We start from the raw sequence: 455,420 nt of genomic DNA on the forward strand, positions 1-455,420 counted from the left end.
TTCAGACTAAGTGTCAATCACTGCTTTGCACTTGCCATCCGTTCCAAGCCTCATATCCAGTGAGGTCTCATCTTTATTCCCAGACCTCTGGCTCCCTATTGCTAGTCTACTGGGTATTTCAGTAGATTGAATTGAAATCCTTCAACAAGTCTTTCTTGGCAATCTTCTTCAGCAATTCCAGGAGCCAGGAAATCACCACACAACCAGTCTTAGACTCAGATCTCACTGTTGATCCATTTAGGATAAAGGAATTCCATGCCAAAATTTACCCAGTCCTGTCAGTGACTTTCCCATTTAAGGAACTACATACATACTATTTTTAGAACCAGTTTTAGAATTAGGTTTTTTTTGTGCAAATTGCCAGTCATTCTGCATAGGAATCTTTAAAAGAACCTAATGTAATGTATGTTTCTTAGTTATTTTCCAAAAGGAAAGCAACAACAAAATCATCATATTTTAATCAGAATAAATATCTATGTTGATTTTAGTGTTGCTAGGAAAATATTTTTGGGTCAACAAAGACAGTTATTGACCAATTCTTCTGGGGAAAACACACCCCAGTTGTTTATATTCTAGGTTTGTTGGCTTGTCCAAGCTCTAAAAGAAAATCAGTGAAGTTAAGTGGACACAGCCATTAAGCCTTCAGCTAAAAGCTGCCACTAACCATCCATCAGAAACCGTTCCTCCCCTATTTTCTTTTAAGTACATCTACTCTGCTTAATGGGATACCAGGAGGCTTAGCTTTTTCTTTACTTAATTTAAGGCATGTATCTGTATTGTCTTTTTGCTGAAAACTGAGCACAGGCTTAAGGTTCTTGTTGAGTAACAACCTGAGAATTTCCTTACAAAATTATAAAGAATCCATTTCGATTTATACAATGAGGCATTCATTTTCTACAACAAATATTATATATACATTTGTATCATCTCAACGTAGTTCTCAAATTTATTCCAGTGTTAATATGAAAGAAATAATAACTTCTATAACTTCTTTCAAGCCAAGTTTCAGTAATATGACCATGGTATGGATTTTCAGATATTCTTTATATCCATATCATCTATTGTTTTAAAGCTCTTGTATTTTTTAATCTTAATTATTAAAAAATCTTGAGAGATTCCATTTGAAATAGAAAACTGCTCCAGATAAAATAGTTTATTTTTTGCAGAATATGGCCCATGTATTTCACTTGTTCCATTTGGAAACAAAGTAAGTATGATCTACAGAAAGACTCCTACAGATCTGACCAATCTCAGGCTGCACTAATATTAAAAAAAATGGAAGCAGACAAGGAAAAAGCCTGCTGTCATAATTAATTGAGGTGTTGTCCTTTCTACTGCATAGCTATAGTACTAGCGCTCAAACATAATACCACACTGATTTTTTTTATATACTGTCTTTAGCATCATAAAATATTTACAGTAACAAATTAGACACAGCAGTAATTCTGGACCCGATAAGAGCTCAAGCCTAGCCTGAACCTTGGAATCACTTTATTTTGAAGGAGGTGGCCAGCAAGGCCACTTGGATAAAACAGGGACTCCAGTACCTATTCCATCTAATAGTCGAACAAACGATACCCAGACATTATATCAGTCTAAGTTAGACGTTGTAAAAGTTGACTGCAGCTACAGTATGTATTTGCCATACAAACAGGATCATTCAAATTATCATCATCATCAAGTTCTGATATAACAGATAAGGTTTGAGTTAAAATATAGGCTTTACCTACATCAGAACCATATTGATTTCATTTTCAAGCGTTTTAAAAGCCAAACTGAGTTAGATCAAAGGAAAATCCCGTGAGGATTCCAAATGTAAATAGCTTTGCACAGAGCTTATATTAATTTGGGGAAATTTTGTGTTAGTCTATCATCATTAATAAGCCATGATTGGGTAAAACATATGTGCAGTCAGTTAAACTTCCTTGAAATAAGCCTTATTTCAAATCAATAAAGTCATCTATGTTGAGGGATTGATTAAAGATTACACCTTTACTATTAGTGCTGCAGTTCTGAGCGCTGGAGTAGTAATGCTGCTCTTAGGCTGAGCAAAACTATCTGAAAATAGCTAAGAACCAAAAACCTCAGAGTGACCAGAAAGTGGCTGAGGCAACCCATATCTTACTGACAAGTATGATGGGATCAGACAGGGCAGAGGCTCAGCTAGGGAAGCAAGCAGTAGAAGCCCAGTGCTGAGAGTGGTCACAGCCGTGCCAACAAGGAGCTGAGCCTCTCCTCGTTGAGCCTAGGTGGGGAAAAAATGGGCTTTTTAGTCAAGTCTCAGGCATAAAACCAGGCTCTGCCACTGAATGAGCTCCTACCAGCAAGGCTGCATATGCCAAGAGGGCATCTGAAAGCCATTTGGGTTGGTTTCCCCTTCCCTGTCTGCTGGAGATGGAGGGAGCTCTTCCTGCACCCAGCAAGGAGGCCAGCATGAGCTGGGAAAGCCTCACACCTGCACCCCCCCACACCCCCGGTGGGCTGCCTGGCTTGCTCACACCCCAGGTGCCTCCTATTTAGCCACGATCCCAAAGCTATGCTGGCTCAGTGACATCCTGAGTGCTTTCACAGTGCTACGGTGCTCCCCAGCTCCTAGGGAGACAGGAGCTGTTCCTCTGACTCTATGCCCAGCCCTGCTTTCCCCTGCTCTGCTTGTATGGCTTCCCCATTCACCTTGCACCAGCTCTGATATTCATCCTGCATTTTCATTACCTGATCTACCTCACTGAACCTATTTTTTTCTGTTATGTCAGTTTTCTGCAGTTTTAGAGTGTTAAGTTGACTCACGGAGTGAACTGGAATAATGAGAAGGGATGGCCAGGAGCAGCAAGAGGTAAGGAGGGCCTCTTCCTTTGGTAGTGTTACATTGGAACAGTCTGTTTTGCGGAGTTGTGCCCCACATCTGGGTTGTCACATCCTCTTCCAGAATGAGCGCACATGGGGCTATGTAATGAGGAGCAAAAAATGAGCCTAGTAGGGGGGAAAAAAAACCCGATGAGCTGCATGGAGCTGTGCCCTTGCTTTGCTGGTTTAGCTTGGTTAACGTTAAGGTGGAGCTGGTGTGTGCTGGGGGAGCCCTTGGTGCTGCCCTAGCAGAAGGAACGGAGGGCAGGGGAGAGAGTAGGGCCCCCCCTTTCCCTGGGGGGCTCAAGCCTTCGGAGAAGTGCAGCCTTTTTTCACCTGTTGCTGGCAGAGATAAGGTGTGAATGATTCCCTAAAAAAGGGCAACATCACAGGGTTAGGACTGTGCTCCAGAACTGTAAGTACATAGCGCTCTGTTAGCCTCAGGGAGTGCCTCTTGGCTGTGCCTCCCTGCTGGGCTAACAAACCCCAGACATTGCAAGGGAAGAACAACATCGCAGACCTCCTCGGGCTTAAGGAAAACATCGCTGCACTGAAGACATTTCATGCAAATCGAGGAGTCTGTTGTATTTAAAGGCTTGCAAATAGTTGTAGCTGGCACTTTCCTTGTTCTCCACAGATGCTGAACGGTTTGGGTTGGGGTTTTGCTTTGCTCGCCCTCACTCCGGCGTGCTGCAGGCTGTGGCCCCGTGGGCATGGCACGGGCCATAAGAAGAGGCTAAGGGGGAGGTTTGTGGGTCCTTTTCTTCATAACAGCTTGAAATATCTGAGGCTTTTGTTTGGGAAATGACATGATGCCTGAGACAGGCCCCTATGAATCCCCCCTTCAAACGCTCTGTCTTTTCACTCCCCCCCTTCCCTGGTCTAAGCACGGTGCTAAGCACAGTTCCCTTGCTCCTCTCCTGTCTGCCAGTCGTTTCTGTGGAAACTAGAAACTCTGTGAAGGTATCCTTCCTCGTGCAGGTCTTTCATTTCTTGACCTATGAAGCACTCGTGGGGTATGGCCTCCCAACAACACATTAGGCGAAAACGCAGTGAAGAATGACAGAGTAATTATTAGGTTTATAATAGCAGCGGGAAGGCTGGTGGTGGGGGGGGGACCTCCCTTAGTATTATTTTTCCGGTACGATGTCACGTGCCACATGCCGAGGGGCAGGTGCGGGTGTGCTGGGGTCGGTGGCCCTGCTGCGGTCCTGGAGGGCTGGGCTGGGGCTCCTGTGACCTGACAGCCGTAAACCGGGGGGCCGAGGAGGGGGCCCGGCATGTGGCGCGGGAAGGGTGGGGGCATGGGCCGGTGCTGTCTGGCTGTGATTAGCCCTTTCCACTGTTGGAGCCAGCTTGTTTCGAGTGCAGAAGGAGCTCTAGGCGGCGGGGAAGGAAGGCAGGTGAGGGGCCAGGGCCGGGACCGCCGCTGTCGGGAAGCAATGGGGCCCCGCCGAGAGCCTGCCTGAAGCTGCGACGGGCCTGCGGTAACTGGAGTCTTTAGGGACGGTGCTGTTAATTAGCAAGGAATTGACTAAGCAGCATGTAATGTGGTGGCAAAATCTGGAAGAGCAGAAAAACAGATTTTCCTTTTCTTAGCGCTGCGGTACTAATCGTCGAGCGTTAGGAGCGTTAGCTGACCTACCTAAGGATGCGCTAACCTGGGGTGTGGTGGTGCAGGGACTGGTAAATGCTCCCTGGGGCACCTCCTGTGACACGTCCGTCCTCCTTTACCTAGTCTCCCTGAAGACAAGAAGTGATAAGGATTCAAGAGTAGCGGCCTCAGCAGCCTGGGTCCGTAAGGCAGCCCGGCGGTGGGCTGCTTTGCTCCCGCGCCGTCTCCTCTTTCCAGCTGGGACGTTGCACTGTTACTTTCCAAGCAGCCAGTGCACGATGAATCCAGGGCAAACGTTATTTTTCCACAGTGAAGACATTTTTTCCCCATGTTTATTCCATGTGTTGTTAGGATTGAACTGCATATAGCAGACACATACAAAAATAAGCCTCAAGGTGCTTTTATGAAGAACGGCCCTTGTTGCGGGGGGAGGACTTTGGGAGGCTGTGTTAGAGGTGTTGAGCCACCGCCGGGTGGTGGTTGGTAATGAAACACAACAGGAACCAGCTGAGCCTCTTTCCTGGGATAGGAAAGATCCTTAGGGAGGCAAAAGCTGAACTAAATAACAAATGTGGGTGCATCTGGCTTTTCTTATCTCCCTGTTGCTGGTATGTTAACACGTGGGAGAGGTTGCCCTTGCACCAGGACTCGGCGCAGCAGGCAGCGAAGGGCAGCTCTGAGGCTCGCAGCATTGGTGGCTCATACTGTGCAGAGGGTGGACGGCAGGGAGGGTGCCCCACTTCAGCAGTGCGCTCCCCCCTCCATCCCGACTGCAGTCACCACGCTCACCTCCGCCACTGCTTGCGCAGCCCTCATGCAGCACGGCCAAAGGCGTGGGGAGCTGTGCTCGGGGCTGGGACCAGCTGATGGCAGCGAGGGTGCAAGCAGCGCTTGCTCAGGACAGCACAGCTGCGAAAGCCAGAGCCTGCTGGGGTGGTGCTCTGGTTCAGCGCTCTTCCAGAAACATCGTGTTCCTGGAATGAAGAGTTTTCAGGCAAATCTCAGTCTTCACGTTTCAAACAGGCCAATTTTTTAAACTGAGCACAAAATAAACGCAGCCTAAAGATGCAGGAGCAAACCAGAATGTGTAATTTAAAAAATTCTCCTAGGTCTGAGCCAGTCATTTGGTTTGGGGGCAGGGGGGAAGGATTTCTCTTGCCCCTTTCTTTTTTTTGTTTCATTTTGTTTTTTGAGTCTGGCTTTTACTGTTTTAATGTTTGGCCCTGCAGTGACCCAGATGTACTTTCCACCTTGCCCACTACCTTTTCCCTCCCTCCTCTCCTGGGTGAGAGAGAGAAGGAAGCCCACAGCTCCTTGAAATGACTCTTCTCACAGGATCCAGCTATGCGGAAATGTTTTGTTCAGCATGCAACTTACTTGTTTGTTCTTAAGGCATCATGAGAGGAAATTCATCTTTTCAGAGGAACACATGCAAAAGCAACCCATATGTATCACCTCAGATATTCATGCCTCCTTCAGAGAAATACTTACAAAATGCACATTATCTTCAGATTACTTAGTCCTAGGGGAGGTTTAATCCTCTGTGAAGAAACTGTTCCTCTCCCTTTTGCCTGCTCCATACTGTTGGTTTCTGAGTTTTCACTTCCTTCTGGTAACTCTTGAGCTGTTGACTGTCAGCAGACTCTAGGGCTGGGGCTGAACTCAAGCTGTGTGCTGTAGAGCAGCCACACAGCGATCTGGCGTGGTACCTGGAGCCACTGCTGGGGGTGGACACCAGCACGTTGGAGCCTGTGCTGCTCCTCGAGAGAGGACTTCATGGCCCCACACTGAAAGTAAACCCTACAGTATTGAGCAGGGGTCAGGGTTTCTGATGATTTGTGTTTTGGTATTTCAGATCTAGAGACTAATTTTCAGGTTTCCTATTTCACTAGACCAAAAAAGAGGCTTTGCCAGACAGGTAACTTCCCACTCCTTTTCATCCGAGGACACTAGCTAGTGTCCCTTGGAGAGGGCTGACCCGCAGAAGAAACATTCCCTGCTGGGGCCCTGCCGTTGGGTAACAGGGGAGGGCTGTGAAGTTCAGGGTGCCGCTGAGCTGAGCTGACTGCTCACTGCTGCTTCCCCTCGGCCCTCTGCTTCTCGCTGTAGTGCTCTCTGTCCTCTCCCAGCTCTGGCATCTGCTTTGCTCTGAGTGGGTTCAGCTCGCAAGATTAACAGAAAACTAACCTGAGTCCAAACCAAAGAATGGAATCAATTATTGGGAGGTGCAGGTAATGCTTTGCCCTGAGAAGAAGGGTCTGAGGAGGGGAGCAAGGACTCTGCCTTCTATTAGCAGTGGTCCGTGAGCACTGTTGGATTAATTAAAGCAGTTTCACGGGACTTCCCTTGTGCATACAGCACAACTGAGTGGTGGTGCAGGCCAGGCAGTCCTGTTGGTCCTCCCTGTGCCTCCTGCCACTTCCCTGGGGCTGCCCCCAGCATTGCTCTGCCGAGGGGAGCAAAGTGGCTGTCTCCCAAGTGGGCTCATGGCTGTCACAGCACAGCGGGAATGTGCAGCTGGGAGTCAAGGAAGAAAGGTTATGGCCTGAACTGCTGCTCCGTCTGGGAAGCTGCTTGTGAAATGCAACTTAGGACACCTCAGATGAAAGAGGCTTGGAAAGCAAAAGAGATTATCTGAGCAGCCATTGCCAAGGAAAGGACACCTGCCCTTTAGGTCAGCAGCTTCTTTGGAACAGATGGATCATGTTCTTCCACCTCGCAAATATTCTTGCACAGAGAACAGAAAATTCCGTGCATTCTACTTACTGGGCTGGGAGGAAATATTCCTGCTGCAACTTGCCCTACAAAATCCACCATTAAAACCAACTGTGTCTTTGGAAAATGCAAGACAGTTTAGAAATACCTTCTGGGAAACTACTTTATAAATAGCAAGATCATCCCAGTAGTATTTTACGTTCAGCTTTATTTTATAAAATGTATTTGAAATGATTTGCAGGTTACAAACAGTTACTGTAGTTCACTAAAATAATGCAAACGTTTTGACTTGTAAAAGTAAGATTTAAAAAATCTTTATTTATTCATAAAGAATCTCCCTTCAATGCCTAAATATGAGGCTTAGAGGAACTTCATATGAGTTTTCATATGGAGATGAAACAGCTGTGGAATTGACTGTGGAAACCAGGACGACCCATCTGATAGCACGTAAGAGAAGTTCCTCCTGTCCAGCTACCAAGACAGAGACCTCTGTATTATAGTGTGTGTTTACTGCATCCTGGAGCAAGGCAGCCAGATTTGGGTGCTTTATAGCAGGAGAATTCTCTCTGATACAGTAATAAGGAACCATTTTGCAGCATGCCCCTGTCTTAGCTGATACAGGCGAAAAAACAGAAAACCATCAATACCTCAGCTTCTGCCATTTTTGGTTTTCCATACAGTATGGATATTGCAGACTTTTGGAGCATCTGTAATATTTGATATGGAGGGGTAAAAGAGCCTATCATCAGTAAGATGGGGTCTATTTGTAGTATTTAGCCTTTGAAGAGTACCTCATCAGCACCACAAGTATCTTTTGCCAGCAAAAGCTGGCAGAGATGAAGGGAAGGGGGTATTAAGAAATCTTCTTCTGGAATAAAGGCTCATATTCTCAAATGAGTCTTACCTGCCGGGTTCACACTCCGATCTGGATCCAAGTCCCACAAGTATTTGGCTTGCACGGTCCAGGCCATGCCCCGGTCACAGCTTTACTGATGCCTGTCTGAAAGCAAATGCAGGACTCCAGGGCAATCGACCAGCTATCGTTGTATATTGAGGATGAAATCTGAGGAATGCCAGTGGTGCTTGGTGGAACAGCTTGTGTCCTACAGATTTTACTTTTAGCCTTCAAGATGAAATCACTGCTTTGTGTCATTCCCCATTTAGACTGGACACTTCTGTTTATTAGTACTGCTTTGATAAGGCTGAGAATTATGGTTACTTTTATAGTGTTAGCTGACAACCTCCTGACCTCTAAGTAGCTGATGAAGCTTAACTTTGTGTTAATAAGGATTATTATTATTGGAGGGGGAGGGGCACTGCTGTCTGCGATGTTAACGGAAAGCTGTCCAAACCAGCTTTCAGGAAACAAATTTTTATCTGAAGGCTTTGTAATAATAAAATAATCAAAACGTTCTGTACCAGCGTTGAAGTTGCATTTCCCCGTCATGTTTGAATGGCCGTAGAAAACGTAATGGGTGGTTTCGAGATTTAGAGACTCATAAGGCTACTTTAAGTGGGTCCTATTGATCCTAGCACTCTGTAGAATATTTGATGACATCAAGTAAATATCCAAATAGCCAATACAGGCTGTTAGCTCCAAGAATGTGGAACCATGTGATAATCCCAGGCATGTCTGCATACAGGCTGCAATGAGCTCTCATACGTGTTTCTGACTTTTCCCCCTCAGGATAGTCTCTCACCCTATATTTCATTGAGATAATCTTGATCAGGGTATATCAGGAAGCCAGTAAATAAGCTGTCTGTCCAGTAAGGATCATAAAAGAGCCCATTTTGTTCTGAGTAAAAGATCTGCAGCCATACCTCATCCTCCTGCTTCAGAGAAAGAATAGTTGATCCCGAGGCAACGTCATGGTTACCAGTGTTAGCATCAAAAGTCTTGATCCGGTACTGCCCGTTGTGGACCAAGCCAATGGCCAGATGTTTGTTTGCCAAAGTGATATCATAAGTGAAGTAGTAAATTCCTGGAATGCTGCATATAAATTTCCCACTGGAAGCATTGTAATGTCCTCCCTCATTCATCAGGATCCTGTCAAATTTGATGGGCAGCCTTTCCCTTGGGTAACTTTTTGAGACAGCTACAGAGAAGGCGGATTTGGCTGCTTTGGCGTTGCAGGTGCAGGGTCCTGGCATCCCTGTCTCGCCCTTGTTCCCTTTGGGCCCTTTCTTTCCTGGTGCTCCATTTTTTCCAGGATTACCCTTTAAACCCTTTGGACCTCGTGGGCCTGCCTTGCCAATAGCTCCTGCTTTCCCCTTCTGTCCTGGCTTGCCTGGATTTCCTGTTCTGCCTTGTGGGCCTAGAAGGCAAAGGACACTGTAAGTTTTTTCAGACAAATATATGATACGGTGAGTGGAAAGTTGTATCATAGCAGTTTATTTCACATGGGAGGAAAACATCTCTGGCAAGAAGCCTAGGAAATACCACCCAGGGCTGGAAATATGATTTAATCTCCTGTCTAATTTTCACATTTAACATAATTATCTATTATCCTCTCTTACAATGGGTTATTCCAGGTGTGGTAAAAGGCCCTTCCCAGCTGGGAGATGTGTCAGACACGTACTGCGATGCATTTATTGCAGAGATGGCCTTGAGCTGGGAAGCAAGTTAGGTGCTGTCCCAGTGATGCTGAAACTACTGATTAGCATCAGTTGTGGTAGTCTGACACAAAAGACATTAATGAGGACTTATATCCTGCTTTTCAGCCTGATTTAGCAAGACCAGATTTAAATGCAGCTGTAGGTGGAAACCTGTTCTACAGATTCCCTTTTGGAGGACGAAAAAAGAAGATAGAAGATGCAGCATTTGCACGCTAGTATGCTGAATCAGGAGTGCACTCTAGTGTGGCAATGGGAAATCACTTTTTTTTTTTTCAACCGTAATTTATTCTGGTGCTTAGAATAAGCATTTATCTAAATGAGAGAGCCTCACTTCAGTATTAGAAAAGAGGGGCAGGAGTGTTGATTTATCTTTTGATTTAGGCTGAACGTGGTCAGTAAAATGTTTGTGACCCTGTTAGAGCACTCTAGGAAGTCGCTGCTTCCCTTATGCCAGCAGGACAGTGGCCGCAGCTCAGGCGTGCTCCTGTAGCATGTGTCCTTGCAAATGGGTCTGCTTGGCCGGGGGCACCTCCAGCTCGTATGCGAAGGGATGGGGTTGGTCACTGCCACTTCAGGGTGACCAGGAAGCTCCTGGCCAAGAGGCTCTCAGGCTCTGCAACAGGGCCGCAAGTGCCCACCAAAATGCCATTGCTGGTTTGGTAATATTGAATACTTAATTTTTTTCTTCTGACTTTATTTCTCTGGGAGTCTTGAATCAAAGACCAACGCTCTCTCTTCTAAGGGTATATGCCAAAATAGGGAAAATCTCACTCTAGGGGAAAAAGGACAATAACAAAATCAAGAGGACAAACTCTATTAAGACTCCATCTGCAAACAATATTTTTTAGCAGTTTTTGGCACAGTATTTGGAAATGTGTTTGAAATATTTTCCTTTCAGTTACTACTTTAAATTAATTAGACCTTCTAGCATTTGACTCTATGCAAACATAAAAGGTCTCATCATCCACTGCTCTGGCCAGCTGTGGCTGAGCTAAGTGGAGGTTCCCAGATGCAATGGGTGAGTCTGAAATCCATTGGCAGGAGCCGATGAGTGGGGGATGTTGGAAAGGGGAGAGCAGGAGACTTGTCTGTCCTGGGACTCAGATTTGGGATAACGGCTTGTATATAGGCTTGCTGTTAACTGGACTGTCACACTATTGCTTTTATATTTTACCCGTGTGTCCTTCCAAGAAGCGCTTTCCCCTTACCTTCGTCACCGTGCTCTCCCTTGTCCCCGTCCTTGCCATCTTTGCCATCTTTCCCAGGGAAGCCCATTCTGCCGACTGTCCCCGGAGAGCCGGAGGCTCCGGGGGGGCCAGGGGGACCAGGGGGCCCTGGCACGCTGCACGCCAGCTGCTGGGGGCCTTCCTGCAGCCCTCCCTTGACAAAGCCACTGAGGATGTGGTTTGCCACACAGGGCATAGTCCAGAGGAGAAGGACAGCAGATATCATGGTGCAGCCTGTAAAAATGAAATGGGGAGCTTTATTGATGTTTGCAGTAGCCAACATGCATGTGTGCAGCAGTATCCCCTCTGCTGTGGACTGAATGTTGCAGACTTTCATGAAAATGGCAATAATTAGGCTTTTTTTTCTTTTCTTCAGCAGGGTGGGGGAGCTCTTTTGGCTGACATGAATCAAGGAATTTAGCTCATGGAGTTTTCCAGGTCTGAGCGATATTTTTCCTTTACAAACTTGCTCTTCCTTAAACAAGTATCTGTGGCCATCCCTGCTTGCTTGTTTGTTTTTTCCCTCTTTCCCACAGATATGTACCTGGCAACTCCTCTTACCCAAAGTCAGTCTGTTTGTGGCTGTTGGGTCTTCCTACTGGCAATGAGAGATGAGGATGCAGGGAGAGACAAAAAGGGCTATTGTCTATCAGCCCCTTCTCCTCTTCTCCAGCCCCACATTCCCCCTGTGACTGCCTTCCCACCCTTACCACTGACGTCCTTGTCCTGACCTCTCCCTCACCTCCCTTTCTCCGTAAAAACGGAGCACCAATTATGGGTGACAGAGGAACAAGGAGGACAGCTGCTCCAGGCTAGCAGAGCCCCAGCCTGTGCTGCCATCGTCTTTAAAAACAACCTGATGTAAGCCAAGGAGAGAGAAGTCTGAAGCTCCCTGGGCAGGGCACCAGGTGAAGCAGCTCTGGGGACATCTGAGGCAGAACAACTGTGGGGGGAGAAAGGGTTCTGGTGCCTGTGCAGCTACCGAAAGACTGGGGTTTCTTGCAGAATCCACGTACAAAATCAGCAGGCTAACGCAGGGCTCAAATTAAGAAGCGGGCTTGGGGAGGCTTTGTGCCAAGTTCCCTGCCAACTCCTCCATACTGTGTTTTGCCTGAGTATGAATTCAGGCTCTTTGCTAGGTGACGATATCTGTCTGGCCTTCCCATTCCCTATCATGGCTCCGTTGCGGCTCGGCTGCATCCCACTCCACAGCCGAACCACCTGCAAAGTCTCTCTCGTGCTGCAGCTAGGCTGCGCAATCTCCTTGCATGGAGACCGCAACCATCCTTGGGTGCTTTCCTCCCCTCCCTTCTCTCCCCGCTTCCGGATCCTGCAGCCTGCCTTGTCTCCCCTGGCTCCTCCTTCACCGACGGTTTTCTGCCCTCTTGCTGTGCTGACCTGCCTTTCTGTCCTGTGGTGGTAGCTAAGCTTTCATGTTTTCTTATCAATGCTCACCCTGGAAATACAGACAACTGGTAAAAACCCTGCTCATCTTGTCTTCACCTTGGTAAAGTAAGCCATTGCTTCAAGTGTAACCAATGATGGCAAGCGGTGTTTACCAATGGTTTTCTAGGAGCATCCCAGACTCTGCCTCCCTTCCTAGTGCCCTGGTAGGATATAATTTCTGGTCTATGCCTATTCCCACATAACTGCTAATGAAACAGAGCAGCTACAGTGAAATCTCCCTCTGGATGTCTGCGCGTGGGGCTGTTTGTGAATAGTTACATTGCACATACAAGTGCTGAATAACTCCTCTTTGTAATATTTTGAAATAGTGCTCAGATGCATCAGCAGCTTAGAGAAGATGCTCAAACTTGGGTTGATTCACGGCTACCTCACAAGAAGTCCTCTCTGTGCACAACCCACCTGACTATCTGAATGTTAGAAGAGTTTAAAGAAGAATTTGGGTTCTACACATGGTAAGGGATATAGTAAAAAGAATTTCCCCTACACTGTTAGTTTTTGACTATCTATAAGCCTGCCATAACCATCCCCAGAACTGAAGGCCTCCGCATGTGTAAGCTCATGCCTAAACTGAAGATTTTCTTCTTCCCTTTACTGTTACGATCACAATCTCCCCAGTGGTGATGGCACTGGTCTCTGGAGCCAAACACCTTATTCTTTAAATAGAACCACACTCTCTTGTTCTGAGTACTAACCAGAAGCTGAGGGAAGATACTAATGGACTTGGACTATTGTCCAGTTGTATGACCACGGCAATGATCTGGTAAGGGGAGAATCCCTTGGCCTGGATTTTTTTTCTTTCAGCTTCTATATCTGCAGTGGCCTTGGAGAAATGGGATACAAAGCATAAAACTGCCCCATGCCACTTGAGGATGTTTCCTTGTTAGCTTGGTAGTTCATTGATTAGAAGAGATGAAGTTGAAGCCAAAGAAATTAAGAGTGTTTGTTTGTTTTTAAGGAATTAGCCGTATATCACTTTGATACAACTCCTGTCCACGTGGGTAAGAGGTGCTCACTCTTAAGTCATGGAAAAGACTAGTGTGAAATATTTTCCCCCCATATTGCTGTAGAGGGTTAAATATTTTGCAAGAGTCATCTGCTTGCTTGGGCTTTCTTATCATATCCTTAAATCCTGCAACTAAATACTCTAAATACAAAATGCAAGCAGAGATGAAAAAGTAAGCAAATTACTTTTCAGGTATTTCTTCTGATGCTAAAAGAAATTTGGAGTAGTTTAACACAGATGCAATAGAAGCGTGAGCTGCGATATCCCAGACCTTTTAATCTGTCGTAGGTCTTTCGTTTGGGCAAGGTCCTGTTTGATAGTAAGTCAAATAATGGGATATCCCCAGTAGTGTTATGCTTAGCTCTTGTACTGGAAAGGAGGCATTCAAAGTATTTTATAAATTCCACGTTGGACTTAGCTCTCTCATTCTGGTATCGGCTCCTGAAGGGGATGGAAATGCGTGTTACGTGCTCCAAATCCAGCAGAACAATATGCTACATATTACTGTGGAACTGGGAGCCCCCCAGTTCTGCAGTATGTATAATTAGGAACATGCAGAGGAGTGGGAAATGCAAAACAGATCTCTGGGCTGGATTTGGCTGCTAAGCCATTTTGCTCTTCTGGTCTTTTTTGTTTTTCTTACACTTAAGTTTATTTGCTGCTGGTGAAAGGCGTCAGTTTAATGGCCTTATGAGACTGAAACCGCAAACCAGTATTAGCTAGGACAGCTGAATAAAGACTGCTCAGTGCACAGAAAGGAAAACAAAACATTAGAATGCCTAAGGAATGGATAAAGAACAGTTATCAACTTCTCTTACGCCTCTCTTAGTAACCCATCTCCAAGGGGGCAGAAGAGAAGTGAAAGGTGTTTGGAGGAGGGTGACACTAATAAGCTGTGGCAAGAAAAAATTTCATTGACTTGAAAAGAAAAAACTTGAAAAAAAAACTTGAAAAGATGGGACCGCTTCATTTAGAGAAGAAATGAGCAAGGGGGAACAAAAGGCAGGGAAGGTGATTTCTTCTCTCAATGTTTCTCAGCTTAAGTACTTCTATTTACCTCCAAACAACAGAACCAGTTGACATGAAGGCACAAAAAGTGTCAAAAAAAATACCTTGATCTTGGGCAACTCATTACCACAGGAGGACCCTGAGGCTGTGGTCAGTAATAGTGGATACCTGAAGAGACAATAGCACCCCCCCCCCCCCCATCATGTTTTCAGATGAACAAGACTTTTGGAAGCGATAGTGCTCTTTGGGTTTCAGGATATGAGCCAGCCTCTATCCGAAGGAATCTGAGCAGTTTTCCCCGAAGGTAAATAACTCACTGCTGCCCTCGGGGTTTCTTGCACCTGCATCCGAACTGGTGTTGGCTCTCCTTGGTGAGAGAATACTAGATTACATGGAGCGCTCATCTGATGTGGTTCTCGAGTCGGTGTTAATCAGAAGGCTCCACGAGAACGTTTCATGCCACATCATAGTAATGCATGTGGGATGAGAAGCACAGTCACATTCATGAGAGAATCTATAAATAACCTTTTAAAGAAAGCTCTTTAAAAGAAAACAAACTTCATGCTGTTCCACCTTAAAAGGAAAATTGCTGCTCAATGTAGAACATATGATGAGCTCCAAAAAGCAAATTGGAAACAAATCAACATCTGCCCTCTCCCAAGTACAGTCAGTGGACCTGGCAGCAAAGGTCATACAGCAGGACTTCTTTTGAGTTCTTACATTTCTAATGACACTTCAATTAAAATGTCTTTTGTAACTGGGTTTTGGAGGCATTTTGTCCATGACAAATTCCTGCTCTGTGAGAATGTGCTCAGTGGGCTGTAAGGGGTAACAGATGATGGTAGACTGCCTGGGGAGGGGAAGAGTCCTCCTGTTCTCCTGACTGAGCACAGGACGACCCAGGTGACAGCTGTAATTTATATATGCTACTGAAGCACAAATGTTCACCTCCTCACCCAGTGTGATGTTATCAATGCACTAATTTTGACATGGGAAAACAAGGTAGACCAGCTTGACTTAAATAAGCTAGCTCATGTCTCAAAAGCCTTGTTGTGGCAGGTCAGGCTTCAGCCAGGGCTAGTCTGGTCAGCTATGCTGGTTTGTCCTGGCCACATCCCCAGAGGAGCCCGTGGCAGCACTGGTGCCAGCTATGCCGAGTGACTTGCTTGAGGTTCTCAAGTGTGCTGGTGTGAGAGCTTGGGCCAGAACAGAGGTACTCCTGCCCTTTGCGTGTGGAGTACATCTCCCTCAGCTACGGTACATCTGTGATGTGCAAGATCTCATTCATGCAGATGGTGCTTTCACTCCCCCCAAAAAACTAAAAATAACCCATCCATTCACTGATTCACTCTGAAACGATGTCTTCTGAAATATTTATAAGGAACAATCTTTTGTAGGTTGCTCAGTCAAAGAAAAAGGGAAGAGAAAATCTCCACAGGATTCCCAGTGACACAAGCCTGTTGTGCCTTCAGCACAGCCCTTAAGAGTCTCTTTACCCTCTGGCTCATGCAACTTGGTGCATCTCATGGCAGACAGATGATGGTCAAGGGCTACAGGATTAACTCTGGAGTACGAGTCTTTAAAGAAAGTCCCTTTTGGCTCCCAGATGCTTGTCAGAGCTTCAGTTTACAACCCTGTGCTCTCATCACAGCTGGGTCATACCTTTACCAGCCTCTGGCATCCAAGAGAGGGAGTGCTTTCCTTAGGGTCTAGAAATGGCAGAATGGGTGGACTGTCTCTCTCCCCCAAATGCCATAAAAAAACTGTTTTTAAGCAGTCACTCGTGGATTTATCAAGATTTGAACCTAGCTTCTCTGTGTTGAAACTTTAATATCCCATGAGCTTCCTTATTACGTGAAGCACCTACACGATGGGACTCTAGACCCATGCTCTCTTACAGCTTTTCCATACATGTCTCCTTGTCATCAGAGCTGCAGCACATCATTCTGGCACCAGCAACCACGATCCCTAGGAGCTGCACCCCCATGGGGCTCCTTGCAACCAGCACTCCTGATCAGCTGGTTGCTGCTGGCAGAGGCAGCTGGCAGGGCTTGAGATAGACTTGCCTCTGCCAGATGCCCTTCTCAGACAAGTCCTTGGGAGGATGCAGCTCTTGATATATTCTCCCTATAGCTTTGACTGCCACAAAATACCTGCTTTGAATAGCCCCCCTTGTGCTTGCCTCCTGAAAACTCCTGCGCTAGCCCCCTCTGTCCCAGCCCTGTTCCTGGTGACTTCCCCAACTAATTGTACGGTTAAAAGTTGGATCTATTTCTATAAATATATATCTGAAAAAGGGTTTATATAATAAAAGATTTGCCCATAGGAGTGATCTCCAGGCGTGCAGGATCAATTATTTTTCTTGTTGCTCACAGGGCAGCTGGGCTGTAATCAAGGCAGTGGGAAAATCCAAAAAAGGTTTGCCAAACATGATGGTGGTTTGGCAGTGCAAACCAAGGCTGGACAGTGATTTTCAGCCAGGGAAGCTACCCTGTGGAGCATGATGGTGGTGTGTGCCTGTGCAGGGAGGAAATGAGTAAGTGGGGGGAAAGGAGAGAAGGTGGGGAGGAACTTGCTGCACACGGGGGAAACAAGAGCAGAGAATGGTCTATATAACCCAAATACAGATGGCAAGATGTGACCCAGGCAGTGAACAAACTAGTATGGCTTTCTACTACTTTTCCTTTAAGTATTTGAGGCTTTATTAAACAAAACAGCCGTCTCCATGCTTTAGAATTTTACAGAGTAGCTCAAGGAGTCTTGGTTAGTCTTCAAAATAATGTGTTTCCCCATGAGCATAATTCTGAGCTCTGGTGATTATTTGCAGCGTCTCTGGGGTGGAAACAGCACAGCAGTCTTGGGCATGCAAACCTAAATAGTGATTTAGACAAAATAAGGTGCACTGCTGCCGTCAGCAGTGGCACAGTTAAAATGGATGCATTTAAATTCTGATACAACCCCGTGAAGTAGTTAGATATGAATTTGCTCTGTTATCTATTATTGCACAAAACAATGTCAAAAAAGATAAAGGAGAATGATATATCTTCTGTGCCTGATATTGCATCGCCTTCTCAGCTTTAAGCAGCCAGGGTTGCCTGTGGCAAACCTCTCCTGCATCGGTGAATAAAACCATGTTACAGAAGTTAGCAGTCAGTACCAGAATGAAGGGGAGAGGCTGCAATTTAAATGATACCAGCCGGCTGCTCCCAGCAAAAGTCTACGAGGAATATTTCCCTACTGGATTATTTCTTTTAGCTTGAGATTGTTGTCATTACGGATTCCTCTGCATGCATTGGAACCTGAGTGCTCAGTGATTTAGACCTTATTTGGTAAGCTTTTCAAAGTTAAGGTTAAGAGAGGAGAGAGAAAAAAAAAAGGAAAAGGGAATCTACTCACCAAGACAAATCTCTTCGGTGAGATCTTGACGTGCACTGGAAACCTACAAAATTTTAAGCAGATGTTTTCGCCGCAAATAGCTGGCATGCAGCGGAGTACGACCCCCACCCTGGTCCTGCTGCAACAGCTTTCTTCTCAGGGGGGCATGCAATTTTGACTTCTATCTCTTTTATTTGTTTTACTCCTTTCTGTGTGTGTTCCTAGCTTCCTGCAGCAACTCCAGGTTTTGGCTCAACTTTGCCAAAGGCATATTTTTATTATTGTGTAATGGGTCTGAGCCTCTTCCCCTGTCACGTGGCAGGCGAAGAAATTTTTACACACATATGGCTAGAAAGCTCTTGATGCTTGAGGAGCTTTTTCCTTTCTCTCTTCCTTTGTGGTCTAGTGTGAAACACTTGCTTTTCCTGAATCGTTTCTGACTGATTCAGGCTTTGTCTGATGTAGCTGCTGCTTGTACAAACAGAATTTGTACAGGGATGGGTAACACAGCTAAATCTAGGGAATAATATCAGCACTTGATCTGTAGAACATTAGCAAGGGAAGCACATCTTAACCTAAGGGTAGAAACTCAACTCTCACTTCCAAAACAGTTTTAGATAAACAGGTAAAAGAAGTCTGCCCCAAGACTTGAAGTAAAAGGAGATACTCCACTACTGTTGTAACTCACAGACATTGTCATAAAGCAGACAGCTTTGCAAATGGGAATTTCCAAAGGCGGCTGCTGTGCCTCACCATGGCTCACCATGCTCCGGTGGGTGAAGGCAAGGGGCAAAACACCGTGACTTTGACATAAAGACGATGGGGCAGAAATGCTTCTGCCTTTGGAAAAGGCTGGGGTCTTGCTTTGAAGCTTGCAAAGTAGTTACAAGGAACAGCGCATATAGCAGTTGTTTAAGATAGGGCAGCGATGCTAGAGGCAGTGGTTGAGTAGGAATCCAGCAGTCCTGGGATGAACAGGTAGCTGTATCGATACAGAAGTGGTGAATCACGGGAGATCCCTGCCCCTTCTCTTTTCTCCTCTGTGGCAAGTCACAGTGTTCGATTTCTCAGAAACGTTATGTCCTGGCTTATACCGATCCATTAAACCCAGAATTTGCAAATGCCTTTGCAAAACACTCAAAACGTGCAGCCCAAGGCAGCACGTGCTTGGTGCGCTTTCGGTCCCCGGGGGGCGCGGAGCGGCGCGGCGAGCGCGGGCTGGAGCGCGTCCCAGCTCCCCTAGCCGCGAGCCAGCCTGAACCTCCTTCAGGACGGATGCAAAGAGCCTTTGTGGGGTTGGGGGGTAGAGCTTTGGTCAAACCTATGGGGACTCTTAAGCAAACCACTTCCATATTTTGACTAATTGCTTAATTCTCTATTGACCAGAAGGCAAAAGGCATCTTCGAGCCCTTACGTAGAGGCTGGTTTTGCCGCCGCTGAGGCTGGCGGGAGCGTTGCCGCTGTAACGATTCACCCGCGTCGGTAAATCTCCTAGCGCGCCCATCTCCTGGCGCGCCCTGCCAGGGCGGCTCCCTAACGCAGACGGTGCTTTGGGGAGCGTTTCCCCGGCCTGGGCTGCTTCGTCCTCGGCAGCACAGCCCTCCGCCCGCGGCAGCCCGCTCCGTCCCCTGCGGGACGCTCTCGGGCGCGCTCCTATCCCACCTCTGAGGCCGGGCGGCCAAACGGGTGGCAGGAATAATCCTGCCAAAAGCAACCCCTCACAGGGTTGTTTTCCATTTGGATGAGATCTGCGGTCTGGGTGCCTGCCCAGGGCCCACGAACGCAGCTGCGTGGGAGAGGTGGAGGCGAGGGGGGCCGCGGTTCCCTGTGCCCACCACGGACATGGCTTCGCGGGCCTTCTAAGCCAGCCCGAGTCCGGGAGGTCTCCTCACCCCTTGGCCGGGCTGTAGTCCTGCCTCACGCATTGCTGCCCCCTCCCCTGTGTCCGCACCTCCCCGCCTGCACCCTGAGCACAACACACTTGAATTCGAGATCCTTTAAACGATGTCGGATGGGGAACTCGTGAATCCTGTGGCAAGGGAAAGGTGCATTATCTACTGCCTATGGAATAAAAAGTGTAATTTTAGCTCAGCTATCTCCTATGCACGTGCTTTGGGCAAGAAACATAGGTGCCTTGGTGTGAGCAAGTGCAGGTCTCCCTCCCCTGAGATAACAGGACAGGATTGCCTCTTGGCAAGGAAGGATTTTCCCTTGTTTACTGTCTAAGGGTTAATGCATTTCACTGGTATAGACACTGCCCTTGCAGAAATGACTTTGTAAGCAAATAAAAGAATTCAGCAAATGCAAAAATAGCTGCAGCTAACAAAGAGGCTGGAAACAGCTTAAAACGCAGACTTCAAGGCCAAGCTAGGAAACGGCAATGAAAGTGTACCTGTTTTCAAAGATGAGTGTAGATGCTTTGATTTCTTTTTTTTTTTTTCTGAAGATACTAATGGAAGGGGAAAAGCATTTTCTACCCAACAGGTCTGCATGGCTTAGTGAGGAATGGTGTTTTGAGTAATTTTTATTGCCCTAACTAAAAGCAGCTTGGAAGTCTCTGAGCAGTCTTTAGAGCATGATTGTCCCTCTCCAAAAGCCCCCATAAAATGAGTCTCTGTTTAAACTTAGAGGAAGCCCTTGAGACCATTAGCTCTGCTTAAGAACTGCAATCCTAATCTATTAAGACAAGAATAAATGAAGCTTATTTTGGGAAGAGGGAAGTGGGAGCCACCCCAAACACCAGAGAGCTACAGCAAACGGAGAATGAAGAAGATGTGTTAAGTCTGGTTTTGGTTTTTATTTCTTTTGTCTCATGTACCTTCTAATTCAAAGTGAAATTCAACAGTCTTTTGTACTTGCCAGTTGGCTCTTGCCTCCGTATCTAACAAATTTAGACAAGAGAAGACCCTTATGAAAATAAGTCTTGTATTCCCCAGCAAAACTTTTTAAAAGGCGTGGAAAATGATGGAGTTTTGGAAAGAACTACAGGAGTCAAAGCCTATAGAACAGGCCTTAAATGAGCGATAGTGAAATGTAACGATTGTAGTTTCTCCAGGAAAAGGTTAAATATAATTGGTTATCATCCAAAGCTACCTCAGAGAAGAGGGTGGATAGCAGATGACTTTTATTTAGTAGACTTGGACAAGAAACAATGCAGAAGAGCTGATCCAGAAGCCTTGCAAATTCTCCCTGACTCAAAGTCCCAGTGTCCTGAAAGCTGGTGGGTGCCAGACCTTGGATTAGCAAAAATGCCAGCAGAGTCAGCAACCCCAGCACGCAGTGCTGAGGACGGCATTTGCCCAGGCCAGGAAACACGGTGACTGATTGTCACTTCTTCGCATCATAGTACGGTGCCTCTGCCCTTCAGGGACAAGCAGCATCCCCCAGAGACGTGTGACGAATCACTTGCATTGCACACCAGCAGTGAGAGTCTGAACAGATAATAATAGCTACAAATGAAATCCCTTCTCCCTCTGCAGCTCTCCAACTAGTGTATTTTGCATTAGAGCTTTTTTTTTTTTCTCAGAGAATTGTTAATTTGCTAAAAATGGACTTTCAGCCATTCCTAAAATATTTAGAAAGTATTGGTATAACGTCAGCAGAATATACTGCGGGGCTGTGCCGTACCTGTGGCTCCCGATAGTTCATAGCACTCGGGGGATGTGGGAGGTCCAGGCACCTCCTCTCCTTTGCCTTCGTGGACTCAAGCCTGCAGCAAGGATAGCTGAATGTAATTCCTGCTTCAGGGAATGTTTGTTTATCCCTAACTGAAAATGCCAACAAAAGAGATGACTGGAAGTACCTGTTCCCTTCTCCTGCCCCCTGCTCCTCCTCACCCACAAAATGGGACCTGGGAGGTTTAAATACCCCGAAGCAGATATTGGAGGTGAAGCTAGGTTTTCACAGCCTGGATGAGACACGACAGTCTCTCTGGTGATAAGACCTGGCTGTTCAATTTGCTTTTGCGTATGCCAAACATGAGACCATTTAAAGCAAGAAGGGACAGCTGAGCAAAACCAGAGACCAATGGAAGACATCATTTTCCTTGCCCTAGTAAACCTCAGCTTTGGTCTTATGGTAACCGAGAGGCTGATAGCCTAATCCTTTCCAAACCAAGATATGGAGGAAACCAATATATGCAGAATCAGGTTAAATGCTAACACTTAGAAACTCTTTCTTCACCTGTAGCCTTCCTTCTAGCTGGGCCTGGGCCAAGGCATGCATTATAGTGGGCGACTTCAATCTTGGGCCTTGCCCTTCAGCATTCAATGGATGTTGATTGCTTCCCCAGTGCAATGTTAGCATACACTGTAGTAGCTTCTGATTAAAAAGCAGCGATCAATTAAAACTCTGATGTGAGCTGTTGTTGGAACCAAGTTTGTTAGCCAAGTTACTGCTTTATATTAAAAACTAGAACAAATGCATATAGGTACAAATGTGATATGGAAATAATTGAATCTGAAAAATGTTCCACTCTTTAGAGGTGTAGTGGGAGGTTACAGCGCAACAGGCCAAGGACTGTGCTTGGATTCAAATGCAGTGCAAATAGCTGGCTGGGTGGTGGCTATTTCTAAAATGCATTGGAATTACTGGAATATTCTTTTAAGACTGTTGCTAGGAAGGTTGGGTTTGTTAGTCTGTCCACAGAGCAAAAGCATCACCAGGCAAAGTCAAAGTTTTTTCCATTCCATTGAGGTCCGAAATGGACTTGTATTTCGCACAAGCAAGATTAACATCACTGCTTAATATCCCTGGTGGGCTTCTGGTTGGGTCACGTAAACAAATTCATTTTGTGTAAAAGTTTGAATGATATTTCTATTTCTTTATATTATATTCAGTTAAATTAATCCGAATGGAAGTGCTACTAGAACGCTGGGGAGTTGCCTGCTCGTAGTTCAGGCCACAACGTTTTGGCCTGAATGGAATAATTAAAATCATACCCAAAAGTGGTATGGAAAACTGCAGTTATTGAATTGCACTAGGCACAGTGTCCTTGTTTTAGTGGGCAGAGAAAATCCTGTCTCTTCAGCTGGATTTTCTTTCTCCTAAAGGACCAACTTCATTTCATCTTTAACTATTGCTAACATCCCTGCTCTTTTTGATCCTGCCACACATATGTAGAACAGTGCATCTCTTTCATTAACCCAGTCAAGGAAAGCCATAAAGATCCAATTACAAAGCGACATGGAGACAGTAAAAGCACTACCTTCTGGCATGCCTTGAAGGCTTTGAAAGATAACACAGAATGCTAAACTTTTTCCTCGTCTTCCAAAAAAATTTAACACGAACATTTTCACCTACAAAAATTAAAACATCTTTGAATCAGCTGGTTAGTTCACAGTATGCAGCTCAAGCGTGCTACAAATAACTAGAATTGAACAGGAAGAAAAATGAGGCAATGTTTGAGAAGGGAGTTGAGAAATTAAGTTTAGAGCTTTGCCAAGGATCAGATTTGGAGAAAAGATCTGTCGTGTATTACAGTTTGAGAATCTGACTAGTTTGTATCAACAGCCTACAGAATCTCCTACCTCACTTCTACTGTATTTATTCGAGCAAGAAACACAGTAATTCTCAATTTCTGCTGTCTCTGCTAGAGTAGGCTCATATTCATTTTACGTTCATTTTTATTCAAGCTAATTTGCAAACTTGTTTCAAATTCATTTTAGAAACAAAAAAATTCTTCTTGTGCAATAGGAAGCCGTCTTTGGATATGCACAATCATATTGCCTGCCAAATCCAAAGAGAAGCAGATGGAGAAAAATTAATCCCCATGCTCAGATCCACAATGTTCTTTAACATTTAACCCCTATGCTATAAATAGAACAACACATTTTAATCCTTCTTTTAGTTGTCCCTAACTGTTGAGACGGATCCAGAAGAAATCTATTCTGCATCACTCACAAGCTCAAAGCAGTGTCGAATAAAACATTACTAACCCCCTTCTCCCTGGAGCTGCCTTTCTGCTGTACCAGAGAGGAAACTGGCCCATCTTCCCTGTAGCCTCTCTTTCAGAAGGCAGGGCATGCCAAAAGTAAATTAGTCATATCCTGAAGTTTTGAAAAGAAAAGCATCCACGCAAGTGTGCTGTAAGATGGAATTCAGTATGTTTATTTGTAAAAAACGTATCTTCCTATAATGATTTTTTTGATCTGGCTTTTGAACTGACAGTTTAATAGCACAGAACATGCTCAATGGGCTTCTAAAATAAACATATCTTCAAATCTCCCAATTTTTCTCTTGCACAGAAGAAAAATAATCAACAGAGTTTAAATCTGAACTTACAGGCTGCCAAGATTGGAGTTATTTGTTCCTCATTCCAAATTGCTCTTTTCAGTGTAATTTCTGAATTGCCTCATTTACCCTAAAAAGAATTAAGCCTCTCGCTTCTTTTAGAAATGTATCCAAACAGCTCAAAGAACTGTTCAGATGGATTCCTTTGACATATCTTCTTCCCTCCAATTGAGCTTGTCACCAATTAACACAACAATTAGCATTTGCGTAGCTATAGGTACTGCTAGCTAGGACTTCAAATGTCACAGGCCTTAGAAGGGTAATAGTTCACAGTTAAAAATCAGCTAATTCAGAAAATCTTCTGAGGATAGTTTGCGTTCAGATCACAACAGAGGATTTCCAAAGTACTGTAAATAGTTAACCTAAAAACGTCCATCGTCACTGAGAATTTCACAGATAGTTTCAGACTAAAGCAAAATTTCTGTTGTCAGCATTTCTGTACACTAAATTAAATACACACTATCACAAGAAGGCAGCTTTAAAGTCATACATAAGACAAGTAAAGGTATGTTTCATGTATGTGATTACTTGTTGGAAAAGAGCAGCTTCCCCTTTGAAATTACCCGTAACCAAGAAAGGTCAAGAGATGAGCTGATGTGGAAACTTAAGAGTGAGACACTGGTAAAAGGGAAGGAAAATTGTGTTCCTAGTATTTCCCCCCCCTGATTCTCTAAATCCATGTTGTTTGTGAAAATATAAAAACAACATGTGCAAAAGCTGATTTTCACTATTTGAAGCTTTTTCCTTTCTGGCACTTAGTTATACTAACAATATCACTCCTAGATCTTTTATCACGCTAGTTGGTTATATTTTTGCAAGAGCTAAGAGGAGCTTAGCTAAGTTTTTAAATACACAAAGCATTACACTCAGATACACTTAGTATTTTTATAACAAAAATAATCACAGAAGACGCAGACCAGGAAAAAAATGTAATAAAAGGAAATTAGCTTTACAGATAGAAAGAGGTAAACATACTTTTTTTTTTTTTTTTGCTTCTGGTAACTTTAACTTCCTTCGCCATTTTCAAAATGGGAATTATAACCAGGTTACTCATTATAAGAAAGGATAGGATTACAGAATGGAGTTTTCTTTGTCCTATCGTTAATACAATTGCACTTAACATGGTTATAAGGCCATATTTAATAAAACACTTTAGGCTACAACAGAAGAAATTCTTAATTCTTCCACCTCTAAAGCCATGTCAATGGTGTCAAGTTTTTCATCCATTTCTTTAACTTTTAGTAGTTACAGTAGAAACTTCATAGTTTTAAAGGACTAGCATTGCCAAATATGTAGCAGATGCTGCATGACACTATCATAAGGTATTATAGCTTGACACTCAGCATTATACCACGTGACAGGATTTTGGAAGTTATAAGGGTAAGATGTATACTGTTAAACAGCAGAGAGAACACCAAAGAACTCAGACGTTTGCAGCTGAAATTTATATGTCAATATCTGCAGAAACACCACAGATAAGTGTAGCTTATCCAAAATGTCGGTGGTCTTATCATAGTGATGTCAGCACCACAGGAAGTGTGGAAGTATGGATGAAGAAACAGGTTTTTATTTCAACAGAAGTAGAATTTAAAAGCCTTGTAGAGTCAGCTTCTCCTAACCTCCTCATTCCAAAAACTGTATAGCATTTAAGGCCTTTATAATAATTTAACCAACACTGTACAAAGCAACATTTTACATTTCCAAAATAATTATTACAAAGTGATCAAGAAAAACTATTTTTCCTTTCAAAGCCATGTGACCGGCAAGTCTCTTTAGAAATAAAGGTTAGGCTTCAAAAGCTGTATCAAGTTTATTTTCAACAATTTTTGCTCTATATTAACAGTGACACCTGCTGACCATTTCTTTTGGTTAGTCAGTTCTACTGAACTTGTCATGTCTCCACGCAGATATTAGGTGGCCCATGGAATTTGGAACTCCAGCCACTATCAGATCCTTTCTCTTCCAGTAGAGAACTTACTGAGTGGGGGAATATATTATATGCATATACAAAAAAATATTTATTTGTATATATAGTGTGTGTGCATACACACACACACTCTCTAGAATTGCTGTACATATTGTACTGCTTATATCTGCTGTAAGAAGTTTTCACCAGCTTCTGTGGCACAAGAAAAGAAGCGCTCTCTGCCATTTCTGGCATCTATTACACACATGGAAGTTAAGCGAGCATCTAGAGACTTGTAAACAAGCATGAAAAAAGTCTTGTGTATTGGAATGATTTTCACCATGATTACTGCCCAAGAAAAGAGGCCATGGGATCATCAGGTCTCTGACGTTTCATTCTATAGGCTTCCATTTCCTCCTCTGTTGGCTCCCTGGTTTCATATACGCTGTTATATGGTCTCTTCCTCTCATCTAACTGCATGATTTCTTTAACATGGAGTAGACGAGCCTCTTCTGCATTTAATGCCTGAAGTGGAAGCAAAAAAACCCCCCAGACAATTAGTTTGTATTAGGTTCTAGTACAGAGAACAAGCAGAAAGCAGAATGGTGGGACTCAGCGATGCACATCTCTCGGGCCCATCTAACGGGCACGCTTCATCTAACGCTTATTTTTGAGCATTTAACTTAAAATGAGCTAAGGTGATATTTAGCAAACAAGATATTTTAATCCCCTTCCAGTTGCCAAAAATCAAGTAAGAAACTCCTAGGTTTCACCTAAAATGTAACTCTGTTCCAGAAAGTACAGAAGCAGACAAGCAAGCATGTGATTTTACTGTTTTTCAGTCAGGGTGCAATGTTAAAAAATGCTCTTTGAGCATACAAACTGTCCCATTTCTCAAACTACTTGCTATTCAAAAGAAGTCATATTTCTACTGTGTTTTGGTAGGAATAACGTTAGTTTAACACTCTGGATATCCAGAGGTAGGCTGCTGTGCTTGCGTAGGGTTCCATTCAGCAAGACGCTGTGGATGGATTTATTGCATCGACTGCGAGACTGAGCCCGAGTCTGGGATAGAAAGTGTTAAGTCAAGCTTTGCTCTCTCCATCTTTCCTCAATAGCCAAATCCCTGTGTTCTGCAATGCCTTTTATTATAGATCTACAGCTGTAACAGGGGCCTAGGAAGGATTCTAAATCGTCTGAACTTAAATCTTCTAAACTAAATACTTATTGCATGTTTGCCTGAGGTCAAAGCCTGCATCAACACAGTACATGCGAACCGAAATGGGGAATAACAGCTATGTACCCTAGAACATCTAACAGCATTTTTAATTTACTTCAACTCAAAAGTAGCAGAGAACATCCCACAGAATACAAGAACCATACTGCGGTTTTCATAAAACAGACATTGTTCGAAAATGCGTTTGAAGAGTATACTGCACCTTTTTAAGTTTTTCTTGTTTCTTTTTCTCTTCACCCTCACTATCGGAATTTGAGCTCTTCTTGTGTTTCTTCTTCTTCTTGTCTTTCTGTTTTTCTTGGTGGATCTGTAAAGTGGAAAACAGCTGCAGTTAAGACTCGATTAGCAAACATTAGTAACGCTTAAGGCATTAAACCCTAAGTGTTTATCAAAGCTATTTCAGAGCTTAGTTTTGAATAAAGAAGAGATGTTAATGATCTAATAATGCAGTCTGATAATTTTCAGATTCATTCATTCAAACTACACAATTTGGTAGTTACTTTTCTTCAGTATTTTAAGAGATGGAAACATATATGCATCTCCTCCCTTAGAAAGGGAAATGGCCTACCTCCATCAGAGTTTTGGGTTTTGTCAGGTGTTCTTCGTCCCTGGGTTGGTCTTCCGGTAAGCTTGCTTCAGTATTCTATACAACAGACAATAGGAAGGATACTCGTTTACAAAGCATATTTCAAAATGGAAGGACAAGTAAAATTTTAGCTTCATTTATAAAATTTTAGCTTCATTCATTACTATTTTTTAAGTAGTATATAGATAGATGCTTTATAGCTGTTCCCGAGTGACTAAATTAAGCAATACTTACAGCAATTTCTTTCCCAGCTTCTCCTGTACAGTAAGAGAACTTGACAAACGAGTGGCAGCACTTGTAACCCCACTTGCCTTCTTTCCAGTATGAACCCCAAATGCACTGCAAGAGGAAACACCATAGCAGTTACACCCATAAAGATACTCCCATGAAAGGCAAGCTGCAACTTATTGCTGAGGTTTTTTCCTGATAAGGAGTAACCTATTCAAACAATTCAGAAGGGGAAGTTATGCAATTTTACACTAGTCTCATGGGTACGGTTTCAAAAAGAGAAGAACAACAGCATAGGGACAACTCATATTCAAGGCAAGAGGAAACAGAGCAATGAATCCCATTCAGTTTCTTTAAAGATCTCCATTGTTAACTCCTCAAATTCACACTACACCTATGAGAAGTTAAAATTCCTGCTTAGTGGAAAAGCGAGCGTGCAACACTTCAAAAAGAAGTGATTTATTTACTGTTTTAATTATACTGCACTGTCCCTACACCTCAATACCTCTTAAAGGGAAGAAATTTAATTTTTTAAATTTAAATTAGGTGCTTACTGTGTGGTTGTTGATCTTTACATCCTCTTCATATTTAGAGCAAGCAATGGCTTTCTCTTGTCCTTTGATGACTGTTCCATGCCTAGAATACTCCACGTAATCTTCTGTTTGAGCTAACAATAATTCAGGGGGTGGGGCATCTAGATGTTCTTGTCCGCCATACTGTAATGCAAACAGAATGACATACACAGTTTTGCAGAGAAAAAAAAAAAATCTTATATGTAGTTAAGCATAAGTTTCAAAAACTTCACCTTGAGTGTCTTCTCTATCTAGGCTATATGACCTCCAGATCAAAACGCTACAGAAGAGAAGTGGGTGGAGACAGTTTAATCTCCAGCCAATAGCTAGGGACAGAAGCACATCTACTGCGGCCATAGATTTTTTTCTGTCTGAAGGATTGTAATAGTGCTATTCCTCACTGCAGAGATCTTTCAGACCAGGAAAAGTCTTCAGAGCAAAACCAAGATTGGTTTTCTGATTTTTGAATAACTGAGCAGTGCTTTCTTTATTTTTTTTTGGGGGGGGGGGGGGGGGGTCAACGTGAATGTTGAAAAGGTTAGAATCTGCATGGGTGATTTAGCTGTTATTCAGTTGTCCAAGAAACTGGTAACAAAATATAAAATAAATTTTTATTTAGAAGACTGCACCCAAAACCAGAGTCTGAAAATTCTGACTTTTGAAAGCTTTTCACACTTCTTAAGAGGAAAGAAATATTTAGAAATAGTTTTCAAAGACAGTCTTTAGAAAAGATGCTGCTTCTAAATAACATAAGTTTTTTTTAACCACTTTTATTATTTTTAAAATAAAATATCTAGATTCCCACTCCACCTACATACTGCTGTCAGATTTTTCAACAGAAAAATTCTGGCAGCTAAGAAAAGCCCTCCTGAGAATCCAGAGAAATCCTAGCAGATCTTCAAATACACTGTTCCTATATTACATAATTTACTGAATGCAATAGATTATAGACAGTTTATTATACATATGTACATACACATATATACATATATATCATAGAGCAGGTCAGAACAGCTGACATGTTTTGACATAGCATTACTAATGTCATTTGTTCCGTAAGACCAAAACTCAACAGAATCTTTCTTAAATAAAACCAAACGTCTATTACCTTCTCTAGAATGCTTTCTTTCTGCTGCGCCTTGAAATCTTCTTTTTTCACTTTGAAGGACTTATAAAGTAGCTCTAATTTTGTAGGGTCTGCTTGAAGATGAACTTCAGAGCCTTTGTCATAAGCCTCCCAAGCAAACACTGCGTACACAAGAGGTGTCACTCAATATTTACTCTAACTGACGTGTGTATTCAAATTATCACCTCTAGTTTTGTGATAATTTTTAAAAACCTGAATCTAAAATTACAAGGATTTTTTTCTCCTTTTCAAAAAAAAGCAGTATTGTTAACTTAAACATGTTTCATTCCCTTGGAAAAAAAAAACAAACTTACACTGAGTCTGTGCCATTGAAATAGTATCTCCAGTGTAACGGACAAAGTTGTCACCTGCATAACCAACTCTGCAGAAAAAAAACAATATGATATTTAGCATGCACGTAATGCATCATTTCCATACTTATGCCTTTTAAAACACACTCACAGAACACCAACAGGAAAGTAAAAACTCTCCTTTGTGCCCTGATAGTTAAGATGAAGGGAGAGGAAGCAGCATTCAACTCAGTATTTGAACTAAAAGTCTAAGCTCTCAAAGTCATAAAAGCATTAGATACCAACCCAGAACGCTTGATGCCTATGTTTATATGGATATGTTTTAAAATGCAGAATGGGAGCTCTGTCTGGGCATGGGATACCAAGCACCATGAAGCCAAGCTTCAACCTAATTGCACAATAAATACATATGAATGGCAAGTGATATTCTAGCACAGTGATTTTCAGGTTTTGGATTTGTAGATCCCTTCTCCCTCCCACCAGGTACTGTAGCGAGTTAAAGCCTGATAATAGCTTTGCTTTCTTCAGTTACCTTTTGCACATCCCTTTGAAATGACTCACAAAGAGTATATGAACCACAGGTTGAAAATCAAATACTGTTAACAGTCCAGTTTCCCCCTCTTTTCATCTCCACAAAAACCACTCTGAAAAATTCACGATCTGCAATGCTGTTGCAAAAACATGGATTCGACAAAGGTCAAATTATGACTCTAGAGAGAAGTGAAAGCTCCTGCATCCGAAATAAAATGGACTGACTGGCATTATTCTAGCTGGGGGCAAGGAGAGGTGGAAAGAGCCTTATTTGCCAGTATTTAACCACTGCCATTCTATTTTAGACAGCAAGCTAATCCAGTTACTGTACTCTGAATAAATGTTTCTAGTCACAGCTTGTCTACTCTGTATGTCTGCTGCACTACATGGGTCAAGGCTGGGTCACAGCTCAAGTGCTTGACTTGGGTTTTTAAGCAAGACAGTCTTGTGTGTAGCCAAAAGCCAGCTTAAGGCATTCTTTTTTAATCAAGTCGTCCATCTAAACAAAGCCAAAACTTTCAGATCTTTAGTACGCAGACCCCATTAATAGACGGGGAATGTTTGCTCCGGATTCAGGCATTTAGTTAGACACCACAGATACTCCACGCTAGGTATCCACTGCTGAATGCCTCTCAACAAGTAAGGGATGAAGTTTTAGATTCAGTTACTGAAATACTTTTCATAAACATCATTTTTGCTTATAGGTATCATCTCTAGATACAGTAGACTGTTCTTATCCTTGTTCCATACACACATCAGCACACCAAGTGGTGGTCCTCGTGTCCCTGAGGATCATTAAAATACTACTTTAAACACTAAAACAAAACAGAAAATGCTGGTAACAACAATTTTTTCATGTTTACCATACAGTATTACTGAAAGACTTTTCTATCCATAATGGACTAGGGATTCATTAATAAAGATACACAGCTATGCAAGGAAATACAAAATTACTAAAGTAATCTCATTTTTTAAATAGAGTTTTGTTGGATACTTGACCGTTTCTCTGTTTTAACTTACTCGTCTGGATTCTTGCCTGTATTGGCATATGGGTTCTCCCTCATTGCTCTTGTTTTGGGATCATAATAAGCAGAGTTTGGATCTAGATTCCTGAGGTACTAGGGGAAGAAAACAACATACAAGATATTTGATTAAAAATTTATGATTTTAATAGAACCAAAATTAGTACTGTAACCCCCAACTTAGACACTTTAAAATGGAAAAATCTGTGCAAGGGGATGACCTTTGAGAAATCATAACACGCGTAGCAGTAGAACTGAGAATACACCTTAATCTCTAAACACCAAATTCATTAATAATAGTGCAATTTTTGAAATATGTATATAAAAGATCAGTAATAGAACTCTATACTCACTTTTGCAATATCTTCACGAATACGTAAATTTCGAACTGTGATACGTCTTTTAGAGTCAAAGTTCTGTCCAGGCATATCAATGTCATCTGCATATTTATCTTCATCTTCATCTTCACTGTTATGATCTCTTTCCTGAGGAGAGAGAGAGGAAACTTCTAACTAAAACGAACATTCAGAGATAGGAAACTTCTACATAAAAATGAGCATTCACTCTAGAAACAAGAATCTGATTTTAGTGGTTTGATTAAAAATTCTGCAGACCCTGTAGTTAAAAGTTAGTATCATTTATTTGGGCTTAAGTATGCTAATCTATCATGCAGTTATATTCCACAGTTCAGAAATACCCTTGTTACTGTTATTTGCACTGTGGAAAGAGTTACAAAAACACAACTATGATGATGTTAAGACAACAGTTATATTGATCAAAATATACAACATGTTAAAAACTAGTTATTCTCTTGCACCTCTAAGGTTTGACAACACACAGGAGTTATTAGCTATGAAATCCAGCACCCTCTGCCCAAAAAAAAGGGCAGCATGAAGCCAGTATTGAAACTCTCCTGCCACCCCTGTTTCACTGCTTCACTAACTACAGATTTTTTTCTTCCCCCATGGTGTGATGCAGTGGATAATCATCTTACTGTCTGTGAATTTGGTTCCTCTTCTCCCCATTGGTGTCTCGGGGAGTTCTGCAGCAAACAAAAAGCACATCAGCAGAGAACACAAGATAATGGAGAGAAGGAAGAAGGCAGGGAGATAAAGAACAACCAAAGCAGAGCTTATTCCTATGGCCTAGACTTACTGGAAGCAAAAATACAGTAACTGGGTCACAAAACACACAAAGACCACTCCCATCTAAACGTTTTAAGACAGAGAGCTTGTAAGCGGATCTACTGCAGAAACATGTTGGAGACCTTTTTACTGTATTCCCAACTGAATTTCCAAGCCCTTGCAAGAGTGGTAAATTCCAGAACTATCACTACTATATAAAGTCTGTTATTCTAGTCTAAAACATTAATGTTCAAAAGCATAACTCATAGCACGTCAAAAAAATATGACTCAACTCTGAAACCCTCAAACCCCCCAAACTATACGTTAACAAATATATACGTGATATTTAATTAAGAATGATGGGAATACAGAGCATAAATCAGGAGCCATAACCTCATCTGGAGAAATATAGCCAAACTTTTCCTTTTTTTTTTGAATCTGTTTAGCCTCTAACGTGAGAATCCTTGGGGAAGTAAAGACTGAAACAAGAGTGCTGGTCTTCAAGGACTTCAGTTATGAGAAGAGGCACCAGTCTTGCTTCTCTGTTTATCAGAAATGGTTCTTTATGTTTCAAATATACTTTTCTTCTACCAGTTCTATTTTGTAAGGAATAAATATACGGAGGCTAAAAATCTTGCTCTATGGTGGCAAAAAGAATAAGAACCTTATCCACCTGGAAAGAAGTTCAGGCTTACTATGTATTTTGTGTTGGTTGGAGATTAAGTTTACTCTGCCATCTAGTGACAAAATGCAAGGTGACAACATATGGAAAATGGAGGCCCAATTGTACGTACTCTATTGGTTAGTGTGTTTTTTCTTACAGTATAATATTTTGATTAAGAAAACCCCTCAAAATACTTCTCACCAGTAATGATCTCTACTCCCCCTCGTTTTATAAACCTAGAAAATTATCACAAATACCTCTTAAATTAGAATTTTATATTAAAGATTATCAGAAGCCTTGACTAGATAATCCAAGAGGAGCTTGCAGAAGTTAGTGGAAGATGCAAACTCTGTGGAGTTGCAAGCAAGAAGCTTGCATATCCTCAGCCTTCAAATAACCAAAGACACTGCAAAGAGTGAATCAATAACTGAGGAAGATACAAGTTTGGTTCTAAGGAAAAGAAAATGCCTTCCTATTCCTATTTATATGAAGCATTAATCAAGCAACCCATAGTCACATAATGGTCATAACCACATTAGTCAGACATAACAATCTTTACATTAAAACTCTCATTTTAGTGCGTGAACAAAATTACTACATGGGAAATTATTTTTTTCTGACCCACAATTCCATATCATTCATTTTAGCAAGAAATACTAATTGCCAGAACTGAAGCAGGAAAGTCTTGCCTATGAGGGGAAAAACAAAGGCACTTTCATTTGAAAAAAGGTATTTTGCATTCACGTAAACAACACAGAGTATGGATGCATTACGAAGCACTGAAGCATTACTTCAATGCTTCAGGCAGGTCATGTTACTGAAGGGCACGGAAAGCAATAGGAAACTCAGTCTGCAGAGTAAGAGCATCAGAGAGCAAAAGCGACCTTTTTATCTTTATTCAGCCTAAACAAAAATGAATTAGGGTTTAGTTTCCTTACCACTTGCTCCAGCTTTCCTGATGCTAACTCCTCCTGAAGCTTCTGGGCTTTCAGCGTACGTTTGGCCTGCATATCATTAAAATGCACTTGTTTTAATACTTTCTTTCAATCCCAAGTGTGTAATAAGACTCATCACAAGCACCTCTTACGACCACTATCGTTTTAACAAGTATTAATTATTACAAAACGTGGGCTGCGAATTCTCTGGGTGCTTGTCAAAAAACAGCAGCCCAGCTTGCCTACCCTACTCTTACATTTACCATGTTATATTTTTTCAGATCAAGGAAAGGAAATGTGTATATACTAACCATTTTGCTGTTTCATATTATTCTGTTAAAGAGTTTATTAGAGACTACGCGGCTATACTATCCCTACGTACTTCCTAAAAATACTCCCTAACCATCAATTTTTAGATTAAGAAAAAGCTCAAAGCATTTCAATAGAGTTTAAGAACAAACATATTTTATTATTGTGTCCTTTTATGCTGAATCTAGTTAAGAACTTCAATGCTTGAGGTAGGTCATGATTTATACTGCAAGCATTTATGGTTCATCCAGGAAATACTGAAGTCTAAAGTGAGACTCTGAAGCAGCCACGTAGTGAAATTTTGTATGTTTGACATCACAGAACCATAGAATGGCTGAGACTGGAAAGGACCTCTGGAGATCCTCTAGTCCAACCACCCTGCTCAAAGCCGAGTCGGCTACAGCAGTTTGCTCAGGACCGTGTGCAGCTGGGTTTTGAATATCAACAAGGGTGGAGACTCCACAACCTCGCTGGGCAACTCATTCAAGTTCAATCACTCTTACAGTGAAAGCAAGCTTTTTCTTATGTTTAAATGGAATTTCTTGCCCTTCAGTTTCAACTCAGCGACTCCTGTCCTGTCCCTGGACGCCACTGAGAAGAGTCTGGCTCTGTCTTCTTAATATTCTCTCATCACACATTAATACACATATACAAAAATCACATCACTAACATCCAGAATACCTTCATCTAGCATTAGCTTTCCTGTGCACTATAGGGAAAAACTCAAATCCTCAGATCAGGCCCACAAAGGCACTTAGGTATCTAACTGCCTTTTGGAACAGGCCTACCATCCAGCCAAGGTGGTGAACTACTTTTTTAATATGAAGTTAACAGTATCCACATGGATTTGGTACATACAGCTAGAAAATTACTGCAACAGTTAGGTGCTGATCTGCACAGAGACATTTACAGTTAGTCCACTGCTCTATGATAGTAACAAAAGGGACTCACAAGTAACAAAAACACGAATGAAGTTTAAGAAATGAATATAGATGTTAGCTCTGATCATTATAGCCAGCCTATAAATTCCTTTCTGTAATTCAATCTTCATTTTGGGTAATGAATTCTAGGGCTGGCCTAGTAAAAGACAAACAATTTGAAGAGAGAACTCATTTATTGTGCAGACCCATTTTCAGTTGCCAGTTCTGATCTGAGTTCCCAGCTCAGTCTAAGTTGGTTATCAAACACAGACTCCATCTCTGTTTTTCATTATGAATACAGCACAAGATCTAGTATCAGAGCGCACAGAGCACACGTGCCTCCCCTTATCCCCAGCCAAACACAGAATTTTTCCCCAGTAAATTATAGCACCTACATACCAAGTCAACTTTGGAATATTCCTCTACAATCTTCATGTGCTCTTCTGGGTTATAACCATTCCAACGATCTCGTTTTCCATCATAATCAAACATCAGCTGAGGCTGCACATGTTCATCTGGTGCAATGTTCATGCCGGTGTATTTTGCTCCAACTTTCCTGGGTCTCTGAAAGAAAAAGAAATGGTTGGATCAGTTCATTAGACTGAAGTATATTATTCACTTTAAAAATATGGTATCAATTAAGCTGCTCTAAAGCTGATTTAATCCAGCACTAGAAACGAATCGTAAGTAAAAGTAAGTAGTTCATTTCTAGATTTTTATAGTAATGCAACTGTCTAAAACCTATCAATTTACTGCAGCCCCACATAACCCTATCTTCCACAGTTAAGAAAGGAATTAAATTACAATTCCTGGAAAGTGTTCTTAACTGACATGCAACCGAAAAGGTTAGCCTCAGCAGCACTTGAGTAAAAACGAATTAATGCAAAAAATTAAATGATAAACCTTTTCACCTATTATTGCAGCTCTTTTCATATACAGTTGATAGGCAACATCCTGAATGGTTTTTTTTTCCCCCCTACCTAAAGGTTACTTTAGAAATTTTCAAGCAACGCTTCAATATTTGAGAAACTAGTAACGTTCTTGTTATTTATAACCAGCTATTTTCCACTAGAGAAGAATTTGCATTGTTTTCAAAAACATTAAAACATCAAAGGTCAAATTTACCTCCATGCAGTCTTTCTTTTTGTGTGTCAATGCACCACAGTTCTCACAAGCTCCTTTACGATATTTCGTTGCTACAGCATGCTAAACAAAAACAACAAAAAACAGCATTGTACAAGCTTCCACCAAGATTCATAGACGCATTCCTAATAACTACCTCATTTTTTCAATGCAAGCAAAGTATTCATGCTCTCCACAAAGCCATAACACATCTCAGTTATCACTAAACACTGTGAAACGTCTGCTGAGGAAGAATTCCCGGCTCCTGTCGTCTTTAAAACATGTAACCAGAAAACACAGAAGATTATAGGAACCAACGTTTCTATTCTTCCTTTCTCACAGAATCAAATCTTATCTTTACAACCAAAATATTTTGCATACCTCTTGAACTCCTCGTTTGTACCAATCTCCAGAGGAGCTATACTGTTTCTGCTTCTCTGGCTGAGGTCTCTGGTGCTTTAGAGTGGGTCTTTTAGAAGGATCTATGTACCATGGCACTGAAGATATGTACTGAGGAATGTGAGGATTGATATCTCTGTAAAAGATATCACGTAATAAATACATGGCAGGGGAAAAGAATAGCAACTTAACCTAATGCATAACTCTCACCTTCAACTTCAGCGTTTTAGGGCTGATCGTAAAATAACCACCCAAGTTGTTACAATGCTTTCTAAGTTTGTATAATAAATAAAGACTTTTTTTGATGTTCTGTCTTTATAACAGAAGACTTATCTTATAACAAAAATAGTAATATCCCTTCTCATCACAGACAATAACAGGTGCAATAAGACGGTGAAGAGCCTTGCAGAAACCACAGAGAGAAGGAAAGAAATTGATAAGCTGCACAGTTAAGTTCCCCAGCACTACCTTTTGCTCTCTTTTAAAATACCACTTGTAAAGATCTGCACAGGGCAGGGCTTTTTAGCAGCATCCCAACAGATCAGACCAACGCTGAACATACGTTATTCTTTTGCAAAAACAAAAATCTATACATCTGAAGAAGGCTGGAACGTTAAAAGTAAATTCACGAAGTACAATAATTCAGTTCCGCGTTCACCTTTTGTGCTGTCCCTCACGATTTTGTAATCGCAATAAGCAAAATACCTAGTTTTAAACCCTATTACTTTAGAATGACCGTAGCTTTAATAAAACTTACTTTCCTTCTTCATCCACTTCCGCAGGCGCGTTTCCCAGTTTTCTCTGTTCTTCCAACTCCTTCTTTTTCCTCCAGTCTTCCCTTGTCATCTTCTTTGGTTCCTCCAGGCTAACATCACTTGATCCTCCCGAAGGAGTCGCGTTAATTACTGTCCCAGACGCCATTATATCTCTCTCTGTAACAAAAGATCAGTAAATGTGTTCATCCAGGCGCACCGAGCAGCACCTCGCCGGGGCCGGGCCGGGGCCCACCGCCCTGCGAGGGCCCGGGAACCTCCCCAGGCCCAAAGCGGCCGCCCGCAGAGAAAGGAGCCTGCCCAGCACGGTGACCCCTCCGCCCCCGACCTGCCACGGGGAGCTCGGTGCGGCAGCCCCGACTCGAGCAGCCCGAGCGGCCCTGACCGCCCCGCCAGCCTCCGCCTCCCTTGTTTACCGGCTCCGCTGCGCCACACCGCCACACCGCCGCGCCCCACAATGCCCCGCGCCCCGCCTCAGGCCCCGCCCCCAACGGAACTCGCGCCTGCTGGGGCGGGGCCAGGCAGTCACCACAGCAACGCCGCGCCGCCGCCGCCGCTGCGGCTGCCCGCGCCACGCCCTGCCCGCCCTGCCCGCCGCGCGCGCCCAGCGGCAGCCAATCGGCAGCCTGAGCGTTAGTCTAACGGGCCAATGGGAGGTGCGGCGGGGGTTTAAAAGTCGCCGGCAGGACGGACCCCTCTGTTGCGCCGCTCTTCAGAGGTGAGAGGGGTCGTGGTGGGCCGCCGCCGCCGCCGCGGTCGGCTTCCCCCCCCCCCTCCTCCTGAGGCCTTGCATGGCCTGAAACGCGCAACTTTCTCTCTGCTGTAGGTGCTGTTGTTCTGCTCCGTAGCACAGGTCTGTTGGCAGCGCTTGAGGGGGGCCTCTCCCTAGGTAAGTGCTGTTGGGCTGGGAAGGCAGGTTTTGCTTGGCTAAATCTGAGGCCTCTTCTTGGTGTGAGCAGGTGATGGCTCCTGGAGCCTGGCCAGAAGATGGCGTTGAGGTCTGTGGCTGTGAATTTTGCTTTGGCTTTGTGTTTAAGCTCTAAATTCCAAGTTTTACCTCAAGGCAGCTTTTTCTGGAGGCTTTTTTTCCTCCTTGAGTGGTGAATAGCCTGTCTGTCTAAGCAATGGAAGTGAGATCTGGTGAGCTTTTTCTTAGCTGTGCAGGGAGGTACTCTGGATTACCAGTGACACCTTGCTGCTTCCCTGAACTCATGCAAGTTGCACTGGGAATTTTGAGACTATCGTGTGCACTGATAAAGAAAATTATTCCCAAATGGAGAGAAGTATGTCTTGGCTGCTCCTCTAGGAAGCAGCCTGGGGCAACTGTAATGTAGCTTGTTAAAGTGTGCTATTGTAGCAGAGACAATAAAAACTGACTTCTTTCTACTCATGGGCTTCCCAGAGTGGTCTCATCAGCTTGAAGATGGCAACACTAATTTTCATTGATAAAGAGAATGGTGAAGTTGGTGCTACTAAGAATCAGTTAAGACGGCCTTCAGCATCTTGTGAGTATATGCTGCACTGAGTAAACTAATCAGAGGATGGAGTAAAGACCACAAAATTAAGGATTTGCTGTTTGCTGTTTTGGATGTTAGTACAGTTTTATTCTGCATACCTGTATCTAGCATATCAGTTAATATAAAAGTGAAAATAACTATGTGCTTTCATGGTAGAGAACACTTATGCTTTTAAGTTATAAGCAGAGAACAGTGCTTTTATGACACCTAGTTTTCCAACATATGCACATAGTGAAGCAAACTTTATGCTTGTTATAGAGCCAAAACTTACTTTTCCCCCCCCCCCAGCAAAAGTCTTATCTGAAAGAACACAAGTCCATACTCCACTTCCAAAAAAAAAGATCAGTACATCTCCAGCCACATCCCTCTCTGTCAGAAAGGCGCTTGGAAACGTGAACCGAACTCTAGCAGCAACAAGCAAGAAGGAGCAGTTGAAACAGAAGAATCAGCCTTGCACTGCAAAGAAGGTGAGTGCAGTACTTCTGCAGGAAAAATAACACAACTTATCTATGTAGGTACAGCTTGAGTAATATTCAAGGGCGGAGAAGTGACTCTGGAGAAGATATAGCCTGATTTCCTGTTTTGCTGACATCCTAAGTAGTAGGAGCTAATACTGGGAACCCAAATGTTCTAGTGTGGTGATCTGTTGCCCCTGTGTATAGTATATCATTACACTAACTCAGTTGAAGCATTTGCCCTTCTGCAGCTTATTTGCACTGAAGGTGTTAGAACTTAGGCATAACTGAGGACTATGTTGCAGGCATTCTGGTCTGTAGATCTATACATCACAGAAAAGCCCCTACTATAGGTCCTAAAAGGAGGAATTACAGTAGCTCAGATGAATAATGTGCCTCTTTCCTTAAGATTACTGAAAAGACTGCTGGATTAGAAAGCTGTGATGCAGTAGCTGAAGAAGCCTATCCAGAAATGGAAAATATGTTTCCCTATGATCCTCTAGGTAAGAAATTATTGATGGAGTTATCAGAATGAACAATCAGGCTCTTGTTTGAATCTTGATTTGTCTCAAGACTTTGGCCAAGCTATTGTGGCAACCAAACTGGCATTGCATTTCTGGCATCCTTCCTTAAACATAAGGATGCTCACTACTTAGGAGTACCCCCTCATTCTTGTTTGAATGTTTCTAACTGCAGTAGCTGCACTCAAGACACGTAGTCTTCTGAGGCCACTACTGTGGTGGCAGGAAGCTGGTTTCAAATACTAAGATATGGTCTCTTAACTTATTAAATGGCATCGAGAAGACAAGCGCTCAGAAGGTCTTAAGCAGTGCTGAAGTGTAGACTTTTCCTAAGTGTATACTTCAGATGGCAATATGTAACTGGAGAGACTCCTGCTGAAGTAGGAATCCTACTCCTGTAGTTGTATAGTAGAAATCTAAAATCTCTAAAGCTGTTCTTAGAATCTATGCAAACAACTTGCAGTGCTTTTTTAATCCTATATGCCCTCAAACCTCTAGTTTCTAGAAATAGTTTATGTGGAAGTATATAAAAGCTGTTATACTGGAGACTTCAGTGTTGTTGAAACATGTGTTGCTTGATGTAGTTGACTTGAACTGCTTTTCAGTCACCATACTAATGGCTCCTGGGTCATATTAGCAGTTTTGTTTTGCAGTCTACTTGTCTCTTGATTAAATATTAGTATATGGGCTTTTATGGACAGTTGATTGTAACTGCAAATAAGCACCCCATAAATGGACTATTAAATTGAGGTGCTTTGGACCTGGTCCTAATTAAACTTAGGAGGACTTGTTGCTTCCAAGGCTACTGTAAGTGTTGGTGTACACTGCTAGTAAACTACAGTGTTTTCTGTGAACAGACTTTGAGAGTTTTGATGTACCTGAAGAGCACCGACTAAGCCATCTGACACTGAGTGGTGTTCCCCTCATGATATTTGAAAGTACCTCTGACAGACTTGTAAACATGGCTCCTTCTCCTGTGAAGCTCCCCCAAATGTCATGGGAGCATGGTAAGTGGAGATGTGCATGAAGCTCAGTGTATGCAAGTGCTTATTAGTGGTTTGGGAGGGAAGCTATTGGGCTGTTGCAATAATGAAACTGTCATTGCTATCTAATACTACCAGAATAGGAGTCTGGTATCAAACAACTGTTGGCATGTAACTATGGTGATTTTTTTCCCTGCTGGCCAGCTCTCTTAGTACAGGTAGTCTGTCATGTTGTTGAGCAGTTAGTTGCAATGTATTGCTAACCAATCAGTTAAACTGGTTTATGCAATCCAACCATATCTGAGTCTTTCAAGAGACTTATGCAAATCTGTTAGGATCTAGTTTGTGTTCTAAAGTAAAATTCTGTTTCTTGAACTGACTTACTCTTTCTAACTCTTTCAGACTTGCTACAATCAACTGCTGATTTTCTTTCTACTCTGGATGAGATCATTGATATGCCACCTCTGAATGACCTTTAAAGCATGTTCTGAAACTTTTACTCAGTTAAAATTTCATGTAGTTTTGTATCTTTAATAAAGACTAGTTTAACTTGTATAATACTGGACTTGTCTATTTTCAGTAGACTCAACACACAGTCTGTAAGATGTGGTAGTAACAATGTTTTGAAAGGGAGCTTATTTTATAAGCTATTAAAGCAGAGCCTGGATCAGGTTTAAGCAGAACTATAGTTCATTGTTCTGAACTTCATCTGGGAGTCAGTGCCTGCTGATTAGACTGCATGGTTATGGTAGTTCAACAGGCCCTTCAGCCCTTCTAATGCTGTGCCTTCTATTGCTTCATCCTTTGTCCATCAAACATGCTAGGGTGTAAAACTAATATGTATGTTTTGTGGGAGGTGGGTGCCAGACATAATACTCTGGGCCTTTTACTTGAAGTTATGAACTGCTGAAGAAAATATGATCTAGGATGGTATATCTTAGATCCTCGTATGGCTTGATCAGACTAGAGGTCTGCAGCTGCATAATTGTCACTGCAATATGTGGCCCTCACTGCTTTTACTGTGTCCAGAACCAAGGCTAGCACAGAGTAATCCTGTCCATCAAGTTACAAGAGCAGCAGGTCTAAAAGTTGCTGTACAACACTGGATAAAAGTTGAGTTTAACTAACTTGGCTTTGCTTCATTGGGGTGGCAGATGATTCTGTCTTACCATGAGTTTTATGAAGCTTGTAAGTATGTGATACTTCTGAGCAACTGTTTAAACCAGTAGATATCAGAAGTTCTAGAAAGAAAGAAAAGCAGTATGACTACTTGCAGTGGTTGTATAAACTGATACATTGGAGACCAGGCTAAAAATTAATAGTAGATGAAGCTGCTTAATGCATATAGTTGAACTTCTGATCTCTTTTCACCCAATAAACCATTGGGTGCTTTTCTTTTAATTGGTAAGAAGTCTCAGAAGTAAAGTCCTTAGTGAAAGGAAGTCAGGAATCCTAGTTATTACTACCAATCAGCTGCAGTTACAGTTTTGTGGGAAAAAATTAAGTCAGCCTTTGCTGTGAGGTAAAAAGCTACTTTTCTATTTGCTAGGCAGTACTCTGATCTACTTGGATTACAGCTGTTTGAGCTGCATTCAGGTATGTGTTCATCTTTACCATGAATCTGAATTTACTGGGATGTGGTGTTTTCTGGGTATTCACTAAGATAAAGCCTTTATGCTCTTCCATAATGCAGCTGAGCTCTAGTAACCTATTTTACACTTAAGAGCAATTGCTTTGTCAATTTACCTTAATTTTGACTGGAAAATGAGGGATGAAATTCTTGATTTGCAGTTGTATTTCTGCTTGCATTTTATAATTAATGGTATGTAGTTTGGATTACTTGCTGCAAGGTTGAAGACCAAGGTAGGTTTTTAAGGAAGCAGTTTAAGGAAACCAGACTGGTGGCTTTAGAGACTATTATTGGCATCTTTCACTCTAGACCCCCTCTCCCCACTTCCTGTATGTAAACATTGGCTTGTTTCAAATAGGTGCTGCTCACTTCCACAGCAGTGCACAAATACTACAATGATTGCTGTAGTATGTGGGACCCTAGCAGTGATAGCCTTTGTGCTAATAATGTACAAACACCTCTTACCATTGAGCTGTATCCAAATAGCTTTCTACACAAAGCTGAATGAAAAGATGCACCATTATTCAGTGTTCGTGGCAATGGTTTCAGTGTCATCTACATGCTCTTAAGAGGTACGTGTAGGAGGAGGTGTGTCACAAATATCATGGATGCTAAGGTGGTTTTGTGTGGGTTTATAGGGTTATCTGAGAGCAGTCAAGGGAGAAAGGACAGGCATGTGTCTGAAAAATTACCAGAAACATCTGCTTTGGTCCATAGCTTTGACTTGACAAATGTTACTGGAAGCTGTCTTCCCCCCCTTCCTGCCCCATGGCTCTCCCTAATCTTCTGATGCATTTTAGTACAGTTTGCCTGGACTGGTATTCCTCAGTATCTCACTCAGTTTGGAAAATAATACAATTAAAAATATTAAACATCCTATTTGTGTTCTCAGCATTATAGCTGAAAGTACACTGGGCCAGTGTTTCCCATGTTTGTAATTAAATTGTTAGGCTCTGTATGCTACTCTTAATAGTATGTTGCTTTTTCATCTAGCTACCTTAAGGAATGGTATTGGTGCTCAACAGATGCAAAGATTTTGAGCAACCTCTGCCATTTTTTCTAACTTTAAATGGGTTGTCACAAGTGTGGATGAGATTATAGATTAATGTGCAGAATGTTATTACAGATGACAGCGTGTAGGGATGGATGGAAAGTGTTTTGACCTACAGATCCTATCAAAAGGAAATGAGGAAATAATGACACAAGAGCCCTTCAACAAACAGCTTTTAAAATCTGCTTCTTAAAAACAGACATCTGTCAGATTATCTATAGATGACTTTACTATGCTTTATTGAATCTTTGAAGTGGCCTTGGGAACCAACAGACTGCGGTACCTTTTCCAGAACTGTTAGGCAGCTTGTTTACAACTTAAGTGTAATGGTCTTGGGTTTTGTGAAGCAAGATAGTCTGGTCATGTTATAACATACTATGTAACTACAAGCAGTTGCAAGACTAGCTTTTTAGCTCACTTGTTGCTTTAAATGTATGATATGCTTTAATGATTGCAAGTTGATAAAAGATGAAAATATTCTACATAAGAACTGGGATTAATTTGGCATGGATCAATAGTGCATACCCTGTAGTCCTGCTCCTTGGAGGCATACTATGTCTCCATCCTTACTTCACATGAAGATGCAGTGTGGATGTGCAACCATCTTCCTTTCATGCTGTGGTTTCTAGGAAACCTAAAGATGGGGGCAGGCAGCAAGAGACCCTCCCTTTATTCAAGGGGCTGCCTGGTCTATGGGTGCTGATGGGAATGTTTGCCATGTTATACTGATATGGGTGATCAAAGCTGCTCTTCATCTTGAAAAGGGTAGCAGGCAGAGCTTAAACCTGTTTTCACTGTTCTGTGATTGTGGATGTTTCCTTAGGACACATTTAATCACAACATTATTTCTCAGGAGGTAGATGAGCCTTTTGGGAATAATTCTGTTGCAAAATCTGATCTTCATTCTAGTAGGGCTAGAAATTTGCTCTTGCTAGTATTTGTTTAGTTTTTTAGGTATCTGATTCAGACATTGTTTCTGAAACCTCTCAGGGTAGCAGCTAAAGTTTTGAATTGCAAAGAATTTTATAATAGCTGTTCATCTACTTTCTCTAGTTTCTTTTTTGCTAGAAATCTCAGGAATATCAAAAGCCAGAATTCAGAAAAATAGATATGGTTAAGGTGGTTCTATACAAAAATTTCATGTTTCTATTAATCCTTAATTGTATTTTAATAGCTCTTGGTACTGCATAACAGCTTGTCTCAGCTGAGATCTAAGTCTGGGCCTAAGTCTACCAGCTGCAAGAGCTGAACTATAGGCACTATAAAGGAAAGTAAGAAAGCAACAGAAATGACTTCCTTTGACTTTTTCTCTTTTACTAGCTCAAATGAGTTGGGGAGGAAAAAAGAATCCAAGCCCAATTTCAAAGAAAAATATCTAACTACAAGTCACTGAAATGGGTTAGAGTGCCATGAAGTGACCTCTTAGCAGTCATCCAGATAAAATGGTCATTGTTTCATAGGATGGGAAACACTAGACACTGATATGATATACCATAAGACTAGGACATTAAATCAACATAAATGTCCCATAATTAAAAATAAGGTGTAACTTTTTACATCTCTAAACAGACCTCTCTTCTAGAGATACCAGTGCTTTGTACATGTCAAGGAAGTTTGTCATGGTAACAAAACAATTTGTTTTAGGATCTAAAAATCTCATAATCAAGCACCTAGCTATTTTTGGCATTTCTAGAAATCAGCTTTCTGTGCTAGGTCTGTGTGTGCATATAGACACACATCAGACCATTTAATCATACTTGCTACTTGTAAGGTTCCATACTATCATGGTTGAACTTCTGTATAATCTTTAAGAATGATAACTAAATGATTCAGATAGGTCTCTTGCTGCCAATAGGCTTTGATCTTGAGGCCTGAAATTATTACCTGTGGGGACAGTGGAATAGGTATGCAGAAAGTGTAGTGTCAGAGGCTTAAGAATTTGGCTCTCCTGTATGAGAGAACATTGATGCAGTTTAGAGCAGAAGTTAATAACAGTAGAATAAATATTCACATAGTGTAGTCTTCTAAATTTAATTAAAGGGATTTAGTCATTTTTGGTAAGCCTATAGGAAAAAGAAACAGTCCATTCTCTACCTCTAACTTTCTAGATTTTTTTCCCTAAAATTTTAGAGGTATATTTAAGGTGCAGGGGAACTTGTTCTGTGTGATTCTTTTCCTAAGTAGTTCATCCAGTTTTCTGCACATGCTGTCTCCTATAGCTGTTGCCAAGCAACACAAGCCAGTCAAAGTAAAGTCTGAGTAAGAAGTGACCAAGGATTTTGAGGCTTTATCTGCAGATAACTGAGATCCGAAACATGTTACATGTAGCTGATTTTTAAGGCAAAACAGGAGTGTTGCTAAGAATCTCAGGTATGGGGTATAGACTTATGTTCAGCAACATGTAATACAAAAGTAAGACTTCATGTTACTACAGCTAATATTTAGTGCTTAAAAATTGATTAGCTTTTTAAAGTGTTGACCATGAGCTTTTGTTTAAAAGGGTTTTTAAAAGACCTGTTCAATTTCAGACACATCAATGGCTAAACCTTAAGTTAAGATAGCTGTTAGATGAATGATGAAGTTACCTTCAATATTGGTTAAGCATTAATAATTATCAGCACCAAATTCCAGGTAGCTGGGAATAGACTGCTGTAAGAAACATGAATATCTCCTCCAGGGCTTTTTGTTCTCATTGAGATTTCTCATAAATGCAGGTCAAAGCCTTTGTTTTTGCAAAGCTTTGTTTTCCAAACATTCACCTAAAAGCCAGCTAAAATAAATTAATCTTTTATTTGTCACATTTCATGTAGTTTTCAACTCGATTGGTTGAGGTTAAAGGGAGAAACTTGATTTGCAATAAAACAAAGCTGTGAGACTTGACCATTTTGTGGGTTGAGCTTCCCCTGTGCAGTGACTTGACATCATAGTCACTCTTATATTTAGAAAATGTAAACTTTTACCCTCAGAGGTGTAAAACTAACCTTACAGGGCTCATAAGTAGCTGGCTTCCTGAGTCTGCATGGGAGCCTTGCCTCAGATTAGCACTGCTCCATGACATGTCACTTGTTAACACTGACTCCTACTGGTGACTGAAATTCAACTTCCTTAACTGTTTTACAGTGTCTGTAAGCATGAACTGCTTATGTTATAAAGCCTCATTACTCTATTGGGTTGTTGTCAGAAATAAATGGAACTAGAGTATGACATGGTGTCAGTGTATTACCCTGCACAACCACAGTCCTACTTTAGTAGCTTTCTTTGATCAGGTTAATGCATTCAGTATGAAAATAATTCCACAACTCTAAAAGTCACAGCTTTGAGATCCTGAATTTTAAATGTACAGCTCTGAAACCTAATGCCTGTTGGAGTTTTTTGATGTGAGTGATCCTTAATAGGCCAGTGTAATTGTGTAATGTGATCAGGAAATCTGGATTGCAAAAAATGGTGCATAGGGGTATCAGCGTGTAAAGTGTTGTCTTTGACAGTATTCTAACAGTGAGAATCACTAAATCCTCACCAGGATTTCTGTGAGGAGAACTTGGTTAACTTGGAGATTCATATGAAAACAATATTTTAGCAGGTTGAGTAGAATTACTTCAGTGCACATCAGACAATTCATCCTATTAGTAATGTTCTGGCAGCAGGTAGCACCATGGTAACAGCATGTATTATGGCTTCTTGCTCCTGCAGCCTGACAGCTCTGGTGTGATGATGTTTGCCTTTGGTGCATCGTGCACAGTGCAGGCATCTGTAATGGGTTTCATTGCTTCATTAATGTGAAGTGGAAGGTAAGTGTCAGCCCTAAGGAATTCAGTGTGCCTTTATCCTCTGAGGCTGCGGGGAACTGTATATCAGCCAAGGGCATTCTCCTCTTTCATTGTTTAAACAGAACACAAATTAAGAGCCTGGAGGCAATTGGTCTCTCCAGGGTTAGCAAAGCAGTGAATTTTGTGGATTTTAGTTTCACTATAGTGTTATAGTGCTAACAAAGTACTATATTGAAATACGATAATGTCCCTATAACTAGCCCCAAAGTTGTACTCAGTTTTCCAAAAGATACAGGCACTGATTCAGATCAGCAACATGTCTGTAACTAAATGCTGTGTTATGTATTTAGCAACTGACTGTGCAAGCATGGTTTTTTATATGAATTTCTTTGTGCAACGCATATAAGATAAGCATGATTGATACATTTATATCTTAACTGCAATTTAGAAGTAAAAGCATGGTGGGCCCATTGTGCTTGAGTGATCTACAAAATTGATGGAAGTTATTAAATAGCCCCAATGTGTATTTTTCACCGTTAAATTATGAAGAATACAAAATTGAAAAAAGCAGTGTGCAAATAACTTACTGGGGTAGGGGTTTGTGGTCTTCTGACGGGGTGAATTAGCCTCTCCCAGTTAGCAGAGCTAGAGGGAGGTCCACAGGTGCAGTATACTTCTAGTTCTAGAAATTATGTTGAACTTCCTATACTAGTGAAATTCCCATATTTAGTATGGGAGGTAGAACCTTTAGAGGCCTTCCAATATAGCCTCTTCAGAGGCTCAGAGTGGCCCTCCTCTGAGCAGGAGAAAATATGTAGCCAATAGGTAAGTGTTTTACAAGCCCCTCTGTCCAAGTGAGTTGTTATACGCTCCAATTAGAGTAACTATTCATGCTTTAAGCACTGCAGGTCCTGTCCTTTCTCTTAGTTAAGGGACAAATGTGAAACTATTGTCCATAAGGAGAACTTCTAAAGACTAGAAGCAGGAGATAAGAGCTCAGTCTCGGATGTCTGTTTCAAAGATTGCTTTGTCAGTGTTTTTCTTGCAGATCTGAATTCTTCACTTGCAGGAATATGAGATGTCTCATGTCTGAAATGATCTGAATCAAAATCCTAGATATTAACTTTGGAAAGCTTAAACCAGGATCAAGACTAAACTTTAACAGTTTGACCTTATTACAACAAGTAATTATGATTATGTAGCACTGAAACAGATCTGAGATCCCTTCTGCAAGGATATTGCCAAGTAAAATGCTGAACGTCTCAAGATGTGCTGAAGACCTTTAAGATCAAATAAGATGGAGGTACCATCTTCTGGTGATGCAGATTGTAGTGGGTTTTTTCCCCACTGGTATTTATCAGGAACTTAAAGGATGCAACTCTAGTTCTGCTTTAAGATGACATAATGATGAGTTGTAGCTACACTCATCATTATTTTTGCTGGGGTTTTGAATGGGGGGGGGGGGGAAGCCTTTGTGTGGGACACTGAAGATTTCTAGAGTAGCTAGAGTGATGCAGAGCAGGAGAAAACGTGTATGGAGTTGTATCCTTCTTGGTGACAGTGTTTCCCTTCTATCTCCAACTCAGCTTCTTCTGTAAGCTTTATAGATTTTATATGGGCACATCCCATAAAATACTGATTTCTGACCTAACTGAGCACACTTAAACTTTATTACTTTGATCCATAACATTCAGAGAAGCATTCTGGCAGCAATGACCAGCTAAGATGACACTCACTTCAGTTCACAACTCTGCTATTTAGGGGTAAATTTTTTTTCCCCAGGAAACTGACTCCTGAAGAAATCCCTGACAAGGTTGCAACTATTTTTGAGCTATTCAAACATCTAGGGAAGTCTTTTGCATTTCTTTTCAAGTGTTTGGTTTGGCTTTAGGCACACACATTTAGCTTCAGTTAGTCACAAGCTCCTTCCTAAGAGGGTCTTGTGGAGCTGTACTGTCAAGCTGTGCTCTTCTTGTGGCAAGAGTATTCCCAATTTGAGATAAGGTCCTGCAGAAAATAGAGGTATGGTTGGGGCAGCTTTGAAGACAAATTTGATCTCATTTCCCCTGTCCAGCAGTCTGTAGGTAAGTCACTAGCATGATGAAAAATGTCTGTCTGGGCACATGCTGTAAATGTAGGCTTTTCCAGCACCTGGCAACCTCAGCAAGCCCTTCCACCTTCATTTTGGGTGTATTGTCAGTGCCTGAGAGGTGTGTTGTACTTGCATTAGATTCTGAAAGTGCACTGCTCCCAAGAGACAACAAGGCTTCCCAAAGCAGACCTTTGGCCTTGATATTTCACATGTAAAGCAGTGAAGCTGGCACATTTCAAGCCCAGGTCCTGGACAAAATCTTTTCAGATGAGTGTAGTTAGCAGTACTACTAGAAGCTATTTTCCTGCTGCCTTCCCCCATTATCTGCTGGGGTTGAAAACTAGTAGAAATCCTTCATTTTAATACTGCTTGTGCAGTGGGGAAGTTCATAGGAATATGTCAACTTCTCCATATTAGATTTCTCAACAGTGCAGGCAGCACTGAATTTTGCCACCCCAATGGTGAGGGCTCCTGCTAGGCCTGAGGGAGGCAGCCCTTCACCCTGCCTGCAAAGGAGCAGAGTTGGAGAGGAGAGACTAGGAGAACTGGGCTTTCTGTTACTCCAGGGGCTGGAAAATAGGTGCACATATTGCTGTTTGGAGAGGCAGACCCTCAGCCTTTCAGCATATGTGGTCCTCTGCCTTGGTGGTGGCTGTAACAAGGCTGCCTTTCCACAGGAAAGCCTCCTCCTGCCCTCTGAAAAAGCCAAGCCTTCTACTTCAATGCTGATAACATGCTCAGTCTAGTGTGAGATGACTCTTTGCCCATTAACAGAGAAGCGAATATGGATTTAAATATGGGCACGTTTGCATGCATTGATAGTGAGTATAATGCTCATCTATGTTGTGAATATGTGCATTGATATGTATCATGAGACAGGGCATTTGCTGCCTCTGGCAAGGGGTCGAGCTCACTGCATTGCCATTAAAATGAGTTCCCAGCAGCCTGCAGGGCAGGGGGGGCTGAGTAAGACAGGGAAGTCAGAGCAGAAATGTTGAAGGCTGAGGACAAAGGGCTAGCAAAACAATTTGGGTTACATGAGTAAAACCCATTTAACAAGTGGGAGAGGGCTCCAGCGTTGCGAATATGGTACAAATGCATAGGAAGGCTGCGAAAGGGTTTGCAGACCACAGCAACAGCATCTAAAGGACTGTTGGCACTGTGAGACAGGAGGAGAGAAGAGCATGTGGCTGGCAGGTCTTGGTGTGAGGAGGGGCCTGGAGACATCACCTGCGGCCCTGGGTAAAGGGAGCTGAAGGAGCCAGCGGTGCCAAGTGACAGTGATGTACTGAGTCCAGCGAGCAAGTGGGGTGGCAGGGAGGGAGGCTTTGCCTCTCAGGGTTTTCCTGGCCCTGTCAGACAGCTACTTCTGGCAAGCTAGGCCACGAGAGGGAGCTCTTGCTGCCAGAGAGCATCAGAAAAGGAACAATGTGCATGAGCTTTTCCCCTGCTTTGTTTTTTGTGGGAATGTCACTGAGGTCTCAACTCTTGGATGCAGCTGTTGTGCAGTGATCAGCCCTAAAAAAGAGCAGAAGAGGCTATCTTATGACTTCTGTATGTGTTATTGCTCAATGTGTTTTATCAGCTGGGCAGTGACAGATCTTAGCACAACTTCCTTGTGTTTCCTTGCTATTTCTGTGGCTGCAACAGTCTGCATGTGACATGGATCCCGATAAGGAAAAGTCTCCCTGACCCTGAATTGTAGACCCTCCTCTTCCCAGGGGCAGAGATTGACCCTTCCTTCAAAAAAAAAAAAAAAAAGAAAAAGCAGCCTTTTATTGGGAACTGTAACAGTGGCTGCTCGGCAGCTCAGAATGCCTTTTAATATTTCCGTATATGCTTCCTTCAGTGCTGTTGCTCAAACTTCTGATGTCCAGATGAGATATTGCTGTTAATCTTCAGTATCCCAACCAGCTATTTACAGGACATTAGTGAGCTTAAGCAAAAATCCCTGGAGCCATTCACATTCCCAGCAGTGGCTCTCTCTAACCCCGTGGTCTGAGCGCGTGCCCCAGGAGATGGGGAGAAAGAGTGGTGCTTCTCTGGGAGCATGGGAGAGGGGATCAGACCTCCGGCAACCTAAAGTGTGCATCATCCTGCTTATCCTCCTCTGGTAAACTCAGAGCTGCGCAGAGATGTGCAAACAGTGCATGCCTGTCCCCCAGCCAGGGATCTCCCTGGGAGTGTTGTGGGGGAACCCCAACTTGGGGGGGGGGGTGGTGGTGGTTGGCAGGCCCTTCCCGTTGCCTGGAGCAATGTGCAACTCCACCATGCAGGGCACACAGTGCAGCCAGCTTTTGCTTTGAAGCAGTTTAGGCAGAGCTTGCTTTAGGCAGGTGTGAAAAGTCCATGTGGTGAGCAGGTCCTCAGCCAGGGTGAGGAGCAGCACAGACCACCCTGGAAGGACAGTGGTGAGCTGCTCCATGTGCTGGAGAGTCATGTGGTTAGAGAGGGACAAGCTGTGGCATGAGGCAGACTTTAGCAGGCACAAACAGTTTCTCTGCTGGGATGCCCCCATGAGGGGATATCACTTTTCAGCTGAATTGTTTTTTCAACAGGAATATTTTTTTGGCTTCTGTTCCAGCTCAGGTTCTGTAAAGTCTCTGTGACTCAGTTCTGGAATGAGGAAAAAAATACTGCCTGAATCTTATTGTTTGACTTTAGTTTACTGTAAGCTAAGTAAGCAAAAACATTGCAACTTAAGGAATCAAAGTAACATTACAGCTAACCTATCATCTTGTTCCTTGATCAAATACCTAGTTGCTGCTGAAATTCAGCAATTCAGAGGGTTTCCTATTTCTTTCAGCAAGGTAGCAACCTCCTTTTAAAAATGATTAGTCAAAACTGGGGTTCTCCTTACGAGCTGCTTGTTGAAACTTCTGAGGGAGGGGGGAAATAGGTTGTGAGTTGAGTATCTTTGCGGTTCTTCTACTGGCATAAACATATCAAATAGTAAATGGTACAGGAGAGTTTCTTGGCTTTCAGTTTGTTTTCAGTTTGAAAACTATGCCCCTGCAGTGTTTTTTGTAGGGTTGTGTTGTCTAGACCCTTTCTGTCACCTTTTTGCTTTGTGAAGGTTTGTGTATTTTCAAGCGATCTCTACTCTCTGTAGGCAGGCTGGACCTGTATCAGGCCCCCAACAGTTTTCAGCTGTTGCATAATCCTTTGCTTGAGGTAGAGATTACTATGTTCCAGCTCCTGAATTTTGTGAAGGAGCTTAAATGTTCTTTTTAGGTATTCTAAATTATCAGTTAATGCTCTGTTCTGATGTAATCAAAACTTCTAGTTCCAAAGCTGACTTGTAAAAATCTTATTCTATAAAACATAGAAATGAAACTTCATCTTGAAAATAGAACATTCACTAGTTCCAGAAACACTTTAGCCTTTCTAAAATAATCAACATGAAAATGGAAACATTCCTGTGGGAAGTACTTGGTTCCAACAAGACAGCACTTCTAGGGATAATTATCCTGCTGGAAAATGTTCAAAAGCTGCAAGCTGCAACCAGATGCTGGATTCCATTTTTTACCTTCTACCTAGTCTTGCCTCAGCCTTTTCAGATAAGGAGTTGTCCACAATTGTTTTCAATGCTAGTATACCTTCCTCCAAGGTGGTGTTCTTCTATGCCCATCTTCCCACGCCTTATTCTGAGTTCCTTTTGAAAAGGGGTAAGGCTCTGGAAATTGTTCACACTGAAATCTAATTGCCCTGAGGAAGTTCAGACTCTAATTCTGCTGTATCCTTGTTCCCCAGTTGAGAGTACATGTCCATGCTTTGACTGAATCTTTTGCTGTAGTGGTTTTCTGCCATTTCAGGAGGAAGAAGCAGAAGGGGAAGAGTTTTTGCCAGCATTAGAACTCAGCCTGTTCTGTACATACATCTCCAGATCTTTTTTTCCAGGCAGAACTAACATCCTAGTTCTCTGATTGATACAGCAAAGCGGAGAAGTTTGTCCTCTTGACAGCTACAACAGTATACTTGAAGTAGGGACCAAGATGTTAGGAACCTGATGCATTACCTGTGGCAATAGCTAATTCTTTACCTATTTTTTCTATTTAAGAGCCTGTGAAAGTTGGTGAGAATTTATCAGTAATTTAGGATCTTGGTGTGACTGCCAAGCTTAAGGGCTAGGTGTCATTTAGTGGTACTGTAAGGAGAATGCAACAGCTTTGTGTGATGGGCAACACTTAAATATCTAATGTATAATTTTCAAAGTGTCGATGTGACTTCAGAATCTAGACTCTATTATAAAAATGAAATTGGCATGTCTGGAAGTACTTCTACCAAAGGACTTGGGCCTCTTTTTCACCTGTCCCCAAAATGCAGGTACTCAGAGCTCCTGCCTTAAAGCTGCTGAACGGTGGTAGCACTGACATCTTATGGCACTTCAGCTCACGCCAGGTGAGTTCTCTGAAAAACATTGGTTTCTAGGCAAGCAGCTAGATCTGGTTTATGCTGAAGCCCTGCTGAGATGTTTCTTGACCTCCTTATTCAGTGGAAGCTGAGGTGACAGTTTTTAGGACAAGTCTTCTAGTCTTGGACTCATAACTGGACAGTGCCCAAGAAGGAGGTGTTGCTGTTCCTGTTTCCAGCAGCATGGTACTCGCTCCTCTGCAGGTGTGAGGCCTCTGTTTGAGTTTGGCTAAGGGGACATGAAATACCAATCCCCAGTGTGTTATTCTGGAGGGCTTTTCTCAGTCTCTTCTCCTGAATGGTTGTGCTGCAGGCTTTAATGTAACCTGGCCAGAGGAGGATGACTTGGTGGCCCAGAAGTTCAGTTGCTCAGAGGGAGAAGGAAACTCTGTTTAGAAGACAATTCTCTGCTTGTAGAAAATTCTCTCTTCTTCAGGCTGTGGTGACTGAAGAGGAGGCCTTTTTCCTCTGCTTCTTCCCCACTGACTCTCTTTGATCTCAGGTGTGTGTAGTCCTCTTTAGATGTCCAGGTCCATGTCCCTTGCCTGGCTCTCCACAGCTGCGAGGGTTGCTGTTAGCTGCCCCTTTGGCTTCAGGCTGCTCCACTGACTCACTTCCTGCCTTCGTAACTCATTGAAACCTTCCTGTTTTCTTTAACTTCTGACTGCAAAGCATCTAGTGAAGCCACGTATGAAGGATGTTAGACTGTACTGTGCTGCTTGACACTACTTTGCACTGTTTCTTTTCACTCTAACTGGCTCACAGGACAGCTGTAGGTTTCTGTATTGAAATACTGCATTAATCTCCTTAGAGCCATTTGTCACAAACAGCATGCGCACAAGCTCAGTGCTTATTGTACATAGCAACTTTCAGGCAGGAGTGAAGCAGCACAGATGCTGCAGGCCAGAGCTGAGATGTGGTGGCAGATCTGTGGGTGCATGGATGCTACACAAGCTACTAACTGAGTTATCTCTGGTTCTCCTAGTCTAAGAATGATAAACCTGAGTAGAATAGCTCTGCCTGGCTTTAAGACAACAGGTCAAATAGTCTGTCTGCCCTTCTGTAGGATCCTGAAACTCCCTCTGGAAACACCCAAGCTCTTTGTGCAACTGCAGAGAACAATTCCTCCTTTAAGATAAGAAATATGTGCATGTACATGCACTCACATATGCACAAACTCTGGTGGAAGGTTAATGCTGCTTCTGTAAGAATCTCTGCAGGCATTTCCTACTGGGAACACTTCCCAGTGTAGAAAAACATTGTCAGAGGGTAGCTACATCTCTCCTGTCTTGGCATGTTCTCCTTGTTTGTGAACCCTGTCTGTGTGCAGTGCTTTGACCTCTGGAAACTACAGAAGTTACAAGCAGTATGCAGTGAGGCTATTTCTACTATCCTCACTCCACTACCCAAGCATGCCTGATGTAGCTCTTCTCTGCTTGCATAAGAGATCGGAGCATTGTGTCCGAATTTATACATCTGTCATAGTGCAAACTAAGAATTTGCTAATCAAATCTTATCTGGTTTGTGATATGACTGTAGTTTTTGTAAATGTGTGAGGTGAGTTATGAAAGGTGCATGAATTTTAAAGAATTTCCTTTATCAGCCAAATCTCCTTTGAAACAAACAATTGTACTGGATATTAAAGCAGTGATGCACAAATTGGTAGGAGAGCTCATAACGTTTGTAAGTCAGAAGGAATAAATTCATCTTAAAAGAAACCTGACTACTAGATACACAGAAGTTCTTAAAGAAGCACAAAAAGCAAAGAAAATCCTTATATGAAGCTCTGCATCACAGGGGGAAAAAAACACATAATTGATCTCATCTTGAGAGAAACCAAGAGAAAGTTTTCTTTTAACAGTATTGAGGGAGAAATTCCAATTGCTTTGAAAGTGATGTGAATTTTGCCACTGATTTCAATGGAACCAAACTCCAGCTCTTGAAATTCATAAGTCATAGTATTGTCTCATAATTTATCACAAATAGTATAGGCAGGAATAGACTTACGAAATTATGCAAGAACTGACTGTCTACTGTTTTCTGGAGACTGTTTTTTTGAAAAATAGTTTATGCACTGGACCTGATTTATCTCAGACTCCTGCATGTTTTAAACTGCTGTAAAGCTTTTGCTGAAGTAGCTTATGCATGAGATTTGCTCCCCTTGGAGGGGGCCTCTGTCTCCAGTGAAAGAAAAGCAGCCCTTTGTCTTTCTACAAAACACAATGTACAGCAATAAATAAAGTTGAAAAGCTGGAACCAGCTGTTAGTGGCATGGTAGTGGCACCTGGGCTGTGGTTTCATGCCTTTACAAGTACTGCATGACTGTACATTGTATTTTTGATAGTGTTGAACGCTGGGCTATGTTGTTACCTTGTTTGGCATAATAGCATGTTGCCTCAAAAAATTCCAGCCCCTGAACTAGGGTAAGATCTAGACTTCCTGTTAAAAAGTAAATTCTGTTAGTCAAAACTTTCCAGATGAGATGCCAAGATGATGATAACCATCCTGCCTGATATCAGCTATTGAGACCAATGTACAGCATATTATCTTTTTTCTTCTCAGTCACTGTGTGTGCACAATTATTTTTTCCCCATTAGTCTTTGCTTCTACCTCACAAAGCAACTTGGAGAACCTGTCCTATCGTCTTTAGTTGCTAAAAGCCTATGTAAATGTTTAGGCTTTACTGGTTGCCTTTCAGCTATTGCCTGGAAGGATGGGCTAAGGACAGGGGAAATCTGATTTTTTTTTTTTTTTTTTTAAGCTGCTCTCGCTGTGGCTCTCAGCTCCTGGTTAGCTGCTTGCTGCTTTAGGTTATCCAACTGACTGAATAAAACCTACCTTTGGAGAGCCAGGAAACTTGGATAATCTCTTCTTAAAGAACTAGCAAACATACACTGGTCTATAGAGAACAGATAAATTCAGTTCAGTATCTTCTGCAAACAAGTTTTTACATGTGAGACTGGGGCAGGGATGCGTGTTAGAAGCTGCGCAACTGGGCACTGCAGATGCACTTAAATTCCAGCCAAAAATATAGCTGTTAATCTTTTGTTGTGCAATGATTCGTGCAAGTTCATTTAAGCATCCTATTTATAGGCCCTCATCAGTACCTTTGTTTTACCTGTACTTCTCTATGCCCAAATGTGACCCAGCAGAAACCCTATGCTCTGCAGCAGCATCTGACAGGTCAAACCTGGTGTTGTATTAGCTAACATCAAGTCTATCATGCTGCTGAAAGACAAAATTCCAGCTCCAGATTGGAACATTTCCTTTCTGGATCTGGACTCAGGGTCTATGGATCCACCTTCCAGTATCATTACTGTTATTTTTCAATATGTACATTAACATTATGACTGATTTTGTGTCCAAGATCTCTACTCTGACTCTGTGAAATGTCATATCTTCTGTATGTATATTTGCCTAGTTGAAGATCTGTAAGCCAGACCTTGGATGGAAACAAAAGGCGGTACAAACTTTCTCTCTGAGTATGGACAACCTGAACCTTTGCACAGACTTAGAGGAATGCAGTTATTAAAAATACATATCCTCCTATTTTTCTTTCCTCCAAAGTATCTGGTCCACACATGAGCTTGTTTTTGTGGTAAACTTTAGGGTGAGTGCACTGGAAAAGAGCAGAGATCTTGTGAAAAGTTTTTGATATGTTTTATGACCTGGGAGCTGAAAGAAGTCTAAACCACTACTGCTTGGAGACCTGCAATAGTTCAGAAGGTGTTCCCAGTTGCTTCCAGACTCGTGGGCAGGGTGCGTTTCTCAAAGTTCCTCAAAACTTGTATATGAAAGAGTGCATCCTGGAATATATCCTAGAAAAGTTTCCTGGCATAACTGAGATAAGAGGACAAGTGGAGCGGGATTGATTTCCTGTGGCTGAACCCTGATTCAGTACCAATTCACATTAGGAAATGTCAGGGATTCAAACCGTGGTGGTCACGATTTAATCTTTCAGGTCTTAATCCACAGAGCAAAGGGAGTAGTGCCTGGTCCTCCTAGATTTGTGCTGTTGCCCTTTGATAACTGGGTGTGCAATGGGCTTGGAAGTATCAGTCTAATGCCCAGTAGAGGAGCATCTACATCAAACAAAGCAAGAATTACCACAGTTGCTAGCTTCACCAGTGAAGCCTGTGAGATGACTGTGCACCAGTTTCAAGCAATCCCTCTCTCTAAGAAACAATTTCTCTCAAGTGAATAATAAGCAGTGTCAGGATGAAGTAAGTGATCTATGCTTCTGCTTCTGTATTATTTATTTGTGGATAAAGGCATTTAATTAACAAGATATGTAACTCCATCACTTCTAATAAGTTTCAGTTGCACATGCTGAGCATCTTGATGCTTCTATGGAGAAGTAGGCTTGTTTATGCCAGCTCTGAAAAATGAGCGAATTATTTTGGATACTAGTGATGTTAGACTACAAATTTAATCTCTTCTCTGTTAGGGTCTTGCTTTTTTATTTAGATTTTAAAACTATATTCAAATGAGGTTCTTGACCGAAACTGAATCACTATGTACTTGAAAGCTAAAGAGCTTATCAGGCATCTGATAATGTTTTCAGGATTTCCCCAGATTAGACCGCGGAGTGTACAGACAGGAAGCTGAAGTATTGAGCGCCTGACCAGAGCTTCCTCCTGCGCAAAAGTGGGGGTTTCTCTAACTTCGAGCTTTAGCTTTAAATGTATGGCCTGAGCCTTGAAATCTAAATGATAAAAAGCACCCAAATCTCCCAGTTGGGTCCTCAGAGCAAGGAGAACAGAGCGCTTCATGTAAACTCCAGTGCAAGGTCAGCAAAACAGCCCTCACCTCTCCCCACTGTTGCGTTACCTTCCTGGCTCTTTATCAACTAGGGAGTCAAAAAGGGACTTTCCAGAGCTATAAACATGTGAGCTGAATAGATGGAATGAACCCTTATGCAAATGAGTTTTGATTCCCTCCCTTTATAAAGTTAAAATGTTTTTGAGAGAGAAACAGATTCTCCAGAACGTGGGTGTCTGAGATTGTTGCCTTGGACTGACTGTATCTCTCGCCTGTCTGTCTGTCTTTCTGCCTTTCTGTCTTTCCATTGTAGAGAACAAAGCGGATTGATGTAAAATAGAAAATGAGAAATGCAAACCTGTGGTGATTGAAGAGGAGGAAGGAAAATGAAAGAGAAAAAGCTGAAGAGTGGGAAAAAGATAAAATAAAATGACTTTTGGGGATTCCACTGTGAGTAAGAGCTGAAAAAATTGTAAGCTGATTTATTACATGCTTATCTTCTGCTTGAGAGCCAGTATATATTGTACATACGAAGGGTAAACTACACATTAAAAATTGAATCAAAAAGTCAAATTCTTCCTCGATTCCACTAACTTTAAAGTAATGTAATTCTGCCAGCTTCAATGGATTTACGTTCCGTAAACAGCAGCAGAATCAAGATCAAGTGTTTTAAGTCATCTTGAGTTAAATTTATACTAAAGCAATGACAAATTTAGAACAACTTTTAAATACTGTTGTGTCGGGGAAGCTGCATGTTTTCTAATGCTTCTGTTCAGCAGGCATGAATTTGTTGCTATTGTCACTACAGTGCTGTTATGACTTTGCTCTGACTACAATGGCAATTTCATGAGCAAGGGATAGTGATAGTATGCATTAATATTTACCTTGCATTATGATTTATGCGTACTCAATTTTACATTAAAACTATGTCTTTACCCACTTATCTGCTGTTTACACAGGCACAGGACACGAGGTAGTTGATAGATATATTTTGTTTTCTCTCTGTTAAATGCTACTGATTTTGCAAGCGCAATGTTTGATTGCAGCCAAGGGCTTTAACTGACTATACTTGGCTTTCTTTCACATTACTCCTTTTCTTTTTTGAGTATTGTTTAGCTGCTTGTTCCCCTATGTGCTCTGAGCTTGTCTAGGCATCTAAAAGTTTATTTTATGGCATGTAAAAAAATGGACAGAGGACATCTCACAGGTTTCCTTGATGGAATTGCCAACAAATTCCCTACTGGACTGGAAAGGTACAGAGACGGGCTCCTGGAGCCTGCAGAGTAAGGAAGCTCCTGTCCCCTCCTCTATTAGACTGATTAGGACAGTTACTCTTTTCTTTTTTTAGAATAATTTGCTTGCTGAAAATTACAATTTTGAATGAATTAAATTATTTACAAAGCAGAAAAGCCATTTTTCGTCATTAAAATAGACTTTGTGGAATGGTTTTGAGCCCGTTCCCTACTTTCACGAGCAAGGCTTCAGCTGCTCTCTGTCCTTTCGGCAGCTTTTTGGCTGTCCCTGCTCCAGCTCGGTTTGCTTCGGGGCCGGGGCTTCCCTGGTGCTTCAAACAGCCCCGCTGCGGGCGAGCGGAGCCTGGCGCTCCGGGGGAGCAGGAGCGGAGGGCCACCGCCGCCGAGGCTGCGGCCAGGCTCTTTGCGCGGGACGTGCGTTTCGACCGTGTCAGTGACCGCCTGCGACCTTAATGGGGAGATTCGCTAGGGACACGTGGGAAGAAGACGGAGCTGCTGAAAAGCCTTTCAAAGCTGCCTGTGGGGTTTGGAGTCTCCGCTCCTTTGGTGGGTAGCGGGTATCCAAATCCCGCTGGCAGCATTGGACATCGCAGCTTAAAAGTCTGCGTTGCGCGTCAGAGAATGTCGTGGTTTCACGTTGTACTCGTCAGTAGCAGTCAACCTACTTGACCCTCTATCCTACAGCTGACCATGCTGAATCCAAATAATACCTACAATTATTTTATTTCAAATCTAATCTGGTGCGCTCAAGGAGAATCGGTTTTAAAATTCTTAGCGTCAGGCCAGCGTATGCTGGAGGAAGGCAGCTTCAGGCTCCCCGAGGCTGTCTGCATCGGTGTTTCTCAGCCTTTTTTAAGGGAAGGCTCACCCAAGCTTTTTGGGGGGAAAAAAAAAAAAAAAAAAAATCCTGGACCGTTTCACACACACGAAAAGCAGCTGTCTACACCTGCAGGCGGCTGCTGGCAGCATCCAGAACGGGCTCCCGACTCTGTCTGCCAGCACCAGTGCACCTCTGCCAACAGTGTGGGAATGCGTGCGCGTTTTGAATAATCTTTTAAATGAGATTGTTCAGGGGCCAGGTTCTGGGTTTTGACAGAACAGCAGTGGTCCGCAGCCCACAGGCTCAGTAATACTGATCTAAACGGCGTGCGGTGGTTAGGGTGCCTTAACCGGGTCACAACTCATTACTCTCATACTGTTTTATTAACTGTCATTTATCTTTATCTAAATTGGCTATGGCTAGTTTCCACAGGACTTGGGCTGTTTCATTATTCTAAAATTATACTGGTTGATTTCAGTGAATTAATATTGAAACAAGCCATGTAGGAATGTGTGTGCTGAATATATGTTTGCTAAACATAAGCTAGTTTATTTTCAGTAACTACAGTATAGTTAAAGTATCTAATGTAAACACACTAATCATATATTTTAAGCATTTCTATATTGAACCCGTTTGAAGAAAAAAACACTCTGGCCTGTAATGGCTTGCTGACATTACAATTATTTATTTTAATGTGCTCTTTGAAATAAACTGCTTGCTGGGTTATGATCACATTCCTTTTTTAAATAATGGGAGGGCTACTAAAAGCTGATTGATTTTTGCCAGTTTGTTTTTAACTGCTTTTACAGAGCATAATCATTTTAGGTAGTGGTATATAGTGCAGTAATTATACAGTGACAAATAGTGTAAATATCTGTGTAATTTCAGCAATTGAAACACTGCCAGTTCTTCTGAATTATTAAAAACGTGGAATTTGGAAGGGAGCAAGAAACAGCTCTCTGCTCTTTCCCATTCACTTTTTTCCCTCCTCCTGTTTCTGTATGTTTAGATCATGTGTGATATATATGGATTAACCAGTCATTTCAGGCTCGCTCGGTTCCATTACATTTATCAGGAATTGAGTTCAGCTCAACAACTGTCTTACCATCCTGCCTGCCTTTTTACATACCGGGAGAGAGCACGTGTGGCACTTGTAGCATCTGCAATGTGTGTGGTGATCTGAGCAAGGGAGAAAGCATTGCTGGATCTGCAAACAGCTCCATGCTCTAGAGGTAGGCCTTTTTCTTTATCCTTGCTATTAGGGTCAGCTGATGTGAAACTTTTAGAGTCAAAATTTATTGCTGAAATTAAAAGGAATAAATAGAGCTGGAGTTTCACAGAGCAGCAAGGGCTTTGAACGTCTCAGTTTCCATTACCTTTAATAGCAATTCCCGAGTCCCTTATTAGCACTCTGAAAATTAGCTTTCCATCTATCCTTGCTGTTTTTTACAACATCTGGGCACTATTAATACAGCTGTTACTGCAGTCATGTCAATGTGCAAAATACGTGCTCTAGATTGTTTACATTCCTCTGTGCTGTGTTACATCCTGTCATCTGAGAATATATAGAAAATTTTGGAGCCTGGCGATATTTTTATATTTCAGTATGAAAAGCTTGCTGAAGTTGTGTTTCCAGTTCTGTGACATACTGTGGTTTACTCTGTCTATACTAAACTATACTATAATGATTACTAAGAATAATACTATTAGAAGCCTTTCTTATTATTCCTAATGGCTAGAATGCTTTAATAATGCAAGATTAAATATATAGAATAAGTTTTTCATTATGCAGTTTTTCATATTACTGTTTTAACCAGCTGCAATGTACGTACGTGTCTGCTTAGGCGTAAATATATGTTTTTCCTAGTAATTTATGCACGGTAGGCATTTTGTCATGTATCTTTTCTTTTAATTAGTGAAAACATCCAAACACCATCAGTAAGTTTTAAGTCAAAAAATGAAAAGGAATATGCAATCATTTTTATCTTTCATGAAGGAAAATGGTCTGTTGCACCAAAGTACTGTGTTGTTGGAAAATGTGATTAAAATGGAGACAACAGAATTGAACATCCAGATAAGCAGAGTGGAATAATTCTACAGGAGAGGAAATTGAATGTTTGCTACTCATGACTGACATTGGCAGCAGAAATAGAACTACCGCTTGAAATTAAAAATGTGTCCAGGAAATAACTGGGAGTTTTCTGAAGGTGTATTGGGAACAAATGCAGTTGCTTCTGCTAAGCTCAAAATATGTGCGTGGGCTGATACTTATTCTTCATGAAATCATGCAGTGTGGGTTTTTCTTTTTTTTCAAAAGACAAATTAACCATTCAATTTTTTTTAAGAGAGGGTTGGTGGAATAGGGGCACAGTGAAAGTGTCTGTGTCATTCCTGGGCTGACAATATTATGGACCTGACAAATTTGTCGTCTTAGATGGTTCAGGGCAAGAATCACCTGCGGGCTGTTCCTAATCTGGGACTGCTGATACCCTTCAGTGATGTGGTGAGAGCCCAGGGTGTAACCTTCTTGGAGCAGGGTGTGCGTAGCACCAGAGAACCTAGGTCTGGTGTGAACTTCTGGGTATTAGTAGAGCTTAGCTCAAGAGCACAGCTTGGCTGTACTTTTCCTTCTGTGCCTGCACTGAAGCCTTGCTTTGGATTTTTTCAGTAGCCAACATGATTTTTATAGAATAGGAAAAGATTAATAGCTTCTCTGCATGCGAGCGCTCTTTGCCTGTAACATGGATGTTAGCTTTACTTAAAAAGAAAAGCAAGACTTTGGGTGTGTTAAGATATAGGCAGCATTTGCCTTGTTTGCCTGAAGCAGCTGCATCAGGGCTCCCTTGCTGATGCTTCTTGATCTGAGCAGCTTCACTAGTGTGCGTGGTGGAAGGAGACATGGTTCATGTGGGACTTGATTTCAGTGCAGTGTCACGTAGTCTAGAGCGGGCACAAATAAAGGCCGGCTCCTTAAGGCCTAGCACTGGATATGCCTCCAACAGGACAGCGAGCTGGGGAGGAAACTAGCATTGCTAGAGAGCGCCAGGGGCCGCGTGGCCCTGGGCCGCTGGGAGCCGTTGGGCCGGTCCAGCAGCGAGCTGAGTGAGCGACAAGTTCAAGAAACGGGCCTGTGGGAATATGGAGAAGGCAGGAAGAGCCAGGCAGGGGCTTTGCAGCTGATGGGCAGAAGCTCTGGATTCAGCCCTGTGTAGAGGTTCTTCATGGACAAGGGCACTACAGCAGCTGCGCAGTCCCGTGTGATGGTGGTGTCCCTAGCTCCAACTGGCAGTGCCGTCACGTTAAATGAATGAGGGCTGCCCAGCAAGCAAAATACCCTATAATAATATCTGCTTGTGAAAGCTTGCAGCCCGGAACCCCCTTTCCTAAAGCCCTCAGGCAAGTCAGTGCTCAGCGCTCCCGCCGCACGGCACGGCACGGCACAGCGATATGGTTGCAGGCTTAAGCATATGGCTGCCTCTGGTGTCACGGTGGTCCTAGCTGGCTGCAAGTTTTCCTTTTTTTCAGTCTCAAGATCTCTTGAATGACTTCATCTTCCATTTTGCCCTGCTGCTTCCACTAGCCAGATGTTATTATAGCTGTGTGATATGTATTTTTGCACTTGCTATGGGGAAAATGTATTCAAGTAAATAAGGAAGTGAGGAAGATGCATTATGTTCCTAATGAAATGTGACCATATTCATATTTTATTTTGAGTTCCCCATCAGTGCTAATTAATTACCACCCATGAGCTCGTTTGAATAGTATCTGGATTTCATGTGAAGTTGCAGTAAATCATTGACTGGTTAAGAAGCATTAAAATCTCACTCTGCAGTGTATATTCAGGCAAACCTAGACTTTCTTTTAAACAGAAAGGTACTAATGGCAATATAGAGAATAAAAGTAGGGGATGGAAAGGAAAATGCAGAGGACTTGCACATTCCATTAACTTGATAGCTTGAGGATCATTATGTTTATTTCCTGTTAAAATATATTTAATTCAAAGGGAAACTTATGGAAGAATAGTCTTCAGGCACTTAACATTACTTAATCACTCTAAAAAGATTTGCCTATTGGTGTAGCAGTAAAACTTTATATGATGATAGTCTATTAAATACCTGTCCTATAGGGATAGTTATTTGTAGTGTAATAAGATCTCCAAGCTGGTGAGGTACTGAGTGACCCTGCTGCAATATGAAAAAATAATGTGTTTTCAAAAAGTAGATTTGTAGTTTTATGGCATGTTGAAAAGATTTACCTCCTTACTGCCTTTGCAAATGCAGAACAATTTTATTTTATGGACTTTCTTCATGTTTCCAAATGCATGAGTTTTAATTTTTTGAATAAATGAACTCTCAGAGGGAAGGGAACAGGCAAGAGAGAACTACACTAGTAATAGTGCACGTGAAGTTGACGATGGGTCAAAACATAATGTGGCTATAACTAACATCATGTATTTTTAAGATCAAAGGGAACTAACATACTGTGATGGTACTAAACTCAATAGGCAAACTGAGAGAGATGGTTTGACCTTTTCTTCTACTTAGTTAAAAAACTCCTGCAGTCAACTTACCTTGAAAATGACTGTGGAGCTATGGAGACAGACCAGACAATATCTGCCTTTTAGGCCTTTCCCTCAAACACTAGTTGTACTTGCTGAAAGCCCAGCTGTGCTGGCTGTCCCCGTGAGACCTTTGGGACAGGTCTGTCCCCAGAGCTTTGGGATGGGGCATAGCTGCCCAAAGCAGCAGCAGTGGAAGCTCCCTCAGTCTGAGATGATAATCTTAAAACACATATTCATCTGTGGCCCTGCCTTGGGGCTATCTATCCTCCATAAGCATGTCCCTAGGCACCAGCCACTCTCCCAGAAGTGCTCTTCTCTCAACAGAGCTGGACACCCCTCACAACCAGGACTGGATGGGGCTGGTCTCCACCTCTGTCCCTGAGGGACTTGATGCAGGAGGTGCTCTCAGGGCACATGTTGTCGCCTCACGGGGCTTTTGTCTTCCACAAAACGTGCAGAAGCAGCTGCTGCTCTTTCTTGATGCAGAGGAGGCAGCTGTACGGCACGCCACCGGCTGAGCACTCGCCCAGGAAGTGGGAGACCTGGTTTCTGCTGCCGCCCAGCGCAGCAGCAGGGAGGTCGGTGAGCACCCAGCCAGCACCTGGGGGTCAAGCAGCGCCTCTGGGACGCAGTGCTACAGGTCTGGATTTCCAGAAGCTGAGCTGGGATTTGCATTTTCCAAGCGAGGGCTTTAATTGCTTGGATGCCATTTAGTAGGCCCTGGCATGAGCTGGAGCCCTCCTCATTTCTACTCACAGAGCAGGCATGAAAGCTCTTATTTCTGCAGCTGTGGTTTGCAGCTGGATGCCTGGGTCCTCCTCCCCATCCCCCCTGCCCCGGGCTCATGACCCTGTGTGGGGAGCTGGATTGCAGTGGTGATCACAGCACTTAACGAATGGGCCCTTCTGGCGTGGGCTGGGGTTGCCATGGTCAGGCTGCTCCCAGAGGCACCTGAATTAGCTGGAGCTGCCTCAGGTGTATTCACTGTGTTCAGGGGAGGGGCAATTAATATTTTCCCTTATTGTTAGGTCTCATTGCTTAGTGCAAGGTTAATGAGTGCCAAAGCTGGGTGCCCTCCTGCTCTGTGTGCCGACCATGCTGGTGCTCATACAGTGTCTGCCTCTGCCCAGTACACTACAGAAATGCCATGCGCTCAACACAGGGCCTGGACTCTGTGCCAGGGGTCAGGCACTTTAACCCTTTATTCTTCTGGACCCTGTATTTATTTTACCATATCTTGCTTTTGTTGATGATCATTTGATTTTTTTTTTTTCCTTTGCTGCTTGAGACCAGAAAAATTATTACCTTAGAAGGACTGGGCACCTGGTATATATGTTGTTTGATGTAAACAGTGATCTTAGCAAGCAATACTGCAGCGATCAGTCAGAAAAATCAGAAAAGCAAAATGTAATGTTACTATTTCAAAGTTGCAGATAAATCTGCATATTATTTGCAGGCCTTAACGAGAAGTCACTTTTATTAATTTGTTTTTTCTTTCCTGCAATAGAAGTATCACAGAATTGGCAGTCAGATCAGTGGGACCGAGCTGTCTGTGGGTACAAGAAGACAGTTACTTTGCAAAAATGTTTGCTCAGAGGTTTCCTTCTCAGCAAGAGAAATAGTTAAAGAAGCATATTTTTAATTTCTGCTGTTTGGTTGACTGGTTCAATAGCCTAAGAAAACAATTACAACATAAAAACATGGGTACGCTGCTGGACGCCACAGTAGCTGAGCAGCTGGATGTGACGGCAAACAACGCGCTCTGCGCTCGGTGCCCTCCTGATTGGGCTGCGTGCGATGCTAATGTAGCCGAAAAAGTGACACTTGGTGATATTGCCAATTGGTTATTTTAATTTTCTCCGACATTTGTTGATGTGAGGTGCAGGTTTTAGAAATAAATTTTCAGAGCTGTTCCCAGTTAAGTTGAATGATTTAGAAAACCAGATAATTGCCCTAGGACAGACCGTACAAAAGGATATGTTTTTCATATCTGTGGAATAATTGCTGCACTGGTCGTTGAATGACATTTGTAGATACCACTGTTGTTGGCTTTACTAGTGGACTTTAGTAGTGGAGCTTTGAATTTCCGTCTGGGAATTGCTGAACAACTTTTTTTGGCTAGAATAAGTTGGGCTTTTTAATCTAAAGTTATTTTTTTAATGGTGCAATGGTGGAAATATTTTGTCACTCTATTTTTTTTCTCAGGGAAAAGCTAAAAACTCTTGATTTTAAATTAAAATTTTTTTTCAACATTTTTATTTCAAAGATAGACTTTTCAAGTATTTAGTTTGTTATAATTTAAGAAAAACAGCAATAAAACAAAAGACTTCTTATTTTTTGAACTATTATGTTCAGTACATTTACTTAAATTTAGCTTTTAAAAGTAACATAAAAGATGTAATCTGAACCTCCCTTGAACTCTAAATATTTTATTTCAGATCAAGTGTTCCTTTTCATTGAATCTGAAGGACTTTTTGTGATACCTCATCTCACTGGAACATATAAAAATATATTTAAAATGTTTCAAATAAATCCAAAGTGATTCTTTTGGTGATTAGAACCAGGATGTTTGTACTTGATGCTATGCAGATGTAACATCTACTTTTCAGATTTTGAAATGATGAACATGTCCAACATATTATCCAACTTACTTTTCCTCAAAAGTTCCAAGGTTTGGGGCATGAAGTTTAATGAAACTAGTGGCTTCTCCTAGGTTTGTAAATGATGAGTTGTTTCCTATTTGATACATTGACTTTGCTCTTCAGTGCTTTTGAACAGGATTTTATCTTTAGTCCAAAACTCCTGTCTTTGGATGAGACTGCCACTAGGCTGTCGCATCAGGCAAAGTCGTGTGACGGGCACAACCGTGCAGCTCGAACACTGATGGCTCCCGCTTGCCTTTTTACCATCTAGACCGACGACTCTGAAGGGCTGTGTCAGTGCCAGATTTCCTCCCTTTGAACTTCTGGATGGGTTATTTCTGTTAACAAAGATTGCTGGGTGCCTCTGGAAGATACTTTACCTCCCTGTGTCTTCCTATTTACAACCAAAAAAAAGGGGGGGCGGGGAGAGGAATGTATAGTCTACCTCTTTGAAATTCTCCAACAAAAGCTTCCAGAAAAGAACAAAATATTACAATGTTATGCTCCTTTGCTCTAAGTTTCCCTTTTATTACTAGGAACTCTGTTATGTGTTAGGGCACCTTCTGTCTCTGTATGTGGCCACCTCTGGTGCCAAAACAAAGTGTCAGATAGCCTATTCTTCAATATATATGTCCTCAAGCCGTTAGTCTGCCTCTGACCTACAATCTGGATAGAGTTACTTTGGCTGCCGTGAAGGTTTCATGCTTTTATTTTACAGCACCTGGAAGAGTGCCAGGCAGTGGAGAGCGAGAGCAGGAGTATGAGATACTACTGTGCGTCAGAACAGCCTTAAAATGAATGTCATGAATTCTCAGCTTTGAGAACTGAATTCCATGGGTTGTAATTGAATCCTCTGTCAGACCCATGGGGCTCAGTTCTTCAGCTTGGATATTTCTGTCTTCATATGCACAGGAGATCAAAGAAGCACTTGATCATTCACTGACTCTTCTGGATGGTGATAGCAGCAGATAGGAAAGAGAAAGAATAACTGATATGAATCATTTTGACAGGGAGGTCTCACTGCAAAGGCCAGGTTCTCTTATGTTAAATAGCTATATAGCGATTGAATCTTTCCTTAGCTGATAGGCTCTCTGTTGCTGTTCACTGTTTAATTCACTCTGCTGTTTCCTCTCAGTTTTATCAAGATTATGTACAGGTCTCTGAGATATTGTTGATTGAATTACTGTCCCCAAGTATAGCAAAGTGGTGCAGCTATGATGAGCTGCACTGTACTGGTGAAGCCCTGGCACTCCCCAGCCTGAAGGCCAAGTTTGACAACTGCTGCCTGGCCATGACCTCTGCTGTGCTGGTCTGCTTGCTGCCTGGAGACCCTTCCTGCTGGATGTGCATGCTGTTTGTTTTGTTTTGTCTTATGCGAAAGACCCATTTTCAGTGAAAAAGATCTCTGATGTGACTGAAGTATATACATTAGCACCAGACAGCAGGATCTGGCATAAACACAGACTTTCTTTCCTGAAGAGGGTAATATACTCCCAGAGTGTTCGGATTAGGGAGGTTCTGTTGTAAGCAGCAATGGCAATGAGTGTGCACTGTTTAAAGGCTTGGCAGCACAGGCATCCCCTTATAGGTGGAGTCATTCAAGCCACGGATTGATAAAGTTCACGTTATTTCCATGGAAGAACTATATTCACATTTTTCTTTCAGACATCAGGAAAATAAAATCTTGGTCCTCTCCAAGCTTAAAAAGAGTTAATCTTGCCAATGAACTTCCCACTTCTTTCCTGCAATAATAACACCTTCCCAAATTACTTTTTTTCTAATTCACAGTGAAGTGGATCAAACAGTGATCTTATCATTGTGATGCAATGCTCTTAAAGCATAGGAATATTCAAAGAAACAAAACCCTACAGGTGCACGTTCAGCTAAGTACCTTAAAACAGTAATGTGCCTTTTATTCTGAGAAAAGTATTTACCCTGAAGATAATTGTATATAATCACTATGCTTGTGGATACAGATGTACCTTCACACTGATGTGCTTATCATACAAATTTGTATTGTAGGGGTTGAAGAAATTCTTTGTGACTGCCTAAAAATGTATCATGATCACCAGTCTAAAGATTATAGTACTTGGAAGAGTTCACCGCTTCCACCAGTTCATGCAGTGGGAATATCCATTATCCATATCCATAAAGAGGGAGAAACACACAAAGGAAAGAATTTTGAAGTTTCGCTTCCTCTATCCTCCCTGTCAGGCAGACGAGCTGAAATTCGAGGTCAGTTGGTAAAACTGTTCCCCCTCTTTCTCTTCTTTCGCAAGTTTTAACTGAATGTCTAGCACAGGCAACACGGTGGATATTAGACAGCTGAAGGCACAAAGTGGGTCAGCTTCCTTGACTAAGAGCCCAAGCTCTAGGCAATGATGCAGTTGAGAAGATGACATATTGTATTTTGGTAACCACACAAGGCAACTGAGGAAATCAAGATGGTCTTTCATATGGGAGTCATTGCAGTCCTGTCTCTTCAAGGACAGTCCTCAAAGTGTAAGTCCTCAAAGTCCTAAGTAATGCTATTTTTGCTCAAGAGTCTACACTAGGCTGACCAAGTAGTGAACTAATGCTAGCACTATTGGTGCTATTGGCTCACAACTATGAGCTTGCTTGCTGGAAAGGAGAGGTAGATTCCCATGGCAGAGCCCTGCCTGTGTGCTGTTGCTAACTCACTGCAGAATCACACGTCAGCTTAACATGCCTTTAGGGTATTGAAAATGGGATATTGCTACCAAATATCATGCTTAGGTTATGGCAGTAGCTCTGTCTAGGCAGCTCTGAACCGCCCAGCTGCCATGAACTGCCTGCGTCTAGGTGTGAAAGTCTTGAAACTTCTGTCTTGAACTCCAGCCCTCCACGAACGCTGGGCCTGTGTGTAGGAAGAGTCCTGATGGCCTATGTGTGATAAAAACGTAGTCGGAATTTATGTCCTGAGCAGGAACATCGCCTGATCTTATTCACACGAAAAATGGCCAGGGAAAGAGCTTTTCCCAGAATTTATCATCTTCAAGCCTGTTTCTACCAGAAGTGTCTAGGTGTTTTCTCTGCTCTACGATCACTACTGGGTAAGTGAGCACAGATTAAAATGGTCAGGCACAGCGCTCTTTTGACAGCAGAAGTGGCTTTCCAGTTCCGGGTGACCGTTTGCAGGCTGCTCTATTTACTTCCCAGCTTTGCTTGTCCTGGGTGACAAAGCATCTTCTTTTCAGATATTCTTGGGATCTTTTAGCTTATGTTTGTTGGTAGCAATCTTACCTTAAACCATATAACTGAGATTTCAAGTTCCAAACCAGGGTGTATATATGTTATCCTACTCAGTCCTATGGCTTTGCAGCAGAATTAGAAGTATTTTTAACATGGGGCTTCAAACTAATATACTTTCTGTCAATTTATGCTGCCTAGTGGTGTACGTTTTTATCCTGCCTCACTGAAACCAAAGAAGTCGTCAGGATGGCCCAGCCTGCTGCACACCCCGGATCCGGTCTGCATGGGGATGCTGCCTTCGGTGTGCTGCAGTCCCGCAGGACGCATCGCAGCGCAGAGACAGTAGCATCACTCAGCGAAGCATTTCTCAGTGTTTTGTCAGGCATGCTGTGTTATGGATATCAACTGATAGAAGTCCTACTGTTTTCACCAGCTTTGGGCACAAACACTAGAAGCTAAGGCCTTATGGCTCTTCTGAAGAATTTTGTCATCTTCTCCTTTTTGCTGAATTAGGGAACTGATCTCTTTAATCCTCTAAATGTTTCATTTTGGAGTAAAATTTTTGGTTTTTTTTCTTTTCTTCCCTCCCTGCCCCAGCAGAATCATTCGGGTGAATCCAACCGTATTTGTTACTAGTGCTGTAGATTTGAAACTTCATTTTGGGGCAAGTAAAGCATTTGCTTTTTAAAAAAAAAAAAAAAAAACCCTGCTTCTCTGCTTCTCTCTATGTGTCTTTTGCAAGCTAATATATGCCAGCTTTTGATGCTTATGCGCAGAGTTAGCCTGTGCACTTATTTCTGAATAAAGCAATGGGCTGAGCCCTCTTGGCATAGCTGCGAGAAGAGGCCAGGCCAGCATGACGGACCAGCACGGTTCTTTGCAGACGGATAAACAGAAGGACGTGTGAGAGCCCGAAACCTTAAAGCGGAGCAGCAGCCCTGAAGTTTGTTGTGTGCTTGCTGCTCTTTGTGGCTTTCTGCTTGCTCTACCCAACAAGTAAACGAGGACAAACACCTACAGCCTGCGTCGTCTTCTGCGACGACGTCGCCGGGTCCCTCAGTGCTGGGGCTCCCGCTCCAGGGCTGAGGCTCTGCTCCTGCTCCCTGCCTCCCTCGGCGCGTCTCCCGTGTGGTTCCTCTCCGCTCCGTCTTGTGGGACCCTCTCTGTTTTTTTGCAGCTCATCTCCCGGGAGACTTTTCCCCCTGCCTCAAGACAGTGCTTGAATTGAGTGAGGCGGGGAAAAAAAAAACAAAACCCACAACGGAAAGCACCTCCGCGGGGCCTGGAGGGGCTCGCGCGCTACGTTGAAGGCAGCAGGGCGGCAAGCAGGAGCCGAAGCAGCCTGGACAGGGGAGCGGGTGGAGCCGGCCGGCCGAGAGCTACCGCAGCCGTGACGCAGGTCTGTAGGGGCGCGCGTGCTTTGCGCTGCAGGGAAGGGGAGAGAAACGGCCTCTGGCGTCTACGGTTGCTTGCTTGGCGCCTGCCACCCCGCTGCCTTCTCCTCGAGCCTCTGCCTTTCTGCTGGAGGTAGCGCGTGTGCGTCCAGCCGGCGCCGGCCCTGCAGGGAGGCGTTTACTCCGAGCGAATGATGTCGGGCCTTTCCGTGCGAGGGCCACGGCTGCCAGTTTGGTGCCCTGTGGTACCCCGAGACTGGATAGCCGTTGTCAGCTGCAGCTCATCTTTTTGGCTAGCCTCCCTCTTCTCTTCCAGGCAAACGATGAGTTTATGTCAGGGTCAGTAATCCCGATGTCGGCCCAGCTGAGAGAGGTAGCGCTTTAACGCGTGCGTGTGCATGTCTGGCAACCACAGCTTTAACAGACCTGCTCGTCTGCCTTCGAAAAGAAACAGTGGGGCTGAAAGGCTACGGGGTCACAATGTGCTGACTAAGGTCACGAGTTTTCGGTGACTCACAGTCTGTCTTTCTGGCAACCCAACCGTAAGGCAGGCTATGCTTTTTTGTATGCCTTTTTTTTTTTTTTTTTAACTCTTGAAAATAAGTCTACATCAGAAAAGTTAATGCTTACAGCTGTCCTGGAAGGTGTCTGCCTTTGGCAAGTCGCGTGTTCTCAAGGAAGAAACCCTCCCTCGCTCGGCTGTGCTAGCCTCTTTCTGCACTCGCAGAGAGACACCCTTTCAATTTACAGTAAGTTAAAGTTATTCTGAAAAACTGTTTGCTCGGTCATCAGTCTGGACACTGGGAGTTATCCGTATTTTCCATTTTCTTAATGCTCACTGCCCACCCTCAGGAGGGGAGCGCTAGGCAAAGCCGGCTGAAACAGGCTGTGTCATTATCTCACTTAGGCACTGGGATATTTTTGGCTGCCATTAAGTATCTAGTTTCTATAGTGAGGGATAGACTGTTCACAATTTTCCTTTTCTGTGCTGAAGATATGAATGATACTGCTGCAGCTATTAAGAATAATATCTGGAACTGGTCAAAGAAATGTCATTTAAGGGAATCTGAAAGGATAGGATTTTTTGACTTTTACTTTTCATAATTTTTTTCATTGACTCTCCTCACCTTTATTTTGCTCTCTTTTTCTTTTACCCCTCAAAATTTTATTTTCTGCTACTTATTCAAAAATTATAGATTTTGGAACGAATAAACATGTTATTGGAAACAAAGGCCGTTTCATTCTGAGATGTGAAGGATTTTTATAATAAGTTGTGATATTAAAAAAAAGCTGCTAAGAATATTTGTCTGTACAGGTTAATATCTGTGGCTTACCTGTAAACGCTCATCTCACGTCACCCTGCTGTGCGGGTGACAGGCAGACCGTCATGCACCACTGCCAGAGAAACAGATGGGCAGTTCACACGTCCCATGGAAGTACCTCTTAGAAGCAGGTCAGAGAAAAATGAACCAATTTGTATAAGAATAATCAGCACTAGAAGGATTCATTCAGACTCACAATAATGCATGTAATACTGATCATCAATTTGTTGTTTAGGAAAAAAAAAAACCAACGAAGCATTTTCAGCCTCTACAGAGAGTTTCCTACAGCATTTCAATTACCTTTGTGCTTGGGTTAAATCTCCTGGTACTGCTGTGAGAAATTTTATTTCTTATTTATTCTCATTTTATAGACTGGGAAGCAGGGACAAACTTGGCTGAGGACACAGAATGAATCTATTTGAAATTTTCTAGGAATTTTGCCATAGTTGATATCACTGGTTGAACGGCTTAAGCAAAAAGGAGGCCTTCAGTGCTTTATGTAGTTTAGCCTTCTTCTGAATAGATGCCCACAGTGGAAAAACGTCCGTTGTTTTGCTTGCACCGTTGCTCAGAAATTCGCTTCCACTGCTGCAGCCCATGGGAGATGTTACAGGAGAGATGTCACTTGTTTTCCACATTTCATCCTTTCTGTGTTTTCTTGTGCAAACTCAGACTAGGGAGAGATTTTCCCGGACGTGGATATCTGTGGTTCTTGTGGTATTTTTAGGCACACTGCTGCCAATCAGCTGATTTCCACAGAAAGCCCCAAAGAAGAGAGCTGAGGCCATAGAGCATTGTTGAGTGTTTGGGCGCTAGTACTACGGCAGGGGCTTAGCGGTGAAAATTTTTGTTTCCCAGCATGAAAACAAAGCTATTCTGTTGACTTAGATTTCATGCAGTGCTGACAGCGTTTGCTAGGGTGCTGCCAAAATACAAAGGGCAATACTGTTTTAAAAAAGCAGAAAGCATACTAAAAGTTTCTAAGCTGTGTTTCTCAAGGTTGCACAGTTGCTCGATTAGCAGCTTGGAGTTGGTCGGACCGCTTCCAGCTTCCCCACTTCACCCTCGTTTGTGCGTGATATTGCAGCTGTTCTGATGAAAAACAGTTATTTAAAAATTTGCTTGTAGCTATGGCAACCTGCATGCACTGTATTTCAATTGACACTCTCAAACAGCAGCAGAAGTTTCTTAATAGGATATTTATGAAGGTTCTAGTCTTTGTACATTTTTAAATGGAAATTTTCCATTTTTAAAGGGAGTTATCAAAATCTCATTAATTTTGGAACTGGATTTTTGTTGAGAGCTGCTGCTTAAGCTCTCTTTTTATGAGGCTTTTATTTTTTTGAGATTCCTCTGGATGCTTTAACTCTCTGAGAGCCTAAGATCTAGGGCACTTTCCAATGCCTTCTCCGCCTGGAGTCCAGACCCAGCCTCCTGTTCTCTCTGGTAGATGTCTTTTTATAATGGCACGGTGGAGTGGCAAGGAACCAGCTGCGTTTGGGTCAGACTAGCTGGCTTGCATTTTGACAGGGATCGCAAATTTTGCATTTGCACGGTGAATAAGCTGGGCAGTTTCTGTAGTCTTTTGCCCATGCAGTTGCCAGATATCTGCCTGCTCCGTGAGCAGTGGGCAGATGTGCTTGCAGCTGTGTTGTCCAGTCCCTCAATAATATTTCAACCTGTCTTCTCAAGGCAACAAACTTTCAGTGCGTACTCACAGCTTGGCTAAGTACAGCCACAATATTTTTAGCTGTACAGACAGCTCTGTGTGTTAGCTGCACCTTGGAAGGGTTAAATTTGTAAAGCTGCTGTTTTCTTTTCTTTCTGTCTTCTTCCTTTTCTCTGTACATGCACTTCTTCAAAACCAGGAGGATAAAATTAAGGAAGCCTGGCCTAGAGACATACACTCTGCTGCCCTAAACCACCCTGAGCTGTGATGACATGTACTGGTGCCTCCGTAGTGCGGGATTAGGTCTAATTTATACTGTTTCTTCACCAACGGTTTTGACATAAGCTTTTCAACAGGGATTTACCTAATTGCATCTGAAACAGTAAGGGCTTTTGGCTAGGAAGCTCCTAGAGCCCAGGCAGGGAAGTTTGCTCTTAGTGAGGGACAAGTTGTTGGCCTTCAGCCACTGTAGGTGTGTGACTGGTCACTCTTGCTTTTCTTCAGCAGGGCAAGGCTGAAGTTGCTGATTTGCGCTGGAAGACAGTAGTGTGGACAGGCATGTTCCTCAGTGAACAGAGGTTTGTTTAACTGCGAATTGGCTCCTTGTGTCCATAACAATGGTATTATTCTTGGCCCATATGATGAAATGTTCGTTTTTGGAAATGCCTTAAAAATAGAATATAATGAGCCAGTTGAGGAGGTGCTATCAAGGTATTCAAAGAGGATTGTTGTGTTTCTTTATTCTGTAGAAAAAGGTTTGAATTGATCACGTTTCTCACAGTACATCTAAGAGAAACCATGCAAGGCATGTTAAATGTTAAACAGCCTCTTGCCCTCCCTTTCTGCCTTTCAGGCTGACATTTTCTCCACCCTCACACTAGCACAATGAACATCAAGTGTCTCATCCGTATGCCACATCTATTTCTGTGATCAAACAAGGCAGGAACAGGACACGAAAAAAGAATATATTCCTATTAGATAGGCAGGGCTCTAGAAGGGGAATTGTACTACTGTGAAAGAGATTAAAATGAAATGATGAAACTTTGCAATCCATTTACTGTACTAAATCAACCACACTTTGTTCAGGGTTGTGAAGCTCTAACTGAGCCTGAAAAAGCTGCCAAGCAGACTGGAATTATGATATCTGTGTTGTGAATGGAAGTTTCTCATACTGTAAGAAATTAGAGGGATCAAAGAAAATAAGGCTGCATGGGAGCTTAAGGAATCATCTAGTCTAGACCATACGATGGTCCACAAAGCATTAAGAGACACCAAGAAGACTCAGGGCTTGCTTCAGAGGTGGGTCCAGGCTTTAGCAGTTTTGTGTTGTAAAAACTCCCTATCACAGTTCATCCACACAGTTAAGGATCTGCACAGCCCTGAGCCTCTGACGTGGAGGTAGAGTGCAGGACTGAGCAGAGCTGAAGCACGCCAGCCCTTCGAGGCATACAGGACTGTTATAAACCAGTGCAGCATGACTGAGGCCGGAGGTGCAGGGCTGCAGGGGAGACCCCAAGCGCATGTGTCTGTCTTCCTTTGCTGGGTTGCGTGCTGAGAACAACTTGGTCGACCCCAAAGACTGAAGCTCTTCGGCGTTTGCTGGCACTTGGAACGTGCAGCACAGCCGCACCGCTGCGCCCGTGCGGGCCCCCGCTGCGCTGCCGCCCGGGCGCTCCCACTATGGCACGGTTAACGCCAAACTGCACGTTAAAACAGCGTAAACACCAACTACTTCAGGATTTTGTAGTGAGGCAACCATACCACAAGCCAATCTTACTGTCTTAAAGAAACACTATTATCTTCAGTTGGCACGGGCAGTCAAGAAGCTGTGTTACAAGCTGTAGCCTTCCTTGCTATGTTATCCTGATTTGTTAGGTGGTTTTAAGGTCATACTGGCTTCTTGTACTGGTTGAAGAAAGCAAGCACAGCTAGAAGGCTAGCAATGGGGAAAATTTGCTTCAGCAGGATTTGTGTCTTGTTAAGTAACTTGCAAGTGGTGATTCACCTTTGCTTAGATTTTATTTTAAGGGGAATTTTCTCAGTCCCTTTTTATGACTAGAAGGTGTAGATGGGTTTAACTCATTTTAGCAATTCAGTGTCTTTTAGCTGCAAAACTACAATGGAATGAAAAAATGCAGTTTGGAAATGAACCACCAAGGTTTATTTTATTCTGTAGTTGCCCACTGAAAAAACAGGAGCTTTTTTCCCCCCTACTAAAAACATTGACACCAGCTCACCACTGGATGGAATTAACCGGGTAAATATGTGAGCTACCATCTGCAAAAGCTGTTTTCAGAAGGTGCTCAGAGGAGGCGCTGCATCGTGGCACCTCCGTGGCGCTGGCCGGGGTTGCCTGCAGCCGCCCGCCGGCTCGGGGCAGGCTACGCGGCTCGTGCCGGCTGCACCGACAGCTCAGTGACGCTGCTTGGACAAGCCCTGGCAGGATATTCTACATTTAAACAAACGTACAAATATTTATGGGGGCCTTTTAAAAATCTGTCGATCACCATCTGGCTTCCCTGTTTCAGACATAATGCAATGTTTCCAACATGTCTGGTCTTTTTTCTAATCAAATGGGCTGTGAATTTTAGGAGCCATTGCTCTCCATAATTTCATAGGAGCTCTCCAGCTAAGTCTGATGGATGGGTAACTTTGAAATTCCTCTCCGTGACTTTCTTAGCCTTTAAAGTCTCGTTACTCAATCCTGGCTGAACACGTGGAAAGTTCTGGCTCCATGTTTCTACTGTCTTTGTTTTACTTCAGAGGTTTTTCCCTTCCCCCTTAACCTTAAAGCTTGCATCCTCGGTGGAAAAAAATAGTCTCTAAACTTCTAGTTAAATAAAATCTGCTCAGATAAACCCCTTTCAAGGTCTAAGAAATCTTGTGATAAAGCCTGGTTCTGTGATGTGAACTCCTCAAAATTGGCAGAGATACGGAGAACGCGCATACTTATTTGAGCAGAACAAATATTTATAGGAGCCTATTAAGATATGTCTCTTGCCCTCTGAATCATCTGCTTCAGAAGAAATGAAATATTGCCAGCATGTTTGGCCCTTTTCTAAATATTGGAGTGGAAGTAGGGGGATATCCATGACTAGACTGAAAAGTATTAAGTGCATTTAATATTTAATAATTGAATGCATTCAATATGTAATTGAATGCATTTAATATTAAATGCGTTTAATATTTTGGGACTTTTCCTACCTTCCCTCAGAATAGCAAGAAGACGTGTGAAGCTCATTTTACCCGTTAGAGGGCAGAAGTGTACCAGCGAAGAGCCTGGGAAGCGTCGCTGCTGCCTGCCAGTGCGAATGTAAATCAGCGGCAGAGGTAATTACGGCTGGGCAGAGCACCATGACAGCAGCCTGCTCCAGCCAGATCAGACAAATCTGGGCGCTGAAAGCCAAAGGCTGTATACGCTGGATTTGGGTCCGTGTTGATGCTTTTTTATTTTTTTAAAGGGTTCTGACTGAGTTTTGAGGGGGGGGGGGCTGCGTATAAGTACGTGGGCATCTTGAAAAATATGATGCTAAATATCTGGCAAGCATTTTTAAGGGAACAAAATCAGAGAGCGAATGTTTGTCAGTTAATTCTACAGATAGAATGTGTGAAGGGGAAAAGTGGTTTGCTTTAAGAATATTAGTCTTAGTGGGGAATTTACAGGTGGCACTGGAACAAGGGAAGGGGCATAGACAGTACGGGCTGCTCTCAGAACCATCTCTTCCACTGACCAGCCCTGGGGATTTGTTCCGTGCCTTTTCTGGATGCTGCAGGAGCAGAAATTCGGCGGTGCTCGGCTTGTTTAATCAAAGCAGCTCTGCAGTTGTCTTTGCTCCAAGGGCTGCCTGTTTGCACAGAAGATTGCTCATCTGAACCCCCAAAATCTTTCCTCTGTCTCCTTCCCCCTTCCCCTAAAAGGCCTGGTGTGCAGCAGCATGCAGCTCGCTCTCGTTGAACTAACTGCAGAGCTACTTGGGAAGCCAAACGACTCGCCGGATTTATTAAAATGCATTGCTTGCTTTGCTTCAGCAGTGCTGATGTTGGTAAGAACAACAGGGCAAACACCTCAGCAGTCAAGCTGAGCACCTGTGCAGTGTTTATCTCACGCACACCCCGAGGCTGAATATGGCTCAGCTATTGCACGATGGGCAGTGGTGATATTAGCTTTGAATAGTATTTGGAAATCAGTGAAGCTAGGCCTGACCGGTTAGAAAAACTAGATGCCGAGATAGCTGGTGAGCTTAATGCCAAGCTGCATTCCCAGGCGCCGCTTGGGGCGAGGTGGGAGGTGGGGATTGGTGTTTGGGCAGAAGATTTTCCCCTGCTTGGCTGGAGACAGCGGCTGGGAGACCCTCTCGGCCATGGGGGTGTGGTGAGAGCACGGGGTGCATGTCCACTGCTGCCTGGCCACGTCTATGGAATAAAAAAGAAAGATGCAGCTCACCAAGTGCTTGGTGGTGGGAGTATATTGCGTAGAATTGGGGGAGGAAACAAGGGTATCTAAATGCTGTGGGTATGTGACAGGGAGCTAAAGAGCATCACTGAACAGCCCCACAAACAGGCTGAAGGATGGCATTGAATTGCCTAAATAAAAATGCACCAGTGGACTCAGACTGATCTCACCTGTGAGCACTGAAGTCCCTCTTGTCTGAATAACCAGTTGTGACCAGTCAGGGTTTGCATCCTATCTCTAAAGATAGAGGCGCTTGATTAAAACTCTTAACCTTTGTTAAGAGTTGCTTCAGCACTGACTCACAGAGGAGACTGCAGTGAATTGAATCACTGTTCACATTGTCTGCTATGTGGAGGCTTTCGTTGCGGAAAACAGGTGAGTGAAAAACCGGTAAGGTCTAAGGGGATCACCACCCAAACCGCTGTAATCATTTTAACTTGATAACTGCTGCAGTCTGGGCTCAGCCTCACTAGGATGGCATTTTCCACTGCAAGATTGTTCTCCTGCTTTTCTTTTGATTATGCTGGTATTGCCCTGTGTCCAAATATAGAATAACTCAATGTTTCCATTCAGTGCTTTTGTATGTAAAATGTGTTAATCTGTTCTAAGCAGCAGAGCATCTTCTATAAACTGATATTCTGGCACCGCCTTTGGCCTGTCGCTATTTCAACTTTTTGGAGCTGTTTAAAGGGGAAGCGTGTGCTCTGTGGCAGGGAGCACAGCTGCAGCATCCAGCCTCTCCAGGGCACCGAGGTGTCTCCAACCAGCGGGACTCTCCTCATCACAGGAGTCTGGGCCTACGTTGACACGCAGAAGTCATCACCAGGTGCAACGTTGCAGACTTAGCCTGTTTTGAAGGAAAGCCCTTTGCTCCTAGCAAAGGCTGAATCAGAGAAGGGGGGGTTTCTGAGTAGGTTGAAAAATCTTTGAGGATAGCAGCTATGTACAAAAAGGCTGTGCTTAAGGATGGTTAGTGTGAAGGATAAAATCTAACCCACGACACATATGAGTAGCCTCAGCAGAGGATTTCCAAGACAGAGGTGACTCCAGTAAGCCATACAGACAGTCCCACTCCGTTCTGCCCTGTTGAATGAGCCGGCTCTAAGCTGTCTGCTCGGCAGGAGTTACAGGCAGCGCAGCCGCCAGCAGTGGAACAAACAACCTCCAACACCTCTATTTATATCTAAGGAGAGCTGCTGCCTTGGAGGTTGCAAGGGAAAAAGAGAATCAGCAGCTGGCTGTATGTGCCATAAGCAACGTTTCCCTCGTACAACCCCCATCGCCAGCTTGTACCAACCCAAAGGTGTTGGAAGAACCCTGCTCACAAGGCAGAGCTGGCTTGTTATCACATTTCATAACATTTCCTTGCTCATAACTAACTGAATGTTGGACATCTGATCTTGATTCAAGGCAGGGAGGGCTTTGCAGCTCCAAAGTAACTAAGTGAAGGGAAGTGTCAGCCCGTTGGGGGGGAAGGGACCTCAATTTTCCACAGTGAATGAGTGACAAAACAATTACATCGTACCTGGCAACATAACTACTTTATGAAGATAAATTTCTCGAAGGCAAGACTAAGGCGAGCAGCGTTGTGCTCTGGCATGCCATTTGCTGCTCTGCCTCGTGTTGATTTCAGTAGTTTCTCTAGAGCAAGAGGCTATGCAGCAAAACTGATGTGGCGAAGTCAGACCCTCAGACGGGGTCAAGAATTTCATCACTGAGCTTTTCACATATTTGTAACATGATATTAATGTTAGGCGAGACCATTTATCAATTACTTAAGAATTTACTTCCCAGCCCACACCCCAAATATTTCACGCAGGGTTTCTTGCAGTACTCCCAGTCGCTATTGGAAGCCACTGGCCAGAAAGTAGAGAGAAAATGTACTTTGCCTGACATTTTTTAAAAAAAGACTCTTTCCTTTCTAACAGGGATTATCCGTGACCGCATAAGACTCCGCCAAAGACAGATAGAGTTAGACTACAAACCCAACAAGTCATACCCAGCAGCCTGTAATGGCTGTGCATATGCAGGCTCTTTGCTGTGCAGCCCAGGAGAGTGGCTTAACACTTATCTTAAAAAGCTAATGTTTATTTTGGGGTTCCTGTAAATTCATAGTGTTTCATTTGCTGCCAAATTGCAACAAAACCCACACAATGATTAAGAAGCCTTGCACGTAGATACAGAAAATGCAATTGCAAAATTGCTGAATAGAAATAGCTCTATCTTTAAATGATCGTGAGCTGTCAGCTGTTCCTTTGTTCAGATTATTATAGGCACATATAAAACATCTGATTGAATGTTCAAGTTTTCACCGTCTAGCATCCAGACGGATGTCTGATAAAGTAACAAACACACCCCACTCCACCCCTCCGCAAAAAGCCCCTTCCTGCAGCGGCTGGATTTCTCCTTGTATTAAAGCCAGTATTTCATGGACTAAATTGGACAAGTAAAGCAAATAATCTCCCTTGCATTGATTTCCAGATCAAATCATTGTTAATCGCACCAATATCCCCAGCCAATTTGACAGCCCCTGAGACCGGCTTTCCTTCTCAAAGAGGCTCCTCCGCGCAGATGCCACGGCGCGCTCCGCGTGTGCCGCTGAGCTTTGCTGGTGATTATTGCTGGCAACATTCAAGTCCAATTCTCTCATCCCTTCTTCTCCCCTCCCACCCTTCCCCCTTGCACAGGAAAGGGAAAAAAAAGTAATTTTTCACCTTACACCAGATTTCTGCCCGGTGCTAAAGTACTGATCTAGTGTGTCCCGGCTTGCCTGTAAACATCCAGAAAACTCCACCTCTGAGAAGCCGGGCAGACGTTTCGGTGGGGTGAGCCGTACATTTCTGGGGTGAAACTCTGCTGTTTTGTGGTACGACCCTGAGCGGCTCTCGCGAGGATGAGGGGTGGCGTGGAGGGGTGCTCGCGGCCGCTGGTGCCTGCCGCCTCCGCTCGTGCTGCCGGGGGGCCGGGAGACCAGCCCTGCACACGTTTGGCCAGGGGACTCGTTGCAAAGCCGTGTGCAGCTCCCTAAGGTCAGGGAGATGCTTTAAGCTGAGCGAGTGCCTGTCCTTTTGGGGACGGGACACCAGGACAGGGACAGCAGAGTCAGCTGAAAGGCAGCATGGCCTGAGACCGAATTAACGGTCCGGCCGCAGCGGGGAGGACGAGCGGTGCTCGGAGGCTGCAGCACCTTCTCCCAGCCGGACGCAGCTCTGTTTGCCGTGTAATAAAGTCATCTTGTCCATAAGCAAGACTTCAGGACTGTATCTATTTGGAACTGTAAATTAATTAAAAGTAGGCACTGATTAACCTCCCTCCACTTTGTTTCCTTGCCAGGGCAGCAAGGCTGCTCCCGGTGCAGCCCGCCTCTGCGTCCCAGCGAGCCCGGGGTTCGCTAAGGGCTCCCCTTCGCCTAACGAGCCCCTTGACAGGTTGGTGGTGTTTTTTGTCAAAGTGTTTCCCCCTCATGCTTTTCCTGAGACCGTACGCAGACTGGCTATAATCTGGCTTTAGGCTGTGCTCTCAGACATAGAGTAGATGTTGAGATTGGGACCGTTTTTCGGAGGCTCCCTGCCTTGGAAGTGGAGAGCTTGGTGGAGCCAAGAAGGCACTAGGAAGAGCCACATCATCCTAGTGAGACGCTCGAGCTGAATTTGGGGAGGGCTAGTGTGACATGCAGCCACCTGAACTGTCCCGAAGTGCTTTGCATAGGGTGTAAGGAAGCTTTAGCCAAAGGTGAGGACATTGGGGCTAAACTCATCTCTGCCACGGTTGTGCTGTTACAGGCTACCATTTGCTCTACAAGTGGCAGCGAGCATGCACAAGCCCCCAGACACGTCAGGAGATCCTGCCATGGCTACGCAATCAACCACATCAGCTCTGCAAGTGGCTTCACCCACCAAGAGCTATTCTTTATTCTCTTGCTGTCGCATTTTCCTGTCTGATCGCTTGTAAATCAAATTGCTGTGGTCTCTGAGAATAATGTTGCATGCCTCCGAAAGTTACTGTTTGCAGAGCGGCATCCTATTTTCCCCTCTGAATAATCATTTTTGTAATCTGAAACTAAACAAGAAAACCCCAACACCTAACATGGAAGAAAGGAAAATTATCGTGGAATAAATCTCCATTGACTCAGCTAAATTTCCCCATAAATATGTATTACTTCTGGAGCTTCCTGTGAAGGCAGCAATGAGGAGAATTACTCTGCTCAGTTTTTACCTACCGACCATAGCAAACATTTTCCTCAACATGCTATCGAAAGGTGTTGTAGAGCTGATGCATTCGCTGCTTTCTGTTTAATAGAGCAGATATTCAAATCAGGCAATGTCCCTTGTCACAAATATAATTTCATCCTTCTACAGCACTTGCCAGGCATCATTGCAGTGGCATCATTGTTAGATACTGTGCTTGGTTCATTACTTTAAAATATGTTAGCACTTTGTTCATAATAGGTTTGATGGCTTGGACAATATAGGTGCTGAATTTTTAATGGTAGCAATAAGGTATTTATTTTATTTGTATTTGAAAAAGCAGCAGAAACCACAAATGCCTTTTGAGAAAGCTTGTTTCTGTGAGACTAAGTCCAATTTTGCAGCCTTGTCTGATGATGCCAGTACCCTTTCTTTGAGGTGGTACTGAAAATAAGCCGCAATTACTGCAGGTGATTTGTAATTTGGGGGCAGTCTGCAAAGTACTTTTGGGGGCTCCAGCAGCAGGTTGTGAGTATTAACTGCATCGTCACAGCCCAGTGCAGAGCCTCTGGTCGGCACTGGAGGTCTCATCTGTACCCACAGGGAGAAAACCTTGTCGTTGCTTGGAACACCTTTAAATTGGTGTCAGAGATGGCACGCTGAGTCTTTAGAGGAGCTAAAAACCTGTTACTGATGGCGTTATGGGAGGAAACCCTTTTTGACAGAGTACCTTGCTGGCCGTCACCTGCTTTGTGTGCCGTAGTCTGTGTTTTTAGCTAATTGCAACGATGCACAAGCTACTCCTTTCCCCAGAAACATGCTAAAAGGTTGTACGAAGTTCATAGATGTGTGCGCAGCGGGCAGGTCCCTGTGCAGGTGTTTGCATGTGAGCAGGAGAAAGCACAAGGGAGTGGGGAGGGAGGCTCTTCCCAGCCAGGAACCCGTAACGACATGGGGGAAAAAAGGTGAAATGTTGAGGGAGGAGCATTTGAGAGCATCTCCTCTGCAAAGCATAGCACAGATCTTATTTTTAAAGTCACAGACACAAAAATTCAGCTCTCTATGAAACTGAAAATTGTCTCACAGCAAAATATGCTAATTTATGAGTCAGATTTCATTCATTGAGATGTGAACTAGAGTAATTTCTTCCTATTTTTGAATGCAAATTGCAATTCAGCCTTAACTATGGCAGTATGCCCATAAGGCAGGGCTGAAGAAAGTCTATCAAATTTATTTTATTCTTGTTTTAAACTTAACAAAATCTTTTTTCAATAAGCCTCATCTCATCCATCCCACAACAGGCTCTTCTACCGCATATTACATTTAGTTTTTGAATAGAGGGCTCAGCTCATGCAGTCAGTGTGACAATGTGCCGTAGGGCTGCAAGTCTCCCTCACCTGCCCTGTCTCAGACTGCGATGGCCAGGCTTGGCAGCAGCACTTCAGGCCTGGCTTTTAGAGCCTGATAAGGAACAGCCTCTGCAGCCTGCTAAAATACAGGCCTTGGCGGAGCAGATCCTTTCTGATCTATTGGGTAAGTCCCTATTGCTAGCAAAGGAGTTGGGGCAGGCATGCCTAATATAGCATTAACTTAACAACTAATTTCCCATGGACTAACTGGTCTGAATATCTGCCTGGCTCCTTGGGAGCATTTTGCAGCCCCTACGTTGCTGCAACCCGGAGGCTGGCGTTTCAGATGGTGAAAATGCTGTTTAGCTGGCTAAACCTTCCTTTTCTTTCCTGACGACCCACGCGCGAACGTGCCCGCGCGCCGTCCTTGGGTTCCTGCCTGCCGTGCCCCTCGCGGCCGCGCAGTCGGCAGGCACGCTGCCCCTGCAAAAGCTTCCCACTGGCAGCGGCAGCCACAGGCAGCCCGACAGCTAGTCAAGACCAGAAAGGTCATAGTGTGCCTTAATTCCCTTCTTACTTTGTTGCTGGTGGGAACTAGCTCTATCTAACTTGTAGCAGTCTAATACTCACAGAGCAGGGACGTGGTTAGGCATAGTCAATATCTGACATATTTTTACTTTGATGTAAATGCTGTATATGTAGGAGAATTTGCTTCTATTTTGATTTGCAAGTTGAAGTAATGATTTTTTCCTGAAAAAATGAACTACCCCAATGCAGCATAGCTTCATGCTGTGATAGCCTCTAGGCTTCTCTTTGACCTGCTTCTGAAAATGCTGCGTAACCACCACCAGACCTGAACTTGTACTGAGCACCATAGGCACTGAAAGAAAGAGAAGAATGGGGAGAAGGAGAGAGAAAAAGACAGAAAGGATTGAAGTTTGCTTCCTCTTGTATATTTAATTGATTTCTAAAAACTGTTTTGATAACTTTTATCTGCTCACAATAGCATTGCCTGTGTATTTGTGTCATATTCTCTCTGAATGAGTCTAATGACTGCCTGAAATCACTGACTGAAAGCAATTGCTTGGACATCCCTCCGTATACTTTAAAGGGTGATAAAAGTCTGAGGTTTTGGTTATTGTTCAGGTCACATCTGGAATCGACTCCAGCCCCGTGTCTGGCATGGCGAGTCGATAGCCTCACTCGATATTCCGCTGGCATCTTTTGCTTTCCTCGGCTTACTCCTTCTGACCCGACGTTGCTGGGTGGTTTTGTAACAGGAGGGATTGCGTGCAAGAGGCAAAGTGCACTGTTTTGCGGTAGATAGTCGGTGTGAGGAAAAAAACTCCTTAAAGCTCCTGTTGTGACAGAGGTGGCAACAAAAGCAGAAGACTTGCTGGCGCAGAGGGGGTGGCTGTCCCTGTGACAGCAGACGTTCGGACGCGATACCTGGCTGTCAAGCAATGGGCTTCACACTAATTTCCAAAGTGCTGTCAGCCTGCTTCAGGTCTTGAAGCTTCTCTGCCAAAGACGGCACGATGTTGTTGCTTGCCACTGCTGCTGCTGTCTGAGGTGATTTGTTCCCACCTACACTTTAGCATAATGGACACATAAACTACAGCATGGAGTAAATAAAGCTTTTTTAATGCCCTCCACTCCCATTTCAAAATTCTCTCTCTCTTTTTTTTTTTTTAATCATGCAGAAAGGGTGAAAATACTGCTGATTGCACTTAACAGGGAAACCGAAGCAGGTTTCCTCCTTGCAGAGGCCACCTGTGTTTTACAGTATGTCAGGCAGCAGGAGATTCGGAAATTTGTGTTAAACAATGTTATGTCCCCTGCCATAGAAAGTCATCGCTACAACCTCCCGTTGTGTTGTGGGAAACTCTCACAGCCTGCCTTAGAAGGACTGTTCCTGCATAGTCTGTAGATGCTTAGGGTAAGCAAACCTTACCAAGTTCATAAACTGAATTAAAGTCTGGTATTGGTAAATTATAAGAAAAACCCTCAACCTTAAAATCGCTTAGGGTAAAACACCCCAATTAGTAGCTATCACCATCTAACAGGACAAGCCACCGCATGAGCTTAAGAATAAACCCAATGTGCACTGGTATGACTGACTGCAAGAAGGAAGGGGAAGACTAGGACAAAATAGGAAGAAGCTGTATTTAAAAGAAAGGCATCTTAACACGCAGTCTCACTCTTCATGTTTCAGTGCTCAAGTCACAGTGCAGCTTCCTGCTATTATTAGAGCAATTAAAACGCAGTTACTTTTTCATCTTTATTTCAGTTCTTGAATAATTGAAGGCACTTTACATCAAGGGTGACCCATAAATGAAGGCATTTTGCATGTGAAAAGCTGCAAAGGGTGGAAGACACTGGGATATCGGCAGTGAGCAGAGTGCAACTGAGATTGTTAATGCTACAGTAAGCTCCCTCCTTTGCGCAGCTCTACAGGCTCGTGGAAAGAGGCCAAATGCTGCATTTCTGTACTTTATCTTGATTAAACGGCTGTTTCAATTTGGTATTCATTCCTTTCATATTTGTAATTACTTAAAGATTTTCATTTTATAGTATTCACTTATTTAACTGCTTGTTTCCTGCCAAGTCTAAAAAAAGAAAGGCTTTCCCCTCCCTTCTCCTTTTGGAGCTGTAATGAAGGCAAAAGAGTTTTAAACAAAATTACTTCTATATTTAAAGTCTCCTGATGTAAATCGCTGACTGCTTTAAATAGCCAGAGCTGGCAGATACTGCAAATAAGCATTAGAGTGAAAGATAACAAGCTGCTGAGAGAGACTGACAGCCGCTGCAAGCGTGGAGGCAAGCTGAGGTGGAAGGGAGGGGAGCAGTGGGCTGACCTGCAGGGATGCCTCCCCTGCCCAGGTCCTCCAGACGAATTTGGCTATTGCCACGATTCCTTTTCGGCTGTGGGCTGCCTGCCTGCTCATCAAGTGCGTGAGCGGCGCTGACGGGTTGGGAAAAGGCGAGCAGGGTCCCTTGGAGGTGCCGAGGCTAGGTCACTTCTCCGGAGACTTAGGAATAAGAAAGCTTACACCACTGGGCTGCAGTGATTGCCACACTGCCAGCAGTGGAAAAAAACTTCCTTTTGGTTCCCCATTGCCTTGACTGAATATCATTCACTTTGTATCTCAGCCAAGGTGATAGGAAGAGAATTACTTTCTAAATATGTTGGGAAGGAAGCATTTTAAGTTTTATTTTATGAGAAATCAACATATTCTCAGCACTAGTTATCTTGATGAGACTCATCTACCAATGTATTTATTTTGATGTTGAGTCACATAGTTTAAAAAAACTGAGCGTCTCAAAAGTTAGAAATCATTGGTGGGAGCTAGTTTGGTGAGGAGATCAAAAGTGCCTGATAAATGCCTGTGGTATTGCCTGTTAACAAATGATGATCACCACGTTTGTGCCCTTAGCAAAACTAGGGAAATGCTTTGGGCTCTTCAGCCATGGAGGCATTGTAGCCATTTGAAAAATCAGTATCAAAGGCTTAAGTAGCAGCTGCATGTGGCAAGCCTTCATACCAACCATCTTAGCCAAGGTAAACTCAAGAGTCACCACTAGAATTGACTCCCGCATGCACAAATGCCATCTCCCGGCTCACATAGGACATAGGTTTTGGATTACAGCCTAATAGCTGGGCCAAGAGCCATCTAGCTAGTCTTTCCCCTTCCAAGAATTGCTCCAAGCAGTAAACTGAGTTATTGTATTTTAGGGACAAGTGGGATTTGAGCAGCTGAAGGACTGTGTAACCAGGTTGTGAATCCAGTGCTAGACAAACCTGTTATGAAACACTTTTGCTTCTTTGCTCTCCAGTGTTAATTGGCTTTACCACATACCTTACAGAGGGCAAAGAGAAGGGCAAGAAGACTGGCCAAATACTGCACTTGCAGAAAATTAAATTGCTCCTAAAACTTGGCTGGCTGCAAAAACTTAGCAAAAGAAAAGGCAGCTGTGGCACAGCTCTGCTGTAGCCAAGCCACACATAGCGAAGGCTAAAGTCTCCTTTTGCTTGCGCTCATTTGCAGCACTGCAGAGAGGGCTTTGCTGGACAAATTCCTTGTATTTGTGGTTATGAGAGTCTAACAAGGTGTTGAGGAGATGACTAGCCAAAGGAAACTGATTTCTTGCTACATATGCTGTGTCAAAAATGAGAGGCATTAGTACAACAGAGAGTAAAGATGTGAGCCTGTGGGACATGTAAATTTAAAACTGCATCTGGCCAGGAGACTGGATGCCTCAAGAGACTGATGATAGATTGTCAGGAGTTGGTCAATCTTTGGGATAAATCTAGCATAGGTAATAGGACTGTGTAACTGCAGAGACTGTGTGTTCTAGATTATGCTGACTACTGGAAATCTCTTTTTCTCTTTCTCTAAATACATATACCCAGTAGTTGTTACAAAGGACAATGAGTGCAAGACTATAAGTTGTAAGGTTCCAGCTTCTTGCTTTTCTTAAGCGGTAGTGAAAACAATGACCAAATGAGGGAGAGCTACTAGGAGAGAAAAACTAAAATCCACAGTAAAAGCAGTTCTGCTAAAAAAATGTTGGAGTCTAAGAGGGTCTTTAAAATTCCTGGATTTTTCTCTTTCAAAAAGCAGTAGTGCGTTTATGGCCTTGATAGTCTGCCTCTGAGATCTGGACAAGCGTTCCTATCCTTTATATGAATTTTCTTTAGCCTTATAAATCTCAGTGATACGAATCAATCATTACCGAGCCTCTCTGCGAAAATCTCACGTCCTTTCCACAATGAGTTTCACCCATCATTCCTTTTCCTAATCAACAGAACAAAAACCAACTTCAATCTTCATTCGTAATTGGTATAAAAAACAAGTCTGAGGTTTGAAAAGAAAGTTCTGTTCAAGTTTCCTTACCTCCTTTCTTTTGTCTTCTTTTTCTTTTTTTAAGTATATCTCTTTCTGATTTCTGACTGGATTTGGTAATAAGAGGGCCAGGTTTGAAGGCACGAGGTCTCATGGTATTTCTCATGCATCTAGAAGCAGCAGCCTATTTGCCTTTTGTCATGACCCAAAACCTCCTGAGGACGTGTGTGATCAGAAAGCCTTTCGAGAGTTACCGAGTCAGAAGAATTGAACTATCAAGCCAAAGCTTGACCGTTCATCTGAACGAGCTCTTCAGTGGCATAGTCACGCGCTAGACCAGACTTAGTCTCTTTAGCACTCTGTTTCATGTTGCTCTGCTCACTTCCAGTTTTTCTCCAGTTGTATAGTGTGCCACGAAGCCTGCTCACATCAGACCCCAGGGAATACATAGTCTAAAGTTTATATGACAGCTCAGAAAGTTTCATGGATATCACTAGTGAGAAGATCAAAGTTTAAAGGTGCTGGATTTCAGAGGTATTTGGCCTTAGGGGATTGACCCGTAGGATTTTCATGGCCTTTCCTGGTATCATGAGAGGCATGAGCACTCGTACAGAGTATTTAAATGAGAGTGATTGCGAGGTCACTCGTAAGTATTAATGACTTTCCCAATCTTTCTGTAAAGTGCAGATTTGACTTTATTAACATTTTTGAGGAGGGGAGGAAAGTTAAAGAGTAGGGAAGGGAAAATACAGAGATTTGCATTTGCCTTAGCTACAGAGTGATCTGAGTCAAACTATCTCCAAGAAGAAAACGTCTCTTGTAACCATGCATGCTCAGAAAGAGAGACAATAGAAAAGGAGAAAGCATGAGGAAAGAGATACAGGAATGTTGGCCGACTTAGGTGAAAATTAGAGCAGAGACGTGGGGAGGGCTCATACTCTAAAGGTGAGATCTAGGAGCTCTGATTTTTTCTGCATATTAGAATTAGGGCTAGCTGACTCCTTTATTTCATTTTAATAAAACCACCGGCAAAGGCAAGGATGTGCAGAATAGCCATGCCCATTACCATCATCAGAGACAATACCTTACTTTATTCACTGCCCCTTTTTTCTCCTCTACTTGGTTTTATAGTGAGACACAAAGCTCTTCCACGTCGCAAAGCCAAGGGTGACGTTTCCTTTCAGGCTCAGATGCCCTGGCCTAGCTGCACTGCAACTCAAATAAGTAGCCCCAGAAGGAGGATGGAAAATTATCTGCTAAGTCATTTGAGTTTTGTACAAGTGGTCCCTTCCCAGTTCACTCCACTGCTGAAGTTTTCCCTGAACACATATTCCTGCAGCTTGTAGATGATTCAACTTGCTTTCCCTTCTGCAATTTCTCCTGTCCTTCGGTTTGATCAGAGCTGTAAGTGGCATGGTATTCAGAGCTCAGAAGATATCTTTCTCTGAGATATGCTCTGAAAAATTAAAAGATTTGTCTTCCTCATTTCTCTCCTTACCCTTCATCCCTGCCCCAGCACCTAAACATTAAGTAAGGCTTGGGCCTGATTTTGGGAGTTTCTGAATTTTTATTATCTTATGCAATTTTTTTCTAGAGAATGATTTCTGTGAAACACCTCAGGGTATCTGCTAACATAAACATTGCTCCAGTGGCACAGCCTGTTTGTTTACATCGATAGGAGGAAAAGAGCCCTTATTACGGAAATTTTGACTTTTTTTCCTCAAGCCTCTCCCTGGGAGCCAGCACGTAGGCAGTATTGATACCTGCTTCTTTAATTTAGGGCCAATTTTCTATATAGATGGATGTGACGATGCATAAATAATACACCGCTTAGCTGCATGGGTTGTTTATTCCTGAATTCATTGGCATGCAAAGCACACAAGCAAACTGAAAGCGTCTCTGGATGAGTATTGTCAGATAACTTGCCAGGTTGCTCCCTAGAGAAAATCATCAGGCATACAGAGCTGGAGTTTTTAAAGTCCTTTTATTTTATCCTTTCAGTGCACTCCATGCTGGTACAGCAAAGTTCAGGCTGAATCAGCACTCCCATTAAAATTCTTTATTTTTCAGGAATTTATAAGTTGTCTGTAAAAAGAATGAGAGCAGGACATGACTGTGCAAGATCTGAGCTCTAGAGGGGAAGCTGCACAATATAATAATTAAAAAACACACACACATACACAAAGGAATAACAAATGCTTTTTGAATAAAGCAAATAATTGTTCTCGGGGAGTGTCTGACTGCAGAATGTGGGCAGCTGAAAAATGGCACGGTTTGAACAGGAGCGTTGGTCCATCTGTGCAGAGCCGTCCGCCCGCCCGCCCGCCCCCTCGCAGTCCCCTGCCCCACGTACACCGCGTCAGCTGGAGCCCGCCCAGCGCGGGCCGAAGGAGCCCAGGGGAGGACGGGGTCCCCTGGCTTCTCACGGTTTTGGAGCTCCGAGGGGAAACAACTGCCTGGATATCTGCTTCGCTGTGGAGCTTGTCTTGGTGCATAGTACATTCTACTTAAATAGATTACGAAAGGCCCAATTCTCCCATTAATTGCAAAATTCTCAAGAACTTCATTATGAGCAGGCCTTAAATGTACACTTTAGAGCCTTAATCATCTGATGTGCCATATGCCATTCCCCAAATCTAATATTGTAAGCAAAATCCATGCCTAAGTGGCTTATGATGAACTCATTTCACAACTGATGCCAAATAATACTCAGTTCTTTCTTACTGCTGGGAAGTAACTTCTGCTTTTTTTTTCCTATGGAAATGCGTTATTAACTCTGCTGAAATGAGGAGTGAACGGAACTGGATTTCGAAACATGTGCTGTAGGTCTGGATACTAAGTCCTGACCAGCACTTACTTGGAGCTCAGTCTAAAGCTGGTTTGTAAAATTACCATATATTAAATTTACGATAGGTTTATAGCAGTGTCTCTCTGGCTGTTTAACGCTTGGAAGGACTCTTAGCATCCAGATGCTGTTCAGATACGTGTAAAGAACGGCCCATCCTTTTGAAAGCTAAACGTAAGTGTAAAGGATTTTCCTCGGCTGAAGGTATGGTATTCGGTGTTAGTTGTTTCAGATTAGCAAAAGCTCTCCTCTACTTCCACCATCTAGTAATGACAAGGCAACACACTGCTGACTGGATTAGGGTTTTTTAAAAAATATTTGTTATTAAATTTTGCAAAAATGCAAGCAGGGAAATATAAGCTTGAGAGGCTTAGCTGAAGCAAGCCTATTATCCAGAGACATTTATAGTGGTCTTGCATGTGTTAGTTGGAAAAAAAAGGAAAATAAAAGATATTTTGTTAAAGGAGACTTGTTTGGATTGTCTTCTGGAACTATATTTCTGGTTAGTAACTAACGGCAAGCCTAAGCTGTAATAATAACATAAGCATGATAGTAAGATAATGAGTGAGGATGGATAGTTGATGTAAATTTAAATGAGCAGTTTGGTTGGCCTGTAAGAATAAGGTATCCTAGTTAATTGTGCAGTACGTACACCAAGTATAGTTTAGGAAATGCTTGGAAAAATGAATATGTGAAATAGGAGATATAAGATATAAGAGGTGTAAGGTTAAAAAGACAATAATTTTTTGAATCTCCTTTCTTCTGCATGGTGGCTATCAACAACAAACAGTGCTGGTGCTCTCACCCTCAGAGTGGCAAGGAGGTTGTAATTTTGAAGATGAATAGTGGGTTTAAGCTGTTCAGTTCTGCGTCTTAATTTGAGGCAACTGAACTGATTAGTAGCAAAGATGTGCTAACATATGCGTCTTGTTTTCTGGTGAGTACTCATCTGGTGGGCTTGTAATATTTTTGGAGGAACTAGTCAATGGGAAGAATGGGAGTATCATCGGCTGCATTTTTTTTTTTTTTTTAAGCCTACAAATTCTATGTTTAAGTTAGACGACCAGGCTTTTAGGTTCCCTCCGTAGTCAGCAGAAAGAGATACGCTGCTTCTGTGTGTAATTCAGAGGATCCAAGCTAGCTTCTGCTGTGAATCAAGCTGTGGAGGAACTTCCTTTTAACCATTCATGAGACAGGGAGCCTAAGGACGCTAGGGGCAAGGGCAACCAAATTTAGGTGTCTAACATTAAGGGTGTGAATAATCCTCACAGTTAACAAATGTCTACTTGGCTCTACATATTACAGCTTGTGAAAAATGCTATTCTAGTTGCTCCTGCCTTTCCTCATCCTCCTTGTTTCGAAGCCCCTAATGAGATTAGTGGGAGGAAATTAAATAATTCCCCAGAACAGGCCAGGTTTTTCTACCCACCCCCAAGTCTCCCTGACAGGCAACTGTAGTCCTTTTGCTAATAGAGGGAGATGCTAGTTAGAGTTAACACATTCTCCATCAGACTCTGTACCTTCTGGCATACGCAGCTCCAAAAAAAAAAAAAAAAAAAAAAGAAAGGCAGCTTCTGATCTAGGATAGCTAACCTGCATGAGTTTGCTCCAGTCCATGGTAAAACACATTCACCTTCCTTGCTGTGCACTGAAGAGACCTGAAACGTCTCTACTTTCACTTTTTTAAGCAATTCCCCCCCTTCAAAAAAAAGAAAAAAAGGCTAACAGACATCTGGGTTGATATGGCAGGCACATCTAACCGTAAGTGTCAAAATACTGAAGTCTCAATTTTTTTAAATTTCTGTTAACCTTCAGGTAAAGAGTAATTCCTGGAGTAGCATTCACATGGCCAGGATGCCTGGGTCACAGTTGCTCTTATGCTGACAACGTTACGCAGACGAAAAGTTCCCCCAGGCTCCTGCAGGACGCACACAGCGCGCATACTCAGGAGACCTTGGTAAACAAAATTTGAAAGGCTGATGGTGGTAATGAATGCATTTTGGAGGTATAATAGGTGACTTCAGCTATTTTACCAGAAGATTTTACCAGTACGGCAGCAAGAAAGAGTGCCTAAATTACTGCTAATGGGACAGAATGGCTGGCCACACCTCAAGCTTTATAATAAACTGTCACTATTTAGCTACTAGGGACAATCTATCTTTTCCAGGCTGCCTTTGCTCAAGAGCACCGCTCACAATGAATGTATTTGTCTCCTTTTAACAGCTTGGAACCAAAAAAAAAGATTTCTGAATATCACCCAGCCTTAGCACGTGTCAACGAAACCCACTGGAAGAAGGTCCCACCTCCCGCTCACGGTGATGCGAGGGTCACAGCCCTGCGTTGGTTCAAGGGGTGAAGTTCTGTGTGGCAGTACGAACCACTCCAAGGAGCAAGGCGAATGTGCCTAAAGCACTACTTGCAAAATTATTTATTGTCTCATAATCTTTTAAAGTAGAAAAATCTAACCTTGGAGACAGAAAACACATTAGAAACATCATTAAACATCAATTGCAAAGCACTCAGACATTACAATACACCAGAATTAAAGCGTCTTGCACAACCTGGACTTGTTAGGTCAGTGCTTTCAGATTGCCGTCAACTATCTGCTCACACGCTGCTCTGCTGCAGTTTTCTCCGCTTTCTCTAAGATTAGCATGCCCATGGTGGCACCAGTCTGGCAAAGACCTAGGGCTGTTTAAGAAGGAAGCTGAGGTTCAGGCTGCCAGCTAGGCTGGCTTGCTGAGGAGGATGAAAGGTTTCTCTTTGGTTTCTCCCCGCGTTGAAGGCAACTGCCTGATAACACAAGCCGCAGAGGGGCGATCTGGTGGTTCACCTCTCACAGCACAGCTACCTCTGTGTCGGGCACGGTGCGGGGCACCCACGCAGACCTGCCGAGCTGCAGTGGTAGGTTTAGGCTGAGCCCCCGGCACGAGTGAAGAGCAAGAAACTTAGGAGATTATCCTCCAGGATGGCAATAGGCAAGATGCCTAGAGTAGGTAGCGGCTCTAAAAATTGCTTGAGATGTGCAGCCAGCCCTGGCACACCTCTTAACTGAGAACCATCTTTTTACTGGGATAATCTATCACACTTGAAAAATTCTGAAAGGCTGTATCTTTCCCCCAAACCATCTTTATCATTTTAATTTAAAAGCTTTTTAAAATTATCACCCAAATAAATGGTAAATAGAACAGGGCAAACTGCTCTGAGCTCTCCATTAGTGCAAACAATGCAAAGCGACTGTGTTCTATTTACAGAAAATTAATGAAGGTAAAAAAGATGAACTGCGTGTCATTCTAGTGATTATAAGTTGTTTTTCATGCAGTGAGGTTTGCAGCTTTATACATTAAATTCTGGGACAAAAGAACCATCTCTGCAATATTAATAGTTGTAATATATGATTGCATGTGAAGGGAATAGAAATAACATTTATTTTACTTAATGAAGACTAATGAAGTTATACTGATCTTTCCATTACAGCTTTAGCAAGTTTTTCTAATCAAGACAATTCTACTTTTTGAAAGCTAGTTTTCCAGGTTTTTCAGTTTAAGCATCAAAAAATAGCAGCCAAAAAAGAAAAAGCTCCTTAAGTAGGGAAATAATTTAAACCCATCTCATCTATTTCCCGGACAAATGACCTAGCAGCAGAACCATAAAGGAACGGAGAAAAATCGTCTCTTCCCTTTTATTGCCACCTGCAATTACAGTTTGGAAAAGCCTGTGGGAATGCCCAAGGAGTTCTCAGTTGCTGATGTGGATCTCTTTCTGTTTGGATCTGTCCCGTATCCCCTTGCAAACTGCTCGGTTTTATATCATGTTCTGCAATATGACTTCTGGAAGGAAAAATGTGGAGTAGTCGCCTAGAATTTTGTTATCTTAATTTTTGTCATATACATCTTATGCTGTGCTGCGTCTCCTACATAAATCTGCTGTCTAACACCATCTCATAGCACTAGTAGGGTTGTTGAGCCTTCAAGCATTTTTCACACCTGACAGCTCCTTAGAATGCATCAATTATATTCCTACCTGTGTTCACAGTTTTGCTGTCATTTGAAAAAAAAAAATTAAAAAAAGGATTGATTTTACTTTGCTTTAAATAGAAGAACTGGACAGTCCTTTATAGCCTTTATAAAAACGTGAGTGAGATAACTAACAAACCTGATAGTGCAATGTGCCTAAGAACTGCCATTTTCAGACTGGCAGGTGTGAAGGAAAGAAGCACGACAAGAAAGTCACACTGAAAATAATATGAAAAGAATCATTACCTGTTAGTACCATTTCTAGTTACATTTATGCACTGAAGCACATGTTTACACACATAGATACATTCAGAAAATATATCTATCCATCTGTCCTATAACATTTCATTGCTATATACTGGGTGAAATTTTCAGATTGCAGTTATCTTGGGCTGAGAAATGACTGGCTTGTCCCATTCCCCCTTTCATTCCCTAGCAGTTTGCTTTCATTTTCTAGAGCCAGGATGCCTTTCACGTTGCCACCTGCCTGGTGCCTCGGGTCCCATCTATCCTCAATAACCTCTTTGTTAGCAGGATGTCACCATTAGACACCAGCTGCCTTCTACACTAATCTCAAAGGGACACTGCTCAAGTAAGAGAAAAAAAACAAACCAGAAGTCAAAATTTGTGTAGGGAATGACTGAGGAGCCTCCATGAGAGGTTGAGAAATGCTTTCGGCAAGCAGCAGCCCTTGTGTGGCTGCTTTTCACTGGGCTCAAGGCTGCAAAGCCACTTGGAGACCTGGGGAAAGTTGCATGTTGGACTGCACCGAGGCCGGTGCCACTGCCTCTGCTAACCTAATGCTGTTTTCCCGTCTCCTTTATGACATGGGAATTGTATGAGTCTACCTTGTAAAATGCAGTGATATGCTTGCAGAGAAGATCCACCTGAAAAGTATCAATATTTATCTGTGATTCAAAAGGGCATCCTGTAGACTGGGAGAGGAAAGGCTGGTAGACTGCACACCTGGACCAGCCAACGTACCAGCTTGGTGGGGTGCGTGCCTGAGAGACGGCGCTTCAGAACAGGGTGTGCAGTATAAAAGGAAGAAAAACAAACAAACAAGCAAAAACCCCGACAGTGAAGCTTTCCAGGGGCTTGTCTGCAGGCTATTTCTCAAAGAATCCCAGAACAATCATAAAATAAAATACAATAAAGTTTTGTAAACTGAAGGAAGAAACTGCATTGCCCTCAAAAACTGCATTGGTATAGTGATGCTGCCACACTTATAGGTGCAAATAGGTGCTGTAGGTACAAATGTGTGCTTTTCTCACTGCTTCAGTAGAGGAGTGAGGGTGTCCTTCACTTCGGCCAGGCAAGCTTTGCAATTGCTGCTCCACTTTAATGCTGGAACTGAAGCCTGGGAAGTGACAGGCCAGTGATGACTTTGTGGCGCCGCTTTCGGTCTCTGTTACTTCTGTAAGGGCTTCATATAACATAATTACAAATAAGGTGGAGGGAAGCATTGTTGCCATAGTCAGAAGTCTTAATGTCTTGCTAGCTTTTTTTTTTTTTTTTAAAAAAAGGACAATAAAGCCTTTTTTTCTTTAAGTATTTTGTAGTTTCCCTCAGCGCTGTTACCCACACATCGACTTGACTTATTTCTTGGCCTTGCACACATGAAATAGGAAGCCAGCAATTTTAATAAATACAGACTTTTCTGGCCAGTTGAGATGAACATAGCTAAGGAGCTATGTTAGCATAGGAGCTGGACCTTGGTGACTTTCAAGAATTATTCATCTATCTGCTGGGTCAGGTTCTGATCAGTTATTTTAACACTTCTGTATGACACACCACATATCCTTGTGAGGCCAGGAAACAGGATGACCCAGAAAGCCGCACCTTTGGTTTGCCTGCCTGGGCAATTCTGGAAGTCTGTTGACCTTGCTTCCCTCTAGATAAAAAGACTGAATAAACTGCCTCCAGAAGAGGCAGAGATCATACTACTTTTGTAGTACTGCCAGCAACCACTAGCCTGGGTAAGTCACCTTTCCCTCACCCCTGCCATCCCCAGAAAAATAGCAGCATCCAGTGTGATTTTTGGAAAATCCACCCCACTGGCTGGGAAGGCGTTAGGAAAATCCACCTCTGTCTGTGAGTTTCTTTTTTCATGCTTTAGCTCCTCATGGATGATACCCACATGAAACCATTCTCATTGAAACTCACTCCTGGGCCTTGGGTGCCCCAGGCCAGGGCAAGAGGCATGGGCATGGGCTTATGGCATGCCCCTCTCGGCTTTGGAGGAGGAGGAGGTCTGTGACAGCTTTTCCCATCACGATTTAAAAAGAAGAGGGGGAGGGCATCCACTTCGCAGTGGAAGCAATTTGATACATGGCAGCAACCCACAGGGAGCAGGTTTGGGCTCTTGGGGAAGGGTGGGGGGTCATCTGCAGCCGTAAAGCAGCCTCACTGCCCCCGACACATCGGCAAGCGGGACGGGGGCTGCTGGACGCAGAACGGAAAGAAAAGGGAGTAGGGGGAAAAAATCCTGCGAAATTATTTACCTGACTTTGATTTCTGCACAAATCTTGCCCTGAGAAGGGCACAGCTGTCGCTCCCTTTGTCAACATCAGCAAGTAATTATGTAAAGAAAAACATCACTGTACTTTTGACTTTGTTGCTTGTCATGACGGTCGGGGACCGATAGATGGACCACTTGGATTACACAAGCTAGTCAGCCGGTGGGGTAATGCAGAGCTGGAAGGTCTCCTCTCTCTTCAGCTAGGCTTGTTATTTTTTTCTCCTAATAATAGAGTGAGAATTGAGAAAGAGAGAGAAAATTAGCAGTGGAAAAAGCAGCTCCTCTTGTTGAATAGACGGTTTAATTTATTCCTGAGCACAATGTACCTGAGGAGTGATAAGAAACAAGTTTGATATCATGCTAAATAAATAAAAAAGAGGTTACATAACCCAATTTTCCCTGAGTCTTACAGCAGTTTCTATTTTCTCATTTCATTTAACCAGAGCCAAATTAATAAGAGGAGAAAAGTAGGGCTACCTGGAATACTACAGGATTACTTGAAAAGAAAAGGAGGTCTTTAAGCTAATGATTTTGTTTCACAGCAGTTCACGACGGCTGAGCTCCAGCAGAAGCCGCCGGACGGAGCCTGAGGCTGTCGCAGGGTGGCCCTGGCCCCCGCCGGGGCAGCCGCCGCCGCCGACCCGGTGGCTCCTCTGCTGCCCGTGCCACCGCGCTGCCGGCATTTGGCCAAAAAAAAAAAAAAAAAAAAAAAAAAGTGTCCTTGGTAACACTTGCCAGAGCATGATTATGGCCTGTCAGGTGCCTAGAGGGAGAGGCAATAGCTTAGGGTGGTTGCTGTAGTGTCTATGTGTTGTTCCTACGGTAGAAGAGGTGCAATAAACTTTGATAAATGCCCAAGATTTCAAAGGCAGCTGATTAAAACAGATTAAAATGATTTAATTAGCGGGAGAGTGCAATGAGCCCATCAGCTGGTACTTTTCTCCCCACTCCCCCTTCTGGTTCCCTAAGAGCAGAACTAAGGAGCAAAGAAAGCAAAATATGGAGTAAAATTTGTATTTATTTATTTATTTCCAGATTTCAGTTCTGCTTATTTGTGAAATGAACCACTACTACAGCTGCAAGGAGAGGAGCTGATGACACCCACACACCACCCTTCGCCAGGATGTCTGAATTTCACGTGTAAGAACATAGAAACCACAGGTCTGTCACCAAGGGAAGGAGGCTTCAGGCACGGCTTTTGCATTTCATCTCTAGATATATTTTTAATAACAGCCTAGAAGGAACAGTGGATGCAAGGGTTTACATGTAAAATTTCCCATAAAAACAGTGGTAGGTGATTTTATTATTTTTTACCTCCTGTTCCACTGCAAAGGAGTAATATACATATAGAAAACACAAAAAAAATCCCTAAAAGCAAAAAAAAAAACCCTCAAAACTGTGAGGAGGCTTTCTTTGCACTAGTTTTACTTTGGTGAGCATAACAAACATTAAACCAAAGAGTATGAAACCGAAAAGTAGGGTGTCAGTATCTTTCTGATTGGCTGGAGGGTGAGGGCGAGCGGGAATTATGTTAGTGCAGGAACAGAGCTTGCAAAGCTGCTGTGTGTTGTACTACAACAGCTTCTCTTGGACTAGATTTTCCTGAGAGGCTTAAATTGTCACAGTAAAAGGGGAAGGTCCTACCCTCTTAGTCTGACGGGCCCACTCAGCTTTCACTTGCGCATTGTACTTTACTTTTCAGTCCTTGTCCCCAGGCTGAGCTCAAAGGCCACGGTTAATTAGAAGACCTGATGCATCGAGAGCCTTGGATCCGGCTCCCCCTCTGAATGCTAATGCCTGTCTGCCAGCCGCTAGTCCCAGGGCGTAAATAACTCTTGCGATGGTCTAGCGCGGAACTAAAGCTCTTATTTTACACGCATTGTAACCATGCTGCTGGAAGTGAACTTATACATGCAAAATGTGCATCAATAAACAGTGACAAATGTGACCTGATTCCTCTGGCGTTAGGCATTTCGACTGGTATCTTTTGTGTTTGGAAAGACCTGGAATGGGAAAACAAATTAATCAGTATTAGAGATTTTGTCACCACTTGGACTTATTCGTTTAAAAAAAGGAAGAACCTCTTTGCTTGTGCAGCATGTTGAGGGACATGAGCCTTTAAGAGGCAATAGGTGCTTTTGACTTGCTTCTTGCAGTGTTTACTGCTTTCACGCAGCTCAAATAATGATAAAGCTTGAGTGCCTTTGGTTCAGCAAGACAGCATGTAGTTCCCTGTTTGGACATCTGTGTGTCAACATATCTACTTGTCCCAAAGTACAGTGTAACACACAGGGTTACAGATAAATCTTTGTGATGCACTCCCTGCCATCAGGCCAAAGGCACTGACAGCATGAAACGTGTCTCAGAGGTCAAATGAAGCAGGCAGAGGGCACTGCACATGGTAGAGTTACGCTGTGATGTAACTATCGCAGCTGATTTACCTTGACTTTAACAACAGGCTTTCCACCATAAACAAAATAATACAGTAGCATAGCGTGCTGCAGATAGGTTTTGCACTGGATTGTAGGCTAGAAATGCATTGCAGATGGCATTTACTTAAAAGATAAGTAAACTTCTATTTTTGTTCCTGCTTAGGAATTTAATTAGGAATAAACCTAATTAAAAGCTAGGCAGAATGTTTTCCTCTTCACTTAAAAAATTAAGGCTAGTGACAACATCTGTGTTACATAATTTATTATCTGTTGTGTACAGTTTCCCAGCGTATAAACTGATATACAAAAAACCTGCAACCAAATAATTAAACAGCATTCAAACACTAATCTAATTTGGGATAGGATAGTTCAGTATAATTTCTTGTCTTCAAAGTATTGCTCTAATCCCATTCCAGAACGCCATCTGACCTGTGTTAGGCTGTGGATTACTAGGGGTAAGTTCACCATCCATATACCAGCTCTGTTGTTAAATATGAGCTGAAACTTCACCTGAACAGATATTGGGATGTCAGTGTTAGAGGAAGGTCCCACTGACGTCCAGAGAATCCAGGTGAAAGATGATTTTGGGGTTCATAGCCCTGGATCGCACAGGGGATGGACGTCATGTCTACACCTTATGGCGAATGGCAAGGATAGCAACTATAGCAGTAATACTGCTTCTGGCATGAAGTAGTATTTTCCTTCAGCTTTCCATCCCCAGGTGTTACTTAATGCAGAGCACCATGGGAATCCTGTGGCAAGGACAAAAAGGAATGACTGCTCAGTGGCATGTCACGGCCCACTTTAGTCAACTTTCTTTCATGTTACACTCTGTCTCTCTGTTCCTCTCCCCGTTATCTTCCACTGCAGCGAATTCTTTAGGCAGTTCCCCTCCTTCTTATCATCCTGTTTTTTAAGTCTTGGTGGTAGTAGCACTCTCCTGGGAGGCTCAGCACTTCCAGAGGAAGCTTAACCCCGTGCCTCCAGGCACGTGCTCTGGCCAGCTAAGCCAGAGAAACAGGAGAGCTGGAGTTAAACTCACTCTCTGGCAGCAGTGGCACTGGTGCGCGGCGCGAGCAGACATGCTCTGAGCGTGATTCACACCCTTAGGAAACTGGTTAAGCAGAAGAGTAGCTCTATAGGGGTTGTAAATAGCCTGAAGGAGCACCTAGGCCACTGCAGGGCAAAGTCAAAGGATGACTTTCATCTTCTTCATGGGCTTAAGTCAAGGTGTATGACTTTTCCCAGAAATGGATCAGACAGGAGAGCCTGTAAGAACAAGGACAGCTGAGAGGAAATTGCAGAAGTTCCTTCTCTTAGGTGTTTAGCTGGTGGCTCTCCACTGCCAACGTGCTAGCTGATGGCAACTCCAGCTGGGCATCAATAACTACAGATGGAAACATGATGTCAGTGTGTTAGCAGGCATGCTGTGGAAAACATTGTGTGTAAGATCCTTTGACCATGTATATTTAATCCTAGGGGGATGGATTTAGCTGGGGTTCTTCAAGGAAGCAGCCTTTTCTATCACTGCAGCCAAATTTATCAGGGACTGCCATTTAATCTGTGCCACTAGATGCCTACATTAAGGTCCTGAAATTAGCAAAGCAGAAGTGGAGATGTATCAATAGCAGGTCTCTTTGTGAAAGAACTGTTAACCTTACCACCCCTGTTTGCCTGGAGACACTCGGCAGAGATTTGTCTCTCTTGTCTGTGCTTTTAACCTTAGCTGGGAGCTCTGTCTTCAGCTTTGAGAACTGATTGTGCTCCCAATTCTACTTAAGCTGGCAGAATATCTTTGTACAGCCCATTACAGCTGCCAGTCATCTAAATTACGTAATTTACATTGATTTGATTAATGCAAAGAGTTTTTATCCATTTAGAATGGAAAATGATTTTGCTGTTGCCATTGCGAACACAACTCTTTGAGACAAAGTAATGTCAGGCTTTAATTTGCCTTCCAAACATCTCTCCACTCCCCTTGCATGTCTCATGTTTCAGTGCAATACATTAGATCACGGAAACGTAGATTACTATGCAATCATCTGGAGGCATGTCATTGTATTCTTGCATGTTTCCCATCCATTAGCAATTATTTAAATAAAGCTAGTTTTTCTCTTCACACTTGCTAATTTTCTTCTATAAATAAGATGAAGTACAAACATACAATACAGCACAACCACTGGAGAAAATATTAAAGTGAAGCTCACCACCTCATCAAGCCAGGGATTGCTAAGTATTTATAAAGCAAATCAAATATTCTTCCTCAAAAATGAAGTCATTTGTTTCCCACACGGAAATTCCACCTCGATTAAGACATCTAAACTTCTATTTGGGTTACAGCTTTGTTTCAATATCACTTTTCTCCAATGACTGTGGCGAAATGTTATGATTAAGAAAAGTAGAAAATTGTATTTTATTGTGTCAGTGAAGTGGGGAGTGAAGTAAGAAAATGAAAGCTTATTTAAAAAGAAAGGAGAGAGAGAGTTTCTATTGCAGTTGGAAGGCAAAACTGAAATATCTGAAAAGCCAGATCAAATGCCACACAGAGAGATTCCCTCAGTGATTAATTAGTTTTTCAGAAAAAAAAACAAATGAACTGTGTTTTTTACTGTTTCTTGTGCTGCATCCCATGTTACGCACTTAACAATTCCAGGGGAGGCCCCCCACTCTTTCTGCCTCAAAACACTTTGCTCTGTAGACCTCGGTTCTGTCCCAGGCTGCTTCCACCTACACAGAGTAATGAATCATAACAAAAAAAAAAAAACCTTGACATGCATGGGGAACAGCTATAATTATGGGAAGGCTATCGTGTTGGGAGTACCTTTTATAATGCTCTGTTTTGTGGCAGCAAGATTTTGCCATTCGGTTCTGCGCACTGCAGTCTGCATTGCTCAGTGACTTTGGGACAAAATGAGTTACTCATTCTCTCTCATTAAAAATATCTTGTATCTGGAAGGGAGCTGAGGATAGAAGGGGAGAGAGAAAGTATCATTATGGGCATGAATTGTCTTTCTGATCTAGTTTGATTTCATCCTCGCCTGTGGAATGTGAAATGTTCTGATTGACAGCAGAAATGCCATAATTAGATGACTTTTAATTACTGTTAGTTGTTATATAGGTTTGTCATGTAGCTGGTGCATGAGAAAAATTGCTCAGTAAAATTCTTATTTTACCACTACGGGAGCTTTGCAGCATTAAGAAGTGTATATACATTGCTGTCAAACCTCATGGTCGGCTCCAAAAACATATGTTCCTAAGGGAAAAAAAATCATATTTATCTACTATGGCAGTAACAGTGCTTTTATCTTGTACTAGAGACCCACTAGATCCTGACATAATTACCCTGCTTTGGCAGGCCTGACATTTAGTGGTGTACACACACCTGCGCACCACGCAAAACTGTAACTGCTGCTGAGCTGGGTATCCTAGCTCTGCTCATCACTCATGATAGAAAAATTGGACTAAGATAGAAATGAAAAAAAACAATATTTTTGATTATATTAATTTGAATGAAATTGGGAATAATATCTGCTATCCCTGTTAAAGTGAGAGTGGACCTACAGCTTTGATCTTGCAGCCCTTTTCTCTCTTGATGTTCACTGAAATGGCCATTCCTTGTGGGTCAGCAGGCTCCAGAGACCACCCACGTGCTGCCTGCGCGCCCTGGGCTGGGGCAGGCTGAATTCCACTCCCAGCCAGGATTTTCAGCCATTCAGCCTTGGCGTTTGGAGAAACCAGAGTCCTCCCAGAAGCAGAAGAAAGTCTGACCACATTATCTGTTGAACATCTCTCCAGACCCTTCACGGATGAACTTTCGGGGTATCTCAGCTGGCAACTTCGTGTAGGCTTCCAGTTTTCTTCCTCACTGAAAAAAGTGTGTAATTGGGACCTGTGTTTTACCAACACACCGAAAAGAAGTTGATCAGTGCCAAACTTGTCAGCAGACACCTCCCCACCCCCCCCACCCCCCTTAGATGTAGAGGTAAGATATCTACAAGGACCAAGGAATGATGCCTAACAGAAATAAAGCTCTCATGCTTGTCTGGCTTTGGACCTTTACAGACGTGTTGACATGCCGAGCCTGGCTAAATTTCTTTGTGGTGATTAATGCAGCACCGTGCCAGGAAATGAATATGTGAGAGTTGTTTGCCTCCTATATCAAACTGGGCACATGCTTGTTAAAAAAAAAAAAAAAAAAAAAGGTACCAAAGGTATCCTCTGCACCTACGCTGAGTACAACCGATTGGTCCCACTGACCTCCGTGGAGCTATGCTGCTCTCTAGCTGCCAAGTCTCCAGCCTATGGAGTCTTGGTTTTAAAGTAGGTTAAGCCCAAGGATTACAAGGGACAGGAAGGAAGGAGAAAGGGAAGGTTTGGGGGTAGATTCATTATTGAATTTCTGTAAAATATTTTTTTCCACTCCAGCTGCTATTAAAGTCTTTTTTTTTTTTTTCTTTAACACTCAAACTGATTCCTCTTTTCCAGACTTAGATTTGAATTAAACTGGTATTCAGCTTCTTAGGTCTGTTTTGGCTTAGCCTGCTCAGACATGCCTGCAGGCGGATCCCATTAGCACTGCTCATCCCCCCCCCTCCATCTCTGTCGAGCTTCTGCCTGTGACCTGGAGGGTAATTAATGGTGTAAATGGGAACAAGCAGAGGCAATGCCAGGTGCTGAGGCTGTGAACACGCATTCAGGGCTTGCAGAGGCCATGTAGCTAAAGACAAAATAATACAAGTAGCCAGACAACTATATGTAAATATGCACCCACTCTTCTCTTAGAACTGTTGCAACTTCCATTTCCGTTATTTTTAGCAAATGCACAGATGCATTACGCATCTGATAATTCTTAGGGAAGGTCCCTGTCTAGTTGCTAAAATTTGTGTGTTCTGTGAAGCTTTTAATAGTTCAAATCCAACCTAGAAAATCACTGCAAGTCATATTGTACCTTTTCAGCAGTGCAGTGGAGAGCCTAGATCTTGCCTCTGCTACTTCGAATACTCAGGACGCCTCCATATAAACCACTAGGCCTAATTCAGCTTTTGCTAGTTTTGACTTTTTGTAAGTTTAAGTCATAGATCAAATCGACTAGCCAGTTGACGTGATGATGATCACAGCCGAGGCAACAGCCAAAATCAGAGTAAATTTTGCTGAACATATCCGTTAACAGCCCTGGTTAAGCAATTCCATATACAGAGAATTATCTACTACACCTAAGTACCACTGGTTACAGTATTGCAACAGGAAGTTACTAGATTTCAATACTAGAGAAACATAACTGTTTGTAGGAAGATACATCCCACTGCCTTTATCTACAGCTGGAAAGGCAGACTGTGGTTAGCATTTGCAGAATTGATGGAGTTCCAGCATTGAAAAATGGCTGAATGAGAACGAAAGAGAAGCAGAATCCAGCTCCAACCTATCTGCATATAAACCTTGTGGTGAAACAACCTGATTAGAAGCATATATTTTAGCTATTCTGTGGCTGGCTAACTGGTAACACATCATACTGCTCTTGGGTGTGGATAGTACGGTCACAAGCCAGCGAGGCTACAGACCACCATGTCACTCCATATCTCGTCCTACAAATGGGCTGGCAAACTAAGGGAAGGTATGAACTTTCTGAAGAATAAGGAATTTTACATACTAGGAGGTATTAAATAGCATATTGAAAATTAAACCCGTGAGTCTTTCTTCCTTGATAACTTCCTGGAAAAATATAGAGGTAATCTAAAATAATATACTTAGATTAATATGTTTATGTATGCACATATGCATGTCTATATTGCAAAGCATGGATATTGGAAATGCATATTTCTGCTTCCAAGGTGTTACAGGATTTCACGATTACTCACTTTAAATCCTCCCACCACATAACTGCTTGAGTGAGAATTAGTTTTTGGTTCCTTTCCTTCTGTACAGTGTTAATTTCTTAATGTCAAATGGTGACATTGTTTTTGACACTCATAAAAAGTATTAATTTGTAAATTAATTTATTTATAGGCTTCCCTATAGACTTCAGCACTAGCAAGTCTGAATGCCCTTCAAAAGTTGATAGGTGACACTGTCATACCTCAGTCTATGACGAACAAACGAGGTCTTGTAATATTGATGCAGTGGGTTTAACCAAACATCCTGTTTTCCTTTGCTAGAAAGCCAATATGCCTTTTTTTTTGGCAAATCAATGCAAGTATGTTATTAACTGCAAACATAAGCTCAAATTATACTTTACAGCAGTTATGATTTAGTACATAACCAAACTAGTTCGTAAAGTCAATGCAAACCTTTCCATGTTGCTGTCATGGAAATCAGAGCAAATGTTTGCATAAGTAACAACATTCATAGCCTGATCCAGAAAGACCATTTCCCCAATATCTTACCTGAATTGCATTTACTGAAAATGTAGCTAATTCCTTGTTTTCCCACCTGCACTGGACACAGAGTACTGTTGACTCTAAAGAGTGAGTCCTCTTCGCAACACTGCTTCACATTCAGGAAGACTGTGACCATGGCTTTTCTCTTCTGGTCTAAACAAACCCTATTTTTTACACTTTCCTTATGGATAAGGTTATGCAAACTTCATTACAGAGACCAGCGAATACCATCTAATTTCTTCATATAATTTTTATTTTTCTATTTTTCTTTAAAAAAAATTGCGATACACAAAAGAGTATTTCTGGATTTCTTCCCTCCCTATTCGAAACAGTAAGAATGCTACATTGCCTCAAAGTATTTACAAGGTGTTTCTGCTTGGAATTAGTGAGAAATATGTTTCTAACGATCTCCCTGCAGGCAGAAACCTATGGAGCTGGGAAATGTCTCTTAGTGGGGCTTGTTTGCAGTGAAATGGCAAGTGCGAAAGGGGATCTAGACAGACCATCAAGGCTTTGGTCTGGCTCTCTCTAGCAACTTTTTCATGATCCGAATGGGCATTGATTCAAGATGTGTTCCTGTGGAGGGTAAACAAGATATGTTCCTGTGCAGGGTAAACAATAGCTCAAAGCAGCTGCTAATTAGCTTGGCTCTGTTCTGCTCTGCTTTTCATGTCTAGATACCTCCTTCAGAAATAAGAAGTACAAGGAAAACATCCAAGCAGAAGAATCAGAAGGCAAAGAAAAAGAAACAGATGGGGATTGCAAAAGAAAAACTAATAAGGAGAGACCTCATTTCACAAAGCTTGTATAAAGTCGGATTGCATCTGTGCAAGAAACAGTGACTCAGAAAGAGATATCTGCAAAACTTGGTAGCCTCTTTCTCTCTGAGCCACACCTACACTAACACACAAGGATCCCTTGTTTATGGCCACTGGAAACTTAGCTTTAAGCTTTCTACCTCTTTCCTCCCTTTTCTACAATGTACTGATTTGGGAAGCTGGGCTCTCCAGCTCACATCAAGAAGTTCATTGCTGAGTGCAAGTTCAGAGAAACTGCTTTGTGTTCCTGGAACAGCTTATGCCACACTTATTTTGAGATATCAGACGTGCTAATGTAGCTATTCTTTTATGTCTATTAATCATAGATACATATTAGTACCTAGTTTCTGGCCAAACGAGAGCCTTTCTAATATTGTTCCTATCCATCTGGCTGCACAGATGAAAATTCTTTTTTGGAACACTTGGATTTGTTCCCAGTGTAGGTAAGCAGGTAAATGTGTGTTTGTGGGTGTATAAGAGCACCAGAAATCTGCAAATCTGCAGAAGGAGTCACTCTTGCTTTAAAAAGAAAAAAAAAAAAAGGGATAGTGCTAAGAAGGATTGGGAATATTTCTCATTTTTCAAACCCTCAATTAGCAGGCATTTCTCTTCATAACTGATCCTAGAAGAAAAAGACCTTTCTTTCCTTGCACCACAGGGCTGAGAGTTCTCACTCCAAATTGCTTGCTATTTACCTGAAAAGTGGAACTCTTCAAAGTTTACCAGAAGGAGGAAGGAACATCTCCAACAGTGCCAACTCAGCACACTAATTTGAATAACACCCCTTGTTAGCTTGCTTGTTACCTTGAGTGGAGACTCCAGAGCATTATCTAAATGCAGATTTTTGTCTTCTGCTTTGAGAACATCTCAGGTAATACTGAGCAGCTAGCTCTCTGCTATTAGCAGGTCTGCAGGCATTAACACGACAGTCATCTCACCTGCTAATTTCTCCTGCCAGTCTTTGCCTTATAGTGCCTTATCTGCTAGCTTGTAACATAAGCATTTTCTTTGAGTAGCATCATCCGTTAGCAGTCAGTCTAATTTGATTGTTTCCAAATCCTAAAGGACAGCTGTCAGCCACCTCCCTTGAACAGATTCGAAGGCTATAATCAACAGATCTTCTTAAAAAGAAGTTATTCAAAGTATAGCTTATCACGATTTAAAAAACTGTTCAGACAATAAACTAGTCAATTTACTCTAATGGACAGCTGCAATCTGAGTATTTAGTGTCTCATTAATATTGACTGGCAAGATTTGAAAGAATTTGAATGTTATCGATGTCAGCTGCTAAACTGGCAGGACATGAAACATTCATGTTAAATATTTTTACTTGCACAGGAAGCTAATTCCAGTTTATTTTTTGAGGTGTTAACTGTTGAAATTTTGGTTAAAACATGCACTTTGTGAATCTGTTCAGATTTCCCTTTGAAATAATCAGTTATTTCTCATAAGGCTGTAAAATAGTGGGGATTTCTACTGATAAATTCCATCTGGGCTCTCTCTGCTTTTGGCATCAGCATGTCCTGCCTGGGAGAGCAGTGGATGTCTACCTGGACTTCAGCAAGGCTTTTGACACTATCTCCCATCACATCCTCATAGGCAAGCTCAGGGTGTGTAGGCTGGGTGAGTGGATGGTGAGGTGGATTGAGAACCTGCTGGATGGCAGAGCTCAGAGGGCTGTGATCAGTGGCACAGAGTCTTGTTGGAGGTCTGTAGCCAGCAGTCTCCCCTGGGGTCAATACTGGGTCCAGTATTGTTTAACTTATTCATCAGTGACCTGGATGAAGGGACAGAGTGCCTCCTCAGCAAGTTTGCTGATGACACAAAACTGGGAGGAGTGGCTGACACTCTAGGGGGCTGTGCTGCCATTCAGAGGGACCCAGACAGGCTGGAGAGATGGGCAGAGAGGAACCTCCTGAAATTCAATAAAGGCAAATGCAGGGTCCTGCATCTAGGGAGGAATAACCCCATGTACCAGGACAGGCTGGGGGCTGACCTGCTGGAAAGCAGCTCCGCGAAGAAGGACCTGGGAGTCCTGGGGAACAAAAAGTTGACCATGAGTCAGCAATGTGCCCTCGTGGCCAAGAAGGCCAATGGGATCCTGGGGTGCATTAGGCAGAGTGTTGCCAGCAGGTCGAGGGAGGTGATCCTTTCCCTGGTGAGGCCTCACCTGGAGTACTGTGTCCAATTCTGGGCTTCCCAATACAAGAGAGACATGGAGCTCCTGGAGTGAGTCCAGCGAAGGGCTACTAAAATGATGAAGGGACTGGAGCATCTCAGATGAGGAAAGGCTGCAAGAGCTGGGCCTGTTCAGCCTGGAGAAGAGAAGGCCCCCGGGGGATGGGAGGAGGGATCTGATCAATGTGTATAAGTATCTGAAGGGAGGGTATCAAGAGAATGGGGCCAGAGTCTTCTCACTGGTGCCCAGCGATAGGACGAGAGGCAATGAGCGCAAACTGAAACACAGGAAGGTCCATCTGAACGTGAGGAAAAACTTATTTACTGTGAGGCTGACTGCACACTGAAACAGGTAGCCCAGCGAGGTTGTGGAGTCTTCTTCTCTGGAGATATTCAAAAGCTGTCTGGACACAATCCTGGGTAATGTGGTCTAGGTGACCTTGCTTGAGCAAGGGGGTTGGACTAGATGATCTGCAGAGGTCCCTGCCAGCCTCAACCATTCTGTGATTCTGCCCTCTTCTGACTCCCCCACTTTTGCTAGCATCCAGGTGAATCACAACTGTAAGTATAGTCTCATATTTGTGCAAGGAATGGCAGAGGATTTTTATTTCTGCTTGAAAAACTGAGAATGGAAATGTAGAGAGACTGCTCCACAAAGCAGTCTCCTACATCCTCAAAGGTATTTTAGCTATTTTAGAGTTACTGAGCAGCACCTAAAACTGAGGAACCCCAAAGCAGCATGTTTATCTCCCTAAGCCGGTAAAACTCAATGCACGCGAGAGCCCAGGAACGCTGCCCAGGCCCAGACCATGGGGACTGCACTCCCTGCTGGTGACCCCAGAGCCAGCCTCTCCTTGGTTTTAAGACAGGTGTGTATTTTATCCTTATTTAAGAATGCTATTAATAACAGCACACAGCATAGCAGGCAACATGCCTCTGAGTTACCAGTGTCCTCCCAGGTGGCGAGAAAACCTGGGGCATGTTGTGTTTTATGCGGCCTCACGAGGCTCAGGAAGGGCTTGCTTGTTAATTCTTATGCATCCAGACAGGGAGAAACTATTACACAAACTAGCTGTTGGACAGTTAGACAGCTGTAGGAGAATTATACTTTTCCCAAAACCTAGTTTCTGTCTGTTTTAGGAGCCCGTTATCAGTTTTGACACTGGCACCTGCATTATTCTGGACCTATGGAAGTCTGCTCTAATGGCAGAGCTTCCCTTGAGGTTGGTTCAGGAAGCCCTCGGTCGCTACTGAGTGCCTTTTAACCACATGATAATAATCAAAAAATGCCCTTGAGTTAGCTCCTTGTCGGGTAACAAAGCAAAAGGCCCTGAAAGGCCTGGAGAGGGTGTTTAGCAAATAACAAGACCTGTAGACCTTACTGTCAATGACGGGTAGACAGACAGCTTCAATATATGAAGCCACAGACTTACTGGAACATATTTAAAGCTACTTACGTATAGTTTGTTTTTCAGAAATAGAGAGATATTGTTCTCTTTCCTCTTTCCAAATATTTACTTGTATAGCAGATTTGAACTATTACTGGCTTGACAAGGAAATAACTATACACAAGCTTATATTGGTAGTTTTACAATTAATTCTATATTTTACTTTTTGTGAGCTGGAAGAATCTTTTTGATGCTGACAGGCAATTGATTAGAGGTGGATAAATAGAATGTCTTGAATGAAGCATTTAGGGGATTCTGAATAATTTGCCATCCCTTATCAACCTTGAAAAGTTTTTAATTATTCACTGAAGAACATAGATTAAAAAAAAAAACAGCAAAACACAGGCAACAGGCACAAACTTAAACACAGCAAGATCTGTCTGAACAGTTGGAAAAGCTTCTTTACCGTCCTGCTGCCTGCGCCCTGGGACAGGTTGCCCAGACAGATAGTGAAGGCTCCACTCTCGGAGGCCATCAAAAGCTGTCTAGACACACTCCTGGGCAACGTGCTTTAGGTGATCCTGCCTGAGCAGCAGGGTTGTGTTACGTGATCTCCAGAGGTCCCTGCCAATCTCAGTCATTCTGTGATCACCCCCCCCGCCCCCCACACACACACTTATTATTTATATTGAACCCTATCAATAGGTCTTGAATTCGACAAGTACCCTTGCCACTTGATATTGAGAGCAATCCACATCAATACCATTTGATACCTACCACGGGCAAAAGCGGCCCGAGAGCCAAAGCCGTAGATGCTTGTTGAGAGTGAGACTTACCAACGCCTGGCAGGGTCACCTAGAGCCCCGCTGATGCTCCAGAGTAGAGGAGGAGGATCACCTCCCTCAACCTGCTGGCCATGCTCTTGCTAGTGCAGCCCAGGATACCACTGGCTGTCTTGGCCAGCAGGGCACGTTGCTGACTCACGATCCGCTTGTTGTCCCCCAGGACTTCCAGGTCCTTCTCAACAGAGCTGTTTTCCAGCAGGTCAGCCGCAGCCTGTACTGGGGCATGGCAAGAAGTTGTGGAGGGGGGGTCGTAATAAGTGGCAGGGGGGCATAATAAGTGGCCAGTGGGTGTAATAATTTGGGGGGGGGGGGAATAATAGTTTGTGAGGGGGCATGATAAGTGACAGAGGGCGTAATAATTTGGGTGGGGCTGTAATAAGCTTTGAGGGGGGGATGTTTTCAGTTGTGGGGCGGTGTAAGAATTTGTAGGGGGCATAATAAGTGGGGGGATGTCAGAATTTTTTGGAGGGTTGCAATAACTGGATGAGGGGGTGTAATAAGTTTTCAGAGGGGTGTAGTAATTGGTGGAGGAGGTGTAATAAGTGGCAGGAGGTATAATAATGTGTGGAAAGGTGTAATAATGTTGTGGGGGGAGTTGCATGAAGTGGCAGGGGGGGCATACTACATGGGAGGTGGTCGCAAGAAGGGGTGGGGTGGCATAATTATTGTCCAGTATGCCACAACTCTTATAAAGAGCAACAAATTGAATCTGAAGCTTTAGTGTACTGAAATATATTTTAATATAGTATCTTAGTATTTGACTAACTCGGCAAACCCCATTTTGCTTCAAAATATCTGCATCTGTTTGTACTAAAAGCAGGATATGAAAAGTTGATGTTCTGAAAACTTACCTAACTCCTTTTAATTTTGCTTCATGCTAAAAATGTTGCAAAAGGCTGAAATGGCTATATAAATTACACGAAATGAATGAGGAAATAACTTTTCCGTTTCTGTTGATTTAGAAAAAATTATTTTCTTTATAGTAGCAGTTATACAGAGATTGAGAAAATTTATATAGAACGTAGTGAAAGTATGAAGCCAATTTAAAAGAAAAAAATGTGAAAAACAGAGATTTTCCCACTTAGTGCATACAGGACCTCTTTCTGTGCCATTGAATGCAGTAGAAGTTTTGTCCTCCACCTCAGTGGACTTCATCCAGCAGAGTCCTCATTTACTAAGAGCAGCCCAAACCCAGATTTCCTAAGACAATTCTATTACTTCTTCCAGCCTATGGTTCATGTCTCATATGTGTTAATAAAATTGCTCTAAGAATGTTTACTGATCAGCAGAAACCAAAAATGGTGACTACAGTAACAAAACATCCTGTATTTTCAAATGCTCTGACAAAAAATCCAGTATCAGGAACATGTAATAAATATAAACTAGAGAAAGCTCTTTAAAAAAGATGAGACTTGGCTAACTGATTTCCCTGTACAGCTTGTCTTTTAGTTTCATCTGTTGCTAAGATACTGGCACTAGTATCTTTCTCCATGTCTTGCAACTGGAAGATTTACATTCCCTTACGCCCTGGAGAAGGCTCCTCCATGTGTTATATGCACGCTTTCACCTGCACCTTTGCTTTCAGAGAAACAGATGGAGACTGTAGGTGCGATTCTTGCCTGATGTAAGGCCGCATGCCTACAGTTACTACTACTTTACAACCACTTACAATATGGCCTGGTAAATGTAACAGCTTTATTTAGCAATTATGGTTTTGAGGCTGTATCACACTGGGCAATGTGGTTTCTTTTATAAATACAAATCACTTCAGTGTCCTTAAAGATATCAGAATTAGTTTATACGAGGGTTCTCATTTTCAACATTATCTTTCAAATTCAGTGCTGAAACAGCTGATTCCCTCAACCAATATAATTTTGATGTCTAAATGGTTTTGTATCTTAGTGCTCTATCCTTGAACCGTCATGAAGCCTCTAGGCTGGGAAAGCTGTCTTTGGGATCTTACAATTGATGTTGCCCATTTCCACGAGAACTGTAGATGGAGTCATTTGAAATAAATTAATTCTTTAAAGTTCATCACTTTCACTGCACATGTTTAAACACTAAATAATTTAACACTATTTGCTGATAGAAAATCAAAGCATTTGTCCCCAGCATGCTGACATTTACAACAGTGGGGAACATTTGCACATTTTATGCTTATGATAATAGATGAGGTATGAAATGGATTCTGATAATGCTTTGAATACCTTGGAAGTCTTGTCATTTATCATAGCATATGAGGTTGCTCCTGATCGCTATCATTACTCTGTAGCATTCCTATACAGCAGAAGTAAAAAGCAGGTCTATTTTGATAACTAATGGTGGATGAACCTTCAAAGGTCCAGTGAGCAGGTGCTCTTCAAACAACCCCATTGTAGCTTTTATCCCATTTCTTGTAAGTTTTTTTTTTTAATAGTTGAGTAGAAAAATGGCTGATATGGATTGTCTATAACCTCTTGTGCAAAGAGATAGATCAGATTCTATCTTGAAATGCTTTCCACTGCTACATTTCTGTGCAACTGTGAAATATCAGAAGCGACCATTAAAGTGGACTAGTTTCAATAAACTGCAAATCAGTTTAAATTTTAAATGAAGGCAAGGCAAATGTACGTGTGGTGCTAGAATAATTCTTTTAAAAAAGTTATCTTGCAAACTAGTAAGAGGATTTTAAACATTATTCGGTTTGTGCTTGAACTCCTTTATTGAAACGTTGCAAGTAAAGGCTGGAGAGTAAGATTTCTTTGGGTTCTGAATTTAAACTTTTTCAGCTTAAAGCTTCAGGTACAGTTCTGGCTCTTTGATGTCTCTGGGCTATATTCACTGCTTACTGTAAAACTGTAGGTTATGAAAAGGAGCACAGGATAGTCATCATTTATGTTTGTTCAAAATCTTTGAGAGGTCATATTTGAACTTTTCCAACATTGCCTCCCACCAAAATTAGATTAAAAGCAAAATAATTTTAGTCTACTACTAGTATGGGTCCATTCTTTGCAGTCCTCCACGCTTAACCAAGAACATAAATGGATGCATTCTTTGTTAATGATTATTTTAGTGAGAAAACAGAATAGGTGGACACTTCAAGACCTGAGCAACCTCTGAACAAGGCCTGAGAGTAGATTAAGGATTTTGTTTGGAAATCTCTAGAAGGCCCTGGGCGTGTTGGTGCTCCTCCACTGTTATTATGGTACAATCATGTTCCTGATACTTATTAGTCCATCTCCTCCTGCTCTCTCCCATGTACACAAGAACAGAATGTGGAATCTGCTGTCCTCTTCTAATGCTAATTTAGATCGTGACTTTACTGCCATAAGTTGCCTAATCATTGTGAAAGAGGAACCATTCAGAAGGAGCACATAGAGATGTTTGTTCCTCCTGGCAAAATTCCTCAAAGTATCAACAAAACAAGATGGGCTCTAAAAAGGTTTCAGCTGAATCTAGCTGATTTTAACAGAGCTCTACTGACATAGGCACAGGAGCTTCTGATTTGTTTGAGGTTAAACAGAATGATGTAAGAACAACAACTAGCATACAAAAGGAAGGCACCAGCTGTGTTTCTACTTGTCTTCCAATGTATTGTCTTCTTATTTTAAATATTTCTTTATGTTCTGGTATAATACGTGCTTTCCATTTGAGTTTCTTTGGATGCCCATAGTCCAGCGCAAAGATTTGTGCCCCATGAAGACTGAGATACATTTGCTGGTCCCCTGCAAAATCCCATGGAACTACAAGCATATTAGTCATTAAGCTGATGTATCAAAGTTTAAGAGCCCACTTTTACTTTCCGGTCACCTTCAAACTCTGAGAACTGCAGACAAAATTGAGAACAAGATCTGACCAGCCAAATGTACAGCCAAGAGCTCTCGTTCCAGTTTCCTGCCAGATTTATCTGAAGCAGCTGGATTATCTGTGGCTCCTGTTCCAGGCCTCACCATGGGGGCAATAAACAGCGGCAGAGAAAAAATACCTAGGGCCGGGAGCAATGGCATGTTAAACTGCTGCTCCTGAATCCAATAGAGATTACGACTCAGCTTTGTGAGGTTGAACCAATGGCAGCAACAGAAAAGGAGCTAACAGCTTGGTCTCTGTGATATCAAGAACAAACTTCAATTTTAGTGGAGCGGAAGTTTCACCTTGACCTTTTAGTTACAGTAACGATCGTTTATAGAGCTCTGCTAACCTGTGTGGTGTAAAAACATAATAATCACACAGGTTCTTTGGACACTAACATGGCAAGGAAACTGCAAAGCGTGCCTGAAGGTGGGAGTACACTTCAGTAGCTGCACTGGGAAAGACAGATAAATAACTTTTGCCTTCACTGCCTGGAGACAACAGACAATTGCCCCTCTAATATTTTTGGAAAAATAATGATTCAGGTTCTGTATTCAGTCTCAGATTTGTTGATGTAGCTGGGAATAATCAGGTGCTACTTTGTAAGAGCCAGGCAGCGAGTCCTATTCACAGTTGTCTCATGCACTGATAATTGCAGTAAATTCCAATCACCAGCAACGTCAAAAGTACTTTATAGATCTTCGGTGTTATTTGGTCAGCTCTCTAAATCCCACCCTCTGTGGTCATTATCTTCAAGAGTCTCTTATCTCTACATTTATGTTTTTATCCATCAGTGCTGCTCACAAGTACCTAATCATGCCTCATCCTGCCTGCAGTCACCTTACCCTGAAATAAATAGCTCAGTACTTGCATGCTACGTCAAGTTGTAATCAAACAAATGAATTAAGCATCGCAGCACGAGCCAACAAAGTGGCAAAATACATGCAATCTGTCCTTGGGCAAAGAGCCTTCTGTGCTGCAGCACAGTGCTCACCTATCTCTACCTAATCTAAAAGTCATTTTTATATTCCTGAGATACATGAGAAAAGAGAAAAAGTGGATCCCCTTCCCCTTATCCCACCTGATTCATTCTGGACTTCAGACTGAAGAGTTATAGCTGATATCAAGCAGATGCAAGGCCACATCTCCAACTTGCTGTGCTAAGACAGACATAAACAAAGAGTTTGAGATCTCTGTGCATCTCCTGCTCCTTGTATTTAAAAAAGAAAAAATCTTTCCTCTTTTGAGAGCGTGATGGATGGCTCTTCATTGACTACTGCAAACAGCCTGGGACTGCAACTGGTACTCAATAGATCGAGCTGGTAAGCCATCTCCTGTTCATATGTCTAAGAGATCTCACCTTCAGGTTGTCACATAGGTACAGCTCTGTACATCTCAAAGCACTGTTGGCTTGTGCAGTATTTCTATTATGATAATTCCAAAAGGCCAAAAGTATGCAGTAATTTCACAGCAATTCATTAATTTTAGTGTTTTATACTCCAAGTATATGAAATGGTGAATATCACTGTACATTAAAAAGAGACACACCTATTCTGAAGCATTCATGTTAGAACTAATGGAATATGTATGCTGACATGAGCATTACTTAAACATGTCTTGAAACAAAAATAAGTCATATAGAAAATCTAGTTAGAATTAAATAACCCATTTAGTAAATATCCCTTCTCCCCTACAAATAAATACATTGGAGAGCTTGATTTCTCACTGCCCGCTTGCTTGCATTCACTGCAAAAAAAACTGTGTTTTTTAATCTCTAGATTCTACTCCCCAGAGAAATCAATAGCCTCAGCTAATTTATCTCATGGTCAAAGTGAAGTGCCTGTTCTAATGTCTTTTTAACTCAAGATAGTTAATGAAGACTATTTACTCAAGAGCATGAGAAAAGATCCCGCTGTTTAGCAATGAATATGTGCCCTTGAATTAGGGCAGCATCCACTTCAGAAGAGGGCTGGTAGCATTCTCACCTAGGAGAAGGTGTATCAGGAGAAAGCTTTATACCCCCCAGGGGCACCAGCTGGGATGCCAAGGCCAGGGCTTGCCTGTTGGTTCAGTTTTCTTCCTTCCTCAGGGATGAGGGATGCTTTCCTCTTTTGGCTTGTCTGGGACTGAAGGCTATGTTGCAGATTCCCCAGGTGAAGGTATCTATTAGATCTTTTTGTTACCATCTACTACACAACAGGATTAACAGATCCTGTTGGAGATCAAGCTGTAGAACTATTTAAGGCAGCCGTGTGAATTTTGCTTCATTCATTGTTTTGACTGAAGTAACTATTTTTGGTTACAGTCTAGAAGCTACTTACGAGAAGCACTGTCTTCCACTCTGTTTATCACCTGACGTAGCATGGAGCCCATGACTCTGGAGCTTCTATGGGCTGTTTTGCTGTGGCTCCCAAGTAAGCCTTCCTTTCTTCCTTCCCCTTTCCTAAGAGGAACCCCCTCAGCTATACACTATTTCAGACCATAAGCCCAGCTGGCAGGGCAAAATCCATGGTAGAACAGTCTTGCAGAAGTTGTTGTGAGAAAATATGAAATGAATTCTTGGCTCGGAATTTAGGAACCTCTATTTGCTTAAATATAATCTTCCACTCCACAGTGCCTTCTAGTATTTGCTCAATCCCTTTGCATAGACATATTTGTCATCTAATTTTTATGATAAACACTCATATAGTGTGGCCTGATAGATACAGAAATGAACTCTGAAAATGTGGGTTTGCCACTCCATGAGTGACAACAGGAAAATGACTCATCTCTGCCTCTGTTTTTGTGGTAAATCTCACCCTCAGCAACACACCAAGTCATGACCGCATTACATTTTATTACTATGAAAACATTTCTTATTTTCTCATAAAATATATAATAAGAAATTGACATCTTCTTTAAGTTCAAAGGAAATTGACTATTTCATGTGAAAACATGGCTACGAGACATAAAGACTTGATCTTAAGTATTGGCATCCAATGTTCACTCCTAGCTAGCGAACAAACGTTTGAGAAATCTTACAGCCAGTTAAGAATAATCTCAGCTTTGTCTAATTACCTTCATTTGTACATCATGCAAAAAAATCTCTTTTTAAATTGCCTTACAGCTAAGAATTAACACTTTATCAATTACAGTTATATATGTGCTCTCACTCTGGCTACCAGAAATCCAAACGGAAGATATGCTACTTGGTCTTGCTTGAGTTGCTTTAAGGTAACATCTTTAAGATTCCAGTCACAGTAAGTATTGTAACACATAGAAGGTAAATTAGTATTTGATAAACAGAGTACTAAAGGGATTTCATACATTGTGATAAGTGGCAAATAATTACCTAAAATAATAATTATAGTACATACATAAAAGGCTAAAAATATATTTAAATCAGAGGCAGTGATAGATCCACAAAAGTCCAGATGGCTTGAGTTTAAAGCATGGTTAGGACTCCACCCCACATAGTGAAGAAAAATGTGGAAAAAGGTCTTACTAGTCAACATTTCTATAAGAAATATAAAAATCACCTTTCATTGCATTGCAATAGGTAGTGATGATGGTGACATTCTATGTTTTTCCTACATCTTGCTGCCCTCTGATAATGAAAAGGATGAATAGAAGTAATATACATGATTTAGAGCATGTTTTGCTCATTCTACACCATGTAGTTACTGCAATGTGATTAGTTACCTTCATGTATTGCTTGTGAAAATCTCCATCATTGAGATCTCCAAAAACTACTGAATGAAACTGTGGGAAAAATGTGGGAAAGAGCATGATCTATATTTGATTAACAACTTAAATACTTGATTGAATGCAGCAAAACGATACAATAATATAGGAAAGGGAAGGAAGAGACTGTATTTCCAGTTGAGATCTCCAAAAACTACTGAATGAAACTGTGGGAAAACTATGGGAAAGAGCATGATCTATACTTGATTGGCAACTGGATTGAATGCAGCAAAATGATACAATAATATAGGAAAGGGAAGGAAGAGACTGTATTTCCAAATGAGAAGCAGGGAGAATTCAGAATTCTAGAATATTGATACTTGAATTGGAATTGGACTAGTTATATCTGTCTATGTTTGTAGGTATGAAGAAGCAGACTTCACTTATCCTTGCGTTATCCTGCCAGTTTTTGTAGTTTGGTATTTCCATTCTTCTATTTCGTAAACTGTTTTCTACTTTTCTTAACAGTATCAGGTCAAACCTGCATAAATACATAGAGCTTACTGTGGAGGGAAAACAGACTCTATACTTGATACAGTTATATGTACAAAGTCTATATATTAAAAAGGGAAAATTTCTAGTCTCTTTCAGCTACTGTTATTCTGGAGCTACTTTTAGCATTAGGAGGCAACAACTTTTTTGGTGGAACTGTAATTTTTAAGTTGGTTAGGTCCTTTTAAGACTTTGATATTAAAAGTTAGAATAGGATATGTTGCTCCAAGACTTAGTTTAACGTAGAATGGGTTCCCTTACTATTACTTCTATACTGCTTATACAATAGCATTGCAACACCACTAATGCAATTATTCACCATTACTGTGATAGAAAAATGTTCCTTGATGAAAGAAAGTAATTTTGTGCAAAACTGTACATTTCTAAGCAATTGTGTGATGCTCGTATGACATTACACTACTGAAACAAGAAGACATCTAGTAACAAACCCAGACAATGTGTGTGCTTGGGAGAAGTTATATATTGGAGATCATATTGCAATACTCCAGCAGGTTCGTATCTCCAAATTTCTCTCTCTCCTTTTGTAAAGAGCACCATGGTTAAGTATAAATAGACATTCTGTTTTCCTTAAGGTACGTTTCTCCACGTGGCTTGCACAGCAGAGATACTGCGTCCAGTAAAGGAATCCCATTTCTGCGTATTTCTTCAAAGTGTCACTGCACTCACAGATCGTCGATGGCTTCCGTGGTTAAATTTTTTAGCATTATCTCTAGTTAGTTTGCTAGCATCCTGCCCAGGAGATGCTACCCTATTGGGAACAAGGGGGTAATGGCCAGAGAAAGGTCCTGCTGAGGAGTCTGTAGCAGTAGATTCTTCCTGTGCCCACCTATTAAAGAAATAATTGCCTTCTTCAGGTGTCCATTTCCTGAGAGGATTCATTTCAGAGGTGGAAGGTCCCTGGCTATCTGGGAACCCATGAGACACAGCTGCTGATGCTGGATGCAGAAATGGTGAAACACATAAGTGGTTGATGGTTCGGTCAAGGTCATCATTAGACGCTGGTGATGCTATGGGTTCATCAGAAGTAGTTTGTTTTCTTGACCTCCATTTCTGGATTTCAATATCTTGTTGCTCTTTAGGAAGTTTATCTAGTTGCTGAGCTTTCAGAATCAGAGATGCTCCAAAGGTTCCTCGTAGGGCAAAAATAAAGTACCTGATGAAAGAGGAAGAGAATGTATTGTCTTAGTGGGTTGCATCCATAATCTGCATCACTTAAAACGAAATCAGCTGCTTATTTTCCATTGCTCTGAAGAGCTCTGGTAGACACCTTAGACCTGGTAGATGTAAGCTGATTCCTGGATCTCAATGCAGAATGTAACTAGCCACTTACCTTGAACTATATAGAGTCAGCTACTTGTATACAACTACTAGATATACTATAATAATAGAACTGTTTGCTGAACAGTGCAAGAAAGGTACACAGAAGCTCAGATACTGCAGAGATGTAATATTTGCGGAGGTTAAGGTTATACTTACTTATATTCTTAAAAGAGGCTAAAAAAGGGACATTAATTTGGTAGATGACATAAAACTAGAAAATTAAAAACTTCACCTTCTAAATTCTTCAGCTAGACTAACTGCAGAAAGGGCTTTTAAGGTGATGGACTTTTCAGGCCTGTTTGCACAAGTGGGTGTGGATAAGTACACACTTGCTCTGCTCATGCTCAGGCTGGTCGATCACATAAAATTTGAGGTCCTGAAGCTCTCCAGTAGCTAGCAGTGGCTGGGCAACTTAGAACACAACTAGCGAAAGCTCAGGTCAAACTCTGCAGATCTGATGTGGACAATATTTTCTTGCCTTTTCCCTCAAGTTGTTCTCTCTGTCTTCTGTGCGTGTTGCAGTTGGAACAGGCAGGAGGACAGAAAGGGGCAGGAGAATTGTGCCTTCTGCCCTGTGAACTTCTCCCGCTTGCCTCTGCCCACTTCCCTCCAGGATGTGCTAGTCATTTACCTGATGGGCTTCTGCAGGGCTTTTGGGCAGATCACAATCTGCTTTCCACAAACAGTGAAATATATCTGGCTATTACACTGAAATCCTCCAAGAGGCACGGTGTTTTCCCTTTGCCAATGAAGGAACATGAAATTCAGCTCCCTTTTTTTCCTCAGACCTGAGGGTTTTAATAGCTAAAGGTGTGCAGGGCTTCCCAAAACATAGTTCAAAGGCGCTTTTCAGATGAAAATGCTCACAAGATGCACTGCAAAGTGCTGCCAGAGAGTGCTCCAGGAAAAGTCTGCACCCACGGCAGGGCACAGGCAAGTCCCCATGGGGTATGTGTAGCATCCCAGAACAAGTCAGCTAGCACAGAGGGCACTACTAAAAGGAAAGCCTGAGCAAGTATTTAACAAAATCTCTTAGAAAGAATTCAGAATCTCAAGGCTATAAACTCCAACAGGTTTCCGAGGGAGACAAGGAGCAAACAGTGTGGTAAGAAGAACCAACTGAAGTGCAGGACTCTATTTAACAAAGGGTGGTTTCAACACTGGTGTGATAAGCTGACACAGCTGTGTGGAAGTGAGGGGCTGGACTTTCCATGAATCAGGGGTTCTACAGAAAGTAATCTGGGGAACCTACAAGAAAGAATAGCAGCTCTCCAACCCTGAAATTACCAAGATACAAATCTTTAAGCTCATTATACTGAGGCAGCAACAATCTCAACGTTGCTGAATCCCCAAGATGGATATATGAATTCTTAACCATGTCTGACGTAGCTCCCAGGAGAAAGCTCAGCGTCAAAAATGACACTGTGAACGTGGAGTGATAGGAAGACAAAAATCACACGAGAACAGAATAGATTGCGAAAGGATGCTATACCTAAAAGATATGAGACCTCAATGAACCATGTGTTGCTTATCCTGACCTGAAGTTCGTATAATGCAACACAAAATCACAAGAGAATCTGAACTCAAATGAGGAAATAACTACTTGAGGAAAAATATCGTCTAGTCTCAAAAGGTTCCTTTTTCAGACAAAGTTAAGGCCAAAACTTCAATGCCTTAAAGTATTTACAAAATTAGATATTAAAAATATTTTCCTGGTTCTTGCAATAGCAGTGTGCTGGCAACTAGAATGAGCAGCAGACTAGCGAGAGTTTAACAAGGCCATCTCTTTCATTGTCCAAGCAAAAATAAAAAATCGAAGTAAGCAGTACAACTCAGAGGAAGCATACCTGCTTAAAGAATGATTAAAGTATTAAAAACTGAAGGCAGTAAGGTTAACATGCACATGGGAACAAAATTGTTATGTTTTTCAAATCAAATTTTCTCATGAACCTATTAAAATAATTACTATCCCTCCCCAAATATTTTTCAGACTCAGTTTTCAAAGCAATTTTTATCATACCTCATCTGTGGCACAGAGTAAAACTAAGATTCTGGATGTAGACAATTGTTTGATACAGAGACATACTCTTAAATTGGGCTTAATAACGCACTGTAATGTACTAAAGAAATAGAATACATTTTGCAGCTTTCAGTTTGTATAGGAATATCTCAGAGCTTTGCTCTCTAGTCCTGATCTGCTCAAAAACTCTCTGTGCTTATCATAGTGAGTATTTATGCAGAGGATTTGTGCTGGTAAATTTTGCAGCACCCCGGAAAGAAAGGTTTTCCTGAGCAGAAAACAAAGGCAATAGGTGCAGAGTGACTTGTCTTTGTTTATATAAATGAATAAATTTAAGGTTCATGAAATGGAATATAAAACCCAGGCTTCTGACTTTCAGACCTGTGACTGTCTGTGTGCCTGACATACCTCATATCTATAGACATCATTACCGTTATTTCACCCAGATGCCTACAAATCCCCAAAACGAAAATTGAGAAGAAACCAGTGCACTATTCAAACCTTGGTAAGAGTGCAATGACTGGGGTAATGAGGCACAATAAATAGAAGGTAGGGTCTGAAAGCTGCCTTTCCATAATCCAGTAGGGGGTGGTGGGAGGGTTGCAGACCACGCAGACAGCATTGTAGACCACTGAGAAGATGAAGTAAAGCACCACGCTCCCAATCATCGTGACCCAGTGAAACACCGTCTGTAAGCAGAAGTGCACAACATGACAGCAATGTATGTTAGATCTTAACTCTGTTTTTAAGACAGGAGGACATAAGGAATAATTAGAAAGAACGTATCATACAAGCCCATGCTACTCAAAAGTGCAGCAGGAGAAATACCTAGAAATTAAATAACCAAACAATGGCAGTGAATATGATTTTAAAAAAAAAAAGTCAAACTGTTTCCTCCTCATATACTAAAGTATGCAAAAATTGTGTACTGTTATGTTCAAAGGCACCGTAGAAGCAAATGCTCCTGCTCTGCTAGAGAAGCTATTATGCCAAGGCTAATAATCAACTTTGCCACATTGCACTTGGTGCATACGCTACTTACTTTTTGTGACCCAGAATTAAAGTAAATCACTCTGAAAGACAACGCCATGTCTACACAGCATGCTGTGTTCAGAAAAGTCACATGTATAGCACAGGTCAAATACATACCCATGTTTTCATTTCTAAAGCCTGGTGCAAGAGAATGGTGAGGAGGGAGATGGTATTGATGGGGGTCCCGAAGGTAAACACATCTATGTCAGAGCCCTTGTACGTCTAGAAAACAGGAAGAGAGACGGAGGGAAACCTCGATGATTCAGAAGTCAATCTCTATTTTTTCAATATTTTAAAGAGAACAAGAACGAGAATATAAGTGCTCCATGTACTTACCAAATAAGGGACAAAGAAGCAAACAAGGCTCTGATAGAAGGCGTCCAACATTGTAACAATAAAAGTTGACAGCTTGTATATCTGTAAGAGTTTGCGGTGAACAGTCATTATGACAGGACACACATCTCTGTTCTTATTACAGACGTACTTGCTTTTTGTATTTCTACCAATTAGTCTGCTGATTATAGCTAACTGGTCTCTGTTCATGATCAAACACCTCTTCAGATGCTGATTTGAACCAAAGGCTTATCCTTGAACAGGCATTCTCTCTGCGTTGACTACAGAGGGACCTTTGGAAGACTAGCCAGTCAACTAAAGGTTGCAAAGTCAGACGTCATGAATCTCTGCCCCATCCCTCTCCACAGGAGCCCATTCCTCAAGCTCTTTTTCACACAAAGCTCTTTCTGGGGCTACAAAACTAAGCAAATTTCTTTTCTTCTACTGCTCCATCCACTGAAGCATCTACTTTGAGCCATTATAGTATGACCACATGTCATATTTAAACTTATCTTCAGACCTATGGTGACAGAGTTGTGGTGGAGTAGGAAGCATCGGTGCAGTCAAAATGCCAAAGTAACAACAACTCTCTCTTCAAAACGATAGAGAACATATGTTTCATGTATATGTGAGGTCCAGCAGCTGCTAAGAAAGGGAATGGAAAGCCCTGCAACGAATCCTCAAAGTCTGTGCTCCTAGAACTAGATTTTTAAAACATCAGCAAAGACTACGAACTACTGATGTTCACCAGTGCTAAAAATTATAGTCCATGATTAGGAAAGTAGCTGTTCTGTAAAAAGAGGGTGAGAGAGAAGAATTCCTAAATATTGTGCAATTTTGTGACCTGAAACAAAGGACACATCAAAATTTGCCCATTAACATTTTCATCATTTCCTATTAAAAGTCTTAAGACAATCTGGGAACAAGCCTTTAGAATTTTACCAAAGTGTGATTATATGCAAAACCAGATATGCATGTCTATATATTTGTGATCCTCACATACCATAGAGATCAGACTAGTTCTGTAAACTTAACAGGCAGTTTAAGGAAATCTTAATATAATCTCTTATGTATATTTCTTGAGAGTTAATAATTCTAATATTCAAAGTAAAGTAAATAAATGAAACAGTTCATACCTAGAACAGCCTAGACACCAAAATGACAAAATCCTCTGTGCATTAAAATGTCTGTTCCTGAATATGAGAGCAGAAAAAAATGGCCTGCTGTTCACTGATCTAACGTTTTAAGTTTTTTTGTCACTTTCTGCTGCAATCTTTTTAACAAGCTTTTCGTCTAGCACTCCTCAGTAGGCTGAGACTGTTCAAAAAACCCAGATCTCAGCAGAGTTTAATCAGGGAGCAGCTAAACTCTTTTACCCTCAGTTGTTATATTTCTTATTCTTTCATTTATTTCTCCTTACACCCTCATTCGGATTTTTTTTCATGTATATAATCGGTGTATGTATATCTATATATCTATCTGCTCCATCATCTTTCTTCAGATCAGCAACACTGAATGTCCCTAAAATGAAAAACTCCCAAACCTCAGGGTTTCAATTCACAGGGCTGACTCACTAGTGCATCACTTCATTTACTATAATGCAGCCTGCTGGTACCAAACCAGATTATGCCATATACTTAACTGAAGAATAAACCTTATGAAAGCTACAATTATACCTTCTCTTAGTGGTCATTAGCAAACAAGAAACCAGGAATGGATAATTTGGTTCCAGGTGAGTTTGAAGCAGTTTTCTTCCTTCCCTCCCCAAAAAAACAAAAAAAAGTTGTCGTCCTTTGGCTTATCAAGCAGATACTTCATTCAGTAATCAAGACATACCTCTGAATTCTGCCCATTCTTGTATAATTCAGGCAAACCTAGAAGTGTTTCTGCAGAAATGTCTCTGTCGAGGATTCCAAAGAGAATAGGGGGCATCGAGGTGAAGAAGAGATTGAAAAAGATCATTTGCCAATAATCTATCATGGTAGCACCGGAGAACCCACAGAAGAACTGGTACCAGAAGAGCAAGTTGACGTAGCTCTGTGGAAGAGGCAAACACAAACTCAATGTCATGGTACAGGCTGAGCTGTGGCTCCCCACACATGCAGAAACGCATCCTTCCCACTAACATTTCATTTCTCTCCGAGTTTTGGGAGCCACAAAGTGGCACATTTCCTGTGGCCTCTCCTTTATGTCCTCTTCCCTCACATTGTCCTCTGCTTTTAAAGCTGGTGTGGACCCTTAAGTTGGCAATGCGTGGATCATCTATGCTCCCCATCAGTCCATCTATGAGGTCCATGTAGCACATTGGTTTTTAATGTGTTGTCCTAAGAATACATCATTTTATTTATAGGTACTTTCAGTAGACATCCCTGCACTTTATTTCTTAAAGTAGTATATCTTAAGTATTTCACATCAATCCAGTGTGATACAGTTTTTTAACATCAGTTAGGTTTCTTTAAGAAAATATCAGAGAATAATTAAACAAATTGTTCACAGCTCTAAGCACCAGATTTTTAAATCCTTTTACAAGCCAGTTGTCAATGTGGAATCAAAGGCCTCCTGCTCTCTAATAGTACCAGGAGATAATAGAACAGCAGCATCCCAATCTGGAGAGCTATTTCATATTGCAAATAAATATCCTTTGAACTTTGAAAGGATGCTCAGCCAGGAAAAGAAAAGTTTCCATTTCCATTATAAATTTTAACATTGATAATTTTGAATAAGGATTATGTTTTATTTAAAAGAAAATGCACACTTGGAATTCTAAGTAAATAGTTTTTTATGCTCAGAGTGTATTTCATGTCAAATCAACTTGTTTGCACAGGCTTGCAGAAACTATATTGCTATCAGGTTTATCCACTTTATATTACTCTTCAATGCACAGCTTATTTGCATATACATTAAATTTTTAATAAAAATGCCAGATATGACTGCATCAATGCTTGCAAGCGGTTCCTATCAAATGAAATGCAAAAATTCAGAGGTTTCGCAAACAACTGTTTCTCAATGCAGAGCTCTCTTTTGTGTTCTAGCACTAGTAATCCACTGTTCCTTATGCAAATTTTATTTTGAGGCTCATGGGTATGGCTAGAAAAGTTTCTTGAACTACCATATAAAAGTTACTAAACCTTGAGTCCTTTTTCCCTCTGGAATAATCCTATTTCAAAAGATATTTAGATCTCATATTTTCCTCAATGCTTTATGCAGCATACTACTAAGAATGGGGGAGCCTAGTGAAAACTTGCGAAATGAAGAAACAGTAATTGCATTTTAATAAAAAGTAAACACAGCCTACAAAAAATAAAAATAAAAAAATCTGGACTTAACCTCTTCTAGAATGAAGACTTCCAGAATCTTTATCAACTTACCACATTCTTGTAGAAAAAGTAAATCACCATTTTTGCCAGGCGAGCATAACACCAATGTCCATGGACGAGAAGTAGTTTTTTGAGATGCTTAAATCGGGATATTGCAAAGTCACTAGCCATCACAGCCTTCAGTGAAAAGAATGGAGATTATTTTACAATCTATTTTACCACTCAATATAATGATATTTGAACATGGACATTGAAACAATTTCCTGTTATTGCATGTAGTGGGAAAAAGATTTGAGAAAATAATTGGAACTTTCTATCTCCCTAGAACCTTCAAGCTTAGGAAAATGAGGAAGGGGGATATGTGAGAAAGAATTTGTAGCAGGAAAATACTGAATGAGAATCAACAGAACCTGGAAATGCTATAGCAGAGATGATTCACAAACTAGATGTTAACCTATCACTGGACAGACATCTGTTAATTTTCCAGGCTTATGAGCAAACACGTATTTGTCCATGCATGCTAATTGTTGGCTCAAAAAACTTTTTACTGGACCTGTAATTATGGACCGCATACTAGTCTATGACAGCAATGATGCCAACTTGCACCTTTAAGATGACACTCTGAGTATATGGCTGCTATAAAACTTATGAAGCATCAAGAAGCCACTTGACAAAAGAGGAAAAGAAATAAATGCAGGGATACCTGCATGCCTTCTTGGCCAGATATTCCGATTCCAACATCAGCTGCTTGAATCATACTGACATCATTTGCCCCGTCCCCTAGAACAGAAAGATAGGAGGGAACAACAAAGGAGTGAGAAAGGATGCTTAACATTACATGCCTATAGTAGAACAATTAAAAAAAATCCCAGCTGTACTGATAAACATAGACTATTCCATAGTAACATGAATCTTGATTAGGAAAGCTGATACTGGGGGTCAAGCACTCAAGAGCTCTAGGCTCTCGTCTTGGTTGGAAGATCGTTCGTCTTAGGAGACCTTGTTCCACCCATGCTAAGCCTGGCATTGAGGTTGGCTAGGTAGTGGCACAGACACCCTGACACCATCCACGTTTCCTCCGTTTTATACATTTCTGCTTGGTGATCTCCATGTACTCAGCAATATGCTTTGCAGCACCCTACTTCCTGAATTCTCCAAATTATATCACAAATTATAATGCTATTGACACTGTAACAAGCCATTTTCAGGAATTATTCTGCTCATTTAAACTTTCAGCAATATGTTAAAATACATAACCAAATTTCCATGGAAAGAACAACCCTGGTGGCCTGCAATGTGCAGATTGAATTAGGTTAGCTGGTAAAGCAGAATAAATGAAGTGGAAGACTGAAGGTTTATATTTTGAACTCTGAAGCAAAGCATGAAGTTTTGAAATATATCAGATTTCCTTTTCTGATGTGTCTTTTTTGGTCTTTTTTTTTTTTTAGTTTTAAGTTGTAAAATATCAATTCTGCAAGGATTTTAGTGGGATCACTTACGAACACTGCAGCAAGAAACTCAAAGCATTTCACATTATTTGGAGGTAAAAAAAAGCAAAGGATTCAGTGCTTAACGCTACTCTAGGGATAATAATGTTTTCAGTGGATGGGAAAATCTGGTAGGAAAAGGGCTTTATAAAAACACAAAGTGGTAACTACTATTGACAGCTTTCCTTCCCTCAACGCTAGGGCATTCTGAAGAATACGCACAGGCATTTGTGCTGATGTGCATGAAAGGGACAACTGGGAGATTTTGACTTTGGAGTACCTTCATCTTGTTTAAATGGGCACCAAATTTGCTCACTGAAAGCTGGAGAAGGGCTTTTATGTGATTGTTGATAAGGAAAGAATATCCAATACTATTTTTTCATCTTATCTAGCTGAAAGGAAGTTAGCATATACAAATATTAGTATATACAAATCATAGCATATACAATATGTTCCATACATTTTCATAACTCTTAATGAAAGAACTGCTTCCCTCTTTGTCCTGTAAGAGACTTCAAGAGCAAGGTACCTATTGACAGCGTCATCACTTTAAGCTGCCTCCGGACTAGCTTGACTACCATGCTCTTCTGGAGAGGCGTGGAGCGGCAGCAGAGGACCGAGCGGCAGTGCTTCGTCAGGGCCAGGAACGTCTTTTCCAGGCCCCCTTGGAAGATGACATTCAGCGTTCTTCCATCAATCACCAGTCCAAATTCAGGAGAGGGGGCCCCAGAGACTGATAAAGATGTTGGGATAATGCCAAAAAATTTCCTCCGTGGTTTTTCAACATCATAACTCTTCCTCACTTCTTCCAAGGTTAAATTCAAGAGAGATTCACAAGTTTCCTGTGAGAAAACATAAGTGGTTCTAGAAATAGCTATCTACCTGTCTCTTTAGAGCAGAATACCTTACAAAATATATGTATGTATGATCATGACAGTTTGTTTAAGCCTATCAGATAAACATTAGGGAAAACTGACTGAGAAACGCACTAATTCATCAGATTGGAGATTACTTCAATGACGTCATCAAATCCTTCACCAAAAACATTGTACATCTTATCACCTATTTAACTGCAATAAGAAATTATTTTAAAAGAAAAGCACATTTGTAGTGCTGAGAGTTCAGAGAAAAGAAAAGTACTGATTAAGTCTTTCTAAAGGAGATTTCTAAAGCTAGTTCTAACATGAATTATGTGAGCTATTGCAGTGTTTTTTCCCCCCCCTCAGAAATAAACTATGGTAGAGAAACAAGAGGTTCAGATTTTCAAAACTTTCCAGTGATTTTGACAGAGTGGCCTTTTCTATGTCAGAAATCAGGTCTGTGTCACCTGGGGTAGAGCGAGAAAAAAACCTTCACATTGCCCAGCACTGCTCCTCAGACACAACTAAGTCTTCCTCCCTTAGCAAATTTGCCTCATTTTGGACTAAAGTCTTTTTTCAGATGCGCACAACCCTGACTGACTAGGTATCAAACCGAAACAGATTTAAGGGGGACACTTCTACCTCTCCCATATGGATCTCCTAAACTGGCACACCACTATGAGACAAAACCCAGAATCATCTAAAAGTTATTTTGCTGCCTGGTTGTACTAATAGTCCTCTTTCTGTGGCATGGCATTGAATACCTGAGGAGCTTATCATTCCCTTTTTTACCTTTCCTGTCAGCTTATCGAGTGATGATTCAGTGCAAAGATGTTATTTTCACTTTATGTTGCATAAGGTACATGTGTAGGATGCTTGCAAGATTTAAATTACACTTAAGTGGGAGGTTCTGGAATCAGATGTACTCTGACATCTAATAGAAAGCTGCATCTAGCTTGCACACTAAAAATCTAAAAAATATCCAAGAAGCACCATCTTCTTGTGAACAGACCAAAAATTCCAGGTTTGTCTTGACTTGCATTTTAAAATTAATCCCCCTAAACTCCCTACTTGTGTTGCTTCTTATTGGAAGATATCTGATTTCCAGTGTTTTGATAAGCTGGTGTGTTCAGGGGTGGAAATAAAGGCCCTTCCCACTAAAGCCAGCTATTGTAGTTCCTTAATTGTTGCCCTTAACAGTTACCATCTCTTGATGTTGGCCCTCACTTCTTTCTTAGCACTGGAAGAAACTGAGCAGAAATTTCTGGGATGGAGGACAAAGATGGGGATTTCTTGATATAATGCTGAAAACGGAATTAGATAGCAAAAAGAACAAATAAAGACAGTGAAATATTTCAGCTGTTTGAAAAATAGAATTTTAGCAAAATCATGGTAGTTTGAAGTTAATTTCATTCCTTGTAGGAATGGGCAAGAGGTGAATTTGGTGTGGAAAACAGTGCATCATGAGGATCCTAAAAAATTCTCTTTAGTGCCCAAATATGCACATTTCTCTTTAAGGAACTGAAGGTCAAAACGGTTAATGCTGAGAGGCCAAATTAGTAATATATACATCCAAACATACACATATATATGTATTTGTAAATACATGTGCACACACAGACACACACACACAAAAATATATGCGATGTGGGTCGTCTCACTGTTGCAGCCATGTATGGCAAGCAGCCATAATGACAACTGTGGTATTTTAAGTGATTGCAAATGTGTTATTACTCCTATAGCTTTACAAGCAAAAATGCTTTTCAACTTGAGAGTGCTTTTCAGATTGTTAACCCTGAATCCCCTCGGGGTGGGGGGGGGGGATGCTCAGTGCTTGGTCACGAGCAAACACAACACCCAGTAGAAAGCAAGATTAACTGTAGATAAAAGGAAACGGTATCTCTCACCAGATCCACTTCATCCCCTAGAACCCTTTGTTAACCCTTTGTCAAAGGATTTTCCCTTTAATGGGTATTTAGTTTAAGGGTTAACTTTGTCAGAGTTAAGAGGTTATTGTCAAAGGGGTAACCCTTTGTGGGCATTAAACATTTTCCTCTGCTGCTGCCACTGGAAGACTCTTTCAGAATCAGTGTCAGACTTTGGATTGAAAGGGAGAGAGGTAAACGTTAATGTGGAGTAAACCCAATGCCCAGTGAACCACACATATTTCACACAAGCACAATGTACATGTGTACATTTCACGTACGAGTCTAGACCGACTGCAATAGGGTGCAATAGATTGGTGCATGTGCCTGTGTTTCCCGGAGCCGGGAAACAGCCTGTCTGTGGTGTCACTTCTCTGACACAAACCATCTTCTAATTTCCATCCTAAATATATTCATTCTGTCTTCCCTTAAAGCAGATATGCTTATCAAATGAAATTACACATTGAGGCACAGAATGCATTCCATGCCAAATTCCATATCATCTTCGCATGTTTCCCTATTTCCATGACATTAAAAAAGAGAGATGTTTGTATAGAATTTTATTCTTGTTTGGAGAGCTACTAACTGCAGAGAAAAGAAGCTAGAAAGCAGGCCATCTAATTGCTCTATGCGATTGCCTGTCAACATAAAAATATTCCGTACTCTAGCATTATTTAATCAATCCTCACTATATCCTTACAGAGAAAGGCCAGCATGTATCACTAACGCACCTTCAGAGGGCAGCGGGAAGGCCGAGATAAACGACTTTCTAGTCCGAGAAAGGACGTCTGTGCAGACCAGACTGCCCAGTTCTCTGCTCTACTGGAACCTAGCAAGCCGCCCTGCTGTCCTTCCTCACCCTCATACCCACCTAAGGAAAATCTCTTCTCACGGTAACTCCCATCCCCACTGAGTAGGGGCCACAAATGCATCTTGCATAAAAGGGAAAGACCAGCAGAGTGGAGCAGAGCGGAGCAGCACAGGGTGTCCCAGCAGGTACTGCAGGAGGAGGGCACAGCCCACCCCAGAGGACATGCGGCTTGTGCAGGCAATACAAGGGCACTAGCCACAAAGCACAAAATGAGGGCAGAGCAGCTGGTGTCCTGGGGCCTCCTTTTGGGCTTTGCACGTAGCCAGGCCTGACTTCTCCTTAGCAAATGGGTCTGGTTTAGCCCAAATGCCTGAACTCACTCGTTTTTATATCCATCTGAAAAGGTCATGTCCCCGTCAGGGTGCCCGGAGGAGCGCAAGGTGAGGCGACGCGCATGGCAGTTGCTATCCTGCTTTCAGAAAGGAAGGCATGGCTTCCTGACACCCTCCTCCTCACTGTTTCCCAATCTGCAAAAGCAGCGGTGGCTTTTCTAGAGCTTTTTACCTCCACCATCCTTAATAGCATTTACTCTCTACAAAAGTTTGGGCTCAGTTTTCTCTCTTCTGTTCTGAGGGTTTCAGAAATAGCTGTAATTGCTCCACGGATTGCTCACTGTATTTTGTATTTGTCTGAGTCACAGGAGCTGACAGAGATGCCCTTTAAGGGCTTATCTTCATTTTGGAGTATGCTTTCTTTACCGGCTGCCTGACTATCTTATTGCCCATAGAAATACAGGGAATATCTCCGTGCACCAACACTACGGGTACCAGTATGGAGTGTCAAGAAAACGACTGCATTTTTAGCAGGCCCACAAAGAGCTGCTTTTAGGATTCTGAGACGATAAAATGCTGCTTACACAAAAAGATGCTGGATTAAATTGTTCACTAGGACGTTTCTGATTAAACCTAATCCTATTAGGAAAGGTATGACTATAAATTCCGAATTTAATTAAATCTACGCCTGTATATTTTTTCCAGATTGACCCATATAGTATTTTCCAAACGTCTTCTTAGAGATATCACTTGGCGTTAAAATATCATTGCAACTCAAATTTCCACTACAAGGAGAAAAGCCAAATATCAATATTACTAAGGAATTAGGCACTTAAACTGTATATTACCCTGCTTTTGAAAGCATAATATTCAGGTCATTTTTTTAAAGACCTTTTTTTTTTTTTTTTAGAAGATTCATTATATTTTAATCTAATAAACCTCATCCCCTGCAAAGCAGCCATGGGTTCCAATGCATCCTGTTACCTGCACTCTAAAGAGTTTATGGCCTTTTCCAAAAGCTGCCATGCAGGGCTTTTGGTTAGTTGTGTTTTCTTGTGTTGAACACAACATAAAGCAAAACAGTGCCAAGCTGCAAGCCACACAAAAAAATGAAATATAGAATTCTATGAATTTCTATGTACTCACCTTATTTTCAGTGTTAATGGTAAAAACAGTGTCTCTTTGGTTCAGAAGTTTACAAGAATATGCAATGTTAACTGCTGTTTCCTGTTTGTCTCCTGTCAACACCCAGATTTGTATCCCAGCTTCTCGAAGAGCTGCAATAGTGTCAGGCACTCCCTCTTGCAGCCGATCTTCAATCCCTGTTGCTCCTAGACAAATGGGAAAAGAAGCAGTGAACTAGGTTTATTCTATTTGGTAATCACATTGCTCTCCTCCCCCTCCCCCCCACTTTTTTTTTTAACTAGATCTTTGACTTTAAATCATGATCCTGCACTTATCAAGAGCTGAGCCAAGGTATTGTCCAGGAACTAAAGACAGGCACAAAATCCACATTTGGCTTAACATGATCTCAACATGTCAGCTATCAATGATTTCTGGCTCTTCATTTTACTAGGTGGTAGAACGATGCATGTCGTTTCTTCTTAACAATCCACAGTGACACGGTACTAGCAGAGGAATCACGTCATATGCATTTTTAACGTACTGCATCAAGGCTCATCATAGCAACCAGATAAGACGAACCTTGACTATTTAAATGAATGCTATCCTCCTGCCAAGTCAGATGCTTCACTCATCAAAGGGAGAAGAAAAGGTACAGCAAGTTTTCTTTTTTTAAAAACACACAAACTTAGCAGCAGATGCCTACACTCATCCTGAAGGTAACCACCATCTCTGAATGTCACAATATTCCCCTTTTTATCTCTTCCACTAGAGGTCAGTTTGAAGAAGCTGTAACTGTGACACATTAAAGATAGGCACTGATTAAAGCTAAAAGAATACTTTTTGTGAAACTAAGTATGAAAGCATACACCGCCTCTAGAGGTGGCAAAGGTGACAGATTTCGACAAGAGCTACATTGCCTCTTCTGTGATTCTGCTTATGGCATTTACTGTTATTACTACAATTTTTTAAACCACTGCAGAGATTATAAGAAGCCATAATGCTAATAGCTTGCATTCATAGACATTCAGGATAACAAATTATGGGCACAGACTGTATACACAGAAAGATGAAAACGAGGAAACTCTGAAAATCAAAATCTTAAATAACAAAACATTTGGATATAAAATAGAAAAGGAAGCAATGAAGTGGTCCTTAATTTAACAGAAAAATGTTTGTAGATGGTGATGGTGATGCACAAGTACCCAGAGAGGTAACTTTTAGCAAAAAACATCGCACTTTTACAAAGCGGAGAAAGCAAACATGACCGAATGCAACGACAGTAGGAATTCGCCAGCAAGAACGCGTGTATGTGGACACTTTAGTTACTGTTTTTGTCATACAGTTTTACAATTACAAAAATTCCTTTGGAGATTGTGGTAAAAATTGAATTTTATACATATCTATTATGGACACAGACGTGATTGAACTATAGGCACTACGTTATCTGTCATGTCACCTGAGCCACAGGAAGTGTGAATATGCATGTTCTTAACTCATGACACAGGAAAGTTTCGATACACTTTTTCAAAATTACTGCTCCTCAAAACACACATGAACTTGTTCAGACACTGCAATTGGTTTGTGCATCCTAGCCCTGAGACTTCCAAACCTCAGAGGAAGACTTTTTGATATAAATTAGTATAAGCTGCTGTCTGTCTGATTGCCAAGAATATCACAGGAGAGCAAGTGATACTTCACACAATGACAATTCTTATTTGTAGCTACCTAGCAAGGTGAGTTTGGTCTCCAGGTGCTGCGCAGTCTCCATTAACAGCTCATCTCTGTTGTCAATCGCAGCTTCGGCCTCACGACGAAAATTGGCCCATTTTTGAAAGTCATCTTCGTTCAAGATCTGCATAACGGAATTGAAGCAGAGCTCATTTCAAGTTCAAGTAGGAAGAGAAGGATGCCAAAATTTTGAATGGCAGAGACTTAATCCAGGTTGGTAAAGCACTGTATTGGCTTTAAAAAGCACAAACTTTTCCAATAGACGTCTGCAGGAACTAGTGGCAATGAGTAAAATAGACTTGCCTTCCTGTTTGTGTAAACGGACTACAGCTAAGACTTAAAAATGCAGTTGAGAGAAACTATTGATCACACAGTCCTTAGCTGGGACTCTGAACTGGAACATGCAGTTTCTGAAGGTTGCACTACCTCTCTCCAAAGCTTGAATATGACCTATTTGTTGCACATAGACAACTTCTGTATGAAAGTATCAGTCTAAAATGTACTACGGCAGGCTGAGGGCAATGTTTTTGAAAGATGAATGCCAAACAAGAAAGAAAACAGGCTCTCTCCCCCGTGGACTTTTTCTTTCTTGCCTGGAATAACTCTAAATAAGGGCAGCTAGAGTTATTATAAGAGAAGCAGAAATGAATGTTTTGAGGCTGACCAAGTACCCATTATCCTCTCATCCTGGTTAGATACTGAGGAAGAAGATGGTAAAAAAGGCTACAGAACAATCAAACAGAGGGGCAGAAAAATGGGCTTTAACTTGCTTGCTCCCTGAAGCGGTAAGACTTACAGCTATTACAGTTTTTCTAATAAACCTGTTGGCACATACACAGCAGAGCTGTAAACAATTTTAGGCTAATGCCCTGTTACCTTCTTAGCTATGCACAGAGTTCGTAGGCCATCACGGGCATAGTAGTCCAGGTGCTTCTGTGTTTTATCTCTTATTCTTCTCATTCTTTTCTGTGTGTTAAGGTCAGCTGTGAAATACAAGCAAAAAGTTCCATATTTTAAGCACAGATCATTTCAGACCTAAAGACTAAAAGGGAGTGGACATTAGAGAAGACTGGATGCTAATGCAATAGCAATTCCTTTCACAGCCCATAAGTATTGGCCATGTAATCCATAAGCCTGAAGTAGTTTCTTGTTTCCTTTAAGATGATATTACTTGGGTTTTTTTGTTTGTTTTTCTTTTTTGTTTGTTTGTTTTAATGTTATAGCACCCTTGCTGACAAACTGAAATACAATGGTCAGGCCCTTATGACAGTATTATTGCAAAATACACAACTCACATGAGTTAAGGCTTTCACTGAATCTTAATTAGCTGATTCCATATTCCAAGCACTACTCAGGTTAAACAAACACCTCAGCTCTTGATCTGTACTACGCAGAGCTTATTCTTTTTAATAATCCTAACAGCTAGATATAATATTGGATATGGAAAAGAGTACTGTAAACTACTTGCGCCTGTTTATAGGCAGCGTAACAGAAATGGCTCACTGGCCGTACTCCATTACCTTTGACGGGGTCTTCCAGTAAGTCCATTACAACAGAGTCAGCTCCTTTTGTGTAGACGATGATCTCCTTGGTTATAGGGTGTCTCACCACTACTGACATCCTTTTCCTTACTGAATCAAATCCCAAGGTGTAGAGAATGTCGAAAGTCAGGAGGGTGCCTTGTGGCAACCGCACGGTCACCTGCTCTGGAGTCCGGGACACTAAGGTAAAACTATATGCCTGGGCAGCATAGACAAGAGCTGCCTCATCTGGGCTCTCAGCCTCATAACAAAATTCTGGTGGCAAAGAACTGTGAGAAACAGATTTAAAAACCTCATCCAAGGAAGCACTGCCAATATCCGTGCTGCCCTTCCCATTACCGCCGTAGCAGTCATCGTCGTTATCGCAGCAATCCAGCGCGGCAAGGCGCTCGTCGGGGCTCTTTGCACTAAAGCTAGCTCCAAGATCTGAACTAGACTGAGATGATGCAAAAGATTGACTGAGACTTGCTAATTTTAGCCGCTGGAATATCTGATGAATCCTCTCCAGGGTGATTCCTGAAGGTTTTATTTGTGGTGGGACTGTAACCTAGAGATATGAGAAAACATCAGGTACGCTGTGGTTAAAAATAAACAAATGTGAACTACAGGATACTTTACAATACCTCAATATTGTCTGCATCTAAATGACAATAATAACAAAAATATGATGCAATTTCTTTTTCAATTTAACTTCAGGTAGGTGACTTCAGTAGAGGAGACATAGCTGAGCTGGGATCCAAATTTGGTGGTGGTTTGTGTCTCTGGCTCTGAAGCAGAGATAGAATAAAGCCCCCTGTAATTCTGTTAACGGCCTGAGAGATCAGAGAAAACCCAGTACTTAAACGATTTCTTACAGTAAGCATAATCTAAAATTTAAAAGGAGAACTGCAGAAACTGCAGTGGCCGTAGCCATTTATCAAACAAAGAGTTGTGTTAGGCAGGGATGTATACAGGCAGTGAAACCGTAGACATTACACAAAAGGTACAAGAACTAGAGGAAAACTCCAAAACAAGGCATTTCTCACCATGTCAGGTTTCACTGAACACCGCTACGTTGTTAAATGGATCAAGCAAAATTAATTTTCCTCATAAACTTAAAGTTTGATTACCCTTTGTCTTGGCTCTGTAGCCGTGGAGACCACAACTGTATTACAGATGGCAAGGGCAAGAAAAAAGTCAGTAAGGGATGTGGCAGTCTTCATGTGTGTAAATGGAGACAGATTTTCAGTCTGGAGTGCAGCTTCTCTCACTCTCCTCAACAGCCTGCTATCAGGAGCCACATCCTTTTCCTGGAAGAGAAATCACTTAATGTGGATTATTCCCATTTATGACTGTCCTTACTGAAGATCAATCACCTTCATAGTTTCCTGTTGCCTCTCATTGAATTTATACCTAGAATTATGTAAGGTAAATGTCTTCTGTACCTAACATCTACAAGACAAAGATGGTGTTCTGAAGGCTGCATGACTAGATTATTAAAAGGACATGTATCTTAAAATAGAAGGCAGTTTCACACTTTTATTTCTTTTGCTATCTACTAGAATCAGAATAATCTACACTATATCCTCAAACTTTGAAACTGCTGACTACTGCATTACAGGGTGTTGCAAATGGAGGCGGATTGGGGATCTCCCATTTCAGTGGGGGAGTTGATTGTTACTTCAGATGAGACTACGTTTTGCGCATGACTTGGTTACAATAGCATCACTTTTCATTTCTAAAATCATTTTGCTTTGCACCCCAAAATAGAAGCCATCTCAAATTGTTCTTCTGTAGTTTTACAATGAATAAATACATATATACACATACTTCATTTGTTCCTGAAATGAGACTGTAATTTTACTATCACACTCTTCCTAATCAAACCTACATTTGCAAGCCAAACTACTTAACAATGTCACTTATCTACAATTTAATCTGATGTAGGGCTATGGGAGTACTACTCTTAATGGAAATTATATGTTAGCAGAGTCTAGTTTGGATTTAATTCAAGGCCGTATTTAACAAGAGCTTCCACATTTAAAATACAAACCTTCCTGTGAGCCAGCACTTTTGGATGCCCTCTTAAAGGAACTGGCAAAGTGATTTAGCTCCTTTCTAGTTCATCTCTCCTCCTTCAACCTGGCAAGGTTTTCCAAAGTTTCCCAAATATGCAACAGCAATCAATCAACGACCTTCATGGCTACCTTGTGCTGAGCTGCACTTGCTACATTGTAACTCCTGCTTGTTAATGTGAGCAGTGGTTCTTAAATCATCCTAATAATTGAAAATAAATCTATTGCTCATTTTGCAGCGCAGAGCTCAGTTGAGCTCCAAAGACAGAACAAGATTATGCACTAAAACTTCTCTGCTGTGAGAGGTTCTGGTTTCTCCGCATCAATGCTTTCGAGCTTTTTTGAGCTGCATATAGGGAAAATTTTTTAACAGAGAAGCAGTCTCCTCTCTAACAAACAGATACATATTGACACAATCCTGATTTTTTTGAGTTATCTTCCGAGGTCCCTTAAATGGTAGTGGAGGCTGAAAACCTCAAACGGTCACTCTTTAGGACCCTCTCATAGTGTTGTGCTGCAACACACAATGGGTAACTGTGTTTCTGCTGGCTGTATTGAACTTGCTATATATAGCAATTGCAAATATCTTAACTGGACACTTCCAGAGAAGAACATATATGGTCAGACGGAACTCTCAAAACAGTTACGTTGGGAATTATATTGTATTCGAAACACTTATCATTAAAAACATACTGTTTGTCCAGCTATCCATACCATTTCTTCATGCATTACCACAATTAGAATAAAGCTCAGGAACCACAAATTTTTACACATGGATCTCAGCCCCTCCTATCCAACTTCATTCTATCTGTTTTTTTTAAATCTATATCCTCAATATCTGCCTCTAAAAGTTCATGCTAAAAATGACAGCTCACTAGTGAGTATTCTACTTCAGCTGAAACTTTCTGAACTTAAAATTTTCCTCTTGAAAACCTGAAAAATTGTCAGACAAAGAAACACTGACAGGTCAGCTGTGGCCTCGAGATAGGTTTTAAAAACAAAATAAAACAAAATAAAAACTTGTCAGAGAAGTTTTTCTTTCTCCTTTGCTTTTTCACATCTAGTGAAAACAAGGCTGACCAGAATTTCCCTGTTTTGCTTCAGCCTTAAGGAACTTCAGGACATACAAAAATTCAGTTGAACAAGTCTGTTCATCGACTAGCCTGAGCAAATACAAAAACCAAGAAAAAGGAAAAAACGAAACAAAACACCTTTAATGAAGATTATTAAATTTATTGCCCTATCAATGTTAGTATATTAGCAAAAATGCTAACATGTTATTTATAAAATGGCTAGTGTTATTCAGTTTTTAAGAGTAATTAATTAACTTGATAGCTTTCCTTCTACTTAACGGCACTAAAGCCTAATGCCATAGGAGAACTGAATCTTCAAGAAATGTTTTTAATAGCAGGCCACTATTTATTGGAATTATTAAATCTAGAAGGAAATATGCTATCAAGATCTTAACTCATAACAGCATCGCACCATAGACAGAGTAGGTGGTAATGTTCTATCTTGTTCTAAATTTTCCTATTGTTTCATAATATTTCTCCTACTCTTCCAAAGTTCAGTTAAGTCTTTCTGCCAAGCATAGCGCTGTCGGTTTTACAGTACATTATTTTATTTTTCCTTCTGATAATTTGCAGCAGCCACAAGACATCACATTAAGAAAAACACTGGCATTCTCTCCTTTGAGACACACAAAGAAACCAGTAATGTGGCCAGTGCTACCTTCTAGGCTACAAATGAAACGATATCCTCTTGTTGAGCTGAAGGCTGTCTCTCCAGAAGGCTAGATAGACAGAACAAAAATTTCACTTTCAATGGAGGTGTGTAAGAACTGGTGTGTCTCTTCTTTTTCAAGTTACATTAGACACTTTAGATAGGGACTTGCCCTTTTCCCTCCAGACTTCTCATAAATTGATGAAGTTAATAAGTCAGTTACTGTATTTCTCTCTCTCAGACTCCCTGGGAGATTTATGAAATAAAGACTACACCTTTCTTCTTTCTTTTCCTATCCACGTAAAGCCTAAGACACATGCAGATGTTAAACATTTTCATGGTATCAGTATAAACACTATGGACATGACAGCAATTCTCAACTTTAAATCTTGGGAATAGCTTGAATTTGAGTTCAGATAGATCTGTCCAGGACAATCTCTAATTTTCCAAGGGTAACTGTTAATAGTTAGAGCTCTACCTTTCTGATGTGCTTCTAGAAAAAGTAAGAGAGATAATTACTGCCATTAAGTCAGAAATTTGCTATTCTGTTGTCAAAGACTTGGTCAAGCTACCTCTCACCAAGTAGATTTTGCCACTGAAATGCTGGGGGCTCTAGATGGACATAGGATTCATCGTGTCTTACGAATTGCATTTTTTTCCAGAGACTTTCCACATGGGTCATGAGGACTGTGGACAAAATTATCAGAAGGGGCAAAAACAGAGGGTAAGCCCTTGGAGTTAGACACTGCATCATACCTATGTTATTGTTACTCGAGAAAAGACAAACAATGCTATTTATTTATTCTTCTGGGATCTGCAGGCTCCAGTTTAATTAACTTTGTCAAACACCATGAAATACCCATCGTTCTCATGTCTATCTCAGAGACACACTGAGATGAACACATTAATTGATGAGAGCTTCTCAGATTTCAGCAAAACATCAAAACTTGTCAAGCAGAGAACACACATTCACAAGCAGGCAGGTTGAAATACTTTTTGTAGCTGCATAGCTTCCTAATTGCAAAACTGCTCCGGACACTGAGATGAAGCCTCAAACATGCTGATTTGAATCAATTACCACCGTAGAAATGCACTTAAATCAATATATGCAACCTTGCTTAACACTGATTCATGTAAGGCTGATTTAGAATAATAATTTTTTTGATCACAGCCTAGATAATTTTGCTTCAAAAATTATTCACATATAAATTTGATATTTGTAAATGATTGTCTTTTGTTTGGTACAGTTACTTTCCAATTAAACTCTTTATATTTTGTAGGATACTAGTATGTTAACAGCCGTCTTGGTTTAAATTGCTCTTGGCAACTGTTCTGAGTCGCAGGTGCTCAAAGCAGATGTTCTGCTAACCCTTACCCAAAACCACTGTGTTTTCTCAGCAGTGCAAAGTTCTTCAATTTTCCTTTTACCCAAGGCTACCAGTTTTCATGAGCAGTTTTCATGCAGCTGGCAAACCAACCCTTGGAAACTTGACATTTATTAAGAAAAAAACCTGAAAACAAGAAACTATACAGTCCCAGCTACTGGCCTTTAGACATTATGTTGTTTATTACAGAAAGTAGAGCTTTTTCCCTCTTACATTGTGCGGATCTGAGGAAGCTCAGTTTCACAGTTTCATAGTGAGAATTGTGCTTGACAATTGTTGACTGCCACTGAATACCTGAATAGGTTTTTTTTTTAAACAGTCATTCACCCAGAAAGACTCCGCAAGCCTCACATTAATCAAATTAAATAGCAACCTTTGTATCTTCACTTATATACTGTTCAAAGATTTTATTTTAAGTAGCTTTGACTGCTGAAATATATGATCAAGCCCACAGCACTATCTGTGTAACTGGAGTACTCAGGACGCTGCAGATGTTCTTAGCAATGCACAAAGACGTCAGACAAGACGTGCAAGTTCCAGAGAGTAGGAAATCCTTATCCACAATACATATAAAGAAATAGAGACATAGAAAGTCTCATTATCCCCGTTTCATTACCAGGGAATTGAGTTGGCTGGTGTAAGAAAGACACTGTTATGCATCATTTGAAAGATATCACTATATAGGATGGCCTTCGGGCAATATCTAAATTTTACTGCATCTTCATATTTGTCATAGAGGTTACATGATTTATCTAGATAAAGTGACACCTCTTAGCAGCTAGCACAGGTTATTTCCATGACAGCAGTTTATCTTCCTCAACAAAGCAAGTGTTTGATACCAGCTCCTCAGATATTGCTTTTACAGCGGGAAAAAATAGCACAGCAGTTAATTTTGAGAAGTATTAGAAACCTAAAAGGCCTGGCAGAAAAAAAGATAGTTGGGGAAATATCTCTGGCAAGGAATTTGTTTACCACACTTGACCTCTCATGACCTGTAAAGTAAATGGATGTGGAGAGGTTCTCAATATCATAGGTGGAGAACTAGGCTGGATGAGTACTAACCAGTATCTACTCCTACATGACAGGGAAACTGAATGAGGCAAGCAAGATCTTATCATAAACTTATTTAAAGTTTATGCTGTATGCTCCAAAAAAAGTCCTCCAGTCAAAAGCTTTGCCAAGAAGAATCATTGCAGAAAATAAAGTTCTGAGAACTCTGTTTTTATCACAATTTGTTAAAATAAATTCTCGGAAGGTTTTTCTTGGCATTTAATTGTAATTGGAATTCTGATTTTCAAAATGTTCAACCTTCTCCTAGACTCAATAAAAAGTCTTGTCTGAAACATTTGTTAAAAATTCAGTCTGTTTTTTTTCTTCTTGAAGATTTAATTAGGTTGTGTCAGATTTTGGCAAGTTTCAGGTCTACAATGCAGTCGAGTCTAAGATTTTATTAGTGCAGTGTGCACTTCAAAGTCAGTACTTTAAGTGAGACAGAGCCTGCAGACCTACTGAAGGGGGACGAAGTTATTTAGAACCTTGCAGGGTTTGAGAACTTATTGTGATATGCTCTTTAAGCTTCATTCATATTACCTGTGTAAAAAGTGCCATGTTTTTTGCCTTGAATGAAATGCAACAAATACCTTTTGACACACTAACAGACTCCCAGAATTGCTCTACAGAGTGCAGCTCGTGCATTTTCCATGCAGAATGCATGGGGTGGCTAAACTCTGTTTAGCTGAGATGATATGTTGCAGTGCTGGTAACAGCTTTCTGTGCTATGCTCAAATGCAGCTCTCAGTCCCATGTCATCTCCCTCATCATCACCTCCCAGGAGGACCCATACATCCCACTTCTGCAGAGCCAGGCCCCGGTCTCACATCCTGCTCCCCTCCCCAGCTCCTCTTTCTTGCTCCCAGACCAGAATCACCACCTCATCCCACTCCTTTGCCAGGCAGTTTTGGTGCACCAGAGCATTACAGTAACCTCATTCCCCTTTGTGCCAAGCATTGTGAATCCTTGATCCTTGAACCTCATATTCCAGCATCCTCCTCCTACTAAGCAGCTGCCATGAAAACTCAACTGTGTGCCCCATGCTTGTCCTGTGGCCTTTGATACAAGGACCCTGATTCCCAAACCCTCACCAACCCTGTTGCTAGCTGCAGCCCATGCGCTCTATGTGAGAAACCCAGTGCTGTATCCCACATCCCTCTCTCAGCTCCATCAAGGCTAGAATTTCCTCTCTCCAAGTCAGCTACTTCCCCCTTCGGCCTTCTTCATGGCTTGTGCTCTCCTGCATGCCTGCTGGCTTCCCAACACACAACGCAATACACAGGAGAAATCCTTAAAATGTATCGGCTCTGCCTGCTCATACTCACAATGGTACTGCTGAATGCCACTTGAGATTGGTTGCTGTCACGACGACCGAGTGACTTCTGCCTTGCATGGCCTTGAAAACGAGCCCTAGCACTCTGGCACCTCCTTAAAGGTCTTACGGTCCTCTGTTTATAAGTGGCTGGTTGCTCAATATTCATGGAAGGAAGAGTGAAGTGCTGAAGTTTTGCGAAGTCCTCATCATCTAAATCCAACTCCTTGTGAGTTTCCAGACGTCTGGCTGTAAAAAGAGAAAATGAAACCTTATCTATTATTTTGTTTTTCGCATTGCTCATGAGGAATTCCTTGGTTATTTAAAAAAAAAAAGAAACTAATTAACCCAAAGTGAAAACAACTCAAAAAACAACACCAGACTAATTTCAATATTGACTTCAGTTTCTGACAACTCCCACTCTGAAATGTTTATGATTGCAAGAAAATAAAAATAAGTTTTCAAAGCAATCAATCACTTTTATAGACTTCTCATAATGCTCAGTCTCTTTAGCTGCACTTTGCAGTCAACTGGAATAGGAGAGTGAAATATGGTAATTCACAACGTTGTTAATGTTTTCAGTCACAGAGCACAAACATCTATCTGGCAGCTGCTTGCCAGCTTAAGAAAATCCTTAGCACTATGTAGAGAAAGTAATAATCTAGAACGGGCCTGAGTCAAAACCACAGATTCAATGAGCCCTGAACACCGAGGCACATCAGATATTGACTGCAGCTGGGGTCTCCTCTAGAAAACGTGTAATTGTAATCTTTCTTAACACGCAGAAGACTCTATGGTAATTACTTTTGGACTCACTGAGTTTAATTACGAACCAATCTCAGTTTGTGAGTCTGTAAATGAAAGAGAAAATGTTCCCTTTGCAGTCTCAAATGGGCATTCAGTGCATCACAAGGCCTGAGATGTCGGCAGTGGGAACAGGAAGATCTTCACACCTGGTTTCAGAATCATTGAAAACTCTTTCACTTTGGTGGATCTGCATAACAGGAGTCCCTCACAAGATGGAGACATCAAAGCTCTTCAGTCAACCAGAAGAAGGCTCAGTAGTTCTAAATATTACTATTTAAATTAATAACATTTCATTGTTCAGAGAGAAAAGCAAGCATAAGAATGTGCATCTCACCATTTTCCTGATGTGAAAACTCATTTCCGTCAACAGTACAGCGTCGGAATACCATTTTGTTCTCTGTGAGTGTCCCAGTTTTGTCTGAGAAGATATACTGGATTTGTCCGAGATCTTCAGTGATATTTAAGGCTCGACACTGTATGGGCAAATCTGCTTCTTCATCATATAGGTCAATATCATTGTGAATTAAAAAGACTTGGCCCAACTTGACTAATTCAATGGACACATAGAGAGAAATGGGGATTAAAACCTGAAAGAGATTAAAATCTCATTGAGGGGTAAGACAAATCTTACTGCTTTCTCTCAGCAAAGTCCTATCACAGATGTACTAACACTGTTCAGAAAAAGCAGATAAACAGTTCTTCCCAGAGACATACTGTAGGACTGAATAAGCACAGTTTAGAAATTAAAAAAGTTCAGCGTGCAACAGCAATGGATAAACAGGGTCAATAAATGACAAATATATGACAAGATGCCTGGAGTTCCAAGCACAAAGATCTTGGATCTTTCAGAATATGCTCTTACAAAGCATATTTTCTAAACAGAGGTGTACAGCGCTCTTCTCCTGAAAAGGATGGACTAGCACAGACTGTAACTCTTAAAGTAAAAAACTTACACCAGCAATTCCTGTGCATGCAGAACTTCCTACAGCCTCCTCCTAATTTAGCTTCTTTCTCAAATCAGCACAACCATACCTAGTTATTACTCCCCATTAGCAAAAATGACAATAATTTTTGTTTCAGTGCTTTCCTGAGACACTAAGTGACAGTCTTATTTTTGGAACGAGGGATGCAGGTAGGAAAAGAAAAAGCTGACATTTGGATGTAAACATCCTCCTTAGTGTGTATGTTAGAAATTCTGGAGCTATTTAATAATATAATACATATCCTTCCTATCTATATCCTAGTGGTGTTCAACAGTAACAAAGAAAAATCTGCAGCTGAAAAATAGAAAAGACACTCTACTTCACGCTTGGATGTTTTGAAACTCTCCTAGCAATATCTTCAAGCAGGATTAAGAAGGTATCAAATAGCTATTAGTTGATATTAATTGCTTATTAGCAATCATATGTAATTTTAAATAACTTCTTCTTTGAAGATAACAGAGAATTTTTTGTTGATCTTTTACCTGCAGCAGGATTATCATAGTCAAGAACATGTAGCAACCAGCAACAACTGGAGACAGATAATTGCCATTCACATCTGGGACATCATAAGGTGGATGCTCTGAGAAGTTTCCACTCCAAATGCCATGGCCTGTATGAATGACACACAATATTGAAATAAACTGAACAGGAAGGTGACTGGGCAAAGATTCTGAAATTTGCAAATATGGACCGCTATGCTAATTAAAAGAAAAGAAGATTTCCAAAGCAGCAGCCCCCAAGCAATGCTGTAAAATCTACTGGGGAATGTGAAATATATGCAGAATTCTGTAGCACATGTACATGAGAGATGCACTATTAATGAATGAGTAGTTATGTTTTTTTTTTACTAATCCTCTTATCCACCTCTCCTTCAGCAGCTGTCCTCACAGGACTTTCTGCTTTTCACTCTGTGCCCCAACTCTGGAGGGCTCCATCTCTACCCACCTAGCTTTAAGAAACCTCAGTGCTAAGGGCTAAAATTCCTCTTTCTAAGAGAGAGAAGGCTTTTAGCTTTTATATAGCCAAACTTAAATCCTTCTAATCTTCCTGACCATCCTTGATTTCCTCCCTTCTCTGTTACAGTTGACATACTCCCTATAATTAGTCTTGGTAACTCTTTTTACATTCCCTCTATTTCCCTTCAATTAAGTTATACTCCAAGCTGATGTTGCTTCCTCCGTATCTTAAATATCTGCATGTTTCATCGCAGTACTACAGCAAAGCGTCTTGTTCAGGACTTACCAACATCCCATTACAATTACTTTACCATCCTGCATACTGTCCTTACTGAAATAAACTTTGCTCAAGGATGTTATTAAATTTACAGCTCCAGAAACTTCGCAGAAAACTAGGACAAATGATTCAGTTTCCCCACATTGCATTACTGTTCCAGATGCCTTTTACCTGCCAAAAAACTCTATTAGTCCACTTTGCATACCCAGGCCTGATAAAACTTCTATTAGTACCAACTAAAAAAGCAGTTGTTTTGCAGCATCTGCCCACTTAAACGCTGCCAAAGGAATTCAAATTATTTCAGGAATACGTTCTGGTTGCCAGAGACCTCTGTCATGTCTGAATAAGGACAACTTCTCTCCACAACTTACTTCATAACCCGCTTTTTCACTATATACAAGAAAAATACTGATAATTGATTCACAGGTAATATTTCTTTCTAGAATCTTACATTCACACAAGTTTACAAAGTACACGTATTAGAGCTATGGGGCATTTTGAATGGATGAAAGGTAATGGGACTTGTTACTATTTTAAATATTTCACTTAAGATATGAACATTTTATATTTTTCTTTTTTTTTTTTTTTTTTTTTTTTACCTGTGCGGATAAATTTGGTTTTAAATGATGATTTTTTTTCATCTGGGACTACTTTAAACCTTAAATTACAGGGCTTTATTACTCAAGGGCCCTTGCACATCAGTATGAGAAGGACAAGTCTCTAAATCTACATGACAGCAGCCAATGAACAATGAAAATAAAGTCTCTTTCTCTCCCTAGCACACAGCTCAGTTGTCAAACTGAAATCCCGTTTCTGTGCCAGAAAGGCCGACTGCAACATGAGGCAGCAAAACTGAAAAAGTGATCAAGTTGATTCTATTGTTCACCTTTTAGGATCACTTTTACTTCTACCAGTATTACACTGATGACTTGTGTGTGTGGGTGTCACTTCACAGGCCGACAGGGCAGATTCAGAAAAACTTGGCAGGGCCACACAATTAGACTTTGTATATACGAAAGTAAACCAGAGCTGTAGCACTAAGCAAATTATGGCTGAGATTAGATTGACTAAAGAGAAAAAAAGGAGCTTTGAACAGAAAACACTCACGGGGTCCTCTGATATCTCCTTATAGTAATCCATTCAAAACTCACCGGGATTAAAGTTTATCCCTTTCCTCAGAGTTCGGAGGACCTACTAATCCTGATGTGCCCAGGACAGATGCTAATTAGCGCTAGAAAGCATGCGTGTGCTTAGATGTAATGAAGGTGACAATTTGAGATTAGCAATCAAGTAAGATACAGTCAGATAGTCCCAGCCCACCCAGTTACCAGATTCAAGTATACTCGTATGACAAGGGAGGCCCTGCAAGACCTTCCCAGAAAACTGCAGGCTGCTCCTACCTAAACAACTAACCTATCTCTCCGCCTGCTGTAAACAGGCCTCTGAGAAAGAAGGTAGCTGTGGCAAGACTCCGAACTGGACGAATTATCCGTATACAGCCATACTTCTATACATCTCATAGAGTACAGATTGGGTACCTCTGGCTAACATCAGCCCATCACCCCTGAACTCATTAGAGGAAGACGTTACTGAAATGAAGGTTCATCATTATACGCTAGGAGCGAACATCCACTCATGCAGCACATCTCAGTTGATAAGTACCACTTCTTATAATGCACTAACCTATTTATTGTCTCTTGTTCTACGCCTATTTTACCATACCTGAGATGGCTCTTATCTGAAATATTCATAGCCATAGCTGACTGTCCTTCTGTCTGGATTGCTCTAATTTGCCATTTTAACTTGTCTATTTAGAAAGACCCCAAGAGCATGGGGCAGCTGGCTCTAGATTTGATCATATTCATGCCTATTAGAAGACCAGTTTCAATCACCATTCAGAAACAGCACCAAAACAGAAGAGGGTTTTTGTCCGTGCTTCATACCTACTGCTCCAACAAGACACATTGCAAGCAGAAGTCCCACACAGAAGAAAATATCCATATTCATCCGTCGTTCTATTTTGCTGCGTTTGTAACGAGGACCATTGTTATTTAGCATGGCCTTAGTTTCATGACCTTCAAAACACAAACAGACATACTTATGCTTGTATAGTATTTTCTAAGTTTTTTCTTTAAAATATTTCTCTCTCAAAATAGAAGCAGGATACACGTGACTAATGTTAATTTGATTCTGCTTTCTGCTTTGATCCAGTTTGACTGAATACCAGTATGTGAAAGTATATATGTGCATATGTATAAATAAAACGCATACATTAATGTACAAATCGCCACAGACATTCCAAAAAGTTTAATATGCACTTTTGGTGAAATTACACATCATGTTGGTCTCACTTTCCACATTAGAAGGAAATAAAGTCTGAGAATAAGCTCAGAGGGTTACAAAAGACCTCCAATCACATTACAGATTTCAGCTGTCATCTGCGTTTTACTGCCCCAAAGATAGCAGGTCCAGCAGGATTGCAAGACTTGTATCAACATTCAAATCTCTTGGGAATCATAAGCACTTACGTGCTTCTACATAAAAGCTAAATCTCTTCGAGATGAAAAGGAAGAATAACAATATTATATTTATACATTTTGTAAGGAAATTGATTAGGTTCTGCACTGATTCCTGAAACTTGCATTTGAACATTTTTCGTCGACTAGTTAGAAGCTGCTAGACACGTTTTATGTATCAACTTAAATAAAGCCCAACATGTCAGATCTGGCAGTGAAAGATACTAATATCATTTAGCTTTTCACTATGTGGATGTAAAGTACTAACAAAACAGTAGGACAAGAAATAAAATAACCCGAATACATAAAACTTATTGAATTAGAATTGAGCTGGTATATTTCAAATGGAAAAAGAGGAGCCCTGTAAGAAGCCAACAAGAAGAAATTGCTCTTTCTAGTCTATTAATATTATCAAAACTGTGTCCCCACAACTGTAATATCTGAATACCATCTGCTGCTATATTAAATGGTATCATTTATGTTTATTCTTACAGTCACTTTTCTGAAAATAGACTCTGCAGAGTTGTACTTATTTTCTGTTTATATGTGCATGATGTGTATCAGAGGGACTGTTTTCCAATCTATCTTTTGGCTTTCTCTAGGGAAGCGATTTGAACTAAAGTCTTCTATCACCAGACTTTAAGGTAGGTCTAATTCAATCACTCTTACTGGATTCACTCCAATTTTACATCAAAGATTATTAATTGAGGCAGAGAGCAGGAGAGAAAATTACTCTCCAGCCTTATGTTCAGGACGTTCACTCAAGAGCAGGGACTCTTGGCTTCCTGTTCCAATGAATATGTAATTATTTGCACAACCTGGAGCTTTGTCAGTGGGACCAGCTTATACCACTAATGCCCCTTTCCAGCTCATGTACGTTCACAGTTGTTCCACATAGCCAGGTATTCAGGGTACGACCTGCGAAGCAGGAGATGCGTGCTTCACTTCCATACTGGCAGAGCTGAGAACACAAACTGTGTCTTCCCTACGGTGAACAAATGCTCTAACCACTGAGCTGTGAAGGAGAGGAGAGTACTGCTGCCTGCTCTTCTGTTCCTCCAGCAGCTGTGGGAATGTTGTTCCACACTTTACTTTTATTTCAGGCTGAACGTACCATTTTATGTTGAAAACAAAACAAAAATACTCACTCCCCTCCCCCCACAAGGAAATGTTGATGGATTTATTTCAGCAAGAGAACGGGAAGGGGTTTCTTTCCAAATTTGAGCTCTATCATTCTTTTCCACTTCAGCTGACCACCAAGAAAAGGAGTTTTCCACACAGCTCTAATACATATATCACCTTGCAATTGGTGGAATATCAGAAATAAGAGGAATAAACTAACCTTTTTCCTTGGATCTTCACAGCTTCATATACTGTGTAACACAGCACCTCATTCACTACCCCAGTGGTATCTTATCTCTCCGTTTCTGGATGCTGATACACCCACTGAAACCTCATTTTTCTTCTCTCTTTCTCATTTTACTATCTGAAAGCCATGTATTTCTTGTAACCATCCCCATCAGTATGGGAAAAGTATGTTGGCTGTTGCTCCGTAACACGGTTTTTGTGCATTAGCAGTACCACTTTGTGTGGAATCATTTGGGTAGCCGTAAAAAAGTAAAATCATATTTGAGTTGGATGCGAACTGCACAGGCTAAACAATCACATTAAGTGAAGTCTCTGTGCTTCACAAAGGCTTCCATTAGAAAGTAAGTTTGAGGAGTAATAGAGTTATAAAAATGGAGAATGTGTCATTTTATAACGTGACTGATCTCGGTTGTTCAGAAAAGGTCACATATCATGATTAAAAGCCAGAGTATAATCAATGTCAAAGAACCCTAGAAATTAAGTTAGTACTGGCTCAGGTGAGTCTAATTTTAGAAGAAGAAAAGAACGAACTTTTATGCCGATGTTAACAATTAGATGTCAGTTGAAAAATCATAATGAAGGCATACTCAGATCACAGACACCACAGTTGGCGAAATACTCTAAAACTGTGGCCTTCACAGCTAGCAGTTTAAGCAACATTAGCAGTGATCCACATTACAATCTGTGCTGGTGGTCAGAGGAGCCTGACTTGACTAATGAGAATTAAAACTGGAATCCTAACAAGAGGAGGGAAGACAAACTACTCCAATTCCATAAAGAATGGTTCCCATAGAGATTTTTAGATAGTAGCTACTTGAAAAGACAGAGTGATGGGTTTGGAATACCTCTAGCTCCCGTCCACAGAAACAGTCAGTGCTGTCTGGTAGGCACCATCAGGACATGCGGTGCTCAAACAAGCAGGCAATGAAAGGCCCATGAATAAATGCCATGCTGGAAACCTATGGGAGCTGTAGCCATTTAGGGTCCGATTCCACAGTAGTGAGTCGATAGTAAAATAGAATAGCCATTTTGCAGGCTGTCAGGTAAAATAAGTCTCCGTAGTCTGGAGACTATGGATTATTAGGGTAATGTAAGGCGAACGACTCCTGCAAGCACCTTGATTTCTATTTTCTCTTAAGTGGCCCAGCCTTGAGCCCCCAAGCTGCTGGTTGGAACCTGAGCTCTGTAATAGGTGACATGACTCTACCAGAGAGATCAAAACTAACTAAGAATTGGATTTTTTTTTTTCTGTTTAAATTGAATTTTATTAAAACTACAAATAAAGAGGGAAAAAGAGGGTAGCTGATACAACTTTTCTGGAGCAAGAATAGGGTACATTTGACAAAGTCAACGCTAAACTGCTCACAGACTAAAAGCACTGGTAACACTCTGAAGCTCAAACGTCCTGAGAAAGCTGGGTGGAAGCTGCCATCCCTGCGCTTGATTTAGGCACTGACGCTATCTTATTCGATTCATCTTTCCGCTGCATGAAATTCATAGTTTCACGGACACGCTATATCAGCACAAACCTGAGCTGCTGCTGCTGCTGAAAGATTCAGTCTTGCCTCTTCTGTCATCTCCAGCTGCTTATTCTCACTGCCCTCCTTGCCCTTGTGCTAGCACTCTGGCTTTGTGATAAAAACGAGCCATTTTTTTGCTGGCTGGATGTTCAGCTGGATTAGTTTCTATCCTAAGACTGACAGAACTCCCCCTTATGGCAGCAGGACAGATTTTATGCCAGGTGAAATCAGCATTATAATCATAATTTTGGACCTGAGAGAGAGAACAAACTCACCTTATCAATTTCTGATATGTCTGGATGTTTTTGCCCAAGTGTAGTAAGACATTTAACATACATAAGGATACTGTCACTTGCCAGAGAACAACTCTTTGGCTTTGGAGGATAGATGACTAATACCTCGACTTTATCAAATTATTAATTTTTCCCGTTCACTACCAGTTCTTAAAACAAACTAGCAAACTATGGTGCAATGTTAGAGTGCACATATTTACTTAAAGATATTTAAAGAGAAATTCTGTGCTTAGCTAGATGGAGAGTACACCTTACCTGCATATACAACAATTCCTATTGCAACCTCGGTGTTTCTAATTGTACATCCACGAAGCAAAAGGCTTTCAATGCTAAAACCAATCCGTTCAAGATTTGGCTGTTCCCTAGAAGAAAGAAAGTAAAATAAAGCTATGTTCTTTTCTATTCTCACATAGTATTAAACAAAACTCTGTATGTGTGCGTGCTCGCTCAAGTTGAAATCAAGGAACTGAGGGCCTTTTTTTGATTGTACTTTGTGCTACTTATCTTCAATAAAGACTCCACTCAGAAGACATGCAGAAGTCTAGGTATCTCTTTTAAAGCCCATTTTCATGTTATGTGTATTGGGATATCAATATGAAGATATTTTGGCTTTCACTTGGTACCTTATCTGGCAGATTTAGTATCTAAAAAAAGAAGCCAATATACATTCTATGACTTAAGTAAGATGAAATTCTTCTAGAAAACTCAGCAGAGTTCACCAGCGGTTAGAGGTTCAGATTAATATACTAGCCTTCTGTGCAAGCCTCTGCCTCTCTGCTGGCCACCAAAGGGGCCCAAATCTTCATGAATTTGTAGACTGAGGGTTTCTTCACTCTCACGCTGCATTGAAAACTTGTTATTCCAGCTGAAGATCTCCACTCACACACCAAATCCTTCTGCTAGCAGAACGGACTAATGAAAAGTCAATGGAACTCATACAATCAACACTCTGTCAGGCAGGCAATTTGTTACTTGCCCCTGAAAATGAAAGCATACAACTATTTTTGCTCCCTGTCTTTCTTATACACTCTGATAGGCTCCTACTGAGATTTTTCACTTCAGTCAATGCATCTAGGTCTGTTACTTCAAATATTAGCATAAACCAAAACTTCTTCTAGAACATATATCTTTGGCTACTTTCTGTTGGCTATTCCACCTCACATTTACCAGTGAACTGCAGTGTAATTCAAATGTGAGGCATGATTAGCTGCTATCTCAGGCCTATGTACAGTCCTATGTCCATGTGCAGCTGCATACGAATACATGACATCAAACTAGAGGAATGAAAAGGTTTAGGTTCCAAATACCTACAGCTGATAGAATAATGACTTTGCTCAAAAACTCTAGAGAGAAATGTTGCAAGGCTGCTCTGACTTGCAGTGTTAAACCAGGAGCAGGTCATTGCAATGTGTTGGGATGGAGGTGTATGGTTTTCAAAGCAGCTACTAATTACAGATTCTCAGTTATGTTCACTTTGGACATCAGGTGGGTTAACAATACGTGTTTTGTGTACAGGAAGCCCAGGTTTTGGTGAATGAGATTTAAGTATCCTACAAGCGGGGTTGCACTAGTCAATAAATATTCATGAAAGTGTCTTTGTTAATAAATTGTAAAAACAATCCTAGAAACCTCTTTTTGCAGAAGTCTAGATTCAGCCTTGGTGAAACCATTTAGTAGAAGCTTTTCTGCATCCCCTTGGTCAGAAGTTACTGTGGTCAGGTGTGTTGATGGATGTGACTAAGTTCTTTGTTGTCATTTTAGCAGAGAGTTCTCCAGCACTGCTACGGTCTTATAGCAAGGCGTTAGAAGCTTAGTGATTTATTAAGGATTCTTGGAGAAAAATGTAACCTGAAGGCACTGTAGGGGTATGTAACTCTTGAAGTAGTCCGTGTAAGCTGGTCACACCTTTCTTTGTTGAGATTTCACTTTTTGTTTGAATACTGCTTCATGTGATTTGGGTTTACAAAATGGCTCAAACATCAGCAAACGAAAGGCAAAAACCTCTGCTAACTGTCGGTGAAAATTTTTCACTGGAAATTTCTTTCATCTATCACTGAATCAGGAAGAAAAGACAATTAATTCTGTATTCCATCAGGCAGGTGAGATAGTAGGTATATCCAGAAGATATTTCTGTTACAGAGTTTTAGCAGAGATTTGATGATTTTGAAGCCAATTCTGAATCCTAAGGATGTGTATTTTTAGGAGTTTGCTTGTGACATATAGCCTACATTTCCACTTTCTCATGTTTTTGTTTCATATTGTAGCAGGCTAATTGGAAGGATTGCTTCAATTTCGATTATACCCTCAAAAACAGTAACCAGCAGCTAGTGGTCAATATGAACTTGACCTGTTTTTCCCTTTTAAAGTGTCACATTAGAGAGGGAAACGGCATTGCTATTAAAGGCATCAGGCTTGCAGGGCGTAAATTCTCAAGATGAGATTAGAAATGGTCAGAACTAAGAGAACACAACCGGCTGGTTTCCTCATGTTAGAGGATCTGGCCATTTGCAGCTATTCCTGGTGCAACACACTTACTGCATCCCCACCGAGAGACAGTAACTACTAGCTTAGCTACTAGTAAACTAAACAGAGCCAGGACTTGGACGCGGATGCTAGCACATGAACGTTCATGTCGAGTTGTTGGCATAATCTGTGGCATGTTTTTGGTCTACAGTAGCTAGTGTTCCAGACAATTCCCTGGCACGGTGCAGGAACCAGCACGGACCAAGGGCACAGACCATTCTGAGGAGGCCCCTCAGAAGCAGCCAAGGAAAACAGAATTTTAGGACACGAGCTCTGCCATACAAGTTGACTCTATGGCCAGGAAATGGGCTTAAATCTGCTGAATTCGCTAGTATAGATGTATCCATTGCGCATGTCCCATAATTATTTAATGAAAGAAAGAACATAGGGAATAGACGATGCAGCTTTTTCCTCACATTCATAGGTTTACACTGAAAAAGTCCATTTTTTCATATTAGTTTAATCCATTGATCAAGTCAGATTTTTCTTCCTTGCTTGCTTGCTTTTCCCAGCTGTAAGAAGAAAGTCAGGTTTGTTAGCTAGATCCTGCATATCTTCTCCCTGTGGCCACAAATATGAAGAAACCAGAGCCATGCAACTGAACACCTTTAAGTATTAGGAAGGATTTAGATTTAAAATCTAGCGTAGCCTAACCCACAGCTCAAATGTAAATGGATTTATGTTTGAATTCTGGAAAGAGATGAAGTATTGTGAGAACAACGTATATGAAACAATTGCAAATGCAAAGTTAAGTCTTGGTCATGCCTTGGCTTAAAACATAGATTCAAGCTTACAGCTTGACAGTAGTGACATCCATCAGTCCTGTAAAATATATTGCTTCCATCCAGCTCCCCCAAGTGAAATACTAAAGCTCAGACAGAAAATGCATTTATTGATAGCACATACTTACATATACCCTTTGAATTTATTGAGATCGTTGTTAGGCGTTTCACAGATGAGGATGTTCTCAAAAAGCTCTGGTTCAAAAGGAGCATTCTGCGAGAGGAAATACACTGAGAATGACTGTCAAATTCAATGGTGAATACTTGAAATGAGTAACACTAAGAGCACCTAAATACAGCACCTATATACGTTCTGTGACAGCAGCAACAGATAAGTCTTACTCCTGGAAAAATAACACAATACCAGAGTGTAAAAAAAAACCACACACACACACACACAAAGTGGCTTGGTAAATCCGCCTCACCACCAAAAAATAAAGGTTCTTTAGAAAATGGATGTGATTCACAGCTTGCCTGCAAAGCTTTTTTTTTTCTGCTTCTCTGTAAGGTTAAGACTTGCCCTCAGATTCATACACTGCGCTCTTGGCCACTAGAGGGTGCCACCAAGGTTGAAAGCTGCCAATAGTTTTGATTGTTAATGCCTCAAATTGCACTCTTCCTTAAGTTTTAAAAACAAACATAAATCAATTCCAGCCTTTTTCTTATGTGGTAAACAAAAATTCATTTGACTGTAAACAATTTTAAAGTGGGTATTTCTACCCCTTTCCAGTAAAATAGACACAACATTCAGCTACTAACAGCTGCTAAGCTTCTGCAAGTGTGGCAAGTGATGGTGGCCTGGAGTAGATGACTTACCTTTACTATATCTTTCACAACTGTCATACAGTTAGACTCCTGTCTAAGTTAGAGGTACGGGACAAGCAATCTGAATTCTTCTATGTGCAGCTTCCGTTAACTAATTATCTGACTCCGACCAAGACATTAGTAATTAACTAGAAACCAGGTACTAGCAAGTCGGTTTTTGCGTATACAGGGGTATACTTTGTGTTCCATTCTGTATCAGTTGGACAAAACACCTTGAAATCCTTAAATGAAAACACATTTCTGCTGAGAAAGTCCCCTTGGTCTCTTCAGGGACCTCTTCACAGAATCACAGAATGGTTGAGGTTGGAAGGGACCTCTGGAGATCATCCAGTCCAAACTCCCTGCTCAGGCAGGGTCATTAGAGCACATTGCACACAATCGCATTCAGGCAGGTTTTGAATACCTCCAGGAAAGGAGACTCCACAAACTCTCTGGGCAACCTGTTCCAACTCTTCCTGATCTCTTTTTCTTAAGGCAAGTTCACTTGCTGCCTCCTTGTCATCTTCCTAAATTTTTAATACTGGAACCTTCCTCTTTTCAAGAGCTGCTATTCCTGAGTCTGCTGATGAATGTACATCAAGATGGAACTGAAGTGGCGTTCTCTATAGTAATTTACAATTAGTAAAATGACAAACTTGCTGTATGCCAACTGCACTACTTCACAGTCTGTAAACAAAGAGGAATACACACAGGCACGTTCTCAGAAACTTCAACGTTCTGACACTGGAGGATCTTCAACTTCAGCCACTCTCACCTGTCTTTACCTGAAGTTGGAATATTTGAGTTCAGAAGCATTTGACTTCATCAAATCTGCAAAAGTTATGCTTAGCTTCAGTCCAAATGAATAGACTACATCCAGCTTTGCTCACTCCCCCCCTAATACAAGAGAGGTATTAAAAAGCATAAGGTGTCATAAATTAGAGTCAGTTCAGTGGAGACCACCAGGACAGTTAGGGCTGGAGCATTTGCCCTATAAGGAGAGGCTGAGGGAGCTGGGCTTATTCAGCCTGGAGAAGAGAAGGCTTCCAGGGGACCGAATAGCAGCTTTCCAGCACCTACAAGGAGTTTATTTTGAAGATGGAGCCAGGCTCTTCACAGTGGTGCACGGTGGGAGGACAAGAGGCAATGGACATAAATTGAAACAGAGAAGTTCAGACTGGATATAAGAATAAGCTGTTTCCCCTGAGGACAGTCATGCAGTGGAACAAGTTGTCCAGAGAGGTTGTGCAGTCTTCACCCCCGGATGTTTTCAAGACTCAAATGCATAAAGCCCTGAGCAATCTAGTCTGACCTTAGAGCTGACCCTGCTTTGAGCAGTAGGTAGGACTAGAGCCCTCCTGAGGTGTCTTCCAACCTGAATTATCCTATGATCCTATGAAATGTTGGCAGGGAAGAGAGGTATCACATGTAATCCTTTATCAATGAAATATGCCAATTTCTGAAATGGGCCAATCTGACAGGAATCAGATCAGGAATAATATACATTCCTAAAGCATTATTTTTCTTCTCATCTTCTATTAAAATCTAATGTGGGAATCATATTCCCAGAAGGATAATATCATGCTATACCAGATTTGAGATTTTTCTCTGCTGGTTTAATAATTGGTTAAATTATTTGAAGAAAATGCTGTGTATTGGACAAGACATCACTGATGCTAATTAGTGAAAGCACCTGCCTTTGTTTAAGCTGGATGTAACAAAGAGTCAAACATCTTTATGAAACAACAACAGACTTCAAGCGAAGCAAGTTCAAATGCAAGACTTATCAAGATTTTGAAATGTGTGGGAAAAGGTGTTTTACTAGCCAGGAGTACACGATCATAAAAATGAGAGCCTGTGCGTTTGAATGTGTGCGTCACATTCAAGTAAGACTAAAAGGAAAAAACATACAATGAAAACAAAAATAGGGAAAGTGCTAGAAACAGTCAAAAGCATCGGAAGAGGCAAAGCAGGATAGCTTTTCAGGCTAAGTGCTCACTTAAAGGTGCTTGGAGCTGAACAACAACACACGCTTTTGTTTGATTCCTCATAAGTTCAAGGAAACAGGCTTGGTGCTTGGTGAAATCTGCATACAGAAGCAGGACTGCATCAAAGGTACTTGGACTGCAGTCACCTTCCCGCTCCCCCCCCCCCCCCCAAAACTGGAAGGACACGTAAGACCTTGAATTTAGATTAAGCAATGGTAATAAAAATGGGATGTGAGAAACATGAAAGAGATAATCAGTATTGCTTTGTAATAAAATGCTTAAGGAACTGAAATCCGCTTGAATCTAAACTCCTCCCATCAGGAAAGTTCAGAGCTGGAAATCAGGTCTGCTTCTGGGGCTCCTTATCTTATCCTTGAAGCAAAAGAGACTTTCAGAGATTGGACTCCTTCAGAAAACGGAAATCTTAAGAATCCTTCATTAGAATTTATAAAAATTCTATCAGACTGCAAGAGAAACTCCTCACCTTCCCAGTTCCCAAATATCAATTTTTCCTTTAGTATGCTCTAATTCTTGCACTACTTTTTCTCTCCTGGTTTTTTCCCATGCATTATATATATTTAAGTTTATATATATTGAATCTACTACAAGAGAGTAGAGAGTCTGATCTAAAAATGAATGTTGGAGGAAAAATAAAAGCTTGATGCATATAAATGCTTTTTATATACCTTCTACTCCTTCTATGTTAAATATTTTAAGAATCTCTTTTAAGAAATATTGTTAACCTCTGTTGAATTGTGTTCAGTTCAGTAAACTCAACAGGAAAATGAGTGCATATTTGGTTGTGCTGGAAATATTTGTACAATAGGAAAACAGTAATACATTAAAGGAAACTGAAGGGTGGCTTACTATTCATGGAGCAACGTAATAGGTTCCAAGCTAGAAAGGAGGTGGAGAAAGATGATTCTTCTCTCACAAAATGTTTTTCTTTTGATTATAAGAATTTTATATTTGAAAATTCAGGCCAGAAAATAGTATAAAAGGGGAAAAAAATGTCCTTCCTCTCAGCCTTTCCCAGTTAGGAGAACTGCAATATTCCTAAGCATATCCTGAAATAAACTCATTCATATATATTTCCTCCTTCCTTAAAGATTCACATTTTTATAGATACTATTAAGTCTGATTAAGTTTTACACAGCACATAAATCACTGGACTACACAAAGAACAAAGAATAAGGAAGAAGTTGCAGATAAGAACACTAAAATTTGTACATATGATATTTAGCACATAGTGATTGGTTTTTTTCAGTCAATATGCTGTTTACACTAATACTTTGAAATAACAGGGTGATACAGTTGACTATTTAAGCTCTGACCTTCCTGAATATTGGGTATCACCACAGCTGGGATTGCATTCCACTGGGCTTATGAAACATGAGTTGTAATAAGTATAAGCACTTCTGGGCATAGAGTTAAGCTACATAATGACTCAAAGACTAAAGATAATAACCATTAATAGGGAGTCCAAAGTGTAATTCAGCATACAGTAGCTTCTGACTTAAAGGAAGACTTCCTAATGTTATAAATCTACTGAGGCAAAAGTTTGCATTTTGCATAATATTAGAGCACTTGAAAAAAGAAAGGGAATAATGCAAAACCTAACATGTGAAGTATGGCCACATTACATAAATGCAGCAGTTTTTATTTTTTCTATTTAAGTAGGCAATTTAATGGTTTTTGCTAAATTTCTTCATAATAAATCTCTTGGGTTTTCTCAGGAAAAGAAGTCTCCATAATCATAGTTAGAAAGCACTGGAAAAGGTGTGCTTTACGGTACACCATCCACAACCTGGGAAAGCCCTTAAGTATCCCTGCAAGGTCATTTCCATTTGAAGAAAGAGTAAATAACACTGGATTAAATAGCACCTGACCTCAATTTGCCATGGAAATAGCCTACTTTTATTTAAGGAATCTGGTTGCTACTTTGCTGACACCCGTTCTCTCCCCACCTCGAACAAAACCAAAAGATTGGTCTAATGGCACTTAGTAATGGCTAAATAAATGCATGTAATCCCTAGAATTATCTGCAGGGTCTTTATATTTCCTGTCTGCTGCATCAATTCCAATGGAACAAACTATTCTGTGTTTTTTGAAAAACTGCCCTGGTGTGGTTGAAAAGATACTTGAAAATGTAAAGAATGCAACATTTTCTAAGTCATATTTTCTTGATAACTTCAGATTTAGCAAAGATGATTCAAGAGAATGTTCCAGTTAATTGCTTGCAAAAAAGAAATTATGCGACCTATGGAAAAAAAATGTAGATTTTAAGCATTCAAATCTAATCTCTGCCAACACCCAAACATATGCCAAACAGATCACACCTTCAATGTTAGTTAACTTTTCCTGTTTTAATTTATCCTAATTTCCTATTTAATTACTCGTTATGCTCCTAGAAAAGGTTTTCATTATTTCAAGTTACTGTGCCTTAGAACAGTTCTTGGTCAAATTTTCATAGACGTATCTGCCTATCACGGGAGCAGTTGTGTCAGATGCAATAGAGAAGTGAAACCTATAAAGCAGTGCACAGCCTTTTTGAAAGAGGTGCCATGAACTGTATGCTAATTTCCACGTAGAAATAATTTGCTCGTTTCTGGTGGCCTTGCTGTTGGCTGCGCCGCATGCTGTGACGGACAGCCTGTGCAGTGGGAAGGGTTGGGTCAGCCTCAGACAGGGGTATGCTGTGCTGTGCTTTCAGCACTCATCAACACCGGAAGGCACGCTACTACTGTCTGAGATTCCCCTTTTTCAGAGCCATGCCTGTCACAGCGTAACAAAAATCTTTTGGGACAGACTGCTGCTTTGGGTACAGGGTATTAGAGTCAACAGCACAATGCATTTCTGTAGCTGTGTCGGAGCAAGCAGCCAGTCAGAAGCCGTACAGGCTGCCTTTCACCCAGGAGCAGGCACAGAAGGGGACTCAGACCAAGCTTCATGTCTGCGAGCTGCACCGTCAGCAGACCTACCTGGCCGGAGAAGCCTGTTACAACTCGTCGTTGTTTGAGGTTGGTCTCCCCATCAAGGTTGGCAGTTTCCAAGTGACAAATCCCATTCTGGTCGGAGGAGTAGAGCAAGAGGATGTCAGCTGGGATGGTCTCGTTGCACCGCAGCTGCACAAAGTCCCCCACTTGGACATCTTTCCAGCGCTTCTCAATGTAGGCATGGTCTTCCCTGTGGCATTAAAAACGTCCTGGGTGAACATTCACACAACAGTCTTCCCAAAAAGAAAATGGGATGGTAGCACATTGTTGTGTTTTCTTAGAGGACACAGCACAGCAGTTAGAAATTAGTGATTTGGACAGTTTCATAGTATCACTTCACCCTACCTCACTTTCAAAATAAAGTCTCTACATGTTACTATGTCAAAAGTTATCTTTAATTCTATAATCTCCCCAGCAGGAATAGAAAGGCACTCAGACTCACAGAAGCAAGCATTTTAAAGTATCTTCCTCCAAAAATTCAGACATTTCACCAGAAGTACTTTGTTGCTTTAAACTGGGTAGCTGTGTCTCGGATACTTGCCAACATCAACACACAGATCCTGACCGCAGCAAAATGGTATCTCGGCCAGACTTGTTTCAGCTCTCCCCTAGTAACCCTTGAAAGTTAATTACAAGCCTCAAGCTTAGCCCATAAAAACAACTTCAATAGAAAGAACAGCAAAGAAGTTATCGTATAAAATTGAACAACCATAACGCAACTAGATTTTTTAATGGAAAACTTGAGATGAAAACCACATAGCTTCTAAATATAAAAAAAAGAAAGAAATACAAAATAAAAGAGGTTTAAGGAGCTTAAGGAAAAGAAGCCCCTATTTCGTCAATAAACTGTCGCTCAGTTCAGGTAATGACAAACTTTTTTGACATTATCTTTTCAATAACTGATCCATTAACAACTCTTAATCAGCTAAGCAAACAGAAGAACTGCACAATAAATTTTAAAATTAGTCAAAGGGAAAACTGCACAGGCAACAGTGGGCTGATTTTTCTAAACTTTTGAGAGGAAATAATTCTTTTAACACAAATAATTGGATTATCTTATGCCTTGATCTGCAACAGGGAAAATGCTCATAATACTTTAACAGACTCGCAGTAAAAGACTTCTTGTGATGACTCAAAGTCTCATTTTTGCTTAAATTTTTAATCATCCTCATTTACTGCCTGAAGAATACTGTTTTTCAGTTAATTAGGTGTTTGTATCATGAGAAGTGGTGCGGAAATGCAGTAGATAAAGTGTTTTGCTTTGATTCAAAGGCACACATCCAAGCATTGCTTCACAGCCAGGCCAAAGGCTGCTTCCTGCTAACCTCCTTTCCCCATCTACCGTAAAGGAGAGCCAGCCCTGATGCTGTGGGGCAATCTTCTGCAGACGGCCAACGTCCTTATCTATAAACCAACGTGAAATAGAAGCTTCCTGCAAAGGTTATGGTTCTAAAGGTTATTCAAATTCTCTGCATTCCCCCTGTGAAACATATGTTACACACACAGCTTTAAGTACTGCCCATTTACTAATTACAGAGGAGAAGATGGGTCAGAAAAGCCGAGTGACCTCTTTCAGATCACAGGAAAAGTCTTCCTGAGCGCTGGGATGAGCATTCACTATTCCCTAGCCCCAGACCGACATGCAGGTTAACAGAGTACCCCTCTCTGCTGCAGCACGCCGAAGCTGGTAAAGAAACACAATTTCTTTGCAGAGGAGCAATCTATTTCCTGGAAGAACTGTGAGATTAATAGTCCTCTACAGTACAAAGGCCTTCTACAAATTTTTTAGTGCTTAACCGACGGATAAAAGAAAGAAAAACACTTCACAAGCAACCTGTGGCACCCCACCACACCATTGGCCCAGCAGCCTTTCAAGATTGTTCAAATGAAGCAGTTTCCTTTTAGCAGTTGCCCCAACTGGGAACTCTGCCCATTTTCTGTTCACTGATTAAAGTTCATAGCACAAGCTCCTGTTGCTAAATAAACAGAAGCGCTTCATAAATCTAAGATGGTCTGACGAGAAACGTATAAAAAAGGCAAACACTTTCGTGCCATAAAATAAATAAGATGTGGTGATTTTCAATAGGCAGAGAGCTGGAAATCTGTTTCTTACAGCAGGCAACGTCAAGGCTGTGGCCCAGCAAGGATGTGATCCAAGGCAGAAGTTTCTCAGTGTCCTCTCTGCTTTACCAGCCAATTTATTAACAGCAATTAGCCCAAGCAGAGCCACAGATATGTCTCTTCTATCCTATGCTCCCTTGCTGTCTTGGGATAACGGGTAGCAAGATACTGCCCATCAGAATATAACGTAGATAAATAGAGGCAGTTAGCCTTGAGCACTCACAAAGTCTGCTAGAGATGAGTACTGGACTCATCATATCAGATCAGATGGTCTGCACCAAAGAGACTTTCTGGAGGCATTTCTGGGAAGAAAGGATCATAAAAAAATGCTAGCTGTGGTTGGAGACTGGAGAGGAACATTAATAAATTATTTACTTTGTGTAAACAATGTAATTGCATGTTCTTGAATTCAATAAAAATGAATTTGAAATAAAAATGGGTCAAGAGGGCCAGGATCAGGAGGAAAAATCTGTAATTCTGCTTCCCCAAGGAGATGCAATTAAAAAAAGTCATCTTTTGTATGCATGCCTATGACTGCTAGACTGTCTTAGAGGAAGATCTTCAGAAACTTTTACCAGTCAAAACTATCAAACCAAACAATTAGTTTAGTGACTCTTATTTCCTTGAATAACTAAAATCTCCATTTCAGGATCCTTTGCAATTTTAAGTAAAGCTGCTGTCTGCTTCCTTTAGCCCTCTAACTTGCCACTGGATTGTTATAACATCAGCCACTTAACAAATATTTGGGTTTATCTATATGTATGACAATTTTTTTTTTAAAATCAGATGTAAATTTTATAGAATGCTACATTTAAAAATGGCCCCCTCAGGTATCGCTTACCCTATCAAGAATATTATTGCTCTGAGATTCTCAGTGCTACTCAGTCAACAAGTAGAATCACACAACTATTTACAGTCTATTTTTGCAACAGAAATCCCAAATGTTTTCATACTGTCAATGATTACACCAGCTTTTATAAGAAAAACTTTAGAAAATGCTTCCAAAGACCACTTTATGGACATGACCCCCAAGGTAAGGAGATACTGCCATAAAACAGAAAAACTGGAAAAAATTAAGTGGTTTTATCACTTGAAGAAGGCGAGGAATGGAACAGACTCTGAAACGTGTCCATAGATAGAGCACAACACAAGTTGGCCCATAATATTCCTGAGCAGGAGATATATCTGAAGGGTAGAAGATATTGTGTTGTTCATGCTAATTCATTACTGGTGTTTACCATGTTACTATCACTTTCTGTAGCTGGGAAGGTTGTTTTTTGGTGTGGACATGAGCCCAGCAGGATCAAAGAATGACATTATTTAGCAGAGGTCAGTCCCGTAACAAGCCCTCACTAGCAAGCAATTGTATCCATTTCCCATAGTTGCAAACTTCCTCTCAGGATTTGAATAACACAATAGAATAGCAATGAGAGTGAAATTTTTCTAAAGTCTAACAAAATACATCTTTAATCACACTGTTTTGGCATTGCAAGTTCCTTAATGCTAACAAAGGATCCTAATTTTTTATGTGCTAAAAATGCCTGTAGCATCCCACCATGAAAGTTATTTTCTCAGTGATAAAAGGATTCTATATTCAATCATTCCAAGTTTGTATGGACTTAAAACAAGTACCAAAACTTTAGAAATATGTTACGTCCATGTGTTTTAGAGATAAAAATGCAAGTTAAAAAAATCCACCTGCCTCAATTTTATAATGAGCTGGACCAAATGAAGAAATAAAATCAAGTAGAAGTCAAGAGCGTTTTGAGAATACATTTGGTTAGACTTTAGTAGGTTCATTTTGTAAGTTATGGGTCAAATTATTGAGGAAAAATCTGAATTTTCTTTTGAATACTGCCCAGAGCAAAATGCTGTTGCTAGGATTCTGCCTTGCAGTAGATGGAATGAACAGATAACTCCAAGCTCAGTTATTTACTGACTGCTAATCCTTAGTATTAGTTTCCAAAGGCTCCTACTAACTCATCAAGTCCATGGGAGGCACAGAGACTAAAGCAGCTTTTTGCTAGTCACCTCCTTACACGACCACATACCATCTTGAGGTCACATGTAGGAGCCTGCTTCTCTCTAGATTTTAAATGTGCCATTTCAGACAGTTAGTATGACACTCAGTGTCACATTGTCACTATTCTGCAGGTCTCTAAGTTGGAAACTTAGTTTCTCATTTATTTATCTTTTGCAATTAGCTTCTGCTGCTGTTTGCTAAGCCACTGCACACTGCTTCTGTGAAGCAGCTTTAAATGCCTTGTCAGGTAATAGATCTTCAGGAAGGTGTTGATAAAACAATACACAAACAGGTGGTAGCATTAATAACATCATTGCAGGTTTTCTTCTAAAGAGGGCAAGGATCTTCACTGTAGTGAGGAACATTGACTGACAAGGAGAACTGCTAACTTGCTGCTCTTTGACTTTCCGGTGCTGCACCCCGGACCTGAGTGTTGAGAACCTGACATTTGTCTTTTGCATTTATCAGTTTAGCATGTTGAGTATTTCTTCAGCACACAGTCAGCATGCTCACCATTAGATGAATTCATGTTTTAATTATTTCTTCACAACTTTGACATTACTAGTTTCAAGCAGTTGCATGGCAACATACACCAAACCTTAGTGTACTCTTGGTTGAGGCCATTTCTGAACTCGCTAGAAGTTTGAAGAACGCCTCCAGTTAGCACAAATAGAAGGCACTGTTTCTGCCTTCAGTAATACCTATTGTTTACTGAGGTATCTGTTGTTATGTTAGGTACAAAAACTCCAGTGTACCTAAAGCGTACAGATTATTATCCTGCAGTCATTGTAAAGCTTACTTACATCACTACTTTTATATGAAGTAATTCATGCTCCAGCTGATCAAAGTTCATGCTTTGTGGTTATCATAAGAATATGCATATGCATCCATGCAAGATATTACACGGAGCTGGGGTATGAAACCAGGATACTCAGTCATACAAGCTCATACACCACTCAGAGAAGGCACTATTTAGATGTAGAAGATTTTCTTGGACATAGCAACATCAATTGCAATTTTGCCAAAGGGCATGCGATGGGACTTCAAGCTGGCCAGAGGCTTGAGACTATCTGTCCTCTCTTTTTTTGTTGTTTTTTTTTGTCATTTTTTGTTTTTTTAGCAGGAGATGAACTCAAACCTTATACTAAGCAGAGAAAAGGGTTACAATAAAGGCCATCCTGACTTTTTGTGACATTGATGTTGTCAGTGGATCATTTGGAGGAAGAGTATATCAATGCTTGTAGGACCTACTTGAAAACCCCAGAATCTAAAAGCATCACAGAGAAATTTCACTGAGAGCGTAGTCAGTCCACCTCACGTAGGAGGCCTGTAGACTTACTAGTTAACATGCAACTCCATAGGATGGTTCAAAGCACATAAAATAGACTTCTCTTCTGAATGACTTTCTCCGATATCTGAGTTTAGGTGCTTAAAATTAAGCAGCGTGAACAGCTCAAATACTTAAATTAAATACTCAAATACTTAAGTTAAATTTCCAGAGGTGTGAAATCAATGTAACTAATAAATCAATGTAAAACCCTGCCTGGATGCTATGGAGTGTTTGTAGATCATTAAAGCTTAATCCTGGAATATTTTTGAGGGAGGTTGCCAGATCCAAGCGATAGGTTAATTGTACACTGAGTATTTTCTCAATCACCATAGAACTTCAGGTTAATTAAATAATAGCTTTTAGTCAGTGTTGGGCTGGCATTCACTTACAGTTCCACAGTTGGCTTGTATACTACATTCAGTGCTGGCAGCTGTTGTTAGTAAGTTAAGGACAGACTGGAGAGAGTTCAGAGAAAAGTAACCAAAGTAGGTTTGGGGGGATGGACTTGTAAGAGAGATGAAGAGGGTGATAACAGAACCTGACTAAAAGGTCAATGGTGGCTAGGTGTATCAAAATGAATGTGATAACAACCACAACTATTCAAAGACTATAAATAAATATTATGGATGAAAACTAATAAATTAGGCTTGTATGAAATCAACTAACTTGAGGAATTTGTACGCAGTTAAGGAGCGCTAATGAAAGCAGACTATCATAGGAGATGCTTTGACAATCACATTTGGTAGACAGTGGAAGCCCTACTGCTTGAAAAATTTAGAAGCAGATAACGTATATTTTAAAGAATATCGGGAGAAAAGAGGCAATTGAACATAGGTCTGTCCCATCTATATTTGGATTTTCAGTCTTTTTTTTTCTGTTGTGTGACTTGTTGTGAAAGCATAACAGTTTATAAACAATTACTATGATTCTAAAACCCTTTAATTTAGAAACTAAAACGTCCACAATCAAACCCCAGGTCTAAGTCATTATATCCCCTCAAGACACTTTATTAATCGTCTCCCCTTTTTTCAATTAACTATTTAGCTACCAGTCTAGATTATAAATCCAGCTGATCTATGTGAAAACAAAATTAGAAGAAATGTGTTTATAGGACAGCCAATTTAAACTCAGTGTTCCTTACTCTGAGCAAGAAGGGCAAGCTACTGCACTTCCTCCAGTCTTCAAGAAAGTTTTGGAAAATATTCAGCGTTTGGAAAAGAGAACTCTGCCTTTGTGTTTCTCTTAGAACACAGAATCAGAGATTCTGTTATTGAAATCTGAAATAAAGAAAATATACTCTTCAAAATTAACCCTTTAAATCCAATTAATTGTCAGTCTTAGGGTGGAAGATCAGTTGCTCCATGAAAAAGAATTCTCTGCCGCCACAAAATTAGTAAGACTCACAGTGTCTAGAAAAAGCCTTTCACCTATGTTACAAAATTACCTACAGCAGATGATTCATAAGGAAGAAAATTAGAAGATACCACACTCTTCCATGACTTTGTAGCTAGCAAGAAGAACAAGAAATACCAGCTTCCAAAAGCTCTATAGAAGCCTGATTAAAATTATTCATGATATAATAAGCCGTAACTACAGATTTGATGGCAGTTGTAATTACCCACCATTTTTCCAGACAGGATGAACACTGTAGTCTGAAGCCCTCTCCATTTCCCTTTCCCTTACATCGCCTTTTTAGGCCATAAAACTTTGGTGAAAGACAACATTCTAGACAAGATTTATTCATAGATTATCAAAGCCCTATTTATGGGATGGAATGACCAGTTTTAATATGGTCCCATGTCAAGTTTCAGCATAAGAAAGCATTCACAGCTATGACTCTAATGTGGATCTACACGTACATTGCAATTCCATGAGGAATATTTTTCCCATATACAAAAATAAGTTTTATTGTATTTCACCACTTCTCACCTTCTCATAGTAAATGTCTTTTATATATAAATTACCATGGTAATTCTATCTAAAGGGGAAATAAAGGGGATTCCCCATGTAGTTCCATTCACTAGTATCTACTGCATCACCTACTATTCCCTTTGAGATTGGCCTTAAAAATAAGTAGGTCTCATTGCCTCATAGATTAATGTAACACTGAGAAGATTAAAAAAATCCAGCTAGACTCTAGCCTCAAACATAGGCAAAAGAAGTATTTTTGTAATTGACCCAAAGAGCTAGATTTATTGACATAAAAGTACTCTTAGATGAATAATATTTAGAAACTTATAAATGACTACTTTTTAAGTAGCCCCCAAACAAGTAAATTCAATTTCCCTGTTTAACCAGCAAGATATAAAAATAAAACCCAATGAACATGCACAAAAGAAACAAACAGCACTATATGACAAAAGCCAGAGTTTTGCAAGATTTTATGTCTGAGAACTCACACTATATAAAGCACTATTGATTAATACGAGGAATGACAAACAACTTTCAGGGAATGGTAAGTTTTGCTCTTCTAGCTCTCAGATGTGATATTTTAAAAGGAAAAAGCCACTTCCTACTGAGAGGGTAGTTGTCAAACTAATAAAATATAATTTTGAAACTCCTTAAAGTCCTAAAAGCAAGAAGATATGAAATATTTTGAAGACTTCAGCACAGACACTCCTAGTTGATTCATTCAGAGAAGATCAGAGGCATATATTACTATCTTATGGTTTTAAACTGTATTTTTACACAGTTTTATTTTGCATACAATTGAAGCCTCGCTTACAGTTTAAAGTATAAAATTCAGAAAAGTGCAAAGGGCTATAATTGATACAAATAGCTCCCATTCCTGATCTTGTTCTGTGCTACCTTATATTGATAGAATTAAGCCCTCTTGAAATTTCCTTAAAAACCCAGGTGCTTAGTAGTTATGTAAGCACCTGGCTTCCACTATCCTCCACATCTAAGAAAGATAGCCACTCCAATACTATGTAACTTGAACTTTCCCTCCCATTTTGAACATGAGGTTTAAGCAAAACAGAAATATCTTTCCCTGTATCAGAACAAATACCAGGCTTACCTAGCCATCATGATTTTTCACAGTTTTATCAAATCATTCTGATTTTCCAGCAAGACAATATATTAAATGTTTTTAAACAAAACATGTCAATACTGATGAAAGATCCCAAGTCAACTTTTTTCTTAATGAAAGCTGTACAAAACTCACCTGCTGTAAATGTAACAGCCCATATTATTGATTTCTTTGTCCAATTTGTACCGCCGAAAGTCCTCCCAAGCATCTTTAATGGCTGTAATAGCCATTATAACACAAATTGGGATCACGGAAACTTCTGGTTGGAAAGCATTAACCACTGGCACAAAATTCAGGAGAGCGATGGCCACAAAATAAATATTGGCGAAGCGGTGAAGCTGTTCAGAGATATTTTTAGGGAGGAAAGTCAAGAGGGTGTATTTTGTAGTCTTAATTTCATTACAGTCATAGTGTCTGTTTGGATTTTCCTTCCACTTCTTTCTTCCAAAGGGCAAATTGGAGATGATCACTCGTTTATTTTCATTTTTCCTCTTTCTTTTCTTTACTTTTCCTCTCCTCTCCATCTCTTCATTTTGAATTTCAGTGTCAGAAGAAGCACACTGGCAGCATGTGTTTTTGAAAAAAAGTTTTGTCCATATCTTCAAAGAGAAGCAGCCTCGAACGCTTTTCCGTGACATCTTGTTCTCCTGCCAGAACGTTGCTTCAAATTTGATAACAATGAAGGGAAAATAGTTCACTAATCCAGATAAATTTCAAAGCAGGGAGGAGAAGAGTCAAGCTGTCTGGAGTTCACAGCCGTCTCACTCGATCACAGCCTCCACCTGCCTGAAGACAGTAGCATCCCGGCTCACCTCAGCCGGTCCTACAGCCTGCCGGGGAGCACGTCACAACACGAAAGCATCCTGAAAGGGTTGTTATTCCTGTTAGGATACGCCTGGAGGCCCCATCCCCAGCATTTCCCTGGCTTGCGTATGTGCTCAGGTGAAGCGTCTCTGCTTTAGCACAGAACCGGGACAAACCTGAGAACGTGCGCAGTTTACACGGTTCCCTCGAAGCTTTTCTGAATCACTTGCTCTCCATGGGAGCTAACAGGAAGTTCAAAGGTAACGGGCAGAGCACTGCGCCTCCGAAGTCAACAGCAGTCTGCTATAAACCTCCTCAGAGACAGCACTTCTTTCCTCTATCTACTATTTATTGTCACACTCATTTCACAGACTATTCAAAACAACAAACAAACCAACCAAAAAAATCCTCACACAAACCAAGCAAACCTATGAGTCGGTAGCAGTGTGTAGTATAAGCACAAGTAGGCAATTCAAGGGCAGTTAACCTAGATTGCCCCTCAGCCAGGTCCTTCTCCTCCGGTAGTCCTCTAGCCTCTGGACACCCAAAGCGTCTCTCTCCCACCCAGTAATTTGTTCCTACCCCTCGTTTCTTTTTCCTCATTGGATCTCATGCCTCTGCATGTAGATATACGGCATATATGACAGTTAATTTCCAAGAGAACTACATGAATGCATACGAAACAGTAATCTCTTCTCTACAGACCTGGGCTTAAAGAGGAGCGAGATAAAAGAACAGATATAAATATTTTAACTCCTTCCAAAGCAAGATTCCTATTATGTTACACAGTGACAAGCTAAGTAGTGTTAAGTCAAGTTAGCACTTCAACAACAAACTCTGACGAAATCTAAATGTTGCAATAAGGATTACACGTAGAAATATTTCTTCCTTCTGAGTCACTACCGAGCAAACATTGCAGCTTACAGCACATGGGTGTTGTACTGTCTCCAAAATGAAACTGTGATGTATTGATCACTTGAACTTACTGGAAGTCCTACTGAATTTTTTCAGTTCCTGATTATGCTTTGCCTTAAATATAGTTCATTATTAATTTTTGTATTGATAGTTTTAGTGGAAAACTTTTGAAAAACATTGCTTCACGATTTTAAAGAGTCCCAGTGGTCCATTCCAGACTTGGCTACGTTTCAGGTGCTCTGCGCCACTTTTCCTCCAGGTTGTGCGTGCTGGCAAACTGGTTTAGAAACTTGGAATGAGAACTTGAACATCAGTACACACTGCTGTAGCCTGAGACAAAACCTGAGTGATATCAGGATGACTGTAAGTGACATAAATGAAACGCTTTATAGGCAGAAAAAAAAACACTTTATAAGAGCTTTTCCAAACTTACTGCGATCCAAAGGGACAGTGAGGGAATCATTGCGAAATCAGATGAGCAGTTTCCACCATATCAAATGCAAGAAAAAAATAATCAGTTTAGTCTACTTACTTGTCATATACCTTTGTTTTAGAGGAGTTTATAGTCTTATCAAATTGGTATTTTCTGTAGTCTTCAATAGCATCCTTCACTGTGATGGCAAGCAGCACCACAATCAAAGGCAGCACAGTAATTTCTCTGTGGAAGACTTCCACTTGTGGGAACCAGTTTAGAACCACCAGAAAGAGGAAATAAAGATTAGCCAGCCTGAAAGGGCATGAAAGAAATTAAACATAGTCAGAAATTAAAACATGTCTTTTTCTTGCTGAACATTCCTCATTTCATGTCACCTCTGTACCTCCTCTTCCTCTCCTAGAAAGGATTAATCAGTTACTTTACTATTATACTATAGCTACCTTAAGTTTTTGATGTATTACAAATGCTTTTATCAGGACTTAAAACTTCTTTAATGATGTCCCACTGCCTCAGACTTTAAAATAAGCACAAAATCAAGCAAAATCCTCAAAAACCAAACGAGTGTAACAGAATGGATATAAAAAAACACATGTTCAGAATTGTAGAACTGTCCCCAGCAGGAATCAATGAAGGCCTTCATGAGTTTAGCAAGTATATGGAAAATGGAAGATGAAATTACAGAGGTATAAATCTAATATACCGAACAGAAATTTCAAAGCTAGAGATGGATAGACAGCTTTCATTTATCTTTATCATAATGATATTTCCCCAGGCATCTTATTGACATGACTCCTTATGCTGGGGTACCTCACGCCACATCAAGCTTTGGAAAGAAACCTGACCTAGCACTAGCCATTTTTGATATACAATACGGTATAGATATATATGTATACTGTTTACAAGATGGTGATAAACTCAATTAAATTCCCTAAAAAATGTACTACAGTTATGTATAAGACTCTGAAAACTTCTCCAGAATTTAATAGATGTCTCAAACACATCCAATGAAAATGTCTCATGTTCTTAAAAATTAGAGGTTTATTCAACACAGAAAAAGAGGAGTTTTTAAATAAGTTATTTGAAATTTTTACATAGAGGACCGCTCCAGCACTCAAGGAAGCTGGCCTCAGGATCAAAAATAGCACGTTAGACCCAGCATAGGCTAGCGCACAGCATTTATTCACTTTAACCCTCCATTTCAGTGTGAATCAGCTAATAGCTGGGTATAGATAAACAATCAACTACATTTTAGTAATATAATAAGAACAAAAGCAGCCCTTCCCCAGCACCTTCAAATATTGTTCTTCAGAGAGAATTCTCAAATATCACATGTCCTTCAATGAGCTTTTACCTGTGAAACTGTTCAAAGAGATTTTTGGGCAAAAAAGTGAGCCAGGTGTATTTTGTGGTCTGTATCCTGTTTCCAGGATAAAATCTAGCAGCTTGGTCCCGGTCTTTCTGCTGCCTCCCATTGTTAGGGAACACAATCCTCCATTTGTTTAAGTTGAATTTAGGTTTGTCTCTGACAGAAGAGAGTAGTGGTGTTGATTCTGAGAGAGCCTGGGAGGGATGGTGAGCTCCCAGCCGCTGCCAGCGATACAAAGCTGAGTCCACAGACAAAGCCATTTACAGTGGGGATGTCACGCTGGAAGACAAAAGCATGACAAGAACTGAAAGCCAATTCCATTCCGGTAGAAAATTCACTTTGTGTCCTGCCAGTATAGGTTTAAAGCAGCAAACAACACTACTGTTCAGTACCTTACAGGTTCAATCTTCAAGCTCAGCACTTTCTGCAGAATAGCATAGAATAACAGGTACAACAGTCTTCAGCATGAAAAAATCTATTTCTATCTCTGTAGGGAAAAAAAAAACCCTCTATGTTCTATGTGCTATAACTGCAAACTAATGTAGATAAAAGCCAAGTTAACAGATGTGAACAATAGTTTTTCTACCACAAAGTCTGTATCATTTTTCTCAGTCATAAACTGCCACCAAATCTATTCAGGCATTCTTCTTCAAATGTCTCAGACTTTCTTACAATACCTTTTCTATTCACAATTACTTACAAAGGGACTGGCTCAGGTGTTGAATCTTAATGGCTCAGATAATAAAGAACTGCAACATCAGCTTAATCTTATTTATACTCACATAACAATTTTTCAAAGTCTGGAGAAAAATCTGATTTAAATGCAAAATGTCAGCCAGCAGTAAAACAATGGATGTTTTACTGGCTGGAGAGATAAAGGAGTTCAATCTACTAATACTAATCCTATTATCACAGGACACTTGTCTTCTGACTTGTTCACACATTCACAACTGCCATTGTAATCCAACGCCCTTGGTGCTGAGGCTCCAAAGTGCAGGTGTATATGCTGTTATGCTCAATCTAAACACAGTAAAATCTCAATCTACCAGCAGGAGTACAGAGACTGGAAGCTCTCACATACAGGCGAGGCAGTATAAGGTTAAAAAAAAAAAAAAAGGCTCTGGCTTTACGCAACATCAAAGTTTCGCGGAACTCAGTACCTGAACTGAACCTAGCTTGCTTAAACTGTGGGAAATACGGAGAAAGAAATTTGATTTAAACCTGAATAATGGTCACTTAGATTAATTCACTTATGAACTGGTTTAAACTTCATTTAATAGAAGTCATTTGAAGTGGATTAAAATATCCGCACCTGTTTGTACAAGTCTAAACAAACATATTTGAAACACGCTAAAACTTTAAATTGGCCAGTACCTTTATTACAGGTGGGTCCTTTATTCTCTCTGCTTTTCAGCTTCTTCTTCCAAAATGCCTTTCTTTTAATGTATGCAATATGTGATTTTCTTTGAAAAAAAACATAATTGTATTAAAAAGAGGTATGTTATTAAGTCATGGAAGGGGAAAAGTATACTGTCCTGAATTGCACTGGCACATCTGAAGCGTGTTATTTCATCAGCAAACTGCAAGGCATGTTTATACGTTATTACTCACTAACTATATATATATATATTTTAAAGAAGACTTTGTTCTCAGAACCTTTTGTTCGTAGGACACCAGATTTAAACTAGTAACATGACTGAGTGCACAAAGTACAACAAACTTTATGACAGCGTTCCTTGTGTCTGCATTTTAGCGCACCTGGTGCTTGTTTACAACGGAAAGGTAAGATTAATCATTTGAAGGTGTTATATTAACAAACCTACGTGCACACAGCCGAAAGCTGTGAATGGCCTTGTTCAAAAATGAAGAAATTTGCAGTTTATTCTGCAGATAGGACCTCCCGTAATCCTAACTACTGCTCTGCCCATGCCCAGATAAATGATGAGTGCTTCGACTGAAGTCAAAGTGATGTTCAACCTTAGCTACCTTAGAGCTAGGACTTTCTTACATTATAATTTTTATCTGTGGTGTTGAAATATTTTACAATGAAGATCCGATGATTAAATCCCTGGTAGCTACTAAGAAGCATATTGATCACTCAGTGGAAATGCTGCAGCAAAATGATGCAGCTCGTGGTTGCTATTGAGAGGCTGGACACATCTGCCGCTTTGTTCGCAGTAGTAAGCTGTCCATTTAATTTCAGCTACATCATAAATTAATATCTGACCAGTAGATGGAAGAGTAGTGGACTTCGGTGGCTCAAAGACTCGTGGCACAACACGCATCTCTAACAACATTATACATACACTAAGTGCTGGATGTATGAGTTGCATATAACCTTATTACCTGTCAGAGCCCCAAATTATTTCTGTACCTGTGATACACCAAGGCAGGATTAAATTGCTTTGAAATTACAAATTAAAAAATAATAATAATTTCAGGCATATTTCTATAAATAAAAGGAGAAAAGATTAATTAAGGTAGCTTTATCATTAAAAATTGCACATCTTCCACAGCTTTCACAGGAAACTTTTTCTACAGCTTCATAAATCATAATTAGGGAAGTTGCTTAACATTCAAGATAGGATCTTCTCCCCACCCCATCTTTAACTATTTCCTTAGGATACAAATCAATGAAAGAAAGACCTGGTTCTATTCAGTTTGGAAATCAGCTTTCTCTTCAGTGTTTTCTTTGCAAGGCAGCAGTCAAAAATAGTGCTGCATCCACAAAGAGAGAGGGCAACTGGTGCCAACAGACAATTAGCTGTGTCGCAGGAGACGTACAGACTCCATAATGTAAACCATGCAAAAATAAGCAACTGTTATACTGGAGGAAATTATGTAGCTGGATGCATAATCAAAGCAGCAAGCTAATGGCTTTTTTGACACAGGAATTACAGTGCAGGCAGTGAAAACACTAACAGAACCAAACCTAAAGCTTACCATTCCAGATTGCTAAGACTAAAAAGGAGCCTGAACTTGTCAATGTTAGCAGATGACCCAGCAGGAAAGAAGAAAGAACTCAAGAGATGCATTCTTCTGTAAAACCACAATTTTCTTACTTCAGCCAAGGGACAACAAGAATCTTCCAAGTGTGTTACAGGCACTTTGACATGTTATGCCAGTTACTTTGTACGTTAGGAAATCCATAAAAAATAGTACATTCTTCTGGTAATATTTTTAATGTCTCTGTCCTGGCTCTTTCTTAGAATTTTATAAAACCCTTTCTCTGTGATTCTAGAACATTTTACATGGGTACATCCATGTGATATATGTCCGTACAGAGAAATATCACCGAAAATCCATTGAAGTGTGCATTTTTTCAACATCTATTAACTACATTGACTGGTTTTCTTCCATCTCGCTAGCGAAACTCAGTACTATAACGCACAATGCAAGGTGATGCGGACATTTCAGATGCTATTATGCTTGGGATAGGCCAGCTATTCCGCTTCAGAATAAAGATTACAAGTGTTAATTCCAGTGCTGGCACACGAGAACTACTGCTGTTTCGCCTAAGGTCTCCATTGTTAGCCATTTCAGAAATACTTGCCTTCAAAAAGGATCTGCAAATTCCAGAGGCCTGCTTTATTTCTGACCAAGATTTTGTGATTTTCAGCCTGTGAGGTCAGAAATGCCAAGGAAGCACCAGCTGTGGCTGCGGCACCTTGCATAATGCGCAATTACCCTCTAGCTAATCAAGGCACCACTCTGATGAGAACTACAGGCAAAGGCATGTGGCTGTGCTCCAGCTGGGTTCAGACTAAGTGAGCAGGGCACAAAAGGAACCTCCCCATACCGTCAAACCTCCAAAACCTAACAAGTGGGAGGGAGTCTAGAGAAATTATTCAAGTAAGACATACAGAGGAAGAGCCATTAGGATTTACCTCCAGTGCATTACTGCCCTGGCAGGGTAAGCTTTTAGTGTCTCATTCTCCAGGCTTTTCTTAAGTTGCAGTCAATTAATGATATTACCGTCATTCCCTTGGAGTCCAATTCAACAGCTGAAAAAACCTTCAGTTACAAGAAATCGTTTTCCCTCTTCCTTTCCACTCTATTATTTATGGCTCTACCTATGGGCAGCCCTCACCTGGTCAGACATATATTTGTCACTGGTAATTCCCACACTGTTGCAAGGAACGCCAAGTAATCTAGCCTAGAACAAGCTCCTTCTCTCCTTTTGTAGATGCCCCCCAAGGTTCCCACAACAATAGACATATATTCATTACCTGAAGCCATAATGAATCGTTATCTATTTTATTCTTCCTTTTAAGAATGGCAGTCCTTCCTATTGTCCAAATTTTTGTCGCTTTTCTCTGACCTTCCACTGGGGCTCTTGTGATCTCAAGAGACGTGCAAAAAGCCGAAACATGTCCAGCAATTTCATTTCCTGAGCTTCTACATTTGGAAAAAACAAGACAGAAAATAACATGAAAGTGATTCAAGTAGAATCTATTTATAACAAAGGTAATTTAACCATACAGAAATGTGTCAACCAGACACCACGTTACATTAGTACGTGAACTGAGAATTGTGTAGCTGGTGTTAGTACAGGAGGTTAGACACAGCGGTCACTTTATTTCACAAGCCTGCATCAAATTTTCTGAAACATGCAGAGCAATAATAAAGGTGTGAAAACCTTTACACTTTCTTAAAATTATGGAAAAATGTACGTTCAAGAAAGTTTTCAAGAGCTCTGATATTTGATGAAAGAGTGAAGCGAACAATACACTAAATTAAAATGGTGTCATTCACATTGTCATCAGGAAGATGTCGAAAATCAGAATTTCTCTGCAGCAAAAGGAGGACTGACATCATGCTCTTTCTAAAGAGACTGGGGTGCAATTTGTTAACATTTATCATCAGGCAAATCAAAGGGATAGTGTCATTAAACAAATTTTTCCTTGTCATTTACCCATGGATTAAAGTATACAGCTCCTATTAATTTCAAAAGAGTGCTCCATGCTATTTTTGGAAGAGATCATTTTTTTGCCCAACTGTTTTGTAATGCTACTCTAAGAAAGATTGTGTCTGTGAAATGCTATTGACTACTCTGCCACAAAAAAGAGGATTTTGCATATGGTGTAAAAACAATAGTAACATACTTATTGCAATAAGCAGCTGTTATTTATATCTCATAAAGCTTAAGGCTGCCATTCCTAAACCTACTGTTTTGAAAAAGCTCATTTATTTTCTTCACACTGAATTTCATCAGCGGGGAGAACTGTCACCATGGTTAAGATTAGCGCTACGTGTCTGCTCTAAATGTTTTCTGCAAAGTCAACGTGTGCTCAGGTTTAGCCTACACTGGGTAAGCTTTCAGATTGCCTTCGCCTATATCGACAACATAAAAGTATTCAAGGGAACTGAACACATTTTGAAACGAGAGAGAAACAAAATAATTATTCCTCTTCTTGGGAGGAACAAAGAGCTGGAAGGTGTGTTGGGTAGGCAGAGGTGGAAGGAATGCTGCCGAGCCCTGTTTGAGTATGGAGCTCAACATATTTAATGGCCCAGTGTATCAGAGATTAACTACTATATATTCATCTGACTCAGGTAGGCCTACATTTATTTTTGTATTATTTTGTACTTCTCATACTATAGCAGGAATGTATGGTCAGTCTTTTACAAAAAACATGACCTTTCCTACTAAAAGGCATATCTTATATGAAAAAGAAACAGAGGGGAGATGGCACACTAAAATCCAGTATGCGGTTGGTAGAATTTGGCATATTTTTCCCCAGCTATTTCACGTCTATCTTCTATTTGTGAATATTGCAATTGCAAATCAGTACAAGTATTTGGGAAATATTTTTTCTTTCTCAGAAAAGGGATGCAACAGCTCACCGATGGTAAATGTTTTCCTCCTGCACTTTTTTGCTGAGAATGGAAGGGGCACCTCTTGATTCTTCAGAGATAGCCAATATAACTAGCAACCAGCCTGTAATTACTCAACATCCTCCAACCACTAAAGAAAAATTTCCTTTTATGTGACAGAAAAAGACTTCATTAGGGAGCTGTGCCAGTGCTCTTAACTAGGAGCAAGGACTAGTTGTGACACATACTTCACAAGCATTCTTTTAAAAAGCAATCTCTTATCTGAAGAGTCCATATGTTTAAAAGGTATCACTGTCTGTTAGAGAAAGCTCATCAGAAAGCTAGCAATAACAAAACAACTCTTTCTGCACACGTTCTCCTCCAAGGGTGCCTTCCTTCTGTCAAGTGACAAGCTCAGTAGCAGGTCTCTTGGAGCTGGAGAGAGGAGTCCTGCCTTTCCTGTACCTGTGCAGGAAGCTTTCATAGAATCATGCCTCATGTGCTGTTCATTAAAGGAGATGATAGATTCAGATAAAAAAAAAAAAAAAGCACACACACACACAAACCTCTTTCTCATGAGCATATGTAAAAACACCTTCAGATGCTAGCAATACAAAGAAGCAACTTTAAGACCTGTCAAAGCAAGACAAGGTCTGTCCTCCATCTTCAAAAGTTTTTTGGGTACTTCCAGAAACTTGACTTCCAGGCAAAATTTCAGATAAGGCGGAGCTTATACTTAAAATATCAGTACTGTGAGATAATGCAGTGACAAGACTTACACAAAGATGTGAATATTATTAAGAGCTACAGCTAAGTAATTGTCTCTCCAAATTTTCACCTGATATTTTCACTTTTACACTGCCTTATAAGGCAAGAAGGCACACTAACACAAGTCCTCTCTAATATTTAATGTAATTATTTTAAAACTTTTTATTACATTTCCTAATTGAAAGCAGCAGCATTTTTTCCTCTATCATCTATATGGAAGCTGTGGCATCCATTCAAGAGTCATTCTGGAGAAGGTTTAGTTGGGGAGATAAACATCACCAAGTGAGCTGAGTATTACAGAAATCTCAGCCACAAAGTTCTTTATCTGCTTTGCCTGCTAGGAAGTTCTTCAATTTTTTATGAAATTGTATAGAAATTCCTGCTCAGTCACATCAATTCAGAGAAAATATTTAATGTTAAAGCAAATGAAAAAGGGAAAGGGGACTGAGAAGAATGAGGAAAGCAATTGCACTGATTAGATGGATGCAGACCGCAGCCTAAAATTATGCTGTAACATTTTATATTACTGAAATAATTCTAGCAACTTTTTTTTATACTGCAGGCATTGGAAAAAAGAGTCCTAAAGTGCTTCATTCAAAAATGCTAGTCTCTGCAGACTGCTATCATTCAACTGTCAAGAGATATGTATTATGGATTAACAATTACATAATGTTTTTGTGTGAGAGTTTGTGTTTGGGATAAACAGAAAAGAGCTTTTCATAAACCTAATGCGTCATTAGACTGCTGGGCTTCAACATTCTATTATTATATTAGATTGACACATGTTTTTCATGTCTCGACTAGTTTCTCTTTCCCTGGAGAAGAAAAATAAAAATCTTGCAATAATAGGTTAATTATAAGACTCTTTCCTCAGGATAGAGAAGATTTAACTGCCTGGTGGAGAACTTTCCTCTAGCTTACGCTGTGCGGAGGCATGTTCAGACAGCACAGTCTTCTACAGGGCTGCAGCTGTTTTATTAAGACTGGTTTCAAAACAGACGTGCTCTTAGCATACGCTGACATATAGGTCAGGAAGACAAGGACGATTATCAGATGGTTGTTATTTGAGAAGGAAGTTGCTCACTTGAAAATAGTAATGCTGGATGCTCTATTTGGCTTCATTCTGTGAATAAGGGAGTTTGCTTTGATCTCCCGCATTACAGGCTCATTTAAATGAAGAGTTAGACTGAAATTATCTGGCTAACTTTGCAGTGAGGATCATTACTGCCAGCACAGCCAAGTACTACAGTGATCTACTCCTATTACCTGTACATGGACTGATAGACGTTTTACAAGCGTTGGCTGTGGTAGCTTCTGTGCTATAACCACATTACGGTGCCGAAACTATGTTTGGCCCCCTCACACCTTCGACTGAGGAGATGCTGGGAAGAGATAGTGGATAGAGCTTTTAAAAGTCCATAAAACGTCTCACTTGGAGATATCAGACGGGAAGGGCAGCCAGGGCTATGATTTTCATGAATTAGGATGAGATGTTCTTGTGGTTTCGCTGACAAATTAATGCCCAGGCATGGAAGTGATTCCACTATATATCCTAGAAATGTTTAATGTATCTTTTCAAACAAGTAAACACAGTTCCAGACATAAGACTATAGGCTTCAGCCCATATTCCCAGATGTGGAACTGGTCATTATAAGAAATAGAGTCACACATCTTGGTATGTATGTAGTTTTAAAAGCATGTATGAAGGTATTGTCCTAAATATAGACGTTTTCTGAAATCAGACCTTTACTCCTCTTATGCTGGAAAAATAAGAGCCAGAGTCTAAGAACTCTTAATCACACTTACAGTTCAAGTTAAATAATATTACAAAAATGATCCTATGTCACATAAACGCACACTGCCTAAGCAAAGCTATACACAACACAAAGTAAACATAGCTATATAAATGTACCACTACCTTTTGGAAATGGCCCTTGTGTAAGTTTCTACCTACAGGTAAACATTAAATTGGTTTTTGTTCATAAAAGAAAGGATAGTTCATAAAGAACAAGTACATTAAGAAACGTTCTAGATCATACCTCCCTCCTGAGCTCTAGAAACCTACATCTCCATTGTGTCCATGACTTGTTATTAGAAAAGAAAATCCAAGTATGAAATGAAGAGAGGCATGTGTTGCACAGTCTCCTAGTCATTCATTTGACATGTCTTGTATCTTCAGCTCACCTCTACTCCTTCATAGGCAGTAAGTTCTTCATCCTACAACTCTGTGTTGTTCTTCTCTAAAAGCACTTTAGCCTGCTTCCAACCCTAGTGATCCCATGAAGCAGTAACAACCTGTATCACCAGGATTCTACTATTCTGACATTTCCCTATGGAGGGAAAAAAGTTCAGCTTTATGGATTTAAAAAAAAATTGATGTATTTTAGGCCCACTTATTCACTTTCTTGTTGGGCCCACAGTGACTAGTCTAAAAATACTAGTAGAGTAACTGGAAAGAAATTCCCACATGACTATCTAAGCCCTCCGAAACATGAATTAAACCCAACTACAGAAACTCTGCTTAAGTAAAGTAACCTCCACAGCACACACGCATAGTGCCAGGTGTCAGTCAGCTTAGCCAGGTGCTAGTCATCTCCACCCAGATCCTGAACAGAATGAAAGCAAAGGACAAATATACCCTTAAAAACGTGAATGAGTAACCAAAGACATCCATACCCCAGCTCAGGGAGGCAGGTCAAGGTTAGGCACATTACAGGCCCACTGTACTGGAAGCCCATTTAACTAGAAACTGCTTGCTTGGTAAGCCGCAAATTACACATCCAGCCTAGCATCCCTGCCTGCGCAGGGGCTTTTTGAGCAGCTGCCACTCGTTTTTCCTGAATGTATCAGATGCGAATCATCCACATTGCCACAGGTTGGTGAATTCTCTCCCATGTTTTCATCTGGCTATTCAGAAATCTTTTAAATTTACTGTTACAAAAAGGACGAGCATGTGTTTCCTTCAAATGTATGCCTCTTTCTCTAGCTGTTTGAGTCCTGCACGCTACTTAATTAGAAGACTATGGTATCTCAAACTCTGGCAATGGCAGAATTTAGTTACATTTTAGCCCAGAAACAAGGGCATTGAAATTAGAGCAATTGTCTGAATAATAATTTTTTTGTTTGTTCCACTTAATATTCAAAATCAAAGTGAAGTGGCCTTTAAAAGACAATATAATATTTATAGCATGTATGATTATAAAGCACTTATGATCAAAATTATGTTGCAGATGTTCATGCGGGAACCCAGCAAATGCTGTAAAAGTCCAAAAGAAAGCAGAAAAAATGAAAATAAATTGGAAACTGACCAGAAGATCCTTTATATGTAAAAACCTTTTATGCAACTATGTTTTTGACAAAATGTGCTGATTCTAATTTCAGTTCTCCAAATCTGAGTATTAAACTAAAGTGCCCTGAAGAGAATAGTTACTTATTTATATGAAACAGGAAGAAAAAACAGAGCAGCTAAAACAACTGCCAATTCAGTAGGGCACGGCTCCATATCAGTCAGAGATCAAGGGAAAGCTTAATCAGGAGCTAATCACACAGTATTGTTGAAATAAAGTCCAGGAAACACCTGGGCTGCTGAACCCAATGTGTACACAGGATTAAGTTGTTCTGGTTCAATCGAGAGTGATGCTCTTCAAACCTTCTTGTAAGAACGACATGAAAGTATACCCAGTCTAGAAGGTAATCTTTGCAGTAGTACACCACATAATCACTCAGGAGAATACAGAGAAATGAGAGAGGACCACATCAATGGAGGGAAGATGGTGCTACACGCAGATATAGGAAACTAATCTCCCCTTCCTGCTCAGCCACAGATTTCCTAAGTGACCTTGACTAACACTAGAAATTTTCCCTGCAGGAATCTGGGCACAAAATGCCTAATAACTCAGTACTTCTGAAGCGTTCTTTGTTCTTTGGAAGCATTAATTTTTTTTTTTTAAATATAGTGGTAAGATTCCCTTCAACTGTCTTTTTTTTGTCCTATCCTCTTTCGTTTTCCCCTAGGCTAAGGTAACTGGGATGAACATTTTTGCATTTAATTAAAAATAGACAGAATAGAATAATACAGCAGAATACATTTTATAGGACTACGAAAAAGTATTGTACAAAAGTTAATGTATTTATGGGGTATTTTCCTTCAACCCTGTGATAATAAAATCTAAGGGACCAAAATTTACAATGTCAAGTCAAGGCTGGTTTGCTAAAAAGGTATCTAATCAGCATCTTCCATTTACATTTCATTTCCTCCGTGATCTTTCTCTTTCTTCCCCCTGCCATGTCACTGTGATAAAACGTCAACCTTGGGAAATGCCACCCTGTCCCAAAGAAAATGAGTCTCTTCTGACAGGCAGCCAGCTTGGACAGCAGTGATAGGGGGGAAAGTGGGGGCAGAAAGAAGAAAGGGGTAAACACTGTTGCACTTGCATGGTTTGCAGATTTTTGCAACTGCTTGACATTAAAGAAGAGACAGAATAGCATAACTAAAGACCTCTGGAAGCAACAGCTCTCAGGCAACGTTTCACAGCAGTGGAGGGAGGGTATCTGCACTGTGACGTAACTCAAGCCAGACCTTTTGCAAAGGAATGGTGATTAAGCAGTCTTGGGAAGTTCAACATCTTATTCCTTCAGCAAAATACGTACGCAAAATAAGAAAAGAAAAGTGAATCCAGACGTTCAGAGATGATCTATTTACAGAGTATCAAATATACTGCAGTGGGATAGCACAAGCAGAGATTCAAAAGCATGTACAGAATCTCTCTGGGGTGCAGACACAGATGACAAATTCTCTTCTCCTGGTCTGAGTTCAGGCTTTACATTTCCAACAAGATTTGACACAAGACCTGGTCTAAAGGAATGAACAGTAAGGTTCAGCAAATCTTATTTCTGGTCTGAAACCTTGTAAGGATCCTTAAAGGAAAAGGACGTGTATGCATCTGTCTTCCTAAAGATATCCTGGGCTTTATTTTTTTACTGCTTTGCACCTTGTGCAGACATTTGCACAAATGCAAAATCATCCTGGTAATGAGCAACTACTTGACTGATTCCAAAAAATAAGAAGCAGAACAGGCAATAAATGATGCAAGAACAGCAAATATGAAGAGCATAACCAAAGGGCATTTAAGAAACCTAATTCTAAAGCTGAGATTGACTCCTAATAAATCCTCCTTGCTACTGGTTGCAACATCTGAGACCACACCATCGTACTCTGTGTGGTTAATTACCTAACCAATAGAGATGAGGAAATTTTAACGCTGTTGCACATTGGTTGAATATGAACTGCTCAAAATTAACTAAAGATTTTTTTTTTTTTAATGAAATAGTAGTGGTGGTGGTGGGCAAGTAGTAACATTAAGCTTTTCTGAGGCTAGTAAAATGAAATGCATTTTTAAAGCAGAATAAGAAGCATCAGATTGTGAAAACTTCCTGACAAAACATCTTCAGTTACAACAAAATATATTTTTGTTGTTTTGTTTTTAAAATAGGCAAAGAACTGTTTTAGATCCTAAATTCTAACACATGAAAAGCTGTTTTTTTCACCTCTCCTGAGGGCTATTTGTTTGCTAGTGGTACAAAAATGACTAACATAAATGATAGTTTATACTATCACAAACACTGGGGCAAAATTCATGCTGGCAAATTCACACAATTTTAAAGCAGAACATGAAGTATACAGCCACTCTGACGACTTGTATCCAAGTTTTTTTTATTTTTTTTCCAAGCAAAGGGTAGCAAATATATTTTTTCCTTGCCTTTAAAGTATGACTGTTGCCAATTTCTGATGCAAATTGAGACTGGTTATTCAATGCACTCTGTTCATTTCATTACAACTCAAAGCAGATGGCATTGAAAATCAAGCACAATGTAAGATGTTAGTAAGCATAACAGCTGTTCAGGTTTGATTGATAATGACTTCAGTTCTAGGGTGACTTTTTACATACAACAGTTTCCATTGAATTTGCAAGAGATTTCGAATCTGTTTTTGAATCAAAGTTTCGAAAAGTTCTGATCACCCTCTTCTTGGTCATACCCTCGGCACAACAGAGACTCGCAAAAACTCTTCCTAACAAAACCTGAGGGGTTGCAATTATCCCACAGAGTGTGCGATGAGAGCTTCTCTACCACTGCACCCAAAGATTGTGTTTTCATCAGAGCAGTCAATTTGTGTTTTACCACAATGATTTCAAGTTGACCTCATTACTTTTAAAAGCATCTGACAGAAATTTATATCGTCACAAAGAAAGTGTTTACAACGTGCTGTTACACGTGGTATTTGACTCAGTCAACATATCCAGTTATTAAATGAACTGCTTGTAGCTGTAGCTGTGAAGCAGATCATAGAAGCTGCAGTTGTTTAACAGCTTTGTTTTCAACAGGCAGTACAGCCTGTGTAAGCGGTCAGTCTAATTTCCCAGAATTTTGCTAATTTACTAGTTATCTTATGTAGGTCCCAGATGACCGACTGCTGAAACTAATTGATTTCTTTTTCTCTAAATTCAGAGAGACAGATTCAAACCCTCAAATCGTGTTCCTCCTCCTTTTCTGTTTCTTAAATATCCTCTTTAAGTTCAGCGTCATGGGTGTTCATCCTGCTGTCCCTTCTTGTTACGCCAAGATACATGGAGGTTATAAAAACCATAGGCTGCTGGGAGTCAGACTTCCTGGAATAAAAGTGTTGCATTCACAGGGCTGTTCGTAATAACCTTAACTGACACCACCATTTTAGTGGGTGAAGGTTGTAATGCACACCACCACTGCAATCTGTAGATACTATTACACTGGCCTAACAACAAAAGCTGCTGTACAACAATTTTACTGTATTCCTTGGCAGTTACCAGACAAACTCTTTCAAAAAAACCATCCATTTCTTAAGTTAGTATACTGTCTTCTCAATCATCAGTGCACTGTGGTGTCTTAAGAGATGACATGTTACAGTATCATGTGAATTCTACAAAAGGAATTATTTTCAGGAGTCAGTTCCCCTTGGCCAAAAAGCATAGGTCAAATTGCTCAATTTTGCTATTACACAATAGTCTACATGGTCTATATCTATGTTATACTACACTATAGACCAGTAGCACCTTTTTCAAGGAACACTGGTATGAAAGACAATATATACACAGCCCAGGAGCTTTGTTCACAGGGGCTAATGGTACAGTCTCTACCAAGGAGATGCATTTCCACTGGAAAGAGAAGAGTGTGCTATTTTTAAACGTATCAGGGTTCTCAGTTTCAAAGTTGTTTGGACCATAAGGCTGACCAACGCTTTTATCCAGCTATCCTTGTATTGGGTATAAATCTGTGTTTGATGGAATTTAGAATTGAAATAAATGAGAGGTTTCTCCTAACACATTTTTCTTAATTTTGTAAAATACAACTATATAGCATCTATGAGAGACATATTTTGTAGATTTCCTACAATAATCCAAAAGGAACAAAACCTATTTGAAGGCCATTGAATAGAATACCAACATCAGAAGTGCATTGCTAGGTAGTGGTGATGGTTTCCAAGATCAGTGGTGCAACATGATGCAATTTCTTAAATAGATCTGTCACAACTTGTGCTGTACATTGGTGGTTACCCAAAAAACTCAAAGCATAGACACTAACATTACCAAAAAAAAAAAAAAAGTTTTATATTTCTCCACTGAGAAATCACTAAAAAAGTTCTTGCACCCCAGTTAATCACTCTGGATCTTTGTCAAACCCATGTGAGGACTCTGCAGACCTGATTCCTTAATTCTCTGGACCTTGGGGGTACCAAAGTACACCTTGGCTCCATCCAGGCCCCTTTGACTAGATTTTCTTCTAATGGAAACCACAATGTACATCCAAGTCTATTTTACGCCACAACCTAGCAATTGGGAAGTATTTTTGGGTGTTCCTGTTCAAATGAAGCCTCTGGGACGCTGTTACTAGATAACAGCTACGAGTTCGCAATCGTGCAGTTAACTACCAACAGCTCCAATAAACATGCGGAGGCTTCAAAAGTTAAACAGTGCCACGCACAATGGATTCTGGCTCCGATCAATATAAGAGCAGGATAAGAAACATGTTACTACTTATTTTGAAGCCCTCTATCTATTTTGCAATCATTAACTAGGTGGAGATGTAAACAAACCACCCATTTGGCAAATAGGAAAATGGCGGTTAGACAGTGTCAGAGCAAGCACAAAGATTCAGGACCAACCATCTCAGCTTTCACTCCATCCCAAAAAGATTTTACCACAGAAAAATGTAAAGCATTTGTGTGTCTTAATATAGAATTCTGTTGGGTTAATCCGCATCAGCTGGTTTATTTAGCATAAAACACAGGGCAAGGCAAATTCAGAGCTCTGTTTCTAAAGGCACACTATTTTACAGGTGATTAGCACGCACGCAGCATGAACTTGGGACTCTGTTTCCCATATTTTTTTCTTTCAATGTTTACAGGTCTCACCTTTGCATGCCCCTCCCCTTTTTAAAAGGATTAACAGATTATATTGCCCCATTTATGCAGGTGATAAAGTTTAATTAGGTCAGTGCCATTTATTAGAAACAAATCAGAGTGTTTCAGTGCAAACAGATATTTATGTTTCTTTTATTGCCCTTAGGGAAAAATTCTACATTTTAATGGAAAAAATCCACTTCCTATTGACTTAGGTTTTGAACCTAAACTTATTAAAATCTTTCCTTTTTTCTTGGTGGAAACTAAAAGAAAAATCATTTTCTGAGCTATATGGTTTTAAGAAACAGAAAAAATACGAAGAATTTTTCCTTTTATTCCAGCGTGTAAGAGTAGACGTAGAATTAGGTAGGTGACAGTCTTGTATAAGTTTATTAGTTGCTCACAAATCAGATTTCATTCTTTTCTTCATTATGTGACACTGCAAAGGTTAACAGAGGAACAGACATAAAGAGTGCAGATAACTGACACAGCACACTGAAAACCAGCAGAAGAAACATCTTAAAAAACCAAAACAAAACAGAAAACTCACAGATACCTCCACCAAAAGTTTCCATACGTATCAGGCAACAAGTCAGGCATAAACAATGTGAGGACAATTCTGTAAGTAGCAATGTATTTATTTTACAGCTTATCCACCTGCCTGCTCCCTCTGTTAGAGCCCCTTCGTGCACCCACGAAGAGCTCTCCTGAAGACAGTTACATTTATGGACTGTTTGCTATCTGCTGGCCTTACAGCCACCAGCAGCCGAGCAATCATTCACGCGGAGGAAAAGGGAACCAAGTGAAGAAAAACGACTTTCACTGAATGCCCTCATAAATACTCATGGAGAAATAACCATGCAGTGCTACTCAAAACCTTTAGTTTTATTAATGACAGGACAGCAGCATTTCTTCCCAATAAATCTCTTTAGCTTCACCTGCTGGTCAAAACGGAAGATGCACCATTTTGGCCAATTCTGCTAGCTTCATTATTGCTCTGCAAATTATTAAACCCTGTACCCTGATTTACAGGACTGCATGCTGGCAGAAATACCCTCTCAGAAAACAAACAATCGATGCAGGAAGCTTACCGCCAGCACTTCCTTTGTCACCCCAATACACCTCCAACAGGCTTGAGAAGGCGGTAGGTAGGATAAGCAAGTGAAAAACCAAAAGAAATTTTCTGGACATCTCAGTGAAACCTACACTAGAACGGGTTATAATTAAACAATAGCGGCGCTGGAGCAGTGGGTCGGAACTCAGATCTCAATACCGTGCTATCGATCTCAACACTGTGCTGGCATAAGGTGAACCCTTCACCTTGATGGATCACTTCCCCGCTCAATAGCGTAGTGATAATATTTATGATCCCTTGTATGTGCTTTGAGGCTAGCAACACAAAAACAAGGAGGTGCTCTAATCATTACAAGAAACACAGGAAGACCAGACTGGCCGTTATTCATATATAGTCCAGCTGACTTCAGTGCAACTGTTTCACCAATTTTAGTTGTTTAAAAATAAATAAATCACTTAAGAGCAGTACCACAGTCCTAACTGCAGAGTTGGAAGAGTCACTGAAAAACTCTAGTTAGGCTGGACCTCAGGCCTATGGGAGGCTGCGTGTGGTTATTAGCATTTGTGTTCTGCAGACATGACACTACTCACACGAACTGCTTTGTGCATCACAAACCACCGAGAGAACTGAAGCCACAGTCTTTTGCAGTTTGTCTCAGGAGGAAAGACTATGCCGCATTAAGCCAAAGCTGAACCACTTCATGAGCCATGTGCACAATTTAAGAACACAAAAAATATTTCAGATTATATTAAATATGACAAAGTGGCTCTTCAAAAATAAACGTAGGTGTAGCAGTGCTTCCACACCTCTTCTGATCTCGTACCTTCCAGGATTCCCATTATTTGCCATTATTAAAATCAAGTCAGTAATGCTGTTGGTCCAAGCTGCTTTGCAAAGAGGTCAGGACAGAGAGCAGAGGTAGGACTCCTCTTAGAAAGTACAGGAGTGATCAAAGACAGCAATATAGGTCGGCTTTGTGAGATTATGCTCTAAGCAACTGTTTAGCCTGGATGCAAAGGGATGCTTGTGCTGTTATGATGTCAGTCTGTCCATTGCTCCCCTTTCCCAATAAAAACTTTTGAATCAACTAACTTCAAATTGAAAGACATTAAGATCCTACAACTTCCATGAAAACAAGCAGTCCGACTGTGGAGAGAGACCTGCAGCAGCACCGCCTCTGAACAAAGAACCGCCATGCAAGTGCTGCCACATCATCACCAGCTGCTAACACAGCTGGGAGAGCGACTCCTCCTCCAAACCAGGCTTTAGACAAGTGCTCAAACACTTGTTTGCTCAAGCTACTTGTTTGTTTTTGCAAAAGCCTGCAAAGCATAAAGGTTATGAGGGTATTATCCAGGTTACCGAAATGTGACGTTGTTCACAGGAACATTACCGATTCATTTCTTACTACAGATGTTTAAGTAGGAGGCTCATTATGGTGTTGTTTTCAAAAGCTGAGAACAAGTTTGCAATTCTAGCCTTTGTTCCTCTTTCTTTTCCTTGTCATTGAGTAATGTATTCTCCTAAACTGAGAGACTGTCCCTCCCACCCCTTTTAGAGGAGTCTGCAGGAGAGAGGAAAGAAATGACATCTAAACACACACACAGTTTAAATTGAATTTTATGCAAGAATAATGCTAGCTTGGCACTTTTAATAGCTTTCTTGTATATACCTTATGTGAAGAATAACGTTAAAAAAATTTATTTACTGAAAGGTAACAAGTCTAAAAAAGTGCAAAACTGATGAACAGATACTCAAGTGTCTCCTTAATTATAGTTAAGTCTAGCAGAACATGTATAATTTCAGACTTCAATACGTGCACCTGTAGTGGCCACTTCAGAGCTTTGTCTGATAAGCATTGTGAGCATCGCTCATTGGAGCGGCTCTCAAATTGCCCTGGAAATGAGATTCGCACCTTAGGTGAATGCGCAGCCACTAAGCCAGTAAAATTGCCTACAATACTGAAAGCGCTGATCCCCATCTACCAAACTCTATGGCACAGATGATTTGATCCTAACTTCTGTACTACTTTCTCATTTCTGATTATGGCTCAACATAATCAGAGGTTATGGCTCAACATTATGCTCAGACTCTGGAAGTGCGTGACCTTCTGCAGGGGGTCTCTGGCCCTTGAATAATCTGTTCTCACTGCTGAGTTTCAAGTCAGCTTAACCATAGGCCAGAGAGGCCTTGTTCATTTCACTTAGGAAAAAAGTGATCAGAAAAAGAAAATAAAGAAAACAGCTGTTGCCAAAATAGCAACAAGTAACAGTATGATAGAAGAAGTTTGATAAAATGCATATTTCTAGGCAAATTGGAGGTGAGTACTTAACAAGTACTCTTAGCAGAAATATACCACTGAGGAGAGCGCAGCTGGGGTGAGAGATGCTTGAAAAACCATGGATTTGCAATTTATAATGGGGACACTACCATACATTACCAGGTGACCTCACTTGTCACTGAAATGCAGTTGCCTGTAGAGTGGGAGGTAGTCACCCAATTAACAGCAGAGAGTGGCATTATAGCAACAGCTTCAAGCAAGGGATTTCAAGAAGCCATAAGAGGAATTCTAGGTAGGCAGAATGTAATTACCCATTTGGAATTTAGCCAGATACACACAACTCACTACACTCTGCATTTGCTGCCAATCTAAATAACACTGCATCCCCACAACTTGCCTTGGCAGTATTGCTAGGCAGAGCACAGATTAAAAGCAGTAGGTACGTGATGAGCTATTTGCAGGATAGTTATAGCAAACCCTGCTGTTTCAGAAGAAAAAAAAGACAGAAAATAAAGCCAAAAAAGTATCAGGCAGCGTGACGAACTCGCTCTGTTACTTTGAAGTCAAGGGCAAAACCTTTTTCACACATGAGAGATGTAAAAAGTTATTTGGCATATCAACCCTCTCCCAAGCAACTGCAGCCATCTGGCTTCCTTTCAAACCTCCCGCCCAGACAGCTCCTTTATTTATACAGCCCGTGGGGAACTTCACAGATTTCTGACAACTCCAGCAGACTGGCAGGGTACTTTCCCCTCTCTGTCCTTATCAGCATATATCTGTGCTTTGGCTCGCAGCAGCTTTCTGTTTCCAGATACGCTGCTGAAACTGGAAAATGCCAACTGAATCAGATCTTCTCAACAAGACACGCTTGAAGCTACAATCTCTGCATTTAACAGGCCATCTAAAATCCTCTGGGCACACGTTCACATTCTGTTTTCCTGCTACTACCAGATTTTCCACATTCTGCTATTCATTTCAGGAGACAAGCATATTATCCAAGCTAGCAACATGGATTGGAAAGAAGCCCTTAGAGTCCATCCAGATCACTTCACCTAGTTAGTACTGTACTTGATGATGCTCTTTTCATCCAGTCTATTCAAACACCATTTTGAAGAGAGTGATATAGTAGATTGAAGCAAATAAAATCCTCCCTAGGAGAATTCTCATCTCTTTTTTCCTACTGACTTAAGAGATTTCTGCTGGTTTCTCAGAACCTTATCTTTCATCAAGGTTAAGAGGCTAAATAGTAGTAGTAAAATACTGAGATTCTTAAGAGAAAACGTACAAAATATTAGAGGCACTTCTATGGCAAGATCCCAGAGATCTCAGTTAAGATTAGAATAAAATTGCATTAATTTATAAACAAACCAGATTCATGGATTCTCCTTCTTCATTTTCATGGTTCAGGGGATGAGCCATTCTGAACTGAGGTATTAAAAGGAAACTCTCTTGCAAGGTTATGCCATAAACTGTCTGGTTTAGAATCACGTTTATGTCATGTTCTGGTTTAGAATCAAATCATCTCATTTAGATTAGAAGGCACCCCTGAAGGTCCAGCCCCTACTCAAGAACAGAACCAACTTCAAAGTTGCATCAGGTTTCTGAGGGTCCCTCCCACTCAAATTCTGCATATCTCCAAGGACAGAGATCCCATAATTACTACTTGAAGAGATTCAGACATGCAAACCAGAGGTCTGAAAAACATAACAATTCTTGTCTGTGACTGTAATAGCTCTAGGGAGATACAGCAAGAATACCTGAATTCAGATGCTGACCTTCCTTTAGCTAAGAGGAAAGCTGAGAGGTTGATTTCAGTGAATGAATCTAAGATAACACAGGAGCCTGTTCCCTCCAGTTCTGTAAGCTGTCTAGGGAAATGAGCCTACTAACTCAACATTTTAAATTAAGTACCTACGTTTAGGAACTGTAAATATCCAGCAAAAGATTAGAAAAACACAGGGAAAAAGCACCATCCACTGTTGCTGTAGCACTATAGATGACCAGACATGACATTCATGAACATATTTGGAAATTTCCTCAATTTCATATTGACCCCTCTGTTTTCAACAACCAAGCTAGTCATATATAAAATAGTCCGTGCAAAATACAGTTGATTCGAGGGTAGGGAGGGGAGGGCAATGCATGAAAGCTCCGTTCTTAAAAGCTCTATGACTAGAGCCACTCAGAAAAGTGCCAATTTTTTTCCTATCCTTTTTCTACTGCCTTACCTAATTTTATCTCTGCATTGTAGAATCCATGCCCCAGAGAGGCACAGATTATAGGACAAATATTTTCGCAGCCAGATTGCAACATGACTATAGCTTATAATGGGAAGGTTGTCCTTATTTTTAATTATCAGTGCAACACACATTTTAGGCCTGTCGACCTTGACAGAATGTCTTTAATTAGCTAGCATATCAGAAATAGGACACCTAAATTATTTCTAATATAAAGTAGTTTAACTTATAGTAGAATGATTCAGCGCAGTTTTGTTGAAATGAGGGATTTGCTCAATCAAAATTTAACATCCACAAAATTATGATACTTGTCAGAAGTGAGCTGCAACAATGTCTTTAATGAAACTTCTTTGACAGCATTTCCATAGCTTAACTAGAAACAGCCTTCTTCTAGAAGCAGATTGCTACATTTTTAAAAAATCTCAAGTGTAACCAATAGCTCAGGCAACAGACACAACCAAATTGTCTATTCAGTTCAGAATATGATCAGAAATAGTTTGGAGTAGACTATAGGTTTGACAAAACTGACAAAAAGCAGTCAGTAAAATCAGACCATGAAATTTTCACAAAGACATGGAGCTATATGAGGCTCTGTACGTGAGCTTTGAGGTTGAATCTTTTTCTACTGTAACAAAATTTCTGTGGTGCTGTAGTGAGATTAGTAACCCCTGGCCTGATGAGAGAAGATTACAAGAGTTGCAGTCAGAGAAATACTGTTCACTTCACCTTTGGCAAAGAGCATAGCAAATATCGCAGAAAAGCTCCAAGGGGTATTTCAGTGGGCATTGCTTGCCTAGTAGCTCACAGGGGTGAGCTGTTCCTACAAGACTAGTGGTAAGCATAAAGAGTAAAAGAGAAGCTAACTCCCACCCCTCCAGTAAGTGCGGAATTCATAGACTGAAGTTTTCAAGCTACTATTTGGCTGTCAGCAAACAAGAACCAGAGTTACACTGAAGCATATCTGGATAAATTATTCAAACTGCAGCAGCACAACTGGCAGATATCATTTCCTGGCAGAAATCTTTTTCCCTGCTCTCTGGCTAACCCCAACCAGTCAAGTAAAGACTAGACAGCACCACCTCCACGTACTCCACACTTTGCCTCCTCACTGCCCATCATTTCACCTATTGAAATGAATCAATTTTTTAAAAGGGAGTCCGTGTTTAAAAGCTGCAAAGGTAGAGTCAGGTTAGGGAGAGCAAAAAGCCATAATGCAAATATGCTACACTGCTTGCTTGGAAAGACTACTGCCAGGTCAAATCCATGCCACAGAGAGAGCCAATAAATACTCAAAGCTTTGCTGTGTGATTTTCTATTTCAGTCATTGCAGCTGGGGTTTATTATCAGATTTGTTTAAGGGATGGCACAAGCATTTTAGAGGCTAAGTGGCAAGGAAGCAAAGCATTACATAGCACCTTTTCACTTCCAGGCTCCTTACTGCAAAGCAACATGGTCTTTTAGCAGCTAAGATTTTAGATGAAGTTAGATTTTTCTGTGGGCTTCAAAATAGAAGGAAGAACGGACTCACACAGAGCCAAGCAATGAGTTTAAGGAAAGGCTTAGTAGTGGCACAGCAAGATGAACTTTCCAGTGGGTTTGCGGTTTTGTGGTTTGTTTTTTTGTTTGCATACATATCAAAAAAGCAAAGAGTAGGACTTGCCCACTAGAGCCCTAAGGGACATGAACTGGACAGATAAGCTCTTCTTTAAGTAACCAGGGAATATGAACTTCTGTCATAAGATGGCAGGACTATTTGGCATGGTTGGCAGTCTCTGCTGTGGATAAGCTCCAAAAGTTACGGGTCAGCCTCAGAGCTGCACGGGAATCTTACAGTGCATATGCAGGCTTGCCTCTGGCTGCTCTACTAGTTGTGTTGAATCAGGTTTCAACAGAGCTTACAACTAGATATTTCAAGGTAACTGAGGCCATATTTTCAAGTGTTCTTGGCACTCACTGGCTCTCAGACAGAAACTCTGACAGATTCTTCAATACGTCCAGAACAGGGTCTAAAGCAAGTTCCTGTCAATGTGTTACCTTCCTAAGGAAGAAAGTCTTTTCCTGGAAAAAATGTCACCCTTTAGTTGACATCATTCATCTGAGAGAAGCCCAAATATGCTTAGGAGAAAGTTAAAGAAGGGTAGGTTTCCACAAATGTTTCTGGTTAGCGCTGTACAGGAAACAGATGAATTGTTGGGGGCTATTCATAATTCATTGCTCTCTATTTTCTCCAACGAGTTCAGAAAATGGAATAATTATGACAAACAAGCATATAAAATGGCAGCAGCAGCTTTCTTGACCTTTTCCTCTTTTCCCTGTCAAATCTGTGCTAATAGTCCCTTTAGTTCTCAAGGCTCCAGAGATCCAGCTTCTCCAGATGCAGAAGCTGCTTCCAAACAACGAAAGCAAACGTGCAAGCAAGCTAACTTCTGAGCTGCCACCTCTTCATTTTTGGGGATATCTGCCAGCATATTCATCTGTGCTGCTCTCAACGCAGAACTTTTTTGCTGTAAACCATGTTAACATAAGTCTTGGTAACAGGGACTTTAAGTAAAAATCATATCACGTGTGCCTGGGTAAGGAGGATGACAACAGTGAGGATGCCCATTTGTTTTTCTGACATGAAGATTTGTGGCTCAGTGGATTTACATCATATTTGGACACTCTGGTCAACTTTCTTGGAATAAATTTTCTTTTTTTGTGTGCGTTATCTAGTATGACTGGCCTCAAGCTCCCAGATTGTAAAACATCTCCCAAAACACAATCAGTTTAACAGGTATAGCTAGAAAATGGTATTTGAAAATGCCAACTTAAACTACAGACTGAGCAGTTTTAAGAGAATGCATATAAGGAAGTTTCAGAGAGTTACAGTTCTCTAGATTTGCTTAGGAAAAAAAAAGTGATTTTATTTGTAAATGCCTAATTGAAATCTTGTGGATTAAACCAGAAGAAAAATCTCAGGCTCTCAATTTGCCCCTTCTACCATATAAATAGTGCAGCCTTCTAAAATTCATTTCATATTCTTAGTCCTCATCTATGTCCCTCCTGCTAGGATCTTGCAGCAGAAAAAGGCAGCAATAACTTCAAGTTCCCTGTGCCTGTTTGGCAGTAAGTGAACTTGTCAATACAGGGAAATTTATCACAAGAGTTCAGCAGAATAACCTATTCTGGCGTAATTATCACATAATTATTGTCCTGTGGAAAGTATTCCACAAGAAAAAAACAGCAGGTTTATAGTTAATAATATTCTAATCTTTATTTCAGCCAAGATCACCACATAAGGAATAAGCTAAAGTAAAGTTTACTTTAATGCTTCTAAAAATGGTTGTCTCTTTTCTACCTCTAAGTAAAGAGGGGATTTTTTAATGACCTCTCCTCTGCATCATCTAATTACAGTTACAAGCATCTTTCTTTTGTATTTTCACAAACCACATCCAACATAATACATCTCATCATCAGGGATTGGTTTGTCTTTCCTATTTTCACTGTCAAACCTCCTCCCTTTTTCAAACATCCAGAAAAATCAGCCTTGCAGCGTGCTTGAAAGGCCACTAAACTTCAGTTCCAATAGTTTTGTCGTAGCGGTAAGAATGTAATCTCCAAGGTTACTGGGATACAAAGAATTTCGGAATTTCAAGCAGCTCATTGAATTGCACAGAGAAGATATGTTCCCTGCAGGAAGCAGCGCTGTGAGCGCAGATAGGCATTGTCTGCATTAGCTGAAATTTCTGAGCGCTCTGCAGAGTCAGCCGTGTTCGGCAACGCAGGATGGAGGCCACGAAAGTCTGGCTTCCTGCAGTGAGGTCTGCAGACCTCTCGACTTGCGCAGATGTAAAAAACTCTGCCATCACCATCTGTGGAATTCAAAACTGTTTGTGAATGCCCAATCAGGCCCAGTTTAGACACTCAGGATGCTGTACTCATCATGCCTGTCGTCATAGGACAGAATCTGCAACTAGATGCAAAAGCGACGGGAACTAGTTGCTTTCTATTCCAGTCATACACAGGTCTCCTGCGTAAGGGATCAATTGCTTGATCCTTTTCCCTGATGCATGCAGTAGGGGAAGGCTTAGAGCTGGTTTTGACCTTTCCTATCTCCATAAAATACTTCATCATGGAACCTGAATATAAGAATTAATGTATGTTCCCCTACTTGTAGCAGAATGAGCCAGGTAAATGTCTGATCTCGGTTACCTAGGGAACTGCAAACAGCATAGCCCGCTCACACTCGGCGCGCGTGTGGGGGTGAAAACACATGTTCAAAGTCCTGCAGTCTGCAGTGCTTCCAACTAACTACGTTCATATGGCACATATATGCTGTAAAAACAGCTTCTTCATTTTCCACTAGCCAAATTAACCATGAAAACTGACCAGTTTAAGAATTTAATCATCATAGACTAATTTGGCAAACTCCACGGGCATCGTCACCTCGACCTGGGCAGCCTGGTCTCCTGGGATTGCGCTCGCCAGAGGCTTTTCACAACAAAGCAGGAGTGCTGGGAGCACACACTAGGCAGTGAGGGCAGCCAAGCAGGAGGAGAGATGGTGGAAGGGGGCTGCTCTTTGTGCTTCATTTTGCGACCACACTGCAAGAGTTCAGAAAATTTCATCTTTTTCCACTTGCATGCGGAAGGGACAGTCACCCCCATAGTGTGGGTGGGGAGAGGGGGAGCACATGTCATCAGAGCTGAAATAACTAGTTGAATGATCCAGAGAGCCCCATAGGAGTTATGTTTTGAGGAAGAGTCTGTAAGCGTACAGTGGGACAGTTGTGGATGCAAGGTATAGCCCAGAGGGGTAACCACGTGAGGAAAAAAGGCATCCGTTTTTGGATAGAAAATACATTTGCTATTCTGGACCTCGAGACATTTAAGCTGGAGTAAATCTCACATTCTCTCTTTTAGGAAGACAATATGAAAGCACTTCCCTCCCATCTCAGCCTGGCTGTACATGGAGCAGCTCTGACAGATGCCACCTGCGCTCACAAGAGCCGTTTCCTCCTGCTCCAGCACAGCACCACCGCCATTGGCCACTTTTCCTTCAAAGGGACTGAGGAGCACCACGCTGGTTAACCTGCTGTCTCGTTCCTTGCCAGCTGATTTAGCCACTCACTCTCAAGATTTTGGTGAGACTGAACATTTACAACAGCTTCCTATTACTCACTCCATCAAGTCAGAAATCTCCAAGCTGCTCTAACCTGCAAAGCCCTCTAGTACGATCTAACCAGGCAGAGATGGCTGAAGCACAGAAACCCCGCTCATCCCATGGCTGGGGCTCCAAAAACGGGAAGGAGCTTCCCATGCTGTGGAAAGCTGTGATGTCTTTAAAGACTGTCAGTATGTGAAGGCTTCCAAGGGCGAGGAGATCACACTGCAGTCACCCTGAGCACCCTCTGGGGTTGATGGAGAGCTAAGAATATTTTTAAGGCATATAAAAGGATATAAAAAAAAAAAAAGGAGGATCAGATCTTCTCAGGACAGATGGCATTTTACTGATAAAAGAGAGTATCTCTCATTTAAGCAGCACAGGTCAGTTATCACTCTTTTCTGTTATATATAAATACACATTGGACAGTGATTCTCAGTAGTGGCTAATCATTTCGCATTTTTAATGCAAGGTGAAGCAGTGCTGAGTTCAAGCAAAACTAGAAAAAAAAAGATCTCACTTTTCTTCTATGAAATTGTTTGGGTAAGACAAGCAAGGCATGAGGCAGGTTCAGTAAAGAATACCTGAACTAGGCCAAAATGGAACTAGAATGAACCACTCTTAAATCAAAGTGGTTTCTCAGGACTTTTAGAGCCTGGGGTCCAGCTTTACCTTCAACATCCTCACCTGTCCACCTCAACAGCACTTCAAGCATACCTATTTTAATCCTGAGGGTCTAAGGATCTCTTTTAGGCACTTCAGAAGAAAACTAGTTAACCTTTTTTTTTCTCCCCCTCACTTTTTGCAATATGCAGGTAAGAGAGCAACAGACCTCCTGGGATCATGTTGGAATACGCCTAAATGTAAAGGAAAAAAAATATACTTGAAATGTAAGTGAGCATGTGTAGCAGCTACACTGCAGCTCTTAACATTTGAAGACTAAGAACTTTGAAGGCTAGAGGCTAAGTGAGCTAAAGTCACAAAAATTAACAGTACGGTTGGGAAGAAAGCTCTAGGGAGAGATTCAGAGCACCTAAGTTAGATCACCCTTCAGAAACTAGATGATCCTCTCCTTCCTTCCATGGGCTATAGAAGCTATAGCCCCCGTCAGTAGCTGTTATAAACTGCCTGCCAAATTCCAGTACACCTTATCTTTAAGGAGAAAACGTTTTTCTTTTTCTTCCCTCCCACCCACTCCCTCCCACAATAATGTCAGGGAAGCAAATCCTGGGCTTTCAGTTTACTACAATGGCTGGACAACCTCGCATGCAAAATTTCAGCAACTCAAAAAAGCCTCTACTATCGCACCATATTACGGTAGTGACCCACTGCTGCTTTTAAGACTACCTCTACAACTTCAAGAAGGCTAAGAAATGAATGGATGCCAATAATTATAAACAATTTTTTGATGTTAGACACAGATAACCTATTTCAGTTCCTCTATCATAAAAAGAAGCAATAAGCATTAACGTACAATGAGATCTATGAACGTGAAGTCATGCTTTAGATGATGCTTGAAAGACAGCAGAATTTAAAGCTAGAAAAACTATTTTTGGACAACCCAAAGATAAGGAGAGTTATAGATTTTTACCATTTGGAGGAAAAAAAAGTCCTCAGGAGATAAATCATAGGTCAATGTGTATAGATCAAGAAAACAAGGATAGGCACACCAGGTAGCAAAGGTGAACAGCAGCTACAGGGAACGTTAACCAGGAAACTACCAGTTGTTTCCCCATTTCTCAGGCATCTGGAGTGACTGTTACAGAAGTTGGTCACTATTGTCTTTGCTATAGGCTCTTTCTCACAGAATCACAGAATGGCCGAGGTTGGAAGGGACCTCTGGAGATCATCTAATCCAACCCCCGCTTTCTCAGTAGGGAATTTATCAAGGTGGAGATTTTTATGAGATATCTTGAGAAACAAAAAAGGTCTTTTTGTTATTTTTCGTAAATCAATGAAAGATCCTAGTCAAATTACCAAAGTGTGTAACAGTGTTTTCTGATACAATACATACTAGCTGTAAAACCTTTAACATAAGATCTGTCTTTTAAGAGTGATTCATATATACCCCTAAAAAAATTCTCGCATTTGTTTAGTGGATAAAACTTGTCATTTCCTATAATTAATTCTCAGCTGTCAATTATTATATCCATTTTTTTTAATTTTTCCTATACTTGAGATAGGTAGAAAAAAGTCTCTTGAATCAAAGAAAAAAATATATAAATAGTTTTTGAAAGCCTCGTAAAGGGAACACTTTAGAAAATACATCAGATGCTATTCTAACACCTGAGTGAAGTTGAATTAGTAAGCCATACATCTAGAGCTGAAAAGAATAGTTCATTCTACAGGCAAATGATTAAAAGCTGTTAAAAATACAAATAATAAGCATCTATTACCATCCATCTATATGGGCATTACAAATGAATGGCTGTAACGGTTATGGTGCACTGATTAAAAATTGTACACAATTTTTTTGTCACCCCCTTTTCCAAAAGCTTTTATGCAAAGCACAAGGCTTTTACCATCTGGTTCACTGTTTCTGTGTTTAGATCAGATATGAATTAAGCCATTTGTTTACACATTTACTTCTGCATTTACTTTAGGCAGTTCTACTCATTCAGAAGAAGAAATATTCCAACACAGAGCCTATTCTTTTAAATTAAATACAGAATTTCACTCAAAATAAAAAGAAAAGATACTTCAAAAATTGATTGGCAGAGTTACCTGAGAAATTGTTTCAACAGCAGAAAAGTTTTATAGTATGAAGATCTTTGGTCCAGTTGAAGAACTGATGCACCTTTCTTCTATTAGCATATACAGGGTTATCCCTTCTACCATAAAATTACTATGATGTTACTTTTTATCAGTCCAGAAAAACCACATTCAGCTATTCTAATACCTGCATTTTGCAGACTATTACAGACATGCTGCATAACACATGGTAGCATTGAAACTGTGTCTTTATCAAACTATGTCTCTTCAAGTCCTAAGTCAGGTGCTTTCGCTGAAGAAACCGTACAACGATCTTTACGAAATCTTTTCTTTACTTATTAAATCCATGAATTGATTTAGGGCTCCAGAAAGACCCTACTGAACTTTCCACTTATTCCAGTCTAGCCTTAACCCATTGCTTTATTTGACACAAGCAATTCATTTTGTTGAAGCCCTGTTTAAAGGTCACGACAGTTTGCAGAGGACTTGATAGTAATGTCATCACTAACAAGGCTACAACCTTCACTTGCTAACATCTTTTCAAATAGCCTAATTCTTGTTCAAATCTTGGCCTAAGATGACTTAAAATGACTCTTTTTCGTTGCCAGTGACTGAGTCAGCCAGTAATTGCAGCCTAAAATAATACAAATTCATAAAAATAAATGATGGGAGATAGTTATTTTTAACGTTCAACTTCTTTCCTGAAATACCACTGCAGCAAAATAGAGGAACAACTCATGCAAACCGAAAAACCAACTAGAAAGCTGGAGTGGATTACTAATGGGACTGACACTGCGTGAAGTGCCCCAGGAGGCCATGCCGTCTCCTATGTCCTTCTTCCTTCCCCCACACTGCTGTACCCAGCTCTGCACAGGACCATAAAAGCACTGCTTGTACAGGTCAGAAATCTGTCCGAGTCTGTCCAAATAGCTAGAGACTTTGAACCACTTGGTGAGAGACTGCCAGCTGCAGAGGAAGGCACATTTCTAAGGTAAACCACCCCAGTAGTTGTTTGCCATCCAACCAAGATTTTAAAACAAGCCTTCAGAGGAGAAGGCATCAAATGTATTAACAATAAAATATCTTTTCTTCAAAACAAACCTACAGCTACAGACACAGGTACACCCTTAATAATTCTCTGACATAGCATATGAATAAGTCAGATGAGATTTCATATTTCATAAAGACAGTGAATCTCAAATCAAATCCAGGTTTATAGCTACATGATGTATGTTATGTTGGTAAGCTATATAAATTATTTTTTCAATATTGGTTACCAGAGGCTTAGCACACTCTCACATTAGCAAACAGGATAGGTCAATGCTCCTGTGGAGAAATCACTGTCCTTCAGGCATTTGCCTGGCCAGTCAGCTATTTTATGGTAATCCTGACCCTTCACAGCTACTGCTTATCCCTAAGGTGAAAGAAGTGCAGCCTTACAGGAGATGAAGGAAACCAGACACCATCAAAGCTGCTAGTGATGCTGAAGTGACATTAGCTACAGCTCTGCATTTAGGCTGGGGAAGGCAGACTCCCTCAGGGAAGGCACAGTGATACAGAAGGCACAAGTCCAGTCTTTGAAAACGAAATGCTAAAATCATTAATGAAGTTGCTGAGCAGAATTGATTGTTGGGAATAGGAAGCTTCAAAAAAAACCAACAAGAACAACAAAAAGAGATATGAAAGATCAAGACAAAAAACAACAGCAAGAATCGACTAGTTTATTCTTCACGTAGGCATTGACTTCAATAATCATTTTTAACTCCAAGACCTCACTCCCAGATCATCTCTTTTCCTGACATACTTCCAGGTCTTTGGGAGGAGGGAGCAGTGCGTTTCCAACTAGAAAATTTTTATTAATATAACATGAAAAAAGCACTAAGTTTATAATATCTAGAGATGTGTGTACGCTTTCTTCATCTTTTCTATTCCCAAGGTGATCATCTTAACAGCAAGACCTGTGCCCTGCCTTTCTTGCTAATGATGTCATGTTCTCATGGATATCGGCTGCCAGTAGTGTAAGAGTCAGCCTAAAATTGATGTCTGCATCGGGTCATGTTTGGGAGACATTTTCTAGTCTTCATTCTGCCACAAGCTTGTGTAACCTGCATCCCTTTGCGATACCTTTTAATCTACCTATCTAGACGGCAAGATCTTTGGAGCGTGAGTCATTATTCCAAATACGTCACCAGGGACTCAGGATAAATATATTTATTACAATGTTCCCTTAAAATTCTAGACTAAAACATATAGAATTTAACTAGCCATTGACTGGTGATCCTCTGTTCTAAGTTTATTATAACAAGATTTCACTTATTTTGCTCTTCTTCCCCCTTCCACTTTGTATGGGATTTTTCATTTATGACACCTTCCGTATGGAGATGAGCATTTGTTTCTGGATTATGGTTCTCATTCACTGTTTTATGTATTTATCTGGTATGTTGTAGGGCAGTTCTGCTAGGATTACATCTCCTTTTTGAAGCTACATGAGATATTCTTTGAACTGATTATGGACCTGATTTAATCATGTTACATATGCTTAAACATGATTCACATGTCTCCTTTTGTGCTGGAAGACCTCACCTAAATAAATCACACTGAATTAAGTACATCTTTTGGAAAATACTTTACCAGAGCCAACTCCCTAACTTTGATACTTTCGAGCTACTTTAACCCTTTCTTATTAAGGAGTTAAAGTATTAATTTGAGATCCCTAAAAGTTCCAAGGCATGACAAAGAAATGCATTACTGTGTCTTCATATTACCAGTGAATATTTAGAAATAACATTTTACTTCAGCTAACAAAGAGTTAAATCATCTTAGATCTATACAGAACATGCCTGCCTTTATGCTGATCTCCCAATGCTGTGATCAACGTGTCCTCTACGTATTCAGGACAGGTGTATACTGCTCAGAAAGGAGCATCTGGCAAATAAAAGGAGGAAACCAAGCACTGTTCAATCAACACAGAATTCAATTTTCTTCAGACAATTCTCATTTTCCCCTGACTTTTTAAAAAAAGGCATCTTTTCTTATTTTCATGAGCCATGACAGAGTTCTGATATGCGCTAAGGTGTCAACTAATCTTATGCACCCTATATTTACAAATGAGAGAAACTGTAATACGACTGGGTCACGCATGCAAAGCCCTGCTTGTTGTGATACTACCATGGGGCAGTCTGTCAAAAGACATGCACTGCTTTATGCAAGAAGGAGGCTCAGCACACAAGATGAAAATCTAACAGTGCCTGCATTCATGGGATATAACTTTCTGCTTACGTCCTTCTCGGAGGTCCAAGACACAGGCTTTCTGTTTCATTCACTGCACAGCAAAGCATTCTGAATCACCTCAGCGCCAACTGCAACACAAAAAGCCTATTTTTCCACTAAGCAGTTACTGTCCACGATCCTCCCATCGTTTATCTTTAATTAATATTCTGTTTATACAGGTGGTATTATGCTGCAATATCCAGAGACCACAGAGTGCCCTCCTTTTTCTCAGTAGCCCAATACTTGCTTTGGCAATAGAATTCTCCATTTCTAGACCAAAGAACTGGGTATTCTCTTCATTAATCAATTATTTAATCAATAGAAGTGTGCTATGTAAGGAAGGAGCTACACCTGAAAGATGGATGAAATTTGCACAATTGGCCCCAAAACATTTCTTTGCTTGTACACGCGCAACTCTGGCTTACAGTATTTGGTTTGACAGAGAGCAAAGCCCAAATCTGCATTAACAGACAATAAATCAAGGGCTAAATCCAACAGAAGTCAGACATATTTTACTTTGCACTCATATCTAGCTTGCTCTTGTCAGACAGATCCAGAGAATGAGCTGACTGACCTAGTTAAAACTGCCCAATTAGCCAAATGAATGACACCGCACTGATGAAAGGGAAAGCCAGCAGTACTCCAGGGAGGGAGCTGCCAGGGACTCTGGGGGAGGTGATCTTCCTACTTATGATAAGAGTAAACTTAAATTCCTAATCGTTTTACTCCTACCTCTTTCAGATAGTGGTGACTTAACACAGTAGGTCAAGAGATTAGTAGTGAAAGACGTATTATTTTCTTATGGGTCAGGCAGTTTGTACCCATCCTGAAGGAGAAAGGACAGAGATTCTTTCCGACACTGCTGTGAACTACACTAACTGGAAAACAAAATACTAAACCAATAAAAGAAGCTTGTATCAATTCTTTTTTCATATTTTTCACTAATGAAATATTAACTTTCTCAGCAGTATACTTCCAAGGCTTATTGCTAAATGGTGGTATCTACATTATTAGGAAAACAAACACGTTTACCTTTCATTTCCCACTACTATCTTTAAGAAGGTACAGGTTTCACCTCAGGATGACAGAGGAAAATCTTGTTAAAACATAAAAGCCACTAGCAACGCACTCTGGATAAAGACAACTGGCCAAATACATTTATGCTGATCTCCTTTGACAGACGCTCTACAAAGGCAGCAGAACTCAGCAGACTTAGCACATTAAAGCACAGTCTGTCTCATCACGTCAGCCAAGTAAGCCTTCCTATTTCCTTACTGCAACACCTGCAGTGGTCATCAGGATCTCCGGACCACTGAGGGAAAGTCATGTGTAATCTGCACAAGATTAAAGATAACTTGTAACTAGCAGCCTGTTCATAACAGCAATTCATTCCTTCAATGTCGTCCGAGTGCGTCGTCCTCTGGAGGAAAAGGCCAGAGACTCAAAAGGAACATTTGCCATTCAGAACTTCAGCAGAAAGCTAGAGATTTTACTGGTTTGGAAAAAAAAAAAAAACTTTAAAAAACATCTGGTGTAATCCCACCCTTCTGCTATTAGATCCTTCAGTAGCCAAGGAGAATCACAGACAGCGAGTTCAATGTCACTCAGTCACGTCTGGTGGTCAAACAGTATGGTAAGATTTCCTTACTAACAGGGCACTAACGATGTAGCATTTATGTGTGTGATTAACTCTTATTATGGTGAAAGAATGTACAATATCTCACAGTGATAGTGTTGCCAAATGAGGAATTAAGACACAGCATTTAGAGTCTCATTGCTTTTGACCAGCTGTAAAGCAGAACATAGCTGGTGGGATGCTAATCCCCCAGCTAGCGATGTGTTGCTGAGACTCTGGCCCCTCAAGATCCTCTGTGGTTTGCACGCACATGATGCTGTTCAGGTAAAACTTCATCTTTTATTCCAGCCCCACCTTTTTACTTCTCTAACCTGTATCAACCTTTTTGTGCTGTTGCTAACCGCATTTTTTGATTAACCTAATTTGCCCAGCCACATTACTGCAGGAATGACAAAATCATGACATGACTGCTGTGTGCGCTGCATGATTTTTTTCAAGCAAACAGTATGAGTCCGAGTAGAAAAGACTTTTTTTTGATAAAGAGGCTGAAAAGAAGTGAACTGGGGAACAGGTGTAATTCCTTCCGGAGGATACAGAGCTAGGAAACGAGCAATACATCTGATCTACAGACACGCACGTTGGTGCCCTACAAGTCCTTACACCCAATGCCTGTAAGTGAACAAGTAAACATTCATAGCCTATATACCAGATGTCAAGAGCTAATTAAGACTCCAAAGGAACCATATTTCAGGCTGCCTCACAGCAGCAAGGCTTCATGTTTTGTGTAGGCTACATCAGGAAGGAAAGGGGCTTGCAGTACAAGTGAGACAGCTCCAGCATTCACTGCAGCTTGCAGGGATGGTCCCTTCCCGCATTGCTGGAGCGGCTGTGGGGAAGGCACCAGGCACGTCCTGCTGCGTCCTGGAGACTGGCAGTCAGAAACACTTTGCAAGAGCAACCAGTACCCTAAGAGGGATGTACGTTTTAACATGCAGAGCAAGTAGTGTTTTAGGGATCAAAATCACATTTTTTTTTGGTCTTCTTCCCTGTACATAATTAACTTCCGTCTCATGTTTCTTCTACCTTTTTCTACCTTTCCTCTGACTTAAAACAACACACAGAATAACAAGAAAAGTGAGGCAAACACATACATATAACTCAAGGCAGGATAAGTCAATAACATGAAATACAGATCTTGCTTCAAGTCCTCATTTCCCAGGAGGGAGGTCTTCCAGTAAAGGAGAGCAGTACAGAGTGACAGTGAGTCATATATCCTAGAACATGAAATGTCATCATTGCTACAGCAAACTGTTTATTTGATTCTTAAATTCAAGATTCTGTAATTATCTCATTCAGTACTTAAAGGTAGGCCAAAGGAATATTTTAACAAGGCATGGGTACACTACTTAATCTAAGGTCTCTCTGTGACTAAGACTAAACTTTAGAGCAAACAAGGTTATTATTATAATTATTAACGTTAAGTAAATTTCACTGTCTGCAAGCTGTTGGATATTAGATTCCTCACATAAACATGACAAAATAAGAATAATGTAAAATATATTTGCTTCATGGATAACTATTTTGCTCCTCCAAGTTTTAATGTTATAAGTTAAGGTGGGTTTAAATGAAACTGTTTCCACTCTCAAAGACTGATATTGTCGAGTTTATCCCTTTACTATTCAGTCAGTTATGAAAATCAGCAGAAGGGAGAACATGTTATGTATGTAACAAACAGCTTTAAGTACCTAGAACCTATGTGGCATGCAAATTTTACAATACTTATAAATTCAATAAATTCTGCACAATTGCTATGTTAAATCACTAACCTCCATCTGCAATCAAATTCTCCAGATACTTTGGATCTCTTTATATTAAATAGCCTGCAGGTGTGCACATAAGCATTCGCAGTCTATACCAGATGTCAATATCCAATTAAAATATATAATTTTAAAAGAGTATGCTCTTGATGCCATCAGCATTTTGACAATAACTGTGGTTTTCAGTGCAGCACATTGCCACACTTGACTATCAGTACATAATAAAAAGATATATTGACACAAACTACTGAAAAACAATTCAGCTACTAATAAACTAAGTTCTACCTGGAATTGTAATGAAAGCATTAAATTAGATCTAAAGATTGCCACTGCTTCCTCAAAGACCAAAAGGAGCTAGAAGTTTTTTACATCTCTGCCATCTCTGGTCATGGAAAATGCAAAACTGAATAATGGTCATCCTCCTAACTATACACGTGAGCTGGGTACTATCATGACTCGGGGACAAGAGAGGAAATGGCATCAGCCTGGATCTTCTGATTTTGTCAAACTAGTCCTTCTATGGAATTTCCTGTCAATGGAAGCTTATAAATGAAATGAAAGTTTATGCTCAAAATAGTGAGAGCCCTAACAAATGATTCTTTGGGAGCTGCTTTAATACAACATCGGTTAGCTCAAGGGAAGAAAATCCCCATTAATTTTTTAGTTTCTGAACAAATAAAGGGCAAACATTCTGTCCAGTCCAAGAAAATATATTAGGCTAGGAGGAGACCCTTCCTCTCCATTCTTAATGCAGGAAATCTAGTCATTTCCCTCCCCTGAGGCAATATTCCAGATTTCAGCCAACTTCTTCTTTATAAAAAGAGTCTGGAAAAATAAAAGTCTCTGAGTAAGCAATGAACATACAAATATATAGGAGCTTGCAGGACACACAAGTTGGAATTTCTTAAAACTCTAGAAACATCCCTCTTTTTCACCCTACAGAAGGCGCCTCTTGTCTCTACGATCTACACGTTAATCACAGTTGTATTTGGAAACTGGGGGAGGGCTACGGCCTCAGGTGTCAGTGGAGATAGCAGAGATTCCCATCTTTACACCATAAATGACTGACAAAGACATGCTCGTGATTTACTGAACGTAGGTGAGGTACTAAGGATGGTGAACAAGAGCTATTCCGTGAAACGGTGGGACCTGGGGGAAGGAAGGAGAATTCCTCTAATTTTTGCAAGTCTCACATCAGGAATTTCAATTGTTTCTTTTTATTTCTACCTAGATATAGAGATCAGTTAAAACAAATAGATAAAGTAACAGAAACACTGAGAATATTTCCAAGTACTTTCAAATTAGAACGATTCAACTAACTTTATCTCAGAGCAGGCTTACCTCTGTTACACAGCTACGACTCATGCATTTCTGTTCAAAGGGGGAAGACATGGCTACACATAAATGCGTCTTTTCTACCTGTACTATCAGCTTTGTTTTAGTGAACAGTACATTCCACCTGGCAAAGAGAAAGTCTCTGTTACTGTCTTAGAAGTTTGTCTTGAACTACAGCATACAGACTGTTTTGAAAATATCCCTCATCTCTATGTATTTCCAATGAAAGAATATTAAAAACACAGCTAACAAGAAAAAAGCAAGAATTATAAAATTGTAAAATGTGTTCTTTAGTCGAAAGAAAGCAGCCAAGCACCAGAGCCCATTTACTTTTCTGACATGGAGGCTGTTTGTAAGCTGGCTCCAGTGCAAAACAGAAACGAGACAGATCTGACACAAAACGCAGTTTTGGTGTTAAGTTTTGTATAGCAGCTGCTCCATTGTGCAGTAAACACAATTACAGTATCAAGAGGAATGACTACTGTTTGCACTACTAAGACTAAAAGCAATTAATCAAAAGGCAATATGGTGGCAAAGAATGGATTCTGGCTACTTGCCACAACGAGGAAGAATGAAGTTCATCCAAACAATAGTAATAATTGCACAGACTTTTTTCACTGGAGTGGAACTTTCCGTCCTCTATTTACATATCAAGCATTGGGTCAATGAGCATTTCAGAGTTTTTTTTTTTTTTTCGCCCCTTGGAAAACACACATGCACACACACAATTAAGGGATAGACCTCACACCAGTCGAAAACGAATAAAAATATTTATGTATCCTTGTTTATAAGGGCAATAATTCTTGGCATTGTATTTCTACAGCAGAAACAAATAAATAGTGACAAGTAGTATGAGAATATGCCACTACAATTTGACCGGCAGAAGATCTAGGCAGGCAAATCTAAAGAGTGCTCTACAGACCGCCTTTTAAAAAAACTAATTTCTTGCTTATAAATTAGAGCCATGGGTCATTAAGCTTTCTCTACTAAACATAATGCTACCCAACTAGTCAACCCAGGCAATGAACTGTGAAGGACAAACTGCATTTGTAAATTCTGCTAATTTCAGTTTGGAAAACAGAAGAGAAGCCTTGTTGACTAGCAGCAACTTTGTTCTGCACTGATCTGCAGTCACGTAATGCAGCTATGACATTCAAAGTAACATAGCCTTGAAAGTTACTTGGAAAAGGAATATCTTCTCACTTTCTGTGCAGAGAACTTTGAAATTATTTTACCTTGTCCTCATTTCATCACAGCACTTACGTGCATTACTGAAGTACTGTGCACTTGACTGAAGAACCGTAGAACATGCTGGGAAGCAGAATGTGTGATGGTAAGAAAGAGCCTGTAGCCTTATTTGAACCTCCTCCTAACCATGAGTTTCTCCCCTTCCATGTAATGTTCTACCTCTTATACATCCTACTACAACAGCCCTGAACCTCCTTTCCATGTAATCTTTTGATAAATCAAGCTTTTCTTGCAGCTTTTCAACAGTTCCTCTGGCACTCTTTTTGTCCCTTTTAATTGCTGTCCTTACCTGGACACGACAACCTCATTCCGACCTAGGGACATGCGCTCGAGCTAGTCCATTCCATACTATATCAAACCTCTTTCTCCTCTGAAGTGATGGTTAAAACATATTTTGGATTTTCTTATTTTTATTTTTGCAAAAACAAACATCTGTATCTATCACCACTTTCTGGAAATGGAATTATTTACCGAGAGGAGGTAATATGAGCAATATGACATGATTTCTCAGGGGTTAGGTTAACTATAGATTTTTAGTATGCCTCAGAGCTTTCCAGCTTTTTGTCTTTTTTAGTGGTTTGTATATTGTTTTACTATTTTCTGACAAGAATACATTCACCTGTTTCAGCTATCTATAACGGTTTAACAAATTTTACAGTATCGATATTTTAAAAAATACCATTCTGAAAACATTGAATAATAATTTTCTGAGTTCTAACCAGACAAGTGAGGATATCTTGACATAGCATACAAATTACAGGCTTGTCTATTCTCTTTACCCTTCATCAAATTATGCTGAAAAAGACAACAAAAATTCTTAAAGCTTTAGCACATTGAAACTGCATCAGAGGGTGATGAAAGAAATTGTTTACTATGATAAATCACTTGAACAGGACCGTGAATACAGTTTTCTTTCAAATACGTTTTTATGTATACAGTGTTCCAAAGCGATTTCCAGGGTAAAAAGTTACAAAGTAGACTGGCAGAGCAGATATTGTGAACTGGAAGATAGATCATGCACTCATATAGGCTCCAGAAAATTTTGAAAATTAGGCACGGAAAACTAACTAAAGATTTGAGAACGCTCAGACCGAGATGGAAAGTGAAGAAAATGGTAGAGACCGTTAGCCAAGAACTAGAACTGGGCTTGGCAGATGAAGGAACATCCAAATGTCAGAGTAGGAATTGAAGAGGAACTTTTTAGTTTTAACATTTGCCTCATCACCCAATTACGTCAACTGATTATGCCATACTCAATTGAACCATTAGAACTAGAATAAATATCATTAGAATTATAATACTTGCCTTCCTGCAGTGCCAAAAGCTTCATCAGTCATGGCATGTGACGGGACACCATGGAGACCCAGCTAACTCCATCCTGACCACAGAGAAATGAATGAAGCAGCACTAAAGGAAAGTCTGTGGCTAACCTTCGGGTAGCTTATTCTAGCTAGGAAATATTCAAAATAAATAAATAAGTAAAAACGTATATTTCTATTCAAAACTGAGCTCTCTCGAAATGCAGGAGGCCATAGAAAGTTGTTTTTTCTTTCTTAGACTTTGCATAAGGAAAGAGCCAGGAGCGGTGATACTGAAGCTGCAAGTTTGCTGACATGTGTTGATACACACACACACATCCTCCTGTACTCTGTTGAACCGTACTCTGATCGTTTCTCTCTTCTAGTCTAGAAGCATGAAAACAAGAGCACACTTTCACACATTTGAGCCGTTACTATTTGTTTAATTTCTGAACCAAAAGCCTCTCTATCTTCTTTTGAATAACCAATTCCAGAGATCTCGTTATGTCAGAAATTGGCTACTCCCACAAATTAATCTTTCTCTTTGTTTACACAGTAGTGGGCACCAATAAAAGAAGGCAAGAACTGCCTTATGTTTATCAACCAGAAAAACCCCAAACAAATCTTGCAGCGCTGCCTTTCTCTCGCCCAGCAGTCATGGAAACTGCTGCTGAAAAATCAGTAATAAAACTAATAGCATATAGCAACAGATTTAAACAATTCTGAAAGTTATACTTGTCCATTTTTTAGTTAAATCAGTCGCAACTGCATATTACGCTATAGAAAAAAAAACCCACTAACAAGTAAAAAAGGAATTACATTAAACAAGAAAATGTGATAAAAATCATTCATTAAAGTTCATTTCTGTTAAGAAGACGACATTTCTGCCTCAGCTTCAATAAACTGGACTTTCAGCACGTAAAAACCTTTCCATGCTTATGAAAGAGACATACAACAGCACTGAAAATGGAAGACTGGACAGGAGCGGAATTTTCCTTTCTGTTCTGATCCAGTTGTTTGAAACTGATTACAAAAATGCAGAGTTTTACAGCTGTAGCTGGAACAAGCAGTCAAAAGCGAAGGTTGTTTTATGGAGGTTGTTTTAATAACCCAAAAGGAAGTACAGGTCTCTTGCTTTTCTCCTTGTCATAAGGAATCAGTAACGCAAAGAGCACCCTGGTATCTTTTGCTGATAAGTTCTTCCCCTTTCAATCAACATTTTATCATTTAGATAAAATGAGTACAGATATTTTCATCAGCCACCTGAAGAAGAGCAAATAAATCAATTTTAAAAAGTATTTCTGTAATATAACAAGGCTCTTGTCAGAAACACTTCATTGCAACAAGTTTTGCTTTAAAATATCAGTTCACTGACCCAGAAATGTTCCTTTCAAAACATCATAGTTTCGTTTTCATGAATAAGGTTTTGGAAAGTGAAAATTAAAACACAGAGTAAAACAAACATTTTAAAATATGAACAACTTTTATTTTCCAAAACAGATGTCAATTGCAAAATGGATTTTTTAAAAATTCAGAGTAGTCCTCAGTCCAGAGGCAATAAAACCCATAACTTGTTTTTCCCTGCTAAATCCCCCTCAAATACTGAATGATAATTATCACTGAATTCCTAATTAGTTTCCTTTTCCTTAAAAAGTAAGTACTTTTGAAGTTATGACTCATGGTTTAGCCCATAGAAACCAATATGACACAGACTCAAACTGGAGAAAATAAACAAATAAAAAACCAAAAGACAGCACCCAAGATTTTCTAAGAGAAGAAATTTCATTGTTAAGCTTCAAACCAGGGTGGTTCTTTTTTTTTTTTTTTTTTTTTTTCCCCCCTATAAACATTGCTGAAGAAGGGATTTAAAAAATTCTGAAGATTCAAACTTTGCTAGTATCTTTTTAAGCTTTCCTAGTTGGGTTTTTATTGCTGTGGCTCAAACAATCAATACTTTGGAAACAATTTTCTGGTTAAAAGGCAGAGAAGCTTTGTTCTCTCGCACGATTTAAGTCCTCTTAGTCTTAAGACATACAAAGAAAAAAATCTTCAAATAGTCTCTCACTTTTAGAACTAACTTTTGGTTTGACAGATAGCAGCAGTGAATTATCAGACAATTAGGATTACAGCAGCTTGTCCTAGTCATTTGGTAACTCATTTCTAAATGAGTTGCAAAAAAATATTGCAAGTATAAGAGTGTAATCTCAAATGTACATTTTTTTTTTCCTTTTTTATTCTTACTGAAGTCACTAGACCATCACAGTCTCAAAGACTAATGCTGTCAGATGTGCCAATGTGACTCTGTGGTGTGTCCACTTATTACTGTGTCTGCAGACATAAGCTCATCCAATGCATGTTTTGAGCTGACTAAATGTGAATCAAGCGCAAAGCAGAAAGCCAGGCGTCTGCGGTTAAAAGCCCTGCGCCTGAGCTAATGAGCCCCTCTGAGACACCAGACATAATGGCCTGGACACGGTAGCTGCTAACACGGCTTCGATGTAGCTCCTCGCTCAGCAGGGACCAGTGTTGAGGAGGTGGAGCAAAGTCTGCCAGCAAAGGCACAACGGCATCCCTTTGTGAGCTGGTGCCGTTGGCTTTATAGATAAACAAACTCTTAAAAAAAAACAAAAAACCTCAAAACAACAGTTACTTTTGATAATTCTGCTCACATTTCCTAGCTGAACATCGATGGAAAACAACTGGGAAGCCCTGCAGTCGCGATTCAGAAAGTCGCATCCCCGAGCTCTGCCCAGCTCCTCTGCCAGAGGCCACCGTGCCCTACAAGGGCCAACAGCACTGAACTAGCGCCCACGCTGCCGTCACCTTGCGGCGCGGCTCGGACCACGGAGGCAGGCCCAGGCCAGCGAGCACATCGCCCTTCCCGCTCCTCTCCTGCGGGGCCCTGGCCCAGAGCTGAGGTCAGCAGCTTCTGCAACAGAAGTTATTCAGACTCTGTGGACACACTGAAAATCCAGCTCCATTTAGGAACTAGCTCTTCAGGTGACTGCCCACCCCTTGGAGGTCATCACAGATAGCAAAGGCTGGAGGCAGGGCCAAACAGACTGCACTGAGGCATGCTTTTCACATCAAGCAGGTGCACTTTCAGCTGCTGAGAGCTTCGGTTCCAGAAAGGCAAAAAACTTGGCAGAAAGGATTGCATACAGCTCCACTTTAAAACAGGAGCGTATGGCAGATTGTGTAACAATTGTCATCTTGCAAAGGAGAGTGATAGTGCAGGAGATTTGGGCAGCTTTTCTTGCTCTCCTCTAGGAGAGGGTGGTTTGTGTTTTTTGTGTTTTTGTTTTTTGTTTTCTTAAGTAAAAGAACTATCAATCTGCAGCTGCAACACAGAATGACAATGCAAGGTATCTTCTTCAGTAAAGAAAGTGATTTAATAAGAGCTGAATTCAGATGAGGAAAATTTTAGCTCCATCCATTGCCAAAGAAGGTGACGCCTACTCTCTTTTGTGCTACAAAATGTTTATTTACAGACTACCTTGGAATTTTAGGTAAAAGGCCACAAATTAGTTCTAGGACAGCAGAAACCAGTCAGCCTTTGCTTGGGAGTTGTGCTCCCTCTCACAGCACCACAATACAAATTGGAAAGAAAAACCTCTGACCTCACTGAGCTGAGCTTATCGAGCTTTTACCTAGTGAATTGTGATGTAAGAAAAAAATCTAACTGCTGGGAGATAGTTTTAAAAGTACTTCTACAGGAGACTTATTTCATGACTTGAATTAGACATAGTAAGTCATAAACCCACAACTTTCTCAATGGACACATATTAAATATGACCCCAAAAAACCTAGAGAGAATAGTTTTTTAATGCTACTTTTTCTCATCCTCTGAAAAACTATTTTTACAAGAAATTGTCTAGTCTTTCCTCCTGTTGAGGACTTCACAGTGCCGGAAAAAGTAAAACAGCAGAAAGGGCACCCCTCACACGTGGAGCCCTTCAGCACAAACCACAGCAACTTCATTTCCTGCTCATGTTTCCCTAACACTGTACAGAACCAAGAAGAATAGCTTTTTTTCTCCTATTAACAGGAAAAGACATATATGAGTTGCTGATGACCCAAATAGCAAAGAAAATAAAATACACTGTACAAGAACTTCAGCTATTTGGCTTTTTATTCTTGGAGGTATGCAAAACCACTTAACAACTCTCAGAACTATGTAGCATTTCACCTCTGGATCTAACAGGTGCTCTCCAAGTAAAGTCAATACTTCTACTAATCACCAGCATCAGATTACACTTAAATATTTTATTAAACTACCCTGCCTGATATTGTTTTGATTACTGTCAACAATATGCTCACAGTAAGCACTAACAAAAGATCTGGACTACAATATTGCTCCAACACTGCTTTTCCTCACAAATTTAGTCAAAACATGCAATCTCTTCTTACAGATCCTGTCTCCCCTGAGATTACTGTAACAGAGAGAGACAAGAGGGGGAAAATATGCCTCCTTTCCCAGGTGGTTTATTTGCTTTGACAGCACTTTCTACTTAATCAACATCATTGCTTTTTTCATACTCGTGCTTTTTGTGTCTACACCACCTTATTTAACTTCTTGGTACTGTCATACCTCTAGGAGAAGTAACATAGCTGGTCTGCACCATTTTAACTGTCACGTTGCCTACATTTTCTCTGAGGTCTGGGAAAAACAGTAGTCATGGTGCCAGCTACAAGTGAACCATGGCACATGCAATACAGAGGCAGAATGAAGGAAAAAAAAACCTTTTGCAGACAAGACCTTAGCCTGCCCATTGCCCTCTTGGGCAGCTTGGACAGGTGGGAATGGGGAGCAGATACAACTGAAAGACATGGATGAGTAGCAATTTTGAGGCATGTACAGTACCTGAACCTCTCTATGTGAACAGGCTTAGAGTTAATAGGATCACTTTAATTTTTCCCTGCTTTAGTTTATTTCTCAACAAAACAAATAAAACGTCACCTACCTTGCAAGAGGTGAATAGTTTAATTAATGCTTGTAAGTTATCGATAACTTCTGACAAGACACCATGTAAGCACAAAGCAAAAATGAACAACTGTAAGTCGAATAAAAGCTATGATCCTGCAAAACTATAATAAGAACACCTACAGCTTCTGTTTCTATTTGATTTATGTACTTTAAGAACCACTTAAGGTGATATTTCCAGCTGTGAGTACCATGGCTGTTCCTCAAAGATGTTTGAAAGCACTGAATCATGTCCTCAAATGCTTTGATAGAAGCTTACTCAACGTGCCAATAGGCACATTAAGAGAAGAAGCATGTGCACCTAACAGGATATTTGGCCTTAACATCTGAAGAACCTGCCAACTCCCTACTTTAAAACCAGAAAAAAATTCTAACTAGATTGAAATCAGAAGGGAGTTTGGCCCGCAAACGTGCGCACACACACACACACACACACACACACACACAGGTGCCCACGCTCTACCAGCTACGCTGCTCAGAAAGCCTCAGAGCTCCTCAAACCTCTGTCTGGCTAATTAAATTCCAGACAAGGTAGAAAATTATTGAATTAGCTCTCCTTTCTCTGCACTGGCTGGTTTTATAAGCAATTCCTAGTAGAACTACCTGAGCAGCCTTTTGGCAAAAACAACATAATGCGTTAAGCAAAAGCAACAATAAAGAGCACCCACCCACCCACCCACATTTTGTTTCACGGACAGCAAGACGAACATTTTGTGTGGTAAGGACAATTCGGAGACCAGCAATACAGCATCTTCCAAAGAACGCTAATTAAGAAGAGTTTCCCCGGTTTTGGGGGGAGGAGGAGGGGCAGAGAGAAGGAACACAGGCAGTAAAGCTTGGGATAGAGAATCCATCCTTGCCTGCTCCCCCACCACTATTTAAATAACTGTTTGCTGCTAGGCTGTCCAGTGCAGAACAGACTATTTACAAGCTCCCAGCAAGACCCAAATCAATTAATTTACATAAGAGACTGTAAAATTGTTTTAGTATGACAGGAACAGTAACACTGTCCAGTCTATACAAGTAGAAACATCCTGTATTTCTGCTTCTCAAATGTACTTTTAACTATTCTAGGCTAAAATATGTATGCTGCATGCTCAGGCAAACCTCCATCTGCATAGAAATGAAACATTACTGAAAGAGGTTGTTTACAGGAGCTGGCTGGAGCATCTAATACATATTATAATATGCTAAGCTCTGATAGTCCCATATCAGTTGCAATTACTTAAAAATGCAGTAGCTCCGAGATTGAGGAGAATTAAATTCTCTTCATTCATAAGCAACTAAAACAACAGGCAGGGAAATAAAAGAATACCTGTGGTAAAAGGTAACAGTTGCTAACAGACAGACTGCAGGCAACAAAGCGTGCTCGTTGACAGCACCCCAGAGAATGGTAAAGAAAACACCCAGTTTTTGTGCTTGTTTCTTACTTGGGTTGTTTAAACCAGGCACATAAACTCTATTAAAACCAATAAAAAGAACCCCCTTGGGTTTATTTATTTCAAAATGAGACTTCGGGCACCTAACAAAGGGTCTCAGCTTTTCCAGAGGATTTCTCTAACACCCCACAATGAAAGCGCTGCAAGCTCCTGGTGACGGCTCCGGAGCCGAGAGCTGAGCAGACGTGCGCAGGTCCAGCCTGCGCCCAAGCGGACACGGCGGCCCAAACCCGCGCCTCTGAGCCCACAGAATCGAAACGTCCAATGCAAGTTATCAAAATGCTTTCTGAAAGCAAGAAAGGGGGAGAAAAATGGTATTGATCAGTGTATCCAGACTAATGCTGCACAGAACTCTAGACGCGGCAGGAGTAAACGTGGCCCAGCCCAAGGACACACAGCACTCACGCCGCTCCGCCGACTGAAGGCTCCCGCTCTTTGCTTGGGCGCGTGCAGTACCTGCAAAATTTCGCCTTTGTTAGCCCTTCTAAGCGGAGAAAAATACTGAATGCTGGATTATTTTAAACTGTGTAATTGGTGGAGAAACTACTAAAATCCTGCTCCCAGAGTGACTGAGACCCAAACTTCAACATTGGATAAACTCAGACTAGGGCACATGCTTAGAGGGATCTGCCTGCTTCAGAGAAGGATCTGCCAAATTGTGGAATAACTGGAGGGTATTTGTAATCAAGAGGTGTGGGAGAGCAGGAGACCGCGCTGGCTGCTGGACCTGCAACTGGCACAAACTAAGAAAGTAGGAACAGACAATTCCCAAAACAACATTATCTAAAAGTCAGCACATCTCTGAAACAGGAAGAAAAATGTTCAGCAGAAAGTGATATAAAAAACACAAATATGCTTGCTTATTAATGAGCAGGCAAGGCTCCAAATAAAGCCTTACTATTCAGTAGAACCTAGAGGTTTCTGTTATAAAGTATAATAGAAGCAATCTGCCAAAATTATGCGTTTCAGGACAGTGATAGCGTGGGTACAATGGGGTAGAAGGTTCTGGTCTGTGAAATATAGGGGACACAGAGAGAAGTACAAAAAGCATGTGGCTATAAGCAATGTTAAATAATTTGGAAAATGGCTCTTGGGGTCAGGAAGTTTGGTATCCCTTGCCCTAAAACCTCACTGTCTATACTAACTGGTGTTTGATAACTCAGAAGCTGAAACCCGCTCAAGATTTGATAATGCACAAGTGCATTATCCATAAAAGGTGAGAAGAGCAAGCAGCATAGATAGTGGTCAAAACTAAGCCTCAGAAATACAACAGAATTCAAATATGGTTACGTGTTCTTAGTCTACACCCTCTCAATCCTCCTGAAATTATCATATAAATAAAGTGTCACTGTGGATGTAGCGAGTTAATGATCACCTGCAGGTAAACCTCATTACTGGTTACACTAATAGGAAGATTGCAAATAGATAAGAAAAATAAAGAGAAGGAGATTGCGTCTCCCACGATTTTTGTAAAAATGGTATTTTAAATGAACCTTTTGGAAATCTTAATGACAATATTACTGCACAGACAGACAAAATATGGCACTAATGCTCTTATCTTTCTGAGACAAGTTATTATTAGTCATCACAAACACAATCCGTGCCCACAGACAAGACTAAGAGACTGATTTTTCAACTAGTCTAATTGGCATGAGGATATAGGAAATTAACTGGATCCTGCTCTGCCTGAACTAGCAGCTTTTCTAACTGCTAGAAACAAAAAGCAAGTAAGATTATGTATTACTTATTATGTCAAATTTCTTGCTAGAAAAAAATTCGAGATAGATTTCTTTGCTGGGTTAATTCTTTCTTTTGCACAGATGCTTACAATTTTTTATTTTGTTTCATGCAGTTTATTTATTTAATTCTTAAAACCTTTTTTTAAGGACTGGAATTAAGGAGATTATTCCTCTAGGATGAAGAATGGTGACTAATGGCTCAAAACGCCATTAGTCAAAACAGAGGTAAATGTAAAACACATCACTGCTCTTCTCAAAGCTCACACAACTGCCCTGCAATAACATAGCTGGGAGCTAAGGAACATGTGGAGTACTCGCCCAACAGCGTTACTAACACACCCCACCTCCTTTTGAGCTCTATTTTGACAGTCTGTAAGTCCATCTGGGCATTATTTTTTTTCCTTAAAATTAAATATTTTAGTACTTCAATCATAATCAGTAGGCAAGCTCTGCAAAACCCTGCCATAAGCTTTGTTTCCTCTCTCTCTCTCTCTTCAGATAGACTTCTTAGTGCTCAACAGTGGGACTGAATTTGCTTTGCAGCCTCTGCATTAGTGGGGTCACTTGCACCCCACTTGTTTTCAAAAAATAAGCCAAATTTGCCTGAAGTTATTTCCAAAGGTTTACAATTTACAGGCAACCAGCACTGGTGCATAAACTTCCCTCCTAACCACTCCCCAAACCAGGCTTTCTTTAAAAGATGAAGCAGGACTAAAGCCCACAAAAAAATCCTGATGCAGTATTCTCTTGTTTTGTTAAGAGATTGATTTTTTTTCTTTCCCTTGAGAATTCTTTCATTTCCATATTTAAACTTCTGCACTTCTTCCCTGCGTCTCCCTGAACAAAGCTCTTCTGCAGTCTTCAGTGAAGTGTTATCAATATTAGTATTCTGCTGTTAATATAGCTTCTCTGCTCCACAGCCACGCAGCAAAGTATCCTATCTTAATCATATTGTCTGCTATCTGTAGCAATAAAGATCATCTTTTCTGAACCCCCTCACGTATTGGCAGTCTGTGGTTTAAGGGATTACTCTTTGAAAGAGTTTAAGAATTTACCCAAAGCGTAAAATGAAACTTTAACAGAAACATTAGCTTCAAAAGTCAATAAGACAAGCTTTCTACATTAAAACTTAAAGTTTCTATTTTTATGCTCTGTTTCTTTTTAAAATGGATTACTTGTTACTGCGGGAGCAGGGGGAAGGAGCCTATTTTGTCTGTTGTAAAACCTGGGTATTTTTAGAGACCCTGGAAAAATTAAAGTCAAATCAGCAATGCATATTAATGTTGCTTTTTGTATTACTGAATTCTGCAGCAATGCTTACTGTTTCGAGGGGAGTTTATAATTATGCAAATTGCTAAGCAGTCTGCATAACGTACAACATGTTTGGGTTCACTGACTAGAAGTCGAGATATATTTCTTTAGTGCTGCTTGTATGCTATGCAATTCAGCTTACATTTCTTACGCTCCACTGCTCCGTACCTGTCTCCAGCAGTATCCCCTGCCTTTCAAATTTATATGTAACCTCAGTATCTTTGCAGACATTTGGCTTTCAGAAATTACTTAAATAATTTATATGCACCAACTTAACATTTTGCAAAGCAAAGCAACATTTTGATAGCCCTGTAGTTGCAAACACCTATCAAAGAGACTTTCACCCTTTTCCCTACAAGCTCAGTTTCTCTCAGCAGTTAAACATTGTGAAAGCTGTTCTAAGCTGTACAGAAGACATGCAGTTTTGTTGTTGTTTTTAAAAATCAAGCTTGGGTTAAATATACTCCCTCCTTTAAACATTGCATACCCCCTTCATATCATAAATACCTTGGCCATAGTCACAAGCAGACTCTTTCCTGATCCTATTTGCAAAGGTGCGCCCACCCCGTTCTGGCCTTGCCAGTTCTGAACGGGTGCCCTGTGCTGCTCCTAGTGCCTGCCCATAACGTACGATGCCAACGTGATAGCAGAACCTTTTGGGGAGGGCTGGAAGGGCCCACTGAGCCCCCAAGCCCTGCTGAAACCATTCCACCCTGTGTGAACTGATCAACCTTAGGGTCAACCGATCTATTTCTTAGAGTATCGCCTAGGCAATTATCAGAGCACTAAAAGCCAAACAAAAGTGATTAAACACCCCTCTGGGCAAGCGTAGGCAGTGAGCAAGCACTCCTAGCTGAGCACAGCGTCTTGTCGCACAGCTCGCGAGTCAGGCTCTCTTGGCTGAGACAAGATCAGCTCTAGACCAAGACCTGGCTAAACACCCCAGCTCACGTGGCCAGCACTGCCGCACTTAAATCCTCACTGCATCCCAGGATTATCTCAAAGGAGGAGACTGGGGAGAAAAATGACAGAAGAAGCGTAAAGTTAAGCAACGAAATAGCTGGAAAGTCTTACTCTCTTCAGGATCCCAAAACGGTGCTCTCTCGTGCAGGATCCCCCAGTGCTGACCAGCAAAGTGGGGTTTCTTATTTTAACGCTAATGACTGCCTCCCTGGAGCACTGTTTGTTTAACACTGGCTTGTGCCCCTTCTGCATGCATTCCCCCCACCCTATGCCATAACTGCATGCTTTAAGGAGGTGATGAATTACAGCAATTAGTAACTTCAGTCCAGCCTCAGGGTTGACCATGCTATGCAAACCAATAGACTCAAAACCACACAAGGTCTTGACTCAGCTCTGGTTATGTTTTCATACCGTCTCTGTGGGATAGCAATGCTCAATTAACTTATGTTACTGTCTACACACTTAACAGAGTTTTATAGCTAAAAGAAATCTGTGACATTTTTTCAACCTCTCATGTTTGAGATTGGCTGAAAATGGCTTTTGTTCTACTGGATTAACTCTATAGAGAATTAGACCTACTAAGCCTAGGTCTAGAGATGGAAAAAGCTAGGCAATGCCAGTCTTGATTTTCCATATTCTCCCCAGCACCCAGTATGAAATTTGCTCTAATTAACTGTTCTGAAAGAGAGATTATTCATCTACCTCCACTCTTTAGAATAAAAGGAAAGAATCTGGAGAGGAGATTTTTCCTACCTTTTGTCTGCTATCCACACTAGTTATTTTGTATCTGCAGTTCAACTAAAAATGGATTTTATAATTTTCTTATATCCACTCATCTTAAAAAAAGGAATTTCTTTCAGCACTTTCTAAGCTCCCTTGTGTAATTATGTGAGGAATATAAAACATTCTTCCTTCAGGGAATAAGCCAGCTCATGCAGTTAAGAAGAAATTTTCCTTAGAGACAGATAATTTCATAATTAGCCACTTCAGGATTTCTTGTGGCTTCCAGCTGTTCTGGGAGAAAAGGTATTAGACCTGCCTGACTCACTGGCCTCAAAAACCATCATCGTCACTGTGTTCTGATCGAACCGAGGCCGAGAGGACAGAAAGTCTGGTTAAAAACACAGCCTGCCAATGCTAGCAATGCCTTCTTTCCCTGGTTTTCTTTCATTTTTATCAGGGTTAATATTAACTTTCCTGGTGGTTTTATGTTAAATAAATTAAACATAACTTGTGTTGGTCAGAATATGCACCTTTTACATCCAGTTCCCTTCTGGCAGGCTTTCTGTTTGTTCATCTGTCAGATTAGATGACACTTATGTCACGGATTTGCAAAGTCCGATACTGAACATACACGCCTACGATTCAGTGACATAACGGCACGGGAGCATGCTTGCTGTTTCTTTGCAAGACCTCAAGAAACTACTTTAGAACAATGGGATCTTTCTTGTGCCAAGACATATAACTTACCAAAATATGCAAAAGTTCCTGCTTCAGTGAATACACAATTTCACTGAACAATAGAACAAAAGATCAAGAAAAGAAAAATAAGTATATTCTACAGCAAGGAAATTATTTGTCTAACTTTATCAGAAGAGACTTTTGAGAAATCTGGAGTACAAGTCCAGATCTTCTGTCCCAGATCATCTTTTTTCCTGCTTCGGGAAGGTACTCTTTTTCATCTAAACAGATGAACCATTTCCTAAATATACTCCGGGCGTTACAGTGAAATAATTAGCATAGAGTGTATTAACATGGTATCTTGGACTTGGCTCATCACAGTCATTTAACCAGATATTTAATGCTGTTGCCGCTTGCCCATTAAACGTCTTTCAGACTTTTCTTCCCATTCAAGAAAACCGTTCCAATCAGTCATACCCTTTAAAATGTCACTCAGATGATTGGTGCCCAGTCAACTGCTAAGCAAACGATGATTAACCAGTCCTATCAATAGGGCTAAGCAACAGGCAAGCTTAAAAGGACACTTTGGACAAGAATAAATGACTGTGTTACGTAGTACAACTCTAGCCTGAGGAAAAACAATCAGAGAACAGCTCTTAAAGGCTGAGAGGATGAAATCCAGCTGGATGGTATTAGGGGGTAGGATGAGTTATGCCCTGAAACAGATGGAAAAGGATCATAATTGAAATATGAGAGTTTTAATCCAAATTATTTCCTTGTTTGTTCTTTACTTTCTTGTCTTGCAGTATAATCTTGCTAAAGTTAACACCATGTATATGGTACTATTTAGCTTCCTAATTTGTTAGTAGAGCTTCATAGAGGTCTCCCGTCTGTCTTTCACCCCTTCAGGATCTGACTCACCAAATCCACCTGCTTGGTGTCCCCTCCCCGTGAGAGCTCAGCAGCTCCCCGTAGGCGTCCGCCTCAGCCGGCCGAGCTCACAGCCTCGTGTTGCAGCCAGAGCCTCCTCTCACCCAAGCCCCTCCGTCAACGCCTCTGCTTCCCTGAGTGGTGGCAAGTTTCCACCCTTCAGGGCCTCAGCGTCTACCACAGCATCAACAAACACAAAGCCCAAAACTGGTGTAAGGCAATACTCAAATAATAATCTCTAACACCATCTTCATACACACCTTCCCCCTCCGTGGAAATGATTCAAACTAGTTATCACCTACAAGCTGAGGAGCCATTTGGAGTGACCCGTTTCAAGTGACTGTGCATTGTTAGATATCTCGTATAACTACGCTCATATTGTCTATTCATTTCTGATCCACTCTCCTGTATTTGAAAAGTATTCTCAAGAAACAAACAGCTAAAAAAAACAAAAACAGTCTGAAAAAAAAAAACCAGCAAATATTTTAGCCCTGTACTCCAGAAAGAAAGAGTTGAAGCTTCCTGAGGAAACCAGATGCTTATCAGCAGCCACACAGAGGGTCTGTCAAGGACCTTATCACAAGCAGGGCTAGTCAAGTTAGTAAACAGATGAAAATGAAAGACATTAGTTTTAAATTTAAGTAAAATAAAGCAACTTCAGTGTTTGTAAGCAGCAAATAATTCCCAAAATGATTGTCTGCTATTCCTGAGAATTTACTGGCACTACAATACTGCGGTGGCAGTGCTAAGACACCTACACATTGTGGCTGTTAGAGGCTGACTACATTTATACTAAGGCTGTTAACAATTGTTGCTAGCAGATGTCTACAAATAAAAATCAGGGAGATTTGTGAGAGGCCTACTTGGAAGTTTTGCCTGTTTCTAAACAAAAAAAACCAGAAGTATTCAAAATGACCAGCAAGACCTGTACTACCTTGGAAATATGAGTACAGTGATTTATGAATAAGTAGAGCATGATTTTCTTAAGTATGTAATGGAGCAACTAACCTGATAGTTCATGTAACAAGCTAGTTTGAAATGTCTGCAAATAACAATAGCTGCAAATGTCCTTTATCACAAATCAAGTGAAAACAGACTATAGCTAACATTTGACAATACTATTACTTTGAGTGATGTAAGGGTAACTAGCTGAAAAACAGATTCAGAAGTTACCTAGCCAACAAAAATAGCTTAAAAGAGACATTTAGAACTCCAGCAGATTATCAGACGAAAATAGCATAAGAATTTAGTAAAAAGGTTGAGATTTCATGCATTTTCATTCCTCTCTTTCTCACCTCCAGAAACAGGTAACTACTAGCATTCTAATTTGCTAGAATTCTATTCAGTGTTAATAACATACAGTGTAGATCTATTTATTTTTTTCTGCTATGCAAGGGTAAAACAGTTTCTAAAAGAATAGTAATAGTTTTTACATGTCTGTATAGAACAATGAGCCTAAAAAAAACAACAAATATTTAACTGACTTGTTAAAAACAAGTGGCCAGGTATATAACTGCTCATTCCTCAAACTGCACTACCCTTCACTTGCTAGAGGCTTATTAATTTTAAATGCCCTTATCTATTTTAAAAAAGCTTGAGTCTTTTTTCCATTTCAGAAAAAAAGAAAAAAAAAGTTTCTTATGTCTCTCAAGAGATGTCTGTATGATAATGGCATTAAGAGAACTTTATAAACAAAAAAAACCAAGACATCATAAGCTATTTCATAAGCAACTTTAACTTCTGTAAGACAAATGACAAAAGTAACTCCAGTACACATTTTTTTTTCTGGAAACAGATTTTAAATGGATATATGGTTATGACTAACTTGTAACAACATATTTACAAAATAAAATGGGCAAAGAATAATCTTTATGGATCAGTGTACTCAGATTTTCCATCATCACACAAAAGCTTAAGAAACAGAACAAATGAAAAAACTGCAAAAGCAACAGACATTTTTCATTAAACTTGGGAAACACAACTTCTGCTTTATCTTTGCATACATTTCTACATTAGGTTTTGATTGCTTGATGATATTCAAAATGATTTGCAATTCTAATGTCACTTTGTTTGGGATGAGAATCTGGAGCTATTTCGAGGGGTGAAGGGCTAATTCGCATGCTATTTATTGTGACTTTGAGTCAAAAAGTGAAGGGCTAATCTTGCTCCTGCTACATTGCATGTAGATTACCCAACAGAGCTAGTGAGAGCGTTCCTTTTGGTGTACTGCCAGCTCTAGCCATAGCATCCAGTTCTACCTGGTTAGTCATCCTGGAGCGGTATCCAGCACCCAAGTCACCTTCCTGACTTTAGACGACTATTTTCCTAACTTGGTATTAATGAGAATCTAGCAAAGCACGAGCACGTCTGGCCAGCTGTTTCCATGATCTCTGTGGAAATTAGTCATTTTAAAAGCGTGCAGTACTTTGCCTGAAGGAAAGCCTTTTTTCAGCTCTGGTACGACGAGGTAAAGTCCAAGCCCAGGCAGCTTCAGGTAGAGTAGTCAAGAGAAAACGTGGGGGCAAAACTTCACTCTCTACGTGCCACAGCTGAACTCCTTGCTCTCAATGCAAAATTTCTTACTGGCTGATTTCACCCATCTGACACTCCTGCCTTTTTTTCCCCACCTGAAACCTGAACAACAGAATCCCAGGAGGCCTTTCTGTCCTTTAAAAACCTATGAGAGTCACATCTACGTACGGATGATTAGCTTTGCCTGAGCTTAAAGCACGAGGTCACAGCTTACAGTGGTTTATCAGCTTGCCCAATAGTGGGAAAGAACGTGGAAGTTCTTTACTTCTCTAGCTCCAACGCCTGGAGCTGGAACACGAAAAGTAGAATAATCTTCCATCTCTTAAGGCACGGGCATTTGAAATAATTTATAGTCTAGAGAAATGCAAGTGTGCCATCAATATATAAAAGGAAGCCAATGATAAAACATTGCTTATCAACAGGAGGAAGTTGCCTCCAATTCAGCTGAACCCAACATTTAATTTTTATACTAAATAATCACCATTTTCCTTGGTTAGAAGATCTGTAAATTCAAGTTGTCCACATTTCTGCACTATATACACATGAGAATTAAGCAGCAGTTTTACGTCCACTAAGTATTAAACATAATAGCACTGAGATCCTAGGAAATGAGACTTGCTCGGAAAAAAGTTTCAATGGCCTTCACTGAACAGGAAAAAAAAAAAAAAGAAAAAAAGAAAAAAAAAGCCAACATTGCTTTCGCCATGCAAGCACAGAAGTTTGCTTGCAATATGATCTAGCAATTTTCAATATCTTTTTAGGTCTTATATCATCTCATTAAGCAGGAATATAAAAGAGAAACAGAAACCAATGTGCACTATATAAACAAGACAGTAAACATAAAATATTAATTGAGACAATTTTAAGTGTCCACAAAACTGTAAAGAAGTAAAGTTTCTCTTATCTGAAGAAATGTATAGGCCTAAGGGCACATTATACAACCCGAGCTGATTTATTTCCTCATCTCCTAGCCAAATAGTTTAAAATTTTTCCATAAAATGTCAGAAATTAAGAACATATTAAACACAAACAACACTGTCTGCCAATCTTTTCATTAAGGGGGTTTCCAGCAGGCTTTTTGGTATCTACTGATCTCCTATATTTTAAAAGGGAAAATAGCAGTATTAAAAAGTCTAAAAAAGACAGATAAAATATGTTCCCCTATTGCTCGCCCCTGAAAAACAAAGTTACTTCAACTAAGATCACATCACAGATTTGCCCTGTGAGAGGCTCTGCAGTTTCCCTGAGACACGACGATAGCTGGAGACCAACAGCAGCCCTGAATATTGCACTGCGCTCCACATGCTCCAGGTCCGCGCGGCAGCCAGCAGGAGGCTTGGGTAAAAGCAGAGCAAGGGCTCTTCAAAAGGGAAGGTAGATAAGGCACTCCAGCTCGTGAGGAAATTCCTTGTATTTGTGTTTGAAGAGAGAAAGAAAGATGGCTAGTGGGAACGTGTACAAGGGAGTAAATCATAGGGGTGCAATGGAGCAGTAGATAAGCACGCGGTCTGACAGTCCGCTTGGGGCTATCAGGCTGCAATTTCGAAATAAGTTTTCAGTGAGGCAGTTCATTTTATTTAAGAAGTGAATAGTCCTAAAAATCAATGCATCTCTCAGAAAGGTATGTCTACCATTTGTTATATACCCTGAAGCTGTGCAACAAGCCCCTGAACTAGGAGTGGTAGCGCACTTAGCTTGCTGACATATGGACTCAGAGCCACAGATAAACAGCCCTTTTGCAAGCTCTCTGGAATCATTGTTAAGAAAAGGACTCTCCCAGTAAGACATGGCTCTTCTTTGCATTCAGGAGAGAATTCATAAGCCAGTCTGTGGGTAGCTTGTACTGCCAGAGAATTTTTCAACTTACCATCACAAAGTCGTGACTTACATTTCAAAGCACCCACATCATTAGGTTAATGAAACTGCAATCTTCTAACAGCAGTTGTGCACATAAGCAGAAGTTAACTCTGTCCCAAATATGCTATTTCTAAAAAAAAAATAATGAGATAGTAGCAAAATGATTTCTTGGTTTTCTTTTTCTGCTTGCTTTATAAAGGTCACTTTGAGCTACCCCTTCCTGTCCCACAACATCCAGGGGCTCCTTCTTCAAGTGAGCTATTTTCTCCTCCAATTGAACCAAACTTTGTGGTAAGAACCTCATTTGGATCAACTCTTCAGATAGCTCCTGGTAGGAGGAATTGCGTAAGAGGAATTGCACAGGTAGCAGGCGTTTACCCTCTGCACTTTCTATGCCTGTTGACTTGTCGCAAGACTGATCACAATCTTTTTGAAACTGCACAAAAGCTGAGATTCCTAGCATCATTATCAGTCGCTTAATGTTATTACAATGTTATCCATGATGTTATTCCTCTAAGGAGAGGAAAAAGATGACTACAAAAGGAACCACTGGAAAGGAACAACATTTCTACGTGTTGGGCACCCCCCCTACAGTTATAAATGATATTCCTGGTATTATCTTATGCCACTGAACTGAAAGATACATATGTCCAGTGTTTGGACACTAGATGGCAATGTTAGATTTTAGTTAGTCATGTGATTGATAACATGACTAAATGGGATCTTCAAAGAGAGGAAAACCCCCTTTTTTGGGTTAAAAAGGCAGAAAGTACTGTTTGATCTGGCTAAGTAAGGAATAAAGAACTGAATCTTAATGAATAACCCATCTAAAATCCTAGAGAAATTGACAAAATACTTGTCCATAAGACAAAAAACAGAAATAACCTGGATGCAACCATCAAGTAGAAGATTTTAAAAACCCTACTTATTGTGGTAAGAGCACAGCATATAGCAAAACCATAAAACTTTATTTTCCCTTAAAAAACATTTTATGATATATTTTCAATGTTTTAAAGTAATTTAGGAACACAAGAAAAACAAAATCAATAGTCCTTTACCAACGCTTGCCTTGTCTGTGTCATAGGTATCAAGACATCTGAGGACATCAAGTTTTCCATAGCTGTCATGAATTTCGGCTTGAATTCCACTCATGCCCTGGGCAAGCAGGTCTGCTTTAAAATTGAAAAGCAATATTTGCACCTAACATATACAACTGTAAAGGAGAAATATTTTTTATAGTTATTCCTAGGAGGAATAACGATAGGAGAATGATGGAGGAGAGATGATAATACAATTTTATAACATGCGGAAATTCTAGACTTCTTCCAGGGCTGCCCTTTTAAATCTGATCTGTTTTACAGAGTCATAAAAGGGCTTAAGACCTATGCAACAGAAAACTTATAAAATAGAGTTAATCTCTCATTTTGCTAGGCTAACAGAGGTAATAACTGTTTTCTTCTTGATGGATCTTTGTTTTTCCTTTAAATAAGAGGAAGAGACAAGCCAAAGCACGGAGATAAGTCCCATTCCTACCTCATTTGTTCACTTGCTTCCGCTGAAAAGCGGCCTTTATTCAAACCTATTTCCTGTCGAATGATCAAAGGATTCATAGCATTTTAGACATCTCTCTCTCTACCTTAGCAATCACTACCTCAGTAATGAACAGACAAATGAACAGTATTTTATAAGCAACAGCAACTGGCCTAGTTGTGTTGCCTCATACTCGAGCACTTTGCTCTGCGCAGGGAGCGGTAAACACGCTGCCCGTCGGCCCTGCCCCACACTCTCTGCTGGGAAACACAGGCCAATCTTGCGGGCAACAGATTTCAGACATGTTCCTAGTTATTCAGTAATTGCTTTTGCTTATCATACATTCAGGAAAAACCCCATTACTTGCAGAGCATCCATACCAAAATCACCAAAACAGCAATTTTCCTTCAGTTCCACCATTCTCATCTTCATACTGTGCTTTATAAAACAATATAGGCAACAAAGATCTAAGGCACTGAAGAGCTTCCTTTATGCTCTTACCAAGTGACATTAATAATCATGTTAACGATTATGACATCAGATTTTTTTTCAGAGAAAAATAAGCTCAGAGTTAAATAATTCCAGCAAGAGAACAGGAGTATTAATTCAAATCTTACAACAAACTTCTCAGCTTTCTGATCTTAAGGACTGTTGAGCTCTACCCTAAGAGTACTAAGCAAATCCAGTCTGTCTTGTGGGATGCTATGCTGCTGCCTTTTCAAAGCCACAGGGACAGAAATGTCTGCATGTTAATCTAATTACCTTGTGGAATCACTTTAGGCAGTGTGGTTAAAAGGAGGAAAAAACAGCAGGAGATGCAATACAATTGCACTATTAAAACCAGTCACAGATGTTTTTCTACCTGTCTCAGTCACATTCATCTGCCATCTCTCCTTCCAACAGCTCTATGATGGTTCAGATTTTGACCTATTTTCCTAGCTGCATCCCTAAAAGAAACACAACAACCAGAGAAAGAGGTAACAGAAAAGACAGCTTAAACTTTATTTTTAAATTATGTTTTACTTCCAATGAATAGCAGATGGACACTAAGCGTCCGGAGACGTGGTCCTGGAAATACAAATAAGTCATAAATTTGTAGACTAAAATAGTCCCTATATGCTGGTTAATGGAGATAAGTAAAGCTGAAAAATACATTTTTGTCAGTTGCTGAGAAACACAGCTCTCTCCCATCTGATTATTTGTTATTTATTCTTGGCATGGCAGTGCCTTCAGATCTCAGGAAAGTCCAGACCCCTGAGTACAAGAGATAATTCTTGTCCAGTCTAAAAATTCATAATCTAAAGAGACAAAACAAGTGATGAAGAAAGATAGAAACAAAGGACTGAAAGTTAAAGGACTGCCCTAAGATGGTACAGCGTGTTAATGGCAGGAAGAAAAACAACACAAAACAGAAACCCCACAAGGTTGCTGGAGCCCTGGTCTAGGCCTTGACCTTAGAGGGCTTTTTCCTCAAAGCTCATCGACGTTTTGTTCACTGAAGACACCCGCACCTGCCGTTCCCCACATTCCTGCCTCTGTATTAATATTTCCATGTTGAGCTAACTGGCACTTCAAAATTGAGCTAGGTAGGCTGGCAGCAGACATGGGTCTAAAATTAAGCTTGGACAAAACCAGAGTCAGTCGTGCAGGCAGAACTGCGTTGTTCGTTGCATCAGCTCGGACGGCAGCTACCTGGGATGCAGCCCATCTGCAAGCTGCAGCACCGCGCTGAGGCACGGCTCGCTTGAGCTCAACGAGCTTGAAAGAAACAGCTCACGTACATTAACCTCAACTAGACTGTGCAGCAAGAACGAGCACTTAGTTTCACGGAAAGGACGAGGGCTCCTGATGTTGCTGCCATTCTCTTTTTCCAGTGCATTTGCTTCAGTGGGAAGATGGGAAAAGGGGACAGTGAGGGGGCAAAGCATTCTAGGAGGACGCTTTTAGCCCTTGCAAAAAGGAACCTCATACTTAAAAACATTGACTTCATCAGGGCTTCATGCTGCACTCTTTTTGTTACATAGGGCTCTTACTGAGGGTGATATAAGCTGAGTTCTGCCAGGCCTGCAAGCTCAAAGTCTCACAAGTCCAATCACAAGAAGAAAAGGAAAAAAAAAAAAAAAAGAAAAAATCTACACCCTGCATGACAGTAAGTTGCCCTTCCTGCAATAAAGGATTTTTGTGCATGTCCCAGTATCAAACACAGGCAGTGGAGTACTCTTGCAATAGCAGTATAGCCCCAAACACCGTACAAGTTTTCCTTATAAGTTCCATGTATGCCTTAGGATCTGTTGCAATAATTATTTCACCTTCAGGATTCCCGAGACTGATGTCTAAAGCCCCAAGTCCTAACTAGTTTAGATCATCTGCCTACAACAAAGGCAGTAGAGCTTACTTTTCTCCCAAATATTCATTTTTAGTTACTTGATCAGCTTAAAAATAAATAAATAAATAAAAGGACCAAACATTTTTCAGAATTAAAAGACAGAGATTGACAATGCTGATTTATGAAGAGTTTGTAAATGTTCATTGGAAACATAAATTCAGAACTCCTCTTATCCTGTTATGTTGTTCTTTTAGAAGAATGACATATTGCAAAGAGATAATCAATAAAAAATGAAAAAGGAAATACCGAAAATACCATCTGCTGTTCTTTTGTAGGGCTGTCTTTGAAGTCTGCTCGGGGCAGTCTGCCCAAGAAATGCCAAAAGATTTTGTCTGAGTGAAGACTGCATTATGAAGCAAGTATATAGCTTCACTGCTTAAATGTGCGCTCAAGTTTTGCGTCCAAAACTCTTTGGCTCCTTCTCAAGCTGCAGCTCAAGGATAGCTCTCCGCTATGTACCGTCACAAGCGATGGGTGTACATTAGAGGGCAGTTTGGCTTCACATTTTAGATATATCTGCAGAAATCAAGTCCCTCAGTTTCTAACACAATCATTCATCTTGGATTTTTCATTCTAACCATGACATGCTAAAAAGTCCATGTTTAACTTCTCTCCAAAGCAGACATCAATAATATTACAAGCTATTGATTAAAAAAACAACAACAAAAACCATAAACAAAAACACAAGGAACCCAAACAAAACAGAACAAGGACCAAAAAATTTAAGTCACTCCTTTCCATTCAGAATTATGGCACAAACCTTTGTTTTGTTTTTCAATTATAAAAGGCTAAAAAAGACTTTGATATTCCATTGATAAAGGTTTCATCCTCCTAAGACATGTGCTTCCTTAAAGGATCTTTCACTTTGGAAGTACTAGAAGGATAGTCTTTAGTTCCAGTGCTCATGTAGAGCCTTGATGACTTATGTATGTAAACAGTGCGCTGTTAATAGGGAGTTATACCTTTTATTAGACCAACTGATAGAGTGGGAGAAAAATAGACAAACTTTCAGGCCCATGGCAGCTGAAGAAGTGCATCCCTTTGTTACACTGTTGACTAATTCTGCTAAAAGTAATGCGAGCATCTTATTTCTGATGATCAAGAAGTACAACATATTGAATGTTTCTTCTCTTTTCGCATGTGTCCCTGTTTTTACTGTTTTATTTCTCAGAGGGTTATATCTGTTCTGGATGCTTGCATACTTTAATATCTTGGTTCTGCTTGACAGATTTAAAAAAAAAAAAAAAGACGTTTCTAGGAGACTTCAATAATGAGAAGTTTCAAGTAACAAGCAGCTAATTCTGGGAGGAAGGCAGAGCCACAGGGAGCAGCACTCTTCATGATGATTGCAAGAGCGCTAGGCGAGGGCTCTGGGAGCTCCCTCAGCCCCTGTTCCGTATCGCAGCCAAGAGCTAACACCTGAAGCCTGTGCACGTCCAAGGCATCTGGCAGGGCAGGTTTCCTAAAGGGCATAAGGGATGCAGCCACTTGATGAGACCCTTTAAGTACCAGGGCTAAGAATGGCTCTCATGGGAAGAGTTTAAGCGTTCCTTTTGATCACCGAGACAGTACAGTCAAAGGGACTGCAGGGATAGCATGCTTTTTATGGCAAATCAGAGGAAGTTATTAAAAAAAATTGTTTGCAGCACATTTTGGTGGATATAATAGCACAGCAACACAAATCAAGGCAAGATGTTGTGTCTGAGCTAGGAGAAAAAACAACAAAAAACAAACAAAAAACCCAAAAGACTTCAGTGTCAATCCTCTCCAGGCTTTGGAATACAATATAGACAAACGAACAGCCAAGGACACATGTCCACAAATTGTGGGTGGTAATGTAAACATTCAAGGAGTGAGAGTAGTTAAAGAAAACAGTCTTACAGATTGTCCTTCAGTAATTTCAGGCATTCTATAACTCAAAACATAAACATGTATATAAGACCAACTTTTTGTGGCAAATAGAGTTTCTGGTCCTGAAGATATTTATGTCCCGTCAGAGACATTATTTCACTCCCCCCCTCCCCCCGTGGATTTCAGAAACACATCATCTAATTTCAAAACATACTTTTCAGCATGTCAGCTATAAATTTTCAAGTGCTTATATTAGTAAAGGCAGAATGCAAATGGAAGTACAAAATCCCATGTATTTATAGTAATGCATATTGCTGTCAATGTTATAGTACAAACACAAGGCACAATTATCTTTCTTCATTTAATTAAAATATCCAGTTAATCCAAATGAGCTTTTTGTGCATTGGGACTTTAAATCAGGTTATTTTTCTGTAAAACATACTAGAAAGCTAAAGGATTGTTTTGCTCTTCAAGCTCACGGAGATCACTCCAAGCAGCACCAGTGTCAAAACTTAAGATATCAGTGCCTTATGATAGCAAACACTCCTTGAAAACCTTGTGCACAGACTAAGAACATTTTTAAACAGCTCTGAACCATCATGAAAGTAATAGCGAACAACAGCTTGCCAAGAAGTGGTACGTTAAACACTAATTATTGAAAACATAAGCTTGCATGCTTCAAGCACCAGCATTTGAAAATATTGAGAAAAAGATTGCCAAGAATACAGAAGACAAAACAAAGGTTTGCTAAGTCTTCTTGCTACTAAATTAAGAATTCAGGAAAGCTTATTCTAATTTCATGCATTCTTAATGACAGCAGTTTTAACCACAAATGTTTTTAAGTTTGGTGTTAAAAAGCAGCAGCATAGGTATCAGATCTCAGCAGATTAGCATTGTGATGAACCAAGCCTGCAGGCTAGATTTTGTGTTCCAGCTGAATTGTGTTCAGCTTGGAGCCCAAGGCAGGATGGAGGCTGATGTCACCTTTCTTCTGAGTGACCACTATTCTTTGAAACATAGGCATGTCCAAGACAGAGCAGCTTTTAAACTCCACTTCAAAGTGTCAGAAGCTCTGTACTGCAATCGGTGCTGAGCTACTTTAAGTGTATGTTAAAAGGGCTCAGGTTTGTATTAGATGGGGGCAGATCTAATGCACAGCTCAGAACTGCATGCTTTTATTTGCATTTTGAAATAAAGAGTATTAATGTTAAATAATAATTATTCTAACCATTAAAGATTAACAAATATTAAAAGCGTATATCATGTATAACTGCTAATCAGCAACAAATCCATACTTAATAAACCAGTATTTAATTGTATCTTGTTAAATTTAACAGTCTCCTTGATCATAATTAAAAGCAATTCCAAGATGCAGTTTAAATCATTATCAAAATCTCTTGCCAGTCCATTTGAAAACCAGAAATAAAATTATCTGAAGTCACTATTGATTTTTTCTTTTTCCAAGCTAACTATATTAATTCATACATAATTCACTTTCTGTCCCAGTAACCGCAGTTAACCCATGTCAGCCAAAACCAGAGAACCTTCCAAGCTAACAGCCAAGACAAACAAGACAATCAAATATACCTGCACTGCCACCGATAACCGATAATGCCTTACTTCACAGCATTGATTTCTTAGAGTCTTGCCTGGCTAGCAGGCTACAGTTCTACACAAGATTACAAGGGCACCACAGAATAACGGGCTGTACCTATGCATGAATATACAATGCTCCTATGGGTTGTTGCATGAAAGTTGCAAGTGAAATATTGCCAGATGAGATCCATAAGTCACAGAAGTCAGCTATAAGAGAAGGGACAGTGACCTCGGATCTGCAAATCCTTTCACCTCAGTGATGTAGGATTGCATGGCCCAGCTATGCTCTACTGGCTGGATCCAGGTAGCAAGAAGCCTTTATTTAGGCCGTTGTCTTTTCAGAGGGGACAGGGAAGATCTTTTCAGGCACTACTCAGTGTTCCAACAGCTGAATGTTTTACATTATCTCCGAGAACGACTTCATCCATGCATCCCCATAAGAAGAAGGGATAAGGCTGAGGACAGAGCTGGGAACTGCTGCCACAGCCCATGAAGAGGGTGAACCTTCAAGATCCAAACGGCACAGAGTTAGAGCCTGAACAAACTAGACTCATATCTCCTGTACTTTAAGTACCTCTAGTACAAATAGGACAGCTTAAGTAATACACCTTAAAATGTTTAGATACTTAGTCTACAACTAGACGGACATTTACATTATAGTCACAGCCAGGAGATACAGAGCTACAGGGCATTAGTGTGACAGAGAGACACCTCATCTGCAGATGCAGTTTGAAGATGGGATGGGGGAAAGTCACGAGTATGTCACCTTGTTCTTCCAGAGCACTGCGGATGCATATCAGCACAACATCAGGAAGCACAGGCTAGTTCTGCCTTCTGCACAGTTCTCCTAAACATTAGGATTAACACCATGTTCTTCTTTATCTTCCTAAAATACAATAACTTTACTCTTAAAAAAAATCCTAAATAAAAAAGGTATATAGGAGAAAAAAGAAATACTCTTTTACTTTAAATCTCATAGTTTAAATTTCACCTTTCTCCATGTAACTGGTCTTGTATAGATGGAGAAATAGCCTGAGAGTCAACTTTTACTATATAATCATCCCAACTGCTCTCACTGCTTTGAAACTTACAGCAAAATCTGTGGTAAGACTTGCCTCACAATCCAATTTACTGATACTTTGAAAGTTTCAGAAAAAGGGTTAGGAATAATCCTCAGTGGGCCAGCTAATCAGGTATGTAAATAAGGAAAAAGGCAGATGCTACTAATGTAAATTAAGGAGTTCCTGGCTAACAATATAAATGTGTGTTTTCTATTTGTTCTTTGCCTCTTCCTACCTAGGCTGTAGAAGTTACAGGCATTCTGTTTTATTCTTTCACAGTTTAAATTGACTTTTTCCTCTTCTGAGCATCTTTCCTGTTTGCTCTATCTTAGTACACATCTATCTGTATCAAAGCTCATTTAATACACCAGGGCTCACACTTCAGCCTGGAATCCTTTCAAGCCTCCCTTATTGTTTGTTCCACAGCCTCTGCTGTTCCAAATTTAGTTTCATCAGCAACTAACTAGTTCAATCTCCCTGTCAGTCATGTATATAGATTAGACTCTGTCTATGTTCAAGGACTATCCCTTTGGGAACCCTACTTAATACTTCTCTCCAATTTAGAAGAGCTTTTCTGACAAGCAATTGCTTGTTCCCATTTTTTTAGCAAGTCTTTATCCTCTATATCCACTCTTATGTCCTCCCTTGGCTAGCTGCAGCTTTCAGCTTAAGCAGGAGTCTGTGAAGCAGAACTTCTGCAAAGACTTTTCTCCAAATCCATAAATTAAGCTGTATTTAGTGCGCTGTGAAGGCTGTTGCTGTGCCTTCAAAAGAAACAGCAAGAAAGCTTTGCTTGACAGGAGCCACACTGCTCCTGCAATGCTGCTTCTGCAGTCCTCCTGGCTGGTTCCTATGAGGTTGACGTAGAAGACCAACATTTCATCGTGTACTTCTTCCTAACATGTTGAGAAAGATTCTGCTCCGGGTTACATCAAGTTTTCCCTGAAGTACCCTCACAGATTTCAGAAGTTTAGTCCCTCATGCCCCTTTCCCTCAGCACAGATGTCAAACTCAACACCTGGTGCTGCAGTTTCTAGCATTTACAGACTAACATGCCTCCTAACAGGTTCAGCAAGTGAGACTTCCGTAAAAAGAGAGCTCTGAAAACAATGCAATCGTACACATGGAGCGAGGGCATGACATTCATGAGATCCGCTCTGTAGACAAGAGTTCAAGTTGAGAATTTTGCCCTAAGGGCCAGCTACCACCCTTAATCTGTGTCTCCAGCTTCCACGAACATCACTGTAAGCATGAAGCAGTTAGATTTATTTAATAAGCCTGCAACCAGCCAACGTTCATGCCTATTTAAAATCTTCATAAGGATTCTCTTATGATTTGTAACCAGAACAGCTGCTATCTCTTCTTCAGTTGAACAACTTTTCTACGGTCTCAGAGAGCATCCTGATTCTCTGCAAATGCTGAGCTTAAATGTGCCTGTAAAGATGCCGAAAACTACTCCCAGAACTACCAAACACTTAACTCACTCCTGTCCCTGGGTATCTTAATAGAGTTGCAAGGAACTAGCAATATATTTGCTAGTATTTTGCATGGAAGTCACTGCACGTGAAAGCAATAATTAATACAGCCAATGCACCAATATTTGAAAGTGTTTTCAGCACACTGTTTCCCCACATTGGGGAACGATATAAACTCCTTCCCCTTGTCTGAAACTCCAGGAGTATCCTTACAAAACCTGTATGAACACACGTGAGAGAATCTAACTACAGGAGAGAAGAGGAGCAAAACTCGACAGGAAGCATAAGACCAATTCTTCCTCACCTCTCTTGGACTTCCTGATACAATCACCTTTTGTTAGACTGAAGAACAAAGGAAAATGGATACAAGGAGAAGACATATCATACTGAATATTTTGACCAAGGAAAATCTTGTCAAAAGAAAAGGAAAAAGCAGGCATGGACCTTACAAGTTAAGGTGTCCTTAGCTTATCCATTGGGTTAGAACTCTTTCTCTTTTTCTCCAAAGTATTTGTCTGCAGAATCCCCCCCAAAAATCAAGGAATAAATCCCCTTTGCTTTGTGTTTAGCCATCTTCCTAGCAGCTGAATGAGAGAGAAAGCACAAATCAATAAAAGGTCTCTGCACCATTGCTAGGTTTGTTGCAACTTTTATATTAAAACAGTGAAGGCCAGTCAAATCAAGACTGTCATCATCACAGCTGTTATAAAGGGACAGATCGGGAATAAGGCTAATGAGATGAAAAGACAGCACCTTGTCGGAAAATATGGAAGAGGCCCTTTATCTGCATTCTCACCTAAATCCCTATCTCCACTAGGATTAAGGGCCTTTGGTGAAGATGAAGGAACAAAGCACAGTTGTACATCCTAGGGCTGAGATGAGGAACTAAGTGCAGATGTCCAGCCTAGGGCAATTCCCTTCATTATAATATATTTAGAAATAAGAGTTAGAACCTACGCCTTCTGTTACAGTAAACAACAGAGAGTGAATATGTCTTTCCGTGGTAAATAAGGCCATGGGAAGAGTAGGCTGCCAAGGAGCCACTAGGCTTTCCAGGTGGCCTGACCTAGATTAAGGATTTTTAGCCATTCTAGGGGCCCAAGCTGCAGGTTTTGGACTGGCTAGAAAGTTAGGGCTCTCCAGACATTTTGCTTCTGGAAAATGTCTGGTATAGAAAAAGTATTTCTGGTATAGAAAAGCTTCTGCAAAAGGTTTGAGGCTGAAATAAGATGTCACATTCCAAATTCGCTGATCAGGTTCCAGTATTAGTTTAATTTCAGAATTTCCTGTACAGCTCACTATTCTAGTTTTCAGCCAGCACTATTACCTTACTTCAGTAACACATGCACACACATATCATTATGAAAACCGCGATTAAAGGCCCTAACTAATAGAAAACTCCTACTGTGCTATGCATTATAAAGCAGATCTTTTTTTGCAAAGAAATCACAGTAGAAGTAAGTAGCTGTTAACTTTATTAGAGGAACAGAGGGAGGACTTGAATCATTTGCCCCAAATCCCACATCATTTCGAGCACAGATAGAATCAAATCTACTTTGTCTAAGGACTATTCTTGTGCCCTTCCCCAAAGCGGCAATTTTTTGTAGTTCTACCATCTTTTTTCATGCATTGGCAAGAGCAAATGAGCTCACGTTTAGTTCTTTCATAAGCTACTAGATATGGAGCCCAAATAATTGATTTTTAGTCTAGAAACCTGAGTGAAATACAAAATATAATTCCTTCCGCAAGCCCATAATTTAAGGTGAAAGGAGAATTTCTGTCTTGTTCACTGGCTACAAACAATCAGACATTCAGTGGACTATTCCAATAGCTACAATTTCAGTTTTTCCTAGTTGGGCTTTCTTGGATTTTGTTATTTTTTTGCCTGTTAAATAAGCAAACAAAACCACTTTCAAAACAGAACCAGACGCTCACCCAGGATCTTCTACAATAAAACTTAACTCAGCCTGTCATTAAATATCGTCCATACCTCCAATTACTCCTGTTTCCCTTTTCAAAACCTCCAAGTTTTCCAAAATACTTTCTGCACTATAAGACAAATGCAGTTGATTCTGATTTGGGGGGGGGGGAGGGGGGAATATAAGCTTTACATAAAGACGAATTCAAAAAAAGAGTGCTAGATACATTGCCCTTGAGAAGGTAAGCATCTCTTTAGAGAGCTTTTCTGAACTTATGGATAGACTCTAAAACATCCCCAACAGGTAAGTGGTTCTACTTTGTCAAATAAACAAACAATAGGAAAATACAGTTCTATTTTTGAATGGAAAAAATATATTTCCTTCATGTAATGATTTGAACAGATCATATTTAAGTCAGCTTCAAATATTTATCTTCTTTATGTAACCGCATATGGAACTATTACGATTCAGCAAAGAATCCACTGCACAGTAAATATAGTGTCTGATTGTTACGGAGTTGCTCTTTTGCCATTTTTCCAAGCCCATCAATTCTGTATATACTGCTTATAAGCAGGGATCACATAGCTCATCTCTTGGCCTTCATCAATGCTCTTAAAGGCAATTTCCAGTGACTGTTCACTTTCCCATTTCAGCTCTAAAACAAATCATCACTGATCATTAGCAACTCAGCATTTAGCTGTCACCTGCATTGCATAAACTTTATTGGACGACAAGAGCATAAGCAGGAACAACCACTAAAATTTTATAACATAACATCAAGAAATGCTACAATATCTTAATAGATTCTTTTCCCTATTAATATGGAAAATAGTAAGCTTCGAACACTCATACATTTCACATTAAGCTTTCTGGCAAAGTATTCAGGAGTAGTTGAAATGTTGGATATTCTCCATTATGTGCTCCATCATACAGTCTCTCTTTTCTTAAAGCTGCTCTGAGCTGTACATTTGCTTTTGTAAACCTGCCAGCCCTGCACAGCCCTGCGTTCAACATGCCTATTTTCTGTGATGCAGATGCACGCACAGGGGTAAGACTTTCATACAAGATTTTGATTAAAATCTAGAGATTTCACATTGAATCATCTGAACTCACCAGTCAGTAGATACTATAAAACAAAAGAAACAAAAGAAACATCACCAGCACCACAAGGGAGACTCTGCTTTTACAACAAACACGGCAAAGAAAACCTGCCATCCAGAGATGCAAATGGTATTGACAAGCATTATTGCAGAACATTTCAATCGCACATCCTGCAGAAAACACAAGTGTGAGAAATGCGTTTGCAGGAAGTCATTGTACAGGTACTTAACAATTGGCAAAATGGGTTTAATATTTCTTAGTGGAAAATCACCAGTATGTAACAAGAGAAGTCCTGCACACAGAGGTTTTCTCCCAGTGAAGGCCTGTCCTCTGTTCCTCCCTCCTCTCACGCACACACAGATATACAAATACTTTGCACAGAGCTGTAACATCTATACTCCCTACGGATGCAGCAGTGTTCAACTGGACTTTTCTGAATGGTCAGTTATTACATGACGCTTGCTTGGTAGTAGAAGACTAATCACGTTTTCATGCTATAAGGTAATGCACTAAAAATTCAAGAAGAAAGTAGGATTTAACAAAGATCGGGCCTGCTGAATTTATTTATACTAGACATTAGAAACCATTGTCCTAAAAAAAAAAAAAAAAAAAGAAACAAAAAACAAAAAGCCTAGTGAGACACAGTTCAATAGCAGAAGCAGAGCTTTACATTTGAAGGCTAGAACTAAAATACAAATGAGTTTACCTCCGATCAAAGTATAATGACATGAAGAAGTAACAAAGCATACACCAGTTTCCAACACACACTGACATTTTTGACACATCATCTCTGTGGGCTGCACGTTTTAGGAAGGGAGACAGCACCACTGCGTCATTATTCCAGAGCCCCACAAAAGCAGACACAGCCGGGCACAACTGCAAGGCAGCTGCTGCAGGGACCACGCAAGACAGCCATTAACCCATTGAACATCAGACTTCGCTGGAGACACATACAAAGCTTCTTCCACCCTGCGCATATGAGCGCACTGGGAGCCATTACAGTCTCGCTGATTTGGGTTTTGTGCCTAATTGCGTAACAAGCCAATCCTCGTACATACTGGAAATTCTTCAGCTTTTTTTTTTTTCCCCCCCCCGTAAATAGCAACCATTAAACACAGTGCACTTGCAAAACTTACTCCATTGAACTGATCACCATCGTCTAGGTAGAAGATTTGTTTGGAAGCAGTGAACAGCAGTTGCTTTAGTAAGAAGACAGGATCTAGAAAGCCTGGCTGAATTTACCTACTTTGCCAGCCAGACAGAAACCTGTGAGTAAGGTTCCTCCTCATGTCTAGATAACGCCATGCTAGACTACTGCCCAGCCTAACTACAGAGAAGTCCATCTGCCTGGAGAGATAGGGTAGAAGCAGAGGAAAATAAGCATGAAAAACAAAATTAACTTAAATAACTGATTTACAACTAGAGTAGAGAAGCACTCCTGAAAGAGATTGCTAATGAGCATTTATAGTTGAAGAGAACAGCAAATGTTTGAACACATGGTATCCTAAGCTCCTGCCATGTCCCAGCTACAGTTAGCAATAGTTCAGGACTGACAAGACCTCCAGCTGTGGCCATGCAGCCCTGCAAGGATTCAGTCGCATCTTTGAACCACAGCAGAGAGGGTAGCGAAAGAACAGATCAAATTAAAAGCAAAAGGAAATATTTGTAGTTTCTCCCACCTGCTTTTCTGGCAGGTAGCAATCACCAGTCCACTTAGGCCAAATCATTAGTGCTAAATTCAGTGACAGCTGGTAGAAGAGTAAGCTTGGAGCTAACTAGGGAGCACATTCTACAAATAGAGCAGTATGTTTCCATCTTGTTCATTACCAGCAATGGGCACGTGGACTGCCAGATGCCAGCAATAACAGACAGATGTTGAAAATGAAATTTATTCTCCCTTTATTCCCTAAAGAATCTGAAAAAATCAGCTGTATTCATGAACACAAGTGACAAACACGTTCCCTTTTTTACCAGGCTCCGAAGGATTTAGTATGGTAGATGACAGAATCTGTTATAACATATATTGTCAAAGAATTAATAAAAACAAAGAAAAAATAGAGCTGCACACTAGACAGCAAGCCCCTTAAGACATACACAGCATGTCACTAGGATATGAAACACTAATAATGCGAAATTTGTATTATCCCTGCAGAAAGCAGTTTAACACAGCAATTGCTCCAGACCTGGCCTTTGACTGGCTTTTGCAACACTACTGTGCCTTATCAGTGGATCTATCATGCTCGAATCCTCCGTCGTGGGACTGCTCTGGCCCTCTAATTAAAGTATCTCTCTTTATCCTTCACTTGTCTGCTGCAGAACAAGCATACCCCTATGGGAAAGCAGTTTAGGAAGTGCTGTTTATACAGCAGGAAAGCTACAACATGGTTCCTGTTGTCACCACTCTGTTTCTTTCCACTTCCACTCTGCTCCATAGTTTGCCACTTGCTTTCTGCTTTCCTGGTTTCTTCACATTACAGGTCCTTAATCTCAGCTGCCAGCACTCCAACCTACCTACAGTCCATCTGTTGGGAAGCAAGTCCTACATCACTATGTCCAACACATCAGTACTTTAGTCAAAGTAACATTTTTTTCCATCTAAGAATTACCACACAATATAATTCTTTAAAATTACCTTCATTTGTTTAACTAAATAGCTATTGACCTGCTCCCAAATAAGGTCTTAGCTAAATTGCCTGCTGGGGTGGAATTTTAGCAAGTTCTCTGGATCGCTAGAAATGAGATATTTCTCTCTCTTTGGATAAGAAGCAGTGACAGAGTAGCGAGATTTTAGTTTGCAGTATCAACGACTATAACAATACACTGTCTCTTGGGCACTTAAGCAGGTTGCTTAGCTGTTTGAGAGCTGTGTTGCCTCATCATTAAGCCAGCCTGGACACACACTACAATCAAGCCACTAATTCCTGGGCCCCTAATTCTGGAATTTGTCTCTATGTATGTACTAATGCTCAAGAATGGTAACTTACTTGTCATACTTGATGTCAATAGTGTTTCATGTCTAAGGTAAAACTAAAAAGGTATATTTCTATAGAAAAGTCTGAACAATCCCCAACAACTCCCCTTTGGCACTTATATGAATGGAAAATGGAAAGCAAGAGATGAGGGGAATCTCAATCTTTTCTTTTTCCCCCCTATATTTTAAACTTCGAAACACTGTATCCCTAGTAGCGAAACATATTCAGGATGTCGGAGGGCATAAAATTAAGTTAAAAATAAAAGATTAGGAATCACATTTTGATGAAGGAACAGATAGCACAATAACAAGAAATATCAACAAATTATAAATCAAAAACTGAATTTAAATGAGTTAATATACTTATATTATAAGAGGAAAAAAAGGCCACCAAGTCAAATAACATACGCTATTATGGGCAATGATAGTGAGAGAAAAGAAAGAAAATATCTGATTTGCTTGATTAACAACTTAATGTAACAGTCCATTTGTTAATTATGATCTAGAATCACCTGTTAATCCTAACTGAATAGATTTAAGACTTAAAAACAGTGGAAGTTTAGACAGATAGACACATTAAGCCTTTCGTCTGCAAAAAAACTAATTTTCTTACATCAAGAGAGTTCATACTTACTGTTTCAGAGTGAAGTGTCAGCTGTAAGGTTATAATGGTTAGCCAAATAATAGTTTCAAATAGTATCCAAGTATATAATGCTAGCAAAGAATGTATAAATGCCCACAAAAGCCAGCACTTTCAAATGGCCTTAGGCTACAAATATTCTCACAATGCAATGCCACATTCCATCTATATCTGATGATAGTAATTCATTTGCTTCTCTACAGATATAATTCTAAATATAATTTACTATCTGCAATGGGAGATAGTAAATAACAGCAGCTTGCCAACAGTCTCCTACAGAGCGTCAAAAAGGAAGGAAATGCTAGAACCATTCTCCCATAGTTTACTGTCCTCCCATCTGAGGAATCAAACTGAATAAACAGAATATATCGTAACAACCTCATACCTGTCCAACAGAACGTTGACAAACATGGAAACTCCAGAGAAATTGTACGAGCCCTAATTTAACTTTTTTTATAAAAATGCACAGAACCTGTCTAAGAATATATTTAAGAGCATAGGAATTGCTCTTCTCTTGGATCGCTCTTGCATCTCTTGCCTTTGAGAATTCAGAACTTTGTCCGACGTCTCACCTGTATTCCAAGCCTTTAGTCCAAAGCTAAACCACAGTTTAATGTTTTTGTGTCTGAAGTTGAGAAGATGGGAATCCGTTTTTAGCTATTACTATTTTAGAGCTGCTCCTCAACTCTACATATTAAGAGCTGGAGATCAGTTGGGAATCCACCAGAGGGTTTCCTCTAAGATGATTTAAGAAAGTAGCAAATAAACACAGTGTAACTGGATACAATAATATTACACTGAGTCTGCAGACAGCCTGAAACAATAGCTCTGAGAAAAACAGATTTATTCAAGATAAGTTTTACTATAGAGTCAGGCAACGTTAAATTAAAAGATTAAGTTTTATACAACTATCTAAAGCACCAAGGGAAGACAAATTTTGAAGTCATAGAAACTATAGTAACTTTTAAGCTGCTACACAGATGCCAAGCTGCAAGTTGCTCTTCTAACATGGACAAATTATTGCAGTAAAGAATGTAACATGCCGAGCTGTAGAATCAGCTTGTTCTGAGCAGACAGTCAGACTCCATTCCGGGGAAAAAAGAGTCAAGTGCATCATGCTTCAAACAGGGTTTAGATCATGCCCCCCAATATTTTTTCCCCAATTTATTTGATTTAGGATTATTATAATCCTGTTTATTTCTGTTCTGTGATATGGAATCCAGCTGAGTAGCTATGTCTCAAGGACACTTGAGAATGAAAGTAAAAGCTTTTCAAACTGATTTTTATGTGTATATCGGCTATTACACCATGACCAAGGTCTATAAATCTCTTATTTGAAAGAATAACAGCTCTTATTTATGATAGCTTGATCATGCAAGATAAGGCAAGTGGGAATAATAAATCACTTTTATGGATTATTTGTGCACATCCAAGGAATGGGATAAAGTGCATTTCAGATTTGCTGATCAATCTGATTTGTATGTAACTAAGGGTATTTCCATCTGTTAATGGATTGTCACATAGAAATGGAAGAAACATTTTCAGTTATTTCAAACAATCAGTCATCTGTTTCAAGAGGAAACTCACTGGCAGTGTAGCACTGGGAGGTACTGGCACATAAATCATTTTATCACTGGTCCTAACAAACAGTGTTGCACTAACTTAATCAAAAGACTGCAGGAAAATAACACAGCAATTTACTAAATAGAAGCAGATATACCCAGAAAAATCGCCCATACTTGTGCACCCAACAGCTGTTCTTTGATACTCTTAGGAATTTAAGCCTTAAACTAACAACGACTCTGTAATTCAGCTAGATTATCTGAGACACCCAGGAGATATCTGTGACTTGCTGTGAAAATAACTCCGCACTGAGTTGACCAGCTTTGAAAATTATGTCAAAATAATCTGGAGTTTTTCCCCTAAAGTTCCAAACATAACTACTTACACACTTTTCATTCTGCTGTGATTGACAGATTAGGCAAATCCCAGAAAAGGAGGAGATAAAAAAAATTCCTACTACTTCCTAAGCTCTATTCCCCTTATTCTTACAGCTACAGGATAAGCTCCATCGGCAATAAACTTTTGGAAACTATTAGCTGAAATTCAGAATTTTGATAAAAGGTAGCAGAGCATATGACAGAGCCATTCTAAATGCATTTTGGAAGAAAGTTGGTGTACCCATCCCTCCGCCTCCCAAACTGGTCTGCCAACCATGAGTGCCAGCTTTAAGAGATTTCTTTCTCTATTATATTTGGCTCTCCGTTCTTGCTGCCTCTCTTCCTACTTTTTCCTTTTTTGTTCACCTAGCTCATTAAGATAAAGAAATATGGGGTTTTAGTTAGCCTGTGCTTGTGCATGAGCAACCAGAACTAAACTCTGGTCCCCATTCAAAAACCACCACAAAGTATTGTTCAGGAAAAAAATCGATCAGGTTTAAGGTCTCAGTTACGTGCTCTCAAAAACTGCTAATGTGGTTTAATGATTTTGCTTTCTTAAAATTCATCTCTATCAGTCAAAGGGTCTAGCAACATTTTGTTATTAGTTTTTGGAATACTCTGTGTCAGAGGAACACTTCTCCCATTTTACAAACAGAAATCAAGGCACAAACAAACTTCCCATGCAAGCAGTTGAATGGCCAAGTTCACTACCTCCATTCATATGCCATTTACTCCTGAACGGCAATTCACAACTTTATCTACAGGTGGAGTAGAATCTTATCTCAAGCACAGCTGGTTTGGTAATAAGATGCTATGACCTTAGGTGGTTATATTTCTATTACATTTCAGACCTGGAAAAAATACGACCTTATTATAAGTCGCATCCACACGGAACACTAATGCTGTTCTCTGTCTTGGAGACTTGAAATTATATAGGCAACAGAGCACAAGTGGAAGGGCATTCCACGGGGTAGAAAAAGAGAAAAGTTTATTTGCATCTCCCCTAGGCAATCAAACCCACGTTCTATGGTCGAAGAAGCTTAAGGTGTATACAGATAGTCACCCAGAAAAATGAGGCAAACTAAACTAGATCACGTCTGTTCCTTACTCTGATCAGGATCTTCCAGACCCTTCAGACTACTCAGGTCAAAATTCTACCTATCAAACCAATGAAAAAGTAGGTGAGGGGAGAACAAAAACAAAACAGGAACCTAGATCTTTGATGCTTAAAAAGAACAGCAAGTTCAGTAACTTCTAACCAATGAAAACCAATTTCCTTATTAAACTACAATGAGCGTTTAAACGCCTAGTCTCTTGAATCATTAAAATCCAAAGTAAGTGTGATAGAGCATTGGTAAAAGTCATTAGATGGTCATAGGGAAAAGCTTGCAACCCCTTGAATAACAATTAATTCAAATCAATACAGAAATTAGAAGGAAAGATTAGAGACTGGTGAAATTTACCCAGTGAGAACTAATTTATATTTTTAGCAGAATGGATCCTGATAATCAGTAAAATTTCAATTAAGATTCAAGCTGAAGTGCTCCATATTCTTCTTAAAACAGTGCTGACATACGAACAATCTTCAGTGAGAAGCATAGTCATTTACTGCGATTTGTAATAAACATCTGCAATAATCTTCTGGAACTTTGACAGCTCATGAAGCCTGTGAACTTTAAAGGTAACCACAACTATGAGGAACTCCATTTGTGTACTCTAGCAGAAGTACACAAACAGACAAAGTTAGATTTTCTAAGAGGCCTGAGCTGATATTTCTAAAATGTGCAATAAGATTTAAGCTGCAATATTTAAGACTGACAGAAAAGTCAGTCATGGTACATTGGAAAGGATCTATTTGTTTTCAGCATGATCACTGAAATGACTTCCTGGTGCTTTATTAACACTGCAGTGGCCAACCCCCAGCATAGAAACAAGTGCACATGAGAGTCACCATCTTGTTGTGCAAGAGCTGAAAGTTTTGGTTCCAGCTCACCATATATGCAGGCACTGAACAATGATTCATTCAATTCAAACAGAAACAGTACACTGTAAAATTCAATGCAAGAATTCAAAGCTATTTTCTCTCTGGATGTCTACCAACAAATTCTTTTTAAGTATCAAGGCTGACAGACAAAGCTTTGTAACATTCCAGATAATTATCTGAACTTTCCCCTTAACACATCAAATAAATAATGACTCCCTACTCATGTTGCAGTCATCCTCTTCTGCTTGTTTTTTCTCCATTGCACAACATAGAATGTTCTGATGCTTTTCTTTACTGCCTCTGTGTGAAAAAGGGCAATAAAAAGTGGGATATACACATGCACACAAGCAGTTGACAACCTGCCATGACTGTAAATTATTTGAGGAAAGAGCTGTTTCGTACAAGGTCTCCTAAAAGCATTTGACATATTGTTGGTATTCTGAAAACCAGCAAGCAATGATTGTGAGCAATGATAATAACGCATTTTCCTTATAATATTTTTTTCAGGGAATGGCATTATTTACTCAATAGAGTTCTTGCCTTTCCATCCATCTCATTCGCCTAAAGCATCACAACAGTGATTTAGCAGACATCACAGTATTATTTCTGGTACGATAGCAGGTCACTCTTGAAGGTGCTCCTTTCTCACCCCTGTATGCCTCTGCAAAGAAAAGGAAAACTCTGAGGAAACTCTGACCTTCATTGCTAAACGTCTGAACAGCCTTAAGAAGTCTGCTATTCGGGAAACAAGGAAAACTGGAACTTCTAGCCAGAAAACTGATTGCAGACTCCTTCTCCTAATCTTGCAGATTTCATTAAGGAGAATAGGGTACTTGAAAGTGATGAGCTCATACATCAGCAGTCTGTGATGTTAAGCAGAAAGACAGTCTGTTCAGGTCAGGCTCTTCAAATGACTTCATGGCACTTGAGAAGCCATCTGCTTCCAACAAGTATATTTGTGCAAACACTGATGTTAAGATAAGCTGGTCAGCTTGTTCTTATTGCCAGGATTTGATAAGTGATGGAGCACAGAAAAGACACATCCGAGAGAACAGCTCTCTTTCTCCTCCCCAGCCCAAGTAACAGAGTCAGACAGGATGAGGCTGACAGACAGCTGAACTCATTTGGAGGCAAAAAAGTGTTCCAGGCAAGTCTAATAAGTAATACATTCAGCTCATTAGCCTAACAAGCCACTGCAACACACACACCTTCAGACTGGTCAGTTCTCACTATTTGGCTCAGATATCACAAAGCCTCACTGCAGACCTCCACCTCACAAGTACCACATGCAGAGCCACTGCCTTTCCTCTGCTCAACGATGCAGTCACGTCCCTCATGACGTCTTACTCCAACCAAAGGAGGATCCCACAAGGAAGCACATACATACCTCACAAGCCACCTACCACACCCAGCCCTTCCCCATCACAGAGGTCCATGCCAGTTAGGTGCTCCTGCACTGATATCTCGCTATTTCCTGATCAGCGGCAGTCTGTGGTCCAGCAGATGCCAGTTTGAAAAGTCACATCGTTCAAACCACAGCAATGAAAGGATTCTTCAGGTTGGTCCTGGGTGAAAAGAAAACACATGCTATCGCCTGGCCAGCAAGAAGACCTACGTCCCAGTACCCAGCAAATTATTTAGCTCCATGAGTGAAATCCTTTAGGGTGTGGGAATGAGCAGAGTGGCACTGTGAAGCCTAACAGCATCAATGTGCACCCAGCTGAGTTTTTTGAAGCAATGTATTGTGCCCCCTTTGGAGATAATTAAGCATAATGAAAGAGTCTGCTGTTTCACAGGAAAAATAGAGGAAGATATTGTCAGAAGTATTGATCAAATCTTTCAGCATAGTTCACTTTCAAGACCAAGTTTTTGCTAGTCACAACACCTGTCCTGCTCACTGCTGGTTTTTGAAGCAAATGTTTGTTCCCGTCACCCCAAACCACTTGCCTGATAGATTGCTCAGCAAGAGTGGAGAGGAGGGAGGGGAAATAAACTAGCTGTTACAAGAAACACAGTTGCATTGTGGAGAATATTTACCAGAGGTAAATAAAAGGTACAATATTGTAGGCATGCAAGAGAGGGGAAAGGAATGAAACCACACGGCCTGCAGAAGTTTGGTCAGGAAGTAAAGGTAGACAAGAGTCTTATTGCTAATAGATGTGTTTTGGCTAGACAAGAGAAGACATAGCATGTTAGCCTGGGGCCTGGATTTGCATGAATGCTTGTCTGGCTTCTAACATGCATTTGTACATCCAGCAGATCTCTCCAGTGAACAGCATTGGAAATTAGTCGACGAACAATTACAGAGCTTTTTGGATGACAAGGTCACTGCAGAAAAACTCCAGACAGAACTCCATTGACTCCTTTTTCATAATCCACTAAAATACAATGCCAGCCTATATAAGACAGGTCATAACCCAAAACACCCAGGTTTCCAAGTATGGGGAGGGGCTGAATTGTAGAATGTAGCACAGTGAAACTTTAAACATCATCTCTGTGACATGGAAATAAACCTAATTCTATGAGTCTAACAACGCCTATTACATCTGCATAATAACATTTGACGAGAGAATAACAAGATGTTTTCTCTTGCCTGTTAAGCCTATCTCTAATTAACGACCTCTTAAAGGACTTCAACTTCTCTCCTCCCTCTTGAAACTTTCATTAAACTGAGCAGACTGGTTTCTTGTATTGTAACTCATGAGAGCTGGGCTACCTTTAAAAATGGAAGAACATTGTCAGTGCATTAAGCCTCAAGCTAAATTTGCTTCTCAGTCAGCAATTTGAGAACATAATATTCCCTTCCTAACAAATTTTCAGGAAAGGAATGAAAAGCTGCACATGTTCTTTGGTGTTAGTAACCCAGGAATGAGGATAGGGCATGAGAAGACCAGCGTGGCAGTTGTGTAATCACTAAGTACACCTATTATATAAAGTAGTGTTAACGATCCAAACATTTAATGAGTACTGAATAGCATATCACAAGCCTATTTGATTTGTATTCCTATATTAAAGTATCTTTTAATATAAGTTACTACAGGAAAGTAGTAAGCTAAAAAGTCCTGTTAGTCAGTGTAAAAATACCAGGCAGAAATATAAAAGCTACAAGAACAAAAACTGCAAGCAGTGGTTATATGTACCAAAGACCAAAGATCAGAATAGAAATTCAATAGACCTGAAATTATTTTGTATTTCTTTGCAATGCTTTTATTAGTCTCAGCTGAAACCTCAAGAGATTCGTTCAACATGGCAGAGATCATAGCAGAAACGGATGTTAAAAGATTTTAAGAGAAGACACATGAAATGTTGCCTGAACATGAAATGCTAGAAAACGCACTCCTTGCTGATATTGTGTTTTATGCAGGACTGGAACACTAAGGAACAGTCCTAATGCAAGATTTGAAATCTGAATGAGAACTTACCTGTTCAAGCCTCTCTCAAATTTAAAATGGAAGATTTGTTAATAGCTTTGCGTCTGGATTCCTTTCTTTGCTAAGTTAGAACCAGACAGGCTTATGAAAGCTGAGTAAAGCAGAAGACAGCTTAAACAGTCTCAAAGCATCAGCTATGTCAACTGCAGTAGAAGACCTGCATTGAAATAAGGGAGAGAAGCCAGAGCAGATGTGAGCCTGCCATCATAAATATGCTAGGAGTAGCAGTTAATTAGAAGATAAGGAAAATGCATTAGTACAAAAAAAAAATAATGAGCTCACAAAATTAACTACATTTGACAAAGAAGAATACTGGGGAGAATACCAAAGGGGCAGTTGCAATTTCCAGTCTTAAGCATATCTAAGTTCAAGATTTTAATAGAATTTTTGAAGTTTCTTTACTTAAGATTAAAAACAAAAGGCTTCTAAGAAGTTCAAGCTATTTTGCTATTTTTTACATGTACACTTAGTAAAGCATGAGCAGAATGAACCTAATAGTGAAACTATAACTCTGGCTGCCCCTATTCAAATGAATGCCTGTTTTCTGATATAGGGCATTCTCACCTTGAGTTCTTTCCCTGCCTTGTGATAAAGAAGAAATGCTATTGCCTCAATGTTTACTACAGAAGCATTACCTTGTGTAGGTGCTTTGTGAAAACGTGAAGCTCAATGCAGGACATATAGATAGTAATTCAGTTGTTGCTACCTGAGCTATTCCCATCCTGCTCTGTAATCATATAAGATGTGGGCTCGTTTGTTTGTTGATGGCCATTAGCACATAATCAGGACATACATAAAGATTGAACCACATACCCCAGGCTGAAAATTTGTGCTCACATTAGGTTAACTTTTGAGGCCCACAAAACTGTAAGAATCTTACAGCAAGTTTTCTGAAAGTACACAGGAAAAGACTCCTCCCATGGCATGTGAAAACTAAAGCAGACAAGTATTTACATGATTTGAGTCATTCCTAATTTTCTTCCCTATAAGTCACTTATCTCTGTATTTTGTATCATTTTCTCGTCACCCGCCTCTGTGAAAGATCAATTCAACCAAAAGCAGGAGCAGAGAAGGTGTAGCGGGAACTGAAGATGCCTGGGGAGGCCACTAGAGCTTGACTTGTTTAGTATAGAAAACATTAAGTTTACTAGTAACTATGATCCGTCTCCACAAATACCCTCAGACATTAATAAGCCACTTCCTTCCAGTTAGACAGAAGGAATATTTGAAAATGTAGAGGGCAAAATACGCATGGCAGAGGGGTTTGGTGTGGGATGGTCTTGAATACATTCAGATTAGGTAAAAGACAACAGCTTTGAAACAGCAAAGTGTCTCCAGGTGTTCTCTCTCTCTCTCTCTCTCTCCTGGTCACCATTCCAGTAGCGAGGAGGGTGCAGGCAGAACACCCACTTTGGTTTCAGTGCAAGACTTATTATGTCTGACAAGACTGAATTCAGTAGCACGGTAATGGAAATAAGCACACATGGAGATACACTCTGACACATCGAAATACCCATAGTCTTGCTTTTCTCCATCTGGGTCTACCACAGGCATTTAAAAGAAGTTGCACTTTCACAACATGATCACTTCATGATCATACAAAGTTAATGTACCTGTATCTAAAATTCATTAACTATTTAAACAAAGGAGGAAATTGTCGATTTTGTTCCTAAAATTACACAAATTAATAAAAATTATTGAAATGGTAGTAGTTACAGGCAACACAGTGACACCATAATTGCAGTATACAGCATAGGGTAATCATATAGGTATAAAGTGTGTGTGTAATATTCATATACACACACACACTACAAGCTTTGCATTCCAAAGCATAGCTAAATAATAAAAATATACATGATTAAAACCAATAAAATTAATGTAGTTGCTGGTAAACATTTGGAATTTATTTTCTTTTCATATTCTTAAATAGTTTTTCTTTTTTTAAAATAAAAAAAAAAGTTTGCTATGGATTAAACTGCTCATCCCCCTCATACAACCTGAAAATTTTATCTCATAGTTTGCATTGGCAAAGCAGAATCTTTAAAACAGTTACTACCTGCATCCAAGTTTGTTTAAAACTGGACTTATTCAACCGTAATGAATTTGTGATGGATCTTACAGTTGTGAAGTAAGAACAAGCAACGGAACTTTTATTCTGTTAATGAATACATTCAATAATATTAATCTGATGTTTTCTACTCACTGTGATAAATATCTACATATTGTAATGAAATGCTGGAACTGAAATATTACATAAGTTTTTAATACAATTTTTGCACTACATTTACCTTGACAGGAAAACAAGTCCATAAATCAAAGAAGCTGTACTTAAGTACTTCCCTGTATTAGGCTGCTCTGTAAGTGCCATTCACAAGTGAAAAAAGACAGACATGATGTAGTATAGTTTATGAGAGAGGAAAAACAGAAGAGAAGGCATCACGAAGTAAAATGCCAGAATGCATCAAATACAAATTCCAGACCTGCTGATTGAGAAACTAAACTCTGCAGAACCACTGAAAGAGGTTTTTCTAGATTTGATGAAATATACACATATAGACCTTTGTAATGGAAAACCAAATAGGAAGCAAGCAGAAAAATGGAATTTACCAACTTGCAACAAATTTGTATCTTTATAAATTTAATGTAACAAGTGAAAGATTTCATTTGCTGAAGATAAAAGTAATAATCCTACTTATCAAGGCTTTAAGGCCTTGATAAGAGGCTCGTTCTTTCTGTCAGCCCTGGAAGAGCTGCAGTGATGTGTAGGATCTGAAGGACACACAGGTATCAGTCTTCCATCTTCTAGAAATGAAGTTAGCAAATTAGAATCATGCTGCATTGGAAATCTACGCTTTAGATCAAATAACACCTCTGCATATAGGGAAAAAGACATCAGTAAAAATGATTGCACTCTTGTGGCATCTTTCCTGCATTTGCAATTCCTAGCTATGATTTGGCATGGAACAGATCTTGCAATATAACAAACAGAAAATGGGTAACTGAACAACAAATTCAAGTTTAAGAAACTGATAGAAGCAACACCGGTACTTCAGGTGCCAATTCATTCACAGAGTGCAACATATTACTCACATAGGCCGATTTTGAGGTGCTTCCTTCATACAAAAAGGGTCTTATTTACAGACCAATAGACCTGGACATCGCAATGCTCAAGGCTCAAAACCCTCCAATAGCGAATGCAACTTTGGGCAAGAAGTACCTCTAGCAGAGCAAGGAAATCCAAGGTTCTGAGCTCTCTGCTTTGTTACAGGACCTCAACCAAGTTAGCTCCTGCCTTCATAGGAGCTGAAGGCAGTGACGTACGGTTCCTTGCATGATAGCACAGCATCAGGTGCGTCAGCAGTTGCATCTATACATGCAATTCATTTCTCTCAGTGACCAAGAACAGTGTTTGATTCTTGTAATCGTAGGTTGCTGCTCAGCAACTAGGATACATCAAATCAAGGATAAACCAAAGAATTAGGGAAGTAAATAATCAGCGGTTAAATAAAACACACTGCTAATTATTACAAACATTATTCATTGTTCTTCTATCTTAAAAAAAGGCGGAAAGAGGGCTGGATCTGATTATAACACAAGACAAGACCGACAGCCAAATATTTACACGTTGCTATGCTTCAAAGCATTTTCTTTTTACTCTTCAATTAAAATCAATGCTGACAACTCCATAATCTTCCATAAGAAGTTTCAGTATAGCCTTCAAGATGAAGATTCTTAGGAGGACTGAAACTTCTGTCTTTGGTTTATGAGATTAATTAGCTATTACATGACAAAAGAGAAAAAAAAAGTTGATAACATTTTCTGGGATCTAGGATTTTCTGGTCATGCTTCCAAGGCCCACCTTTTCACTCATACTTTTTGAAGAAACGCGAGTCATCTGGAAAGTTACTAGCAGCCAACTTTTGCTGGTTAGCAGTCATTTATTACCACGTATAATTGTACTAGCCTGTCAGCACCACTCAGAGCGGGCAAGAAGCAAGGTGAGTGCCTCTCAGGGAGCTACAAGTCTTAAACATAGGAAATTGATCAGTAAGAAAAACTAAAAAGAGACTAAGAAATCCAGATTTGTTTAGAAAGGTAAACAGAGCTAGGCCATTTCAGCACAGGATTCTGAAAAAAGCTTTAAATGTGTCCAAAATTCATGTGGATGACAAAGATTTTGGAAACTATATTTCTCTGGAAACTCCCTGCTTACAAAATACTGGCCATAAGCCATGAAGTTCTTGGTGAACTGCATGTCTTTTGCCTGGATCTTTTGGGGTCAAAGCCCCCAAACTGAAGCCAAATACATGGCTTGGGAACCTGCAAGAAGCAAAAACAGAAGACAGTTTATATCCCTGTAAAGAGATTAGTAAAGCCCTACGTACTTGGCTCTGATCAGAGAGGGGGAATGGAAAGCCATGATATAAATCATGCAGACCAATGACTTTGGTAAAAGAAGGAGAGAGAGAAAAAAAAATGCTTGGATGCTTGCTATGAAGGTGTCACAGCTAGTACACTGTTTGAAGTTATATGTAAAGCAAAAAAATGCTGACCAAAAGCTCAACCGCATACCATAAACAAAGTTACTGCAAACTTGGTCATGCCTGCATTTTTTGGCTACGCAGTCTTCTTCCATCAACATAATGTGAATCTCAATTTCACAGTTTGCTGTCAGAAAGATAACACTGAGAAGCAAATCAGTGCCTCATTATCACACCCACATAATTATTCACCAGCTTTTCAGAAGCACCTGCTTGCCCTCCAGTGCAAGCTACCATCGCCACCAGTCTGCTCAGCACCCTCTGCCCAGAGCACTCCTGAGCTAGAACCGCCCGCTGCTCTTCATACAAGCTCGTCAGACCCTCACCACGATTCAGTCTGTCCCTTCCTGAGAACTGAGTTTAACCTTCTTCTCCTATACCCCTGCCCAATTTCCTCATAAATAATGCTAAAATAAGGGCATAACAGAAAAATCTGATTTTTACCTCTGCACCTCCTGCTTTTTGTCATTACAGCATTAACAATAACATTAAACTGTCAGGAAACTTAAGAGCGCATCATAAAATGCTAGGATCAGACGCTGCCCAGAGTGTCTGGGCAAGATACCAGATACCTGCAAGATACCAGAATAACAGGGGCCAGAAATGGATTAACCAATTGCAAACTAAGACTATGATATTTTCAGCCTGAATTTACTAAGCAAATAAGGAAACAGCTCTCCTGCTCTCAACGCAATCAGTAAATTTTCCTAATTCGGAATCAGCAGCCTTCAAAGTAATTGGCCAGGGTTCCATAAACACAGTAAACACATTCAGATATCCTTACCATGCTTGAAAACATTTCCTCTGTTTCTGTGAGTTTCCTTACGGAGTAAGGCACCGCTCAACATGCACAGAGTGGCAGCCTAAACCCAATATCTGCTTAGAATTTACATCAGGTCTTAAACCCACCAGTGTGTTATTAGCGTAGCTCTCAAGCACTGTTCAGAAAAGTGACTGGTGGAATCAGAACCGTCCGTTACATGGCTAAGTCTCTGGGAGATTTTCATCTCTAGAAAACAGCAGTTTAAACCAGCAGGAGACCAAAGGAGCACGGACAGCGCTACTAGGGGCTTGATATTTCCGTACCTTGGACAAGGAGATCTTAAGTCATTACCTTGGGAATGGAGTCAGCCAATTAAAATGTTCGACCTTCACACATATGCACATACCTAGTAACATCATCATTGCATCTTACAGTCTGTTTTTAATATGGACACTGTAAAATTAAAAGGAGTGGATGGTGACCTGTCACGGCAGGCAGACTTCTATTCTAGCCTAAAGTTTGAGTTAAAAATAAATAAATAAATAAAAGTTTCCACTTCTTGTCTGAGGCCAGTCTTCCTGCTAAATTATTCTTTAGTTTTATCGCTGCCCGTTCAGTCAGTATTTTATGTGCATACGCAGCAAAGGAATGGCTACTCAGCAGATCACTGATGCAGCAAAAGTAAAAATAAATAAATAAAAATAGAATAGGACTTTTGTGAAAGTTTCCTTAAAATGCTACATTCAGCCCTGGATGAACTCTCCATTTGTAGAGAAAACAAATATTCCATGCAAGGAAGGCTGTGAAAGGCTCATTAGCTAAGCAGAGCACAGCTTCAGCACTCACAGGCATGCACTGCTGTATCTCCAGTCACTTTCTAATCACTGAGGCTTCACACATTTGCACATAGGGAGCCAATTTAAATTCTAGTGAGAGTGAGGACAGGAATCAGATATCAAACCTGACTATGAGGCTATCATACTTTGCAGGCAGCACTTACTTTGTCAACAATATAAACACAAGATTAACGAAGACAACTGTTTCAGGTGACTCCAGGTCCTGACCCAATAGACTGCAAGTTGCTTGTGTCTCCGCTTCCTTCACTCACAGATCATTAAATGGGGCAGGGTGGGGGGAGGCTCCGAGGAGAGGCATTTTCTCATCTGAACATTTCAGGAGTTCTTAAGACACTACTGAACTTAATGCATTAGCTCCATCCCCAGCACTAGAAAACCTTTAAATGGAAAGTTCACAAAGCAGTGGAGAGAAAAAAGAAAAAAAGATGTAGTGAACATTGCAGTTCCCTCAAACAGTTCATGCTCTGAAATTATATACGTGATCTGAATTAAGCAAGAACTACCACCCCTGGGAACAATTTCCAACAGAACTAATGAGAGCACATTGAGTTCTTTATGTCCAGAAACTGTCACCGTTTGCAGTAGTATTTAGAGCACGTTCTGATGCTGACTCACAGATGCCAGGCTTATTATATCACCTCTCAGTGGTTCAGTTCAGTCAGCTATAAAGTTCAGCATCTGGTTCCCTTTCTGGGATTTATTTATACAGAACACCTACATATATTTTACACATAGGGAGATGAACTGTAAAGACATAAAGGACTGATGACTAAATGGAGCATTAATGCTGCTACGGAAGAACACATTTAACTATCTATACAGGACCTGGTCCAGGAGGAAAAAAAAAATACAGTAAGGTTGATAGGATTACTCAAGTGTTTCAAGCTGTGATTTTTCCAGATCCAGAATCCTGAAGCGGTTAAATTAACCAGGACAGTCACAGTTAAGACATATTCCTGTTTTCCTAAACCAGCTGGAAGTTCTGAAGGTGGCCTTACAGGTTTCTATCTTGTTGGCAGAATAGTTTTAATGAACAAGCCTTTGAGCTACTCTGGTATGAGCACTGTCTTTAAAAGGTGCTGCGAGTGAGTTGATTGGAAGTGTTAGGCTGTGCTAGCATCTCTAACTCTCATCAGAAAGCTCACAGAGGTTAACAAAAGGACTATTATTAAGCAACAACACTAATAATGCTCAAGTACAAACCCCATTGTATAGGGAGCAACGTTTCCTGTTTCTCAGCACTGTGCTGGAAAAATACAAAATTAGACAGAAAAAATTGATTCCGGTCTATCAGTGAATATATTGATAGACCAGAATCAAACAGACTATACAATATTATACCTTAAAAATAATTCTAAAAAGTATTAAAACTACTTTTTTCTATCCTTCATTTTCCGACACCCACAACTTCTTCTCCCAGACATGTATTTAATATTTGCTTTTGCTAGGAAGCATTAAATTGCAGACAAATGTTTTACGCTATAATAAAGTTTGGAATCCTATCCTCCAGAAATTGCTACAAGTGCCTCTGTTCCTGCAGTCGTCTTCTGCCATTATTTCAAACCAGATATTGCAAATCCCAGCTCTCAGACCAACATACATTTCATTCTCTCTCATGTCAAAGCTACACTCCAGAGAGCAAGTAGGGATATTATGCTTTGCATATTTGTACCTGAGATTATGCTGATTTCAAGTCTGCAGATTGGAATAGGCAAAAAAAAAAAAAACCAAAACAACAACAACAAAAAAGCAACTATAACAACAACCCCACACACCCACAGATACTGTGTGATAGGATGGATATTTCAGATATTTGCCACCAGAGGGAGATGACAAATCCCAAATACAAAAAAGATTGAAAGTAACTAAGACAGCTAATTTTTTTTTTCCTCTAGATGACTGAAAACCAACTACATTTCACAATAGAAACTAAGCGCAACATACATGCTGTATTTGATGAATATTTAAACTTAAGTTCAATCCACATAAGTGGAATTAATAGGAGTCAGTAACCATGAGTGCTGGCAGTGATGGAGGCTGGGATTCACAAGGCTGAAAGGTCTCTTGCAGCCCCAGGTTCTTCAGAAGCTCTGCGCTGAGATCAGAGATACATCGAATACAGGAGACCCGAGGTAGAGAGAAGCAGACACAGTTTCTAAATCAGAAAAGTATTGGTATAACCAAGGATAGACATAAATTAAAAAAGTTTACCTATACGGAACTTGAAAGTTTCTTACCACCTGGCTTGAAACATCAAAGGAGAAATTTTATATATATACATATATATACACAACAATATCTAAGTTTTGCTGCCAAAAAGCAGCCGTTGAGATTCTCTTCACGGGAGAAGATTCAAAGCAAAATCCAGATCAGCTTTTAGAGAATAGTATGCAAATGTTATTTTAGTTGGTTTACATTTAGCACAAGCCTCATATGCAATTCTATCTTCCCTGAGATCTTTGACATTTTTGCTTATGCAAAGATTTCAATTTGAGGAACCTGTTCTGTATATGAGTAAAAAATTATCTTTCAGAAAAGGTCAGCTCATTATAGAGACATGTAGTAGTGGGAGAAATCTGTTCTGATTTTAAGTTCATCTTTCTGTTCCGAGACATTTCTTTAGCTTCTCTTTCCAGATGCAGGATTTCTTCTGAAAACAGTTTTAATCTTTTGTAAGGAGAGATTATATCTGTAAAACGCTGTCTTCTTATACTGTGCTCTTGCCTCTTCTCCAGATAACCAGTGTTCCTAGTTTTTGAAGTTGCATTTGGCAGTTACTCGGCGATGGTAAGACTTGCTGGTGTGCTGCAGAAGCAGGTGCCTGGAAGGGGATCCACTCGGTCCAGTTGCTACTTGCAGTTCTCGCAGGAAATCTGTGCTCGCTCACTGTAAAGTGCAGTGGGGCTCAAGACTGACTACATGAAAACAGCGCTGTGTCATAGAAGCAGAGATTGCACCTGTCAATGGGCTCAACCCACCGAGCCACCCATACTACATGGCCACGGTGCTACAGCAGAAATAGAAAAAACACTGAAGGAGTGATGGAAGTCAAACTAAAAAAAAGGCAGTGGCAGTTTTCCCTCTTTCTTCTAAGCTTCTGAATATCAAGAATATAAGAGAATTTACTGAAGAGGATTAGTAATCACCTTAGAAATAAAATAAAGGAGGCATTTTTAAAACGTTATATTCTATGCAAGCTGGGTTAGCTATGCCAACAAGAACCAGCACCAGAGAACTACTCAGAATTGTACTGAGCAAACTACTCTGCTAGGTTTAAAACGAATTAGGTTGACCCTCCACCAACTAGAGCTTTTCCACTGACCGTAAACTTTTTAAAAAGTAATTAGCCTGTAACACATGAACGTTATACACATTACTGGTATTTGCTGCAGTTCAAGCAGAACCCATTTGAAGACCCCAGGTGCTCCTTAGGCAGAATGAAATACTGGACAATGAGGTGCTTTATGTAGTTTGCCTGTTTCTGTAGTATGCAGCATTGGGCACAGTAAGAAGCAAATTATCAGACTAAAGGGACCATTGGTCTATTCTGGTTTTCAATAGCTATCTTTTTACAAGCAAGGCCAGATTTTAACAAAATCATCCTTTTAATTAGCACAATTAGCTCCACTAAACCTTTTTTTAGTCTAATCAAGTAACAAGACAATGAAGAACATCATAAAGTGGTTTCCTGTGCAACAACAGCAGTGAAAATAGAGAACAATGAAATGGATAGTTCACACCCCATGAAACAACATAACAACCGAGTCTGCTAATTAAAGAGTCTTTCTTCAGGTGCTATCCTTTTCACTTCTGAAATATGTCTTTCCCTTAAGGAGACGCAAGCCAAAACCTCTCCACTTAGATAAGTTAAGAACCAAAATTGCTCAGTCATCAGATCTAGCTTTTGCTTGAGCATTTAGGGGTTAAACCAGGCCATCAGAAACGTGATTCTCTATGTTTTGAGATCTCTGGCCACCATCTAGGCCTCTTACTGCCAAGAGGGCTAGGCTTATTTTGGATTCACCTCAGACGATCCCTTTCTTTCTTTGGGAAGAATCCACACATGCTATGAGCTAGGCTTTATCTCTTAGAGTTGCAAGAAGATCTGCAGTTGTAAGGAGCATTCCTAATGTCCCTGGCTATTCACACCAACACTATCAACAAACTCTAAAAGCCTATGCCATACAGGTTTATACATTTGTGCTCTGGAAATATTTGGGGAAGAAGAAAAAGACAAGTTCTCCAAAGGACCGTTTCAGGCAAGAAGCTAGGATTTCTTTCAGCCCAGACTTTCATCAATCCCTAAGAAAACATTTTCCAGTTTCTGTTTTTTGTTGGCAAAATATTGGATAGGAAAACGAAAGTTGCAGGACTGCTCAGTGTTTGCCTAACTCTTTTTCAGTCAAAACACAGGCAACTTGATTTCAATGGAAATAAAATTCAATCCATCCCTACAAATTTTAGAAAACCCACCCTAACATCACATAACTGCTGCAATTGAGGAAAATAAAGTAGAAAACTATAGAAAAAGAACGCTACATTGATTTCCCTCCCACGGCAGTCTTTGCTTACCTGAAGGGGGTAACTAGATAAGCAGTATTCAAACACCAAGATAGCCCGAAGAGGCTATCAGAGGCTACTGAAATCACACCAAACAAGGGAGGGTTGCTAGATTTATTGGTGCAACAGGCTTCAGCTGGAGGATTAGCTGGGCCAACATCGGCAGTTCATCTCCCTGCCTCTTTTTCACCCTGTCCCACCTGACGTGCATCCCTGCTCCAGGCTGCTTCCCCTAAGGGTGAACCTGCCAACAGAGGCAATGAAGAGCAAAGGTTCACCTCTTGAAACAGGGCTACCTTTCTAGTTAAACATTGTTCACAGCCAGCAGGTAGAAGGTTTATGACAACACGCTCTTATTTACGATGACTATCATTAAAATTGTTAGAAATTAGTGTGTTACCTAAGTGTTAATTAAGAGTTGTTATATAAAATAAAATAGTGGCAACCAGAGTAGGAGATGGTATATGATGAAACTTTTAAATAAATCCATGGTGATTCACTTCAAGGAAAGACTGCAAACTGTTAATGACTTGCAGCTCTCTAGGGTGGATAGGCAAGTAAACTATAAATTTACAAATAACTATATAGGAACTGAGAAGTTAGCTGTTTTTAACTCCATAGCCAAAGAGCTAGTGACAGACATAATCTACTTTTTGATGAATCTGACTTTAAAAACCTGCCTTCTTAGGAACACTGCAAGTCATTTTTTAGAAAATCGAGGTTGCAATTAAAAAAAAAATAGAATAAAGTATCTGTAGCTTGCATTACAGAATATCTTTTCAAGCAACTACAATATTTATGTTAAAAAATGGAGTGTACTTTGACTATTCATTACATCAACTAATTAGCCAACATATTAGGTCCAGTTAACCACCAGTTTTTCATTTTCAACAGATAAGTTTGAATTAATTATCAGGATTCTCACCAAACTAGGTCTGCTCCATCAGCATACTGAAAAGTTCACAGCAGGAGGAACAGGACTATCCCTGGGTTTAACAGGTCTGCAGTAACAGGGGGGCCTCTCCCTTGGCAGCACTGGGTAGCTCTGTAATATAAAGTAGATACCGTTTTATAGTTTCAAAGAACTGTGCAGATTTCTCAGTTGTACTTGTGAACCTCTTCTGTCTTAATCTGTACGAAACAACTTCTCTCTCGTTACAAAACTGGATTTTGAGATCTGTGGAGCAACATAATAATATTTAAACAGAAGATTTCAAATTAAGAGCAAGATAATTATAGGAGATAAAGTAAATACCTATTTACATATTTATTGTTATATGGCTACAAATGCAAGAAAAGATTCCTGCTACTACAGCTGCTTGGATATCGTTTGCTAAAATTCTTTTAACTTTATTGAGAAATGACAAGTTTGTTCAGACAGACACAGTTTGAAAGGTAGGCTCAGTTGTGATTCATTTCCAAGCTCGATGCAACCACTAAAACAAAATGGAAGATGGCATAATAGGATACAAACCTTCTTTAAACAACAAGTTTAAATTTCACTTTTAAATAACATTTTATAACTTAACTTAAAACATACTGACAGCACAGCAGAAGTAGCAGAACAAAACATTTCAGTTAAGCCTATCCATGTTTGCAGGCTTTTTTATTTAGTTTGTGAACATTTTCTGCCCCGGGTCAGGATGAGGAAAATACTTCTCCTTGTGATACTGACCCAGCTAGTCCCAAAGTATTTCTTAGGTGACAAGCACAACTCAGAAGGTCTTTTCTTGCTCAAGGAGACAAAACTGGAAAGAAAAATGTTTTGGCAAGGTGAGTTGCTGAAACACCTTGAGGCAGTGGCAGCTGCTCGACAGGACACAGCCATACTCGCTTCTGCTCCCTGCCAAACATAGAGGAAAAATAAAGTTTGAACGGGACAGAACAGATTAGTAGATGGAAGCTAACAGACCTACTCCGAGCCCACTAAACACTTTTCAACTTTCCTTGGCAGTGCTTTTTAAATTATATATACAAAACTCAGGCAAGAGACAACAACAGAAACGTCATCACATCAGTGTCTAAGAGGGGAAGGCTTTGATTTGGACATTCCCACTACACAAACAGAAACAGATCCGCACTAGGAATACTAAGTAGGCTTGAATAGCTTTATTTTTCAGTTATTAGTCATTTAAATCCCTCGTTAATTTTGGCTATAAAAGTATACTTTTGTAAAGGTATTTGCAAGACAAAACAACCCCTCCCAGTGCTGAACAAAAAAGAGCTTAAAAAAGTTAAATGTAATGATCTGCTCTGTATATTACCAAATCTTAAAAAAAGCCTGTTTTTTCTTCTAGTAGCAACTCTCCAGATTTTTTATTTTAAAGATCAAATTTCAGTGGCAGATCAACAACAATGTAGGATGCAGTTTAAAATGGACATAGTGAACTGCAGTCTCTAAATGGATAATGAAAATTGAGGACCAAAAGATGAGAAAAGGTAAGTTCATCTGAAAAGTCTAAAATCATGTAGTATACAGATTCATATTTCAGATATATATGAAAAACTATATACATGCATTCTGGCAATAAACCTTTTGGTACAAACTTACCGCAAAACTTTAAGTACTGCCTCCAAATTTAGCTCAGTGCAGAGTCTGAGGTGTGCACTCTCCTATCATTGGCTTGCCATAGAGTAATAGAGGAGGAAAAAAACCCACCACGGTGGTGCATGAAAATGCACCCTCTTCTTTGTAGCGCATTCAAAGGTCTAACTCAAGCTGTAACATTTGACACCTATCAGTCAAAGCCAAAACTGGGACACTAATGTATAAAACAACACAATATAAGTCACTTCATACTACAAAATCTTTTCATAGTAACAGGAATTTGATGGCAGACTAAAACTGGGTCTCATGGAGAAGGGCGGTTGCCAAGTCACCCATAAAAGAAAGTGGAAATAGAAGCCAAGGGTCCAAATGTTCTCTTTCTTAAAGAGATTTTAACTGCAGATCAACTTAATGTCAAAAGCAGTTAGTAATTTATAAAATAAGAATTTCGAGAAGAATATATAAAGTTGTACTAAATAAAATGCAGCTTTGACTCTTCCCGCAGTTTAGAAACTCTCTAAAGTGACTTTAAAATTTCCTATTCCATTTATCTTTTGGGATTTTAGTGGTCTTTGATATACACAAGGGAAAGCATATGTTTTAATAACAGTAACTGAGATAACTACAAATACAGCCTCTTGTCAATAAGTCAGTTTAAGTCATTACATAAATATAGTCTAAATGTTGGGTTTCATTTAACCTCCCATTTGTACTGACATTAGCTATCCTACCTCTTTTGAAGTAACTTCCATTTTACACTGAGGTTGCTAAGGACTTTATCGTCCATACAACAGACTTGCCTACGCTGCCAGAATAAATACCATCTTTTCATTTTGAAAGCACAGAAGAGCACAAAGAATAATTTGGTCTGAGAAACAGTTCTCCAAGGCATTCCAAGAATGCCTAGTTCAACATAAAATAATTTGTGCCTGAAGGAGCAGAGGGCAAATGACTTTTCATCAAATATATTTAAAACAATGATTGAAGAAAGTGGAGTGCTATTCCACATTTCCTTTTTTAATGGAAAAAAAAACCCAGCAGTATTGGCCACATGGTAATCAGAATAAAGAGAAGTTATCTACTGACTTCGAGGTTCCCTTCTGTTACCAGCAGATTCTCTCTGAAACATGTCACTGGTGGTAGCAAATGTAGCTCACATCTTTCTAAAAGCAAGAACTATTTCCACTCAACCACCTCCGCTCCACTGCAACATAGTATTAATATAGATCAAATCAAGAATCATATTGTGCTAAAATCTGGACAGAAAGCAGTTTCCAGCATTCAGATACTGCTGCTGTGAGTTTCTCTGTGCAAAGAGCTCATATAGCGTTTATATAAGCTCTTATACATCCTTTTGACATCCTCTGCAATGTTAAAAAAGTTATGCACATTCTATAGAGAGATGAAAGAAACTATGAGGGAGCAACTGACTTATTTAAAACCAGCCTATGGTTTTCCATCCAGATAAGGACAGTTTTTGAAAGAGTCCAGCAGTCCAAGTTCTTGTCTCCTCTTTTAATCATGACCTCATGCAGACTTCTCAAATATAGGAAAAATATCCTTATCAGAAAATAGGTACATTATCAGAGAAAGGGTGAAAAGATGGCTGGGAAGGAATCAGAGCTAGGGAAGATATTGAAAGAGAAAGAGAGTAGGAGATTAGAGGCAAGAATGCTGCCAGAGTAAGTATACATGCATTATATGTGTATATATAATGCGTGTGTGTGTGTGTATACACGTGTGTATAACCGCATGACTGCTGAATCAGTGCAAGAGGAGAAGTGGTGTTTAAAATATAATAAACGTGTATTATATGTGTGAAATTCTACAGTCAGGGCACGTTCTCCCTGAAAGACAACACGGTCTAATGAAGGTATGAAATGTGGAAGACTAGGGTTCCAGCTCTTTGGAGTGCCTCTCAGCACGCGTTTGAAGATGTGCTTCTAAGCACCGCATCACATGAAAGGATATCTCTCAGAAGAGCACAGCTCACAAATTCTGACTTTTCTGTCATGCAACAGCTAAAACACTTGAGGATAAACAATCTGAGAATTTGAAAATGTTAGCCACATAGATTTTAAAACCCACTAAACTTAAGAAAGGGAAACATGATTATTAAATGCCTTGAAAGTGTTAGTCAAAATTCAACTCCCCAAAACCGGAATTTACACGGAGTACCTGAAGTGGTATTTCAGCACTCCCAGGTTACCTCAATCCTTTTCCACTAACCTCCAGAGTTAAGATGGACAAAGTAAAAAAAATAATAATAATTTTTGCTTTGTTACGATAAGATCTCTAATTTAAAATTTCACCTATGAGATCTACGGAAGTTATTTTACAAGATAAAGTTCAACAAATCATTACAATATGTTTGACTCTTTCCCAATACTTTCTTGTTGTCCTTTTTCCATATGCATGCTTAAAATCAAATAAGAAAGAGTCCTACAAAATCAGTTCTTGAGATAAGCATGCATCAATGATTTAATTCAGGTTAGACTCAAAATCATTGTTGCAAGTGTTTGCTTTCTAAGAAGTCCTGCAGATCTTGGTCCTTTCAAGGGTCAAACAGACATGAAAACAGTACTGCTGGTGAACCCTTCTGAGTACACAAGAGGGATGCCAAACAAAGTTTCGTCTGTTACTACTTGCAGCTTAGCTCCTATATTTTCCATTTGACTGACACTCCTGCACGTATGCAGCATGTGCATACAGCAAAACAATCTGCAGTTTGGTTGTGCCTTCATCTATAATGGAAGCAAACTGGGTTTCTCTCACACTACCGAGCAGCTGACAACAAAGCCTTCACAGTCAGAGAGACCTGATTGTTTCTGTAATAAATATATTGATATAAATGCAGGCACTGAAGTTAGAAGAAATCATTCATTCACAAAATAATGCATCAGATGCACACAGCCAACAAATAACCTAAAAAAATATTGAGAGTCTTTCTATATTTTAAGAGCATGTAAGATGAATGTCTCGTGTAGATTATAAACAGGGGCTATTAATCTATTTATCACATATGCAGTGACTACTCAAGAATAAGAGAATGGGAAAAAGGAAAAAAGGACCAAACATAAAGTTAGTGTCATTTAAAGCTCAAGAAATCTTACCTGTTTCATGGAAGGGAGTGAAGAGAAAATGCTGTTCTCTAGAAATCATGCTAAGGTCAAATTATTCCGGCCAAATTCATCCTAAAAGTAACTGTTCACTTCACTGGAACTGCAGCAGAATTGAATTTAGCCTAGAGGGTCCAATGAAGCAAATAAGAATATTTCAAACTGACTTAAGTGGGATTTATGTAAAACCTTCCACTTGCTATATACACAGTGGGAGAACTTCATCTCCATATCAATTACAGGGTGATTGTTGTTTTTTTTTTTTTTTTTTTTTTATGTCAGGTGTTCTACAAGATCTTCCAAAAATCAATTATAGCCACAGTAGAATAAAAGCAAGAAACTCTCATTTGTAACAAGCCTGGGGAAGTTTATCCCTCTGTAACTGCTAGGCCATATCCTGTTGTGATTATATAGCCTTAAGTCTGAAATCATTCCACTGAGCCACTATAAAAATTTGGCTTTAAAGAAATTTAATAGAACACTGCCAGTATAATACATAATCTAAAGGCCCAACCGACAGTGTTTTATAGACAATTGTATCCCCACCACAGAGTTCTACCCAAAGAGCTTAAGAAACCTATAGAAAGGATATTATTCTCTAAAAATTTAGGGAGTATTTTCTATAAAATTAACCTGACTACTCAAAGGAGAATTTATGCCAGTGGCAAAGAGTCAAAACTTGAAACAGGTAGCCAGTATAAAATAAACGCATCACAATTTGCAAGACTGAATGAGTAGACTAGATCATGCCAGACTGGCACTTTGTGTCATGTGGCCACATGGCTTTTGGTGTACTGCCAGTTTGTTTCTGTGTTTTTTCTTAAATAAGTTTTGGTGACCAGATGTTAGCCACTCCCTAGACTCACTGAAAAAGTCCAGCAGATCTTGTTTCTTTGGCTGTAGCCTGGAAGATCGCAACAGGAAATACCCTCTTCTCTTTTGGATAGTCGTTTCTTTTCCCTCGTAATCAGCATGCAAAAAGATAGGAGGATTGGGACATGCATGGAATAGTCTCACTTCACCACACACAAGGTAAGTTCTCAGTAAACTAACCTGCGTTAAACTCCATGCCTCCATGGCTAGACCATCTCTGGAATCAGAGACCCATTAGGTTTGTCTCCAGATACAAAGCAAATGGATGTGAAAGCTAAGCCTTAAACTATTTCTTTCTACTCATCTTATGTGAGGCTCTTAGGTGGGATGCCTGCAATTATTCACATGCAACAAGGAAAGCCTTAACATTTGCACAGAGGTGGCAGAGCATAGCATAGTGCAAAGCATTAGCTTTACCTTCCTTGAGAGGCAGAGAGGCACAACCAGAACTTCCCAATGAAATCACTCAATTTCTGTTCAACACTGTCATCAGCGGTAACCTTTACTGGTGATATTATGTCGATCTGTCTCTTTCCTGCTATATGTTTAGGACAACATTTAGGACTTTCATAACCTTATCTAGCATTATTTTGTAATGGTGACTATCTACATTCACATTTTGAGAACTGGAAAGACAGCAAATGTTATCAGTCATTGAGTAAATTAGAAATAATTGATTCCAATATCCAGGCTTCTGCTTTAGCTTCTAACTAAGAGTCTCATGTCAAGAGGAGAAGTTGAACTAATGAGAACGGCAACAGAATAGTCTCATAAAGACTTCCAAGATCTGTCTTAGGTCAGAACCTGTATCAGGAAGATAAGATAGAACAAAGATTGTGAAACAGCCTGTGAAACAGAATTGTTCCATCGTGAACATTACAATTCTGAAGGGTTTATTGTATTAGAACCATTCAAATACTCTTCCTCTACAGACAAAACAAAAATGCCTCACCGTTAGTAGGAAAGGTCTGGAAAGGAACTCTACTGAAATCTCATTTCTTTGCCTCTTGTATATTAACCCTCTCTGGCTGGAAAATCTAGTAAGCTCTTCCCTTGGTCTGCAACTTTGAAAAGTCCATGAACCTTCTCCCATGAACAAAAACGTAATAGAGATTTGAGACAGTTTGAAAGTGTATTCACTACAGAGGCTATAAAGAAAAAATACAAAAGGAGTCTTGTATTATTTAATTTTCCAGGGATTTAGGGCAGATATGAAATCAAGATAACACATCTAATTTACTTAGGTACCTATGAAATTCTCATTAGGAATTTACCCACACTGTTTTTGCCTTTAGAAACACCTTTAAAACTGTGTTTTGCTGAGATTTAGGAGCCTAAAGGAGTATCTGCGCTTGCTTCATAGCGAGTGTGACCACGCTAGCTTTGGGAGCAGCATAACTTCACTGCTGGGATACACACCTCCCACTCCACTACAAAACCTATTACATTTTCCAAGAGGTACGAATCATTAGCTGGAGCTCTATGGTAATTCACCTACCCCAGATTTGGGCAGTGAACTAGAAGTTTTATATTGAGATTTGTTAGGTTTTTGTTGTAACAATGCAGGTAAAGTCAGTTTGGGGGTGTTTCTACCCCATCTATTTTGGGGTGCAGATACAGGGAGAAATAGGTTCTTTCAAAGAATGATTCGAGGATTCAAGGTGACAAACACTTTGCAACATTTTGCCTTAAATGTTGCAAAACCACAAATACTGTAATACTACCATTATCCATTTAAGGCTTATCGTCAAGGAGTTTCTTGCAGTGAGCTAAACGAAAGGTGAAGGGCCATTTTTGATGAGTGTAACTCAATGATGCTAATGTAAACATGCTAAGGGCACAGCAATTTCAACTGCAAAAACTGGAACTGGTCATAAGAGATCAGGGCATCAAATTCAGAGACACTATAATGCAGGTCAAAAGCAAGTAATTTGTGCTTCTTGGATTCATACTGAAAAGAGCAGAAATGATAAATCTGTGGTCTTCTGAAGCTCCTGTTTATGACAAAGGTTTCCCATGATCTATATCTAATTACCGTATTAAGATAAAAGGAGAAAAATATATCACTGAAGAAAGCATACCAAAAATGAGTCACACACTGCAAGGTTTATTCCAGTAGTGTCTTCAAGGGCAAGACTGAAACAGGAGATTCTTTCAAGCTAAATCATTTATGACAAACAAGTAATCAAAGGAACATATTAACTGTTTATTTGAGGTATCATAATTAACTCTCAGCTAAGATGTGATCAGACCCATACTGAACAGACACCATTTTTTTCAGCATGAAATGAAATTAAGTGACACATAGGGATACGGATTCTACCAGGAGCACTTCCACATGGGGAAAAAGGTGTGAATATCAAAACCCTGGTCAAAAAGGAGGTTGGACAATGGATCCATTTCCCTTTTTTCAAATCAAGTCACCTGCTACTATACTATCAAAAACGAAAAGGTTTCGGCTTAGAAGGGAAATAACGAACATGTAAAGAAGAAGTAAGTTTATCTAGAGAAAATGCCTATATGATCCAGTCTGGAAGCCTAAAGCAATGTATGTAAGTGATCAACAGATCACTTCAGAAGTGATCATAAAAGTTATTCAGTTTCCCCTGATGGTGCTCAGCTATTTTCTCTTTTTCTCAAGCAAAAGGTGCTGATCACCTGCATATCCCATAATTTAAAATTGTTACAGTCTCTGACAGTCAGAACACTTACCTCTCCATCTGGAAATATAGCTTTAAATACCTCTGACAAAAAATTCAGAAAAGGTGAAATTCCTGGTGAAGTATTGATAAGTGCTATATGTGTTCGGTACCTTTCAAAGAAATAATTAGTACGGCCATGTTCAGAGACAGCAGCTGCCACTTCAGGGGACTTGACAGGATGCCGAGACTGTTCCGAGAAAAGTATCGAGGCTGGCTTTCTTGTTCAGCTATCATAATGGAGAAGTATCCTCTTTTCATTGCTTAGTAAATGTCGAGATTTCCGAGATTTTCTTTTCCTGAAGTGTTATTAGACAGTATTTCTCCATTGCAGTTCTTATCAAATATAAGTTACACCAATATAGTCAATTATTTATTTGCATGTGAATATGCTTCTTTTTCACTCTTCATGAACATTTGTATTTTGAACTAAGTACTACTGGCTCATGAGTACTTCCAGAATAAGCAAGTTAGTTATGAAGAAGTAAGTTCACCTATAAGAACTACGGCAGGGTCTTATTCTCTTTCCAGCATTAAACAGAACAATAAGAAGGGACTACAGAAAAAAACCCCACACTCAATGTCTTAAATACTGATCTATGTTATGTACCAGAGGAAGTATCTACAGGCTGTAGTATCTTCCTTTCCCCTTCATGTCGCTTTTACAGCATAAAAGTCTCTTCTGTGCTATGCCCTTGTGCACACACTCAGTTTTTGTTAGAAAAACAACTTCTTCCTAGAATACTGAAACAAAAAGTACTGTTACTCTCATCCCAATATGCCTTTGTCCCATTTCACTTATATTGATATTTTTGTTATTTCTCTAAGGTATATCAGAAAAAAACATTAACTTGACATGCAACTCGTGTAATAACATCTGTGATGCATGAATAAAGGGAGACTTTTAGAATAGACTAAATTATATTTCTGTTTGTCATTAGTTAATTTGAATTTACCAAAAAGTTACTTAGTTACTACAGGCTGTGCTAACAAGCCAAGGCAAAATGCGCTGTGTACCTCACAGCTAATAGTAAGCCATTTTTGTTATTGGAGGTGGTTCAGTATACTTGTAAATGCTTAGAGGACTGGAAGCTCATCTGTAAGTTATGCTTTTCCTAAGCATTCTTCAAGTTACACCTTATATATTTGCATTTTCAAAATCAAGCCTTTAATCTATGAATAGTGCATAAGTTGCCATCTCTCACCTGTAAGATTTTCATCTTGAGCAGTGAGTATGCTAGAGGCAAGCATGTGAGCCAGAGGTAATCGGAAGAATCAGGGATCTTCACTTCTCAGCCTTAAGCAGATTTTCAGGCAAGGATTTTTATTTCTTAATCCATTTATATAATTCCAACTGAATTCAAAAGGGCAGAGTTCATACCAGTAGGCTCAAAGCTACATGCATCCTGAAACCTATACAAATTTATTCTTGGTGATGAAATTTAGATTTATGAATAGAGAAAGGAGGAGAGACGAGAAGTCCCCAAATCAGAACAAATTATTCATAGTTACTCATCTCATAGTTACCATATGGAAAAATCTAAAGAAATCCACTACAAAAAGCATTTTTTGGAGTTAATCAGCCAGACATTATTTAATGACAAAATGCATTAAAACTCGCATTGGAGATATCACATTTCAGCGGTGTTAGTAGCTGTAAGACACAAGATACTTTGCTGGCCTGAAGAGATGGAATACCACTACAAAATTTTCTTTTACTTTCCTCAAATTTTCTTAATACTCTTGAAAATTTACTCAGATATGATTGGAGAAGCATGTGAACTGGGAGGGCCTCCTGCCAAGCAGAGTGTTTTGACCTGTGCTGGGTTTTGCCAGAGTTTGGCTATATTGCCCTGTAGACCCAAGCAGTAGAGGTTTTGCACTTCTTTGGCACAGTCCCCCTAGCACATTGTGCCAAGGGCACTTACAGTGCTGTATCATTAATAACTTTTTTTGTAGCAAGCACTTATGCTTTTTAGCACACCCACCATGTGGACATATGGTCTATTGCATCAGGCTTATTAGGCTCCAATTTTTACCTACCAGGAAAACAGGAAAACACTTTTTACTTGTGAGTCCACAGATCAGAATTTCCCTGTCATTCTTCCACATGCCCACGGAGAAGCTAGTGGCAGGAATAAGTGAACACAGTAAACGCCTGCAGCACCACCAGGCGCAGCTAAGGATCAGCGCAGATCATCCCCTGGGCAAACTGAAGGAAAATGTGGCTCACATCCTGGCATCTGTCCTTGCGAGCCAGGGCACTAATGCCAGCTCTGTTTATCAATAAAAATTAATGTCAGACTTACCTCAGTTCCCTCTACTTCAAAAAGATGCAACCTGGCTTCCTAAAATTGACCTAAGACTTTAGGCGTGGGACCACCGTCACATTATGCTGTTACCAGCATTTTTTCTTCTTATTTATTATTTTTCCCTAGTGTTTTTAAAAGAAATTATATGGGAATTACCCTGATATCCTTGTATCCTCACCCCAGCTTGACTTCTGAAATGCCATGGAATATCAGTGTTTTCCCTTGACATTCCTTTCCCTATCATTTTAATATATATATTTGCTAGACATAGACATAACCTCTGCCTTGTGACAATAGCCCAGCTCTGACAGCACCTTACCTGAACAATGCAAGTGTTTGCAACAAGCAGCTCATATCGTTATGCATGAAAGAGGCTAGCACACTTCAATAGGATCCTTGTGATGAAGGAAGCTACCAGACCTCAATATGATCCTTGTGTCCTTTTAATATGAGCCATATGTAAGAATATAATTCAGTACAGTCAGAATTCCTGGCACAAGGCACTTACATATCCATCTCTTCACTTAATTTCTTTATCTCAACTCCTTTAGGATAATAATTTTTATCTGAAAACACAGTACTTAAACTAGCTCATGACAATAACAGCCATACCATCAGGGAAACAATTTCATTACAGTAGAACTGTCGTAGCCCTACACTTGCCTTATTTCAGCAATGACCTGTTCCAGGTACAAAAATAGTAAGCATGATTTAAGCTTTGGAGATGGAATTCTTTTAAATAGAAAAGTAGATTTGAATTGGACAGTGGACACTTAATAAACAACTTATTAGAACACCTCTTGGAAATCTGAAATAATGCTGAAATTTTAGTTAGAATATACAGACTTATTTTTAAATCACAGAAATGTGACAGCCTTTTTTTTTTTCTTTTTAAATGGTGGAATTGCCCCAGAGAATGTACTTTAGGGAACTGATTTAATAGCACGTCTTCTAAATGAAATCCAAAAAAATAAGTCCTATCTGATCATAAAAACAATTGCAGGTTTCCAGACAATATTCTTGGAAAAGATTCACAATATCAGCTTACTGTACTTCATTTGAACTTTAAAACAAGTACTAGGTTCTTTCTCAGAACTACTTTATGCCACCAGTTCAAACATTTCCATGCCTGGAGAGGAGGTGTTAGTAACCTTTTAATCCTTGTATTAAAAACAAAAATGAAAAAACACAATAGCCTATTTTAAAATTTGGAGTTAAAGAACTGCTTTTGTGGACTGAGTTAAACCCAGATAGTACAGGCTGGATCATGTTCTCAGATGAAAATTTCCTCGAGTAAGGGACATCGTCACTTAATTTGATCTGCAAAAAACCCCTCTATTTTTAGTAGTAGGTTAGATTTACATGAAAAATATTCAACTTTTTGACAAAAGCACCATTTCCTTTTTTTTTTTTAAACAAATCTGTTTACATCAGTTCCAATAAGACATTATTATTAATAATAAGGTGGAATATCGGTCCATATAGAAAGAGACATCCTGCTGTGACACACTATCTTGTTTGCCTTTCATCACTGAGAAAGTTAATCTTAATGCAGTTCCTGCTGGGATAAAGATTTATGGTTTTTCAGATTTTGGAAACAGTTAATTAAGCAGCAGCAATGACTGAGTTTCAGTGAAAGGCAGTCCAAGGCATTTTGTAGAGAAAAATGCGAAATAAAGCTTGATACTTTCTGGTTCCAACTGCAGCAACGAGAGCAGTCTAGAAGGAAAAGATGCCCTTTCTGGACATGAAATGATCCATGTGCTTCATAGTCTCATCCTGTAGGCATTTCACAATTAAATGCCAGGGCAAAGAGGGGTAAGACTGGAACAAAAGAAATTTCTTACCTCCTTGCAGCAAAAGATCCTGTTTGAAGGGGCCCCTTGATCTGCAATTCGGAAGGCCACAAGAGCTAGATTCAAAGGCACAAGCTCTTCCTGCCTTTGCTGACTTCATTAGAGTTTGGGATGAAAGCAGGACTAGAGAGGGCTTTACAACCCGCTCAGAGGAGAGATAAGAAATCGTTTGTTCCCCTGAGGGGATAAGAAGAAACTGTTAGGCTTAGGATATTTTGTGAAAGTTCCTCTTGTTTATAAAAAAAGTGGTGAGTGGTGTCAGAGAGGGAAGACACGAGAAGGTGGGAAGTTTGATATCGTTTAACCTCTTTTCTTGCTTCACTTGGTAGCTAATAGATCAAATCTGCTAAATGGACCAAAGTCCTTGCTTGTGCTTATAAGCAAGCCCTGTCCTGGAAATCCCCTGTTCTCTCAGCCAAGCTCCACAAATCCTCTTCTCTGCTTCTTCTTGACAGGTACGTGGCCCACAGCAAGGAGGTGAAGAGGGACATGATGAACTGAGGGGCCACTTAAACCCACCAGAAGGGCTGGCTGGGCTCTCCCAGATGTCAAACAGAGATCAGTTACTATGTGTGGGTTTCAGCAGGAATGTTGCACTGAAAACAGCTTTTTTTTTTTCCTATTGTTGTTTTTTAATGACTCTGGAGTTTTCATTCCAAAGCTTGTGGGAAGCAAATACCTTGGCCTCCTCATATTAACTTGTTAATGTTTGCTCAGAGCCTTAAGGAACTAACTGTTAACAGCAACACCCAGTTAACACTCTAACACCCAAACAAGGTGGGTGTTTGGGTATTTTAGAGAAAAATAACACCATTGTATAAAAGAAGAAAAAAATAATAATTTTCTTTCCCTTAGTAAGTACTGTTCTAATACCCATAAAAGTATGAATTTATTTAGCAGATACATTTTACTACTGTGATAAGCTTAAGCTTTTTTTTTTTTTTTTTGCTAAATAAGAAAGCAGTTTGTTTGAACTGATAAAAGATAGGCTGAAGAAAGCAAAAGACTTCCTCCCCAAGTCCTAGAGATATCTTATTCTATTATTAGCTTGACAGGGGAAAGGAAAAAATGAGAAAGAATTCTGAAGATTTGGCTCTGGAAACTGGGAAAAGGCTGGGACATGTAGGAAGAACAGCAAAATTTTGAGAACTGGCAGCCCTTCTGAAAGCCTCCTGTCATGTAACACCCCCAGACTAGTGGGTTTCTATAAAAACTCTTAAACTTTCAACATTTTATGTTGAGCCAATAGCTTGTGAAGTTATCTCTACTGTAGACTATTTGGTTTGATTTTCAAAAGCCAGAAAATATTCCTTTTACTTCTCTTTCTCTGTCTTCCCCAAATGCTGCTGTAAAGGGCTCTGATTTGGTTTTGATGCTGGAGTTATTCAAAAAATCCTGTATTTTGGATCCAAATATTTGCCTCCTAAAGAGAGTCAAGATTCTTCACACAGTACATACAGCTCAGGAATGCAATCAGTGTATTTTTCTCATCTGTAACTGTTTCATTGCTCAATTTTTGACTCTACCATTGAATTGGTATGTGGTGGGAATTCTGTTCCACTACAGTCCGCACAGAAAATTCCTCCTTTGTATTTGTTATTTAAAGAGTTCAAAGATTGTCGCTGGAGATGCAAACTCTTAGAACTGAAATTATCAAAGGACTCCCATGCAGGAAGGGAGGGATATCATGCTGCTGGAAAGTAATGTTCTGCTGATGGTGGTTTGGTCTAAGCCTGTCACAGTGGCAGTCAAAGCTGGTCTGTTCCCCCAGGACGCCCGGAGTTCCCTGCTGGTGCTGCCCCTTGTCCCAGGCCTGCTCCCTCCAGATGCTTTGGAACATGCACAAGAAGGATGTTATATAAAAATAAATACGAAATAAGTAAGTTATAGTATAATAAATATCAATACATATATAAAGATGTCCAATTATTCTCCTTTGCTAATAAAACAACAGTTCGTAACTGTAGTCTCCATTAAAGGTCAATAAATGTGTTTCCATAACCTCTGACTGAGTTCTGAAGAGTCATATCTGCATGATTTCAAAAGTGAACATGGCTGCTTGGATCAGTCAACAAAGTTAATCAGACCTATACCTCATATATTGTGCTGTTTGTACTGCGTACAAGGAAGTGAATTCTTTGCAGCAGAGACAGAATATTGTGTAGTTATAGCTCCCATAAAACTTTCTGTAAAAGTCATTTTCTGACTGCAAATGCCACTAAAAGAGGGTATGGTTGTCATACCCAGTGCTCTGTAATAGATGAATGGTTTGAGAATCAATGGAATTCCCTTCCCACAAGGAGAGGACTGGAAAGCAGAACTTTCTATTTGGGTGGCTTTTTCAGCATATTTTGATAGTGCTATGGCGAACACGACCACTCAGAATCAAAGAGGAGCCACAGCTGTCTGCATATACATCAGGAAAGATGCTTTTAATGGTGTTTTAATTTTCTACCAATGCAGAAGCATGGCCAAACCTGTAGATCAAATATAACATTATATTTCTTTCGCACTTCCTTTGTTCTGCTAGAATCAGGTTGCTGAAGCGTTTAACAAACTTAGCAAAACAATGACAAATAATTACTGAGACAATTTATTTGAAAATTTGCTTCATGATATCTTTCTGAAAGCTATGGCATATGAGCAAGATTTCAAGATCATTACTCGTTCCTCAACAACTCATTACTGCTCTCATTTACTGTGGCTGTAATTAATATGCTTATCTTGCCAGCCCAACAGAGTCCCAGATTTTCAAGTAGTATACAGCAGACAAAACCCAACAAATTTGTCCATCATAAAATAAGAATAGCATTTCCAAGATTTATTTCCTGCAGTGTGAAAATATGACAGTTCCTTGTTGTTCCCTAACAGCTTCCACTTTGTGACTTCAAAGTTATCTATGAACACTAATTGATAAAGTTTCTCAGCAACTCTGTGAAGAAAGGAAAAAAATATACTGTGATAGTTCCATCACACAGGAAAACATAGTGATTTTTGCCATAGAATAGAGCAGCAAAGCCACAATTTTTAGAGAAGTAATTGTTATGGTAGCAAATAAAAGTTCACATATGAAGGAAATTATCCATTTAAAAGTACGAATAGGATACAATGATAAATTAGAAAAATACCTATTTTTTAATGTGAGGGTTGGTTTGTTTTTTTGTTTTTGTTTTGTTGTTTTAATTTACATACTATAATCTTATGAGCAGAACCAGAAAATCTTATTTTATTCTCAGTGAAAGAAAGCATCTTAAGCTGAGGAGCAAACATGAAGTTCATCACTTCCGCTAGTGCCTACAAGATACACTTTACAAATTTTTATGCCTGTGTTGACCTATTAATCACTTAGTCTATCAATCATCTACTTCACCCCCAACTCCTTGGTGGAGGGCCATAGTGCAGTATACGCAATACAGTACATCAGGCCTGAAAACAACATAGATACAACACAGCCTCGCATCATTTACACAATATCCAAATTGTTTGCTCTTTAGGAAGGATTTACCATAGTTTTGTTCAAGCTAGGAACCTACCAGAGTTAATCACTTAAGAAATAATTCAGGCTTGAGTAATACCCCATGTGTACATTCACCATTAATCTGTTTATTTATGTGATCAGCCTTGAGCGAGAACAGTTTTAGGACAAAAAGTCTCAGTGGAACAACGGCTAGTTATCTACCAATAATCAAAACTGTGTTTGACATTACACTGCTACAGGACTTCAGCATATGCCTCAGTGCTTTGCTGGAGCAGGGCCTAAATGTGAAAAAACTTAGTTAACCCTCTGAACTATCTTGCCTGAAAGTCATCAGAATGACTGCAGAGCATTTACTTTGCATTCTGGCATGAGTTAAAGGTTGGACTGTGTGATGCTATTTTTAGTCTTACTTTTGACTTTTTCTGGGGTTTTGTAGGGTTGAGTCAGAACTCTGATGCTATTTCAGGATAGATTTTTCTTGTAGCAGAATTCAGCTATGCTCTGTTTTACATAAAGGAAAATATTTAATTCAAAAGTGCCGTGCTTAACTGGTGACTGGTAATCGTATTTAACAAAAGTCAAGTTGCATCAAACACACAAACCATGCATTTATCTTACAGTATTGAGAACAGAAAGCCTTTATGGGCATCATCCCAACTCCAATGCAAATGGCAGAGAGAGGTGTGAGAGCTCTTAACCTGACAAATGCCGCAGAGCATCCATCGACATTTCATCACCCCCAGAATGTATTTTCAGTAACATAAGACAGGCTTCAGGTAAACGCACGTTTAGAAGCAAAACCACAAAGTGAACTCTGCAAGTCCTGATGTATCATTTTTGACATATGGGAGAGAATGTTCTCTCCTTGTGTCCTTCTCTCTCAACATTTTTTTGCCTTTCTCTTTATAGACCAGGGAAAAATATCATGCCAAATCTAAAGTTTTAATCAATGTTTCTGAAACTAAAACCATGGTGCACCTGAACAGGTGCTCATCTGCCTAGTCCTTTAATTAAAGCATTTCCCACAAGGGCTTCTTCTAGATGTGGGAGCAAAATAATAAGTCACATAGATTTAATTTTATGCAAGTTCTTCATTGAATTGCAAATATATACAATCTGGTTTAAATCAGTGAAGGAGAGCTTGAGCAACCAATCAGGCTACACTCTTGCACATTAGTGAATACCCTGTAGAGTAGTCTGATATGCAAGGAAAGAACATCAAAATTATATTGCCTTTATTATTTAGAAATATTAAATGACATAATCTAATGAATATCACTTCAGCTGAACAGCAAATGCCTCAGGAAGCAGAACAGTTATATCACAACAAGCATCTTACCACGGAGTTACATAAGCAAGAACCACAAGACTGTTCCTGTAAGCCTTTAAGCCAGTGAGTCTGTATTTCTCTCTGAAATATTAGCTCTGGCAGAAGGTACAGCAAAAGACCAAAACAGTTCATGCATTAGGTGTTTCTTCCATGTAGTTGGAACTAGACATTGCATTGTATTACTAAAGAACATCCTTTAAAGAAGGAAGAAAACTGTGTGGAAAAAATGATTTCTTAGAAAATCTGTTATTTTTTCTAAATTTTTAAGATATATGTTCAATACTATGGCAAGGATATTATTCCTAATCAACTTTTACACATAATAAAATATTTTTACAGGCTTCCATAACATTTCTATTAACTCCATTGCTTCTGTCAAATTTCTTCAAAGACTTTCAGAACAACAGGTATTCATTATAACTGCTGGTGCAGTGCAGTGTTTAAGGACTCATTCCTGTGGTCACTGAAGTGAATAAGTAAACTCTTATTTATATCATTGGTGTTAGATGAAGACTATTGCGCAAGCCAATCCAGTAGCACTGGGATAAAACATAAAAAAAAAAATTTTGACTGTTCTGTGCCTCAGTTAGTCAAATGGGCATAGTCATACTAAGCACAGGAGGGTAAGTACCCCAGAATTGTTTAATCTGAATGGCACCTTCTCTTTTCCCTGAATGACATATGAAGAATCTCTTAGCTTCTCAACTACTTTTTCTGAAAAGGTTCATAATTACTTCTCGGTCTTGTGGCATGTATTCAGTATTTCTACTTTGAGTTTTTACAGTCATAGAGATTAAATGGTGCAATCTTGTAACTTCCCTTAATAGGTAGAATCATATTCTCAGTGAAAACACAGACACAACAGAGCTCATTCTCTATGAATTTTCAGTATGTTTTTGGGACATTCCTTACTGACTGGAGTACTTCTGAAAAGAAAACATGAAAGGGGCAATAAAACAGCCAAATTACATCACTTGGAAAAAATCGAATATCAAATGAAAGTGTTTTACAGTATTTTTCCCTCTCCTAGGGAAAGTTAGAAAGGTGACCTGGAGTGTTTAAATGCAACAATACATTAAGATGCAAAGTAGCCCTAGCTTTATTTATGCAATGGAGATAAGCTCCTGGAAAGACCTGTGTGGACTCAACTGGTAATAAAATCATCCCAAGTATATATATGTGAGAAAGCGAGTCTCAGATTAGGATTTCCCCGTCCTCCTCCAACTGAGGTCTCTTGTTCTGCGATGCAGTACCTTTCTCTTCTATAAAAAGGGGCTCAATCAAGGAGACTCATCGCAAGGTGCACTTCGTGGAGCCCTGGTCTGTACAATACGGCACAGTTCTTGGGCAAGATAATTCATTCTGCACTGAATACTCTGCCACCATCGCTAGACTCCTAACAGCTAAGGGCTCACATTACATCACACTGTAGTCTGCAGTATAGACCTATTTAGTGCAATGCAAATCTTTCTATCTTCACTGCTTAGTAACAAGAAGATAATCCTTTGAAGCCATGAAGCAACAAGGATTGACTTAATCATAGGCGTAAAACTTTTCAGGGTCAGGTTGCTCACATATATTAGGCTTTTCTCTCAGTGTGAGTGATCTTATTTTAATAAATTCTCTTTACTATTTTTGATTAAAATATATTTCACTTCAAAAGTTACCAAGAAGTTTAGATGCCTCTCTAAACTGAGATACTTTGTGATTCCTCTGCTACTTATATAGATTCCCATGTTTTCCTGCCAATGACACTAGTGTGGGCACAATAGCCTGCATTTGGTAGGGACAGCTCACAGAGGAAAAACAGCCTCAGCAGAATCGAGTAAAGGGGACTGCATTTCTTAATATCATCTTTATTAATTTATTAACAGCATATTTGGAGTCTCAACTCCACTGAGATTCATTAGCTTACAGTGAGACTATGCGAGAAGAGAATTTCTTCTGGTCAGATGGCCTATCAGCTAAATTACTCTGCTGTGTCTGCACTCTCCATTTCTGATGGAGTTTAGTCCTTTCCTAGTGATGCATCTATACTTACCCAGACTTAAGGTCAACACTGCAACAGCATAGAATAAATGGTCTAAGCATGCAATAAAAAAAAAAAGAAGCGCATCTTGGCATGCAGCATCTATACTGTATGTCGAAGCACTAACTGCACTAGTTACCCTGTGTTTGCAGAACCTAGAGTTTAACTGTTTGTGTGCTGTTTGACGGTTTAACTGTATCAAATTGAAATGATCTGAAGAAAAAATATTTATTATGACAAAGCAACTTCTAAGTGCCTTGAGCTACCACAGGCCTTATAAACCATGGGGTCAGCTAACCAGCTGATCCACTCTTGTACCAGTGAGCTAGAAGATGCTCTTATGGTAAAAGTGCATAGATATTCTATTGCCAGTGAGAGATATGAGAACAAAGATCTTGCTCAGACCTTTTCTAAACAGAGAACTAGGTTTACCTATGTATTCCTCGGGACCTATTGGTACTGCTGTGGAGAGATAGTATCATTTAAGTAACCACAGTAATATAACCATGTTGTATGTAAGAGATTAAAGTTTTTCACTAAATCTTCTGTTCTGAAGTTTCTAGAGCAACACTGTTAATTAAGTGACTTGACCCAGTACTACACACTGGTGATATCTGTTCATACTGATAGAACCACTTCTGGAATTTGTATCAGTTTAACCTAGAGAACTGATCTAATTTCTGTAGATCCAGCTAATCCAGAGAAGTCATAATAAATGACAGCAACTCATGAGTAAATAAGGTAACCTAGCTGATTCATAAAGGTCTGAAGTTAAATTTTGTGCTGAGTGATTTTCCAGTTCTCTTTTGAGATAATTTTTCCTAAATTACTTATGCACCAGAAGTCAAACATATATATATATATATATGTAAGCAATGTAAGAGAGCCTCAATGTCTTCTGGAACAAGGACACCATAAATATTAATTCCTTTCTACTATGCAGTTCTAATAATAACTCCTAGAGAACACAGTCTTCAAGGGCAGAGGTTACAGAGATCACCAAAATACAATGTGGAGTCTCTGAAACCTTGGGGCCTAATCTGATATAAATGCAATTGAACTAAGGCAGTTAAATGGGGTCTATCAATTTAATCTAGTTGAGAAGCTGAAATCCTGGACCTGAATCCTGGGTATTCAGATATACTGACTGTATCCAGATTGTTCCTGGTAATACATGAACAATATAAACAATACATCACTAATAAGTTTTCTTGTATGTCACTTTTGGCACCGTATTTCTTGAATAAGATTTTTTTTTCTTGGAAAGTAGGACTATTAATGACATTTAATCCCAAAGGGAAAAAGGTAACTCCTTTTGGACTCCATTGATAATTTTTTTCCCAGTATACAAATATTCATTGGAAATTCAACAGCAGTGCCACTCAGCACTCTTGTAAGTAGTGACAAATAACATCGGTAATGGAAATGGCAAGGAAAATTAGATAGACAATGTAATTACTCATATTGGAATCTGGCCAAGACATTCAAATTAGCAACAGGATGATGAGAAAAATCTCCCAAAAAAATCTGAAGCCAGATAACACCTGGAGTGCTCTTTTTGCTAGAGAGATGCAATATCAAAGACTGGAGGATGGTAGCAGCAGCCAGAAAGTTAAAACAAGACTGTGATTCCAACACCAGGTGGATGCTACTTGTAACACCATGCACAGCAAATCTGCCTGAAGGATGTGGCAAACCACCTGGATGCGTTCCTCAAGAATGAAGGAGAGGAAAATCAACTTCTGGACAAAATGATCAGAATCCAGGTGAATGTGGCTGGTGACCTCTGCTCCTGGGAAATCTAGGTAAAGAAGTAGTCGGCAAAAATTGTCAAAAGCATGATGATTTGAGTAAGGTTTTTTGATGTGTTAGGTTCCACGATGCTTTCCAGGAAAGATGAAATGACCACTAACTTTTCAGGGGTCAGTATTATTGCTATAATCCCAGTAAAAGGATACATCTGTAGTAGCATTGCCTTTCATTGGAGGAGGTAGTCTTGGTCATAAAACAAGCTGTAGCAGTGTTCCCATTAGGAGCAGGAGATTCTACAGTCAGCCTATCTCCCCTTTTTCTCCTGCTCCTTCCAATATAAAATGAAAAATGAAGTTTCCCTCACAGAGGAGTAGAAAAGCTAGCAGCATGATTTGTGGTTGGAGACATGAGATTGAAAGATGGACGCAGAATCCTTTGTCCGTCTCTGCCTCAGATGTTGTCTCGGTTATAGGATAGCTTTAAGAAGCAGATAGGCACCTACTGAATTTTCCAAGGTGACCCTTCCCCCTGCCTGAAGCTCCTGTTTCTGTAGAATGGAGATAACAAGGCTTGTTTGCCTCCTGGAGAAAACAAGAGACAAAAATAACTGGTGTCAGTAACTGAGGTGCGCAGAATGTTATGTTCTCTTTAGATAACTACTGCAGGAATCCAGAAAATGAAGATGGAAAAATAAAATCTAGACTTGGATGTGGATTTAAGGAGAAGAGAGCATGAGGTTCCTAACTGTTACTTATTTTCACTGTCTTAACCTTTCTTTTTAGACCTTTTGGTGCGAAGCAGGGGTGGGGGGAGTGGGGGAAACTATCAAAATGACAAATATAGTAAAAAAAAAAAAAAAAAGAAGAAGAAAAAGGTCAACTTTTAATAAAACTACCTGGCAGATTCCATCATAATTCACTAGGGCTAAGGGAAAGCTCGTTCTGTGAGGGAGAACGGACAGAGCTCTCATTGCTCTCTGAATGTGCCGGCACATCCTCTCATTGGAGCTCATTAGCACGGTTGAAATAGCTGTTTAGCTTTTGGTTACTAAGGTAGCAGGGAATCACAGAAGCTTACAGACCCTGAACTATGTGATACTAGTTGATAGGGACGGATGCTGCTGAAGGAGAGGAAAAGCACAGCCTGTAAGAGAGATCCCAAAATCTGAGTCTCGCCTCTTTGCCAGAGAGTGCTGGGCAACTCTGCAGTGCCATGACAAAGTGAAGGGAGAAAGTAAAGGACACGGACTACCAAAAGACAAATATAATACTGTTACAGGAAGTTACAGGAGTTACAGGAAGAATCACAGTTGTCAGTTCTCAAATAACCTTAACTAGGGTCATATCTGTGAAATTTGGGGGGGACAGAGATCCTGTATTACATTTGTACACACACTTTGTTAAAACTGGTTCCAGCTTATTGCTTGCCTTCAGTTTTCCAGTTTTTTTTTTTTTTCCTCAAATCATATAGCTTTCTCATTTTGAATACTAACTTCTTCTCCAAACTGTAGACAAGTCAACAGCAGAACTAGCAAGCAGCTACAGGTCGTACTCTACTGGTTATCAAAGAAGAAAGAAAAATGAAGAAAAGCTTTGAAGGGACTTTGAATATCAGAAAAAAAATTTTGGCAGAAACCAGATTCAGGGTAGTTCTGAATTACAGGAACACAAATCAGTACCAAAGATGAGAAGGACTGAACAGGCTTAAAAACAGCCTCAAAGATCAGTGCTACTCAGAAGTTACGGACAGTGCTAAACATCCCACCAGAAAGGTATGCAAAGAACAGCTTGAGAAATATGTTTCTGATTTGCAGTCAAAAGGGCAAGAAAACAGAGAAAGCATTATTGAGCCAACCAAAAGAGTCAGTTTGAGTATACCCCAAAGAAATACCCAGTGTATCCCCTACTGGGTTATCTGTACTCTTTATCTATCTCACAAACTGGCTTCAAATTACTGTAGTCCATATGTTTTCTAATACCTAGTCATATACAATGTCATTGCTGTTACGGAGCCAACTGAACCCTTTATATTCCTGACCAAGGGCCAATAGATGCAGCCAGGTTCCCTGTGCAAATGGATTATATCGGGCAAGTGCACCACGAGCTCCAGCAAGGCAGACAGTCTCCACAAACAGGAAAGTGATAGCTGCCTGCCAGGTACCTAATTGTGGAGCTGATTTCTGCTGGGAAGCCAGCTGCCCTCCCAGGCTTCCAGATGGAAGTGAGAATGTAAAAGAAAGTAGACAATGAAGGGTATATGGAAATCAAATTAAATAAACACAGTTTGCACTACAACTGTGATCTGTTTCGACTGGCCTTCCTTTATGCAGAGCACTTCAGGGATTGAATTTTTCCATAACTAGTAAAAAAATAATTTGAAGTATAGAAGGTGGTTCTATCTAGTTTCTTACATTTGGAGTAGCTATCTTCAATCTCGAAGTATACAAGCACATTTAGCAGCTATGAATGAAAAGTTCAGAAGTTACATTTGGATCATTTCAGTCTGAAGTTTTACATGACTCTTGTCTCAAGCCTTTCAGTTTGCAAGCTGAAATAACTGGCTGATCTTTCTTCCTCTTACTGTTCCTGTTCAGGGCAGTAATGACAAGACTTTCTCCTAATCCTAATCAATCACAAAGCAGTCTGCGCAACAAGAGACATCAGCTTTTTAGAGCTCCAGAAAAGAATAGGTGGTTTCTTGCCTATACAACATTTAGATGAAGCCTGAGAAGAGATGAAAACTTATCTGAAGCAGCTTCCTTACAGGGACTATTAACAGTACATCAAGGGTGGAGTTTCAGCTGACTCATTGATGTCAATGGTAAAATATTTATTTCAGTGGAACACATTTAATACTTAATTACATAATCAACAATTCCAACACTGTCAAATGAAGGTATGTAAAATTACCGTGTGTTTCCCTGTTGTTAGTACACAGTTATGACTGTTAAGCCACAGCTGAAAGAGCCTGCAGAAATCCGCTGGATTACGAATCACTGCAACTCCAGTGCTAGCAAATCTACCCCCCAAAAAATTAGACAGCCCTCTCAAAACTCTGCATTTGGCCATTGTCATCAAGATAGTTAAGAACAAAAACTACATACTTCTCTTTAAGGGAAATCAGTGCATAAGTAGGATAAGCTACTTCAGAAGGGAGGGCTAACATGATCTAGACAAATCAGTACAGGAAAAAAACAGAAATGGTAGGACTTCTCACTTCTCTTGTTTCTTGAGCTAGATAAATTTTGCAAAGATGCAAAATATTTTCCCCCAGAACAAACAGCCACACCAACTTTTATTACCGGTAAAGGTATACTTTCAGAAGTATATCTCTATTTTCAAGCTGGTTTTCCTATGTGATAGTCAACTGATTTCAAGTAAGATAATATTCAGGGCACTTTACAAAAACATATCTATAATATTTCACCACTAACTTAGCTAACCATTTCAAGTGATGAAGTTTGGGATGGAACAGTGCAATTACCACAATTTTAAACCTAGCAAGTACAAGATACAAATAACAAATGGATAGAAAAAGGAAAAATAATCAGAAAAGAAAGAAAAGAAGAAAAAGAAAATAATCAGACAACAATTTTTTTTTGAAATTATCCATAGTATAATAGAAAAATTGTAGTGAACCTAGAAAGATCACTTAATTAGTAAAATAACGTTTGTTTAGCTTTACCTATCAGCACTTCAGGAATTTCCTGTACTGATTATGTATTGCTTCTTCATTGAACTCCTTAGATTATATACAGTAGTGAGGCTAGTGGAATTTTCTCTGGCATATCTTTCTAAATAACAAAAGGATATTAAGATAGTAAAGCTGATGAATATAAAGCATCACACTTTCATCTTCCCAATTGCTTTGATACCAAAGATACCTCTGAAACATATATTTTCATAAAATCCAATTTTACATATACGTATATATAAAAGCTGCCTTCCAAAACATAACACACAGAGAGAGAATCAAAACCCATTCTAAATACAAACAAGCTTCTTATACTACTGTCCACAGATTTTCTTCCTGTCATAAACCCAGCCTGCAAGAACTATTTGTCTTTAGCCTAATGGTAGATACTGGTTTCATATTTTGTGGTGACCCAAAAAGAAAACTACCAGTCCAGGAACTAATGAAACTCCACAGAAAATTGCCGTAAACTTTTCAGAGTCATGCATTAAATCTTCTTGGATCTTTTTCTAACACGCACAGCAGCAGGAGTACCAGGTACCTTGTATTGTACCATAGCTAGCTCAAAAATGAACAGTCAATACAAAGTCAGTTTTCTTACTACCTTTCAACAGCTGACTCATGGATCCTTTCCATAGACAGGGATTTCTGTCAGTAAAATGAGCTTTGAATCAGGTTCCCAAATGATGGAAACTAATCTGAATGTGGTTCGCAGTTGGTGTAAATTAGTGGAGCCCAGCTGACCTTATTCTAATTTGATAGCTTCTACCACTATGGATTTGCATTTAGTAATTAAACTCATCAAGTCAAATTCCGTATCCTCTCCAATCACAGAGACCAAGAGGAGTGCATGTTCCTTGACCTTTAGAATGTAATTATCAGTCAGAAAAATACTCAGCTAAAGGAATCTCTCCCTCTTGCCACCTCCTCTCTTTTTTTAAGTCTGCTTTAAAGAACATTTTTCCACTTTGTACCCCAAGATCAATATTTCACTATAACTGTCACTACAACTGAATTTTGTTTGTTGATCTCACAACTAGACAAGTTTACTATAAAAATTAAGCAATTATTTCCTTGTGCTGCATAGTCTTGTATGTAGTTGAATCCTTTACAGTATCAGACCTATAGTGATAAGCCTGTGCTTTGCTCATAAGCAAGGATCTGAACTCACAAGTTTACATGAAGAACCGTACGAAAGCAAGCACATAAGTAAAGCAAGCCTGCAAGCATTTCATAGATCACTTCCTTAAGCAAAGGCAAAATTTACTCACAAAAGTAACATACTCAAAGAAAGGGAATAGCTATATTTTATGGATGCTCACTCAATGATAAAAGATTAAATGGGTAATCTCCCAATGGGTAACTGGTAGGATGACGAATCTCTTCCAGAGCTGTGTATCATTGATGAGTGGATGCCAGGCCCGTGCCTGCAGAGATTCTTAGAGCTTAAAATTCCTACAAACACCTCCTGGAAGGTTTTTAGCACTATTTGTTTATATTGCAGGAATTAACCATTTGTCAACACACAAGCAGACTCTCCACATCAGAGTCTTAGGTTCACATTTCCTTCTCACTCCCTCTATGGTGCTTCAGGTATTTGTGTTTCCTTTTAGCATTATGGGAGTTCCTTTATTTTTCCCCCATCAAACCAGCGTTTATCAGGAAACCATTCTTGGCATCTAACACCTACACAGCATCCTTGCTTTCTGTTTTTATCATATCTATGACCTTAGAATGTCTCCTGCAGCTTTTCCACCTGGCGCTGCTGCAGCTATATGCCAGCTATCTCCAGGTATAACAGATGGCAGAGAGCTGTCCGTATTTTCAGTTCGGAGTCAATCTTTTCAACAGGTTGTGACAGTGTATGCCACCATCCTTCTTATTTATGTTTTTCCTGCTGATAGCTTTTTTTTTTTTTTTAACTACTTTCTGCTTTAAGTGTGGGCAGTTGGAAAGAGGAAGATGTTTGGTAGATTTAATTACAGTCTTGGTGTGGGTAGATGTGAAGTAGCTCATGTTACCAGTATAAGGAAGATCTATTTCTTTGAATATCTTTATAAAAGGACCTTTACAAATGGCTGTTCATCATAATTCCTGGCCTTAAAAGCTCCTGTCACTTCAGAGGGTAGGAGAGAGGGGAGGGGCAGAAATCCAAGTTCTATTTAGCATCTCTATTGCTTTTTAATGATCTCTTCAGCGTCTCAAATGATCATTTAATATCTTCTGTCATCATTTTTCAGAGAGTCCCACACAACTCTGAGCATTACTGTCTGTTTTCATGGTTCAGCTCTCTAGCATTGTAAGGCATCAGCAAGCTTTTCCTCCTGTCTAAACCGGCTGGGATAATAGTCATATCCATCATAACTTACATTCAGTGACAACTCATTGTGCTCACCCTAAACATCCTCATGTAGTTCATCATTTGCTTTGCACGTCCATAAAGTCCATTTTCCCTCTATTCAGTGAGAGCCCAACCTGTTCCATCTCTTTTCAATTCGTTTTCTCTTATACTTAGGATATCAAATACTGCATATTCCAGTTCAGTTATAGCCTGTAAAAAGCTATAAAAATATATATATAGAGAGAGAGAGTCTAAAAAATGTGAAGTTCAAACATTCCTCTAAGTTTTCCTTGTTTTTGTGTGTGACAGGAGGCAGTAAAGTCCCAGGTTGCTGGAACTGTTATTTTGACAGGAGCATGTATCGTATTTCCTTTTCCTTGTTAACTTTTTTCTTTCTAAGCAAGTTTTTCATATCTAAAGTCCAGAGAGTAAAAAACATTCCATATGGAGCTATACTCAGATAAAGATAATTTTTTGGCCTAATAGCTTTGATAATATCTTTACCGCTTTATTCAAATTGGCCATGATATGGGCCTCTTCTACATATAGGAATTTCAGTACTGAGCTATGATTTTAATCTAAGGTGAGTGTGTAACATGACTTTCTATGATATTTCTTCTTTTATATGTATTAAAACCTTTTCATCCAGTTTTACAGCTATTCAGGAAGTTAAAACAAACAAAAACGAACCACGACAATTCTGCTCTCCACTTGCTCAAAAAAAATCCAATTTAAGAAATTTTTGAAACTCAGAAAGTGTGAAGTGCTGAAAATGTTTATTTTTCAAAAAACCAAAATAATCCAGTGGAACTTTTTACTCTAGAATGTTAATAGAATAACTGTATTTAAACATCCTAGATCTTCAGTCTGCACTCAGGTAAAGCTGGTTTGCTAAGACAATGTGCAATTAGCCACCCAGGATGCTGGCAATAGGAAACCTAGCAGGAGGTTGAATTGCACACAGTAAATGCTGCCTATCTGTCAAAGGGAAGATTGCTGTTGCAGCTGTTATTCTTAAATAGCCAAAACTGGTCCAAAAATCCAACATCCACCCAGATAGTACTATGTTTTTACTCAGCATTATCTAATCAGTACTGGAAATGCTTTCTTTCTGATATAGGACACATAGCACGGAGAAGATCATAAGAAGGGGCTTTGCATAGGTTTTATATTTCTAGAAAACTTCCACATTTTGGGGGGGGACCAGGAGGAGCACAGCAGAGATGCTTTATTCGCTGAGACTTGAGCAGAACTTGCATTCCAGGAGGACTCTCAGGGTAGACAATGCTACACAGAGAGAGCTTTCTGCCTTTGTGACTAAGTACAAGTCCAGTTTAGGTGAGCAGAGTCCATCTCCCTGCTCCTTGTGTGCAGACTGGTCCTCACACAAATATTCCTAACCTGTACGCATTGACTTTTGCACCATTTTGGAAAATGCCAAAGACAAAAACCTGCTGCCTGAATTTCTCGTGTTCTTTCCCCACTACTCTTTCACTCTCTACATTAGGGAAAAGGAAGGAAGTGTTTGAGGACAACAGAACTTGGACAACGACTGGGGAAGTGTTTGGATGGAAAGCTTGGACTCCAAGGAGGAGTTGCTTCAAGAGAAGATACATTCCTTTTTGGTGACCACAGAGCAAGGGAGAGAACATCAACTAAAACTCTTGAGGCAAAGTGGTGAGGGAACGAAATATTGAATACAACATCAGTCAGGAGGCAGGGAGAGAGGGAAGAATATATATGTGATAGCCAAAGCAGAAAAAAGGGTTGATTAGATGAGAGAAGCAGTACTGAGAGAGGATTCATCAAATACACTTGACTTCTGAGGGGTGGAAAGATCAATATCGGTGGGCAATGGGTATGAGGGGGAAAAGCGTCAAAAGAGAGTACTTCAAGAAATGTGGACTTGGGAGTGTCCACACTACTCTGTACCATCTTCTTTCGTGAGAGAAGAAATTAAGGACAACTACTAAAACACAGCTCCTGGGCCTCTCAGGCTGAATTCCTCAGTCAGACTGCTCCTCACCAGTTTAATACACCAAAACATAGCTAACTGGAAGAGTTTTCTTCCCTTCTCTTGAACAAAATGCCAACAGCAATTTTGGCAAGCTCTAAAAAAGTAGTTTTGGCACACACTAGGTGCAAAACTATGTAGAAAAAAGAAGTATCAAAACTTAAACCTTCGTTAAGATCTAACACCCCTCTCCCCCACTTAGCCTAAATTTATCCAGCTGTTCCTCCCCACCCCAGGCAGCCTTCTCCCTGATCTGTCTCCCTTCCCTCTCGCTACAAACAGGCAGAGGAGTTGGGGGATGCTCGACCTTGCAGCAGAGGACAGCACTGCTAGAGGAACAGTGGAATTAGACGGCAACTGGGCTCTGAGCCATCAATTTTTTACCTGGAATATTTTACTTTCTGAAGCTTTGGATTAAAAAGTAGGGGTAGGGGAAAGGAAGAAGGTTTAAAAGGAAGCCTTTGGGAAGAGATAGTGGAGAGAGCAGGAAAAGCAGCAAGGTCAGCAACATATATAGATTTCCAGGATCCTTTGTGTGTCCTGAATGGGAAGCTTATCAAAAAAAGCATAAAAGCATGTCTGGTCTGACAAGATAGCACAGTGAGTGGTAACGGAAAGAAATCTGTTAACAGAATTTCACATAAGGCTTTTTTTTGTTACATAATAAGCATACCTGGGCATTCAAAAAGTGACACATGGCACACCTCCTGATGAATGATTGGAAGTTTAAGCAGTCGTTCTCTAAGCGTATGAAAAGTGTTTGTTTATAAAAAGTAAAAACTTTCCAAATGGTGAGATACTAACAGGCAATTACTGTGTATCAGAGATATCAATACAGTTTTCAGGAACTTGTAGGGAAAATTTATTTCCTGTTATTAGCTTTCTATCTGTGACTCTGGGGTTTTTAGCCTTTTTATTTTTATTTTTTTAACTTCTGTTTGTGCCTGGGAGACAGCAAAAGCAATTTATGTGCTCCATCTGCTCTGAGTAAATAATGATTAGCATCTTTAGTCCCCTGAAATCAGGCTTTTTTTTTTTTTTTTTTAATCTAGGTTGGTTTATTGTTGTCTTGGGGTTTTGTCAACACGTTTGGCCTCATACAATGGCACTACTGGCATCTTCAGTTAGCACTGGATACAGTGCATGGGGTCTTAAGTGCACAGGCTTGAGAACCCCATTTATGCTGAAAAAGCATCATCTGTTCAGTTTGTACATAAGTTTTGATCTCTAGAGATAGGCAAGGACTAAAAGTGCCAGAAATATTCAGCCTGCCGTAAATAATAGCAGACTACCAGGGACAATTGTGGGCTTGACAATTATAGCAAAAATGCTACAGAATAAAAAAATTCAGAGTATTTTCATTCGAATTTCAAAGTGATGAGATTAGTAACTTGGTGTGAAAGGATATAAGATAAAATCTGAAATAAGCTAGATTTTCCAGTTTCTGCTGTAAAGGAGAGCATGTATCAAAATATACATTCTTTTCAAAAGCTAACGAGGCAAGAACTTCTACAGTTCACGATTTACCCTTTCTTTGTCACATATGAGAAATTAAAACACTTTTTCTTCCACGAGAACATAAGGAATGCCCTACTGAGTCAGACATCAGCTAGTCTAGCCCAGTATTTTGCATTGGACAGCGGCAATACAAGATGCTATTTAACAAAGACAAATAAGGCTGGCCCTTTTCTGCAGTCCACTTCCCTAATCATGCCCTTGCATCTACAGTTCCTGCATTAGGGGTCCTACAGGATACAGCCCTACATATTCCCTTTAGCACGTATTCACTAATTCACTCCTTTTACAAGACGAATTTGTTTAATTCCTTCTATTACCTGCTGCAGTACCTGCTGCAGGGCCTCAGGCTCCTGTGGCAAGAAGTGCTAGAAGTTCACTACCACCTTAATGAAGTACTTCAGTTGTTTTACATCAGCCTCCTACCAGTTCCAGCAATTACCCTTTAGTTCTAGTAACGAGGGATTTAGTGAATAACAGTTTTTCTTTTCACTTTATCTAAATCTTGATTATGCAAACCTCAGTCATGTGCCTTGTTTCAGCCTTTCCTTCTCCAAACTCAAAAGTCTCAGCTTTTTTAGTCTCTCTCTATAAGACAGCAGTCCACGCCCTTATCCATTTTAGTTGCCCTCCTCTGTACCTTTTCTAAAACTACATTCCATACTTCTTGAGATGAAGGAAACAAAACTGCCCACAGAATTCAAGAAGACTACACACCAAGGTTTCATTTAGCTGCAAAATGATGCCCTCTCTTCTGTTGCCAGTTCCCTTCCTGATCACATCCAGGACTTTGATGCAATTTTTAGCTGCCGCAGTACTTTGAGCTGAGTCCTGTCAGTGATGACTCCAAGTTTTCTTCTTGAGTTGTAATTGCCATTCCAAGTTTGGCATCATATAAGCGTGGTTAAGATTATTTTTCCCTAGACACATTAACCTCCATTTGTCCACAACTAACTTCATCTGTCATTTCTTTTGTCTATTCATTCAAGTTCTTCTGGACTTCCTTGCTATTAATATTTGACTACCTGAAAGACCTTAGAACTATTCTTCAAATCCAAGACTTCACTTTGCAATGCCTTCTCCAGATCACTAGTGAAAGCATTTAATAAAACATGTCCCATCACCAATTCCTGGAGGGACCTCTTGTTGACTCTTCTCCATCATGAAAGATGACCATCAAGTCCTATCCATTATTTTCTAACCTTTAATCAACTTTCAGTCCATAAAATAACACTTCCTCTAAGCCCAGAGCATCTTGATTTATTCAAACTTTGGTGTTTAACTTGTCAACGACTTTCTGATAACCCAAGTACGTTTGCCGATGGCATCTTCTTTATCCGTACTGTTTGCTGACACCCTCATCGCACTCCAGCAGGTTAGTGAAACATGATTTCCCTTACAAATTCCTTGTCGACTCTTCCCAACAAATCATATTTGTCCATAAGGTAACAATCAACCTTATATTACAGACTCTATCATCTTACCAGAGCTGGAAATCATTTTTCTGTAATTCCCAGGATCCATCACTGCAATGAAAGAAACAGAATTCTTTCATGCCTATCAGGAGCAAAAGGGATAAAAATAAGACCATTTAGCCTACAGAATCCACATGCAAATTTCTGTTCTCTCACTTCCAGGAATCTTTTAAGGATTTTCAAACACCATTAGATCAAATACAGAATGATAAACAGCTCTGTCAGGAAAGGTTGCCTTTCTTTTGCTTTGGAAAGGGTCTACAGCTTATAATCAGGGCCTCCATGACAGCAGTGTTGTGTGCTAGAAAAAGAAGTTAAAGTAGGCACTCTTTTTCCCTAAGTAAATCTAACGGGAGAGAAGACTCATGCATCCAGATGTTCTGTCTCCTGCCATGAGTTTGATCTAAAAAGGATGTATATGGGCCATGACAGAACCCAAGATTCCTGAGTGTAGAAGCAAGTATGTAGTATAAAAGAATCATACAGCCATGGTCTCCCAAATTTCTGTTCATTTAAGGGATGGTCTTCAGAATTGACATAACTGAAAGATTCAGTGTTTCCTTCCCCTCCCATATACTCTTTCTTTCTTTACACCCAAACACCATCCTGTCTTCTTTCCCCCACCAGGGACACTGGAATTGCAATGGATATCATAAATGTAACGGAATTTGAAGACAAGAGGGCATATGGAGCCCAAAGTGTGACTAATTTGACCTCATTCTTGAGGATAGCTGAGTATACAACACCCTGTACAGATTGGGCCAAGCTTCCCACTTTCAGGGGAGAATTGGTACAATATAGTTCATAGCAGAAATATGATCATGGCTTTATATTGTTACTTATGACATAGGTTATGTGCTGTGCCTGTCTAGCTGAAAGTGTTTCCTCTAATGCCAAATAGGGATTAAAACTGAAATCAACATGAAAGCTCTTGCTGGTTAATTAAGACCTGTGAATTAGTATCTTTTCATCAGCACATTACCAAAGAGCTGATTGTTGCAGAACAGGCATGCAGGCTAGCAGTCTTAGTGTGCAGGTATGTATGTATGTGCGTGCATGTGCATATATACACATCTAAGAGATCAAAAAATGCATCTACAACAATATTAAATCAAAGTATTTTAAATAGTTGGTGGTCTAGCAGGCAAGTGTTGGAGATCAACAGACCGGTATTCTCTGAATGACAAAGCAAGTTGCACATTGGGTCAGATATTCTTTGTGCCTTAGCTCATATGTAAGAGTGGAAAGCTAATGCCTACTTATTTTTCTACAGCACTTTGAGATCTGTGAACGCAGAGAATCAAAATAAAATAAATAAATAAATAAAAAGAATTGTTAGCTTTCAGCTATCCAAGCTTTCAATTTTTTTATATTTTAGATGAAATATATTGTCTTTACTAATGCGTCAAGAGAAGCATTTAAAAAGTCCATTTAGATTTTTCTCTGAACACCTCTGTTCTAGTGCTTTGATGTTTCCACACATAACATCATAACATATATTCATCTGACCCATGAGAGCATCAGTTTACTCTTTTTCAGCTGAGGTCTGAGACTCACATGGGCAGGTGGAAAGGTTACTGTACTACAGGTGTCTATCCCACCTCTCTCTGGGAGGCTGTTATCTCTGAAGAAGAAAAATGGCTTATGTATTCATTCCTGAGCAGCAAATACCTCTTTACAGCCTAGGGTATTAGCAAGTACTGACAATATTTTCAGTTTATGCCAATTTATGCACTAAAAACTCACTAGTACCTAAGAGCAGGCACACTAGATAAAACGGAAGGTCCCCCTAGCCCGGTATGTTGTCTCTAGCAGTGGCCATAAGTGAATGCCTACAGAAAAGTAAGGGCAGGGCAATTATGAGTTTCTCCTTCTATAGCTTCTAGTTCCTTTCAGCACTTCCTCCTGCCCAGTAATCTCGAATGGATCTCTCTTTTTTCAATTTGTCCAGTCCCTAGGTCGGGTGAATGTAAGCTTCATCTTGCACAACATCCTTGGCAAGGAGTTCCACAGGTCTATTATTCACTTTGTGAAGAATGATCTCCTTTTGCTTTGAATTTACCTCCTTTCATTTTATTTGATGCCTTCTTTTTATTCATCTCTGCCCAGTGATTTCTCTCATCATTTCGTAAACCTCTAAGTCCTTTTTTTTTTCCCAGCCTGGAGAGACCTACCTTACTCAGCTCTTCCTCATACAAAAGCCTGACAAGACATATCCCATTCAATAGCAGCCTCCAGCAAGGGCTAGAGGGGTGGCTATGCTAAATATCTGTTTCAGCTACCTGCCATTAAGTCTGTTTGCAAATTGAGAGTTAGAATCTCAGACAACTGGTCAAATGACTGCTCCTAATCTTATTAAAAAAGCAAAAATAAATAGATTAGCTTTTCCTATGCTGATTTAAGTTAAAGAGGGTTTTCTACTCGCAAACTCAGAAATTTCCTTTTTTATTTTTGGTAGATCGGTAGGGAGGAAAAAGGAAAGAAAATCTCAATGAGTTGATTGCATTCAATAACAAAGGAGACATTTTGAGAAATATTTCCCATAGAGTAGGAATACCAATGACCTTAAAAACACAAACTTTTCACTTGTACTGGGAGCTCAGAATACTTTAACAGTTCTATCTATACAGCTTAGAACTATAAACTTCTCACTGCCTATGTCAACCTTATAGCAAGACCCTTAACATTTCATGTTTTTTCCCCCTTAGCTGTTGTATAGAAATATAATTTCAGCTGGGATTCTGACAGCATTTTAAAGACATATTGATCTCTGAACCACTGTTTCAATTAATCTACATACAAACAGCACACTCTCACCCTACTTGTTTTAAACAAGAAAAAGATAATCATGTGCATACTTGTTATTTAAGACTTTGCTCCTTTGCACACTTTTAGCTAAACGTTTTTTTTTTTTAAATACTATGAAGCTGTTCTAGCCAGCTCTCTCCTGCTGAGAGGAAAGCATGCTTCATCCATTACTTTCTCTTCAAGCCTCCTAAGGAGATAATTAGGCATTGCAATTGATTGCAATTTATTAATCAGAGTCTGTTATACTTTTTTTTTTAATCACAACTTTCCAGTAGGAGAAAAAAATATGTAGAATATCCAGCCAGTTTTCCTTAAGTGAAATTCATTCCAAATTATCCTTGATTTCTTTCTATCCATTCTGTCTTGTCCAGGACTTTAATTGGATCATTGAAAAATGTTACGTAGTTATGGCACATAGTAAGTTTCTTTCATAGAGCAAATTAGGCAGGTTATCATGTCATTCAAGCATACCACAGATTTTTTGGCTAACTACTGCCCCAAAACCTCCAATGCCCATCTCTATTGTTTATAACTGAAAAAGTAAACCACCATCATTGGTGCATTACCATTATTTCAGCCATCTACAGCAGGTTTGACTCTGATCTCCCAGTTACTGCTCAGAGAAATACTTTTGCAGAACTAAGCGGCTTTCAGCCATAAAAAATTTTCTCAAGAGAATGCGTATTTGGAAATAAACACATGAAAACATTATTTACCAACATTTTAATTTCATTTATTTTGGTCTAGCTGTGCAGTAGCATTGCTGGAGTATTTTCGTAACATGTCTAAGGGCTACCATGGGGACAAATTACATTGACATATTACCTCTGATATTCCTAACAAAATTATAAAATCAATATTGATTGTGATCTCTTAAACCAGAAACTTCCACAACTAAAGGCACAAGCTCTTAACAGTCTGAGTCGATAAAGCTGCATAGTTGGGACAATAACCTGACGAATCAGGGTCCCTCGCTTTCATACTGCTCGGACTTGCTGCCTGCTACTTTGGAATTGGTACGGAGCTATTACAATAAAATCATAAGAGATTTCCTGTGAGCATTGGAAGCTAACTAGAAACCATTTACTGAAAACAGACTGGTAAGACAAGAAGATTTTAAGTGGGATTTCCAAAGGAGCAATTTCATCATTTCCAACAGTAGTCCCTTGAATTTTTCGTTTTCTGTGGCTTTTTATTGGTTCTAGGAATTTTCAAAAAGTTGGCAACTACATCAACCTCACAGAACTGTGTTAAGTGCTTTGCCATCTCATTTTGATGATCTGCCTCAATATTAATTCCATTTTCAGGTCTGTCAAAGCAAAATGACTAAAAACATTCCTCTCTCTTCCTATAATACCCAGTCTCTTCCCAAAATTAATATACTGCGTAGTGAATCACTCATTGAAACAGATTACAGTTTCCCCCATGTGAATAGGGCGTAGGTATTTAGTATCACTTTAGCACCTCCCAGGTAAGGGCAGATCTTATGGTAATCATGTGCTAGCTTCTTGACCTGACAGATCCTTTTCTTTTTAAAACCATTCCACTGGAGACTTCTAAAAAAATAATAATTCAAAATAGTTGCCCCTCACCCACCCTTATTACTGTTGCAGCTTTACCAGAATGTTTTGAATGGATATTCCGATGAAAATTTTAAACACAGGTGTTGTCTGGACCACGTGTAGGATGGAATTCCTCGCCTAAGGAAGGAGGGAGGTGCAGATGTGCCTGCTCATCTGGGAACAGGCAGCAGGGCACGGCAAATCCACTCAGTGCATGGAGTTGCAATGCAAGTTTTCAGTCCGCCTCATTTTCTCCCCCACTGCCTTCCCCTATGCAAAGTCTTAGGAGAGTTGTTCTAATTCTAGTTTTCCCAAAAGTTCTGAACCACTAGAATATTTCTCCTTGGTTTAACTTGAAAATATATGCACACCTCCTATACATCGCGGCAATCAACTTGCACACAATTGCATAAAGGGAAAATTCCTAAAGTTATTCCAGCAGGGCTGGAAAAGGGTAAGAGCATTTCATTCAGCTGAACAGACAAGAACAGGTACCTGCGTTAATCAGTGTTTTTGACGCAAAACCATCAAAAATCAATTTCACTGGAGACCCACAAAAGACTTGCTCTGAACAAGGATGAGCAGTCCTATGCATACTTGTTACAGGAAATTACATGGTTATGTTTAACATTTCTTCTCAGTTTTGAGGAGGGTTCTCTGTACATCACAATTCTTCCCTGTTAGATTTTCAAGCCGAGCAAGAAAGTGGATGGAAAGCCAACAAATTCACTTTGACCATGGGACTTCAAACACGTTGTATTTCACCAGACTTTATTTACTTTCTGCAAGAACCTTAAAATTTAAAAATAACAGAATTACATTTTTCTTCTTTTTCAGATATACAGCAAAAGATCAATAGTGCAAAGACAGCACAGCACAGCACATCATGACAGGATCAGCGTATGTTGAAGGTAAGACTCACTACTCGATGCTCAAGGAGTCACCCTGGAGTCTCTGTACAGAATTAAAAGTAACTGCTCTTTTATTAAGAAAAAAAAAATAGCGTGGTTTTTTTTTTTTTCCTCCTAGCCACTATCACTAAACACAGAAACCCTGTCAAAGACATTTTGGCACATTGTAATATATTCAGCAACTAGTCATTTGAGCTGAAGCCGGGGAGTAATCAACCTCCCAATGAGAAGTGAGCACTTCCTCTTAATCCCAGTGTGCAACAGCTGACTGGCAAATAGATGTTGCCACTGCTTACTCCTTAGAAACCTCTGAGTAGTTTTGCTTCGGTAGAGTATATTAAACTAAGGAAAAAGACACTTTTGCAAGTTAGAGCACGGGCACAGAACAGAAGGAAGGTGAGACGTAGATGAGAACACTCTTGGCACAGGCGCTGTATTAATTTTCCTACTGCTTTGCCTATTTCATGAGGTTGTTGAAAGCTGGAGTTTGTTAATACTTGTAAAATACTTGCAAAAGGCATCGACGATATCCTCTACAGAAATGAGAAAGCAGACTCTTCTGGAAGTTTGTTGTCCACGCATTTGCTCCAAAAAACTCTGTAAGATCCCTGCTGAAAATACACCTTAAAGGGGGAGAGCACACATATGGCAGGTATTTTCCATAGTGTATGTAAAGCGCAATGTTGTGAAGTAAGACTATCATTCTCTTATGCGATTCCTTACCATAACACGGGATGGTTTTCAGAGATCTAAGTAACAGTCCCAGCTTGAAAATGGGAAAAGGTTTCTTTCTTTTGGAGGAGAGAACATGCCATCTCCACCCTTGGAGATGCCCAAAAAGCCATCTGAGATCTTATTTACAGGAGAAATATTGATGAACTTTTCCATTTCTAGGAAAACAATGGTATCAGGCTGGTACTCACAGCATTGAAGTGCTAGTATTGACTGCCTGCCAGCATCTTTGCCATGAAGAGTTAGACAAGTCACTAATTTAAATGCAGGAGACTAGCTCCAGGGAAGCAGTGCCAGTAGCAGCAATTATTTCTCAAAAGTAAAAAATAAAATTCTTAGAGTCAGCACTCGCAAAGTGGCTGTGCATTAAATTTTTCATGCAGAATCCAGAAGCAGAAACTGATCAGCATGATTTGTTCAGTTAATCTATGTAACAATCTGCAAGTATACGAACCTGACAGATGAGCCATTTTTAGAGTACTAATTATAATTTCTCTCCTCCAACAAGCATCATAGATATACAAGTATTTCAGAAATAGCTGTGGTCTAAGAGCTTTTCTCTCAAATACACACAAACCTGACAAGACATTAGAGTTCTCCTCTTCACAGTACATCTGATGTTTCCGGTCTTGTCCTCATAGATGTAGAAAATTTTGATCCTGCTTGTGGGGAATTTTTGTTTTGCATCTGTAAGCTCAATAGGCAGGTCTTTGTTTTATACCTAGCACAGTGGGAAGAAAGTCTTTGGCTGGCTGTCCTGTGGGCTACCACAAAACAAAATATGTTTCAAGCCAATGATGCCAGTGGAATGTCTTCATTCTATTCAGAATCCTTAAGAGCTCTAGTGACCTCAGGAAAAACTCACAGGTGTAACCTGCTGACAGAATTTAGCCTTTTTTTTTTTTAATATATAATGAAAGCACAAACCATGTATGCAAAAAGTTTACATATGAGGTTTGTTTCCTTATCTTATTGAAATCCCTAATCTTATTTCCATTTGTGTCTACATGTGACAAAACAATGCTGAAACTGGCAAGTAAAATCAACTTGTGGTGGATTCCTTTCATGTTAGCTTACAGCTGTGCAAATCTATAAAATCTTTGAGCAATGAGTCATGTTTTTATTATTTTCTGTTAACATGAAACGATTATTCACCGGCATTAATCACATGAAATTCTTTGCACTTGGCTCCCTCCAGAGCTACTAGATCAAAACTAACCTTTTTACTGCTGAAATTTAGAAGTATCCCTTTAAGAATAAAAAGCTATAAATGCAGTACAGATAATCATATGACACATACGAGCTATGTTTGCGGTATCAGATGAACAGGAATGAATTGCTTAGATCTGAAAAAGGTTTAATTCACAATTCAAGCCATTTAATGGTTGAACATTTTTCTAAGAGTCTATCTACTCAAGCCCCGACAGCAAAGAAAAGGAAGCTATAGTATGACAGCGGCTTACGGGCAGCAGACAGCTATGATTTGAAAGTAAAATGATAGGAGATGCTGATTCCCCCCTTTACGCCAGTTGATGATTGCAAAAAAGCACCGAGATTACAAGCTTGGGCTGCTTGCTCCATTCCACGCTAGTCGCTTAGGTTTTCACTGCAGTGTTTTAACAGAAATTTGGCTGCTATTAGGCAATTAAGGGCTATCTTCCTTTCATTCCCCTCCATTCCCTAATTTTCTCATCCAAAAATACTGCATCAACACTCAAATTTCTCAGCATAGCAAAGTTACATATTTTGTTTATTTTCCATTTTCTGTACTATTCCCGTAACTTTCCTCAATATATTGTCACAACCTGTTTTTTTTTAAACCATGCTTTCTTTTCTTTTTCCATGACAGTCAAATAAACAGGTTCCATTTTATTTCTTACATATGTAAATAAAATTTTAGCTCTCAACACAGGAAACTCTGGAAATCATGGCTATTAATTAACTAGTGTTCTTTCTCCTGCTTGCATTATCGCAGGTCTTTCTGAGCTTTATTGTTTTTTCCAAGAAAGAATAAATGTGAGGGATGAAACTGCTTCCACGGCAGGAATTCACCAACTTTCCACACCCCGGATAACACTGCTATTGGTAAGCAGAGACGCATCGCCTTTCAAGTGGCTTACGTACCACTCGAAGTGCTAAAGCCCAGTTTGGAAACACCCGTCACATGATAACACAGGTGAAATTCAGTATGATTTTAAAAGCTAAGCAGAAGGTTGGTAACTAAAATGGAAACTTTATACTCAGCACTGTAGCTGTTGCTTTTGTCCAGATTTTACACTTTTTAATCCTTAGGCAAAAGACTCTAGTGATTTACAGGTTTATTCCCCTCTGGGTCTTCTCCTTGGCCCTTGACAGCGAAGGCTGTAGCCAAGGCTGCAGCAGGGAAGAGCAAACATTTTAGTGGTAAACACAAATGAATCCTTTAAATAAGCTCCCCACTCTAGCTGTTTGACAGTGCACATAACTCACTTTCTCCAAGATTTTAACATGCAGCTGCCTGATAAGCCATGCAAAAATCCAGAGCAAAACTATTGCAACAATACGCTGTAAGCACCATATGGGGCTATAGGTATGGTCCAAATGATGAAGGTGACAGACGAGAGCTTCCTGCACAGGATGATTCCCAAAATCTCTGGTATGGGCAGAGCAGCAGACTGTATTGATGTCATTTTCTAAGACTCCCTCACAAGCCCAGCTTTAGGGTTTGGCAGCCTACAATGCCACAGGTATTTCAGATCATGTTCCCTGGCTGAAGGGCACCCTCACTTAACTGCCACAAACTGTGGTTGTTGCTGTAGTTAACACATGTGCGGCTAAGAGTTTGATGTACACACTAAAATCCAAATGATTTGCTTGGGATTACCTATCACGATATAGATTTGCTACCATCTCTTTACATTTTTCAGTCAGTCTGAACCATTGTGTACCACAAATGAATGGTGATTAGGCAATTGGTTCCTGACAGACCCTTCTTCCTCCACTAGCTTCTGAACGCAGCAAACAGTTTGGAAATGGTAGCCCTTGCGGAGCGTACCTGTGCCGTTTTGGTATTTCACAGAGCGTCTACTTCTAACAGTTTGTTATAATGCGCCGATCAGACACCAGGGACCGAGCAACCCACAGTCAGCTCAGCCATACAAAACACTGCAGATCAGCAGAGTCTAAAGAGTATAACTTGTTTGTCACATCAGGACAAAAATCATCAAATACCATACCAAATGATACAGATGATGAACCTATTAAAATTTATTGCTTGATATCCAGCCAGTTCCTTCCATTCTGGATGTAAATTGACATGATAATCAAATGCCATAAACAGAGTGTGCTGTAGTACATCATGGTATATTAACATTTCAAATCAGATGCCAAATAGTAGTTACCGCTACAGCTTCAAAACTTAAAAAAAGTTTACTTTATTTATTGGCACAAATTATTAAAAGTATTAACTAGGTACACACACACTCCACCACCTACAGTGCAGATTATTTTTACCAGTATGAAATCTAGCAGCAAATTTGTTTGTTTGAACCTTGCACAGTGATATGAACTTGTACTTTCCCTAGCCAATGCACTGTCAATGCATAATTAATCTGGTCCAATTTGGCTTAAGACATACAAAAGCAAGTAACGATTTTGGAAAACCAATACCTCTCCAGCTGAATACACTGGTTAGAGAGTGCTGAGCATGCGTTCTATAGGAGAACAATCATCACCGCCTCCTTCCACCTCAAACAATTTTTTGTGCACAAAGAGAATGGAAACTCCATTCCAAAAACATTTTCTAAACACTTCTGAAGGACATATCTTGTCCTTTCATGAAACTCATATTAATGTTGGGCTGTCTATGGGCAGAGTAGCTACTGAAAGATGTGTGACATGCTAGTGATGAGCTTAAAAACTGACAAATTTGCTACTGTAATAGTAAGCCATTCGACCTGATGCACATATTGAACTCTCTTCTCTCAGGTGGAAGTGTGTTCTAGACATCAGAATTTAACATATGCTTTAATCTATCACTATCAACTCTTGAAACTGTTCTGTACAGCATTAAGAATAGATTTTAACTGCCAGAAGAGACAAAGCTCCACAGAATCCTATATACTTCTATTTGCCAGATTTTGATGAGAGACACTCAGAAACAAGTCAAAGGAAGAACCTGCTGATGGCATCACTGTTGTGTCTCTGGGTAGACAGATGTACAGAGGTGTAGGATGCAACCAAATCTAAAATATGAAAAGCGAGACACCAACCACAAAGTGAGGCAGGAAACATCCCCTCCACTACCAAACCAATTTCTCTCCTCTCCCCACCCCCAACTTTGAGCTCTCCTTCTGCTTTATCCAGTCCATCAAGGCAGCCACTGTTCCTGCTATCATTAACTGAAACACTGGGACAGTTTTTCCTTTTCCTTCACTGACCATTTCATACTTCTGTCTCATCTACACAGCACCTGTGTACATCCCAATCCTAAACTAGAGAGGGGTGGAAGGGAACAGATGATGGGTATGACTGAACAAAACAGGCTAGAAGATATAGTTAGTACGAGCCAAAGCTACAAACCACAGCAAAATGATCATTAAATTGGGGCTTTCCCAGCCAAGAGCCATTAGCAAAACCTCGGTGAAAGTAAGTGAACTTTTCTTTGGCATTTCTCTATCTGCTGAATATTTCTATCTTCCTCCACTCTCTCCTTCCTTCTTGAACCATTAAGAGCAAGGAAAACAGACACCCCCATGCAATTCAGCCAAGCAGATTCTGCCACTGCTCTTTACTGCAGAGACTTCAGTTTTAGGAGCTGTATAAGTCCAAGACAGAGCAGAAGATTCTGCTCTAATTATTATGCTCTAATATTGTTGAAATAATGTGATTAGATTGCATAACTTCTTATCCAAACACCTGCTGACAAAGTTACCCAGTTGGAATAGGTTGCGTACAGCCACGTTATCTGATAGAGCACCAAAAATCCCCCACCCCCCCCAACCCCAAAGATGGCCTCAGAGCGCAGACTCTGTTCCATAACAGCTGTTTAAGATAATCAGCATTACTGAGCTTTATTAATGAAGTGTTGCGATGTGTATTTCAAATTCAAAGAGGATGCGTTTCTCCTTTCTCACCCCTAACAAACATGGAGAGTAAAATGCGTAATGGGGAGGATTAGGCATTCAGTAACTTACAGTAAAATCCTGTTTGCTTATCAAGGAAAAACAGTCCTAGAGAACTGGCTTGCACACCCAATTTTTTTTTTAAGCTGTCATTTAAGATTTCAGCAGTAACAGGGAGCTACTGTGTAGTATTTTCTAACCAGTAACTACAATAACTAAGTATTTTCCAATTGCTTATATGCTCAGGGGATAAAAAGTATATTTGGACACTATTTTTGTAGATAAAATAGGCTGCAGTAAAGACCATTATTGTCTTGGCAGGACACGCACAAAGAGAGAGATTCAATGACTTCATGTTAGACAGCATTATTCATAAGTCTTGTTAATCCTCGGGTTCTTGATTTGTGTTCCTTAGTTGGAACATATTGTCTGAAAGTTAGTTATTTGAACTGACAAACTCAGTTCACAAAGGAAATTAAAGAGGTGCCTTGCTTTTATCCAAGCCTGATTTTTCCTACTGTAGTAACACTTAATTGCATTGTCACCATAGATAACTGCACCGTGCGGAGAGGGATGGACAAGGTTCTGGTCTCAGCACATGGCCCCAAGATCAGTTCCTCCCCTCATCCCTTTTCCTCCCCATCAGTTCTTCAGCTCTGTCCATTCTGCAGCTTCCAGCACCACTGCTCATCCTTAACGATCCCTTTCAGGAGAAGTGAAAGCAAATCAGTAGAGGTTTTGTATTTAGTAATTAAAGAAAGGCAAACCTTAGTAACTATTAGCAAGACACTAGGAAAACACTAAGCAGCAAGCAGTTTGCCTCACTTCACCGGGCAATCAAAGGTGGAAGACTTTGGAGGCAGCAAACAATGATAAAGGTTGTGCCCAGCTTGGGAGGTCACTAAAGTTACTAGGTGTAGATAGCTGACATAGGCATAAGATACCATGAGACTAGCTGTGCACTCTTGATCCTGCTAAAATTAAGCACTCAGTTAATGGCACAGCAGGGTCAAAGTTTCACCCTACATATGACATTCACTTATATGTGAAGCATGCTCAGAAACTTGAGCCAGAATTGGGGACACAGGGTGTGTTCCAGACAACCCCTTAACCTAGCACTAACTGGAAGCAGAGCATGTGGAAAAAGGTGTTTAGCTCACCCAGCCCTGAAAGTGAAAAATAACATTTGGTCACACCTTTTGTAGCGTTAACATACAAGAACACATACGCTGAACTTAATCCGTCAGAACAGACCTCCCCCCAACACACACACTTTTGCATGCAGCTTTGATAAGAGAACAAAAAAAAGACACACCTTTTGTTAAGTGTTATGACTCATCTGAGTTGCTCAGATATTTTACTCCGAAGAAGGACAATTGAGGGACTACGTAAAATAAAAGCAAAGCTCTGCTGCTGAAGCAGCATTCATTCTGATCGGTGAGGGGGAGTAGGGGGGAAAACAGGAAAGATAAAACTGTTGATCTGAAAATCTTAGGAGATTTGCAAGCCTTTCAGCTACTGATCAGAAATAAAAACTTCCCTTTCAAAGTATGTCAAGGCATTCATCTACGTTCTCAGGGGAAGAGAACCCAGAAAGAAGCCATGTTTACAAAAAATAAAGAAAAAAAGTGACTGAGGAACATTTCAAACAGAAAAAACGCTCCATTAGGTAAACGCAGTCACTTTCCACAAGGTTCTGAGGTAATTACTTTAGTCCATCACTTCTGCACAATCAAGTATGCAAAGCCTTTCAGTCTCTCTGGACATCAGTTTTCACAGAATCCTTAGTATTTAATTTTTAGGGACCTCTATCAGCCCTTTTCTTCCCCCCACACCCTCCCGCCCCCATCGGCAGCCTCCTTACTGCCTTCTTAATAAGCAGGCAGAGAGATATCCATGGCATATTTGTGTAATCCCTCTTTCCTTGAAAAACAAAACTAAGATGTGCAAACATACACAAATGGTTGTGGATTGCCATCCGTTTCTAATGTAGCACTCAGAGCAAAAGAAAAGAATCCACACCAAAAGAAAGGATTTCCAGAACGTAGCGTTAAGACATCATGCCTCTTCCAAAAGGGACTGTATGCACATATGCTTTGGACAAGAGAACCTAGAAATGAGACGCTGATTGAGTCAAATGAGTCTCATGACAGGAAGAGAGCAGATTATGGAAACTGGAAATTAAGTATTCCTGGACTTATGTGACAAAAATGTTGTTAAAAGCCTCCCAATTGTTCATTCAGTGTCTCCTGTGCCTGACCTGCTGCATGCGTGGAGCCCCATTTTGTGAACACTCTCCATCAGAGAACAAACCGTGTGAACAGTCAAATGGCATGTACTCGGTGTGAGAACAATGCCCGTTACCTGAGATGCTGAGCATCCTAAGGGAAGGCAAACGATAGCAGCAATCCTGTTTTCTTGAAGGGTGGACAGGAAGGTAGAAGATACTCCAACTTTGCAAGAGAGAACATTTACTGTTATAGAGTAGCCAGGGATGAGCAGTTTTCATGAAATCTAAATCTAAATTCTGACTCAGCTTCACTGTTAGCCCAAAGACAAGTTACCAGCTTTTTATGTGGAGATAATAACAATGCCCACCTGGCTTTGGAAGCACATAAAGATAAGCTCATGTTGGGAAGCAGTAGAGAGAGAGGGGTTATGAATTTATTCTGCCAATTCTTATATAAAAGTGAAAACAGAGCCTGCTTCCTTAACATCAGTGGAAGTAGGACAGGACTCATAACACTTAAGTAATTCCTGTTAGAGGTGTTTGTAGACCAAAATTAATAGATCCCTTTGCCTAAGGGCAGTGGTCCAGAAGCTCGACCTAAAGCCGTTTGTGAAGCAGAAGCAGTTAGGCCTATATGAGGCAATTGTATGATTTTGAGTATAATTTGTCTGCTCTCTTCTTTCATTATTACAAGCTAGGTTTCATAGCCAAGATAGACCTCACTGCAAAGAGCAGCAGCACCCAGCTGGCAGTTGTGGACCTCTGTTGATCTCCAGTTGTCCACAACAGCGTGACACACACAGTTCACTGTGACCTCCCCCATAAACCATTCCCTTTACTTTTCTGTCGTCCACCTCCCTTTTCTTCACAATCCCTTGCTGCATGTACACACAGTCATCTACATGGCTAGTTTTAAGACTCACTTGTTAACCTCCCGGATAACATTTCTGTGTAATCTCTTTAGCATACTCCCAACATTTGGCTCTACTCATTAAACAGACAGCAGGAGTCTCTGCTGCTCCCAGCCTGTGTAATTGTGCCTGTGATTATTGTAATGCAGCAATCTCAATACAGCGTGGACTCAGCTGTTGCATCAAGACGAGGGTCTAAAACAATCCCACCACTATTAATCCAGCATCTTAAAGTATACCACGATCTAGCTCATAAATAGCTTGAAGAACTTGCAGATTCTCTTTGAAATTATTTTCCACATATCTTCAAGTTTTTCAATTTTTTCCTCCAGTGTGGCAAAGAAAGGTGTAGCTATTGGTTTTATTTACTTATTTATATGAAAACATCAATGTGATCTCTTTAAACTCCTCAGTCCAAGAATTCCACTTAGCTATGAAAAAAATGAACTGAAGCACTTGCATTTCATAATTGGCCAAACTGATCCACATACATCCATGTTACTGCCTGCAAGGTATATCGGATACTTCCGTATGTCATTCCAATGACCTTTACCTTTCTCAAAAGTAGATATAACCGAAGTTTTACTAAAACAGTTCAATTAACCTAATTATTGAAGGCTGTATCGCTCTAGTGGTTCCTCAAAACGCTACTGGAAAATAAGAGGTTTTAGTCTTTACGATAAGATTGTATCTAGGCTGTATCTGTCATTGAAAATAAGTTGTCCTTCCAGAAAAAGGAAGCAAAACAGATTCGAGGACTGCTTCACTTTTCATATAAGCTCCAAGGTCTGTCCTAAGCCAATATTCTAGGAGAAAGGGCTGGTGGAATAGGACTCAAGTACAAGGCTAATCCTATAAAACATGCTTTCAGTATGTGTGAGGCATAGTAAAAGAGACATTGAAAAAGCACAGACATTTTTATGGTATAGATCCCCTGGAATGAGGGAGAAAACCCTCACTCTGTGTTCTCATAAACACCTTAAAGAACTGTACCACCACAAAACCCTGATAGCCTAGTGAAAAGCTGTTCTCCATTCTTTGCTTTGTGTTGAGTAAAAGTATTCACGGAGGCCTGCCAAAGTTCAGTATTTTCAACCCTTTCTCTCCTGCATGCTACATTTAAAAGACTACATAGGTCTGAACTCTCTGCTGCTGGATTTCATGCAGACAACACACTGATTCCAGTTAGCTTGCCACAGCCTCAGACTTCGTTGCCGTCTCTGCTCATGCCATAGCATGCGCTGAATGAATCAGTCTTCCCTTTCACTAAGTTACTGCTTGAAACATTACTTCTGAATAAGAATGAGGGTTTGTTTCAGGAGGCGTTAGCTTCAGGTCCCACCTAAAACAGACGCCTAAGAGGAAACTGATACCAAGAAGAAAAGCTAGGATATGCAATCACTTAGCTGGGAAAGGTCTGCACACTGAAACCTAGATAAAAGTAACTGCTTCAGGTGATTATCCCCAGGCACCCTGTACTACTACTTTTTTGGTTCTACTTGCATCTTTCTAATTAATCTTTTTAAGAAAAGATACCAATCTGGGTGACAAGTAACAGACTCTCAAAATTGCCCTTCCAGGCAGACTGGAAAGGATCAGTGTTTCATTCAAATGAAGACCCTCATCCACTCTACATAATACTTATGAACTAATTAAAAGCTCATCATAACACTCTATGTATTGGTGAGTGACACCAAACCGGGTATCTGCTGTAAGGCAAAATTAAAAGAACAAAAAACATTTACTGGAGTGTTGAAGGTCATTGCTGTCTAATAAAGGATTTGTGACTATGTAAAATTGGAAAAGAAATGATATATTCTGAAGCTATTTTCATCCCATTAACTCAAGTCAAAAAGAATAAAAGCAAATGTTGTTTCAAAGATTAGTTTAGAAATCTGATGCACACGGAAGGAGCATGACTGACACTTTCCCCCCCTCCTTCTTCCCTCAGATCTTATAAATTGGGTTCATTCTCTTTCACCATAGGAAACCAACTGCACAGTTATTTTTACTTTTTAAGCCTAGTGTAAAAGTACAATATGATTTTTTTTTTCCTAAGACTCAAGTAATCAAATTCATTATTTCAGAAGTTTTCTCTAAATCAGCAGACCTTTTCATTGCAGGCAGGTGATCAGCACTCAAATAGTTTCCTCTGTTTATTCATAAGCAAAGTAAGCATCCTGATTGTTTATATTACTAATTTTTAAGCTATTTAATGACAGCAAAAGATGGTGGACTTGCAACAGCAGTGACTTTACTTGCTCATTCTCAGAGCAGAGGCAAGATGGGTAGCGCTAAGTAAATCCCTCCATAAGCCCAATAAATTGTTGGCTAGTTGTTTTTGAAGGTGGTGAAAATTTCAGGGAAGCTAGTATTATGTAGGTAGTAGTGAGGGAAAACGCGGGTAGTAAAGCAAGGCAGATATGCTCCATCTGACGTGACAGGAAAATCATTCCACATTACCTGTAACAACCGGCGATGCTGGAATTCATTGCATGTGCACCTATTTGCAAAAACTTGGTTTTGTTTAGGATTACAGTATCTTGTTTGAGCTTTCTTAGAGAAACAAGGGAATAGACATTTCATTTGTGACTGCAAACCCTGCGTAAATTAAGAGATATTTTCTTTCCCTAGATTTTACATATTTTTACTTGTTTAACTGTAGTAGTTCAGGCACAGACACAGAATCCCTTTTCTGACAATAATATGAGAAACGTGAATAGAGAGTTGAGGAAGACAGCCAGGTCAAATAATTCCATCAGAGACTTAGGCTACAGACCGGTTTGAAGATCTCTGGCTTAGACATTGCTTTTCAATATTTAAAATTAATGGATTATTACAATTCAAGTCAGAAAGTAAGGGAGAAATTAGAGAATGTTAAGCATAGTTTGATATGAAAGTTTTGCAACATTTAAAAATGTTATTTTTATTTTTAAATTACTTTTGAGAAAGAAAAACTATTGTCATTCAGGCAAATTATCTAAAAGACCTGTTCTTTCAGATGTAATTGAGCTGTAAGATTATCAAATTCCTAAGTTTGAAAAAAATCTCTGCAATACAAGAAACGTAACCTCATCCTCTAATGGATGTTGTGATTGATACTGATTATATGGGGTATTTCTGCACTGAAGCATTTCAAAAGAATTCTTACAGGAATATAGAACTCCTCTATTTAGGGCTAAATTCAGGCATCTTTTGCTTCTGTGACCAAGAAGGTGATGACAACATTAAATGAAAGTACATCTGACATCCACACATCACTTTTGCCTTTGACAGCATAATGGTGCAGAGCTGGAAACCATTTGTGAGTACACCAAAGCATTCAGCTTCTCACTCAGAAAACCCTGCAACAGCTCAGTTCAAGAAGGTGCATGGAACCTAGATCGTGGTGCAAGTGCAAGAGAATTCTGTCCAGCAAAGGCTACAAAGACGGCTATTTGTACAAAAGGGAGGCAGGGAGAGAAAGAGAGAACACAACAGAAAAAAGAATTCTGCTTTGGGCCAATAGCAGCTAAAAGCAAGCCACGTCCTTGATGAGGTGTGTGTCATTTGAGTTTTGACTGTTAATTCCACCTTCACTAAAGGAAAGTAACAATTTTTCAAACTGTTAGGTCAATTTATTTTGATTACCTGCATTTCAATTCCTCTTGTTGTAACTAGCCACGATACTATTTCATTAATGTGAAGGTATGTTGAGAACAAGACTTCAGTAGGTGCCAAGATGAGAGTTTCCCCATCAATCACTCCTGTACTTTGAAATACTAATCTAAAAAAAGAATCCAAACCAAACATTTTCAATAAAAGGATGAATTTCTAAAACATGAATTAACTTCATTTCCTTCTTTTAGGAAAAGGGGGGAAATCTGAGTCCATAAATTCAGTAAAACTCCTGTATTATAGGAGTAAGACTCCTGTAAGCCTTAGATCCCATGCATGTACCATAGATCCTAAAAAGTGGCATAAAGAGCCAGTGACCACATGTTCTCTAGCACCTAATTCACACACAGCATAATAGCCGACACTACAGACTGCACCAAGAGACTGCTATATCCCCAAAGGCATTAAACTCAGATGTCTCAGACTACTACTATTTTAAAGAAAAAAGGCCTGAAGTAGAGTACTAGCCAATAGCTATGGTATAAGAGTTTTAAAGTTTTATTTATAGAGGTGTTTTTCTCCATTACTCTTTGTTCCCCTTCTTCTCCAGCTACTCTATTTTTCCAATTCTCTTCACTCCCTCGGAATAATAATATATCTATTAATATACAAATCTACTAAGTAGCAGATTCAAATTAAAAAAAACACAGATAGATATTTTCAGGTGCATATATTCAGATATTAAATCCACTCTAGTTGTATTTAGCAAATAGCTGCATCCAACTGCATCAGCAGAGTAGAAGGAAGATATCTGGCTCAGTAGAGAAGGGCTGTAACACTGAATTCGTTAAATTGTGTCCACAGTGTCTTGGTTCACTCAGCTGTGAAGGATTAAATAAGTCTCTAGGGGAACATTTATGTCATAAAGTTCATAATGTTGGAGAGATGCAGGTGACAGTTGCCTGAAGACTGCAAGAATTAACATGTTTCAACTGTTGATTGACCCAAGAGAAGGCAGAAAAAAGGGAGCATGAGGGAGAGCAAAGAGGAAGTGTATTTTGTACTAACTGATCCCAAATCGCAGATGAAGAGAAACTAAGATTTAACTTTGTGACATGTATGTTCCTTACTTATGCAGTATTTCTATCCCATCGTTGCTCTATTATCTTCATAGCACTTTTAAGGTAACATATTAGGTGACATCCCTCTAAATATGACTGTAGTAGTTACCGACTCTGCAAGACACGGTCACACCCTCTTCTACTCTTTATACACACCAGAAGAGATTGACCACACATGACTGCATTTTACTACTGTGTCACCACCTAGCAGTGACATCTCCCATCTGTTTATTGGGAGACCAGGCTAAACACTTCCAGAAAAATGAAGTTATAGCAGACTTGGCAAGCAAGTATTACTTGACAGGCTTGTAAAACAATCTTAATCAGTCAACAAATTGCTTTCCTTGTAGTTGTCCATACATGAGCTTTTAGGTAGGAAGAAAAAAAAAAAAAACCCTGAAAGCATGAAGCATCTTTTAAATGCACAGTTTTGTTTAACACAGCTCAAAGTAGCTGGACTAATAGCACTAGAACACAGACCGCATAGAGAAACCTGAATTCTGGCCAAGCAGGCTTTTGCACTATCCAAAACATTAACTCTGACCCAAAGTGATCATTTCTTCCTCAGCATAACTGATCAGATGCTCTTGCAAGTTCTTCCTGTCCTAAAGTCATGGCTTAGGCTATAAGCCAGGGAACCAGTCAGCGATAATTGTGTTTTTTATAGTTTGAACATATATTTAATAGGCAAGAGGATACTTTTGCAAGTCAAGTGATGTCAGCTTATGAAAAATGATAATAATGGTTAGTCACTTAGGGTTCAAACAGTGCACTTTTGAGTTAGATATGTTACACAGCATCAGAGTATACACATTGGGCAGTCTGCATCTGGGACAGACTCTAGCTGAAAAGCTGTTTCTTTCAATCTTGAATCAACTCATGTCCTCTTGAATCAAGGGTATAAGTGTTTAATCACATAGAAAAGAAAGTCTAATTGATGATTAGTGAGAACAGGGTTATTTCCACACCTTGCAAGGAAACCATGAGTCACCTAGCCAGCTGAGCTGAGAGCCACTGCATGAGAGAGTGCACTGCCAACAGTTCTGAGACAGGTGCCACAATTATTTTTGGCAGTAGATCACTGCCAAGGAAAGCAAGCAGACAGAGTTTGGGGTGGGGCTTGGCACAGAGGAAACAAATAAAAAATAGTTATTGTACACTGACTCCCTGTTACTTACTAATGTCCTTCTACCAGAGACCTTGAAACATGCCCCCTAGTAGAGAACCCCATTCTTGACTCTCCTGATGTGCCTGATGGCTCATCTACTGTGTGCTATGCTTATCCAGGGGCCCTACAGTCTGGGAATGTTTCTGAGCATTCATACTATAGTAACGTAATAGCTCCCGAGAATGCTACCATAGATACCAAGTGGAGGCATGGGATCAGTACTAAAGCATGTGGTATTAATGCACTGTCAAGTATTTTACAATGGAAACAGTAAAGATTTGATTATAACACATCTTGTGGACTAACATTCAGAAGATCTGGATCTCCCTTACACGTTCTAGAAAAGGGCGCATGTTCAAAATGAGAGCAAATGAATTTGCTACACCTATTCAAACTCATTGATGCAAGGGGACATTTCTCAACCAAGCTAATAGCCTATGAACTAATTTCACAGTAATACCTCTGGTCCACCTGCATTGGTCCACACAACTCAAATACTGTACTCTGATGCTGCAGGAGCTAGATGAAGATATAAGGTATGTAGAAGGTAGAAGGGTTAATAATGAATAATTCTGGGACTTCATAACTTTCAAGAGCAAAAGTGGATAAGACTTATACAGGGCAAGAGCTCCTAAGGCAAAAAATTAACTTTTACAATGCATTTCTCAGGGTCAGCAGCACTCTTTCCCTTTACTTTGAATAGATTAATATTGCCTTTAACCTAACCAATTGTGTGCTATTTGCTTTCCTGATAGCCTTGCATGCTCATTAGCACAGAATTGAGTCTCTGTTCTGGCCTCTGTTACTCAGTCACTTGTCTGCCTTATCTCAGGAGAACAGGTAATCATTGTGGCTGAAAAGGTCAAGCTTGTCTGCCTGGCATATTTAAACATGTCCCTTGCAAGCACTGTCTCTAAGAACGTACAACTTAGAAGTGCCGATGATGGTGCTGGGTTGTCTCATGGTTATCATTACAGTGGCCTTCTTCATAACCTGCTGTAAAACAATATTTATGCATTGAATTCTAGAAAGAAATATAAATTTGAGTGGGGCTTGAGGGCTTTTCTGTTTTTAGTTGTTTTGCTTTCCACCTCCCCCGAAAAGTAATCAAAAATAACTTCCATACACAGAATATTTACAGCTATTTCACCAAAACTGTGTTATGTTCAAAGGTGGTACATACAGGGACAGCATCTCAGCAGGGAGCCTCTCAACATTGCTCTCCTCCTAGCTGTCTGCAAAGATTAAGAACAGCAATACATTTAACTTCTGAACAGGGAAGCAGGAGGTGTAACAAATATATATTATTATACCATTAATAATTGTCATTTTCAGTTTAACATTGGCAATTTAATCATGCATTAGGAGTTGCACAAGATTCAACCTATTTCAGGATTTTTTTTTGTTTATGGTTCAAACTTGAGTGAGAAAAATGCCTCTGTACAGACAACCTATAGTCTATGCTTGGAAAGTCCCCCCCCCCCAAAAAGGATCAGATCACATACTCTCTAAGCGTTAGAGGACTCTATCCTCGATATCATTTTTCTAGATACTCTTTTAATCATGTTCTTACCACTGCAGTACTCCTAGGAATTACCATATAAGAACATAACAATTAGCAAAGGCTGAGCATAGTTTTCAGATATTTTGGCTGCTTTAATTTATCCTTCATTAATTAACTCTTAACTCCTTAATTGAAAGGAAGATATTCACTCTCCAGGAACAGTTTAATATTGTTTAGAGGATATTCACTTGAAACAATTTGTTGTGTTTGACTAACTAAACAGGACTCTTAAGTTTTTCCACACAGGTCTATGGAAAAGAAACAGTGGCCACTACATACGGACATTCTTTTCTTCTCTGCAACCCAAATGGTTAGACCCTGGATCTGCTAAGTGACCTATGCAGACAGAGCCTTGTCTGGGACACGTTACATGAGATGGCTGACCAGATCTGACTGCTCACTACCACATACATAGGCAAAGCCTTACCCTCCCCAACCCTTATAGCCATGTCTGCTCCCAGTCAAGCAGTCCTACCTCCCCTGCGCAACAGAGCTGATTCAGTTCATTAACCCAGAAGAAAGTTCTCTAATGCTGGCTTCACCAGCCATGTCAGATCATGGTAGGGTCCACCGAGTACCTGAGCTGGTGGAACAGGGAGCTCAGAGCTTTGAGGAGAGATGCATAATTCCAATCAAACAAGTACAGAGGGAAAAAAAACAACCGTAATCTATACATGTTTATTATATTTTGTCAGATTTATCAATAGATTGAGAAAGGTAAAAAAATTATTGCTTTTTAATTTTGTGCATATATTTTCTGTATTATTAATCAACATAAATAGGTGCAACTGCCGATTTTAGAGAACTTACAATGACCTGTAACCAGCAATTTGACTAGTGGTACAAAGGGATCATTATTCCATCTCAGGGAGGAAAATAAGTTATACCACTGTAGGAAGAAAACATACTAAATCATTTCCTTAACAACAAATACTGTAGAGAAAGAATTCCAAGGGCAAGCTGGTCGAAGTACAAGCTCCTCCTCTATTGTAACTACAATTTTAGGCAGATGCTACGAAGACAGATATGCAGAGTTCATAAACAGCCCTAATTGCAGAGTAACATCTGGGCAGCAGAATCCATTCACAGTCCTGTCAATTAGTACTGGGCTAAAACACAGCAGTTTTTGTACATGAGGATAGGAACTTATGCCAAATTTTAAATTAAAGTTAAGTAATAGAGGATGCAACAACCATGTCTTATATCTTATTTGTTAGATAAATCACTTGAAACTGACTTTCGAACAGTGAGCGTTATTAAATAGCTAAATCTGAAGAACAGTAACCTAAAACTATAATCACCCACCTATGCAGTGCTAAACCATCACAGAATTTAGTCCCTTGATCATAATAGGAATTTTCTAACCCTGTAGCAGAGCCTGTTCTTTTAAAGTTAGCGATTTAAATACAATCATCATTAGCTTCCAGGATGTGACAACAGCTGTGACCGGAAGGGCAGGAAACATGGTATTAGGTGTATCTTGAAAACCTGATAAGTCTCATCTGGTTATGTCTTATCATCTCACAGATTAGTATGAGAAAAAAAACAAAAGTGAAAAACAAGCATTCTACAAAACATTCATTCCTTTGTTTTATAAGCAGGCTTAATCAAACATGATCTCAATAATAACTTTCAGAATGTTATTTATGTTAAATATTCCACAGTTAAATCTTACAGGTAATAGGCCAAGCAACACATTTAGAGCTTTGTAAATTGTTTGTGTCACGCATACTAATTTATGTGGACAGGAAAGCCCTTTCAATGTTAGCCTTCAACAGCAAAGTGGCAAAAACACATCCCTGAAGCCCTTTGTGTAAAGTCTGTGCCATGACATCAGATTATATCACTGTGCAGTTATCACTCAGCTCTGATACTTCTGTCATGGATCGTTAGCCAGGTGCTAAGGAGACAAATGGCAGCATTTGCAACTTGACAGCTTGCACTTTTTTAATACCAAGAGCTTATTTTAATCAACAAAAGACAAATAATTCTACTTTCTTGATTCACATTCTGGATGTTTATGACAGTGCTATGAAAAAATTGAAATACAACATTTTAGTGGAGAAATGATTATTTCTAATGCACAATTATCTCAAAGTTTAAAACTTTAATGGCAGCTTATACACTATATTAGCAATCTCCAGATGTAATTTATTCTCCTTGGACTTCATCTTTTCCTTTTGATCACACTGCCGGTTTAACAGCAGCAGTATTTATAGCATAGCCAAACATGTTCAAGTAACAGCTACTGCCAAGTTTCAGTGGCTGCACCGAAACGTCTTACTTCAAAGCTTTGTATCGTGATACTTGGTCAACACTATCTGCTAAGTCTTCACAGTGTGCACCCATAAGAAAGTCATGACGTTAAACAGGTTGGGAGAGGAAGACCCGGATGTATCCTAGCATGGTCAGATACAGCATGTGTACTTCCAGTAACATTACATGGTTGCACGTTCCACCCATCACAATAAAACTGCATCAACCACTACATTTAGACAGTTGAAAATATAGAAAGATGCTTCTATAAAATGCACTAGAAGACAAGAAACTTTTGTCTAAATCACTTGATTGTTGTACAGTTGGGAGAGCACTCCTCTAAATCCTTTAGACATATAAATTCTTTTATATTTAATGGCATGATGGCTTTCCAATATATTTTTGCTTTATATATATTGTCTGCCTCCAGCTAGGAGATAAACATATCTCCCTTCTCTTTTTCAATTGAATAGGGCAAGGTTTACAAAGCAAACTGCAAGTGTTTTACTGTGACTGAAGTAGCAAGCAGTTAGCCACATTAAAACAAAATATTTTTAAGCAACTAATGTAACTGATTACTCAAACAGGAGAATGTAAATAATTATTCAACAGATTCCAAAGGTGAACATAATTAGTATGATTAACTATGTCAATAAATAAGTCATTCTGCTCAGCACTGGTCCAAGGAAATAGTGTCTTTTACAACAATTAGTAAGACATTTATAATTCCATATCTTCCAGGGTCTGGGTTGTAAAAAAAAGCAGAACAATATATTTGTTTGAGCAATATCAATTACACTATTTGACAAGAAACATTAATTGTACTTTTCATGTTACTGTGTAATCTCAGAAGAGGTGAGTGGGGAGGGGAGGAAAGCAGTTCTAACCTATGAGGATTTGAATAATTGGTTCAAGTCAGCTCACCTATTTTAACAGCTTTCCTTTGAATAGCCTCAAGTTCATTAAAAATGCATTGTGAGATTTGTCACAAAAAAAAAAAAAAACCAACAAACTCTTCAATGGAAAAAACCTAGGCAAATAAGGTCACCAAGAAGCTGACATATATCTTCTATGGTGCCTTAAATAAGAAGCCTTCTTAGAAAAGTACTGTACATGATTGAGTCATGCCAAATATATACTGTGAAAAATTAATCTCTGAGCAAGGATTAGTTAAAGAAAAAAAACAACCACCACCACCACCAGGCACATAGCAAGCAGTTAGTTAGCAAAGACTGCCAAAGTGTACTGTGTTGTTCCCTCAGTGTTCCTGACTATAAAGGCTGTACAAAGCAGGGAATAGATAGCAGGGCTGACATGACCATACTGCATAGTTAACGTTAAGCAGCTGTAGATATGGTAGAATCCCAATATCAGACAGTGATATCAACTGTGACTGAGCATATAAACTACTTTGACTACATATTGTGATATTGAAGTCACACATCTGCATTTGTATTTTTCCCATAGTTAAAGGAAGTTAGAATAGAGCCCATTAGCAAGGCTTAATACAATAGGAATTATTGTGAATACACATTCGGAAAATTTCTTCACAGCAAATCAGACCTACCAGAAATGAGGTGTTTGGTCTTCCCTTTTTTCCCTTGCAGGCAAGGTAGAAGAGGAATCCTACTCGTCTAGCAAATGTCCTAGCTGCTAATGCTTAGTGCACAGGCACAGCCAGATTGTGCAGAAAACTACCACCCTCAATATTTATCTCCACAGTTCTGAAAAAGGTACTGTTCCTTTTTCCTCCTTAAGGGACTATGGCACATGTGGCTAGATGAGTTAAATACAAGCTTGGGAAATGGTAACATACTTTTCAAACTTGCTCAGAAAACTCCCAAACAGAGAGGAAGCATGAACTGGTTTTAGCAGTCACAATGCAGCTTTGACTTTCCCCACAATGAGACTGGGTTTTGCAATTAAGTTTGCAGGAAAATCTCCTTCTTCTGTGAGCTCCGTCATCTTCCAGTTAAGGTGGGATTCTAATCTTAACAGTATAATGTTGTCTTCGTTTACATATATTTTAATTTTCCTTATTGTGGAGTGAATCCAAGCTCTTTCTTCAGTTTCCCCCACAGAACAACATTTATTGATCTTTAATTAATACTTCACAAAGTGATCACCCATATTCAATATTGCTACATGAACAGCACTGCAAAGATGGAGGAAATTAGGGCATCTAAACATATTGACATCAAACCAGAAATGCTGGAGTTAAGCATTGACATCTTTAAAATAATAAACTGAAATCAGATATTGAACTTCAAACCTTCTAACCATAGCAGCTTAGAGAGAAAGCTCTATCTTCCTTTGAGCTTTTTTGCATTAGGTCTTCAGACTACGTGATGAATCCTTTCATCTTTGGAAAAATAAATGAGTCAGTTCAGTTATCAGTAACTATGAAGTTTTTGTGCTTCCCCCCTGCCACCCCTCAATCTGAGGGTGGCAGTAAGAGTAGCTTACTGCTTACTTACAAGAGTAGCCTGTTGTCCAAAGCAGCACTCAAATTTCTTTGAGAGAGAAACAGCAAACAAACTTAAATGTACAAAACTCTTCACTAACATGCATGCTAAACACATTTATCAGATGATAACATAAGGAGAAGAAAAACCGAATGAACAGTGGAGAGTGCTTGCTGCATTGCCCTTAGCAAAGAAATGTAATTTCAAAGTTTCCCCATTGATCTAACCTAGACAATGGCCTGCCATGGAGCAGTTGACAATCAGCAAAGAAACAGGTGAGTTTATACAGGGTATTTCCATCATTTCTTTAAGGCTCAGCATTTTTCAGAGGATAGAGAAGAAGAATTTAATAGCTGCTGAGGCAGTCCTGAGATTCTAGAGAAACTGTGATAAATATAACTGAACTCAGAAAATGCAAAGTGAATAAATGCCAGACACTGCTAAAAAGGTAAAGTGACATGGTAAATCCTCACAGAGAAAGAAATCCAAGAACTAAAGTTGTAGCTGCAGAAAACTGCGGTGTAAAAGAATATGAAGATAGACAACAGATATGGCTGTACAAACATGAAGACAGAAGTCCATGGATGGCAGACGGCAGATCAGAAAGGGCTGATCCCACAATTATGGGGAAAAAGGCAGAGGAAACAACTAGGCTATGTACTACTTAGGGAAGTGCAGTCTCCCTGGTTTTGTTCTAGGCAATAAGGACTTCTTTGCTAAAGATAGGTACTTACAGGAACAGTGCCATTATGAGACTGGCTTTCCAGATACAACTGGAGAAAAATTACCTATGTTAATGGTAGAATTATAATACCCAACTAAATGTTTCACTAAGAAGACATGGAGTAACAAACAAGGATGCTACTTCAAATTTTATTTTTGATAATGAGCAAGAACACTACAGGAGATCTGGCCATTGGAAACTTTAGATAAAACAAATGTGGGTTCATTAGAAAAAAGAAAATTCAAGGAAGAATACACAAGCAAAAAAAAAAGGTAGTAAGTTTATTTCAAAAGGACAGAAATAGAGAAACTAATGCAACTAATTATTGCAATCAATTCAGAAAGACCTAATAAGGGGAAGACTGGAAATTTAATCTGAAGGTGTAAAAACAATCTTCTGTCTGCACCCATAGCAAAAGGAAATTAAACTTTTACAAAAGAGTTTTAGAAGATCCACCTATATTAAAAAAAGGACTCAGAACTTAAGATACTGAAATACCACTGACCTAAAAGAATGTGATTTAGAGTCCCACCAGAATGGAAACAATGTGCAAGTTCACAAGAACTGGAGTTATTCCATGAAAGGCAAACAAAATCATTTCCAATACTAAATTATTCTGCAGTCCTTACAGTACTAAGACAACATAAAACTTGTCCATTTTATAGGCATTAGAAGGCTACAAATGCAGATTTAAACTTGTGAAGGCAATGAGTTTTAAGAGATAGTTTCTCCTTTTAAACTGAGAAAGGCGCTGCATCAGTGTTTTTCCTTCCCCTCCCTACATGCGCGTACTATTATTCTCTGTACTACCTAAAAAAGGCCCTGCTAGTCTGGCCAACGGGCCACAAGCTCTCTTCTCAACAGTGGCTAATGGCTCTGTGGAACAGAGCTTTCTACAGCTTAGCTAAACATTACATAAAGTAAGACTCAAAATAAAATGAAATACGCTATCTATTCATTTATTTGAGGATCTCTGCTCATATAGAGGAATAAAAATGAATATTTGCTCCTTATCATCTGCTCCATGATCAAACTTATTTTTTCTTCTCGTATTCCTTGTCAGTCACATCCTTTTCAGTCTGAATTGTCCTAATTACTTAATTCTTCCTTGTACAGAAACTGTCCCATTCCTTTGATCATCTTTGTCACTGTTTTACCTTTTTAGGTTCTTTTATATATATATATATATGTGTGTGTGTATACATATATATATATATAAAAATTATATCTCCCGTTGCCCATCCTCAAATTTGCTGATGGCCTGATCCGTTTCATCATACAGGTCTGCCGCCTTGATGAAAATATTGAACTATATCAACACCAGTATTGACACATGGGTTGTTCCTCTTGTTACCAGCTGTCAACTAGATGTCAAGCCATTGATCCCTTGAGCCTAATGCTCCAGCCAATTTTCAGTCATCTAACTGCCAACCTCAGAAGAAATTGCATAATGAAGACACCGCAGCAGAACATACCACGGCAGAACACACCACTTGTATAGCGGCATTATATTCCGTTTTCCCCTATTCTCTTTTGCTAAGAAGGCCTAAAATTCCATTTACTTTTTGAACTGCTATTGAACACTAAATTGACTTTTCATAGGCCCTTTTTAACCAGAAGATCACTTTCCAGGGTGATAATAGCCTGTTCCAAGACTACCACTGTATAAGCAAAGCTAGGATTGTCCTCCTTCCCCCTTCTGTTCCAGGTACATAGTTTACAACACTTTATTCTGCCATTTTATTTTTGTCTTTGTCTTTTCCTTCTGGAAGAATTTCTCAAGGGCAAACTTTTGTCACTTCATTACTCATCTCCATTTTACAGTTTAACACTGATCATGATAGGACTCTGTGCCATGACCTTTTCTCTACTGTGAGAAGTAGCCATTATTTTTACCCCATTTCCCTTCTTTTATGCAATCTTTTGTCTACCTCCCTCTCAGAATTTCTCCTCTGATCCCATGACAGCTTAGCTGGAGGTTCTTTGGTAAAGGACGATGTAGGACTTTTGGAATTCCAAACAGATTATATCAGCTGGGTCTTCCAAGGCTGCTTCCTTGCAGATAGCTCAGAGAGCGTCAGCAGGCTTTTGACACGTGACTGTGCCTTTAAAAAAAAAAAAAGCTTTGTTGACTGTCCTCTGCTTTCATATTTATCTCCATGTCCACTTATTGTACTATTCAGCCAGCACAGACCTCAGGCTTAATACATTCTAGTTCCCCAAACCCCTTTAGAATCTCTTATAAGTTTTGTGTTACACTAGCCACCGTTAGTCACCTATCATACTTTTTCAACAAAAAGTTACATACTAAAGATAGCTCAGCTCTCTCACTCTTAGTTTCTTTTCTGAATTGTTGGATTATTACACCACTTCATCCCAACAACGCGGCTAGAGGAATTTGTACTTGTATTGTTAGAAACACAGCTGTCACAACCAGCAAGATCGAGGGTCTTGCCAAATCGATAGCAGATGATAAAGAGCATAAATAACAAGGCAAAAGGAGCGATTCATCTCCAGTACGTTCTCATGGAGCAATGCATTGATTGTTCCAGACTTTGTGAAATAAAAGGGGCACTCAGATAGTGATTTTATAGCCATGAGTGAACTTTTATGAACTCACCTAAGCTCTCTTGAACTTTTCTATTTTATCTGACAGAATATCATTTGCAATGAGTTCTACAATGGAATCTTGCATTGCGTGAATGAAACAAACAGACACACACAAACACATCCACCCACCAACAAAACCCTTCCCCCCCAAGTCAACAACACACCACTAAGACTGCACTACCACATTATTCCAACATTCTGCCTGCTAAAGGACACTCAATGAAACTAACAGGAAGAATAATGAATAATCTTTCTCTTATTTATCCTCTGCACAGTAGTCATGTCTTATAGACTAAGCAGAAAATAAAGACTCATTTTCTACCACCTTGCAGCTCATGCTGTTGTGGAGGTACCAAATAGAACACGACTCCAAAAACACAAAAGCAGGTAGCACCTGTTTGCAATGGTCCAACTTACTGCACACTGAATTTCACAGTAAAAAAATAAGATTACAGATAAGGAGATAAGGGGTTACATTTTAATGCTATTTATATAAAAGGAACTAAAACATGAAATATCATGCTGAGGTAGGTTATAACCTTTTTACATGTGGGTATACTGGGGAATGCATCTGACTTCCCCATTTCTTCAAGTTATATAGTAAGCTATTCAAATCAAGAGGTAGGGCTAAATCAGTTTTGATGAGTAGAATGCACACACATACAAAGTGATTTTAAACAAGTGAATTCAGTTCTGATTGGAACTTTCTCTCTTAGCAGACAGCTGTTGGAGAGTCTGCAAAACTAACGCCCCTCCCTGCCTAAAACCCCAAACCCCACAACTCTAATTTCATATTAGCCAGCCACATCTTTGTTTTTCTGCAGGTAAAAAACCTGCAGCTTTGATAAGCTTCAAGTATTCATGAAGAAGGATAACAATTCTGAACATTTAAAAAAAAATCTGATTTGCCTAGATTAGCTTGGAGCTTCAGTTGGGGCATCTTGTGCAGAAACGTGTAACTCAGTCTCCGTGGAAAAGCATACGTTAAAAATTATTTTTCTCTCAGGCATATTATTATTTATTTTCAGTAAAAAGCAGTCATGCTGCAAGATGAAAGTATACAGTTCAAGGTAGACAGCAAATTGAGCATCTATTTGCAATATAATATGCCTACAAAAAAGCAAAGGTAGTTTCAAGCTGCTTATTACAAAGCAAAGATTATCCCCTTAAATGACTTTAGAAGATACTTCAATTACTTTTGGGCAGCATATTATCAGAAAAGGAGGTCAGAAGAAAGAGAAAATAAAGTATGTACAGGGCTGGAGAAAAAAAAAGTGGTTTTTTGAAAGAATTAAAGGAGGTTAAAAAATAACAAGAAAAGCAACTTGCTTGGCTAAGTGATGACTAAGAGTGAATAATATAATGGGCATAACATATCTTTAGGCTATTAACTTCCAAAAGGGAATGGATTACTTGATGTGGTACACAATGTATAACTAGAAGCAGCAACATTAGATTATGACAAAGAAAATATAGGCTATACATAGAGAAAACTTACTGGAAGTGAAATAGGCTACTTCCTAAGAGAAGTGGTAGGAACCAAATATCAAGAAATTTTAAGACTGTTCAACTCTAGTACATTAAGAATAATACTATGCAAGAGTTTCATCTGAGGATACATACTTATCAAGATCATATTAACCTCAACTAAAATATAAGCAGGCTCCAGTGGAAAGTTATCCTACCCCCGAGTGGTTTGGTTGGTAAACCGCTCGAGAAGCCAGCACTCTCAGGGTCTGTAGCAGCATTATGGTACCCCAGTCACAAACGCTTCCCAACACCAAGGCCAGGAATCAAATAGCTTAAGCTTAGAAGGGGCATCTGGAGGTCTTCTGATACAGCCTCTTGCTTATAGCAGGTCCCACTCTGAAGTTACATCAGGTTGCTCTGGGTCATATCCAGTCAAGTTCTGGATAACTCCAAGGACGGAGATTCCACAATCTCTCTGGCCAACCTGTTACAGCATTTGACCACTATAACAGTGATTTCCCCTCCTCTTCCCCCCCCGCCCCAAATCTAATCAGAATTTCTCTTGTTGCAACTCATGTCCATTGTCTCCTCTTGGAAGTGCACAGTGAAGGACAAGAGCCTGTCTCCTTCTCCTCTATAACTGCCCATTAGGTAGATAAAGACAGGAATGCTACAGCTTTCTTATTTCAAAGACAAGATAACCTCAGATCAAGATCTCACTGCATGGGATGGGAATCTCAAAGGACCCTAACCCCCTATTTGCAATCGAGCTCCTAAGTGTCCATGTGCATGCAGTGGTGGAGAAACATTTCAAGGGGGGGTATCCACACCCAGTGAACCCACACCACCCTAGAAGTATTAGGTACTCTGGCCCTAATCACGAGCTGAAAGTTTTAAACTTGTTTGGTAGACAAGCGTCTGACATACCTGGATGTCTCTCCCTTTACTGCAGGGGACATCCGGTCTTCTGCCAGATGATGTACTAAACAGCATATAACAGGCCCCAAAATAGAAAGTTTGGATAGACTAAATACAGACATAAATAAAGCAAGCCAGTTTTTGTAGTTTCCTGGACATCAGAGAAAAATGGAAATCCACAAACCAAAGTGTTATTCATTTTTCCCAAATTCATGTTGCTTAAAAATAAAGACACAAAAAAAAACCTTTCTAGACTTCCACCCACATCATTAAGAAAACTCCAGCTTTACGAAAGTGACATCATCTTTGGTAAGAGAAATTAAAAGCTTGAATGCAAGATTTAAATAAACATTTTTCAATAATCTTGTGATTAAAAGGAGTCCAGTGAGGTGTCCACATACTCAGATATTTTGCAGGTATTTAGGAAATTGAAAGAGGCAGCAGGAGATGGCAAATCAGCCTATTATGAACTTATACTGTAGAATTTAACATTTTAGCCTGCTGAGTACGTTGGCAAGACAAGTTAATTGCACAGCTACTAGAGGATAACAGGATAAGGTTAACATGTGATCCCACGGAAATATTTATTGATTCCAATAGAGTAATTTTGCACTAATAATGTGATGACTACAGAGCAGTGTACTTTATTTCATAATAATATTGTATTAGCTTATGACTCCACTAACTCTAGTATGGACAGCCAAAATCTGACAGCTTTTTACCAGAACATTTTACCACCAACCTCATATTTTACACGCACAAACAAGCACTTTTATATATAACTCACTGAATTACTAACATTTTCCCTTCATTGTGACTAATTGGATTTTCAGAGACAGGCAGAGGATGTAAAGACATTTTCTGATGAGCTTTTGAGCAAATGTTATTTTGCTTTTAGGTTTGAGTAAGATGATCTTGGTACATTACTACTACTTTGAAGATAATTATCAGTCACAGCTGTCCAGTTTATCACAGATGTCACACTGTTTACCATTTAATTCCCTAACTGGCTGCCCCTATACAATAGGCTCAGATATGTAACATGAACTATCCTGTTCTTTTTTTTCACCTCCCCAGGGAGGAAAAGGTTTTTTTTTTTTTTTGTTAATATGTTATCTTGTTGAATTGTAGAAAGAGAGGAGGCAGAAGACAGAAAGAGACACAGGAAGATCTAGGAGAGAACAATTTTGTTGTGCAAGTGCCAGCATGTGAAGAAGAGGCTCCCGATTTTTTTCCCCCTCTCCTGAAGAGGGAGCAAGACTTGCAGAGAACTCTGGGTAGCTGACTAAAACGGTAACCTCTGAAAAACCCTAGACAACAACCAAAAACAGTCATTCTACCAAATGACTGACGGTTATTAATCATCTAAGACCAAAAACAGATCAAGAGTAGATGTCTACCCCATGTAAAGTGATCCATAACAGATTGATTTAATTGTAAAATGGCATTGTCTTGCATATCAGGAAGGGGAGATAGAAGGGGAAGGTCAAGATGCATCCTTTTAGGTGATTTTATGCACGTTTGAAAGATGTAATTAATCAGGTTTTAGAAAGACATCCTGGTATTTTTCCTTCATTTTCTCAAGTGAATTGTCTGCTAATTAAATTAGTTTAACAGTTAGCTGGAACTCGTGTTCCGCAGCACCTTTACAGATAAAGGAAGATATAAAGCTTGCTTCAGATAACAGAAAAATTGCATTAGGAAAAAAAGTCTGAAATTCTCTTTAGAGGCCAATGTGCAGCCAGACATACCCTTTGTGTATAGGAAATCATGCACAGGGACATCAGTCAACAATCTTCACTAATTGACTGGAACACTAAGAGAAGGTTATTTACACAGATTTACCGCCATTTGCCAGTTTCCTTAGTTTACCTCTATCTGCAGTGGAAAAAAAAAAAGGGGGGGGGGGAGCTTCCTTGGGGAAAAATTCAGAATCAAAAGACTCTCTTGCTGTCCTCAGAAAGGAATTTAGCAGGGGTAGCTTCATTAGAAAGATTGGTCAGAATGACCTTTTGCCAAAACTCATGGTGATGTTTCAGCATCACTAGTATTTTGCAAAATACTTTAGTGCCTTCAGTGAGTACTTGGTTCCTTCAAGGGAGCCTCATGACAGTAATCCTTTCAGGAACTTTTGCACAGCAAGAATTCAAGCAACAATTGCTTAATTATGTGATGGATTCATTACTTTTTTTTTTTTTTAAAATGAGAATCAAGAAGGCGCATACATACAATATACAAAAGAATAGACTATTCAGAGAATAACAAACCCTTTGAACAACCCCACGGTTAGATAAAAATCTCCAAAATATATAAATCACGTGGAGCAGCAGTGTATTTCTCATACTGATGATAACATTTTACTCAGTCTGCACATTTTTCCCAAGCAGCTAGAACCTTCATTTTTCATTTATTTATATGCTGCTGCCACCAGTGAGCATTTTAACTGAAGTAGTGCAGTTTAGGAAAAAAAGGACAGGACAAAAAACTTATCCCAAAATATCAGTTCATGTCCACTTTTTTTTTTTTTTTTAATTTTAATTAGTCCCATGATATTTTCTTATTGTCATTGCAATACTTTAAGGAAGGGATTACACTTAGCCTACACAGTTTGCATAGTGATTTCCATAGTGGTGCCTTACTGGTCCATAACTGGGTTTTGTGCCACTGTAACCCAGATAACATCAAGCTGGCATGCGATGTTGCATTCCAAGTCTCACTGCACTTATAAGCACTCATCTTAAAAGAACTAGCTTTTTTTCAATTCCTGACAGGAGCCACTGAAGTTATTCAAATGCCAAGCCTCACAACAGGTGCTGAATTTGACAGTCTAATTTTCAGGTCTCCACAGATCAACTGGTAAACTTCTCCAGCCTTCCCAGAATTTTAAATGACCTTCCAACTTATCAGACAACCATCCTGAACAGCTTGGCCTAAACATGTCCTAGTTTGAGTTGCGTATCTGGATGCTCACTTATATATTTTTAAATAGTATTTAGGAACGAAGCGTACTCTCTTTATATATATATATATAAATTATATTATTATATATATAAATTTCTTCACAAATTCATTTTTGAATGATACAACGATGAACAGACATTAGAAGAGGTCTGGTGCAGTAGAATAGAGAAGTATTGGTTGTCATGGTGAATAAAGCTCTGTAGTAAGCAGAACATGTTTCATTTATTTAAACTGTTATTCAAGCATCCATGAAAGTCGTATTCCTCGTTTGGAAGAGGAATACAAGTCGGCCATGAAAAATTGATTTTGTTGACGTGAGTACATATGACATAATGTAAGTATCTTCTAACTTACGGGAAAATATTTATCATTTAAATATTAAAACTAAACTCAGGTAGAGCACCACCAACAAGAACTGCTGAAACAGTAAGTTAACTAAAGCTAAATATAGCATGCAAGCATCTCCTGTACTCTAGGTAACAGATCTTTAGCCTGGAGCCACAATACATTGCCCGTTCAAGTCCTTAGTACAGAGCATTAAGTGAACTATTTGTCTGATAGATCATTTGAAGAGATACTATTAGAAGCAAATACCATATTCTTTTCCAGTGACCTGATGTATTTCTTCATTTTCAGAAGATATCTTAAGAGAGTCAAACTACCCAAGCAAGAGGTACAGCACATACCTCCATCCCATATGCCCATGTGAGAGCTAAAGTGGTTTTAAGACATTTTGCACACCGTTAATCCTGTACTAAGACAGCCCTTGCTGCAATTCTTTATCTTTTAGTTCAGAGTGTCCAGCAATAGAAATACTTCTTTTCAACAATTCTAAACGCCAAACCAATTCTTAAAGCACTTAGGATACTTCAGTAGCACTTATGTTCTTCACAGTTTTATGGTTCAACTTCATGTTTTTGTTGTCAACAACATCTCAAGCACAACCTACTCTTCATTTTCTTCCAGTTGCCACTGGCAAGAGGGGGAGTATATCAGAGGCACTAAACTGCCCAAAATGTAAAGATTTACTTAAGTATTCTATAAATAATGTGTGGGGTATGAAGTTATCAATGCCACTAAATGATAACCATAATCTTATTGCTAATTGTTATTATACACTACAGCCAGGACTGGACTTTGCAAGAGCATTAATTCACTTGATTTCACATTTGGATAGTTACCCTAACTATAGGGGATGCTCCAGCTCCTTATAAAGAGCAAGGTCTTGAAACTACTTGAATAAACACCAGTTTTAGTTAGGCTATGTTTCATGCAAATTTTCAGAGTACAATAGAAAATAGTTGCAACTGACTGACATAAACCAAAAACCTGTAGAGGGAAAGAGGGCAAGATTCTGAAGTTAAAGATGCTGAATAAACACTAGCTCCGTTATCTGACATTCTTAACGTGATCCTACAACGTTGCTTAAACTCAGATAAGTAAAATTGGATAATTTTAGTTACCTAGAAAAAAAACTGATGCAAGTATCAGTCTGCAGAGTTATGGCAAAACCTGAGAAGATGCCTCTTGTGAATATTGTCCACGTCCCCTTATATTTTTTTTTTCTTTTGACCTCTGTGGTTCATGTCTTTAACACAGCGCTAACCAAGAATGAGGCTTTGCTTTTTCCTCTAATCTTACTGTCTTTGGACTAGATTATTAAAGCATGCACAAATATACTATGCAATACTAGCAATGAGCAGAAGTATTATAAAAACATACCATTAACAGGAGGTACACAGGTGCTCCTCCAATGAAGTTTGCATTGTTATGTAGCAAAGGCCACTTTGTTGGTTGAAGACAGTCTTAGTCATGAACCATGAAATATATAATGCGAGCAACAGTCAGATGAATAGCCAGAAAGCAGAAAGGAGTAGCGAACACTACAGCTGTAGCAGGCACTTCATATGCAGAGGTGCTTGAGGATAACGTATGTTATGAGCAAGAACTAGGCATTATGGCTAAGGTCAAGAGCAACACAAACTATATATGCCGTTTTCCCCTCTCTCAGTTTTGCAGCTTCAATGCAGTGATACTTGATTATAATATTTTTCAAATTAAGAATTTAAATCTTTCTTAAATTCCTCATCAAGGTTTTCTTGGCCTTCTCTCCCCACTCCACCCCACCGCTAAAATTGCACAGCTGCTGAAAAAAGCTAAGCCAGGATCTTTTAACATAGTCATGTGAGATTAACAGCTGATTAGGATTTCTTTAACTGGTTGGATATTTGTTTGAAGATGTAAAGCTGATTGCAGCTCAACATCTCATATCATCCCATTGCCTTCTGAATCACCAACAGTAGGGAGGGGAGTCTTATTTTAAGATAAAAGCAGATGACTCACACACATGTGATGCAAGACTCGAAGGACAGTGACATTTACACCTTGGTCTGATCTTAACAGCACTGAGCCCTTTGCAAAGAAGCTGCTGAACAGACAACACTAACATTCCTCCTCCGAGTCCGAGCGGCTCTGGAGTAAAGTAGTCTTTACTCTGTGCGAGTAAGATGTTATACACAGGTAGAAAGAAATTCAGTAAGTGAATTTGCTGTCTGGCACCACAATTTAGAGTCTGCTCCTGAAATATTAAAATACCACTCTGTTGCTACCTTAGTTTTCTTGGACAAGAAAAGTAGAAATAAAGAGTGGATTCATTCTGAGTATTTCAAGTACCTATCTGTATATTTGCGTGTTTTAAATATAAGAACTGTTTTAAGCAATACAAAGCAATGCACGAGGGGGATGGAAGAAAAGAGACATAAAACAAGACAGACACCTTTAGGAGGCAAGAGGAATGGCTGTTTTCATGCCAGGCTGCCGAAATGATCCTTGGTTTGAGTTGGGATTTGCTCTTCTTTGAGGTCACGGCTAATTTTTCCAGTTACACTGACTGCCAAAAGCAAGGTATATTTTATTCTTGATATAGGGCAGAAATGTTTCGTGCAGAATGAAGTTTTATATCCTACATCCCCTGGACACTTAATTTCTAGTTATTATTAAACATGAAAAAACCTGTTTAGCACATGTGCAGTGTTCTTTTTACCTTAAGCATTTAAAATTCAATCAAATTTTATTATTTCTTGTCAATTACAGCTTGAACAAAAACATTCATATGCATGTTGACCAAAATTCTATCCTTTTCAGCAAGAAATGTTTTAGTGTTTCTCTCAGCTCTGCTGAGTGAGGGGTATTTCTGGAAAACAGTAATTTTTGCAATCCCATAATCCTAAAACAAATGTGAAGCCATCACTTAGCAGGTAACAAGCAAAGCTTATTGAAACATTGCATCCATTGGCCACCATCAGTCATACTTTGGAGACTACGGAACTGAGAAGCATAGAGCTACTGCACAACCCTGACAATAAATGTACATATTAACACATACACATCTACAGAACACTTAGTGATGAGATACTGAATTGCACTGTTTTCCAGACCCAGCGCAGAATTACCTATCACAGACTCTAGCAAAGACATTTAGACTTGTATTTTGAAGACCAGTATTTGGTTACTAGGATTCTGTGCTTTGTAGCAAAAAACTTCAATTCCTTTGTGTGTACAGGACACTTAAAGAAAGAAAAAAAAAGATGAAAACTGGATTAGTTACATAAAGATCCAAGACTGCACATGATAAAAGTCAAATTGCACAGGACTCATGGATTAGGTAACTAGTTGGAGCGCTCTAGCTATTCCGCTAAGTTCTGCGAACAACTGTGCTTTCTTCACCAGAAATGAACAACTGTTCTATCCATGCAATAACTTACAGCTTCTGGCAATTGTTAGTTCAGTGCTAGCCTTGCTAGAGAGGACTGAGGAGCACCTTCAAGAAGTAGCTGCATGTAATAGAAGAGTAGTTATCAAATACTGCAAAACAAGCCCATTTGGCAAGTCTAAGGGTTAACCATGGAAGGAGACGTGCAGAAGGAAAATGGACCAAGGTTTGACAAGTCACTCAGTCTCTGAAAGACATACGTGAGCTCCTGCTTTGCACAAAGCAACACGATGCATTTTCCAAAGAGGAACTTTCGTAGCTTCTGTAACTGTAATAAATATGAATTATTTGAGTGGACTGTTTCTCATATTTCACAAGGCATATTCACTTTGTTTTCATTCAATTCATTTTGCATTTTCTAATGCATACATTGTTTAAGGCTTGGGATATTTGTTTCATGCTCAAGGACAAAAAGAATGAACTTTTATCCTTAGAGAGGCACACACCCAGGAGGTAGGTTGAAATATACTAGTCCTCAAGAATCCTGTCCATGATCTAGGACCAAACAGCTATAGATCTTCATCCAGAAGGGAAAAAAGAAAAATAAAGTCATGATTTTGTCTTTAAGAAGGTAAAGATTCTAGCAAGAACCTGACCGCATGTTTGAAATCAAATATTTTTGTAGTTAAAAATCATTAAAGTTCATTCTAATTTAAATTATTCAAGCAAGATCAGCAAGTAAAGATGGCAGCACTCTTACAGTGCATGGTTGTTGAGGGCTGGACTGGAAAAAAGCATTTTTAAAGGAAGACATAATAACCACATTCGGATAAAGCCTTGAGATTTTACGTTAGTTTAATCTTATCGCTAGATTGATCATCTGAGAAAGTTAAACACTTTTGACAAGTAAATTTAAACTCAGAATTATATTTCCGAGTTGTTGGACTTCTCAACCTCCTGTCTGTCTTCAGCGTAAGAAAATCACCATGCTATGTTGTTCATGTAGAGAGCAAATAACTGGGAACAAATACATACGCCCGGGACTGTGCAGTAGAGACCAGAGGAGCAGAGGCTCCTGTCCTGGAGGACACAGCGTTTCAGTGCAGTTTGGAAGATGTGTCCCAAGCCTTGCTACACTAGGCACAGCTTGTCCAAGGGTGCGAGATCAGGCCGATTAGCTGCCACTGGCAACCTGGAACGTAACTAGAGAAAAACATGGGAGGTGATGCAATGCGCCCCTCACCGGGACACAGTAGGGTTCTTTAAAAGGCTTATCTTCCAGGTCTGGCTTAGGCTGACCAGCACACAGCTTTTGTCTGGATCATTGGCAAAAATGCAGCAGATTTTTTTAAAAAAAACACTCTTCAGAACAAAACAGTCCAAAGAGTACTACCTGCGTAAGTCTGTACCATAGCTCTCCTTTAAACGTAGCATTAAAATAACATGAATGACATTTTACAGTTTTGCAAATACTAAACCATCAGTGTGCTAAAGCATACTTTTTGAGACCCTAATGAACTTCAAATGAGGAAAGACAGTTAAATTCTTGAGCAATAAGACAAGAAGGACCTCTCTAGATTACCATCAAGGCCTATGACAAGGTACCAGGCCAAATCAAAGAGAGCAAGCGTACTTTCCAGAGATTAAGTATATCCTAAAAAAGTTATTTCATAACACTAGTGCAAAGGAGAAATATAGCTTATGTATTAAAATATATATTATATATATACAGACAAAAACAGTTTAAGTCATGCTTCACTACTGCCAGTACCGATTTAATATTTTAACAATTGTTGAGGCTTCCCATAAGCTAAGCTTTAGAGTTTTCAGGTACTAAACAGTACAACTGAATACACTAATAACCAGACTTACAGTTAGGGGGCCTAGCATGTTAAGAATTTATCTCTAAACAAAGTGAATAAAAACTCACTTTGCTGTACACTTAAAAGGCAGGGAAACACATTAAGTTCACAATACTCAGGAACCCACTCTCATTCAGCCATCTATCCCCACTTACAGCTTGAGCCAAACATTTAATCTGGCCTATGAATTATTTTCCTATCCAAAATGAAAGGAGGAATCTCCCTATAACACAACTGCTTCAACAACTTTACCTGCACATTCACAAGTATCTGCCATCAATCTATAATTTGGGGGAAATCAAGACACTCTGAACACTGCATCAGGAACAGAAACCAGGGAAAAGAGCAGTTCTTAATGGCCTATATTAAAAACTCTCTGAAAACTTCGCTTAAGCTATCTTATCTCTCCAACAGATTAAGTACTTTCTAGGAAAGCAGACCTTACACTACCCCTAGCTCTTGTTAAGCAACACCTTTTCCCCTAAACAGCTCACCTTTTCTTTTCAGCCCCTTCCCTGTGGTCCTCATAAACAGCTGAAGAAGGCTTTTCTTAAAGCCCAGCACCTACCCACTTCTTACTCAGGAAGGATTAATGGTTAATTGGAGTCAGCTGCATGAATTCTCACCTTCTCTGCTTTTCCTCTGTTACAACTCAAGTATGTAAAACCCATTGTGAAAGGCTGTCAGGCTGGAATATTACTAGTGAAAATCCACTTTGTAATAGACAACTAGTTCATGAGGTGGGAGGCAAAAGAGCAACTTTTCAATATTCTGTATGGACCAAAAGATCAAGGAAAGACTTTGATGTAAGTCCTGCTCTCCACCCACTCTGATAACTTCCCTGAATGAGACCTTTAGATATGACAGGCAATGAACAGTTAAAGCTAAGCATACATTAATCATTCATGATAAAAAAGGTTACATAGTATAAAGATACCTGTTTTCTCTTTGTCATTATCATAAACAGCCAGACAAAACAAACAAACACACCACAATTATCTACCAAAAAAAATTCTAAATGACAGTGAAGCGAGCCCCGAGCTTCAATCTGAACTCTGTCTTGCAGAAACCATAGTGCTGTTACAGGAAGAAACAACGTGAAAGAAAAGAGTGTCACTGAGCTACCTTTTTTGGTGTGATTGCTAGCTATGTAATCATCTCAGAAAAATATTTCTGGAGTTACTGCACACCTATCATCTCTTTAATGTGAATGAGATGTGAAAGTCTTTTCCAGAGAAACTTTATTCTGGAAAAAAGGACATATTCCAAGTAAAGCCAAGGAAACCATGTACTCCTAATTGGACTATATATACAGAAATCTTCTGAAATCAACCTGGTGTCTCTGTACAACATTCTGCTCAAACATTTATGGCCTGAAAGCACACAAAACATAACCAACTCAGAGCCTGGTAAAGAAATGTAAGAAATGTTTCTTCAGACTCGTTTTGCTTAGTCGTTCAATTCTCAGATTGACTTTACATGGAAAGTTCAGTGAGCTGCAGAAATCTGGTCAGTTATTTGCCTACTGCATCTTGAAAATCATTCCAGATACATAAATTTTACTGCATTTTTCCAGATAGTCAGTATCAAAAATTTGAACAGTTTTTGTTAAACATGCTCCCTGCTCCTTGCAATAAAGCCTTTGGCTTGATTTTTTAAAACTGGAAGACCTTTAAGTTTCTGTGTTTCATTTCCTTCTTTTCAACAAAAAAACTTCCTAAGTTCAATTCTTCAGCCTATTGTTATACATATTTAAAACAGTGAATTTCTATGAAGTAAACATTATGATAATTCAGTAAAGCAATGAATATATCTACTGAAAAAAATGAATGAACAAAACTAATTCAAATTTGCTGAAAGTGTAAAAAACAGAGTATTTGATTTCTTGCTTAACAAGAACAGTGAGATATGATGTAAAAAAAAAAAAAAAGTTTCAGAAAATAGCTATTGTACAATTGTAGAACGAATATCAAGTTAGAGCTCCCTTGAACCGCAAGTATTATTTGGCCCCAATTTATTTCATTATCAAAAAGAAAATTAAAGAAAAGAGAGAGCCCAGAATCAATTTTATGTGCTTTTTACCTAATCAAGCAATGAGAAGTCTGGGTTCTTTTCCTTCATGGAGAGAGGAGGATGGAAGAAGGGAACTGCTCCTATTGTCAGCAGGAAGTTTTTTGGTCTGCCTAGCTACTGCATCTTCTATCTAGTAGCAGACAATACCAGAGAGAAACTAAAAACCAAGAACAACCACAACCTATTTTGCCAAGTCAGAAAAATGGGGGAAAAATATCTGGAGAGATGATCTGCGTTTTGCATAATGAAGTAAAAACTTCATTAGAAAAAAAGCCTGTTTAATGGTGATTTTCAATCAATTGAAACCAAATATTGTAAACCTGACCAGCTGTTATTAATTACAGAGTTACAAATTAAATATACTTATAGATTCAGGAGTACAAAACAATATATTGTTTACTGTTTGGTTAAGTTCTTTCTCAAGAAAGAAAATGAGGTAGATTTTTTTGATATTTTTGATAGCCACCTGATCAGTCCCAGAGAGATTTGCAGTCCTTGGTAAATTACCTAAGAATGAAAGAAAATGAAGAGTAGTCCACACATTTTTGTCCCTATCCCTCCCTACCTCCAAGTTCAGAAATCATTATACACTGAAAATTATCTAGAATGCAATAAGTTTTTTTTGATGAAACAGATGAATTAAGTCAGCAGATGGTAGACAAGACAACCAGACTGACATGGTCTAAACAGTACCACATGAGTCACCATGTCTGAAAAAAATTGCTCCAGACTGGATTCTTCCGCTAGGGCTCAGACATCTGCCTCTCAGCACCCTTGTCTGCTCCAGGTTCCTCATCCTCACTATTTCCACCTATTTCTCATCCTCGTCTACTCTGATTTTTCTCTTTGCCTATTTCAAATTTACGAATGAGCTGTCAATTCTTTAACAAAAATGCCTAAGATGTTGATAAGCCTGCAGAGAAAACTGGTGAGTTTTCTTCCTCCTGAGCAATCAGGCTTCAAGAGCAGTTGATACAGTTGGAGCAGGAAACTGTATGGTCTCTGAAGCACATTTTTCTGTACTAGTAAGACCTAGAATGTGATGCTCAGCATGGATACTCATGTCCCACAGCAATGCAAATGTAAATCATAATGTTGAATTTCTTCTCTGCCCAGCCCCCACTGCATTATCCTGCCTGTGTATCCAGGAACGCTTCTTCACACAAAGCTTCAAAATCAGGCTCATGCTATGCAGTGTGCACTGTGTGAAAGCTGAGGCTTTTTCAGAAACTCTGTCTAAAAGAAGGTGCTTATGAGAAGAACTGTTTCAAGGAATGCAAAAACTTTACAAATTCTTGACACCCCCTCAGGAACTGGTATGCTGGCTCCCATGGTTAATGCACCTCTGTGATAGACTGAACAGCTGTACAGCACTCCGGCATCCTGCAGCAGAAAAGCAGTGGCAGTCTATTCTAACCAAGGACTTAGACGCACAGAAAACTTGCCCCTCATGGCAGCCTAGCTTAGTTTAGAAAGCAGCCCAGTTTTCTTTAGTAATGTCACCATCTCTCATGACGTGCACATTACATTCCCAATAACTAAAGAAGTCTGCAGTAAGTGCTAAACTGGATTCTGTAGATGTGAATCAGCATGACTGCTGAATTCAACAGGTACATCTCATTAAACAGCCAAGAATTTATCTCATAAAGCCAGGAGGGCAATGAATCAGACCTACTGCATGTTGAACAGCTAAGATCATTTCATCGCACTATGAGGAAGTAATTTATTTGAAAATTTTGGTCATCTAACAAAGGAAGTTTTTCTTCAGTCTCTCTATATATCATTAATGTGGATCTTATTATAAACATCACATATCACCTCAAAAATGAAACCCATCAAATTGATGAACAGAGGCATCTTTAGTTTAATCAGGTTTTCATATGTCTTTTCCTTTCTATTTAGATATTATTTCAGTAACTGCTTTCAACCTACATAAATTCACTCATAGTATACTTACTAATGCTTTGATATTTCAAATAAGAAATTTTATATTTTTTCCATTTCTAAACCTTTAAGCAACCTTTTCCAATCAAAAACTGCAGAAACTTTCCTAGCAGAACATGAATTATCCCAATATTAAGAATAACTCAGTTAACTCAGCTGTGTTTAGTACTATCCTAAAGTGGAACGTGACTTAGCATTCTTAAATAATAATGTTGTTAATAATATTTCTTAAATAACAATGTATTTATTATTATTATCATTATTATCATTATTATCATTATTATCATTGGCTTGATTTTCAGTAACATTGAGCACTACAGTAGATTAATTCCTGAAGCTAAAGTAACCAATGATTTCTAGAACCAGGCTACTGAAATCCTAGCCACACCTGAAGAATTACCATTGGCAGTCTTCTACTTCTTACAGAGTAATGGCTAGGATAGTGCCTAAGTTCTCCTAAGTAGTATTCATTTGCAGTCATTCTGTTTCCCAGATTCATTCTATCAATAAATTTAAACAATCAGTCTCTGAAAAAAGTATCTGATTTTGTTTGACATATATTGGTGAAAGCTGATCTTTTATATGATGCTTTAGAAGCTCAGAAGAAATCAGTACCAGGTTCTTATGCAACACAGTTATTACTAAACTTCGACATTTTCTTCTAATTCATTATCCCAGGAAAGCAGAATCACGTATTTGAGGCAAATCACTGCAGCAGAAGACAACATCTTATAGCTGTTATCATATTTAAAACAAAACCAGCAACAAGACAAAAGGCTTAGAGTGATTCAGAAATCAGAACAGTAAATCAATATTTGACATTTTCCTCTAAATGTCCAACTCTTAAAAAAAAATTTCAAAAAAGTCATATGTTAATGATTTGATTGTGAGCCCAAGTGATATCTTCAGAGTTCTCACACGTTAGTTACCAGTAAAATCAACAGAGTGTCTAGAATTCAGATAAGGTGTCATGGAATAATCCAAAGCATATCCTCAAGGTAAATAAGGACAAAGAGTTACTTTCATCTAGCTCACATAAGTTACATCCGTTCCTCCCTTAGGAAGCAAGGAAGGCATGAATCACTTTTCAGAGGTTCCTACATTCTGCTTTGACTATAGAGGGAGCCTAGACAACTAACATCACGTAGTTGTCTTTTACACGACTTAAATTAAGTCACGGAAATTCAGTCCAGAAGACATTAATTCCATGTTTTCAAGAAAATCTTAAAAGTATCTGACGTGAAGTGATCACAAGGGATTGCATTGGTGGGAAGTCAGAAAACTTACCTCTACCACACATTGATAGTGGATGTAGATAACATCTTTGGCCTTTATTCAGTCTTAATCTCTGAGAGTAAAACTTTGGAGAGAAGACAGGAGAAGGATTTGTTCAACCCATTTTTAATTTCTTCATGACTTTGTTTCAAGGATATAATGGAATCTCAAATTAAGGCTCTATTGGAACAGAAACAAATACAAAAATGCAGCAAACACTCTTCTATTCAGCTGTTCAGAATCAGGCCTACTTGCTTTTTCTGACAGATGGAAACTTTTATTGCTGTTGGACTTGCAAAGCCAACTCAGCTCCAGAAAGGGAAATGACTTTTTTCGTCCCTAATCTACAAAAACGTTGCCAATTATGCAAGGCATTTATGTTTAGCTAAGAAAAAAAAAAAGCCAATAAGCATATATTCTGTGGGTTTTGCCCTCCCATACAATAAAAATAGGATGAATCCATTTTTATTACAATTAATGACCTAACAACGACTTGCAGTGCAACATTTTAGTTGTGATAGTATTTCCCCGTGTATTTGCTCCAGCTGTTAAGCCCTGAACGCCTGTTTCCCAGGCTAGAGTTGCATGCACCCATTTGCATATATAGTACATCTTCATCAATGTCAAATTCAAAAACAGCCTCCTGAATATATGTTGTGCTTTATATTCTAGTGGGCTTTAAATCTTTGTTTAAAGGCTTCTGTCTGCTCTTTTTATTTTGGAATTTAATTTAGTCATAGAAGGTTAATTAGCCTTTAGATTTATTATTAGAGCAGTGAGTCAGCTCTTCCTCCCCACTCTTCCTGTACTGTGGTATGGCCAGTTTTATACTGGAGTCTCAAAAGAATAGAATGTGATTCATAATTTTATGCAAATATTCTACTAGCTTTAAAGGAAATGTTGATGGAAATCTCTTCAGTTCTTGTCTGTGCAAGAATCCTATTTCACAAGATTTCATTATAAACACTGGAAAAATGCAAAGTGAGAAAAAGGTCTGTGTTGAAACCCTACATCTCATTTATGGCCAACTATTTATATTAGCTGGGACTTCATTACTGAAGACAGGGGGAGGCTGCAAATTCTATAACCAAACCATTCTGCATTTGGACAGGTTATTAGAAAAAACCCAAATGTTTCACAAGAACACATCAACCTCATCAGTACTTGACGAAACATTATGGCAGAGCTTTCCTCCAGCTTCAGCATCTGTGTGCAACAGAAGTGTTTCAATAAGTTTATTTCACAGGAAATTTTTTGAAATTTGAGAAAGGAAATTATTCTAATGTCAGAATTATTGGAATTGAAATCCAAGGTTCAATCAGCTCTAGATATCCACCTACCAACTCTAAAAGACCGATATCCTCGTTTATGTTTCTATTTACTGCAATCTGTTCTATTTCAGGTCATGTTAAGAAGAAAATAAGACAGAGAGGTCTATATCACACAGCAAAGAGTCACATCATCTACAGACAAGGGATTTCTGTGCCTGTCTATGGAACATGTCAAATGACAGATACTCCACACCCAGAATAGGCCAGTAAGACAAAGTAAAATTATGGTTACATCAATGAAACAAAGTTATTCCCTTATCTGGTGCAACTTTATGCAAGCAAAGGAGATTTTCTGTAGAAAGGTGGTTCAGTTCTACTCTTTTTAGGGAGAACCATCTTTGCATATTCCATTCTTTAGAGAGTACTAGGTGTGTGAGATTGAGACTGTCCAAAGTCAAAACATAGAAAAAACAGATGCAGAGAGGTTTGAAACATTTCAGTCACCATAAGCATTATGTACGTGTTCAGCTTCTGAAGTCTGTACTGCATTTTTATAATTCCATTTTATACCATGTTGCTACCTTTTACCTTTAAGAAAGTCAAGATACAGTAGTGAAACTAATCTCATCAGTATCTAACCAACTAAGAGGTGGGTAAGCTGATCACCCCGTGTACCCTCACTTAAAAACAAACAGGTGCCTTCAGGGGGTGTCTAATTTCATTCTAAAATGAAGTCCAAAATATGTAGGACAGATTGCTTATGAAGCTACCTTGTTTTCTCCACTGATTATAGTGGGAGCCTAGACTAAACGCCTAATTTTTGGGTGACTAGAGCAAACATTCAGAAAAATGCAAATTTGTGTTTCAGAAATGATTTATGAATTGAGTTTTAACTAGTTTTAATTGATAAAGACAAAGTTGCAGTGAGAAAGCACTGAAAAAGATTAGCTACAGCCACAGCCTTGAATGTTATGGCACTTTAGCTTGTTCACAACTCCTTTTCCTTCCTCCCCTGCTTACATTTGAAAATAATGAGTCCCTTGAACAAAGAATTGGATGGAATGGAATGACAATAAGAAGCTGCCAGCTGGCTTTAAAACATCATCTAATATTTCTTCAGCTCACTCACTAAGAAATGGCAAAAAAAAAAAAAAAGGGGGGTTGAAAAAGATGAGACCCATTGAAAACAAGATTTTTTTAAACCTACTTGAGTAAATCCAGATGGGAAGAAAGTCATAATGGCATGAATATGCAAAAAGAGGTACCTGTAGATTCATCTGCACTTTTGTGCAAGATTTCTAAAGCAAGGAGTAATTATGTATATACAAATCCTGATAAAATGTAGATATTTGTTCTGAAAGTATTACTACAGATCTAGTAGGAAGTGGAGAGAAGTTCTAAAGAAATGATACTGAAAATTTCACATAACCAGTTCAGAGATAAATACTCTAAAAATGGAGCAAAATTGTAACTACTGAAGTCACTACTGCTGCACAAAGGTGACTATAGTAATACTGGACCCAGCATAGAGCTTACGGATACAATTTCATCCTGTTAGGATTGCACATTCAGTGAAACAGTGATAGAAATACTATACCTTCTAGCAACTAACACGGTGCTTATTGACAATTTCCTGCTTTAAGACGCCAAAGCGTGTCATGAAATTCGATCTAGACACTCACTCTCCTCAGAGTGCTTACAAGCATGACACTTATGAATGCCAGGGGAGCTTTAGACGTTCAGCAATAAAACAAACAAGTCTGGTCACCTAGCTCACCTTAGCTATGACCTTGAAGAGATTACCTAGCTTACTGCTTCCTAGCCACTTGAAAGACACAGGAATGCCAGCCCTTAATCAGTGAATTAGAAACTACAGGGACAATCCAGATCCACAGACCTTTAACTCTCTATTCGTAATATTATTTCATAATGGGTTAACAATGCATTCCTGCGTCACAGCTGTGAGCAAAGGTAAAGTCCGAAAACTTCTGCACCAAAACTTCTGCACTCCTTTGAATTGGAACTTTCTGTAGTTGCCTAAAGCTACCGTGCCTTAGCTCTCACCCAGCGTTTTTGATCCATGGAATAGACAGTATAATTGCTAGAAGTACATGCCCTGGGCCAATTTAAAGACCTACATAATACACAGAAACTGCTAGGAGGAAGAAGAGAGGATTCTTGTCTCTAAAATGTGCTTCAGTTTTTGCACATCTCCTTCTTTCTTGCACATCTATGTCATTGAAATGTCTTTATTTCTTCTCTAGGCTAATATACTACTTGGAGAAAAATATAGCTGATTAGCTAGAAATGCACTCTTTGTGAAAAAAATTTTAGCTTTGTTGACAAAATCTGTGTATCTGTATCAGACTTTTCAGAGACCAGTGATTTACCTTAACTCTCAAACTGCATCTCTTCATATCACACTGACAATGGGCACATCTCAATGACTTTTCCTGCCTGCTTTGTTTTATCTATGCCTACAACTGGTTTAAAGTTTCCATTGCAGTAGCGTATGCGAATCTGCACTTAATCCCCCGAAGCCTTTTTCTGTTCTGTCATACTTGCAAAAAGGATACTTACTAGAAGAAGAATAAAAGAACAGTAAGAACACTTCAAAGTTGTGGATGTGCTTAAAGAGTGCACAGTTACTAATAGCTTCTAGTGAGGATCACAACAATTCGCAGAATGAGTATGTTCACTAAAGTGGAAATGGAAATAGGAATAAAATTACCCTGATTAGTCATTCAGAAACAATTAAAAATGTTGAAAATGTTCCTGTACAAGGAAGTTTTAGTCACTAGTGATGATGTCTTGCCCACTAATGACAGGTTTTACACCTAAGTGCAGTATTAAATGGCATACAAATGAAAGGCTCTAAAGTTACAAGGTAGCTGACATAAGATTCAAGCCATAAATATGAAAAGCAATGCCATTTTGTAGTTTCTAACCATTCTACTCCAAAGTACTTCAACCTTGACTGATGGAAGCCCAGTTTTTGCTACTTTTCTTTAAGACAGTGGAAGAAGAAAACAGCGTGTTTGAAACAGAAACCAGAGGGTAATTTTTACATTACTGACTTCTGGCATATAATTCAGGTGCTTGAGCTAACAGACGGCTTCCTAAAGGACAGTTCAGGTAACCTATTTTAGAAGTCAGTTGTTCTCCCAACTCCAATTACTTGAGAAATAATCAAGGCTTTCTCAGCCTCTAATGTTAGCCCTGAAGTGAGATGCCTAAACTGGGCAAAGTACATTCTGGGCTCCTAAGCAAAAGGCAAAAAAAAATCAATAGCAGTTTAAAAAAATCAAAGAAGAACAAAAGACCTTACTCTGGATGAACTCACTAACTCTAGAATAACTGGATTAGCTGGATTTTAGACTAAGAATTCAAAAGTAAAATTCCCATTCATGTCAGTGTTGCCAGGATTTTACCATGGTCTAAAATTCCAGGTTTACCATGACTGTACTGCACATGCTTAACTTTACTAAGTACTCTGTGTACAAGGGCAGTAGAAAAGAGCACTTTCATTAATGAGGCTAAGTGAAGTATTAGAATAGACATTCCTTATACTTCACACAGACAGTGAGACTGGGACAGTCCTGGAAGAATCATTTATTTTTTAACTTGGATAATATTTAAAGGTCTTTCATATCATAGCAATGTGACCTAGAGGCATGAGCAATGCTCTGGGACTTTGGTGACCTTACATAAGTAAAATCACTTTGCTGTTTTTGTGTTCTCATCTGCAAACTGGGGAGAATGGTACTTACCTCTCGTTCGTGAAAGGAGAGATCGAAGTCTTCACCCGGAAGCTAATCTGTGGCCTAATCATTCCAGTGCTGCTCAAGCTTTCATTGGTCCGAGATGGGACTGGAACTTTGTCGGTACAGGCTGGTCCGCTGTACTAGGGTGACTATCACTCCAATAGCATCTGCAAGAAAAACAATGCACTATGTAAGTATTTATTCCTCCTCTCTTTGCACTACCTTCCCTTTCTCCCATTTCTTCTGCAGAGGCAATGGCTGCACAAGTATCCTTACACAGCAAAATTCAAGAGGCATGCTGCAAGGCATTTCCTTCTCTCCCAGAAATTACTAGTCCACCAGCGCTATGTAACTCACAAAAAGGAGCTTTAGCAAAGTCAACACACCCCTTGTAGAAGCAATTGACACTCCTAAACCACAGTAAGGAGGAGGGCAGGGAAGGGTTCTGCACAGCTGTACCAATGCAATGGTATCATTTGCAGTTGGATCACAGCAAGCAGTGCAAGTAGGAAGGACAGGAACGCCAGGGTCTCCCTACCTTCCCCACAATAACTCCATGCCTACATTCTGTGTTGTTCTTAACTGGGATCTATACGTTCGCTGAGAGGCTGAAAAAGCTGGATATATCCAATGCATATTACCTGTGCTACAAAGGGCCACTCTTTAGAAATCAGAGCTTTAGGATAGTTCTGTAGCTAGAATATAAATTTGACTAATATTAACAATCATATTAAAAAGCATGGGAGGAAGCTGGACTGCTTTTTCTGGTTCAGCTCTTGCAGAAATGACACTTTCTGCAGAAGCTTAATGGGGCTTCAATGGGCAGCAACTGCATGGTTGAAGGTTACATTAATTTCAATCATGAGAAATTTTATTCTTCTCTGGAGCAGAGTTACTCTTAAAAACAAATCAAATTGAGTGTGGTAGTTTTTCTGATGTGAGCTCCAATTTTTCTTTTGTTTTTAGAGATTGGAATGAGTTGGCTAATCACCTAGATTGCTAGGCAACTGGGACATATTCTAGCAGTTCTTGTGGAAAAAGGTCAATCTTTTTACACTTCTCCATTTTATTAGATACTCTCATATTTTTGGCATCAAATTTTCCCCAAGTAGCACACTAGCTTTCTCTTGTCCTATTTTTGTGCCCATAATTAACAGAAATTCCCAATTATAAAATTTTTATGATTAATTCAGCAGCAGTCATTTCCAGCTGATCTGCTCTGCTGAATTTGGCTGTGCACTCTTACTTTTTTCATCCATTTATCCTGCCTTTTAAAAGACTATTGACTGATCCAGGCTTACTTGAAGATCTTGAGCTACCAAGCACATGCTCTAGCCCTGAAACTGGAAATGAGATGAGTGCCTGAGTATCCGCTAATGAGTTTAACATATGTTTGGAGTCTAAAAAGACAGTTCTTCATTCTGTCATGGTATCAATTCACGTTTCCTAACCTTTATTTGCAGATGCACCTTAGACTCCAACAGCAGTTCACCCCAGTTTCAATGGGGAAAGAGAGAGGCTATGTCCTATATTGTGGCTACATCACATGAACTAGCATCACACTGCCTGGAACTAATGAGGGCCAAGACCTTTTTGTCCGCTCCCACTTATTGTGTCTTTCCTTATTCCTTCTAAAATTTTACAGTATAGATTGAAACAATGTTAGGTACATCCAACATATGTGGCTTTATTATATTTCTGACTCTCACTCTTCTATTCTTTTCCTGAAGATAGTCAGGATCAGATCCTTTCCCTGACTCTAATTCCTTTATGTTGCTCTGTTGCAAAGTGCTGGAAAGCCGTAAGACGGCTAAGAGGAAATTCCCTGGAACAGGGAGATTGCCATTTGCATAGATAGGAGGGATTGTGCCCCTCTGGCTAGTGAAGGAGCTATAGCAATGAGGGGTCAAATAGAACAGAATCAAACGTAGCAGGTAAGTTCAGGCTTGTGGATCAAAGCAGATCTCTAGGACAATAAGGAACCTGGACTATCTACTCTTTTCCTTTTCTTTTCTCTCTCCTTCATCCAGATTTATTCTTGTCTCATACTCTACCAACTCTTGTGGCTTGAGTTGGATCTCAAATTCATTTATAACTTAACAAGCATAAAATTTGGAGTCATTTAGACATTTCCTCACATTAGAATTATTGATACAAGTTATAGTCCAATGAAGCTAACTTTTCCTAGGTTTCTAGCATGTTATTTCAAAACGATGGTCTCCACTTTCAGAGCCTGAATCTGACCTGCTACTGTACCATTGGCTTTAACTGATTTCATTTCACCAGTACAACTCTACTTATAGTTGTGCCCATCACATACTAAAAACTGCAAACTGATTTTCCTCTTATACTACCCTACCTAGTAAGAAATTCAAATTTTTCATTCAGCCCACTTGTATATTCAAACAGTATTCCCATGAGAGAGTAATGGTCAGTTTGACATGTGCTGGCAATAAGATTTTTACAAGATCATTTCAGGTTTTATATCCACATCGTTAACCCTTCTAAAGACGTTAGGCTTTATTCTTCATGTACCCTTTGAAATTCCCCAGCTGTTATCTGCCTTCAGACCCCTAATAGCTGAATTTCTCCCTCATGATCTTCCCTTACCTGAGTACCCCCTTATGATACTTTGTCTTTTTTACTGGTTGCTCTCCTTTTGAACCTCTGTTCCTTCAGAACTCAAAATCATCCGTGTGTTCTTTACTTAATCTCTAATGAGAGTATGGCTGAAGCCTCTTTTGTTTTGACTGATGTTACTGATTTTCACTCAGCTTCTCTGTGAAACTGAGTCGAGTAGTAGCTTTAGGTTCTCAGGCAGGCTGTCATGCTGTGCCGTCCCTGTTGCCCAACAAAAGATAATTGTTTATCTTCTTTTTTGGTTCAGATTGCCTAAAACAACAAGGGGGCTGCATTGTAGCCTGTTAGAGAAGTTGCATAGGGTAACTCTGAGTGAGGCTTAAACTCTCTGGCCTTGAGGCATAAGGGCATGTGAGAGCACTAGGGCTGCTGGAGTAGTGTCGGAGGACAATCTTGGGCAGAGGGAACCAAATCCGGTGTGGGCAGTGCCATTCAGTGTCTCTGTAACAGAGCACCTATCCTAAGGGAATTGTGCCCACCTTCCCTTAGAGAGATCTGGCTGACTCGCCTCAGAAGGGCACCTCGGGGCAAATTAGGGTGGGTAGTGGTAAGGGAACAGGTCCTAGGAACAAAACAAGGATCCAGACTGACAGCGCAGGTGCTCTCTGAAGAATGTCACTCCAATTTCATGTCTCCATAACCACACTGTTAATGGTGCTAACTGGAACCCATATTGAACTCTTTGGTAGATGAGCCAAGCACTTGAACAAGCATGACAAAGATACTACGTCAAAATTTTATGGTGAGTAGGATGGAATATACTTCATACAATGCCTGAAATGTTATCAAGGAGTTTCTGTCACTGCTCTGTCAATCCATTCCTTTTCACTTCAAGGGAATGCATTCGCTTAATATATAAAAAAATCAAAACTACATAAAGAATCCAAGTTTCTGAACAAAATTTTTCAGCTATAGCAGTGAAACATATTTCATATTCATATAGTGTTAAGATGATGGCTTTGCTATCACTGCAGCTTAGAGTGCAATGATGAAATGAAATCATTGCTCTGTGTACTCAATATCCTGAAATTTAAAGCAAAACTGGCTTATTATTCATGAAGATTTGCCACATGTGGGTAGAAACTAGTTGCAAGAACGAAGTGCCTGTATTTCTGGTTTAATGCAGCTGAATTACTTTTCTAGGTAAAGACGTTATTTGCCAAAACCCAAGGAGCAACAGCTCTGATATTTCAGTTTTTGACTCTATCAGGACCAACGCTTTAAAGCAGAGATTACTTTTTAAGTCTATTTGCTTTTCAGTTAACCCTTCACAGAATAAGTTGTATAGCCAAAAAGAGGATTTTTACAGAGTTTTTAAAGAACTGTCTTCCCTGTCTACTTGACGTATGCGTGACTAACCTCCTGCACATACACTGACTCTGCAAGTACCCACCAGTTTTGGTGCGAGAATACTCACAGCTCAGTACTTCAATATACATAAGAGATAGGATTCCAGAGACTCTTCAAATCACTGCATTACGTTTTATATACTAAATCTCTTGCCTAGAAAGAATCAATTAAGTCTGTTTTATCTGTTATCTGACAAAGCAGGTACATGCTAGCAGGTTATGGTGAAACACGCCTATGAAGTACTGAGGTGACAAATTTAAAAGGAGGGACAAGGTATGACTTTTTCTTTAATTCCAACAGCCCAATTTTAGTAATTTAAAGTAGTGTAAAAGCTTTAAATATTTTTAAATTTTACTTTTTAGCAAGGACTTGATCTTTCAAATGCTTTAACTGTCGTATTTAAGGATCTGAAAGCACCAGGACTGCCCAGAGGCATTTTTACAGCAGATTTTTCAAAGTGCTCAGAGATAGGTGTGAAGATCTTCACAGAGCCTCATTATCACTGGACAAAAATTTGAAGAACAACAGCATACAAATGCATTTATCACACTGACAGATTCTTGCTGAAAAATGACCGCTTCAAGGAGATGCTTAATCTATCTGCTATTGAAACACTAATATCTCCCCTTCAGAACATAGATAATAGATCAGCACCTAATGTGTTACAATCTGCATGTAAGGTGCAGAAACATCTTCATAAAGATAGTGATTGCTTTTGTCACTCAAACAGCGACATTTATTCCCTGTGGCTTTTAAAATATGAATTATTTAAATTAATTTATAGTAATTTGGTTTTAATATTTAAACCTTCATTAATCTCAAACTTTTTAACTTAATATCACTCCTGTTTATTGCACACCACGCTAATGGTCAATATATCCTTGCACTGGAAGCACTTATATTTACAAAAAAACAACCTGCCTCCTAAGTTATATAATCAACCATATTACTTTTTTTTCACCTCTAGAATTCTTCAGATTTGACATACAAATAATTTTTAAATAGTTTCCATAATTCTGTTGTTTGTTCGTATTTTTCTATATGATAGTCAATCATTTCTTAAACAATTAAAACCTAGTGTATAGGCAAATATACTCATGCACATCAGCAGATACTTGCACATGCACAATAAAGCTAATCCTAAATATATCTCAGCAATAAAAACAACCCCAAAATAATTAATCACTGAGGGGATGAATATTTTAGTGTGCCAGGCTTCTAGTCACACTACCCAATCAACCCCCCCCCCCAATCAATTAAGATAAATCTGTCCCATGTCTGTTTTAAGAAATGGCAAACGGAGTAGTCCCCTTCTAACTGGTTTGTGGAATAACCAACATCCATAGCGCTCCTGCTTGCATCTCTGTGTAAACAAGAGCTAAGTTGTCCACTGGTTTCTGAACTGCTAGAAAAGGGACTTACAACAGGACATCCATATGTGTGCCACTATCTGCAGAAACTGACATGTGAAAACTGCAAGAGTCAAACACATTAAGCATCCTTTGTCTACCACAGCCTGAACATAGAAGTTTGAAGCTGTGCCCAGAATATCAGATTTTGGACCTTCGTTTCGGTCTTGTCACTAAAGGGCTCCTGAGATAGAGAGCGCCCTCTCTCCTCCATCGCTCCAGACACTTCAGTCATGAGCCCAGATTCAGGCTGTCACATAAAAGCACACCACACTGTGAGACAGTTGTTGACTACTTTCAACTACCATCAGGATAGGCATTCCTCCATTAAAAGATCTGAAAGTTCAGTTACAAGATGTTGTGGTTTAAATTACATCAGTCTACAGACTAGTATCACAATAACTAACTACCCGAACTAACACGGCAGGATGTTCTGATCACAGCTGCAGCTTTTTAGTGACCCAGCACAACAAAGTGAACATTCACTTTTAGCTTAACCTATTAGGATGTGCTGCTAGAACAGAGCAGCCACTTTTACTCTAAGCAATCATGGACAAAATTATTTTAGAGTCCACACATGGTTGTAGGCGAACATCTAGTTATATAACCAACGATTTGGTTATGTCTTATCTCACAAAAAATGCTTAATCGATGGCTTAATTGTGAGTCGAGTGTTTGGTAGTTGGTGTAAAGCCTCTCGACCCCTTCTTTCATGTCTAACTTGGCTGAGTAGACATTCTGTAACTGCTATGTTGAAATTTGTCTCCTCTAATTCTATTCTCTTTCCTCCACTAGGACAAGACTTTGCAACCTCTTCAACTATTCATCTTTTTTTTGCGGTCTCTCCTTCACCTTAAAGTTTTCTATGCACTGTTGCTAATTTTGGATAATGATTTTCTGTTCAAAATGTTGAATTTAAAATGTAATATAAGAAAGTAGATAGCATTTTAATCCAATGATTTTTTCCTTAATGAGGATTTTCTCTATTGGATTTTCCTTATCATTTCCTATTATTATTACCTACTAAACAGAAGCTTATTTTGCTGTGACTTCGTGGGTTTTTTCTCAGATTTATTAACATAGCTGGCATAAATTGGGAGTGGAACTACAGAGGTAGCATAATATGTTTCAAAACAGTTTGTAAACATTAGATATCAGAAATAACTACACCGTAAAACTGATGCATTTAATTCGTCAACAAATAATTTCAGACTGTAGAACATGTAAATTTGCTTATTTTTGCTAACTATGAGCATTTGCCTTGCAATACGTGCTCCTCCTCTCATTATTTCCAACCAAAGTAGCTAACCTCAGTTGCTGAACATTTCTGTAGCGTAGTTCCAGTTGTCTGCTTGAATGACTGAACTGGAATGAAAGGATTGTCCAGAGATTAGAATGTGTACATAAATCACAGATTTTCTACCTGGCCTTAAACTGAAAATGTAGGCGAAGATACTGCCATGCAGAATTCTTTCAGAGTCCTCACACCTCTTGCTGTCCACTGCTGGCTAGCTTTAAAGGCACATAGCAAATGTGAGCCAAGCGACGCCAGGCCTTAGCCCTTCTGTACCTCATTTCACCATAACATCATCACTGCATCTTGTAGGTTGCTGTGAGGAGAGATCTTGAAGATGATGATATGCTTTAATATTTGCAATGAGGAATATAAAGGAATCTAAGACCAACTGGAAGTTCATGGCAAATTTCAATCTGTATTCTTCTAAGATTAAATACTACAAGGTAGGCTGGGAAGCTAAAAATACCGAATATAAAGTGCACATTTCTAATGATATTAGGATTTCCAGGTGGGAGAGAAAGATACTCAAAGTGTTTTGGTATCCTTCCCTCTTATTATCCCCCATCTCACCACAAGAACTTGTTTTGCCAGGCAGTGTCCCAGCAGGACAATGGAACACAATGGGTAATGAAGGCAGGAAGGCTTTAACACCCTTTTAAGGGTGGGAAAGTGCTGTTGTGTCCCGGGTATGGCAGACAGCCCTAACCTCAAGACTCAGGTCCGGAGATGGTAGTCTGCACCAGATGATAACTGCTGAAGTGCCATTTCCTAAGAGGATTCCGCCTATGACGTTCAGATATACTGCCTTCCGAAAGGAGACCTGTGCTAGGACAACACAGCATCTCCCTGGAACAGTACGATCTGCTCCTGTTGTTATTTACCCTTCTCTAGAAGCAGTAGAATAAAAATGTCCCTCATCTGAGGAAGAAAAGCTGATTGTTTGTGAATATCTAATAGCCTCCTCTTGAACTCTTTCTTCCTGCCAAGCGCTTAGTATGTCCCAGCAATTCTATTACGGATCTTTTTTTCTAACAGCTTGGGTCCCATACCACAAAGCTGTTGTGACAGGACACAGAAGGTAACATGAGGCCTAACAGCGTTTAACAGGCCATGTTACTTTTTAAGAACCTAAGGGTTATGCCATTATATCACATATTTGAAAGAAAGATAAAGAGACGGTCTCAGCAGGAATATGATGTGATCTAGTGTCACACATGCTTGAACTCGAGACCTCTTTGATAAAAATGTACAGGTAAAGAAATGTCATTTCTTTCTAGAGCTTACAGATCTTATTTTTGAACAGATTGAACATGGAGTACTATGAAATAAAGCTTCAATCTCCTGGAAATCACATGGCTTTCATTTTAAAATACTGATTGCACAAAGTGTACACGCTAATGATGTGGGGAAAGTCAGTGTTGCTCTATAAAACAGATTCTCATTAAGATCAGAAAGGAAAAAAATAATAAAACATAAAGGCAGTTTTACTTAACAGGGCAATCCCCATTTAATTTAAATTCTGAACGAAAATAAAGAAGATAGGCAATACTTCACTTGCATTTCTGTATTATCTTCATTTTATAAAACAATAAGAGACTGAGTTTAATGGTATCTGAAGATAAAAAGTTTGGAGATAAAGCATTTCAGACAGTGGGATTCAAAAAAAGCCCACCACTGCTTAGTACAAAGATCTGCCATAGCTTTTAAACTCTGTGCAAGTGCATCTTATCAGCTATGCCAGATATCAGAATCTAGTGCTGTCATTTTAAAAAGGAATAAAATATATTCTTATTCCTCACAATGAGTCATCAGGTTCCATATATATATGTGCGTGTGTGTGTGTGTGTGTATGTAAAAGCAAAAAAGCACAGCGGAGAGTTTAAGGCATAGAGAGAAAGGTGGGCCACAGGGAAGGGGAAGAGGATGCTTGAAATGTCCAAAAGAATCTTTGATCTTTGCTGTGAATTGATCCTGTGATTCTGAATCGCGTAAGAACATTAAAGTATCTTTCTTATTCACTTCAATGGACTTGGATCACACCTTTAAAGCCTTGACAGATAATTAATGCCCTACAACGCAGGCACCAAAACTTTTGAGAGATATTAGTATTTTTGACCTTTATTCATTTTTCTCAGCTGAAATAAAAGGAGATCACTGGCTAGATTATTAATTCATAACACACATAAAGACATATATTTATGGTAGATTTTTTTAAAGCAACCTTTGTTTTCAGGCCACATTTCTGTGGGTAAGTACACAGCACTTTTTGAGTAAACTTAAATCTTCTCATCCTAAAAAGGTTCCAACTTAACAATCAAAACTGATTGTCTATCATTTTAGCATCTTATTTCTTGATACTGGAAAAGATCAGGATGTATTTTAAATATACAAAGCATACAACCTGCTGGAAAACGTGAATCTGAAAATGAATCTGAAAATTAGGTGAAATTTAGGTTGAAAAAAGTTTCTGCCGTTGGAATTATTGGTGAGAGGTATTTAGAAACTATAAAACTGTTTTCCTAATTGTACATTATTAAAAGTAACTTTAAAGCACTAAGAGGCTTACTATAGACTTTTAGTGAAAATATAAATCCAGGTAGATCATTTGAAGCATTTATATTATGTTACGATAGAATAAAATGGGAATAAATGTACACTCACCTGCGCCCCAGAGTTTTCAATATTACTAACTGTTGTAGGCTCAATAGCCTTCTTTATAGCTCATTAGATACTACTGCATCCACAGTACACTGGAAACAGAGTATTTTTTTCCTTGGCTCCTTTTTTCACCTGTGAAACACTGGAGGAATCAAACTATTTTAATTTTTTGTTTTGGTTAAAACTTACTCAGTTATTGTGCTCATTAGGCCAAATTTAGTACCAATTCGGTACATGACTGCAGATTACTACTGGAACATATTTGTAGGATGTTGCATCAGCTCGGATGAGAGAGAAGCATTCTGGACACAATATTCATGAAGAGGGAAAAAGGGAAAGAGAAAAAAGAAACATCCTATTTGGAAACACCTCTTGAGGGGTTCTGTAAGCTTCTGCCATAATCTCAAAGACCTGATGAGGAGGAGGAATTCATTCTAAACCAGGAAGGGAGGAGGATGAGAACATGGATAATAATGACGTCTGCAGAAGCAGGGAGACAGCAATAAATGTTATATACATGTACATGTTAAATGTTTTACTATTTTGAAAAATTTCATTTATGCAATTTGAAAAGTAACATAACATCTGGAAGAATGTAAGAAATACATAAGCATAGGATTACAAATTGCCATGGAAAGAGTGAAGCTGAGAAAGACCTACAGGCTCATTTAAAGCTTCAATTTAAGGGAAGACCAAATACAAACACTTAAGGAAGATAACGAAGAAGATAAATCACTAATGGAAATGCTGAAAGATTACTGCAGGACAGAAAAATACTTCAAAGAGCACAACATTTCTGAGGATTAGGGAAGGAGCCTCAAGAAAAAATGTATTAAGTGAATGCTTTTCAATCTGTATTCTACTGGGACCATGAAAGATAACTAAAGAAGACATATTCACTGCTCCTCTACTGGAAAAAATAGAAATACGAAAATAGGCTATGAAGCAGATATCTAGGTAGAAAACACCAGTGAAACAAGGGAAATGCAAATGTTATAAAGGTTTTGGCATTGATAACAAAAATATTTATTCCTTCACTAAAAGTAAGTTACCGAATGGTGAGAAGAGGAAATAAATAAAGAGGAAAGAAAAGAAGTAGATGGGGCAATAAAGAGTCATGAACTAGCTTAAAGGTGTGAGGACAAATCATACTGGGATTGAAGGGAAAAAACATGGAGATGTGAAAGTGGAGAGGAGAGAAAGATGACCTGTAAAGGTGGAAAACAGATTAAAATCTGTATTATAAAATGTTCCAGAAAAGGAAGATTGAAAGGAGACATATATGAAAAATTTCACATGCTCTTCATTTTTCTTGTAAAGAATTAGTACAGCCTCAGAATAAAGTGATGTGAGACAGGAGAAAGGAGGTTCGAAAAAGAAGGTAAAGATAAGGAACAGCTGACAGAAGCCAGACACCTGATAAACGATGAGAAAGGACAAACAGGACAATTCTGCCAAGGAAAAGCCCAGAGACACTTTCATATAAAAATATGCATAACGGTATTTGCACAGCAGGTTACTTATGCATGAAATGCATGACGGTGAATCCCTCAGGAAGGCAGATACCGTCCACAGAGCTCTGCAGTCTTCTTCGCCAGGTGCACAACCTGATAGCATCCCATTGCAGGGACAAGTGCAGTCTAGAGCACCTTCAAACCCTGTTCTATCAGTCAACATGACTTGTGTTTTGTCTTTACCCCTATATCCATAGACATTAGGGCACATAGTTGGTGAATACTGAGCTCCAAGATCTTGTCTCAGTATTTAGATGGCACGCAGGCTGAGTCTTTGAAGATCAGGACCCTGGAATGCCCTACAGAGTGTGTCTGTACCTCGGTATTAACATGGCCCGCTGGAATATAGCTAGTATTTCTTTATACAAAGCTAAGTCTACAATATGTTAAGTTTAAGTCTACAATATGTTTAAATAAAAAAAAAATTGAGTATATACAGGAAAAAAATGTAAAGAAGTTAAAAATTATTTGCCCAAACTACAGCAAAACCTTTATCCAAGGTCCTTGAATGACCAATAGTATAATCATACTTTGGATAGCTTCAAGGTAGGTCACAGTCAAGAATACACTATCTTGCCTAATTTGTGATTAACCACCTAAGAGTTAATTCCTCAATTAATACATCCTAAGCATCACAGGATACTCTGTGAGTGCAAAAACAAGGAGAGAAAAAGCATGTAACATGATGAGCTTTGCTCTAGTACACAGATTATTTGCATATAAGGTAAGCAGGGACCGAAGCTAAAGGAGAATCACTCGTCCTAGAAAGTACACTAAATAAACAACGTTAGCAATACAGACCAGGCAGTTAAAAGGGAACTTTTGGAAAGCAGACTCTCACAAGGCCAACAGTACCTGTCTAGGTAACCATGCTGTAACACCATATAACATCAAGATTACCTAGGTAACAGTGTCAGAAATATTAAATTTAGGTATGGATGTAACAAAACTGAGATCAACAGAGAATAAGTAGTTACGGCAGAACATTTATTTGGGAGGAGACCGAGGTAGAGAAAGGAAGGTACAGGGGTGATAAACAGGAGGGTCAAGAAGTGGAGAAAATGTAGCATAAGGTGTAAAATCAGTAAGTGAACAGGAGAAGTTGGGTTTTCGCAACGGTAGGAGCGCAGAGGCCGACAAGCGAAAGCGAAGCTGACCGAGCTCAGGCGGCTGCTGGAGGGAACCCACCTGCAAGCCCGCCGCGCTCCCTCCTACGTCCGCGTCTGAAAGATTCGGCCTGGATGGGTAGAGAGCGGTAGAACTGCAGTTTGGTAATAATTGTTTGTGATCCAAAATGATGTAAAGAGTGACAGAATTGTAGTGTGCTTGTTAATTAGTCACTGACACTAGTTAATCAGATTATTAGTATTGCGCTGATTAAATAGTGAACATTAAAGCCTTTTGTATCAGTCACATATTAAGTCTATATTCTACGGGGTGAGAGTCAGATTCTGCCATAACACCTTTTTTAGTTAATTATTCTTCAAAATATTACGCTGAAATAAAGAAAATAAATTTAAGTGTCACTAGTTACTTCACATAGAGCAGATTAACAAAGAAAGTACAAAAATTTTTAAAAATAAAATGTACCGAATTGCTTTAAACTATTTGAATTTTAGATTTTCTAAAACATGGGATTTTTCAGATGTTATCATTTTCTACAATATGTTTTAGAATAAAATAGATTAATTAAATAGAAACACTACTAGATATAACAAACCACACCAAAAAAATGAAGCGGAAATTAAAGTTATATTTTTCATACTGTGCTCATCTATTTCATTTTTTTCCACGACAACCATCACTGTGGTTTCCAGAGTCCCAGTCCTTCACTTAAAAAGCTACTAGATAATTTTAAGAGAACGTTATAAGCAGACTAATGTGGGTAGAAGTTTAAAATAAAATAATGCAAATTAGAAATAAAAATGCATACTTTCACATCAGGGGCAATTAACCATAAGAATAAATAATCAAGAGATGGCTTTTTCATTTCCTGTTGTTTCCATTTAAAGACTGAATAGTTTTTTTGAAGATACACAGTGGGTCAAACTTAATTCTGTGTTGTCTGATTCAGGGATATCTGAATAATTTATAGAAACTCTGTTACACAGGAGAACGTATGAAATAATATAACTATGTCTTAAGATGTCGGAATGTATGAAAATGTTATATGAAGTTTAAGTGGAATACATGAGATTACTGCTTCAAGAGAAACTTGAGAAAGGCAAAGAACAAATTGAATATACCACTTCAAATATAAAACAGTTTTAGGATGTATGCAAGAACACTGAAGTACGAAACCTCTCTATCCACCAGCACAGACCAAAAAAGAAAACTAACATTAAACATATTGGAGTTACGGATTTATCGGAACAAAGCACTACAGCATAAGTTTTCATACAGGTGGGGTCTTGAATCTGTATTTTAAAAAATTGCTCTGATTTTAAAAACTGGAAAACATCTGCAATTGTCATCAACTTTACCAGCAGTAGGGAACTGAAAAAGCAAGCCATTTCCACTGATGGGACTAAATAGCCGTGCAAGTAAAGGTACTCGCAAGAACTGAAACTGAAGATATCTACAAGTATCTCTGATACTCTAAATACTTGGTCAAATATTTCTATGGAAGTAGTATGTGCATTTTGTATGTGTGATTAAAAAGGAGAAGGATATAATTTTTCCTCATATACCTGTATGCAGCAATATTTAGGCAACAGCGTAGGACATGTTTTTACCCTTTTTGTGTTTTCTCTTTTCAGGTTTTGCAAACTTTTAATAAATGGTAACAGAAGAATTCAAACATAGTTTACAGTGCAGAGAAAAAAGCCTGTGACATGGCAAATATCAGAGATCCCTATTAGATAAAAACATCAGAACTTCCCAATTATATAACAAGAAATTTACAGCTAAGTACATAGGCACCAACTGGAAGATGTCCTAAAAGGCCATAAATTAAATCCATGAAGGTTTAGGGAAGCAGGAGATGCATTCCAGATACAAGCACATCTAGGGCTGAGAAGCTGATGACGCCTAGTACCACTGGCTGAGCAGCAGATGAACCTGAACATGGAAAAACAGACAAAATTTCTGTGGATGAAGGGACTAAGGAAAATCTTATAAAACAAATACATCTTATGCAAATAAATACATATCCTAGTTTACATATTATAACATCCCCCCTCCAAAAAAACGTTGCTTGCTATTTAGCACTCAAAAGGCTATGAAATCTCAATTTTTTTGAAGGATTACACACATATATGCTATTTCTTACCTTCAATCCTAATCTTTTCCACCCCATTTTCCTCTCTCTGACTCGCACTTATATAGTTATGAATATACAAATACCTGTGTTTTAAGGTTTATGTACAGGAATTAAACATAATCTACTAGGATTTTGGAAAAACGTAAAGCCTTTATATTCTTAATTGTAGCTGGACAAGAATAGAATAATCCAGGAGATCTGGATGACTTGTAGACATCTCTGTTACTTATTTTAGCTGTTTGGTAGTGAGGCATATCATTATTTATGTAGCATGCAAAAACCGCTCAAGGCTGAATGGAAGTAGGAACAATTTTATATCACAGCAGAACCAGTGGTGTGGTTATAAAAAAGAAAAGGAATAAATAAATAAGGGAGACAAGCAGTTGATCCAAGTAAGATCATGCTTATGATATAGAGCATAAATATAGCTGATATACAGTAGAAAAAAGAAAAGACAAAACTATTGTTTATAATTTATTACTAAAAACTCCTCATTTTTATGTTTGTGTATGCAGCCACGTTACCCACATAGTTCTGTTTAGATTAGCCTTTCTGAAATACGGGATTTGCTTTCTAGTCCTGCAAAGAATCATGTAATTCATGTAAGTTAATGGAACAAATTTAAAATATATGAAGTAGGAACATTATTTTTGGAGGATATAGGAAATCCTACATTCCCTCTATTTTTCTTCCTTCAGAAGACTTGGCTTGCATAAGAACACACTTATGCAAAAACTGCCCATGTTTCTTTTTGTATTAGGCATATTCAAAATATTTTGAGCAGTAGATATCTTTTAGGAAGTCCAGCAAAAAGACAACTAGTAGTAGTCTTTGCAGAATATAGAATAAGTAAAGTTTGAATTACATCATTTTGATCATGTCATTTCTGATACTGGACCAAAACGAGATACAGAAAAAAGCTTTTTAAGATGAGAAAACTGACAGACTGCAAACTCCTAGAAGCTATATGCAGTGTAATTGATAATTTTCTGGAACTTTAATCTGTTTTGCATATCTTCATAATTAGTTTGAGTAGAGATGCTTTTCCTGGGCAGGAATATGAGATGCATTGACCAAGCTTCCAAAGCATTTTACATATCTCCTGTCATACTCAGGTTTTTTTTAAAGCTCAACTTTTACATGCCTATCAAAAGCCATTCCTTTCACCAAAAGCCTTTACTAGGGGACAATTTAAAAGAGGAATAGAAGTCCACTAATAAACTATGTATTTCATTTTGTTGCCTAGTAGGCACTGAAATCAAACTTTAGCAAACAAAAGAGGTGAAAAATCCTTTCTATGTGGATTTTTGAAAGTGCCACAAATAAGGTAAGAGTTTTCTGTGCACGAGTTGGGTGTGAGTTCTAGAGAAGAAGGAATGTCCATCTACAGTTCTATTCATTTCTCCAGAGAAATTCAACTTATGTAGCTCCTTTTCTGAAGCGGAAGGTCAGAAAATATAGGAAACTTTTGGCAGAGTATAGAACAATATTTATTTCAGCTGACAGCTGGTGGTTCATTTAGTAGATACAATCCTTTGAAGTGGCACAACAGAAAGTAGATTTGGAAAGTACTTATCTCTGATCTCCTTACTGTCCCCCAGATGACACCTGTCATTCCAGTGTAAAAATCTTTGCATTTTGTCCATGAAAATACTGAATCATACACTTGGAAGGTTTCTTAAAGATTATTTTAGTCACCCTATCCAGTCCTGTTCAATGTCCTTAGTTAATACATCCAGGCATCTCATTCACCTACATGACCAAACTGGATGGTCACGTTCAGTTTATTATTCCCTGCAGTCTTATATCTTCCCAAATTTTAAAAGATTGGGTCTCAATCTGTGTGGAATAGCATATTTTCTTTATTTCTAGATACACAACCCTGTAGTTAGGTGTACTAAACATACTTAATCTGCAGAAAACCGAGATTGATCCCTATTTATGTAGGCAATGCAATACATTTCCAGGTTTTCATTAAAATATTAGACTCGAAGTTCATATAGAAAATGCTACATTTTTAAGATAGAATGGTTAGGTTTATTTTATATTTTCATCTTCCAGCTCTACAGAATTTTAGTAAAGTTTTTTTTTAATTTATCCTCTCATCCCCTATTTTTTAAAACAAAGGAGGAAAAAAAAGTGTTTTCCAATAGCAGCACATACAGAACCTAATATTTATCCTCCCATGTCTTCTACATACATATACTGCAGAATTTCTGTCTCGTAAGTCTAGCAGTATAGCAGCCTTTCTGAAGTAATGTATTTTTTTCTGCTTCTTTGTTACCATCTTGTTAATGATTTTATTCTCCTTCTTATTCCTTCTAAGGAAATTTTTAAAATAGCATTCCTTGAAAGACAAGGAATCAACAAATGATAATGATGTTTTATATCACAGAAGAGCGGAAAGATTTTACTGGAATGGCCACTTGAATATCTTCCCAGGACATCATTTTGAATTCAAGGAAATTTTCATATTTAAAGTAACAGAGCAAACGTAGCAGCTGGACAGTTTTGAAGGACTTTTTTTCTGCTGATTATGCTTTGTTAGCAACAATATCACTAAGATACACGTTTTAGAAAAAGTACAATAAGTAGCTCAATGAAAACCTTGTCTTGAAAAGAAGTATGGCAGGAGCCGCACTAAGGTTTGTGAATTGCAAGTGAATGGGTGATGTTTCCTCGTTGTCTCCTGCAATCTCTTCCTTTCTCACTTCACAGAAATTTTCATTTCTGTTTAAAGTGCTGTGTTTTGGCCTTAGTTTAGAAAGAAAGCTTCAGTCATCAGTTACAATAATCTTATTCAAAACTTCTGGTTTCCAAATCTTTGTGATAGAACCACTCTTGAGGATCGCAGCACACCAACACGTACTCTGTGCGTGCTGCTGCCATACATACTCTACAGCAGTAATTTTGTGAAATCATAATTTTAGTAGGAGTAACTCATCTTTCTCCTTCTGTTAAGGCAAACATAACATCTCTATATGATATTGCATGGAAAAGCATATTCCTTGGTATGATTCAGTGTAGGCTTGCACAGCACAGTACAGGAGAACAGAAAAGCTAACTAGGTCACAAAAACGATTAGCTACTGTAGCATAATACTTGACATAGAGGTGCTCGTGTATGTGATAAAATTTCTCCTGGAGCTAGCAATGTCTATGTTGCATTTAATTTTTATTTTATTTTATTTTAAATTATTTTAGTGACATTGTGTAACTTATAGTCATGACGTAAAATTTGCAAAAGCTCTTTAGCTAACAGCCTGAGTAAGTACAATTTAGAGTACAGTTTGGATTCTCAAAACAGTCTAATCATGCTTGTGCAAGTACCTATGAAATGCTAGTAGGCTGTACCCATTATCTCCCTTGGGGCTCCACACTACTGTCTGGACCAGTTCTGACACACTACTACTATCTGGACCAGTTCTGATACTTGATATCTATTCTAAGCTAGTTTAAAAATATTGGCGCAATGCAGACATATTGAGCCCCATTTCAGTATGACTTAAGGACAGCACACCTGAAAAGCGATACTTGGTGCTTATGGGAGTTCTCCATCGTTTTGATACGTTGGAGGTTTTTCTCTGATTTTAAAAATGAACAGATAAGAAGCATTAACAAAACAGAAGGATGTATTGAACAGGGTTTCACAAGCATATGTTCTTTGTCAATAATTTCATATTGTCCTGGCAGATGAAATGAAGATTAGCCTTATTAAATTTTCAGACTAGTAAAGATTGCCAGTACTTAGAAGGATATGCTCAGAACTCAAATTGATCTTGCAAGTAGGAGATTTTGTCTGAAAAAAAAGATGCTATGCAAAAGAACAACTCAAATTTGCTACACCTAGCAGGAATTTTCAGCTACATTAGAAACAATATAGGCAACAGCTCTGCAAAAGAGGATCTAGGGACTATTGTGGATGCTAAGCTGAGTGTGAGTTCATGTCATGCTATTGGGAAAAAGCAGCTACTGTATTGTGCTGCAGAAACAGGAGCAGATCCTGTAAGAGACATGAAGTTAGCATTCTGCTTGTGTGCTGGTACTAGAAACATATTACCTGAAGTTTTATATCTGATTTTAGGCATTAAAGGTTGGAGCCAGCTGAAGAAGAGAACAAGGAGAACGATGCAAGATCTAGAAATGAGCTGGAGAAGAGAACAAGGAGAACGATGCAAGATCTAGAAATGATCCTAAAAGTGAAAAATTTCTTGCAGAAGAAATTGCATAGACAATTAGAAATTATGATGAGAATCTTCACTTCATAAAGATGCTGGTGAGAGCAAAGGAGCAATCCCTCCTCTGTGTTTGGTAGTAACAGGACAAGAAGCAATGGCCTTAAATTACTTGAAGAAAGATTCACGTGAGACATTAGGAAAAGGGTCTTTTTTAGCAGCAAGGACAGTCTAAGGATCCCACTTTGGGATTACATGTGAAGGCTGAGCTTCCATTAGTGCAGACTATAATAACAGGTTGTACAAGCATCTGTGAAGAACGGCATAGTACACTTGACCCTGCCTGAAGACAGGGAACAGAAGAGAAGAGATGACCTGTCGTAATTCTGTGTTTGTCTTTTGTAGAGAAACTGAACTGTGACTGCAGATGAATATGCTGTTAAACCCTTTTTAATGGTGGGGGCTGGGTTGGGGGAAGGAAAGCAAACCACTGATGTAAAACCAGCACTTCAGCGCTGCTACTATAACAACATGCATAGTACGTATACACATCTGTAAACGGAGACCGTCATCATTAGTATTGATGACAGGACTGTTGGGGTAAAGGCCCATGAGATACATAGACATCAGGGTAACTTTCGTGTTATTTGTTTCATTCTTTAATTTCAGAAACCTGGCTAGAATGATTCATAAAAATCTTGTGATTCTGAATATTTTTGTAGCGCTGCCATGGCAACCTTATGTGATATAACAGATGCAGAGGATATAAAAGATGTTGAGACTTTTCTAAAGAGAGGAAAAACAGGGAAAATGAAATATAATTTATATAAAATATAAAATATATACCTGCAGATCCTAACAAGTTGCTGGATTGAAGGAAAAATAGAATTTTCCATGTGGAAGTAGCTTTCTTATTTCCATTTTATACTATTGTTAAAGTAAAATACTACATCAGAAAAAGATATAAAAAAAATATTTTGTGGTTTTTTGACTTACCTCACTACAGGGCTGCAAAGGAAGCAAGCATTTTGGATGTCACGATAAATATGGTTATTACTGCTTTATCCCCACATGTACACAGAATATGAGAGCTAGATAGATTTAGAGGCACATTGCTAGGCTGATCAGCAGTGGTAGAAGTAGATCCAGAAGCTTCCACAGAAGAAAGAAAATTTGCAGTGCTGGGTGAAAGAATTATCCCAGTTCTTTGGTGCCTCAGCACACGACTCAAGAAGCCAGACTGGTACAGAAGAATATTGTTAGCATTATCTTGAAAATGGCAGCTCGAGGTGCTACAGAGGCATGGCCAGCCAGTTTGCTGCAGGAAAATCTGTAACAGTGACCTAAATAAACAGAGGTGAGGCATGCATACCTAAAGCTGAAGATATCCAAAATAATTGGGATACAGTGCAAATGCTCTGTATGTGGCTATAGTTTGCTTCACCGTTCCAAACACCCCTGGTGAAGACAGAGACAGATATTGATTTAGTTCTCAACCAACTTGCCCAAATTGATTCTCTTTAGCAATGCAGATTCAGAGCCAAGGGAAATACAAGATGCTGTAGTTTGCTCCTATCCAAGCTACACATTGCAATTTTAATGCAAAATTTATTCATAAAACACAGACTGTCCTAGGATAGTCCAATACTGCAGGATACATTATATTAACATATCAGAGAACGTTTGTGCACTAGTTGCAGTTATTGATAACCCTCAGTTTTGGTACATGGCTAATCTTCACAGGATATATTGTGTGTGATTCATAGGAATGGATATGAATTTACCTAAATGCTATAAAACAAAACAAAAACAAAAACAAAACAAAGCAAAATGAAACAATATGAACATAACTCTGATAGCTGGTTTGGTCATTTCCACTTATATCTTCTGAATCTTTAATATAATAAAAAATTTGGCACAGCTGTAGCTGCCCATTTCCTTTACAGTCCAGGGAATCAAATAAACATTTAACTAGATGGACATTTTTAAACTTACAAACATATGCAGAAAAGCCCTAACAGTGATGCAGTCTGACAAAATCCTTTACCACTGAAAGAACTGGGAAATTTCAGAGAAACTGGCAGCTTCTGTGAAAAAGGGCCGAGTACTGCAGTTCTTGTGACTTTTGAAACTGTTAGATTTTATCCACTCAAGGGCTTAATAGTTCATGGACAAAGTGAACTTTACTTTTATATGTGTTTCCTTAAACTATAATCCATGAACAGTGCGGTATTACAAATTATGTCAATGCATTAAAGGGGCATTAAGGGGGAGGGAAGAAAGGCCTTTAGTCTTGTTTAGTCTAGTCCTGAGCCATATGTGATGAAGAACGTATGGTCCAAATTGAAAAAGTAATATTATGAAACACTTAGCCCAGGACTGGGACATTGAAACCCTCCCATCCTTCAATCAGTTGGTCACCACCGGGAAAACCACCAATCTCATCAACTGTGAATTCACTGGCTACCTACCCAGAGCTCTCTCTCATTTTCCCTTAAAGCAATCACAAACTTGGAGGGTGACATTCTCTAACCTGCAAGTTCCAGACCAGCATTTCTACTGCTGTAGGGGAAACTGGGCGTTTGTCTCTGTTACGACTGGCTAAAAAGAAAAAGAAAAAAAAAACTAAAAAACCTTTATGCAGCTTTTAAAAAGCTATTAAAAGCTATTTTATAACTTCTGCACAATCAGAAAAAGAAGCATTTTGATATTTATTTATTTTGTAATAATTCTATTAAAAATATTTTTAGCCATTTGGAAAACAATTTCTCCTACTATTCTTGCATGGATTTAAAAATCACAACAGCAATTTAAAGAAACACCACCACCCTTATTTTCATAGAAGAATCCTCATTTCTGGGGTTTCCCAGTCCTTTAGACTTACAAGGACTAAAGCTTATTCACTCGATCCTCAGTTGTGCTATTTTTGTTTTTTTTGTTGCTATTGTTGTTGGATTACTAATTAGATTTAAAAAATTAAAGAATTTGATTAATTTATTCTATATTCTGAGCTACTTACATTTTTTCTTTATTATCTTTTATTCAGGAGTTGTCTTCCACAGCACTGAGGCCCATGGCTGTGAGTTAGGACTGAAAAGTTCATATTTGCCAATGGACAATATCCACCTATTCAAGGAAGCTACGGTGTGGCAGTTCCAGGATTGTTGCATCTCATTCTTTGTCATAACCTTGCTTTGTAACCTTTATAACCTTGTTTTATTAGTATATCTTCATTGTCTTTTCAAAAGTTAGTCATTAGATGTTTATCGATTTCAGTACCTCCTATCCATTACACATAGTGTCTTGAGAGGAAATAATAAATGTAAATAGGATAAATGAGTGGTATCTCTGTCTTGAAATCTTGCTTTATCTACCAGAGCACGCAGCCACAGGTTGTTTTTTTCCCCACTGTTTCTAACAATACTCCTATTAATCAAAAGAATCAAGCAAACTGCATAATGAAGTAAAAAAGTTAATATGATATCAGCATATAATTGCACTCATTCTTTGAAAGATATTACAGTCTCAGGGGATAAACACAGAGGAGGGATGACTGAACTGTGCTGCCTTTTTCACTTTACTGAAAGCTTATAGGAAAGATTTTTAGTATGAAAATTTTGAATTTAAAAAGCTAACATAGGTATTTACCTATCTGTACCTTTAGCAAGATTTGAAGGGCAACTTTGGAAATGTAGCTTTTTAATTAAGAACATATAATTATATATTCAGTGTGAGTAAATTAGAACATGTTCCAGACACTCAGAAAAAATGGAATCCGGATCTAAAGCAACATCGGGATTGTTTGCTTTCCAAATGCAAAGCCCAACATGATAAAATGTGATAATGACACGTGATAAAATTAGATAAACTAGTAAGGTAAAAAATGAAACTTTGATGATATTAAGAGTGCTCAAATATTTTTGATAGTTAAGGTCAAAATCTGTATTTGATTTGTAGCTGAAGAACTTGAGACATCAGAATGCTATTGACCAAGTCTAAAAGAATGAAGTTACAACCTCTTGGATTGTCTTGAATTCATTCTTTATAATTCTGATGGGGTACAGAAAAAATCTTTTTATTCTGTGCTTGTATGACACAATAAGATCAGTATCAACGTCATGATACTGCAGATAAAAAAAAGTACCAAGTTCAGTCCCAGTCAGCTTCCGATAATTTGAATATTTTTTTTAATAGTTAAGATAGCTTTATACACTATATAGACAGCAAGTTCATGCTGTGTCTGCTAAAGCGCTAGGGAAGTCTACCACTACTGGATTCAGCTACAGAACTTATTTCTCAGCATAATACCAATGTCAGTCCAGTAGTAAGTACTCGAAGTCAACAGGAGAAAGCATCTTTAAAAAGAAAAGGTAACTGTCTTCGGATCACCATTACAAAAAAAAATCTTTACCCAGTCTTCACTCTCCTCAGAATTATAAAGTATACATAAACAATTTTAACGATTAATCTTATGGCTCAGGCCATCTTAGGACTTCTTAACCCATTCTTCTTACTTGCTGCTGAGGAACCAATATTAGGCTAAGCCTCTCAATTTCCACAGTGGTGTCTCTTTCTTAAAACTCAATTTCACTGTTTATAAAATGTTGTCTCAGCTTTTTTCTCTTCTCCTTTCTTCTCCCTCATTACTCATTTTGGAAGCAGATGCTGCAGCAAGATATTTGAGACTGAGCACACTTCAGAATACTAATGGCAGAGCATTCCCTTTTAACATCTCAATCACTGTCTTCTGAATTTTTGGCTACTTCATTCTAGATTCAAATAGTCAGTCTCCAAGTAGCCAATTTATATAAGGAAGAGGCACACAAAAATATTACTGAATTCTATTCCATCTATTTCTCTAACCCATTGCTTTATTTTATTTCCTTTGAATTACATAAAAGAGGCACAGTTTATTTTCCAATACACCTTTTGACCTTGACCTGATCACATCAATTATTTCATAAACACTACACCCTTCCTCTCCTAATTCTGAAGTGTTTTAGTAGCTGGGTGCTTAATGCAAATTATAAACTGGTTTTTAGCTAGGTCAGAAGGTTGAGATAATCTAGGTGGGGAAACAGGACCTTCCATTGTCTAGGCAGCAAAAAAATACACTTCTGTTCTTTTTCCAATGAGAAGAGTGATAGTGAAAGCATGGAGAGGAAAACAATGGTAATATCCTAGTTCGGCCCTCACAATTCTCCTCCGGTTCCCCTTTGCAATGACAGAAGATTTAGAAAGTTGGCCTTGATCCTACACTTCGTATGCATTAATCAGACGGCAGGTAGGTAAAGTTCACTTTCCTTCTCACTGATTAGTGGTTTAGAAATAAGTAGTGAAGTGTCACAATGTGTTCCAGTGGTAGGATTATGTGACGCTGACAATCTGCCTATCTGCTAGAGACTTTATCCGGGAGACTATGGAGTCCCCGCAGGAGACAACCCCTTCCTCCATTCCCAGATGGCACCATCCTTTCACTGATATGGCTTAGGGCTTCAGTGAATTAAATGTTGACATGTTATGCATGAGTTTGCTCAAGGAATTCCTCTGTTGTTCATCAGTAATGGTTAATTGCCCAAGAAATTTCAGCTTTATATCAAACAAGCTCAAATGAAAAACATTTTACCAGAAATTTAGGTTATGAGCTATTACTTCTAGGAAGGCATTTTCTTTTGCCATTCAAGGTTAATTCCTTTTTGGAATGGAACAAGCCTAACTGCTTTAAAAAAATAATCTCAATGTAAAAACAAATTTCATTAACATCATGGAAACCACTCAGGATGTACAGACTTTGATTTTCAGGAGAGGTATTTGGTAACATTCTATTTTTAATAGGCACAATATTATAATGTTATTACATAAACTGATGGGAATCTTTTGCTTTGGCAGAAGGAGGATGTGATGAATCCCACTGAGTTTACGGAAGCGTTCAGGAGCACTCAGAGGAAGCAAGAAGCGTCGTAAAGATCTGCCTACTATTTTTGTAGTTTTGGAGGGCATTATATCCTTCAACTGTTTCCCTTACTCCTTTCAAAGCACTCAGATAAATACATACTGCCGCCTTTTTCTATTTCCACCTTTCCCGCTGCACAAGACAAACATTCTGCTCTTTCTGTCCTTCTGCCTTCCAGACCAAACCAGATTAAATGGAGTTACCATTTCAGGAGGTCTGCAGGAGAGAGGGGCAGGAATGCTTCACACATCAGTCTACCCTAAGTGTGAACAACCCCCACAATGCCTTCACGAATCTCTCCTACTTCTGAACTCCAGCTGAGATAAACACTCAAAAAAATCCTGGACACTTCTTACATATCATGGACTTTGAATTATAATAAAGATCTGACTTAATGTAATGACAGCTTATCTGATTAACCACAATACTACGGGTAGAGCATTTTCTTTTCTCTTCTAACAATTCACAAAAGGAATCTAAAGTTTCTTATGTGCCTCCACAAGGGAAAAGGGTGGGAAGCACATCTAGTGGCAAGTGCACACAGCCAGGAGCAGACATTTTTACACTCTGACCACCTCTAATCATGAAATTCTTCCATATGTTACTACAGTACTCTAACCGTGTTAATGAGCTGCCTGCCTTTGTGTCTTATACACTCCATCTCCTTTAGGCTGAGTGCTGACACTGTCCCATTGTAATGCAGCTACACGGCTTTGGCACCAGCCTTTCACCATCTCCAGCAGAAGCGGCTGCTTAGTGTCAGTACCTGTTTTGTCAGGGTCATGCAGTCATTTTTTTTTTAACAGGTAGGTCAAAGCTAAATAGCTGAGCAGATTGGAGACAAATACCCTGGCATTTTTACTGAAGATTCAGGAGATTGCTGGGCAGATTGGAGGCAACTACATTTACACTAGAGCAATTCCTAATTCCTAATTTTCCTAATAAGGCCGTTGCCACAAAGTGGCAACACAGGGCAGCCCAAATGCCTGTGATATCCCCTCATCTGCAATTAGGAAAGTACAAACAGATTCCTCTTGCTCTGGATTCTCTTTCCTCGTCTTACAGACTTTTAGGACTCATGCGGTATCTAGCCAGAGGTTGGTAGGTTGTCTTCACTTATAACTGCTGTTATTTTATACTTTTTCAAATTAGAGTTTATTTATTCCTCTCTGCATTCAACTAGATAAATCCAATACTTCTTTAAGTTGAATTCTCCATTTTAATACAATTATTTAAAAATTTTTAGAGAACATTTCCAAAGCTGTTTTCATAGAGTAAATAAATTAATAGTATCATTGTTCTTTTGTATTTTTCAGTGGGGGGATATAATTACCATTAACTGCAAGTGTACACTCAGAAGCGACTTTAATAATGGGGCAGTTAATGCATTCCTGCAGCACACACTAATATATTTGGCTAACAAGTTCCTTTCCTCCTCCTCTTTAAAGTCTTGGCTCATACAATATTTGTAGGAGGCACGTTTAGGAACCAGTACTCTACCAGTGTAAACTGTCCTTCCTCAGAACAGAATCCCTCAGGGCCTCAGAAGAGCTTTGAGTGTTTCTATCAATTCTGGACTTGCCTTTAGCCTGGAATAAGTAAGGTGAGATATAAAAAAAAAAAAGCAGTCTTTTTTCAAACTACACCAGAAATACTGTATCAGATGAACAGGTAGAGACCTATCAGCTGGTGATTTCACCAATGCAATGTTATTGTTATCTCTTCATAAAATCATTTTTCTAGAAAATGGATTTATTAGAGATGGATTTATCAATATTTTCTCAGGTTACTCCCACTTCATTCATTATTTATCGTATAAATATATTGTAAAGGATATATATTGTATGTTGTTTATGACAGAATTTTAAGTAGGTAAAATGTTTTCTCTACGTTACTCCTTATGTAGCAGTGCCTCTAAATTCTGTCCATGCCAAATTTTAATGTTATTATAATGGTAAAACAATATCTAACCCTTCAGCATGATGTGTCTGGATGGACAGATTTTTGAAGGAAATAGCAAACCATGTTTAGCCTAGGACTTCTTGTGTGACATCACAAGGTGGAGAGTGCGCTGCTGTCCCACATATGAATGTACTGGATTTTCACTGTAGGAGAAATTTCCAGTCCCAGAAATCCCAAGAAGCTCAGGCTGATTACAATGTGTTTGTTGTGTTTGACACCACAGGATAAATGGAAAGCTTTCTTGGAAGGATACCCATTCCCCTCTGGCACAGAATCCATTTAGTGATGTTCACAATTATCTTTACAGCAAAGAGACTGGCTTATTATGAGCTATCACTGAGCTTTTGGTGCCATGCCTCCTGCAGCAAATTGCCAAAATTGATACAGACTGCAATGAAAGCAAGCTGTTTGAATTAGCTGTGTAGGGAGTTGCACAAAAGTGACAGTGCATGTTAGGATTAAGACGGGGACATTCAGTCCGTTAGGTATAGCACATATCAGGGTGCAGTCACACACTAAAAGAGAAACATAGGGTTTTCACATAGATGTGTCTATGGCAACTGACAGCTTATTTTCACTTTTCTTCAAAGATATTTTCAGCACGAGGGACTCCATTAAAGCCCACAGATAAAAAAGCAATGTTGGAAAGAAAAGTCTTTGCAACGTATATATTCTGGTTTGAGAGGTGACTGGACCTTCTTTGCTTCATAAACCAATTGGTAGCCCCTTTTTACGGCAGGAGAAAAGTAGGGGAAGTTTTTCATATATACAATATACAAAAGACAAAGGTTTAAGATGGTTGTAAATGTATATAAAATTATAATTGTAATATTTTGTTCTATTTTCCACAGAGTGAGTTATGACAAAAGGTTAAATGCAATCCCCAAGCTTGAGGAGTCAAGGTAGCCAACAGGTATACATTGGAGCACTTGAGTGAAGCACAGAAATAAAAAAGCAATATAGAGGACAAATGTGATGACTCACATCCTAGCTGGTCTTTCCCTGCCTCACACAGCCATAATGTCACAAAGCCCTTGAAAAAGGCCTTCCCCAGAGGTAATAAGACATGCTAAGACATGCTGCAGGAACGCTGAGGAACTAGCACTCCCTGCAAAGGCCATGATCCCTAGATTACAGGGAAACGATACAGCTCAACGTATTTTCAGAAGTAAATCACACTGATTGCTTAAGACGGTCTCCACACAGATCTGTGCTGGGGATTGCAATATTAAAGGCAACTAGATATCTATTTCTAAAGCGATACATCTATTAGAAATTCCTATCACAGCATATGTCACCACACGCACTACATCTAAGCTTAATTTTTGCCCCGATGTGGCAATTTTTCAGAGCTCTTATGACTATTAGTCCTCAGGGAACTACTTTTCAAACCCTCCAGTTCAACACTCTCTTCACTGAAAAATAAGCAATATATTGATTTTCACGGGAACCAAAAATCTTTATTTTTACTGTTTTTGGCCTCCCTCCAATTAAAAATGAATTATTCATTATTTGTTTTAATTTTACAAAATTTAAGATAACATACTTTTTGCCAGTTCTTACCTTATCTCTACTCTTTGACTTCTGAAGGAGATCATGTTTGCTGATCAAGCCCCTTCTCCATTCCCTGTAGGCTCTCTGCACATTCCTAATATTCTTCTCTTGAGTATCCGTTCATCCAGTAGGTTTGAGACCGTTTCCTGCAAGAAATGGGAAAGTTTGTAAAGACAACTCTGGAGAGTTATGCATTATTAATTAATAAAGAAATACTCAAAAAACTCAAGCCTCATCCGCACTGAAGAGCTTGAGCTCTTCAGCACAGCTGAACTCACTGACAAGTTCCCTTAATTTCTCAAAGCTTGCCCTTTTGAAATAATTAAAAAATTTCATTACTAACCTATTTGCTTTATGTTTCTATTAAATATAGACTGAATTAAATCAGGGTCACTCAATGCAGAATTATTTTCTGTGATTGGCTCATCTCAGAAAATTCTCTCTTACCGTTCAGGCTACCAAATTATACAGCCTGTTCTTGATTCAGTGACTAGTAAAAGGTCAGTCAGCTGGCATGGCCAGAAACTCACGGGACAAGTAGTATTTTGTCTCCAAGCTATGAAGAAGAAAATGAAGTGTCCTTCAGTTAACTGGTTCTGTTTAGAATCAGATTTTTTTTTCTAATAATATTAAATCCATACCCAAAATCTGGCCCTGGGGATTTATAACAGGCCTATGGTTAATCTAATTCATTTATACGAAATAAAAAATGAAACACATTCTGACACTGTGGTTTGGTCTGTACCAGTTGTGACTTCTGAGTCATGTGCTAGAGGCAAATATTATTGTTTATTCAAAAATAATTGATAATTGACTATTTGCAGAACAAGAACATGGAATCTCCCATTCACATAAAGATATCTTTCATTATGTTTAAGTAAACACTTATACTAAAACAAAATTATTTAGTTTAAAATTCAGCTTAAATAAACCACAATTCAATAAGCAAAATGAGAAACATGTAAAAAGGACAAAGATAATAGCCTTCCTAAGTATGTCAAGATGCATAATTTTAAGGACAAAAAGATATACCAGATTTATCAATGCTTCTGCAGTTTTTCCAACAGCTAAGAAGCTGTCTTGCCTTAGTTCACGAGAATCTCTCATTATTTGTAGTTTCCATGGGTCTGGCAGGACATCTCATTGTTACTACTGTGTGTTTGTACCAATTAGTCAAGTCACAGCACATAACCGAGCAGTTTAGCAAAACATGAATTTTTGACAATGTAAATCAACAGTAGTGAGGATTAATGAAGTCAGAAAATAGAAAAAAAATCCTCAGTTATAAAAAGATGACATGCTGCATCCAAAGATTTTGAAACAAGAAATACAACTTTTCTTTCCCCACGGGGTATAAGGTAGAACAACTCGCCATGGTATCAAAGTAACCCGCATGTCTGTCATCTAAAGTCACAGGTCCCTTAATCTTCCCATAAATTCATGAGCATACAACAGGAAAATTAGCATAAAAACTGCGTATCTCTGAAGTACTTTGATTGAAATTTCATCTAGAAGATCAAAAAAAAAATTGCTCTCCAAGGGAATCAGATAATGTTCCCTATGACATTCGGGGGAAAAAACTCAAATGGAATGGGACTCTCACACACTAGCCTATTGTATTTGGGTCCTCAGGACCAAAATACCCTCCAGATATTTGAGAAAACCTTCTAAAATTACAGTAGCAAGAAAGTGCTGTTACTCACAACCAGTCAGCATTACTTTACTCTTTCTCCCCAGCATTTGTATGCAGTGTGTCAAGTCAAGTAATAAGGTCTCTTATTTTTATTGATCATCAAGACAGTCATATTTCACATGCATACATAAAGGTTAACACACAGGCTTCTTCCATGCGCTGCCTGTGTAATCACTGACACACAGATCCACCAACTAACTCTCTATGCCAGAAAACCCTGCAGTCTGGAAGGAAGATAAGTGGCAGCGGGGTGTGAAGTGTTGGAAGCGGTGTGTATGATGGAGTGGTGAGTGGAGGGGGAGTGATATCACCTCCCCACCACCACCACTTACCACTTCCCCCTTCTGACCCTGCCACGTATCACCTGCCTGCCACTTATGAGGCCCCTATTCTGACATATCACCCCCTAGCCACATACCACCCTATGGCCATATATCACATACCCAGGCCACAGATCCACCTCCCTCATCACTTATCACCCCCCCCCACACACACACACAACTTATTACCCTTCCTGCCAGGTGTCAACCCCCTCCCCCCCAGTTACCATCCCCCCCCCCCCCATCATTTATCCCTTTCCCTATAGCCACTTATCACTCCCCCCTTCCAACATATCACACCCCCGCCTCTTATCATCCCCCACTACTTATCAAGTTGCCCTTCTGACATATCACCTCCTGCCACATATTACCCCCGACTCCTATCACCTTCCCATCACTTATCACTACCCCCTACATAACACACCCCCTTCCAGCAAATCATTCCCCCATCACAACTTATCACACCCTTCAAGTTATTACACACCTCCCACAAATCATGCCTCATTGTGACTTATCATGCCCCCCCCACCTATTATGCGGACCCACATCTCATTACGCCTTCTGGCCACTTATCACATCCCCCTACCACTTATTACACCATTACATCCCCGGCTTTTATCATGCCCTCCTCCACTTGTTACACCCCCTTCCGCATATCACACCACCCTGCCACTTATCATGCAGCCTTGCCACATATCACAGAATCACAGTGTGGTTGAGGTTGGAAGGGACCTCTAGATATCATCTAGTGCGGGACCTCTAGATATCATCTAGTGCAACCCCCCTGCTCAAGCAGGGTCATCGAGAGCACATTGCCCAGGAGTGTGTCCAGATGGCTTTTGAGTATCTCCAAGGAAAGAGACTCCACAACCTGTCTGGGAAACCTGCTCCAATGCTCAGTCAGCCTCACAGTAAAGTTTTCCTTATATTTAGACGAACCTTGCTATGTTTCAGGTTGTGCCCATTGCCTCTTGTCCTATCACTGGGCATCCCTGAAAAGACAGTGTCCAGGATGCCATCACCTTTCCAGGGATGGAGGTGAGGCTGACTGGCATCCCTTGCCAGATTAAATTCCAAATGAGCCTTGGCCTTCCTATTCCCATCCCTGCAAACTTGGACGACGTGTCTGTATTCCTCCCAACTGGCCTGTCCCTGCTTCTACCTCGGTACGCTTCTTTTTTCTGTTTGATTTTTGCCTGGAGCTCGTTCATCCATGCAGGTCCCCTGCCCACTGTACTCGACTTCTTGCTCATTAGGATGCACCATTCTCAGGCTTGCAGGAAGTGATCCTTGAATATTAACCAGCTTTCTTAGACCACTCTTCCTTCTAGGGCTGTCTCCCATGGGACTCTTTCAAGCCGGTTCCTGAAGAGGCCAAAGTCTACTCTCCTGAAGTCCAGGGTTGTGCTCCTATTTGTTGCCCTGCTTCCTCCTGACCAGATCCTGAACTCCATCATCTCATGGTCACTGCAGCCAAGGTTACTCCTGACCTTCACATCTCCAACCAGCCCTTCCTTATTTTAAGTATGAGGTCCAGCAGAGCACCTCTCCTCATTGGCTCCTCTACAATCTATATTAGAAAGCTATCATCAGTGCTCTCTGGGAACCACTTGGATTGCTTGTGCCTTGCTGTGTTGTCCCTCCCTCTCACCTCCTTCTTACATATCACTCCCCCCACTTATCATGCCCCCCCACCACTTATCACCCCTACCGTCACTTATCTCCCCCCACATCCCGTCACCACTTATCACTCCCTCATTCTGACATATCATCTCCCCAGCTACATATCACCCCTCCGCACCACAGCCCCTTCTGACATGTCATGCCCACCCATAACTGATCATTCCCCCATTCCAACATATCATCCCCCACTACATATCACACTCTCCCAGGCATGTATCACACCCTCCCCCCCATACAGATTATCCCCTTCCCCCACCGCTTATAACGTTGTCCTTCCGACACCACCCCTCATCATGTATTTATCACCCCACCACCACTTATCATGCCCCACACATAACAGGCCCCCTTCCAACACATCATGCCCCCCTGCCACTTATCACTCTCCCCCACCACTTATTACACCCTCCCACCATTTCTCATGCTCCCTTCTGACGTATCATGCAGCTCTCACTTGTTATACCCCCCTTCCACATACCACGCCACTCCACCACTTATTACACCCTTTTCCGACATATCATGCACTCTTCTGAGATATCACAGAATCCCTTTCGCCATGGGAAATTGGCATGCACATAACAGGTATGATTTTATGCTAGAATCCATGCCTTAAGGACAGAAAAAGAAAATGATCCAGGTTCAGATCCATGGTCTGGAAACAGAAGCAAGCCCAACAAGGAAGGAAACAATGGAAAATAAACCAAAAATTGCTTGAGAAAAATAAGCTAAAAAAAATGTACAAATATACCTTAGCCACAGCACATACCAAAAAAAAAAAGACCTGTTCCAACCTGAACAGTTATCTGCTGACATGAACAGGAGGACAGCTGATTAGGAAAGACAATTGTTTAATACCTATTATTATGAATAGGATTTTTAGTTAATTACCAGCCACCACTTCACCGTCCACAAGTCAATACAAAACAGCCTGTCATTTAGTTTGTTTCCTCTGCCTTGTTTAGGAATTAATCTGCCTCTTTTATACTTCTTATTGGTTTTTATTGGATTGTCAGTATTATACAATCCAGGTCTGCATACACAAGTAAGTTCTACTAAACATATTTGCATTTAATTGTAAGAACACCAGTAAGTAAAGCTTAACTTTTTTCTTAATTAAACTCCAAACAGCAAGTGACCATTCGTAAGACACCCTGCAGGGACAGAGATTAGAGATACAAAAGCAGACCTGAAAATCTGTTTTTATGCCCGCAATGCAAAATTTACAAAACTGTATCAAAACAGTTTGTGTAGTTGTTTAAGCAGCAAGAGGATGGTAACAAATAATGTAAGAGTGAATACTTTATGCAGGTCCATGTCCTCTTCCCCAAGGAAAAATTTGCCTGTCAGGAAGTAGCAGAAACAACCAAAAGTTTTGTTGCCTAGATTGCTAATGAGGTCTGACCTTCGCATTCACATGGATCATCTGTACTGTCAGTTGCTCAGCTTGACGATGGTAGTCCATTCACAGCTTGACCTAGCCAACCCAAGTGTGCCCTGTTTTGAGGAACGTTTTAAATTTCCTGGTGCCAGTGCTGAGCACTTAGTGCTCTCTTGTTGACGTTTGGCCCTTCTGTGATTAGAAACTAATTCAGAATGGTTTCATAATTCAGAGGGATTTCAGATTCGTGTGCTGCGTTTCCTTTGCACAGTACAAATGCAAAACCTTTTGCTTTCCATGGACACATGTTACTTTCCAGTCCCGCAGTGGAAAAACAAGAAACACTGTGTAAACACCTTACTGATATCTATAATGAAGAGAATGATAATTTATATGGCTCAGGCCTGATGAAGAAGACCCCTAGGCTGGTACAAACCATCAGTGACTTGTTCATTAGATTTAATCTGTTCAGCTATAGACTGCTGTTTTACGCATTAGAGTGCCTAGCATGACGTGCCCTGATCCATGACTGGTTTCTGGGAACTAGAATAAAATAAATATTAATGAATTGATACAACAGTATCACCAATATTCAGACTGAACAATTACAGGTCACACCCTAGAGACTTCTGAGTATTTATCAAAGACTATATTGGATTTGGTTTTAATTGTCTTTTAATTTCTGAGTCACAGAGATAGAGGTCACATTTTCAAGCCTCATTAGCAATTGTGATGTCTTTGACCTTACTTATTTTTCATTTTTACAAAGGCAATACTCTTAAATAGCTAATAGTCCCCATACATGAAATTTTAGGACAAACAAGACATGTTATTAGATTCACAATAACATAGAATTGTTGTCAATCACATTCACTAACGTGAAGGATTAGGCCTGGATTCTTTTTTTTTAATAATTTTGTGTGCTTAGGAGTAACAAAGGGAGAGTGAGAGAAATTCTCTGGCTTGAACCCATTACAGGAAGTCAGGAAGGTCAGAAATCCATCTTGGGATCTTCTTGTGAATATTATAGCTGTGAAGTGTTAGCTAATCAACTCTGCCCCCAAATCAGTCGCACCATTCACTTGAGATAAAAATTCATAAAGTAGCAATCTCCGCTGGTGACAATCACAGGCAAACTTCAAAGCAGACTTTTTCTTTCCGCTTTCCTCTTCTGATGCTCCAGAAGTACCCCTGGTATGTAATTCAATGTAATTTAAAAACATACATGTCCCAGTGGACAGGCTTTTCCTTTGGAAGATTTTTTTGCCATTGTCCTTTAAAAGCTAAGCTGTCCCTTCTGATTGTTTTCCCTGAATCACACCTACTGCACTCTACAGCTGAGAAATTTAATCTGTTTATTTGCTACTGCATTCAGCACTGTTAACTGTAACCTCAGTTTTTACGATGATCTCCTTCGCTTTATTACTTCAGCTGACATATAATCATCATATTCTGCATTTACAGCTTCCTCCATTCTAATTTTTTGTTTTCATTTTGCTGGCTTCAGCTCCTCTTATCATTTGGCTGCTTGAAAAGTCTCCTTCAGCTATTCACTTTACAATACTATTCCCAATGTCTGCTTCGATTGCAGGCCTGGGACTAGGGTCATTTGGTTCACAAGCACATCATCTTAAGGCATGCTGGGCTATGCAGAAGAACAAGTAGAGTTTCTGTCTAGGGAGACTAGCCATTAAGTGATACCCTCCTCAACTGATTTTACTTGTCCTTAGCTGGTACTAGTCAAACCAGTAAGCCATTTATTTTCTATCCATTCTGTATAGATTTATAGTCATTGGCAGCAGGAGATGTCTCTTGTTCAGGCTTTCTGGCTGATGTTTTCATACTGAATAAAACTTCTGAAGGCTTGGGTGTTTGTCAATTTTTCTATGCAAAATTACTTTACAGAAATCATATCATAGACATGGATGTGTTAATGAGATTTAAGTTCACCAATAAACTAAACAAAAAAAAGAGCAACTCATAACTCAGTTCACAAACTTTTTCAAGTTATTGAGGAATTTGAAAAATAAGAAAAAGTTCAAAGTCCTTATTCTGTCCAGAGAATCCTGAATTTCATCTTTCGTTCACATCAGATCCATTTGGTAAGGAGGTGCTTCTGTTGTCTAATAAATCTCCTCAATGTTAGTTGCATTTAAAAAAATGTTTGCATAGGCTTTTCATGAGGAAGAAATGAACATTCACCAATGAGCTATTTGCATATGCGTTTTCTAGTGTTTTCTCATCAGTTATATGCTAAATTTTGATTACAGCTTTTATAAATCAATCTATATTGGTGATAACTCTGCACTCCTAGACATTATACTTACTTGAAAAGCTCTCCTCAGAAACTGAGTATAGAATTATACACAGGAAACAGTAGCTCAAGGAAAAAATTGTCAAGTTAAAGAAAGAGAAGGAAACACACTTTTGAATATCCAAAAGTCTGGCAGGAGTTAATCCAGTAAGAAGGGGGGATTAGGTTTAATTTACCTATCTAAATAGCCTGATCAGAAAGTAATCTAGAGTCTTCATTTTCTAAAAAAATTATTTCTGTGTTATCTCTTCTGGGATACTCTCTTTCATAGTATTTTTTCTGGCATAAAAGTAGTAAATTAGAATGGGAAACAAATTGTGCCCACTCAGAAGTTTCTTAAAGAAAATTCTCATTATCTAGACAGTGAAAAATTTCACTGAAAAGTTTATGGGATAAATTTTTTTGTAGTATTTGTTGAACTCTTTTATGACACTACACTATATTTTTGTGCCTTTCTTTGAATATGAGAGGCAATCTCTCTCAAATAATATAGTGCTGATGGGTCAGTTGAACAAAGTGAAAAGCTGTGGTAACTGTAACTCTGTAAGTATTCTATTTTTATGTATTTCTTTGTTTTGTTAAAATGCTTAATTAAACTGAGGAGTATTTTACCTTTCAGTGATTTGAATATCCTCCAAGTTTATAATTTCAGACATGCTAGAGGTCAGATGCTGTTCAAAGTCATCACAGCACCTCGTGAGATTTTAAATTTAGGCTAGCACTTCCCAGTCTGAGTTCTTCTTACAGGGCTTTAATCTGCAGTCATGATGGTTTACTGTGAAGATGAGCAAACTAATTTTTTTAAATTTCACTACCGTCATGATCAAGTGGTACTGCAAGTCAGCAACAGAAGGAATACATAAAATTTCTCTTTGCCTTCACATCACTGTAATTCTGATCTCTTATCTCCACTGTTTTATGTAGCAGATTCTCTTTCTGCAGGAAAAAAACCTTGTTTTTCCCACTTTCACATTATGTTTTTGCCTATGACTTAAATTTGCAGATAGCATCATTCATTATTATGTATTACTTGTTATTATGTTAGCAATAATATGGCTCGTTAATCATTACATACTATTAAGCACAGTAATATTTAAAGAAATATGGAGAGAGAAGCAAAATTCAATTAATGAAATGGAAAGTTTTTGATAAAATAGTACATCTGGATGTTGCTGGACTAAGGAGCAAAGAAATATCAAAAGGAAATAGACCACTGCTGTACCCTCTCCAAAGGATAGTATTTTTCCTAGATAGCTATTCTGGCCTGATGCTTTCATTGCCAGATCAACACCCACATGTTTGCACATTCTGGTATGGTTGCCTTCTAAAATTTGGAAATAACTGCCTAACTAAGTCTGAATTCTTCCTTGCAATTGATGGAAACAAGCTGAAAGAAGCAGGGAAAGAGATAGTCATAATCCTTTCTGAACCATTCGAGGGACGGAAAAAGAGAGATGCAGATTTCAAAATACATGATAAATGTGTGCAGCTGAGGACAATTAAAGGGTGGAATGATTTAGGGGCAAGTATGAACTGGACAACAAATTGTTTCTTAGTTCAGGATCAGGTCCCACTGAAAGTTTTCAGAGTGCTATAAGCAGCTTCAGTATCAGGAATACATATAAATTCATAAAGAATCCTTCTTTGCATGAATTTCAGCAGCAAGACCATATTATATAACATTATTATTTTTGAGCATAAAAATATTTTCTAAAGTCTTCTGAACACAGCCTTTATTTCTAATATGTCTATCTATGCTGCTGCTTTGGACAAGAGGTCCTCACTTTCTAATCCCATTAGGTAGCACTTTGTACAACACAAATATAATTATATCCTTCATGTGTAGTTTTATGGGGTAAATTCATTCTATATGCTTGATTCTATATATAGATATCTAATTATAAAACTGATATAATTCCTTATTGACTTTCATAGGAAGAAGTGCTCATTATTTTTTTTACAAATAGCACCTTGTAATTCCAGCTATGATTAGGACTCCATCTATGCTGGACTAATACATAATAAAAGATAGTCCTGGTCCTTAGATAGCAGATGTATTTAGGGGACTTTAGAGAGAGTGTATCCCATGAATAGGACTACACTATATTAAATTATATATTAGATGTTATATTATATACAAAAATTGTATACTTTGTTAGAAAATCTGACAAATAGAATGTTATTCTTGGTGAAATAAGCTGCTAACAGTCAATAATAGAAAGACTGAATATTTGTGAAGTCATATATCAAATCTAAATTATATATATTTTCAAAGTTTTATTACCGATCATTGAGGGTTTTAAGTGTGTTCCTACAGGACTGACAGTGCAAGCTCTAAGAGCTACATTGCCTGCTTCAACTAAGTTGTTTTATTCCACCTTGCAAGAACCACCCTCCAGTCCCTCTGCTAACAGAATTGGATGACTTCATTTATAGCTGATCCCTTGCTTCTTCTTAACCCATATTCCAAACATTGTTTAAGTAACAGAACTAAATCTTTCTCTTTAAGACACTTTGAGCATGAGTGTCTTCGGTTATTGGACTTCTCAAACCACATCTGACCATTGCCTGCATTGATTAATGACTTTAGAAATAATTTGCTTTCCACTTAATTGCAGTTTCAGTGGCGTATTTCTGAACATACAAATCAAAAGAATTCAAAAGTTTATGCTGACACTCCTGCTTTTGATTTATAATAATGCCATTCCCACTGTCAAGATTGCGTTAATATGGTGAATAGCTTTGCTTTTACACAATAGTTTTTTGGATGTGTATGCCCATGCTTTATTTAGAGAAAGTGTAACAATTCTGTCAAGTATATACAATTTTCCTTTGCTCATGTAAAAAGTGAAGAGAGCTACTGTACAGCCTACATCAGTGCCTAAGGTCTCATGGAAGTCTTTCCACTGGTTTCAAAAACCTACAAACTATGTTCTCGTGAAGCTAGACACTGAATAGAGCTCACTTTCATCTTGACTTTACTCAGCTCCACTGGCCATATGTTGCAGAAATACAAAAACTAAGCTGTGTTTACCTTCTGCTCTTTGTCATTCCTTCCCTTCATGACTGTAGGTATCAGCTGTGCTGCAATTTTTTTTTCCCCAGATATTTGAGACGAGAGTCAAAAAATGGTCTACCGTGACCATTTACAGAGATAACGACAACAACTTCCTTGTAGACTCACGTAAGGCTGGGTGACCTGAAAGTTCTTAGGAAAAACAAATTTAGCACAAAAAGTGCATAAGTACTGGTAAAAGTACTGGTTGTTTTAAATGAAAAATTTGTTCAATTTGTGTTGAAACTATTTATAGCTCAGGCCTAAGATAACTGTCATTGGGCCCAAAATCTCATCCTTGTTGGTTTTCAAAGGATTTAAAATGCCAGTAGGGATGAATTTTGTTCCTAACCATTATACACACAGAAAAGCAGATTCCATGAAAGTAATGGTCTAACACGTTGATATCATGGTGCACTGATGAAAGAGCTACAGTAAACTCAATTAATACCTAGTAGGAAAATTGGCACTAGGCCTAGGTTTGTTCCTTTCTATTGTTTTATAAGAATATTTGGAGCTTTATTAAAAAGGTAGCTTACTAATTGTCCTGTGTTTATCTTTGTATTAACAAATAACTATATATGAGTTCTGATACAATAAATGGACAATTAACTACATAAAGCACAACACTTAAGTAACTGAAAGTACATAGTTATTCAATTTATGTTCCAGGAAGATATTACCAATCATGCACTGCCTTCACTTGGCATTTCTGAAGCTGATCTAGACCTCATTTACTACATAAGGCTTCACAGTTGCTGGGTGTCTCATAACTCAGTATCTCATACTTGGACAGTAGATATTTTTAAGATACTTTTGTGGCTCTACATAAAGAAATAAAAGTTCACAGTAATGTCAGGGAGGGTAATGGTGAAAACTCACCAGAAAATTATAGCAAATCCTTGAGAAATATAGGACATGACCCTTAGAATATGTACACAGATAAAGGCATTTATGGTATGCAATGACTTCTTTCATTTGAGAGCTTCTTTACATGAGTCCTGGTAAATATTCAGTAAGCTTTTCTATGCTGACAAGGAAATTTTCCAGATGAGACTCTGAAAAAATCAAAATCCATTTCTATGCTAAAAGATCCAAATCTAATTGATATCCCTATATGTACGCTCATACTTTTATCTAAATCTCTATCTATCGCTATACCTGAGATTTTTCAGAAAGGTAAAAATTTAGTGTCTAAAAAAAAAATCTTCAGAAAGTTGTTACTTTCAAGTAAGTGTTTGGATCCGTTATCAATTGCTCTTTTACTTCCCTTCAGAGTTTTATTCACAAGATATAGTTTCAGATATTCAGAATCTTCTATGAGAAGTCTGGACAGATTTTTATGAGGGTGATCGTAATTTCAGCTTGTGGGATAACAGAAAGAGTTTTCACCATTTAAGTTTTAAAGATCAAAGAGTAAAAGAGGAATATAACTGAACAAATAGACTCTGTGCCTAGAGTAGCGTAAGAAAACGAATAGTTAGTTTTTTGTCAGTTCAAAATGCTATTCTTCCACAGGTTCACATATGAATAAATAAGTTATGTTCTACTTATGCTAATGCATAAGTATTAATAAATAATATATAACCACTTAAAGTGGAAAAGTTTGTTATTTGTTCACCTGTTTTATTTGGATTCAAATGCACCTTAATTGTTTTTTCTTGCCTGTAATTCACTTGTTATCCATAAATGACTGGCCAGCATGAAATAAGTTATTTTTTTCATTTCAGCTCTCTATGTAATGTCCAGTTACTTCTGCCTCATAGATTCAATTATTACCTTACTTCGTGGTCTCAGTAAGGAAAAAAATTAAGAATTAAATGATTACAGGAAAAGAATTTCAGATTATGGTTGAAGCTCACCTAACACCTAGGATGATGTTTCTTTGCTGACTCTGTCTGAGATAAAAATAAATAGGTTGCTTTTTGGCAGGTTGATTTTGACACAGGTTTACATTCGGTGTTAATAATGCAGCAGCTAAATCATGGAATAGAGAGGGCCTATGGCAGCAACAACACTGTGCTGAACACAATGCAGCCATGTATATAGCTGCTGCAGCTTCACAGTTTTAGTGATGGTCCTGATTGCCAGCTGACTTCGACACATGTTGGAATCAAATCAAAGGGTGGCCGGGACTGTCTATTTATTCAGTACTGAGATTTTTACATCTTTTTCTGAAGCAGTTGGCTTTGGGTACTGTTGGAAGGAGAACGCCAGTCAACAACAGAATGCTAGCCAAATACAGGACTGGTCAGATGCAGGACAGCTTCTCATGTATAAACTCAGAATTGCTTCTCAGAACAGAAGTATTATAAAGATAATGAAGCTGACCTTTTTCAATACCCCCCCCCCCCCAAAAAAAAAGACCCTCTACATCAGGAACTTGAACATACTGTCTGAAGTGTTGTGTAGCATCCTTCTGTGTATTTTTTTACTGGACAACTTTGCTGTATCTGTTGTGTAATGGGTATTTGTGTAAGATACATGATGCAATAAAAACAGCATGTAACTATATTTTCTTTGGGCTGCCATGACTCATTTAAACATACTTTCAGGCTGGTTATGTTCTAATTTTAGTGAATTGAACTATTTAAATATAATACTGAATTACTCTAGTACTATTTTATAATAAGGAACTATGCATTGATCTGTATAACTCAATAGATGCTTCTTATATCCTGGAATACTTCATAAGCTAAATAGATACCTCTCAGGAAATCAGTTTTAAATGGCTCAGTAAGTTTTGTCTCATTAACACTTTCAGCCTTGTAGCTCCTTAAGCATTGTAGTCCTTGACCATGACAAACTACAGACGTGTCCTTAACTCCCAGGCTGCTAAGAAGTTCTCTCAAATTACGTGTTCAGCACCCTTGCACTTTTCTGCTCTTTCTGTTCCCTGAGACTTTGAATAACTACTCTATCATGTTATTGTTTGCTTGTTTATTTATTGTTGTTAGCCAGATACCCCAAGAAGGAACAAGTATCCCATTGCAGATGGCATTGTAGGTGCATCTAATCCAAAGAATTTACTGAACAGCTGTTGAAAAGGCAAAAGTAAAACAGTAATACATGACAAGAGAAGGAAGTTGATGTGTAACATCCACAATGCCTGAAAATATATGATTATTATGATGATTGTCTAGTGAATTTTAAAATTCCCTTCTAGAGTCAGAAAGCTCTGGTTCCTTTAGTAGAAAAGATTTTACTGGGTTGACTTCCAAAAGATATGTGTTTATAAGATAAAGAGAAATACTCTTAAGACACCTTTTATATTTTATTCCTAAGTGAGATTGCTACTGAATCACAATTTTGTTGGCTTTGGCTCACTGCAATCCTTCCAGTGAATCACTTGTGCCTAGAAGCATGTTATCTATAGGTTAATAGAAAAGGCTTTGAGAAAAATAAACATTCATAGCAAGGCAGGATAATAGTGAGAAAGCATGAGTTTTTAGCTTGAAATTGCTACAGTGAAAAAGCAATGTGTGACAAAGCTTTCAGTCTTTTTAGTGACATGGAGCCTCATTATAATAGAATTATACAAACAAGGTCTCTCCTGCCACGAATAGCTCACAATCCAACTACTCATTCCACAAGGGAGTAAGGAAAAGCACAGGAATAAAAGTACATAACGAGTGTGGATTTGCTATTATTCTTACTTCAATTTTTTTTTGTATTTGGTTGAAGTTTTCTGTCGCTTTAAAAAAGCTTGTTGTTGTTCTTAATAATGAAGTATTAATATTAAAGTAAAATAAGTAAAAAACTTACCCTCAAATTATTATTATTAATTTTCGTGTGCAAGGACTCTCATTTTATTTTGAATTTTTCTGATACTTTTAAAAAACATATTATAATGCTGAGGGGGGAAAAAAGGCTGGGGAGAAAGAAAAGAATGGAATCCCAGAACAGCTGATGTTGGAAAGGACCTCTGGAGATCATCTAGTCCAGCCTCCCTGCTATGACCCTCTAGGGTTAACCTTCTGGAATTATTTGTATTTCAATACAGAAAATAGAAGGAAGGTAAGAGTATCATGAAGAACAGTCAGCACTAGAGAAGAAAGAAGGAACCAGAAGCCACACAGCAAGAGAGAAAAGAATGTTGAAAAGGAAACCTGTAGAGATCAGATAACACAGCGAGCACCTGAGGACCCTGCTAAAGTTGTTCTCTGGGTTGACTCTGGCTGTGCTTATTTCTCTATCCTGGTAGACCTTACTCTTCTTCAAGTTCATACGGCTAAGAGGATACTATCTAGTAAATAAAATAAAGGATACAGTGCCTTTTTCTGCATTCATTACAATAATCTTGCTGATTATTGTTCAGAAGTCCTGACTGAACTTTAACATTGCCCCTATTCTGTAGTACACACCGAGGCTGGGAAATGCATTGTTTTGAATTCCTACAACTCCTCTGGCTTCTGAGGCTGCTGAAGAGCTTCTCTCATCGTCTCTTAGGGGAGAAACCATCTCCTCTCTCGCTGGAGTGCTGAATAAAGAAGTGATGCTCGAAGCTATTCAGGACTGGATTGCACCAAGGGATTTTTGAGGATTCTTTCCTTTGAATTTAAAAAAAAATCTTTTTTTTTTTAATAGTATCACACTATTTTTTCTTTTAAATGCATTGTTTTCTGTGCTATATTACAATAGTATGGTTTCTAAATAAGATGTTACTGTACAACCTATTTTGTTGTATTTTGCTTGTTCTACTGCTGAGATAAACTGTTTCCAGGCTAAAAAGACCACCACTGTTGGTGAAGACCTGAAGACTGCAATTACAAAAAGAACTGACTGTGGTTTGAATTAAGCATTAATATGCCAGTTTAACAAAACAATTAAGCAAATAGTCTAACCCTATTCATCAAAGCAATTAAACTTGTACCTACGGACTTAAAACTACAGTGGTACCCGCAGGAAACCTAGAGTTAAGGTTTCTCAATATACTCCACACTAAAAATATTAAATTACTCATAACATATAATTTTGTTTGGACTTAAATTGTCCATATCAAATGTTTACTGCATTTTTAAAAGAAAATATATTCAACACAAGCAGTTCAGTTATTTCTGAGAAGAAAATTGACATAATTGACTTTATTTTCCTGTCAGAAAACAAAAGTTCGCAGTATTTGTTGAGAAAATGTATCATCTCTGTGAGTTAGAATTTGTAATACACCATCCTTTTTTTTTTTAAAGGAAGAAATTCACCACAGCATAATCAAAATTAAGCCCGAAAGGCCTGAACACCTTAATCTACCCTTCTTATGCATATGGATTTTGATACTATCTGTATCTACCTGGTAGAATACAAGATTTTTCCAAATCACTTTATATTCAGAGTACAGGGAATGCATTATGTCATTAATGAAGTTATTGTCCAAAGAAACCTTGCCTCAGATAACGACAGGTGTGTAGTAACTAGAAAGAAAATTGCAAGAAGAAAAGATAGATCAGGCAGCTGAATAACATACTGAAGAGCTGACTCTTTTTCCACTGTGAACAGAGCCTGCATATTGCCTATATGATGATGCATGGGTCTTTTAAATCAATCTTGTTATTACTGGACTACTGCTAGTATATCTCTTTTTTGGAGGTGTTTCATGTGACTCTTACAAACATGCATTAGCAGTAGACTTAACAAATATGTAAACACATTTATCATTAATAAAAGTAACTATTATTTCCACTCTATCATTACTCATTATGCGCCTCATCCTACAAATATCTAATCATCAGATGATTGTTGCTAAATTCATTTAAAGCCTGCAATTACTGTTGCACTTAGTCATTAGCAAAATTGGACTACTTCTTTGCAAAGATGGAGTGACTTTGAGCCACAGCTCTGTTTTCCTCAGCCCATCTTAAGGCCCAATGTCAACCTGAATGATGAAATAAAGTATATATTCATTAAGATCCAAGATGACTCCACTCTTTGAAGGCTGAAAAACATATCAAAAGACTGGATTAGGATACAATACTATGAAATTATTAGAGGTAATCTGGTAGGGATAAAGGCAAAGTTCTATATTTATTAACAGATAGTTTCACCAAAACTAGGCTGATTGTAAAGAAAAGTTAAGAATATCGTGTTTCTGACAGAAAGATAGACATTGTGGGATACAGAAAAAGTGAAATAATCACTTCCCTCTATTTGGTATTTGTAAGAGCTCAGCTGGCAGACTGTGTCCAATTTAAGGAAGAGGTAGACCAACAGGAGAATATCGAAGGGATGCAAGAAGAATAATAAGTAATCTGCAAACATCAGATACGAGAAAGGTTTTAAGAAACTGGATTTGTGTAATCTAAGGAGGAGATGTGCAGTACGATAAATCCTCATGCACACGGGAAACACTTGAAAAGAATAAAAGCTGCTTTTCCTACCTACACAGGATAGAATAAGAAGTAAACGTCTCAAGCTGGACAGGGAAGACAGCTGGGAATGCAAAGCACTGAAAGAGATTGCCCAAATAGGCTATAAAATCACCAGCTCCAACTAGCCTGTTTGTGTTTTTAAAGTGCAACTAAGGAACCAAAGGACAGTTCTCGGTATTAAGTGAAGTAAAAAATGACACTAAAAATGAAACTGCTCTAGTGTATTCTAATAGAAGAACAGCACTGTGGGGCACTTGTTAGAATATATATATTTAAATTTATATATATATATAAAATATTTATTATATATATTATGTTTATATATTATTTAAGCAAAAGATTGTCTTAGGATCAATTCCTTTTGAGAAAAGTAATCTTTCTAGTATTTGAACATGTCCTGAACACGAAGAATATTAAAGTAAATGCTAGTTTTATACCTTCAGCTCACCAGACATGGAATATACAGACTCCCTACTAAGAGCCTGGCCTTCTAAGTTGCTGAATGTCGTTGTCCCCAAAAAGGGAAGATCAAGTGCCGTAACAGCTAAGTTTGTCTCACTGAGATGTTGGATCCACAGTTACTCCGCACTTACAGATGACAAGGAAACAGATGATTATTAATGATTAAGAAGATTACAAGCAGATAGAATATTGATATACTGATGGCATTTTAAATGTAGCCTCCTAATCAGAGGACAGCAATGTATGTTCCCGACTGCAACAGAGCACTCCAGTGCTACACTTGTATTCTGCAGTACTGGTGGTTTCTCAGCTTGTGAAAACTATTTCTGTTTTTGGCAGAGGGAAAAGAAGGCATTATGAAAGTAGTGAATGTGTCATATGCAGGAGTGTTATGAAGAGTGTAATTTCATTTCCTGGCCCTCATCAAGTGACAGGGACAGTTATAAAAAGGGTTGTATTATTTCCTTTCTTACAGCAGGGGTCTGTATCCAATATCTGCAGTGGTGAGCACTACAACAGGGAACTGGAAGAGAAAAGTTAAAACTACAAATCAAAGGGGCACAGAACATTGTTTTGAGGGGAGGAAAAAGGAGTAAAAAAGAAAAATAAATGCACAAGCATCTGAAAAAAAAAGGAAACAGAAACAGGGAATCTGTACACTTGAAGAACACTTTAAGAGAGAGCTGAGAAAGCTGCAAAAGTGGAACAGAGGTGAGGTCACAAAACACGCTACCTCGCAGGGAGCTAGAATGACTCAAACAAAATTCCTTCAGCACACCTCCAGATGCACCTGAATCTGTTTTGTCGTTGTTCTCTGGTTCGTTTGACTCGCGGTGCATTTACATTTTACCCAGTTCCCTTTACAGTAGTCATCAGCCACCATTAGTTCTGGCTCAGAACTAATGAGCTCGGAACTTACAGGACTAAGATTTGATTGTCTGACTTCTACTTTGCTCCCTGCTGGGAAATGATTATTAAGTTTGTACACAAACTTACTTAACATTGAAGATAGGTCAGTGACGTCAGCTGCTAGTGCTAGGGTAAACCTGCTGCGGGAGAAGGAAGAGTAAAAAGCATGTCTTAGTAGCGGATAGTAAAATTCACTGGAGAAAAGAAAAAAAAACATTAACCTGGTTATCCTAAGGATATTAAATCCAAATATTTTTACTGACGGATGTCAGAGGACAAGAGAATGAAAACAGTGAGGGGACTTGGGTTTCACCCTAGCGCACCCCTTTTCCAACCTCTAACTGGCAGCAGAAAAGGCCAAATTAAATCCTGAGGATCAAAAGTAAATGCCCAAATGAAAAACGTACCCCAAATTAAACCAAACTCTCTCAGGGCTTATTGTGACTGTTCTACTCTGAAACGGCTTAATAAGAAGGAAAAGAAGAAAAGTCCCAAGGGAAGAAAAAATAGGATAACAATAACTAGCCACCACTTTCCCAAAGTACCACAACAATAGCACTACAGTTCTCTTCTCTGGTTGTAGTAATACTTTAAGTTTGTAAGGCCAGAGTTCTTATCATCTTGCTTTGTATTAAGGCGTCATCCAAGCTGCATTGACCTTCCAGTGTATGTCACTCACTAGTTGCTTTCTGATCTCTTAAGTGATCTCTCCTCTCACAAGGAGTATCAGAGCATACCAGGTCCTCCATCAAGTCTTGCTGCCTAAGAAAGACTCATTAAATAGAGTGTAATTGAGTTAGACTTTGCTAACAAGAGTGCCCTTTTCTCTTTAGAGAGTATACCTTGAGGCTGCTTGTTATTGAATTATATCAGGGTGACTGATCAGTCCAGATACATTTAAATATAGCTGGTTTGCATAGACTTTCAGACCTTGCTGTCATTTCCTCCACTTTATCGTAGGATTTCTTTCTTAACAGAAATGCCCACAAATATGATAAAACATCAAATGTGAATCATATTTCAGGTCTGCCAACATGTGTGTCCATCCACCCCCTCTTTCTCTCACCAAATGTCTCTTCTGCACTTCCCTCCCTCTGACACTTTCTAGGAAGAGCTTCTTCTCTTTTAGGCATCAGTTAATGTTTTCAGCATTGTTCAGGATTTTATAGCTGGATCTTGCTTGAGTACTTGTTGAATTCTCTCTCCAAGACGCAAGAAGTGATAATTTGCATTTTAGCAGACAGAAGTATTATTAGATGTGATGTTTCAAATATCCTACCCAGGAAAAGGCAACAGTTTCTGTACATAATTTACATCCTTCCTGCTGTAATTACCATAAACCCCACAAAAATAATGACTAATGAAGAATCACAAAGTTTATGAAACAATTGAAATAATATTATTACTATTTTCTGTTAATTTAACACAAATATATTTGTTTATTTTTGATCTGTAAGTTCTTTTGAGGTAACAAGTTTTGTATTTTATTGAGACATAAACACAAGTTAAACTTAGATGTTATTCAATGAATTGAGTAAATAATAAGAAGAAATTTTAGGTCACTTACTTATCAAAGGGCCACAGGCAGGTGTCTGAAAAATCACAACCATTTGGGGCTGTAAATAAGAACAGAGAAGTGAGAAAAACTGTAATGCAGATAGAACTATGAATGACGGGAGATGTCAGATATCTTCCTGCAAGGATAAGCGAATTGACAGAAGTGGCCTCATACACCCTGATACTCCCATCGAAAGTATTCAGGAAGCATAAATTTTATTTTCATGGCAAGATGCAACTGCTAGAGTCCTTAGTAATATAAGGGCATCAATGGACAAACTCAAAACACGCTCTTATATTGTGGTAGGCATTCTCTTCTGGCTCTAGGTGTAATATTCTGTCTGGAACTGTTATGCAAGTCAGAGTAAGAGTGGTAAATAAAACATCCTTTCCCCTCACTTTCCTTTCCATACACCCTCAGTTAACAGATGTATGCTTAACCCATTTGACTAGGCTTCCTGTCTGGACACCAGGCAACTCTGTTTGAGAAAAAACAGTAAGAATATGCCTTTGGAAGGGATTGTTATTCCTAGTGAAAAAAAAAAGACGACGACAACAATTAAGGCCCACAAATAGTTTGAGCTTTATATTGATGATTTCTGAGTAATAAACAACACCTTGGTCTAACATACAGGACCCTTAAGCGCTTTCCAGTGAGTTGGGTAAAACCTTATTTGTTCAAGGTCACTGAAGTGATGGAATTTGTCATTCTTGACCTGCCAGCAGTACAGGTCAAGACTGAATAGAACAGTTTGGTGCTTAGCTCTGGGCTTCTTGTAATCCATTATTATTCTGAAATGAAAAAAATAGCCAACAATCCTTTCTGCTGTGTTATCTGGAAATAAGTGAGCTCAGTAAGAAAAACAAAAATGAGGTTCACCTTAAAAATGCTTTCTGGGGAAGGAAAGTTTGATTAGAAGAGACAATTCTAATATCATTTTCCCATTTTATTTTGAGTTTTCTTCAGGCTGTGGTAAATAAATGAAAAAAGAAAATAAAATTATCTGAGCAGAACGAATGTAGAGAAACAATAAAAGGGCATGAAGCAGAGACTGCAAATCACAAACTAAGCAAAAAAAATGAAATGAAGATCATTATAGGTACACAATATTTAATAAAGTAATGAAATCTAATAGATATTTTGTGTCATAGATATTAAAGCAGTTACAAGGCAGGTAAAGTGATCATTAACTAATTTTAGAGTTAAAATACTAACACACAGAAAATGATCAACAGTTTCAGAGACAAGGATTAGAGTAGATGACTTGCCAATGTTTTCAAAGTCTTTCCTCTACTGTGCCCAAAATAACCATATCTTTTCAATTTCTTATTATACAAGATTTATATAATACAAACCAAAAGACTGGTCACTAAAGGATTCAAGAAGAAGATTAAGCATGTTCTGAAAACAGTAAATGTCCCATTCTGACCTAGGAATTTGTCATGAGGAAAAGAAAGAGTGGAACGCACCTTTTTTGTAACACAGTTTAAGTACTGGTACTCCTTTTCTCTTGAAAGTAAATTTGATCAATAGTCATCAAGTAAAATTACTGTTGACAGCATTATTTCTTTACAGGAAAACTGTCTTATCTGGGTAGGGACTCTAAGACTTTTTGTCTCAATAATCTGAGAGAGCTCTAATTTCACATCCTTTCACATGTCGAGGTGGATGTCCAAAACTTAAAAATAAAAAAGTAAAGAGTAACTTTCTCAATGTATAGGTGTATTTTCACAGAACGATATGATGTTTGCAATTGTACATGTCCAGCAGAGGGAAGAAATTAGCGTTCTAGGAATAGGAAATTCAAGGCTCCATTAGTCAAAATGCTAGCTCTTTAGCTTCTGTATGTTTATTACTTTCATATATGGTCAAAATGTTTTATTATCCAGCCTTCATATTTTATTATTTTGTCTTACAAATCTTTCTCTCAAGTGACTGACCATATGACCCTACTGTCACTCTAATAATAAAAGAAGTCTGTTAATATGATTTCCTCCATAGACTATTTAATATTCATCATACCTGGATAACATAAATGATTTATGTCGTGTAAGTGGAAGAAAGAAGCCTACAGCTCTGTTCAGAACTGAAATTTTCAGGTATTTTTAATAGTGCCTTATTACATCTTTATTATGCCCACTGACCCATTTTGACTTCAGTTCATCGCTTACAGTTGAGCTGAAAGCTCATTTTCAAGTGCAAGAATTCAATATTATACATATAAATCATAATATCAGCTGGGCATAATGTGTTATCCTTATGTAGGTCTGATTTCACGGCAGTAACATAATTAATATATAAATGGAAAAGAAAAGGGATTCTGTAGTGTTGAACAAGCAAAATGAACTCCTACTTCTACTGACCTGAATGGGGCCAGGATTTCATCTCTACCCTTACATTGTCAAGATCTCTCTCTTAAAACATATCTGAAAGAATTTAGGCCTGGTGGAAAGCAGGATGTTATCTGCTAAGATTTTATGTGGCATATGCTCTACTTCTAAAATGCCCTTTCGCTCCATAACTCACTCCTTTTACAGCCAGGTTTTCGTTCTTCAGAGATTTTTAAACACTGTAAGAAAAATACTGTATTCTTTATTCAAATAACTTAAAATAACCATTTGCAATTTATTTAACTATCATTTATCATTATCAAGATCCATTTTTGTAGGATCCGTACTAAACTGAATAATTGTAATTTAAAATGTAAGTGAAATGTTCCAATTTGCCTCACTCGGCCTGCTATGCTTGCATGAAAATCTTCTCAATATCTTGAAAAGGTACAGCTATATTAAACTCAGGCTATGAATCCAAATGTCTTTTAAGTGTTGTTCTTGGTGACTTCTTCACTACATTTGTTATTTTGAACAGACATTAGTGGTGGTGTTTATTATTGACATAGCCATAAAATGAAGATAAAACAAAGCACATGGTCCAAGAATTCTAGGGCACAATCCCTGCATACAGCAAACAGGCAAGCAGTTTGGTCACAGATATCTGCTTCTTAACAGTTTGAGATGATCCCCGCTTAGCACAATAAATGCATCTTTTATTTTGTATGCAAAACTTCTTTCTAGGCTTTCTATGATTTGCCTTTGGTGTGAACCATTTTAATAAACTATATTTCAGAATATACTTGCGATTCATAGTTTCAAGCATATGTAGAATACTTTAGAGAATATCTAGAAACCTTTATAAAAGTAAAAAGCAAAAATTTGATATTTCCCTTTTTAAATATTTGCATATTTTATATATAAGCCTGTCGTTCCATTGAATGTGTCAATGAGGTAGTAATGACTACTTTTCCCTATTTTACATAGGGGTAACCAAGGCTAAGTTTTACAAAGTATCTTGGAGAAGCTATGTGTATGAATTCAGATTATATTTATTTGCCAAACTAACTAATCAATTCTAATCAATACGTGTTTGAGAACACAGTTCCCATTTGGACTACCTGTCTATTACAGTGATGTATCATTATCTCAGCAATTTTGCCTCTTGCCATGAAATGGGCTGATAAGGACAATTGGAAAGACAACAAGTATGGATTGAAACACTACATGTCGACTTGATTTAGAAAACTTAAGCCATCATTAGGTGTCTTTACAATCCCCAGGTTGAAAAATTAAATAAAGCACAGCAAGTATGTGTAACAGCTAAGAAATGAACTCAGGCCTTACAAATGCCTGTGCAATGTTTAAACCACAAAACCATTCCTGATAACTAATATGGTACATTATATGAAAAGCCTATTAAGTTTTACATGCCTATTATTTGTTCACAATGATAGATATGGGCAAAGATTCAAATACTATGATTCCTCTGAGTTAGCCACAGTTATAAAAGTATTTTGAGCACCACTGCATGTGAACTAAATCAGCATGCTGAAGCACCTATAGCTATACTCAAAAGCCTGTGAATTTTTGTAAACATTACAGATGTACTGGATAAAGGAGTAGAGAGGCTGACATCAAACGGATACTTTCGTCAGACACTAAGGAAGAATAGGGGAAAACTTAGCATTTCTGAAGCCATACTTCAAGTGGAAAAGTTTCATTTGACATGAGCCAGAAAGGCATGGAGCACTGCATGTTCTTGTCTTGCACAGAAAAATGTTTGGAATATTTGAATGTCTGAAGATTTCAAATCATTAAGGAGGATAAAAAGGGTTAATAACCTTACTATTTGTTCAGTATCATGTTCGGTATTTTCACTAGTCTCAACAACACACTTTTGCATAAAAAGGGATCTGAAAAATTATTTTACAACTTCAACTACTTTAGATCTACAAAAATATTCCCTCTGCCAAAATGGGTATTTCCTTTTCACGTGGTCACTGAAAGAACCTGAGCTGCAAGTCATGCTTGACATTTAGCTCGGAGAAAAGATAGCTTTTACTTTAGATACATCAACCTCTCAAAGCCTTTAATAAAGCTCACCTAATTTATCTACTTCAGAGAATTAGCTGGAAATACGGAAAGTACTATTCAGGTGTAAATCATTTCTCACTAACAAAGAGTGATTGGTGATGGCAGCTCCTTTCCATTCTCAAGGGCTTGGCAAAAGTAAACGGCAACATTCTCACTCATTAAAATGATCATTTTCTCAGGTTATACATGTCCTAATTTGCAAAATGTCATACACACCAGTGGTACCATCTTCTTTGCAATATCTGAGACCTCTAAGAAATTATGAGATAACACATGGCTTTGTGAGCAGTAGTAAACTTTTAGCCTCAAGAAAGAAGTTGTAGCTTGACACGCACACATAAATCAAGAGGAAAATAGCATGCAAAAATCACAATGCACAGATCCAGATATTGTTTTCAGATGTCAGCATTTCAGCTACTAATATATTAAAAAGCATCTGAGTTGGTATGGTCAAACTGCACCCAAGCATATCTGACATGGGTTGAGGAAGAAGAAAAATCTTCAGAATCAAGTCAAGGAATTAAATTATTCCCTTTGAAAATTTGATCTATTTTTGAGAAAGGCATACAGGGTGTAATGCAGTCACCACTAGCCCTGAGTAATTAAGGCAGTAACAACAGCACGACCTGCATTCTGTCACTTTCAACTTGTCAGGACACTGTATACTTTAATTTTAGATGTCATAAGAGAAATCTAAGCCCAACTGGATTAAGTGTTAAGCATAGATGCATTTTGTCATTTATGATTGAAAGTGTACACCTCAAACAAATAACAATTTCTGCAGAGTCTTATAGCTCACTTCCTTGGTAAGAAAAAGCAGTGGTCTTTGGAGCACATCATACTATTGTTCTGCACCCCAGGTTGGCTCCTTTAAACTCCAGTGATCACTGTGGCAGCTGTGCGATTTAAAAGTCGCACTATTAACACGATAAAAAGTGGAGGACTCAGGAACCAGGTAAGGGGAGTTTATTCATCAAGAACCCTGGACAAAGTCAACGTTTACTAGAAAAAATAAAGCCAAGGTGATGAACTGATCAAGTTTACAATCCCTGGGTTTATATTTATGAAATCTACTGCAGTACTCAAAGATGATAGCTTCAATAATATATAAATTATTAAATATTCATAATAAAATAGGAATTATGAGTTAATCACCTGGAAAGCTGGGAAAGGTCAGAAATCACTACAGATAAGGAATTTTTATTATATGCAGTACATGAAGTATATGAAGAATCCATACCTTTGATGCGATTTAAATTGTATTCGATAACAACATCCTATTAAAATATTTAATCCAGTGGTTAACAAGCTAAGTTTTACCGCCAATAAAGGAAAGAGGGGGGAAAAAATCTTGCTTAGACTCTTAAGGTAAAAAGACTGCACTACTGTAGCGAAGATGGTTCACTGGATCTCTAGAAAAAAATGGAATCTATATACCATTTTTAATTGCGTTTCCCATTCTATCACACCACAGTGGACTGTTACATAGTGCACTATTTTGGCTCTAGTGTTCCACTGCCTACAGGTATCACAGGTATTTTTTTCTAGGTGAAAATAGCTAAACTGGGCTTTTTAGTTGGAAATAGTGGACATACTGTAGATCTACTTTAAAATTTGTGGAGAGGATTTTAAAGTAGATTTTTTTGGTTTTGTTTTTAGTTTTGTTTTTAATTTTCTTGCTATTTTAGTTGTCTGTCAGAACCTTTCTGGAGAGGGGAACTAAATTCACACAATTTTGACCAAGTGAATATTTTTATTGAGAAAAATTATGACTTTTAAATATAATTTTTCATAAACGTTAAAGAATATAAAACTTATGATATTTTTAGGGACTGCAAAAGACTCTGTCCTTTATCAGAGTCTGCGACTTTCAATGCCTTTGGCACAACACTGAGCAACTTAGTGTACTCCAAAGGATTGAATGTGAGGATTTCCAGTAAAAGAAAAATAAAGCCTGGTCTTGGGATTATACTGGTTCCAAGAGTACTCTTTACTATGTAGACCACTACAGACTTTTTCATTGACCTTGCTGAATGAAAAGACTCCCAGCTTACACATCCTAGTTTAAAGGGCTCTGGGCCAAACCAGTAGCTCCTATTCAGCAGATGAGGTTGTAGAGATGGATGTTTGGATTCACTGATTTCTAAGGATATAAATTTCATCTGTAAGAAACTACTTACACTACCAGGGATTAAGTATGTTTTATTGTAAAGGACTCAGACCTTTGTTTTGGGAACCAAAAGTTATACCTTTTGATCACACTCTTCCTTTATTTGGCTAGTGACATCTCAGTTGCTTTTTAGAGTAAAAGGACTGCAGACTCATTACATTTAGGCTTTAGAAGTTCCAGTATATGGGATGTTAAAAACAACATATCAGTGTTTGTAACTCTGAAGCCAGTGGCTGAATTAACAGAAGGTAAAAGGTTAAGATAACAATAAAAACAGACGGATAGTCATATGGAGAAATGCAAATATATAATGTAAATGTGCAAACAATTTCAACTGGCCAATGTAAACTAAACGTAGCGTGGCCGATAAAATAGGCCAGCCAACAAAAAACCCGAAGAGACATTTTGGAAAACACGGTACAAAAAGCAGCCTTTAAGTGATTTTAGTTATAATAGTTAGGTCCCACTATAGCATCCACTTTTGTAAAGGTTAATACTCTGAAAATCAAATGCTGTTCTTGGTATGCCTGCTGGGAATTAGGAGTACTAACACAAGGCGTGAACACATTCTCCTTGAAATAACTGCTCTCAGTTCAAACTGCAGTTCCTCTCACTAACCTGATTTTTTCCACTCCCATTTTCAAGTAGCCTTTACCCGCAATAATTGATTTATCTTCCCTTAAACAGAGCTCAGCTTAGGCTAGTTAATCCAAATTCCCTGCTTTTATCCTTAAAGTTATGGTCTAAGCACCTGAAATAGAATGTTTTGAGAGGAAATCCACAATTTATTAAGAACTCTGAAAAATTTAACTCTGTTTCTTATTGTAAAAAAAGTTGCCATCCCAGCTCAAAATACTTCTGTTTAGTGTAACAAGTGCAACACTGAACTGCTTTTATAGATATGACTAATTCAGTTTAGCTTCATTGTAAATTAATGCACTGGGACAGACAATAGTATCGTCATTAAATGGATGAAATGGCTGTGGAATTGTCAAAATTTCTCCCCTAGCCTGCATTGAAGAGCACAATTTCAGCTACATGGGTCTCCATTCAGAGACAAAGACAGTTATACATTGCATTCAAACATGCATGATTTTTTTGAGAGAGGAGTCAGGCAATACAGCCTGTCATACCCTCTGAACATACTATGTGCATGTATATGCAATTCAGTTTAGTTAACATGACAAAAGAGATAGATAACACTGCAATTAGACAAAAAATGCTCCCTATCAGGCAAAGCCTGTCCAAATAGACAGGCTTTCCAATACACTTGAGGATCGAAAGATTCTGAATTTGCCTATGAGTTTGTCAGTAATCACAACAGTTTAAAAGCTTTTTCTAGTGCAGCTCCTAGATCTAACCTGTACCTCTCTAGACAAGTAAAAGATAAGGCCAAAGCAGCTATCCAAGCAAACTGAACAAGGAACTAGGTCCTCTTTCGTTAAAGAGAGAAAAAAAAATCTTGTTAGCCATGACTGGGAAAAGGTTGATAGTTGGCTCCACCGTGGGCTATTTGGATTTCACTTATAATTTAAAAAAAAAAAAAATTTAGAAACGAAAGGGAGAAAATTTCCTTAAAGGTTCTTCTGAGGGACTTGCTCAGAAAAGACGGGAGCCTTTGAAGCAAGGAAATTTAAGACTGAGGCAGTCTGGCTTAATCATCAAAGGATTTTTCTCTATCTTGGAAATTCCTTTTTTTTTTGGTTAAGTATTATTTATGGTGAAGCACTTAAGTGAGGTTTAAATGTGTTCACAAAATGCACTTCCACATGGAATACTGCTGTTTTAGTATGGTTTAACAGCTTCTCCAGCTGTATGCTCAAAGCAGTAAATTTGTATTTAAGGCTATTTACATATATATGGATGGAAGACTGGATTTGAAATTCTAAATCTTACTTTTCGCTCAGACAGAATAAAAAGCACCTACAGAATGTGATACTTAAATAATCTAAGTCTGCTGCTCTTAGTGAGCTTTTCTAATGCTTCTTATTTTGTTCCTCTTGACTAATCTGTCTACTTTCAGCCTTTCTTTCTCTCTTCTCTCCTTCTCATTTTTCCTTTTTAGGCACTTTGTTTTGCAAGAAAAAAAGTTCCCCAAACCATTAAAAAAACAGCTCATTCTCTTTGATAAATTACCATCATGTAAGACTCAATAGCAAAGTTAAGAGAAAATTCTAATCAATTCAGAACACTCTCTCAGGAAGTTGCTTTCCCTATTAATCAATCCTATCCTTGTAGTGTGGTCTCAAGACCATAAAAGTAAATTATTTCTATTTAATTCACTCAGGTATCTGAAGGATGTTCCCCTTCACCTCTGTGTCTTCTCTCAACAGCTTGCTTCTTTCTTTGCCACAGGAAACCCAAGAATCTACCACGCTTAACTTAGACATTTTAAAGATGGAGGGGAAAAAACAAAAACAACAACAACAAAAAAAAAACCCAGTATGCCAGATGGAAAATGAGAAGGTAGTGTATTAAGAAACATGAGTGAAACATGGCTCATCCAGTCTGCCCAGATGTATACAGTCCATGGCACAAAACATTTTCAGTACTAGACTTTATTTCCTGGTTTCTTGTCTAAACCTCAAAGCTATAGTTTCTTTTGAGCAACTGAATGGTTCTGACCAGCCTAATGAATACCATCTTACTCTGGGATTCAATTTACTGCATTAACCCACAGTAGTATCTCTCGCTCTCTAGCTCTTTCTGAGAAAAATTAAAAAATAATAAAAAAACATCTTTAGGGATTTATGTTTTAGAGTAATGAGGAATGTATCTTTGCAGGCCGAGTATCATTCCAAGTCAGGATAAAACTGCTATTCTTTAAAAGAACCTCCTCCTACCAATCCAGCACAAGTGTTCAATGAAGCACCAGTTTTCAGGCAAATGCAAAGCCTGATTTGGCATTTCAATGAAGTGAATCAATTGTGTTTAAAATGCTTTTGTACAGAAGTAATCAGATGTACTATATATGCTTCAGATTATTTGCCTAAAAAGGCAAGGGAATCTGGCTTTGACAGAGGAAAGTCATGACCGACACACAACATTAGTATTCTTCAAAGGAATCAGCATATATCTGAGCAAGAGAGGTAAAGTATATATCTCTCTTGATATAATATACTTGGATTTCCAAATACTTTGGACAAAGTCCTCAGCAAAGGTCCAAAAAGATTGCCTTCTTTTGCAAGGAGATGATTTTGTCTTAAGACAAAATGGAAGATCCTCCTGTTAAAGTATTAGACAGAAAGCAAAGGCAGAAATAAATTATAAGATTTCCCAACCGAGAAGTTTAGTGCTGGAGGCTCAAAGGTGTACGTCCTGGACCTGTGTTGCAGATGTACGTATTTATACATGTATTATCTGAAAAAGCAGTCAAAAACTAAAATGACTATTGACAACTGGCAATTGACGATTGACAATAATCAAAAGTAAAGTCACTACAAAGAGCTGCAGAAAGATCTTACAGTGCAATGTGACTTGGTAATAAAATTGCAGATAATATCCAGTATGAATAAACACAAATTAATGCACAAGGGTGGAAAAAATTCCCTAAGAATATATACATAGGCCTTTGTTCCAAATTACTTTTTGTTAATCAGAAATAAAACTTGAAGTCTCTGTGGGAACATAAGTTTTTTCCTCAGCAGCAGTCAAAGAAGGTTTAGAACATTAGAGTAATGGGTAAAAGAACAGAGAGCAAAACAAAAGCCATTTTTACCTGACTGTGCAAATCCATCTTGTGTCTCTAAAGCAGTTCTAGTCATCCAATCCCCCCAAAAATGATGTAGCAAAATTAAAAATGTAAAGACCAGAGTGACAAGGAGTTACAGGAAAGCTTATAGAAAAGCTTACATAAGCTGAGAGACAAGGAGACTGTACAGCTGCACCGTAAATGAGCTGGAAAGTACCCTGGTTGGGAAAAATTCTGGTTAAAAGCAATAGTAATAAATTTCAGCAGTTCCGACTTCAGATTCACCATATGGTCACACAAGAAGCACTTGTTCCCATACAAGCGATAAGGCAGCATGGGGACAGGGTTTGAATGACTGGGGAAATATTGGGAGTACTCCTTCCAGTGACTATGTTGGCTGAAAATGTTTGCAAAACAGTAGTGTAACTAGACCACGACTCTTCACCTTAGAGAAAAGGCAACTGTGGAGAGATCTAAAACTAGCAAAATAAATATTTCTTGAGCAAGCTACTTTATATGATTTTGCCAAAATCATGACTGAAAGGAACAAATTTTGCTCCACCTCATGCTTCAAAATGGGGTGGGTGCCAATTTACAATTACCAGAAAATCTTTTCTGTACAACACAGGTCATTCTTCAGGCATTATACTTGTGTTAATTAGGCTATTGAACAACTTACCAAATACAGAAAATGTTTACATATAATTTTTTTCTGTCACATGGCTGTTATAAAGCAAGAGAAAATCTTTTTGTTAATTTGATCACCTCTGTGACTGTGAGAGAAAAAACTGTGTCAGCTTTTTCTATAAAATGTACCATTTTGTTATAAATATTTGCAAGTCTTGACCCACAGCTTACACTCAGTTACTATTCCTAAACACTCAATTTTATTCCTTTCATTTTATCCAACTTTATCCTTTGCATGTTCACAGACAGAGAAAGTAGAAAAGGTAACTGTGAGAAATGAATGAAATAATGAATCGGAACGGGTAACCTGAAATTTGTGACAGACACTACCCGCAAATTTATTTTGATGTCGAATACTGACAACTTTCTTTTACCATTCCTCAAAACTGAGACAGCTTACAAATAAAGTTAAATATCTTACATTCAAAGCAAAGTCAGTAGAATACCAAAAGGTGTTAAAGCCTGATCATATTTGTGATGACTACTCAAAATCTGGAAATCACCAGTTTGCTCTTCTTCCTTTCATATATTACAGTGGTTTGTTTAGCTAGACCTACTCTTAAGAGAAAAAGAAAGCAACTGTGTTTTTAGTATCATCACCATCCTAGAATGGGATAAAGACAAGGTTTCAGTTTCCCAAGATCAGTATGTCCCCAAAAACTCAAAAGAGAAATGCAACTTTGTAGCAGAAATGTAAGTTAGAAAGCAATCTGTGATGAGAAATGGCTATAAAACACTGATTCTCACAGAAGCTGGCAATTAAAGACAGTTCTAAAATTAGATCTGAGCCCTGAAACCCTTTTTCTCTGTAGTTTTCCAGCAACATTTTGTTTCTAAAGGGAAAATAAACTCGCAGCCCATATACAGGTAGCACATAAACTTCTGGCTCTCAAAGATTATACAATAATCAACAGTCATTCTCCTTCAGTTCTCCTCCTACTTTGTTCAAAAATTAGCTTCAATTAAAAAAGCGTTAATAACTCAGGTCCTTTGGCCTATGAGAAATTATGTAACACCTCAGGGAGACCCATCTGGCAAAAAGGTTTCAGAACTGAGGCATAGTTAAATTTGAATTATCCAGGATAGCTTTAAAAAAAATAGGGAGAGAAAGACTATTAAGCATCCCAAAGTGCTATTTTTGCTTTGGTATGATTCACATTGCAAAATTAAACACGGCCTAACACAAAGACAGCTGATTAGGCCACCATCTTGATGAAGGAAGGCTCCAGGTGGCTGATCTTGATGCACCTGGGTACTGCTATTTTCATCTAAGCAAAAAAAGGTGAGTCTACGCACACTGCGTGTTTGGGTCACGAGGGTTCCACTCGACATTGGGGCTATGTTAGCAGAAAGGATTTTCCATGGCAAGGCCAGAGTGGCTTAGTACAAACAAGTCTTTTTGTCTCTAGATTTGTCTGACAGGATTTGTCTTTAAAATCTGCTATGGTTTAGGAATCCAGAGGCAAGGGCTGGCTCATACAGAAGGCTAGGACGAGTGTTCAGAAGATCCAACAGCAGACTGGTATATACAAAGCTATAAAAAATAATCATTTGCCAGTAGGAACAGGATTGTTTTGGGGGGATTTAGAAGACTTTATTAAAAACTACCATTTCCTGGTGGATCATTGTTCTACCCTCTCACCCAGTAAGAGTCACAGTTAGACTGTCCCAATGCATATACATACAGGTGCTGGTCATGCATACAGGTGCTGGTCATGCCTTAAACTTGCTTGGAGAGATCCACCTGAATAGTTACAAATAAAAATTGCAGCCCGCTGTTTTAATTTACTCACTCAAGTGCAGTGTCACTGCTATGTCTGAGTCAGTCTTGTGCACTGCAGATCTTGTTCCCAAGCAAGCTGCAGCCTTGGGTTGAATAAATAAATTTAAAAAAGAGAAGAACAAAATGTTCTAGGGTTGCTTTTTGTTTCTTACGAATTCCTCAACAGGATGTTTCAAGCTTCAGTATGTGTACATGGAACACAACTAAACAAAAAAAAAAAAACTAAAATGTATTTGCTTTCTAAAAAATATTGGATGAATTCCAGAGTCAGGGAAAAAAAAAAAAAAAGGAAATGAGGAAAATGAGTAGAACTATTCAGAGAACTGAGTGATAGAAACATATTCTCTTGTCATTTTATGTCAGCAATTTTCAGCCTTCTGCAAGTTGTTATAAATGAACCATTTTTAGTCTCCCTGACCTGACCAGGGAGTTTATTTCACTCTCTGATGAAAGGATAATTTGTAATAGACAATACAATCATTTTGCACATCACACTGGCCTCCCCAACTTTTACTTCATATTTCATACACCTACTCATGCTGTCTCCTTCCTCTCAACCACCCTTTTTTGAATGAAACACCCAGATCTTGGGATTCTCTTATACCTAAAAATACCTTGTTTATTTTATACCTTGTTTATTTTAGCTCTCTGCATGGTTTTCTTTTTTCCAATTTTGACATGAATTATGATAATTTAGAAAAAAGTTAACCCTCTTTGAGACCTTTCCCCCTAAATGTGTTGCATATTACAAAATGTCAATGGCAGAATCTCTTATGGTGTAGCAGTTGACAATCTGCATATTTTAATCAAGCCAGAAAGTTTTAATTATATTGCTAGAGGCATCCCATTAACATTTATTTTCTTTAATAAGGACTCTGTATGAGATTCAAAAAAAAGGTAGAGCTTGCATTGGAAAGAAAGAGGAGGGCACTCCTCTGTTTCTTAAACACAGCCAAATCTGAACGCTATCACCACGAAATGAAGATATAATTTGTTTTCTTTTATAGCACGAAAGAGAAAATCGTATGTTTGATACTGTTAATTATAATGCATTTGGACTCTGTAACTGCTCTAACAACAGCAGGACCTTTAAATAAAATTCTCCTCCCTACCCATTTCCCTTTCTTCTGTCTTCTGGCATTTAGTACTCAGAGTAGGTAGCCCCATGCAGTTGGGAACTGTGCACCTGAACAAATACAGCTGTAAGAACAGCATGAGTCTTGCCCTATTTAAGCTCACCTTGAACAATGACAAGGCAGGGGATTTTAGTTTGGGAAATGGAGCATCAAATATGAGGCCTCCTCAGATGCCTGCTTTGGGAAAGAAAGGGAACATTATAAAATGATCACACTTTGCCATCTCTGTTGGTGTTTGAAACAGATTAAAGAGAAGAAAAAACAGAAGGGCTCTGCTGTCATCTACTGCAGACAGAGATTTTCTCCTCTTAGAATGGTGGCATAACTTCTCATAGAAATTTATTTTAGATTTAAATGTTATTGCAGCATTGCCATTTAAGCCACAATTTCCTATATTGTTGAATAATATTTTTTGATATTTCATGGAATGTATGGAATTAAAGATCTACTTGTGATGGCCTGTATTTTTGGACCCAAGTTTATCATTTGACTTATTTTCTTTTAAGAATGAGCTCATTAGCCCCAGGGTTCCTGGCTACACTCCAACTCAGGTAGTTCTTTTTCCACAAATTCTCTTTAATCTTCCTTTGGATACACTGTATTTCTTCCCAGGGTTTGAAAGCACTATTTATGTAGCATTACTGTTACAAGCTGTTACTGATTCTTTCTCCACCATAGATGGCAGCTCTGCAAGAGTAAGAAAAATAATCGGTATGGGATCAGTAACAGTTGAGAGATTAGAGCTAGAAGAGATATGATATATAGGACTGTTAATGTGTATCACAGTAGCAGGATAATAGACAATTTGGCTGAAATTGCTCTTAAATATCAGATCAGCTCTATTCATAGAATTCTTGTTTAATTTTGGTCAAATCCATACAGTATATTTAAAATGTTATAACCACGTAAAAAGATAGGAAAGACATCTAAGCCCAGTTTCCAGAAGGGACTTGAGTGTCTAATATGTTAATTACATGGAGTTTAAACTCCTGAATCCAAAGATGCAACTTTGCAAATATGCCTTTAAATTGCATGGACGCTAGGCAGCATATATACTAAAAAAGGAATTTGATACTGAAGTTCTCCACATACATGAAGCTCTGGTTCAGTGAATGACCAGAAACAACTCACTTCTGGTGGGAATATGTATCATGTGCCTCACTGCAGCAGACAAGCCTAAGCATTCCTCTGCTTTATTCCGTTATAGGCCTTGAGCCAGTAAGAGCCTACCTGCAACAAACTCATTTTTTCTTAAAAAATAAAAATAAAAAAATTTCCCCAAACCATTTTATTTTTTAAAATGGTGAGGAAAAGAATCTGATTCTCCCTTCCCCTTGCTTTTTAGCTAAAAGTTTACTAGCTGGAGCACTGAGCCAGGTTCAGTTCTCTTTCCCTCTTTGATGAAGTTAAAAATCTATTTATCCACCACTTAAAATGCCCAGACACAAGAGCAGAGACACTTTGAAGCTTCATGCACAGGCTGTGGCATTTTGCACGCAAGAATTAAAAGATCATTTGTCAGCGTGGGGGGAGTCTTAGTCTCTGGCCTAAGGCATGCAATTGGGAAGATGGATTCCCAGGTTGATCTCCAGAAAAAGCACAAGTGTAAAATAAAATGATTAGGAAGAAAAAAAAAAAAAGGGGGGGGGGGGGAAGAAAAAGGATCTTAAGTATTATCCATCTCTTTTTCCTCTTTTTTCTTTCTCTTCAACTGGAACCAGTTCTCCCACCCAGGCTGACTCCAGCAACTAGTTCAGTACATGGAGTGTGCGGTGACAGCTTATGCAACAACACACTTACAGCTGTTCCTGTCTGGAACACAGGTGTCCCCTTTTGATATTTTTCTGGCTAGACAGCCAGTATAACAATTTTTTGGAGATCATCCACAGTCATTTCATAAAGAGAATTGTACATCTTTACTGCCACTAATTATAGTAATCATCTTCCTTCATAACAAGCCAAGAACTTGAGCCAGGGCGCCTAATTTTGCTTTTACTCCCGACTCTGAGTTGCTACTATACTGTTCAACCTTCTCTCAATTAAAACCTGTCAAAATGTTTAGCTGAACTTGAAGTAGAGAAAGCAATAGTATTTGCTTCAAGATGTAGATTGCTTTCTAGATGCAGACTGCCCAGTAACCCTGGATTTAACTGTGAAACAGAAGAAAACTATGTTTTGAGGTGTTTCTCAGGAGACTAGGTGACGGCTATGTTGTAATATCTTATTCACACACAAGCATCCTTTTGATTAAAAAGTACCTCAAAAAACACTGGTTGTGTGAGCTACAATATATAACGTGGTCTTCAATATTATCTCAGTTTTGATGAACAAGAAAGAAGGACTAAACAAGATAGCTATGTTAGTAGCGTAATTTTGTATATTTTCAAAAATTCTATTCATATATTTGAAATTAATGCCCAGCACATTTGCATGAGAGCCAAAGAAACTGAATAATAGGTGTAAAATGATATATTTGATAAAAATAATAAAATAATGACATTTTAACATCTATGGCATTCAGAAAATTCTCATGGAGATCTCATGATTGATCTGAAATTTAGCTGTGGCATTGAAAATTATACAATATATAGGAGTATGTCAAAAGCTGGATACTATTCAGAGAAATTAAAAGAATTCCGCGCTTATTGCCTCCACTTTGTCACCCAATTTGCTGTATTTTTGAGAATAATGATATCTGTTTGTAATCATTACCTCTGTCCTGTAGGCATCATATCCTTAAGTCTTGTTAGATAAATTCTGTTCCAGGTACTGCCAATGATAAATATTTTGTTTTTCAAAAATTATTTATACTTATGCAAACAGGCCATTTTCAGATAGCATGTCTAGTTACAATGTCAAAATGCCAATTCCAGTGAGTAGCTGCTACAGAGCAAACTAAGAAAGGGATTTAATTTAATTTAATTAGCTTTCATTTAAGTTAACAATTCTTTTACAAACTGAAGATGAAAGATCATTATTTGCTTCTGCATAGAATATGACAAATGGTTGACTTTTTTTGTAGACTGCTTGAGCTACCTTTTCTGTTAACTGGGATAGAAATTTAATTTTTGCACTCACATTATTGGCTAGACACACAGTGTGGGACTGGTCTGACTTAAACATCTAAATGCTATTGGGGCTATTTAGCCCCAATTCCTTCAATAATTGAAGGACGGACATCTTTAAATGTCTAAAATTAGATCTGATAAATCTCATCTCTTTCTCCCTGATACTTTCCAAATAAAGGATTTACCCTTGAAAAGTAGGCATTTGATTGTCTTAAAATCATTGGAATATTCCATGTCACCACTGTGCAATGTCCTGTTTACAGTGCATGTTAAGAGAATTAAATGAAAGTGATAATTTGTCGCATGGTAGTGCAAGGTCTCTGTATCTTTTCTATACTCTTCACTGTCAATACCAAATGTCACAATGTTGAGCTTACTAGCTTGTAACAGAACTTCATTTGTTGTTCTCTGCTTCTTCATAGCCTTAGTGTTCTTAAGTGTTCTTGAGAGATTAGGATAACCTTGAGTTAAATCAAAACAAAAGAAAAAGGAGAAGTAATTTAATGCAAGCAGTTCAACCAGAGGATATTATGTTGATAAGGGAATAGCCCTGGAACATGACAAATGCAAATAAGTCAGGCAGTAATTATGTACTGCATGTTTAAGAACTACTTATATAACAGGTAAGTACAGGGAAAATTATCTCTTGGAGATGCACTGTTGCTTATCAATTCTCCCTCCATAAATACAGGCATATACATTTGTAAAAACAATTAATAAGAACATGCAGAATCAATTCAAATAAACTATTTCATGTATTCTTAAGAGTGTACATTTATGGGATGGTTTTTAAGTAAGACAGTCAGAAATACACTTCAGACCAATAACTATAACCCTAGTAAAAATAACACTATATACTGTACTATTTTCAAGACAATTTTTCTAGTGAGTAGAATGGTAATGGTGAAAATTATGAGAGCAATACAAGTAAAGGTAAACAGTTTCAAAAACATTCAGAAAAACATCCTCTAGAAATTTTATAAATTATAGAATTAAAAGGTGAGCAGAAAAAGAAACAGTGGACACACATTTTGTAGCTTAAGGTTTGCTTAGGGAACTCCTCCTCTCTCAGTCTCCCCTGAAAGCATTTTCAATCCTTCAGGATTACAGCATGACATTTCTAGATGTTCATATAGCTAATGCACAAATGGGATTCTAGTTTATCCAAAGTGAAGTTAAGCAAGCAGGAATTAACTCAGAATAATGAAATCAATATTCATTTATCATCCTTCTAACTACTCAAAGGTCAGAAGATCTCCTTTTACCTCCAGCTGGCTGTTTTATTATAGACAACTCTACTGTATGTTTAGTATGATAGCTCTGTCCTTTCAAATGTTTTGATATGCAAGAAAACAATATTCTCTCAAAAGACTTAGAGTTGCCATTGTTTTGCATGTTATAGAAATCCAACAACTGACAAAAAACTCCCACAGTGCACTTTCTTTTTTAAACCTAGTAAATCTAAAAGGTTATCTGCTCTTCCTTGCTCGTTTGGAGAGGCATGTCCCTGCAAACACTTATATGATAAGGTACAACATTATTTTTCTTCAGTGAGCCAGCTAACAGAAAGTGAGAGAAATGTAAAAGGTAGATAATGCAGAGAAATACATTTCAGATAGGATATGAACAGAGATGAAGAGTCATTAAAGCCAAATATACAAAGAAATTCTTCTGTTAGAACGTTTCACATAGGTGAAAATGTCACAGAAGCAACATAATAGTTCTATATTTGAATTTCAATGTCTGTCCATGACACTTTTCACAGTGGTATCTGAACACCTGGTACACATCAGTTAACTGAACCTCATTGCATCTGTGCAAATCCAGGAAGGTATTGGTTACGAACATTTTACAAATAAGAGCTGAAGAAATGAAAATATTGTGGATCTGATGTTCCAACATACCAAATACTAATTGCTCCCAAATTTTGCTTGAGCTGATGAGAGAAATATTTGCCAAAACAGGAAACCAGTTTTCCAGTATCTTATACATAAAGTCACACTTCCTCAGTAGCCATTCCACATACTTGTCTCTGGAACTCAGCCTGTTTTATGCTATGCTATCCATAGAAACTGAAATCTGTGGTTAAGCTACTAGCATTTTTCAGAATGGAATAGCAAAATCTTTGTTCTACAGGCAAAGAATTTTATTTCTACTTCCTTAGGACTAACAATTTAAAAACTTGTTCATATCCTTCCCTCCATCCATCAAATCATGTCATGTTTTCTAAATATTTTCTCAAAAAAGTTGTCCTTTGAAACTGATTTCAGTTTTTCAATCAAAGTGAAATCAGAATTTCTTTACCTTTCCACTTTGTATTTAACTAGGGTTGGCACAGACATTTTTCTCTGCAGATACTTAAATTATTTTTCTCTCCTGAAACTAATTCAGGTTTGTATGGTATATTAAGATACTGCCCTCATGTAAGTCCCTCAAGGTTTTACACACTTTTCCGCCACCTATAATCAAGTTTTCTAGTGATGGGTAAAGCAATAGTTTAAAGACTTTGTTGCCAATAATTGGTATGAGGCACTAGTATTCAGAGCTTTTCAATACATAAAATATTAAAGTAAAAATTTTTCGTCTATCTTCACAATTCCCTAATATCATTTATTGTATAAATCTCTTTCTTTACAGTATGGTTATTGATTTCTAGACACAAGAACACAGAATCTCTTCTTTCTCCTTAAACAAAAAGAGCATTTACCCACCTAATAAGAGTTTTTGGCTAGAATCCATTCATTGACCTGGAAGAACTGAGAATCTGGAAGCCTACTGACTTTTACACTGAAGGCCAAGGAGAAAATGTTCACTGGAAACTCAATAACTTTAAAGTTCCTTATATCTCATTCATGCACTATTTCTCTGCAGCTTTCTCTCGTCTGCTGTTGTTTGGCTTTTAGCTATACTGCTGCTTGCTTTCCTAGACTGTCTGAGGTACTTTTAGCGGTGAGCACGTGCGTGTGTTTTTCTTTTGAGGCCTGAGCTTTGCTTTGGGGTGGGGGGGAAGGGAAGGAGCGAAGGAGCCCTGGTAATTGCTGCTGAAGACGCAAAAACCTATAACTTCGCTACTTAAGTCCTTTTTGTACTGAGGTGAAAGTGCTGGTACTCTTTTTAAATGATTTTTGGACCAGCGAGCCACCCCTTGAGCAATTTTTTTCATTTCAGACAGATTTCCATACTCCAATCTCTGTGTGAGAAAGCTTACGTTGAACAAATTGTGGCTATTGGTATTTGTATTCCCTGCACAGTCACAGCACCCCCACCATCTAGCTCATTACTGAAAATTGCTTTCGAATGCCTTCGGTATGAAAGGTGCTATTATAGTATCAAATTCCACTCCAGTCTGCATTTCAAATTCTTGATTAAAAACGTATCTTGGGCTAACAGGTTCTCTATTAACATCTCACCTATATACTTTACTTGAATAATTCTAAATAATTTGTTACAGCTAAGGAAAGTCGGCGCTGCTTAGAATAATCGTTTGCTATTACTGCTTCAAATGAGATGTTTATTGCAACATTGGATTCAGTACTATAAAATATTACATTCAACCAACTTCTAAACTTCTGTGGTGAATAGGAGTTACATGACTGGGGCTAACATACACGGATATCCACGTACCCGTGTGTGTTATACAGTATAACATACACTGGTATCGGAAGTATATGTTCTTTGAACATATAAGCGAACAGTCGTTGGAGAAGTTTTTTCATGCATATCAGGTCAAAATAAAGTTTTGCTTATGTCATTACCATTAAATAACATATGCAGAGGGTGTCTTTGCTGTAAGTAATATATATTCTTTTAGTTACAAAAGTATGATAGGACACGTTGCTTTACTGGTAGCATTTGGGTGCCAGGATCCCTTGGTTTTACTTGTGGATATGTCACTAACCAGCGTACCCCAAAGTATTCACTGCAGAACACTTGAGATCTTCAGATAAAGGAGCTACTGTACATCCAAATTATTAATTATAATTAAAACTCAGTTACAGTGGGAGAGCATTTTGCCTCGGACGGTGGTAGGCCTTACAGACCATTTGCTGCTTCCCAGAGGTGTCCTAGGATATGGACTGGCAACAAGTGAGGTTTTTTTCCCAAGCCAGAAAAGAGCTTTCAAGAATAATTTATCTGCAATTCGACAGTTATGGGCAGCCAGAATCTAATCAGACGCACAGCCTGAACACAGGTAGCTAACCTTGTCTCTGGAGATGCAGGCACAGCGGCTTGCCTGAAAGACCTTGGCCGTGTCCCTTGTCAGAAGACAAACCCTCTGAAAGCACCGATAAAATATCAAGGGTGTTTTGGTACAGGCAGCAGAAGCCCAATTTGATCACCTGCAGCTAAGTCTGTAAGCTCTGGGTGCCTTTGGCGTCAGGCACAGCCCAAGAAACCTGGTACAAGCCTGGGTTTTTCCTGCCATGGCAGAAACGACCAGAAAACCCTAAGGGACTCTGTGTCGCTGCTCAAGAAAGGATTGCAGCAGTCAAAGGCCAACTTGGCTCTTGGGACTTCTAATTTCCCCATCAGTACTCTGGTTTCCACGCTTTGCAGTAAAAACAAACAAAAAAACCCAGGAGACCTTGAGGTCTTGAAACCCGGAGCTCCATGACGAGCCGGGGCACAGGAACTGCTGGCGCCCCAGGTCAGCCATTACGGAGCAGCAGCCCCAACGGCGGCCATTTCAATGAGGCAGTCTGAGGCACCGGGTGCCAGGGGGGAGGGGGGGAACGACACCCACCTTCCAGGACCTGAGGCCTGGAAAAAGGACGCGAAAATCGCAATTTGTCAGGGCGCTGAGGGCACCGCGGCCCCTTCCCCCGCCGCGGCACGGCTGGCTGCGGCGCAGGGCCGGCCCCGCCACCACGGGGCTGCCCGGGACGGTCTGGGAGAAGGAGCGGCGGCGGGAAGCCGGGCAGCGGCGCAGACCTCCGCCCTGGCCCGAGCAGGGGCCGCCCCGCAGGCTCTGCCCTCCCGTCAGCTGCGGCCGGCCCGGGCTGGCGGCGGCCTCGCCCAGGGGCGGCCCCCGCCGCGGCAGGGCTCGCCCAGGGGCGCCCTGCCGCGGGGCCGGAGCCGCGGCGGCCTCCTGCCCTGGGCTGAGCGCCCCGTTGGTGCACGGAGCTCTGCAGGCCTCTGCGAGGAGAACACGAGGCCTTCTCTTCCCAAGCGAAATCAGATCCCCACGTGTGGGAACGCACCTGGCAGGATTGCTTTTCTCTGCTCAGGTGTGGCTGCAAGAATATTCCTCAGTTATTTTACTGTCAGCTCTTCCCCCTGCACAGAAAGGCCCATATCTTGGCATAGGGAAGCATAAATGCACTGAATCTGTTTCAGAAGGGTTTATCTTGATAAATGATAAACAATGATTTTATTTTTATATTTTATTTTTAATTATTATCTTGATAAACAATGGCTGAAATAAAGATAGCTTCAGAAGTGAGCTAGGTTACCATGCACCTATGCTCAGCCTTTAAGCAACTTAAACTATGTAAACTGCTTCCTCAAAGTACTTCCCTTAAACACACATACATTTTGTTCTGCTATTAACACAGCTGATCTCCCAACCAAATCGAAGGTTGGCATTAAAAATCAAATACATTGATTTTAAGGAGATTCCTTTCATTCTTAAGTAACAGGCCATAGATTCCCAAAGGAATTAACTACCAAAGCTGCAGCCAAATAGTCGGGGTGGGCAGACAGCCAGGGCCAGTCTAGTGGGAAGGTGTAGGAATTCGGTCTGCGCGGTGCAGCGCCGGGGACAGCGGGTCTAGGGAGAGGAAGGGAAAAACTAGGCATGTATCTTCCCTGGTAAAACAGCTTAGCTGTATAATCTTAGAAAACAATATAGGTAAGAGGAACGTATCAGCGACGTTTCCCTCCACATCTGAAAAAGTTATTGCTGCAGATTTAAAATCTGCAATTAGTACTGCAGTTCATAATATTCCAAAATCAGTCCTTACATATCTTAGCTGATATTTACATTTCCAGAAGACTTTTGGAATTAATTACCTGTTGTAAACATTTCACAGCCTCTGGAGAACTGTGCAGACTGGTTTTCCCTGCATATCTATGACAAGGAGCTCAGAATTGACTGAGTAGTTAGCAGAAAAGTGGGATAAAGACATTTAAAGATAGGTTTTTCATTTAATAACAATAAAAGTTATCCGTGAACATTGTAGATCTCAGTCAAGTGCAAGCAATAAACTGAATTAGGATACAGTCAGAAAAAAAATCAATTAGGATACAATCAGAAATGGAATTTTGATCAAAAAAAGTGCAAACTAATTATTCTGTCATTTATGTTCCGTGATAAATAAAAAGTCTGAATCGCGGTTTTCCCCAGTGATTTCCAAGTAACTCTAGGCTATAACCTTTCCTTGATAAAAGTATAGAGCAAAATGTTTTCAACACTGAAGAAAGTAAAAAATATATGTATGCTTACAAAATTTTTTGACAACTCAGCCTCAGTTTTGATGACCTTGCTGTAAGCATCTCACAAATACTTTGAAATGGAGAACATAACTGATGAGGAAGGAGAAATAAGCTGAGTACTGTTGAGTTCAAAGTTGAAAATTGCCTGTATTTCAATAACAGATGAAACTTTGAAATTTGCTTAGTTTTGGATTGTGTTACCAATTCCAAATTACCACACATTCATTATAATGTTAATACATATCTATAGCAGAGATCTACACTAAGATCAAGGCATCTGTGGATTTGAATCAGAAAAAAGCAAGATACGTTCATAATAAAATTCAAACCAGTGAAATCTATTTCATCTCTTGTCTTCAAACGCTGAAAAATTTTTCTCCTCTTCCTAACTACAGAATGGCAGCTGAAATCTTAACGATTCACCTCACTGAGCACGCAGCATTCCCCTACAGTTATGAGCACTGACCACCCCATGGGTCCCTCCTTGCACAACTTTGCACCAGGCTTGGTTGCACTTTGGTCTGAAGAAAAAAGCAGTGTTGCCCAGTGCTGAAGAAAGCAAGCCCACTTACTCATTGTGCGTGGTACACACAAAATTTAGTCAAAGACAGGGCTGAAAGAGTAAGGAATACTGCTATGAGAAGACAATGGAGGAATTAAAATTGAATGTGGAGCTTGAGAGGGAAATGCTGTGACCTGAAGCTAGAGGGAAAGGAGGGAAGATACATAGTGAATAAGCCTTCATAGAGGAGACTATGATCACATGCTAGGAAAAAGAGACAAATGAGTGGGCTGACCAGACCAGAACCTGCACAGTGAGTCTACAAAGCAGTCAAGAAGCCTGAGAAACAGACCCAAGGAGTGGGTAGATAAAGCAAATGAAGCGAGACAAGCTGCGCTAGAGAAGATATGGGACTAGCATAAGAATATGCAGGACAAAATGGATAGAAAGGGATTAGACTTGGCAAGGATGAACAAAATGTCTTTGCCTGCTGAAGGAAACTCTTCTATGCAGTCAACATGGAAGCCAAGATTCCTGATTCTTATGACTTTGTCAGTTTGCATGTGTGGAAACCATCACCCATGCTGCTGCTTCATTACATTTAGTGCTAATGAGCACCAATAATAACCACTACAGCTATTAGTAACTCTAGAAGTTCAAAAGCCAGATGTCTGTTAGGTAAATTCAATGGGATGCTTACATGCCATTTTTATAGGAACAATTTAGTTAATCTTTAGAGTTATAATGCAAGTTCTGTTCTGTGTGTACAAGTTTATGCATATATAATAAATATTTTGTTTACTTCTTCAGGAATACAAATTACTGGAAATGAAGTAAAAGGCAATGATGTGCCTGATATGCATGCTTTTGAATTGTTGCATGGGATTGACTAAACAGCTTGCTAATTTGTACTGAAGCTTAATGGAAAGTCTAAAAGTGGAAAGTCATAAAACTCTCCAGAAAATGGAAGCACTAAATTTAATTCCTTTATGAAATACCATTTTGAAATCTCAGATAAGATGGATACATTCACAGTGGGACAGAAAGAACTCACTAATCCTGCAAATAATTGCAAATTAGCTGCAGTGATCTGTCACAAATTTCCTGTTTGGCCATAGGAATATCCCTGTGGAAACAGACCCTCAGCACTAACTCTACAGCCCATGAAATCACATAGCTATAGAACTTACCTGCTGGAACACACTCAGGAACATGCCTCAGTAACCTGGAATAGACCCTACATTTCAGAGTGCAGTAAAAAGTGAAGTTTCCTATGCCTGGCCTAGCAGCCTTTGCCATTCTTATTTTCTTTTGTGATGCCATCTGACATTTGATATCAGACAAGACTGCAATCCCCTTGCAGCCCAGCATCACATAGCACCACAGTAAGTGGGATGCATAAGTAGCCTGCACTCTAGTGAAGTTCAGGCAGACTGTGGAACAATATGAATGTAAGCAGTTGTGCAAGTACTTCAGGTAGATCTATTTCAGCATAAAGACTTACTTATAATCGCCCCTTCAGAAACAGATTATACTCATTTTCCTCACTTACTGAGTGATCTCCAGTCTCGCAGAACCTCAGAGACATTTTAAGCTTATCACAGCATGTTTCATCCTAATCTGTATTACAGTCTTGTGTCCACAGATAAAATGAGGGCCTTAGAATCAAAATATTATGGAGTTATCTAAATCAATCTAGTTTTAAGTGAACTGTGGAAAGTCAACAGTTGAAGATTATACTGTGCAAAAGGGAGCTGGGCAGGGAATTGTATTGCTGCAGATTCGGGGGATTTCAGAATGTTCGGAACGTATATTGCAACAAACTAAAACACTTCAGGAGCTTTTCAGGACAAGGGAAAGAGGGCAGAGGTGGGGGAGAAAACAAAAAAAAAACTACATCAGCACCTAATATATCAGATGTTGACTTATGCTGGAGGGAACCTATGTTTAGATTTTCAGTCTACTAGATTGGGACCAATAACTCTGAAGACAGTCTTCCTTTCACAGGCACTGCTAAGGCTATAGTAGGGAAAGCTTTTGTTTTGCTCAGAATCAGTCTCTTATTTAATCAGAATCAGACTCTTATGTAATCAGAAATTACCTTCTGGAAAGAAACAAGGATCTTTGTAAAAAATGGTGTGTGCTTTCCAGTGGAAAGTTTCAGTTTTGATGAACTGACATTTTGTAACAAAAAAAGTATATCATCAAAAAATTTCAAGCCAGTTCTAGGAGAAACTCTTTTTTTCATTCTTTCTTATTTCAAAGAAAGAATGAAAAAAAGAATTCTTTCTTTTGAAAATAAGAATTCTTTCTTATTTTCTTATATGAAAATAAGAATTCTTTCTTATTTTCTTGTTTCAAATACAAGCATTGCCACCATAATTAAATGATCTGTTTCACAAGATAAAGGTATTCCAGAAACTAATAACTAATAACGAATAACTAATTCGTTATTAAATGAAACTCATTAATTCTCAGTTCAATTTAAAATTCAGCATTTGCTCATTTCTCTGATTCAGCATTCAAAATTTGTTTTGCTTTATCCTGATGCATTATTTACTTTAAGGCTCATGTCGAAAAAAAAGTTTCTGCAGCAATTACATTTAAGTACATATAGAATAAAATTTCCACAAATGTAACCTGTATTTAAATGTTTGCCCTCTTCTGACTGTGAAAATTCACAGTCCTCAGGATCAAACACAAGCAGTCCAGGTGGCAAGGCATGCTATGGCATACTGCTTATCTTATAGTGCACCTCAAGTCGGAATAGCAAAAAGTGTAAACACCTGCACAGGTGAATGCAATTATAAACATCTCTTACATCTTGAGTTGCTGAGTTGCTAATCCTGCAAGAATCAATTATATCAAAAGTATTGACTGGAACTTAAGTGAAAGTAACTGTCATGGTTTCAGGTGATATTAACTCAGCTATCTACTCCATCCCTCTGCTATGTCCTCTCCCTCCAAAGTGAACGAGACAGAACAGGTCTCCAATTGTCAGCCTTTGAATTTAAACCTTCATTTATCTATTACTTAAATTAAGGGTCCAGGAATCGTTGAAGCATTGTTGTATTTTCCTGACTTGGTTAGGAGACTAGTCACTTCTGATGTATGGGCAACAACAGTGTACAAAGTTTTGTTGGGTTTTATGTATTTGTCTGCAATCATGAAAAATGAACACTTTTCTCTTTTAATAGAAGCTATTTTTTTTTAATCCAGGGGTTTTCTTTTAATCCTTTCATGTGATTTTATTATCAGAGGGCCAAGCACATACATGTCTTCTGTATGGTATTTCTCAAAGCAATTCTGTTTACATCAATCTCTGAGCAGCCTCTGAATAGGAAACAAAAGCCTAACAGCCATCGTGGCAGCCCTCCTGAAGCTTAAGTCTGGTAACAGACCAGACAATAGGTGGTTTCCCTGTTCAGAAGAATGCAAGACACATCACAGTCAATAAGAGAACATAAGAAGGTAATGGAAAAAGGAAAAAAATGAAATAGGGTTAAGATAGCTCTGTGCATTTAAGTGCAGAAATGTAAGGAGGACATGATCAGATAATCTTATTGTTCAGATAAGAGTATTGTCTCTGTTGGGATCGTTTGGTGTTTTCTTTATTTTATTTAGTACTTCAGATCTTAGATCTCCTATGTCAGTCACTGAAAAGCAATTTTTACAAAATAAATTGAGGGCTCTACTTGAGTCTGAATCTGTTGACTTTCCCTATTCTGAATTCTTCTGAAGCTTAATTTTCCTTCACTTTTTCTTTTTTCTTCCTTTGAAATGCAGCAGGTTTTGAAGCATTCAAGAAGTTATCCTTTCCCGGCTTCCAGGGTATGCTCTCTGAAGACCTAAGCCCTTATTGCTAGGGCAAATGAAATCAAGACTTATCAATCAGGGAGGTATATAGACAGATTTCGTTCCTTGAGTCTCTGAAAACTCATTTGTTTTACAGAGCAAAATTCCGATGACGCTTGCATACAAATAGCACCCACTATTTACTCCCTTTATGTGGAACTCTAGATAGCTCTGCCTATAGTAGATGCTTCTTGAATTACTATTGTATGAATAATCTGGCAGAGTAGATACTTCTAATGCTATTGTAAAGCCTTTGTCCTCTCTCATATTTTGTTACTTTTCAAAGGGCTGTCTGTGCATTTAAGGTACAGCGCTGAACTACAGAAGGTTACAGCCCGTGACTGACTGGGAGAGCATCTGCAGAAGTATTGTGATAACAGTGTCTCATAATGTACAAGTGTTTACTTGCTTGGCTGATAATGATGGGGGAAAGGTCTAAAAACTACTGATCTCTTTCCTAACTAAAACCAAGCCTGCTTGAAGCAACCCATTTTTATAAATAAATTTTCCCCAGGCCCAAATTCAATACGATTTGCTTTTAAAAAACTGTTTTTTGTACAATTTTCTTCAAAATGGATTCAGCATAAAGGAGAATAGAGGTCCATGGGAAGAGAGGAGAGTTCTTCACTTTTACTCTGGCAAAGTAAATTGAAGCTCCTTGGCATCATGATTTATAACTTCTTGAGGAAAATAAAACAACGATGAGGATTTTTAAGTTTACCAAAATTGCCAAAAGCTCTAAATGGTTAAGAAAATTACTTCCACAGATTAAAATATCCATATGGTAAGATTGCCTAGATATGACAGCAGAGATGACATTAATTCAGATGACTTTCTACCTATATTAATTCTTACTTTATGAGGTAAGCACAGCTTCAAATTTTCAAACTATTTTCTCATGTTGATATGTGAAAACTGCTATATTATTTTCCTAGGCCTTTCTCTTTAATCATTCAGATATTTGCAAAGTTTCTGCCCACTTTAAGGGCTCGTTTTGTTTGGTTGATTTTCAGGAACTTTTTTCTTTACTGGAAAATACTCAGTTATCTGCTGAACAATATATGTGGCAGAGTTTTGTCTCCAATATTCTAATAAAGCTTAGAGGGAAATAGAGCTCCTATGATTAAATCTGCTAGTAAAAGGATAATATATTGTAAATCAGCAGCAATAACGATCCATTACAATTACAGGACAAGAATTAAATGACCATGTTATGGCAATAGATTTCATAAACCAGGAAAAGTAATCTCATTAAGAAGTATAAACTTAACAAAAAAAAGGAATACAGCTGCATATGTCAGAGGTTTCACCTGGTTTTAATATATATGAGTAGCTATGAAATTGTACTTTCGTGCCAAATCATACATTAACTTGAAGGCATGTGCTGTCACACTGTGATATGTATTAATGTAATTCATATTAATTCATAATGTCAAATATAAACTAATGTCATCAACCATATAGGTCTCTTTCTCAGTTAAGCCTTATACTAGTATTTGAACTCACTCAATCCTTGGGCCTTAAAACACTCTTTAAATCAAACCGTTATTAGTTTATCTGCTTTTCTCATTATTTGTAAGCTAGTCTAAGCCTTCAGTGTCTGTAAATTGGAGTAATCTGACTGCAGTGTATGAGATCACACTGTCATATATTTGAAAATATGGCCTTTCCTTATTTTTTCTTCAGGAACTGTATGTGATACACCTATTTAGTATGAATCTCACATAGCTTATGGGTTCTCTGCTTGGCAATAACCATCTAGAATTCCAGAACTGAATCAGAGAAGGCTGCAGGGGAAAAAGGAAACAGGAGTAAACCAACAGCAAAGATAAAGCCTTCACGTGGAAGAAGGACTTTCACTGCATCCATGTAGAATTAATAGTTCTGGCACAGGCAGCATGTCGTAGTTTTTGCTTTGTAAAAAGCTAAGATATCCCAACACAGTAGAAATTTAATCTGGGATAATGAGGCAGTGACGTGACCGCCATCCAAAAAGGCTACTGACGGGGTTTCGGAGAGACAGAGAGCAAAAAGCCTGCTTTCCCAAGACAGAGCAGGAGGAGGAAGCAACAGGGGGTTCCCAGGGCCAAGGGGAGTCTACCCAATGCCCAACGGTGCGCTCTACTGGTGTCCTTGCCTATTTTAGTCCTTTCACATCCTCTTCCCTTCTGTAAAGGAAAAAAAACCACACACACACACACAAAAACAAAAAAACAAATAAAACCTATGTTCATTTTGGATAGATTTTGAATCTTTCTAAGCAGGTATAGTCACAGCTTAGTGAAAATTGCTAAACTTAGTTGGGCATGTAACGTTTCCCATAACTTGGATACAGAAGACGAGTTCTGTACTGTGTTTAAGTGCAGGCCAACCCATCTTAAGAAAATACATTTTGTTTATATAATGTCTACCATGATAATTGTTCTTCTTTGCAACATGATTTAATTCTTGGTGTAATAAAACAGCCCAGTTTAAAGCAAACAGGTCAGTTCAATGTTCAATCATAAACAGGATAGTTGTTAATATATTAGCTAATAAATAAACCGGTAAGTAAGCTAGTAAATAGAATTAATGCCTAAATTTCCATCTCTCTAAATCCATCTTTTCCTCTTTAGATTTAAATAACGTGTCATTTCTCTCTATAAAACATTCTAACTTCTTTCTATTCACTTGAGGCATTTTTTCCATTATTGTCACATTAAGTGAGATCTTAGGGCTCAACAGATTCTCCTGAGTCGCCAGCTGAACATTTGTGATAACTCCCAAAAGGTCTTTCTGTGGTTTTAGTAGCAGCGACAATATCATGAGAAAATCAAAGATCATTCAGACAATTCTTGTCAATGACCTGTTCTTCCTATTCCCTTTTTTTGATTATTTAGGACAAAAAGTGAAACAGTGGGACGCTGTCTTCCCATCTAGCACATCACTTCAACTTGTTATTTTAACTTCCCTTGCCAAGTTTAAATGTTGCTATGCTATTCATGTAGATTTAGTTGGATTCAATTTAATTCATTTAATTCAGTTTTATCTTATGTCTTTCATACAAAGTCTCAAAATGCTTTACAATTGAAGATAAGAAATGAGAATGGGATGCAGTAGTAATATGGGAACATTTACCCTCATATAAACAGAAAGACAGATGATTTTTGAAGATTGACTGGAATCTAAAGAATTGGGGTAGTAACTGGGCACAGAAGAAAACAAAGAATTAGACTTGAGGAAAACTTTCCAAAAGTACAAGTATGAATTTATGTGCTAAACTATGCTTTCTCGATTAGGAAACAGCTCCCAGCTATACTAACAATTCATAATTTAGCCTTCATATCCGTACTGAAAGTAGAGTAACACAAAACACTGGGTGTATAACAATGCACTGATGTGGTCATGAAGACACTTGTTCAGTCTAATGCACATTTTTAGACTTTTCTCTAATATATAAAAAAAAGAGTTTAGAAGATAATTTAGGAAGATAAAGGCTGACTATTTCCCCAAAATTCTATCTTGTGTAGAACTAACTTAAACAATTCACTACTATTTCTATCCTACTAATTCTGTTCTTAGAAATTTTATGTAGAAAGAAACGCAGAAAGGAAAAAAAGAAAGAAAAACCAAAGACAATCCAACAGCTATCAAAGCAAAAGTATCCCTTTTTTTAGCATCCAAAGGTAGATACTAAAAATAACATAATAAAATAAAATAATTCACTGGAAAAAGTTTATGGAAATAAGGAAACACACTTGATTTGGAATCAATGAAGCCATAAACAGAAAAAGAAGAAGAAGAAGAAGAAGAAGATGACATGGGATTCTAAGGCTGTATTTCCGGTGTTCCAGAGTCAAAGATTAGTCTTAGTATTCTGAGAAAGACTGAAAATCAGAGAGGAGGTATTTGGAATTTACGTAATAGAAACCGCATTCAGTGAAGAAGGTTTTGCAAATGATGTGAATCGTGTAGCACAGCTACATGACAAATCTCTGTAACTTAACTCATTCTCTGTGTGCAATTCAGATTTGAAAAATTACGCTGGAATCTTGTTAGAGATTATTAAAACTTTCAAGTGGTTTGTTTGTAGTATTAAATATCCTTAATACATCCTTTCTTACAGTTCAGTATCCAGGAATAAGCCAAAGCTGAATAACAGCCCCAGGATTTGGCCATTTTTTGTTCAAAATGTAACTGTTCAGAAAGATAATTCTGAATCAAATTCCCAGCTCTATCATGCTCTAAGACTTTATTGCTATTGCAGTCTAAATATTAACGTGAATTTTACTACTAGATTTATTTGTAATTGTTTCTAAATCCTGGATATAGTTTTGGATCTTAGTTGAAATTATGAACAGATTTCTTCTTTGTTTCACCTTAAAAATAGGAAAAAAATACAAGAGCCAGTAAGAACAGGTACACAGGAGAATATCTAGCTTGCATAGGAAATGAACACGCTATATATTAGTGCCTTAAAGACACTGTTGTCATCCTTTTCTACATCCTTTACCAAGTATAGCTCAACTGGACTTGAGTATCTGGCCCCTGATCTTCATAAAGTAGCTTTGGAATGCAAGTTTGTAATACAGAGAAATAAACCTCAAATGTCAGGAAATTAAAATTTTATTCTCTTGCACTCACTACTTAAGACCCCAAACCAAGTTATTTGGTTTTACTGAGAGGGAAGGGTGTTATCTGTACAAGATGAAAGAAATGAAAGGCTGTGGAGAAAGTGTTACACATTTGAAGAATTCTTGCAAACAGTTATTCCTGGGTTCCAGTTATTCCTTGATCTATGTATTCTCATTGCTTCATTTAAAGAAATGCATCCCAACTAAATATATTTCCAATGACTGTACCAGTTTTCACATTTTAAATATCAAGAATAAATACCATAATCAGCAGTGGCTGTTCTGGAAGATCCAGTATGTTCATTATAGAGAGAGACGCTAAATGAAATAAGTATAAAATATAATGCAGACAGTTCAGAGTTAGCATAAAGGATGAAATGTAGGCAAATGTTCGAGGAAATATTTTAAATGGGAAACAAAGTTAAGTTTGAAGTTTTGCTGTTTTGCTCATTATTTAAACTTTAGGAATAAAAACCTTCTGAGAAGAAGTTATGCACTAAAGCAGATGCTGTTCCCAGAAGGTGGCTGCATTGTTTTTTGGATCCTCACTATAAAAGCTCTTTTCATAAGTTATTGTTTGAACAATTCTTGAATGCATGTTCTTTGAAGTGGATTAATTTGTTACAAAGAAAACATGTAGAATTAACAAGCTAATACTGTGTAAAGAACATGAGTTAGCACTACTTGAAAGCAGAGTTATCCCACATATACACAGGAAGGTATTTTTACATTATACATTCCATTTTCGGTATAAGAGAATCAAGAAAAGATCAGGAGGTGAAAGAAGGATAATGTCTGTGACTCAGACTGGACCTTGGATTTAGAAATGGTGATATTTTAAAATTAAACTGTAGTTTTCTATAGAAGAACAATTGAGCCCAAGTGCGTAATGAAACAGATGTGTAGCAAGGAAAGAGTATCAAAATGCCTTTTGAATAGCCAACCCTCTCGAGCTGTTAGAAGAAGAGGGAACGACAAATGATTTTGCTTAAAGTAACATATGGTGATGAGCCTTTTCCTCTAATATGTGGCTTAAAACCAAATATCTTCAATACAAATGTCTTCTAACTTTACAATAAGTGTGGTCAAGTAAACTATGGAAAACATATAAAGGATTTTCCTCCATGTGCCTTCCTGTTTTCAGAGACTATTATTTTCCTTTTTCAAGACTCCTAAAGCACCTCTAAAATCTTTCTTTTCTTCTCAGTAACTCCTAAACTTCCATCTCCTTCTCCACACATATATCTACTTCTCACCTTTTTATCCCATCACTAGCTAGCACTGTTCAGTGTTCTGAATGTTTGCCCCAGGAGCAAAGTCAGCAAAAGTATGATTGTAGTAACTCATATGTCACAAGATGGGGCAAGATAGCCCATCTTTTCCTGTAGCAAAGAGCAGAACACAAAGGTAAAAATAAATCTGTTCCTATACAATTTAAGTAAACGTCCTTTAGATTTTCAGGTCATGAATTCTATAACATCATTTGTCTTATGAGGTTTGTTTTAACAAATTCAGTGTAATTTCAATGCGACTACCCCAGTTCACAGCAGTTGGCCCACTGTACCTCAAGAAGCTTTGAAGATACCAGAAGGATCATGAATTACAGCTGTAAATGCTCAGGCTATTTTCTTACCTCATTTAATGTAGAGATGATAAAGTGGAGGCTCTGGTAGCTGACTGTACTGAAACCTTATCCCAGTAGAAACAGCAACTTCGTATTTTCTGTAAGAAAACATACAAAATTTGTTACTACATTAAAAAAGACTCTTCTTAGCATTTTTTCTTTCTGGCTTCGGTGAGAAATTTTATTTTTAAGCCCTGAAATCTCTGAATGTGTTCATAAGATTTTTTTTTTCCTAATGAATTCAAAGAATAAAAATGTCATAGATTACGTATGAATGATTATAGCTTTATTATTCCACCTTAACTTCAACAAGCAAGGGATTTAATGTATAAAGACATTATCAGCAGTCTCCTTTCAGCACCTCATCATTTAAAAACAAAATTGACTTAATGGGCTAGATGAAAGATGCTGCTTCCGATTAGGGAGGAGGGAGTCATTGAAAAGCATGCTGGTGGAATTTAGGCTCTTCTGAAATAATGGCATTCAGCAAGCAATATTAGTGCTTAAATCCAATAAGAAATAAGAGGCAGATGGATGCAATAATTCAGGTCAACATGCATATAGAAGCTGTATGGCATTTTGGCAAATGTGCAGTTTGGTACAGTTTCAACTATTCTAGCAGCTTGTGCACATTAAGCAATCATAAAAACAAGACCCATCTCCAGTAATGAACCATGTCTATGGCCACAGAAATGTCTATCAGTAATCAGCTACACCTCTAAATATAAAGGAAAAAAATTAAACACATCTAAGGCATTTGCTGAAAAGCAAAACAAAACTTATTACATTACTACTTAGGAAACATTGTGGAATTTTAAAATACTAGAGAATGGTTTACACTGCAAATATGTAGAAAACCTACTAAATTATTTTCCTACTGAGCTGTTCCTTGTCAAAAAATTACTGGTTAATACCTGTTACTAGAAAACATTTCTGCAAATAACACCTAATGTTTCAAGATTCCAACTTGGCCTGCTCAGCTTACTGGAGGAGGCTCCCTTGGGAAGGGAATATCGCTGACTTTCCGGCCATTCTAAACACCTTTAACACCAGACCAAAATAAATAAACAAACAAATAAAGGATGATTTTGTTTTGCCGTAATGTAAAATCAACAAAACAGTTTCCAGATCTTGAACCAAAGCTACAGAAAAATGACAAATGCATTCTTCATTTCAGTTTTGAGCAGTATCTGGTTCAGCCAGCTAAAACGTTTTTCAGGATGTTTACAGAGATCTTATAACTGGATTGCAATCCTTAAGCAAGACCTTCAGCCTGGGTATTGTTTTCGCTGATCAAATTCTTGAGGAGGACACACGTACATCTGTAGATAGCTGCTTTCTTGGAGAGGTCCCCCTCATAAGCAAATATGACTCCACAGGGAGATGCTAGAATTCATCATCTTTAAAATTACTTCAAAGGACAAGTTTTAACACTACAGCAGGATTCTTGTCTGCCTCTTCCCAACTTTAAACATAATATATCTCTTCAGAGTGATTAGGCAATCATCTTCTGAGCAAAATGTAACTTTCGGATGTTTCTACAGGACTGATAGGAAACCTCAGGATGTTGTTCCACAGCACTTAAGGCTGATCTAAATCAGCGCTGCCATAATTCTGTCTTGCTCTGGCTGCACATTCCTGCTCCTTTTCCCTGATGCCAGCTGTCATCATTGGTGAATTATGACACGGAGAAATTCAGGAGCTAAATTAGCAGGAAATGTTTACTTTTGGCAGGGAGGGAGATTATTTCTCTGTGATTTTAACTCTTTCAGCTGACACAATGCACAAACAACACAAAGGAATAGGCTGCTTGCCCAGAAACAAGTGTATAAAGTGGAACTGCAGCAACACTAACTTGCAGTCTTCCACGACTGTACGCTTAGTGCTTGGCTCCTTATTAGCTGAAAAACATATGTACATAATCAGCTAGAGAAACAGGCAAGCTCTACAGAAACATTTTAAGGAAAACAGTGTATGTAACTCTTTTTGACCACTGGGCACAGAAACAATCAAGCATTTTGGGATGATAGTGGGTTTAGGGTGAATTTCCACAGACCTGAGCAATCCTGTGAGTTACCAGCAACATATGAGATACCTTTTTAAAAACACCTCAGAAGGCTAATAGGCATGCTGTCAAAAGTGTTCACCTGTCCAGATTAAATTTGAGAGGTAATATGATGGAATGATGCAGGAAAAAGTTGAGGATGTGATGGAATGGATTCATGGTCAACGCCGTTTTCCAGTTTTTCAGCAGAAGGGGAGAGTTTGAAAGAGAGCAGGGGTTAAAATGAATTCTGCCCTTTGCTCATTTTTTGTGCTCCAGCCAAGTGTCCACTTTTTAATACCTGGTTAAAGGTTTCCTACTGCTGCTTATGGCCTGGACCACCTGTTCCCATAGCACGCTCAGATCAGCAGGTTTTGGCAACACCACTGCATGAGAGAGTTTTAAAAAATACTAGTTCAACAGCAGACATTTGGGGTGAGCAGTCTAACCTTGTGATTCGATTGCTATAGATTTGCATTATTAAAAGGATATAGGTGATTATAAAAGGAGATTCCTCCAAAGTGTCTCCTTTCTACTAGCTTTCAAATGAAAAAATGCATGGATGTAACTAGAAAAGAAAGAAGGAAAAATATTAAATAAATTTGACTGCATGTAAAGCTTGTGGACGTGAAGGAGAAGGGCCTTGGAAGAAAAGCCTAAATTGTATTTGCAACATGACCATTTGCAGAGGATGTAGATCATAATTTGTGGAGTTAAAGGACTGTGAATGACACTAAATTAAGAGAAGTAAGAGGCAAGATGTCTATTGATAGATGAGAATGGGAAGAGCAGATGATAAATTCTCTTTTACAAAGAGGCAAATGAGTAGTGTATAAGAGAACAAAGATCAGGGGGGAAAGAGAAGGTAAAGTGATAGATGGCCAGCAGATTGAATAGGCAGGTTCGTTAGATAAATAATCCTGGAGTGCCAGTTTTGAAAGCTCTCTGAATTATAAATTTTAAATCAACCTTCACATCTGGTCTGTGACAAAACATTGTTATCCATGGCTATAGAGTCATATCTGAAGGAAAATATTCTCAAAGACAATTATATGCCTTTTATATTTAGCTTTTTCATCCGCAGAAAAAGAAAAAAGAAACTTTTTTACCAACAAAGCTGAAGCTGTTTGTTTGTTTGTTTTAAATAAACTTCCTCTCGTTGCTCATAGACTCTGCAAATAGTTCACATCTCAAGCAGTGAAGTAATGCTGCCATCCCAGGAGGTGAGAAGAAAGAGGAGGTCCTCCTCTTTCTGAAGGGAAGAGCCTTTGATTCACTCTAGTCATAGCAGCAGGCTCGCACCTCTACCACAGCAATATTCACTTGAATCTTTCATGGAGAAAATACTGTAGAAATGGTAGAAACTATTTTTTTCTGTTCCTTACTAGGAACAAGCATTAGAGTAAGTTAGTCTTCTGAGACAGATTTCTTATGTTACTGATGTTTCTTGATGAAAATAGAATGACTATAATACTATGCTCTTTGACTGAGGTGCAGCTGCAACATGTTTATTTTGTTGCCCCACTATAGAGGAGTGAGATCTTCTAACGCTGCCTTTCCCTTGATTTGCATCCCTCCACCAATACTGAGTACCTGCCTATTTCCTACACTTTTTGACATCTTCAGGCTCTCAGCACTGCAGTGTTCTTTGACATTCAATCCACAAGGGCATTTTCCTACACAGGACAGCATAATACAAGTGAATCCCAGCCTTTTAAACAAATAATACTAGATCTCACCATTTCTTCCACTCTATCTGAAAAGACAAGATTTTTGCATACTTTCACAGTTTGAAAGAAAATGCACAACCTCATCCGGTCTGAGTCTACAGCATGTTTCCTGATGAAGTGAGAAGTTTTCTTGGGTAGAAGTAGTTTTGTCTGAAAAGATGCGATACTTCTTAGCTAAGAGATATGCTAGTTCTGGAACTAGAAGAGGGGTTGAGACACTTGGATTAAAAAGGCAGCTCTTTGTATGAAGCGGTTCAGGAAAGTTAAAAGAGGTGAACCGTGAAAAAGAAGAAGGTTCTTTAAGAGCCAGCTTGTGCCTTGCCACAGCTGGCACAGATCTAGAGCTAATAAAGCCCAACTATCCTCTTGCCGATTCAGTCAGGTGTCTCTGCTTGGAGACTTCGGGTCACTAAAGTCCATCACAGCTGGACATGCACAGAGCTGCTCAGATCCATAAAGCTCAGCAGTTTCATAACTATTCATATTAACTGTTTCTTCATAAGGCTTTGAAGCTGTTGTAGCTCCAGTCTTTCATTATCCATGGTGACTTGCAATCCAGAAGATAAATGAGAGTTGGCACAGTTAAAACAAAGAAAAACTTTTAATCTTAGTCAAAGCAGAAGTCTGTTTTCAGAAGAGATGCAAGGGAATTGACTAACACAACATAAACCTAAATGAGTATCACAGTAATATCCCTCCTACTTCAAATACACACCTTCCTTCCTGATTATGCTTGTGTAAGTGCCATCACATTTTCTTTTTTAGATTTCCCCATCCTTGTGAAGTGGATATAAAGAGATATTGCTGAATTTAAGAGAAATTATTGAAAGACGTTTTGATTCCCTAAAACTCAACTGAAAATAATGAGTCCCCTGTTTCTTTCTCATACAGGATTGAGCCCTTTGTGGCCAAGTGCCTTTGCAGTGTCTTGCCACTTAGCATATATCAGTACAGAGCTAAGAGCTAAAAATCAGTCCTATTTTCTGTTAAGAAAATATACTAAATTGTACTACTTGTTAAGCTGTAGAAACTGTTCTTTTCCGTTCCTTACTAGGAACAAGCATTAGAGTCTTCAGAGAGACAGATTTGTTTTGTTATTGATATTTCTTGATGAAAATAGAATGACTAAAATACTGTGTTCTTTGACTGAGGTGCAGCTGAAACCTGTTTATTTTGTTTGCCCCACTATAGAGGAGCGAGATCTTCTAACGCTGCCTTTCCCTTGGTTTGCATCCCTCCACCAATACTGAGTACGTGCCTATTTCCTACACTTTTTGACATCATCAAGCTGGCGACTGTCTCATCCAATTTGCAGGAGAAAACCAAGGTGCTGGCAAGGCTTTCCTGAATGGTAAATATCATCACGGAGTGTGTAACAGCTGAGAATGTTGCCTGTAGCATCTGCCCACATGCTGCTGGACTCTCTGGCACAGCCACAATCTTTCTGCTGGCAGGAAATTTAAAAAAAAAATCAGCTGTAAATGCAATTAACCCTTTCTTTAACAAAGACAAGAATATCACCATATCTATTTAAAAAAATAAGAATAATTTGAGAAATTCACTTATGCTACCCACATGATATCATGTGGGTAGCATAATCATGATACAGTAACTGAGAAAGAAATTCTGTCAAATTTCATGTGGTTACTGTTGCTTGGGAAACCACTTCCTTGGTAACTAAAATACATTCTCAGCACGTCTCAATATCAATTTTTCTCAAGCTCTGAGACGCAGAAACCTGCAGTATGGTGTGAAGAGAAAAAAAAAAAACTCAAAAAACAATAACAAAATCAACCTGAAGGAAAAAGGAGAGAATGAGCAAAAGATTTATTGCTGCTGCAGTTTCAAATACATCTAAATGAAAAATAACAATTGAAAATATATCTAGAATTTGTTTTTAACATTGTTTGGAGAGAAATTGTTGATACACGTCAATACATGTGTCTTGAATCATAATTGAGCATGAGGTTGGAGTTAGGTGCTTGTGTGATTCTGAAGTACTGACCCTGAGCAGAACACAGAAAGTTAATTGCAGCTGGTATTTTCTCCTTTGTGTTCCACAATTTGCCATGGCTTTTATTGCTGAACCCACCCTATATTAAATTCAGCTTCCATCCTAACATCTGTTAAGAATAATTTCTTCATATAAAATAATTTCCAAAGAAAACCATTATAGGGCGAAGAGAGTGTAAACCACAGGGCCCTTGCACAGACTGCTTCAGAAGCAGGCTCTGGGAAGCCCTGACGCCCTCTCAATGACAGTTTCACTGTCATCATTGCTAAAAACATGTTGATCTTTCTTTTTTGAAATATGTATTTGGTGTGTTTGCATTGAATGCAAGGTTTTTGTCTATTCATCCTTTCATACTAAAACCTTACCTTCTACTTACCAGGACCTCCAATTTCTCTCCGACAACCAGGGCCACGCAAGCAGCGCGGCATGTCAGTTGTTCCTGGACAACATAAAAGAAACTTAAATTTATATCAAAAAAAGGGGAGGAGTGGTCTAGTGATAGCATTAGCCCTATTTGTTTTCATTTTTAATTTTTCTAGGCTTTCTGTTGGAGTTATTGATGGGAAAATCCCCCAGCCCAAATTGGGTGAAACAGAGAGAGACAAACAGAAACAGAAGCACTAAATTCATGCCAGATTAGGTGTTCTATGCATTATTCTTAAAATGCAAACCAGACTCAACAATATGTAAATATGTATATGGGAAAGGTATCTCTGCACAGATGGAAATGTTTAGGATGGCAATAGCAGGCAGCAGGACCTCTCTCCTGCTCCCGCTTGTACTAACTGCTTTAAGACTGAGTGCCTCTCAGCGAGCATGGATAAATAAGTAATGACGCTATACAATTAATTTAAATCACCTATGTTTGTAATCTGTAACAAAGAACTCTTTTTGTATGTGCGTGTGTGAGTACAGGCATCTATATCTGTACATAGTCACAAATACGCACTCCTGCTTATGCAAGGAGGTTAGTAAGTCTTTCTGTTACTTTGTTGCAGACAAACTAATTTACTTGCAGAAGTTCTTTTTGTTCTCGTAAGGAGGAACATCATCCAAAACCATTAATAGTGTCATTTTCACACCTTTAGTTCAAGCATGCCTTCCACCCACGCTCCACATGGTGGAGGATATATGTAAGCCACAGCTCTTCCAGCAATTCAGCAACTTACCAAGTCAATGAAAACATTTAGTGTTAAGCTGCAATAATACATTCATCTGTTTCCTAGTGTTGTTTCCTGGATTAAATATGGGAACAAACTAAGAAAACTGACTACCTAAGACTAGACTTCAAAGTTTGTTCTCTGGAAGTACAGCAGTTTGCATGACATCTGCAGTATAATAAATGTATGGCGAGGGGGAGAGGGCAGGAGGGTTAGTCTTCACGTTCTGGTTACTAGGAAAGAGATGATGGAGGGACACAACAGATTTGTATGACAGTAATGAAAAGGATAGTGACTCTTTCTGTGATGACTGCCTATGTCAGCACTAGTTTCTCATGAAGTATAATGTCTTAATTTGGAAAAATAAATGAGAATGTCAAGAAGAATTGGGCTGATAGTATATGGGCTACTATTCCCAGGTACTTGAAATATTTCTTCAGCATATGTTTATGGTACTTCAAGAATGAAAAATGACAGTGGGAAATGCCAAGTCTTCCACATTGCTGAGATAGCATTTAAAATGTTTTGGCAGTACTCCTTTCCCTCCCTGCAGAAGTTTAATTACTCTATCCAAAAGCACCAAGTAGCTGTTGGTATCAAAATTATTCAACTACAGATGCTGTGAAAGCTCTAGCCCCTAATGTGAAGTGTAGGCCTTCTGATGTAGGATAATTGTTACCAAATTACTCTTCAGTGAAAAGAAGGAGGTTACATATATATAAATAAGAGAGAGAGAGAGTGTGTGTGTGTGTGTATATATACATATATATATATATGTAAGTGTGTGTGTGTGTATGTGTATATATATATGTTTATGGAATAGGGATAATTCAGGCTTTCTGATTCTTAATTTTTTGGTTATTTTATAGGCTTGCAAGGACTGAATTGAATACTCAAGAAATGCATGTGTAAAAGTTTCTTCATTCTTCTCCTGTCAGCACTCCTGGACTCTAGTTTGAATTTAAATCCTGCAGCCAGACTCTCAAATCTCTCCTGCCTTGGGGTGGATGAAATAAAAATACTTGAGTATGTCAAGTTTCTTTGTAAAAGTTTATCACTATGATTTCACTTGTAAAATTTGTGTCTTGTGGGATAATTGTGCATCCTTGAGACCACCTTCATATAATAATATATTAATATGTAGTGTAGATTTCCATAATCACTTCCAAGCTACTTCTGTGTCTGCTGAGGTTATTGAAAATTTTATTTTTGAAGCCATGGTCAAAAAATGTTAAGGCTTAATATTAAACACATGAAAATAACCAACCCTTGTCACAGGATGTTAGACTTGCATATTGCATGTACAGGGGAGAACACCTCCACAGCCTTTTTCAGTGAGCACAGAATAAAACCAAAGAAACTACAGTACTTCACATTATCAGTTCCTAACTCATAATAAAGACTTATGAGCTACCGATAGCTAGAGAGGCTAAGCTATTGGCGAAAAAAGTTCGTGAAGCATAGAAAATGCAAAATTCAGGTAGAAATCTTGGTCCCAGGCTTTGCTAAGCCATTGTCTCTCAAGGTTACTGTAATAAAGTCGCTTTTATAACCTGCTTTATGGGTTAAGAAACAAAGGTGACAACAGTTATCTGTGTAATAGTGCATCATACTGGCTGGTACTGAAGTGGCTGGACATTTCAACTTCGCAGTGATTTGAAAATTCACTTTTAGAGAAGCATTTTATTGGATATCAGAAGCCTTCTGCATGTACTTTCTAATGTCTTTCAGTCTAGTATTTCAATAAAAATGAAAAATTTCTATCTTCTAGGCTGCAAAAATTCATAGACCTTGAGCCAAATCAAGACTGCATTTTCAAAGTGTGCATACATTGACATTTAGAATTCCCTGTCTCCGAATATCAGCAAAATGAGAACCTGACAATTTCACTAGAACTACATTCTCATTTTCTCTGAGTAGTATCTTTAAGAGTAGCCCATCTAATTTCAGTGTCAGTACTTACTAGAAACGGTTAATTTCAGACAAAGAATAATTTAAAAGATGTTAGAAGGTTGATTGAAAAACGTCACTCCCGTATTGTCTCACATAGCTTAGTTTAGAATCAGATTTTCTCTCTCTCTGTCACTCTCCCTTTCAATAGGTAGATAGTCCTGTTTCTTACACATTACTAGCTTGATTCAAGCAAATCTCTCTATCTTTTAAAAAGTCAGTGTTTGTATTTTTAATTTCTCAGAGGATTCGGTTTTGTCTACAGTCCTTGGAATGGAGTTGAGATCATTATTCTTGCCTTCCAAACATCCATTTGCAGGCACATCTACCCGAAAGATGTTTTCTATGATTTTTTAAATATACATTTGCCATAAATCTGAGGGAGAAGTTCTTTTAACATAGAGTAAATAAACAAATTAGAATTTATCTTTTAACATGGTGCAAATCAGCATATTAATTTGTTACCTCAGTGTGCAAGAAAGACTGCACAGTTTCTTTGGCACAAATATGACCAAACCCATTTCCAGTAAGGTTTCATTGCAGAATTTTTAATATCCTTCTGCACCTGCCTGTGAAGCTTTGCAGAGCATAATATGCTGCAGGAAATACTGCTCCTCAGTATTAGGATATGCTGATAAATTTTCAAAAGAAAGATTTTTTTAAAAAAGGAAGTGGCATTTTTGCATGGAGACATACCAACTGAGGAGGGTTATTCAGAGAAAAGCTGCACTAGAATAGTTGAGAATCCTAGTGAGAGTGAGGATTTGAGCAGACCAGGGACAAGTAACCGACTCTTTTGTGCCTCTGGTGGAAGTGCTAGTCACTAGGATATTGGTATTCTGTGCCACTTCCCATACGTCTTTAAATATTCATCAAACTAATGAAGGGTGATTTGGAACATTGCCCGTGACATTAACAAATCAGGAGGAACAACATCTCGATCCTCAGCCTCCCAGCAGCTATTCCATTGTTACTCTCTCCGATGTTTTCACAAACTTAATTTGCACGGTCTTAATTTGTTTCAGTGCAGAATAAAGAACAAATGTCAAAGCCTTGCAATTTCAGCAGAGCTTCCATTTTCCAGCCAGCCTTCCCTACCATTTCTAAAGACTTTTCCTATTCCCCAGAGGAGTCACATTCTCATAGACACAACCCAAACACAGTCCTATGGCGCACGCGTTTCCCCTAACTAGGTTAAACAAGCAAGTCATTTATCTGAAGGCTAGTGAGAACTTGCTCTACAGTTATAGGGAACTCAAGCAAAATCAGCTCCAAATGACTTGCAGAGGAGCACACTATATCATTTGAGCCAAAACAAGACCCCCATCTTTCCAAAAGCACTTCTTAACCCCAGTCAAGGAGTCACAGGTAGCACCTTTAAGACTTTAGGAAAAGTCACAGGGGAAAATCCGAAGAGCATCGCTAGGCAGAGGAGCAACTGTTACAGTGGCAAAGCAGGGGTCTTCCAAAGAAATGTCCACAGAGTTTTAGTAGGACTTTCACTACCTTCAGCTCTGTTGACACTTGCCCCTCACCATTAGGCTACATCATTTCCTATCAAGCCTCTCTCTTAAAATCTCCTTTTTAGTTTCCTTTGGTTTTCTTTCCATTTAAGAGCACTTTTTGCTTCCCTCATTTGTAAGCTTAGGCATTAAAAAATAAAATAAGTGTAGTTACTATCGTTCTGCCCACTGTCCTTGTGGTTTTCCTCCACTATTCTATCCACTGTCACGGAGAACATGCTTATTAGTAAGTAATAATTAGTTTTCCTACTGTTGCTAACTGAAGTGCAAGCGTATCGGTGGCACCATTAGGAGTCAGTTTTACCAAAAATAGTCATGTCAAATTAGCTAAAAGCATTCCAGACAAAATGGTTTCACTTTTGATGAACAACAATTTTCACTCCAATTGGCACAGCATATACTAGGCTTATCCATCTAGGCATTTCTGTCTTCTCTATCTTAGTTGCCATTACGGTCACATACTCATTCTCTCCAAGATCTCTTCAATGTGTATTTATATCAGCATAATTTCGTATGAATGGTAGCTCAGACCATCACATATTATCAAATTACTTTCTAAAGCAAATACTGTAAAGCTAATTCTAATAAGGCTGCTGCTTCCAAATCTTCTATCTACCATTAGTTTATTTGCTTTTTCTTCTCCAGCTTCCAAAATAACCATCTATAGGAGAGCACTCATATAGGTGAACATGTTTATGATATTTTTATTAATACTTCTAACACAACAAATCACTTAATATATAAGGAGAGTCAATGATCTTTGGTGTCACATTTTAAAACTTCAGCGGCACAAATATCCAAGCTAGGAAAAGACAGAGATGAAAGGGAGATAGAATAGGGATCTATAAAATGAATTGTGATATGGAAAAGCTTAATACCAAAAGGAGAAATTTCCTCACAAAAATTAAACTGTGGAGATTATTGCTAGTGGATGGTTAAGATTCAGAAGTTTATGTAGATTCAAAAACTAATTTATGGAAGAAAAAAAAATCCACTGAGTATATTAAACACAGGATATCATCTCTGATTCAATGAGTTCTTGAGCCACAACTCACTAGAGGCTAGGAAATACCAGTCTACAATTACCTTTATATTTTTCTCCTAACATCTTCTTGTGGCCCCTTCCAGAGGTGGAGCAGTGCATTAGTTGGTCTGTTGTAGGCCAGGCATATAGAGTCCCTAAAAATGCAAAGCCCCAGCTATTAGCTTGGACTAATTTAAGACTCTGTGTGGAGCTGAACAGCATCTGAGGCTTATTGTATCCTTAGTGAAAGGACTGTTTCACATCCTGTGCTGCCCATGTTGAAAGTATGAGCAGGCTTTTTGTAATCTAGGAGATCACAGTATCACAGAGGATACAGAAGTCATCATCTACTTCTGTTTCTAGAAGCAGTTAAATACACATATGGCCCTCTTCCAAGTTTCTTGTAGTCTTATAGCTATATATCTACCCGTTATGGCTCTACCAACCTGAAACTTGCTCGTAGCTGCCAAAGCTAGAGTGGCAAATCCAACAAGGAGGTACCCATTCCCCGCAACGGCTCTTGTTAATGTCATGTGTGCACAAAGCAATGATGCTGATGGTACAGTCAGTGCCAGTTCCAGATAACCTCAAAACACCTCTGGTGAAGCTGCTGAGAAATTTAGTTCACCTACCTGAGCTCAGAGTCAGGCCTCTGCAGCTGCTGTATCCAGCCAGTGTCTGCTTTACGTCAGTTCACCATCACGGCTCCTCAGGGGTCACCTCCGTCCCAGCCTGCCTCTAGATCTGATCCAAGAAGGTTATACTATTAAGTTACTCTGTTCTGTGGGATGCTAAAACCTCACCGTTAGACTCTTCCTCAGAGGCTCCTGGGATAGAGTAGCCCAGAAAAAATGAGGACCTTAGGTTGCATCTGTGCTTTTTAAGATTGAGGTACAGATCTAAGACAGTAATTTCCTGTTTCAGCTCCTTCTCCCTGCTCTTTACCACCCACGCCCAAGCTACATTATCCGACTTTACCTTTTGAGTAGCTATGGTGATCAGTTAGCACAATTCAATGCTGTTTCTTGGGTAACAGATTTCCTTAATTATTGATACATATACATTTAAAAAGTCATAAGCGAACCAGGTAAAACATAAATGAGAGAGCTAGGTACTGCTGAACAAATGGAACTTATTCCTGCCATCCTAAAATAACCAGGAGTACAATGAAAGTTCGGAGTACAGTCTTTCCTTTACAGTGACAACTGCGCAATATCACACTGGTAGACAAAGGGACCTGAAAGGTAGTGAGGACAGCAGCTATTAGGATGTGAACAGCAGCTGCCTGACAGAGACTAGGGAGATAAATTCCTGCACGCAGCTTCTGCAAAAACAATGGCAAATAATGTGGCAATGTGTTGCTTCTAGGGAAAAGGCTACTAACCTTGAATTTTAAAACATAAAAAAGTGTTTTGTGCTTGAGCATCTGAACAATGCTTCTGCAGTTAGAAGGTTCTGATCTGGTGCTCTGGACCTAAGTGCTTCTCCCTGGACAATTTTTCCTTAAATTCAAGTAGTATTAGACATATGAATTGTTTTAAATACTACATTTTCTTAGCATTCAGATTAGATTCATTTTAGATTTCCACAGAAATGAATTATAGGTAAAGTCTGGTTGAAAATAAAACTTTGCCCTTTTAATTATTCATCTAATTACAACACGATGATGCGACACTGCAAATTTAAAACATGTCCACGGCTTTAGGAGGTGCTCGTATGGACAGCAAACTTAATGATGGTGTTCATATTGCTCTCAAAGTAATATCAGTTGCACTGAATTTTCTATACTGTCATTAACAAAATGAAAAGGAAACATGAGCCAAAATTGGCATTTTGCCACTTGAGCAATACTGTATGCACAGATCACTATTTTTCTAAGAGAAATCTTTGACCAATGCTTGATATTTAAGCATAAGCATCATACATCAGAAGAGGCTTCACCTTCATCTGCAGTCTATCCTCTTGCTAATGTTGCCCTGTATACAGCTGGCCTTCATTGCCGCAAGGGCACACTGCTGACCCTTGTTCAGCCCACAGGGACTCCTAGATCCCTTTCTGCAAAGCTACCATTTCTAATGGTAGATAGCTACTCCTCAAAGCAAAAGAATCACACTAACCCTCAGTTCCATATCTTTGTCCTTTTTACAGTATTGATATTTATGAAGGCTGAAGAGAGACCTTTTTACTATGCTTCTGTTATTTTAGTAGCATCCTACATAATCATGAGACCAAGTAAACAAATGTTAGTGTTTCTGAGCCAGACAATGATCCTCATTAAATTGTAGGAATATTTTCCTATCCAGGAGTAGCCCAAACAAGGAAGCCAAACAGGACAATATTTCCAGTTGTCTTCACACATAATTACAGTATACATTCAGTAATTACAGTCTACATTAACCTTTTTCCGTTCAAAAGCTGACATATGAAAGCTCTGGGTCTTCATTAAGATCGGCTTAAAAAACCCTTTCCTATTATTTATGATCCTTCAGGTTATGCATGAACTTTCCTGATGTCCAGTTGATCAAAAGGAGTTTATTAGCTTCCGGACTTCACACAGTCTGCAAGGAAAGGTTCCAATCTTATTAGGAAAAAAATCCTTAAAACTTTATCTCCTTCACTTGCCCCAGACTCTTGACATTTTCTCTCATGTCATTTGAAATGGTGATATTTATACTGTAAATTTCTTTGAGTCTGATTTGGATTGTCTTCTTAGAGCAACACTGTAAAGCCAAAAGGAATTTGCAAACACATGCACATGAGCGTGTGCTTTTTTTTTGCACAAACACAAAAAGATATGCATAACAAATTGCTTTTCTATAGGAGAGGAAAGTATTTGTTACAGAATATATTTTTAGTATGTCTTTTAGTACCCCTTCAAGTTGTGAGAAGTACAAACCTAATTTAGATCTTGTGTTTTAAGATCAGCAGAAATTAATTTATTTCTGTGCATTGCTGATACTAGGATAGGAGCTAGGACAGCGTGAGATCCCTCTTTCGCTATTGCAAGGCCCATCACTCTAAGCTGATTCCAATACTCGGCCAAATATGACATGTGGTGCCAAAAATTCTGGAGGAAGAGGACACACTTTCACCACCCACGTCTGCCTGTCCCAGAGTAGAAATAGATCTGATCGTACAAAAAAGTCCATTACCATTGCACATAATTTCAATCAAGAAGTCATATCAATTGGTAACATAATAGTCTGGCCATATATTTTTTTTACAATACACAAAAGAAGCTATATGGTTTACGGCAGAACTCCTAGAAAGGAGTACATAATAATTTATATCATACAGTAACCTGAAGATATTATATGCCTAACTCTGCTCTTTCTCCAACCTAAATATGAGAAACTTTACTGCAGAATCAGAAATGTATGCTTTATTTTTTCGTTTTGCTAAGAACAGGCTGGAAATCAGAAGGGTTCTTATTCTCACACCTTATCTTAAATAAACAACACTTCTTAAATTGCATCACAGGACATGTTTTCAGATTGTGCAACCTGACTGCCACTGTCTGTATGTTAAGGACAACTTGTGCTTCACAGTCTGTTTTCTCTATTCACTATGCAAACTGCTTCATAGCAGAAAAAGCTATAAGCTCTAGGAGCCAATCTGCTACTGTTGTCTGTTTATATAGTCCAATAGCATTTACACGGGCTGGCAGAGAGAATTGCCCTTTGCATGCTTTGTCTCTAGGGGAAATTGGAAGTATGTCCAAGTCTTATAAAATAATGATAATCACACTATACCAAGCACAAAAAGCAGATCCTCCAAGGGCCTTTTCTGAGCAAGTTAGAACTGTGGACAACAGAAAATAGCAGATAACACTTAAAAGAAAAAGAAAAGCAACCCATTTATGCATCAAAGTTAAAGTGGGTCACTCTGCAACATAAAGCACATTTTTAGTGGATATAAATTTAGCAGCTCTCTGCAGCATTATGCATGACAGCAGTCTTGTGATATTTCAAGTACAGAACAGGTCCCTGGAGACACCATGTAATTTATAATGGACTAACCATAATAAATTGTAGCAGTCAGAAAAGGAGCTGGTTCCAATGAAATAAGACACATTGGTTTATTTATTTTATAGGAATGTCCTGTTGAAGCTTTAACTTATCTGAGGTCAGACAGAAACAATGAAGGGTTTGTTTGTTCGTTGTTTAAAAAAGTGCCAGAGTGGAAGCTCTCTTTCTTTGTTTTTTCAGAGTGTAAATAATCAAAAGAAAGAAACCAAATGCAAAGGTAGGCTTTTCTGGTCGGCTAATGAATAACAACCCTTTTCTCCAAGCGCACAGCAAATGCCTTTCCGTCTTTGTGCTAGCAACGCTCCATCGTAATCGGTGCAGTAGCAATGTCCAGCTATACCTGCGGGGCCGTGGGCACTGCCTACCTCAGCTTTACTGCAAATTAATTAGGTGCCAGCTGTCTACAAAGATATTCTATTTTTGACATATCCGTAACTTCATTATTTCACACATTCCTTGCAGGAACACCGTGGGTGTCTGTTTGCTCTACTCGTACTTTACCAAGAGTTGATACCCAGTAACATGCACAGAAATATGAGAAATGATAAGCAGATTAAAGACACGCGTTTCCAAAACACAGACGTATCTAGCATGTCCACTCAGCAGAGATCTACACAATCTTCAATTAATGACGAAAATATGCAAACCCAACACTATTTAAGGCCTTTGACTTCTAGATCCTAACTTCTTATAGGCCTTTGATGACCTGATTAACTAGAAAAGACATCATCTGCTTGATTCTCTAAAGAGAAAAATTCATTTAACATTCTCCCATTCTGTCACTGGCTCCTTCAAAATAACAATAAGAGTGCTCTAGACATCATATTTTTCAGTTATCAATTAATGATATATTCATTTGCGTACATATGCAGTGAGGCTTGACTATTATAATGCAATTCACCGTGAAATTTAACATTTAATTTAACAGTAGTTAAAAGAGGTAAAGGACCTCAGTATATCTTGTATGGCTGTTGGGTTGCAAATCGTTAGCAGGTATCAATGAGGTATGCAGTGCTATGTACGCAGCGCTATGTCCCACCAGTGACTACAGGGACTTTGCTGCCTTCACTTTCCCACATACAATCCCACCCTCTTGGAATAGCAGCATGGCATTTCTTTTTTCAAAGAGATGGGATGGGGGAAGTCACAAGAGATGCAAACCTAGGGCAAACGCCTATATGACAGCAGGATAAATGATCAGGTGACAAATATATTTAGAAATCCCAAAAGTAGCCTTCAAAATTTACTACCTGCACTAGATCCCACAAAAGTTGTGGTAATTTTAATTTAATTCCTCACAATGAAGTGGCCTGGGTGCCACAAAAAAACTGAAAAATAATCAATGGTGTTTCATAGACATGCATGTTCATGAGTCCTCCCTGTTTTCATAAGTGGAGAAGTTCAGGAGGCCAAGTCAGCGGAGAGATCCCCAGGCAGGAATCTAGGACTGACACTTTACCAGGTCTTAGAGCTATACCACCAGCTTATCTCACCTATGCATTTTAAGCTTTTAAAGGGAACATCAGCTAAATCAGTTATAAATTATACATAATGAATCAGAAACTTTAATTGTATGACTGTCAATGCATGTAAACTTTGAAAGTCTAAAAATAGGACAAATCATTGCACAAGTTTTCTTTTCTTTTCCTACTATCCTGAGGCTTCATCATGCCAAATCTATGTATTTCAGAGGTTGGTTGAACATTGAGCTAAAGTATTAAGGTTTTATTTTTCCAGATATCATGATGAAAACATTAAAGTCAAAATTTTAGCAATTACTTAATTCAAACCCCAACATACGACATTAAAATGAAAAATATTTTAGTTGGAAAGAAGAATAAAATCTCCCAGAAAAGGAAATAATTTCCACTGGGATAATAAACTACCTTTTTTCAAAAAACAAAAACCTGACACAATAATGCTCACTTTTCATCGTGAAAAATATGATTTTGGTTTCTGAAGATTTTCTTTTCATAGTGCATGTTTTTTCCCCCCTATATACTTTTGATAGAGCTAGACTCATCTAATAATAAAAAGAGCACTAGGTGTGTAGTCACAATTAAGCAGCCCAGCTCTCAACTGGGATATAAAGTTCATGAGGGAAAACCATGTAATATCTTCACAAAGCAAAGAAATCTCTGGAAAGGTCAAGTTTAACAAAACAAAACCAAAGCTCATCTAGTGCCTTATGTATTATGAATTACTGACTAATGGCACACAATTGACACAATATGACACAAAATACTGGAACACAGCAATCATCCTCTTTCCAGAGATGGATCTCTCAAACATAGGAACTAGTAAGTGACCTTCTGCATCTCTTGTATGCTAAAGATGATTGATGTAGGGGCATTAGAAAATTTTTTTTTATCTTTTCCAATGTCCATTTCATTAGAATTAATAATTCACTTTAATTTTGGGGCAAATGAGCGGACTGAGCAGTTCTGAATACTGTAGAGATTTTACACACAGTGAGGTTTGCAGCTCAGCAACATACATCAGTGCTTGCAAGATTTAAGCAAGACATTCAAATTTACAGCCCAGACTGATCTTATAATCTCAGTTACTAAAGGAGGAAGATCTTTTCCCCCATCGTCTGATGATTTTCACAAGTTGCACAGTAAATGGAAAAGCTTGTTTTTCAACACAGTGCTTAGCACCTTGTGACACTCTTGGGGCCAGAGCCTGCTTACCTGAGTAAAGGGAGCAGGATCTGGTGTGTGTTTCCAAGCACTGTCAGGTGTAAAATACAAGCCTAGGGAAGAAGTAGTTGCATGGACTTACACTGTGCATCCTTCCCTTTCATCTACATGCAGAGAGATGATCTCATATGGCTTCCCACTTAGGAATTTGAAACAGGGATAGCCAGTGCTGGATAAATTTGCTGCAGTTAAAGGGCAGAGAAGCATGCTATGCCAGAAAAGCAGGTTGTATTTACTTTAAAATCTTATAGCATAGATGAGAAAACATCCTTTACTTTTCCTTTCCATCTTTTTTGTTTCTTCTTTTTGCTAATTGTTTGGATGTGCTATAAAGGCTTGTTTCTCTCTTTCCCTCATCCCTACTTAGTTTGAATGTCAAACCTGTTCAGCAATCACATAGCTTTTGGTAGTAATGAAGGCAAATAAATAATGCTTGACCTTTCCTAGGGAGATCTGGAGACCCTTCCAAAGCTAATTAAGGTTTGTTTGATTCACTGGAATTAGCCAAGATCTTCATGCAAAGTTTCCAAATTTGGAATAACATTAAAATGTTGTATATTAAAATTGGGACGGGGGAAAGGTCTGGCCTTCCTACCATCTTAAAACCTTCCCATTTTAAAGCACTTGCTATGAATAGAAGAAAAGAAATTAGTCAGTGTCCTGCTCATTAGGCTTCACTGTTGCTGTGAAGGGTATTATCTGGACTTCCCCACACTGGGGATTTTTTTTTTTTTTGACAGAGAATTTTTCTTCTGCATGTTTGGTGCATGTTTCTATTTCGGATCACTTTTGAATGGTGACTAACAAATTTGTAGTAGCTCATGACATGAAAGTGAACTGGTTACTAATTCAGATTCAGGCTTGGAGACTCTCCTAGTCTCCTAAGCTTGGCCTTAACATATGCAGGGTTGAAAGACAATCTGTGTAGTCGGCCTTTTCTGTACCACACTGTGCCAGTGCAATTAGTGCCATCATTACGTCCATGCAGTTGTCAAAGTATATGCATATTTATTTTTTTTCTTGGTAACTTATAGTCGCATTTCTGAACACACAGCCCAGATCTATGAAGAAAACTGTGCACTTTTTTTGGTTTTAAAAAAGCCTCCATCTCTCATAATGTAAAATATATAAGAACATCAAAATTAATTCAGTTTGCAAATCCTGCACGCAGATCTTGCTACCCTGAAACGCAGGTTTCTCTTCATTATTCGCATTCCTTCTCCTCTCATTGTCTTCTCCCCGATGGACTGATTTCCATGCATGAATGGAAGGGAAAATACCATCCTCAGTAATGCAACCAGGCTGATCCTTCCGTTACTACATTTTGTGCTGTGGGTTTATCTTTGCATTTTGTCCTTTTTGCTGAGTCAAAGAACACATGAAAGGACTTTGTTCGCTGTAACCTGCATGACATTGTACTCCCGTGCTTGCCTGTGATCTCCCTTTGCAGTACCTTCATAAATATCAATGCCATAACATTTGAACACAAGTTGAAGATTAAAGACATGAGTATTATCTCACTTAAGTACCATTTGGAAAATAGATGGCAATGAAACTGAAAATGCAGACAGTTTAGATGACTTAGTTTTTTAGCATTAATAAGGGAACCTAAGTAAGTCAATCCAAGAACGAGAACTTCAGGAAGATTTTGTTTCCTCATTTATATTCCTTTTGAAAAAGAGAAAGTTTCAAAAAGTGGTCTCAGCTGGAAGCATTCCTTTAGCCAAAAGAGTACCAAAACGAAGGCAGTGTGTCAGCTCTGACAGTCTTTCAGAAAGAGGGGAAAAATACTTTTGTTCACAGAATGAGAGGTATTCAAAAGTTTTCCCTCAAATTAATTTTTTTTTTTTTTCTAACGGCTTGGCCAGGGTTTTGGTCTAAGTCAAGCATATCTCCATTTACATAAGTAATTTACATCACCTGAAAACCTAACTCCCATTTCTATATATAATCATAATTTTTAAAAATGTATTGACTGGCTAGACTGAAATGAGCATCATTATAAATCAGTCATTCCAAACAGCCTCCAAATATAACAAGCATTACAAATTAATAATGTCATGCTGGTCATTAATTTTGATAACCAAAGAATTTCCATTAGTGAACATACTTGCTAGTTAGTTATTAGTGTTACATTTATTTAATAAGTAACAATTACAGTGTGTTAGAAGCCAGTTCCTATTATTTCATTCTTTCAAAGCTGTTCAATATTTGTGACTGATGTGTATGTAAGTTTGTTCCTTGAAATACTGATTTTCCTTTTATAAATTGAGAACTGTGTTTTGTTAGATAATTTTGCATAACACATTTTGTTAATCTTAGACTGTTAAGAAATATTCAATAGTACACCTTATCAATGAGAAATCAGTCGCAATATTTCTAATTTGCAGTCAAGGAGACTGAATTAGAGACAGGCTGTGTAGCACAAGTCATGAAGTGAGTGTCAAAGCTCAGAACAGAATAAATGGAATAAATTATTCAAATACTCTGCAGCACTAGTCTTATATATATACTGGAGGATTTGACATAACACTTATTAGGATGTGATAACATTAAAGATATTTGTAAATACAGACAGATGAATTTGCTCTATTTTGATTTGGAAATGAGATTTCCTAAAGAGCATGAATATTTTTCAGATCCTAAAATCATGAACCAGTCTTAAAATTGAAATATATTTCTTTCTAGCTTGTAGTCATCTCTGACAATGAGGACCAATGTACATCACATACTTGCAGCAAAGCAGCTGTGCTGACATTTTAGTCTTTTCTCAGAATTCTTTTGGGTCTACCTTCAGAAGCTTTACAGAAAGATGTGATATATATTAAAGAGTAAAGACATAAAATCATACTTGAGTTTTCCTTAACAGCTCAGAGATATTTCACTTCTCATGTTCTATGTCTCCTGATACAGACCCAGCATCCTACCACCACCAGCAGCTCCTCACCTCGTTACCAGACGCAAGACTTGCAGGTCTTCCGGTCCTCAAGGCTGTGCTCTCCTCTCTGCAGTATTGGTGTTCTTTATTCGCAGAAAAGTAAGACAAAACATCACTTGTTAATACAGTGTTGTTGTGAGAGTGGGAACAGAGAGTAGCCGGGTGGATAGCTTCAAAAGCAATTACCAGTTGCTGCCTGCATTTCTAGAGAACAATGACAGTTTTAGCCATTCCTGATGGCCATTTGTTCTCTTTTCTGATGCATCATTTGCTCTACCTGGTTGGACAATCCAGAGAACTGAATTGTGGCAGGACCTGTGTGTAGAGCACCACAAGGCGCTCTAAGGAGGAGAACCTTGGTGAAGCTGCAGGAGGACAATGAAGTCTTGTCACCTTCCTAGGCCTTGAACCTCCCCAGGTTTTTGAAAGCTATACACAGTAAATATGGGAAATATGCTCTAGGTGACCCTGCTTGAGCAGGGAGGTTGGACTAGAT

The 455,420-nt window shown here is 39.4% G+C and overlaps 4 protein-coding genes and 1 long non-coding RNA gene across 41 annotated transcripts; 2 read left to right on the forward strand and 3 right to left on the reverse strand.

The window, feature by feature from the left end:
* Positions 1 to 7,460: 7,460 nt before the first annotated feature.
* Positions 7,461 to 18,123, reverse strand: C1QTNF2 (C1q and TNF related 2). The gene is made up of 3 exons (XM_009685596.2): positions 17,891 to 18,123; positions 10,999 to 11,250; positions 7,461 to 9,489 (listed from the first exon to the last, which is right to left on the reverse strand). Exons 2-3 carry the CDS (start codon positions 11,240 to 11,242, stop codon positions 8,876 to 8,878), a joined length of 858 nt encoding a protein of 285 aa, XP_009683891.2. The 5' UTR covers positions 11,243 to 11,250; positions 17,891 to 18,123; the 3' UTR covers positions 7,461 to 8,875.
* A 5,831-nt stretch (positions 18,124 to 23,954) lies between these two features.
* On the reverse strand, positions 23,955 to 38,509 carry SLU7 (SLU7 homolog, splicing factor). Of its 2 annotated transcripts, none has more exons than XM_068959943.1 (16): positions 38,342 to 38,509; positions 37,910 to 38,084; positions 37,135 to 37,288; positions 36,757 to 36,837; positions 36,031 to 36,195; positions 34,406 to 34,471; positions 32,674 to 32,721; positions 32,033 to 32,164; positions 31,678 to 31,775; positions 30,130 to 30,197; positions 29,798 to 29,937; positions 28,672 to 28,833; positions 28,124 to 28,228; positions 27,872 to 27,946; positions 27,506 to 27,610; positions 23,955 to 26,591 (listed from the first exon to the last, which is right to left on the reverse strand). In XM_068959943.1, the coding sequence occupies exons 2-16, from the start codon at positions 38,071 to 38,073 to the stop codon at positions 26,412 to 26,414; spliced, it is 1,743 nt and encodes a 580-aa protein (XP_068816044.1). In that variant the 5' UTR covers positions 38,074 to 38,084; positions 38,342 to 38,509; the 3' UTR covers positions 23,955 to 26,411. The 2 variants fall into 2 exon arrangements, with proteins under 2 accessions (XP_068816044.1, XP_068816045.1); XM_068959944.1 differs by having other exon boundaries at positions 38,254 to 38,360.
* On the forward strand, positions 38,425 to 41,961 carry PTTG1 (PTTG1 regulator of sister chromatid separation, securin). The gene is made up of 7 exons (XM_068959945.1): positions 38,425 to 38,643; positions 38,752 to 38,814; positions 39,328 to 39,430; positions 39,731 to 39,909; positions 40,307 to 40,400; positions 41,276 to 41,425; positions 41,804 to 41,961. Exons 3-7 carry the CDS (start codon positions 39,349 to 39,351, stop codon positions 41,878 to 41,880), a joined length of 582 nt encoding a protein of 193 aa, XP_068816046.1. The 5' UTR covers positions 38,425 to 38,643; positions 38,752 to 38,814; positions 39,328 to 39,348; the 3' UTR covers positions 41,881 to 41,961.
* A 17,026-nt stretch (positions 41,962 to 58,987) lies between these two features.
* LOC104151033 (uncharacterized) lies at positions 58,988 to 150,018 on the forward strand. 31 transcript variants are annotated; one of them, XR_011143963.1, is made up of 14 exons: positions 59,333 to 59,565; positions 62,264 to 62,420; positions 70,414 to 76,567; positions 79,204 to 79,319; positions 79,908 to 83,870; positions 88,269 to 88,405; positions 101,243 to 101,368; positions 135,303 to 135,493; positions 137,362 to 137,517; positions 138,666 to 138,809; positions 139,292 to 139,381; positions 144,576 to 144,637; positions 149,712 to 149,826; positions 149,939 to 150,018. It is a non-coding gene; the product is annotated as an uncharacterized lncRNA (long non-coding RNA). The 31 variants fall into 31 exon arrangements; XR_011143968.1 differs by lacking the exons at positions 135,303 to 135,493; positions 137,362 to 137,517; positions 138,666 to 138,809; ... (2 more) ...; positions 149,712 to 149,826; positions 149,939 to 150,018 and adding an exon at positions 58,988 to 59,143 and having other exon boundaries at positions 59,429 to 59,565; positions 101,243 to 102,155; XR_011143961.1 differs by lacking the exons at positions 135,303 to 135,493; positions 137,362 to 137,517; positions 138,666 to 138,809; ... (2 more) ...; positions 149,712 to 149,826; positions 149,939 to 150,018 and adding an exon at positions 101,910 to 102,155.
* ATP10B (ATPase phospholipid transporting 10B (putative)) lies at positions 114,974 to 446,142 on the reverse strand. Of its 6 annotated transcripts, XM_068959946.1 has the most exons (33): positions 445,889 to 446,142; positions 439,965 to 440,038; positions 433,821 to 433,909; positions 399,830 to 399,878; positions 380,099 to 380,235; positions 352,323 to 352,483; positions 269,197 to 269,316; positions 255,507 to 255,684; positions 181,729 to 181,897; positions 178,874 to 178,962; positions 177,892 to 177,986; positions 177,485 to 177,778; positions 176,230 to 176,424; positions 165,459 to 165,663; positions 159,814 to 159,899; positions 156,636 to 156,742; positions 152,627 to 152,758; positions 149,933 to 150,060; positions 148,802 to 149,054; positions 147,674 to 147,909; positions 141,247 to 141,426; positions 140,117 to 140,684; positions 139,473 to 139,579; positions 138,594 to 138,720; positions 136,890 to 137,074; positions 132,345 to 132,657; positions 131,032 to 131,108; positions 130,380 to 130,505; positions 128,848 to 129,048; positions 127,015 to 127,095; positions 126,796 to 126,900; positions 126,148 to 126,335; positions 114,974 to 123,459 (listed from the first exon to the last, which is right to left on the reverse strand). In XM_068959946.1, the coding sequence occupies exons 12-33, from the start codon at positions 177,757 to 177,759 to the stop codon at positions 122,952 to 122,954; spliced, it is 4,383 nt and encodes a 1,460-aa protein (XP_068816047.1). In that variant the 5' UTR covers positions 177,760 to 177,778; positions 177,892 to 177,986; positions 178,874 to 178,962; positions 181,729 to 181,897; positions 255,507 to 255,684; positions 269,197 to 269,316; positions 352,323 to 352,483; positions 380,099 to 380,235; positions 399,830 to 399,878; positions 433,821 to 433,909; positions 439,965 to 440,038; positions 445,889 to 446,142; the 3' UTR covers positions 114,974 to 122,951. The 6 variants fall into 6 exon arrangements, with proteins under 6 accessions (XP_068816047.1, XP_068816049.1, XP_068816048.1 ...); XM_068959948.1 differs by lacking the exons at positions 177,892 to 177,986; positions 352,323 to 352,483; positions 380,099 to 380,235; ... (2 more) ...; positions 439,965 to 440,038; positions 445,889 to 446,142 and adding exons at positions 269,947 to 270,019; positions 281,670 to 282,004; XM_068959947.1 differs by lacking the exons at positions 177,892 to 177,986; positions 352,323 to 352,483; positions 380,099 to 380,235; ... (2 more) ...; positions 439,965 to 440,038; positions 445,889 to 446,142 and adding an exon at positions 281,670 to 282,004.
* Between the last annotated feature and the right edge of the window lie 9,278 nt (positions 446,143 to 455,420).

The sequence above is a fragment of the Struthio camelus genome, chromosome 13 (assembly GCF_040807025.1).
Source record: "Struthio camelus isolate bStrCam1 chromosome 13, bStrCam1.hap1, whole genome shotgun sequence".
NCBI lineage: Eukaryota > Metazoa > Chordata > Aves > Struthioniformes > Struthionidae > Struthio > Struthio camelus.

Coding starts and splice junctions, on each gene's coding strand:
- PTTG1 (XM_068959945.1), top strand. CDS start 39,349: ATGGCAACACTAATTTTCATTGATAAAGAGAATGGTGAAGTTGGTGCT. Junction 39,910..40,306: donor AGCCTTGCACTGCAAAGAAG/GTGAGTGCAGTA, acceptor TCTTTCCTTAAG/ATTACTGAAAAGACTGCTGG. Junction 41,426..41,803: donor CCAAATGTCATGGGAGCATG/GTAAGTGGAGAT, acceptor TAACTCTTTCAG/ACTTGCTACAATCAACTGCT.
- C1QTNF2 (XM_009685596.2), bottom strand. CDS start 11,242: ATGATATCTGCTGTCCTTCTCCTCTGGACTATGCCCTGTGTGGCAAAC. Junction 9,490..10,998: donor GGGAGAGCACGGTGACGAAG/GTAAGGGGAAAG, acceptor TTTGCCTTCTAG/GCCCACAAGGCAGAACAGGA.
- ATP10B (XM_009685590.2), bottom strand. CDS start 174,616: ATGTCACGGAAAAGCGTTCGAGGCTGCTTCTCTTTGAAGATATGGACA. Junction 165,664..174,113: donor GGCTGTTACATTTACAGCAG/GTGAGTTTTGTA, acceptor TTAATGCCACAG/GGAAGACCATGCCTACATTG. Junction 159,900..165,458: donor TAACAGGCTTCTCCGGCCAG/GTAGGTCTGCTG, acceptor TTCCTCTCGCAG/AATGCTCCTTTTGAACCAGA.
- SLU7 (XM_068959943.1), bottom strand. CDS start 38,073: ATGGCGTCTGGGACAGTAATTAACGCGACTCCTTCGGGAGGATCAAGT. Junction 34,472..36,030: donor AATATTCCAAAGTTGACTTG/GTATGTAGGTGC, acceptor AATGATATGCAG/GCCAAACGTACGCTGAAAGC. Junction 27,947..28,123: donor AAGCTGGGAAAGAAATTGCT/GTAAGTATTGCT, acceptor TCTGTTGTATAG/AATACTGAAGCAAGCTTACC.